At 44.5% G+C, this 430,115-nt stretch overlaps 8 protein-coding genes and 2 pseudogenes across 21 annotated transcripts in view; 6 read left to right on the top strand and 4 right to left on the bottom strand.

Moving 5' to 3' along the window:
- The window catches only part of LOC112251130 (E3 ubiquitin-protein ligase LNX), a 74,987-nt gene extending 31,537 nt beyond the window's left edge, over window positions 1–43,450 (top strand). For 6 of the 7 annotated variants that reach the window (XM_024421888.2, XM_024421886.2, XM_024421889.2 and 3 more), the window contains 9 exons: window positions 15,746–16,005; window positions 17,261–17,416; window positions 26,936–27,141; window positions 27,457–27,876; window positions 29,806–29,940; window positions 37,972–38,149; window positions 39,465–39,717; window positions 42,051–42,209; window positions 42,441–43,450. In XM_024421888.2, coding sequence (XP_024277656.1) covers window positions 15,746–16,005; window positions 17,261–17,416; window positions 26,936–27,141; window positions 27,457–27,876; window positions 29,806–29,940; window positions 37,972–38,149; window positions 39,465–39,717; window positions 42,051–42,209; window positions 42,441–42,576 — 1,903 coding nt within the window. In that variant the 3' untranslated portion in view covers window positions 42,577–43,450. The remainder of the gene's footprint in view (window positions 1–15,745; window positions 16,006–17,260; window positions 17,417–26,935; window positions 27,142–27,456; window positions 27,877–29,805; window positions 29,941–37,971; window positions 38,150–39,464; window positions 39,718–42,050; window positions 42,210–42,440) is intronic. The other variant, XM_024421892.2, reaches the window with a different exon arrangement.
- A 9,447-nt stretch (window positions 43,451–52,897) lies between these two features.
- Window positions 52,898–95,105, bottom strand: LOC112251134 (pre-mRNA 3'-end-processing factor FIP1-like). 4 transcript variants are annotated; one of them, XR_002953617.1, is made up of 12 exons: window positions 94,735–95,103; window positions 94,442–94,539; window positions 93,960–93,984; window positions 92,089–92,199; window positions 90,376–90,478; window positions 90,158–90,228; window positions 83,794–83,893; window positions 83,545–83,668; window positions 70,164–70,190; window positions 69,755–69,810; window positions 66,608–66,656; window positions 52,932–52,950 (listed from the first exon to the last, which is right to left on the bottom strand). XR_002953617.1 is itself a non-coding variant. In XM_024421898.2 (10 exons), the coding sequence occupies exons 5-10, from the start codon at window positions 90,418–90,420 to the stop codon at window positions 52,944–52,946; spliced, it is 399 nt and encodes a 132-aa protein (XP_024277666.1). In that variant the 5' UTR covers window positions 90,421–90,478; window positions 92,089–92,199; window positions 93,960–93,984; window positions 94,442–94,539; window positions 94,735–95,104; the 3' UTR covers window positions 52,898–52,943. The 4 variants fall into 4 exon arrangements, 2 of the variants coding, with proteins under 2 accessions (XP_024277666.1, XP_024277665.1); XM_024421898.2 differs by lacking the exons at window positions 69,755–69,810; window positions 70,164–70,190 and having other exon boundaries at window positions 52,898–52,950; window positions 83,794–83,896; window positions 94,735–95,104; XM_024421897.2 differs by lacking the exons at window positions 52,932–52,950; window positions 66,608–66,656 and having other exon boundaries at window positions 68,703–69,810; window positions 83,794–83,896; window positions 94,735–95,105.
- A 2,251-nt stretch (window positions 95,106–97,356) lies between these two features.
- Window positions 97,357–284,059, top strand: LOC112251597 (sec1 family domain-containing protein 2). The gene is made up of 9 exons (XM_042322251.1): window positions 97,357–98,293; window positions 98,538–98,706; window positions 130,115–130,242; window positions 137,323–137,498; window positions 191,379–191,682; window positions 258,984–259,129; window positions 280,328–280,462; window positions 282,236–282,355; window positions 283,607–284,059. Exons 1-9 carry the CDS (start codon window positions 97,480–97,482, stop codon window positions 283,697–283,699), a joined length of 2,085 nt encoding a protein of 694 aa, XP_042178185.1. The 5' UTR covers window positions 97,357–97,479; the 3' UTR covers window positions 283,700–284,059.
- On the top strand, window positions 207,875–216,953 carry LOC121846539 (annotated as a pseudogene).
- An 889-nt stretch (window positions 284,060–284,948) lies between the features above and the next one.
- Window positions 284,949–287,015, bottom strand: LOC112251128 (ras-like protein family member 11B). Its single transcript, XM_024421880.2, has 3 exons — window positions 286,748–287,015; window positions 286,508–286,641; window positions 284,949–285,866 (listed from the first exon to the last, which is right to left on the bottom strand). Exons 1-3 carry the CDS (start codon window positions 286,857–286,859, stop codon window positions 285,369–285,371), a joined length of 744 nt encoding a protein of 247 aa, XP_024277648.2. The 5' UTR covers window positions 286,860–287,015; the 3' UTR covers window positions 284,949–285,368.
- A 40,099-nt stretch (window positions 287,016–327,114) lies between these two features.
- Window positions 327,115–351,355, top strand: LOC112251596 (ubiquitin carboxyl-terminal hydrolase 46). 2 transcript variants are annotated; one of them, XM_042322250.1, is made up of 10 exons: window positions 327,115–327,519; window positions 328,945–329,025; window positions 331,294–331,507; window positions 332,111–332,211; window positions 332,824–332,973; window positions 333,591–333,667; window positions 345,330–345,413; window positions 345,492–345,689; window positions 345,841–345,919; window positions 348,246–351,355. In XM_042322250.1, exons 1-10 carry the CDS (start codon window positions 327,484–327,486, stop codon window positions 348,345–348,347), a joined length of 1,122 nt encoding a protein of 373 aa, XP_042178184.1. In that variant the 5' UTR covers window positions 327,115–327,483; the 3' UTR covers window positions 348,348–351,355. The 2 variants fall into 2 exon arrangements, 1 of the variants encoding a protein (XP_042178184.1); XR_006083465.1 differs by lacking the exons at window positions 333,591–333,667; window positions 345,330–345,413; window positions 345,492–345,689; window positions 345,841–345,919; window positions 348,246–351,355 and adding an exon at window positions 333,255–333,582 and having other exon boundaries at window positions 332,111–332,973.
- Window positions 351,356–380,511: 29,156 nt separating this feature from the next.
- On the bottom strand, window positions 380,512–388,475 carry LOC112251594 (annotated as a pseudogene).
- An 839-nt stretch (window positions 388,476–389,314) lies between these two features.
- On the top strand, window positions 389,315–396,077 carry sgcb (sarcoglycan, beta (dystrophin-associated glycoprotein)). 2 transcript variants are annotated; one of them, XM_024421878.2, is made up of 6 exons: window positions 389,315–389,485; window positions 390,267–390,476; window positions 393,785–393,970; window positions 394,394–394,585; window positions 394,746–394,877; window positions 394,986–396,077. In XM_024421878.2, the coding sequence occupies exons 1-6, from the start codon at window positions 389,471–389,473 to the stop codon at window positions 395,190–395,192; spliced, it is 942 nt and encodes a 313-aa protein (XP_024277646.1). In that variant the 5' UTR covers window positions 389,315–389,470; the 3' UTR covers window positions 395,193–396,077. The 2 variants fall into 2 exon arrangements, with proteins under 2 accessions (XP_024277646.1, XP_024277647.1); XM_024421879.2 differs by lacking the exon at window positions 389,315–389,485 and adding an exon at window positions 390,166–390,190.
- Window positions 396,078–396,627: 550 nt separating this feature from the next.
- Window positions 396,628–412,150, top strand: LOC112251125. The gene is made up of 5 exons (XM_024421873.2): window positions 396,628–398,165; window positions 398,408–398,857; window positions 407,900–408,069; window positions 408,206–408,551; window positions 408,740–412,150. The coding sequence occupies exons 2-5, from the start codon at window positions 398,416–398,418 to the stop codon at window positions 410,308–410,310; spliced, it is 2,529 nt and encodes an 842-aa protein (XP_024277641.1). The 5' UTR covers window positions 396,628–398,165; window positions 398,408–398,415; the 3' UTR covers window positions 410,311–412,150.
- A 1,101-nt stretch (window positions 412,151–413,251) lies between these two features.
- On the bottom strand, window positions 413,252–428,839 carry dcun1d4 (DCN1, defective in cullin neddylation 1, domain containing 4 (S. cerevisiae)). 3 transcript variants are annotated; one of them, XM_024421874.2, is made up of 12 exons: window positions 428,699–428,839; window positions 428,154–428,199; window positions 426,856–426,926; window positions 426,390–426,429; window positions 426,182–426,293; window positions 421,261–421,349; window positions 419,785–419,855; window positions 417,421–417,512; window positions 415,525–415,633; window positions 414,895–414,999; window positions 414,688–414,790; window positions 413,252–414,587 (listed from the first exon to the last, which is right to left on the bottom strand). In XM_024421874.2, exons 1-12 carry the CDS (start codon window positions 428,705–428,707, stop codon window positions 414,532–414,534), a joined length of 903 nt encoding a protein of 300 aa, XP_024277642.1. In that variant the 5' UTR covers window positions 428,708–428,839; the 3' UTR covers window positions 413,252–414,531. The 3 variants fall into 3 exon arrangements, with proteins under 3 accessions (XP_024277642.1, XP_024277643.1, XP_024277644.1); XM_024421875.2 differs by having other exon boundaries at window positions 426,206–426,293; window positions 428,699–428,838; XM_024421876.2 differs by lacking the exon at window positions 428,699–428,839 and adding an exon at window positions 428,441–428,659.
- Window positions 428,840–430,115: the final 1,276 nt, after the last annotated feature.

The following is a 430,115-nucleotide window of genomic DNA, read 5'->3' as shown; positions in this document are numbered from 1 at the left end:
CTCCTTCTCTCACTACGCTTCTCTCTGCCTCTCTCTCAGTTGTCTGACCTGTATTTCTCTGTTTACCAATAAAGTGAGAGAAATTATATTGAAATTGTATTGTATAGAGAGAGAGAGAGAGAGAGAGAGAGAGAGAGAGAGAATTGAAATCTTTAATAAAGTTACAACCATTGCCCTCTGTCAGCACCAATTGAAACGCAGCACTGGCACACACACAAGAGCACCTACTATATATGACGTTTCTCTCCATGTGTCCCTGTACATACTATACACACACACCCGCACAAATGCTCACAAACACAAAGAAATCACACAAAAGACATGAACGCTGCGTCCACTTACCACCCCTTTTGCAAACATATACATAATCCACTCTATTTTTCCATAACACACACACACGCACTGCCACACACACACGTCTCACCCCTCCCCCAGCACACATGCCCTCTACTCCCCTGATAATCACATTGCAGTGCTATAGAGCGTTAATTATGAATCCGTCTTCATTTCTGGGGCCTGGGCTGGCTTGCCTTAAACACTATGATTGGTTTAGCTTCCGTCCTTTCAACCTGAATCTCCAAGGTGTTTGATCTCCTCTAAAGCTTGACGTGGAGAGAGCTGCGGCGTACTCCCAGTGCTCCCAGAGCCTTCCGCACGGACACATCCTAACAGGATTAGCCCGCCTCCCGGCTACAGAGCAGGAGATCTGAACGATAAGAGGTGTTTGTTTATTCCAGGTCCATCCCATCCCCAGTGAAAGACATACCGTACCCTGACTACCATCCCAGCCCAGGCCCATCTCAGCCTCGCGACTAGGTGGAGGGCTGGCTTCACTAATTAAACTTTTGTTTGTATTGAGTATGAATCCTTTTTCTGCGGTCAGGCGGCTCTCCCTGTCTCAGCGCATCTGTCAGGCTGGAGTCAGAGGAGCGGAGCAGAGGAGGGTATAGAGGTTATGATTAAATCAGGACAACAGACAAAATCTTGTCCAACTGGACACGCAAATTACTTTCTCATTGGAGACCATTCTGACCAGTGATTGCAAACATATACAACATTTCTTCGATAACACACACACACGCACTGCCACACACACACACGTCTCACCTCTCCCCCAGCACACATGCCCTCTACTCCCCTGATAATCACATTGCAGTGCTATAGAGCGTTAATTATGAATCTGTCTTCCTTTCTGGGGCCTGGGCTGGCTTGCCTTAAACAATATGATTGGTTTAGGACACACTTAAGAGAGAAAGAGACTGCAGTGGAGCACAGCTATCTCAGAGACAGAGAGAGAAAGGGAGAGAGAGTGAGACAGAGGCGAGAGGGAGGAGAGGAGATGAGAGGAAAGCAGAAGCTAATCTAATCTAGTCTAATCTGTCATGTCAGTGATGTGATGCCTTGGCTGCCTTGTGCCATGCCACTGGCCACGCCCCTGGCCACGCCCCTGGCCATGCCCTAGGCTACACGTCATCCAGAGACTGTGCCACATAGTGGGAACAAACGGGGCCCAGCGGAACTATGGTAAGGCGCTGCAGGGATAGTTTCCGTGGTGACCTTGTTTCCACGGGGGCTGGAAAGACTGGTGGAGGCACGTGTCCCACGGCAACAAGGCCCACCCGCCCGCTCCCTGACCATGTGAGAAATGAGACCATAGAGAGCAGAGGCATGCAGAGTGGCACCTCCAGAACTGTGAGATACTAGCAGAAAGGGATGCTTTGACAGGGGGTGATATTGGGGTGTTGTTCTTTACCCATGACACAAACACATACACACAAAATATTGCACATTCTGACAGAATGCCAGATACTCTGGCACTATATTAGTAGCATGTTAGGGAAAAGTAAGCTAACCACTTGAATGAAATGCAATACAGAAGTTAGAACAGATATACATCTATTAGCACACTCAGGTACATAGAACTATACAGCCACACCCACACGCAGGCCTCTAAAGGCACAGTGAATAGAAGATACTGTATTATCCACACACAGGCCTCTAAAGGCACAGTAAATAGAAGATACTGTATTATTCACACACAGGTCCTCTGGAGGCACAGTGAATAGAAGATACTGTATTATTCACACACAGGTCCTCTGGAGGCACAGTGAATAGAAGATACTGTATTATTCACACACAGGCACAGTGAATAGAAGATACTCTGTACAGTGAATAGAAGATACTGTATTATTCACACACAGGTCCTCTGGAGGCACAGTGAATAGAAGATACTGTATTATTCACACACAGGTCCTCTGGAGGCACAGTGAATAGAAGATACTGTATTATTCACACACAGGTCCTCTGGAGGCACAGTGAATAGAAGATACTGTATTATTCACACACAGGTCCTCTGGAGGCACAGTGAATAGAAGATACTGTATTATTCACACACAGGTCCTCTGGAGGCACAGTGAATAGAAGATACTGAATCCTCTGGAGGCACAGTGAATAGAAGATACTGTATTATGAATAGAAGATACTGTATTATTCACACACAGGTCCTCTGGAGGCACAGTGAATAGAAGATACTGTATTATTCACACACAGGTCCTCTGGAGGCACAGTGAATAGAAGATACTGTATTATTCACACACAGGTCCTCTGGAGGCACAGTGAATAGAAGATACTGTATTATTCACACACAGGTCCTCTGGAGGCACAGTGAATAGAAGATACTGTATTATTCACACACAGGTCCTCTGGAGGCACAGTGAATAGAAGATACTGTATTATTCACACACAGGCCTCACAGTGAATAGAATATACTGTATTATTCACACACAGGCCTCTAAAGGCACAGTGAATAGAAGATACTGTATTATTCACACACAGGCCTCAAAGGCACAGTGAATAGAAGATACCTCTAAAGGCACAGTGAATAGAAGATACTGTATTATTCACACACAGGTCCTCTGGAGGCACAGTGAATAGAAGATACTGTATTATTCACACACAGGCCTCTAAAGGCACAGTGAATAGAAGATACTGTATTATCCACACACAGGCCTCTAAAGGCACAGTGAATAGAAGATACTGTATTATCCACACACAGGCCTCTAAAGGCACAGTGAATAGAAGATACTGTATTATCCACACACAGGCCTCTAAAGGCACAGTGAATAGAAGATACTGTATTATTCACACACAGGTCCTCTGGAGGCACAGTGGATAGAAGATACTGTATTATCCACACACAGGCCTCTGGAGGCACAGTGAATAGAAGATACTGTATTATTCACACACAGGTCCTCTGGAGGCTGTCCTTGATTGCCTTTTAACATGAAAGGTTCTCATGCTCACACATGTGCACACACATACACACTTACAAAAACCTCCACATACTGTACCTAATAACCCTTAGTGTGTCTCTCAAACACATAAAATACTCTCACAGTCCTGGAAAGAATGATACAAGCACAATTCCCACTGCAGTCATTCTTAGCTGCCATGGTTTGGGCCTTATAGACTTACATTGAAGCACTGACAATTTCCAGAATTTGCATGAAAGATACCATTAGATACCGTATGCACTATTGTGCTGTGCTCCTACAGCAAAGTCTTTATGTATAGAGAAATCACTGTTATTGTAGCGAGCTCAGAGCCAGCTACTCTCCCAAGCCGAGGAGAGGATAAATCAGCTCTGTACTCGCTGTGCTGTTCTCCTCTGACAGAAAGAGAGTTACAAGTTGGAGGGAGAGAGAGAGGAGGGGAGAGCAGAAAGGATGGATGGAGAGAGTACAAAAGATAGCACAGGATGGAGGAAAAGGAGATGAGGGACAGAGGAGTACCGAGAGGTAAACTGTTGTTTGAAATGCCACACTAATAAAAATGACTAGTGCATATATGGCGTTCCTGGCTGGTCATGTGAGGTCATGGATTTGGCTGATGATGGGATATTGATTGGGGAAAAATCCTGATTAAAAGCTGAGGCTGATGACCTCATTGACTCAGGGTTGGGCCGTGTCCCTGATGGGGTGTTTTATTTTAGACTGTTACATTTACCTCTTTTAGTGGATGCTCTTATCCAGAGAAATTTACAGAAGCAATTAGGGTTAAGTGCCTTGCTCACGTCAACAGATTTTTCAAATAGTTGGCTTGAGGATTCGAACCAGTGACTTTTTGGTTTCTGGCCCAACGCTCTTAACCGCTAGGCTACCTGCCACCCAAAGGGTTGGTAAACCAACCCTGCCAAATGAGATCAGCCAGACTTACGGTTGCCAGCACAGCGGAGCCACCTGTTTTTGTGTTTGTGGGTGTCTATGATATGGGCCCTGCACATGTTCGTCTCGGGCCTGGCAGGTTTTGTTGTTAAGTCACACCCTATAGCTGAGATTCAACCCTATTCAGTCATTGAGGATTTCAGCTGACGCTTCATCATACAGCTGACATTTCTTCTGAGCAAAAGCAGTAGAATCCAATCAACACACCAGCACGCCTACTGATGAATGTTCTTTCAGTTCATCATTAATTCTCTCCTCCTTTCTTCCCTCCCTCCGTCCATCCCTCCCACTCTGTCTTTCCCTCCCTCTCTCCCTCCCTGTCTCCCTCCCTCCATCCCTCCCACTCTGTCTTTCCCTCCCTCTCTCTCTCCCTCCCTGTCTCCCTCCCTCCATCCCTCTCTCCCTCCCTGTCTCCCTCCCTCCATCCCTCCCACTCTGTCTTTCCCTCCCTCCCTCTCTCCCTCCCTGTCTCCCTCCCTCCATCCCTCCAACTCTGTCTTTCCCTCCCTCCCTCTCTCCCTCCCTGTCTCCCTCCCTCCATCCCTCCCACTCTGTCTTTCCCTCCATCCCTCTCTCCCTCCCTGTCTCCCTCCCTCCATCCCTCCCACTCTGTCTTTCCCTCCCTCTCTCTCTCCCTCCCTCCATCCCTCCCACTCTGTCTTTCCCTCCCTGTCTCCCTCCCTCCATCCCTCCCACTCTGTCTTTCCCTCTCTCTCTCCCTCCCTCCATCCCTCCCACTCTGTCTTTCCCTCCCTCTCTCCCTCCCTCCATCCCTCCCACTCTGTCTTCTCCCTCCCTCTCTCCACCTCTCTCTCTCTCTCTCTCTCACTCTCTCTGCCTCTCTCTCTGCCTCTCTCTCTCTCCCTCTCTCTGCCTCTCTCTCTCTCTGCCTCTCTCTCTCTCTCTGCCTCTCTTTCTCTCCCTGTCTCTCTCTGCCTCTCTCTCTCTGCCTCTCTCTCTCTGCCTCTCTTTCTCTCCCTCTCTCTCTCTGCCTCTCTCTCTCTCTCTCTGCCTCTCTCTCTCTCTGCCTCTCTCTCTCTGCCTCTCTCTCTCTCTGCCTCTCTCTCTGCTTCTCTCTCTCTGCCTCTCTCTCTCTCCCTCTCTCTCTCTGCCTCTCTCTCTGCTTCTCTCTCTCTCTGCCTCTCTCTCTCTCCCTCTCTCTCTCTCTCTGCCTCTGCCTCTCTCTCCCTCTCTCTCTCTGCCTCTCTCTCCCTCTCTCTCTCTCTCCCTCTCTCTCTCTGCCTCTCTCTCTCTCTGCCTCTCTCTCTCAATTCTATTCAATTCAAGGGGCTTTATTGGCATGGGAAACATATGTTAACATTGGCAAAGCAAGTAAAGTAGATAATAAACAAAAGTGAAATAAAAAATAAAACTGAAAAGTAAACATTACACTCCAAAAGAATAAAGACATTACAAATGTCATATTATGTATATATACAGTGTTGTAACGATGTGCAAATGGTTAAATAAATAAACATGAATATGGGTTGAATTTACAATGGTTTTTGTTCTCCACTGGTTTCCCTTTTCTTGTGGCAACAGGTCACAAATATTGTTACTGTGATGGCACACTGTGGTATTTCACCCAGTATATATGGGAGTTTATCAAAATTGGGTTTGTTTTTTCAAATTCTATGTGGATCTGTGTAATCTGAAGGAAATATGTGTCTCTAATATGGTCATATATTTGGCAGGAGGTTAGGAAGTGCATCTCAGTTTTCACCTCATTTTGTGGGCAGTGTACAATTAGCCTGTCTTCTCTTGAGAGCCAGATCTGCCATCTCTCTGTAGGTGAAGGCTTTGTTATGGAAGGTTTGGGAATCGCTTCCTTTTATGTGGTTGTAGAATTTAACGTCTCTTTTCTGGATTTTGATAATTAGTTGGGTATCAGCCTAATTCTGCTCTGCATACATTATTTGGTGTTTACGTTGTTCATGGAGGATATTTTTGCAGAATTCAGGATGCAGTCTCAATTTGATGTTTGTCCCATTTTGTGAATTCTTGGTTGGTGAGCAGACCCCAGATCTCACAACCATAAAGGGCAATGGGTTCTATAACTGATTCAAGTATTTTTAGCCAGATCCTAATTGGTATGTCGAATTATATGTTCCTTTTGATGGCATAGAACGCCCTTCTTGCCTTGTCTCTCAGATTGTTCACAGCTTTGTGGAAGTTACCTGTGGCGCTGATGTTTAGGCCAAGGTATGTATAGTGTTTGTGTGCTCTAGGTCAACGGTGTCTAGATGGAATTTGTATTTGTGATCCTGGCGACTGGACCTTTTTTGGAACACCATTATTTTGGTCTTACTGAGATTTACTGTTAGGGCCCAGGTCTGGCAGAAGATCTAAGTGATGCTGTAGGCCCTCCTTGGTTGGTGACAGAAGCACCAGATCATCAGCAAACATTTGACTTCAGATTCTGGTAGGGTGAAGTGAAAGTGCTGCAGACCATCCTGGTGCCCTCGTTGATATATATGTTAAAGAGGGTGGGGATTAAGCTGCATCCATGTCTCACCCCACAGCCCTGTGGAAAGAAATGTATGTGTTTTTTGTCAATTTTAACTGCAGACTTGTTGTTTGTGTACATGGATTATATGTTGTTGTATGTTTTTCCCCCAACACTACTGTCCAGCAATTTGTATAGCAGACCCTCATGCCAAATTGAGTCGAAGGCTTTTTTGATATGATCAAAGCATGAGAAGACTTTGCGTTTGTTTTTTGTGGGGTTTTTTTGTCAATTAGGCTGTGCAGGGTGAATATGCAGTCTGTCGTACGATAATTTGGTAAAAAGCCAATTTGACAGTTCATTGTTTTCGCTGAGGAAATGTATAAGTCTGCTGTTAATGATCATTCTGAGGATTTTCCCAAGGTTTCTGTTGACGTATATCCCACAGTAGTTATTGGGGTCAAATTTGTCTCCACTTTTGTGGATTGGGGTGATCAGTCCTTGGTTCCAAATTTTGGGGAAAATGCCAGAGCTAAGGATGAGGTTAAAGAGTTTAAGTATAGTCAATTGGAATTTCTTGTCTGTTTATTTCATCATTCATTGAGGATACCATCAACACCACAGGCCTTTTTGGGTTGGAGGGTTTGTATTTTGTCCTGTAGTTCATTCAGTGTAATTGGTGAATCCAGTGGGTTCTGGTAGTCTTTAATAGTTGATTATAATATTTGCATTTAATCATGTATATGTTTTTGCTGTTTGTTTGTTGTTATAGAGCAAAAAAGATTGGAGAAGTGGTTTACCAATACATCTCCATTTTGAATAGATAACTCTTTGTTTGTTTAGTGTTTTCCAATTTTCCCAGAAGTGGTTAGATTCTTCAGTTACATTGAGCTGATTTCTGACGTGCTGTTCCTTCTTTTTCCGTAGCGTATTTCTGTATTGTTTTAGTGATTATACATAGTGAAGGCGTAGACTCAGATTTTCCGGGTTTTTGGTTGGACAGGTTTCTCAATTTCTTTCTTAGGTTTTTGCATTCTTCAACAAACCATTTTTCATTGTTGTTAATTTTCTTCGGTTTTCTGTTTGACATTTTTAGATTTGATAGGGAAGCTGAGAGGTCAAATATATTGCTAAGATTTTCTACTGCCAAGTTTACACCTTCACTATTACAGTGGAACGTTTTGTCCAGGAAGTTGTCTAAAAGGGATTGAATTTAATTTGTTGTTGCCTAATAGTTTTTTGGTTGGTTTCCACACTAGATTCCTTCCATCTATAGCATTTCTGAATATTACTCAGTTCCTTTGGCTTTGATGCCTCATGATTGAGTATTGCTCTGTTCAAGTAGACTGTGATCTGATAGGGGTGTCAGTGGGCTGACTGTGAACGCTCTGAGAGACTCTGAGTTGAGGTCAGTGGTAAAGTAGTCTGCAGTACTACTGCCAAGAGATGATCTATACGTGTACCTACCATAGGAGTGCCCTCGAAGCCTGCCATTGACTATGTACATACCCAGCGTGTGACAGAGCTGCAGGAGTTGTGGAACATATGTTTACATTGCCAAAGAAAGTGAATAAAATAATAAACTATTTTAAAAAATGTACAATAAACATTACTCTCACAAAAGTTTCAAAAGAATAAAGACATTTCAATTATCTCCCTGTATATTGTATATGGTCTACTCTAAAGAAAGAAAGCTACTAGTAATTGATTAACTGGTCTAATTAAGAAGCCAGTGAACACAGATGTTCTCTCCTTTTCTCCAGGCCTTTGTCACTATGGGTTTAATTAATGAACAATCTCCCTCCCCGTGTTGTGTGTGTGTGTGTGTGTGTGTGTGTGTGTGTGTGTGTGTGTGTGTGTGTGTGTGTGTGTGTGTGTGTGTGTGTGTGTGTGTGTGTGTGTGTGTGTGTGTGTGTGTGTGTGTGCCGCAAGGTGTTTACTGAGTTTATTTTACATGAATTAGTATGTTTTGAGTTTAACATGTAGTTGTTTGCTCTCTTCAAAAGTAAAAGATAATTTTCCTGCTTAAATTCTGAAATATTTGTTTCTTCTTTGGGTGAGTGTCCATGCCCCAGGTGCTCCCCAGGTGCTCCCCAGGTGCTCCCCTGTGCTCCTGTGTTCTCTCATCCTCTAGGAGAGGAACTAGGGCCTAGGTGCTCCTTTCACACAGATTCCTGAGGGAAAGAATGGAACGGCTGTGTTTTTTTCCTTCAAACTGTTTGAAGTGAGTGTTCCTGTGTGATGTGTTCAAGCCAAAAGCTCTCCCAGACAGGCAGACAGTTTCCTGTCAAGAGTTTAATCCTTGGGACAGTGAATTACTTTTGGAGCAGACGCCCAGAGGAATTTCGTCATTCTCAGACACAGAGAGGGAGAAGGAGAAGGAGAAGAGTTTTTTTCCCCTCTTCTATTCTCACGATTAGTGAGATTTTGAGTTTCTTAATCCACAGGCTATGTTGCCAAGGCAATGAGCTCCAGTTTGATCTTGTGATAAAGCAGAGATAGAGATTAGAAAGAGGATACCCCTCAGTTCAGAAGATAAGAAGGTTGATTAACAGAAACGCTCAGGAATGATGGGATACCACCAACATAGGCCTCCTGGGCAAAGCAATTGTCGGTCCCAAACGACATTCTCTTTCACATAAAAATTCCCCCTCTTTCACAGTGGCATAGATAAGTGTATTTTCTCTCAGCCACTCTTATGTCAGGAGTTATATTCCAATGTGTTTTACGAACTGAGCTGTCATGTAGTGAGCTGGGAGAGGATTGCACTTCAGTACTCCTGTAGTCTGGATTAACACTGCTGGATTCTCTACTGCCAGAAGGGGGGAAAGGCCGGCGGGGGACTGGGTTGGTTCCTGTAGGACGCTCAGTAACTCAGTAGCCATCTCTCAGTGGATACACCCATCAGGGATCAGGTCACAACACTGCACCATCCTTGATTGACGGGAATGAGGCCACACTCTGGGTAGTCAAGGTCATTCATGGGAGCCCTGTGTCCGTACCTGACTGACTGATCTAGTTTATATTTTAATAGTGGCCTGGTTATTTGTGCTGGCCTCGTATTCTGTGAAGATATGTTTCTGTGCTGCGCTCAGTCAGGGATAGGAGAACGTAGCGTATTTGGGTTAGGGAGGATAATCCACTCACCCCTAAAGAGGATTGGAGAATCTCACAGGCTTTGATAAGTTGTGAGCTGGTGTTTATTTCACATCATATGAGCAGGACTGTTTGTGTCACTGCCAGCAAGGGCGCTTCCTCCTTTCTCCCTTCCGCCACCGTCATCGCCACCGCCGCCTCTCCCACGGCATGATGGGTAATTATTTTTGTGCTAGAGGGGGAGGGGGTAGGAGGGCAGGTTGAAAAGAAGGAGAGGAAGGGAGGATTGGTGAGAATGTTTTAGTGATAAGGAATGGGTTAGAGTTGCTTTTCCTTAGCGATCTCTCTGCAGATCACAGGGTTGAGAGAGATTATGTGATAGTTGAAGTGTCTCTCTGTGTCTGAAACTGTGGACAACTAAGCCTGGTGTACTGCTGCTGAGGCGGGCTGTACAAGCACAAAGTTTTCCATGATCCCCAGAAATCACTCACTGACACACATAGGGGAGAGGAGGGGTCAGAAAAAGACAACTTCCACTACAGGAGGACGCTGTGTATTAGATAGGAGGGCAGACAAAAAGATAGAGTAGTTGGTTCTGAAGAAAATTATGTGAGATTTGTCTTTTTGTTAGCTTGTATACTCATAGGACACTTTGTAGGCTCATTGGATCCTCTCTCTGGGGTCCTGTCTGTCCCTCTGTGACTTTGGGACGGTTGTTTGGGTTCCCTGTTCCTGGCCTCAGACTGGAGAGATTGTGGCCTTAATTCCTCCAGACAGCCATTAAAGCTCTTAGCAGCAGTGGAGATATGCCTAAGTGGCTACGGCAGAACTGTGCCTTTGATGCCCAGAAGGAAGGGGATTTGATTTAAGGGTAGCCAAAGCCCTTAATGACAAGGCACACACGAGACAATGACTAGCATGTCATCTCTGAGGGGAAGACCATATTGTGCTGTGAGTTTCCGCTCGAATAGATAATGCCTTCTAGTTATTTTCAAACCACCTGGGTGATGCACTGGTCACACACCTTGTGTGAGCTTATTACTTGGATCATATTTGGATATACAATCAATTTGATGGTACAGACGCTACAGCTTATTTCATACCCAGCAAGTTCGTCTGGTGACTTGCAGGATGAAGACAGGAAGACAGACAGGTACACCCACAGATGGACAGACAGGGAGATGAACAGACACACAGACAAACAGACAGGGAGACGAACAGACGAACAGTCGGACAGACGGACAGACGGACAGACAAACAGATGGGGAGATGGACAGACAGACAGATGTTGAAACAAACAGAGGGGGACGGGGAGAAGGGGAGAAGGACAGGGAGATGGAAAGAAAAACAGTTGGACAGACAGGTAGTCAGACGGACAGACACACCGACAGGGAGACGGACAGGGAGACGGACAGACAGGGAGATGGACCGGGAGACAGACTCTGAGATGGACAGACAAACAGACAGGGAGACCGGGAGACAGACGGGGAGACGAACAGACAGACGGACAGACAAACAGACAGGGAGACGGACAGGGAGACAAACAGACGGGGAGACGGACAGGGAGACGAAAAGACAAACAGACGGACAGACGGACCGGGAGACAGATGGGGAGATGGACAGACAAACAGATGGGAGACGGACAGGGAGACAGACCAGGAGACAGACGGGGAGACAGACAGATAAAGAGACGGGGAGACAAGGACACCGGTAGACATAAGAAGTAGCCTTTGACAGACCTGAACAAATGGTATGTATGTTTTTATTAATGGTTATTCAAATATGGCACCAGGATTAGAAGGAAATTGCTGGTTGGGTGGTCTCTGAGATTTACATACCTGAATGGAACTTCTTCATCCCTCTCTGAACAGTTATGTATACTGTGGTTTTCCACTGCCGAAGTTGAAATAATATTAAGGAAATGTTGTCTAAGGATTTAGTTGCTTACTGTCAGCTTGGCCCAATGTACTGTACTACAGGCTTTGCCATCTGTAGGTGTATGGCAGTGTCTGTATGTGTTTGTGTGTGTGTTGTTTGTGTGTGTGTGTGCGCATACGTGTGTGCACGTAACATCCTGGTGTAACAGCAGTATTTTGTGTCTGATGTGCATGTAGCTTTAATTACACTAATGGATGTTGAGTGACTGCTGCTCCTCTCTACTGGTGTAGATGTTGTGATGGATGTTGAGTGACTGCTGCTCCTCTCTACTGGTGTAGATGTTGTGATGGATGTTGAGTGACTGCTGCTCCTCTCTACTGGTGTAGATGTTGTGATGGATGTTGAGTGACTGCTGCTCCTTTCTACTGGTGTAGATGTTGTGATGGATGTTGAGTGACTGCTGCTCCTCTCTACTGGTGTAGATGTTGTGATGGATGTTGAGTGACTGCTGCTCCTCTCTACTGGTGTAGATGTTGTGATGGATGTTGTGAAAGGCTGCTGCTCCTCTCTACTGGTGTAGATGTTGTGATGGATGTTGTGAAAGGCTGCTGCTGACTGGTGTAGATGTTGTGATGGATGTTGTGAAAGACTGCTGCTCCTCTCTACTGGTGTAGATGTTGTGATGGATGTTGAGTGACTGCTGCTCCTCTCTACTGGTGTAGATGTTGTGATGGATGTTGAGTGACTGCTGCTCCTCTCTACTGGTGTAGATGTTGTGATGGATGTTGTGAAAGGCTGCTGCTCCTCTCTACTGGTGTAGATGTTGTGATGGATGTTGTGAAAGGCTGCTGCTCCTCTCTACTGGTGTAGATGTTGTGATGGATGTTGTGAAAGACTGCTGCTCCTCTCTACTGGTGTAGATGTTGTGATGGATGTTGTGAAAGGCTGCTGCTCCTCTCTACTGGTGTAGATGTTGTGATGGATGTTGAGTGACTGCTGCTCCTCTCTACTGGTGTAGATGTTGTGATGGATGTTGAGTGACTGCTGCTCCTCTCTACTGGTGTAGATGTTGTGATGGATGTTGTGAAAGGCTGCTGCTCCTCTCTACTGGTGTAGATGTTGTGATGGATGTTGTGAAAGGCTGCTGCTCCTCTCTACTGGTGTAGATGTTGTGATGGATGTTGTGAAAGGCTGCTGCTCCTCTCTACTGGTGTAGATGTTGTGATGGATGTTGTGAAAGTCTGCTGCTCCTCTCTACTGGTGTAGATGTTGTGATGGATGTTGTGAAAGGCTGCTGCTCCTCTCTACTGGTGTAGATGTTGTGATGGATGTTGTGAAAGACTGCTGCTCCTCTCTACTGGTGTAGATGTTGTGATGGATGTTGTGAAAGGCTGCTGCTCCTCTCTACTGGTGTAGATGTTGTGATGGATGTTGTGAAAGGCTGCTGCTCCTCTCTACTGGTGTAGATGTTGTGATGAATGTTGTGAAAGGCTGCTGCTCCTCTCTACTGGTGTAGATGTTGTGATGGATGTTGTGAAAGTCTGCTGCTCCTCTCTACTGGTGTAGATGTTGTGATGGATGTTGTGAAAGACTGCTGCTCCTCTCTACCGGTGTAGATGTTGAGTGACTGCTGCTCCTCTCTACTGGTGTAGATGTTGTGATGGATGTTGTGAAAGGCTGCTGCTCCTCTCTACTGGTGTAGATGTTGTGATGGATGTTGTGAAAGGCTGCTGCTCCTCTCTACTGGTGTAGATGTTGTGATGGATGTTGTGAAAGGCTGCTGCTCCTCTCTACTGGTTTAGATGTTGTGATGGATGTTGTGAAAGGCTGCTGCTCCTCTCTACTGGTTTAGATGTTGTGATGGATGTTGTGAAAGGCTGCTGCTCCTCTCTACTGGTGTAGGGCTCAATGTTGTTGACTGAAATAGTGTTCTTCTATCCAAACACTTCCCTTGCTTAAGTGGTATATTGCTGACTCGACACGCTTGATGCGATTCAATATAGTAACTCTGAATTAAGGTGAGTTTCCAGCAGAGAGAGAGAGACACACACACGCATGCTTGGACGGACACACACACACAGACACGCCTCCCTCCATCTGACAGCCTGGTGGAACACAGGTGGAGGAGGGGGAGTTAGTAACCACAAGTATCCCTGCATAGCAGAGCTCTGACTGGGCCACAAATCATGATCAATGGGCCTCTGCTTGGCTCCACTGTCTGAACCTTCATCCTCTTCTTTGAATGTCAGTCACCACACCCAAACTGAATGGACTGCTCCCCAAACTCTGTCTGTCAGCCTAGTGTTAGAGCTGACTGGCGAGAGTCAAGCCCAATGGCTGGAAAAGTAAGATATAGAGGCCAGTTCAGGATTAAATGTCTCTGTCTGTGATGTATGGACACAGAGCATGACCTGCTCAGACAGACCTCTGATTGAGACAAAACGCTGGAGCCCCCAGAGAGCCAATGGCCTCTCTCCCTCAGACACACACAGCCTGTTTCTGAGCTTCCATTACTCAGTGCCATTTAATGCTATTTCCTCTATTTGTATCCTCCCAAATGGAGCATGAGGCTGACTGCCACCATTTTAGCTATTGCTTTATGTCCTCCATTTTGCCTTAATTGCATCCTGTCCTCCATATACAGTAATAATACCTGCTGCTGTAATGAGGATGTATATAGAAATGGATCCAGTTTGCTGTGTATGTCTGTGTGTGATTAGAAGCTCTAACTGGGTCTGATCCAGCCCATAAAAACACAGTAAACGTTTATTCTTATGGCTCCACAGAGATGCAGAGACAGGACAATGTTATTTCAGATTCCGTTGTTGGAGCTTCAACCAAAAACCTTTATTGTGGGAGAGAAAGACACAGAGACAGTTATTTGCTGTCTATATGCAAACACATTCCCAACATTATCAGTTTGTGAAGATTTCAATTGTTAGGGATTTGTGTGTGTGTGTGTGTGTGTGTGTGTGTGTGTGTGTGTGTGTGTGTGTGTGTGTGTGTGTGTGTGTGTGTGTGTGTGTTTGCGTGCGTGCGTGCGTGCGAGTGTGTGTGCGTTCCTGTGTATGTGCATGTGCACGTGGGTGTTTGTGTGTTTGTGCCTTTCGAGTGTTCTGTTTGTGTTGCATGTCGGGTGTAGGTACGGGAAAGAAGAATAGTTTGAGAATGCGATTAGTTTCATGAGGGAGAATATGACTTAAAGACCTGCGTGGTGTTTTGTATTCCTGATGTCTCTTCTGTTACCTGTTCTATACGTTTGCTTGCTCACATCATCATTCAATCTGTTAGCTGGTCTTATCCACAGCGACTCACAGATCAGCATAATGCATGTCATTATACACCGAATGAATAAAATAAAGAAGCCAGGAAGGATGACAAGAAGCAGAGACTCAGCGGCTCAGTATGACATTATCAAACCACTTGTTATTACAGACGAACAGCAATTAAATACAAATACAATGATCAGGGACGTATGAAAGACAATATGCAATTATACACTAGCAGGTTGCGTATTGGGTGTGTGATGTTGTTGCCTGAGGAGGAATCACTTATCAAGATGATGACCTCAGTCGTGAGGTCAGATAGATGTCGCCTCAGGGCAGCTTGGATCAGGAAGTGGAAGTGAGGAGATGGACACAGCCAGAGGGTGATGGATTGGAGGTCACAACACTTTAACTACTGCTCCTGAGATGGTGGTGACCTTTAACCTTTATCGCTCTGGTTTAATCCCTGTCCATATTGTCTCTAACTGGACTGTGTTGTTAACAGTTGTCACTACTGATCCACCGAGGGTACAGGAGGATTCAGACAGTGTTGACATGTTGTCAGCCATTGTTGACCGATGGCTATCTCCATTCTGCTCCGTGATTCAGTGGCTGTTGTGTGTTCAGCGCATCATAATTCATGACACATGGTAATTGGTGATGAGTCACTGAGAGCAGAATAATGGTTCTATCCATCACAGGTTCCAAACACCTCACTGTCCTAGTATCCCATATTTTCTTGCTGGGATGTTGTTGTTGATGCATCACCTCATCCAGCTGGGCCTATGGTGCGTCCCCCTGACTGATCGTCCTTCTCTCCCTGTGTGGATTTGCAGGTGTAAAGGTGCGTCTCACTATGGCCTGTCTGCAGACAGGAAGCGGCGTTCCCAGGAGGGTGACTGCACTGACAGCACGTCAGAACTCACCGTTGCCACCCTGCCCGGCGATGGCCCCACCTCTGCTGCTGTTGCCCTCCTATCAGACGATCCCGGCCTCGTCAACCCCGCCTTTGACCCCAGTATGGAGGACAACAGCCAATCAGGCAGCACCACCAGCCTGGCAGCCCGCAGCAGTACCAAAAAGAGTGATTGTGAGTGTGCGTACGTACGGATGTGTTTGTGATTGTGTAGTTCTGCACCAAGTAACCTTTCTCTGATCTATAAAGCAGTGTGTGTGTGTATGTGTGTGCGTGTGTGCGTAAATGTGTGCGTGCTTGTGCGTATCGAACTGTTTGTCAGTGTGACTGATTGAAAAGCAATATAAAGCAGGGAGCCAGCTGAGGCTTTCTAGTCACAGTTTCATAGTCCCTCACTCACATAGATACCACCAGTAAACACTATTCAAACATACATTTTACATCATACCCACACACAGGTAAACATCCCAGAGCCCATGCTCACTGAAACACAGTATCTGTACTACTTCAAGATTTTTGACAGAAATCCTATTCTTAAATTAGCTTTGTAGCATTGCTTCTTCACTAATATTTTATCACAGAGACAGAGACACAGACAGAATGTAAAGAGAGGAAGTGAGAGTGGGTGGAATGAGAATTTCACACAGCCCAGTTCCATTAATACTGAATGATGTGATAGGCCCTCACCCTCCACTAATCCCACCTGTGAACCCTGGAGCCACTCACAACTGTTGTACTCACTCACATTCCCTTCTCAATGTGAACGCGCTGCCGGTGGGGACACCAAATAACGCTGCAACAGCACTTTTGGCCCGGGCCGCCGAGCAGAGCACCCACCGCCATGCAGAGCCACTGCTGCTGAACAAGCTGTCATCTCCAGAAGAGCTGGATGCTTTAAAAGAATAATGTGGCTTTCAGGAGGCCTTTGCATCTCTCTAGGCCCGCAGAACAAGGGGCGTTGCAGAGAATCACTGCCCCGCTTTCAAGGGAGCCAGGCTGGGGCTCACACTCCACTGCAGCCTGCTCTGCTCTGGTAGAGCCACACTCCCTGTCAGAATCTCAGTAGACTATAGTAGGGTCAGACTGCTGTATTTATACTGCACCAAGTTTTATCTGTTGATTACATGAAACATGACTGCTGCAGTCTATGAAGCTCATCACCCCTGCAGAGTTTATAGGCCCCCTCCATCCTGTTCATCAGCTTTGACATAATGACAAACAAATGAGTGTTTGGGGAATTCATGAAGGATTTTGATTGGATTCTCTAAAACAGATGTGTTCAAGCTGTTGTTATGGCTTTTTTAGAGGCAGAGAGAACGAGAGATCTCGGGCATCTGATTGGCTGTGGTGAGGCAGGCTCAGAGACTTGTCCAGGCATGTTCAATCACAACAGAGCTGCTCTATAAAGTGTGCCCCTGTCTCTCTGTCCCCTCAGTCCGAAACTATGACCGCACCTCGGTCAGGAGCCGCTCCTTCAGGCGGTTGAACCGCGCATTCAGTGTCCTGCGGAGGACCAAGAGCGGCACATCCGTGTCGAATGAGACCGCAGAGGAACGAGACAATGCCAGGAACGCCAGTGTGCCGCAGGAAGGTATGCGTGTGTTTGTTTGAGTGAATGATTCTGTATGCTGTGTTTTATCATTGGAGGTTGTGTTTAGTTCAGTATGATGTCAGTGAGGGTTGTGTTTAGTTCAGTATGAAGTCAGTGAGGGTTGTGTTTAGTTCAGTATGATGTCAGTGAGGGTTGTGTTTAGTTCAGTATGAAGTCAGTGAGGGTTGTGTTTAGTTCAGTATGATGTCAGTGAGGGTTGTGTTTAGTTCAGTATGATGTCAGTGAGGGTTGTGTTTAGTTCAGTATGATGTCAGTGAGGGTTGTGTTTAGTTCAGTATGATGTCAGTGAGGGTTGTGTTTAGTTCAGTATGATGTCAGTGAGGGTTGTTTGTAGTTCAGTATGAAGTCAGTGGGGGTTGTGTTTAGTTCAGGATGATGTCAATGGGGGTTGTTTGTAGTTCAGTATGAAGTCAGTGTGGTTGTGTTAATAGCAGTATGACGTCAGTGGGGGTTGTGTTTAGTTTTGTATGATGTCAGTGGGGGTTGTGTTTAGTTCAGTGTGAAGTCATTGGGGGTTGTGTTTAGTTTTGTATGATGTCAGTGGCGGTTGTGTTTAGTTCAGTATGATATCGGCGTGGGTTGTGTTTAGTTTTGTATGATGTCAGTGGCGGTTGTGTTTAGTTCAGTGTGAAGTCATTGGGGGTTGTGTTTAGTTTTGTATGATGTCAGTGGCGGTTGTGTTTAGTTTTGTATGATGTCAGTGGCGGTTGTGTTTAGTTCAGTGTGAAGTCATTGGGGGTTGTGTTTAGTTTTGTATGATGTCAGTGGGGGTTGTGTTTAGTTCAGTGTGAAGTCATTGGGGGTTGTGTTTAGTTTTGTATGATGTCAGTGGCGGTTGTGTTTAGTTCAGTTTAATTAATTGGGGGTTGTGTTGAGTTCAGTTTGACGTCAGTGGGGTTGTGTTAAGTTCAGTATGATATCGGCGTGGGTTGTGTTTAGTTTTGTATGATGTCAGTGGGGGTTGTGTTTAGTTCAGTGTGAAGTCAGTGGGGTTGTGTTTAGTTTTGTTTGATGTCAGTGGCGGTTTTGTTTAGTTCAGTTTAATTAATTGGGGGTTGTGTTGAGTTCAGTATGTTGTCAGTGTGGTTGTGTTGTGTTCAGTTTGACGTCAGTGGGGTTGTGTTAAGTTCAGTATGATGTCAGTGGGGGTTGTGTTTAGTTTTGTATGATGTCAGTGGCGGTTGTGTTTAGTTCAGTTTAATTAATTGGGGGTTGTGTTGAGTTCAGTATGTTGTCAGTGGGGAATGTGTTTAGTTCAGTATGATGTCAGTGGGGGTTGTGTTTAGTTCAAAATGAATATAATGGGGGTTATTTTTATTTCAGTATGATTTTGTGGGGTTTTGTGTAGTTCAGTATGACGTCAGTGGGGGTTGTTTTTAGTTCAGTATGATATCGGCGTGGGTTGTGTTTAGTTTAGTGTTACGTCAGCGGGGGTTGTGTTTAGTTCAGTATAATGTCAGTGGGGGTTGTGTTTAGTTCACTATGACGTCAGTGGGGGTTGTGTTTAGTTTAGTATTACGTCGGGGGGTTGTGTTTAGTTCAGTATAATGTCAGTGGGGTTGTGTTTAGTTTAGTATTACATCAGCGGGGTTGTGTTTAGTTCACTATGACGTCAGTGGGGGTTGTGTTTAGTTCAGTATAATGTCAGTGGGGGTTGTGTTTAGTTTAGTGTTACGTCAGCGGGGTTGTGTTTAGTTCAGTATAATGTCAGTGGGGGTTGTGTTTAGTTCACTATGACGTCAGTGGGGGTGTTGTGTTTAGTTTAGTGTTACGTCAGTGGGGGTTGTGTTTAGTTCAGTATAATGTCAGTGGGGTTGTGTTTAGTTTAGTATTACATCAGCGGGGTTGTGTTTAGTTCACTATGACGTCAGTGGGGGTTGTGTTTAGTTCAGTATAATGTCAGTGGGGGTTGTGTTTAGTTCAGTATAATGTCAGTGGGGGTTGTGTTTAGTTCAGTATAATGTCAGTGGGGGTTGTGTTTAGTTCAGTATAATGTCAGTGGGGGTTGTGTTTAGTTCAGTATGACGTCAGTGGGGGTTGTGTTTAGTTCACTATGACGTCAGTGGGGTTGTGTTTAGTTCAGTATAATGTCAGTGGGGGTTGTGTTTAGTTCAGTATAATGTCAGTGGGGGTTGTGTTTAGTTCAGTATAATGTCAGTGGGGGTTGTGTTTAGTTCAGTATAATGTCAGTGGGGGTTGTGTTTAGTTCAGTATAATGTCAGTGGGGGGGGGTTGTGTTTAGTTCAGTATGACGTATAATGTCAGTGGGGGTTGTGTTTAGTTTAGTATAATGTCAGTGGTGTTGTGTTTAGTTCACTATGACGTCAGTGGGGTTGTGTTTAGTTCACTACGAAGTCAGTGGGGGTTGTGTTTAGTTCAGTATGATGTCATTGGGGGTTGTGTTTAGTTCAGTATGACGTCAGTGGGGTTTGTGTTTATTTCAGTAAGACATGAGTGGGGTTTGTGGTTAGTTCAGTATGAAGTCAGTGGGGTTTGTGGTTGGTTTAGTAAGACGTCAGTGGGGGTTGTGTTTAGTTCAGTATTACGTCAGTGGGGGTTGTGTTTAGTTCAGTATTACGTCAGTGGGGGTTGTGTTCAGTATGACGTCAGTGGGGGTTGTGTTTAGTTGGGTATGAGGTCAATGTGGGGTTGTGTTTAGTTCAATGTGATGTCAGTGGGGGTTGTGTTTAGTTCAGTATGAAGTCAGTGGGGTTTGTGGTTAGTTCAGTATGAAGTCAGTGGGGTTGTGTTTAGTTCAGTACGAAGTCAGTGGGGGTTGTGTTTAGTTCAGTATGAAGTCAGTGGGGTTGTGTTTAGTTCAGTATGAAGTCAGTGGGGTTGTGTTTAGTTCAGTACGAAGTCAGTGGGGGTTGTGTTTAGTTCAGTATGACGTCAGTGGGGTATTGTTTAGTTCAGTATGAAGTAAGTGGGGGTTGTGTTTAGTTCAGTATGACGTCAGTGGGGTTGTGTTCAGTTTAGTATGACGTTAGTGTGGGTTGTGTTTAGTTCAGGATGATGTCAATGGGGGTTGTTTGTAGTTCAGTATGAAGTCAGTGGGGTTGTGTTAATAGCAGTATGATGTCATTGGGGGTTGTGTTTAGTTCAGTACGAAGTCAGTGGTGGTTGTGTTTAGTTCAGTACGAAGTCAGTGGGGGTTGTGTTTAGTTCAGTACGAAGTCAGTGGGGGTTGTGTTTAGTTCAGTACAAAGTCAGTGGGGGTTGTGTTTAGTTCAGTACGAAGTCAGTGGGGGTTGTGTTTAGTTCAGTATGAAGTCAGTGGGGGTTGTGTTCAGTTCCGTATGATGTCAGTGCTCTTTATGCTGTGTCTGCAGTTTTTGTGATTCCCTGTAGAGGTTTTAGGTGTGCGTGTGTGTGTGTTTGAGCTCAGTGCATTTTTGTGTCTATGTGCATGCCTGTGCTTGCATTGATTTGTGTTTATGTAAATGTCTGCCTGTGTTAGTTTTTTGTGCATTTATTTGTGAGCAGATCCTTTGGCGCTGTGCTGAGGTGACACTGCTGATATCACCCAGCATAACTTCAGCAACATATGTTCCTTTAATTATTCAGCTGAACATTGCATAAGAGTCCACTGGTCCCTCAGAACAAAACAGAACAGAAGACAGTGATCAGATGGGAGATTGGCTGCCTGTGGACTAGGTTGGAGGAGAGAGAGGGACCTCCAGGGGACATGGACAGAGAGCTGCTGGTCCCTCTTCTACCTCCTCACCTGCTATTAGCCCATGGGTCTAATAGCAGGCCTGTGATGCAATACATGATTTGTAGAGGGTTACTGTGTTTATTGCAGAGGGATACATAATCTATTTCAAACACATACAGAATCTATTTCAAAGGCATACATAATCTATTTCAGACACATACATAATCTAACTCAGACACATACAGAATCTATCTCAGAGGCATACAGGATCTATTTCAGAGGCATACAGGATCTATTTCAGAGGCATACAGAAACTATTTCAGAGGCATACAGGATCTATTTCAGAGGCATACAGGATCTATTTCAGAGGCATACAGGATCTATTTCAGAGGCATACAGAAACTATTTCAGAGGCATACAGGATCTATTTCAGAGGCATACAGGATCTATTTCAGAAGAATGTGATCTTCTCCCTGGAAGCAATGAAGAGAAAGTATTGACTTTGGAAGGGAGAAACTGCAGCGCGATTAGAACTAGGAACTGGGGCTATGGAACAAGAGAGATAGGGGAAGAGAGTTGGCCAGAGAGAAAGAAAGAGAGAATGAGCAGGGAGGGAGAGATTGAGAGATACAGTGCCTTCAGAAAGTGTTCATACCCCTTGACTTATTCCACATTTTGTTGTGTTACAACCTGAATTCAAAATTGATTAAATATTTGTTTATCTCAACTATCTGCCCACAATACCCCATAATGACAATGTGAAAACGTAGTTTTAGAAATGTTTGTCAATGTATTGAAAAAGAAATACAGAAATATCTAACTTACATAGGTATTCGCACCCCTGAGTCAATAGTTTGTGGGAGCACCTTTGGCAGCAATTAAAGCTGTGAGTTTTTCTGGGTGAGCTTTTCACACCTGAATTTGCAGCATTTGCCCATTATTCTTTTCAAAATTCTTCAAGCTCTGTCAACTTCGTTGTTTCTCATTGCTAGACAACCAGTTTACAGTTTTGATTTAAGTCAAAACTGTAACTCGGCCACTCGGGAACATTTACTGTCCTCTTGTTAAGCAACTCCAGTGTAGATGTGGTCGTCTGTTTAAGGTTATTCTCCTGCTGAACGGTGAATTAATCTTCCAGTGTCTGGTGGATAACAGACTGAACCAAGTTTTTCTCTAGAATTTTTCCTGTGCTTAGCTACATTCCGCTTTTTTTATCTTGAAAAACTCCCAAGTCCTTCATTTCTAGCGCAGGCGTTCCACTAGGGGAACCCCTCGACAACATTCTGTTGAAAAGGCAGTGCATGAAATTCAAAAATATTTTTTAGAAATATGTAACTTTCACACATTAATTAGTCCAATACAGCAAATGAAAGATAAACATCTTGTTAATCTACCCATCGTGCCCGATTTCAAAAATGCTTTACAGCAAAAGCACAACATATGATTATGTTGGGTCAGAGCCAAGTCAAAAAACACAGCCATTTTTTCAGCCAAAGAAAGGAGTCAAAAATAGCAGAAATATAGATAAAATGTATCACTAACCTTAGATGATGTTCATCAGATGACATTCATAGGACATCATGTTACACAATACATGTATGTTTTGTTCGATAATGTGCATATTTATATCCAGAAATCTCAGTTTACATTGGCGCCTTACGTGCAGTAATGTTTGATTCCAAAACATCCGGTGATTTTGCAGAAATACTCATAATAAACATTGACAAAAGATCCAACTGTTAATCACAGAATTAAAGATAGACTTCTCCTTAACGCATCCGCTGTGTCAGATTTCAAAAAAACTTTACGGAAAAAGCATAATCTGAGAACGGCGCTCAGAGCCCAATCCAGCCAGAGAAATATCCGCCATTTTGGAGTCAACAAAAGTTAGAAATAACACCATAAATATTCACTTACCTTTGATGATCTTCATCAGAAGGTACTCCCAGGAAACCCAGTTTGACAATAAATTACTGATTTGTTCCATAAAGTTTCATAAAGTCCATCATTTATGGCCAAACAGCAACTTGTTGTCAGCGTGTTCAGCCCACTAATTAAACTCAAAAAGTTCCGTTACAGGTCGTAGAAACAAGTTAAACAATGTATGGAATCAATCGTTAGGATGTTTTTAACATAAAACATCAATAATGTTCCAACCGGAGAATTCCTATGTCTGAAGAAAAGCACTGGAACGAGAGGTAACTCTGTCGGGAGCGCGCATCACAAGCCTGAGACACTCTGCCAGACTACTGACTCAAATAGGTCTCAAGAGCCCCTCCTTTATAGTAGAATCCTCCTTCAAGTTTTTAACGACGGTTGACATCTAGTGGAAGCCATAGGCAGTGCAACTTTATCCATATCCCACTATGTATTTGGTAGGCCAAGCTTTGAAGAACTACAAACGTCAGATGTCCCACTTCCTGGTTGGATTTTTCTCAGGTTTTTGCCTGCCATATGAGTTCTGTTATACTCACAGACATCATTCAAGTGTTTTCTATCCAATATTAATAATAATATGCATATATTAGCATCTGGGACAGAGTAGGAGGCAGCCCCCTATCCCAAAAAGGTTAACAAGTATACCCTTAACATGATGCAGCCACCACTATGCTTGAAAATATGGAGAGTGGTATTGTATTGTATTTGCCCCAAACACAACACTTTGTATTCAGGACAAAAACTTTTCCACATTTTTTGCAATATTACTTTAGTGCCTTGTTGCAAACAGGATGCATGTTTAAGAATATTTGTATTCTGTACAGGCTTCCTTCTTTTCACTCTGTCAATTGGGTTAGTATTGTGGAGTAACTACAATGTTGTTGATCCACCCTCAATTTTCTCCTATCACAGCCATTAAACTCTATAACTGTTTGGCTTTATGGTGAAATCCCTGAGCGGTTTCCTTCCTCTCCAGCAACTGAGTTAGGAAGGACACCTGTATCTTTGTAGTGACTGGGTGTATTGATACACATTCCAAATTGTAATTAATAACTTCACCATGCTCAAAGGGATATTCAATGCTTGCTTTTTTTACCCACCTACCAATAGGTGCCCTTCTTTTCAAGGCATTGGAAAACTTCCTTGGTCTTTGTGGTTGAATCTATGTTTGAAATGACCTGCTGGACTAAGGGACCTCACAGATAATTTTATGTGTAGGGTACAGAGATGAAGCAGTCATTCAACAATCCTGTTAAACACTACTATTTCACACAGTGTGAGTCCATGCAATTTATTATATGACTTGTTTAACAATTTTTTTCTCCTATTTGGGCATGCCATAACAAAGGGGTTGAATACTTATTGACTTGAATTTGTAAAGAAAATGGGAAAAACATAATTCCACTTTGACATTATGGGGTATTGTGTGTAAGCCAGGGACATTTCTGAAGGCACTGTAGAACGGCTGATAGATGTAGAGCACAAGGCAGTTCACAGAATTGTCCAGTTAAAGACATTTTGCCCATTTTACATTACTAATGTAGCTAACATTAGATGTAGCTAACCTTGCCTCGATTCGGCAGTCTTATCCAGATCATCATGACATTTGTAGTTCTTTATGACAGCCACATTAGCAGCTAATTAAAATGTCATCTTTGGGGGGTAAATACAGGCAAATATAACGATAAAAGTAATCTTGTCCTTGAGAGATTTACAGTTATGAAAATGTCACGCCAGGGTAAGCTTTCTTCTAATGCATGTGTCAAACTTATTCCACGGAGGGAAGTTTTCTGTGTCTGCGAGTTTTTGCTTCTCCGCTGTACTCGATTGATTAATTGAGGTCACCTGGTTGTCTAGGTCTTAATTTAAAGGAAAAAAATAAAACCAGCAGACACTAGGCCCTCCATGGAATGTGTTTGACACCCCTGTTTTAATGCCTCTTAAAGGGAAAGTAAGTGAAAGTAATCAGATTACTTTAACTGAGTTTGTGCGATTATAAAAAAATAGCACAAAGAAGAAGATATAAGGATAATTTACACTGAACAAAAATATGAACGCAACATGTAAAGTGTTGGTCCCATGTTTCATGAGCTGAAATAAAAAAATCCCATAAATGTTCCATACACTGTCAGATTTTGTGCACAAATTTGTTTACGCCCCTGTTAGTGAGCATTTCTACTTTGGCAAGAAAATCCATCCACCTGACAGGTATGGTATATCAAGAAGCTGATTAAACTGTATGATCATTACACAGGTGCACCTGTGAGTTGAGGTGCAAAGAAAAAACTATATCTCAGACTGGCCAATAAAAAAGAAAAGATTAAGATGGGCAAAAGAACACAGACACTGGACAGAGAAGCTCTGCCTAGAAGGCCAGCATTCCGGAGTTGCCTCTTCACTGTTGACGTTGAGACTGATGTTCTGCGGGTACTATTTAATGAAGCTGCCAGTTGAGAACTTGTGATGCGCCTGTTTCTCAAACTAGACACTCTAATGTACTTGTCCTCTTGCTCAGTTGTGCATCGGGGCCTACCACTCCTCTTTCTATTCTGGTTAGTGCCAGTTTGCACTGTTCTGTGAAGGGAGTAGTACACAGCGTTGTATGAGATTTTCAGTTTCTTTGCAATTTGTCACATGGAATAGCCTTCATTTCTCAGAACAAGAATAGACTGACGAGTTTCAGAAGAAAGTTCTTTGTTTCTGGCCATTTTGAGCCTGTAATCGAACCCACAAATGCTGATGCTCCAGAAACTCAACTTGTCTAAAGAAGGCCAGTTTTATGGCTTCTTTAATCAGGACAACAGTTTTCAGCTGTGCTAACATAATTGCGAAAGGGTTTTCTAATGATCAATTAGCCTTTTAAAATGATAAACTTGGATTAGCTAACACAACGTGCCATTGGAAGACAGGAGTGACGGTTGCTGATAATGGGTCTCTGTACGCCTATGTAGATATTCCTTTAAAAATCAGCCGTTTCCAGCTACAATAGTCATTTACAACATTAACAATGTCTACACTGTATTTCTGATCAATTTGATGTTATTTTAATGGACAGAAAATTAGCTTTTCTTTCAAAAACAAGGACATTTCTAGGTGACCCCAATTTTTTGAACGGTAGTGTGTACAGTATGAGGCTGTGGTTGTGTATTTGTGGGAACTTTATATCTCAGTTCTCTGTCAGTACAGTCAGTGTGTATCTGTGTAAACATGTGTGTAATTTTATCTCCACCCAAGCAATAACCTTGTGGAAAAGTCAATGTCAGGTTTTTCCCAAGCATACTTGGTACATATAGATATATGTGACTAATGACACAAACATATGGAAGAATGATCAGCCAAGTGGATTTTCCCCTTAGGCTTGTACAAGCTTGTTTTGCTAACCTGGGGGAGTAGAGACAGCTGCTTCAACGCTAAACCTCTCTACGCGGCCTCTCTGGCTTCCTCCCTCTGTCTATTTCTAGCTCTCTCTCTCTCTGTTTCTTTTGCTTTCTTCTTGGCCTTGCATTCTGCCTCTGTGAGAGTTCCTTTTCATCATAGAAATCAGAGTAACACACAACTTCTCTCCCTCCCTCATTCTCTCACTCTCTATTTCTCTCTCCTCTCTCTCACACACCCTCTCTCCCTCATTATCTCTCCCTCTCTCTCTCTCTATATATATATATATATATATATTTATTATACAGTACTAGACAAAGCTGCCATTAAGGCAAAGGGTGGCTACTTCAAAGAATCTCAAATTTAAAAATATATTTTTATTTGTTTAACATTTTTTTGGTTACTACATGATTCCATATGTGTTATTTCATAGATTTGATAAACATAAAAATAAAGCAAAACCCTGGAATGAGTGGATGTGTCCAAACTTTTGACTGGTACTGTATATTTCCCTCCTTCACTCTCAGTGCTGGCTCTACCCCAGCTCCATCACCTGATCCCTGATGGTGAGGTCACCAGTATTAAGATCAACCGTGAGCCCTCGGAGCCCCTGGCCATAAGCATCGTGGGGGGCAACGAGACCCCCCTGGTGCGTATCCTCATCCAGGACATCTACAGGGAGGGGGTAATCGCCCGGGACGGACGCCTGCTGCCCGGAGACATGATCCTCAAGGTCAGTTTTTGTTTAAAGTAAGGTGGAGTACTATTCACCATGTATGTGACTGAGGGGCGGCAGGTGGTGAAGAATGTTGGGCCAGTAACTGGAAGGTCGCTGGTTCGAATCCACGAGCTGGCAAGGTGGAAAAATGTGCCGTTCTGCTCGCTCCCCAGGCGCCTCCGCAGCTCTTTGATTCAGAGGGGTTGGGTTAAATGCATTCAGTTGTGCAACTGACTAGGCATCCCCTTTCCCTGTATGTGTTGTGTATTTGAATTTCTCATCACAGCATATAATCTGAGACTTAACTCCACCTCTCCCTCTCATCTTCAGGTGAATGGCATAGACATCAGCAATGTGCCCCACTGCTACGCCCTGGCCACACTCAAACAGCCTTGCCAGCTGCTGCGACTCACAGTGCTGAGAGAGCAGCGCCACCGTTACCGCTCACACTCGGGGCACCACGGGCACCCCCACGACGCAGCCGGGGGCTACCCGCCTCATGGCCTCCCCCATGGCCAACCCTTGAGGGACGACAGCATCCACGTGGTCCTGGCTAAGAGCACCCCAGAGGAGCAGCTGGGCATCAAGCTGGTGAGACGACCAGAGGAACATGGAGTCTTTATCTTCCACCTGCTGGAGGGCGGCCTGGCGGCACACGATGGGCAGCTCAGCGTCAACGACCGCATCCTCGCCATCAACGGACACGACCTGCACTACGGAGCGCCAGAACACGCCGCTTTACTCATCCAGGTAAGTCTGCAGGGGCTAGAGGTTAGGGAGCATTAGTTGGTTGTGGTTTACAATGGTTGGTAATGGTATGTATTTCTTGTCTCTGGGTCCTGTGATATTATGGCTAATAGTGGTGTGTAGTTCTGGTTAATTGCACTCTGTTGGCTGGCTTTGTCCCTGTCCATTGAGGTTAATTGTTGTGTGCCTATGGTGGACTGTGCGCTGCTCTACTGCTTGGCTGAGGCTCTGCTTCCTTGTGGATGCTGGGTAATTGCGGTGGTGTGTTTCTGGTTGACTGTGGGATGTAGCTGTAGCTGTGCTCTCTGTGTTTTTGTCTGAGGAGACTGGTTTGCAATTGGGGTTCTCTGAGGACCCAACATGGCACACAGCAGACTGTTGTTGTCAGAGATTAAGAACTGGCTGGAAACCGATTAAATTAGTCGAATTAAGGCGCTAACGAGCTGGACTGGGTAATTTAGGAGGTAGCTCTGCGGCACAGAGAGCACAGGCACTCTCAAATGAGAAACACGGGAGGGCGAGCTGTGTGTGTGTGTACTCACGAATGTGTGTGCACTGTGAGTGTGTGTGTGTGCGAGAGTGTGCATGTTCATCCGAGTGAATGAGGGAGTGAGTCACTGTGTGAGTGGGTGGACATACAGCCTGAAAAAGAGACAAAAGAGAGTAATAAAGAGCATGAAAAAGAAAGTTAGAGGAAAGGTTGTAGAGAGGTGAGAAATACAGATTGTTAGAAAAATAAGTTTAAAGGTGAGTTTTTGAGTTGAAATTGAATAAGTCATAGTGAGAAGGTGAGGGCAGCAGAAAGACTGCAGTATTATGAGAGAGAAGAGAACATGTGGGTGAGAGTGACACTAAACAGGCTGCTTCCTGAAGCAAGTAAAAGGGTGCAATTGAAATGTGTGTGTGAGTGAGAGTGTTTTGTACACCACACATGTTTATTATTTGTGTAAACCTCTCAGGGGTAATAAATGTTTAACATATTTTACTGCCTGGCCAAGCTCTGTGTGGGTGATTTCTTTCCCCTTGAGCTGTCTTAGGGGGTTGGTAGGAGGAGGTAGAAAATGTCCATAGGTTTACCTCAGGGCATTTCTATGTACGAGCACCAACATGTGAAGCTCATTGGATTATATCAAATTGGGTGTCAAGTGAAAGCTAAGGGAGAAATTAAGGCATCGATACATACAATTCCAACTGACAAAATATGCATAAGTAAAGGCTTGGATTTCTGAATAGACAGATGGAAACAGGGTCTTAGAAAACATCTACCAGAAATGAATGCAATTCATAATGTAATTCCATATACCTGGGTGTAAGCCCACTTCACTTACTGTCGTAAAATAACAAAACTATTTTTCTTTCAAACTCAAGGTGCCATGTCATACAGTAGCTTACAACACATTATTTCTGCAGATGTGGTCACATAAAAACCTAAGGGAGGTTTTACCATAAATCTGTTACCAAAATTTGCTTCTACACAGTTCTTCCACAAAATAAATGTTTGTAAATGTTAGTCTAAATTGTAAAAAATGTGTCCTTGTGCATGGAGTTGTATGGTTTGTTAAACTTTGAAATCAATGCTTTTTGGCATTGATTTTAAAGTGAAAGAAATGAGTCAAAGCGTGCCATTATCATGGAATTGCCGCTCATACTCTACCCTCAATACAGCATCTGGGATGAGCAAGATGGGCCTGTTTGAGCTGGTATAGTTTCTGTGTCTGAGTCTAGTTATGTGGCAGTGAAGTTATTTTTATTAAGTGCTTGTTTGGATATCTGGATCAACTTCAGTGAAGCTGTATTCAATGTTTATTTATGGGGCTCAACCATGATATTCTTCTACAAAGTGACTGTTTTTAGTTTGTCATTCTTTTTTAATTGCTATATGTGTCTGTCTGGTTCTGAGCTTGGTTGTGTTTGTGTGTTTGTCTCCTGTAGGCGAGTGAGGAGCAGGTCCACTTCATAGTGTCTCGTCAGATCTGTTTACCCACGCCTGACATTCTGCAGGAGGCTCCATGGGGCATGGACGGCCCCCCTCCATACTCCCCAGTGGACATGGAGCATACGCTACTGGTTAGCAATGCATAAAATGCATGACGCACGCACAAGCATAGGCACACACACAAAAAAACACAAAAACACAGACAGGTTTGTTTGAAGAGCTTTTCTTGAGGTTGTCGTGTCTTTACTATCAGTAACCTCTTGATTCTAGCCATCCCGGATCCGGGATCGTGAATACAGCCTCAAGCTCATTACCATAACGCAATGTTAACTATTCATGAAAATCGCAAATGAAATGAAATAAATATATTTGCTCTCAAGCTTAGCCTTTTGTTAACAACACTGTCATCTCAGATTTTCAAAATATGCTTTTGAACCATAGCTAAACAAGCATTTGTGTAAGAGTATTGATAGCCTAGCATAGCATTTAGCCTAGCATTCAGCATGCAACATTTTCACAAAAACAAGAAAAGCATTCAAATAAAATCATTTACCTTTGAAGAACTTCAGATGTTTTCAATGAGGAGACTCTCAGTTAGATAGCAAATGTTCAGTTTTTACAAAAATATTATTTGTGTAGGACAAATCGCTCCGTTTCGTTCATCACGTTTGGGTACGAAAAAAACCTGTATCCAGGAGTGTAATTCTCTCCGCAAGCTCATTAGCATAACGCAACGTTAACTATTCATGAAAATCGCAAATGAAATGAAATAAATATATTAGCTCTCAAGCTTAGCCTTTTGTTAACAACACTGTCATCTCAGATTTTCAAAATATGCTTTTGAACCATAGCTAAACAAGCCTTTGTGTAACAGTATTGATAGCCTAGCATAGCATTAAGCCTGGCATTCAGCATGCAACATTTTCACAAAAACAAGAAAAGCATTCAAATAAAATCATTTACCTTTGAAGAACTTCAGATGTTTTCAATGAGGAGACTCAGTTAGATAGCAAATATTCAGTTTTTACAAAAATATTATTTGTGTAGACAAATCGCTCCGTTTTCTTCATCACGTTTGGGTAAGAAAAAACCCGAAAATTAAGTCATTACAACGCAAACTTTTTTCCAAATTAACTCATATATTAACTAATATCAACAGAAACATGGCAAACGTTGTTTAGAATCAATCCTCAAGGTGTTTTTCACATATCTATCGATGATAAATCATTCGTGGCAGTTGACTTTCTCCTCTGAAGAAAATGGAATGCGCATGGACCTAGAGATTACGCAATAATTTCGACGCAGGACACCGGGCGGACACCTGGTAAATGTAGTCTCTTATGGTCAATCTTCCAATGATATGCCTACAAATACGTCACAATGCTGCAGACACCTTGGGGAAACGGCAGAAAGTGCAGGCTCATTCCTGGAGCATTCACAGCCATATAAGGAGACATTGGAACACAGCGCCTTCAGAATCTGGGGCATTTCCTGTATGAAATTTCATCTTGGTTTCGCCTGTAGCATTAGTTCTGGGGCAGCACAGATAATATCTTTGCAGTTTTGGAAATGTCAGAGTTTTTTCTTTCCAAAGCTGTCAATTACATGCATAGTCAAGCATCTTTTCGTGACAAAATATCTTGTTTAAAACGGGAACGTTTTTTATCCAAAAATTAAAAGAGCGCCCCCTATCTCGAAGAAGTTAACTGAAGACTGATAGTTTTTAAACAAAGATTCTCTGTAATTAGTTATTACGCGATCAACTGATTAATCACGTAACTAATTAACTAGGATGTCGGGGCACAGGTTACAAAGTTATAATTTCGTAAAATAACTTTTCAGATATTTTATCTGATCAATTAGTCTTCGAATTAATTAATTATTTACTTTACCTCACGTTAGTCTCATTCCAAACGTCGTAAATTGTTGGTTATCTGCACAAACCCAGTCTTCACTATGAGTCATCCATACATCAAGTGTCTTAAATCGTTTATTTATTACTAACTAAGTAATTCACAGAAATGCATAAACAAACAAACAAACAAACAAACAAGGTAAATGTGGTTACATGAAATGATAGGAGACAAAAGGGGAAGTGGGGGTCGACTAAGAAGTCACTACAGAGTGATAATTATAACAATTGAAATGCTAATCCTTTGCACATGAACGCTCATTCATTCGGGAACAATTGCAATCAATATATATATTTACGCTCAGTGTGTCGTCTTGATCGCTGGTGAAAAGTTCATTATTTTGTAGAACTGTCCATCTCTCTCTCTCCCTCTCTCTCTCGGTTGTGGTTAGAGGGGATTGTTCAGAGTGACATTCGTTATAGACTGGATGTTTCGGCGATTGTCGTTCTTCGTGTTCAATGATACTGAATTCCTAGCTGCAGACTAGTAATTAAAATAAAAAAATCTTATTCTGTCGGTTTCGATATTCTAAGAATTTAACCACGTGGTATGGTTAAAAGATTCAGCAATGGTCTACAACCTTTGTCTTCCTAATGGAGAAAAACATGGTCTGCAACCTTTAGCCATCTCGTAATTGAGGTAAGCTCGGTCTGCTGATCGAAAACTCGAGTGGGGTTTTTATTTGGAATGGCAGAAAAGGCTGTCCCAGGATGTCTGAACCTAACTGGGCTCAGGGGCGGTCCTCTGATTTAGTTCAAATCCAATTCCCTTTTTGAGTTTTCCTTCATTAAACAGTCCAAAATCACATTGTAAAATTGTGTAAACAGTATCATACTCACTCATTCATCTTATACAACAATTAGATGTAAACCTCATATCTGGGGCTATTATATAAACAGCGCTATGGTAATGTAGCCACACCGTCTCCCATGAGCTTCCCCAAGTTGTGACAAACGGACCAGTTCGTAGCTGGATTCTTCACCAATCTTTTATACTTTCTCCGGAACATGAAATTTGTTCGTACCTCAAGTTCTGTGAGGTGGAAGGATTTTCTTTGTTCTCCATGAAATTCTACTCTCTCTATACTGTATGTCCATGAGGAGATTCTCAGGAATTTACGGCATCTCTCTGACCACAGCAACCTAGTTGAAGGAGGAAAGGGGGAGGCAGGGAGAGGGGGATGGGTTTGCTATACCCAAAGAGGTCACCGTCATGACAAGGTTATACACACACTAAAACCCCAGACTTTGAGCTCTATTCAATCCGTGTTGCGGAAGTTCAGCATTATAGCGTGATTGAAATGGAAAGGCAATGTTCCTGCATTAGCGGAGACAGCATTTACGGGAAACAACATATGTCGTCTCAATCGGAAATTACCTTAACCTTTATATTGCGCAATCTGTAATGCTTCAGCGATACAGGCTGAAAGAGCTCTTTGTATTCCTGCCTCTTCTTCTCATGTTAAATATTCCCTTTTATGTGAAAATGATCCTGAGCCGTACTATTCTTCCATCAAAGAGGAGCGTGTCATTCCTGACTGTGCCAAAGTGTTCCGCTCCTCTCAGAGTGCCATGTGTGTTTGCCCAGAGCAGCCGCCTCTCTCTCTCTGAGCCTATTATCCATGAAGAAAACATAGTCAGGATTTACACACCTCCACGCTTAAACAGGATTTTCTCCAGCTCATTATTGGAGCTGACGAATTCCGTTGTTCTGATAATGATCAACTTCACAGCTCTCGTCTCGCTTTCTCTATTTGAGGTGTTCATTCTCTCAGACACACAGAATGTATGACGCCAGAGTGGAGTGGTACTGTATTCTTCAGGTACAGTCCTTGGAATCAAAGCTAGTTGAGAGAGAATGAGGCTGTAATAGAAAGAACCCTGCAGAGATAGCAGGTAGCAACAATAACAACATATTATCGTTCTGAGATAAGCTAAGCCACCTTCTGCAGGACTATAGATCATATTTAGACTAAATCTAACCAGACCTTTATATTGTGTTGTAATATTGGTCTTAAGGCCACTATGCAGTCTTGGTAATTTTATTGTAAATCATCACTGTATGTCTAATAAATCACTGTCTGTGTTTATTTAATGAAAAAAAAAACATTAGGAACACCTGCTCTTTCCATGACATAGACTGACCAGGTGGATCCAGGTAAAAGCTATGATCCCTTATGGATGTTACTTGTTAAATCCACTTCAATCACTGTAGATAAAGGGGAGGAGACAGGTTAAATAATTATTTTTAAGCATTGAGACTATTGACACATGGATTGTGTATGTGTGCCATTCAGAGTGTAAATGGCCAAGATAAAAGATGTAAGTGCCTTTGAACAGGGTATGGTAGTAGTCACCAGTTTGAGTGTGTCAAGAACATGCTCAACAGTTCCCTGTGTGTATCAAGAATGGTCCACCACCCAAAGGAAATCCAGCCAACTTGACACAACTGTGGGAAGCATTGGAGTCAACATGGAACGCTTTCAATACCTTGTAGAGTCCATGCCCTGGCGAATTGAGACTTTTCTGAGGGAAAATGGGGAGCAACTCAATATTAGGAAGGTGTTCCTAATGTTTTATACACTCAGTAGTTATTGTTCTTCTTTGGCCCTTGAAATGCTCAGACTGATAGGATGGTCTAGAACCCACCCCCTTACCCAGATGAACAGTCAGTCAATGGTTGTCACGTCCTGACCATAGAAAGCCTTTATTTCTATGGTGGGGTAGGTCAGGGCGTGATTGGGGTGTGTTCTAGTTTATTATTTCTATGTGTAGTCTAGTTTTTGTATTTCTATGTTGGCCTGGTATGGTTCCCAATCAGAGGCAGCTGTCTATCGTTGTCTCTGATTGGGGATCATATGTAGGTAGCCTTTTCCCACCTGTTTGTGGGATCTTGTTTTTGTATTGTTGCTTTTGAGCCCTACAAGGCTGTTCGTTCATTTGTTTGTTTTGCTTTATTGTTTTTGTTGCTGGTTCACATTCAATTAAATTATGATGAACCCAAATCACGCTGCGCCTTGGTCTACCCAATACGACGAGCGTTACAATGGTCTATTATAACCAGATCACATTGTGACATGAGGTGGGAGAAAAGTTCCATCCCACCTGAACAGGCTGAAATTCCAGAAAAAATGTTTTTGTTCAAACAGAGGTTTGTGAACGCTCACAGCGAACTATGTTTGTTTTCAACAGATTCTTTCTGGTAAAACAATGGATAGAACACGTCAAATGTTGATTTTAGCTGCAGCTTCTGCAATAATCGATGACTCTTTAGACCCTGGTACTGATGTCACGTACTGGCTACTTATTTTAGTGTGTATTGACAAGAAAAAGTGAGCATCCGATTGGAAGAGTTAAGGGTTATGTGGAGGAAGTCATCCCTCGATACAACAACTTTGCCTTTCGCTCTCATTTTATGATGTTCCAAGAAACCTTGCAGTTAATTTGCATGTGTTGATGATCTCTTTGTTTTGATTAAACTAGCCTAAATAAAGTTGTGTCACAAAAATCCCCAATGATGTAGCTAGCTAACGTTATCTATAAGCACGAATGCATCCCAGACTCCTAGTTAATTGGCCAACCAGACAGCTGTGTGGGTGGGGTGTACAGTCAACCAACCAGGCTGTACATTAAGCATATTATTTATATGGCCCCTTATCTATCGACAGTTGCACAAAGGGGAAATAATTCCAAAAAATAAACAACAAGCGATTCAATGCAATCCACAGCTCCGCCCGAGTCCAAATCGAGAGATCCATTGGCCTCTTAAAGTGCATTTGGAGGAGGCTCCAACATCTTGACATGCTGCTGCTGGAGAAGATTCCAGATATCCTCGCCAGTGCCTGTGCCCTCCACAAAATGGCCCTCATCCATCAGGGCATCACAGAAGACTTGGATGAGGACTATGTTGTGGCACAGGCACGTAACATCGAGCCAGCCCCTAATCCTGCAGACAACAGAGTGGCCCTACGTAACCAGGCTGCCCAGAAGAGGGACAACAAAATGGGCTCCAAACAATAAAATAATTGTTGTTGCACAATAGAGAAAATTGTTCTGGTGTCCATTTTTTAAAAGAAATAGCACTTTTAATGGTTTAGATGAAATAAATAAAAATGTAATAGACTAACTTTATTCCAGAATGAACTTGCATAGAGAACAAAAAAATAACTGACAGAGAAAATGTAATACTTTTTTAATGATATTGTATTCATGAAATAACACGAATATACAATTTTGAAACATTAAAAAAATGTATTTGCTAGACTTTAAAACATACTCACTGATTATTCCAAAACTAATTTGCATCAATAACAATCACTGCTCATTGAAAAAAACATTTACTTCAATTAAAAATCACTGCTCACTCAAACTGTTTTTACTGCTCATTCAACAAAAACTATTTACTTCAATTTTCACAACCACTGCTCAGCGAGACGCTGCAAAGCATGAGTAAACTTTTTCAAGCGAGAGTTCCTGTCTTGCTGAATCTGGGTGCTATGTCTGCAGGCTGAGCATTTCCTAAATTTTCGCCTCGATGGTTGCGGTCCCACTTTTCTTGGTTGACCTTTTAGGTTCTCATTGCTGTGTGTGGATGTCAGTGTGAGGAATGTGAAGGTTGGGTGCTGTATGTGCTCGTGGCTGTGTGTGGGTGGAGTTTTTGGGGTGTGTGTCAGTATGAGGAGGGTAAGAGTTGGGTGTGCAGTTTTTGTGGATGTAAGTAGGAATTTTGTGGTCTGCAGGTGTATGTAGGTGGAGGTGTTGGGATGTGTGTCAGTGAACAAAGAAACAAGAACTCCTCCTTGGCCGGTTTTCGTATGCCTGTCGAGGATAGCCTTATACCTGAGTAAAAACACACGCAAGATGCGAGACCGAGTTACATCTTAGATGCAAAAGCATAGTACAAACGATGCAGTGGTCTGTGTTGGACAGAGAGACTGGTCTGAGAGCTACGTGCATGGACAGGTTCAAACCTGAGAAGAACCAAGCCTCCCCTAACCACTGATACAGGATCAGATTTATTTAACCTCTTAATTGTTAACTTTAGGATTGTGTGAATGTAGTTACATGTCCCCCCCCCCCCTCGTATGGGGCCTCAAGGTGATCGAGTTAGCTAATACATAGCTACTGTGTTAAATCCAGATATAGATAACTAGTCTTCATAACTTGACAACAATATTGTGTAACACCTAACCACAGATGAAAGGGGAAACTATTACTCTAGCTAGGTAACATAATGTAGCTAACGTTAATCCTCACCTAGGCTTTTCTCCATCATCGATATCCAATTCTTGATCAACAAGAAAATTAACATTTGGGTATCTAGTTAAGTAATGAGACACTTGCTACAATGATTTTGTGATAGTAGCTAGGCTACTGTACAAGTTGGCGTAGCCGGCTAACTACCTTTCAAACCAGTAGTCTGACAATCTTGTTGTGCATCTCCTCGCCTCGCCGAGGGTCAAATAAGATGGAAAAACTAAACTAATATGAAAAACAAATAGAAGCAATGAAGAAAAACCATACATGATTCATATAATGTCTATTACGTGTAGTTATTCAATACATACAGTATGCAAATAATATACGTTTACTTAAACCCTGTCAATTTTCTGTTCACCGCGCACTACCTCTTCGGGCTGTTAGCTTATGTGTGCGAACGTTTGCCACAAACTGTATTTAAAAAAAAATTATGTTCACAAGCTTAAGCTAACATTAGCAAACTTTCGCAAACTATTCCCCTTGTTGAACGTGCCTCAGCTCTTACACAAAAAGGCATTATCATTGTTTTCACAATTTCAGAGTGTTATTTTGACCTCCAAATGTGGAAATATCATTAAAAAAACTGGAAATCACGTGTTTAACTACCCCCTTAATGAAGCTGGCTTCATATCGTGTTTTAATATTGGTCTTAATGAAGTTTGCTTCTATGGCTGTGTTTGTGTCTGTTGGAGGGAAACCAAGCCAGGCCTAGGAAGGAACTCCATGGCCGTCAGCAATCCTTGTTTTACTGGAAGAAAAACAAGACCATACTGTACAATTCTTTCATTTGAACACAGGCACAGAGATACAATTACAGACACAAAAATACACACACTCACACACACACATTCTCACACAAAACACAAGAAAACACACTGGATACAAACAAACAACACTGATAAACACTCTATTGTAAACACACATCTATTACAGTTTAACCCGTAACATTTCTCACATTGCAGCCCTCCCCTCTGTCTTGTCCCCTTTGCAGGACTCATGTGAGAAGCCGGCATGTTATGAGAAGACGGTGACGCTGGCCAAGGAGTCCCATGACTCCCTGGGGATGACAGTGGCAGGGGGCATGTCCTCCCGCGGCTGGGACCTCCCTGTCTACGTCACTAACGTGGACCCCAACGGAGTGGTGGGACAGGAGGGATCCATCCGCAAAGGTACCAGCCTGGTGATAAACCTTAAACATCACAGTCTCACACACACTCATACAATTATACACACTCAGGCACAGTCTCTCTCTCTCTTTCACTCTCACTCAGTCATACAGTAAATCAAATCCAATGTTCTGGCAGGGAATTTAGCTAATATTTACCTGAATTGCTCCAATATTGACTTTGATAGTTACTCTGTTCCATGCAGTCCCTGCTGGTCTTCATGATGCCAGAGCTGGTACTGCAGACAGGTGTCATGTGTGTGTGACATGTCCCTTGTGTAGAACAGACAGTGTGATTGAGAAGAAACACTCAAATTCCTGTTTCATTACCAAGCTTATTTATTCAACAGGAAACGCAGGGATGGTTACTGTTCAGGGCTCGCCAAATTAAGTATAACACACACACACACACCACACTCAGATTTTGTTAAGAAGGTTCCAGAGGAAATGACAGGCTGCATTTTATCAGCTCATTATACAAAATCAGTCAACTCTGAAATAGACCAAACACAAACAGACTCCCAAAATGATTGGACACATTTGTGGCAGGCCTGTTACGGCTATATACTGCAGTGTGTGAGAGTATAGGTGTGTGTGTGTTTGGGTGTCTGGGTGTGGGATGTCAGAACATCTGAGGAAGCTCTCTGTGCCGGGCCAGACATCAAAGGGCAGTGGAGGCATTTAAACCAAGAACTACTCATCCTAGGGATCCGCCTCAGATAACCACAGTACAGAGAGACCAGACCAGGGTGTACCACCTGTCTGTTCTTCTGAATACACAATACTCTACATCTGTGTGTGTGAGAGAGAGAGAAAGAGAGAGAGGAGAGTGAGGATGTGTGTATGATATTTAGTGTTATTCCCCTAGCCTTTATCAAAAGCATAATTCTGAGTGTGTATTCCTGTGCATTCCTGTGTGTATCAGTAACATGCATATGTTTGTGTATACAGCTGTCTACATAATAATTAACCAGATTGTACCCTAGCGTGTGTGTGAATTTGCATAGTGCATCCTAATCAAAGGGGGTGGATGTTGTCCTTTGAGCGAGCCTCCACTCCAGATAGCAGCTGGCTGTGCAGTGTGCTGCGGTGCAGTGCTATGTGTCCAGCACTGTCTAAGCCCACTTTGATTATCTGGAAGTTATTTGGTCCCACTGCTTTGTGTTCCTGTGAGAGAAGATTGAATATTCAATAGGCAGACGAGACGAGTCCTTGTCCCTGGGAACTTTTGCTTTTGAAAGGCATCAGAATCAGACAGTGGTCAGGGCAACAACACTGTGCTGAGTGGTGCTGTGTTCTGTCCTCCCCTCTGCCTGCAGGTGACATCCTGCTGAACGTTAACGGGCTGGACCTGACGGGGGTGACGCGGGGCGAGGCTGTGGCCAACCTGAAGAACACCACCTCCCCCGTGGTGCTCAAGGTCTTGGAGATGAGGCCTCCGGAGGAGAGCCAGCCAGAGTTCCCCTCGCCACCCTGCCTCTCGCCCACCGACAGCACCAAGCAGAACCTTGCAAAGCTGCCACACACCGATGACTACTCCCCACTGTGGGTGTCATGGTTGCAGTTGCCCAGGTGAGTAGCAGTACCCCTCAGCTAGCCTTCTTATTCTATATCTCAGAAACCTTGCGCTTATCTTGTTCTACCAGCACCATCTTTGCTGATAACTTCTATATTGAGGACAAATGTACTATGACTGTGATATGTGGTCTCACCTAGCTATCTTAAGATGAATCTACTAACTGTAAGTCACTCTGGATAAGAGCGTCTGCTAAATGACTAAAATGTTATATGCACAAATGTTCTCTTCTCCAATCTCAGTCTCTTCTTCCCTTGCAAACTGGTGAGTGCCCAAAAAGGTGATACTTTGTTTTTGCACAGAAACATGCAAAAAATCCCTGCTGGAGAGAAATGCAGGTTTTAACTAATTAAACAACAAAGAAAATGATCTACATGATCCGTCTCTGTGTGCAAAATAAAACGTGGTTAATGTGAGCCTAACTCACAGCTAAAGAATGTAAGGAAAGCAATCCAATGTTATTTGTTGCCTAGACTTTACTGCAAATGACACTCAAGTCTTGAGAAAAAAACAATACACTTATATTGCAGTCAGCCATGACAGCCTTTATAATATAATGCTTGTGACCACACACACACATCTAAATATTGCACTTGGGGAAAAAAGTAGAAATAGAATGAAACAAACAGGCATTCTATTTTTGCTCTTTTATAGTGGCCACTATAGACATTGATCAAGTGCACAAGGCTACATGTGTGCAAAGATAACGTTCACTGAGTAAAACATGTAATAATCCTCCCTCACTCACATGTGTTACTGTCAAGTACAACACAACAAAAGCAATATCTTTGGACAACACTGCACGTTATTACATTGTACACTTTCTGCCTGTGGACATCTGTTCTACAATATGCCTGCAGAGCATGATACCTTTTTTTGGCATAATTGATCTCTTTCAGGCAGAGAGTACACCTGGCATACCCCTTTTGATCCACTGTATTAAAAGAGGGAAAGTGTGTGGTGTTTCTTTCACCTCTATTGGCATCCCAGCTCCAGCTACACTTGATCACTTAATCCACTTGTTTAACAAGCAACACCTAATTCTCACCAAATTCTCTCATTCTGAAAATGAACCACATACTGTAGAGGGAAAACATTAGTTCACAGATAGTAGTTTGTTCGTTCACTAGTGAACTAGTTAACCTTTCACACAGATTGCCAGGGTCCAGTAAGCAACTAACGCGTTATAACTTTAGGAGTGGCAAGGAGTCGTATACCAGTTAATACTATAGCGTATTGGTTAGGTTACTAACGTTAGCTCATCTGATGTTGTAACGTTAGCTAGCTAGCTGTCTGACTTTATTAGCCAGCTAATTTTCAAACAATAAACTAAATTATTTGATCAGCTAAGTTGGCTAATGTTGCTCAACATTTCTCTGGCTAGCTAACAGAGAATTTGATCCAGCTACTATAGCTAGATACTTAACAATGGTAACAATAATTGTTCCACCACACTTTCTCCCTCACCTTAAACTTTTCAAATGCCAGTGGTTTTTCTGTTACAGCTCATGAAGCACACTTCATCACCTTCTCATCTGTCTCCGTGGTCAGGCTTTTCACCTACCTCTTCGTTATGGTTCTGGGATGCACTGCTGTAACTGGCTTTGCACCCTACTGCTGTCTTTCCAGAGCGTATGCAGATTCTGTAACTAGCAAATTGGTCTCTTCTTTCTTCAGTCGCGTGCTGCATTCTGTTGTTAAGTGAACGATTGGCTGAGCCTTGGATACAGCCAGTATTGCTCCAAACCCGCATCACTTGTTCAACCAAACATGCATCATTCGTTTGCTTACAAACGCGCATCACTCGTTTACAGCCAGTAGTGATCCAAAGTCCCCCCCTCCAAACTTGTATTCTTAGTTTGCATCCCTGGGTATGTCCATTTCTCTACAGATCTGCCACTGCTGGTATAAAAACCTGCCCTTACTGTAGTTATTTATTTTTTAACTACTGGAGTAAAATAGAAACTCAATTTCTCCCCAACCGGCAAAATTGATTAGAAAAGTGAAAACCAACTAGTGATTCACCATGGGAATTCAGTCCAAATGGGCAACAGTTCCAACAGGATTTGAATGTAATTTTCACTCACCCCCGGGCACTGTATTTTCACAGCTCTGCCTCACCTGGGAGGGAAAGCCATGTCTCCATTCTCATTGAATGACAGCCAAGCCGTTGTTTTTTTTACGACAGACTGCCACGGGACTCTGCAATCTCACTGCTGAACATATGCAATCTCACTGCTGCATATGTGCACACAGTACAGGATGGGCACACATTTGAATGCTGGCAGCAGTCTAGAGATTCCCTAATCCCCCTTTTTGTCCCTTGCAGGCACCTGTACTGCTGCAAAGACATTGTGCTGCGCCGGAGCACCTCAGGCAGCCTGGGCTTCAGCATCGTGGGGGGGCAGGAGGAGGTCAACTGCAATCAGTCCTTCTTCATCCGTTCCATCGTGGAGGGCACACCAGCCTACAACGACGGCAGGATACGGTACAGACTACTAAACCTATATCTCACACACTGGCCAGAGGACCTATATCACTGCATGTTTGCTGAATCTTCTATTTTTCTGTGACAAATTATGTCCAGTATTTACCTTATCGTTACAGTAGTCTTGTATTTACACACTGCTAGCATTGCTATATGGGCCTCCTTTACTATACTGAGTCCATCTCTATGGTTGTTAATCCCTGCATTAACCCCCCCCATTTCTGTGAGTAGATGTGGGGACATTCTGCTGGAGGTGAATGGCAAGAGTACGTGGGGGATGACCCACACAGCCCTGGTGCGTCTGCTGAAGGAGCTGCGGGGCAGAATCACCCTGACCATCGTGTCCTGGCCCGGAAGCCTGCTGTAGCCCCGCTGCAGCCACAGGGAGGGGCCAACACTGACCCAGGAATGTGGGCAGAGCTTTAAACTGGATTACAACACTGAGCCCACCGTATGGGATGGGCTTTCACTAGTGATGTAGCTATGGAAGGTGGACCTTAAGAACCCTGACTCCTGATGGGATGGACAGCTGAGACTTTGCCAGGAATTCAGAGGAGGCCAACCATCCATGTGACTGGAATTTGACCAAACTCCCCAGAGACACTGAGCTGGGCGGAGCTGGATCTGTGGCCCTACCCCTGGGATGTTCGGAGGAATCTGATTGGAGGAGAGGCTTGTTCGATGACAACGCATCCAATGAGGGGGGTGGGTGGTTGGGAGGGGACACAAGTTGCCAATTCCATTGGTTCTATGTTAGAGTATGCATTTCATTGGACTCACATTTCTTTATTGTAAATGTTGGCTATCTAAAAAAAATACTGATTCAAGCAATTGTACTATGTTTCTATTTCTTTCAATGATTGTTTGATGGCCTTTCAATATAGGCTGTGGTCATCATCTTCATCTGTTGGACTGAAGACACATTGCCAAGTAGCCGTTTGTGTTGAGTTGTTTTCAGAAGCTGTTGCTAAATTATCAAAACACTGGCAAAAGTATAGTAAAAAAAAAACAAGTAAAATTGTGTTCATAATCTGTTAAAAGTAATATTAAGGTGACATCGTGGAGGCCTTACTGATTTTCCTACTTTTGAAAAGAAAAAAAACCTGACTTGGTTTCTGTGTGTTTCCGTGGATGTGTCTGGTCTAGGGCCATTTAACGCAGTTCTATCACATGCTTCGGCCTGCGTAGTATATCTGATGGTACCTTTTGGTGACATAATCAATAAAGTCATTGGAAAAGGACACTTGTCTGAGAGCTTTGGCAAGGGTTGTGGTTTGGGTTCATGTTAACTGACCTGGGATAAGATATTAATTAGCACAGCTCACTGAAATTCTAACTATTCAGCTGAGGTCCAGTCAGTTCCTTTATCCAAACCTATCCCTTAAATGCAACAAAACAAACACCTCTCTCAGGTGAGACAAAATATACAGGTTGTATTCAATGTAAACATAAAACAATTATTTGGTTTTTCACCTTCAAAGTAAACTAAAACATATTAATATCAAAAGAAGCCGTCCAGTCTCTGACAGGTTAAACAGAATGCATGAGGGTCACACCGGGGCCTCCTATTGGCTGGTGAGAGTCACTGTGGGCTCAGATAGGTTGGCTGTCCCCCTCCTTACTCTCATGTCTTCTCCTGCTGCTACTGTTAACAGACACAGACAATCACTGGTTCCTTACACTGTCTACCTCAACAATGTGTGTAGGAGTATGTGTGTTGTACCTGCATGAGACTGCATGTCTCCCCTCTTTGTCTCTGTCTCTCTTCTCTCAGTGTCTCATCTCCCCGTAGTCCCTGTACCGGTGCCACTTCTCCTCACTGCAACAACAACTCACTGGTCAATAACCACAAACACTGCTTCCCTACTGGACACCACTGAAACAGTCTTCTTGTTGGACAATGGAAACTAGAGAGTGGCAGAAGCAGTGAGATAAGCCAGGTAACATTCTATTGTCCAATTTTCTCTGCTCATTTCTGTAGAAATGCTGGGCCCAGGGGACCAGATGATAGCAGCACCTTTACCCACAAGGCTCTCTGTTTGGCTTTAGTTTAATAGCATCCTGTGGTGAACACAAAGCCCACCTCTGTCCTCCTGTGACCTTTAGATGAAAGCAGCCCCCCCCCCCCTCTCAGCTCAACAAACAGCTCCATTATTTACTGGAGGACTCCTGGTCCCACAGGGCCACACTCTTTCACACCATCATTCACTAATCCCCCCAGCACTCTCTTTGTGTCACGCCCTGGTCAAAGTATTTTGTGTTTATCTTTATGTATTTGGTCAGGCCAGGGTGTGGCATGGGGTTTTTGTAATTGTGGTGTGTTTGTCTTGGGGTTTTGGTGGTGGTATTGGGATTGTAGCTTAGTGGGTTGTCTAGCAAGGTCTATGGCTGTCTGGAGTGGTTCTCAATCAGAGGCAGGTGCTTATCGTTGTCTCTGATTGGGAACCATATTTAGGCAGCCATATTCTTTGAGTTTGTCGTGGGTGATTGTCCTTAGTGTCTTACTTGTACTCTCTGTTAGTTTGCACTAGATAGGCTGTTTTCGGTTTTCATTACGTTTATTGTTTTGTAGTGTTTAGTGTTTAGTCGTGTTTAGTGTTTAGTCGTGTTTACGTTTTGTTTAATAAATATGGATCGCAATCGACACGCTGCAGTTTGGTCCGACTCTCCTTCATCACCACTAGAAAACCGTTACAGAATCACCCAACCCCCAACGGACCAAGCAGCGTGTTAACAGGCAGGAACCACAGGAGAGGCAACAGAGGCAGCAGCAGCAGGAGCAGCAGCAGCTGCAGTGGGAGAGGCTGCACCACCTGGAGAAATGGACATGGGAGGAAGAACTGGACGGTAAAGGACCCTGGGCTCAGCCTGGAGAATATCGCCGCCCCAAGGAAGAACTGGAGGCGGCGAAAGCTGAGAGGCGCAGAGATGAGGAGGCAGCACGGCGTAGCGGATGGAAGCCCCAAAAATTTCTTGGGGGGCTCAGGGAGAGTGTGGCAGAGTCAGGAGTCAGACCTGAGCCAACTCTCCCTGTTTATCGTGAGGAGCCAAGGAGGAGACCAGAACCAGAGACTGTGAAGGAGTTAATGGGGAAATTGGAGGAGAGAGAAATGAGGGAGTTGCTGTGTTGGTGCTTTTTGCATGGAATTCGCCCGACGGAACGTGTTGGGGATTTGATGGCACCTGGGTTAGCGCTCCATACTCGTCCTGAGGTGCGTGTTAGTCGGCTGGTGAAGTTGGTGCCAGCCTCACGCACCAGGCCTCCTGTGCACATCCCTAGCCTTGCACATCCTGTGCCAACACTGCTCTCAAGATCTCAGTACGCCTTCACGGTCTAGCCCATCCTGTGCCACCTCCACACTCCAGTCCTCCGGTAGCAGCTCCCCGCTCCAGGCTTCCTGTGCGTGTCCTCGATCCAGTACCACCAGTTCCAGCACCACGCACCAGGCCTTCAGTGTGCCTCGCCTGTTCAGCGCAGCCAGCGCTTTTCTCCTCTCCTGCGCTGCTGGAGTCTCCCGCCTGTTTAGCGCAGCCAGAGCCTTTCTCCTCTACAGCGCTGCCGGATCCTCCCGCCTGTTCAGCGCAGCCAGAGCCTTCCTCCTCTACAGCGCTGCCGGAGCCTCCCGCCTGTTCAGCGCAGCCAGCGCTTTTCTCCTCTCCTGCGCTGCTGGAGTCTCCCGCCTGTTTAGCGCAGCCAGAGCTGTCAGTCCGCATAGAGCAGCCAGAGCTGTCAGTCCGCATAGAGCAGCCAGAGCTGTCAGTCTGCATGGAGCAGCCAGAGCTGTCAGTCTGCATGGAGCAGCCAGAGCTGTCAGTCTGCATGGAGCAGCCAGAGATGTCAGTCTGCATGGAGCAGCCAGAGCTGTCAGTCTGCATGGAGCAGCCAGAGCTGTCAGTCTGCATGGAGCAGCCAGAGCTGCCAGTCTGCATGAAGCAGCCAGTCTGCATGGAGCAGCCAGAGCTGCCAGTCTGCATGGAGCAGCCAGAGCTGCCAGTCTGCATGGAGCAGCCAGAGCTGTCAGTCTGCATGAAGCAGCCAGAGCTGTCAGTCTGCATGGAGCAGCCAGAGCTGCCAGTCTGCATGGAGCTGCCAGTCTGCAAGGAGCAGCCAGAGCTGTCAGTCTACATGAAGCAGCCCAAGCTGCCAGTCTGCATGAAGCAGCCAGTCTACATGGAGCAGCCAGAGCTGCCAGTCTGCATGAAGCAGCCAGAGCTGTCAGTCTGCATGGAGCAGTCAGAGCTGTCAGTCTACATGAAGCAGCCCGAGCTGCCAGTCTGCATGAAGCAGTCAGTCTACATGGAGCAGCCAGAGCTGTCAGTCCGCATGGAGCAGCCAGAGCTGTCAGTCTACATGAAGCAGCCCGAGCTGCCAGTCTGCATGAAGCAGCCAGTCTACATGGAGCAGCCAGAGATGTCAGTCTGCATGAAGCAGCCAGAGCTGTCAGTCTGCATAGAGCAGCCAGTCTGCATGGAGCTGCCAGTCTGCATGGAGCAGCCAGTCTGCATGGAGCTGCCAGTCTGCAAGGAGCTGTCAGTCTGCACGGAGCTGTCAGTCTGCACGGAGCTGTCAGTCTGTAAGGAGCTGCCAGTCTGCAAGGAGCTGCCAGTCAGCACGGAGCCGCCAGAGCGGTCAGTCTGTAAGAAGCCGCCAGAGCTGTCAGCCTATATGGAGCAGCTAGTGCCGCCAGTCTGCCCAGCGCCGCCAGTGCCCCCAGTCTGCCCAGCGTCGCCAGTCTGCCCAGCGCCGACAGTCTGCCCAGCATCGCCAGTCTGCCCAGCATCGCCAGTCTGCCCAGCGTCGTCAGTCTGCCCAGCGTCGTCAGTCTGCCCAGCACCGCCAGTCTGCCCAGCGCCGCCAGTCTGCCCAGCGCCGCCAGTCTGCCCAGCGCCGCCAGTCTGCCCAGCATCGCCAGTCTGCCCAGCGCCGCTAGTCTGCCCAGCGCCGCCAGTCTGCCCAGCGCCGCCAGTCTGCCCAGCGCCGCCAGATCTGCCAGTCAGCCAGACTCTTCCAGATCTGCCAGTCAGCCAGACTCTTCCAGATCTGCCAGTCAGCCAGACTCTTCCAGATCTGCCAGTCAACCAGACTCTTCTAGATCTGCCAGTCAACCAGACTCTTCCAGATCTGCCAGTCAACCAGACTCTTCCAGATCTGCCAGTCAACCAGACTCTTCCAGATCTGCCAGTCAACCAGACTCTTCCAGATCTGCCAGTCAACCAGACTCTTCCAGATCTGCCAGTCAACCAGACTCTTCCAGATCTGCCAGTCAGCCAGGATCTGCCAGTCAGCCAGGATCTGCCAGTCAGCCAGGATCTGCTGAAACCACCAGCCAGCCAGGAGCTGGTAGATCTATCTACCTGCCTGAGCTTCCTCTCACTCCTGAGCTTCCTCTCACTCCTGAGCTTCCTCTCACTCCTGAGCTTCCTCTCACTCCTGAGCTTTCTCTCACTCCCGAGCTGCCTCGGTCCCGAGCTGTCCTTCAGTCCCGATCTGCTCCTCAGTCCAGTGGGGTTCTGGGTGGGGACTACTAGGCCATGGTCGGCGGCGAGGGTGGACTATCCAGGGACGAAGGGAGAGGGGACTAAGACATTAAAGGAGTGGGGTCCACGTCCCCGCGCCGGAGCCGCCACCATGGACAGACGCCCACCCGGACCCTCCCTATTGTTTTGAGGTGCGTTCGGGAGTCCGCACCTTAGGGGGTTCTGTCACGCCCTGGTCAAAGTATTTTGTGTTTATCTTTATGTATTTGGTCAGGCCAGGGTGTGGCATGGGGTTTTTGTAATTGTGGTGTGTTTGTCTTGGGGTTTTGGTGGTGGTATTGGGATTGTAGCTTAGTGGGTTGTCTAGCAAGGTCTATGGCTGTCTGGAGTGGTTCTCAATCAGAGGCAGGTGCTTATCGTTGTCTCTGATTGGGAACCATATTTAGGCAGCCATATTCTTTGAGTTTGTCGTGGGTGATTGTCCTTAGTGTCTTACTTGTACTCTCTGTTAGTTTGCACTAGATAGGCTGTTTTCGGTTTTCATTACGTTTATTGTTTTGTAGTGTTTAGTGTTTAGTCGTGTTTAGTGTTTAGTCGTGTTTACGTTTTGTTTAATAAATATGGATCGCAATCGACACGCTGCAGTTTGGTCCGACTCTCCTTCATCACCACTAGAAAACCGTTACACTTTGTCACACATGTACGCGCATACACACAATGGAGGGGTATTTTATGCTGGACATAGTGACAGAAACTGAAACAGACGTGCACCTCCAAAGTGTCAGTTTCTCTAAGTAGAGAGAATACACATGTGCATTAACTTTACAAGTAGACACATATGGTGCTCAAAAGCCATCTGACATAGACAGCTCATCCAATTGGAACGTGCAAAACACTCTTGCCAAAGCATAGAGAGAGAGAAAAGAGAAGAGAGAGCAGAGGAGTTGAAGGACTCATTAAATATTTGGGCACTGGGAGTTCTCTTAGCAGCGGGAGTGCAAACCTGAGGGCCTGTTTGCAGTCTTCCACAGTTGTTAGCACTAACACACTTATACCCACTTCACACAGAGTCACTGTCACTGAATGAAGAAGTGTTCGTTTCCTAGTGCAGGTTTCATGCAGGAAAACATTGTAAGTGTAGGCGAGAGAATGAGCTATGTGTTCCTCTAAGCCTGGGGATCAAGAATGTGTTTCCAAATTCAGTCTCTATTAACACTATTAACACAGAAAGAGAACGTTTGTGTCACTTACATATTGGTTACCGTTAATAACACTCAGAACACTAATACAATCCCTGTGTGTGTGTGTGTGTGTGTGTGTGTGTGTGTGTGTGTGTGTGTGTGTGTGTGTGTGTGTGTGTGTGTGTGTGTGTGAGTGATGCCCTGCCAGCTGGAGAGATGACAAGCCCCTCCATACTGAGCTACAGGGATGAGATGAGATCACATTCAGAGGACAAGTGTTCACCAAATGGCCAGCCAGCTGCCCGGGCTGCCTGCACCGACCAGAAGAGACAGAGAGGGATGTGTCAGTGAGTCTGAATGTGTGAGGGTGTCTTTGGGAGGGTTGAGTGGGACTGTTCTGTGTTGCATTAGCCAGAGTGTAGGCCTAGGTGCTAACTCCCAAACACCAGAGGCTGGTGCCCAGAGAGGGCTGTTCCAGTCAGGATGTAACTCAGAGGGTATCAGTGGTGCTAAGCAGAGCCCTTTAAAGAGCAGTAAGTAACCAGAACACATGCCACTGACACCACTACATACGCCAGAAGGGATGAGCTTCTACTCTGCTAGCAACATACACACAGAAAATGTAATTCACTACTAAAATGTTCATACTGAAAATAGATAGAATGAAGGGCGTGCACATTATGGTTGAATGGCGGGAACCAGGTTTCCCGAGATTTACTGCCTAAAACCACTTCCCTTCCCGGGGTAAATAACTGAGAGAAACCAGTCAATTATAATAAAGTATTTATATGAACAGCATGGCATGAAATGGAACTGTTAAATTATGTGCAATGGCTAAAGCTGGCTTCTCTAGGGCCTCTGCATGATGAATCAACACTCAGGGTGGGGACAGACAGCCCATCTCAGTATGGAGTGTAGTTCACAATGCATGTAGAACGATCATCTCATCATGGTAACTTTTCTCTTGTGACAGGTAGGTCTACATTTGCTAATATAAAGACAGAATGCGCATCTAATTTACCCATCTCCATCTGGCTTTCGGGGGTCACCTTGTTTTGTTATTTTAAAGAGTCTGTTTTTTTATTGCAGCTGCAGAGTTTTAAAACAGCCTATCACTGGAATATCGTTGCTTTATCGGGCATGCACAAACACTCTCTGTCTTTCTCTCGCTCCATCAACTTAAAATATATAGCCTTATATAGAGATGTCCTATCTCTTTCAGGTAATACATTCAATGCATTAGCCTTATATTTAGCTAATTAATGATGGGTTATGCACAATAAGTTTCTAACTTATAGCTTCTGTCTCTTGCGCAATACACACATACCTGTGCTTTGCTGGCCTCTCTCCTTAAAAAGTGCTCCTTAGCTCTTGGAGTCCCATGCAGGAAAAGCTGGACTAGAATATTGGTATTGGTATTTCTTATACCAATAGACTATTCGAAGAGGGACTCAAGCTCTTTTTTTGCTGAATGTTAAATACAGCCGCCAATAGAACTCGCCGGTAGATGGAAAGAAGAGTGAACGCGCACAACGGCAGTAGGCTAAAGCAGTTATTTATTCAGACCCATAACCATTCAATCTTCGTGAAGAGAAGTGAAAGCCTTCTGCATCTAATTTTAGTCTAATATTATTCAAGGATGTCATCAGAATGACAACAAAATGTATTTCATTTAACTGTTGAAAGCGAGGAATGAATGAAGCAACAATAGAGAGAGAAAGAGGAGGTAGGCTAATAACATTAAGGGAAATATTATGAAAGGTGTATATACATCAGCCTACTAATTATACAAATAGGGCCTATTATATTTAAAAATTCAAATCAAATTGTGTGCATGTGCTGCACTAGAAACGCATGTTCTCTTCTGCTCTATCATGATGTTATTCCAGTCAATATAAAACAACACAGTACAGTAATACAGTTCACACTAAAAAAAACAAAGCTTACTGGAGCTAGTTTAATTTATTTACCCAAGAGATCATATATCTAGCTACATCTATGGGGTTTTAAGTTTTTATGATGTGCATAATGTGCAGTAGCCTATATCATATATGTATTGGATAACGACACAATCATTTGAGCTATTTGGGGCTTGGGCTCATTAAATGTTGTTAATGTAGGGCTCCTAAAATGTACTTAATATATGGCTCATTAGGCTCAGGTAGCATCAGGTCTGAATGTTCATGCTGATCAAAGCCCTAATCAAATCCAGACATATGTATATGCTTTTGAATGACACACCGAATTACCTGGGAGAAAAGTGATATAATCTCAGGCTGGAACATTTGTAAAATACTTGGAAAATATTCAACCCTAGTGCGCACACACCCCAACACCCTGGAGGTATTAACATCCTGGGAGAGAGACAGGTAAACCAGAGATCTCCATGAGGACCAGAACAGAACCACAGTGCCAGATCTGTCTGTCTGTCCCAGTGGGCCTGTCACAAACATGGCTGTCCCTCCCTCCCTGACTTCCTCCTCTCCTCCTGTGGTTACATCACAGCTGCCCATATGTCCCACTTCCCTCATATAACCTGGAACACAGCTGTCCCCAATATGATCCTCAGCACGACCCACTGCAGCAAAGAGTTGAGACAGAGAGACACTAGATTAAGAAGAACATAGTCATAGTGTGTGTAGGAGGGAGAGTGTGAATGTGTAGGTTGATAAGCTGCATGATATTGTGGGCATGAGGAGGAGTGTGAGTAAGAGGCAAGAGGCCGTATGTGTGTCATACTTGGCATTTGTCCGAGTTTATATGAATTAATGACACATCTAGCTACTGGTCAACCTGAGTGTGCTGTGGAAATGTAGGATGTGTGTGTGTGCGTTAGGGCCGGGACGATACCAGTATCGCGAAACGTGTTAGTATCATGGCAAGGAAACAAAATATGACGCAGATTTAACTTCTTTAGGAAAACAGCCCTAATGTTGGAAACAAACATCATTATTTTGTCCTCCAGAGTCAAATTGTTGTATTTTTTAAAGCTATAGCACACAATAGTTTACATACAGCATTAAAAAAAAAGAGTTTAGTCTGCTGTCACACCCTGATCTGTTTCACCTGTTCCTGTGATTGTCTCCACCCCCTCCAGGTGTCGCTTATTTTCCCCAGTGTATTTATCCCTGTGTTTCCTGTCTCTCTGTGCCAGTTCGTCTTGCATGTTTAGTCAAGTCAACCAGCGTGTTTTTCCCGTACTCCTTTCCTATTCTCTTTTTATAATCCTTCCGGTTCTGACCCCTGCCTGGCTCTGGACTGCTTTTGTGCCTGCCTGATCATCCTGCCTGCCCTGACCTTGATTCTGCCTGCCCTTCGGTACCCATTGGTATTAGCCTGTCCACGACTATTCTCTTGCCTACTCCTTTGGATTAATAAACATTGTAATACTCCAACCATCTGCCTCCTGTGTCTGCATCTGTGCCATGATATCTGCTTTGTGTTTTCATTTTTGCCATGGAAGAAATAATGCGATACTGGTATCATCCCAGCCCTACTGTGTGTGTACAGTGTGTGTGAGCACCCTACTGTGTGTGTACTGTACGGTGTGTGTGAGCCCTAATCAAATCAAATTGATTTCTATAGCCCTTCTTACATCAGCTGATATCTCAAAGTGCAGGTGTAGAAGCATGGGGGCTGGGAAAAACTCCCCAGAAAGGCAAAAACCTAGGAAGAAACCTAGAGAGGAACCAGGCTATCAGGGGTGGCCAGTCCTCTTCTGGCTGTGCCGGGTAGAGATTATAACAGAACATGGCCAAAATGTTCAAATGTTCATAAATTACCAGCATGGTCAAATAATAATAATCACAGTAGTTGTCGAGGGTGCAACAGGCCAGCACCTCAGGAGTAAATGTCAGTTGGCTTTTCATAGCCGATCATTAGGAGTATCTCTACCGCTCCTGCTGTCTCTAGAGTTGAAAACAGCAGGTCTGGGACAGGTAGCACGTCCGATGAACAGGTCAGGGTTCCATAGACGCAGGCAGAACAGTTGAAACTGGAGCAGCAGCACGGCCAGGAGGACTGGGGGCAGCAAGGAGTCATCAGGCCAGGTAGTCCTGAGGCATGGTCCTAGGGCTCAGGTCCTCCGAGAGATAGAAAGAGATAATTAGAGAGAGCATACTTAAATTCACACAGGACACCGGATAAAACAGGAGAAGTACTCCAGATATAACAAACTGACCATAGCCCCCTGACACAAACTACTGCAGCATAAATACTGGAGGCTGAGACAGGAGGGGTCAGGAGACACTGTGGCCCCATCCGATGATACCCCCGGATAGGGCCAAACAGGAAGGATATAACCCCACCCACTTTGCCAAAGCACAGCCACCACACCACTAGAGGGATAGCGTCAACCACCAACTTACCATCCTGAGACAAGGCCGAGTATAGCCCACAAAGATCTCCGCCACGGCACAACCCAAGGGGGGGGCGCCAACCCAGACAGGAAGATCACGTCAGTGACTCAACCCACTCAAGTGTGTACGGTGTGTGTGAGCCCTACTGTGTGTGTACTGAACGGTGTGTGTTTGTGCATGGCACATGTGCTTGTATCACATGGGTGCTTGTCACCAGCTGGTCATCAGCAGAGAGCTCCAGTACAGAGAAGACAGATGGGGCTCATCTATAAGAGAGCAGCAGAGACTCTGCACAGATCTACTGGACTGGAAAACACTGGGACATTTGGTTGAAAGAATATAACTTTCTCTATATTGCTCTCTGCAGCTCCTTCACTGACTGAATGTGTTGTGATCTCTCCATCTCTACCCATTCCTCTTGCTGGCCCCTCAACACCAGACAGCCTGTGTTTGTTATAGTTCCTTCTCTTTCCCAGCTCTATTCTGCCCCCAGTGGCGGCAGCAGATCTAGAGCAGACAACCAGGGGTTCCACCCACTACCCAACTCCTACCGCAGTGTCAGAGCCAGTACAACACCCCTGCATCTCCCCTCCACTTCCCCAACACTAGCACCTGACAACCCTCTAGTCTGGAGGACTGCAGACAGTGTTCCTCTCCTGTCCATTCTGTCCTCTTTCCTTCTCCTCTCTGATTTCCCTTCTCTCGCTCCCTCCTCTGCTGTCGCTTTCGCTCTGCCTGCTGTACATGTGTGAGGGAATGCCAGGCCAGACTGGTAAAATGGACCAGCACATACAGTACTTCAGCACCCAGCAGCCTACAGTATTACAGCTGGCAGGACTGGATCAGCTCAGACCTGTCTGCACTCTGCACTGCCCCACAGTGGAGTCAATGGAGTGTGTGGTGAGAGGATGAGAGAGAGGGGCCCATAGGGAGGACAGAGAGAGAGTGAAGAATTAAGTGTTTACTAAGGAGAAAACATGAGACAGAGAGGGGGAAAAGAGTAAAGTGTAGAGAGAGGAGGAGGATACACACCTGAGGAGGGGCAAAAGGGCGAGCCAGTCAGCTGATTCTATTATTCACCTACACATGAGTGTTCAGCTTCCAATAAAAATTTGGAGAAAAAAAATGACAAACTTATCTTGAAGTCATTATGCAGTGAGGACAGCTTTATGAGCCATTTTAACTTTAACTTAACAATGAAAGCTCAATAAATTAACAATGTAACTTCAGAGGGTAGTGCTTCATCATAACACATTTTCATCAACATCTTTCAAACAGCATATTTAGGACACACAGCAGAGGCACAAACACCCCAATCTAACTCAAACAGCATATTTAGAACAGGTAGCTGAGCCCACTGTAGGAGGGAAAGGGAACAAATCAAAGTTGTGTTCAAATTATTTAGCAGACTTCTGAGTATTTTTCAAAATGGCAAAACATCTCAGACCCTTCCCTTACACCTAAAACACAGCTCAAGATGTTTTGGCCAATTTTCTTATGAAAGAAATATCCTCATTTTCCAAGATGGGAAAAATGTCAGAGAAAGCATGTCACGCCCTGGTCAAAGTATTTTGTGTTTATCTTTATGTATTTGGTCAGGCCAGGGTGTGGCATGGGGTTTTGTAATTGTGGTGTGTTTGTCTTGGGGTTTTGGTGGTGGTATTGGGATTGTAGCTTAGTGGGTTGTCTAGCAAGGTCTATGGCTGTCTGGAGTGGTTCTCAATCAGAGGCAGGTGCTTATCGTTGTCTCTGATTGGGAACCATATTTAGGCAGCCATATTCTTTGAGTTTGTCGTGGGTGATTGTCCTTAGTGTCCTATGTGTACTCGTTGTTAGTTTGCACCAGATAGGCTGTTTCGGTTTCGTTTATTGTTTTTTGTAAGTTCGTGTTTCTTTGTTATATTAAACATGGATCGCAATCGACACGCTGCAGTTTGGTCCGACTCTCTTTCATCACCACTAGAAAACCGTTACAGAATCACCCACCACCAACGGACCAAGCGGCGTGTCAACAGGCAGGAGCAGCCGAAAAGGAGATGCTCACCAAGGATTTCTGGTCATGGGAGGAGATCTTCGACGGGAGAGGACCCTGGGCTAAACCAGGGGAGTGTAGCCGCCCAAAGGAGCAACAGGAGAAGAGGCAACAGAGGCAGCAGCAGCAGGAGCAGCAGCAGCTACAGTGGGAGAGGTTGCACCACCTGGAGTTATGGACATGGGAGGAGGAATTGGACGGTAAAGGACCCTGGAATGAGCCTGGAGATTATTGTCGCCCCAAAGCCGAGCTGGAGGCAGCAAAAGCAGAGAGGCGGCATTATGAGGAGCTAGCACGGCAGAGCGGATGGAAGCCCGAGAGTCAGCCCCAAAAATTTCTTGGGGGGCTTACAGGGAGTATGGCTATGCCAGGTAGGAGACCTGCAAACTCCCTGTGCTTACCGGGGCTGGAGAGACCGGGCAGGCACCGTGTTATGCTGTGGAGCGCACGGTGTCTCCAGTGCGGGTGCACAGCCCGGTTCGGTATATTCCAGCTCCTCGTATCGGCCGGGCTAGAGTGGGCATCGAGCCAGGTAAGGTTGGGCAGGCTCGGTGCTCAAGAGCTCCAGTGCGCCTGCACGGTCCGGTCTATCCAGTACCACCTCCACACCCCAGCCCTCCGGTAGCAGCTCCCCGCACCAGGCTTCCTGTGCGTGTCCTCGATCCAGTACCACCAGTTCCAGCACCACGCACCAGGCCTTCAGTGTGCCTCGCCTGTTCAGCGCAGCCAGCGCTTTTCTCCTCTCCTGCGCTGCTGGAGTCTCCCGCCTGTTTAACGCAGCCAGAGCCTTCCTCCTCTACAGCGCTGCCGGAGCCTCCCGCCTGTTCAGCGCAGCCAGAGCCTTTCTCCTCTACAGCGCTGCCGGAGCCTCCCGCCTGTTCAGCGCAGCCAGAGCCTTCCTCCTCTACAGCGCTGCCGGAGCCTCCCGCCTGTTTAGCGCAGCCAGAGCCTTTCTCCTCTCCTGCGCTGCCGGAGTCTCACGCCTATCTAATGTTAGAGCTTTCCTCATCTCCAGCGCTGCCGGAGTCTTCCGCCTGTTTAGCGCAGCCAGAGCCTTCCTCCGACACAGCGCTGCAGGAGTCTCCCGCCTGTTCAGCGCAGCCAGAGCTGCCAGTCTGCATGAAGCAGCCAGAGCTGTCAGTCTGCATGGAGCAGTCAGAGCTGTCAGTCTGCATGGAGCAGTCAGAGCTGTCAGTCTGCATGGAGCAGTCAGAGCTGTCAGTCTGCATGGAGCAGCCAGAGCTGTCAGTCCGCATGGAGCAGCCAGAGCTGTCAGTCTACATGAAGCAGCCCGAGCTGCCAGTCTGCATGAAGCAGCCAGTCTACATGGAGCAGCCAGAGCTGTCAGTCTGCATGAAGCAGCCAGAGCTGTCAGTCTGCATGGAGCAGCCAGTCTGCATGGAGCAGCCAGTCTGCACGGAGCTGTCAGTCTGCACGGAGCTGTCAGTCTGCACGGAGCTGTCAGTCTGTAAGAAGCTGCCAGTCTGCAAGGAGCTGCCAGTCTGCAAGGAGCTGCCAGTCAGCACGGAGCCGCCAGAGCGGTCAGTCTGTAAGAAGCCGCCAGAGCTGTCAGCCTATATGGAGCAGCTAGTGCCGCCAGTCTGCCCAGCGCCGCCAGTGCCCCCAGTCTGCCCAGCATCGCCAGTCTGCCCAGCGCCATCAGTCTGCCCAGCATCGCCAGTCTGCCCAGCATCGCCAGTCTGCCCAGCATCGCCAGTCTGCCCAGCATCGCCAGTCTGCCCAGCACCGCCAGTCTGCCCAGCGTCGTCAGTCTGCCCAGCGTCGTCAGTCTGCCCAGCACCGCCAGTCTGCCCAGCGTCGCCAGTCTGCCCAGCGTCGCCAGTCTGCCCGGCGCCGCCAGTCTGCCCGGCGCCGCCAGTCTGCCCGGCGCCGCCGGTCTGCCCAGCATCGCCAGTCTGCCAGACTCTTCCAGATCTGCCAGTCAGCCAGACTCTTCCAGATCTGCCAGTCAACCAGACTCTTCCAGATCTGCCAGTCAACCAGACTCTTCCAGATCTGCCAGTCAACCAGACTCTTCCAGATCTGCCAGTCAACCAGACTCTTCCAGATCTGCCAGTCAACCAGACTCTTCCAGATCTGCCAGTCAACCAGACTCTTCCAGATCTGCCAGTCAGCCAGGATCTGCCAGTCAGCCAGGATCTGCTGAAACCACCAGCCAGCCAGGAGCTGGTAGATCTATCTACCTGCCTGAGCTTCCTCTCACTCCTGAGCTTCCTCTCACTCCTGAGCTTCCTCTCACTCCTGAGCTTCCTCTCACTCCTGAGCTTCCTCTCACTCCTGAGCTTCCTCTCACTCCTGAGCTTTCTCTCACTCCTGAGCTTTCTCTCTCCTGAGCTTTCTCTCACTCCCGAGCTTCCCCTCAGTCCCGAGCTGCCTCGGTCCCGAGCTGTCCTTCAGTCCCGATCTGTTCCTCAGTCCAGTGGGGTTCTGGGTGAGGACTACTAGGCCATGGTCGGCGGCAGGGTGGACTATCCAGGGACGAAGGGAGAGGGGACTAAGACATTAAAGGAGTGGGGTCCACGTCCCCGCGCCGGAGCCGCCACCATGGACAGACGCCCACCCGGACCCTCCCTATTGTTTTGAGGTGCGTTCGGGAGTCCGCACCTTAGGGGGTTCTGTCACGCCCTGGTCAAAGTATTTTGTGTTTATCTTTATGTATTTGGTCAGGCCAGGGTGTGGCATGGGGTTTTTGTAATTGTGGTGTGTTTGTCTTGGGGTTTTGGTGGTGGTATTGGGATTGTAGCTTAGTGGGTTGTCTAGCAAGGTCTATGGCTGTCTGGAGTGGTTCTCAATCAGAGGCAGGTGCTTATCGTTGTCTCTGATTGGGAACCATATTTAGGCAGCCATATTCTTTGAGTTTGTCGTGGGTGATTGTCCTTAGTGTCCTATGTGTACTCGTTGTTAGTTTGCACCAGATAGGCTGTTTCGGTTTCGTTTATTGTTTTTTGTAAGTTCGTGTTTCTTTGTTATATTAAACATGGATCGCAATCGACACGCTGCAGTTTGGTCCGACTCTCTTTCATCACCACTAGAAAACCGTTACAAAGCAGGAAATAGTGTGAATGACTGAGTGTGGGTTATTCCACTGAAGTAACCTCCTAATGTCTCGTTATAACACATAGCGCCAGAGGCATCACTGGCAACACATTGACCTTTACATCATTGCCATTAGTGTTGTTGAGGTTGTGAAAATATCTGTATTACACAGTTGAGTTAAAGGTCAATATCATTTGATGAAATATCATTTGTAATAGTTCCTTCTCTTTCCCAACTCTATTTTATATAAAAAAAATATATATATATATATTTCACCTTTATTTAACCAGGTAAGCCAGTTGAGAACAAGTTCTCATTTACAACTGCGACCTGACAAAGATAAAGCAAAGCAGTGCGACACAAACAACAACACAGAGTTACACATGGAATAAAGAAGCGTAGTCAATAACACAACAGAAAAAAAGAAAGTCTATATACAGTGTGTGCAAATGGCGTGAGGAGGTAAGGCAATAAATAGGCCATAGTAGTGAAGTAATTACAATTTAGCAAATGTCCCCCTGCTTAAGCCAATACATGTCCAGGCCCGTCTGAAGTTTGCTAGAGAGCATTTGGATGATCCAGGAGAAGATTGGGAGAATGTCATATGGTCAGATGAAACCAAAATATAACTTTTGGTAAAAACTCAACTCGTCGTGTTTGGAGAACAAAGAATTGGGTATGGAAATCTCAGAATTTTTGGTGGCCTTCCTAAGCCAGGATTCACACTGCTAGATGTGAATGTGAAATCCTCTATAATTTCCACTCTCTGTACTCTAGGAGAGGCTACCTGAAGGGAAGGTGGGGTACGGTGGAGCTAAGCGACCATCATAGCCTCCAGAGCATCCACTGGTAGGGAGAAGGTCACATATCATAATCACACACACACATCTACACACAAACAACCACACAAACCAGAGCAACACCCAGTCCACTCTAGGAGGAACACATTTATGTTCATGTGCCTCTGATTAGACTTTTCATCTTCATCTTTTGATAATTCAGTACTGTATCTATTTTAAACCTGGATGGACATAACAGCAGAATAACTGCTACAGTATACAATTGAACGTTCCATGGGAAATTAAAAACAGGATTGTGGTGGTCCTTGATAGCTGGAGTTGGTCTAGGATTTTGTTGTCTAATGGTCTAATAGGCCACGTAGACCTTATGTTCAGTTCACCCCTCAAACCTCTGGTTGACACCACACGTGGCCGAATATTGGCTCACTCACACATTCTACAACACATATGGAAAACTTGAGGCAAACATTCACTTCATAGATAAATTTAGAACAAATAGAGTCTAACAATTGGACTGAGAGTAGCCAGTCAGCCTTTGGCAGTCAGAACACACAACGCAGGAAGTCATTCATTTTAATGTGCGATACAAGAAAGGAGAATAAACTCAAGGAGTTCCATTTCCCTCCTGTTTGATGTGACTGGCTCGTTGTCAAGGCGCAGCACATGCCTGCCAACCAGGGATATGGAGGCGGGAGTGTATTACTGATATTGGCAGGGTTCTCTGCCCATCCACACCGCCACGGCCTGGCGCCATGCCCGCTTAGTTCCAACTAAAAACTTCAGTACAGGCTGAAGGTGAAGTGGGTGTTCGAGGCCTGTCCAAGAGGACTGCTTCCCACCAGGTGTGTGTTCAAACACACAGATCTATAAATACTCTGGCAGAGATGGTGCCCAACCTCCCGCCTGTTCCCTCTTTCAGGCCTGGCCAGCTTCTCTCTGTGGAACGACTTGTAAATGAGGACCAGTGGTAGAAGGCTGATGGATGGGTCTATTTGTGAATGGATATATGCAGGATGAGTTGGCTGTGGCCCTTACAGCTGGGGATCATTACTGTGGACAGTTTTTAATGGTTAATCAGTGCTTAGGACTGCCACACACCACTCTGCCTTTGGCCCCAGCATATAATCACCATAAAACATTAATTAATTCAAACTCAATCTACAGTATGCAGGAACTGTAGTGCCTTTAGAGGCGGACTGTCATAGAGGAGTACAAAACAGAGTGCAGTACAGAAACACGGAGTGAGAAGGCACATTCCTCTGTGGCTGATGAGTCCGAAGGAGGAGGAATGAAACAGAGAGGACCAATTGGGGTTCCATGGCCATTAGAGAAGAGAGAGAAGTAGGGCTCAGTGTGTGGGATCAACATCGTCAGCGTTACAGTCTCGGGAGACCATAGATTTATTGTGCCTTGAGGGGTTAGGTCTTAGCGCAGCATCTGCTGTGGCTGTGAAGTCCATTCTGTGCGAGGCAGACTCGGCCACAGTTGCCACATTTGTAGACCGGCCCGGATGTTGTAGATGTTGTGGTGGTGACCTGATGTTCTTTTGTCTTTGCTTCTCGGTGTTGAGCCAGGGTTGTTTTGCTTGTCAGCAGCCCGTTGCGAAGTGCCTGCTGCCAGTGGAGACGGTCCTGGAGGGCATCTTCCTAGATATCAATGTTGATGAAAAAGGACTTGAGGTCTTGCTTGCAGACATCTATATAGCGCAGCTGTGAGCAGCCTGTTGGTCTCCTTCCAGAAGTCAATTCTGCATAGGGAATGTCCTTCGGAATTTGTCCGATGTCCATCCAATCGTAGTCTGCAAAAAGAATGTCCTTTTTGTTTTAGCTTTGTTTGTTGTTTTAGCTTTTAAGCGAGCAAGATGGAATAGTTTCCTATCCATTCTTGTATGTAGGTAAACTCCATCAGTACATGTTCCAAAGGCGTGCCAGAGGATGAGGGAAAATAATATCCTGAAACAAGGTGGGTGCCAGCACACATCCATGCTTAACTCCGCCACAGATTTTGAAGGGGTCTGAAGTGGACCCGTCAAACTGGATGGTGCCTTGCATGTTGGTGTGGAAGTACTGAAGAATGCTGAGGAGTTTTGAGGGAATCCCATCGTCTGAGAGGAGTGAAGTGTGGTCTGATCCTCTCCCTGGGCCTCAAAGTCACTGGCTGAAGGAGAAAAGCTCAGGACCATGCCAGAACTACCTGCCGTTCCTAATATTCCACACAATATTAAAGTCAGGAGTGAGTATATATACAGTGGGGCAAAAAAGTATTTAGTCAGCCACCAATTGTGCAAGTTCTCCCACTTAAAAATATGAGAGAAGCCTGTAATTTTCATCATAGGTACACTTCAACTATGACAAACAAAATGAGAAAAAAATTCTCCAGAAAATCACATTGTAGGATTTTTAATGAATTTATTTGCAAATTATGGTGGAAAATAATTATTTGGTCACCTACAAACAAGCAAGATTTCTGGCTCTCACAGACCTGTAACAACTTCTTTAAGAGGCTCCTCTGTCACCCACTCGTTACCTGTATTAATGGCACCTGTTTGAACTTGTTATCAGTATAAAAGACACCTGTCCACAACCTCAAACAGTCACACTCCAAACTCCACTATGGCCAAGACCAAAGAGCTGTCAAAGGACACCAGAAACACAAATTGTAGACCTGCACCAGGCTGGGAAGACTGAATCTGCAATAGGTAAGCAGCTTGGTTTGAAGAAATCAACTGTGGGAGCAATTATTAGGAAATGGAAGACATACAAGACCACTAATAATCTCCCTCGATCTGGGGCTCCACGCAAGATCTCACCCCGTGGGGTCAAAATGATCCAGAAGAAGATTGGGAGAATGTCATATGGTCAGATGAAATCAAAATATAACTTTTTGGTAAAAACTCAACTCGTCGTGCTTAGAGGACAAAGAATGCTGAGTTGCATCCAAAGAACACCATACCGACTGTGAAGCATGGGGGTGGAAACATCATGCTTTGGGGCTGTTTTTCTGCAAAGGGACCAGGACGACTGATCCGTGTAAAGGAAAGAATGAATGGGGCCATGTATTGTGAGATTTTGAGTGAAAACCTCCTTCCAACAGCAAGGGCATCGAAGATGAAACGTGGCTGGGTCTTTCAGCATGACAATGATCCCAAACACACCGCCCGGGCAACTAAGGAGTGGCTTCGTAAGAAGCATTTCAAGGTCCTGGAGTGGCCTAGCCAGTCTCCAGATCTCAACCCCATAGAAAATCTTTGGAGGGAGTTGAAAGTCTGTGTTGCCCATCAACAGCCCCCAAACATCACTGCTCTAGAGGAGATCTGCATGGAGGAATGGGCCAAAATACCAGCAACAATGTGTGAAAATCTTGTGAAGACTTACAGAAAACATTTGACCTCTGTCATTGCCAACAAAGGGTATATACCAAAGTATTGAGATAAACTTTTGTTATTGACCAAATACTTATTTTCCACCATAATTTGCAAATAAATTCATAAAAAATCCTACAATGTGATTTTCTGGATTTCTTTTCTTCTAATTTTGTCTGTCATAGTTGGTGTACCTATGATGTAAATTACAGGCCTCTCTCATCTTTTTAAGTGGGAGAACTTGCACAATTGGTGGCTGACTAAATACTTTTTTGCCCCACTGTGTGTGTGTGTGTGTGTGTGTGTGTGTGTGTGTGTGTGTGTGTGTGTGTGTGTGTGTGTGTGTGTGTGTGTGTGTGTGTGTGTGTGTGTGTGTGTGTGGATCAAAGAGAGACGTTTGAAGTAATGGTAAAAGAGGAAATTATTCATAAATGCGAGTAGAGATGGCTGGCAGAGTTCAGACAAACGGAAAGCCCTTGAAGGATGAGACGATTTGGCAGAGGACAGAGATGTGAGAGGAACCATCCTTTAGACTGGAAACTGGTGAGTGGTGATTGAATTCAGACACAGATAGATACAGCAAATTAGGGGAAAGGGGAACATTTTTATTTAGAAGAAGAGAAAGACTGAAAAACAGACAGCCAGGAAGCAGGAGAGACAGACTAAGAAAAAAGAGATAAGAAGAAAGAGAAATCACTAAATCCACAGTGGGTAGATAGATCCACCATCCAAAATAAATAAAGCAACAGAATAAAAGGCAACGATGCAATTAGCCCATGTAGGAACCTCCAGAGAGCCTGGGCCTGCAGCAGAACGCGGCCCTGTGGTGATTTAAGTGGTTTAAATCCAAGCTGAGCTGTGGTGGGAATATGCAGAGAGGTTGTGACTTCGGCAATGTTTTGTTAAGGAGGGAGTGGGAACAAGGGAGGGACGGAGGGATGCGTTGGATAGTAACTGATAAACAGGAGATTCCAGTCACAAACAGGAGACTACTCTCCTGGTTTAACAGCCTTATTTGGCCACTCATCCAACTACAAGGTCAGGGATGGAGCACAATGAACGGTGCCTGGCGTCAGTACATTTTTAAAAAAGGAGCCAAATAAGTATTAAAATGTTCCCTCTGTCTGTGGACAGGCTGGACACATTACTCCAGACAATACTTACCTCAACTCTTTATTTCTACTCAACGTTTATCCCTGTCAGTCAATCAATGCTACCGATTTAGGATCTTAATTTGACCTACACTGAGTGTACAAAACATTAAGAACAACATGACATCGACTGACCAGGTGAGTCAAGGTGAAAGCTATGATCCCCTTAAGGATTTTTAAGCTATGATCCCCTTAAGGATTTTAACTTTTTTTAAGTTCCTTTGAACGGGGTATGGTGATAGGTGCCAAGCTCGCCGGTTTGAATGTGTCAAGAACTGCAACGCTGGTGGGTTTTTCACGGTCAACAGTGTCATAACTCTCCTGTGACGATCTGAAGGATCAGGTTACAGTGGGTTTGCTCTACAGCGTACTCTCTCTCGTAGAGGGGTTGAGCGGGAAGTCGGCTGTTTTATGGCGGTCGTAAAATACGCTGCCTCTATGCTCTGTAGTGTTCAAGTTGGAATGTAAACTGTGGAACACAGAGAGACCCTTGGACATCAAAAGTTTGAATAAGTAAACAATATTTTTGAGAGTGTGGGAGTGGTCCGTGGACACTTAAGGGACAGTCATCGAGTTTGTTTCATTTGGTGATCTTATGACGGAGAGGAAACAGACATTAATGTGACTTTGGTTGTGTCCACTTCTCAATTATGGTGTTTACATCTATCTAAATGTTGTGAAACGTATATGAGTACATATGAAACTATTTGTGAAAAGATTAAATGTGATGTTAGCCTTCTAAATGAGAGTATGGGTTTCCATATGAAGCTTTAACCAAATCAGTAGCCACGCCCACGTGAGACATTACGTCGGCATCATGGACCGCCCTTTTCTCAGAAGTGTATAAAACCCATTCCTGAATAAATTTACATTAGACCAGAAAATATGGAGCTGTCGCTACATGTTGGAATTGTTAAGAAATCTACAAACCGGGACGGAGTCCCCACATTGAAATGGCTACCACTCTATAGGCCCAGGAGACCAGACAGTGTGTAGTGTTGGTTACACGGCCGAAAATTGTTCAACTCTGAGACTATCGATCACTACAGAATAAGAACAAATCCTAGATGTAGAATTACCAGTCTGCAGCTGGAAATTATGCATCTATTCTATGCAACAACCATCTGTACGCCTGATGTATCCATTACAACAGACACTATCCAGAGTCGCTGAGAAAGCTACAACCATGAAAGACATTGTGACTTCTGGGGAAGTTAACCAGAGACTCTCTGATGAACTGACTCTCCAGCAGATGGACAGGCGATTCCAATATAGAAGACAACAACGACATACGGGCATAAATATGGCAATTATTTTAGAATGAGCGGCCATTCATGTGCAAATGATTAGCATTTCAATTAATATAATTATCAACTGTGTGTAGGGAATCCATTTTGTCTTTCCCACTCTTTATCCATCCCACCCCTTTCCCTTGTCTACCAAGCCGTCATACTGGTTTAGCCCACTAGGGACTTATCAATGCATTGTGTTAGTAACCAATAACTATATTGTTTATTTATGTATTTATGTGATTTGTTTAGTTAGTTAGTAAATAAATAATTGAACCAATTTGTATGTCACTGATTCATGATTTAGGCTAGGGTTTGTGCAGATATCCAAGGGTTTGTGACGTATCAAGAATATGACTGATGAGGTAATAATAATACATTAATACAAGACTGTACTCGATAAGATATGAAAATATCTGAAGAGTTATATTTGGGAATTGAAACTCTATAAACAACATATTCCTGCGGTGCCCCGAATCCTGGTTAATTAAAGTTAAATGATTAGTTTAATCGCGTAATTAAATGACAGAGAAATGACTTGATAAGAAACAGTTTTCACAATTAATGATAGTCAACAACACGACAACAGTTTCCCATGTGTATCAAGAATGGTCCACCAACCAAAAAATATCCAGTCAACTTGACACAACTATGGGAAGCATTGGGCCAGCAATCCATGTAGAATGCTTTCGATACCTTTTAGAGTCCATGCCCTGACAAATTGAGGCTGTTCTGAGGATTAAAAAAAAGGAGGGAGTGCAACTGAATATTAGGAAGGTGTTATTAATGTGTTGTAAACTCAGTGTATATTGTCACAGTAGAATAATCCTGCAGCAACAGGATTTGAACGTTTAGTCCATATACGGGTTGGCTGACAACGTCACGAAAATGATGTGTGTGCATCAATGTGGCCGGAAGGCGTTCATTGTTATGATCTGAACGGTCAGATAGCTAGCAACCATGACAAAAAAGCTGCCATGTTGGGAATTGTAGGTGGGTCGTTTCAGCTCGTTGAATCAATTGATACCATGTCTTATTCTGAGGTGTTTTGATTGATGTCATGTCTATGCTAATATGTCAAAAATTCTCAAGCTAGCTAACCAACAAATGTAATGCTGTATGAGAGACAACAAGTGCTCATTGTGCAAATATATTTATGGAGACGAAATATAGTTTACACGTTGTTCACAGTCTAAGCCAACCCCACCAACCCGTCTATTATGTTGCCTGAGCTGTGATAAGGCTATTAGCTGGCCCAAAATAGGCTACATGAAAGGTTCAATACTGTTAATATAACCATGTGTTAGCGTGGGTTTTCAGGTAATTTATGTAAATCACAAAGCTCATCTACATTTCCTGTGGTGCACACAAATTCTCAGCAATAAAAGAGGTATCAAATTAAGATCCTACCTCTGTAGCTGTCTATCACTTAAACTGTACTGTCAATAATCTCTCTACGTACAACAATCTCCTGATTTGTATCTTTCTACCCTATCTTTTTCACTATGTCTTGCCTGGTTGTGGAGTAGCAGTGGTCTCGCTCTTCTCTCTCTCTGTCCGTGTCTTTACTCCCTCTCCTGCTTCTACTCCTACTGCCCCTGTAGCGCATCCTGTACAGACAGTCAGAACTCCAACATTCTGTAGACAGACAGACATACACACACAGAGGACAGAACGGAACAGAAACTCACCTGTCTAAGGTAGGGATCAGAGAGGGCGGGGGTGCTCCAGGAGGGTAGCCTGCAGAAAAGAGGACATTGTCTGTCAGTCATCAAGTCGTGATTACTGTGCAATAAACAGATAATAGAAAATGTGTTTTCCGGGTTGTGGATAGGTAATCATTGCTGTCGTGTCTCTGACTGATTAAATTATGTGACATGCTATTTTTTCAAATCGATTACCTAATGTTTGATTGATTACGTGATTTAATTAGACCATGCAACAATTACAGTGTCTTGCGAAAGTATTCGGCCCCCTTGAACTTTGCGACCTTTTGCCACATTTCAGGCTTCAAACATAAAGATATAAAACTGTATTTTTTTGTGAAGAATCAACAACAAGTGGGACACAATCATGAAGTGGAACGACATTTATTGGATATTTCAAACTTTTTTAACAAATCAAAAACGGAAAAATTGGGCGTGCAAAATTATTCAGCCCCCTTAAGTTAATACTTTGTAGCGCCACCTTTTGCTGCGATTACAGCTGTAAGTCGCTTGGGGTATGTCTCTATCAGTTTTGCACATCGAGAGACTGAAATTTTTTCCCATTCCTCCTTGCAAAACAGCTCGAGCTCGAGCTCAGTGAGGTTGGATGGAGAGCATTTGTGAACAGCAGTTTCAGTTCTTTCCACAGATTCTCGATTGGATTCAGGTCTGGACTTTGACTTGGCCATTCTAACACCTGGATATGTTTATTTTTGAACCATTCCATTGTAGATTTTGCTTTATGTTTTGGATCATTGTCTTGTTGGAAGATAAATCTCCGTCCCAGTCTCAGGTCTTTTGCAGACTCCATCAGGTTTTCTTCCAGAATGGTCCTGTATTTGGCTCCATCCATCTTCCCATCAATTTTAACCATCTTCCCTGTCCCTGCTGAAGAAAAGCAGGCCCAAACCATGATGCTGCCACCACCATGTTTGACAGTGGGGATGGTGTGTTCAGGGTGATGAGCTGTGTTGCTTTTACGCCAAACATAACGTTTTGCATTGTTGCCAAAAAGTTCAATTTTGGTTTCATCTGACCAGAGCACCTTCTTCCACATGTTTGGTGTGTCTCCCAGGTGGCTTGTGGCAAACTTTAAACAACACTTTTTATGGATATCTTTAAGAAATGGCTTTCTTCTTGCCACTCTTCCATAAAGGCCAGATTTGTGCAATATACGACTGATTGTTGTCCTATGGACAGAGTCTCCCACCTCAGCTGTAGATCTCTGCAGTTCATCCAGAGTGATCATGGGCCTCTTGGCTTCATCTCTGATCAGTCTTCTCTTGTATGAGCTGAAAGTTTAGAGGGACGGCCAGGTCTTGGTAGATTTGCAGTGGTCTGATACTCCTTCCATTTCAATATTATCGCTTGCACAGTGCTCCTTGGGATGTTTAAAGCTTGGGAAATCTTTTTGTATCCAAATCCGGCTTTAAACTTCTTCACAACAGTATCTCGGACCTGCCTGGTGTGTTCCTTGTTCTTCATGATGCTCTCTGCGCTTTTAACGGACCTCTGAGACTATCACAGTGCAGGTGCATTTATACGGAGACTTGATTACACACAGGTGGATTGTATTTATCATCATTAGTCATTTAGGTCAACATTGGATCATTCAGAGATCCTCACTGAACTTCTGGAGAGAGTTTGCTGCACTGAAAGTAAAGGGGCTGAATAATTTTGCACGCCCAATTTTTCAGTTTTTGATTTGTTAAAAAAGTTTGAAATATCCAATAAATGTCGTTCCACGTCATGATTGTGTCCCAATTGTTGTTGATTCTTCACAAAAAAATACAGTTTTATATCTTTATGTTTGAAGCCTGAAATGTGGCAAAAGGTCGCAAAGTTCAAGGGGGCCGAATATTTTCGCAAGGCACTGTAACTTGTTAATAACCTGGGGCACCTCGGAAGAGTGTTTATAGAGCTTCTGTCTTCCGAATAAACTCTTAAAAGATCTGAAGATCAATAGCAGTCAATTATTAATCGTCACCTTATTCAGTCTCATCTGAACATCGTAAAATTCTTGGTTATCTTCATGAACCCTGGCTAACAAGTTGAATCAGCAATACAAAAATTGGCGTAATTATTTCTTTACTAAATACCTAAATAATCACACAGAATTACATATACACAGGATGGATCATACATCGATTACTAATCATGTCATAAAAGAAAAAGTACCTAGCGGACGAAACAGGTATGACGGCTAGTTACACAAAGAAAGGGGGTTGGGTTTGAATGAAAGAGCGGGAAGAATGATGGACAAAGGAGATTGGGTCTCTATCTGCCCTTGAAAAGCTATGCTAACGTAAATACAGAATCTTATGCATTCTAATAACAGCTCATTCGGAAAAGGAAATTGCAAGATATATATTTACACTGAGCTGCGCATTGATAGATGGGTCGAAGATGGAAGACTGGTTTGCCCAGTAGAGATCGCCCTTGTCCATTGTAGAATCTGTCTGATCGTAGTGTTGTAGGGTGGATACGTTGTACCCTGTCTTTCTTATTAGGAGATTGTCTGTCCTTTCCTAGGCCATGTACGTTTACAGCTGTGGCTGATAACTCAACTTCTAGGACGTATTACTTCTTCTTTAGTGAATAAGAGTTCAAAGTTCAGACCATTTTGCCATAATCAGCTCGCACTGAATTCTGTCTGGTCTAGTCGAAATTAATCCTTCCAGCGTGGTGATCATCACCTCCACATTGAAATTAGCCCTTTTAAACGTATGAACACCTGTCCTCACATCATTGGAAACTAAATGTTAATTTCGTTAGGTTGTAGTTGAAATTGGGGGAGAGAAGGGCGTGTTTCATAGTTCCCAACCAATGTCTGTTCACTTGGGTGTGGCCACTGAGTGAGTATAGTTGACTTATGAAAACAATTCTCTCATTTAGAAGCTAAAATTACATTGAATCTTTTCGCAAATAGTTTCATATTTAAACATTTCAATTGCACAACAATTCCATGTGAATCTGATAACTAGAATGTGTAGACTTTTCAAGATACAATGTATGTCATCCGATCATCAGATATAATGTCCCAGACACCAACTGATCTGACATCATATTCTTTAAGTACCAACGGACACTTTCAACTGGTTGGATTACAGAAATATTGAACCATTCCCCAACCTTTTGATATTACCATACTCGCTCTATGTTAACAAAGGGCTTTCCAAGAGTCCAATCTGTAGAGTGGAGAGAAAAGGGGGAAAGGTTTTTATGGGGGTCACCTCATGCAACAGGGCAACATCATGACATTGCCTACCGCATTGGACAAGAATCATCACAATATTGTTAAATATTGCATCAACGTCATTTCTCATAGGCATTAAACATTTCCAATTTCCCTCTTCTCACGATAGTAACTTAAAAGTATTATTGATCGCCAAACGTGTGTGTGAGTTTTCACAAAACATTCAGTATGTTAGGATCAAGCCATCAAGGCATCAAAGACAACAACCATGCCAACATCTACCATGTACAACATCCAGTGTAGACTAGAGCCAACATCTGTTTCCATCACAGTAGAAATGCTTACCAGTTGGAGGAACATTGATGGGGATCCCTGGAAGGCACATAGACAAGCACAGACACAGTCATAATAATATCAGTTAAAACATCATTATCCCTCCACTCTTCAGCAGAACACACACAGTCAGTCACTATGGCAGCAGGTTCATAGAGTAGGCCTAATGTACAAATGACAACACTTACTCCCACCTCAGAAAATACAATCTTTTAAAAGAGCCACACACACAACAACAGTTTGTGACCTCAGATGGCTTTTTAAAATTTTATATCCGAGGTCATTGGACATATCACTGCTCGAGGCCAACAACTGTAATACTCATGAGCCAATAATGAGCCTACATTGATTTGTGAATGTGCTTCTTTCCCTTTCAAGGCAATTCGATACGTATCTAGATACATGGGCTCCGATATGATACAGGAATAATAAAATAACAAAATAACAATAACGAGGCTATATACAAGGGATACCGGTACTGAGTCAATGTGGGGGGTACAGGTTAGTCGAGGTAATTTGTACATGTAAGTAGGGGTGAAGTGACTATGGACAGATAATAAACAGCAGTGTATAAAACAAATGGAGGGGGTGGGTGTCAATGTAAATAGTCCAGTGGCCATTTGATTTGATTAATTGTTCAGCAGTCTTATGGCAGAATTTTTTTACCCCCTTTACTCCCCAATTTCGTGGTATCCAATTGTTAGTAGTTACTATCTCGTCTCATCGCTACAACTCCCATACGGGCTCGGGAGAGACGAAGGTCAAAAGCCATGACTCCTTCAAAACACAAACCAACCATGCTGCACTGCTTCTTAACACAGCGCGCATCCAACCCGGAAGCCAGCCGCACCAATGTGTCAGAGGAAACACCATGCACCTGGCAAGCTGGTTAGCGTGCACTGCGCCCAGCCCACCACAGGAGTCTCTAGTGCACGATGAGACAAGGATATCCCTACCGGCCAAACCCTCCCTAATCCGGATGACGCTAGGCCAATTGTGCGTCGCCCCACAGACCTCCCGGTCGCTGCCGGCTGCGACAGAGCCTGGGCGCGAACCCAGAGTCTCTGGTGGCACAGCTAGCGCTGCGTTGCAATGCCTTAGACTACTGCGCCACCCGGGAGGCCCGGGTAGAAGCTTTTAAGGAGCCTTTTTTTCATAGACTTGGTGCTCCGGTACCGCTTGCCGTGCGGAAGCAGACAAAACAGTCTATGACTTGGGTGACTGGAGTCTCTGACAATTTGTGGGGCTTTCCTCTGACAACACCTATTATATAGGTCCTGGATGGCAGTAAGCTCGGCCCCAGTGATGTACTGGGCCATACGCACTACCCTCTGTAGCGCTTTACTGTCAGAAGCCGAGCAGTCGCCATTCCAGGCGGTGATGCAACCGGTCAGGATGCTCTCGATGGTGCAGCTTTTGAGGGTCTGGGGACCCATGCCAAATCTTTTCAGTCTCCTGAGGGGGAAAAGCTGTTGCGTGCCCTCTTCACGACTGTCTTGGTGTATTTGGACCATGATAGTTGTTTGGTGATGTGGACCCCAAGGAACTTGAAACACTCGACTCGCTCCACTTCAGCCCTGTCGATGTTAATGGGGGCCTGTTCGGCCCACCTTTTCCTGTAGTCCATGATCAACTCCTTTATCCTTTATATATGTTTTAGTTTGAAACGATTCGGTACGTATTGGTTTGATTAGAGATTCACACACAATCATTTTCCATTCTAAATTAAAATTTGATGGAGCTCATGAGCTGCGCCTCTCTGAGATGGGCCTCTCTGAGCTGGATCTGTCTGAGTGTGTATGTGTGTGTGTAAATGATGTATGTCTATGATGTAATAATCTATGCCATTTACCAGATGCTTTTATCTAAAGCGATTCACAGTCATGCGTGCATACATTTTACGTATGGTTGGCCCTGGGACTCAAACCCACAATCCTGGCGGTGCAAGTGCCATTCTCTACCAACCATGCTCTACCAGCCATACGGGATTTCACCCCACATCTATAAATCGAATGGCTTTGACAGATTTTACATAGTGATCTTGTCTTCACCTCTTGCTTTGACCATGCAGTGCACCTCCCAAAAATGATTGCATTCCTCATTCTGAAATGATCAACTTTACCCTGTTTATCTAAAAATTGCCATATGCACTGATTGTTTAAAGCAAAACTACCAAAACTATTGGTGATGGTGAACCTGAAAAAAAACAAAAAACAATTGTAAACCCGTTCAAAAAGTATAGCCAGATGAGAGTTGTGTCTCCGGTAGCTTACTTTTATTCCGGTAAAAAAATGTCAACAGCTCATAGATAACAATACCTAGCAAATTACATAGGTTTTATTAGTTGAGTGACAACCTAATATCAATCAAGCCACTTTAGCATGTGAACGCGGAAGGTGCTATGCAGATGTGCAAGATTAGAAAACATACATTAGTCAGCGTGCGAAGCTGGGCACAGTGCGCAGTTTGACAAGGCTACTGATTTGCCTTGGTTGTTTGGCAGGCAAAATGACTGTCAAGATCAATGACTGTCAAGACAGTTACCTGCAGTTTGACCCTGAAGTAGAGAACGCATCAGTTGTCACAAAAGATGAGAGGTATTTTTGGAAGGTAAAAATAATGTAACATGAACAAAATAAAATAGTAAACTGGCAATTCATGTTTGAATCCATTTTCTAACCGACTCGTGCTACATTTGGATCGGGTCCAGGGACCGATGCACTTGTATCTCAAACATTTGAATCGGGGATCGATGTGTATCGGTGAATCATTACATTACATGTGCTCAAAAAGCATCCAAGCTGACACTCAATCTGCCACAACATTATAATTTCTTAGGCTTTATCGTCTTTAGGAGAATTCTGTTTAAGACAGAGAAACTTGAAAAATGCATAACCTATTTTGGGGAGGTGTCAGAATGTCACAACAACAGAATCAAACGTTCCTCTAACGTTCCTCTAATAAAACCATCCCCAGTCAAATGCCTGAGTGCACTTCTCATGGCCCCACTATTTTATACTAGAAGCTTTCATGTCTGGGCATGACACACAAACTGCCCTTTAAATATACACACACACACACACACACACACACACTCCTTTGAAGAGACATAATTTCTGTTCAGCATTTCTGTTTTTCCACAAAGACCCCTGATGTGAATGAGTTTCAGAGCAGTTGTCATCAACAGAAAAAAAGCAAAAAGGGTTAAAAGTAAGAAAAATAAGAGTTAGTGAAGTAATAAAAGAGCATGCAGCAGCAGCCCAGTCTCACTGTGGGAACAGGGGCTGCTCTATGGAGGACCAAGCAAAGCCTTTGATACATTAGGCACCACCTGGTAACCCAAGGGAGGCACACATCTAGTCAGACAGCAGATTAACATTCTCACAGAGAAAATATAGTCCTTCCTTGATGCCACAGCAGAGGACAGAGGGCACAGAAAACAAAGCTCTGAACATCAAATCAAAGTTTATTTGTCACGTGTGCCGAATACAACAGGTGTAGTAGACCTTATAGTGAAATGCTTACTTACAGGCTCTAACCAATAGTGTGAAAAAAAGGTAGGTGTGTGTGTGTAGGTAAGTAAAGAAATAAAACAACAGTAAAAATATATTTGAAAATAAGAGTAGCAAGGCTATATACAGACAATGGTTAGTCAGGCTTATTGAGGTAGTATTTATTTATTTTAATTTAATTTAAATTTCACCTTTATATAACCAGGTTGGCTAGTTGAGAACAAGTTCTCATTTGCAACTGCGACCTGGCCAACACAGAGTTACACATGGAATAAACAAAACATACAGTCAATAATACAGTAGAACAAAAGAAAACAAAAAGTCTATATACAGTGAGTGCAAATGAGGTAAGTTAAGGAAATAAATAGGCCATGGTGGTGAAGTAATTACAATATAGCAATTAAACACTGGAATGGTATATCGGCAGAAGATGAATGTGCAGGTAGAGATACTGGGGTGCAAAGGATCAAAATAAATAAATAAATACCAGTATGGGGTCGAGGTAGGTAGATAGATGGGCTGTTTACAGGTAGGCTAAGTACAGGTGCAGTGATCTGTAAACTGCTCTGACAGCTGGTGCTTAAAGCTAGTGAGGGAGATGTGAGTCTCCAGCTTCAGAAATTTTTGCAATTCGTTCCAGTCATGGGCAGCAGAGAACTGGAAGGAAAGACTACCAAAGTAGGAATTGGCTTTGGGAGTGACCAGTGAGATATACCTGCTGGTGCATGTGCTACGAGTGGGTGCTGCTATGGTGACCAGTGAGCTGAGGTAAGGTGTAGATAACCTGTAGCCAGTGGGTTTGGCGACGAGTATGAAGCGAGGGCCAACCAACGAGAGTGTACAGGACGCAATGGTGAGTAGTGTATGGGGCTTTGGTGACAAAACGGATGGCACTGTGATAGACTGCATCCAATTTGTTGAGTAGAGTGTTGGAGGCTATTTTATAGATTACATCACCGAAGTCGAGGATCGGTAGGATGGTCAGTTTTACGAGGGTATGTTTGGCAGCATGAGTGAAGGATGCTTTGTTACGATATAGAAAGCCGATTCTAGATTTAATTTTGGATTGGAGATGCTTAATGTGAGTCTGGAAGGAGAGTTTACAGTCTAACCAGACACCCAGGTATTTGTAGTTGTCCACGTATTCTAAGTCAGAGCCGTCCAGAGTAGTGATCGTGGACGGGTGAGCAGGTGCGGGCAGCGATCGATTGAAAATCATGCATTTAGTTTTACTTGCGTTTAAGAGCAGTTGGAGGCCATGGAAGGAGAGTTGTATGGCATTGAAGCTCGTCTGGAAGTTAGTTAATACAGTGTCCAAAGAGGGGCCAGAAGTATACAGAATGGTGTCGTCTGCGTAGAGGTGGATCAGAGAATCAGCAGCATTGTCGCAACCCCTATTACCAGCCTGTTCAACCTCTCTTTCATATCGTCTGAGATCCCCAAGAATTGGAAAGCTGCCGCAGTCATCCCCCTCTTCAAAGGGGGAGACACCCTGGACCCAAACTGTTACAGACCTATATCCATCCTGCCCTGCCTGTCTAAGGTCTTCGAAAGCCTAGTCAACAAACAGATCACTGACCATCTCGAATTCAACCGTACCTTCTCCGCTGTGCAATCTGGTTTCCGAGCCCGTCACGGGTGCCCCTCAGCCACACTCAAGGTACTAAACGATATCATAACCGCCATCGATAAAAGACAGTACTGGGCAGCCGTCTTCATCGACCTGGCCAAGGCTTTCGACTCTGTCAATCACCATATTCTTATCGTCAGACTCAGTAGCCTCGGTTTTTCTAATGACTGCCTTGCCTGGTTCACCAACTACTTTGCAGACAGAGTTCAATGTGCTAAATCGGAGGGCATGTTGTCCGGTCCTCTGGCAGTATCTATGGGGGTGCCACAGGGTTCAATTCTCGGGCCGACTCTTTTCTCTGTATATATCAATGATGTTGCTCTTTCTGCGGGCGATTCCCTGATCCACCTCTACGCAGATGACATCATTCGGTATACTTCTGGCCCTTCCTTGGACACTGTGCTATCTAACGTCCAAACGAGCTTCAATGCCATACAACACTCATTCCGTGGCCTCCAACTGCTCTTAAATGCTAGTAAAACCAAATGCATGCTTTTCAACCGTTCGCTGCCTGCACCCGCACGCCCGACTTGCATCACCACCCTGGTTGGTTCCGACCTAGAATATGTGGACATCTATAAGTACCTAGGTGTCTGGCTAGACTGTAAACTCTCCTTCCAGACTCATATCAAACATCTCCAATCTAAAATCAAATCTAGAGTCGGCTTTCTATTCTGCAACAAAGCCTCCTTCACTCACGCCACCAAACTTACCCTAGTAAAACTGATTATCCTACCGATCCTCGACTTCGGCGATGTCATCTACAAAATAGCTTCCAATACTCTACTCAGCAAGCTGGATGCAGTTTATCACAGTGCCATCCGTTTTGTTACTAAAGCACCTTATACCACCCACCACTGCGACCTGTATGCTCTAGTCGGCTGGTCCTCGCTACATATTCGTCGCCAGACCCACGGGCTCCAGGTCATCTACAAGTCCATGCTAGGTAAAGCTCTGCCTTATCTCAGTTCACTGGTCACGATGGCAACACCCGTAGCACGCGCTCCAGCATGTGTATCTCACTGATCATCCCTAAAGCCAACACCTCATTTGGCCGCCTTTCCTTCCAGTTCTCTGCTGCCTGTGACTGGAACGAATTGCAAAAATCGCTGAAGTTGGAGACTTTTATCTCCCTCACCAACTTTAAACATCTGCTATCTGAGCAGCTAACCGATCGCTGCAGCTGTACATAGTCCATCGTTAAATAGCCCACCCAATTTACCTACCTCATCCCCATACTGTTTTTATTTATTTAGTTTTCTGCTCTTTTGCACACCAGTATCTCTACCTGCACATGACCATCTGATAATTTATCACTCCAGTGTTAATCTGCTAAATTGTAATTATTTGCCTACCTCCTCATGCCTTTTGCACACAATGTATATAGGGGCGGCAGCGTAGCCTAGTGGTTAGAGTGTTGGACTAGTAACCGGAAGGTTGCAAGTTCAAATCCCCGAGCTGACAAGGTACAAATCTGTTGTTCTGCCCCTGAACAGGCAGTTAACCCACTGTTCCTAGGCTGTCATTGAAAATAAGAATTTGTTCTTAACTGACTTGCCTAGTTAAATAAATAAAAATAGACTATTTTTTTCTACTGTGTTATTGACTTGTTTATTGTTTACTCCATGTGTAAGTCTGTGTTGTTGTCTGTTCACACTGCTATGCTTTATCTTGGCCAGGTCGCAGTTGTAAATGAGAACTTGTTCTCAACTAGCCTACCTGGTTAAATAAAGGTTAAATAAAATAAATAAATAAAATAAAATGTTGACCTGTTTAAACGTCTTACTCACGTCGGTTACGGAGAGTGTGATCACACAGTCATCTTGAACAGCTGATGCTCTCATGCATGCCTCAGTGTTGCTTGCCTCGAAGCGAGCATAGAAGTGATTTAGCTCGTCTGGTAGACTTGTGTCACTGGGCAGGTCGCGGCTGTGCTTCCCTTTGTAGTCTGTAATAGTTTGCAAGCCCTGCCACATCCGACGAGCGTCGGAGCCGGTGTAGTATGATTCAATCTTAGCCCTGTATTGACGCTTTGCCTGTTTGATGGTTTGTCGCAGGGCATAGCGGGATATCTTGTAAGCTTCCGGGTTAGAGTCCCGCACCTTGAAAGCGGCAGCTCTACCCTTTAGTCAGTACGAATGTTGCCTGTAATCCATGGCTTCTGGTTGGGGTACTGATGTGGTGTATTCCTCAATGTCATCAGAAGAATCCCGGAACATGTTCCAGTCTGTGATAGCAAAACAGTCCTGTAGTTTGCAGTCCAAAACAGTCCTCTCTGCCTCCTGCTGCTGGTTTAGCTTCAGGCACTGCCTATGACAGAACCCTGAAGCCACACTGTGATGGGTTTCACTAGGTTTAACTAGGGGCAGAGGATCTAGCCTGTAGGAAACTCAACCCCACAAAAACACACACACACACACACACAGAAACGCAGCGCTGCAACAGAGCACTCAATTAGAAGCTTCACATGCATGTATCTATAATACATAGCCTACATAAACACAGCTGTTGTTACAGAATACAGCAAAATGCCATAAAAAAAAGTTGTTTAATTAGATTTTCTGTTTCATGCATATGCATTAGTAATGGGTGAATGGAGGATCAATGAATACTGTATGTAATCAATATGCAGTTAATCCTCAATAAACAATTTGTCTGGCTACTCTCCTCCCATTGCATTGTGCTTAACAAAATAAGCTCTAGATTTATACATTGGACTCCCAAAATCACACCCTTGTCTTGATAGAGCACATTTTAAAATCAGTTAACTGAGCCATTTCAATTCCAAAAGCTGTTGCTCAATGTGATGGAGCATCTTTACATGAGCCAATGCATTATGCTCGCACACACACACTTCAAAAGAGTTCCCTCCACACATGCCATCCATGTTTGCGTGTGTGAGTAATTGTTTCTACCTGTCGTGGCCTCAAAGCGAGCGTTTGATGAGGGCTTGAGTTTCAATGCTTGGCAGCGTATGAGAAAGCTAATGGCTGACGGCTAATTGCTGGTGATTGTGCTTGCGTAGCTTTCTCTCATGCTAACGTTTCACAGAGTCATTATGCTGGAGGCTTTTAGATTCAGCTGATATACTGTTGAGACCGCAGTGTGCTGTTTCCCCACTCTACGGGCTGCCTGCATTCGCTATGACTAGCTGAAGACATTACAGGCAGCACTACCTCCTCAATGTTTCTTCTACTATTATTGATCTTGCCAAGTGCCCCCAAAACGATTATGCTCCGACCACCGCTGCTGTGGTTGTCATCTGTAGCTATTAGCTGAAGATACCACTGTAACAGACCCACAGACCTGCTCTAGACACTGATGGATAACAATGTTGCTTTTACAGGGACAGTCAGTCAGTAGGGCTGTGACGATAATTGAATAACCGTGTAACTGACGGTCATGGATGAAGACCGTCAAAACCGTTTAAATAAGCCGACATAACTTGTTGTATATACACTGATATACACTACAGTTCAAATGTTTGGGGCCACTTAGAAATATCTGTGTTTTCCATGAAAATATACATGACATTAGTTACAGAATGAATAGGAAACATAGTTAAGAAATTGACGAGGTTATAAATAATGATTTTTAATTGAAATAATAATTGTGTCCTTCACACTTCGCTTTCGTCAAAGAATCCTCCATTTGCAGCAATTACAGCCTTGCAGACCTTTGGCATTCTAGTTGTCAATTTGCTGGGGTAATCTGAAGAGATTTCACCCCATGCTTCCTGAAGCACCTCCCACAAGTTGGATTGGCTTGATGGGCACTTCTTACGTACCATACGGTCAAGCTGCCTCCACAACAGCTCAACAGGGTTGAGATCCGGTGACTGTGCTGGCCACTCCATTATAGACAGAAAACCAGCTGACTGCTTCTTCCCTAAATAGTTCTTGCATAGTTTGGAGCTGTGCTTTGGGTCAATAACCTGTTGTAGGAGGAAATTGGCTCCAATTAAGTGCCGTCCATAGGGTATGGCATGGCGTTGCAAAATGGAGTGATAGCCTTCCTTCTTCAAGATCCCTTTTACCCTGTACAAATCTCCCACTTCACCATCATCAAAGCACCCCAGACCATCACATTGCCTCCACCATGCTTGACAGATGGTGTCAAGCACTCCTCCAGCATCTTTTCATTTTTTTCTGCATCTCACGAATGTTCTTATTTGTGATCCGAATACCTCAAACTTAGATTGTCTGTCCATAACACTTTTTTCCAATCTTCCTCTGTCCAGTGTCTGTTCTTTTTCCCATCTTAATCTTTAATTTTTATTGGCCAGTACGAGATATGGCTTTTTATTTGCAACTCTGCCTAGAAGGCCAGCATCCCGGAGTCACCTCTATTAGCAGTTTTGTTAGCAGTCGTGGCCAAAAGTTTTGAAAATGACACAAATATGAATTTTCACAAGACTTTGCTGCTTCAGTGTCTTTAGATATTTTTGTCAGATGTTACTATGGAATACTGAAGTACAAGCATTTCACAAGTGTCAAAGGCTTTTATTGACAATTACATGAAGTTGATGCAAAGAGTTAATATTTAAAAGAGCTAATATTTGCAGTGTTGACCCTTCTTTTTCAAGACCTCTGCAATCCGTCCTGGCATGCTGTCAATTAACTTCTGGGTCCCATCCTGACTGATGGCAGCCCATTCTTGCATAATCAATATTGGAGTATGTCAGAATTTGTGGGGTTTTGTTTGTCCACCCGCCTCTTGAGGATTGACCACAAGTTCTCAATGGGATTAAGGTCTGGGGAGTTTCCTGGCCATGGACCCAAAATATCGATGTTTTGTTCCCCGAGCGACTTATTTATAATTTTTGCCTTATGGCAAGGTGCTCCATCATGCTGGAAAAGGCATTGTTCATCACCAAACTGTTCCTGGATGGTTGGGAGACGTTGCTCTCGGAGGATGTGTTGGTACCATTCTTTATTCATGGCTGTGTTCTTAGGCAAAATTGTGAGTGAGCCCACTCCATTGGCTGAGAAGCAACCCCAAACATGAATGGTCTCAGGATGCTTTACTGTTGGCATGACACAGGACTGATGGTAGTGCTCACCTTGTCTTCTCCGGACAAGCTTTTTTCCGGATGCCCCAAACAATCGGACAGCTGATTTATTAGAGAAAATGACTTTACCCCAGTCCTCAGAAGTCCAATCCCTGTACCTTTTGCAGAATATCAGTCTTTTCCTGATGTTTTTCCTGGAGAGAAGTGGCTTCTTTGCTGCCCTTCTTGACACCAGGCCATCTTCAAAAAGTCTTCGCCTCACTGTGCGTGCAGATGCACTCACACCTGCCTGCTGCCATTCCTGAGCAAGCTATTTACTAGTGGTACCCCGATCCCGCAGCTGAATCAACTTTAGGAGACGCTCCTGGCGCTTGCTGAACTTTCTTGGGCGCCCTGAAGCCTTCTTCACAACAATTGAACCGCTCTCCTTGAAGTTCTTGATGATCTGATAAATGGTTGATTTAGGTGGAATCTTACTGGCAGCAATATACTTGCCTGTGAAGCCCTTTTTGTGCAAAGCAATGATGACGGCACGTGTTTCCTTGCAGGTAACCATGGTAAACAGAGGAAGAACAATGATTCCAAGCACCAACCTCCTTTTGAAGCTTCCAGTCTGTTATTTGAACTCAATCAGCATGACAGAGTGATCTCCAACCTTGTCCTCGTCAACACTCACACCTGTGTTAACGAGAGAATCACTGACATGATGTCAGCTGGTACTTTTGTGGCAGGGCTGAAATGCAGTGGAAATGTTTTTCGGGGATTCAGTTCATTTGCATGGCAAAGAGGGACTTTGCAATTAATTGAAATTTATCTGATCACTCTTCATAACATTCTGGAGTATATGCAAATTGCCATCATACAAACTGAAGCAGCAGACTTTGTGAAAATTAATATGTGTCATTCTCAAAACTTTTGGCCACGACTGTACACTGTTGACGTTGAGACTGTTGTTTTGCGGGTACTATTTAATGAAGCTGCCAGTTGAGGACTTGTGAGGCATCCGTTTCTCAAACTAGACACTCTAATGTACTTATCCTCTTGCTCAGTTGGGCACCGGGGCCTCCCACTCCTCTTTCTATTGTGGTTAGAGCTAGTTTTCGCTGTTCTGTGAAGGGAGTAGTTCACAGCATTGTACAAGATCTTCAGTTTCTTGGCAATTTCTCACATGGAATAGCCTTCATTTCTCAGAACAAGAATAGACTGATGAGTTTCAGAAGAAAGTTCTTTGTTTCTGGCCATTTTGAGCCTGTAATCGACCCCACAGATTCTGATGCTCCAGATACTCAACTATTCTAAAGAAGGCCAGTTTTATTGCTTCTTTAATCAGAACAGTTGTCAGCTGTGCTAACATAAGTGCAAAAGGGTTTTCTAATGATCAATTAGCCTTTTAAAATGATACACTTGGATTAGCTAACACAACGTGCCATTGGAAGCAGGAGTGATGGTTGCTGATAATGGGCCTCTGTACGCCTATGTAGATATTCCATTAAAAATCAGCTGTTTCCAGCTACAATTGTCATTTACAACATTAACAATGTCTACACTGTTATTCTGATCAATTTAATGTTATTTTAATGGACAAAAAATGTGCTTTTCTTTCAAAAACAACAACATTTCTAAGTGACTCCAAACTTTTGAACGATAGCTGGCTTTCTGTATAGCACTTTGTGACATCGGCTGATGTAAAAAGGGCTTTATAAATACATTTGATTTGACTGATTGATTGATTGTGTATATATGCAGAAAAGCCAACAGACAAGGTAGGAATATCTTTATTTTGACTCTGCTGATGTTGTGTCGATACAAAAATCCCACATTTAAAAGTAATAACCTGAATAATAGTAATGAATCGCCGTGATGATAACGAAGTGTAATGGCTTGTTTCAAATAGGTTTTATTAGGAAGCATATGCATATTCTTGAACGATTATGTTGGTGTCTGTACATTGGCCTGGCCAATTACCGTAACCTCAAATTCCAAGACCGTCACAGCCATATCAGTCAGTACAGGTGTCAAACTAACCACAATGTATGTGCCAAACTACACTGATCAGTACCACCAGTTCTACACTAGAGCTCCAGACAGCATCCCTTAGTGCTTCACTACACAGACTGGCCTGCAATGACAACACAACCCCACGCTAAAACCTGGCCCTATCAAGCAATAATACTACACCACTAATGTGACCCTACTGTACCAAGAGTAACAAAGTTCTCTCTCTCTCTCTCCCTCCAATCTGCTGGCTCTGCACTTTTCTTTTCTTCCAGGAGCTATTTTTATCACGTTAAACATTTGCATCACAAAAGGAGGCAGAGCCTGTAACTTAAAGAAGGAAAGCCAGGTTTGCCGGGTCAACAGGATGTTTGATATTTTGGTTGTATTAGGATATTTGGCACAGGTTGAACAACATGTCGGTACCGGGCTCATTGAACTTAGGGGGTGCTGGGAGTGTGTGAGGGGTGCTATTTTGGAATCTTTGAAGATGAAGCGATGGCAGCCTGCGCTCAGCTGTGAGCTCAGGCTAGGGGGGACTTCCTGCCCTCTGCCTCATATTCATCAGGCGATGAGGAGGAAGTCCGACAGACTGAAAGCACTGGCACCCACACACCTGGAGAGAATTACACACACCTGGGGAAAAAGACACTCACCCATAGAGTGCACACTCATGACCATGTGCACACAAATGTACACACACCCACATGTTTATGTTAACCCATCTGCATTCACCTCCAAATCCTAAACATGTCCTTCAACATGCAGTGTTATTTATTACCACTTATGGTGCCTGTCCTTCATGGGTTCCCAGCATGGGATTTACACCTGCAACTCTCAAGGTTACACTTTCATCTGGTCCCTCAAACCCCTCAACTGTACTAATGATGCACCCACACAATGAAAGTAAGGCCCTTTTTACATTGACAAGAGTTGAAGGATATTCGAGGTATCGATTGTCGAGATACATTACTGTAATGAGAGAGATAGAGAGAGAGGGAGAGAGGGGAAGAGATAGAGAGTGTCATAGTTGAATGCCATTTTTCCTTGACATCCCATGATGACACAAGAGTGACTCTCACCAGTCTGTCTGTCTGACCCACGACCTTCAAGCAGTGTCTTTATTCAATCCATAACCTTGCCATTTATATTGCATAACTGTTCTGCTGAACAGAGGGCACACAGACAGAGAGCAATGTTTGTGTGTGTGCGTGTGTTTGTCTGTGAGGGGCTGAGGTATCTTACGTGGTGGAGGAATGAGTGGAGGGGCAGAGTTGACATTGTAGGGTGGAGGCGGGAAAGGAGGCAGGGGGAAGAAGGGGGGCATCTTAGTGGGAGTAGGCTCAGCGTCAGATGGCTTGGAAAGCACCTGTAATGCATGCACACACACACACAGAGACACACAAAAACAAAGCTCAGACTAGGTAAGCAAATGTACTAGATTAATCAAGAGGAAAGACAAGGTGTAGTTTAGAATAACACAGACACACAAACCTGGATGTTATTTCCTTCTATATTGTGACGTCTCTGTTCCTCTACCCGGCTGATGGTACCAGTTTGTCCTCCAATAACATTGGTGGTGCCGCTTGTCTTTCTACTGGCCATAGCAGAACAGAGTAAACATACAAAAAACCCAACACAATATGTCTCTGTGCATAGATCATGCATAAAAAGGAATGCAAGTTTGGGTAAATCTCTTGTTTTTTACATGGTTTTAATCTCAGGATGTGATCTGTTTACCAGTGTATGGGTAACATTCTGATGTTGAAAAATATATAAAACACAACATGTAAATTGTTGGTGGCAGGTAGCCTGGCGGGTAAGAGCATTGGACCAGTAACTGAAAGGTTGCTGGATCGAATCCCAGAGCTGACAAGGTAAATATCTGTCGTTCTGCCCCTGAGTAAGGCAGTTAACCCACTGTTCCCTGGGCGCCGATGACGTGGCTGTCGATTAAGGCAGCCCCACGCACCTCTCTGATTCAGAGGGGTTGGGTTAAATGCGGAAGACACATTTCAGTTGAATGCATTCAGTTGTACAAATGACTAGGTATCCCCCTTTCTCCATGTTTCATGAGATGAAATAAAAGATTCCAGATATTCTCCATATGCACAAAAACGTATTTCTCCCACATTTTGTGCATTTGTTTACATCCCTGTTAGTGAGCATTTCTCCTTTGTCAAGATAATATATCCACCTGACAAGTGTGGCATATCTATCAAGAAGCTGATTTAACAGCATGATCATTACACATATGCACATTGTGCTGGGGACAATAAAAGACCACTCTAAAATTAGCAGTTTTGTCACACAACCCAATGCCACAGATGTCTCACGTTGAGGGAGCGTGCAATTGTCATGCTGACTACAGGAATATAATGTTAATTTCTCTACCACAAGCCATCTTCAACGTTGTTTTAGAGAATTTGGCAGTACGTCCAATCGGCCTCAAAACTGCAGACCACGTGTAACCATACCAGCCCAGGACCTCCACATCCGGCATATTCCCCTGCAGGATCGTCTGAGACTAGCCACCCGGAAAGCTGATGAAACTGAGGAGTATATCTGTCTGTAATAAAGGCCTTTTGTGGGGAAAAACTCATTCTGATTGGCTGAGCCTGGCTCCCAAGTAGGTGGGCCTATTCCCTCTCAAGCCCACCCATGGCTGCGCCCCTGCCCATTCATGTGAAATCCATAGATTAGGCACTAATGAATGTATTCAATTAACTTTTTTCCTGATATGAACTGTAACTCAGTGAAATCATTGAAATTGTTGCATGTTGCATTAATATTTTTGTTCAGTCTATACATACACACACACACACACCGTGTGTACAAAACATTAAATACACCTGCTCTTTCCATGACATAGACTGACCAGGTAAATCCAGGTGAAAGCTCTGATCACTTATTGATGTCAGTGTAGATGAAAGGGAGGTGATAGGTTAAAAAAGGATTTTTAAGCCTCGAGACATTTGAGACATGGATTGTGTATGTGTGCCATTCAGTGGGTGAGTGGGCAAGACAACAGATTTAAGTGCCTTTGAACGGGGTATGGTAGTAGGTCCCAGGCACACCGGTTTGAGTGTGTCAAGAACGGCAATGCTGATGGGTTTTTCACACTTAAAAGTTTCCTGTGTGTATCAAGAATGGTCCACCATCCAAAGGACATCCAGCCAACATCAGGCCAGTGGTCAAAAACAGGGGATGAAAGAGGACAAAAGAGGCTGACACGAATTGTGCAGAGAAACAGACTGGCTACAGTTAGTCGACTGACAGTCCAGTACAACATTGGTGCCCAAATACCCTTAAAATATACTCTTCGTACCTTGACATGAATGGGGTATGAGAGCCGATGACCTTACAGAGTTCCACTTCTTTCAGCAAAAAACAAGAAACTGTGGCCAAATGAACAAAAAACCACTAGACACTGAAGCATTGGAAAAATATTGCCTGGTTTGATGAATCCTGGTTCCTGCTATTTCACACTGATGGGAGGACTAGCGTATGGAGAAAATCACGAGTACCTCAAATCAAGTTTTATTGGTCACATACACATGGTTAGCAGATGTTAATGTGAGTGTAGCGAAATGCTTGTGCTTCTAGATCCGACCGTGCAGTAATATCTAACAAGTAATCTAACAATTTCACAACAACTACCTTTCACAACAACTACAGTATACACATTTGAGATGAGTAATGTAGGTTATGTAAAAATTACATAAAGTGGCATTGTTTAAAGTGACTAGTGATGCATTTATTACATCCAATTCTTTATTATTAAAGTGGCTAGAGATTTGAGTCAGTATGTTAGTGATGGCTGTTCAACAGTCTGATGGCCTTGAGATAGAAGCTGTTTTTCAGCCTCTCGGTCCCAGCTTTGATGCACCTGTACTGACCTCGCCTTCTGCTTATGATAGCGGGGTGAACAGGCAGTGGCTCAGGTGGTTGTTGTCCTTGATGATCTTTTTGGCCTTCCTGTGACATTGGGTGGTGTAAGTGTCCTGGAGGGCAGGTAGTTTGCCCCCGGTGATGCGTTGTGCAGACCTCACTACCCTCTGGAGAGCCTTACGGTTGTGGGTGGAGCAGTTGCCACACCAGGCAGTGATATAGCCCAACAGGATGCTCTCGATTGTGCATCTGTAAAGGTTTGTGAGTGTTTTTGGTGACAAGCCAAATTTCTTCAGCCTCCTGAGGTTGAAGAGGTGCTGTTGCGCCTTCTTCACCACGCTGTCTGTGTGGGTGGACCATTTCAGATTGTCCGTGATGTGTATGCAAAGGAAATTAAAACGATCCACCTTCTCCAGTAGGCCGTCTCGTCGTTGTTGGTAATCAAGTCTACCACTGTAGTGTCGTCTTCAAACTTGATGATTGAGTTGGAGGCGTGCATGGCCACACAGTCATGGGTGAACAGGGAGTACAGGAGAGGGCTGAGAACGCACCCTTGTGGGGCCCCAGTGTTGAGGATCAGCGGGGTGGAGATGTTGTTTCCTACCTTCACCACCTGGGGGGGGCGGCCCATCAGAAAATCCAGAACCCAGTTGCGCAGGGCTTGGTCGAGACCAAGGATCTCGAGCTTAATGACGAGTTTGGAGGGTACTATGGTGTTAAATGCTGAGCTGTAATCAATGAACAGCATTCTTACATAGGTATTCCTCTAGTCCAGATGGGTTAGGGCAGTGTGCAGTGTGATTGCGTCGTCTGTGGACCTATTGGTGCGGTAAGCATGCATCCGTCATGCCGCGTTTCAACATTGCAGGCTGGTGGTGGTGGTGTGATGGTGTGGGGTGTGTTTTCATGACCCACATTGTGCCCTTTCATAAAGGTGGAGCAACCTTTGAATGCCACAGAATATCTGAACATCATTGCCAATCAGGTGCATTCCTTCATGGCAGCAGTGTATCCATCTGCAAATTGATTTTTTCTGCAGGATAATGCCGCATGCCACAAGGCTAGGATTGCACAGGAATGGTTCCACTAACATGGTAGTGAATTCAGCTTACAGCAGTGGCCTGCGCAGTCACCAGATCTCAATCCAATTTAGCATCTGGGGGATGAGATGGAACAAGCTATTTGGAGTAGAGATCCACTACCAGCCAACTTGACACAACTATGGGAAGTATTGGTGTCAACATGGGCCAGCATCCCTGTGGAACGCGTTCGACACCTTGAAGAGACCATTCCCCAACGAACTGAGGCTGTTGCGAGGGTAAACAGGGGTGCATTTCAATGTTAGGAAGGTGTTGCTAAAGTTTTGTACACTCAGTGTATATACAGTATATTATCTAATGGCTGTGACCCCCATCACCCTCTTCCAGGTTTATTAACGCATTCCCCCCCAGATACTGATGGGACACTAACCCCTTTTCGGTAACTAGGATTTAATCTGAAATAAACATTATAAGGGAAAAGCATAAAAACTGCATCAACCAGCCAGAAGTCACTCCATCTGGCCTCTAAAAGCACCCTAATATCAAATAAATATAAAACAGAGCAGCTTAGCCAGAAGCCAATACACATGTCACTTCTTCATCTACTTTCTCAAAGATACATGGATTTAAAATGTGACAGAGAAGAAAGGCCCACACTAACCCTCCCTTACGCTGGACACAGTCAGGCTCCTAAACATCTTTGCAGTATTTTTGTGTGTGTGTGTGTTATTTCTCACGTTATTAGCCAAGAACATTCTTTGATTTATTACATACAGCCAGAAAGAACTTTTGGATATCAGAGTCGGTAGCTCACCAGCATTACGACCAGTAAAACAACTTTCCTGAATTGGATTCTTTGTTATTTCTTAATTCCATTCTATTACTTTTAGATTTGTGTGTATTGTTATATATTACTGCAATGTTAGAGCTAGGAACACAAGCATTTTGCTACACCTGCAATAACATCTGCTGAATATGTGTCTGCAACCAATTTAATTTTTTTTTTCTCATTTACAACTGCAACCGGGCCAAGATAAAGCATAGCAGTGTGAACAGACAACAACACAGAGTTACACATGGAGTAAACAATAAACAAGTCAATAACACAGTAGAAAAAAAGAGTCTATTTTTATTTATTTAACTAGGCAAGTCAGTCAAGAACAAATTCTTATTTTCAATGACGTTCTAAGAACAGTGGGTTAACTGCCTGTTCAGAAGCAGAACGACAGATTTGTACCTTGTCAGGTCGGGGATATGAACTTGCAACCTTTCAGTTACTAGTCCAACGCTCTAACCACCAGGCTACCCTGCCGCCCCAAAATAATAAAATTAGATTTGATTTGAGGAAATGTGGAGAGAATGCAATACAACACAATATGTGCTCATCCAAACAAGCATCAAGTTTGCACCACAAAGTTTCCAAACCCAGTGGCCCAACAATGCGAGACTTCTGGGAATGCTTGCAAAGCAGACAGGTTTTGAGAGGTCAATGAGAGAAGTGAAAAATTATTCCTTAGTTGTTCATTTTCTCTCAATTTAATGGCACAACATAGACTTAAGCCAATGTCTTAAGTAGCTGAACATGTTATTACTCCAACCTTGTGAAAAACAACTTTATAATCAAAGGAGTGCCTTTAATTTGACAGCCTGAACATGCGCAGTTCGGCGTGAGACGACCGTTAGAACCAATGACGTGATTCTGCGCATTAGCTTAGCTAGCCGAACATCGCCATGACATCGCCTACAAGCATGATCTGGGATTTCTATTGGAGAAGCAGTTTCTACACATCTTCATACTAAACCATCTATGTTTGAACTTTCACCCTTCCGGAGCCACCAGCGTTCGTTCTCACAGCTCAATAGAGGGAGCGAGAGGGTCTGTAGTGTAGGGACACCTTATTTAACATTTCATCCGCTGCACAATGCTGTGTGTATTTGTGTTTGTCATGCTTGGACTTTCTGCTTAACTTCTGTCGGTCGTGTCACTGAGAGAGGGAGAAGCGTGACCGCTGAGTAACGCTCAGACTCACATCCCCTCCACTGAGGGGAACCTTGCTGAGGAAGGGGGGTATCATATAGAGACGGACCTTTACTTAAGTGGCCTGTGTTAATCACCCTTATCCCCCTCAGTCTGTAGTCTGGACCACCCTGACATGAGCCCTGCTAAACTCACAAGAGACAGGATTGGAGGGAGCGAGCAAGAAAGTAGGAGAGGAGAGGGACAGAGCCAAAGGGAAAGCAAGAAGGAGTGGAGGGGTGGAGGATTGTGTGTTTGTGATAGTCCATCACTCTTCCTTATGAGGTGCAGAGAACCTGGTGCCTGAGTGGAACCAGAATGAGTCCATGGGGCTGAGAGGACAGGAGTGTTTACAAACACAGTCTGCTAACGTCTGCTGCTACGGGCTCAAGCCCGTAAATGATTGGCCCATGTAATTGAGCAGTAAAACTCCAGGGCCCCAGTCTTCACACACTAAAAACAGCTCCCCGCAGGGCTCTGCCTGCCCCAATGCTAAAAACTTCCCTTCACAGGTGGCCGTTAACGGGAACATGACGGAAGGTGGTGCACATGAGGACTTCATTAGAGGGAACAGAGCAGTTTAACTAAGCAACGCTCGCAGCACCTCTACCTTTATTTCTAGCCATTTAATAGTTAAGTGACTTAACATACCTTCCATGAATTATCCCTTTAAAACATTTCCGGGTGTAATGTGTTCGGTAAGAACATTACCTCAGACACAGGTACCACTGACCAATACAAACTTGACCCATTGAACACCCTGATGGGTTCCAGGTGGCAGTGACCAGTGAAGTGAGGCTGTGATGACCGGCTGGTAGTGGTTACCACAGACATGTGTAGTATGTTTATTCATGCCACAGCTGCTGTGATACATACAGTGGGGGAGAGGGGGACAAATCTGGGTACCTACCTGGACAAGGCTGATTTGTAGTGGTTGCTGGGGGAGGAGTAGTCAGATCTAAAGCAGGGAAGGTCCCATTCCTGGACCGAAGAGGCAGAACAACTCACTCACACAACTTCAGCAACGTCAAAGCATGACAATGTTTCTTTAATGGGAACAATTATTGTACTTATATTGTGATAATGCATAATCTTGTATCCAGGTCCAAAAATAATTACATGTTTTACCATGAGTTTAGTGGCTGAAGCGTGGTTCATGACCTTATACCCCATGCGTAATCTCCTCTGGTTCTCACAGTAGGCTTTCCAGGAGTCCTCGTTAAGTGCGAGTCTAAACACAAACACAACCAAAAGCTGAACAGACCGTATCACAGACCATTCATCAGCCAGGCCTGAGTTTACACCTGCAACAGAACACGCACATACATAATCTCACTCCAGGGTTTCCGATGTGACCCTGGACATTTGTCCGACAGCATTTTAATTTACCGGATATTTGAGAAATGTATCGGAACCATATGCATTGGGAGTCAACCTACATTGCTCAGAATGACAGAAATCACATTTAGATTATGGTAATTAATCTTAACAGGACATGCAAGTCAAGGATGCAACGTGTGTCATTCTTACTGAATTCTGATGTGCACTTTGAAGATGTTGGAATAACAGTCCACATTTACTTTCTCAGCCAATCTACTATCCTCCATAGTAGAAAAGTGTACCTATTCGATTGGTCAGATTGTCGAGAAAGAAATGGCCTTTTCCAAACATACTCTGGGCTAGTTGTAGGATGATAGATCCCAAATTCATACAACCAGTGGGCCTAGGCTACATAAAAAAAAACTTTGAAAAGCAATGAGTTTGATGCAACAGATCAGAACATTTAGCTTAAAATGTTGATAAACTATTTCTTCACAATATGAGCGCAACAATGCACACAAGGCAGTAGGCTCTGCACAAATGTTTGTTCCATAATGCAATTAGCAGGAAAACAACTTTGTCAAAAGCACACCGCAGATGCAAGTGGTTTCAGAGATGAAAATATCCATTAGAAATTTAGAAAGAGGGGAGATATAAAGATGTACTAGCATGGGTTGCTAATATGACTAGAATTGTGCTTTGGCTACTGGACAATGAAAGAAAACCAGTAGAATATGAGAGAACTAGTCTTCTGGTTTCAATGGCATATGGCATCTTTATTAAATAATTGCCTCCACAGATATGGTCAGATTTTTGCTAGGCTACTTTGAAGCAAGGTAAGACACCTCATAATATGTAGTAAAACATTCAGGTTTCAAACAATTAAGTATGTTTTCAAAATGCATAATGCCTCCAGGTAATTACAAAGTGATGTGTGATGTGCTAACGTGCTAATGAATCCTGCCTTCTGTTGCCTATGCATTTGAATGGCAAATGGGAAGCGCGCTTCAATTACCAGTGGATCATTCATTTTTTTAAATGCTCATTTTAATCGTGGCCATCAAAATGTTTAACACGCGATTGCATTTAGAAATGTTGAGCAATGACTGGGATTATAAAAGCATGTTTCACTCCAGCAGCAACGACTTAGCTGTTTGAGGAGCTGTAGCAGAAACTCTCAGCTCTCGCGCTGTCTGACAGATTTTCCGCTTAAGGGCTCTGTATCTGTATGTTGTGTGTGTGTGTGATAAATAAGATGCATAATGAATATACACACACGGCAATTTAATTCCACTCAATTATGCTAATTATCCTAGAGACCGATAAGCATGACCAGTCAAAAGCATTATTTCAAAATAAAACAATTTTGGAAGGGGAAGGCACAATTGGCCAGCATCAATTTTATTTATCGTTTTTTCTATTATTATTATATTTTTGTTTAATTTATTTTTAAATCAGCCAAAAGCCAGCTATTACAGGCGGAAACCCTGCTTCACACCAACCAACACACACACCACTTACCATGCTTTCTCCATGGCTTTTCTTCAAAAGACTCCACGTCGACCTCCAACACAGGGATTCCGTTAACACTACCCTGTGCATCCACGTCCACTCCTTTGGCTTTGGGGCAAACTGCACCAGAGATGACAGGACACACAGTCAGTGACACATTCACTTCACACTCTTGCCACTACAATTAATGAGGGTCTGGATGGGTAAATAATGCCGCGTTCACGTGCTAGTCGGAATTAGGAAACTCTGACATTTCCGACTAGCAGGTGAACGCGGAACAAGCATGCACTGACACATACATGACCTACAGTGGGGCAAAAAAGTATTTAGTCAGCCACCAATTGTGCAAGTTCTCCCACTTAAAAAGATAAGAGAGGCCTGTAATTTTCATCATAGCTACACTTCAACTCTGACAGACAAAATTAGGAAAAAAAATCCAGAAAATCACATTGTAGGAATTTTAATGAATTTATTTGCAAATTATGGTGGAAAATAAGTATTTGCTCACCTACAAACAAGCAAAATTTCTGGCTCTCACAGACCTGTAACTTCTTCTTTAAGAGGCTCCTCTGTCCTCCACTCATTACCTGTATTAATGACACCTGTTTGAACTTGTTATCAGTATAAAAGACACCTGTCCACAACCTCAAACAGTCACACTCCAAACTCCACTATGGCCAAGACCAAAGAGCTGTCAAAGGACACCAGAAACAAAATTGTAGACCTGCACCAGGCTGGGAAGACTGAATCTGCAATAGGTAAGCAGCTTGGTTTGAAGAAATTAACTGTGGGAGCAATTATTAGGAAATGGAAGACATACAAGACCACTGATAATCTCCCTCGATCTGGGGCTCCACACAAGATCTCACCCCGTGGGGTCAAAATGATCACAAGAACGGTGAGCAAAAATCCCAGAACCACACGGGGGGACCTAGTGAATGACCTGCAGAGAGCTGGGACCAAACAAAGCCTACCATCAGTAACACACTACGCCTCAAATCCTGCAGTGCCATCTGGCCCATCTGAAGTTTGCTAGAGAGCATTTGGATGATCCAGAAGAAGATTGAGAGAATGTCATATGGTCAGATGAAACCAAAATATAGCTTTTTGGTAAAAACTCAACTCGTCGTGCTTGGAGGACAAAGAATGCTGAGTTGCATCCAAAGAACACCGTACCTACTGTGAAGCATGGGGGTGGAAACATCATGCATTTGGGGCTGTTTTTCTGCAAAGGGACCAGGACGACTGATCCGTGTAAAGGAAAGAATGAATGGGGCCATTGTGAGATTTTGAGTGAAAACCTCCTTCCATTGGCAAGGGCATTGAAGATGAAACGTGGCTGGGTCTTTCAGCATGACAATGATCCCAAACACACCGCCCAGGCAACGAAGGAGTGGCTTCGTAAGAAGCATTTCAAGGTCCTGGAGTGGCCTAGCCAGTCTCCAGATCTCAACCCCATAGAAAATCTTTGGAGGGAGTTGAAAGTCCGTGTTGCCCAGCAACAGCCCCAAAACATCACTGCTCTAGAGGAGATCTGCATGGAGGAATGGGCCAAAATACCCGCAACAGTGTGTGAAGACTTACAGAAAACGCTTGACCTCTGTCATTGCCAACAAAGGATATATAACAAAGTATTGAGATAAACTTTTGTTGTCGACCAAATACTTGTTTTCTACCATAATTTGCAAATAAATTCATTAAAAATCCTACAATGTGATTTTTCTGGATTTTTTAAACTAATTTTGTCTGTCATAGTTGAAGTGTACCTATGATAAATTACAGGCCTATCTCATCTTTTTAAGTGGGAGAACTTGCACAATTGGTGGCTGTCTAAATACTTTTTTGCCCCACTGTATGTGGCCTAGGTGAGGAGTGTTTACCTGATGCATGTGTTCTCCCTGCAGCCTTAATGATGAGATTAACAGGCATGGATCCAAAGGTACAACACAATGAAAAAAAAAAAAAAAAAAAAAAACACACCGTTATCATCATCACCACCAAGGGGACACACACTGAGAGACATGCTGCCTTCATGACTCTGGGCAATGTGCTTTGAAGAACCCTGAAAGTGACATGGGGTGAGGAGAATAAGGCATGCTGCCAAATATGCATACTGTAACATGGAACCATAATCATGACTCATAAAATTATCTGAGAAAGGAGAGGCAACAGCAACTGACGTCCGTCGCGCTGACAGTCAGGTGAAAAAAAGCTCTCTTCAAAAGGTTTTTCCATCTAACAGTGTACAGGGTCTGATATATAATGTTCTTTTCAACTTAAATTGGATCTTCAAAACTAATCCAGATTGCAGGACAGTAACACACTGCTGTATTTAACACATTGCTGTTATCTAGACTCTCACCTGAACGGCTGTGACGGGGCTCCAATGGTTACACACATGTCATCATCATCATCATCCTCATTGTCGCTGTCACTTTCTTGGTCTTCCTGACCTGTATCCTGGCATTACAGAAACACAAAGACAAAGATGGAGACAACATACATTCATAAAAGCATTACATGCATCACACACACAGTTAATGAGGAATATGCCAAGAAGCAAGAAGGGTTCTGAGGGAATCCATGATGGGTTTCCATCAAAACAGAAGAGTGTTGTTTATCCCAGGTTGACTCCTCCATATCCCTGAGCAGTACCTGCTTCACTACTTCATTCTCATGGACCTCAGCAGTCGGCTTGGGCTTTGCACTGTGAAAAAAAGATAACATCACTAGAAAAACAGTCAGTTTAGATCGAGACTTTTGTAACATTTGAAGAATAGAGTACAGGGGAATGTTACGAGATTTGCAAACAGGGATATTACTTAACTTGTCTGCAGACTGCATACTGTACATTTCCTTGTAAAGGGATGAAAGTAAAATGACAGCCTATCGCTTGAAGAATCCCTAATGTAAATGTAATGGTTGAGCAGCTCAAAGAGAGACTGTTTGATTCTGAAAACGCTGCGTTTACTCTGAGGCAATACGCTTTAACAAAGCCGAACACATCGACCATCATAGCCCCTATCAAATGGAGCCTTAGATCCACTTTCCCACGCTCACAAACAAACAGCGCCTGTCCGGCCAAGGATTTAACAAGCATCCAAATAGTTCTTAATGTTCCACTTGACTGGCTGCACATTTCAGGCGTTGCACAGAGTGGCGTCAGACGCACACACAACCCAGAGATAACAATATTGCTCAGTCATTATTGAGCAGTGAAAAGTACATTATATCTAAAGGCTTCATTAATAAAGCACAATTGGTCCTAATGGGGAATGAAGCCACCAGCCCATCTCATTCTGAATCAGTTCACTGCTTACTGTCGTAAGTGATCACTCATGGTCAAAATGGTTTGAATGCAAGAATCATTTAATGCAAATAGGGGAGATGAAGCTGGAGATCATAAAACAGGTAGGGTATAATGGCAAATATTTGTAGAATCGGTACTGGCTGACTCAGAGTGAATACTGTGCATATCTGTTGTGAATCTCAAAAAACATAAAATAGAGGTGTGATGACTATATTATTCGTGTAGACAACTAAAAAGGTGTAATTTATGTAAAAGACAATTTATGCTTGCTTCAGAAATACGGAGGGTGTGACGCAATTGCAGAGCCTCAGCAGGCCAAATCGATCTCTGTACCGCATCGCCGCGCGTGTCCCAAATTTTGTAACAATGCGAGGACTCCGTAAAGCTCCACATTAACATGATTGGTTGACAGTAGGGAGGTTGTGTAAATAAAAATAAACTGACAAAAGCTCTGCTCTACGAAGCGCAAGAAGTATGAATGCGCTGACTGACTTCTGAAGAGGACGAATGCCTTACGGCCACTGCAGATTTCGAATTGACTATGCAGAGCCTTTAAATCGCTCAAAATATCTGTGTACCACAATTATGAATGTAAGTATTTTACAAAAGGAAAAATTTGACAGTATAGTCTAGTAGTATCCACGTCTGATTTTCTAGTACGCTAAGTGTGTATTTGAGATCTAGGTAACCCACTGGGCACAAACTGGATGAATTAACATTGTTCTTGAACCAACCTTGAATAGACTTGAATTGATGTCTGTACCCAGTGGGAATTGATGAATTGAGGATGGAATAGGTGACTGTCTGCTATGTACAAACAGAAGTTTAACAGTGTGTGTTTTACCTGTCACCATTAGGTGCCTCTTCCTCTGCCTTCTCCTCAATCACAGAGAAGAGCCAGTATCAACATGTTTACAACATACACTCAAAATCAAAACAGACAATATCACAGTGGTCTCAAAATATCTAAATGCCTGAACTCAATTATGCTTTGTGCTTGCAATTTTATTTAATAGTCACTGGACATTGTTCTCATATTCACTCCCTACCAAAAAAAAGTTACAGGAAATAAGCAGCAGGAGAAAACAACCCAAAGCGTCGCACTGTCAACGTGGTACGCTGTCGCACGTGCTGTTTCTGGTGTTGTGGTTAGCTTGCTAGCTAACAGAAATTTGACAGCTCATCATTTGCCAGACACAGAATGGTAACTTAGCCCTATAAAAATGTAACTATTTGAGAGCTAAATAGTGCCGTATCTGTTTTGACTACCTCCATATAACAATTATTCCTCTTCATAGCCCCTGCTTGCATCAGAAGCTTTGTCATTTTCTTCTGCGGACATGTCTCTCCAAATTCAGTCACTTCTTCTGAATCACACAACTTGACAGTTACTCCAGCAAATAAAATAAATCGCAATGAAATACCAGTTATTTCGCCAAACTCGAGGTTTTCACAGCACAGATTTTCAAGTTTCAAACTGTTAGTTACAACGGTGAAATTAACACAATTACGGAAAGGACAGCGTGTCACCTTATCAGTCAAAAATAGTGACAGTTTACTCTAATACACACACACACACTCGTTTCCATAGCGACAGTCCACTTTTCACGGACGTAAATCCGCGTTGGAAGAAACAGCAGTTTCCAATTGGTCAGTATGTCTTGAAATTCTCTTTTTTCGCTTCAGTGTATCAATTTCTCAAAATATATTCCCATTACAGTATCTGCCAGAGTCAAACAAGCTTGCGATTTTGTGTCTGAGCTTCATGCTAAGCATATCTATTTTGTATGTTTTTCTAGATTTACTCAAGACATTTACTCAAGTATTTTTGTGTAGTGTGGCTAGTATATTGCTATATGAGGAAACTCAATGCAGCCTAATTTCTGTTTTTAATTAACAGAAAATTCAGAACATTCCCAAATGGAACAGGTGCAGCATATGTATGGTTACGTATATCTGTCGCGACGTGGTATGCCACGTCACCATTAAGAGACGCATGTGTTGGTGTTGTTTTGGAATGGCGTTTGCCTGACAATTTTATAGAAATCTTGTACTTTTCGGTCGGTCTAAACGACAGTAGCATCTCCACGATGTTACCAACTGAGGTCTTTACGTGTTTCCCCGGTCAGATGTGGGACAGAGTGTTGTCAAAGGTAAAGAAAGCGGTGGTTTTCATGGACGACAAGTGTGCTGAGAGTCTTCACTGGAACGGTGGAGCTACCAGTGTATTTGAGTCTGGTGCTCGTAATTTAAAACAGTTTTCGAGCTTCGAATCCGGTGGTGAAAACGAACCAAAGGCAGTGTTTGTGGTGAGCACTTTGCTCAAAGGAAGAACAGCGGACATTATACAAGACATAGTTGGCCTCAGTCATTTTCAGTACTGTGTCGTTTTCACCACCGTAGCCCACTCCATACACCTCCTCGCTAACAATGTCACTGCTGTATTAGAGGGGAACCCTGTGTTCGAGCAGTTTGGAGATAAACTGTGCGAATGGATGGGAGATATGAATTACACCGCTGAAGTCATGCATGCGCCCGTGGTCTTTGCTCCCGTGTCACCACAGCTCTTTCTCGCACCCACCTTCGCGCACCTGTTCCCACTGCTGCCACGGGACCTCGAGGCGATCAATATGAAGCGCCCAGAGAAGAAGAGGTTCGGAAGCTTGACTGATGTTGACTTGCACTCTCTTACTCCGGAGCTGCAGATTGAAATTAAATCTCTAGCCTCTGCGGTTAATTCCATGTTTGAGTCCACCAGCACCCGGGAGGAGAGCTTTGCCTTGGGTCCAATGAGCCGTCTCATCGCTGGGGAACTTGCCAATCATCCTCAAGCCAAAAACCGCAGAAAGACAGCCCCCAATAAAGCATCCATCGTCTTCATCGACAGGACACTGGATCTAACAGGTGCATAAGTCTTGTACAACTACTGATGTCCATAAACATGCCAAGCTGCAGCCCTGAGTGCAACATTCACACTTTCCACATGTCAGAATTATTTAATTGCTGCACCTCCCTGCCTAACAGAAAGGGCATTTGATTGTCATACTTCCTTATTCCATATTCTATTCCCCTTACACACAGAATTAATTCATGTTTACATGGAGCTTGTTTTTGGTTTAAATCTCTCTCTGTTTTTCCTTGTCCTCAGGGGCTGCTGGTCACCATGGTGACAGCCTGGTGGAGAAGATATTGACTGTGCTGCAGCCTTTGCCAGGACACACCACTGATGTGCAGGTGGACATGCTGGAGCTCACTAACCTGCAGCGCACCACTGACTCACAGCCTACCCTGGCTCCAGGCTGCCTCGTACAGACCCAGTGAGTACATCTGTGCTGTAGCCGTTATAGCAAAAATATTGTACTACTGTTGAAAAGTCCAATTTCACATGATTCATATACTATATGATAGTTCACTTTTATAGACCCTGGAAATACTTTTTTGAGAATCTATCTGGGCTTTAAATATGGATGGAGCGAGATATTGTTAGGATTTGAAAGAGGGTTGCAGCTTGGCTGGGCCTATAATTATATTTCACGTAGGCACAGGGGATATAGGAAAGGCGGAGACTAGAGAATGGGTTTTGTAAGTTTATCTGACCTAGGTCACCTCTGTTTTCTCATAATTTAAGCAAAAGTTTGCTTGACTTGCTGGCCTTTCTGCCCATGTCATTTCCTTTGGTCAGAGTTGTGGGTTAATCTGACTCTAGTTCTGCTATAATGTGTGTTTATCTATCCAAGGCTCTAATATATCATATCTACTTTATAACAAGGTTTCTAATGTTGCTGTAAAATAGAATATATTCTCAGTCAATTTACCTGGTAAAATAAGGGTAAATAATATATGTTTAGGTTCATTTATCTTGGCCCACAGGGGGTAAACAGGTTTGTGTGTTGTGCTGACTCTCTCTCCTTTCTGTCTCTTTCACCCATTCTCTCTCCCACTCTCTCTGTCTCTTGCTCTCAATTGTTTTTCTCTGAGTCTTTCTCAGTCACTCGCTCTTTCACCCTCCCTACCGCTTACGTTTATGGGGGAACACATGACTTGGATTAAGTAAGAGGTTCAGTGGAGCTTGCCTCCAGTCTGGCCATTGGGTGTGCACGTGTTGGCCTCTTATGGTGAGGCTGTTGTACATGGCAGGGATTAGTCCTAACATCATGTGTTCCACTCTTCCTCTGCCTCTTCATGTGGTTGCAGGAGGAAAATACTTTCATTGGCTATGAAAACGGTTGGCCAGCTCTGCTTTACAGTATTTTCTAACTCTTGTCTGCCTGAATGGTCACCCGCTCATACCCAGTGGGTGGTTGATCTGGAATGGAGCAGGCCCTGTTTGAGCAAGGTGGGAGGTTTAGTTCTAATGGAACGGTTCTGCTGGTTCTGCTGGGTAAGAGCAGCTCAGACACGGAGGGTACTGTAGCGTTTAATTTGAGCACATCGGGGGTAGAGCAGGCCCCACTGACCCCCAGACAGAAGTCTTCATCTGGATCATTTAGGCTACACCAAGCACCTGCACATTCCCACAGATCTCTCACCATGTGGGTGAACTCAATTTACTATGTCCTGATTAGCAAATCCAGAATGTGTTGATCATTTGGAGTTTCTGGTGTCTCTACAGAAACTCTTGCAAATGCAGCCTACTTCAGTCTAGCCATATTTTCTAACATCCAAAAAGGGGGATTGAGGTGAGGGACAAAGCTGCAGTTTGTTGACCTGGATTGGGAAGCAGACCTTTGGGGGTGTTAGGCTGTATTAGATAGTATCCTCTTCCTCGCTATCAGTTTTTAGCATCAGCATTCAGACTTTCATCAGAGAGCGACTCCGAGCCAAATGTGTTATCGCAGAGAGCAGTCGGGAAGGATGGGATCAGCTATCTCTCGCTCTCTCTCACACACACACACACAAGTGGAGATAGCAGTAATAGGATGATCTCGCAGCCAGGGGCCGTGGTGTCTGTAGAGGCTGAGTGTGTGATGTGTGCCAGCAGGAGCGTTATTGCCTTCCCTATCTCAGAGCAGATGGGCCAGTTGAATCTTATCACATCTGTTTAGGAGATTGAAGCATAGCCCAGACACACTCAGGTTAAAGCACCTGGAGCTTCTGGCCCATTTTACACTCTCAAAGAACATTTGTTCACTGGAGTGAAATTACAATCTTTTGGTCTAAAGTTGTAATGTGTTTGTCTATACCGGATAGATAGTTTAAAGTTTTTAATGTCACAAGTACGGTGAAAAGCCTTTCTTGCAAACTCAAAAACCAACAATGCAATAATCAGTAGAAAAAGCACACGAGAAATAAGAACAATTATGAAGAACAAATAGAATGGTTAATGCAGCATCAGGCTGGTTCCACTAGGCTAATGGCTTTATGCACATGTTTTGATTTATTGATGGAAGGCTTGGGATCAAGTCTCTATAGATTGGCTGTGTAGCCATGTTCATATGATACAGGTACAGTATGAATTTTATGCTTTGCTGGTTATGGGGCCCAGCCAGGCTACACAGTATGATTGGCTGTATTATGAAATCCCTCCCAGTCAGCATTGATATTTGTGTCTGACCGCCTCGTCTTTATGTAGCAACATTTTAAATAGTGTTTTTTACATTGTATAAAAGTAGAGACTCAGAGCTACAAAATTGTATATCATACACTGCATTTGAGGAATAATCAGAAAGTATTTCTGCTTTGAAAGTTGATTAACTTGTAACCCCACTTTTGAGAAAATGTCCCATGAATGTTTTTGGTACACCTACTGGAGACCTTTACTTTGTCTACACCCTCTTAAGCTTTATCCCCACACATCTCTTTAAGGATTCACATGTGAGGCCATGTGCTAAACAGAATGAGTAGTTTAGTAAACAACCAAAGATTTCAAGACTAAAAGTAGTAGCATACAATAAGGAAACTCCTGGTTAAAAATACACTGTTCTAATAATTGCCATCTCTGGTAAACACACAGTATAGCAAATATCATCTTTATTTGTCACAAGCACAGGATACAGAAGGTGGAAATGGTACAGTTGAAATGGTCACTTGCATAGTAGCAATATCAGAAACAGGAAGTGTCCAGATAAAAATAATACAATTATTAGATGACGATTACCTGATACACTTGTCTAAATTGATGGGTAATGTGAAGGAAATACTATAACCACCCCCAGCCACATAACTAAGTGGATGGGTCACTATTATTTAGACATGTACACATGCTCATGAAATACAATAGATGGCTGTAATCATCCTCAGACACACCTGGCTAACTTGATGGGTCATGTAATCATCTGCTGAAGTGGAGTCTTTTGTTTAGACATGTAGCTAGCAAGCTAAACAATGAACTGGCATAATACCAACTCTTACTACTGCCAATACAAACATTGTCATAGCTGTAGTAAGAATCTCCAGGTAGCTAAAGAGCTAACCAACTAGGTTCAATATTAGCTGGCTAACATTAGGCTATAACTAGCAATGCCATTTTTTTAACTAGCAATGCCATTTTTTTTTCTGATTCAAATAATATTACTATACAGATCATTACAGAAAGCCAGCTAGCTAACATTGCACTTTAATTTGCAGTGAACATGACTCGGTCAAAATTAGAAACGTATAATATCTGAAAATGTCTAGACTAGACTCACCCGTATACATGGCTGAACGCTTCACTGCAGACTGGAACCATTTAACTTTTTTTATTTATTTATTTATTTATTTGTAGCTACATCTTGTTTGGTCAGCGTTGTCACTCTTTTTCCAATGGCTTTTTCGATAGCGCCTGTTAAATTCAGGGCATCGATGTTGTTGAAGTTCAAAACTTTTTTTTGTAGTATTCAATGACTAACGTTATCTTTCAAAAACGGCGCAGTAGAAAGGACTATCAACACGTACTGAGCAGCTCATGTTTATAGACAGAAGTACGCTACATGGCAGACCAATCCTAACTCATCTCCCGGCATATCCAGCCCATACATTATCTCAGCCAATCGTGGTTAACGTGACGCTTCCTGTATTTTCCCGTGGCTTAACCAACTAGACTCATAATTTTAACAATTGTATTCATATTTACACATGAAAGTTCATATGTAACAAAAGGCATTTATTTCAAAATCTTATTTTGATAAAAAATGTTTACTCTCAAATACGTCTCCTGTGAAGTAGTGAGTCACATTTGTTGATATATTCTTGTCAAATTAAAACTTTATTTCTCACATGCTTCGAATACAACAAATGTAGACCTTATTGTGAGATGCTTACTTATAAGCCCTTGACCAACAGTGCAGTTCAAGAAGAGTTAAGAAAATATTTACCAAATAAACAAAAGTACATTTAAAAAAAAAAAAGTAACACTGATGAGGCTATATACAGGGGGTACCGGTACTGAGTCAGTGTGCGGGTGTACAGGTTAGTTGAGGTAACTTGTACATGTAGGTAGGGGTGATGTGACTATGCATAGATAATAACAGCAAGTAGCAGCATTGTACAAAACAAATGGAGGGGTGTCAATGTAATAGTCCGGTGGCCATTTGTTTAATTGTTCAGCAGTCTTATGGCTTGGGCGTAGAAGCTGTTAAGGAGCCTTTTGGTCCTAGACTTGGCGCTCCGGCACCGCTTGCCATGCGGTAGCAGAGAAAACGGTCTATGACATGGGTGACTGGAGTCTCTGACAATTTTATGGGCTTTCCTCTGACATCGCCTATTATATAGGTCCTGGATGGCAGGAAGCTCGGCCCCAGTGACGTACTGGGCCGTAAGCACTACCCTCTATAGCGCTTTACGGTCAGATGCTGAGCAGTTGCCATACCAGGCGGTGATGCAACTGGTCAAGATGTTCTCGATGGTGCAGCTGTAGCACTTTTTGAGGTTCTGGGGACACATGCCAGATCTTTTCAGTCTCCTGAGGGGGAAAGGTTTCCTCATGCCCTCTTCACAACTGTCTTGGTGTATTTGGACCATGATAGTTTGTTGGCGATGTGGACACCAAGGAACTTGAAACTCTCGACCCTCTCCACTACAGCCCTGTCGATGTTAATGGTGGCATGTTCGGCCCGCCTTTTTCCTGTAGTCCACGATCAGCTCCTTTGTCTTGCTCACATTGAGCTCATCGTTGTCGGTGTTGTGTCCTCAGAACCTAATGATGGTGTTGGAGTCGTGTTTGGCCATGCAGTCGTGGGTGAACAGGGAGTACAGGAGGGGATTAAGTACACACCCCTGAGGGGCCCCAGTGTTGAGGATCAGCGTGGAAGATGTGTTGATGCCCATCCCTCACCACCTGGGGTTTGCCCATCCGGAAGTCCAGGATTTCGGTGCAGAGGGAGGTGTTTAGTCCCAGGGTCCTTAGCTTAGTGATGAGCTTTGTGGGCCCTATAATGTTGAACGCTGAGCTGTAGTCAATGAACAGCAATCTCACATAGGTGTTCCTTTTGTCCAGATGGGAAAGGGCAGTGTGGAGTGCGATTGAGATTGCGTGATCTGTTGGGGTGGTTTGTGAATTGGAGTGGGTCTAGGGTATCTGGGAGGATGCTGTTGATATGAGCCTTTCAAAGCACTTCATGGCTACCGACGTGAGTGCTACGGGGCGGTAATCATTTAGGCAGGTTAGTGCCAGCATCGGTCTGTGGTGGTAAATGGACAGCTATGAAAAATATGAATGTCAACTGTGTTTATTTTCAGCAAACTTAATGTGTAAATATTTGTATGAACATAACAAGATTCAACAACTGAGACATAAACTGAACAAGCTCCACAGACATGTGACTAACAGAAATGGAATAATGTGTCCTTGAACGAAGGGGGGGGTCAAAATCAAAAGTAACAGTCAGTATCTGGTGTGGCCACCAGTTGCATTAAGTACTTCAGTCCATCTCCTCCTCATGGACTGTACCAGATTTGCCCATTCTTGCTGTTAGATATTACCCCACTCTTCCACCAACGCACCTACAAGTTCCCGGACATTTCTGGGGGGAATGGCCCTAGCCCTCACCCTCCGATGCAACAGGTCCCAGACGTGCTCAATGGGATTGAGTTCCGGGCTCTTCACTGACCATGGCAGAACACTGACATTCCTGTCTTGCAGGAAGTCATGCACAGAACGAGCAGTATGGCTGGTGGCATTGTCATGCTGGAGGGTCATGTCGGGATGAGTCTGCAGGAAGGGTACCACAGAAGGGAGGAGGATGTCTTCCCTGTAACACACAGTTTTGAGATTGCCTGCAATGACAGCAAGCTCAGTCCGATGATGCTGTGACACACTGCCCCAGACCATGACGGACCCTCCACCTCCAAATCGATCCTGCTCCAGAGTACAGGCCTCAGTGTAACACTCATTCCTTCAACGATAAACGCAAATCCAACCATCAACCCTGGTGAGACAAAACCGCAAATCGTCAGTGAAGAGGACTTTTTGCCAGTCCTGTCTGGTCCAGCGACGGTGGGTTTGTGCCCATAGGCGACGTTGTTGCCGGTTGTGTCTGGTGAGGACCTGCCTTACAACAGGCCGACAAGCCCTCAGTCCAGCCTCTCTCAGCCTATTGCGGACAGTCTGAGCACTGATGGAGGGATTGTGCGTTTCTGGTGTAACTCTGGCAGTTGTTGTTACCATCCTGTACCTGTCCCGCAGGTGTGATGTTTGGATATACCGATCCTGTGCAGGTGTTGTTACATGTGGTCTGCCACTGCGAGGATGATCAGCTGTCTGTCCTGCCTCCCTGTAGCGCTGTCTTAGGCGTCTCACATTACAGACATTGTAATTTATTGCTCTGGCCACATCTGCAGTCCTCATGCCTCCTTGGAGCATGCCTAAGGCATGTTCACGCAGATGAGGGAGCCTGGGCATCTTTCTTTTGGTGTTTTTCAGAGTCAGTAGAAAGGCCTCTTTAGTGTCCTAAGTTTTCACAACTGTCTTAATGACCGTTCCACATGTGTAAGTTCATTAATTGTTTATGGTTCATTGAACAAGCATGGGAAACCGTGTTTAAATCCTTTACAATGAAGATCTGAAGTTATTTGGATTTTTACGAGTCCTGAAAATGGGACATTTCTTTCAGATGAGAACTCTCTTGGTAGATAGTGTGGTCTACAGTGCTTCTTCCTTTAAAAGTTGTCATACTGCAGCACATCTTGCGGGCTGCTGCAGCATTCTATGGCAAGTTATTTAATTGTCAGACATTTTTTTAACGTTAATGCAAGTTAGTGCTAGTTTGACCACCCGAGGGAAACTTTGAGAAGTCTCCCATATTGGCATTACTAGAGAATTTAAAAGCTTTTTTTGTGAAACATAGACATGGGATTGATTTGAAGAAATGTGGCTTAATTAATTTGATTATAATTATGGTGTTTCTATTCTGAGAAATTAAAAAATGAAACCCTCAATTTCCGTTAGAATGGAATGGAAAATATTGCACTGTACAACGTGAAGGTCAGGAGTAGGCTACAGCATAAGAGGATTGCGGGATTCTAAATTAATATCTATGGGGCATAATATTTCTACACCCTAATTGTAGTGTAACCAATACTCATTTTGCCTATTGTAGGCCTAAAGTATATCTACAAATATTTTTTTTAAATGACATGACTCTCGGCCAATTACATTTAGAGGATTGGAGGGTTCTGAATGAATATCTAAGGGGCATTTTCTGTTAGGATCTGTGAGAATATCTAAGGGGCTTTTATATCGTTCTAAATTGAAATTGGGTTTTTATTTTTGTAATAAGGCTTGCTTCCTGCTTATGGCTAGAAAGAAGCTTGTTCAGGCCACTTTTCTCTCTGTGACTGATTATGGTGATTTGTTGTATATGATGCAAGATGCATCCTTGCGCTTTATTACAAATGCCAAGTCACTCACCCACCATTGCACATTGTACCAAATGGTAGGTTGGACCTCATTTTATATGTGCAGAAAGATACATTTGTATGTGTTCATCTACAAAGCCCTTTTGGATAAACTCCCTCTGTAGTCTGGTCTCCTTCACCACCAGCAGTTACCATACCCTGTCTTCTAGCTGGTTGCTGCTTAAAGTCCCCAGGACATTCACAGTATTAGGCAAGACTGCCTTCTCTTCTTGTGCACCAAACACATGGAATAATCTACAATCCATGCTTCATCTAGATAGATAGTGCCACTGATTGAATTAAAAATATTGATGGGAGACTCTGTTACAGAGGAGTGTAAATGCTTTTCTTAGGCTAGATCATGTTGTTCTATCGTTATGTTTTAATTATGTAATGTATTGATTGTTGTTGCCTTCTTAGCCAGGTCTCCCTTGAAAAAGATACTCTGGGTCTCAATGGGCTTTTCCTGGTTAAATAAAAAATAAATGATGATCGCTTTGTTAAAAAAGTAATTGATATTTTGGAGATTTTGTTTTCATTTAACTTAGAGCAAGGGAAAAAGGCCATTCTTGGGGTGAGACATTTTCACTGATTTGTAAATAAAGCCAGTTTGTTATTTAGAATTATTTAATTCTGGAGAAACCTAACTTGATTATTTAGTAGACATCACTTGCATATTTTCAGTCAACAAATATCTTAAGAATATCATGGAATATAATTGAACATTTTAGTTTCTCCATGCTTGTCTCAGAGCAGTGAGAAACGGTGCTGAAATAGACATCCACAGCTCTATATATATATATATATATATATACAGTGCCTTGCGAATGTATTCGGCCCCCTTGAACTTTGCGACCTTTTGCCACATTTCAGGCTTCAAACATAAAGATATAAAACTGTATTTTTTTTGTGAAGAATCAACAACAGGTGGGACACAATCATGAAGTGGAACGACATTTATTGGATATTTCTAACTTTTTTAACAAATCAAAAACTGAAAAATTGGGCGTGCAAAATTATTCAGCCCCTTTACTTTCAGTGCAGCAAACTCTCTCCAGAAGTTCAGTGAGGATTTCTGAATGATCCAATGTTGACCTAAATGACTAATGATGATAAATACAATCCACCTGTGTGTAATCAAGTCTCCGTATAAATGCACCTGCACTGTGATAGTCTCAGAGGTCCGTTAAAAGCGCAGAGAGCATCATGAAGAACAAGGAACACACCAGGCAGGTCCGAGATACTGTTGTGAAGAAGTTTAAAGCCGGATTTGGATACAAAAAGATTTCCCAAGCTTTAAACATCCCAAGGAGCACTGTGCAAGCGATAATATTGAAATGGAAGGAGTATCAGACCACTGCAAATCTACCAAGACCTGGCCGTCCCTCTAAACTTTCAGCTCATACAAAGAGAAGACTGATCAGAGATGCAGCCAAGGGGCCCATGATCACTCTGGATGAACTGCAGATATCTACAGCTGAGGTGGGAGACTCTGTCCATAGGACAACAATCAGTCGTATATTGCACAAATCTGGCCTTTATGGAAGAGTGGCAAGAAGAAAGCCATTTCTTAAAGATATCCATAAAAAGTGTTGTTTAAAGTTTGCCACAAGCCACCTGGGAGACACACCAAACATGTGGAAGAAGGTGCTCTGGTCAGATGAAACCAAAATTGAACTTTTTGGCAACAATGCAAAATGTTATGTTTGGCGTAAAAGCAACACAGCTCATCATCCTGAACACACCATCCCCACTGTCAAACATGGTGGTGGCAGCATCATGGTTTGGACCTGCTTTTCTTCAGCAGGGACAGGAAAGATGGTTAAAATTGATGGGAAGATGGATGGAGCCAAATACAGGACCATTCTGGAAGAAAACCTGATGGAGTCTGCAAAATACCTGAGACTGGGACGGAGATTTGTCTTCCAACAAGACAATGATCCAAAACATAAAGCAAAATCTACAGATGGTTCAAAAATAAACATATCCAGGTGTTAGAATGGCCAAGTCAAAGTCCAGACCTGAATCCAATCGAGAATCTGTGGAAAGAACTGAAAACTGCTGTTCACAAATGCGCTCCATCCAACCTCACTGAGCTCGAGCTGTTTTGCAAGGAGGAATGGGAGAAAAATTTCAGTCTCTCGATGTGCAAAACTGATAGAGACATACCCCAAGCGACTTACAGCTGTAATCGCAGCAAAAGGTGGCGCTACAAAGTATTAACTTAAGGGGGCTGAATAATTTTGCACGCCCAATTTTTCCGTTTTTGATTTGTTAAAAAAGTTTGAAATATCCAATAAATGTCGTTCCACTTCATGATTGTGTCCCACTTGTTGTTGATTCTTCACAAAAAAATACAGTTTTATATCTTTATGTTTGAAGCCTTAAATGTGGCAAAAGGTCGCAAAGTTCAAGGGGGCCGAATACTTTCGCAAGGCACTGTGTATATATATATATATATATATGTGTATATATATATATGTATATATATATATATGTGTATATATATATATATATATATATATATATATATATATATATACTGCTCAAAAAAATAAAGGGAACACTTAAACAACACAAGGTAACAAAGTCAATCACACTTCTGTGAAATCAAACTGTCCACTTAGGAAGCAACACTGATTGACAATAAATTTCACATGCTGTTGTGCAAATGGAATAGACAACAGGTGGAAATTATAGGCATTTAGCAAGACACCCCCAATAAAGGAGTGGTTCTGCAGGTGGGGACCACAGACCACTTCTCAGTTCCTATGCTTCCTGGCTGATGTTTTGGTCACTTTTGAATGCTGGCGGTGCTTTCACTCTAGTGGTAGCATGAGACGGAGTCTACAACCCACACAAGTGGCTCAGGTAGTGCAGCTCATCCAGGATGGCACATCAATGCGAGATGAGTTAAGAAGGTTTGCTGTGTCTCAGCGTAGTGTCCAGAGCATGGAGACGCTACCAAGAGACAGGCCAGTACATCAGGAGACGTGGATGAGGCCGTAGGAGGGCAACAACCCAGCAGCAAGACCGCTACCTCCGCCTTTGCAAGGAGGAGCACTGCCAGAGCCCTGCAAAATGACCTCCAGCAGGCCACAAATGTGCATGTGTCTGCTCAAACAGTCAGAAACAGAGTCCATGAGGGTGGTATGAGGGCCCGACATCCACAGGTGGGGGTTGTGCTTACAGCCCAACACCGTGCAGGACGTTTGGCTATTTGCCAGAGAACACAAAGATTGGCAAATTCGCCACTGGCACCCTGTGCTCGTCACAGATGAAAGCAGGTTCACACTGAGCACATGTGACAGTCTGGAGACGCCGTGGAGAACGTTCTGCTGCCTGCAACATCCTCCAGCATGACCGGTATGGTGGTGGGTCAGTCCTGGTGTGGGGTGGCATTTCTTTGGGGGGCCGCACAGCACTCCATGTGCTCGCCAGAAGTAGCCTGACTGCCATTAGGTACCGAGATGAGATCCTCAGACCCCTTGTGAGACCATATGCTGGTGCAGTTGGCCCTGGGTTCTTCCTAATGCAAGACAATGCTAGACCTCATTTGGCTGGAGTGTGTCATCAGTTCCTGCAAGAGGAAGGCATTGATGCTATGGACTGGCCCGCCCGTTCCCCAGACCTGAATCCAATTGAGCACATCTGGGACATCATGTCTCGCTCCATCCACCAACGCCACGTTGCACCACAGACTGTCCAGGAGTTGGCGGATGCTTTAGTCCAGGTCTGGGAGGAGATCCCTCAGGAGACCATCCGCCACCTCATCAGGAGCATGCCCAGGCGTTGTAGGGAGGTCATACAGGCAGGTGGAGGCCACACACACTACTGAGCCTCATTTTGACTTGTTTTAAGGACATTACATCAAAGTTTGATCAGCCTGTAGTGTGGTTTTCCACTTTTAATTTTGAGTGTGACTCCAAATCCAGACCTCCATGGGTTGATAAATTTGGTTTCCATTGATGATTTTTGTGTGATTTTGTTGTCAGCACATTCAACTATGTAAAGAGAAAAGTATTTAATAAAAATATTTCATTCAGATCTAGGATGTGTTATTTTAGTGTTCCCTTTATTTTTTTGAGCAGTGTATAAATATTTTGGAGATTATTTCATTAAAAAAAAAACGACAGTGAGCGATTTGTAGGACAAAATAATATTTATAAAGGCCAAAATATAGCCCTGCTAATAGCCGTAACGATACTGTACAATGTGACCATGTGTGTTTGAAAGAGTATTTTCTATTAAGCAACCATTTGTTTGCCTTCATTAGACAACTTTGTTCATGTAATTCAGTGATATTTATTCCAGTAGTAATTTGTAACTAAATCGACATTTTATTTTTTATGTTTTTATCATTATTTTATTAATGAAAGCATGAAGATGCTGATGAAGAAATACAGTACTGTTAAGTAAATGCTTTTACATTTGGATAATAAAGCATTTTGAAGATATAAGCCACCTGCATTTGTTTATTAGGCTACTGTGCGGTCTGACAAGTAAACATAGCCTACAGTACATACTGTAGTAAACATGATAAAGTGCCTAAATCCTTACATAAGGGAGAGCAGGCCATGTCCAGACCTTCTCGTGTCCTCAAGTACCTTCAATAATGGATGTACTAGAGAATGCGGACACGCGGGAGACCGGGGTTCAATTCCCCGACGGGGAGGAATGAGTAGGCTGTCAATGTAAATAACAATTTGTTCTTAACTGATTCCATATGTGTTATTTTAATAGCTGTTATGTCTTCACTATTATTCTACAATGTAGAAAATAGTAAAACTAAAAAAAAATCCTGGAATGAGTAAGTGTGTCCGAACTTGATTGGTACTTGCCTAACCTTTCAGAGATACGTGGGACGCTAGCGTGGGACCCACCTCGCCAACAGCCAGTGAAAGTGTAGGGCGCCAAATTCAAAACAACAAAAATCTCATAATTAAAATTCCTCAAGCATACAAGTATTTTACACCATTTTAAAGATAAAATTCTCGTTAATCCAGCCACAGTCTGATTTTCAAAAATGCTTTATATTGCGAAAGCACCACAAACGATTGTTAGGTCACCACCAAGTCTCAGAAAAATCCAGCCATTTTTCCAGCCAAAGAGAGGAGTCACAAAAAGCACAAATAGAGAAATGTAATCACTAACCTTTGATGATCTTCATCAGATGACACTCATAGGACTTCATGTTACACAATACATGTATGTTTTGTTTGCTAAAGTCCATATTTATAAAAATAAATCTATTTTTACATTGGCACGTTACGTTCAGTAGTTCTAAAACATGCATTGATTTGGCAGAGAGCCAAAAACTTTACGGAAAAAGCAAACCATGCAATAATCTGAGTACAGAGTTCAGACAAAGGTTGTCAACATTAGTCAGAAATAGCATTATAAATATTCACTTTGATCATCTTCATCAGAATGCACTCCCAGGATTTCCAGTTCCACCATAAATGTTTGATTTGTTCAATAATGTCCATCAGTTATGTCCAAATATCTTTTGTTAGGGCATTTGGTAAACAAATCCAAAAGCGCGTTCAGGTCGCGTCGGACGAAAAGTTCAAAAAGTTGCGTTACAGCACGTAGAAACTTGTCAAACCTAAGTATAGAATCAATATTTAGGATGTTTTTATCATAAATCTTCAATAATGTTCCAACCGGAGAATTCCTTTGTCTGTAGAAAAGCAATGGAACGAGAGCTAACTCGCTCGTGACCGCGCGTCATGAGCCCAAGGCACTCTGCCAGACCACTTACTCCAACAGCTCTCATGAGCCCCTCCTTTATAGTAGAATCCTCAAATTAGTTTCTAAAGCTGGTTGACATCTAGTGGAAGCCTTAGGAAGTGCAACAACCAATATCCCACTGTATCTACAATAGGGGCTGAGTAAAAAAAAAACTACAAGCTTCAGATTCCCCATTTCCTGGTTGGATTTTTCTCAGGTTTTTGCCTACCATATGAGTTTTTTGTTATACTCACAGACATCATTCAAACAGTTTTAGAAACTTCAGTGTTTTCTATCCAATACCACTATGCATATATTAGCTTCTGAGACAGAGTAGCAGGCAGTTTACTCTGGGCACCTTATTCATCCAAGCTACTCAATCCTGCCCCCAATAAGTTTAATTAATTAAAACCTCTGGGTTTCCATTAGGATGGAACGAAAATATGGCCCTGTACAATGGTCGGGAGTACGGTACTGGGCTATTTAGCTAAAGAATCCCCATATCGTGCGGGCACGGCACGTGGGAGACCGGGGATCAATTCCCTGACCGGTAGGCTATCCTTGTAAATAAGAATTTGTTCTTAACTGACTTGCCTAGTTAAATAATGTTTAAACTATGAGCATAACAATTCTGCACCCTAATTTTAAGAATCTTGTCTAACCAATACCCAAATGGATATTAAATTACGGTATATCGAAAAATGTGACCCCGCCAATAAATACATATGGAGGATATTTCTGTAATTCAGTGATATTTATTCCCATAGTAATTTGTTATGGATCCATAACTAAATAAACATTGGCATTTTGAAAGTGTTTTTATTATTTTATTACTGAAATCATAAAGAATCCATTATTAGTTTGCTTTAGTTTGAACGTGCAGACTGCCACTAAGAACAGAACAGCGGGAACGTTTCCATAGTCAGCGCCATTATTAGTGCAATGCACCTTTAAATATTTTGGAGATTATTTTGTTTTCAAATAACGTAAAATGAGCGAGACAAAGGACTTTCTTGAACATGGGGTGAGACATTGTTGCTAATTTGTAAATAAAGCCAGTTTGTTATTTAGAATGATTTGTTTCTGTTTTTAGAGGGGGAAAAAAACGGAAACCTTTAGTCGTTGAGGCCGACACTGGTATTGAACCAGCATCTGTAGCAACACAGCTTGCACTGCTATGCAGTGTCTTAGACTGTACAGCGCCTGAGTGGCACAACAATGTGACCGGTCGGAAGTGGCCTACAGTACTAAAGTAAGAGCAAAACAATTCTAATAACAACCCTTAGTGTAACAACAGTTTTAGTAAGTAATACCGAAGTCGTGCACAATTATCAGTTTCTATTTAGGTTTATGTCTTCCATTCATTGTCAGTTAGAGACACAATAGGACCCATAAGCATAACCAGTGCTCTAACTCCCCCTTGCGCTGGTCTGGAGCAATGAAGTGGTCAGTGTACCGTAATAAACCACAAATTACCTCTAAGTTCTGCGGTGTAAACTCACAACTTAATGGATGAACCACTGTACAACTTATCATAAGGTACTCTACCTCAGGCGAACAATACCTCAAGACTTCTTTTAATATTAGACATCGCGCACCAGCTGTTGACAAATAGACACACACACACCCACACCTCGTCTTACCAGACATAGCTTCTCTGTTCTGCCGGTGCATGGAAAATCCCGGCAGCTCTATATTATCCATGTCATAGTTCAGCCATGACTCTGTGAAACATAAGATATTACAGTTTTATTGTCCCGTTGGTAGGATAATGTTAATCGTAGGTCATCAATTTTATTTTCCAATGATTGCACGGTAGCCAATAGAACGGATGGCAGTGGGAGTTTACTCGCTTGCCTACGGATTCTCCGAAGGCAGCCCGACCTGCACCCCCTTGTCCTGTCTTTTCTTCACTCAAATGACGGGGATTAGGGCCTGTTCCCGGGAACGCAGTATATCCTTCTCATCGGACTCATTAAAGGAAAATGCTTCTTCCAGTTCGAGGTGAGTAATCGCTGTTTTGATGGCCAGAAGTTATTTTGGGTCATAAGAGACTAGCAGCAACAATTTGTCCAAAATAAGTTACAAAAAAATAACAAAATAGTTGGTTAGGAGCAGGTAATACGTCAGCCATCCTCTTCAGCGCCATCTTACCTCCCAGACTGTGTTTTGATTGGCTTTGTAATGAGCCGTGTTTTTAAAGCTTTAAAGGGATACTTCTGGGTTTAGGTAATGAGGCTCTTATCTCCTTCCCCAGAGCCAGATAAACTCATTGACACCATTTTTATGTCTCTGTGTCCAGTAAGCAGAAGTTAGGTGGTTTTACGAGCCAATTCTACCTAGCGTTACCCATAGACTTCCAGTCATTGCGCTATCTACTAGCATGCTAGTTAGCATTGGCTTGCAAAACTACCTGTGAACTTCATGCTGGCTACAGAGACATACAAATGGTATCCTGAGTTTATCTGACTCTTGGGAAGTAGATAAAGAACCTCATTGCCTAAATCCCAGAGTATCCCTTTAAACAGTTTTATTTTATTGTATGATATTTCCCTTTTGAAATTGTAGGTTAGATCACTGTTTAGGGCTCCTATGGGTGGGTGGTTGGTTTTAGCTTCCCAAAAAGACCCATGACTTTGCTGTGCAATTAGTATGACGTTTCATGACCTGGTGTGAGTTTTTACCTTCAACACGAGCCTGGACTTTAACTGTGTTTTTCCAGCTCGTACCAGAGAGAGCCCAGATTTTTTCCAAAGTCTAAAAGTCTGCTGTGTGCCTACATGTGTTTTGCATTTAAGTTTGCTTTGTGTTCAAGGTTCTGTCTTTGTCAGTGAGAGTAGGCTTTGTCGGTGATTTGATGATGAGTGGTGATTTTGAGCATTTGTGTGCTGTTTTTCAGTGTTCATGTGGACCTTTGAAACTCTGCATTGGTGTATAGTATGAATGTGGTGATGTTGAGAGAGTGTGTGTGAAGTCAGGTATCCTCCTGACCACTGTGTAATGTAATGTGCTTGGCTTGTACTCAGGTTGGTGCTCTTTGATCCTGTACGGGACACATGAATGTTTCCCCCTTTCAGACTGAAACCAGTACCCCCACCACTGGGCACCCTGGACTCTGGTCCTATGATGGGCAGACAGGCTGGTAAAGGCAGGGGTCGGTGCGGGTGGCCAAGGTGTTCTGGGTCTGGTCCAGGGGCTGCCAAGACTTGAGACAAGCTTCAGAAAAAAGGACCCAACCGCACCCTGCCGTGAAAGCTCAGCAAGTCTGACTCGAAAGAGGGAAAACACACCTATTTCTGTACGGGCTGGGAAAGGAGAGAGTTAGAAGAGAGAAAACACACAATTATTTCTGTGGCAGCTGCGTGGTAAAGACATGGGAATGAACAGGGATGGAGTTCACCAGCCTGTAGTCCTAAAACCTGGAAAGGATTTACCTCTGGTTCGTTCAGCCATTCCTATGGGGAAAGAATAGGGTTCTGGGATAAATGCTGAAAATATGGTCAACACGGGCTTATTAGATCTTATACATTTTGTTCTGTAAGTCAGTTAACATGCCCTTTATGAATTATGAAGCCTTTATGTGCTTTATTTGGTAGTTAGGTATTTTATTAGGATGCCCATTAGCTGTTGCAAAAGCAGCTAAAAAATGCTTCAAAATTCACAAAAAGTGACATTAGCTGATGAAGATTCTCATAGAACAAAATGTATAAGATCTCCTAAGTCTGTGTTTACCACAGACCTAATTTTCTGCATTTATCCAAAAACCCTACAAAAACTCCCATAGGCTTTGTCTAACGAACCATTGCGGAGTTGGTGCCTACAAAAAGACTCCATTACTATTGCTCTCTATAGGAGAGTGTGGCGAGAGGACTTGCTGGGGGAAAAATAAAGAGACGTGGGTGTGTAGGTTACCCACTTGTTTTCTTTGGCCACACCCATCCTCTGGGTTTCATTTAGTGACAGCTTTGCTTTACTTATGAGCCTGTCAAAATATTGTTCAGCTCTATATCACACACCCAGCAAGGCCTCATTCCTGAGGGTGTCTTAATATTCTTGGATAAGTTATGTACTGCAGTATATACTGACCATGCAGTGCTAGCGAGGATGTTTTGAGTATGGAGTGTTTTTTATTTAAGCAGAGCGGAATATGAGGAGAAGAAACCAAGAATCTTGAGCACTGGATTGACCACTAGTTTACAGTAAGAGAGGGTCTCTGGAGGGTGTCATCCTGTTCTACCTGCAGGCCTGGTTTTAGGCTCCAACCTCTAACCCTGCTCCACATCTCATCCCCGACAACTTCTAGAGCTGGGCCAGGGCCAGCTATAGGCGGCTCACTAACCCAGAGCTTGCTAATAATGATGGCATGATGATGGTATGCAACTTTACCAGACTCATCTACAGAGGACAGTCTCATGTGAGTCCTTAGTGTTGGAGGTGATGATTGACGTGCCTCTCTCCTACCGTGTGCGTCTGTGGAGGGCCCAGACAGCTTGGCTGCCCTGCTCCTATCTCAGGATATCTTGTTCTCCCATGCAGATGGCAAAGGCCAATCCTGTAACTATTGGTCAGTGTAGAGGGAGGCAGTAGTGGTCAGAAATAGAATAGAGTTAGGGCAGAGCAGAGGGGGTGGAGGGCTGCCTCTCATATCTGACAGGAAGAGGAAATTCCCCCATGGAAAACAGTACTATCACTTCCTGGATCTGATAAGGAATTTGGAGGGAAACGTGTCCCAGGGAGCTTGTATCAAAATGTATCATTTTTAATTTCTCTATCCTCATCCTCTGCTACCCCTGTGTTGTAGAAGTATTAGCACATCCCACTGTGAAGCCTGGAGTCTCTTGTAATTCTTCCAGTAGAGTCCTCTGACCTGAACGCTTCCCAAGTTTGTTCATCAGGCTCAGCTTGTCTATTCTGTTTTCAGCCCTTCTAAGCCAACAATGCTTTTTGAAGACTAAAATGATAAGACTGGTTATAAAAGTAGTAGTCTCTGAAATATTCCAAAATGTAGTAGTCAATTATGAGGTAGAGGGTGGGACTAGAGTGGGGGGGAGGGAGACTGGACTGGAGTGGGAGAGACTGGGCTGGTGCGGTGTGGGGGAGGAGGGAGAGACTGGGCTGGTGCGGTGTGGGGGGGGAGGAGGGGGCTGGTGGGGTGGGGTGGGGGGGGGTAGGGAGGGACTGACTGGACTAGGGTGGGGGAGGGAGACTGGACTAGGGTGGTGTGTGGGAGAGACTGGACTAGAGTGGGCTGGGGGGAGGGAGAGACTATTTTAATTTTACCTTTATTTAACTAGGCAAGTCAGTTAATGAACAAATTCTTATTTTCAATGACAGCCTAGGAACAGTGGGTTAACTGCCCGTTCAGGAGCAGAACGACAGATTTGTACCTTGTCAGCTCAGGGATTTGAACTTGCAACCTTTCGGTTGCTAGTCCAACGCTCTAACCACTAGGCTACCCTGTCGCCCTATGGGCTGTGGGGGGTTGGGGGGAGACTGATTAGAGTGGGCTGGGGTGAGGGAGAGACTGGATTAGAGTGGGGTGGGGGAGGGAGAGACTGGACTAGAGTGGGGTGGGGTGGGGGGGTGGGATGAAGAGACTAGGGTGGGGTGAAAGAACGAGAGAGGCTAGAGTGGGGTGATGGGGCAAGAGAGCAATGATGATAAGGGGAGACATAAGTGGGGGAGAGAGGGAGATAACATTTTTGAAAAAGAACTGTACACTACAACCCAAAAAGGCCTGTGGTGCTGATGGTATATTAAATTATAATGTAAACAGACAAATTGAAATTGGCTATACTCAAACTCTTCAACATTATCCTCACTGCAGGTATGTTTCCTGATATTTGGAACCAAGGATTGATCACACCAATTTATACAAATGTATACCCTCCACACTCTAATTGACGAACAAGTAAACCAAAACAAAGGCAGAATCTACTCATGTTTTGTGGACTTCAAGAAACCATTTGATTCAATTTGGCATAAAGGTATTTTTTAAAATAAACTAATAGAAAATGGTATTGGAGGGAAATGGTATGCTGTTATTAAATCAATGTACACTAAAACAAATGTCCGCTTAAAATTGTCAGCAAGCAAACAGACTTCTTCTCTCAGGGACGTGGAGTGAAACAGGGCTGCCCAATAAGTCCAACACTATTTAACATCTACATTAATGAATTGGCAACAACATTAGAATCTTCAGCACCTGGTCTCATCCTACACAACACTGAAGTTTCTGCTGTACGCAGATGACCTGGTGCTGCTGTCTCCCACTAAGGAGTAGTTACAGCAGCATCTAGATCATCTGCACAGGTTCTGTCAGACCTGGGCTCAGACAGTTAATCACAGGTTCTGTCAGACCTAATGATATTCCAAAAGAGGTCTGGAAATAAGGATGACAAATATAAATTCTATTTGGACACAGTTCTATTAGAACACACCAAAAATGACATGCATCTTGGACTAAATATTAGCAACACAGGTAGCTTTCACACGGCTGTGAACGAGCTGAGAGACAAAGCAAGAAGAGCATTCTATGCCATTGAAAAGGAACATTAAAATCTAAATTCCAATTAGAACAAATTGCTCTATATAGCAGCGAAGTATGGGGTCCAATCTCTAATAATGAATTTACCAAATGGGAAAAACATCCAAACAAAATACTGCATGCAGAGTTTTGCAAGACTGTATTGTAAGTGCAAAGAAAAACTCCAAATAACTAATGTAGAGCAGAATTGGGCCAATACCCCCTCCTTATTAGAATAGATAAAAGAGCCATCAAGTTTGACAACCATCTAAAAACAAGTGACCCCTAAACTTTTAATCACACAGCCCTACAATGTCAAGAGATAAAACAAGAGAAGAGTCCCCTCAGTCAGCTGGTTCTGAGGCTCAGTTCACTAACCCATACCAGCTCCATAGAGCCTCAGGCCCAACCAAATCATCACAAAGCAAAGAGAAAATATCACCTAATGGAAAGACACCACAAGAAAACTTCAATGCTATTTGGCTCTAAACAGACAGTACATGGTAGCAGACTATCTGACTCCAAACTAAGAGAATTTTGGGAAAGAAAGATTATCATTCAGTACAAAGAGTTTTAAGATATACAATTTGAAGGATGAAAAAACATATTTATTGGGTGAAAAGCCTAAATGTGCAGTTTTTGCAGCCAAATATGTGTCCTCCTGCCACAACCTGAGGGACAGCCAGTTAAAACTGCAATGTAATGTCAATAATATTTCTTGTTTTGTTTTGGACCATGCCATGTGGCTTCTTAGTCTGGTTGAGACTGGGCTGCTGTTATTGCTTTAATGTGTTATTATTGTCATTAATATTGTTGTTGCTGTTAATGGTAATCCCATTTCCACTACTACTATTATTATTTATGATTTAATGCTGTTGGTCCCATTGTTTGTTATATGGATACTTTGACAATGTAAGTAATTGAACTTACATGTCTACTAAATTGAATTTCATTGAATTGAGAGAAAATGGGAGAAATAGAATGGAAGAGAGAGAGCGCAGCAGTTGCACTATATTCCTCTCATTTCCATCTTGCTCCCATTTTCCTTATCTCCTCATCCCTCCTTTAATATGGCCATCTTCTCTTCTGTCTCTCTCTCTCTTCTCTGGTTGTGTTCATAAATCCTGTTCAGTTAGTAGTCTCTCCTGCCAGGGGACACAGACAGAACAGACCAGAGACGGGCCTTATGTCCTGTGGTGTTCTGGGATGTTGATAGCAAATTCTCTCCATTTAACACACTCCCCCCTGTAACACACACTCCACTCACTGTGGGAGGACCAATGCTTGGGACTGGCTTTTAGCAAGCAAATTAATTTATTAGCTTGTTACTGATCTCTTGCCTGCTAACTGCATCTTGTGGTTGTGTGACTGACAGAGGTTGAAGTCTAAGTCAGTACAACTGTATCTAGTACAGCATGGAATATCATACTCTGTCAATAATTACGCCAACCAATCCTGCCCTGATAACTTCTGCATCAGTGCTGCTTCTGTATGAGACTTGTCTTGGTTGTACTTGGCTAACTGGTGTTGCAGACCTGTTGCTTGACTCTGAGTAGCCTGGTCAAGTGGATCATTTGTCCTCCCCTCACTAAATACTTTTAAGTTCCGGTCCTGCTAAGGAGCTATACCTTCTAGGCAATGCTTTTCTTGCTAGATTTCTGGAATGTGTGGAGCCAGAATCTGTTTTTTGGGTCCATTCCATTTGATTGAGGCTGAAATCTTCTTGATTACAGCAGCAAGTTATTCTACAAACATTTACAAACAGGCTGTGTAAAATGTTTGAAATATTAATAGTTTCTAACCCACTTTACAAATGCAGGCACATAGGATCAGATCAGCTCTGAAAAAGGTCTGATGTGAAAAGGTCTGATGTGAAAAGGTCTGATGTGAAAAGGTCTGATGTGAAAAGGTCTGATGTGAATAGTCAAAAGACCAATTAGTGGAAAAACTATCAGAATTGAGCTGCTTGTCTGACTAACCGCAGCCTAAGTGTCTGCCTGCATGACTACTAGACTTGGACTCAAATGGTCTTACTGTAGCTACTAGGTTGAAGGGATCCTGAGTTTGAATCAGACTCATTCTTTACTGCTGCGTCACAAGCTTCCAGGAACAACCCACCCTCAGACCTATTAACTAGTGGGAGATGTGTGTGTGTGTAGGTTTGTGTGTGGACATGGTAACACATGCCTGGGCATTTGATGCACAACTACCTCTTAATGGTGTTCGTCATTACACATCTGATGGAATTTAGCTTACACACACACACACAGATACACACAACCATGCATTGTTTAAGCAGCCAGACTGACCGGTTAGGTCAGCATGGGTACACAGTCTACAGAAGGGATAAGAATGCTTCCTTCAGGTTTAGTGTAGCCTCTTCTAGCAGAGGGAGCCAAACTGGAGCTGCTCACACACACACATGCAGGAGGTCAGGCACACGCACCCCATGGCCTCAATACCCGCTCTAGTAGAGCAGTTACTCAACAAGACCCTCTGTAGTAGAGCAGTTACTCAACAAGACCCTCTGTAGTAGAGCAGTTACTCTACAAGACCCGCTCTAGTAGAGCAGTTACTCTACAAGACCCGCTCTAGTAGAGCAGTTACTCTACAAGACCCGCTCTAGTAGAGCAGTTACTCTACAAGACCCGCTCTAGTAGAGCAGTTACTCAAGACCCGCTCTAGTAGAGCAGTTACTCTACAAGACCCGCTCTAGTAGAGCAGTTACTCTACAAGACCCGCTCTAGTAGAGCAGTTACTCTACAAGACCCGCTCTAGTAGAGCAGTTACTCTACAAGACCCGCTCTAGTAGAGCAGTTACTCTACAAGACCCGCTCTAGTAGAGCAGTTACTCTACAAGACCCGCTCTAGTAGAGCAGTTACTCTACAAGACCCGCTCTAGTAGAGCAGTTACTCTACAAGACCCGCTCTAGTAGAGCAGTTACTCTACAAGACCCGCTCAAGTAGAGCAGTTACTCTACAAGACCCGCTCTAGTAGAGCAGTTACTCTACAAGACCCGCTCTAGTAGAGCAGTTACTCTACAAGACCCGCTCTAGTAGAGCAGTTACTCTACAAGACCCGCTCTAGTAGAGCAGTTACTCTACAAGACCCGCTCTAGTAGAGCAGTTACTCTACAAGACCCGCTCTAGTAGAGCAGTTACTCAAGGCCCGCTCTAGTAGAGCAGTTACTCAAGGCCCGCTCTAGTAGAGCAGTTACTCAAGGCCCGCTCTAGTAGAGCAGTTACTCAAGGCCCGCTCTAGTAGAGCAGTTACTCAAGGCCCGCTCTAGTAGAGCAGTTACTCTAGGCCCGCTCTAGTAGAGCAGTTACTCTACAAGGCCCGCTCTAGTAGAGCAGTTACTCTACAAGGCCCGCTCTAGTAGAGCAGTTACTCTACAAGGCCCGCTCTAGTAGAGCAGTTACTCTACAAGGCCCGCTCTAGTAGAGCAGTTACTCTAGCTCTAGTAGAGCAGTTACTCTACAAGGCCCGCTCTAGTAGAGCAGTTACTCTACAAGGCCCGCTCTAGTAGAGCAGTTACTCTACAAGGCCCGCTCTAGTAGAGCAGTTACTCTACAAGGCCCGCTCTAGTAGAGCAGTTACTCTACAAGGCCCGCTCTAGTAGAGCAGTTACTCTACAAGGCCCGCAGTTACTAGTAGAGCAGTTACTCTACAAGGCCCGCTCTAGTAGAGCAGTTACTCTACAAGGCCCGCTCTAGTAGAGCAGTTACTCTACAAGGCCCGCTCTAGTAGAGCAGTTACTCTACAAGGCCCGCTCTAGTAGAGCAGTTACTCTACAAGGCCCGCTCTAGTAGAGCAGTTACTCTACAAGGCCCGCTCTAGTAGAGCAGTTACTCTACAAGGCCCGCTCTAGTAGAGCAGTTACTCTACAAGGCCCGCTCTAGTAGAGCAGTTACTCTACAAGGCCCTGGCTGGTTATGGGGCCTTGACTCACACCTTTCCAGTGCAAACCTCATCCCGCCCCCATCTGACCCAACCACAGGGGAAACACCAGGAGAGAGGGGGGGCAGGGGACAAATTTGAACCATACCACCTCAACCCTTTGAGACCTCACATCTTCCTGGAACCCACAAAGATATGCAAGCTCATGGGCTCTCTTCACCCCCCCCCTCTTTCTCTCCCCCTCCCAATTCAATTCCGTTTATTGGCATGGGAAACATATGTTTACATTGCCAAAACAAGTTAAATAGGTAATAAACATTACACAAAAGTTCCAAAAGCATAAAGATGTTTTAAATGTCATTATATATATACACAGTGTTGTAACAATGTGCAAATATTTCAAAAGGGAAAATAAATAAATATGGGTTGTATTTACAGTGGTGTTTGTTCTTCACTGGTTGCCCTTTTTTTGTGGCAACAGGTCACAAATCTTGCTGCTGTGATTGGACACTGGTATTTCACCCAATAGATATCGGAGTTTATCAAAATTGGATTTGTTTTTGAAATCTTTGGATATGTGTAATCTGTGTATCTTTGTGGATATGTGTAATTTTTGTTCATTCTTTCCAATGGGTCAAGTAATTTTCTCATTATTTGGTTGGGTCTAATTGTGTTGTCTTGGGACTCTGTGGGGTCTTTGTGAACAGAGCCCCAGGACCAGCTTGCTTAGGGGACTCTTCTCCAGGTTCATCTCTCTGTAGGTGATGGCTTTCTTATGGAAGGTTGGGGAATCGCTTCCTTTTCGGTGGTTGTAGAATTTAATGGCTCTTTCTGGATTTGGATAATTAGCGGGTATCGGCCTAATTCTGCTTTGCATCCAATATTTGGTGTTTTACGTTGTACACTGAGGATATTTTTGCAGAATTCTGCATGCAGAATTTTTGTGAATTCTTGGTTGGTGAGCGGACACCAGACCTCACAACCATAAAGGGCAATGGGTTCTATTACTAATTCAAGTATTTTTAGCCAGATCCTAAATTGGTATGTCGAATTATATGTTCCTTTTGATGGCATAGAACGCCCTTCTTGCCTTGTCTCTCAGATCGTTCACAGCTTTGTGGAAGTTACCTGTGGCGCTGATGTTTAGGCCAAGGTATGTATAGTTTTTGTGTGCTCTAGGGCAACGGTGTCTAGATGGAATTTGTATTTGTGATCCTGGCGACTGGACCTTTTTTGGAACACCATTATTTTGGTCTTACTGAGATTTACTGTCAGGGCCCAGGTCTGGCAGAATCTGTGCAGAAGATCTAGGTGCTGCTGTAGGCCCTCCTTGGTTGGTGATAGAAGCACCAGATTGTCAGCAAATAGTAGACATTTGACTTCAGATTCTAGTAGGGCTTTTTCCATCTCTCTCTCCCTCCCTGCCTCTCTCTCTATCAATCTCTCTCTCGCTCCCTCTCCATCTCTTTGTTGCTTATCTCTCTCACACACATGCACACACACTTACACGAACAGTGTACATTAGGACCCATACTCACACACATGCATACATGCATATGGCCAAGTCACAGCCCAGGTATTTAAACAGCGATAACTGTGCTGTTTTTATGACACTCTTAAGCATAACAGCCCGTCTCTACCCAAGCCCAGCACACAGCTAAGCCAATGATGCAGTCTTCCTGAGGAAAAATCTTAGCAACTGATTTCCTATAAATTACTCCAATGTCTCTGTCATGCTTTTCAGGGAGTTTGTGGCGTTTGTTGAACATTTAAACATCCCACCCACATTCATCATCATAGTGATAGTGAAGTAACCAACCTTTTTGTCTGGCTGTGGACCTTCTAATGTTATGTTTGTGGAGGAGCAGTGAGTCTCTCTCGTCTTTGTCTCCTTTTCAGTGTGAAGATGGCGGGTAGCCCAATTTGAGCTCCTCTCTCGCTGTCTGGAACAGATTACATCTGATATTAAACACATGGCAGCAGTTAGACACAGAGAGAGAGAACGAGAGTTGGAGGAAAAGGAGAGAAAAAAAGAGACAAATAAAATAACTTGATTTTTAACATTTGAGATCCGTGTCGGCAAACCCCTTCCTCAGTATTCTTTCTCTCTTCCTCTCCTTCATCTTTCAGAGTAGAAAGGAGCATTATTTAAAAAATATCTTTTCTTGTCTTTTATTCACACCAGATACAAACTAACATGTACGAACAGCAACTTACAGACGCAAACGACTACATCTCATCTCTCTAGATCCGCATGCTCACATCCCCAACCCTACAACCCTAGTGCCTGCATGCTCACATCCCCAACCCTACAACCCTAGTGCCTGCATGCTCACATCCCCAACCCTAGTGCCTGCATGCTCACATCCCCAACCCTAGTGCCTGCATGCTCACATCCCCAACCCTAGTGCCTGCATGCTCACATCCCCAACCCTAGTGCCTGCATGCTCACATCCCCAACCCTAGTGCCTGCATGCTCACATCCCCAACCCTAGTGCCTGCATGCTCACATCCCCAACCCTAGTGCCTGCATGCTCACATCCCCAACCCTAGTGCCTGCATGCTCACATCCCCAACCCTAGTGCCTGCATGCTCACATCCCCAACCCTAGTGCCTGCATGCTCACATCCCCAACCCTAGTGCCTGCATGCTCACATCCCCAACCCTAGTGCCTGCATGCTCACATCCCCAACCCTAGTGCCTGCATGCTCACATCCCCAACCCTAGTGCCTGCATGCTCACATCCCCAACCCTAGTGCCTGCATGCTCACATCCCCAACCCTAGTGCCTGCATGCTCACATCCCCAACCCTAGTGCCTGCATGCTCACATCCCCAACCCTAGTGCCTGCATGCTCACATCCCCAACCCTAGTGCCTGCATGCTCACATCCCCAACCCTAGTGCCTGCATGCTCACATCCCCAACCCTAGTGCCTGCATGCTCACATCCCCAACCCTAGCGCCTGCATGCTCACATCCCCAACCCTAGCGCCTGCATGCTCACATCCCCAACCCTAGTGCCTGCATGCTCACATCCCCAACCCTAGTGCCTGCATGCTCACATCCCCAACCCTAGTGCCTGCATGCTCACATCCCCAACCCTAGTGCCTGCATGCTCACATCCCCAACCCTAGTGCCTGCATGCTCACATCCCCAACCCTAGTGCCTGCATGCTCACATCCCCAACCCTAGTGCCTGCATGCTCACATCCCCAACCCTAGTGCCTGCATGCTCACATCCCCAACCCTAGTGCCTGCATGCTCACATCCCCAACCCTAGTGCCTGCACGCTCACATCCCTAGTGCCTGCACGCTCACATCCCTAGTGCCTGCACGCTCACAACCCTAGTGCCTGCACGCCACAACCCTAGTGCCTGCACGCTCACAACCCTAGTGCCTGCACGCTCACAACCCTAGTGCCTGCACGCTCACAACCCTAGTGCCTGCACGCTCACAACCCTAGTGCCTGCACGCCACAACCCTAGTGCCTGCACGCTCACAACCCTAGTGCCTGCACGCTCACAACCCTAGTGCCTGCACGCTCACAACCCTAGTGCCTGCACGCTCAGAACCCTAGTGCCTGCACGCTCAGAACCCTAGTGCCTGCACGCTCACAATCCTAGTGCCTGCACGCTCACAACCCCAACCCTACAACACTAGTGCCTGCACGCTCACAACCCTAGTGCCTGCACGCTCACAACCCTAGTGCCTGCATGCTCACATCCACAACCCTACAACCCTAGTGCCTGCATGCTCACAACCCTAGTGCCTGCATGCTCACAACCCTAGTGCCTGCATGCTCACAACCCTACAACCCTAGTGCCTGCATGCTCACATCCCCAACCCTAGTGCCTGCATGCTCACATCCCCAACCCTACAACCCTAGGGCCTGCATGCTCACAACCCCAACCCTAGGGCCTGCATGCTCACATCCCCAACCCTAGTGCCTGCATGCTCACATCCCCAACCCTAGTGCCTGCATGCTCACATCCCCAACCCTAGTGCCTGCATGCTCACATCCCCAACCCTAGTGCCTGCATGCTCACATCCCCAACCCTAGTGCCTGCATGCTCACATCCCCAACCCTAGTGCCTGCATGCTCACATCCCCAACCCTAGTGCCTGCATGCTCACATCCCCAACCCTAGTGCCTGCATGCTCACATCCCCAACCCTAGTGCCTGCATGCTCACATCCCCAACCCTAGTGCCTGTATGCTCACATCCCCAACCCTAGTGCCTGCACGCTCACATCCCCAACCCTAGTGCCTGCACGCTCACATCCCCAACCCTAGTGCCTGCATGCTCACATCCCCAACCCTAGTGCCTGCACGCTCACATCCCCAACCCTAGTGCCTGCACGCTCACATCCCCAACCCTAGTGCCTGCACGCTCACATCCCCAACCCTAGTGCCTGCACGCTCACATCCCCAACCCTAGTGCCTGCACGCTCACATCCCCAACCCTAGTGCCTGCACGCTCACAACCCTAGTGCCTGCACGCTCACAACCCTAGTGCCTGCACGCTCACAACCCTAGTGCCTGCACGCTCACAACCCTAGTGCCTGCACGCTCACAACCCTAGTGCCTGCACGCTCACAACCCTAGTGCCTGCACGCTCACAACCCTAGTGCCTGCACGCTCACAACCCTAGTGCCTGCACGCTCACAACCCTAGTGCCTGCACGCTCACAACCCTAGTGCCTGCACGCTCACAACCCTAGTGCCTGCACGCTCACAACCCTAGTGCCTGCACGCTCACAACCCTAGTGCCTGCACGCTCACAACCCTAGTGCCTGCACGCTCACAACCCTAGTGCCTGCACGCTCACAACCCTAGTGCCTGCACGCTCACAACCCTAGTGCCTGCACGCTCACAACCCTAGTGCCTGCACGCTCACAACCCTAGTGCCTGCACGCTCACAACCCTAGTGCCTGCACGCTCACAACCCTAGTGCCTGCACGCTCACAACCCTAGTGCCTGCACGCTCACATCCCCAACCCTAGTGCCTGCATGCTCACAATCACAACCCTAGTGCCTGCATGCTCACAACCCTACAACCCTAGTGCCTGCATGCTCACAACCCTACAAACCTAGTGCCTGCATGCTCACAACCCCAACCCTAGTGCCTGTATGCTCACAACCCCAACCCTACAACCCTAGTGCCTGCATGCTCACAACCCCAACCCTACAACCCTAGTGCCTGCATTATTGTTTGCCACTTTACCTTAAATTGTACCGATTAGTTTTTCTCGGGTCACCTATACTATTTCAGTAATAAGTCATTTGATTTTTCCATTTAGTTCATGATGGTGGATTGATTTCCAAGTTTTTAGTATTAGTTTTTTCAATATGAGTGATGAGAAGAGAATCGTCCAGCCCATTGGGACTCCCTACACCCATGTCTTGAAATATGCAGACGGATTTAAAAAACGTTGACATTTCAAAACTTCTGGCAGCCAGCTTTCTATCTCCGCCCATAACTTTTGGACTTTATAACATTTCCAGAAAGCATGGATTATTGAGTCATTGTTAGTTTTACACTTTAAATGTATTTTTTAAATATTTTTTTAAATATAACATTTATTTAACTAGGCAAGTCGGTTAAGAACAAATTCTTATTAACAATGACAGCCTACCGGGGAACAGTGTGTTAACGGCCTTGTTCAGGGGCAGAACAACAGATTTTTTACCTTGTCAGCTCGGGGTTTCGATCCTTCAACCTTTCGGTTACTGCCCAACGCTCTATCCACTAGGTTACCTGCTGCCCCACTAAAGACTGCCGTGGTGCTGTAGAATTAGTGAATTTTGTCTCTTGTATAATCAATTCTATACATTCTGTTTATACCGGTTTAAGCATACATTTTGGTTAACTATAATTTCGTTAGTTATGCTCCAACATTCCCTCCATCTTGTGCCAACATCAGTTCCTTTTAAGTCTTGCTTCCAATAGTTAAGATTTTTTTTTCTAAGAAATTTTCCGTTGGATATGTTCTCTGGCAGGTTTTGTATATTTTCCCTATTATATGAACATCCTTTTCTGACTCAAATAAGATTCCCTCAAGGTTGGTCTGATGTGTAAAATATATATTTTGTGATATGTTCAAATACAGTTGAAGTCAGCAGTTTACATACACTTAGGTTGGAATGATTAAAACTATTTTTTCAACCACTCAAGTTGGTTAGGACATCTACTTTGTGCAAGACAATTAATTTTTCCAACAATTGTTTACAGACAGATTATTTCACTTATATTGTATCACAATTCCAGTGGGTCATAAGTTTACATGCACTAAATTGACTATGCCTTTAAACAGCTTGGAAAATTCCAGAAAATGATGTCATGGCTTTAGAAGCTTCTGATTAGGCTAAATTGACATCATTTGAGTCAATTGGAGGTGTACCTGTAGATGTATTTCAAGGCCTACCTTCAAACTCAGTGCCCCTTTGCTTGACATCATGGGAAAATCAAAAGAAATCAGCCAAGACCTCAGAAAAGGAATTGTAGACCTCCACAAGTCTGGTTTATCCTTGGGAGCAATTTCTAAACGCCTGAAGGTACCATGTTAATCTGTACAAACAATAGTACGCAAGTATAAATCCCATGGGACCACGCAGCCGTCATACCACTCAGGAAGGAGACGCGTTCTGTCTCCTAGAGATGAACGTGCTTTTGTGCAAAAAGTGCAAATCAATCCCAGAACAACAGCAAAGGACCTTGTGAAGATGCTGGAGGAAACAGGTACAAAAGTATCTATATCCACAGTAAAATGAGTCATATATCGACATAACCCGAAAGGCCACTCAGCAAGGAAGAAGCCACTGCTCTAAAACCGCCATAAAAAGCCAGAATACGGTTTGCAACCACACATGGGGACAAAGATCATACTTTTTGGAGAAATGTCCTCTGGTCTGATGAAACAAAAATAGAACTGTTTGCCGATAATGACCATCGTTATGTTTGGAGGAAAAAGGGTGAGGCTTGCAAGCCGAAGAACACCATCCCAACCGTGAAGCACGGGGGTGGCAGCATCACGTTGTGGGGGTGCTTTGCTGCAGAAGGGACTGGTGCACTTCACAATATAGATGGCATCATGAGGTAGGAAAATTATGTGGATATATTGAAGCAACATTTCAAGACATCTGTCAGGAAGTTAAAGCTTGGTCGCAAATGGGTCTTCCAAATGGACAATGACCCCAAGCATACTTCCAAAGTTGTGGCAAAATGGCTTAAGGACAACAAAGTCAAGGTATTGGAGTGGCCATCACAAAGCCCTGACCTCAATCCTATAGAAAATGTGTGGGCAGAACTGAAAAAGCGTGTGCAAGCAAGGAGGCCTACAAACCTGACTCAGTTACACCAGCTCTGTCAGGAGGAATGGGCCATAATTCACCTAACATATTGTGAGAAGCTTGTGGAAGGCTACCCGAAAAGTTTGACCCAAGTTAAACAATTTAAAGGCAATACTACCAAATACTAATTGAGTGTATGTAAACTTATGACCCACTTGGAATGTGATGAAAGAAATCATTCTCTCTACTTTTATTCAGACATTTCACATTTTTAAAATAAAGTGGTGATCCTAACTGACCTAAAACAGGGAATTTTTACTAGGATTAAATGTCAGGAATTGTGAAACTGAGTTTAAATGTATTTGGCTAAGGTGTATGTAAACTTCCGACTTCAACTGTACATGTTGAGTGCTTTTCCAGTAGCAGCTGGGAGATCTTACTGATGTCTGCCCTCTACCTCTCAGGTCGTCCACAGCCAGGTTGCTATGGGAGACCATGCTGGCCAGTAAGCAGAAGGAGGCTGTGATGGAGGTCCGCAGACAGCTGGTGGAGGCCGCCAGCAAGGAGAACCTTCCTATCAAGATGGGTCTGGGTAAGGAAGGGCCAGGACACATACACTGACTCAGTGTTGACACTCCAAATGAGCAGGCACTCTGACTCGCTCTCTCGCAAATCCCAATGCCACAGAATACACAGACCCTGTCTGATCTAGGGCTAAATAATAACACGGGGACATTACTGCAATCAGTAAACACATCATTACATTATTTTGAAATATCGTCAAACTCTCTGAATTAGAAAGGCATAGGAGAGATGAAGAGGGAGAGAGAGGTTTTACAAAGAGCCACAGCGCCACCTATAGAGAGCTTCCTCTGTGTTTGCCCATGTGGCCACAGAGGAAATGTGAACCACATGTTGGCTCTCTGACTCTCTCTCACACACACACACAGCTCTCAATAACTTTTGTTGTTTGTTAATGAAGCAAAAGATCCCTAAGCAGAGGGTAAAAATACTATCAGATAGGCAGAGATGTACACATCATCATGTACATTTTGTACACTTAGACTCCTATTTGACTCACATCGGTGTATGAATGCCATGAATCATATGTAGCATGTCTTGTGTGTACACACACACACACACATTGGCTGACATGTATGTTAGCATGTGGCAGGTCTGTGCAATAGTAATCGAGGGAAGGTGAGCTGGGAGGGCTCTGTGGTCCCACTGCAATCAGAGGTAACCCGGCTCTCTTAACAAGCAGGTTGGAATATGTGCCGGGGGGGTCTCGTACACGCTACACACACATGCTGCCGAAATAGTCTGAGAGCAGCGCCATCATTTCTAATCCCGGGGGGCTTGCTCTCTTCTGGGTTTATTTTGACAAACGTACCTCGTCAGATAGAGGGTGGGCAGTAGAGAGAGGGTGGGCAGTAGAGAGAGGGTGGGCAGTAGAGAGAGGGTGGGCAGTAGAGAGAGGGTGGGCAGTAGAGAGAGGGTGGGCAGTAGAGAGAGGTGGGCAGTAGAGAGAGGGTGGGCAGTAGAGAGAGGGTGGGCAGTAGAGAGAGGGTGGGCAGTAGAGAGAGGGTGGGCAGTAGAGAGAGGGTGGGCAGTAGAGAGGGGTGGGCAGTAGAGAGAGGGTGGGCAGTAGAGAGAGGGTGGGCAGTAGAGAGAGGGTGGGCAGTAGAGAGAGGGTGGGCGGTGTGGAGAGGGGGCGGGCGGTGTGGAGAGGGGGCAGTAGAGCGAGAGGGGGGCAGTAGAGAGAGAGTGGGCAGTAGAGAGAGGGTGGGCAGTAGAGAGAGGGTGGGCGGTGTGGAGAGGGGGCAGTAGAGCGAGAGGAGGGGCAGTAGAGAGAGGGAGAGAGGGAGAGAGGGAGAGATCCCATCACTTCCAACAGCACTGTGGGACACCACATTCTGCTATAATGCCTGTGGGGTCACATGAAAAGGGAGGAAACAGAGCTGTAAGTTAGACAGATTTCACGCTGACTACACACATGTAGTAGTATTCATAAACACGTTATAGACTAATGCTCACACACACCTAGTACTGTTCACAGCATCTACTTCCACTGTAGCATTGTTTACATAAATACTGTGTACATTCCTGCACGTTGTATGACATGTACTGTATGTATATATCACAAGCACATATAGTCTCTGGATCCAAGTTGGCTTCACTTCACCTCGCAGGAGGATCACACTATCCAGAGAGACAATTCATCTCTGATGTTGCTGAGCTTGTTCAGAGACAACGAGACACATTCTCACAACAGAATAGGCTTGTGAAACCTTGTGCGTCTGTGTCAGTCTGAGGGCATTCAATGTTGTTTTTGGATGTTTGTACAGCTTTGGTTTATGTATGTGTATGTATTTGTGTTTGACTGTGTGTGGAGATCTGTGTTTGTGTGCCTTTGATTGTGTGTGTGCTTTATATTTCATGTGGATGCAGATGTATGTATGTACAGTGGGGTAAAGTATTTAGTCAGCCACCAATTGTGTAAGTTCTCCCACTTATAAAGATGAGAGGCCTGTAATTTTCATCATAGGTACACTTCAACTATGACAGACAAAATGAGGGAAAAAAATCCAGAAAATCACATTGTAGGATTTTTAATGAATTTATTTGCAAATTATGGTGGAAAATAAGTATTTGGTCACCTACAAACAAGCAAGATTTCTGGCTCTCACAGACCTGTAACTTCTTCTTTAAGAGGCTCCTCTGTCCTCCACTCATTACCTGTATTAATGGCACCTGTCTGAACTTGTTATCAGTATAAAAGACACCTGTCCACAACCTCAAACAGTCACACTCCAAACTCCACTATGGCCAAGACCAAAGAGCTGTCAAAGGAATTTGAATTTGCAATAGGTAAGCAGCTTGGTTTGAAGAAATCAACTGTGGGAGCAATTATTAGGTAATGGAAGACATACAAGACCACTGATAATCTGGGGCTCCACGCAAGATCTCACCCCGTGGGGTCAAAATGATCACAAGAACACTGAGCAAAAATCCCAGAACCACACGGGGGACCTAGTGAATGACCTGCAGAGAGCTGGGACCAAAGTAACAAAGCCTACCATCAGTAACACACTACGCCGCCAGGGACTCAAATCCTGCAGTGCCAGACGTGTCCCCCTGCTTAAGCCAGTACATGTCCAGGCCCGTCTGAAGTTTGCTAGAGCGCATTTGGATGATCCAGAAGAAGATTGGGAGAATGTCATATGGTCAGATGAAACCAAAATATAACTTTTTGGTAAAAACTCAACTCGTCGTGTTTGGAGGACAAAGAATGCTGAGTTGCATCCAAAGAACACCATACCTGCTGTGAAGCATGGGGGAAACATCATGCTTTGGGGCTTTTTTTTCTGCAAAGGGACCAGGACGACTGATCCGTGTAAAGGAAAGAATGAATGGGGCCATGTATCGTGAGATTTTGAGTGAAAACCTCCTTCCATCAGCAAGGGCATTGAAGATGAAACGTGGCTGGGCCTTTCAGCATGACAATGATCCTAAACACACCACCCGGGCAACGAAGGAGTGGCTTCGTAAGAAGCATTTCAAGGTCCTGGAGTGGCCTAGCCAGTCTCCAGAGCTCAACCCCATAGAAAATCTAGAGGAGATCTGCATGGAGGAATGGGCCAAAATACCCGCAACAGTGTGTGAAAACCTTGTGAAGACCTACAGAAAACGTTTGACCTCTGTCATTGCCAACAAAGGGTATATAACAAAGTATTGAGAAACTTTTGTTAATGACCAAATACTTATTTTCCACCATAATTTGCAAATTCATTAAAAATCCTACAATGTGATTTACTGGATTTTTTTCTCTTCTCATTTTGTCTGTCATAGTTGAAGTGTACCTATGATGAAAATTACAGGCCTCTCTCGTCTTTTTAAGTGGGAGAACTTGCACAATTGGTGCCTGACTAAATACTTTTTGCCCCACTGTGTGTTACACTCATATATATATATATATATATATATATATATATATATATATATATATATATATATATATATATATATATATATATATATATATTGCAGTGGAAGAGAACAGTGTTGACAGGATCTGTACTGGCTCTGTAGAATATGGCCTAATTCGGACAGTCTATTGTGGGATTTTTCACTTTGCAGAAATTGGAGACTATGGCAGATACTTGATTGTACACACACACACACATTTGCAGCCAAACCAATGCATCCAGCAACAGTAATTTCCTGCTCTCCCAGCCAACAAGATCACAACCATGCCAGAGGAATCAAAACACACACATTCTCACATTCTAAAGAGGAGAAGAAGAGCTGGGCTACATATTCTCACATTCTAAAGAGGAGAAGAGCCGGGCTACATATTCTCACATTCTAAAGAGGAGAAGAGCCGGGCTACATATTCTCACATTCTAAAGAGGAGAAGAGCAGGGCTACATATTCTCACATTCTAAAGAGGAGAAGAAGAGCCAGGCTACACATTCTCACATTCTAAAGAAGAGAAGAGCCGGGCTACATATTCTCACATTCTAAAGAGGAGAAGAAGAGCCAGGCTACACATTCTCACATTCTAAAGAGGAGAAGAAGAGCCAGGCTACACATTCTCACATTCTGAAGAGGAGAAGAAGAGCCAGGCTACATATTCTCACATTCTAAAGAGGAGAAGAGCCGGGCTACATATTCTCATTTCACATTCTGAAGAGCCAGGCTACACATTCTCACATTCTAAAGAGGAGAAGAAGAGCCAGGCTACATATTCTCACATTCTAAAGAGGAGAAGAGCAGGGCTACATATTCTCACATTCTAAAGAGGAGAAGAAGAGCCAGGCTACACATTCTCACATTCTAAAGAGGAGAAGAAGAGCCAGGCTACATATTCTCACATTCTGAAGAGCCAGGCTACATATTCTCACATTCTAAAGAGCTGAAGAAGAGCCAGGCTACATATTCTCACATTCTAAAGAGGAGAAGAGCAGGGCTACATATTCTCACATTCTAAAGAGGAGAAGAAGAGCCAGGCTACACATTCTCACATTCTAAAGAGGAGAAGAAGAGCCAGGCTACACATTCTCACATTCTAAAGAGCTGAAGAAGAGCCAGGCTACATATTCTCACATTCTAAAGAGGAGAAGAAGAGCCAGGCTACATATTCTCACATTCTGAAGAGCCAGGCTACATATTCTCACATTCTAAAGAGCAGAAGAAGAGCCAGGCTACATATTCTCACATTCTAAAGTGGAGAAGAAGAGCCAGGCTACATATTCTGTTTCTTTATGAACATGACACATGCTGTATGCAGCTGCACAGTCTGTCCCTTTTCTCTCTTGCTGCTTCACTCATTTATACACACAGGTGCAGCGATGTGGCTGAGCGTGTTGTGTGTACTCTACTGTACAGTTTGGGAGTAGGCCCAGTGATGTGTCCATAAATAAACGCCCCAGGTCTTTTCCCTACTCTGCATGAATAAAATCCCCTGCTCCCTCCTCTGGTCCATGCAGCACCATGATGTACAAGCCAGGACTGAGTGAGAATCACCACTGTTCAGCTTCATGCTCAAACAGACAGTACTTCTTAGTCCCTGAGTCACCCACATACTATCCAACTAAAAATGCAAGTCATCCCCCTGGTACAGTTTTAGGGTTAATAATGGTTGGCCCTTGGCTTCCTAGCATCGTTCAGGGGATGAATGTTGGTTGATCCTCAGACTCTTTGTGTGCCTTTCATTCTTCTATCATTTTCTCTTTCTTTCCTTAGCGTGTTCTCACCCTTTACCCTTACCTCTGGGCTAGATTATTGTTGTCCCCCAGTATCTCCCTCTCTCAGGCCTGTTCTAGGGCTAAATTATGTTTGGCCCTGGCTGTGGTTTTCCTTCCCACTCATGGGCTGAGTTATTGTTGGCACATCAGGCTCGGTGATGCCTGTGTATCCTTCCAGGCTTTTTGCCACGGCCAGGGCTGTTCACAATAGGGCTTTTCACTGTCTGGATATTCCTGGATCCGGGTCCATTCCTCTATCTTTTAATGTTGCAAAGGTTTCCTGATTTGCTTTTGAACACATATCTTCCATTCTGCCTGTTGGTGCCACACAGAGAGCACATACAGGTTGGTTTAGGACGGTGAGAAGACCACATTACCCAACAGGCTCAGTTTCAGCAGTCTTGCACACTGTGAATTTTACTCAGCATTAGACTCTGATTTCTGGGAATAGGAGTCCTTTGTGAGGCTAACCCTGCCAGTCTAACCGTTCTTGATGAAAACTCAACACGTTTTATAATCCAGCGTTAATAACAAAGTTGTTCAATTGAAGTCGTTATGTCTGTACTTAGCATGACTCCATACTTTATATTTTGTATTCTGGAACGTTGTGCCCCATTTTTCATTCCGCCTCTGTTTCTCCTCTATTCATGCTAAAGAAAACATTGGCTGTGTAATCCAACAGGAAATAGTCCCACATCTGTTCCTGGTTCTGAACATCAACATGAAGAAGTGGGGTTTATGGGGAGTTAATGTGTACCCCTCTTTTCTCGCCCCCAGTCCTGGGGTCGCTCCGTCCCCCTGTCCGTCTACCTCCAGGCTGCCCTCCTCACCCCCACCTCCCCCACTTCTTCATGTGTCTCTGTGAATCATCCTTAGAGGAGGGAGGGTCTTAAACAGTCTGAGGAACCCAGCTTCACTCTGCCAGCTCTGCAAATAATCAGACAACCTCTGATTCACACGTATTAGTCAGTCTTAGACAGCCTCACAGGGACTCACTCACTCACTCACTCACTCACTCACTCACTCACTCACACAGTATATACAGTGCCATGAAAAAGTATTTGCCCCCTTTCTGATTTTCTCTAATTTAGCATGTTTCTGATACTGAATGTTATCAGATCTTCAACAAAAACCTAATATTAGATAAAGGGAACCTGAGTTTACAAATAACGCAAAAAAGGTATACTTATTTATTTAATAAACTAAGTTATGCAACACCCAATGCCCTGTGTGAAAAAGTAATTGCACCCTTACACTCAATAACTGGTTGTGCCACCTTTAGCTGCAATGACTCCAACCAAACACTTCCTGTAGTTGTTGATCAGTCTCTCACGTCGCTGTGGAGGAATTCTGGCCCACTCTTCCATAAAGAGCTGCTGTAACAGTAACGTGGGTTTTTTAAGAATTAATTGCTTGTTTGAAGTCCTGCCACAGCATCTCAATTGGGACTAGGTCTGGACTTTGACTAAAACATTCCACAACTTCAGATTTGTTGCTTTTTAGCCATTTTCATGTAGACTTGAATGTGTGTTTTGGATCATTGTCTTGCTGCAAAGGGGGCAAATACTACTTCACACATTCTATCACACACTATGACTCATATAAAACATAGACCCCCACACTTCGACAATAACACTTGAAGATACAGATACACACTTTCACAGAAAATACAGTTTGCCCAATACATGATTATGGCTGAGGTTCTCACAGCCGTCTCCTCCAAGCTTCTCTTCTCTCTCCTCTGCCTGTGGAGTCTGGCTCTAGTATGGCAGACTAGTATGAGTATGCTAGTGTGTATGCACTGAACCATACAATACTATGTTATCGGTTGTATGATCGACTGGTTAATTAAATTACATTGAATAGATTAATAAGAAATGAATATTATTTCCTCATGTCGGTTTTGTCTCTCCCTCTCTCAGGCCGTGTGACCCCGGAGCAGCTGTGTTCCTACATACAGCTGTTTAAGAGCAACTGGGGGGCTCTAGAGAGTCACTGTGGGGTAATACAGCTGGGTCTGGCCACCGCCCAGACCCTCCGTCACCCCACACTGCCCCGCTGGGACTCCTGCCTTGCTTTTGAGAGGCTCCTCCTGCAGGTGTACTACACACACCCTGGACACACATACACACACACACACTCCGCCACCCCACTCTGCCCCGCTGGGACCCCTGACTGGGGGGGTGACACTGGTGAGGCAAGGTGACCACAACTTTGTTGGGATAAACTGTCTGTCAGAGAGAGAAAAACGCCCTGTAACTCTCTACTGTGGTTTATAAACATAGCCAGTTGTGTTTGTAGGGAAAAAAAACATGCAGTTCCTGTGTAAACTTCTGGGGGGAATAGCCTGCTTTCCAGTCAGTGTTTAGAGTTGTTGGGGTGAACGGGAGAAAAGGAAGCAGTTTACCAGGATGGATTGGGGCGGATGTGCACGTCTGTCAGACCATGGCAGGGTCAGAGGTTATTGGAGAAGGGGACAGAGAGAAAGACTGAGAGGACAAGAGAGAGTAAACAGCTGAAGTGTCTCATCACACCTCTGACCGATAGCAGTGGTCTGCTGACAGTTTAGAATCTCTCTCACTCTGAGTGGAGACTGAGAGCGGTAAGGCGCCATGTTCTAGAGTCTTCTAATCAAACTAATACTACTCTATTCCAAAGCCATTTCCTCCGTCTCTTTATATTCCTGAAGCTGTAAAGCCAGCAGCAGGACAGCACAGTATTTAGGAACTTATTAAAGTAAATCACGGAAAAACAAAACTGGCCTGCGCCTGCCAGCGTCCCATGCCAAAGTGGAATTTGAAAACAACCTTGTAAATCTTGTTTCTTAGCTGAGCTCCTGGGAGGAAGATGCTTTGGCTTATTTGGTACCAGTATCCTTCGTACCATGTTAGTCCACATCAAGCCATATCACTCCGTTTGTTCTGTACCCTTCTGACCTCATTTGTTCTCACAGTCCACTCTGCCTTTCAGCTTCAGTATCATAGTAGTCAGCAGGTGTTTATGGAAGAAAGTAGAAAATGTGTCCTCAGGTAAAAATAGATGCCAGGTAGGCCCAGTGATAACCATCTTATCTCAAGTGAGTATTGTTTTTGTTTGTGTATGTTTGGAACCCCATTCAAAACACATACTTGGAAAATCAGCAGACCTGGGTTCAAATACCATTTCAAATATCTCAATGACTTTCACATACAGTACCAGTCAAAAGTTTGGGCACACTTTCCAGGATTTTTCTTTATTTTTACTCTTTTCTACATTGTAGAATAATAGTGAAGACATTGAAACTATGAAATAACACACATGGAATCACGTAGTAACCAAAAAAGTGTTAAACAAATCAAAATATATTTGAGATTCTTCAAAGTAGCCACCCGTTGCCTTGATGACAGCTTTGCACGCTCTTGGCATTATCTCAACCAGCTTCACCTGGAATGCTTTTCCAACAGTCCAACAGAGTAGGTGAACAGAGATCATCTGTTCACCTACTCTGCGTCTCACTAAGACATGGCGGTTGGAACCAAAAATTTGGACTCATCAGACCAAAGAACAGTTTTCCACCGGTCGAATGTCCATTGCTTGTATTTCTTGGCCCAAGCAAGTCTCTTCTTCTTATTAGTGTCCTTTAGTAGGGGTTTCTTTGCAGCGATTCAACCATGAAGGCCTGATTCACGTAGTCTCCTCTGAACAGTTGTTGAGATGTCTGTTACTTGAACTCTGTGAAGCATTTATTTGGGCTGCAATTTCTGAGGCTGGTAACTCTAATGAACTTATCTTCTGCAGCAGGGGTAACTCTGGGTCTTCCTTTCCTGTGGCGGTCCTCATGAGAGCCAGTTTCATCATAGTGCTTGATGGTTTTTGCGACTGCACTTGAAGAAACTTTCAAAGTTCTTGAAATGTTCCGCATTGACTGACTCATGTCTTAAAGTAATGATGGACTGTCGTTTCTCTTTACTTATTTGAGCTGTTCTTGCCATAGGGATATCTGTTTACCTCCCATACCTTGTCACAACACAACTGATTGGCTCAAACACATTAAAGAAGGAAAGCAATTCCACAAATTAACTTTTAACAAGGCTCACCTGTTAATTAAAATGCATTCCATGTTACTACCTCATGAAGCTGGTTGAGAGAATGCCAAAAGTATGCAAACCTGTCAAGGCAAAGGGTTGCTAAATTGAAGAATCTCAAATATATATTTTGATTTGTTTAACACTTTTTTGTTTACTACATGATTATATATTTGTTATTTCATAGTTTTGATGTCTTCAATATTATTCTACAATGTAGAATATTGTAAAGATAAAGAAAAACCCTGGGATGAGTAGGTGTGTCAACTTTTGACTGGTACTGTATTTGCAAACTAAGTAGCTATAATAAAAATAAGAAGTAGTTGCATATTTTTATTTATTTGAAAATACACTTGGAAAGTATTTTGACAGTCTTTTCAAATATTATTTTCAATTATCTGGGTTAAATGTATGGGGGTGTATTTGAGTCAGAGTTTTTGATATACAATTCGTCCGACAATTCTTTTTTAATTATCATTCAAATACTCAAATCAAAGTACTTGTTCTGGTATGTGTATTTGAAAATATTCAAGTGCACAACAAAAGTATTTTAAATACCAGATACTAAAATGCACATTTCAGGTCTGGAAATCAGATCTCCCAATCAATCCTTGCAGCTTGACTCGTGACGTGAGAGTTGATGTTTGCAATCAAAACGGACCTGTAATGTGAGCCCCAGTTTTATTGAGGTATTAAGTTAAATTAGTTTCTGTGTGCTCCTCTCCCTCTCTCAGTTGATTTCATCTCACCACAATGTTTGGGCTCTGGCTACAGTGTGGACACAGAGAAGGGTATTTACATAGGAAACTGCATGGCTGGATGAAATGGCTCTTTTCTCTGGCTGGTGTGGCAGTTGCCCTGTTTACCCTGCCTGAGTGTGTGAGGGGAGCAGTTTGGCAAAGCTGGACACGGTGCTGATGGACACAGTCCCAGACCAAGGTGGTGGTGTAAGCTTAGTTAGGCCATGGGAACAGGCTGTAAACATGAGACTGGAGGTCCTGTGAGGTCAGGTCAGGCCTTACTGTGATAAGGTCGACACCTTTAACCTCTGCTCTCCCATTCACTCAGTGATTAACAGTGAAACAATATCTGACTACAAACCAAACAGGATATTTACTACTATAAAACGCATGTAGGTATTTTTTATTTCACCTTTATTTAACCGGGTAGGCTAGTTGAGAACAAGTTCTCATTTGCAACTGCGACCTGGCCAAGATAAAAGTAGTTTGACACATACAACAACACAGAGTTACACATGGAATAAACAAACATAAGACGGTGGAAAAAGTCTATATACAGTGAGTGCAAATGAGGTAGGATAAGTGAGGTAAGGCAATAAATAGGCCATGGTGGCGAAGTAATTACAATATAGCAATTAAACACTATAATGGTAGATGTGCCGAATATAAATATATATATTATGAATGTGCAAGTAGAGATACTGGGGTGCAAAGGAGCAAGATAAATAAATAAATAAATACAGTATGGGGATGAGGTAGCTGGATGGGCTATCTACAGATGGGCTATGTACAGGTGCAGTGATCTGTGAGCTGCTCTGACAGCTGGTGCTTAAAGCTAGTGAGGGAGAGGCGGCCAAAGGAAGAATTGGCTTTGGGGTTGACCAGTGAGATATACCTATGGTGACCAGTGAGCTGAGATAAGGCAGAGCTTTACCGTGCAACGACTTATAGATGACCTGGAGCCAGTGGGTCTGGCGACGAATATGAAGCGAGGGCCAGCCGACGAGAGCATACAGGTCACAGTGGTGGGTAGTATGTGGGGCTTTGGTGACAACTGATGGCACTGTGATAGACTGGTTTCAATTTGTTGAGTAGAGTGTTGAAGGCTATTTTGTAAATGACACCCCGAAGTCGAGGATCGGTAGGATGGTCAGTTTTACGAGGGTATGTTTGGCAGCATGAGTGAGGGATGCTTTGTTGCGATATAGGAAGCCAATTCTAGATTTAATTTTGGATTGGAGATGCTTAATGTGAGTCTGGAAGGAGAGTTTACAGTCTAATCAGACACCTAGGTATTTGTAGTTGTCCACATATTCTAAGTCAGAACCGTCCAGAGTAGTGATGTTGGACAGGCGAGCAGGTGCAGGCAGTGATCGGTTGGAGAGCACGCATTTAGTTTTACTTGCATTTAAGAGCAGATGGAGGCCATGGAAGGAGAGTTGTATGTCATTGAAGCTCGTCTGGAGGTTTGTTAACACAGTGTCCAAAGAAGGGCCAGAGGTATACAAAACGGTGTCGTTTGCGTGGAGGTGGATCAGATAATTCACCAGCAGCAAGAGCGACATCATTGATGTATACAGAGAAGAGTCAGCCCCAGAATTGAACCCTGTGGCACCCCCATAGAGACTGCCAGAGGTCCGGACAACAGGCCCTCCGGTTTGAAACACTGAACTCTATCAGAGAAGTAGTTGGTGAACCAGGTGAGTTCACCAGCTATTGCAGAACGCCACAGGATGTTTTTGTGCTGGTCAAGGGCAGTCAGGTCTGGAGAGAACCAAGGGCTAGATCTATTCCTGGTTCTACATTTTGAATTGGGCATGCTTTTATTTAAGATGGTGAGGAGTGCACTTTTAAAGAATACCCAGGCATCCTCTACTGACGGGATGAGGTCAATATCCTTCCAGGATACCCGGGCCAGGTCGTTTAGAAAGGCCTGCTCTCTGAAGTGTTTTAGGGAGCGTTTGACAGTGATGAGGGGTGGTTGTTTGACCGCGGACCCATTAAGGATGCAGGCAATGAGGCAGTGATCGCTGAGATCTTGGTTGAAAACAGAAGAGGTGTATTTGGAGGACAAGTTGGGTAGGAATATCTATGAGGGTGCTTACGGATTTGGGGTGGTACCTGGTGGGTTCATTGATCATTTATGTGAGATTGAGGGCATCAAGCTTAGATTGTAGGATGGCCGGGGTGTTAAGCATGTCCCAGTTTAGGTCACCTAGCAGCACTAGCTCTGAAGATGGATGGGGGGCAATCAATTCACATATGGTGTCCAGGGCAGAGGGTGGTCTATAGGAAGCGGCAACGGTGAGAGACTTGTTTCTAGAAAGGTGGATTTTTAAAAGTAGAAGCTCGATTTGTATGTTTTCTCTTATGTTAGAAGTTAATTACAGCATATTGGACAGCATATTGGAATGGTTAAAGGGTTAAATAGTTTTTATTTTTGTGATAAAGATGTGGGTGTAGTGAAATGTAATTGTGTAGGCTGACCATGGTGGTTGGCCAGTGATCTAGCTAGATGTGATCAGTGTGATAGGTGGCGTTAGTTTAGGGTGTTTACAGTGTAATGAAGGGGTCAGTTCAGGTACAGTAATTACCTTTGGAGTAGTGCTTTACCTCAAGGTTCGGGACACTGCCACCCTACCCACCAATGCTGCCCCTGCATCTGCCCCCTGCTATGTGTCATGCTGTGAACCCAGGGGCCCTGGAATGGAAAGAGTGTTGGTTTGAATGGGGCAGGTTTAGGACGTACCGAGCCCACTATCACAGGGCCTGTGTGCATCCGGGGACTAGTGCTAGACGGGTGGGGGAGCAGCAGGGAGAGCCTCAACAACCCCTTCCCGGACATCACACTAGCTACTTCTACACCAACGACCCAGACAGAGCTACTTCGACACCAACGACCCAGACAGAGCTACTTCGACACCAACGACCCAGACAGAGCTACTTCGACACCAACGACCCAGACAGAGCTACTTCGACACCAACGACCCAGACAGAGCTACTTCGACACCAACGACCCAGACAGAGCTACTTCGACACCACGACCCAGACAGAGCTACCAGACAGACAGCGCTACTTCGACACCAATGACCCAGACAGAGCTACTTCGACACCAACGACCCAGACAGAGCTACTTCGACACCAACGACCCAGACAGAGCTACTTCGACACCAACGACCCAGACAGAGCTACTTCCAAACCATACATGTACTACATTCCTCCCATAGACAAGCTAGTGGCTGAGCCAGTTAGTGAGGGATACAATCTCTCTGAAAGACTGACTGTGTGATAAACTGAATGAGCAGGTCTAACTCATGGGGGAGTAGGACTAGTAGGCCTTCATTGAATGCTGATATGAAAGGGATGGCGACAGTCAGTCAGTCAGTCATGGTGTCTGTTGATCATTAAGAGTCAGTAGTAATAGGAGAGCAGCGCTAACCTCTCCACCCAAGCCTGTTTCTCTAGCTCTGCTGAGATTAGCACGGCCTGCCTCTTATAACATTCAGCTGCCAGTTAATACTGGTCAGCAACGAGGCTTCTGCTCTATCCCCCTGTCTCTGGGTCACACTACTTGAACAGCCAGACTCCATATCCCCATCGGCTGGTCTGTGGGTTGCTATTTCTGTCTCTCTGACTCTGTTTACTATGTTTGAATGCGTGTTTCTATTTGTATGGCTTTTCTATTGTACTAATGTGCCATGAATGTAATGTATGCCTGTCTCTCTGTCAGACTGATTGTCTGACCCGGGTATATGTTGTTCGTAGGTTATCTTTATGTATCTGTCTGTCTGAGGTATTGTTAACCTGCAGGTTGCAGCCTAGTGACCCACGCGTCTTGTCTGCCCCTTCTGCAAGACTCCTGACCTCTATCCCCTTAACCTTAACCCCTGACTTCTCCTGCACAAGCTCAAACATACAGCCACGATAGGCCCTGCAGTGTCAGAGGTTTGCAAAAAATGTACTTTACAAAAATGTATGTTTTTCTTTGTACTGTATAGCCATATCTAGACATATAAATCAGAGAAAGTTAATAAGCAGAACAATATGCAGTCTATTCTGGTCAACACAATCAGTTTAATGTAACTTGTACTGAAATAGGAAAAATTGCAATATTGGCCTGGTCCTCTCTGTACCTTGTCTCTTATCTGAGCTGCATGCCACAGACCGAGGGGCTTTAAGCCTGTAATTGTCTTTACCCCAGGGGTATGGAGCCTGTCCGCCAGCCAGCCGAGACATTCATTCCCTCTCTGGACTGTCTGCTACTGCTGCCCCCTGCCTACCCCCACAAGGCACCGTGACGTTGTAGGGGGCTGGAGACTGTAACAAATGAGTGTGAATGACTGTGTGATATGCTGGTCTGAGACATCCAGGAGTCCATCGGCGCTGACCCCTCAGACTCCCCACCGCTTTACAGCCTCATTTCTGAGCTGACCTGGACTGACCGTTCCCCCATCCATCCTCCAGACCCCCCCTCAGCCCCGGGGGAAGAGAGCGCCCGGTAAACCCGGTGGAGCAGCAGGGGGCTGGGAGTCCCTCTGTCTGTCTTGCGCTATGACAAGGACTCTCTGTCTTACTTAATTTACTCTGTCTGTACCCCTCTCGTAATCTCTTTTCCTCTCCATCTACCCTCCTAGCCTTTCTCTTTCATTGTTCAGCATGTCATGTTCTGCTCATACAATGGGGCAAAAAGGTATTTAGTCAGCCACCAATTGTGCAAGTTCTCCCACCTGTAATTTTCATCATAGGTACACTTCAACTATGACAGACAAAATGCGGGGAAAAAATCCAGAAAATCACATTGTAGGATTTTTAATGAATTTATTTGCAAATGGCTCAGCCATGAAAACCCATTTCATGACGCTCCCGACAAACAATTATTGTGCTGATGTTGTTTCCAGAGGCAGTTTGGAACTCAGTAGTGAGCTTTGCAACTGAGGACAGACTATTTTTTTACGCGCTTCAGCACTCGTAAACCGGTCTCGTACTGTGAGCTTGTGTGGCCTACCACTTCACGGCTGAGCCGTTGTTGCTCCTAAGACATTTCCACTTCACAAGTGGGCAGAAATTTGACGAACATAGAAAGGTGGTATCCTATGACTGTGCCACGTTGAAAGTCACTGAGCTCTTCAGTGAGGCCATTCTACTGCCAATGCTTGTCTATGGAGATTGCATGGCTGTGTGCTCGATTTTATACACCTGTCAGCAACAGCCGTGGCTGAAATAGCTGAATCCGTTAATTTCAAGTTGTGTCCACATACCTATGTACAGTTGAAGTCGGAAGTTTACATACACCTTAGCCAAATGCATTTAAACTCAGTTTTTCACAATTCCTGAAAAATTCCCTGTCTTAGGTCAGTTAGGATGACCACTTTATTATAAGAATGTGAAATGTCAGAATAATAGTAGAGAAAATGATTTATTTCAGCTTTTATTTCTTTCATCACATTCCCAGTGGGTCAGAAGTTTACATACACTCAATTAGTATTTGGTAGCATTGCCTTTTAAATTGTTTAACTTGGCTCAAACGTTTCGGGTAGCCTTCCACAAGCTTCCCACAATAAGTTGGATGAATTTTGGCCCATTCCTCCTGACAGAGCTGGTGTAACTGAGTCAGGTTTGTAGGCCTCCTTGCTCACACATGCCTTTTCAGTTCTGCCCACACATTTTCTATGGGATTGAGGTCAGGGCTTTGTGATGGCCACTCCAATACCTTTTATATTGATAATACTTTGTTGTCCTTAAGCCATTTTGCCACAACTTTGGAAGTATGCTTGGGGTCATTGTCCATTTGGAAGACCCATTTGCGACCAAGCTTTAACTTCCTGACTGATGTCTTGAAATGTTGCTTCAATATATCCACATAATTTTCCTACCTCGTGATGCCATCTATTTTGTTTAGTGTACCAGTCCGTCCTGCAGCAAAGCACCCCCACAACATGATGCTGCCACCCCCGTGCTTCACGGTTGGGATGGTGTTCTTCGGCTTGCAAGACTCCCCCTTTTTCCTCCAAACATAACGATGGTCATTATGGCCAAACAGTTCTATATTTGTTTCATCAGACCAGAGGACATTTCTCCAAAAAGTATGATCTTTGTCCCCATGTGCAGTTGCAAACCATAGTCTGGATTATTTATGGCGGTTTTGGAGCAGTGGCTTCTTCCTTGCTGAGTGGCCTTTCAGGTTATGTCGATATAGGACTCGTTTTACTGTGGATATAGATACTTTTGTACCCGTTTCCTCCAGCATCTTCACAAGGTCCTTTGCTGTTGTTCTGGGATTGATTTGCACCTTTCGCACCAAAGTACGTTCATCTCTAGGAGACAGAACGCGTCTCCTTCCTGAGTGGTATGATGGCTGCGTGGTCCCATGGTGTTTATACTTGCGTACTATTGTTTGTACAGATGAAGGTGTTTTCTTCAGGCTTTTGGAATTTGCTCCCAAGGATGAACCAGACTTGTGGAGGTCTACCATTTTTTTCTGAGGTCTTGGCTGATTTCTTTTGATTTTCCCATGATGTCAAGCAAAGAGGCACTGAGTTTGAAGGTAGGCCTTGAAATACATCCACAGGTACACCTCCAATTCACTCAAATTATGTCAATTAGAAGCTTCTAAAGCCATGACATTATTTTCTGGAATTTACTGTTTAAAGGCACAGTCAACTGAGTGCATGTAAACTTCTGACCCACTGGAATTGTGATAAAGTGAATTATAAGTGAACTAATCTGTAAACAATTGTTGGAAAAATAATTTGTCATCCACACAGTTGATGTCCTAACCAACTTGCCAAATATTTTTTTTTGAGTGTATGGTAACTTCAGACTTCAACTGTAGGTGATGTTGTCTTCTGTGTAGCCTTATGTTGTTTGGTCTTCCCCTCTGTGTGTTTGGGGTTGAGACTGTGATTTTCCATGGGAGATGGTTGCTGTGTGGTAGGGAGCAGAGTCTCACGGTCCTCAATAGATCCTCTCCTGGTGAATTAAGTCAGTGTGGTCTGCTGACTGGTCCCCCTGGCGTCTGGCTCTTCTGAGCACTCTCCGCTGCAGCTGGAGACCACAGACTGGGGAAAATCCCCACAGTCCGTTCTTTCATCCCTTCAATCTAATGAGGAAGGTTCTGGAAAGACTGGCGGGCCGTTGGAGAACGAGTCCTAACAGTGACCTAGTGTACCAGACGGACCCTGTAGTAACAGTCAGCTGGAACCCTCTCCTCATCCTGCTGACTCTACACCTCATCTACCTTTCAGTTCATTTGTCTATTAGTTTGGATTATCTATTCCCCTGTTTATACAGATTATGGCGTAGTTACGATTTATTGTAGATGCACTAAGTAGGTATCTGTATTGGCCTGATATCCTTACACCTTCTTGTTCCTCTGAACACTGTGTTTGTATGGGTCTATGTGCGTGCGCTCAGGCTGTAACAGTGGCTGTGCTTCCTGCCGTGTCCCATGATATCAGGGCGTTCCATTTCATGTCATCAAGCCATGACATTCACCATCTCAGATTGTTCTGAAATGGTTTCTGTAGTTAGAAACGGATAGGATAAAAATGTCTTCAACATTATTTTGTTAAGTCAATTTGAACTCTCACAAATCAAGCTAATTGATTGCACTCAAATATATGTATAGAATTCATATGATATTCATTTATGAATGACGCTGCGGCTTGGAGTATTGTTTACTCATACTATGTATTCTCAGTGAATTTGGTGATGTTTTTCCCCCTGTTCAGAATAATTAGCCATTTGAAATATCTTGTATTTTACCCCATAGATTAGTATGAAAGTACCAAGGGCCTCATTTATCAATATTGCGTTGAAATTATTCTGACATGCTACTTACGAGCAGAATTTAGAGTCTTCTTATGCCTAGAAAAGTGTGATTTATCAAACAATCTTACGAGCATCATATGCACACCGGTAGGAGAGCACCATTAATAATTCTCAGCCGAAGTGCTCGTGCACGACCTTGGCTATTTGCATTTTGAAACGACCCTAATTCACCAAATATGGTTAAAATCATCCCTTTAAAGTCAGCGGGGAATGCCATATCATGAAATACAACAACGCAACCAAAAAAGGTTGAGTACAACCAAAGTACAACCAAAATGTTTTATTTGGCTAGCTCAGTTGTGGCTTGACCATTAACAATAAAAACATAGCTACAAAGAGGACTATTATGACCATTGAAGTTGCTTTAACAATGGCAAATATACTTCAAATGAGTAGGCAGCACTCACCAATAAGCCATACATCTGTAACAGCTCCCTCTTGTAGAGATACAGACCAACATTGCTGTTCTGCAGAATGAAAAGCCATGCGTTCCACCTGGCCACCTTGCCCCCACATTCAGCAGCTTCTTTTGCGCATCACAACTCTTATCACCTATACATTAAGAGCATGGAAACCTTTTCTGTTCACATAGTTGAACTCGTTATTTGGATTTGCTTTTATTGCGATGTGGGTGCCGCCTATTGCTTTGTTGGTATTTGGGAACCCACTGATGGCAAAGAAATCCCTCTTGACTTCAACCACTTGTGCAATGATGTATGGAAATTGGATGTAACTGCTTGTTTTGCTGATGATTGCATCCAAAACATCAGCTCATCGAGGGCTGTGAGATGCCTATCGGCAAGCTCCCAATGAATAGTGCCCATTGCCAAAAACCTGAGGGTGGATAGCACTTGGATGTGCACCGGAATGGTATGTGTTTGCCTTTCTAAAGTAGGTCTTAATCCTCGCAGAAATCCATAAGATTGGTTTTGGAAAATGATAATAGATGAGCCAATCTGTACTTTCTGCAAAAAGTCCCACCTGTCTCTAAAAATGTGCTCTATGTGAAATGCAGTGTGTGCCAAATCTTCCAACAGGGCAAGATCAGCCTCTCATTCGATTTCCCATTATCTCAGTCTTTTATAGTATTTCAACAATGGTTTCACTTTCACATGTACCTCTAATTTAATAAATTACTGTACTTTAACTGGATTATTATCTCAACAAATGCACTGATGTGGTCAAATTATACGATATAACCTGGCAAGATATGTTGCATGATTTCACAATCGAGATGCAATGAAACTGGGGTGATAGGGTAGCCTAGTGGTTAGAGCATTGGACTAGTAACCGAAAGGTTGTAAGTTCAAATCCCCGAGCTGACAAGGTACAAAATCTGGCGTTCTGCCCTTGAACAGGCAGTTAACCCACTGTTCCTAGGCCGTCATTGAAAATAAGAATTTGTTCTTGACTGACTTGCCTAGTAAAATAAAGGTAAAATAAAAAATTATTATTCTCACAAATTCAACATATATACTGAACAGAAATATAAAAGCAACATTCAACAATTTTACTGAGTAAAACTTTGGTGGCCTTTTATTGTCCCCAGCATAAGGTGCACCTGTATAATGATCATGCTGTTTAATCAGCTTCTTGATATGCCACACATGTCAGATGGATGGATTATCTTGGCAAAGGAGAAATGCTCACTAAAAGGGATGTAAACAAATGTGTGCACAACATTTGAGAGAAATAAGCTTTTTGTGGGTATGAAACATTTCTGGGATCTTTTATTTCAGCTCATGAAACATGGGACCAACACTTTACATGTTGCGTTTATATTTTTGTAAAGTATATTTTCCCCATTCACTAGACTTCTTATGACAAACAGTTCCCTTATTCCACCACTTGGCACTGTGTGTACGCATGGTCTTGGCTGTGTGTAAATTTACATACACTCTCAAGCAAACTTTCATATGGCTAAATCTCACACTTTGCGTGGAAATGATTCCATGATGTGTTGTGCCTACGCACAAATCAGGTTTTGCCCACTAGATGCTGCTGTTACTGCCACACCCTTTTATCCAGTTTGCTGGTCTCTTGTATTTATTAAATGGATCACAAACATGTTTTTGCAACTTTGGGAAGTTAACCAAAAGCTTTTGCACGTGATGAAAAGGGTGTGGCTTTAACAGCAGGGACACCGGTGTCAGAGGAAGGCCTCAAAAAAGTCTCCAGTCAAATCAAATTTATTTATATAGCCCTTCGTACATCAGCTGATATCTCAAAGTGCTGTACAGAAACCCAGCCTAAAACCCCAAACAGCAAGCAATGCAGGTGTAGAAGCACGGTGGCTAGGAAAAACTCCCTAGAAAGGCCCAAACCTAGGAAGAAACCTAGAGAGGAACCAGGCTATGTGGGGTGGCCAGTCCTCTTCTGGCTGTGCCGGGTGGAGATTATAACAGAACATGGCCAAGATGTTCATAAATGACCAGCATGGTCGTATAATAATAAGGCAGAACAGGAGCAGCAGCACGGCCAGGTGGACTGGGGACAGCAAGGAGCCATCATGTCAGGTAGTCCTGGGGCATGGTCCTAGGGCTCAGGTCCTCCGAGAGAGAGAGAAAGAGAGAATTAGAGAACGCACACTTAGATTCACCCAGGACACCGAATAGGACAGGAGAGGTACTCCAGATATAACAAACTGACCCTAGCCCCCCGACACATTAACTACTGCAGCATAAATACTGGAGGCTGAGACAGGAGGGGTCAGGAGACACTGTGGCCCCATCCGAGGACACCCCCAGACAGGGCCAAACCGGAAGGATATAGTCACCCAAGGCAAGCGTTACCGGAGCGCAAAGTCTTGGTTCAAAAGTCTCCTTAACTTGTTGACGGTACCCATCCTGGTAGCGGGATAATTGTAATCAGCAACCCCTGAATAGCATAGCACCACAGTCAAATAATATTACCATTTTTTTTTCATATTCATGAAATCACAAGTGCAATATAGGAAAACACAGTTTAGCCTTTTGTTAATCCACCTGTCGTCTCAGATTTAGAAATTATGCTTTACAGCGAAAGCAATCCAAGCGTTTGTGTAAGTTTATCAATAGCACAGCATAACATCTACACTAAGCATTAAGTAGCTAGGTCACGAAAATCAGAAAAGCAATCAAAAAAATCATTTACCTCTGATGGTCTTCGGATGTTTTCACTCACGAGACTCTCAGTTACACAACAAATGTTCCTTTTGTTCCATAAAGATTATTTTTATACCCAAAATACCGACGTTTGTCGCGTTCTGTTCAGAAATCCACAGGAAAGAGCGGTCACGACAACGCAGACGTACATTCCAAATAATATCCATAATGTCCACAGAAACAAGTTTTTTATAATCAATCCTCATGTAGTTTTTAAAATATATATTCGATAATATATCAACAGAGTGTGTAGGTTTTTCAATAACAGCGGGAGAAACAATGGTGGCTTTACTCAGTTGCGCAAAACTCGCTCCGAGAGCCCCCGCTTATCCACTTACGCAATGTGATCCTTCACGCTCATTTTTCAAAATAAAAGCCTGCAACTATGTCTAAAGACTGACACCATAGGAAAGGCATAGAAAAGGGAATCTAGTTGATATCCCTTTAAATGGAGGATAGGCATGCATAGGAACAGGGAGGTTTCAAAATAAGAGGCAGTTCCTGATTGGATTTTCCTCAGGCTTTCGCCTGCAATATCAGTTCTGTTATACTCACAGACAATATTTTTACAGTTTTAGAAACTTTAGAGTGTTTTCTATCCTAATCCTGACAATTATATGCATATTCTAGTTTCTGGGGCTGAGAAATAGGCAGTTTCAAATGGGTATGTTTTTTTAGCCAAAAATGAAAATAATGCCCCTTACACACAAGGTTAACAGCTTCTACTCCCAAGCCATAAGACTGCTTAACAATGAATCAAATGGCTATATGGACTATTTTCATTGAACCCCCTCCCCCCTTTTGTTTTTACACTGCTGCTACTCGCTGTTTTATAATCTATGTATAGTCACTTTACCCCAACTCACATGTACGAATTACCTCGACTAACCTGTACTGCCACACGTTGACTCGGTACCGGTACCCCCTGTTTGTAGCCTAATTATTATTATTTTGTTTTCATTTTTTACTTTTGTTTATTTAGTAAATATTTTCTTAACTATATTTTCTTAAAACTGCAATGTTGGATAAGGGCTTGTAAGTAAGCATTTCGCGGTAAGATCTACACCTGTTGTATTTGGCGCATGTGACAAATAAAATTTGTTTTGAACTAGTGGGCAAAACCTGGTACTTTCACACTCATTTATGGGGCAAATGTAAGTGACTTCAATGGTAAATTTTTCTGAACAGGGGAAAAAGAAACATCACCAAATTCACTGAGTATACATAGTATGAATAAAGAATACTCCAAGTCACAGCTTCAAACTACTTGTCAAACATAGAGAACTGATACTGCATACTGGACTTTGTTTGTGGGCTTGGTTTGGGGAGGTTCGTGAATGGCTTTTGACCATTTATTTGGATTTCACACGTCTTAATCATTGTTAAGAGGTTTGGTCCAAATCGGATGCTGGGTACTTTATTTATTAATTAAATATTTTATGAATCCTATAAATTGAAATGGCCAATTTGAGTAAAAATAATATTTCAACAAAATGTTTTAGGAATGCTCATCTTATCTGTTTCTACCTACAGAAACTATTTTAGAATGGGAGATGGTGGGTGTCAAACCTCTTTCTTGTGCTTTCTGTGGTGGAACGACTCTGCTCAGCCTTCTGCCAGCTCCACCTCAGCAGAGAATAGCTATCAGCTCATTTGTCACTACCTGCTGAGCACAGGCCAGCAGAGATCACATGCCAGAGGGGGGGTGTGTGTCCGTACGTCCGTCCGTCCTCTGCGGAGGATCATGAGAGTAGATTGAAGTTTTCATGGTGATTGAACAACCGAGGATAAAGGGCATATCTGATTGAAGAGTTAAGCATGAGAGAATTAATCCATTTTAGGGGCTACAATGGATGATTATGCTGTAGAGGGTTAACCCTAGCATGTCTATGCTGTACAGATGGAAACCTGACTGACTGGAATGTGTGAGTGTGATGATGAATGACCCGTCTGTGTGGGTGGACAGTGGACTTTTCAGTCCCTTATGGGATGGATGCTCAGTGTTGATCTGGACACCACGGATAGGGCCCTGTTGGCCTATAAGTTCCTGGGCTGTCTGAATTGGCAGACAGCAGACTGGTAGCACCCTCTACTGCCCACAGTTCCCTGGATGGAGCACACGACTCCTTCTTTGTCGACACAGGGGTGAATGGGATGGTAAAACACTGTCATTTTACACAGCGAAGACCCCTGGGCCACTCCAGTTCTTCCCCACCCCAGTGCTTAGTGCTTACTCATGCCCACCCTGCACACCGCCCTCTCTCGCTCCAGGGATGCACTCAACCAAGTGGAACTGGACTTCCTGTGACCCCAATCTCCATGGTAAGACAGAATCCTTCCACCCTTATACCCTGCCATTAATTACCAACAATTCCCAGGTGGTCTGATGCAATGTTAGCCCATGAAACCCGACAAAATAGATCCAGGTGAAGTTTAGTATGATAGGTTTGGTGTTTATTGGTCTGTAGCAGGGTGATGTTATGTGTTGCACTCATCACACAGGTGAATCACCTCTGGCAGGGTTTAGGAAACAATATACTCTTGTTAGCCATAACCTGAGCCCACTCTTTTGACCTTTCTGTTCTTCTACAATGTCTTATTGAAAGGAACCGTGTGATCCTTGTCAACCATGTCTCGGATTAACTTTGCCCTGAGAAGAGATATGTTATTTTCTGTCAGATTGAATCGTGGCAAAAGACCCATGCTATCGCAATGGGATGTAATGCTATTCTCTCAGCATCCAGGAGTCCTGAGCGCCGGTTGGTTGGCAGAGAGGACCATGTTTGATTTGAGCGACCGCTGTATCCAGAACTCCAGTCCTGTCCAATGTCATGTGTTTATATGTTTTGACAACGTTGGATTTATCTGTTTTTTAACTCAGCATTATTTCAACTGAAGCTGGTCTTTGCATTTGTGAGGAAATATGTGGATGAAAGACATGCCTGCTGCCTTTTCTTTTTGACGGGGGGGAGTGGTTCACTTTTGTTGTTCTTGGAATCAATGGCTATGAAATGAAACTCTTCTGTGGAGAGCTTTCTGGGGGCAGCCCCCCTGCTACCTTCCTACCCCCTCAGTGTGATTGACAGATGGACATAGAGAGGGGGAGATGTCTGCTAGGGTCTGGAAATGCTTAAATATCCTTCTATCCCTCCCTCCTATATCTCTCTTCATCCCCAATTTGTTTCAATAGGCTACCTCCTTTCTCCCTCCCACTCTGCGCCTCCTCTCAAACGTTAGTTTGGCCGGAGTGATGTAGATGGGTAGCCAGGCAAAAGGGATGAAGTTCTGTGAGCTGTGTGATTGACAGCTGGCTGACACATCATCCAACATACACTGATCCTTCCAGACACACACGTACTCACACCCATTTCCCTAAAATTACACCAGCGCTAAGACTGAGTGTGTGTACATATTTTTGTGTTTGAGATACTCACTCACTCTCTCTCTCTCTTTTTTTTCTTTTATAGCCTGATTGGTGTCATGTGGTGGTTGGTAGATATGGGTCCCCTCATTGTATTCCAGAGGGATGAATCTGGTCCTGCTGTGTAAATGAAGACCATATAACCACATACTGTCAGATCTCCTCTTTCTGTGAAGGATCAGTACTAACTCCAGACCCAGACCAGAGTTGCCTTCAGCAGTAAATATCTCTCTATGGTCATAACCAAGGCAGTCATCTGAATGTTAAAAAAGGTCTGAGAACAATGGTCAAAGCACTGGACATGTTTATCGCTAACACATGTAAAACCCTAAAGCATTGTTAGTTAGAATGTATGATGCTTTTCATGACTATTTAGCAATGATAACACAAGGTAAGGTTGGAGTATAGGTAGAGCTCTGAGCATGGTTATAATGCTGAACATGGTTGAAGATACTGTCAAACTGAGTGAGTTTTTCCATCGCCTGCCCTGATGGTTTGCATTGTAAAAGCAAACTACGCCATACTTTATACAACTGGAAAAATACACTCGGAAACACATGTAGGCAAAACCTCACTTGTTTCTCCATGTTCCCCCCTCTAGCTTTCATCTGTGGAAAACTCAAATGCCTCGTCTCTCCCTCTGCCTATTGTTCTGACTAGATGGACACGTGTGGGCCTGTTTGTACCAGTGTTGTTTTCATGAAAATGGCAAAAGGAATGAAAGTAACCCAAAATGAGCCCCGACGCCAAACCGCTAATTATGAGTGGGTTTGGTTAGAGTGGATGAGAGGGGGCTAAGGAGGGGGAGTGGGGTGGCTCATACGCCTGCCATATTCTCTCTCTCTCGCTCTGTTTCTGCCTCGCTCTCTCGCTCTCTCGCTCTCTCTCGCTCTCTCACTCTCTCTCGCTCTCTCGCTCTCTCTCTCTCTCTCTCTCTCTCTGTCTCTCTGTCTCTCTGTCTCTCTGTCTCTCTGTCTCTCTGTCTCTCTGTCTCTCTGTCTCTCTGTCTCTCTGTCTCTCTGTCTCTCTGTCTCTCTGTCTCTCTGTCTCTCTGTCTCTGTCTCTGTCTCTGTCTCTGTCTCTGTCTCTGTGTCTCTCTGTCTCTCTGTCTCTCTGTCTCTCTGTCTCTCTGTGTCTCTGTGTCTCTGTGTCTCTGTGTCTCTGTGTCTCTGTGTCTCTGTGTCTCTGTCTCTCTGTGTCTCTGTGTCTCTCTGTCTCTCTGTCTCTCTGTCTCTCTGTCTCTCTCTCTCTCTGTCTCTCTGTCTCTCTGTCTCTCTGTCTCTCTGTCTCTGTCTCTCTCTGTCTCTGTCTCTCTCTGTCTCTGTCTCTCTCTGTCTCTCTGTCTCTCTGTGTCTCTGTGTCTCTGTCTCTCTCTCTCTCTGTCTCTGTGTCTCTGTGTCTCTGTGTCTCTGTGTCTCTGTCTCTCTGTCTCTCTGTCTCTGTCTCTGTGTCTCTGTGTCTCTCTCTCTCTGTCTCTCTGTCTCTCTGTCTCTCTGTCTCTGTGTCTCTGTCTCTGTGTCTCTCTGTCTCTCTGTGTCTCTGTGTCTCTCTGTCTCTCTGTGTCTCTGTCTCTCTGTCTCTCTGTCTCTCTGTCTCTCTGTGTCTCTGTCTCTGTGTCTCTGTGTCTCTGTGTCTCTGTGTCTCTGTCTCTCTGTGTCTCTGTCTCTGTGTCTCTGTGTCTCTGTGTCTCTGTGTCTCTGTGTCTCTCTCTCTCTGTCTCTCTGTCTCTGTGTCTCTGTGTCTCTGTCTCTCTGTCTCTGTGTCTCTGTGTCTCTGTGTCTCTGTCTCTCTGTCTCTCTGTCTCTCTGTCTCTCTGTCTCTCTGTCTCTCTGTCTCTCTGTCTCTCTGTCTCTCTGTCTCTGTCTCTCTGTCTCTCTGTCTCTCTGTGTCTCTGTCTCTCTGTGTCTCTGTCTCTCTGTCTCTGTGTCTCTGTGTCTCTGTGTCTCTGTGTCTCTCTGTCTCTCTGTCTCTCTGTCTCTCTGTCTCTCTGTCTCTCTGTCTCTGTGTCTCTGTGTCTCTGTCTCTCTGTCTCTCTGTCTCTGTCTCTGTCTCTCTGTCTCTCTGTCTCTCTGTCTCTCTGTCTCTCTGTCTCTCTGTCTCTCTGTCTCTCTGTCTCTCTGTCTCTCTGTCTCTCTGTCTCTCTGTCTCTCTGTCTCTCTGTCTCTCTGTCTCTCTGTCTCTCTGTCTCTCTGTCTCTCTGTCTCCCTGTCTCCCTGTCTCTCTGTCTCTCTGTCTCTGTCTCTGTCTCTGTCTCTGTCTCTGTCTCTGTCTCTCTCTCTGTCTCTGTCTCTCTCTCTGTCTCTGTCTCTCTCTCTGTCTCTCTCTCTGTCTCTCTCTCTGTCTCTCTCTCTGTCTCTCTTAGTGACAGGGTTCAGTGTGATACTAAAGGTGAGTCAGGGGCAACATCACATTAGTTGTGATTTGATAATGGAGCTGGTGATGGTATTAGGGGGTAAATGGGCCTAAGAGCTGTTTTACAACAGAAACCAGTTACGTTCTTCTTGCACTTACGAGGTCATTACAGACACAGGGCTATTACAGAGAAACAGTCGTGATCCATATTCTCTCTTTCAATTTAATTTAAGGGCTTTATTGGTATGGGAAACATGTTTACATTGCCAAAGCAAGTGAAATATATAATATATATCTCTTACACACATACAGTGCCTTTTAAACGTATTCATCCCCTTTTGAGTTTTTCTTATTTTGTTGCATTACAACCTGTAATTTAAATGTCTTTTATTTGGATTTCATGTAATGGACATACACAAAATAGTCCAAATTGATGAAGTGAAATGAAAAATATAACTTGTTTAAGAAAACATGGTGCGTGCATATGTATTCATCCCCTTTGCTATGAAGCCCCTAAATAAGATCAAATACCTTCAGAAGTCACATGATTTTAGATTGCACACAGGTGGACTTTATTTAAGTGTCACATGAGCTGTCACATGATCTCAGTATATATACACCTGTTCTGAAAGGCCCCAGAGTCTGCAACACCACTAAGCAAGGGGCACCACCAAGCAAGCGGCACCATGAAGACCAAGGAGCTCTCCAAACAGGTCAGGGACAACGTTGTGGAGAAGTACAGATCAGGGTTGGGTTATAAAAAATATTTGAAACTTTGAACATCCCACGAAGCACCATTAAATCCATTATTAAACAACAAACCTGCCAAGAGGGCCGCCCAAACCTGCCAGGAGGGCATTAATCAGAGAGGCAACAAAGAGACCAAAGATAACCCTGAAGGAGCTGCAAAGCTTCATAGCGGAGATTGGAGTATCTGTCCATAGGACCACTTTAAGCCGTATACTCCACAGAGCTGGGCTTTACAGAAGAGTGGCCAGAAAAAAAGACATTGGTTAAAGAACAAACATAAGCAAACACATTTGGTGTTCGCCAAAGGCATGTGGGAGACTCTCCAAACGTATGGAAGAAGGTACTCTGGTCAGATGAGACTTCAATTGAAATTTTTGGCCATCAAGGAAAATGCAATGTCTGGCACAAACTCAACACCTTCCATCACCCCGAGAACACCATCCCCACAGTGAAGCATGGTTGTGGCAGCATCATGCTGTGGGGTTGTATTTCATTGTCAGGGACTGGGAAATTGGTCAGAATTGAAGGAATGATGAATGGAGCTAAATACAGGGTAATTCTTGAGGGGAAACCTGTTTTTTTTCTTCCAGAGACTAGGACGGAGGTTCACCTTCCAGCAGGACAATGACTCTAAGCATACTGCTAAAGCAATACTCGAGTGGTTTAAGGGGAAACATTGAAATGTCTTGGAATGGCCTAGTCGAAGCCCAGACCTCAATCCAATTGAGAATCTGTTGTATGGCTTAAAGATTGCTGTACACCAGCGGAACCCATCCAACTTGAAGCCACTGAAGCAGTTTTGCCTTGAAGAATGGGCAAAAATCCCAGTGGCTAGAGACTTGCAGCTGTAATTGCTGCAAAAGGTGGCTCTACGAAGTATTGACTTTGGGGGGCTGAATAGTTATACACGCTGAAGTTTGTTTTACAATTAAAAAATATTTTGCATCTTCAAAGTGGTTGGCATGTTGTGTAAGTCAAATGATAGAAACCCCCCCAAAATCTATTTTAATTCCAGGTTGTAAGGTAACAAAATAGGAAAAATGCCACGGGGGGTGAATACTTTCGCCAGCCACTATATGTCCCTGTGTGTAATGTGTGATGGCTGTGTTTTAAGAGCGCTGTGTTATGAACATAATAGGCCAACAGCGGAGATGTCTGCTCTGTTCCTCTTATCATGGCGGGAAGGAGTTGTCTGTAGCTGAAAGTCTTTGACATGAAGACGATATATGTGCGTAATGTGTTTGTGATCTGATGTGTGTGTGTGTGTGTGTGTGTATGGGTGGCCTTGTATGTGTTAGAAAGGTGTAATCTAGTGTTCTGTAGCAGGCACCCGTTGGTTGAAGGTTAGATGTTTTTCAACCAGTGATGGTGTAGGTCTCCAATTACTCTGACTTGCTGGGCTTATGCTCCGGAATATTGAGTTCACAGTGAACATGCACACGCCCTTCAACAATGTAGAAGTCATCAGTTCAGTGGTCTAGTCAGATTTTGACACCACCACACTGTACAGTATCTTCTGGTGGGTGCTCTAACCACTATTCCACATCCTTCTGATTATAATACACATATCAAAGTGCAGAATCCACACTGTATTCTGCAGGTTTGCATATCTGAAGTCTGCTAACTCATCCATTCTACCAGTCCTCTCTGACCAGCAGGGCTGTTCCTACTTTCACTTTCAGTTTTTCCACCAACTTTTGATCTCTCCATTTCTCTCTTTTGATCTCTCCATTTCTCTCTTTTGATCTCTCCATTTCTCTCTTTTGATCTCTCCATTTCTCTCTTTTGATCTCTCCATTTCTCTCTTTTGATCTCTCCATTTCTCTCTTTTGATCTCTCCATTTCTCTCTTTTGATCTCTCCATTTCTCTCTTTTGATCTCTCCATTTCTCTCTTTTGATCTCTCCATTTCTCTCTTTTGATCTCTCTTTTGATCTCTCCATTTCTCTCTCCATCTCTCATTTCCCAGAATATCTCCCCTATCTGTGTCTGGATTGGTAGCAGACATTCAGGATGGAGAGAGAGGTGGAGAGACAGATACCTCTTTCCTCATGCACTTCCTTGCGGTGCTTGGCTGCAGTCTTATTATTTTGTTATGGTCCGTCTATGGTCTAGCTCTTTTGATATGGTCCTAACTCAGCCCTGTATGGCAGACCAATATAAGATACAGTCCTAACTCAGCCCTGTTTGGCAGACCAATGTAAGATACAGTCCTAACTCAGCCCTGTATGGCAGACCAATGTAAGATACAGCAGGATGCTAGAGAGGGAGAGTGAAGGAGATGGGTGATTGAAGGAAAATAGGAATGTAGAGATACAGTAAACAACATTTCAAAGATAAGATGGGTAAAGAAAGGTTTAGAAGCAAAACATAGAGGTAAAAGTTGATGGAGAAGATTGGTGTTGATGGGACCATGTAGGTTGGTCTGTCTGGGTTATCAGCCCAGTTCCCAGTGGAGTAAAAGGGAGCAGGGAGCTCACAGTTCTTTCCATTACAGGGTGAAGTTTTATGGGTTTGTTTAGGGGCTGAAATTTGGAGTGTTGTTGAAGGCTGGACGAGGCATTAGTGATGTGTTTACCATCTGGTCAGGAAGTGAGATGACCAGGGAGGATGAGGATACTTCTTCATGGTATGGAGATGAAGAGGGTGGAAGGGGTGGTTGTCTGAATATCGACATTTATACAATCAGTGTGTCAGAAAACGCCCACAAACAGCACTGTTCTATCACAAACTGTTATTCTGAGAGAAGGCTACATACATCTTTAATATCAATTCAGAGGCTCTGAGAAACCACCATTTAGAAAACAGCTACACATATTCTGAACCTCTGCAGTGCTTTCTATTCATTTACAGTAGAAACAAGTCAGAACTTACAATGTAATATATCAGAAAAACAACTGCTAGAAAAGAGTCAGGAATTGTGAGAAACACAGCCAATCTGTTGAGTTTGGCTATTGAGGAGGATGCTTGATGGAGAAGCTGCTCTCTCTCTCTCTCGGTGTGTGAGGGGTCACAGGAAGTGACACGAGAATTCTGGGAAATGTAGGTGATCCATTAAACGGCAGGGAGAGGAGAAGGGGGGGGGGGCTAGGCTGTTTACCCTGGCTGACTATTTTCCAACTCCCTACACACACACCACCCCCAATCCCTGCCACCAGAGCCATTCTCCTAATCTCACACACAGGCTTTTCTGTGAAGCCTTGGCTGATTTGATTAGACATGTGTTATTGTAGTTGTGAGTTATTGTAGCTCTGCTGAGTAATCATAAGATATATCTACAATAAACCCAGAGTTATCATTGCTGGAATAGGAATTCTTATTTTCCCAGACTGGGAGGAGAGAGCCTCCGGGTCAGTGTGGTCTGGATGGAATAGAATCGCACCTGAGAAACAGAGATGGGAAGGATGAGGTAGAGGGAGACATACAAAGAGGTGTAATGAGCTGGAAATAGATGGAGGTAGGGAGAACATTTGAGAGAGACACACAGAGTTAGAGAGAATACTGCGTGGCTGGTTATTACTAGTTGCGTGGCTGGTTATTACTAGTTGCGTGGCTGGTTATTACTAGCTGCGTGGCTGGTTATTACTAGCTGCGTGGCTGGTTATTACTAGCTGCGTGGCTGGTTATTACTAGCTGCGTGGCTGGTTATTACTAGCTGCGTGGCTGGTTATTACTAGCTGCGTGGCTGGTTATTACTAGCTGCGTGGCTGGTTGTTACTAGCTGCGTGGCTGGTTATTACTAGCTGCGTGGCTGGTTGTTACTAGCTGCGTGGCTGGTTATTACTAGCTGCGTGGCTGGTTGTTACTAGCTGCGTGGCGGGTTGTTACCAGCTGCGTGGCGGGTTGTTACCAGCTGCGTGGCGGGTTGTTATTATGTGTTGGCTCTGGGAAAGTTTGTCCTGTGGAGACCTGGGTGGATGTGTGTGTTTGTATTGTTCTGTTTCGCTGCGTGTGTGTAGAGCGAGTGTCAGCAGACATGGGATTGTGTTTTCACACACACACACACACACACACACACACACACACACACACACACACACACACACACACACACACACACACACACACACACACACACACAAAAGACCAATCCGCTGTGCATCCATCAGCCTGTCACACTGTCTCCAACCTGACTAACCCATGTAAACACACTCCCTCTGCAGAGAGAGAGAGAGGGATTATTTGTTTTCCCTTTTGTACTTCAACTATTTGTACATCATTACAACACTTAAATAGAATTGAGAGAGAGACTCTCAAACACATATGTACACACTCAGTCTTAGCGCTGGTGTAATTTTAGGAAAATGGGTGTGAGTACGTGTGTGTCTGTAAGGATCAGTGTATGTATGTTGGTTGATGTGTCAGCCAGCTGTCAATCACACAGCTCTCAGAGCTCCATCCCTTTTGCCTGGCTACCCATCTACATCACTCTGGCCAGACTAACGTTTTTGGAATTGCCTCCTTCCCTTACGATTTCTAGAATGCAAACACATTCTGACTAATGACCAGTGAAAACTGCCCTCTATATGAGGGTGTGCTTGTTTGTCATTGTGAAAATCTGGCTCTCGTTATGACTCGATGGGCTTCTGTTTTGGCTGGTCCAGGGGTGGAAATATTTGAGGTGTGTCCTTAAACCATATGCCGATTTCAGTGAGCACAACTAGGGTTAATTAAAACCGACCAAAAGCTGGTTGGTTATGGCATTGGTTTTGCCAGCGGAGGCCCACACTGTATCTATCAAATCACGGGAATTCCTATTGCTGTCCGTTTTGCTGAATCGGCTTATAGCCTATATAAGCCTGTTTGTTTACCTTTCTCAAAGTCACTACTGGTCATATCAACAGGAAGAAGGCCATGGAAGGCTATACAGTTGAAGTCGGAAGTTTACATAGACTTAGGTTGGAGTCAGTAAAACTCGTTTTTCAACCACTCCACAAATTTCTTGTTAACAAACTATACTGTGTGCATGACGCAAGTAATTTTCCCAACAATTCTTTACAGACAGATTATTTCACTTTTAAGTCACTGTATCACAATTCCAGTGGGTCAGAAGTTTAAATACACTAAGTTGACTGTGCCTTTAAACAGCTTGGAAAATTCCAGAAAATGATAAAGCTTTTGATTAGGCTAATTGACATCATTTGAGTCAATTGGAGGTGTACCTGTGGATGTATTTCAAGGCCTAACTTCAAACTCAGTGCCTCTTTGCTTGACATCATGCGAAAATCTAAAGAAATCAGCCAATACCTCAAAGAAAATTGTAGACCTGCACAAGTCTGGTTCATCCTTGGGAGCAATTTTCAAACGCCTGAAGATAACATGTTCATCTGTACAAACAACACGTTCTGTGTCCTAGAGATGAATGTACATTCGTGGCCAAAAGTTTTGAGAATGACACCAATATTAATGTTCAAAGTTTGCTGCTTCAGTGTCTTTAGATATTTTTGTCAGATGTTACTATTGAATACTGAAGTATAATTACAAGCATTTCATACGTGTCAAAGGCTTTTATTGACAATTACATGAAGTTGATGCAAAGAGTCAATATTTGCAGTGTTGACCCTTTTTCAAGTCCTCTGCAATCCGCCCTGGCATGCTGTCAATTCACTTCTGCGCCACATCCTGACTGATGGCGGCACATTCTTGCATAATCAATGCTTGGAGTTTGTCAGAATTTATGGGTTTTTATTTGTCCACTCTGTAATGGCATTCAGAGGTGAAAGAAGGAGAGGACCAAAGCGCAGCGTGGTTAATGTTCATCTTATTTAATAATAATCCAAACTGAACACTTCAAATTACAAAACAACAAAGTGAAAACCGAAACAGTTCTATCTGGTGCAGACACACACAAAGACTGAAAATAACCACCCCCAAAACACAAAGGAAAACAGGCTACCTAAATATGGTTCTCAATCAGAGACAACGATTGACAGCTGCCTCTGATTGAGAACCATATCAGGCCAAACACAGAAATAGAAAATCATAGAAAAACTAACATAGACAACCCACCCAACTCACGCCCTGACCATACTAAAACAAAAGACAAAACAAAGGAACTAAGGTCAGAACGTGACACACTCGCCTCTTGAGGATTGACCACAAGTTCTCAATGGGATTAAGGTCTGGGGAGTTTCCTGGCCATGGACCCAAAATTAGATGTTTTGTTCCCCAAGCCAATTAGTTATCACTTTTGCCTTATGGCAAGGTGCTCCATCATGCTGGAAAAGGCATTGTTTGTCACCAAACTGTTCCTGGATGGTTGGGAGACGTTGCCCTCAGAGGATATGTTGGTACCATTCTTTATTAATGGCTGTGTTCTTTGGCAAAATTGTGAGTGAGCCCACTCCATTGGCTGAGAAGCAACCCCACACATGAATGGTCTCAGGATGCTTTACTGTTGGCATGACACAGGACTGATGGTAGCGCTCACCTTGTCTTCTCCGGACAAGCTTTTTTCCGGATGCCCCAAACAATCAGAAAGGGGATTCATCAGAGAAAATGACTATCCCATTTCTCAGCAGTCCAATCCCCTGTACCTTTTGCAGAATATCAATCTGTTCCTGATATTTTTCCTGGAGAGAAGTGGCTTCTTTGCTGCCCTTCTTGACACCAGGCCATCCTCAAAGTCTTCGCCTCGCTGTGCGTGCAGATGCACTCACACCTGCCTGCTGCCATTCCTGAGCAAGCTCTGTATTGTTGGTGCCCCGATCCCACAGCTGAATCAACTTTAGGAGACAGACCTGGTGCTGAAACCATCTTCACAACAATTGAACCGCTCTCCTTGAAGTTCTTGATGATCTGATAAATGGTTGATTTAGGTGCAATCTTACTTGCAGCAATATCCTTGCCTGTGAAGCCCTTTTTGTGCAAAGCAATGATGACGGCACATGTTTCCTTGCAGGTAACCATGTTTGAGAGAGGAAGAACAATGATTCCAAGCACCACCCTCCTTTTGAAGCGTCCAGTCTGTTTTTCGAACTCAATCAGCATGACAGGGTGATCTCCAGCCTTGTCCTCGTCAACACTCACACCTGTGTTAACGAGAGAATCACTGACATGATGTCAGCTGGTCCTTTTGTGGCAGGGCTGAAATGCAGTGGAAATGCTTTTGGGGGTTTCAGTTCATTTGCATGGTAAAGAGGGACTTTGCAATTAATTGAAATTCATCTGATCACTCTTCATAACATTCTGGAGTATATTCAAATTACTATCATACAAACTGAGGCAGCAGACTTTGTGAAAATAAATATTCGTGTCATTCTCAAAACTTTTGGCCACGAATGTACTTTGGTGCGTAAAGTGCAAATCAATCCCACAACAACAGCAAAGGACCTTGTGAAGATGCTGGAGGAAACAGGTACAAAAGTATCTATATCCACAGTAAAAACCAGTCCTATATCGACATAACCTGAAAGGCCACTAAGCAAGGAAGAAGCCACTGCTCCAAAACCTACATAAAAAAGCCAGACTACGGTTTGCAACTGCACATGGAGACAAAGATCGTACTTTTTGGATAAATGTCCTCTGGTCTGATGAAAAAACAAATAGAACTGTTTGGCCATAATGACCATCATCATGTTTGGAGGATAATGGGGGAGGCTTGCAAGCCGAAGAACACCGTCCCAACCGTGAAGCACGGGGGTGGGAGCATCCCGTTGTGGGGGTGCTTTGCTGCAGGAGGGACTGGTACACTTCACAAAATAGATGGTATCATGAGGTAGGAAAATGATGTGGATATATTGAAGCAACATTTCAAGACATCAGTCAGGAAGTTAAAGCTTGGTCGCAAATGGGTCTTCCAAATGGACAATGACCCCAAGCATACTTCCAAAGTTGTGGAAAAATGGCTTAAGGACAACAAATTCAAGGTATTGGAGTGGCCATCACAAAGCCCTGACCTCAATCCTATAGAACATTTGTGGGCAGAACTGAAAAAGCATGTGAGAGCAAGGAGGCCTACAAACCTGACTCAGTTACACCAGCTCTGTCAGGAGGAATGGGCCAAAATTCACCCAACTTATTGTGTGAAGCTTGTGGAAGGCTACCCGACACGTTTTACCCAAGTTAAAGAATTTAAAGGCAATGCTACTAAATACTAATTGAGTGTATGTAAACTTCTGACCCACTGGGAATGTGATGAAAGAAATAAAAGCTGAAATAAATAATTCTCTCAACTATTATTCTGACATTTCACATTTTTAAAATGATCCTAACTGACCATTTTTACGAGGATTAACTGTCAGGAATTGTGAAAAAGTGAGTTTAAATGTATTTGGCTAAGGTGTATGTAAACCATTTGACTTCAACTGTATGTATTCGGGAAAAGTAACAAGGAGTGGACATTCACCTTTTTTTCTTTCAAGTTTAAAAGTCTACTTTGTCTTAGATCTAATATTATACGGGGACAATTATGGTGCCTCTGTAACTGCATTTAGACTATTTGAAACAAGTTATTGTATTAGAATTTGATTATAATTATTCATTGTCTTTTTAGTTCATATCATTAGTGAATTTAATCTTGCTTATTGGCAACGTATAGCATGTCCATGGCTCAGACATAATGCATTTTAAAGTAGGCTTATATCAGTGCAAATGCTGTGCAATTACTGTTCAAAAACATGTTCCAAATATTTAGCAAATATGAGATTAGCCTACATTGTGTTATTTTGATTCTGTAAGCTATTTAACAAACTAGGCTTTAATGGACTAAAATTCAAATTGGAGTTGATGACAATGCAATATATAAGACTGTTAATACACAACTTAAACAGCCACGTGTTTTGCCGTGGAGCACGTTCTGATTGGCCAATGAGGAGTCAAGCCTCGACACACCTTCAACTTGCTTATTCATCAAAACCCAACCCTTTCGCACTACTGCGCCCAAAATTCTGGTTGTGGAAATGGAAAAAATATTTCTGACACCACCTAACCTAGAGCGCTACCACCAGCACTTAGATGTACCATTGCACCAGGTTTGTTAAAATAGAGCCCGATGTGTGTTTGTCTTTGTGAAAGTGGCAGTCTGTGTATGTTGCTCTTGGTGAAAACTGCCCTCTGTGTGTGTGTGTGTGTGTGTGTGTGTGTGTGCCTTCTGTGGTCAGACTCAGCAGTGTTTTGGTGGAACTGCGTGGTTCCAAACAGTCTGTTAGCAGCACGCTAGCAGGGACGCTGACAGAGGTGTGCTGTGTGTACGGAAAGCCCCTCTTAGATTACCTACAGAAAAAGCTTTCTCTTAGTGTATAGCAGGCAGCAGAGCATTAACTGCAGCGTGCTGTGACTGATGTGTTTACTGTGCACGTTTGGGAGGAACATGTCTTTACACGCTTGTTAATGATTGTAATTCTGTCCTTCTATGTATTGAAGCTTTAACCATCAAGTGTAGGTGTTGAGTTTCAAAAGACATTACCAACATTTTTAGAGTGGATTTGTCAACTGTCAGAGGAGCATTTATTTTGACCTTGCCTGTTTAACCTAACTGTTTTAGGGGCCTGAACGTTTTCTTAACAGGACTTTTACTTTGAAAAGAGCCCCCCCACCCCCCCAGCTGCGGCTTCTATTTCGTAACATTTCTTATTTTCTTTCCAATCTTTTGTGTGAAAAGTGGCTTTCCAGTAAAAAAGGATGAATAACGGAGAGGATATGTCTGCACTCGTTTATCATGCGGTGCCCTTTGATTAATGCTTTCATTATGCGTGTGCATGTGTCGGCATCATCCGCTGACTGTTTTCTCTCTGTTAAAACCAAATACCTCTGCTGTCAGCATGCAGGCCCAGTGAAGAATCATGATAATAATAATTAACTCATAAATATGAGTTTTATGAGTCACCTCACTGCTGCGGTCACCGGCGATCGCACCCCCTTTTCACCAAGGCGATAACATCTCTCCAAAGATGTCTCCTTTTCTCTCTGTGTTTTCTCTCTCTTTATCTCCCAATGCCCAGTACAGTAACTCCTGAATCATAACTCCTGAGTCTTTGGATTTTTCTGTTTTTCACAATTGTTCGCACCCTCTTTTTCCCATCAATGACATTGAGCAAGAAGTTTGTTAAAGTTTGTAAAAAAAATAAACATGTTGTAGGACTTTTTGTTGACTCATTGTTGTTCATTCACTTGTTCTCCCCCTAATTCTCTCCCACAGTTCCGTGCTGCAGGCTGGATGTGACTCTGAATGTATGAGTGCAGGATTGCGTAAGTCTGTTTCCTGTGGATAGCCCTGGCAGATAAATGACTGTAAATGTTTGGAGAAGTGTAGGTGTGTTGATAGAGATGCAGGTTGAGGTAAACAGATGCAGCGTCAGTGTAATCTAAGTCAGACGGGGTCAGAGTGAGGAGGTGAGTGTATAGAGGGAACTGTCCCCCTCCTGATCAAACAGATGTGCAGATGTTGAGCCTCTTGCTCTCTGTCAGACACACACACACACACACGTGTGCTCACGCACACACACATTATAAACACAGCATTATATCTGTGACCCCTGTACAAGTGTGGTGGGTTGTAAGTGGGGTACTGCTCCTCCCCCCATGCTAACAGACTGACAGCAACACAGCTGTGCTGAAAATAATGTCTCAACCCTAATATTCTAACCAATGAGACACTGCTAAGTACTCCTAGAGCCTTTCCAATGTTTTATACAAAACTTAAGATACCACACCCTGGCTGGAAACTATGTAACAATGGCAGTTAGGACTGACTGAATATCCATAGCTATGATGTACCGCTGAAGTCAACAGTGCAGAATGTGCAGTCGCAAAGCAACAACACACACAGCTAATAGTCTAAAAATATACTATCAGTCAAATGGTTTGGTCCCTGTCTAATAAACACTTCCTCTTCCTTGCCCTTGTTAGAGTGATGTAAAGAACCAATGATTGAGATCATCTGCATACTGAGGCAGTGACCTGAGGACCAGGGCTCTACATGGTACAATACTGACTCCCACTGGTTCACTGTAGAACTGTCTGGACGAACAAGCTGTCAACAACTGAGAGGCTCTCGCATCCACACACACATTTTCTCACTTGGCCTCACACACTCATACACCCGCCCATACATAAATGTTTTTAAACACACTAGTTAGGTCAGAGCACACACACCCATTTCCAAACACACACACACTCAAACTTATTCAGATTCACAGTGAATGAAGGCACAACTCTTATTGTGAAAAAGCCCTCCCTCCATTCCTTTGTACTGCTCATACTTATTCACTGCTCCCTCTCTCCCATCCTTTTTCTCCCCCCTTCTTTCTCTCTCTCCTTGCTCCTCCTCTCTCGCCCCTCCTCTTGCGCCCTTCTCTCTCTCCCCCTCCCGATGTGTGAGACATGGAAACCAGAATCAGATGGGCTAGTTTAACTCTTTAAACACAACACTTTTTCTCAATTTGAGATTAATTATTTGGAAGAATGACCAGACTCTGATAGTGAGTTGTTTTGTTCAGATTATCATTCGGTACACACTTTGGTTCACTTAGTCCAGAAAATGTCTATTGCCTCAGGAAGTTCTCTTTCAGCTGGAAACAGCAGAGTAAATGAGGAGTGGGTGTTGGGGCTGTAATCCTTGGCTTTACCAGAATGTAGTGTACCAGAATTATCTGTGTGAATTTGTGTGAGTGAGTGATTCATAATCCCTCTGTCTGTGAGAAAAGTGCGGGAGGTTTTACATGGCCCAGGGTTTTTTATTTATTTAACACTTAACTAGGCAAGTCAGTTAAGAACAATTGTGTGCTGCCCTACGGGGCTCCCGATCAAACCCGGTACTGTAGTGACGCCTCAGACCACTAAGGTACCGTGTGGCTGAATAGTAACTCTCATCTGGTGAATTACGCCATAATGTGCTGCAGCCCATGTAGCAGAAACCGAAAACAGCTTCACCAATTCTCCCCAGTGTCCAAACACTTGGACGTGAACTACTTTAATACATGCACACCCATTACATAAAGAATTTGAGGTTATTGAACTTGAAGTTCATGACATAAACTAAAGGTTTTCACATATGGATTATTGAGCATTATAAACTGGGTGGTTGGAGCCCTGAATGCTGATTGGCTGACAGCCGTGGTATATCAGACCGTATACCACGGGTATGACGGAACATTTATTTTTACTGATCTAATTACGTTGGTAACCAGTTTATAATAGCTATAAGGCACCCCGGGGGTTTGTGGTATATGGCCAATATACCATGGCCACTGGCTGTGTCCAGGCACTCCGCGATGCCTTGTGCCTAAGAACAGCCCATAGCTGTGGTATATTGGCCATATACCACACCCCCTCGTGCCTTACTGCTTAAATAGACAAATGCCATAGAATATGGAGTTTAGTAAGTAATGGTACATTACTGAATAATGTCTTCTGGGTTTGAGGGGTTGTGCTTGTTATATGTGACACAATGTGTGTGTCGTGTGCCTGGCGGTCTGAGTGCAGCCACAGTGACCAGTGTGTGGCAGGCGTCGGTGACAGGGTGGAGCGTGGGGGCTGTGTGTGTCTGTGTTTGTGTCCTGTATACACAGTCTCCACTAAATTACAGCCACTGAACCCAGAGGTCAGACCAAAACAACCTCAGCGAGCGAGAGTCAAATGAGAGAGAGTCAAATGGGGGAGGGAGAGGGTAGCTAGAAAAAAAGAGGGGAGGAGAGATGGGAAGATTAAGAGAATTACAACTACCACAGATCATTATTCCAAAGCTATACAGCAAATGCTCTGGAAAATAACAGAAACCTGAAAACACCATCCAACCTGGAACTGAGTGTGTAATGTTTAGTCTAAAGCTATATTTTATATTCAAAAGCCAAGAAGAAAAATACATTACATTACTTTATAAGGACTGAATGCTAAATTAAGGTGGCCAAGCTTGATACAACTTCAATTAGCACTGACGTGAGAGGTGTCAAAGCCCTTTAGCCCAACAATGGCAGAAGAGATGAACAGTCTACTCCAACCAAATGGAGAGGCCTTAGAAGCTGTCTCCCGCTGTTCAGAGGTAATTAAAATACAGTACCCTGTGAATGATAAGACACAAAAAGAGCACAAAATGAACATCCTTTTGGAAAATCGAGAGACACTTTTTGCTGACTATTATAAAAATGGAAACATCAGCAATCTCATCTTCCACACAAACCATTCCCTGGCATGGCACAGTGCTATATTAGCACACTACCCCTCTGTTAAGAGGGGTGGAAACTAAGGATACTTGACAACGAGGACTCTGGGTCAGCTAATATAAATCTTCATAAGTCTGGAACAGTATTGGTACAGGGCAACCCCAAACAGTTTCAGCTGGACTTTCACCAAATCAAATCATTTGCCCAGCAGGAGAAGCTCTCCCTTGAGAAAGATACCCTCACGCCGAGCGGGTCAGACCAGACCTCTTCATTATATAACCCCACAGACGAGCAAACCCAAGCGGAAAGTCAACCTCCCAGCACAGAGCACTACTCCCTCATTGAAATGAAGGATACATTTATCCAGCTGGAGGTAAGGCAGGTGGATCTGGAACAGCAGGTGATTACACTCCAGTCAAGCACAGACCCAGACAACAGTCCAGCACAACAACACCCCCTTAACCAGACCCGGAGAGATGGAGGTAGAGAGAGACATATCTGCACTCTGGACTGTGGTGAGACAACTTCAACAGGAGAAAAAGCAGGAGCAGGAGAAGAACAGAGCACGAGATGAGAGGATCAGACTGCTGGAGGAGAGGGTGAGGGGGATGGCGTGTGACAGAGAACAACCCACTAGAGAGGTGGTCACCCCCGCAGAGAAGCCAGCAGAACAGCCTACCTCCGCTCCCGACAAAAGTCTCGACACCACAGCAGAACAGACAAATGAAGAACCTCAAGCCTAGGGGATCTTACCCCCTCGGAGCACCCCCCCTGTCAGCCACCCTGATACCCCTCCTGACAACTACATTGACTGAGGACAAACACAAGACACAGATTGTACTCCGTATGGACTCAAATGGGAAATGCATACAAAAAATAATAATTTTTCCCAAACACTGTGTGTCTAAAATCTTGTGTCCAAAAACCCAGCACACCCTAGACAGCAGGAAAGGATGGCCACAGCACTGACGGGAGTGATTGAAAAAGCTTCTTCTACTTTCCCCAATGCACAAAACCTCCACCCTGCTACCATACAGCAGGTAAACGCAAGTTTTTCCCGTTACACAAAACCACCAGCCACGTACACCCCCCCATAGGTCAACCATTCCCACACACAATTTAGGCCCCCTCAGATCAGACCTATGCCCCACCTGCCCACCCCATGCACCCCACCCCCGCAGGGTGTGCCTCAACATGAAAGTCACACATATGCCCAGGCCGTAAGCAGGCCCAACCCCCACTCTTACACTAGCCCAAGCCGATGGCATGTACCAGATGCTCAGCAGGCTCTGCTCACACTTACTAGTCTGAGACCAAACCACACAACAAACAACATTGGACACATTATGGAACACAAAGCCTTCACTATCTCATCCTGGAATATCCAAGGCCTGAGGTCATCTGCCTTTGGCCTAAAGAGCAGGAACCTGGACTTCATCAAAGAAATCGGAAATACAGACATTGTCATCCTACAAGAAACATGGTATAGAGGAGACGGACCCACTGGTTGCCCTCTAGGTTACAGAGAGCTGGTAGTCCCATCCATCAAACTACCAGGTGTGAAACAGGGAAGGGACTCAGGGGGTATGCTAATTTGGTATAAAGCAGACCTAACTCACTCATTAAATTAATCAAAACAGGAACATTTTACATTTGGCCAGAAATTCAAAAGGAAATTATCTTAATAACCGCTTGAAACTATGGGGCACTATTTTTATTTTGGGAAAAATAACGTTCCCAAAGTAAACTGCCTATTTCTCAGGACCAGATGCTAGAATATGCATATAATTGACAGCTTAGGATGGGAAACACACTAGAGTTTCCAAAACTGTCAAAATATTGTCTGTGAGTGTAACAGAACTGATATTGCAGGCGAAAGCCTAAGAAAAATCCAATCAGGAAGTGACTCATGTTTTGAAACTGTTGTGTTCCTATGAACCCCTGTTGGCCACTGAAAGGGATATCAACCAGATTCCTTTTTCTACGTATTCCCTAAGGTGTCTACAGCATTGTGACGTAGTTTCACGCCTTTTATGTTGAAGAATGAGCGTAAACGACTACATTGCGTAAGTGGCCGGCTGAGGGCTCTCAGAGTGATTCTTGCGTAAAAGACAGAGGTAGTCATTTTTCCTCTCGCTCCTACTGAAAAGCCAATTGTCCCGGTTGATATATTATCGAATAGATATTTGAAAAACACCTTGAGGATTGATTATAAAAAAGTTGGCCATGTTTCTGTCGATATTATGGATATCGTTGTCGTGACCGCTATTTCCGGTGGATTTCTCAACATAAAGTGACAAGCAAACGGAGGAATTTTGGGTATAAAAATAATCTTTATGGAACAAAAGGAACATTTGCTGTCTAACTGGGATTCTCGTCAGTGAAAACATCCGAAGATCATCAAAGGTAAACGGTTAATTTGATTGCTTTTCTGATTTTCGTGACCAAGCTTCCTGCTGCTAGCTGGACATAATGCTATGCTAGGCTATCGATAAACTTACAAAAAAGCTTGTCTTGCTTTGGCTGTAAAGCATAATTTCAAAATCTGAGATGACAGGGTGATTAACAAAAGGCTAAACTGTGTTTCACTATCTTTCACTTGTGATTTCATGAATATGAATATTTTCTAGTAACCATTTTTGACCGTTGCGCTATGCTAATTAGTGTAGTTGATGACAATTCTCCCGGATCCGGGAAGGGTAGTTCCAAGATTAACAGAGAAAAATGTCCTCCTGTGTGCTACCAATATCCCCCTACTAGAATCCCCATACTTTAATGAAGACAGCTTCTCCATCCTGGAGGGGGAAATCAATCATTTCCAGGCCCAGGGACGTGTACTAGTCTGTGGCGACCTAAATGCCTGAACTGGACAAGAACCAGACACCCTCAGCACACAGGGGGACAAAACACCTGCCTGGAGGTGACAGCATTCTCTCCCCCAAATGCCCCCCTAGGCACAACTATGTGACAACATAACCAACAAAAACGGGTCACAACTCCTTTAGCTCTGTCGAACGTTGGGTATGTACATAGTCAATGGTAGGCTTCGAGGGGACTCGTACGGTAGGTACACATATAAATCATCTCTTGGCAGTAGTATTGTAGACTACTTTATCACTGACCTCAACCCAGAGTCTCTCAGAGCATTCACAGTCAGCCCACTGACACCCCTATCAGATCACAGCAAAATCAAAGTCTACTTGAGCAGAGAAATTCTCAATCATGAGGCATCAAAGCCAAAGGAACTGAGTAATATTAAGAAATGCTATAAATGGAAGGAATGTAGTGTGTGGAAACCTACCAAAAAACAATTAGGCAACAACAAATTCAATCCCTTTTAGACAACTTCCTGGACAAAATGTTCCACTGTAATAGTGAAGATGTAAACTTGGCAGTAGAAAATCTTAACAGTATATTTGACCTCTCAGCTTCCCTATCACATCTAAAAATCTCAAATAGAAAACTGAAGAAAATTAACAACAATGACAAATGGTTTGATGAAGAATGCAAAAATCTAAGAAATTGAGAAACCCGTCCAACCAAAAACATAGAGACCCGGAAATCCTGAATCTACGCCTTCACTATGGTGAATCACAAACAATACAGAAATACGGAAAAAGAAGGAACAGCACGTCAGAAATCAGCTCAATGTAATTGAAGAATCCATAGACTCTAGACTCAAACCACTTCTGGGAAGACTCTAACCACTTCTGGGAAAACACAAAACAAACAACACAAAGAATTATCTATCCAAAATGGAGATGTATGGGTAAACCACTTCTCCAATGTTTTTGCCTCTATAACAAAGAACAATCAGCAAAAACATATACATGATCAAATACAAACCTTAGAATCAACTATTAAAGACTACCAGAACCCACTGGATTATCCAATTACCTTGCATGAGCTACAGTACAATATACAAACCCTCCAACACAAATCCCACGGTAGTTATTGGGGTCAATCTGTTTCCAGCTACAATATTAATTTACAACATTAACAATGTCTACACTGTATTTCTGATCAATTTGATGTTATTTTAATGGACAAAAAATGGATTTTCTTTCAAAAACAAGGACATTTCTCAATTACCACAAACTTTTGAACGGTAGTGTATATGTACATATTACCTCAATTACCTTGACACCGGTGCCCCTGCACATTGACTTTGTACCGGTACAACCTGTACATAGCCCCGCTATTGTTATTTACTGCTGCTCTTTAGTAATTTGTTATTCTTATCTCTTACTTTTAGGTATTTTCTTAACTGCATTGTTGGTTAAGGGCTTGTAAGTAAGCATTTCACTGTAAGGTCTACATATGTTGTATTCGGCGCATGTGACTTGAATATGTCCCTGGCCGAGGAGAGTGTCCAGGCCAAGCCAGCTGGGCAGAAACAGGCCGGCCTCAACGCTTGGAAATGCAGGGCTCATTTATAGGGAAGATTAATGACCCCATGTTTCTATAAACATAATAGGCAACAGGCTGATGGGCCTTAGTAGACTTCACCTTACCTTTAAGAGATTTTCCATCCCCCTCCTGGAGTCCCTATCACTCCATCTCTCACTTTTTATTTCATTCTAAGTGCATATGTATCCAACAATCTGTCTCTCTATATCGACCTACTGTATCTCTCAACATATTTTTCTTTGTTTCTCTTCATTTTCCTGTCCATCTCAACCCCATTTTTCTCTCACTTTTCTCACTCACTTTAATAGTGATATCCTACACTGAGGATACCAAACATTAACAACTCCTTCGTAATGTTGAGTTGCATCTCCCCTTTTGCCCTCAGAACAGCCTCAATTTGTTGGGGCATGGAATCTACAAGATGTCAAAAGCGTGGCACAAACCGGTGTGCCTGGGACCTACTACCATACCCCGTTCAAAGGCACTTAAATCTTTTTCTTGCCCATTCACCCACTGAATTCCACACGTACACAATCCATGTCTCAATTGTCTCAAGGCTTAAAAATCCTTCTTTAACCGGTCTACTCTCCTTCATCTACACTGATTGAAATAGATTTAACAAGTGACACCAATAAGGGATCATATAGCTTTCACCTGGATTCACCTGGTCAGTCTATGTCATTGAAAGAGCAGGTGTTCTTAATGTTTTGTACACTCAGTCTATGTCATGTCCATTTTGAGTCTCGGTACCAGGTCGTATTGTATAATGTGTGTTGTTCATGAACCTGTTCCAGAGCCTGACAGACAGCACAGAGACCGACTGGCTCTGACCACTTTAGAGCAGAGCCTTTGATCCTCACAGAAGAGGCCATGTTAGGTGCCAGTGGGTGTAAGATGTGTTTTACATGAGATAATTCACTGATGGGCAGCTCTCTTAACCCTGAGAGAGAGAGAGGACCTGTGTACTGTAAGATGGAAAAACAGTAAGCCTGTGTTTAGAAGCACCGATGGAAAGAGTTGAATATAGATGCTATGGTGCATCATTGTTATGTCTATCTATGTACGAGTAGAGATATTCTAATGCAAATCCAATTCCATTTCCCTTCTCGGCTCGCTTCTCTTATCTCCCTCTTGGTTTTATATTGTAAGCAGGCTGGCCAGATGCAAATGTGTCAGAGATAGAAAGCAATGCCCTGTTTGTGCACTACACCTTCACACTCACACTAGAACTACTGTGTATAGGTAAGCTCTGTGACCAGTTTCTCAGCCATTCTTCCTCATTTCATCTACAGTATGAGTGTGTACAGTGCTAGTAGTCAGTGTTTTAAAGTCTTATTTCTGCTCTCCTCTAAAGACTGATATCCACACCGCTCACACTGGACAGAGTAATGGCCCTGAAAAGAGACAAAGATAAACTTTAGTTTTCCATTTCCAACAGAACTGAATAAAACATTTCCATCTTCCGGTGAATGGGCTTGGATTCATATTGGTCATGGTTGTCTCTGTGGGTTACAGTGTGCAGTATGTGTTTTTGTCCTGCTTTTGGTGTTGTTTACATGTTCAAAGCCCTGCTGCTCTCTTTGGAGTGTGGCTGCAGTTGATTATGTTTTCCTTTTCTGCTCCAACATATCAATAAAAAGCAAACCATGCTCACTAGAATTTAGCTCTGAGAACTTAAATTGTCTCTTCATCTCAAGATTTATGCCTTATGTTGTCAGCATGTTGCCTGTCTCTCTTCCAGCTGCATATGTCTGTTGTGAATGCAAATTGTTGTGTGAGCCCGTTGTACGTGTCCGTTTCAGTCAAATTCTAAATAGATTTTCATCCTTGTAGCCATAGCGATGGCAAGCTGTCAGTGATCCAAAGAAAAGTGACTCTCGACCAGTGTAGTGTCCTGCTCTGAACCTCTCCAACCTGTCCCTTCCCCCCACTTTGTTCCCCGCTGTCTCCCCCTCTCTGCTCCTGAGCCCAGAAAAAGGTTCATTGTGCAGAGCAGCAGCAGTGAGTGTTCAGGGCCTGGTTTTCGTTAGCTTTGTGCCATCTGAAACACTCACCTTCCTCTAGGGACTATATCTGGAGCTGGTTTCCTGTTCAGGCTGGCCGTGCAGCGCTGTGCTTGCCTGGGGGAGGGGATTGGCCCCAGCACTGTGATTGGGTGAGATGGAGGCTTTATGAACCCCAGGATGGATGGATGGATGGATGAGAGAGAGAGAAAGAGAATTTTAAGGAATGGCATTATTTCAGTAATTGCACTCCCTAATATTACCGCTGTTTGACAAAGTATTGCCATGGTTATTCTGTAATTGTGTATAATGATAACATTAGTGCATGGCGACAGGACTAGTAGATCCAGTAATGATAACATTAGTGCATGGCGACAGGACCAGTAGATCCAGTAATGATAGCATTAGTGCATGGCGACAGGACCAGTAGATCCAGTAATGATAGCATTAGTGCATGGCGACAGGACCAGTAGATCCAGTAATGATAGCATTAGTGCATGGCGACAGGACCAGTAGATCCAGTAATGATAGCATTAGTGCATGGCGACAGGACCAGTAGATCCAGTAATGATAGCATGCATACAGGACCAGTGATCCTGTAATGGTGTGTAATAATAACATTAGTGCATGGCGACAGGACCAGTAGATCCAGTAATGATAGCGTTAGTGCATGGCGACAGGACCAGTTGATCCTGTAATGGTGTGTAATAATAACATTAGTGCATGGCGACAGGACCAGTAGATCCAGTAATGATAGCATTAGTGCATGGCGACAGGACCAGTTGATCCTGTAATGGTGTGTAATAATAACATTAGTGCATGGCGACAGGACCAGTAGATCCAGTAATGATAGCATTAGTGCATGGCAGGACAGGACCAGTAGATCCAGTAATGATAGATTAGTGCATGGCGACAGGACCAGTAGATCCAGTAATGATAGCATTAGTGCATGGCGACAGGACCAGTAGATCCAGTAATGATAACATTAGTGCATGGCGACAGGACCAGTAGATCCAGTAATGATATTAGTGCATTGAGTGCCAGTAATGATAGCATTAGTGCATGACAGGACCAGTAGATCCAGTAATGATAGCATTAGTGCATGGTGACAGGACCAGTAGATCCAGTAATGATAACATTAGTGCATGGCGACAGGACCAGTAGATCCAGTAATGATAGCATTAGTGCATGGCGACAGGACCAGTAGATCCAGTAATGATAGCATTAGTGCATGGCGACAGGACCAGTAGATCCAGTAATGATAACATTAGTGCATGGCGACAGGACCAGTAGATCCAGTAATGATAACATTAGTGCATGGCGACAGGACCAGTAGATCCAGTAATGATAGCATTAGTGCATGGCGATGACCAGTAGATCCAGTAATGATAGCATTAGTGCATGGCGATAGGACCAGTAGATCCAGTAATGATAGCATTAGTGCATGGCGACAGGACCAATAGATTCAGTAATGATAACATTAGTGCATGGCGACAGGACCAGTAGATCCAGTAATGATAGCATTAGTGCATGGCGACAGGACCAGTTGATCCAGTAATGATAGCATTAGTGCATGGTGACAGGACCAGTTGATCCTGTAATGGTGTGTAATAATAACATTAGCCTTTAGCCAGCAGGCTACAGCTTCCTGTTAGGCTATTACTACAGTAATGATCTGGTTTGGGGCTGCTATCACGACAGCCACTAAAATAAGTCTATTTTTACAGACTGGACCTAAAATTTTACCTGGATTTGGCAGCATACTTTTAGAGCCTGTCATGTGGAGACTTTTATAGTGACAGGCAGGCTGAGGAGAAGTGCTCCATCAGAGGGGAGGGGGAGGTACAGGGGCATGGATGTCTGGCTCTAGTTTAGGGATGTCACTCTGGTATGGCCAGTTAACGGTCTGTCAGAATTACACAATACCTTGGCTTCGCACTGTTGGAGTCATTGTCTGTCAGCCATTGTATGGCCTTGGTTTCATGCATGTTAACATCAGAAGCCTCCTCCATAAGTTTGTTTTACTGACTGCTTTAGCACCCTCCGCCAACCCTGATGTCCTTGCCGTGTCTGAATCCTGGCTTAGGAAGGCCACCAAAAATTCTGAGATTTCAACATTTTCCATCAAGATAGAACTGCCAAAGGGGCAGGAGTTGCAATCTACTCCAGAGATTGACAAAACTTTGCAGGCTTTCTTTCCAGGTCTATGCCCAAACAGTTTGAGCTTCTAATTTTAAAAATGAATCTCTCCAGAAATAAGTCTCTCACTGTTACTGCCTGTTATAGACCCCCCCGACCCCAGCTCCCAGCTGTGCCCTGGACACCATATGTGAATTGATTGCCCCCCCATCTATCTTCAGAGTTCGTTCTGTTAGGTGACCTAACCTGGGATATGCTTAACACCCCACTAGCCTACAATCTAAGCTAGATGCCCTCAATCTCACACAAATGATCAAGGAACCCACCAGGTAGCAACCCTAAATCCGTAAACATGGGCACCCTCATAGATCTTATCCTGACCAGGACTTTCTAATCAACCTGGTCTGGGTATTCTGGAAGGATATTGACCTCATTCCGTCATTCGAGGATGCCCGGTCGTTCTTTAAAAGTAATTTCCTCACCATCTTAAATAAGCATGCCCCTTTCAAAAAATGTAGAACTAAGAACAGATATAGCCCTTGGTTCACTCCAGACCTGACTGCCCTCCACCAGCACAAAAACATCCTGTGGCGGACTGAATAGCATCGAATAGTCCCCACGATATGCAACTTTTCAGGGAAGTTAGGAACCAATACACGCAGTCAGTCAGGAAAGCAAAGGCTAGCTTTTTCAAACAGAAATTTGCATCCTGTAGATCTAACTCCAAAATGTATTGGGACACTGTAAAGTCCATGGAGAATAAGAGCACCTCCTCCCAGCTGCCCACTTCACGGAGGCTATGTAACACTGTCACCACCGATAAATCCACGATAATCAAGAATTTCAATAAGCTCTAAGGCTGGCCATGCTTTCCTCCTGGCTACCCCAACCCCGGCCAACAGCTCCACACCCCCCGCAGCTACTTGCACAAGCCTCCTCAGCTTCTCTTTCACCCAAATCCAGATAGCAGATGTTCTGAAAGAGCTGCAAAACCTGGATCTGTACAAATCAGCTGGGCTAGACAATCTGGACCCTCTCTTTCTAAAATTATCCGCCGCCATTGTTGCAACCCCTATTACCAGTCTGTTCAACCGCTCTTTCGTATCATCTGAGATCTCTAAAGATTGGAAAGCTGCCGTGGTCACACTCTAGACCCAAATTGTTATAGACCTATATCCATCCTGCCCTGCCTTTCCAAAGTCTTCAAAAGCCAAGTTAATAAACAGATCACTGACCATTTCGAATCCCACCGTACCTTCTCTGCTGTGCAATCCGGTTTTCGAGCTGGTCACGGGTGCACCTCAACCATGCTCAAGGTACTAAATGATATCATAACCGCCATCGATAAAAGACAGTACTGTGCAGCTGTGTTCATCGACCTGGCCAAGGCTTTCAACTCTGTCAATCACTGTATTCTTATTGGCAGAATCAACAGCCTTGGTTTCTCAAATGACTGCCTTGCCTGGTTCACCAACTACTTCTCAGACAGAGTTCAGGGTTTCAGATTGGAGGGCCTGTTGTCCGGACCTGTGGCAGTCTCTCTACCACAGGGTTCAATTCTCGGGCCAACTCTTTTCTCTGTATATATCAACGATGTCGCTCTTGCTGCTGGTGATTCCTTGATCCACTACTACGCAGACGACACCATTCTGTATACATCTGGCCCTTCTTTGGACACTGTTAACTTCTTGGTGACAGGGGGCAGTATTTTCACGTCCGGATGAAATGCATGCCCATATTCAACTGCCTGCTACTCATCCCGAGAAGATAAGATATGCATATTATTAGTATATTTGGATAGAAAACACTCTGAAGTTTCTAAAACCGTTTGAATCATGTCTATGAGTATAACAGAACTTATTTAGCAGGCGAAACCCCGAGGACAAACCATTCAGATTTTTTTTTAGAGGTCATTCTCTTTTCAATGGGTTTCATTGGGAATCCAGATTTCAGTACCATTAATTCACTATTTAGCTCTCTCGTGGCTTGGTGACAGAAGCTGTCTCGTGGCTTGGTGACAGAAGCTGTCTCGTGGCTTGGTGACAGAAGCTCTGAGGCGCTTTGCTATCAAGGGCGACGCATTTGCCATACCAAGTAGTGATGCAGCCAGTCAAGATGCTCTCGATGGTGCAGCTGTAGAACCTTTTGAGGTTCTGAGGGCCCATGACAAATCTATTAAGCCTCCTGAGGGGGAAGAAGCGCTGCCAGGCCCTTTTCCTGACTGTGCAGGTGTGTGTGAACCATGTTAAGTCCTTAGTGAGTTGACGCCAAGGAACTTGAAGTTCACGACCCGCTCCACAACAGCACTGGTGATGTGGATGGGGGCGTCCTTTCCTTTCTGACCTCCTCGTCTCATTGCCGTCGGTGATCAGGCCTACTACTGTTGTTTTCAGCAAACTTGATGATGGTGTTGGAGTCGTGCATGGCCATTCAGTCGTGGGTGAACAGAGCGGACAGGAGGGGACTAAGCACACACCTGCTGTAAGAGTGGTACTGTAACTCTGTAGTGTTAATCATAGTGCAGTGATTGAGTACCAAGCATTGTGGAGTGTGTGGTGGTGTGTGTCGTGTGGGAGAAAGCTGCAGTCAATCTTAAAGCTCCATATGTATACCTATTTCCTGTCCTGGCGCCACAGCAAGCAGCTTGACAGCAGCTTTTATATGTTTCCTGAAGGGACTGAGATTTACACACACACACACACACACACCCAAAGGACAAAGAAAGATAGTGAGTGGGGAAATGGAGGGGAAAATAAAGAGTAAAAGTGAAAGTGGGATCAAAAAGAAGTACACTGAACAAAGATATAAACACAACATGTAAAGTGTTGGTCCCATGTTTCATGAGCTGAAATAAAAAATCCCAGAAATGTTTCGTACCCACAAAAGCTTTTTCTCTCAAATGTGGCGCACAAATTGGTTTCAAGGTACATCCCTGTTACAGAGCATTTCTCCTTCAACAAGATAATCCATCCACCTGAAAGATGTGGCATATCAAGAAGCTGACTGATTAAACATCATAATTACACAGGTGCACCTTGTGCTGGGGAAAATAAAAGGCCACTCTAAAATGTGCAGTTTTGTCACACAACCCAATGCCACAGATGTCTCAAGTTTTGAAGGATCGTGCAATTGGGATGCTGACTGCAGGAATGTCCACCAGAGCTGTTACCAGATAATTGAATGTTAATTTCTCTACCATAAGCCACCTCTAACATGATTTTAAGAGAATTTGGCAGTACGTCCAACCTGCCTCACCACCACAGACCACATGTAACCACGCCAGCCCAGGACCGCCACATCCGGCTTCTTCACTTGCGGGAAACCAGCCACCCGGACAGCTGATGAAACTGAGGACTATTTCTGTCCATAATAAAGGCGTTTTGTGGGGGGAAACTCATTCTGATTGGCAGGGCCTGGCTCCCCAGTGGGTGGGCCTTCCTCCAAAATTGGTGGGCCATTGCTGCGCCCCTGCCCACTCAAGTGAAATCCATAGATTAGGGCCTAATGAATTTATTTCAATTGACTGATTTCCTTATGTGAACTGTAACTCACTAAAATCGTTGAAATTGTTGCATTTGGCGTTTTTATATTTTTGTTCAGTATAAAAGGTCCAGTGAAAACCAAAAGTAGAGAGAGAGTCTGCATTTGCAGGGAGATGGAGGTGAAAGTAAAAGTAATTATGAAGGCTAGAGGAAGCGGTGAGAGACAGAAGTGGGAGGTAGAACAACAAACAGGATGGGTAAATAGGAAAGATGGATACACACACAGAAACGTGGTATTTTTTAACCTTCCACAGATCCCATGACTGCTGGTCAGGGTGAATCACATGTAGAGCCTTCTTATTACCATGGCAATGAGTTTTTCCTGGTCAGATCACATGGGAAACTCCAGGGGGCCATAGAAACCATTCCCCTACCCTTCACCTGCTTCTATATCCAGGCCAAGTCATTCTCAGCCTCCTGTGTTGCTCCTGACTCCCTCTCAGTGCAGATGAGCTCCTGGACATGTGTGGACTGACTGAGCAGTACGATATCCATGGTTTCTCTGCTGAGTACAGAGTGATGACAGAGAAAGTGTATTTACTCTGCTCGTCTTACCATGAAACCCTGAAACCTCTCTACACTCTATCTCTCCTCTTTCTCCTCTACTTTCTCTACTTTCTCCTCTCTACTCTCTCCTCTACTTTCTACTTTACTTTCTCCTCTCTACTTTCTCCTCTCTACTTTCTCCTCTCTACTTTCTCCTTTCTCCTCTACTTTCTCCTCTCTACTTTCTCCTTTCTCTACTTTCTCCTCTCTACTTTCTCCTTTCTCTACTTTCTCCTCTCTACTTTCTCCTTTCTCCTCTACTTTCTCCTCTCTACTTTCTCCTCTACTTTCTACACTCTACTCTCTTCTTTCTCCTCTCTACACTACTCTCCACTCTCTACTTTCTCCTCTCTACTTTATACTTTATACTCTCTACTTTCTACACTCTACTCTCTCCTCTACTCTCTACTTTCTCCTCTCTACACTCTACTCTCCACTCTCTACTTTCTCCTCTCTACACTCTACTCTCCACTCTCTACTTTCTCCTCTCTACACTCTACTCTCTACTTTCTCCTCTCTACTTTCTCCTCTCTACTCTCCACTCTCTACTTTCTCCTCTCTACTCTCCACTCTCTACTTTCTCCTCTCTACTCTCTACTTGCTCCTCTCCACTCTCTACTTGCTCCTCTCCACTCTCTACTTTCTCCTCTCCACTCTACTTTCTCCTCTCCACTCTCTACTTTCTCCTCTCCACTCTCTACTTTCTCCTCTCTACTTTCTCCTCTCCACTCTCTACTTTCTCTCTCCTCTACTGTCTACTCTCTGCTTTCTCCTGTCTACTCTCTCCTCTCTACTTTCTCCTCTACTTTCTCCTCTCCACTCTCTACTTTCTCCTGTCTACTCTCTCCTCTCTCCTTTCTCCTCTCTACTCTCTCCTTTCTACTTTCTTTCTCCTCTCTACTTTCTCCTCTCTACTTTCTCCTCTCTACTTTCTCCTCTCTACTTTCTGCTTCTTTCCTCTCTACTTTCTTCTCCTTTCTCCACTTTCTCCTCTCTACTTTCTCCTCTCTACCCTTTCTCCTCTCTACTTTCTACTTCTCTTTCTCTCTCTACTCTTCTTTCTCTCTCTCTACTTTCTCCTCTCTACTTTCTCTCTTTCTCCTCTCTACTTTCTCCTCTCTACTTTCTCCTCCACTTTCTACACTCTACTCTCTCCTTTCTCCTCTCTACTCTCTACTCCTCTCTACTTTCTCTCTCCTCTACTTTCTCCTCTCTACTTTCTACTTTCTACTTTCTTTCTCCTCTCTACTTTCTCCTCTCTACTTTCTCCTCTCTACTTTCTCCTCTCTTCTCCTCTCTACTCTCTCCTCTCTACTTTCTACTCTCTACTTTCTTCTCTATACTCTCCACTTTCTCCTCTCTACTTTCTCCTCTCTACCCTCTACTCCTCTCTACTTTCTACTCTCTACTTTCTCTTCTCTACTCTCTACTTTCTCTCTCCTCTACTTTCTCTCTCTACTTTCTACTCTCTACTTTCTCCTCTCTTTCTCCTCTCTACTTTCTCCTCTCTACTATCTCCTCTACTTTCTACTTCTCTCTCCTTTCTACTCCACTTTCTCCTCTTTCTCCTCTCCACTCTACTTTCTCTCTCCTCTACTTTCTCCTCTCTACTTTCTCTCTCCTCTACTTTCTCCTCTCTGCTTTCTCCTGTCTACTCTCTCCTCTCTACTTTCTCCTCTCTACTTTCTCCTCTCTACTTTCTCTCTCTCTCTCTACTTTCTCCTCTCTCTCTACTTTCTCCTCTCTACTCTCTCCTCTCTACTTTATACTCTCTGCTTTCTCCTGTCTACTCTCTACTTTCTTCTCTACTTTCTCCTCTCTACTCTCTCCTCTCTACTTTCTCCTCTCTACTCTACTTTCTCCTCTCTACTTTCTACTTTCTCCTCTCTACTCTCTCCTCTCTACTTTCTTTCTCCTCTCTACTTTCTCCTCTCTACTTTCTCCTCTCTACTTTCTCCTCTCTACTCTCTCCTCTCTACTTTCTGCTCTACTTTCTACTCTCTACTTTCTTCTCTATACTCTCCACTTTCTCCTCTCTACTTTCTCCTCTCTACCCTCTACTCCTCTCTACTTTCTACTCTCTACTTTCTCTCTCCTCTACTTTCTACTCTCTACTTTCTACTCTCTACTTTCTCTCTCCTTTCTCCTCTCTACTTTCTCCTCTCTACTCTCTCCTCTCTACTTTCTACTCTCTACTCTCTCTCCTCTCTACTCTCTACTCTCTACTCTCTACTCTCTCTACTTTCTCCTCTCTACTCTCTACTCCTCTACTTTCTCTCTCTACTTTCTCTACTCTCTACTTTCTCCTCTCTACTTTCTCCTCTACTTTCTCCTCTCTACTTTCTACTTTCTCCTCTCTACTTTCTCCTTTCTCCTCTCTACTTTCTCCTCTCTCCTCTCTACTTTCTCCTCTCTACTCTCTACTTTCTCCTCTCTACTTCTCCTCTCTACTTTATACTCTCTGCTTTCTCCTGTCTACTCTCTACTTTCTCTCTCTACTTTCTCTCTCCTCTACTTTCTCCTCTACTTTCTACTCTCTACTTTCTCCTTTCTACTTTCTCTCTCTACTCCTCTCTACTTTCTCTCTCCTCTACTTTCTCCTCTCTACTTTCTCTCTCCTTTCTACTTTCTTTCTCCTCTCTACTTTCTCCTCTCTACTTTCTCCTCTCTACTTTCTCCTCTCTACTTCTCTCTCTCTACTTTCTGCTCTACTTTCTACTCTCTACTTTCTTCTCTATACTCTCCACTTTCTCCTCTCTACTTTCTCCTCTCTACCCTCTACGCCTCTCTACTTTCTACTCTCTACTTTCTACTCTCTACTCTCTACTTTCTCTCTCCTCTACTTTCTACTCTCTACTTTCTACTCTCTACTTTCTCTCTCCTTTCTACTTTCTACTCTCTACTTTCTCCTCTACTTTCTACTCTCTACTCTCTCTCTTTCTACTCTCTACTCTCTACTCTCTCTACTCTCTACTTTCTCCTCTCTACTCTCTACTCCTCTCTACTTTCTCTCTCCTCTACTTTCTCCTCTCTACTTTCTCTCTCCTCTACTTTCTCCTCTCTGCTTTCTCCTGTCTACTTTCTCCTCTCTACTTTCTCCTCTCTACTTTCTCCTCTCTACTTTCTCCTCTCCTCTCTACTCTCTACTTTCTCCTCTCTACTCTCTCCTCTCTACTTTATACTCTCTGCTTTCTCCTGTCTACTCTCTACTTTCTCTCTCCTCTCTACTTTCTCCTCTCTACTTTCTACTCTCTACTTTCTCCTCTCTACTTTCTCTCTCCTCTACTTTCTCCTCTCTGCTTTCTCTCTCCTCTACTTTCTCCTCTCTACTTTCTCTCTCCTCTACTTTCTCCTCTCTGCTTTCTCCTGTCTACTCTCTCCTCTCTACTTTCTCCTCTCCTCTCTACTCTCTACTTTCTCCTCTCTACTCTCTCCTCTCTACTTTATACTCTCTGCTTTCTCCTGTCTACTCTCTACTTTCTCTCTCCTCTCTACTTTCTCCTCTCTACTTTCTACTCTCTGCATTCTCCTGTCTACTCTCTACTTTCTCTCCTCTCTACTTTCTCTACTCTCTCTACACTCTACTTTCTCCTCTACTTTCTCCTTTCTACTCTGCATTCTCCTGTCTACTTTCTCTACTCTCTCTACACTCTACTTTCTCCTCTCTACTCTCTCCTCTCTACTCTCTACTTTCTACTCTCTGCTTTCTCCTGTCTACTTTCTCCTCTCTACTCTCTACTTTCTACTCTCTGCATTCTCCTGTCTACTCTCTACACTCTACTTTCTCTCCACTCTCTACTTTCTCTACTCTCTCTACACTCTACTTTCTACTCTCTACTCTCAACTCACAATGGAGAAAAGAAGGGAAAGAGCCCAAACATTGTTTGGCAAATAGTTGTGAGTGCAGCTCGGAGAGGTATTTGATTTCACAATGTTTAAGGAGAAAAATGTGTTCTGTGATTTGGTTTGTATGTTTGAATACCCCTTGGGGGCGGTGGTTGGCTGGGGCTGAGGCCTAGCTGGAAGAGAAAAGGAGACTCAGAGCTCTGACACACTACAGTAATGCATCATGTATTTTTTTTATTGAACCTTTATTTAACTAGTCAAGTCAGTTAGGAACAAATTCTTATTTACAATGACGGCCTACTATTCCCAATCACGGCCGGTTGTGATACAGCCTGGATTCGAACCAGGGTGTCTGTAGTGATCCCTTTAGCACTGAGATGCAGTGCCTTAGACCGCTGCGCCACTCGGGAGCCCTGTACTTGCCCTAGATAGATATCAAGCACATTTAGACTCTAGTTCTCACGTGTAACACTGCTAGAGGGTAGTGCCAACTGTGATGGTCATTGGATCATTGGGCCCGTGAGACCAGGGCCCGTATACACAGAGGGGACTGAGAGTGGGAGTGCTGCTTCATTTTTGCTTTTTTTCCATAATGAATAAGATTATATGGACAGATCAGCACTCGTACTCTCAGAACCCATGTCTGAATTCACACACATGCACACTCTCAAAGGCAGTTAGTACTGATGCTGATTCCCTTCTCCCTGGCCCAGAGGAAGTTTGTGATGGGTTGGACACCGGATCCCCTCAGTGGACCAGACCAGGCCCCAGGGCTCAGAGCTCAGTGATAGGATAGGAGCTGGGTAGAGAGAGAGCCTGTTTCTCTTGATGGGAGGAACATTGAGGTCTTAACACTCATTAAATTGTCATCTATCCAGAGGCATCCGACTGCAGCTTCTCTCACTCCTTCTCTCTTTTTCACGTTCTTTCCTTCTCTCTATCTCTCTCTCTCCTCTCTCTCGTTCTCACTCTTTTCTACACACACCCCTGGTTAATAGGGGTATGAGCTCATTCTGACTTAGGCTGTATATTGTGCTGTATGAAAATCATGTGGGCCAGGACAGGCAGAACCAGCATGGGCGCAAACTGACTCCCAGCAACACCGAGACACAGGTCACTGCTCCTAAACAGTACGGAAACACACGCTCTGTGTGTGTATGCATGCCAATGAACAGGTCACTGCTCCTAAACAGTACAGAAACACACGCTCTGTGTGTGTATGCATGCCAATGAACAGGTCACTGCTCCTAAACAGTACGGAAACACACGCTCTGTGTGTGTATACATGCCAATGAACAGGTCACTGCTCCTAAACAGTACAGAAACACACGCTCTGTGTGTGTATGCATGCCAATGAACAGGTCACTGCTCCTAAACAGTACGGAAACACACGCTCTGTGTGTGTATACATGCCAATGAACAGGTCACTGCTCCTAAACAGTACAGAAACACACGCTCTGTGTGTGTATGCATGCCAATGAAATGTTCACTGCTCCTAAACAGTACGAAAACACACGCTCTGTGTTTGTATGCATGCCAATGAACAGGTCACTGCTCCTAAACAGTACAGAAACACACGCTCTGTGTGTGTATGCATGCCAATGAACAGGTCACTGCTCCTAAACAGTACAGAAACACGCTCTGTGTGTGTATGCATGCCAATGAACAGGTCACTGCTCCTAAACAGTACAGAAACACACGCTCTGTGTGTGTATGCATGCCAATGAACAGGTCACTGCTCCTAAACAGTACAGAAACACACGCTCTGTGTGTGTATGCATGCCAATGAACAGGTCACTGCTCCTAAACAGTACGGAAACACACGCTCTGTGTGTGTATGCATGCCAATGAACAGGTCACTGCTCCTAAACAGTACAGAAACACACGCTCTGTGTGTGTATGCATGCCAATGAACAGGTCACTGCTCCTAAACAGTACAGAAACACACGCTCTGTGTGTGTATGCATGCCAATGAACAGGTCACTGCTCCTAAACAGTACAGAAACACACGCTCTGTGTGTGTATGCATGCCAATGAACAGGTCACTGCTCCTGCTCCTAAACAGTACGGAAACACACGCTCTGTGTGTGTATGCATGCCAATGAACAGGTCACTGCTCCTAAACAGTACGGAAACACACGCTCTGTGTGTGTATACATGCCAATGAACAGGTCACTGCTCCTAAACAGTACAGAAACACACGCTCTGTGTGTGTATGCATGCCAATGAACAGGTCACTGCTCCTAAACAGTACGAAAACACACGCTCTGTGTGTGTATGCATGCCAATGAACAGGTCACTGCTCCTAAACAGTACAGAAACACACGCTCTGTGTGTGTATGCATGCCAATGAACAGGTCACTGCTCCTAAACAGTACAGAAACACACGCTCTGTGTGTGTATGCATGCCAATGAACAGGTCACTGCTCCTAAACAGTACAGAAACACACGCTCTGTGTGTGTATACATGCCAATGAACAGGTCACTGCTCCTAAACAGTACAGAAACACACGCTCTGTGTGTGTATACATGCCAATGAACAGGTCACTGCTCCTAAACAGTACAGAAACACACGCTCTGTGTGTGTATGCATGCCAATGAACAGGTCACTGCTCCTAAACAGTACGAAAACACACGCTCTGTGTGTGTATGCATGCCAATGAACAGGTCACTGCTCCTAAACAGTACAGAAACACACGCTCTGTGTGTGTATACATGCCAATGAACAGGTCAATCATTTCTTATACACAGTTGCATCATAAAATTAATGCACAATGAAGAAGAGTAAAAAATCATTTCCATAAAACTGGACTCATAGTCATAAAATAAGCAAATGCCAAAACATGCCGATCTAGACATTCATTGACTTTGTGTTGGTATTGTAATACTTCAACATTTTCCATAGCAGTGCTTCCACACCTGGATTGTACAATATTTTCACATTATTGTTGATCATTGCTAGACAGCCATTTTCAAGTCTTGCCATAGATTTTCAAGACGATTTCTAAATCAAAACTGTAACTAGGCCACTAAGGAACATTCAATGTCGTCTTAGTAAGCAACTCCGGTGTATATTTGGCCTTCTGTTTTAGGTTATTGTCCTGCTGAAAGGTGAATTTGTCTCCCAGTGTCTGTTGGAAAGCAGACTGAACCAGGTTTTCCTCTAGGGTTTTGCCTGTGCTTAGCTCTACTACGTTTTTTTGTATCCTCCAAAAACTCCTTAGTCCTTGCCGATGACAAGCACACCCATAACTTGATGCAGCCACCACCATGCTTGAAAATATTAAGTGGTACTCAGTGATGTGTTGTTGGATTTGCACCAAACATAATGTTTGTTTTTTTGTTTTTCTTTGCCACATTTTTTACAGTATTACTTTAGTGTCTTATTGCATACAGCCTTTTTTGGAACATTTGTTATTCTGTACAGGCTTCCTTCTTTTCACTTCTTTTCAATTTAAGGTAGTATTGTGGAGTAACTATGATGTTGTTGATCCATCCTCAGTTATCTCCTATCACAGCCATTAAACTGTAACTGATTTAAAATCACCATTGGCCTCATGGTGAAATCTCTGAGTGGTTTCCTTCCTCTCCGGCATCTGAGTTAGAAAGGGCGCCTGTATCTTTATACTGACTGGGTGGATTGATACACCATCCACAGGGTCATTAATAACTTCACCATACTTAAAGGGATATTCAATGTCTGCTTTTTTTTTTTTTGCTCGTCGACCAATAGGTGCCCTACTTTGAGAACCATTGGAAAACCTCCCTGGTCTTTGTGGTTGAATCTGTGCTTGAAATTCACTGCTCGACTGAGGGACCTTACAGATAACTGTATGTGTGGGGTACAGAGATGGGGTAGTCAATTTTAAACTCATGTTAACCACTATGTGTGTAGATCAGTGACACAAAATCTCTATTTAGTCCATTTTAAATTCAGGCTTTAACACAGCAAAATGTGGAAGAAGTCAAGCGGTGTGAACACTTTCTGAAGGCTCTGTATGTGTGTGGTGATTTGATGTGTTTTGTGTTACTCAGTTTGTAGTTTCTACTTCATATCTCTAAAATGTCTCTGTGTATCCTGTGTGGTTTGCAGGCTCTGGGAGACTCTGACTTTGCTGGTGTTCTGCGACAGCTTCTGCCCCTGATGAAACCTCGCGCTGCTAAGGGTGAGGAGGGGTCCAGCTCAGAGTACAGTTCAGGGTCCCGGTTGGGGGAGGAGGAGTGTGGTCCTGATGAGCTGCTGGTGCTGCTTGTCTACCTGTACTCACTGGCTGGAGAGGCCCAGCCTGCAGACAATGAAGAGGAGGAGGAAAAGGTGGAGAGGGAGCTGATTGGAGCACTCACCCTGGTCATCACCAGAGAGGCGGAGCTCAGCCCCCTGCTGCAGAAACTCACCGGTTAGTACTGAACATAACCATAATAAAACCTTAACAGAAGCACACCAATGCTGAACACTAATACTGTAACCATAAATTACACCATGCTCTCGATAAGACGAAGCTGAACCAGATGCAACGTATCACCACTTTATAGTCATTCTAGAAGGACAGCAGTTAACTGTTCATATGGTAGCAGAGAGATGGAGAAGACACTGTTGTTTGTACCTCTGTGCTGCTGATGGTAGGAGGACTGTTAGTGACTTCACACCCCATCTCTCTCCCCGCTTCTCGCTCACACACCCCCCTGTCAGGTCACATGGTAACAAACATGACTGTGGGAACCTTCTGCAGAGGGTGTATGTGTGTGTGCACTTTGACCTCTCCCCTGGTGTCTGTGTACTATCTTAGCTTTGCTGGGCCCTGCCCACTTGCAATGTACTTGGTGAGAACATTTACAATCTAGTGGTCGGGAGCTGGTCTCTCTGGAGCTTTTCTCTCTGTCTGGACAGGTCTGTGTGTCTCCAACTGCTCTGTGTGTCTCTGTGTGGCAGCAGGGCTTGTGGCCAGCTCTGGGAATGATGAATTAGCTCTGTACCACCATGTCACAGTGTACCTCCCCCAGTTTGAGGTTCTCTAACCTTGAAGCTACACAGTCCTCCCCAGCCACATAGCTCATAATTAGTGGTGCTTTTAGTTTGGCCCACTCTTTACCTTCTCTAGCTAGCAAACACCTGGAAATATTACACTGCTTATTATTACCACAGTTATCACACACATGGACATGGTTGGGTAGTTTTCTCACTCGGTTTATCTAAATCTTCTCTCTCCTTTTCTCTCTGCCTCCTTCTCTCCCTCTCACTGTAAAGCTGCTAAGGAAGACTTCTGGCCTCTTTTTTTTTCTCTTTCTGTCCTATTTGGCTGAGGGGCCTCCTGGCAGGCGCTGGTCCAGGGATGTAGGCCATGTTAAAAACGTGACTCTCTGTAAACACTTCACTAGAAATGACCCTGTAAATGCACACCAGGTGTGTCTGGGAAAGAGAAGACTTTTTCTGAGCAGTGTGGGCGTATCCGTGTCCGTCTGTGTGTTGATTTGGTTTTTATGGTTGCAGATTAAATGGTTTGTGTGTAATATGAGTCAGGGGTCCGTCTTTGTCCGAGCAGCAGAGAATAACATTGATTGTCACATTCATCCCAATTAAAGGAATCAAATAGAAACCAGATGCTGAGTGAAACCTGGTCGCCATGAGAACAATGTTTTTACAAATCCCCTTTTCTGTTCCCCTTGGCTACAGTAAACAGCCTGGGTTTAACAGACACACACTCACATACACAAACTACCAGATTAGATAACAGGAGGAGGATTGAATGAGCATACGGACAGAGTGACTAGCAGAACAGACAGACGCACAGCAGGTTAAAGGCAGGCTAACGGTCTCTTACCCTCTGACCCTCCTAACAACCGCCTTCAAGGACACACAGTGAAGAGCAGCGCATCCCTCCTACAGACAAGCATGATGCTGCACTAATGGCCTGTTTAAAACACACACACACACACACACACACACACACAGAAATGCATGCACGCACAGACACCAACTCACAGACGCAACAAACCCAGGAACAGCTGCGAGTCTCCTAGTCAGAGGGGATGTTGTTTACCAACATCAGCTGCTGCTGATCGAGGGGTACAGGAAGTAGAGGCGTTGTCCATGTCCTCAGCGGGAGAATAGACATTATCTCAACCTCTCTCAGGGAAAGAAGGGATTGAGAGGAGGACAAGAAGAAGTGGACAAAACAAAAATACTAGCAATTTGACACAAACCTGGAGAGTCTGAATGAGGGAATGTCTAGTGTGGATTTAATTGAAGGGAAGTGTGTAGCCTAAAGGTGTGTGTGTGTGTGTGTGTGTGCGTGTGCGTGCGCACGTGCATGTGTGTGCGTGCATGTGTGATGAATGAATACTGTATGAGTTCTGTGAGTGAAGTTAAAGTATGGGTTCAATTAAAGGGAGAAATGGTGTTTGCCAAGAAATGGTTCCGCTTAGAGCTCAGACTAGGAAATGAGCTCTTGAACCAAGTGCTCTGCAGTCAACACAAGAAGTGGGAGGTAGAAGATGATTGGCTAATAATGTCACTGAATAGCAGAGGCTGACTGTAATTGGACATGAGCCTCATCACACTTTTCAGATGTGGCAGATTATTGGCTGGCTCCTTTCTGTCTGTCTCAGACATGGTTAGTGTGTGATGTGTGCAAGCTGTAAATAGTTTTAATAGTCACTTCGATCATTTTCATTTTCAGTTGTGGTTTTAGTGTGTGAGATATCGATGGTGGGGGCAGGAGGGAGGGAGGAGAGGGGGGTTGTGGCAAATATTCAGAGGTATAGAGGCCAATAGTTTGAGTCTCATTTCTTCAGTGTTTATGGGGTGTTATTACATTGACTGTGGCTCCCATTTGGTTGATGCTGTATTAAGGTGTAGGACTGTATGTCTCAAAGGAGTCACTGACAGCACATTCATACACACACCAGGACCTGGGGATGGGGTCAGGAACTCAACCCAGCAGCAGCAAATACCATCAAATTCATGCACATATGGTCCATATTGTACATAGTTGGATACAGCAGACACACCATAATAGCCACATCCCCATTCTCTGTCACTCCTTGAGTTTTTTCCATTGCCTGTTAGGATTCCTGCCAACCCGGGTAGACCCATTTTTGGTTTAGCACACAGTCATCCACCCCCTCCATTGTCCCATAGTGGGAGGTAGCTTAAGATGGGGGTTTGTGTGTGTGATACGATGGTGTATATCTATGTGTGTAATACGATGGTGTATATCTGTGTGTGTGATACGATGGTGTATATCTGTGTGTGTGTGTGTGACACGATGGTGTATATCTGTGTGTGTGTGTGTGTGTGTGTGTGTATGTGATACGATGGTGTATATCTCTGTGTGTGTAATATGATGGTGTATATCTGTGTGTGTAATATGATGGTGTGTGTGTAATATGATGGTGTGTGTGTGTGTGTGTGTAATATGATGGTGTGTGTGTGTGTGTGTGTGTAATATGATGGTGTGTGTGCGTGTAATATGATGGTGTATATCTGTGTGTGTAATACGATGGTGTATATTTGTGTGTGTGATACGATGGTGTATATCTGTGTGTGTGTAATATGATAGTGTATATCTGTGTGTGTGTGTAATATGATGGTGTGTGTGTGTGTAATATGATGGTGTGTGTGTGTGTGTGTGTGTAATATGATGGTGTGTGTGTGTGTAATATGATGGTGTGTGTGTGTGTGTAATATGATGGTGTGTGTGTGTGTGTAATATGATGGTGTGTGTGTGTAATATGATGGTGTGTGTGTGTAATATGATGGTGTGTGTGTGTAATATGATGGTGTGTGTGTGTAATATGATGGTGTGTGTGTGTGTAATATGATGGTGTGTGTGTGTAATATGATGGTGTGTGTGTGTAATATGATGGTGTGTGTGTGTAATATGATGGTGTGTGTGTAATATGATGGTGTGTGTGTCTGCGATACGATGATGTATATCTGTGTGTGTAATATGATGGTGTAGATCTGTGTCTGTAATACGATGGTATAGATCTGTGTCTGTGATACGATGGTGTATTTCTGTGTGTGTGTGTGTGATACGATGGTGTATATCTGTGTGTGTGTGTGTGATACGATGGTGTATATCTGTGTGTGATGCGATGGTGTGTGTGTGTAATATGATGGTGTGTGTGTGTGTAATATGATGGTGTGTGTGTCTGCGATACGATGATGTATATCTGTGTGTGTAATATGATGGTGTAGATCTGTGTCTGTAATACGATGGTATAGATCTGTGTCTGTGATACGATGGTGTATTTCTGTGTGTGTGTGTGTGTGTGATACGATGGTGTATATCTGTGTGTGTGTGTGATACGATGGTGTATATCTGTGTGTGATGCGATGGTGTATATCTGTGTCTGTGATACGATGGTGTATATCTGTGTGTGTGTGTGTGTGTGATACGATGGTGTATATCTGTGTGTGTAATACGATGGTGTATATCTGTGTGTGTGTGATACGATGGTGTATATCTGTGTGTAATATGATGGTGTATATCTGTGTCTGTGATACGATGGTGTATATCTGTGTGTGTGATACGAGGGTGTATATCTGTGTGTGTGTGATACGAGGGTGTATATCTGTGTGTGTGTGATACGAGGGTGTATATCTGTGTGTGTGATACGATGGTGTATATCTGTGTGTGTAATACGATGGTGTATATCTGTGTGTGTGTAATATGATGGTGTATATCTGTGTGTGTAATATGATGGTGTGTGTGTGTAATATGATTGCGTGTGTGTGTAATATGATGGTGTATATCTGTGTGTAATATGATGGTGTATATTTGTGTGTGTGATACGATGGTGTATATCTGTGTGTGTGATACGATGGTGTATATCTGTGTGTGTAATATGATGGTGTGTGTGTGTGTGTGTGTAATATGATGGTGTGTGTGTGTGTGTGTGTAATATGATGATGGTGTGTGTAATATCATGGTGTGTGTGTGTAATATCATGGTGTGTGTGTGTGTAATACGATGGTGTATATCTGTGTGTGTGATACGATGGTGTATATCTGTGTGTGTAATATGATGGTGTGTGTGTGTGTGTGTGTGTGTGTATATGATGGTGTATATTTGTGTGTGTGATACGATGGTGTATATCTGTGTGTGTGATACGATGGTGTATATCTGTGTGTGTGATACGATGGTGTATATCTGTGTGTGTAATATGATGGTGTGTGTGTGTGTAATATGATGGTGTGTGTGTGTGTGTGTGTGTGTGTAATATGATGATGGTGTGTAATATGATGATGGTGTGTAATATGATGATGGTGTGTAATATGATGATGGTGTGTGTAATATGATGGTGTGTGTGTAATATCATGGTGTGTGTGTGTAATATCATGGTGTGTGTGTGTGTGTGTGTAATATGATGGTGTATATCTGTGTGTGTAATATGATGGTGTATATCTGTGTGTGTAATATGATGGTGTATATGTGTGTTTAATATGATGGTGTATATTTGTGTGTGTGATACGATGGTGTATATCTGTGTGTGTGATACGATGGTGTATATCTGTGTGTGTAATATGATGGTGTGTGTGTGTGTGTGTGTGTAATATGATGGTGTGTGTGTAATATGATGGTGTGTGTGTGTGTGTGTAATATGATGATGGTGTGTGTAATATGATGGTGTGTGTGTATGATGATGATGATGTGTGTGTGTGTGATGATGGTGTGTGTAATATGATGATGGTGCGTGTAATATGATGGTGTGTGTGTAATATCATGGTGTGTGTGTGTGTAATACGATGGTGTATATCTGTGTGTGTAATACGATGGTGTATATCTGTGTGTGTGTGTGATACGATGGTGTATATCTGTGTGTGTGTGTGCAATACGATGATGTATATATGTGTGTGTGATACGATGATATATATCTGTGTGTGTAATATAATGGTGTAGATCTGTGTCTGTAATATGATGGTGTAGATCTGTGTCTGTGATACGATGGTGTATTTCTGTGTGTGTGATCAAATCAAATCAAATCAAATTTTATTTGTCACATACACATGGTTAGCAGATGTTAATGCGAGTGTAGCGAAATGCTTGTGCTTCTAGTTCCGACAATGCGGTAATAACGAGCAAGTAATCTAACTAACAATTCCAAAAAAACTACTGTCTTATACACAGTGTAAGGGGATAAGGAATATGTACATAAGGATATATGAATGAGTGATGGTACAGAGCAGCATAGGCAAGATACAGTAGATGATATCGAGTACAGTATATACATATGAGATAAGTATGTAAACCAAGTGGCATAGTTAAAGTGGCTAGTGATACATGTATTACATAAGGATGCAGTCGATGATATAGAGTACAGTATCAACGTATGCATATGAGATGAACAATGTAGGGTAAGTAACATTATATAAGATAGCATTGTTTAAAGTGGCTAGTGATATATTTACATCATTTCCCATCAATTCCCATGAGTAAAGTGGCTGGAGTAGAGTCAGTGTCATTGACAGTGTGTTGGCAGTAGCCACTCAATGTTAGTGGTGGCTGTTTAACAGTCTGATGGCCTTGAGATAGAAGCTGTTTTTCAGTCTCTCGGTCCCAGCTTTGATGCACCTGTACTGACCTCGCCTTCTGGATGACAGCGGGGTGAACAGGCAGTGGCTCGGGTGGTTGATGTCCTTGATGATCTTTATGGCCTTCCTGTAGCATCGGGTGGTGTAGGTGTCCTGGAGGGCAGGTAGTTTGCCCCCGGTGATGCGTTGTGCAGACCTCACTACCCTCTGGAGAGCCTTACGGTTGAGGGCGGTGCAGTTGCCATACCAGGCGGTGATACAGCCCGCCAGGATGCTCTCGATTGTGCATCTGTAGAAGTTTGTGAGTGCTTTTGGTGACAAGCCGAATTTCTTCAGCCTCCTGAGGTTGAAGAGGCGCTGCTGCGCCTTCCTCACGATGCTGTCTGTGTGAGTGGACCAATTCAGTTTGTCTGTGATGTGTATGCCGAGGAACTTAAAACTTGCTACCCTCTCCACTACTGTTCCATCGATGTGGATGGGGGTGTTCCCTCTGCTGTTTCCTGAAGTCCACAATCATCTCCTTAGTTTTGTTGACGTTGAGTGTGAGGTTATTTTCCTGACACCACACTCCGAGGGCCCTCACCTCCTCCCTGTAGGCCGTCTCGTCGTTGTTGGTAATCAAGCCTACCACTGTTGTGTCGTCCGCAAAGTTGATGATTGAGTTGGAGGCGTGCATGGCCACGCAGTCGTGGGTGAACAGGGAGTACAGGAGAGGGCTCAGAACGCACCCTTGTGGGGCCCCAGTGTTGAGGATCAGCGGGGAGGAGATGTTGTTGCCTACCCTCACCACCTGGGGGCGGCCCGTCAGGAAGTCCAGTACCCAGTTGCACAGGGCGGGGTCGAGACCCAGGGTCTCGAGCTTGATGACGAGCTTGGAGGGTACTATGGTGTTGAATGCCGAGCTGTAGTCGATGAACAGCATTCTCACATAGGTATTCCTCTTGTCCAGATGGGTTAGGGCAGTGTGCAGTGTGGTTGAGATTGCATCGTCTGTGGACCTATTTGGGCGGTAAGCAAATTGGAGTGGGTCAAGGGTGTCAGGTAGGGTGGAGGTGATATGGTCCTTGACTAGTCTCTCAAAGCACTTCATGATGACGGATGTGAGTGCTACGGGGCGGTAGTCGTTTAGCTCAGTTACCGTAGCTTTCTTGGGAACAGGAACAATGGTGTATACGATGGTGTGTGTGTGTGTGTGTGTGATACGATGGTGTATATCTGTGTGTGTGTGATACGATGGTGTGTGTGTGTGTGTGTGTGTTCTCAGCTCCAGTTACAGGAGAGTATGTATTTACAGTGAGTGTGAAATCCCAGTCCAGGCTCTGTCCCATGATTGTGTTTTAGCCTGTGCAGGATGGGTGATGGTGACTTACTGTAAGCCGTGGGAGGACAGAGGGGGTTTACGGACGGATATTTTACTGGACTTTCACTATTTTCCAGTTGTCGAAAGTTTACGTACACCTTAGCCAAATACATTTAAACTCAGTTTTTCACAATCCCTGACATTTAATCCTAGTAGAAATGCCCTGTTTTAGGTCAGTTAGGATCACCACTTTATTTTAAGAATGTGAAATGTCAGTGATTATTTTCAACTTTTATTTCTTTCATCACATTCCCAGTGGGTTAGAGGTTTACATTCACTCAATTAGTATTTGGTAGCATTGCCTTTAAATTGTTTAACTTAGGTCAAACGTTTCGGGTAGCCTTCCACAAGCTTCCCACAATAAGTTGGATGACTTTTGGCCCATTCCTCCTGACAGAGCTGGTGGAACTGTCAGGTTTGTAGGCCTCCTTGCACACACACACTTTTCCAGTTCTGCCCACAAATTTTCTACAGGATTGAGGTCAGGGCTTTGTGATGGCCACTCCAATACCTTGACTTTGTTGTCCTTAAGCCATTTTTCCACAACTTTGGAAGTATGCTTGGGGTCAGTGTCCATTTGGAAGACCCATTTGCGACCAAGCTTTAACTTCCTGACTGATGTCTTGAGATGTTGCTTCAATATATCCACATTATTTTCCTACCTCATGATGCCATCTATTTTGTGAAGTGCACCAGTCCCTCCTGCAGCAAAGCACCCCCACAACATGATGCTGCCACCCCCATGCTTCACGGTTGGGATGGTGTCCTTCAGCTTGCAAGCCTCCCCCTTTTTCCTCCAAACATGATGATGGTCATTATGGCCAAACAGTTCTATTTTTGTTTCATCAGACCAGAGGACATTTCTCCAAAAAGTATGATCTTAGTCCCCATGTGCAGTTGCAAACCGTAGTCTGGCTTTTTTATGGCGGTTTTGGAGCAGTGGCTTCTTCCTTGCTGAGCGGCCTTTCAGGTCATGTTGATATCGGGCTCGTTTTACTGTGGATATAGATACTTTTGTACCTGTTTCCTCCAGCATCTTCACAAGGTCCTTTGCTGTTGTTGTGGGATTGATTTGCACTTTTCGCACCAAAGTATGTTAATCTCTAGGAGACAGAATGCACTTCCTTCCTGAGCGGTATGACGGCTGCGTGGTCCCATGGTGTTTATACTTTAGTACTATTGTTTTTTTTTAGATGAATGTGGTATCTTCAGGCGTTTGGAAATTGCTCCCAAGAATGAACCAGACTTGTGGTCTACAGTTTTTTTTCTGAGGTCTTGGATGATTTATTTTGATTTTCCCATGATGTCAAGCAAAGGGGCACTGAGTTTGAAGGTAGGCCTTGAAATATATCCACAGGTACACCTCCAATTCACTCAAATTATGTCAATTAGCCTATCAGAAGCTTCTAAAGCCATGACATCATTTTCTGGAATTTTCCAAGCTGTTTAAAGGCAGTCAACTTAGTGTATGTAAATTTCTGACCCACTGGAATTGTGATACAATGAATTGTAAGTGAAATAATCTGTCTGTAAACAATTGTTGGAAAAATGACTTGTCTTGCACAAAGTAGATGTCCTAACCAACTTGCCAAAACTATAGTTTGTTAACAAGAAATTTGTGGAGTGGTTGAAAAACAAGTTTTAATGACTCCAACCTAAGTGTAGGTTCTGAGCACCCCTGTCTCTCACACACACACTAGTTGGATTTGTTTTCCATTCTGTCCTTGGGGTGTGTGAGGGGGAGCAGGGAGCGACGGACCTCCCCAAAGAAGCTGTTTAGGTTGGCATGGCAACGTGTTCTGTCTCCATGGACGGGAGCAGTCCTGGGACATAAAAGTTCTTTTACACTCTGGCCATCAGCTCGCGCTCTCTTTTTCTTTCTCCTTTCTTCTGTCTTTTCCCTCCCCCATCTCCCCCTCTCTCTGTTCATTCCTCCCCCTCTCTCTCCCAGGCCCTGCAGCAGAGAGCTAGTTACAGGGGAAGTGGAGCATGAGGGTGCATGGGTGATTAGGCTTGATTAAGATTATTTCCCCAGTTTCACTGCTTTTATGAAATGACTCAAAATTTGTCTCATTTTTAATTGGAAGACTTTTCTCAGATCAACCCATCGACCCCGCTCTGCAAGTACACACACACACACACGGATCCCCAGGCTTTAATCAACAGAAATTAAACTACTCCACTGCAGGACACGACCAGTCAAGAGGTTAGACCACGGGAGTGTGTGTGTTACACTCAGCCCACTTCACTTCCTTGTAGTCATCAGTGTGTACAGTAATACAGACAGCTTGTTCCCTTCATCCACAGTAATCCTGTTTTGAAGGTCTACCATTGGAATATAGGTTTTAACCCTGGGACCATCTCTAGACCACTTCCAATGTGTTGTTTACACCTCCAGTCCTACCGTCTGCTTTGTGGAGGGTGTTAAACCTCAGCTCAGAATTCCTCCTCTGTGTATTTATGGCAGGAAATGCACATCATAAAAGGCTAGTCGTAAGCAGATATAAGCCCAGAGGGAATTGTATTACACTCACACACACTTTTCTTTCTCACACACACACACACACACACACTGGCTCAGAGGAACACTGTGACATTGGCCCTGCTGGCCCCTGCACACGCATCAGTGCAGGCTGTGGTCACCCTATAACACAGGGTCAGTGGAGAGGTCCTGTTGGGCCTCCTGTCCTCTCTACTCCCCAGTGTCTCTCTTTCCTCTGTCTGTCTTCTGACCCCCCTTACCCCCCATGTCTCTCTCCCCTCTCAGCCCCAGAACTACCCACATGGGGGAAGGGTCATCCTGTCATATGGAGCTTCTATTGTATCTGCATTACACATACTATACAGAGAGGCAGATAGGGGGAGAGTTTGAGGAGTCTCAATGCTAATGGAAATAGACAAAGGTCTGTGTGTCTGCTCCTGTTCCCAGAGTGCTCACTGTTTTACTGTATATCTGTGTTTTATCTGGCTGCTGTGGAAGAGCATGTTTACATTATGGATTCCAGACAGCAGTGAGAGATGACCTGTCACTCTGTACATGCTTTCCTCCGCAAACTGTCCCCTCGCTCTCTCTTCCTCTGCCTCTTTCTCTCTCTTTCCCCTCATTCCTACAGCTGTTATCAACTACTCTCTACTAGCTATCTCTCACTCAGCTCAAGTTACTCTGTGATTGACTTGTTTTCCCTTTACAATTACTGCATGAAATGATAATACATATTTTAAATATAGTTGCTTTGGGACTTCTGAGGATTATGTGACAGCTTTCCTTAGCTATAAAGACATTTGTGCCCTATTTGTTTTAACCTCTGGCCTACATTAGATGGTGGTGAAGGGACGAGAGGACTGGCTGTACTGAGCAGTAGTAGGGGGGAAAAGACTGATACTGTGGTGTTACTCAATACTGGACAGTAGATCTAGAGGGACTAGATTGCTAGTTCTGGTCTTAGTGGTTGTGTGTGCTCCTCCTAGGCGTGGAAGTGTGTTCCTCTACTACGGCCCTGATGCCAGATGGTAGCTCTCTTGCCGTTCGGCTCTGCTCGTGCTGTCCAGGTCATTTCCTGTCAGGAGGCCAGGTGTTCCCCAAAGCCAGGGGATGCTCCCGTTCTCCTCTCCCTACTGCCCTCTCTCCTTCCCCTACTGCCCCCTCTTCTCCCTACTGCCCCCGACTGCCCTCTCTCCTTCCCCTACTGCCCCCGACTGCCCTCTCTCCTCGCCCTACTGCCCTCTCTCCTTCCCCTACTGCCCTCTCTCCTTCCCCTACTGCCCCCTTCTCCTCTCCCTACTGCCCAAGATGCTCCCCTACTGCCCCCTCCTCTCCCCTTCCTCCCCTACTGCCCTCTCTCCTCTCCCTACTGCCCCGATGTCTCCCCTACTGCCCCCGTCTCCCCCGACTGCCCTCTCTCCTCCCCCGACTCTCCCCCTCCCCCCGACTTCCCTCTCTCCTCCCCCCGACTGCCTCTCCTCCCCCCGACTGCCCTCTCTCCTCCCCCGACTGCCCTCTCCCCCCCCCCTGACTGCCCCTCTCCTCCCCCCGACTGCCCACTCTCCCCCCCGACTGCCCTCCTCCCCCCCGACTGCCCTCTCTCCTCCCCCGACTGCCCTCTCCTCCCCCGACTGCCCTCTCTCCCCCCCTGCCCACTTCCCCCCCGACTGCCCACTCCTCCCCCGACTGCCCACTCTCCTCCCCCGACTGCCCTCTCTCCTCCCCCGACTGCCCACTCTCCTCCCCCGACTGCCCACTCTCCTCCCCCGACTGCCCACTCTCCTCCCCCGACTGCCCACTCTCCTCCCCCGACTGCCCTCTCTCCTCCCCCGACTGCCCTCACCTCCCCTCCTGCCCCCGACTGCCCTCTCTCCTCCCCTGACTGCCCTCTCCTCCCCTGACTGCCCTCTCTCCTTCCCCTACTGCCCCCGACTGCCCTCTCTCCTCCCCGACTGTCCCCCACCTTCCCCTACCCCCTGACTGCCCTCTCCTTCCCCCTGCCCTCTTTCCTCCCCCTACTGCCCCGACTGTCCTCTCTCCCCTACTGCCCCCTGACTGCCCTCTCTCCTCCTCCCTACTGCCCCCGACTGCCCTCTCTCCTTCCCCTACTGCCCCCGACTGCCCTCTCTCCTTCCCCTGCCCCCGACTGCCCTCTCTCCCCCTTCCCCTACTGCCCTCTCTCCTCCCCTGACTGCCCTCTCTCCTTACCCCCCTCTAACCCCCTGCCCTCTGCAGCTCCTCCCCCCTACTGCCCTCTGCCCCCGACTGTCCTCTCACTCTCTCCTCCCCCTACTGCCCTCTCTCCTCCCCTACTGCCCTCTCCTGCTCCCCCTACTGCCCTCTCTCCTCCCCCCTACTGCCCTCTCTCCTCCCCTACTGCCCCTCTCCTCCCCCTCCCTCTCCTCCCCCCCCGACTGTCCTCTCACCTTCCCCTACTGCCCCCGACTGCCCTCTCTCTTCCCCTACTGCCCTCTCTCCTACCCTACTGCCCTCTCTCCTCCCCCTACCCCCCAACTATCCTCTCTCCTCCCCCTACTGCCCTCTCTCCTCCCCCTACTGCCCTCTCTCCTCCCCTGACTGCCCTCTCTCCTTCCCCTACTCCCCTGACTGCCCTCTCTCCTTCCCCTTCCCCTACTGCCCCCGACTGCCCTCTCTCCTCCCCGACTGTCCTCCCACCTTCCCCTACTGCCCCTGACTGCCCTCTCTCCTCCCCTGACTGCCCTCTTTCTTCCCCTACTGCCCCCGACTGCCCTCTCACCTTCCCCTACTGCCCCCGACTGCCCTCTCTCCTCCCCCCGACTGTCCTCTCACCTTCCCCTACTGCCCCCGACTGCCCTCTCTCCTTCCCCTACTGCCCCCGACTGCCCTCTCTCCTCCCCTACTGCCCCTCTCCTCCCCCTACTGCCCTCTCTCCTTCCCCTACTGCCCCGACTGCCCTCTCTCCTCCCCTGACTGCCCTCTCTCCTTCCCCTACTGCCCCCAACTGCCCTCTCTCCTGCCCCTACTGCCCCCTCTAACCCCCTTCTGCTCCCCCTACTCTCCCCTCTCCTCCCCTGCAGCTCCCCTTGCAGCTCCCCTCCCCTACCCCTCTCTCCTCCCCTCTCTCCTCCCCCTAGCTCCCCCGTCTTCCCCCTACTGTCCTCTCACCCCCCACTGCCCTCTCTCCTCCCCCTACTGCCCTCTCTCCTCCCCCTACTGCCCTCTCTCCCCTCCCCCTCTCCTCCCCCTACTGCCCTCTCTCCTCCCCCTACTGCCCTCTCTCCTCCCCCTACTGCCCCCGACTGTCCTCTCACCTTCCCCTACTGCCCCCGACTGCCCTCTCTCCCCCCTACTGCCCTCTCTCCTTCCCCTACTGCCCTCTCTCCTACCCTACTGCCCTCTCTCCTCCCCCTACTGCCCCCAACTGTCCTCTCTCCTCCCCCTACTGCCCTCTCTCCTCCCCCTACTGCCCTCTCTCCTCCCCTACTGCCCTCTCTCCTCCCCCTACTGCCCTCTCTCCTTCCCCTACTGCCCCCGACTGCCCTCTCTCCTCCCCCGACTGTCCTCTCACCTTCCCCTACTGCCCCTGACTGCCCTCTCTCCTCCCCTGACTGCCCTCCTTCCCCTACTGTCCCCCGACTGCCCTCTCTCCTTCCCCTACTGCCCCCGACTGCCCTCTCTCCTCCCCCGACTGTCCTCTCACCTTCCCCTACTGCCCCTGACTGCCCTCTCTCCTCCTTGCCCCTCTCCTCCCCCTACTGCCCTCTCTCCTTCCCCTACTGCCCCCGACTGTCCTCCTCCCCTGCCCTCCCCCTTCCCCTACTGCCCCCGAACTGCCCTCTCTCCTCCCCTACTGCCCCCTAACCCCCTTCTGCTCCCCCTACTGCCCTCCCCTTCCCCTTGCACTCCCCTCCCCCTACTGCCCTCTCCCCCTCCTTCCCCCTACTGCCCTCTCCCCTTCCCCCCTACTGCCCTCTCTCCTTCCCCTACTGCCCTCTCTCCTTCCCCTACTGCCCCCCGACTGCCCTCTCTCCTCCCCTACTGCCCTCTCTCCTTCCCCTACTGCCCTCTCTCCTTCCCCTACTGCCCTCTCTCCTTCCCCTACTGCCTCCCTCTGTCCTCCCCTACTGCCCTCTGTCCTCCCCCTACTGCCCTCTCTCCTCCCCCTACTGCCCTCTCTCCTACCCCTACTGCCCCTACTGCCCTCTCCTCCTTCCCCTACTGCCCTCTCCTCCTTCCCCTACTGCCCTCTCTCCTTCCCCTACCCCTCCTCTAGCCCCCTTCTGCCCTCTCTCTCTCCTCCGCCTACTACCCTCTCTCCTCTCCTACTGCCCTCTCTCCTCCCCTACTGCCCTCTCTCCTCCCCCTACTGCCCCCCGACTGCCCTCTCTCCCCCGACTGCTCTCTTTTTTCCCCTACTGCCCTCTCTCCTTCCCCTACTCCCCTCTCTCCTCCCCTACTGCCCTCTCTCCTCGCTCTACTGCCCTCTCTCCTTCCCCTACTGCCCCCTCTCTCTTTCCCCTACTGCCCCCTCTCCTCTCCCTACTGCCCAAGACGTCTCCCCTACTGCCCCCTCCTCCTTCCCCTCTGCCCCCGACGTCTTTCCTACTGCCCTCTCTCCTCTCCCTACTGCCCCCGACGTCTCTCCTTCCCCGACTGCCCTCACTCCTTCCCCGACTGCCCTCTCTCCTTCCCCGACTGCCCTCTCTCCTTCCCCGACTGCCCTCTCCTTCCCCGACTCCCTCCTCCTTCCCCGACTGCCCTCTCTCCTTCCCCGACTGCCCTCTCTCCTTCCCCGACTGCCCTCTCTCCTTCCCCGACTGCATTCTCTCCTCCCCCGACTGCCCAATCTCCTCCCCGACTGCCCTCTCTCCTCCGCCTACTGCCCTCTCTCCCCTTCCCCTACTGCCCCCGACTGCCCTCTCTCCTTCCCCTACTGCATTCTCTCCTTCCCCGACTGCATTCTCTCCTCCCCCGACTGCCCACTCTCCTCCCCGACTGCCCTCTCTCCTCCCACTACTGCCCTCTCTCCTTCCCCTACTGCCCCCGACTGCCCTCTCTCCTTTCCCTACTCTCCTCTCTCCTCCCCCTACTGCCCTCTGTCCTCCCCCTACTGCCCTCTGTCCTCCCCCTACTGCCCTCTCTCCTCCCCTTACTGCCCTCTCTCCTACCCCTACTGCCCCGACTGCCCTCTCCTCCTTCCCCTACTGCCCTCTCTCCTTCCCCTACTGCCCCCTCTAGCCCCCTTTTGCTCCCCTACTGCCCTCTCTCCTCCCTACTGCCCTCTCTCCTCTCCTACTGCCCTCTCTCCGCCCCTACTGCCCTCTCTCCTCCCCTACTGCCCTCTCTCCTCCCCTACTGCCCCCGACTGTCCTCTCACCTTCCCCTACTGCCCCCGACTGCCCTCTCCCCCTACTGCCCTCTCTCCTACCCCCCCCTACTGCCCTCTCTCCTTCCCCTACTGCCCTCTCTCCTCCCCTACTGCCCCCAACTGTCCTCTCTCCTCCCCCTACTGCCCTCTCTCCTCCCCCTACTGCCCTCTCTCCTTCCCCTACTGCCCTCTCTCCTCCCCCTACTGCCCTCTCTCCCCCTTCCCCTACTGCCCCCGACTGCCCTCTCTCCTCCCCCCTACTGTCCTCTCTCCTCCCCCTACTGCCCTCTCTCCTCCCCTACTGTCCTCTCTCCTCCCCCTACTGCCCTCCTTCCCCTACTGCCCCCGACTGCCCTCTCTCCTCCCCCGACTGTCCTCTCACCTTCCCCTACTGCCCCCGACTGCCCTCTCTCCTCCCCTGACTGCCCTCTCTCCTTCCCCTACTGCCCCGACTGCCCTCTCTCCTTCCCCTACTGCCCCCGACTGCCCTCTCTCCTCCCCCGACTGTCCTCTCACCTTCCCCTACTGCCCCTGACTGCCCTCTCTCCTTCCCCTACTGCCCTCTTTCCTCCCCTACTGCCCCCGACTGCCCTCTCTCCTCCCCTACTGCCCTCTCTCCTCCCCCTACTGCCCTCTCTCCTTCCCCTACTGCCCCGACTGCCCTCTCTCCTCCCCTACTGCCCCCGACTGCCCTCTCTCCTCCCCTGACTGCCCTCTCTCCTTCCCCTACAGCTCCCCTTTCTTCCCCCTACTCTCCCCTCTCCTCCCCTGCAGCTCCCCCTCTCCTCCCCCTGCAGCTCCCCCTCTCCTCCCCCCCTGCAGCTCACCCTCTCCTCTCCTTACTCTCCCCTCTCCTCCCCCTACTCTCCTCTCTCCTCCCCCTACTCCAACCCCTCACTGTGTTTTGTTTGATCCTGTGTTTTGACATGCTGGTTAATGTATGTTCCTTTCTCCCTCTCTTTACTGTCTGTTTAGTGTTGTGGTAGACAGACAGGCTTATCTTAGTGCTTCTTCCCATCTCTCCCTACTGACCAGTAGACTTGTGACTCACTCAAACCCAATGTTCCACATCTCCTCTCTTACACGGTTCCTGAGAAATTACAGATGGGTGTCAATCAGTTTCAGCATCACTGGTATAGCTGCTGCTTCTAGCTGTGCCCTCAGGTGGAAGATGCAGCAGTCCCCCAGCAGCAGTAGCAGCAGTTCTCCCAGCAGCAGTAGCAGCAGTTCTCCCAGCAGCAGTAGCAGCAGTTACCCCAGCAGCAGTAGCAGCAGTTCTCCCAGCAGCAGTAGCAGCAGTTCTCCCAGCAGCAGTAGCAGCAGTTCCCCAGCAGCAGTAGCAGCAGTTCTCCCAGCAGCAGTAGCAGCAGTTTTCCCAGCAGTTCTCCCAGCAGCAGTTCCCCCAGCAGCAGTTCCAGTAGCAGCAGTTCCACCACCAGCAGCAGTTCCCCCAGCAGCAGTAGCAGCAGTTCCACCAGCAGCAGTTCTCCCAGCAGCAGTAGCAGCAGTTCCCCGAGCAGCAGTTCTCAAAGCAGCATTAGCAGCAGTTCTCCCAGCAGCAGTAGCAGCAGTTCCCCAGCAGCAGTTCACCCAGCAGCAGTAGCAGCAGTTCACCCAGCAGCAGTAGCAGCAGTTCTCCCAGCAGCAGTAGCAGCAGTTTCCCCAGCAGCAGTTCTCCCAGCAGCAGTAGCAGCAGTTCCCCCAGCAGCAGTTCACCCAGCAGCAGTAGCAGCAGTTCTCCCAGCAGCAGTTCTCCCAGCAGCAGTTCTCCCCAGCAGCAGTGCCCCCAGCAGCAGTAGCAGCAGTTCACCCAGCAGCAGTTCTCCCAGCAGCAGTTCTCCCAGCAGCAGTAGCAGCAGTTCCCCGAGCAGCAGTTCTCAAAGCAGCAGTAGCAGCAGTTCCCCCAGCAGCAGTTCTCCCAGCAGCAGTAGCAGCAGTTCCCCCAGCAGCAGTTCTCCCAGCAGCAGTAGCAGCAGTTCTCCCAGCAGCAGTAGCAGCAGTTTTCCCAGCAGGAATTCCCCCAGCAGCAGTTCTCCCAGCAGCAGTTCCCCCCAGCAGCAGTTTTCCCAGCAGCAGTTCCCCCAGCAGCAGTTCCCCCAGCAGCAGTTCCCCCAGCAGCAGAAGCAGCAGTTCTCCCAGCAGCAGTAGCAGCAGTTCTCCCAGCAGCAGTAGCAGCAGTTCCCCAGCAGCCGATGCAGCAGTTCTCATAGCAGCAGTTCACCCAGCAGCAGTAGCAGCAGTTCTCCCAGCAGCAGTAGCAGCAGAGTACCCCAGCAGCAATTCCCCCAGCAGCAGTTCACCCAGCAGCAGTAGCAGCAGTTCTCCCAGCAGCAATTCCCCCAGCAGCAGTTCCCCAGCAGCAGTAGCAGCAGTTCCCCCAGCAGCAGTAGCAGCAGTTCCCCCAGCAGCAGTAGCAGCAGTTCTCCCAGCAGCAGTAGCAGCAGTTCCCCCAGCAGCCGATGCAGCAGTTCTCCTAGCAGCAGTTCACCCAGCAGCAGTAGCAGCAGTTCTCCCAGCAGCAGTAGCAGCAGAGTACCCCAGCAGCAATTCCCCCAGCAGCAGTTCACCCAGCAGCAGTAGCAGCAGTTCTCCCAGCAGCAGTAGCAGCAGTGTCCCCAGCAGCAATTTCCCCAGCAGCAGTTCCCCCAGCAGCAGTAGCAGCAGTTCCCCCAGCAGCAGTAGCAGCAGTTCCCCCAGCAGCAGTAGCAGCAGTTCCCCCAGCAGCAGTAGCAGCAGTTCCCCCAGCAGCAGTAGCAGCAGTTCCACCAGCAGCAGTTCTCCCAGCAGCAGTTCCCCGAGCAGCAGTTCTCAAAGCAGCAGTAGCAGCAGTTCCCCCAGCAGCAGTTCTCCCAGCAGCAGTAGCAGCAGTTCACCCAGCAGCAGTTCTCCCAGCAGCAGTAGCAGCAGTTTACCCCAGTAGCAGCAGTTCCCCCAGCAGCAGTAGCAGCAGTTCCCCAGCAGCAGTAGCAGCAGTTCCCCCAGCAGCAGTAGCAGCAGTTCCCCCAGCAGCAGTAGCAGCAGTTCCCCCAGCAGCAGTAGCAGCAGTTCCCCCAGCAGCAGTAGCAGCAGTTCTCCCAGCAGCAGTAGCAGCAGTTTACCCAGCAGCAGTAGCAGCAGTTTACCCAGCAGCAGTAGCAGCAGTTCCCCCAGCAGCAGTAGCAGCAGTTCTCCGAGCAGCAGTTCTCAAAGCAGCAGTAGCAGCAGTTCCCCCAGCAGCAGTTCTCCCAGCAGCAGTAGCAGCAGTTCCCCCAGCAGCAGTTCACCCAGCAGCAGTAGCAGCAGTTCTCCCAGCAGCAGTAGCAGCAGTTGCCCCAGCAGCAATTCCCCCAGCAGCAGTTTACCCCAGCAGCAGTAGCAGCAGTTCCCCCAGCAGCAGTAGCAGCAGTTCCCCCAGCAGCAGTAGCAGCAGTTCTCCCAGCAGCAGTAGCAGCAGTTCCCCAGCAGCAGTTCTCCCAGCAGCAGTAGCAGCAGTTCCCCCAGCAGCAGTAGCAGCAGTTCCCCCAGCAGCAGTAGCAGCAGTTCCCCCAGCAGCAGTAGCAGCAGTTCTCCCAGCAGCAGTAGCAGCAGTTCTCCCAGCAGCAGTAGCAGCAGTTTACCCAGCAGCAGTTCCCCCAGCAGCAGTAGCAGCAGTTCTCCCAGCAGCAGTAGCAGCAGTTCTCCCAGCAGCAGTAGCAGCAGTTCCCCCAGCAGCAGTAGCAGCAGTTCCCCCAGCAGCAGTAGCAGCAGTTCTCCTAGCAGCAGTTCTCCCAGCAGCAGTTTGCCCTCTCAAGCAGCAGTTCCCCCAGCAGCAGTAGCAGCAGTTCCCCCAGCAGCAGAAGCAGCAGTTCTCCCAGCAGCAGTAGCAGCAGTTCTTCCAGCAGCAGCAGTAGCAGCAGTTCTTCCAGCAGCAGTAGCAGCAGGTCCCCCAGCAGCAGTTCTCCCAGCAGCAGTAGCAGCAGGCCCCCTAGCAGCAGTTCTCCCAGCAGCAGTAGCAGCAGTTCTCCCAGCAGCAGTAGCAGCAGTTCTTCCAGCAGCAGTAGCAGCAGTTCTTCCAGCAGCAGTAGCAGCAGTTCTTCCAGCAGCAGTAGCAGCAGTTCTTCCAGCAGCAGTAGCAGCAGTTCTTCCAGCAGCAGTAGCAGCAGTTCTTCCAGCAGCAGTAGCAGAAGTTCTTCCAGCAGAGTACCCCATCAGCAGCAGTAGCAGTTACCCCAGCAGTAGCAGTTACCCCAGCAGTAGCAGTTACCCCAGCGGCAGCAGTTACCCCAGCGGCAGCAGTTACCCCAGCGGCAGCAGTTACCCCAGCGGCAGCAGTTACCCCAGCGGCAGCAGTTACCCCAGCGGCAGCAGTTACCCCAGCGGCAGCAGTTACCCCAGCGGCAGCAGTTACCCCAGCGGCAGCAGTTACCCCAGCAGTAGCAGCAGTAGCAGTTACCCCAGCAGTAGCAGTTACCCCAGCAGTAGCAGTTACCCCAGCAGTAGCAGCAGTAGCAGTTACCCCCGCAGCAGCAGCAGTTACCCCAGTAGCAGCAGCAGCAGCAGTTACCCCCGCGGCAGCAGCAGTTAGCCCCCCCGCGGCAGCAGCAGTTACCCCCGCGGCAGCAGCAGTTACCCCGCGGCAGCAGCAGTTACCCCAGGCAGCAGCAGTTTACCCGGCAGCAGCAGTAGCAGTTCCCCCAGCAGTAGCAGTTCCCTCAGCAGCAGCAGTAGCAGTCCCCCAGCAGTAGCAGTTCCCCCAGCAGTAGCAGTTCCCCAGCAGCAGCAGTTCCCCCAGCAGCAGCAGTTCCCCAGCAGCAGCAGTTCCCCCAGCAGCAGCAGTTCCCCCAGCAGTAGCAGTTCCCCCAGCAGCAGCAGTAGCAGTTCCCCCAGCAGTAGCAGTTCCCCCAGCAGCAGCAGTAGCAGTTCCCCCAGCAGCAGCAGTTCCCCCAGCAGCAGCAGTTCCCCCAGCAGCAGCAGTTCCCCCAGCAGCAGCAGTTCCCCCAGCAGTAGCAGTAGCAGTTCCCTCAGCAGTAGCAGTAGCAGTTCCCCCAGCAGTAGCAGTTCCCCCAGCAGTAGCAGTAGCAGTTCCCCCAGCAGTAGCAGTAGCAGTTCCCCCAGCAGTAGCAGTTCCCCAGCAGTAGCAGTTCCCCAGCAGTAGCAGTTCCCCCAGCAGCAGCAGTAGCAGTTCCCCCAGCAGCAGCAGTGAGTGCCTAGAGCAGGGGTAGGCCACAGGTACTGCAGGATTTAGTTCCAAATAGGTACCACTCCTGACCAGTTCAGTGATTGCCTAAATTCAACACACCTGATCTCCCATGTCGGTTAAATCAAAAACATGAGGTGCCTGCTCCACTCCAGGACCAGTGTTTCCTCCCCCTGACCTAGAGGGAGATGAGTGTTCTTCCTGTGTTGTTGGTGTTCTGCTCCAATGAGGAAGGGGATCAGGGTCTCTAAGCTCTGGCCTGAGTAAATACAGAACACTCACTCTCACGGTCTCACTGTCCTCTTTCTCTCTTTAACTCAAGCTCTCTGCTCTCTTTCTATCACTCGTTCTCCTTTGTCGTCAGTTTTCTTTCCATTCTGCTGTCTCTTCCTCTCTTCCTTGCACATAAAAACACACTCACGTTCTCCATCTTCTCTCTCTCCCTCTTATCTGCTCTGAAGGAGACACGTCTGTGTCTTGGTCCTCTCAGGCTGTCTGTCTCCCGATGGCTCGCACAGACACACAAGGTCTGCTCCGCTCTTTGATGCTGACAGCTGCTTTCCGTCTGCGCTCCATCTATGAGCTCCTCCCTCTCACGTTGGTTCGGCTAAACTCTGTTTAAACCCAGGTGAACCTCTCCTACTGGGAGGGATGGAGATCGATATGAAGCTATGGATGCTAGAACTGTGCATACTTTACTAGGTGAGATGCCCTTTGTAGAGGAGCCCTGTCATCTCACCGCTCTCTGAAATATCTGGTGTGTTGTAGTGTGTCAGCTTAGTACACACACAAACACCTTGCTCCTAATGGGTCATTCACTAGGGTGAAAACATGCTTTTGGTGATGACATTTCACTTCTTTATGTTATAAAATACATTTTACCAAGACAAATATGTTTTGTCATATTCTGAATCATTCATTGGGGTCTTTCTCTAACTTAACATTATATTCCAAAAGTTGGATTTCATAACCTAATACATCTGAAAATAGGCACTGAACTCTGACAGAGCAATGCATCTTTATCGGCGAAACTTGAGGATTTCAAACTTTGTGGTCGTCGTCAAAATTAGCACAAGCTGAATGAAATGTTTTGACAGGCCTTGAAATGAAAAAGCTTGGGGTACGCTCTGTTGACATTTCAGAGTTACGATTGTTTTTGTGAGAAGTCTTCGAAAAAGAACAGGAACTTCACATTATGAACTGCGAGTCCTAAAAAATGAAAATACTACACGTCGTCTCAAAATCGACGTCTATCTTACCTCTATGTTTTATGTCCTCCAGATTTGAGAAGAAATATGACAAGTTCAATGGTAAGCCTGTCATGTAGTTTTAATTCTCACACAGCATCCAGCCTGGCTGACACCATGATTTTTTTTCTTCTGATTTTCTCTGGCCTCCATTGATTTAGTTGCCCTATTTTTGACCATCCTACAAGAGTAAAATCTCAAATAGGTTTTTAACAGATTATAAGAGACATGAGGTTTGAACCATTGATTATCTACACAATTATTTGACCCAGTGGTCAAACGATGAGTTTCTGATTGGACACCCTACATGTAGTCCCTCGGGGTAAACCCTCAGAGCCTTCATACTCTGTCAGACCTGTGGATCCCCTCAGCCCGCCTGGCTGCCTGCCTCTCTGACTCCCCTGTTCAAACAACCACTATTTTTGGCTGCCTTTTAATTTCCCCTCTACTTTGTTGAGATTGCAAATCCTAAAAATATGTGTTTTGTGTTATTGACTTACGGGATATATGGTTCTAATTTCCCCATTTCCTGTTGGCTCCCTCTCTCTGCCAACCCTGCCTCTCTCCTCCTCCCTTCTTCATATTGGCTGCTGGAAGGATTCCTGGCTCCTGAGTAACACATCACTGTAGTGTTGGTTAGTAGTACACAGTTGGTCTCTAACTCTTTTCATATTCATAAAACACCTACTCATGCATACAGTGGTTCCCAAACTGTAGGGGGGAGGGGGTCAGCAGAGGGGGCGCAGATGGCCCCCCCTGCCAAAGAAAAACTGACAGTTGTAAAATGCACAAGGTGCAATTTTGAAATTGGGTAGTGCATCAGCAGTTTTCTCTTGTCTTGTCAGTCATTGCATACAGTACCTTAGAGCTATTTATGAAATGTCCAGATCAACTGGTCCTTGTCAGCAAACATTTATTTCATTTGGTTGTAATGTTTGAGTCACTCATATCACATGAACACATGGCAATATGTTTAGAATTGCAGGAAATTAGCGTTAAAATGGCCAAAAACAAGTTCCCCAACTCTGGAAGGGGGTGCCTGAGGATCCCTATTCTAATAGATAATCTCAGTGTTGGCAAAGGAAATTTTGAGACAGATGTTTTTGTGCACAATTGTTGATTACTTAACAAAATGTAACATTTTCAGTGCAACATGAAAGTCTTCAGATAGTAACACGTTTTTTATGACCCTCAATTCTACAGTAACACTCTCCAGCTCCAACCCTCTTCGCCCAGTCAGACCCCCTCTGGGTCTCAGGTGGGAACACAGGCCTCCTGTAGGGCCTCCATGCGTCACTGCACCAGTCAAGAGCCCCAACACACACTTATACTTCTTTAATGTTGAACCATTTATCAGGCTCAGTAAGATATGCACACTGTCAGTTATAAATACTCTCATCAAAATATATTTTGGTATCTACTGTACAACATTTGATAGGTTTGCTTAAACAATGTGTTTTATGTAAGTCCTCATAACACCTCTTTATTAGTTTAGTGGGTTTCCATAGGACTCTGTGTATTGTGATGGGTGGAGCCTGTGTGGCTGGTAGTGCTGTGTGTTATTGTAACCCATTTCTATAAGCTACTACTCCTGGGGTTAATGACTATACCCCTCTGCCCTCAGGCTGCATGGGCTCACACACTTTCCAGAGGGCACAACCCATGTGTGTACGTGTTTAACTAAACTTATGGGAACCAGAAATCCCCACAAGAATATTAAACAAACAAAAATTGGACCGTCTGGGGAGTCAGTCAGTGAGGTCTAGTGTACCTAACAAGAGTAAAGAAAGAATATGGCAGACAGAGCGGGAGGGTCGTCACTCCCCACAAAACCGTGGACCAACAAGGACCCCGGAACACCATACCAGTGTCAAACAAAATACTGACCTGCATCCAAGTAAAAGACCCAGCCTGCGTCCCAAATTGACCCAGCCTGCGTCCCAAATTGACCCAGCCTGCGTCCCAATTCCATGAGGTGTTCACACTTCCACTTGCCCCAGCCAACCTCCCTAGACCTCAGCAACCTTTGCGCACAGGAAGCAACCTTTAAGAGGAAAGAAGAATACGAGACTAGAAGAGAAGACAGGAGCGACAGAACAGGACAATACCAAACAAAATAAACAGTGGTCAGTAGACGTAGACACGTAGACATTCAGGGACAGGGCGCACGAGCGAGCGCATCAGCAACACGCTCCAACAAAAAGAACATCTCAGGGTCCTTCTCATTACATTTTGGCAACAACCGTAAGTTTACAAAAATATCAAGTGAGTCCGGGCACGACCCCTAAGTAAATCTGGGTCACCTTCCCAGAGCAAACTCTCCCGAGAGCCTTATTTCCCTAACCAACTCTAGCTGTCTGTTGGTTTTAGCTGCCCCAAATCCTGTTTATATGCCAATTATTTTTCATGCTCTGGCTTCTCATAATCATGCTCTGGCTTCTCATAATCATGCTCTGGCTTCTCATAATCATGCTCTGGCTTCTCATAATCATGCTCTGGCTTCTCATAATCATGCTCTGGCTTCTCATAATCATGCTCTGGCTTCTCATAATCATGCTCTGGCTTCTCATAATCATGCTCTGGCTTCTCATAATCATGCTCTAGCTGTAACAGAAGCAGTTATTTCTGGTGTTTAAAAGACAGACCACTTGGTCTAACAGGGCGGCCATTGTAACAAAACCGGGAGGCGGCGGCGAGTCCTCGGTAGAGGCAACTTCAAGAATACCACTCCATCAGATTGGCCTTCAATATCAACTGAACAGAATTTGACATTTATCACTAATTTCAACCTGGTAGTGATCAGCGATCTTCAACAGCTGTTCTTTAGTACATAATTCTAACAGTTCCTCTGATGGAAAGCGAATGAACTCGTCTACATTAGATGCCTTAGTCACAAGTAAATACAACAACAAAATCTTGCTCTTCCCCTCTGCTGGGCACACCAGACCGAACCACAAGAGAGAGATGAAAATCACACTGGGCACCACAGAAGAGAGAAGATATATATACATATATATGGAGCTTCCCCAAAACCTACAATAACTCAACCCTAGTCTTTGTGTGGATTTGCGGTGGGTAATTATGCACTGTAGCCCGCTGGCAAGTGGGGGAAGAAAGAAAAAACAGCACGCTGGCAGATTCCCCCCAAGCCATGTGCCCCCGAGACAACTGCTCAGTCCACAGACACCACACAAAAATAACAAAATAACCATGCCCAACAAATTCCAAAGTGAAACATGTCGCTAAGCCTAACGGGGAAAAAAGGCTATAGCTCCGGGTAGCAAGTATCACTACCCTACCCAAATCTCCCACTGAGGTACACAGCCGATTGTACTCACCTCCTCGGACCGACGTCCCAACAGCGAGTAGAGCAAGAGTCTCCAGCCTGGGCAGGGGCCTGGAAACTAACCAAGGTACTCCCTCCAACGCAACACACAACCACCTATCCACCACAGTGGCAAGTTTACCAAACAAACAAAGGCAACCAACACTGGGCACCAAACATTACGACTCAAACAAGCTGTAACAAAAGATGCAAACAGAGCACCTACAGTTTAACGTTAACGAGTTTAACGTTAACTCCACGTTTTTTCCCAAACACAACACCTTCAAGATCCCAGACGAGCCCCCACTTGTCACTAACCGGCTCCAAGTCCGAGACAATGTGGAGATAAGGAATAACAAAAATATATTTTAACTGAGGTAACATAAGTAGAATTAACAATGGTGTTAGTCAGTAATCAGTAGTGTAAGTGAGTGGTGCATGCATGAATGTGATTATGATGGGTGCTGAAAGGTGCCAAAGCAAACAAACAAAAAATGCCACAACCAGAATCTAACAGTGTGTCTGCATGGAGAGAGTCTCCTCAGTGAATGGGGAAGAGGTGTATTTATCCCGGGACTCACCCGGGCCCAGGTGTGTCCCATGTCGCTGACAACCCTCCCAGCTCCGCCCACCAACATCCTAATAACAAGAGCAAAGAGTACAGCAGACAGTTGTCACAGTACATCACTGTAGGTCTGCTCTAAGTACAGTACATCACTGTAGGTCTGCTCTAAGTACAGTACATCACTGTAGGTCTGCTCTAAGTACAGTACATCACTGTAGGTCTGCTCTAAGTACAGTACATCACTGTAGGTCTGCGCTAAGTACAGTACATCACTGTAGGTCTGCGCTAAGTACAGTACATCACTGTAGGTCTGCTCTAAGTACAGTACATCACTGTAGGTCTGCTCTAAGTACATTATACTTGTACTGTATGTTCTGCCTGAGTCAGTCCTCAGAGGTTTTTATTTTTATTTAACCTTTATTTAACTTGGCAAGTCAGTTAAGAACAAATTCTTATTTTCAATTTTTTACCTTGTCAGCTCGGGGATTGGATCTTGCAACCTTTCGGCTACTAGTTCCATGCTCTAACCTCTAGGCTACCTGCTGGATCTTGATCTGAACCCCTCATGGTGAATTTGATCATTTCTGAGTACGTATGCATTTTAGCATGTGTGTGTGTGTGCATTTTTGAGAGGGGGGGTAATAGTAATGTATAGTGTACTGTATGACCCATACTTGGTATCTGCTTTGACTTTTCTGTGTAACTTGGTGTTTTAGGGAGGAAAAGAGCAACTCTCAATTAATCAATCAAGTCATGAGTGTGTGTGATCTGCACTGTGCCTCAACATGTGGCTTCAATCACCAGGCTCTGTTTGGTCCCACCCCAATCTACCCTTCACTGAGAGTTATGGCTATTGATGCTGTCTTCATGTTTTTCAAACGGGTCATTTTTGCCTGGGTTTCAGAAATGTAGCCTAACCCCCCTGTTACTGCCTAAAAAAATCCAGAAGGTCTTTTTGCAAACATTTTTACAAATCTGTTTCTATAGGAAGCCTGTGTGTGGCTGGCTGGCTGGCTGTGTGTGTGTGTGTGAGGCTGGCTGGCTGTGTGTGTGGCTGGCTGGCTGGCTGTGTGTGTGTGTGAGGCTGGCTGGCTGTGTGTGGCTGGCTGGCTGTGTGTGTGTGTGAGGCTGGCTGGCTGGCTGGCTGGCTGTGTGTGGGCTGGCTGGCTGTGTGTGTGAGGCTGGCTGGCTGTGTGTGTGTGTGTGTGTGTGTGTGTGTGTGAGGCTGGCTGGCTGGCTGGCTGTGTGTGTGTGTGTGTGAGGCTGGCTGGCTGGCTGTGTGTGGCTGGCTGGCTGTGTGGGACTGGCTGGCTGACTGTGTGTGGCTGACTGGCTGGCTGTGTGTGGTTGGCTGGCTGGCTGGCTGGCTGTGTGTTGACTGATGAGCATGTAAACAGGTATAGTGTCAGGTATCAGCAGGGTTTATTGTAGTTCTAAGTGCAGATCTGGCAGGTCTGAGGGTTTATTTGGGTTTCAGGTATCAAATGAAACCCACTGCTCTGTCTCACAATCACTCCCGTCCACTCTGTTTTCACAGTAATGGTTTTACAGAGTCAATAAACACTCACGCAAATATACACACTCGCATATTCATACAGATGCAAAAAGAGCTACTTATTCACACACACACACACACACCGCTACCAAGTTCCCATGCCTTGCCTCCTTGTCTCTCAGGTCATTGTGGTTTCAGAGATCAGACACAAACATTCATTCCACTGTACACCGCCCCCCACGTAATTCAGACCAGGAGCACCCAGGGACCACCAGAGGGGAGAGGCCACTCCCTCCTCCTCTTATCTACCCACAACCCCCCAGCCCTAAACACATTATCACAGGATCTGAACACAACACACACAGCTCCTCCACATTCACATTATCTTTCTCCCCTGACAGTTAGCCCCATATCATAGTTATCATTCAACACACACACTCTTTCACACACACTAACACAGAACAGAAAGAGGATCAAAGGTTAATCATGTCTTTTCATCAGTCGGGGCACACTGCTGTCTCTCTGTCCTCCTCAATGTTATAGATGTATGTGCACAGTTTTTGTGTGGCAGCAGGTAGCCTACCGGTTAAGAGTGTTGATTTGAATCCTCGAGCCGACTAGGTGAAAAATCTGCCGATGTGCCCTTGAGCAAGGCACATAACCCTAATTGCTCCTATAAGTCTCTCTGGATAAAAGCATCTGCTAAATGACTCAAATATAAATTTGAGTCACACCCAGTTTGTGTGTGAGCTTGCCTTGTATATGTCTGTCTGTCCTAACTAATGAATGGTTTTGAAGTATTTATTTCATACAATAAATAAACAGTCCTTTCTTTCTTCTCTGATGAAGTATTTGTCTCTATCTCCCCCCCTCCTCTCTCCCTCTCTCTCCCTACTCATACAAAGGGTAGTTTTCCCTCTGAAACTGAATCTCTGCTTACTTTAGTTAATTTAATGCAAACAGTGTTTTCTATTGTAGTTGTAAAATCAGCCATTCATTTGATCTACACTCTCCTATAAAACTGTGTAATAGAGCCGTACAATCATTTAAAAAGTGTTGGAGGCATTTCTCTGGACAGGGTTTGTGAGGAAACAGAAATACTTTGAGCGTATTTTAATGCCTACGCCATATTCTCTGAGTGGTGTGGTATTGTTAGTACTGCTGGAGAGAGAGTGACATAGTCGTATACATTTCAGACCATAACCCCCCCAACTGACTGCAACAGGAAGTGCTTATTCATTCAGTACATACACATGTACAGAACACCGTCTGCTCTGCATGCCCTGGGATGGAGCATTTTATGAAATGGGGAAGAGCAGAAAATGGTTCTGTGAAATGGAAGCCATCCTGAAGTGTTAAATGTTTGGTCTGAGGTTTAGAGAATAGAGGGGGTTTGGTCTGAGGTTTAGAGAATAGAGGGGGTTTGTTCTGAGGTTTAGAGAAAAGAGGGGGTTTGTTCTGAGGTTTAGAGAAAAGAGGGGGTTTGGTCTGAGGTTTAGAGAAAAGAGGGGGTTTGGTCTGAGGTTTAGAGAAAAGAGGGGGTTTGGTCTGAGGTTTAGAGAATAGAGGGGGTTTGGTCTGAGGTTTAGAGAATACCTCCACCAGGGTCCCCCTCACCCTCTGTCCTCTCTTAATCTGTCTCACTTGCCACGCTCTCACTCGCCCATCTCTCACCTGCCACTCTCTCACTCGCCACTCTCTCACTCGCCATTCGTCACTCTCCCACTCGCCACTCTCCCACTCGCCACTCTCTCACTCGCCACTCTCTCACTCGCCATTCGCCACTCTCCCACTCGCCACTCGCCACTCTCTCACTCGCCACTCTCTCACTCGCCACTCTCCCACTCGCCACTCTCCCACTCGCCACTCTCCCACTCGCCACTCTCCCACTCGCCACTCTCCCACTCGCCACTCTCCCACTCGCCACTCTCTCACTCGCCACTCTCTCACTCGCCACTCTCTCACACGCCACTCTCTCACTCGCCACGCTCTCACTCTCCCACTCGCCACTCACCACTCGCCTCTCTCCCACTCGCCTCTCTCCCACTCGCCACGCTCTCACTCGCCACGCTCTCACTCGCCACGCTCTCACTCGCCACGCTCACTCGCCACTCTCTCACTCGCCACTCTCTCACTTGCCACTCTCTCACTCGCCTCTCTCCCACTCGCCACGCTCTCACTCGCCACGCTCTCACTCGCCACGCTCTCACTCGCCACGCTCTCACTCGCCACTCTCCCACTCGCCACTCTCTCACTCGCCTCTCTCCCACTCGCCACTCTCTCACTCGCCACGCTCTCACTCGCCACGCTCTCACTCGCCACTCTCTCACTCGCCACTCTCCCACTCGCCACTCTCTCACTCGCCACTCTCTCACTCGCCACTCTCTCACTCGCCATTTGCCACTCTCTCACTCTCTCACACTCGCCACTCTCTCACTCGCCACTCTCCCACTCGCCACTCTCCCACTCGCCACTCTCTCACTCGCCACTCTCTCACTCGCCACTCTCTCACTCGCCACTCTCTCACTCGCCACTCTCTCACTCGCCACTCTCTCACTCGCCACTCTCTCACTCGCCACTCTCTCACTCGCCACTCTCTCACTTGCCACTCTCTCACTTGCCACTCTCTCACTCGCCACTCTCTCACTCGCCACGCTCTCACTCGCCACTCTCCCACTCACCACTCGCCACTCTCTCACTCTCCCACTCTCTCACTCTCCCACTCTCTCACTCGCCACTCTCCCACTCTCTCTCTCACTCGCCATTCGCCACTCTCTCACTCGCCATTTGCCACTCTCTCACTCGCCATTTGCCACTCTCTCACTCGCCACTCTCTCACTCGCCACTCTCTCACTCGCCACTCTCTCACTCGCCACTCTCTCACTCGCCACTCTCTCACTCGCCACTCTCTCACTCGCCACTCGCCACTCTCACTCACTCTCTCACTCGCCACTCTCTCACTCGCCACTCTCTCACTCGCCACTCTCACTCGCCACTCTCCACTCTCTCACTCGCCACTCTCTCACTCGCCACTCTCTCACTCGCCACTCCGCCACTCTCTCACTCGCCACTCTCTCACTCGCCACTCTCTCACTCACCACTCGCCACTCTCTCACTCGCCACTCTCTCACTCGCCACTCTCTCACTCGCCACTCGCCACTCTCTCACTCGCCACTCTCTCACTCGCCACTCTCTCACTCGCCACTCGCCACTCTCTCACTCGCCACTCTCTCACTCGCCACTCTCTCACTCGCCACTCTCTCACTCGCCACTCTCTCACTCGCCACTCTCTCACTCGCCACTCTCTCACTCGCCACTCTCTCACTCGCCACTCTCTCACTCGCCACTCTCTCACTCGCCACTCGCCACTCTCTCGCCACTCGCCACTCTCTCACTCGCCACTCTCCACTCTCTCCTCCACTCGCCACTCTCTCACTCGCCACTCTCCACTCGCCACTCTCTCACTCGCCACTCTCTCACTCGCCACTCTCTCACTCGCCACTCTCTCACTCGCCACTCTCTCACTCGCCACTCTCTCACTCGCCACTCTCTCACTCGCCACTCTCTCTCTCGCCACTCTCTCACTCGCCACTCTCTCACTCGCCACTCTCTCACTCGCCACTCGCCACTCTCTCACTCGCCACTCTCTCACTCGCCACTCTCTCACTCGCCACTCTCTCTCGCCACTCTCTCACTCGCCACTCGCCACTCTCTCACTCTCTCACTCGCCACTCTCTCACTCGCCACTCTCTCACTCGCCACTCTCTCACTCGCCACTCTCTCACTCGCCACTCTCTCACTCGCCACTCCGCCACTCTCTCACTCGCCACTCTCTCACTCGCCACTCTCTCACTCGCCACTCTCTCACTCGCCACTCGCCACTCTCTCACTCGCCACTCTCTCACTCGCCACTCTCTCACTCGCCACTCGCCACTCTCTCACTCGCCACTCTCTCACTCGCCACCACTCTCTCACCACTCGCCACTCTCTCTCACTCGCCACTCTCTCACTCGCCACTCTCTCACTCGCCACTCTCTCACTCGCCACTCTCTCACTCGCCACTCTCTCACTCGCCACTCTCTCACTCGCCACTCTCTCACTCGCCACTCTCTCTCTCGCCACTCGCCACTCTCTCACTCGCCACTCTCTCACTCGCCACTCGCCACTCGCCACTCTCACTCGCCACTCTCTCACTCGCCACTCTCTCACTCGCCACTCTCTCACTCGCCACTCTCTCACTCGCCACTCTCTCACTCGCCAACTCTCTCACTCGCCACTCTCTCACTCGCCACTCTCTCACTCGCCACTCGCCACTCTCTCACTCGCCACTCTCTCACTCGCCACTCTCTCACTCGCCACTCTCTCACTCGCCACTCTCTCACTCCACTCTCTCACTCGCCACTCTCTCTCTCACTCGCCACTCTCTCACTCGCCACTCTCTCACTCGCCACTCTCTCACTCGCCACTCTCTCACTCGCCACTCTCTCACTCGCCACTCTCGCCACTCTCTCACTCGCCACTCTCTCACTCGCCACTCTCTCACTCGCCACTCTCTCACTCGCCACTCTCTCACTCGCCACTCTCTCACTCGCCACTCTCTCACTCGCCACTCTCTCACTCGCCACTCGCCACTCTCTCACTCGCGCCACTCTCTCACTCGCCACTCTCTCACTCGCTCTCTCACTCGCCACTCTCTCACTCGCCACTCTCTCACTCGCCACTCTCTCACTCGCCACTCTCTCACTCGCCACTCTCTCACTCGCCACTCTCACTCGCCACTCTCTCACTCGCCACTCTCTCACTCGCCACTCTCTCACTCGCCTCTCTCACTCGCCACTCTCCACTCTCTCACTCGCCACTCTCTCACTCGCCACTCTCTCACTCGCCACTCTTTCACTCGCCACTCTCTCACTCGCCACTCTCTCACTCGCCACTCTCTCTCACTCGCCACTCTCTCACTCGCCACTCTCTCACTCGCCACTCTCTCTCACTCGCCACTCTCTCACTCGCCACTCTCTCTCACTCGCCACTCTCACTCGCCACTCTCTCTCTCACTCTCCACTCTCACTCGCCACTCTCTCACTCGCCACTCTCACTCGCCACTCTCTCACTCGCCACTCTCTCTCCACTCCACTCTCGCCACTCTCTCACTCGCCACTCTCTCACTCGCCACTCTCTCACTCGCCACTCTCTCTCACTCGCCACTCTCTCACTCGCCACTCTCTCACTCGCCACTCTCTCACTCGCCACTCTCTCACTCGCCACTCTCTCACTCGCCTCTCTCACTCGCCACTCTCTCACTCCACTCTCTCACTCGCCACTCTCTCACTCGCCACTCTCTCACTCGCCACTCTCTCTCACTCGCCACTCTCTCACTCGCCACTCTCTCTCACTCGCCACTCTCTCTCTCGCCACTCTCTCACTCGCCACTCTCTCACTCGCCACTCTCTCACTCGCCACTCTCTCACTCGCCACTCTCTCACTCGCCACTCTCTCACTCGCCACTCTCACTCACTCTCTCACTCGCCACTCTCTCACTCGCCACTCTCTCACTCGCCACTCTCTCACTCGCCACTCTCTCACTCGCCACTCTCTCACTCGCCACTCTCTCACTCGCCACTCTCTCACTCGCCACTCTCTCACTCGCCACTCTCTCACTCGCCACTCTCTCACTCGCCACTCTCTCTCACTCGCCACTCTCTCTCACTCGCCACTCTCTCTCTCCACTCTCTCCACTCTCCTCTCTCACACTCGCCACTCTCTCACTCGCCACTCTCTCACTCGCCACTCTCTCACTCGCCACTCTCTCACTCGCCACTCTCTCACTCGCCACTCGCCACTCTCTCACTCGCCACTCTCTCACTCGCCACTCTCTCACTCGCCACTCTCTCACTCGCCACTCTCTCACTCGCCACTCTCTCACTCGCCACTCTCTCACTCGCCACTCTCTCTCTCACTCGCCACTCTCTCACTCGCCACTCTCTCACTCGCCACTCTCTCACTCGCCACTCTCTCACTCGCCACTCTCTCACTCGCCACTCTCTCACTCGCCACTCTCTCAATCGCCTCTCACTCGCCACTCTCTCACTCGCCACTCTCTCACTCGCCACTCTCTCTCACTCGCCACTCTCTCACTCGCCACTCTCTCCTCGCCACTCTCTCACTCGCCACTCTCTCACTCGCCACTCGCCACTCTCTCACTCGCCACTCTCTCACTCGCCACTCTCTCACTCGCCACTCTCTCACTCGCCACTCTCTCACTCGCCACTCTCTCACTCGCCACTCTCTCACTCGCCACTCTCTCACTCGCCACTCTCTCACTCGCCACTCGCCACTCTCTCACTCGCCACTCTCTCACTCGCCACTCTCTCACTCGCCACTCTCTCACTCGCCACTCTCTCACTCGCCACTCTCTCACTCGCCACTCTCTCACTCGCCACTCTCTCACTCGCCACTCGCCACTCTCTCACTCGCCACTCTCTCACTCGCCACTCTCTCACTCGCCACTCGCCACTCTCTCACTCGCCACTCGCCACTCTCTCACTCGCCACTCTCTCACTCGCCACTCTCTCACTCGCCACTCTCTCACTCGCCACTCTCTCACTCGCCACTCTCTCACTCGCCACTCTCTCACTCTCTCACTCCACTCTTCACTCGCCACTCTCTCACTCGCCACTCTCTCACTCGCCACTCTCTCACTCGCCACTCTCTCACTCGCCACTCTCTCACTCGCCACTCCGCCACTCTCTCTCGCCACTCTCTCACTCGCCACTCTCTCTCACTCGCCACTCTCTCACTCGCCACTCTCTCACTCGCCACTCTCTCACTCGCCACTCTCTCACTCGCCACTCTCTCACTCGCCACTCTCTCTCTCACTCGCCACTCTCTCACTCTCTCACTCGCCACTCTCTCACTCGCCACTCTCTCACTCGCCACTCTCTCACTCTCACTCTCACTCGCCACTCGCCACTCTCTCACTCGCCACTCTCTCACTCGCCACTCGCCACTCTCTCACTCGCCACTCGCCACTCTCTCACTCTCTCACTCGCCACTCTCTCACTCTCTCCTCGCCACTCGCCACTCTCTCACTCGCCACTCTCTCACTCGCCACTCTCTCACTCGCCACTCTCTCACTCGCCACTCTCTCACTCGCCACTCTCTCACTCGCCACTCTCTCACTCGCCACTCTCTCACTCGCCACTCTCTCACTCGCCCTCTCTCACTCGCCACTCTCTCACTCGCCACTCTCTCACTCGCCACTCTCTCACTCGCCACTCTCTCACTCGCCACTCTCACTCGCCACTCTCTCACTCGCCACTCTCTCACTCGCCACTCTCACTCTCCACTCGCCACTCTCCCACTCGCCACTCTCCTCGCCACGCTCCCCACTCTCTCACTCGCCACTCTCTCACTCGCCACGCTCTCACTCGCCACGCTCTCACTCGCCACGCTCTCACTCGCCACTCTCTCACTCGCCACTCTCTCACTCGCCACTCGCCACTCTCTCACTCGCCACTCTCTCACTCTCTCACTCGCCACTCTCTCACTCGCCACTCTCTCACTCGCCATTCTCCACTCTCTCACTCGCCACTCTCTCACTCGCCACTCTCTCACTCGCCACTCTCTCCACTCACTCCACTCTCACACTCGCCACTCTCTCACTCGCCACTCTCTCACTCGCCACTCTCTCACTCGCCACTCTCTCACTCGCCACTCTCTCACTCGCCACTCTCTCACTCGCCACTCTCTCACTCGCCACTCTCTCACTCGCCACTCTCTCACTCGCCACTCTCACTCTCTCCTCGCCACTCTCCACTCTCACTCGCCACTCTCTCACTCGCCACTCTCTCACTCTCTCACTCGCCACTCTCTCACTCGCCACTCTCTCACTCGCCACTCTCTCACTCGCCACTCTCTCACTCGCCACTCTCTCACTCGCCACTCTCTCACTCGCCACTCTCCACTCTCTCTCACTCACTCGCCACTCTCTCACTCGCCACTCTCCTCGCCACTCTCTCACTCGCCACTCTCTCACTCGCCACTCTCACTCGCCACTCTCTCACTCGCCACTCTCACTCGCCACTCTCTCACTCGCCACTCTCTCACTCGCCACTCTCTCACTCGCCACTCTCGCCACTCTCTCACTCGCCACTCTCTCACTCGCCACTCTCTCACTCGCCACTCTCTCACTCTCTCTCTCACTCGCCACTCTCTCACTCGCCACTCTCCTCGCCACTCTCTCACTCGCCACTCTCTCACTCGCCACTCTCTCACTCTCTCGCCACTCTCTCACTCGCCACTCTCTCACTCGCCACTCTCTCACTCTCACTCGCCACTCGCCACTCTCACTCGCCACTCTCTCACTCACTCCACTCTCTCACTCGCCACTCTCTCACTCGCCACTCTCTCACTCGCCACTCTCTCACTCGCCACTCTCTCGCCACTCTCTCCTCGCCACTCTCTCACTCGCCACTCTCTCACTCGCCACTCGCCACTCTCTCACTCGCCACTCTCTCACTCGCCACTCGTCACTCGCCACTCTCTCACTCGCCACTCTCTCACTCGCCACTCTCTCACTCTTTCCTGTCTTAGTTCTGAATGTAATCTCCTATTGCTCTTTTACAATGCAACTGCATCATGTTGCAGACATCTTCCTATTACACCTAAAGGGGAAGAAAAGTCATCCTTTGTTGATTTTACACATACTGGCTGTATGTCTGTATAATTTAGTCACTGTTTGAGATGTCGGTCTGCATATTTGTGGAATATGAACTTTCTCATAAATCATGCAAATTGATCTCTAGATGAGTTTTCCAGGAAGTTGTACATACAATTAGGATTTGGCCCTTTGACTTGTTGTGTGCCAGAGTTCAAATTTAGCTCCATGCCCAGCTGTGTTCTTATCCCCCCTGATTGGCTGAAAGCTGTGGTGTATATACCACGGATATGACCCCAAAAATATTTGAACTGTTCTAAATACGTTGGTAACCAGTTTATAATAGCAATAAGGCACCTCAGGGTTTGTGGTATATGGCCAATATACCATGGGGGCTGTATCCAGGCACTCCGCGATGTGTCGTGGGTACAGAACAGCCCTTTGTCGTGGTATATTGGCCATATACCAAACTCCCGCGTACCTTATTGCTTATGTATTCTACACTACAGACTCCCTGCCTCCTACAAAGGCCTCCTACACCACAGACTGTACTGTCCAGTACACCTCTATCCCTCATTAGCACCATCTGAGGAAGAAACCCACTGTGAACTCTGGTTCAGTGTGTAAGGGAAACTAACAAGGATATTTTACATTTTGAAACCTCCCCAGATACATTGAACACCGCAAATCAACTTCTTATGTGTGTGTTCATGCTCAGTTTAGTGAGACGTGTTGATCCTTTGTGCTCCAGAGTGAATCTCATGTCTGAACTTCCCCACTGTCCAACTTGCCTGACACCATCCCATTCCCCAGTCTGTACTGTAGTTCATTACTGTGTACACTATCAGCCTGCCCTGACGTGTCCCCCTCCCTCCACCCCTGCATTAGTGGTGTATACTGTAGAGGAGCCAGGCAGGCTTCGCTCTGGTGCTCTGACATGTGGCTGTCACACTGGCTTTCATACAGCCTGGTGGGTGACATGAAGCTCGCCCCTCTCTGGCCCACTTATGGACACTTCTTTAGAATCCTGGTGAATATTTAAATAGGTCAACTTTTCACTTTTAGCACTTCCAAGAGTTTTAAAGAGGAGTCATGGTTTGGTTTTGTCTGATTTTTAAGTGTAAGAGAAGTAGAAAAGGGCATTGGGAGAGAAGGATGGAGTGAGGTAATTGGAAAGAGATAGTAAATCTCAGTAAGAACAAAATAATGGTGTTCCAAAAAATGTCCAGTTCCCAGGACCACAAATACAAATTCCATCTTGACTCCGTTGCCCTAGAGCACACAAAAAACTTATACGTACCTCGGCCTAAACATCAGCGCCACAGGTAACTTCCACAAAGCTGTGAACGATCTGAGAGACAAGGCAAGAAGGGCCTTTCTATGCCATCAAAAGGAACTTAAAAGTCGACATACCAATTTAGGATCTGGCTAAAAATACTTGAATTAGTAATAGAACCCATTGCCCTTTATGGTTGCGAGGTCTGGGGTCCGCTCACCAACCAAGAATTCACAAAATGGGACAAACACCAAATTGAGACTCTGCAAAAATATCCTTAGTGTACAACGTAAAACACCAAATAATGCATACAGAGCAGAATTAGGCCAGTACCCGCTAATGATCAGAATCCAGAAAAGAGCTGTTAAATTCTACAACCACCGAAAAGGAAGCAATTCCCAAACCTTCCATAATAAAGCCATCACCTACAGAGAGATGAACCTGGAGAAGAGTCCCCTAAGCAAGCTGGTCCTGGGGCTCTGTTCACAAACAGATCCCACAGAGCCCGAGGACAGCACCACAATTAGACTCAACCAAATCATGAGAAAACAAAAAGATAATTACTTGACACATTGGAAATAATTAACAAACAGACAGAGCAAACTAGATTGCTATTTGGCCCTAAACAGAGAGTACTCAGTGGCAGAATAACTGACCACTGTGACTGACCCAAACTTAAGGAAAGATTTGACTATGTACAGACTCTGTGAGCATAGCCTTGCTATTGAGAAAGGTCGCCGGCGGCAGACCTGGCTCTCAAGAGAAGACAGGCTATGTGTACACTGCCCACAAAATGAGGTGGAAACTGAGCTGCACTTCCTGCCCTCCTGATTTTGATAAACTCTCATATCTACTGGGTGAAATACCACAGTGTGCCATCACAGCAGCAATATTGTGACCTGTTGCCACAAGAAAATGTCAACCAGTGAATAACAAACACCATTGTAAATACAACCCATATTTAGGTTTATTTATTTTCCCTTTTGTACTTTAACAATTTGCACATCGTTACAACACTGTATATAGACATATGACATTTTTAATGTCTTTATTCTTTTGGAACTTCTGTGAGTGTAATGTTTACTGTTAATGTATGTTATCTACTTTACTTGCTTTGGTAATGTTAACATATGTTTCCCATGCCAATAAAGCCCCTTAAATTGAATTGAGTAGACAGAGCGAGCAGACAGAAAGAGTAGAGAACAGAGCTTGGGACGAGCCTCTAAGCCTCTTCAGCATTGTGCTGTACATCTGGGTCACCACAGGCCTTCATCATCCAAACCAGAGAGAAGCTGAAGTACAGAATGATGCTCATCTCCCTGAGGGAGACTGAGAGAAACCAGTCCAGTCCTGGCAGCAGCAGCAGCAGCGTTTAGGAGAGAGGGTGGAGAGAGGATAAGAAGGAGAGAGTGACTGCGTGGGGGGTTTTGGGACTGGGGAGGTCCCTAGATGCTGTCAATCCACAGTGTACCACTACCCTCTAGTGGTCATGTTGACTTTATCTTCTTCATGTTGAAGATGGGTGGAAAACAGCAGACTACAGAGAGATGTGGAAACGGTTCCAAAACACAGGCTGACAGAGCCTCCAATCAACTCTAGATTCCATCAGGTCCTCTCTATTCTTAGTGGGCATATCTGTGTCTGTATTTATGTCTGTAAGGTTGTGCATATTCAGAGATGGAGAGCTCTGTGATTCCCCCTGCCTGGAGAACCCTAGGCTATGTTTTGTCTCAGTCCCTTCACTGTCAACAGGGGAAAGGCTTGTACACACTTCTGATGGGGGGGAAAAAGAGACTTGTGACAAATGCCAGATGCTTTGTCCAAATTCAATATGTTAGCGTATACAATATTTACCCAAGAGGTTTTTTTTTCAGCCCTGGTTTTCTTGGTTGAATTGATTTTTGTAAAACAACTGCAGCCACTGCCAAGAGACAGTAAAACTCTCCATGTCTACTTTAGACAGCTGTACATTATCCTTAGTTGTCAATCATACAGGGAAATATGTGAGCTTAATGTAGCTAAGGTTTTAGTGACGTTCAAGGCTGATCTTGTCTTTTAATTTACTTACAGTGTAGTAACATGATTATAAAGAGTATTTTGTTCAGATCTTCTTTTTAAATGTTTTTTTTGCTGTCTGTGTGTTGTGTGTGTGCGTGTTGCCGTGGTCTGTTACTTTAGCCCAGTGTGTTGTGTGTGTGCGTGTTGCCGTGGTCTGTTACTTTAGCCCAGTGTGTTGTGTGTGTTGCCGTGGTCTGTTACTTTAGCCCAGTGTGTTGTGTGTGTTGCCGTGGTCTGTTACTTTAGCCCAGTGTGTTGTGTGTGTTGCCGTGGTCTGTTACTTTAGCCCAGTGTGTTGTGCGTGTTGCCGTGGTCTGTTACTTTAGCCCAGTGTGTTGTGTGTGTTGCCGTGGTCTGTTACTTTAGCCCAGTGTGTTGTGCGTGTTGCCGTGGTCTGTTACTTTAGCCCAGTGTGTTGTGCGTGTTGCCGTGGTCTGTTACTTTAGCCCAGTGTGTTGTGTGTGTTGCCGTGGTCTGTTACTTTAGCCCAGTGTGTTGTGCGTGTTGCCGTGGTCTGTTACTTTAGCCCAGTGTGTTGTGTGTGTTGCCGTGGTCTGTTACTTTAGCCCAGTGTGTTGTGTGTGTTGCCGTGGTCTGTTACTTTAGCCCAGTGTGTTGTGTGTGTTGCCGTGGTCTGTTACTTTAGCCCAGTGTGTTGTGTGTGTTGCCGTGGTCTGTTACTTTAGCCCAGTGTGTTGTGTGTGTTGCCGTGGTCTGTTACTTTAGCCCAGTGTGTTGTGTGTGTTGCCGTGGTCTGTTACTTTAGCCCAGTGTGTTGTGTGTGTTGCCGTGGTCTGTTACTTTAGCCCAGTGTGTTGTGTGTGTTGCCGTGGTCTGTTACTTTAGCCCAGTGTGTTGTGTGTGTTGCCGTGGTCTGTTACTTTAGCCCAGTGTGTTGTGTGTGTTGCCGTGGTCTGTTACTTTAGCCCAGTGTGTTGTGTGTGTTGCCGTGGTCTGTTACTTTAGCCCAGTGTGTTGTGTGTGTTGCCGTGGTCTGTTACTTTAGCCCAGTGTGTTGTGCGTGTTGCCGTGGTCTGTTACTTTAGCCCAGTGTGTTGTGCGTGTTGCCGTGGTCTGTTACTTTAGCCCAGTGTGTTGTGCGTGTTGCCGTGGTCTGTTACTTTAGCCCAGTGTGTTGTGCGTGTTGCCGTGGTCTGTTACTTTAGCCCAGTGTGTTGTGCGTGTTGCCGTGGTCTGTTACTTTAGCCCAGTGTGTTGTGCGTGTTGCCGTGGTCTGTTACTTTAGCCCAGTGTGTTGTGTGTGTTGCCGTGGTCTGTTACTTTAGCCCAGTGTGTTGTGTGTTGTTGCCGTGGTCTGTTACTTTAGCCCAGTGTGTTGTGTGTGTTGCCGTGGTCTGTTACTTTAGCCCAGTGTGTGTGTGTGTTGCCGTGGTCTGTTACTTTAGCCCAGTGTGTGTGTGTGTTGCCGTGGTCTGTTACTTTAGCCCAGTGTGTTGTGCGTGTTGCCGTGGTCTGTTACTTTAGCCCAGTGTGTTGTGCGTGTTGCCGTGGTCTGTTACTTTAGCCCAGTGTGTTGTGCGTGGTGCCGTGGTCTGTTACTTTAGCCCAGTGTGTTGTGTGTGTTGCCGTGGTCTGTTACTTTAGCCCAGTGTGTTGTGTGTGTTGCCGTGGTCTGTTACTTTAGCCCAGTGTGTTGTGTGTGTTGCCGTGGTCTGTTACTTTAGCCCAGTGTGTTGTGCGTGTTGCCGTGGTCTGTTACTTTAGCCCAGTGTGTTGTGCGTGTTGCCGTGGTCTGTTACTTTAGCCCAGTGTGTTGTGCGTGTTGCCGTGGTCTGTTACTTTAGCCCAGTGTGTTGTGTGTGTTGCCGTGGTCTGTTACTTTAGCCCAGTGTGTTGTGCGTGTTGCCGTGGTCTGTTACTTTAGCCCAGTGTGTTGCTCTCAGGAGTAACACAGATGTTTCTCTCTGGAAAACAAACAGAACAGAGGCCCTTTCTCCAGGACAAGGGACTATCAAAATAAAAGCTGGCCCTGACCTCCACCTCCCTCCTGTTTCATGGGGTGCATGCAGAGGGGAGCATTTTTCTGTCTGACACATGCTTTTACACCACTGCTCTCACATATGTTTGGTTGTTCGGTTCTTACACATTATTCTATCTGGTCAATTTTCTTTTACAAAAAGTGTGTGTGTGTGTCTGGTCCCTCCATTAGTATTGGAGCTGTTGGTGGGACTCGGAGTGATGACTCTTCAGACTGAGAGAGATTTAGAATCCTGGGAGGGAGGAAGGGATAGGGGGAGGCATGGGATGAGAGGAGAACAAACACTGCCACCCCCTTTCCTCCCTGCTCCATGATTTATTGGCACTTCCCAAAATGCACTGCGTCACTCCAGAGGTGTTGTGAGCCCACGGGACCAGGAGTAGACCTCAGGGATACAGAGAGAGACAGACTGACAGACATAGTTTATGTGCGCACAATAACTTTGATCTTTTATGAATGTTACATCAATAACGTGAGTCTTCTGTATAGGCTTTCAAAATGGAGAGCACATGAGACACATCAGTCTGTAGAAGTTCTCTGTGTGAGGGATTGAAAAAGAGGACAAGGTAGATGTGAGTAAGAGAAAGTGCACATTGATAAGTGAGAGAGGTAAATAGTGCTGTTTGGAGAGTATTTGGATAAAGAGAGAGAGAACAAGCTTTTTGAGCTGTGAAATTGAAGAGGATATGAATGACAGGAGGTCATAAATAAGCAGAGTCCTGAGTCTCCTCCATGGGCTGAGCGGACGTTGTATTTCTCAGGTTAGCGCTGCATTGTGACAGCTCTGTGAGCATCATCACTACTCGCTTCATACAGAGCCACGTGTGTGTGTGTGTGTGTGTGTCTGTGTTGCCACAGCTGTGTATGTGTAATGTTTTGTGGGTCTGTTAGCGTTAGTATTTTGTGGGCCCTTAGAGAGGACAATAGCTACCAATATCATTACTCATTCAAACAGGAATGATGCTCCAGCATCCTCATTGGGCCAATACAGTTTACCGGGGGGAGGGGGGTGTTGTTGTAATGGAAAGTCCAGGTGCAGACTCTCTGCTCTGAGGGAGGAAGCTCTTATTGACTATATTTAACGTTGTGTTCGACCTCCTAGTCCTATAATCTCTTTAAATGTATACAGTCATATGCTGGTAACTTTAGATATGTCAAGATGTTTTAACTTAGTTGTGTTGTATTGTGTCAGATTTGATATTGGTGATCATATCACAACTCAAATTCAACCTCATTATTTTACCTATTTTTCACTCGCACTCGATTCTCTTACCCAGAACCTCATACCCTTTCTTTTTGTCTCAGTAACATTTGTCCCCTGTCTCCCTTGGGGTTTATCTGTTAGCTATGTTTTCGTACTGTAGTTTAGTCCCACTGCGTTTTGGTATATGAGTGTTGGTATATGAGTGTGTAATATGCCAGAGTCCAATGCAGCCAGGACGAGCTACTGTTTCCCTCTGTGACAGCCACCAATGACTGCTCTGCTGTCTATAAACTATGAGACGACCTCAATAGTTCTGGAAGAGTTTTGGTCCATCCATGAGACATTTGGTCAAATAATATTCATTCATGAAGTATCCGATGTCGGACACTGTGAAATGATCAAATCATCAATACATTCACTCTGAAACAATTATTATTGCATCAGTGGTACGATGACAGCCACTTCTCTGTACGGTTGAATAGTTTCAGGATGGAATTCCAGAGTAGTTTTTCCACGGTATTCCAGTAGGGGGCACAACAGACCTATATTCTCTTCCTGGAAGTTAAAGGATGACTGGCTTTGTGGTCAGAGAACAGTCTGAGAGATGTCCACAGCCAGTTTTGTTTTTCGTCATAATAATTCATGTTTGGGAGAGCAGATCGTGAACCAGCTTTTAACAGCATTAAAGGGATGCTTTAATGTTAAATAAATGTTAAATAATCATTTTAAAAAATGTAACAGCATATCCCTGTATTTACATTTAGTGCCTTTTTCCCAGACAGAGATTGAGACTAATCCCCCGACTAAAAAACATGTATAACTGAGATTCTCCATTGAGCTTGGTTTTTAGTGTAGGACTAGGCTTCATCTGTGTCCAGGAAACCACTTCATACTGTACTGCATTGTCCTCTAGTCAAGCAGAAACATAATGAGACAGACCAACAGTAGTTCCAAGTCAAGGCCATCCACCTTCAGTAAATGGTGCTCACATTGTGCCATCTCTAGTGGAGAGATTGGGGAGAAGAGAAACAATTTGCTTACTTTGTCTCTGACGAATAAAGTGACGTCTAGGATCTGTGAAGCCTTTTCTCTGTCAAGCGTTAGCTACCTGGAATTGAAGGTTGGTGAAAAACACATGACACACTCATTTGTGCGTCAATGTAGACACACGTTCTTCACATATGTCCACACATCCACACACAGACTTTTATTTAAACACTCAGAGACATGCATTTAATGGTATAGATTTGAGTATGTAAGCCCCCATATCCACACATTTTCATTACATCTCTAATGATGTTCTCATGCACATATACACTCTCTCACACACACACACACACACACACACACACACACATAGTTGCATGTCAGTATAATCACCCGGATTTGGCTGGATTCCTTGACCTATATGTAGACAAGTGGTCATTGACTTTTTTCCAGAAATCAAGGTCCTTGACTCTTGAGTGGACTGAATACATGAACATGAATATGTGCCGCCAACGTGGGCCCCCGCCGTTCACGAGGACTGTGTGCTCCCAATCTCCGTGGTTGATGCAAGATATTCAAGCATGTTTACCCTCGCAAGTCTGCTGGCCCAGACGGCGTCCCAAGCCGCATCATTAGAACATGTGCAGACCAGCTGGCTGGAGTGTTCACGAACATATTCAATCTCTCCCTATCCCAGTCTGCTGTCCCCACATGCTTCAAGATGTCCACCATTGTTCCTGTACCCAAGAAAGTGAAGGTAACTGAAATAAATGATTATCGCCCCGTAGCACTCACTTCTGTCATCATGAAGAGCTTTGAGAGGCTAGTTAAGGACCATATCACCTCCACCTTACCCGACACCCTAGACTCACTACAATCTGCATACCAACCCAACAGATCCACAGATGACGCAATCGCTGTTGCACTGCACACTGCCCTATCCCAAGAGGATTACCTATGTGAGAATGCTGTTAATCGACTACAGCTCAGCCTTCAACACCATAGTTCCCTCCAAGTTAATCACTAAGCTTAGGGCCCTGGGTCTGAACCCATCCTTGTGCAACTGGGTCCTAGACTTCCTGATGGTCCGACTCCAGGTGGTGAAGGTAGTCTGATCGTGGACTATAGGAGACAGCAGAGAGAGTCAAAATCTTCCAAGTTCCACGGCGTGCACATCACTGAGGACCTGAAATGGTCTCTCCACACTGACACCGTGGTGAAGGCGCAATGGCACCACTTCAACCACGAGGCTGAAGAAATTTGGCTTGGCCCCTAAAACCCTCACAAACTTCTGCAGATGCACCATCAAGAGCATTCTGTCGGACTTTATCACCTCCTGGTATGGCAACTGCATCGACCACGACCGCAGGGCTCTCCAGAGGGTGGTGCGGTCTGCCCAACACATCACCGGGAGCACAGTGCCTGCCCTCCATGACACCTACACCACCCGGTGTCATAGGATGTCCAAGAAGATCGTCAAGGACCTCAGCCACCTTAGGAATGGCCTGTTCCCCCTGCTACCATCTAGCAGGCAGAGACATACAGGTGCATCAAAGGTGGGACAGAGAGAAGCTGTTTTTCATTATATCTCCAGGCCATCCGACTGTTAAGTAGTCATCACTAGCCGGCTTCCACCCGGTACCCTGCCCTGTACCATAGATCATACTCGACCCTGCTGCCCTATGTACTGTACATAGTCATTGCGTCACTTGAATAATGTTTACATAATGTTTATTGTTGTATTGTACTGCTCCCGAGTGGCGCAGCGGTCTAAGGCACTGCATCTCAGTGCTAGAGGTGTCACTACAGACACCCTGGTTCGACTCCAGGCTGTATCATAACTGGCCATGGTTGGAAGTCCCATAGGGCGGCGCACAATTGGCCCAGCGTCGTCCGGGTTTGGACGGTGTAGGCTGTCATTGTAAATAAGAATTTGTTCTTCACTGACTTCCCTAGTTAAATATAATAAATACAACATTTACTGCACAGCTGGAGCTAGAAACAGTCATTTCACTGCACCTGCTTTAACATCTGCTAATATGTGTACGCAGCAAATACTTTGATTTGATTTAAATAAAGATGTAGCCTGTGAAGACAGGCAAAGACACACATACACATGATAACACACAGGTACACATGGATATTGTATTGTAGATATGTGGTAGTAAAATAGTGGCCTGAGGGCACACACTTAATGTCAAATCAAATTTTATTTGTCACATACACATGGTTAGCAGATGTTAATGCGAGTGTAGCGAAATGCTTGTGCTTCTAGTTCCGACAATGCAGTAATAACGAGCAAGTAATCTAACTAACAATTCCAAAAAAACTACTGTCTTATACACAGTGTAAGGGGATAAAGAATATGTACATAAGGATATATGAATGAGTGATGGTACAGAGCAGCATAGGCAAGATACAGTAGATGATATCGAGTACAGTATATACATATGAGATAAGTATGTAAACCAAGTGGCATAGTTAAAGTGGCTAGTGATACATGTATTACATAAGGATGCAGTTGATGATATAGAGTACAGTATCAACGTATGCATATGAGATGAACAATGTAGGGTAAGTAACATTATATAAGGTAGCATTGTTTAAAGTGGCTAGTGATATATTTACATAATTTCCCATCAATTCCCATGATTAAAGTGGCTGGAGTAGAGTCAGTGTCATTGACAGTGTGTTGGCAGTAGCCACTCAATGTTAGTGGTGGCTGTTTAACAGTCTGATGGCCTTGAGATAGAAGCTGTTTTTCAGTCTCTCGGTCCCAGCTTTGATGCACCTGTACTGACCTCGCCTTCTGGATGACAGCGGGGTGAACAGGCAGTGGCTCGGGTGGTTGATGTCCTTGATGATCTTTATGGCCTTCCTGTAGCATCGGGTGGTGTAGGTGTCCTGGAGGGCAGGTAGTTTGCCCCCGGTGATGCGTTGTGTTATGAAATGTAATGTAATATTTTTTATTGTACAGTGGCAAGAAAAAGTTTGTGAACCCTTTGGAAATACCTGGATTTCTGCATAAATTGGTCATCAAATTTGATCTGATCTTCATCTAGGTCACAACAATAGACAAACAGTCTGCTTAAACTAATAACACACAAACAATTCTATGTCTTCATGTCTTTATTGAACACACCGTGTAAACATTCACAATGCAGAGTGGAGAAAGTATGTGAACTCCTTGATTTAATAACTGGTTGACCATAACTGGTTGACCCATCCACAGGTACACCTCCAATTGACTCAAATGATGTCAATTAGCCTATCAGAAGCTTCTAAAGACATGACATAATTTTCTGGAATTTTCCAAGCTGTTTAAAGGCACAGTCAACTTAGTGTATGTAAACTTCTGACCCACTGGAATTGTGATACAGTCAATTATAAGTGAAATAATATGTCTGTAAACAATTGTTGGAAAAATGACTTGTGTCATGCACAAAGTAGATGTCCTAACCGACTTGCCAAAACTATAGTTTGTTTACAAGAAATGTGTGGAGTGGTTGAAAAACAAGTTTTAATGACTCCAACCTAAGTGTATGTAAACTTCTGACTTCAACTGTAACCTTCATATTGGAGAACAAAGTACCCTTTACACTTTTACAACATGCTCAACAAGGGTCATCTTAATAATTGAACCTCTCTTACACACACACACACACAATGGCAAACACACACACAAACAATGGCAAACACAGTTGCATAAGCACTCTTCTGCTCATTCATTCAGACTGGCCTCCTCTGCCTTGTTGATCCTCTCGGGTTGCCATGTCAATAGCAGCCTCCTGCAACACCTCAACCATAGACTTAAGAGTATAGATAAAGCATCCCTGACATACAGGGTCACTGCTCCCTTGATCTCCACATAGCTTACAGTACAACAGATTTAGCAACAGCTATAACACGTTAGTGTTATCATCCTATCAGATGCCATTTATACAGATGCTTTATCCTAAACAACTTACAGTCCGCGTGCATCATTTTTGTGTGTGTGAGTGGTCCTGGGAATCAAACCCACTATCCAGGCGTTGTCAGCGCCATTCTATACCAACTACGCTACAGTGTACCAGCTCAGTTGTCAACCCACCACAAAGCCCATTAAATGCTATGTTGACTGTTACCATGCATTTTCTACTTGATCTGATTTGAATTGAATGTATGACAAGTATTGAATTTTCTTTCTTTCTTTCACTCCGCTCTTTCTTTGTTTGTTCTATATTTAAAACAAACTGTATTGCGTGAGGAGTTGTACTTGTCTTTATCTGAAATTACTGGCATTCTCTCTGCCCTACTGTTTCTTATCAGCGCTACTTGCCTTGAAACAATATAACTACTGTTATTTTGACATACACACACTCCCTTACGCTCTCTCACACACACACACGCACGCAGACACACAGCACTATAATGATAGAGAGAAATAAAGTATGGTAAGTTGTTGGGCTGCCTCTGCCAAGGAGAGATGACAGGAAAACTGAATATGGCACCAAATCAAAGTCGCTATAATTTTAAATATCAGTTATCGGTATCTGGGTTTTTTTTGGCAAGGAAACTATTTGATATCGGTATCGGCCAAAAATGTCATAGCAGTGCATCTCTAATATATACCAACCAGTAAATTATTTGGGGAATGGGCAGAAAAAGTTCACGTTGATCCAAGCAGGCAAAAATGACTATGTCGGAGTTTAATTCAATAAGAGAAAAGCTGGGAAATGGAGAGTTTAAAATAAAGAGACGGGAGGGCCAGAAAAGTCATGTTTGGGAAAGATTGTGGTAAAATAGGATGATGGCAGTGCTGGCTGTGATGTTATCTGTGATGATTGTGGTAAAACAGGATGATGGCAGTGCTGGCTGTGATGTTATCTGTGATTGTGGTAAAACAGGATGATGGCAGTGCTGGCTGTGATGTTATCTGTGATGATTGTGGTAAAACAGGATGATGGCAGTGCTGGCTGTGATGTTATCTGTGATGAAAACAGGATTGGCAGTGGTAAAATTGTGGTAAAACAGGATGATGGCAGTGCTGGCTGTGATGTTATCTGTGATTGTGGTAAAACAGGATGATGGCAGTGCTGGCTGTGATGTTATCTGTGATGATTGTGGTAAAACAGGATGATGGCAGTGCTGGCTGTGATGTTATCTGTGATTGTGGTAAAACAGGATGATGGCAGTGCTGGCTGTGATGTTATCTGTGATGATTGTGGTAAAACAGGATGATGGCAGTGCTGGCTGTGATGTTATCTGTGATTGTGGTAAAACAGGATGATGGCAGTGCTGGCTGTGATGTTATCTGTGATGATTGTGAATTCGACAGTCACAAAACGGGACTGTCACAAGGGAACTGTAGCCTACTGTTCAGATGGGTAAATGGAAACTGAAATCTGAACACTGACTAGGTCTATAACCTCTCACATAGACTTAATATTAACTCCTGCAGAATTAAGCATTTCTTGCTGTAAAATGATACAGTAAATGTAAGCAACATTTTTACTTGGGAACAGGAGTGGAGAAATATGATTTATTTATTTCAGCATCTTGAGAGAATGTGAATATGCAGTTAGATCCCGTCTGTAGAGGTGCTTTCTTTATCAGCATCATAGTATGACAACCACATCAAATATTCATCCAAGCCGAATTGAACCCTTATCAGAAACATGTTGGGTTGTTTTCACAGCTTTCGAATTCCTTACAACTGGTCAAACTGATGTCAAATTTTGCACATCAAATCTTTCCAGTTTTTTGGGGGAGGATGTTATTACATTTTCTCCCCGGTCCTTAAATATCTTTGCTCAGTTAAAGAAGCAGACATGACAGAGAACTTTACCAATGTCAACTATATTGAAGCATTCATTCTATTGATTTATGACATTATTTTGGTGAGCAGGGTTTATTTAGTCTACTTGGGCAACATATAATGACAGAAGAGAAGCTGCATGTATCTAATTAAAGACAAGTTGAATAACAAGCTTTCCAAAATAATAAGCTTTCCAAAATGTCAGAAATTGTAAGCAGAAACATATCTAAAGCAAAAAAGAATCCTGCACCCCCTGTCAAATCGTTCTGTCGCCTCTGACTGTACCCTACAGCGCATTTTATCTTAGCGGGTTAGGGTCGGGTGCGGGCCTCAGATTTAGACTATCACATACAGTCGGGCGGTTGTGGATGCGGATGGGTTATTTGCAATTGCATGCGGGTGAACAAACAGCTGACCCGCAGACCACGAACACACGTGTGTTGGTTGTGTTACTGAGAGTTTCCCCCTCAGTGGGCTGGGCTCATGCATCTGTCTGCTGTTTGATCTCCTCATGGCTGTTTAGAGAGAGCCGGACATCAGAGGAGTATGATCACTGGCCTATATGCTCATCAAACACACAGCTCTGTGCTGTACAGTTTGTCCTCATCATGGAAAATAACATCCTAAATCATAACATTCCTTTCTTTAGTTTTGTAGTCTCTGGAGATTTACAGTTAGGGATGTAGACAAATCATGGAAACATGACCATATGAGCACATTAACACAACACACACCTATGGGATATGCTTTGTTCTCATCCACAGTAACATACTTTGTTACGCACGTCTCACACTCAGAAAGAGGAGAGAAGTGTTGCATGCTGTGAGAGTGTGTCTCTCTGGCCTGTCTGTAGTCTGACTCAATCTTGCAGGGCTCTCCAACCCTGTTTCTGGAGAGCTACCGTCCTGCCAGTCTTCGCTCCAACCCCAATCTAGCGCACCTGATTCTAATATTTAGCTGGTGACCTACAGGGGCGACCTCATTCTCTAGTTCAGCTTGTGGTCCTGTGTGGCTCAGTTGCAGGGTTTTTTCCTCGATCAAATTGGGGCTTGGGTGGTTGTCCTTGTTCAATAGAGCCATTGGACTTGTCTCAATGATGTTCCCATCTTTTATTATTATTTATTTTATTTCACCTTTATTTAACCAGGTAGGCCAGTTGAGAACAAGTTCTCATTTACAACTGCGACCTGGCCAAGATGAAGCAAAGCAGTGCGACACAAACAACACAGTTACACATGGGGTAACACAAACGTACAGTCAATAACACAATAGAAAAGTCTATATACAGTGTGTGCAAATGTAGTAAGATTAGGGAGGTAAGGCAATAAATAGGGCATAATGGCAAAATAATTACAATTTAGCAATTAAACACTGGAGTGATAGATGTGGGGAGATAAGTCTCCAGCTTCAGTGATTTTTGCAATTCGTTCCAGTCATTGGCAGCAGAGAACTGGAAAGAATGGCGGAGTTGGCTTTGGGGATGACCAGTGAAATATACCTGTGGGTGCTGCTATGGTGACCAGTGAGCTGAGATAAGGCGGAGCTTTACCTAGCAAAGACTTATAGATGACCTGGAGCCAGTGGGTCTGGCGACGAATATGACGAGATAGAGCATGCAGGTCGCAGTGGTGGGCGGTATAAGGGGCTTTGGTGACAAAACGGGTGGCACTGTGATAGACTGCATCCAGTTGCTGAGACGAGTGTTGGAGGCTATTTTGTAAATGACATTGCCGAAGTCGAGGATCGGTAGGATAGTCAGTTTTACGAGGGTATGTTTGGCATCATGAGTGAAGGATGCTTTGTTGCGAAATAGGAAGCCGATTCTAGATTTTATTTTGTATTGGAGATGCTTAATGTGAGTCTGTAAGGAGAGTTTACAGTCTAGCCAGACACCTAGGTATTTGTAGTTGTCCATATATTCTAAGTCAGAACATTCCAGAGTAGTGATGCTAGACGGGAAGGCGGGTGCGGGCAGCAATCGGTTGAAGAGCATGCGTTTAGTTTTACTTGCATTTACTAGCTGTTGAAGGCCACGGAAGGAGTGTTGTATGGCATTGAAGCTCGTCTGGAGGTTTGTTAACACAGTGTCCAGAGAAGGGCCCGAGGTATACAGAATGGTGTCGTCTGCGTAGAAGTGGATCAGAGAATCACCAGCAGCAAGAGCGACGTCATTGATGTATACAGAGAAAAGTGTCAGCCCAAGAATTGAACCTTGTGGCACCCCCATAGAGGCTGACAACAGGCACTCCGATTTGACACACTGAACTCTATCTGAGAAGTAGTTGGTGAACCAGGCGAGGCAGTCATTTGAGAAACCAAGGCTGTTGAGTCTGCAAATTAGAATACGGTGATTGACAGAGTCGAAAGCCTTGGCCAGGTCGATGAAGGGTTAAACTGGAGAAATGTTAAGGAGTGTAAAGATTTGGCTTTGGGTTTATGACTCATATTAATCTTGGAGTAGCTATACCTGTGTGTTGTAGCTAGCTGGCTAACGTGTGTCTGTGAGATGTATTCTACACCATGCTGCTACAGTAGGAATACAAACCGTACACAACGATTGCCCATGAATGTGTAATAGAGTTTTCGTCTTTCTCACAGATTATTCTGCTTGAATACAAAGAAATTGATGACTCTCAAAAGGAGATGTAACGATCTCCCCTTTAACAAAGTGACTGTGAACAGCTCACTGCACCACCCAAACACACCATATGCAAGTATTCCCTTTGTAGAACTGTAGTATTTATTATAAGCGTTAGTCGCATATTTTTCTTCTACTTTATGTACACAGAGTATACCAAACATTAGGAACACCTTCCGAATATTAAGTTGCACAGGGATGCTGGCCCATGTTGACTCCAGTGCTTCCCACAGTTGCCAAGTTGGCTGGATGTCCTTTGGGTGTTGGATCATTCTTGAGGCACACAGGAAGTTGTTTACATTAAAAACCCATCAGCGTTGCAGTTCTTGACACAAACTGGTGCGCCTTTCACCTACTACCATACCCTGTTCACTTAGTCACTTAAATCTTTTGTCTTGCCCATCACCCTCTGAATGGCACACATACACAATCCATGTCTGAATTGTCTGAAGGCTTAAAAATCCTTCTTTAACCTGTCTCCTCCCCTTCATCTACACTGATTTGAAGTTGATTTAATAAGGGATCATAGCTTTCACCTGGTCAGTCTGTCATGGGAAGAGCAGGTGTTCTTAATGTTTTGTTAATACTCCGTGTATGTCATACAGTACGCTGTCTGGAACAGTTCCTGCATAGTGCTGTGTAAACTCACATCGGTCTCCAGAGAAAGTAAACTTTGTCTTGAATATAAGCCATGTCTACTTATTACCCATATTGACAGACTAATCTACTTTTTTATTGAAACATGTTTACTTCCTAACAAATTAAAGTTTAAATGATACACCAACTCCCTGCATCATTTGTTTTAGCAGTTAGACTGAAGCTAGTTTATCCAAATACTGTCACGACTTCTGCTGAAGTCGGTTCCTCTCCTTGTTCGGATGGCGTTCGGCGTCGCCGGTCTTCTAGCCATCATCGATCCAATTTTCATTTTTCCATTTGTTTTGTCTCATCTTCCCACACACCTGGTTTCAATTCCCTCATTACATGTTGTGTATTTAACCCTCTGTTCCCCCCATGTCCTTGTCCGGAATTGTTTATTGTAAGTGCATGTGCACGTTTATCTGGTGTGCGACGGGTTTTGTACCCATTGATTGTTTGTTCTGGATGCCGGTGGTTTTATGTATTAAACTGCTCCGTTGTAAACCCAGTTTTTGCTGTCCTGCGCTGTCCTGCGCCTGACTTCCCTGCCACCCCTTACAAATATATTTCATGAATACAATAAATTGATCCAGAAGTTAATACTTTATTGGTTTCTCATGCAACTGGAATCATTTAGTTAATTATCAGTACACTTCTAAACAAATATGATATAAAACACTATTGTATACATTATGTACAAGAGCTATCAATATCTATACCACAATGTAGTTGTGAGCATACTAGGTATTCTATATTATCCTACATCAGTCTAACTGAATATGGATGTTGTGTTGGTTGAATGTTCCAGGCAGGTTCCAGAATGATCTTCTGCTAGAAAACCTCTTCTTGTGTTGGGTAATGACAGCCGGTTTAGCAGGCTTTGGCACTGTGGTGAGGTGACTCCACAGCCTGGTGGATAAGCCTCTCGTACACTTTCTTCATCACCCATTGCTACAACCTCTTGCTGTCCCTGATCCGGAAAGCCTCAGACAATAACATTGATGTAACATTGACGCTGACTCAGTGAGCGAGTTCATAAGGAAGTGTATAGAAGATGTTGTACCCACTGTGACTAATAAAACGTTTCCTAACCAGAAACTGTGGATTGATGGCAGTAGTCGCGCAAAACTGAAAGCACGTATCACCGGGGCGGCAGGGTAGCCAAGTGGTTAGAGCGTTGGACTATTAACCGGAAGGTTGCAAGTTCAAATCCCCAAGCTGACAAGGTACAAATCTGTCGTTCTGCCCCTGAACAGGCAGTTAACCCACTGTTCCTAGGCCGTCATTGAAAATAAGAATTTGTTCTTAACTGACTAGTAAAATAAAAATTAAAAAAATACAAAAGTGTAGTTATTAATTCCGTAAGGCAATCAAACAAGCAAAGCGTCAGTATAGAGACAAAGTGGAGTCGCAGTTCAACGGCTCAAACACGACGTATGTGGCAGGGTCTATAGACAATCACCGATTACAAAAAGAAAACCAGCCCAGTCGCGAACATCGACGTCTTGCTCCCAGACAAATTAAACCACTTCTATGCACGCTTTAAGGACAATACAGTGCCACCAACGCGGCCTGCTACCAAAGACTGTGGGCTCTCCTTTTCCGTAGCCGATGTGAGTAAAACATTTAAACGTGTAAACCCTGCCTGCCCAGACGGCATCCCTAGCCGCGTCCTCAGAGCATGCGGGCATATTCAATCAATCCCTATCCGAGTCATGCTTCAAGATGGCCACCATTGTACCTGTTCCCAAGAAAGCAAAGGTAACTGAACTAAATGATTATCACCCTGTAGCACTCACTTCTGCGAGGTCAGTACAGGTGCATCAAAGCTGGGACAGAGATTGAAAAACAGCTTCCATCTCAAGGCCATCAGATTGTTAAACAGCCACCACTAGCACAGAGAGGCGGCTGCCTACCTACAGACTTAATATCATTAGCCACATTAATAAATGGAACACTAGTCAATTTAATAATGAAACTAAGAATCTTTACATATCTCACATTATAAACTGTATCTATTGCATCTTAGCCACTCTCACTGCTCATCCATATATATATTATACTTATATATTCTCATCCTATTCCTTTACTAGATAGTGTGTGTGTTAGGTTTTGTTGTGGAATTTGTTAGATATTAGGTTTTGTTGTAGAATTATTAGATATTACCTGTTAGATATTGCTGCACTGTCGGACCTAGAAACATAAGCATTTCGCTACACTCGCAATAACATCTGCTAACCATGTGTATGTGACCAATAAAATTTGATTTGATTTTGATTTGAAGATTTGTACTGCAAGTCTCCTGGAAAGACATGAACACTGATCATGAGAATGTGTAACCATACAATAAACCATGTTCATCTGTTCACAACAAAGGGTACAGTAGACTGGTATGGGTTTTATTAGACTCAGACTCAATAATGGGGCATTGAGATGGGCTGTTAGCAAATGATTAGCATATGTGAAAAGTTTGAAGGGGGCTTGACTTGTAGAGTTTAGTGTATTGGTGATTTTGTTTTCTGAAGAAAGTATTGTGCTTTCATAAATAATTGTGGCTGTCCTAGCTTGTTTCAAAGTCAGATGATGTTGAGCTTGAGTTTATTCCAGGCTGAAAGCTTTCATCCAGTGGGTCTACAGGCTCTGTACTACTAAAGCTAGGGTCAAGGTCATCAGCAGCAGCAGAATGAGTCTGTAGGAGACACATACTAACCTTTACACACAATACTCACCCCCAACAGACACCAGTCAGTCACCCACACCATCGCCTCCTTACCAATACCTCCTTTTCTCCAATTTCGACTTCAAGCCTTGCATGAACAATCAACTAGCCTCCATAATACAGAGAGAACTACAATAGAAGTTGTAGCCTACTTGTAAACACACCCAACATTGACAAGACACGGACCATGTTTATGCTTAGCTCCATTATATTTATTTGCTCATCATCGAGTCATGGAAAGAAAGATTCAGTCGATTTTAGATTTTTTTTTTAAAATAAATGTTGTTTGCTAGCTAGGTAACATTAGCTGCTTTACCTAAGCTTAACAACTTTCCTGCTGCTCTGATGTTGGCGATCAACAGTGAAGCGGCGACTCCGGGATGCTGGCCTTCTAGGCAGAGTTGCAAAGATAAAGCCATATCTCAGACTGGCCAATAAAAAAATATATTAAGATGGGCAAAAGAACAGACACTGAACAGAATGCCAGCATCCCGGAGTCGCCTCTTCACTGTTGACGTTGAGACTGGTGTTTTGAGGGTACTATTTCATGAAGCTGCCAGTTGAGGACTTGTGAGGCGTCTGTTTCTCAAATTAGACACTAATGTACTTGTCCTCTTGCTCAGTTGTACACCGGGGCCTCCCACTCCTCTTTCTATTCTGGTTAGAGACCGTTTGCGCTGTTCTGTGAAGAGAGGAGTACACAGTGTTGTACGAGATCTTCAGTTTCTTGGCAATTTCTCTCATGGACTAGCCTTCATTTCTCAGAACAATAAAAGACTGACGAGTTTCAGATGAAAGTTTTTTTTTTCTGGCCATTTTGAGCCTGTAATTGAACCTTCAAATGCTGATGCTCCAGAAACTCAACTATTCTAAAGAAGGACAGTTTTGTTGCTTCTTTAATCAGAACAACAGTTTTCAGCTGTGCTAACATAATTGCAAAAGGGTTTTCTAATGATCAAATAGCCTTTTATAATGATTAGCTAACACAACGTGCCATTGGAAGACGGGAGTAATGGTTGCTGATAATGGGCCTCTGTACGCCTATCTGGATATTCCATAACAAATCAGCCGTTTCATGCTTCAACAGTCATTTACAACATTAACAATGTCTACACTGTATTTCTGATAACATAACATTTATTTGAATGGACAAAAAATGTGCTTTTCTTTAAAAATCAAGGGAATTTCTAGGTGACCCCAAACTTTTGAACTGTAGAGTAGGTGGCCAGAAAAAAACACTGAAGCCCGCCCAAGACTTTTCTATGCAGAAAAGTTGGTATAGCCCTCCACTTGAACTGACTCCTTTCAACGCCAGGGTTGTGGGTTAGATTCCCACGGAGGACCAGTTCCAAAAAGTTTTTTCAAAAATGATGATGTGGATAAGAGTGTCTGCTAAATGACTGAAATGTAAATGTAAGCTCTCGTACTCACATTTTACTGTGCCTCTTTCCAAAAAACCTCAGGAAGAGAAGACTAGCCAGCCAGCCATCTATTTTCTCTTCCATTTCTGAAACACAGCGAATAAACACTCATGGATCCACAATTTTGCCCCCAAAATCTTAAGGAATGTGATCCAGGCATGGCTGAGTTACATAACTGAGTCAAGGAATTAGTGGGAAGACTAGCGGCTGTGGACGTCAGTGGAGAGGTGTTGTCTGTCCACAGAGAGAGAGTGATGGAGGGAGAGAGAGAATGGGGGAGAGAGGGCTGATCCTGGTCCTATTAGCTGGTCTTGTGTTTCTTGTCAAGTGGCTCGGATCACAGTGAAGAGGATTATGGTGTAAAACCAGAATCTGGCCAACTATAGCAGGAATTCTTTGTCTTTAGGAAATCACTAAGACTGGTCAGGTCATTATTACTGGACTGTTGGGTAGTTTGTTCATTCAGAGCCCCCGATTGAACCGAATCCTGAAGACGTGTGTGAGGCAGGGTCATTGTGGGCTATGTGTCATATGGGTTTCCTGTGCCAATACAGTATCACCAAATTAGCAGTTGCATAAGTAGGTTTGTCTAATAAGAGGTGTCAAATATTCACTTGCTGTTTGCCCAATCTGTAATTTCTAAAGGTTAATAATTTATATTGAGCCCTCAAACTCAACTCTGGGAGTTCCACTGGGACATCAGGTGTCTGCAATTAATGATCAGGTAGAACAGAAAAGCAGCAGGCTCCATACCGCGTAGGGTCAGAGTTGAGGACCCCTGATATAGAGGTTAATACTGTGATTCATGACTTTCACACGAAGTCTTTGTCACAATATTCCTACCAAAACACATTAAAAAATATCTCTGTCATGACGTTTGTACATACACTGTCAGCTACAATACAATTTATACCAGTTTATGATTAGCACTGAGCTCTCCATGCTTTATTTTATCACCACCCAGCTCTTATCTGTGCCTTTGCTCCACTCTGCTCCACTCTGCTCCACTCTGCCCCACTCTGCCCCACTCTGCCCCACTCTGCCCGACAGCTTCACTTACAGCTCTGTGCAGCTCTGTCTGCAAGTGACCAGAGTGTACTCAGGTTACACTTCTACTGTCCCACTGTGTCTCAGCAGATCTGACAGTAAGGCAGGAAGCTTCATCACATAGCCTCTGGCTGATGTAGAGATGTTGTCCGCTAGACCTGACATTAACATGTTACCATGGGGATGACGGCACACCGTGACCGAATGCTAGGTTGTTCCCTGGGACATGACTAAACCCTATCTCTACAGAGAGAACTTTAATATTCATGACATGTTAGAAGATGCCCACTTTCTTACCCCGCACCTTCTCATAGTGTAGTGCCCCAGTCCTACTGTATATATACTTCCTCCCTTTACCCGCTATCAGTGAGATTCCAGAGGACAGGAATGGGATGCAGGAGCCAGGCCAAAGCTCCAAGTGCCAGCCAGCATTCTACAGGAGGATTAATTGGGAATGCTAATATAATCTCTGGTGATTCCTCATCCCCAGGAATCTGTGTTTCTGTTTTTCTCCATTTGAAGTTAGGAAGCACCTCCTCTGGTTTTCTCACACAAAATAGAATTTCGGTCAGGTGACAAAATCAGCTTAAGTTATTTATAGTTCGTTCCACTGTCTGACTCTGCATTCCAGTGATAATTCTGGAGCGGTTAGTCTTTATTCTGGGGCTGGGGTTGGGACTCTGAGGGAGTGTTTAGAGAGGTTGTTGAGGAGACTGTGTACTAGAGGTCGACCGATTACGATTTTTCAAACTCGATACCGATTATTTGGGGGGCCAAAAAGGCAGATACCGATTAATCGGCTGATTGTTTTATTTATTTATTTGTAATAATGACAATTACAACAATACTGAATGAACACTTATTTTAACTTAATATAATACATCAATAAAATCAATTTAGCCTCAAATAAATAATGAAATGTTCAATTTGGTTTAAATAATGCAAAAAAAAAGTGTTGGAGAAGAAAGTACTATGTGCCAATATGCAATATGTGCCATGTAAAAATGTGTGCCATGTAAAATATGTAACATGTAAAAAAGCTAACGTTTAAGTTAATTGCTCAGAACATGAGAACATGCGAAAGTTGGTGGTTCCTTTTAACATGAGACTTCAATATTCCAAGGTAAAAGGTTTTAGGTTGTAGTTAGTATTTATAGGACTATTTCTCTATATACCATTTATTTCATATACCTTTGACTATTGGATGTTCTTATAGGCACTATCGTATTGCCAGTGTAACAGTATAGCTTCCGTCCCCCTCCTCGCCCCTACCTGGGCTCGAACCAGGAACACATCGACAACAGCCACACTCGAAGCAGCGTTACCCATCGCGCCACAAAAGCCGCGGCCCTTGCAGTGCAAGGGGAATAACTACTCCAAATCTAAAAGCGAGTGACGTTTGAAACGGTATTAGCGCACGCCCAGCTAACTAGCTAGCTATTTCACATTGGTTACACCAGCCATTAAGTTGATAAACTTGAAGTCATAAACAGCGCTGTGCTTGAGAAGAGCTGCTGGCAAACACACAAAAGTGCTGTTTGAATGAATGATTACGGGCCTGCTGCTGCTCAGACTGCTCTATCAAATCAGACTTAATTATAACATAATAACACACAGAAATACGAGCCTTTGGTCATTAATATGGTAGAATCCGGAAACTATCATTTCGAAAAACAAAACATTTATTATTTCAGTGAAATATGGAACCGTTCTGTATTTTATCTAACGGGTGGCATCCCTAAGTCTAAATATTCTTGTTACATTGCACAACCTTCAATGTTATGTCATAATTATGTAAAATTCTGGCAAATTAGTTCACAATGAGCCAGGCAGCCCAAACTGTTGCATATACCCTGACTCTGCGTGCAATGAACGCAAGAGAAATGACACAATTTCACCTGGTTAATATTACCTGCTAAACTGGATTAGTAGTTATAACTAGTGATTATGATTGTTTTTTATAAGATAAGTTTAATGCTAGCTAGTAATTTACCTTGGCTTCTACTGCATTCACGTAACAGGCAGGCTACTCGTGGAGTGCAATGGTTAGAGCGTTGGACTAGTTAACTGTACGGTTCAAGATTGGATCCCCTGAGCTGACAAGGTGAAAATCTGTCGTTCTGCCCCTGAACAAGGCAGTTAACCACCGTTCCTAGGCCGTCATTGAAAATAATGTGTTCTTAACTGACTTGCCTAGTTAAATAATGGTATAAAAAAATATATATATATATATATATATATTAAAAAATCGGAAATCGGTGCCCAAAAATACAGATTGTTATGAAAACTTGAAATCGCCCCTAATTAATCGGCCATTCCGATTAATCAGTCGACCTCTACTGTGTACTCTAATTCAATGTTCTCTAGTGGAGCGGATCCTGGATGGAGAGCTGTGTGCTGTTGATGAGTACTAAGTTATATACCGGAATGTCTTTTTGTTCTTCCTCACATTCTTTCCATAAGGACAATTTGTGCACATCATTCACTGCTTAGAGCTGAGAGACTATGTGCAAGCACATCCTCAGCCTCACCTCCCAGTATCACCTCCTGTCCCTACTGCTCTATTAGACCTCATTAAGAATTTTCCGGAAAGTCTACATCAACCACTTCCTGTCATACTGCTGACTGTGTTCTCACTGATCTACTTAACACACATCATTACATTCTCTCTCCCATTTTCTCCCTCCTTATTCTCTCTCTCTTCTCTCTTAGTGACAGGGTTCAGTGTGATACTAAAGGTGAGTCAGGGGCAACATCACATTAGTTGTGATTTGATAATGGAGCTGGTGATGGTATTAGGGGATAAATGGGTAAATGGGCCTAAGCTGTTTTACAACAGATACTGGTTACGTTCTACCTGTACTTACAAGGCCATTAGAGGCACACAGCTACTACAGAGAAACAATCATAAACCATATCAACACACATTATGCATATGAGCAGACACACATTCATTCACAAATATACTTTCATATTCATAAATATGCTTATGCATGCATAAGTAAACCCAACATTTTACATTTACACATACAGGCTTGCACCAACATAAACCAACTATCTCACATACAGTACACTTATAAGCACTCACACACACACATACTGTTTCTGCTCCGTGTTGTGGTAAATCTGTCCCAGAGTTGCGTGAGAGGCAGGCAGGCAGACAGATGGTGTGTGTGACAGAGTCCCGCAGCAAGGAGTTCTGCTCTACTACGGACATTTTGTTCCGCCTGACTGTTGTCAGAGCAGCAGCACCCGGGCCGCTTAGTGCCATGGCACGGCAGTGGTGTGATCAACATCTCAACCACAGACTGTGTCCCGGCCTGGCAGAGTCTGCAGCCTGCTCCAGACATGCAGCACTGTGTGCTTTGGCAACCAGTCAACCAGCCCTCTCACGCTCCACCCAGACACACCTCCCTCCCTCTGCCTCTCTACATCCATCCTCAACCCACATCACAGCCCTCTCACGCTATACATGCTGAGACACACCCTCACTGCAGCAGAATGGCATGGACAAAAACCCTGGCGTTGTGAGTGTGAGTCAGATGTTCTAACTGAATGTAAGCTGGTTTGCATAAGTTCCTGAAAGTGCAAGTCTGGCTTCTATGTCTGTGAATAGACATTTTTGGGTCTGTTTTCAGTATTTATACTTGACAAAATGCAAAGATGCTCGCACGCACACACACTCTCACACTTTTTTACGTAGTTTTGCAGGATGCCTCTCTCCTGTGCAGGCTGTCTTACATTCATGTTGTGGAAGGATAAAGCCCACATCCGACCCACTCTCTCTTCACGCTGCTGTCCATCTGATAGGAGAGCAGGGCTATTTTTCCTATGAGCTAACCCTTCCGACTGATGGGGAAGTGAACGCCACAGCGCAAGACGCTTTACATTCCAATAGCCAGCAACTCATAACAACACACCCACCAAGGTTAAATATGATATCAGCTCTATTTGGAGAAGGACCTAACAATAACCATGATATAATCCTGATGAAATCCTGACAGTCTTGACATTGAGTCAGGCCACTCTGTGTACATTATATCTCTGTGTTGTTGAAGTGCATGTGGGCATATCTAATTCTCCAAAATAGAACAGACCAAAATACAACTGGCCAGCCCTGTTGACTTAAATTACAGATCTTTAACACTTCATAGGGAGTTAGGGGGCGAAATAACTCACTGTCAAAGTACATTGAGTCTACAAAACATTAGGAGCACCTGTTCTTTCCATGACAGACTGACCAGGTGAGAGCTATGATCCCTTATTGATGTAACTTGTTAAATCCACTTCAGTCAGTGTAGATCAGTGGTTCCCAAACGTTTTATAGTCCTGTACCCCTTCAAACATTCAACCTCGAGCTGCGTACACCCTCTAGCGCCAGGGTCAGCGCACTCTCAAATGTTGTTTTTTGCCATCATTGTAAACATGCCACACACACTATACAATACATTTATTTAACATAAGAGTGAGTGTGAGTTTTTGTCACAACCCGGCTCGTGGGAATTGACAAAGAACTCTTATAGGACCAGGGCAAAAATAGTCATATAATAATAATCAATAATTTTGCGCTTTATTTAACCATCTTGCATATAAAACCTTATTTGTTCATCTAAAATTGTGAATAACTCACCACAAGTTAATGAGATGGGTGTGCTTGAAAGCATGCACATACAGTGTCTTGCAAAAGTATTCATCCCCCTTGGCATTTCTCCTATTTTTTTGCATTACAACCTGTTATTTAAATTTATTTTATTTGGATTTCATGTAATGGACATACACAAAATAGTCCAAATTGGTGAAGTGAAATTTTAAAAATTAAAAAATAAATTAAAAATTATGTAAAAAATAAAAATGGAAAACTGGGTCGTGCAAATGTACAATCATGGCCAAAAGTTTTGAGAATGACAAATATGAATTTTTACCAAGTCTGCTGCCTCAGTGTCTTTAGATATTTTTGTCAGATGGAATACTGAAGTATAATTCCAAGAATTTCATAAGTGTCAAAGGCTTTTATTGACAATTACATGAAGTTGATGCAAAGAGTCAATATTTGCAGTGTTGGCCCTTCTTTTTCAAGACCTTTGCAATCCGCCCTGGCATGCTGTCAATTAACTTCTGGGCCACATCCTGACTGATGGCAGCCCATTCTTGCATAATCAATGCTTGGAGTTTGTCAGAATTTGTGGGTGTTTGTTTGTCCACCCGCCTCTTGAGGATTGACCACAAGTTCTCAATGGGATTAAGGTCTGGGAAGTTTCCTGGCCATGGACCCATAATATCGATGTTTTCTTCCCTGAGCCACTTAGTTATCACTTTTGCCTTATGGCAAGGTGCTCCATCATGCTGGAAAAGGCATTGTTCGTCACCAAACTGTTCCTGGATGGTTGGGAGAAGTTGCTCTCGGAGGATGTGTTGGTACCGTTCTTTATTCATGGCTGTGTTCTTAGGCAAAATTGTGAGTGAGCCCACTCCCTTGGCTGAGAAGCAACCCCACACATGAATAGTCTCAGGATGCTTTACAGTTGGCATGACACAGGACTGATGGTAGCGCTCACCTTGTCTTCTCTTGACAAGCTTTTTTCTGGATGCCCCAAACAATCGGAAAGGGGATTCATCAGTGAAAATGACTTTACCCCAGTCCTCAGCAGTCCAATCCCTGTACTTTTTGCAGAATATCAGTCTGGCCCTGATGTTTTTCCTGGAGAGAAGTGGCTTCTTTGCTGCCCTTCTTGACACCAGGCCATCCTCAAAAAGTCATCGCCTCATTGTGCGTGCAGATGCACTCACACCTGCCTGCTGCCATTCCTGAGCAAGCTCTGTACTGGTGGTTCCCCGATCCCGCAGCTGAATCAACTTTAGGAGACGGTCCTGGCGCTTACTGGACTTTCTTGGGCACCCTGAAGCCTTCTTCACAACAATTGAACCGCTCTCCTTGAAGTTCTTTATGATCCGATAAATTGTTGATTTAGGTGCAATCTTACTGGCAGCAATATCATTGCCTGTGAAGCCCTTTTTGTGCAAAGCAGGTAACCATGGTTGACAAAGGAAGAACAATGATTCCAAGCACCAACCTCCTTTTGAAGCTTTCAGTCTGTTATTCAAACTCAATCAGCATGACAGTGATCTCTTGCCTTGTCCTCGTCAACACTCACACCTGTGTTAACGAGAGAATCACTGACATGATGTCAGCTGGTCCTTTTTGGCAGGTCTGAAATGCAGTGGAAATGTTTTTGGGGGATTCAGTTCATTTGCATGGCAAAGAGCTTTGCAATTAATTGCAATTCATCTGATCACTCTTCATAACATGGATTGTGTATGTGTTGCATTGAGGGTGAATGGAAAAGACAAAAGATTTGAGTGCCTTTGAACAGGGTATGGTACTAGGTGCCAGGGGCACCGGTATGAGTGTGTCAAGAACTGCAAAGCTGCTGAGTTTTTCACACTCACCAGTTTCCCGTGTGTATCAAGAGTGGGCCACCACCCAAAGGACATCCAGCCAACTTGACACAACTGTGGGAAGTATTGGAGTCAACATGGGCCAGCATCCCTGTAGAATGCTTTTGACAGCTTGTACTCTATAAGCTGTCGAAAGCGTTCCACAGGGATGCTGGCCTATGCCCCAATGAATTGAGGCTGTTCTGAGGGCAAAAGAGGAAGGTGTTCCTAATGTTTTGTACACTCGGTGTATATCCATTTATACATGGGCACAACTCCAGTTCAGTTGTGTTAATGAACAAAATATATTTAATCTGAAAGAGGTTTTGTGAATATTTATGGCAAATATGGATTTTTGTGTGTAGACATACATACTTGTTCACACACACATAGATAGATAGATAGATAGATAGATAGATAGATAGATAGATAGATAGATAGATAGATAGATAGATAGATAGATAGATAGATAGATAGATAGATAGATGTGCTGCCTGTTTTCTTTGTAGATTAGATTTACCTGACACCTCATCTCTGACTGGATGTCAATGAGCATGTGTGACTTGAAAACCCCTTATTCATGACAGGATTTCCCTCAAACCATGAAACAAAAGCAAAGCATTTAATTTAACTACATTTTAAATTGACATTTTAGTCATTTAGCAGACGCTCTAATCCAGAACTCCCTTCCCTCTTTGGGGGAAAATACATATTGTGTGTGTGTGTATATGTATATATATATATATGTATATGTATATATATATATATATATATATATATATATATATATATATATATATATATATATATATATACTGCTCAAAAAAATAAAGGGAACACTAAAATAACACATCCTAGATCTGAACACATCCTAGATCTAAATATTCTTATTAAATACTTTTTTCTTTACATAGTTGAATGTGCTGACAACAAAATCACACAAAAATTATCAATGGAAATCAAATGTATCAACCCATGGAGGTCTGGATTTGGAGTCACACTCAAAATTAAAGTGGAAAACCACACTACAGGCTGATCCAACTTTGATGTAATGTCCTTAAAACAAGTCATGAGGCTCAGTAGTGTGTGTGGCCTCCACGTGCCTGTATGACCTCCCTACAACGCCTGGGCATGCTCCTGAGGAGGTGGGCGGATGGTCTCCTGAGGGATCTCCTCAGTCTGTGGTGCAATGTGGCGTTGGTGGATGGAGAGAGACATGATGTCCCAGATGTGCTCAATTGGATTCAGGTCTGGGGAACGGGCGGGCCAGTCCATAGCATCAATGCCTTCCTCTTGCAGGAACTGCTGACACACTCCAGCCACATGAGGTCTAGCATTGTCTTGCATTAGGAGGAACCCAGGGCCAACCGCACCAGCATATGGTCTCACAAGGGGTCTGAGGATCTCATCTCGGTACCTAATGGCAGTCAGGCTATCTCTGGCGAGCACATGGAGCTGTGCGGCCCCCCAAAGAAATGCCACCCCACACCATGACTGACCCACCGCCAAACCGGTCATGCTGGAGGATGTTGCAGGCAGCAGAATGTTCTCCACGGCATCTCCAGACTGTCACGTCTGTCACATGTGCTCAGTGTGAACCTGCTTTCAACTGTGAAGAGCACAGGGCGCCAGTGGCGAATTTGCCAATCTTGGTGTTCTCTGGCAAATGAAAAACGTCCTGCACGGTGTTGGGCTGTAAGCACAACCCCCACCTGTGGACGTCGGGCCCTCATACCACCCTCATGGAGTCTGTTTCTGACCGTTTGAGCAGACACATGCACATTTGTGGCCTGCTGGAGGTCATTTTGCAGGGCTCTGGCAGTGCTCCTCCTTGTACAAAGGTGGAGGTAGCGGTCCTGCTGCTGGGTTGTTGCCCTCCTACGGCCTCCTCCACGTCTCCTGATGTACTGGCCTGTTTCCTGGTAGTGCCTCCATGCTCTGGACACCACGCTGACAGACACAGCAAACCTTCTTGCCACAGCTCGCATTGATGTGCCATCCTGGATGAGCTGCACTACCTGAGCCACTTGTGTGGGTTGTAGACTCCGTCTCATGCTACCACTAGAGTGAAAGCACCGCCAGCATTCAAAAGTGACCAAAACATCAGCCAGGAAGCATAGGAACTGAGAAGTGGTATGTGGTCCCCACCTGCAGAACCACTCCTTTATTGGGGGTGTCTTGCTAATTGCCTATAATTTCCACCTGTTGTCTATTCCATTTGCACAACAGCATGTGAAATGTATTGTCAATCAGTGTTGCTTCCTAAGTGGACAGTTTGATTTCACAGAAGTGTGATTGACTTGGAGTTACATTGTGTTGTTTAAGTGTTCCCTTTATTTTTTTGAGATGTGTGTGTGTGTGTGTGTGTGTGTATATATATATATATATATATACACACACACACACACACACACACGATATGTAATGTTGTATTTAATCGGTTGGTCAGTAGTTGTGTTCCTGATTAGGGAGGATACAGAAGCTTAGAGTCCCAGACTGAGAGTGATTGGTCAGTATGGTAGCAAAGTATTCCTTTTGATATGGAGGCTTTGGACTGAACTATAACCTCTCGGCTAGCAGCCTACATATATAACGGTTCCATTAGGAGAAAACAACCCAGAGGATCTTATGTAAGTGTGCTGTTTGGCAGTAGTCCTGCTGTAGTCATCACTATGCACAATTATTCATCCCAGGTGTTGTCTCCCTGAGTGTCTGTCCTACTGATGTGGTTTCATGTTTGATTTTATGTATTTTATACTGTATGTCTTAATACCACGTGACCTTCTCATTAACCAGCGACAACCACATTCCTTAGCAGGGAGAGAGAGACGTAGATGCCACTGTTACCTACCCCTAGCCAACAGCACTCCGACCTGGGCATGGAGAGCCTCCCCCGCTGTCTGTCTGTCTCTGCCTCTGCCTCTCCCACCCTCTGTCTTCTTGGGTTTATTATTGACCAAACGTTTTATTGACCATGCACTTTTTGGAGATGGGGCCATATGAAATGTTGATTAGATATGAGGAGGACATTCTCTGGTAAATAAAGGGCCTTTTGTACTCTTTCTCCTGGCTTTTACCATGGTAGTCTAGTCCAATGTACAGGACACTGAGTTATTTAGGGCATGGGTTCTCAGACTTTTTGGGGCTGTGATAGCAAATTCCACCTCATAATCAGAACACAACATTTTCTTCCCCAGGTACTTTTTTGAAATGGGGCAACATGAAATGAAATGTTGATTAGACGTGAGGAAGACATTCACTGGTAAATGTGTTGCTTTGTGTGTGTGTTTCTCTCTCTCTGTGTAGGGTGTGGAAGTATTGAAGAGCTCACCATGGAGAGGGCCCATACTGCTGTGGAGGGGGTGTTTGACACCCTCAGAGAGTTGAGCCACGCCCGAGACCACCTCAAACAGCTCAACTCCGTCTACACAGCCAGCGATGGAGTACACCAGGTCAGTCGTTCACTAACACACCTCAACAACGTCATTAGTACCAGGGATCCCAGTCCCTCTCCAACACACCTCCACAGCATCCTCCAGAACACATTACTATTTCCTAGTATCGAGTTTCTGTCTACGTTACTGTCCACGCCTATCTCCCTGTGTCTATTCATCTGTTCAACTATAGATAAATGTTCTGCTCATACGTACATATTGTATCTCCATAGATCTCAGGCAGTTATTCTCCACTTTCTCCTCCCCTCTTTCATAGACACCCTAGTGGCAATGACATTGACGTCAGTCCCAGGTAGAATAGAAGACTTGTCTTCTGCTCTTCCTTCCTCTCATCCCAGTCTTGCGTCAGAGCCACAGTCTTCTGAATGAATCTCTCACATCATTGTGTGTCAGAGTGGCACATTTTTCCTATGTAGCACACACAGTCTTCCTCCTCTTTAGAGTGAGTTAGTGTGTGTTTGGAGGAGGGCACTGCAGGCAGGCAGGCACCTGTGAATGGCTTGGCTTTATCCTCTGGTTTCAGTAGGAAAAACAACAATGACTAAACAAGACAAAAGAATAGCCAGATCGTTCCACTTCCACTGTCCTGAGCCTCTACTGTGATCTGAGAGCTGATGAGGAAGGCATTGTGTTGACAGGGAACTGAATGATTAGATGTAGTGAATGGGTTCAATTCAAGGGGCTTTATTGACATGGGAAACATATGTTAACATTGCCAAAGCAAGTAAAGTAGATAATATAAAGAAAGTGAAATAAATAATAAAAATGAACAGTAAACATTACACTCACAGAAGTTCCAAAAGAATAAAGACATTACAAATGTCATATTATGTCTACATACAGTGTTGTAACAAAGTGCAAATAGATAAAGTACAAAAGGGAAAATAAATCAACCTAAATATGGGTTGTATTTACAGTGGTGTTTGTTCTTCACTGGTTGCGCTTTTCTTGTGGCAACAGGTCACAAATCTTGCTGCTGTGATGGCACACTGTGGTATTTCACCCAGTAGATATGGGAGTTTATCAAAATCGTGTTTGTTTTCTAATTCTTTGTGGATCTGTGTAATATGAGGGAAATATGTGTCTCTAATATGGTCATACATTGGGCAGGAGGTTAGGAAGGGCAGCTCAGTTTCCACCTCATTTTGTAGGCAGAGTTCTCTTGAGAGCCAGGTCTGCTTACGGCAGCCTTTCTCAATAGCAAGGCTATGCTCACTGAGTCTGTACATAGTCAAAGCATTCCTTAAGTTTGATCTGTTGTACGATCATTTGGTAAAAAGCCAATTTGACATTTGCTCAGTACATTGTTTTCACTGAGGAAATGTATGAGTCTGCTGCTAATGTTAAGGCAGGGTTGCTGTTGAAGCATATCACACAGTAGTTATTGGGGTCAAATGTGTCTCCTCTTTTGTGGATTGTGGTGATCAGTCCTTGGTTCCAAATATTGGGGAAGATTCCAGAGCTGAGGTGGATGTTAAAAAAAATGTAGTATGGCCAATTGGAATTTGTTGTCTGTATATTGTATCATTTCATTGAGGATACCATCAACATCACATGCCTTTTGGGGTTGGGGGGGATTTATTTTGTCCGATAGTTCATTCAAGGTAATTGGAGAATCCAGATTTTGTATTTGATCATGTATATGTTTTTGCTGTTTGTTCTTTGTTATAGAGCCAAAAAGATTGGAGAATTGGTTCACCTATACATCTCTATTTTGGATAGATAATTCTTATTGTTGTTGTTTGTTTAGTGTTTTCCAGTTTTCCCAGAAGTGGTTAGAATTTATGGATTCTTCAATTACATTGAGCTGATTTCTGACGTGCTGTTTTTTATTTTTCCATAGTGTTTTTCTGTATTGTATTAGTTATTCACCATAGTGAAGGTGTAGGCTCAGGTTTACTGGGTCTCTATGTTTTTGGTTGGACAGGTTTCTCAATTTCTTTCTTAGGTTTTTGCATTCTTCATCAAAACATTTGTCATTGTTGTTCATCTTCTTTGGTTTTCTGTTTCAAATGTTTAGATTTGATAGGGAAGCTGAGAGGTCAAATATACTGTTAAGATTGTCTACTGCCAAGTTTACACCTTCCCTTTTACAGTGGAACATTTTGTCCAGGAAGTTGTCTAAAAGGGATTGAATTTGTTGTTGCCTAATTGTTTTTTTGGTCTGTTTCCACACTACATTCCTTCCATCTATAGCATTTCCTAATATTACTCAGTTCCTTTGGCTTTGATGCCTTATGATTGAGAATTTCTCTGCTCAGGTAGACTTTGATTTTGCTGTGATCTGATAGGGGTGTCAGTGGGCTGACTGTGAATGCTCTGAGAGACTCTGGGATGAGGTCAGTGATAAAGTAGTCTACAATACTACTGCCAAGAGATGAGCTATAGGTGTACCTACCGTAGGAGTCCCCTCAAAGCCTACCATTGATTATGTACATACCCAGCGTGCGACAGAGCTGCAGTTGTGACCCATTTTTGTTGGTTATGTTGTCGTAGTTGTGCCTAGGGGGGCATATGGGGGTGGGAATGCTGTCACCTCTCGGCAGGTGTTTGTCCCCCTGTGTGCTGAGGGTGTCAGGTTCTTGTCCTGTTCTGGCATTTAGGTCGCTACAGACTAGAATATGTCCCTGGGCCTGAAAATGATTGATTTCCTCCTCCAGGATGGAGAAGCTGTCTTCATGAAAGTATGGGGACTCTAGTAGGGGGTATATAGGTAGCACACAGGAGGACATTTTTCTCTGTTAAAATCATTTCCTTTTGAATTTCTTGCCAAATGTAAAATGTTCCTGTTTTGATTAATTTAATGGAGTGAGTTAGGTCTGCTCTATACCAAATTAGCATACCCCCTGAGTCCCTTCCCTGTTTCACACCTGGTAGTTTGGTGGATGGGACTACCAGCTCTCTGTAACCTGGAGGGCAGTGTGGTTTGGTCTCAGACTAGTAAGTGTGAGCAGAGCCTGCTGAGCATCTGGTACATGCCATCGGCTTGGGCTAGTGTAAGAGTAGGGGTTGCGCCTGCTTGCCTGCTCACGGCCTGGGCGTATGTGTGACTTCCATGTTGAGGCCCTCTTTGCGGGGGTGGGGTGCATGGGGTGGGCAGGAGGGGCATAGGTCTGATCTGAGGAGGCCTAAATTGTGTGTGGGCATGGTTGACTTGGGGGGGGTGTTGGTTGTGGTGGGGTTGTGGATATGGCTGATGGTGTTGTGGTCTGGATGTTGGTCCTCTCACCGTGGGTCCTCTATGTGTAGGTCTGGGGGGGTCTATTGATCTGTTGCTCCTGTGTGAGGTGTTGGGGCTGCGTTTGAGAAAGATGTCCCTGTTCAAGTCCAGGGTGGAGTGGTGGGCCAGGTAAACATTTGGTTTTGAGGCACAGTCACGGGAAATAATTGCGTTTACCGACTGTATGGTAGCAGGGTGGAAGTCTTTTCGTGGTAGCAGGGTGGATATAACCACTTGTGCATTGGGGAAAGTAGAAGAAGGTTTTTCAATCACTCCCTTCAGTGCTGTGGCCACCCTTTCCTGCTGTGCTCTCAGGCCATTTGTGCCTGTGTGTATTATTATGTGAATGGATGAACCTAGTTGGTTCTCAGACACAAGGTCTAGGGCGCGCTGGGTGTTTGGACACCAGAGTTTAGACACACTGTGCTTGGGAAAAAGTTGTATTTTTCTTGTATATATTTCCCATTTGAGTCCATAAGGAGTACTCTGTGGGGGTTGCCACCTCTCTAGTGGGTTGTTCTCTGTCACATGCCATCCCCCTCACCCTCTCCTCCAGCAGTTTGATCCTCTCCTCTAGTGCTCTGTTCTTCTCCTGCTTTTCCTCCTGTTGAAGTTGTCTCACCACAGTCCAGAGTGCAGATATGTCTCTCTCTACCTCCATCTCTCCGGGTCTGGTTAAGGGGGTGTTGTTGTGCTGGACTGTTGTCTGGGTCTGTGCTTGACTGGAGTGTAATCACCTGCTGTTCCAGATCCACCTGCCTTACCTCCAGCTGGATAAATGTATCCTTCATTTCAATGAGAGAGTAGTGCTCTGTGCTGGAGGTTGACTTTCCACTTGGGGTTGCTCGTCTGTGGGGTTATATAATGAAGAGGTCTGGTCTGACCCGCTCGGGGTGAGGGTATCCTTCTCAAGGGAGTGCTTCTCCTGCTGGGCAAATGATTTGATTTGGTGAAAGTCCAGCTGAAACTGTTTGGGGTTGCCCTGTACCAATACCGTTCCAGACTTATAGAGATTTATATTAGCTGACTCAGAGTCCTCGTTGTCAAGTATCCTGAGTTTCCACCCCTCGGTAACACCCCGCTCTTAAGAGGGGTAGTGTGCTAATATAGCACTGTGCCATGCCAGGGGATGGTTTGTGTGGAAGATGAGGTTGCTGATGTTCCCATTTTTATAATAGTCAGCAAAAAGTGTCTCTTGGTTTTCCATATGGAGCTTCATCTTGTGCTCTTTTTGGGTCTTATCATTCACAGGGTACTGTATTTTAATTACCTCTGAACAGCGGGAGACGGCTTATAAGGCCTCTCCATTTGGTTGGAGTAGACTGTTCGACTCTCCTGCCATTGTTGGGCTAAAGGGCTTTGACACCTCTCACTTGACACGTCAGTGCTAATTGAAGCTGTATCAAGCTTGGCCACCTTAATTTAGCATTCAGTCCTTATAAAGTAATGTAATGTATTTTTCTTCTTGGCTTTTGAATATAAAATATAGCTTTAGACTAAACATTACTCACTCAGTTCCAGGTTGGATGGTGTTTTCAGGTTTGTTGTTTTCCAGAGGAGCATTTACTGTATTGCTTTGGAATAATGATCTTTGGTAGTTATAAGCCTTCCAGGTGATTCCGTAATTCCGTCCAAAATCAGGTTGTAGGTTTTGATTTGGAGCGAAGGTTATGTTGTAGTGGGTTGCATTATGTATATGTCCCTGACAAAAAAAATCAAAGTTTATCTAACTCTAAATCTCTCAATTTTTTAAGAACATGCTGAAAAATGCAGGAGCTCATCTGCTCATTACCTCTCCTCTCTCTCTCTCTCACTCTAGATAACACTATCCTTAACTGTCAGAGTTATTGTCTAGATTGGATGATGTGACATAATGATGCCTCTCTTCTGAAAGGAAAACCATTAGCCCAAGTAATTTAACAGAGTGCTACTGTGTAAAAGGGAAGGCATGTGAAGATTTGCTTTTGAAAAGAGGTGGAAAGTAGTAGTAGTGGAAACTGTTTGGGGCACAATGGAAAGGGAAAGGGAGATTCATGACCTTGGTATGCTGGGGTTTTCAACTGGCTCTCTTTTTCTCACACATGTTGTTATGACCTGGGCCCAGTTTTCAAAACGTGGATTTCGCATCTATGCATTTAATCGGATAGGATTAAATGCATCGAGCAGCGTTTCTTAAAGTAGTGACCTGTTAATGGTGGGTCGCGACGTAAATGTATAATTATTACTGGAATTGATTTGGCCAAGTGCAACTGCGCTCTCTGTTCAGTGCCCTCTCTGTTCAGTGCCCTCTCTGTTCAGTGCCCTCTCTGTTCAGTGCCCTCTCTGTTCAGTGCGCTCTCTGTTCAGTGCGCTCTCTGTTCAGTGCGCTCTCTGCTTAGCAGCAGTCTTTGCCCAGTTTGGCAGCTGCGCGAGTGGGAGAGGGAGGTGCCCGTGTGCTTCACGGTTTACCAGATCTTTTTTTCTGCAGTCTTCCAAGAAGATTACTCCGTGACCCACACGCTGCAACGCTGTCGTTCAAGCCACTGACTTGTTATTCCCACTCGCCTTCGCTCACCGCTGTCATGAAATGGACTCATAGTAATCACCAGTTCTGACTGAGCTCAATCATCATGAAATGGACTCATGGTAATCACCAGTTCTGACTGAGCTCAATCATCATGAAATGGACTCATGGTAATCACCAGTTCTGACTGAGCTCAATCATCATGAAATGGACTCACGGTAATCACCAGTTCTGACTGAGCTCAACCCTCATGAAATGGACTCATGGTAAGCACCAGTTCTGACTGAGCTCAATCATCATGAAATGGACTCATGGTAATCACCAGTTCTGACTGAGCTCAATCATCATGAAATGGACTCACGGTAATCACCAGTTCTGACTGAGCTCAATCATCATGAAACGCAATACAGTGATGACTTTCTGTCTCTTTCATACAAACTTTGAGAAATAACGAGGAGCGTCCACAATGTGTTTTGTGTGGGGAAGTGCTTAGTAATGAGTCTCTCAAAACAAAACAAATGAAAACGACACGTCCTGACCTAACATCCAGGCACAACATGACGGTAAACCCAGGGAGTTCCTTCAGAACAGGGCAGTATGCTTCAGGAAACAGGGCTTCAGGAAACAGGGCTTCAGGAAACAGGGCTTCAGGAAACAGGGCTTCAGGAAACAGTGCTTCAGGAAACAGTGCTTCAGGAAAGAGTGCTTCGACGGTGGAAAAGTAAATCAGCTAGCAAGGCATTGTTGTCATTGTATAACAGGCGATGATGAGCAGAAATAAGGGAGTACTAACTCTCATAGTAGTAGATGTTTCTCTTTCAACAATCCCCTGGCCTTGTTACGGTACACAGCTAATAGCTAACGTAAGCCAAAGCAAGCTAGCTAGCTACTGATAGTAGTGCAACCCTAAGAAACAGTACAGATGAAGATGAAAATTCAGGCCTACTGTACATTTTACTATAGAAATTATTTTTGGAACTATTGCTGTTACAATGATTCATTTTTATTCTGAACTGGAATAAACTGATTGAAGCAAGATGCTTTTTGAGACAAACACACAGTTCTGGGTTGTTCATCTACAGTAGGAAGCGGTCTCCTGCCTGACTGAGAAAGCAGTAGATGTTCTGATCCAGTTTGGCACCACATATCTATGCGAGTCAGGGTTGTCAAGTACAGAAACCGTGTCAATGCTGAGCATGACCCGTGTTGCACTGTGAAAAACTGAGCCCAGAATAGACATGCTTGTTGAAAACTTCAACCAGCCACACACCTCTCATTAGGACTGTGTGTGTGTGTTCTGGTCTACAGCTGTGTGACGTGATCAATCAGTTTATTCCAGTTCAAAAATTTTTAAAATATGTATTTTAACAGCAACAGTTCCAACCTAAACTGTCTATCAACAATAATGTATACAGTAAGTAGGCCTGCATGTTTTGATCTGTACTGTTACTTAGGGTTGCACAACCAAAAGTTGTGTGTGTGTGTGTGTGTTCTGTTATACATCTGTGTGATGTAATCAATCCATTTATTCCAGTTCAGAATGAAATTATGTATTGTATTTTAACAGCACCAGTTCCAACCTAGACAGGTGTGTAGGAGTGTTTTTAATGGGGGAAAATAAACATGAAAATATATTTATGGGTATTTCATTTTTATTTGTTTTTGCCTATATTGCATTTTTTTTTAGGCATAAGTGCATTGAAATGTACCGATTATTTACGTATAGTTGCATATTTTCCTAACCTTGGGTCCCAGGAAAACACAGAATTTCTCATTTGGGTCTCAGGCTGAAAAAGTTTAAGAACCACTGGCATAGAGAAATAGAATGAATAGAACGGGAGTCACCATTAAAGTAAATAATTTGTCCGTTCTATTCATTCTATTTCTATGCATTTAATCCTATTCAATAGGCGAAATCCAGATAGATAACGTTTGAGAAATGAAAACGGGGCCCTGTAGATGTTAGCATGTCTCTCTGAATGTCTCCTACTTTCACTCTTATTTTCCCCTCACCTTACAATAAGCTGCTTAAGATATCTGATAATTGCATGTATTTATAGACTATTTAATGATGTAGGTTTAATGATATATATTTCATGACATGTTCCATGACATATATTGCAATCCAATCTACCTTCAATACATTTCCTCTGACTGTACCTTGCCACAGCTCACAATGAGTTGGATATACAGTATTATCATGTTTATTTCAGGGTTGTAAAAATTACAACCCCATCTAGTATCTGCATTCTAGTTCTCTATGTCTGCCTGGCCCCAAACAGTGGCAAAGCCTCTGCATAATAGCTGTGCCTTTAGATTTTAGCGTGTGTGTACGCGTACACATTTTAGTATACTTGTGAGTATCAAAAGTCCTCACACAAATAGTAAACCAACAAAAATTTGAATTAGGGGTTAGTGTTTAGGTTTAGGGTTTAGGGTTTCAGATTAAAGTTAGGGTTAGGGCTTTAAGATTTTAAATGGGAATCAATTCCTGGTCGCCAAAAAGTCTTCACAAGTATAGTAAGACAGCTAAGTGCTATGTGTTAGTACTCTCTCTGTTCATAATGAAGTACAATTAATGAGTACAATTAAATGGATCAGAGCTTTGTATCTGTGAGTTACTGGCTTTTCTTGACAGAAACTCAAAAAAGAAAAACATCACCACGTCTCTCCCCACTGAGTCACTCTTCTAGTCAATTTCATGTCTTCAGGTCAAGATGTCTTTGTTTATGACAACCTCCTCTCCCTCTAATCTTAGAATATTCCTCACGGTCAGACAGGGAGAGAGGGGGTGGCATTTTTCTTTCAGACACTTAAGAACCCAATGTTCTTTTTCCCAGAGTGTAACAGCACTATGTCAAATGTAATCACTGCGAGTAAGTAATTACAAATCTTACAATCGGTGTCTCTGGCTCTCTTTGTTCCTGTCTGTCAGTATCTCTGGCTCACTTTGTTTCTGTCTGTCAGTATCTCTGGCTCACTTTGTTTCTGTCTGTCAGTATCTCTGGCTCACTTTGTTCCTGTCTGTCAGTATCTCTGGCTCACTTTGTTCCTGTCTGTCAGTATCTCTGGCTCACTTTGTTCCTGTCTGTCAGTATCTCTGGCTCACTTTGTTCCTGTCTGTCAGTATCTCTGGCTCACTTTGTTCCTGTCTGTCAGTATCTCTGGCTCACTTTGTTCCTGTCTGTCAGTATCTCTGGCTCACTTTGTTTCTGTCTGTCAGTATCTCTGGCTCACTTTGTTTCTGTCTGTCAGTATCTCTGGCTCACTTTGTTTCTGTCTGTCAGTATCTCTGGCTCACTTTGTTCCTGTCTGTCAGTATCTCTGGCTCACTTTGTTCCTGTCTGTCAGTATCTCTGGCTCACTTTGTTCCTGTCTGTCAGTATCTCTGGCTCACTTTGTTCCTGTCTGTCAGTATCTCTGGCTCACTTTGTTCCTGTCTGTCAGTATCTCTGGCTCACTTTGTTCCTGTCTGTCAGTATCTCTGGCTCACTTTGTTCCTGTCTGTCAGTATCTCTGGCTCACTTTGTTCCTGTCTGTCAGTATCTCTGGCTCACTTTGTTCCTGTCTGTCAGTATCTCTGGCTCACTTTGTTCCTGTCTGTCAGTATCTCTGGCTCACTTTGTTCCTGTCTGTCAGTATCTCTGGCTCACTTTGTTTCTGTCTGTCAGTATCTCTGGCTCACTTTGTTTCTGTCTGTCAGTATCTCTGGCTCACTTTGTTTCTGTCTGTCAGTATCTCTGGCTCACTTTGTTCCTGTCTGTCAGTATCTCTGGCTCACTTTGTTCCTGTCTGTCAGTATCTCTGGCTCACTTTGTTCCTGTCTGTCAGTATCTCTGGCTCACTTTGTTCCTGTCTGTCAGTATCTCTGGCTCACTTTGTTTCTGTCTGTCAGTATCTCTGGCTCACTTTGTTCCTGTCTGTCAGTATCTCTGGCTCACTTTGTTCCTGTCTGTCAGTATCTCTGGCTCACTTTGTTCCTGTCTGTCAGTCTCTCTGGCTTTGTCTCTGCCTTCCTTTCTTTCTGTCTGTCCATGTGCCTCTCTCTCTCTCTGTCCATGTCTCTCTGCCTGCCCCTGTCTCTCTGCCTCTCTCAATTGGGAAATGTATGTTTACATTGCCAAAGCAAGTGAAGTAGATAATCTCTCTCTGCCTGACCATCTCTCTGCCTGCCTCTGTCTTTCTCTCACTCTCTCTCTCTCTGTCTCTCTGCCCCTGTCTCTCTCTCTGCCTCCCCTGTCTCTCTGCCCTTCTCTCTCTCTCTCTCTCTCTCTCTCTCTCTCTCTCTCTCTGTCTGCCCCTGTCTGTCTGTCTGTCTCTCTCTCTCTCTGTCTCCCCTGTCTCCCCTCTCTCTGCCCTTCTCTCTGTCTGCCCCTGTCTCTCTGCCCTTCTCTCTCGCTCTCTTTCTCTCTCTCTGTCTGCCCCTGTCTCTCTGCCCTTCTCTCTCTCTGTGTGTGTCTGCCCCTGTCTCTCTCTGACATAAGAACACACCAAAGAAGTGCAAGACACTAGCCAGGTATGGTGTGTTTCATAGCACACACACAATGCTCAGTAACATATGCAGTGCACACATGTATATACCTGCATTATCCATTGGAACCTTTCATGCTGTTAATCAATTATTTCTACCCAGAAGAAGTCAGACACTTCACATGCTCAAGAAAAGGGGGGTTAGAGCATGACTGGAATGGCTTGAAGAGGACACATCCGTGATCTCAGTACTGCTATCCTGTCCATCTCAAGGTAGAGGAGTGAGTTCAGAGGGAAAATACTTTGACACCACAACAGTAGGAGACAATTCCAAGATCTATCAATTGAGTTTACCTGCACGCACACGCACACACACACCATACTGAGAAGCCTAAAAAGGATATTTGTTTTGGTTGGAAGGTTGCAGTGGCATTGTTAGTCTTACGTAAAGTAATACTTTTCTTCTATTGCCATAGTAACCACTCTCTGAGGAGTCTGACGAGACTCTTGTCCTTCTGGGGGCTAAACGGAAGAAGGTCCACCTATTCAGCAGAAAGCACTCAGCAAACTAAGTGAGACTTAATCGCTCTCAACACCCAATACAAAGTTCTATCCATAGACTTGCGGATGGTGTTGGTTTAATTCTTTCAGGGTTTAGAGCTCATCCTAGACCAGCTTTTGGAACTTGAAGCCAGCTAGATACTTGTTATATCAACTGATAATCCAGGTCATTCAAAATCAAATCAAATTTATTTGTCACATACACATGGTTAGCAGATGTTAATGCGAGTGTAGCTTGTGCTTCTAGTTCCGACAATGCAGTAATAACCAACGAGTAATCTAACCTAACAATTCCAATTCCCTTTACACAAGTATAAATGGATAAAGAATATGTACATAAATATATATGAATGAGTGATGGTACAGAACGGCATAGGCAAGATGCAGTAGATGGTATCGAGTACAGTATATACAGTGCCTTGCGAAAGTATTCGGCCCCCTTGAACTTTGCGACCTTTTGCCACATTTCAGGCTTCAAACATAAAGATATAAAACTGTATTTTTTTGTGAAGAATCAACAACAAGTGGGACACAATCATGAAGTGGAACGACATTTATTGGATATTTCAAACTTTTTTAACAAATCAAAAACCTTTTTAACAAATCAAAAACTGAAAAATTGGGCGCGCAAAATTATTCAGCCCCCTTAAGTTAATACTTTGTAGCGCCACCTTTTGCTGCGATTACAGCTGTAAGTCGCTTGGGGTATGTCTCTATCAGTTTTGTACATCGAGAGACTGATATTTTTTCCCATTCCTCCTTGCAAAACAGCTTGAGCTCAGTGAGGTTGGATGGAGAGCATTTGTGAACAGCAGTTTTCAGTTCTTTCCACAGATTCTCGATTGGATTCAGGTCTGGACTTTGACTTGGCCATTCTAACACCTGGATATGTTTATTTTTGAACCATTCCATTGTAGATTTTGCTTTATGTTTTGGATCATTGTCTTGTTGGAAGACAAATCTCCGTCCCAGTCTCAGGTCTTTTGCAGACTCCATCAGGTTTTCTTCCAGAATGGTCCTGTATTTGGCTCCATCCATCTTCCCATCAATTTTAACCATCTTCCTTGTCCCTGCTGAAGAAAAGCAGGCCCAAACCATGATGCTGCCACCACCATGTTTGACAGTGGGGATGGTGTGTTCAGGGTGATGAGCTGTGTTGCTTTTACGCCAAACATAACGTTTTGCATTGTTGCCAAAAAGTTCAATTTTGGTTTCATCTGACCAGAGCACCTTCTTCCACATGTTTGGTGTGTCTCCCAGGTGGCTTGTGGCAAACTTTAAACAACACTTTTTATGGATATCTTTAAGAAATGGCTTTCTTCTTGCCACTCTTCCATAAAGGCCAGATTTGTGCAATATACGACTGATTGTTGTCCTATGGACAGAGTCTCCCACCTCAGCTGTAGATCTCTGCAGTTCATCCAGAGTGATCATGGGCCTCTTGGCTGCATCTCTGATCAGTCTTCTCCTTGTATGAGCTGAAAGTTTAGAGGGACGGCCAGGTCTTGGTAGATTTGCAGTGGTCTGATACTCCTACCATTTCAATATTATCGCTTGCACAGTGCTCCTTGGGATGTTTAAAGCTTGGGAAATCTTTTTGTATCCAAATCCGGCTTTAAACTTCTTCACAACAGTATCTCGGACCTGCCTGGTGTGTTCCTTTGTTCTTCATGATGCTCTCTGCGCTTTTAACGGACCTCTGAGACTATCACAGTGCAGGTGCATTTATACGGAGACTTGATTACACACAGGTGGATTGTATTTATCATCATTAGTCATTTAGGTCAACATTGGATCATTCAGAGATCCTCACTGAACTTCTGGAGAGAGTTTGCTGCACTGAAAGTAAAGGGGCTGAATAATTTTGCACGCCCAATTTTTCAGTTTTTGATTTGTTAAAAAAGTTAGAAATATCCAATAAATGTCGTTCCACTTCATGATTGTGTCCCACTTGTTGTTGATTCTTCACAAAAAAATACAGTTTTATATCTTTATGTTTGAAGCCTGAAATGTGGCAAAAGGTCGCAAAGTTCAAGGGGGCCGAATACTTTCGCAAGGCACTGTACATATGAGATGAGTAATGTAGGGTATGTAAACAAAGTGGCATAGTTTAAAGTGGCTAGTGATACATGTATTACATAAAGATGCAGTAGATGATAGAGTACAGTATATACATATGAGATGAGTAATGTAGGGTATGTAAACATTATATTAAGTATCATTGTTTAAAGTGGCTAGTGATATATTTTACATCAATTATTAAAGTGGCTGGGGTTGAGTCAGTGTGTTGGCAGCAGCCACTCAATGTTAGTGGTGGCTGTTTTACAGTCTGATGGCCTTGAGATAGAAGCTGTTTTTCAGTCTCTCGGTCCCTGCTTTGTGGGCGGAGCAGTTGCCATACCAGGCGGTGATACAGCCTGACAGGATGCTCTCGATTGTGCATCTATAGAAGTTTGTGAGTGCTTTTGGTGACGAGCCAAATTTCTTCAGCCTCCTGAGGTTGAAGAGGCGCTGCTGCGCCTTCTTCACGACGCTGTCTGCGTGGGTGGACCAATTCAGTTTGTCCGTGATGTGTACGCCGATGAACTTAAAACTTACTACCCTCCCCACTACTGTCACATCGATGTGGATAGGGGGGTGCTCCCTCTGCTGTTTCCTGAAGTCCACAATCATCTCCTTTGTTTTGTTGACGTTGAGTGCGAGGTTATTTTCCTGACACCACACTCCGAGGGCCCTCACCTCCTCCCTGTAGGCCGTCTCGTCGTTGTTGGTAATCAAGCCTACCACTGTAGTGTCGTCCGCAAACTTGATGATTGAGTTGGCCACGCAGTCATAAAATTTGATTTGATTTGAGTACAGGAGAGGGCTCAGAACGCACCCTTGTGGGGCCCCAGTGTTGAGGATCAGCGGGGTGGAGATGTTGTTACCTACCCTCACCACCTGGGGGCGGCCCGTCAGGAAGTCCAGTACCCAGTTGCACAGGGCGGGGCCAAGACCCAGGGTCTCGAGCTTAATGACGAGTTTGGAGGGTATTATGGTGTTAAATGCTGAGCTGTAGTCGATGAACAGCATTCTCACATAGGTATTCCACTTGTCCAGATGGGTTAGGGCAGTGTGCAGTGTGGTTGAGATTGCGTCGTTTGTGCAACTATTTGGGCGGTAAGCAAATTGGAGTGGGTCTAGGGTGTCAGGTAGGGTGGAGGTGATATGGTCCTTGACTAGTCTCTCAAAGCACTTCATGATGACGGAAGTGAGTTTCAGCTTTTCCGAAAGGAGGGCGGGGGAGGGCCTTATATGTGTCGCGGAAGTTAGAATAACAATGATCCTAGGTTTTACCAGCCCTGGTTGCGCAATCGATATGCTGATACAATTTAGGGAGTCTTGTTTTCAGATTAGCCTTGTTAAAATCCCCAGCTACAATGAATGCAGGCTCAGGATATGTGGTTTCCAGTTTGCAAAGAGTCAAATAAAGTGCGTTCAGGGCCATCGATGTGTCTGCTTGGGGGGGAATATATACTGCTGTGATTATAATCGAAGAGAATTCCCTTGGTAGATAATGCGGTCGACATTTGATTGTGAGGAATTCTAAGTCAGGTGAACAGAAGGACTTGAGTTCCTGTATGTTGTTGTGATCACACCACGTCTCGTTAATCATAAGGCATACGCCCCGCCCCTCTTCTTACCAGAAAGATGTTTGTTTCTGTCGGTGCGTGAAGAAACCAGCTGACTGCACCGATTCCGATAGCGTCTCTCCAGTGAGCCATGTTTCCCGTGAAGCAAAGAACGTTACAATCTCTGTCTCTCTGGAATGCTACCCTTGCTCGGATTTCATCAACCTTGTTGTCAAGAGACTGGACATTGGCGAGTAGTATGCTGGGGAGTGGTGTGTGATGTGCCCGTCTCCGGAGTCTGACCAGAAGACCGCTTCGTTTGCCCCTTTTACGGCGTCGTTGTTTTGGGTCGCAGGCTGGGATCCATTCCGTTGTCCTGGGTGAAAGGCAGAACGCAGGATCCGCTTCGTGAAAGTCATATTCTTGGTCGTACTGATGGTGAGTTGACGCTGCTCTTATATTCAGTAGTTCTTCTCGACTGTATGTAATGAAACCTAAGATTACCTGGGGTACCAATGTAAGAAATAACACTTGAAAAACAAAATACTGCATAGTTTCCCAGGAACGCAAAGCGGGGCGGCCATCTCTGTCGGCGCCGGATGTAACCTTCATTATAAACTAGGTGGTCCGAGCCCTGAATGCTGATTGGCTGACAGCCATGGTATATCAGACTGTATACCACGGGTATGACAAAACATTTATTTTTACTGATCTAATTACGTTGGTAACCAGTTTATAATAGCAATAAGACACTTTGGGGATGTGTCGTGCCTAAGAACATCCCTTAGCCGTGGTATATTGGCCATATACCACACCCCCGTACCTTATTGCTTAATTATACTGTTGTTGATAGTGTGGGTGTTTGCGTGAATCATTTGTTATCCTCCTCTTTAGTAGGTGAGTCCCAGGGGGAATGAATATCTATTAGTAACAGGGAAATTCATTCCAAATGTCATGGGAGGCCTGTGTGATAGCAGGATGACTAAAGATGAGGCTATAAAGGACTGTTTTGTCTTGTGGGTAGATGGGGAGATGAATGAATTGGTTTGTTTGTTTCATTTGAACTCATAGGCCAATGTGTTCAAACCTCTCTTTCTCTCTGTATGTGAATGCGTGTTGAGATGAGTTAGTCATGTGTTTACTCCCAAGTTTGTTTGTTTTGTTTTGTTTGTGTTTGATCACTGAGCTGACATGTATTTACATGGGGAAGTTGAAGTGCTGGATGATATATTTTTTTAAATAAAATGTTGCTTTTATATAACACAGTCAGTCTCCCCACACATGCCTAATATGGCTGAGATGGCTGTCAGCATGAGGTAGAATCACTTCATTAGATGCTGATGGGGTGAATCTGGTTGACAGGTGTCAAAGGTGTGAGGATTCCATGTCAGAAGGGTGTGTCTACCTGGATATTACTGTATCACACCTGAGTCAAGCAGAGGAGGATGGAACTATTTGCTCTGTGTTGATACTGGTTGCTAGGTGTCCAGAAAAATATATCTCTTCAAGTATTGAGAGCACTGTGTGTGTGTGTGTGTGTGTGTGTGTGTGTGTGTGTGTGTGTGTGTGTGTGTGTGAGCTACCCTTTCTAGAAAGAAGCTAACATCCAGAGCAATGTTCCCCCAAAAAAAAAAAAATCGGCACAGAGCCAATTTCAGGTCTGCTGAGGGTAAACTAAAAATTTGAGAAAATTCTGTTAAACTTCTAGCGCGCGTTTACCGTGAACACTGAGGCTGTAGCTACTTTTAGTTTCAGTTTTAACATTGGCAATGTAGGCTGTGGTGGCTATTTGATCATAATGTAGGCCTACCAGAGTTGCCTGCCATCAAAAACAATGGAGAAAATACATGCCATAACATTTGAACATGGAAATTGCTGTTCTATCATTCAGCCTACATGCAGCCAATGTGTGGTGTTCAATGTAGGCCATTCCATGAGACTTTTAAAAAAACATGCAGGGTTTTACATTAACCTTTTTATCGACTTGTCCTTCAGACTGAAAATGTTGTGTTTGATGCAAGAAACCATTTTACAAAATAAAATGCATTATTATTCCCATACCATTATTAGAGAGAATCAGACAAATTACGCTACCATCTGCCTATTGGCTACTTGGCTTATTCAAGCCTGTCTCAAAATACAACACTGCCGCTTTAAGACAAAAAAAAGCTCTTTACCTGACTAGCTTTGTAAACATGTCTAGAAATGTACGCGTTTTCTGCTCTTATAGGAGGCAATCGCTCCCCTATTTCTAACTACAAATTATCTATAACTGGGCTAATAGCTCACTAAATAGCAAAGGATATGAACAAAATGTGCACATGTGACTACATGCAGCTCTCGCTTTGATCTCAAAACAAGCGTGTCTACTCATCTACTGCTCATGCTGTATACACAGTCCAGTTCAAAGTAAATGGCACAGATCCATATATGGCAATGGTCTGTTTGCATTTAGGCCTACTGCAGCTCTGATTTGTTTATGCCGCACAGGTCTGTGTAGCTCGGGCAGAGTACTCTGATGCGCCTTCAACAAAATCTCTTGCATAGTTTTGGTAGGTTGCATTGAAAGTGGCTAATATTGCATTGATCACAATTGCCACAGTAAAGGGAAACGTTGATAGTGTTTACAGGGAAAACTTTAGAAGTGGTCACCAAATCATGTCAAAATAACTTTCTCTGTCAAAATACAAGCCGAGCTCTACCACTCAGATGTATTTTTTACATGACTTAAAAAACGGAAGCTTATGCAACATTAGGCTAAGTTATGAAGGGAAAAGGGACCAAATTATTAGGGTGAGGCACATGGGCTACTAACAGCTTACTACATAACATACACTTAGTATTACTTTCTTAGCTACAGTATACATATCTCCCTGGCATATTACATAATTTTTGCACCAGCATACAATACAATTTTTGACTCACCTTGTTGTGCTGTGAACAGGAATGTGGAATGGCAGTCCTTCTTGTGGGCAAATTTTGTCATCAAACTGTCATCAAAGTCTGACTTTCTCTGGATTTGGTGCTTTCAAGAAAACTGTGAACTTCAGGTCGGAGCTCTAGAAAGAGGCCAGGGTTCCCGTCTTGAAATTCTGTTCAAAACATATTTTCCCGTGGTCTAATGCACTGCATCGCAGTGCTAGATGTGTCACTACAGATCCTGGTTCGATCCCAGACTGTGTCACAGCCGGCCACGACCGGGAGACCCATGGGGTGGCGCACAATTGGCCCAGTGTTGTCCGGGTTTGGCCAGCCGGGTTGTCCTTGTCCCATTGCGCTCTAGCGACTCCTGTGGCGGGCCAGGTGCAATGAACGCTGACACGGTCGCCAGGTGTACGGTGTTTCCGTGCGGCTGACTTCCAGGTTAAGCAAGCATTGTCAAGAAGCAGTGAGGCTTGGCTGGGTCGCGTTTTGGAGGACGCACAGCTCTTGATGGAACAAGACTGTAACTACCAATTGGATATCACGAAATTGGGGAGAAAAAGGGGTAAAATATATATCAATAATAAATAAAAAAAAATCCCAGTCTGAGATCGTTTTTCCCCAGAGTTCCCAGTTCCGAGTTTCCAGTTGTTTTGAACGAGGCAGAAATCATACTGTATTGACAGCATTGCTAATGTGGTCAACCTTTTCTGGCCCATAGTGTTGCATGTGAATGTTTATCCCTTTAAGCTTGGAAAAGAGACCCTTAAACCCAGACTTGGACCACACACCCACTCCACTGAATAGATAGCAGGCTAGTGGTTGTTTTGCAACACTTGCAGTTAGTCCCTGATTCCTTCCAAAACACTCATTGTTGAATTTGCGATTTCCAACTTGTTGTGCAATGTTCATGGCCAATGAGCACCGATACTTTTTATCTCAAATTTGTATTAATATGACAAGGATTGAAAAGGATTTGCTAGTAGATTGTCAACTTGATTCATGATGATGACTGCTTGTCTAGCTTGCTAGCTAAGATTTTGAAAGTATGATGTTGACATGATCAGTCCAGTTAAAGCGATGGTAGATATAACGTAATTTTATCTGTGGCCAATGACCTTGAGACTTCTTGGATGGGAACTTCTAATGTAACTCTATGGCAGCACCCAAGGGGCTTGAATTCTTTTAGCTCTCCCTGTAGATTTTGCAGTGACGTAGTGTGAGTAACAGAACACTGAACCAATCACCAGGCAACTAGAGAACATTACCAACCCCTACGCTCCATATTTTCCGCTGGAGGCCGCACCACCACAGAAAGCACTGAGCTAGGCTGAAACACCTGCATTTTGGAGCTGCCTTATGCGGCTTTATTAACGCAATGTGTTTGCAAACTGATATGTGACATGTATTAATGCCAAAATAACCAACAACAAAATATATATAAATATACAATACCAGCCAAAAGTTTGGACACACCTACTCATTCAAGGGTTTTTCTTTATTTTTACTTGTTTCTACATTGTAGAATAATAGTGAATACATAAAAAATGTGAAATAACACACAAAAAGTGTTAAACAAATCTAAATATATTTTATATTTGAGATTCTTCAAAGTAGCCACCCTTTGCCTTGATGACAACTTTGCACACTCATTGCATTCTCTCAACCTCTGCTGCAGAGGATACGTTTATTAGAGTTACCAGCCTCAGAAATTGCAGCCCAAATAAATACTTCAGAGTTCAAGTAACAGACAGGTGGGGCTCAAAACAGGTCTGTCTCACCTGCCCTGAATGATGGGTCACCACTGCAAACTGTAGCAATGAGGTTTGTGCAGTACACTATAGGCCCAATACATTATCGCTGCATATTGGCTTTGCTTGAATTGCCATGCCAGTGCATTGTTGTTCAGGCCATTTTTTTATAATTATATTTCAAAATTTGATGTAGTGTATATTTGATCACACCGTTGTTGTATTACTTGTGAGGCACAGCTGAGTGAGCACACATGTGAATAATTAGCTTTTTATTTTACTGGGCTGATGATGCCTGCTTCTGATGGTCAGAATTAGGCACCACTCATAAAAACAGCAGTCATGGTTTTGAAATCTCACGCTGTAGATTTCTTATGCCTGCTAAAGTACTGCAGACATGGTAATCTGAGCCATATGATTGGACAGTTGTAGGCCTGTAGTGCACTTGCTCTCTGGGCCCTCCGGGCAGAGTTTGTACATTGACACATAAAATGGCAACAGTTCGCCTACTCGGCACACAGTGCAGCTGAATCGGGTGAACCTACTTTCAACAGACCGAGACTAATAGAAAAAAAAACTAGGCTTATTGTTGGGTTTTTTATAGAAACGTCTGGCGATCGACTAGGAATGGTTTGGTTAATTCATGGTTAATTCAATTCAAGGGCTATATTGGCATGGGAAACATATGTTGACATTGCCAAGCAAGTGAAATCTCTTGGATCTCTCTGTGGGCTGATAGTTCTGCCCGGCAGTCTCGGCTACTGTGCTCTGTACCGGTGCATTTTAGAGGGGACCTTGCTCCAGACCCTTCTGAGCACTCTGCTATTTCGAGAATTCTCATAAAGCTCTGCCAAACTTTAACTGTGGCTGCATTGTTAACTCGGGATATGAACTTCTCGCACATAAAATAATCTGGTTTACCTTGTAACCTAAAAATGGACTGCTTTATAGGCCCGGGTAGCTGGTCAGATTAAACCTTCAGTCAGCGAATTCCTCTCTTTATTTCTTGCTCTATTTCACTCTTTCTTTCTGTTGTCTCTGTCTCTCTACACACAATAGCGTTGTATGGAGTTTGTCAAGTGCAATTGGAAAATATGACTGTTTTCTTTATAACCTTCAGAATGTGAACATTGATAACTTTATTTATAATAGTCTTTTCAAGGTGCCCTCTCCTTCATGCTCAGCACTCTAAGGTAGAACTTTTAAACTGAATACAGTAGCCTGTTAAAGTCACAGTGCTTTTAGTGTGAAAGGATAGAATGAGTACAGAATAAATATATTAGCCAAATGGCTAAGAAGGGTTGGTGAGTGTGTGTGTTAGAGGGGGAGTGATGACATATGCAGCTTGGGAAATGTACACCTCCTGGGTGTGTATCTGTAGAGGTGTAGTGTTCTGCCAGGGTTTATGGGAATGTCGTGCCTGTCTGGAAAGGTGGGGTATTTTTTAGAGCAGGTTGGGTCATGTCACGTTGACTATCCATCCATATTCACCTAGCTAACAGTCTGCCTGGCTGACTAATACTTGGCTGCAATCAGTATATGCGCCTCACAATAATCACCACGGTAGACTAATCACACAATAACAAGGCAATTTAAAACGAAATCATCAGCACACCCACACACACATAAACACTTATCATACAAACACTTGTTTTCAACAATACCCTCCACAACACACTGGCTCATAACTGAAAACAAAGCTATTTTCATCCCCAGCAACAATAACGCCCTTATAAACAACTCAATACCCTCGTCTCATCTGCATGGACCTTCTCAATAAGAGGCCTGCCCTACAGAGATGAGCTGTTTCTAACTCTGCTTCATAGTTATTCACATCACACCATCTCTCATTCATCCAGTGATGGAGGGGACTAGAGGATCACACCACTGTTAAGGGTTCTTCAAACACAAACTTTATTCCAATAACCCAGACAGACACTACTCACCCAGATACATACCTAGCACAGAGATGTAATACACACTCCCACTCATTATATAATCCCTGTGTTATATATGGCTCACCCTCCACTTTGTTGTCACTATGGCATAACTCACAAGTACAAAATAGGACAAAGCACAAAGAGACTGGTAACTAGTGATATTTGTAGAATATGTTTTGACTGGCCCTGTTCCTCTGTGTTCCTGTGTGTTCTCCAGGCGATGTACCGTCCGTTCCTCAGACAGGTTCTGGAGGAGATCTTCCACCCAGACAGACCTGAGTCTCCCGACATAGAACACATGTCTGGAGGCCTCACCGACATGCTCAAGACTGGCTTCAGTATGTTCATGAAGGTGAGAGACTGAACCAACCACACACACACACAGATGACAAACACCCTCGTGAGAGGCTTATTTATGAAAGGGTAATATTAAAGGTTACTTTCTCTGAACCATAAAACCTCTAGTAACACTATACACACCCTCCATACAGTAAATCACCCATATAAAACTCACTGACCACGGCACAGTATAACATTTAACCATAAAACACATGGTTACACCCTTTAGTCTGTACCACAATATACCTTCACTGTCTAGCTCCCTGTCTTCACTGTCTAGCTCCCTGTCTTCACTGTCTAGCTCCCTGTCTTCAATGTCTAGCTCCCTGTCTTCACTGTCTAGCTCCCTCTCTTCACTGTCTAGCTCCATGTCTTCACTGTCTAGCTCCATGTCTTCACTGTCTAGCTCCCTGTCTTCACTGTCTAGCTCCCTGTCTTCAATGTCTAGCTCCCTGTCTTCACTGTCTAGCTCCCTGTCTTCACTGTCTAGCTCCCTCTCTTCACTGTCTAGCTCCCTGTCTTCACTGTCTAGCTCCCTCTCTTCACTGTCTAGCTCCCTGTCTTCACTGTCTAGCTCCCTGTCTTCACTGTCTAGCTCCCTGTCTTCACTGTCTAGCTCCCTGTCTTCACTGTCTAGCTCCCTGTCTTCACTGTCTAGCTCCCTGTCTTCACTGTCTAGCTCCATGTCTTCACTGTCTAGCTCCCTGTCTTCACTGTCTAGCTCCCTGTCTTCACTGTCTAGGGAACAACTCTCAAAAGACCCCATCTGTAGTTCTTTAGTGTGTGTCTGTCTGTCTAGGCGTAGGTGTGTTACTGTGTTTCTCCTCCTCCCTCCACTCCTCTCCCATCCCCTCCCCTCACTCACTCATACACATGTACCTTACACTTGGTTGGTGCTACAGTGCAGTGGGTTTGTGTTGCCAGATGGGGGGTGGGTGTTCATATCTCTTTAAGGATGCACATGTAGATGCTGGTCTGCTGTTTTGTGTGTGTGCAGGTATAGCTAATGCACTCATACAGTACATACTGTATGTAATATGAATACAAATGAGCACAAAGACCCGTACCCATTTGACCTACTACATTGCACACATGTTCAGTCTGACATCCACACACTTGTGCATATTGATCAATGTAAACACACACACATGTTCAGTCTGACATCCACACACTTGTGCATATTGATCAATGTAAACACACATGCACGCGCACACATACACAAACACACACACTCTGACAGATAAAGGCTACCTATTGTAAGACACATGTTGAGCCAGCCCAGGCAGACAGTCCTGATGCACATGTCTGGCCATCCCGGACCAGTCCCGCCCACCTGCAGCTTTGATTGTACGGTTATTATTCAAAGGCTGTAGTTGTGATCTCGGCGTCGCTCCCCAGCCAATAGAACACAGCCATTACCCGTAGGCCAACCAATCACACATAGCTGGCACACCAGACCCCCTGACTCACACTCATGTACAAATCTGTGTGTGTGTCTGGAATGAGTGTTGTTTAAAGCCTTCATGCTGAATAGTCCACTCTGACCACTGCACTCCAGCTGGGCAGTGACTCAGACCAGAGAGGGGAGAGACTGAAGGACAGCAGGGGAGAGAGACATAGGGAGAGACAGAGAGTCAGTTTATGCTGAACTGTAATCAGGCTCCACAGATTGTTTTTAGAGTTTCAGCTCACAAACCATAGCATAACCTTGAATTATGATATGGTTAACTTGTGGCAATGAAATTACATGAGCTAATTTTTATCCCAATCCCTAACCCCTCCCTAGGTGAGCCGTCCACACCCCAGCGACCACGCCCTGCTCTTTCTCTTCCTGGTGGGAGGAGTCACTCCCTCTGAGCTTCGCCTGATCCGCGAGGTAGTCTCCGCCCACAAGCCGGGCACACAGGTGAGAGACCACGGCCGCTTGCTCTCGACTCACCCGGCAGAGCTTGCATCGAACAAACAGCGCAAAGAGGGGGGATTTGGAGAGCTAGGGTGAGGTGTAAATAAATCAGAGGAGATACGAGAGGCCAGGTGCAGTCTTCGCTGCTGTGGTATGAATGTGTTTTTTAGGCTACAGCTTTCCAGGTTATGGCTCATAACACACTGTGATGGCTTTGCGAGGGTTTGTCATCTGTGTGAGTGACATCAAAAGAGGAGCCTGAGGATAAAACACAGGGAGGGGACGACCACAAAAATCTGGGTGCTGAGTTGAAGAAAGTCAAGAGTAGCTATATATTATATCACTCTCTCGCACGCACGCACGCACGCACACACACTGAGACATATTCTCAGGTGACAGACAATGGATAGTGCAGAAAGGAACTAATGTTATATACACACGTGTACATTCTTTGTGTGTGATGTGGTAATGCATCTGATTGTGTAATGTGTGTCTGCTACAACACACTCTGACTCAACCACACGCTAAACATCCGTGTGTATTGTACTCTGTGTGTACATGGTTAATGAACTGTAAGCCAGTGTACTGCAGTACAGTCTAATCCCTGGCTAGCTGTGTTAATGAAAGGCCTGAGCAGCATCAAAGGCTGATGTCATGAATACATCTCTAATCAGAACAACAGAAGAAAGAGAGAGGCTCTTACTGTAGGACCCTCATCCTGCAGCCAGTGGCCCACACACTCTCTGACCTCAACACGCACTCTAACCCCAACCCATTCAGCCTGCTCGATCTGTCTGTCTGCAGCTAGTAGTGTTCTGATAAAGGCTGGCTTCCAGGAACGTATAGATCCTCTAAGGACTTGGTTATTAATAGATTTAAAAGCAGTCAGAAAATGGTTTTGTTTGGACTAATGAAACATAAATAGTGAATAGCCTGGGTTTGTCTAATGTATGAACTGAGTCATTGGGTCATATACTGAATGTGGATGCAAGGCACAACAAACTCATCTTTATCTAAACACATATGAATGATTTCTATGGGGTCAAATTAAATCAAATTGTTTTAGTCACATGCGCCAAATACACCTGTAGACCTTACAGTGAAATGTTTCCGTTCACATTCAGGATCTGCTTTAAATAAGTAGATAGTCTACTCCAGTTGTCTAAACACAACCAACTGTTGTCTTTCTCCGTTGCTGATTTAGCAACGAGCTAGTCGGATTCTCCATGTCTGTCTGTCTGCTCTCTGTCCCAGGTGCTGGTCCTCTCCACCAGACTGCTGAGACCTACAGATGTCCCTGAGCTGCTCTTCACCACCCAAAGACTGGTGCCAGACATCGGTGTGTGAGCACAGAACAAGGACCACACACTCTGCTTTCTGGAGAGGAGAAATTAGATGCTCCATTGAGGTTTTGTGGTTTGGTAATGGATTGGAGTCATTGGTGTGTGAGCAGAGCAGACCAGACATAAGACTAGATGATAGAAAGAGGATCTATTTAGGCTTTTTCAAAGGCATTCCTAAATGTTTAGTAAGCTCTGTATCCCATCCCTTGTACGCCCTAAATCACATTAAGGTAATTAAGTGTTCATGGACCTATTCCAAACTGTACTGAATGTAAACTTGATTCTGTCTTGAAGTTCAACTTAAAGCAATGACATTCAAATCGAGTTGTTTGAATTAAATCTGAATACATTGAGTGAAATGAAACAATTGTGTTAGTTGTTCTGACTGTCCTATACAATGTGTGAGCTCATTACAGGTGAGAGAAGTAATGTGAGGCGTCTTGCTGGTTTTCAATATTCTGGCACAGTACAGAATTAAACCACTACATCGGGTTCTCAGAGAGAGCGAGCTACGGTGGAGGGCCTCTGTGGTAATGACAGGCCACGGTCTGTCCAACAGGGGTCAACAGTTGAGTTTCACACACCATGTCACTAACTGCCCTGAAGCTTCTTTTTTCTTCATGTTCAGATGGGTGTTTCATGTTGACTGGAGCCTGATATTCTCAATCATAGGTCAGTAGACCCCAGATCAAATCAGCATGAACTGTGAACCTCACTAGTGACAGGAACTTTCACATAACTGTGGTGTCATTGGTCACACCACCCAGGTTGAGGAACAGCACCTCTGAGGACAAGCCTGAACTGGTGTGGTATAGTATGCTTCATTGTAGATAATGTCTACACACAGCCCAACCTATAATACATGGTTCATACCTGGCTCGTATAAGTTGTTTGCATTTTACTCATGAGGTTATAAGACAAGAGTCATCATGAATGCAATCATTTTATTTTCAAAAGTATGACAAATAACCATTTGGTTTTCTTAAAGTGCATTACAAATAACCACAACATCCCACCCAGCCCCATACCCTGCTGCCCCACAGTGATCCTGCCTTCCACTCATAGTTCACTACCATGATGTGCAGAATGATGGTTTTGGCTGTTGTACAAGGAATGCACTGGGGAACAGGAGTTTGACAGATGAGAAACTGAACAGTGAACGCACTCTGACTCAAGTGCATGGCTTGTCTGACAATGTCAGTGTCTTTTAGCATTGCCATGCAGTGGCAGCCTGAGGTTTTTGTTTTTTTTTAAACTGTAAATTGCCGCCAGCTAAAAATACTCTGCAGTGTCCGTCAAGGCTTTTGTTACCAGGAGAAGATGTCAGTGTTCACACAATCTGGAGTGTATTTGGGCTTCATTCAGCTCCTCTGTCCCTTCTGGACTGACATACCAACACCTCCCAGCTGCTGTCCCTCATAGCAGACGTCTGCAGACTCAGTGAACAGTTTCACCCCAGAGGTCATGACCTCTGTCAGACAGTGACCTCGGTCAGAGGTCAAACTTGAGCCTCCATTTTGTCTCTGCTGCTCGTCGCAGGTCAGGCTGCTCTATCCATATAGGATTGAGTCCCCAAACGAGACAGGAATCTTCTGTCCTCGTTTCTCCTCATTCAATGTATTTTCTGTAGCCACTCTGGACCATGTTGTGTAGTAGACGAAGCCAAGTACTTCTCACACAGAGGTGACCGTCCTGACTTTAGCCGACAGAGCCTGCTTGAAGCGCCTCTTCAGGTCCTGCATGTTGGGGGACTTGGGCCTGGGGATGAGGGGTGAGCGTCCCTTCTTTTCTGCTGCTCCAGTTGTGGTGTGGGAGGACAGGGAGGCTTGGGGCTGCTGCTTGGCCATGTGGCAGCACAGCCTGTGGAAGGCCCCATGCACCTGGCTGTAGTCCTCGCTGGCTGACACCTCGTAGAAGGAGCAGCCCAGTGCCGCCGCCAGCAAGGGGCCCTGTTCGGCATCCACCCGCCTCATGTGCAGCAGGTCTGCCTTATTGGCCAGCAGGATGACAGGAGGCACGTTGGCCCCGCCCGCGCGGGCCACCAGCTGGTGCAACTGGCCAATCAGGTCGAAGCTATGGCGGTCAGTCACAGAGTAGACCAACACCACAGCATCTGCCCATTGGATGGAGCAGGTCACATGATCAGGGAGGCTGAGGCCGTTGCATGTCACCTGAGGAGAACATGGAGATCATGATTAGAGAACTGTTACATTGGAACTCATTTAGAACCGTGTTTAAAAATACATGAATTAACTTCATAAAATCCAACCTGGACAGCCTCATAGCTAAGTGATTTAAATTCATGCCAGACCAAATATGTTCCCATCATTATGCAACAGGTATGTTTTAATAAATTGATTGCTGTAGTCTAGTCAACCAGTGGGCTGAAATGTTACTCCTCTCCTGCCTCTACTCTCTCCTCCTGAGTGAGTAAAGGGGAACAGGGTGATGGTGATTGAGGAGACAGAAGTGGGGTATCATTTATCCCTGGCTCAGACATTCTCTGAATGGGAAATTAGAAGGCCAGACTAAAAAAATAAAAAAAACTCTGTACTTTTAGTAAGAACAAAAACTGTGGGTTTGGACCAGTGCCCAGAGCAGGGAGGGAAGAACTCTGAACATAAAGCGCAAACTTCACATAGCCTACTATGGTTTTGTGACTACAGTAGATACTGATTTATTCATTCAGAAAACCTCACACTGATCAGAGGCTCTGGTGGACTAGCCTAAATAAATGTTGGTCTGTGGGCACTCAAACGCAGTGGTCTCGAGCGCATTTGGAAACGTAGCAAAAAGCAAATAGTGAACTTACATCAACACCCGGCGTGTCCTGGACTTGGATGGCTGCCTGCTCTCCGTCCACTTGGACCTCTCTTGAATAAAGGTTTCCTGCGTTTCTCTCATAGTCGCCAATAAAGCGCCTTGTCAGGAATCTTACTACCAGAGCTGGAATAGAAGACCATAAGTTAATCATCATGTAGCCTATGCATTTATAACATCAGTTACTAAAATACAGTTGTCAACATTTAGTTTAACTGATTTGTCGATTTACCTGTTTTGCCAACTCCGCTGCCCCCAATCACCGCTATTTTGATGGTCCGGTTAGACGGACACTCTGGGGTCGCAAACTCCGCGATGGTTGACATGTTCTGTATCAGACGCATTTTGACTAATTCCTTGTTCAGTTTTCAAGACGATGCTGAATCCAAATTGTTCAATAATGTCTCTGATGAAGCAAAAGTAATCGCTTATATTCGTTTAAAACACAACAACTTCTCAATTGTTAACTTGAACCAACTGTGTGAATACTGTGCACTACGAAAGCACGGTGGCTTTTATAGTGCCAAAGAAATGCTTCTCGCTGATTGGCTACTGGCAACAGTACGCTCTCTCGGCTCCCTGCCGCCCCTCACGTGGATCCGCCAGCCAAACACAAGGAGAAAATGAATGCCCCGTGCTACAGTTTGGTCGGTTCGGATGAAATAACAAAACATCCTTTATTTGACAGAAAAAGTGTTGATAACTACTGTAGAGGGGCTGGGGCGATAGTGATTGTCCAGATATATGACATCTTATATGGCATGGAGCCAGGAACGCAAGAATTTCGCTACACCCGCAACAACATCTGCTAAATATATGTATGGACCAATAAATATTTGTTTTGATTTTTACATATAAGACGTGAAATGGTTAATGATATTGTATGATAATTATTGATCCTAAATATTAACCTAAAAAATCCCAAAAGGTAATTTAGGCATTAAAGGAGCATATACATATGATTGGACCACGTGCACATCTGCAGGATAGTCTCTAAAACACGTCACAGCACAATAGGCATCACAGCAAATTTCCTGTTTGGAGAAGCATTGACTGTAATTGTATAAGACATGCACAAAAACATCCAGTTAATTTGTGTCTGTCAGTCTGCATGTGCAAAAGTACTGGGAAGATGATAGCTGTCAGTTGTTCAGTGGCAGCAATTCCTGGTATTTAGCCAGTTCCTATGTACTTCTTGGACTGTTGTGGTGAAATAGATCCATGCTTATGGTGGTGGATGTGGAAAACGCACCAGTCATTTCAACAGAAGTATGGAGAAACACCAGAAACAGCCCGGTGTTATCTGAAGTGATGGACATCATCAAAGGTAAAGCTGTAGGGGATGCTCCGGAACTGAAACCTTACCTCTCCAGGAGAACTGAGCTGTCAGTACAGTCCGGTTGTCTGCTGTGGGGGAGGAGAGTTATCATTCCATCTTTGCTGGGGACACTCAGGTCAATGTGAAATGGTTTGCATGAAGGAAATCACACAAAGCTACTTCTGGTGGCCTGGATTGGATGGAAGCATTGAGGAGAAGCAAAAACGTGTTCCTCATCTCAGAAGGTTTGCAACGTACTTCAACTTGCACTTCTTCATCTGTGGGATTGGCTGGGGGAGGTGTGGCAATGTATACACGTCCACTTAGCAGGTCCATTCAAATACAGAATGTTTCTCATGGTTGTCTATGCTCATAGCAGGTGGCCAGAGATTGCCATCATGAAGTCTACTACTGCAGAGAAGACAATCGAGAAGCTGGGGGGGGAAGTGTTTATTTCGGTTCAGATCGCCACTCCTACTCCAAATGGACCGCAGCTAGTGTCCCAAGGAAGTGTTTATTCGGGTTCAGATCGCCACTCCTACTCCAAATGGACCGCAGCTAGTGTCCCAAGGAAGTGTTTATTCGGGTTCAGATCGCCACTCCTACTCCAAATGGACCGCAGCTAGTGTCCCAAGGAAGTGTTTATTCGGGTTCAGATCGCCACTCCTACTCCAAATGGACCGCAGCTAGTGTCCCAAGGAAGTGTTTATTCGGTTCAGATCGCCACTCCTACTCCAAATGGACCGCAGCTAGTGTCCCAAGAAATGGCCACATTCCTACCGGTGAATGGGCTATAGCACATCAGTTCAGCACCGTAATATCCATCTTCATGAAACATGCCTTAAAAGTGTCTCAGGGTCAAGGGACACTGCACCAATGCTTGAACAGCTTCCTGCTACTCATGAAGAGAGAGAGCTATGCACAAGTTTTGACCTACTCAAATTTCTGAACGCAAAGGAGACAGTACAACGTTAACAGGTGAGTCAAGTCAAATGTTGTGAACTGAGAGCAAAGGACAGAGCTTTCAATCCTGGAGAAACTGTCTAAGCTAGGAACTACCTCAAAAGACCCAAGTGGGTTCCTGCTACAGTCATTGCTCAGACTGGTCCTGTGTCCTTCACTGTTCAGACTGCAGAGGACATCATCTGTAAAAGGCACACAGATCAGTTACTGTTGAGTAACACCACCAGTCGTGAGTGGTCCAGAACTGTTACTGGGTGACACCCTGACCCAGTAGTCATCACCTAGGGGCTCACAGTCACCTTCTCAGGACAGTTGTTCATAATGGGGACAATTGTGCTCGTGTTTGTGTCTGCAGCACATGCCGCAGCAGAACTGTAAGTGCCTGTGTGCTGAGAGAGCAGCGTTTCAAAAGAAAGCATTTTGTCTTTATTGTGTCAAATAAGTTCAAATACGGCTGTTGAAAACCTACTTCTCTTTTTCAACCTATCCCTTCTCTTTGTCCCACTTTCTTATGTCTCCCTCTCTCTGCCCCCCATCTTTCATCTGTGTTCATGTGCCTCCTGAGGTATGTTGGCAGCCAGTCATAGTGTGATTATGGTCTGGTATGTATTTTTGATAAGAGCCCTGATGACAGGCGGGGATGCTGAAATGTGAAATTAACGGCTAGAATTAGTCAGCAGACAGGCCCCTGCTAGCTGCACAGCACGACACGCCACAAGCCCCCCACAGGCCACCTCACCGCATCACAACCAAGCTGAAGCCCCCAGTGTTTACCATGCCCATAATCAGTATGTTCAAGAGCCTCCTTTGTACTGGTGAGTGAACTGCCACGATAACAGCTTCATAATTCTAGCTGCAGGATCTGTGTTGGTGATACAGTAGTCTCTGCACCCAGAACCAAATATTGTGTGCATGCTGGCCAGCTGTTACTCTAAGGGGTTTGTGACTGTGCCCTGACTACACCTAATAAATTACGTCATAATGGTGACACTGACTCTGTCCCCCCTGTACCCATACAGGTGACTAATGGTGACACGTCAGAGCCGTCATAGAGATGAGCTCGGCGGTCACCGTCATGTCCGAAGTGTGGCGTTAGCAGCTCTAGGTGCCTGTTAGCCTGTTGAAGGACCGGTGATGTCTACTTATTAGCGCGATAAAAGACTCAGGTGTCTGATACGCTGTGAGTCATTTATATAAAGAGTTTAAGGTGTCAGGTCATCCATCCTTATAACATCTCACTGAGGGGATACAGCACATGTCCTATTATTATATATTGTGTATTGTTGTACTAACAAAGTGAATTGATTGTGTTTTTATCAATGTGGGTCATACAACTTCCCATTCTTGTTGGGTGCATGATACTGTAATAGATACAACAAGATAGTAAATCAATTGATCCTCTTACCAAACTATAAGGATAGTTGTTGTTACTGTTTTGGAGAGATATACTGTAAAGCCGGGATCGTCAATTAGATTCAGGCACGGGCCGATTGTTTTCTTGAATGAATGGTCAGGGGGCCAGAACATAATTACAAATAATTTGTAGACTGCAAATTGATGGCAAGAAGCCCAAACAGATTTAATATTTTACAAAAACATAAAAATGTCAAACCTTAGTTACATTTGTATACGATCGCATGGTTCTCTATTACACATGGGAATACTTGGGAACAGATTTCCAAAATTAAAATCCCTTGGAGCTGATTTGCTGGTGTTTTTACAGCCTCATGTCCAACAATGGGGTAACAGGACATACAGCCTCATGTCCAACAATGGGGTAACAGGACATACAGTCTTATGTCCAACAATGGGGTGGCAGGACATAGTCTTATGTCCAACAATGGGGCGGCAGAACATACAGTCTTATGTCCAACAATGGGGCGGCAGGTAGCCTAGTGGTTAGAGCGTTGGGCCAGTAACCAAAAGATTACGTGATCGAATCCCTGAGCTGACAAGGTAAAACCGGTCTTTCTGCCCCTGAACAAGGCAGTTAATAAGAATGTGAGAATAAGAATGTGTTCTTAACTGACTTGCCTAGTTAAATAAAGGTTGAATTTTTTATATTTTTTAAATGAAACATAGAGCAGACAATTATCCAGAGAGAATAAACAAATAACGGGACTAGAACAAGGAATAAACCAGGGATAGGGGTGTCACTCACACAGGGGTGGCAATAGAAGGCTAGAGGGGACAGAATGGGGGTGATCTATAGCTGGGGTGTGGACCCTTGGGGGGATGGAGCAGCAGGGGATTGACAGGGTAATTGGGCTGGTGGAGGGGGCAGGGAGTGATGTGGGGGTATTCTCAGAAGGATGTCCTTGTTGACACAAAGGTGAAGACTGATTTCCTGTGGTGGGTAATGGAAGTGCCCCACAAAGAGGAGAGGGCAGAGAGGAGAGGCATTCATTTAGGCCATAGACTGGGCCTCAGTACACAAATGCAGTGATCTGGGGGACAGAGACAGTCTGACATGATGTCATGCTTTGGGTCACACTTGTTAAGTGTGGATAATCATCAGATTTCATCCCGCTTAATGCCAAAACAGAAAACCTAAACTTGCCCACTATCAACACTCAGTCATTTTGATAATTGCCTGTAACCCTGCCAATGCCTGGTCTCTGATAATATTGGGATGTGTGCCATCCTTAACGTTTTCGCCTCAAGATTCCTAAGCAAATGCAAAAAGCAGGGGGAATTTGGAAAACAGAAAAGAAGGGATAGCGCTATTCACTTATTTGTTTATATCTCTCACAAGTGCATTAGCATTTGCAGTGACCAATATACATTATTTTGACCCATTTGCCACAGCAGCTCTTTGCCTGGACAAAGGAAGAAAGATTGTTTTTTCAAATTGAAATGTCAACATTCAAACATGTTGGCCCATTTGCATAGTCCTGAATGTCAACATAGAAACTGGGCGGATGAAGGTGCTGGTGTGATCTGTTGAGTCTGAATTACAATAGCCCCCCTCCTCTTAGGAATGTGCCCCAGGCTCTTACCGTGTGAAGTTAACCGTCATTGACTTCTTCAGAAAGGAGATGGAAAATATTTACATCAGGATTTCACATCGCTGTTATTGTTCCAGTTTACATTCCGAGCCTGATCTCTAGCGTAAGATTGGGTAATTGGTCTCTACTCGTGTGTGTGTGTGTGTGTGTGTGTGTGTGTGTGTGTGTGTGTGTGTGTGTGTGTGTGTGTGTGTGTGTGTGTGCGAGTGAGTTGAGAGAAAGAAAGCTCAATTACAACAGAAGGCATGGGTATGATATGCTTGTAAACATATGTGTACTTACTGTAAGACTTTAACCAGCAGTTTGGTCAGGGATTCGGTGTTAAGACCATTGAGATGTCCGGCTTCAGTACACTGACCACTAGATCCCTGTCTTGCTACTAAACTGTCCTCAGGTGAACCGTGAGGTTAACACTGCCAAAAGTAGGACCTCGGGTCCAGTCGATAGTGTTGAGTACTGACCAAAAGGAAAGTTTTAGTGTAATATACACTGCTCAAAAAAATAAAGGGAACACTTAAACAACACAATGTAACTCCAAGTCAATCACACTTCTGTGAAATCAAACTGTCCACTTAGGAAGCAACACTGATTGACAATACATTTCACATGCTGTTGTGCAAATGGAATAGACAACAGGTGGAAATTATAGGCAATTAGCAAGACCCCAATAAAGGAGTGGTTCTGCAGGTGGTGACCACAGACCACTTCTCAGTTCCTATGCTTCCTGGCTGATGTTTTGGTTCTTTTGAATATTGGCGGTGCTTTCACTCTAGTGGTAGCATGAGACGGAGTCTACAACCCACACAAGTGGCTCAGGTAGTGCAGCTCATCCAGGATGGCACATCAATGCGAGCTGTGGCAAGAAGGTTTGCTGTGTCTGTCAGCGTAGTGTCCAGAGCATGGAGGCGCTACCAGGAGACAGGCCAGTACATCAGGAGACGTGGAGGAGGCCGTAGGAGGGCAACAACCCAGCAGCAGGACCGCTACGTCCGCCTTTGTGCAAGGAGGAGCAGGAGGAGCACTGCCAGAGCCCTGCAAAATGACCTCCAGCAGGCCACAAATGTGCATGTGTCTACTCAAACGGTCAGAAACAGACTCCATGAGGGTGATATGAGGGCTCGACGTCCACAGGTGGGGGTTGTGCTTACAGCCCAACACCGTGCAGGACGTTTGGCATTTGCCAGAGAACACCAAGATTGGCAAATTCGCCACTGGCGCCCTGTGCTCTTCACAGATGAAAGCAGGTTCACACTGAGCACGTGACAGACGTGACAGTCTGGAGACGCCGTGGAGAACGTTCTGCTGCCTGCAACATCCTCCAGCATGACCGGTTTGGCGTGGGTCAGTCATGGTGTGGGGTGGTATTTCTTGTAGCCTGACTGCCATTAGGTACCGAGATGAGATCCTCAGACCCCTTGTGAGACCATATGTTGGTGCAGTTGGCCCTGGGTTCCTCCTAATGCAAGACTATGCTAGACCTCATGTGGCTGGAGTGTGTCAGCAGTTCCTGCAAGAGGAAGGCATTGATGCTATGGACTGGCCCACCCGTTCCCCAGACCTGAATCCAATTGAGCACATCTGGGACATCATGTCTCGCTCCATCCACCAACGTCACGTTGCACCACAGACTGTCCAGGAGTTGGCGGATGCTTTAGTCCAGGTCTGGGAGGAGATCCCTCAGGAGACCATCCGCCACCTCATCAGGAGCTTGTGCAGGCGTTGTAGGGAGGTCATACAGGCACGTGGAGGCCACACTCACTACTGAGCCACATTTTGACTTGTTTTAAGGACATTACATCAAAGTTGGATCAGCCTGTAGTGTGGTTTTCCACTTTAATTTTGAGTGTGACTCCAATTCCAGACCTCCATGGATTGATAAATTTGATTTCCATTGATCATTTTTGTGTGATTTTGTTGTCAGCACATTCAACTATGTAAAGGAAAAAGTATTTAATAAAAATATTTCATTAATTCAGATCTAGGATGTGTTATTTTAGTGTTCCCTTTATTTTTTGAGCAGTGTATGTTCTACTTCTCAGTCTCTGTTGGTAGCTAGCGTCACACGGCTAGCTATCGAGACTTGGTCAGCCCACGCAGCAAGAATTTAGCTAACTTGGCTAGCTAGCTGGGATGCTAGCTAACCACACTAGAATGGGCTAGCTCTCGCCAAAAGGCTTAGCTAACCCAGGTGACTCACCACAAGGCTAGCTACACCAAACTATCTTTTCTACCTGGAAGGTTCAAATTTCTAGCTTAGTTCTCATCTCCTCCCACCATAACTAGGTCTGGGCTGAACAAAGCGCTAGCACACTTAACTGAAAATATACCGTTCGTTTACAGTATTGTAGCGACCCTGGGTTTATAAGCGCGGAAATCGACCCTGCCGCACAAGCATGCTTTTGCGGCACAGTCGATAGCGCCCCGGACCTCGGGCTAGAAGGTCGAGGGTTTGAGACCTGCTCCCTGCCTGTTTCATTACATTGGTGTCAGAAGTGATCAGACCTCCCATCCACGACAGTGCGTGTGCTTGGCCGGTGAGCGCGTTCCTGTAAGACGTAGAGTCGCAAGCTAGCGCGAGGACGCGCTCTTTGAAAGGAGGGAGTAGTGTAACGACCCTGGGTTTATAAGCGTGGAAATCGGACCTCGGGCTAGAAGGTCGAAGGTTCGAGACCAGCTCCCTGCCTGTTTCATTACAGTATAATAAAAATTCAGGACATCTACTCGAAACGGTGCCTGAGGAAAGCTCGCAGCACTTGACATGGTGCCTTGGATGTTTTTGGACTACTGCCAAACCTGAACTCCACTTGAATGTGGTATTTTTGGACTCTCCCGTGGCCCGGTATAGCGCTTGCCACCCTCCTGGCTATCCACCGGCCTGTACTAGAAACTACATGCCCACCAATGTGCTTCTCTCCTGAGTATCATACTGGTAACATGGCTTCCGTTACATTGCTGTTTTGATGGGCCCCAGCATTTAATCTCATTGAGTAAGTCACCACTCTCTCCTTGCTGTTGTTATGTTGGCCAGTTTTGTGACTTGGTTGTGTTTATTGTGGATCCTAGTACTGGCTGGGTTCTAGTCTGTTCTTGGGTTCTGGCTTGCTGTCTATGACTGTGGTGATCCAACAAACTGTGTGATTCAATCAAACTGACTCTAACGACTGTGTGGGTTGATTGACTTTTAGCTGATTCCTTGACAACCAAATTTGCAGTGTAGAAACTGTCAGCTTATTGAGGAATACATGTCTGAGCTGGACGTCCAGAGTAAGCGAATTGAGACATTAGCGTATCCTGGATAGGTTGCACTGACCTCAGCCTGGTCGTCGTGCCACTGCCTCGCCACCGCGTTGCCACTCTCTAACTGACTGGCCAGGGCTGCCCTGCAGAGACCCCTCCCTAGTGAAGTCACCTCTCCCCTACCATCTCACCTGCCCTCCCCATCCTACCCCGACCTCCCATCCCAGCCCCCAAGGACGCTTTATGAGGAGCTAGTGGATGCCACGGTTATCAATCCTGCATCCCAGTGGAGCCACGTCATACACCGTAAGTCCAGTGCAAGGCAGGGGTCTTTGGTGAATGGAACTGAAATGGCTTTGGGGGATCCCATCATGCTGACCAACCGTTTCGTCCACCTGCTAACAGAGATTCCTGCTCTATCATCCTCTACCCTGTCTCTAGCCCAGAGGATCTCTACCACATATACTACAGCCGGCACAAGTCCATCAGGCCCCACTGCCCTTCAGTCCTCGAGGGGTTTGCGAAACCAGAGGGTGTTCTTTATGTATAGATGACTCAACACTATACATGTCAGCTACTACAGTGACTGAAATGACTGCAACACTTAACAAAGTGCTGCAGTTAGTTTCAGAATGGGTGGCAAGGAATAAGTTAGTCCTAAGTATTTCAAAAACTAAAAGCATACTAAAAGCATTGTATTTGGGACAAATCATTCACTAAAACCTAAACCTCAAATAAATATTGTAATGAATCATGTGGAAATTGAGCAAGTTGAGGTGATTAATCTGCTTGGAGTAACCCTGGATTGTAAACTGTCATGGTCAAAACATATTGATACAAAAGTAGCTAAGATGGGGAGAAGTCTGTCCATAATAAAGCCCTACTCTGTATTCTTAACAACACTATCAACAAGGCAGGTCCTACAGGCCCTAGTTTTGTCGCACCTGGACTACTGTTCAGTCATGTGGTCAGGTGCCAGAGGGACTTTGGAAAATTACAATTGGCTCAGAAAATGGCAGCACTGCTGGCCCTGGAAGAGAGATGGACTTCATCACTGCTTGTTTTTGTAAGAAGTGTTGACAAGCTGAATGTACAGAGTTGTTTGTTTAAACTACTAGCACACAGGTCGGACACCCATGCATTCCCCACAAGACATACCACCAGAGGTCTCTTCAAAACTCCAGAACAGACTATGGGAGGTTCCCAGTTCTACATAGAGCCGTGACTACATGGAACTCTATGCCACATCAGGTAACTGAGACGAGCAGTAGAATCACATTTTTTTTTAAACAGGAAAAAATACACCTTATGGAACAACAGAGACTGTGAAGAGAGACACACACACACCGGTACAGACATGCACACGCACTCTACACACACGTACATTGTAATATTGTTGTATGGTGGTATTATACATTTTGTATTGTAGATATGTAGTGGTGTAATATGATGTACTGTTTTATATTTTGTTTGATATGTAATGTAAGCCGTGGTTGAAAAAGTATTCAATTGTCATACTTGAGTAAAAGTAAAGATACCTTAATAGAAAATGATTCAAGTAAAAGTGAAAGTCATCCAGTAAAATACTACTTGAGTAAAAGTCTCAAAGTATTTGATTTTAAATATACTTAGGTATCAAAAGTAAATGGAATTGCAAAAATATACTTACAGTAAGCATCAAAAGTAAAAATATAAACCCTTTCGAATTCCTTATATTAAGCAATCCAGACAGTACAATTGCCTTCTTTTTTTTTATTGACAAATAGCCAGGGGCACACTCCAACACTCAGACATAATTTCCAAAGCATTTGTGTTTAGTGAGTCTGCCAGATCAGAGGCAGTAGGGATGACCAGGGATGTTCTCTTGATAGGTGTGTGAATTGGACCATTTTAAAAATGTACTTTTGGGTGTCAGGGAAAATGCATGAAGTAAAAATTACATTATTTTCTTTAGGAATATAGTGAAGTAAAAGTTGGCAAAAATGTCAATAGTAAAGTACAGATACCCCGAAAAACGACTTAAGTATTACTTTAAAGTATTTTAACTTTAGTACTTTACACTACTGAATGTGTGTGCCCCAATGTGTTTGGACCCCAGGAAGAGTAGCTGCTGCTTTGGGATCTCTAATAAATACAAATACCAGGATTATTACTCTGTTTTCTCTCCATGTAAAGTGGTTGTTTTGCTGTTCATATGAGGGAACTTGTGAGTGAAAGAGAGAGGAAACATGCCCTTGGAGGCTTTAAGTTTATCCCTTATATATTCCTTAAACCTATAAGGAGACAATCCACACATGCTTTGTTTTTGTCTGAAATATGCAAGAGCAGTTACACTTATGCTATGTTGTAATCATAAAGGTCATGCATACCTTCCAGAGGTGTGGACTCGAGTCACATGACTTGGACTCGAATCAGAACCAAGTCACAAATATGATGACTTGCAAATCGATTTATTTATTTTTACCTTTATTTAACCGGGCAAGTCAGTTAAGAACTAATTCTTATTTTCAATGACGGCCTAGGAACAGTGGGTTAACTGCCTGTTCAGGGGCAGAACGACAGATTTGTACCTTGTCAGCTCAGGGATTTGAACTTGCAACCTTTCAGTTACTAGTCCAACACTCTAACCACTAGGCTACCCTGTCGCCCCATTGACATACGTTAGCCTACTGTAACAACACAGATAGTGTGTGTGTGTGTGTGTGTGTGTGTGTGTGTGTGTGTGTGTGTGTGTGTGTGTGTGTGTGTGTGTGTGTGTGTGTGTGTGTGTGTGTGTGTGTGTGTGTGTGTATAAAGGTTGGGCGATTGTGTACAACCCTACATCGCCCGATTGCGCCCCATAGCGATCCTCGATAGTTGATCACTATTGGGGGGGTCTTTCTCATGGCTACCTATGTATTTCCATGGAAATATGTTTTTTTGGAAAGTAATAAAATATAGATATTTTTTAAAGTATTCATGATTTGCGTAAATGTAATATACTATCTATTACTCTTGTTAAAAATATGAAATGGTCTTACATTTGGTGAAGAGCACATTATGACTTGTTTAGGACTCAAAACTCAAAGTTTAGGACTGAAACTTGACTTGATACTTGGCTGTCTTGACTTGGGACTTGAGTGCTAAGACTTGAGACTTACTTGTGACTTGTAAAACAATGACTTGGTCCCACCTCTGATACCTTCTATTCAAACTTTTTTGTGAGGTGACCGAATTTGCCATACAAACTCTCACACTGAATAGAGAACAGGAGTGAATCAGTGAAAGAGTTGGTTTTCTGTAGCTGAATAGAAATCTCTTGACTTCAAAGGGAAGCTATTAGCAGCTTCAGGTAGCCCTTTACACTCATACCCGTATACGTCTTGAAAATGGAATATTTCTGCACTAATAATTTCCTAAATTGAAATGTGGTGGCTGTACAGTAACATGCTATACATGTCAGAGCTCTGACTCGGCGCTTCACATCATTGTATGGGTTCTGATCTTGAGCACCTCTCGCAACAAGAAGTTGCCCCCATCCCTCCCAGTAATTGGGCAACTTTTGCACATTTGTTGTCTGAATGAGGAAAATGCATAAAATAAAGAGGACTTGATGTATTTTGAAAGATGAGACATTGAGGATTATAATAAATACAGCTTTGATGTCATACACGCAAGCCAAACACCCTGCACTTCATATTTCCAAATCATAACACTGATGTCATATACAGTGTCAACATTTATGATCACTATGTTTAATATACAGTTACAAGATGACATGGCATCATACCCTGGGTTGTGCTCAACAGATTAAGCCTGTTTGTTTATTGTAAAGAAAATTTGTTGAGGCACAAGCACCCGAATGCACTCATGACTCCTTTCTGTGAGCATTAAAGTTATGATCTTTCTCTGAATTGCCTTGTGAAAAACTAACACTGTAAGATTGTATTTTATAACTTAGCTAGTCATGTTGCAAATACCTGCCCACCTGACCCAGATTGCAATTGATAATGGACCGTTTTTGGATTGCGTAAACAACAACAATGATTGTGTGATGGGGGATGCAGGGTTGTGTTCCAAATGAAACAATTACAAGTGTGCTTGTTCTAGTTCCTCAACGGCGAGAGCTCAAAAAAGTACCTTATAGTTGAACTCTTCTTTGAGTCATAAAAGTGTATAGAAATGGATTAGGAACTGTGCACACTTTGGAGAGGTGTGTGGCCATTTGGAGACACCAGTTAGTCTTCTCACTCAAAGCCTCGTTATCAACAAATGCAGCGAAAAGTACAGTAAATAAAAAATGCACATAAAATCAACAGTGTAATGTTTGGATTCACCTTTGGTCGAATACTTGTCCCATTATCTCCAAGCTGTTCCCTATTCAATTGCTACAATGGTTATTCATATGCCTTTCATATTCCTTCTGTAAGAAACATTTCAATTTAGCCCTATCCATATAGGCCAATTCCCAATGAGTGTAAAGGGTTAAATGGCTGTATTTATAACTCCCTAAAAACACACACAGCAACAGTCACCAAAACAGAATCTAGCTGTGTCAGACAGAGGAATTGGGGTTGTGAAGTGATAACAGCTGCACAGGGAACGCAAGGAAGCACAGACAACAGTAGACACTTTCTACACACACACTCCTACAGTACTGATCATGTCGGGACGAAGAGCTACGGGTCTGAGATTTATGGGTTTAGGCTACTGTTGAAGGCCTTCGTTTAGCTGGAAATGTAGCTGTACCCCTGGGGCCCTGTCCGTCTAGCCTGCGTTACAGCTCTGGCCTGGCCTCGTCTGGTCTGTTTATGGAGGGGTACAGCTAGGACTGCTGTTTTCATATGCAGACAGTAGACACACGGCTTCCCTAGGGGCTGCCTCTGGGCCAGCTCGGCTCTGTGTAGAGGTTGGTGGTTAAAGTCTGTAGAAGAGAGGGGAATGCAGGCCCTGGACCAGAGCTTTAGGCTTTATATTCATGTGTGTTATAAATCTGACAGACAGGCAGACAGAGGTGAAATGAGAGTGCTCCAAAAATCGGACATTCTGTTATAAACAGGGATTAGAACCAAAATAATTTTCCAATTTCCATAATTGTTTCTGACCAGCAAAAATAAAGTTCTGAACCAGTTCGAACCCCCCAAAAAGTAAAGGTTTATATCATTCCTTTCTGTTCGTATTTAAACCTCTGAAATCATTTTTTTTTTTGCAGTTAGTTCAACATTAAATTACTTCACCAATCAGTGCGGATAGAGCAGCTTGCTATGGAGTGGATAAGCTATTTACAGGCATTGAACAGATGAGTGTAGGGTGCAAGATGCGACTGAAATTTTGTGGGTGGGGAGAGAGCGAGAGAGGGTGGAGGAGAGGGCTTAGCTTGAAGCGGTGGGCATCTTGTTGTTAGGATTTGATTTGATTTGATTTGATTTGAGGACATGCATTATCTGAATTAGGCCCACAGAATTATTCCTATGGAGAAGTGGCTTCTATGAAGGAACTTTGAATGTCTTTGAAATTCAGAGAGTTGGCTTTCCGTTGGACCAGCTTGCTAGCTAGTTTACGGAACAGTATAGATCACTTTTGTTCTCGGTTCTGATTCTGTTCCTTTATATATAAAAAATCTGGTTCTGTTCCAACCCCTGGTTAATAAGAAGAATCAGTGAAAGGTTATTTTTGGTATTCAGACAGAGTTGCTTCACCCACACTCAGGTCATCTATCTGTGTGGTACTGTGTTACTCCTGCCTGGGTGACAGTCACAGCAGCCCCCCTCTCCTCCCATTACTGTCACTGCCCTCCTCACAAGAACGAGGTGACATAGCTAATCAGCCCACTCGTGCTACTGTGGAGGCTCCTCGGAGGAGAAAGAGGAGGACCATCCTCCTCAGTGAATTTCATAAAAATGTTAAAACATTTAAAAAGTTATCCTTTTTAGATAAAACAATTCTAAATATATTCACGTTACCAAATAATTGATTAAAACACACTGTTTTACAATGAAGTTCTACAGTAGCCTCAACAGCACTCTGTAGGGTAGTACTATGGTGTAGCCTGAGAACAGCTAGCTTCTGTCCTTCTCTGGGTACATTGACTTTAATACAAAACCTAGGAGATTCATGGTCCTCACCGCCTTTCATAGACTTACACAATAAGTTCAGAGGACATCCTCCAACCTCTCAGAGCTCTTACAGCGTGAACTGACATGTTGTCCACCCAATCAAAGGATCAAAGAATTAATCTAGTACTGAAAGCTTATGCTACAGTTAGATAGTATTGCAATACATAAAATGTGGTGAGTAGTTGACTCAAAGAGAGAGAAAGACTATGTGAACAGTTTTGCACTACTGTAATTAATTTATTCCAAAATGAAGGAGAAGAAAGAGAAAGATAGAGATTTTGTCATTTTTTCACATTCAGTTTCACTTACTTAGCTAGCAAACACCCTACTCAAGCACCCTGCTCAAACAGAAGGGTGCTATGTTAGCTAGCTGGCTAACACTGGAACTCTTCCAAGTCAAGGTAAGCTTTTGGTTGTACTAATTTATTGCCACCGGGGCCCCTAAAGTGCTAAATTGCTTACTGACTGTACACTGTAACGTTACTGCATGATTGTAGCGGGTTTACTAATACGTTAGTTCTATTAGCTATGTTGACTATGATGTTACTTTAGCTAATATGGTGACAACGATGTAGGCTGTGTGTAGCGGTTATGATATGGTTTGGCTTGGAATTTTTTTTTCACCTGGTCACATACAGCTGATGTGTGGTGCATTAAAGTCCACAAGCGAAGGGAAAAGGTGAGAGGAGGAGAGTGCATAGATGCGAGAAGGAATACAATGTGGCTGCTATGAAAGCGAAGTCTGTTTATGCATGATCAGGGGTGTATTCATTTTGTTGAAAAACATTTCTTAAATGGAAACAAATGGAACGAAACAGGGATAAACATATCTGAATTTGTTGAATAGAAACTCTTGTTTGCAACTGTTGGACTAATGTTTACACCCTAGATCAGCTAGATGCAGGCAAAAGTGTGCAAGGCAGTATTGAAATGTTTCTCTCGACCTGTGTGCACCTATGTTGTAAACTTTCATTCATAGGCTAGGTTGTAGCAACCTCATGATGGGTATAGGTCAAATTTGAGTATCATGTAGTAGCCTGAACCTATCTCTGTTACATTGAACTGGGTGAAAGGAATATGAATGACAGTCATCTAATATGCTGTAATAGGCCATGCTCATTAAAACATGTAATCGTCCTCCCTCATCTTAAACGGCATCGACCGACACTGTCATGCTATCAGCCAAAATAACCTAATCTCTAGGGCTTTAGAATCCTACTGTGTGTGTGCTGTCCACACGTGTGTGTACAAGTTCTCTTTTGTATTTATTTACGTAATTATTTAATCGCAGCATTGGTGATGCAGCTCACTGTTATTACAAGCAGTTGCCACACTTTATGACCATGAACCGCTACAGGACATTTTGTCTGTCCAGTGTCTCTCATCACAGACTAAAGGTTGTGGAGTTAACTGACAGACATAGGCTCACCCCTAGGTCCTGTCAATATAGTCTCTCACTTAAAGAATAGAGAAGTTTTACTATGGATTTGACACCTGTGGACAGATAGCTGATCCCACATGAACATGCACAAACACATTCAGTACCAGTCAAATGTTTTGACACACCTACTCATTCAAGGGTTTTTCTTTATTTTTACTATTTTCTACATTGTAGAGTAATAGTGAAGACATCAGAACGATGAAATAACAATTATGGAATCATGTAGTAACCAAAAAAGTGGTAAACAAACCATTGAATGAGTAGGTGTGTCCAAACCTTTCACTGGTTCTGTACATGCCAAAACAATGAATGTTATATATGCATTTAGCTCATATTAGAGAAAACATAAATGTGTAAGTGGTCTGGAGTGGACGCTACATCAACGTTTCCACCACTGTACCCTACAGGTCACACAGACATGAAAGCAGCACGTTTTGAGACTCATCACAGGAGTGGAGTGGGCTATGAGGTGACCGACACCTTTTAAACATGATGAAATATGAGAAGTTTGTTTATCGCATCGGTCTGTTGGGCTCTCTGAATGCAGACACAGACAATGGATCTCATAAACGTCCTGCGGCATGCTGCAGTGCCCCGCAGGTTTTCAATTTAGTTTTGGTTTAGTTTGATTTAGTTTAGTTCAGTATGATCAAAATAACATTTTGTTTTCAGATATCTGCAATCCAACTACGAAATCAATAATATTGTTTGCTAAATTGTATGATTATTTTCTGTGGTCTGTTCTCTTTCCCTAGCTGAAGACCCAGAGCAAAGTGAATTGGGTTTATCATCTCTTTTTAGATGGAAGGCAGTGTGGCTCCACACTACAGGTCAGGCCACAGCGCTCCTCTGCTCTTTAATTGATTCATTACTTCCCATTTCTGTTCTTTGTCCTGGTTCGAGGACTCTGGGTGAGGAGCCCTCAAATTCAACCAATAATTGTGTGAAGAAGAAAGGGGAGAGTAAGTGTCTGTGACATGAAGCAGCTTCAGTCTCATTCAGCCTTCACCCAGATTAAAATAGCAGTTTCAGTCTCATTCAGCCTTCACCCAGATTAAAATAGCAGCTTCAGTCTCATTCAGCCTTCACCCAGATTAAAATAGCAGCTTCAGTCTCATTCAGCCTTCACCCAGATTAAAATAGCAGCTTCAGTCTCATTCAGCCTTCACCCAGATTAAAATAGCAGCTTCAGTCTCATTCAGCCTTCACCCAGATTAAAATAGCAGCTTCAGTCTCATTCAGCCATCACCCAGATTAAAATAGCAGCTTCAGTCTCATTCAGCCTTCACCCAGATTAAAATAGCAGCTTCAGTCTCATTCAGCCTTCACCCAGATTAAAATAGCAGCTTCAGTCTCATTCAGCCTTCACCCAGATTAAAATAGCAGCTTCAGTCTCATTCAGCCTTCACCCAGATTAAAATAGCAGCTTCAGTCTCATTCAGCCTTCACCCAGATTAAAATAGCAGCTTCAGTCTCATTCAGCCTTCACCCAGATTAAAATAGCAGCTTCAGTCTCATTCAGCCTTCACCCAGATTAAAATAGCAGCTTCAGTCTCATTCAGCCTTCACCCAGATTAAAATAGAGTAGTCATGTGGGGGACATTCAGTCTAATAGATAGTTTCCAGGGGGGAAGAGACATTGGCAAGTTTCCTTCTCTCTGGTGTTAATGTAACAAAACATTGAAGTCTTCACAAAGAAAAGGTTAAATGTGCATTATGGCAAAGGGTATACCACCAAATAAATACTCCTGTTTGAGTCAATAGTTGTGTTGCAGTGAGATCACTATGCCTACTTCCGGACCAGTACGAGACGCTCCAGCATACCCAGGCACAATCTCCAGGAACTCAGAGGCCACTTTATCACATGGTTTACCTTTGAGTCTTACACACATACTGACACATTCTGTATACACATACTGACACATTCAGTATACACATACTGACACATTCAGTAAACACACACATACACACACGGTGTAAACACTCAGTCAAACGGATACTGTGTAGCATACACACACATACAGATTCCACGTCCTCCCCCTAGACTGTGTAGCGTTGGCGAGGCTGATTCAGAGAGAGATGAGCCTCTGTCTGGATTCCCATTCTCTGAAGGCTGGTGCGTGTGCATGTGTGAGAGGTAAATGAAAATCTCTACGTCTGAGTCTCATTTAAAATTCTCACCTACAACAATGCTTCTGTTTATGTATGACATATAGACTATATGAGCTTATAGTTAACTCCAATTTACCTGTGCATTTAGTTGTTTCCAAGTGTGTGTTTAGATGTGTGTGTGGTTATGTGTCTTGATGTGTGTCTGGTTGTGTGTTTGTATATCTGTTTGGTTGTGTGACTGTTCCATTTCCACTTTACTGAATGAACAGCGTGTAATGCTGCTGAAGGTTCATGCCTCAGGTGGTATCTGAAGGCCAGGAAGTGCATCCTATCTCTCACGACCTGGCCCGGCTCTGACTAACACATTCTCAGCAGCACCAATTATAGCTAAGGCAGAGACGAGGTGCTGCCAGGCCATTAACACACCGCAGAGCGAGAAGAGGAAACTAGCTCAGTGCCACCAGGCAATCAAGAGGAACTGGAGTCGGTGTTCTGGGTGGATACACCATGTACTCTATGAGAGAATTGGCAGCTGGGACCAGGGGAGAGAAGATGACATGTGCGTCAGATATGGCAGCGCCACTCATAACACTAAAGTCCCTTTCGTCCTTACCAAATCACGCTTGGCATCTGAGAGGGACTCACTGCCTGGAAATGGCTGGTTCACATGGTGCTGCTTTGTAACCCTGGTCAGAGAGAGCAGACCCAGCCAATTAACTAACTTAGCAGAACCACAGGGTGGCATGCGAGAAAATAAATCTAGGAATGTGTGTGACTGAGGACATAAGGAGGCAGACCGAATCATTGACAAGAGAAACGAGTGAGGAAGGTGAGAATAAGCAAGATAACTTTCTCTGAAATGAATATTCCCTTCGGCACACAGAACAATCCTACCATCCTGGTCCTGTGTGGCTCAGTCGGTAGAGCATGGCGCTTGCAATGCCAAGGGTCATGGGTCCGATTCCTGCTGGGGCCACCCATATGTAAAATTACAGTCATGTACGCATGACTGTAAGTCCCTTTGGACAAAAGTGTCTGCTAAATGGCATATACTTTAATATTTCAAATGGTAAACTCTAGATAAACCTGTTCCAGTAAGACCTATCCTCCCTCTGAATTAGATTAGAGCCATGTAAGAACAATGTTGATATGGTCGCTCCTCTCCACCTGGCACAGTAGCAGAGTTAAGGCAGTTCAAGGTGGTAGAAATTGGGTCAGAGCTGCTATGTGCACTGTAGCCTGCTATCCTGATCTGCCGGTTACTCCAGAGAGTTCCTTATATAAACACAATTGTATGTAATCAGCACAAGATACTACTGAGCCACTTAAATTTGAACTTTCAGTTGGACTTTTGGCAATGGAAGAGGAGAGATCGTAGATTTCCAGGCTTTACACCAACAGATGATCAGTATCTCTCCCTCATTACAACTCCATGGTAACTCTTCTTCAGGTGATTATGAAGCTGTGTCACTGTCTCATAATACCTCCTGAAAGGTGAGTCACCCACTGTAGGGCTCTCTTAAGAGTGGATCCCCAGACACACAGACTATGAGTATGTCCATCCCAGATGGAGTATGACTAAAGAATATTTTCCCTGTCATTGTCCTTGATAGCAGTGGCATGCTGGGGAAAAATTAGGGCAGGGTTTTATTTAGTCTGGTCACACAGTGATGGAAGATTTATAGAGTGATAGAGAGAGCATGAAGCTACCCTTACGAAAAACCACGTGGATTACAGGTGATCACATGGGAAGTGTTCCAAAAACACGTTTCATGTGATCTTATCTGACAAAGTGATAACATATGACAACATGTGATAACATGAAACTCACATGTGATCAAGTAAAGTCTTCCAAAAAGTTTGCACATGTGAAGTGTTTCATGTGAAATCATGTGATTTTCCATGTGATTTTCCATGTGAAATCATGTGATTTTCCATGTGAAATCATGTGGTTTTCCATGTGAAATCATGTGGTTTTCCATGTGAGATCATGGGGTTTTTCTGTAAGGGTAAGAGATAAACACTACTTTCTTCTGACTGATATCCCCACCAACAGACTTTACTGGTTTTGCACTGCAGTGAAAGAATGGAGGAGCTTTATATAATTGTTAAAGCAAATAAGGTTGTATAATTATGCATGACTTTTACATTTGGCCACTGTGCACACACACCTAGACACAGTTACACACACACTTGACCTCCTTGTAATATATGGTCCTTCAGCATTTATGACCTTTTTTAAAGTCTGTCATGCAATGCACGTATGTGTACATACATGCACACACACACACACACACACACACACACACACACACACACACAATTACACATGTGCTCACACATAGGTCACACTAAACTCTGCTGCTCCCAACTGCTCTCTGTTATAACTTGCGGAGTGTGCCTGTTGTTCTGCTGTTGCTATGGCAGCGCTGTTGGTCTCTAGTGACTGGGGCTAAATGTGTGGCAGCAGCACAGGTGCATTGTGGGGGAGTTGAGACTGACTACGAAGGCATCTGTGGAGGAGGCTGTGACAATGGGCCTTGCTCTTGCTTGTGTGTGCACGTGTATATCTCAGGATTGTTTATCGTTCTGTAACTTTGCTGCAGTTTAGTCTAATACCAGTTCAGTATGTCCCCTGCTCTGCTCCTAAATAATGACTCAGCATCAGGATGGTAACTCAGACAGACATGTACATGCCAAGAGGAGAGTTGACCCCACAGTGTCAGTAGCTCTGAGTCTATGAACACACAGCTGCCTCACATCAACACCATCATCCCAGACACCCTGGACCCACTCCAATTCGCATACCACCCCAACAGATCCACAGATGGTGCAATTATTGCACTACTCCACGCTGCCCTAACCCACCTGGACAAAATGAATACCTATGTAAGGATGCTGTTCATTGACTACAGCTCAGCATTCAACACCATATAGTCTCCTCCAAGCTCATCACCAAGCTCAGGATCCTGGGACTGAACACCCCCCTCTGCAACTGGACCTTGGACTTCCCGACAGACCGACCCCAGGTGGTGAATGTAGGCAACAACACAGCCGCCACACTGACCATCAACACGGGGGCCCCTCAGGAGTGTGTGCTTAGTCCCCTCCGGTACTCCCTGTTCACCCACAACTGCGTGGCCGTGCAAAAATCCAACACAATCAAATTTGCTGATAACACAATGGTGGTAGGACTGATCACTGACAATGATGAGGCAGCCTATAGGGAGGAGTTCAAGGACCTGGCAGTGTGTTGCCAGGACAACAACCTCTCCCTCAGTGTCAGAAAGACGAAGGAGCTGATTGTGGACTACAGGAAACGGAGGAGTGAGCACGCCCCAATCCACATCGATGGGGCTGTAGTGGAGCGGGTCGAGAGCTTCATCAGTGTCCACATCACCAAGGAATTAGCATGGTCAACACACACCCACACAGGCTGAAAAGATTTAGCATGGGCCTTCAGATCCTCAAAAAGTTATATAGCTGCACCATTGAGACCAACTTGACTGCCTGCTTCACCACTTGAGATCGAGTGTTCACTTTTCCTAGTCAATCACCAAACATTTCTTCAGAAAAGCCAACGATAAAGGCTTGCGATACTTTTTTTCTTCTGCGGTTGGTGGTACAGTAGGTGCACTTGATTCAGAACCCATGCGCACCGGGTAGGCAAAGTATTTTCATTTTGAACCATTTCATTTGTCTCAAAAGAAAGGCAGAGTTTATCTGGCAGACTGGAGATCTGTGGCTAAATCGAGTGTGCATACTGCGCTGGTCAATCAGATAGCTAAAATCACTGTGCCTACAGCTTCCACGACCCCAGCCACAGCAAAGTTTGATACTAGCCTACGTGAGATTTCATAACTTTTAAAACCTTGACCAGAGAGATTGTCAAAGAATACAGCAACGAGTTCATGTCTAAGTTTTTATTCAGGACTGTCAATACTGATTTTATTCCACACTATTACAAAAATAAAACGCACTTCTCCCTACTTCAACTTGCACTGCAGCTGCAATGATTGAGTAGCCAAGTGTATTGCTACCCCTGCGTTTTTATTATTGTAACACCTCGTCGTGTCTATTCTAATATCTATGAATATTACACTTTTTCTGGTCATAAGAACAGCATGAATTTGTGCATGAGGCAGATGCTGCGCGACTCAAGTTTCGCCATCGGGTGGAAGACTGTCCCCCCTCTCTCTGGTCAGTCTCACCAGGAGGAAAGGAAGGGGAGAGCAGGGACCGTGAGAGGCGGACCCTCTGCTTCTCTCTCCGTCACTTCGCTGGGACTAATGGTGTGGAACTAGCAACTCCGAGTGTTCAAGACAACTGTGAACGCGGGAAAAAAACTAGATCCGACTGGAAAAATAGTTTTGAACGGTCCTCCAACTCGTAATTCCATGTCGGAAACTCTTCGCATCTTTCTTGAGATCAGATCCGACCTGAAGATTACTGACGTCCTGATTTGACCAAAAAATTTCATTTATGAAAATTACGATTTAGCAAGCTAGCTGGCTAGCGTTATTGGTGTTGTGACATGAGTATGAAATTGTAATTCTGGTTGTTTAATGTTTTAGGGACTCCTGAAACAACCAGCGAACCAGGCTGTCGTCTTGTGAAACAGTGGATGTAAAGAATCTAGCTAGCTAAAGCATTTACTGCAAATTGAATGTACAATTTTGTAAGCTTGCCTTGCTGATATGTGCCATGCAATGCAGATAGATGAAATAACGTAGTTAGCTAACTATTTTCTTGCTTATTGTGCAGTGGAGGATAGAAATACCTGTATGCCTATAGATGTGTAGCTAGCTATGTAGCCGGTCTGTGTTTGGACCATAAAATGTTTGGTATACATATTAGTTCAGAACCTAGCTATGAACCTCAGCTATCATAGCCAGTTGTATCAACTTCAAAACCATCTGAATGACATAAATGAAGCCTATGGATTGAGCAGAAAATAATATAATTTTGTGCCAAGGATGCAAGTCGTATATACATGTAGTTATTACCATATGCAGGAGATCCCCACACTGTAGCCTGTACATTTAATACATTCACTGATCATGTACTCTACCTTGGCAAATTAAGGTAAAGTTCAGGTATGAATGTCTTTGAGATCATTTTTTTTTGTCATATCCAATACCAGGAGTTATCAAATTCCAGTCTTTGAATGAAGCTGTGTCTGCATGTATGCATTACAATTATACACTTCAAAAGTGTTTACCAATCTTGGTCCTGGGACAATGGTTACACATTATAACTATGTAATAGACTAGAAACATGATTTAACTAGTTAAAGTCTGATTTGTAATTCATATACAGAAATATTTTATGTTTTTAAACGGTACACTACACTTCCTATGCATCATGCAAATACTCTAAAACTGGTTCATCTCAATATCTCATTTCCTTCATCTGCATTGATCTGATAAACACAGGATAGGTGTAGTATTTCATCAAATGAGAGACTTAATTTCAACCAGTAGAGAATGTGAAACGCTTTATTGAAAGAAGTTTGTTTTCCAAGTGTTATAAATACATAATACATATTATAATTGTAATATTATAAATACAAGTTCAATCTGTAGTTCAGTGCACATCTGTTGTGCATTATAAAAACAGAGGGAGAAAGAGGTAATGAGAGAGGTGTAAAAAACAGAAAGGGAAATAGGTAAGAACATAGGAGCAGAGAAGGCAGCATATGATTAATGAATCACAGTGCTACCCTAATATTCTCTCAGTTCATCAAAATGACATAGTGTCTCTAGTGGTGTCTCCTAACCAGCCTTGGGCTCCCAGTCGGCCTGAAGGTTATCTTAAGAGCGGGTGAGGTGGTGATGACGGGACTGGGGGTTGGGATCCTCTCTCACATCAAAACATGCCTGCAGACGAGAGACAGATGGAGAAAGAAAGAGCATGTTTAAACCTTGTATTTTTCTTTATTCTAACACTGTCAGTCATCATAATCATCAGGAGGTGAAATGAAAAACTGACCTTGAATCATTAACTCTGGGACTACTGCACATCTATCTGTATTTCAATGTAAAGCATTTCTTTAATAATACTTCCTGTTTTTCGCGACGCGGATCCTGTGTTCTGCCTTACAAACAGGACAACGGAGTGGATCCCATGTAGCGACCCAAAGTAAAAGACTCAGAAAAAGAGGGAAACGAGGCGGTCTTCTGGTCAGACTCCGGAGACGGGCACATCGTGCACCACTCCCTAGCATTCTTCTTGCCAATGTCCAGTCTCTTGACAACAAGGTTGATGAAATCCGAGCAAGGGTAGCATTCCAGAGGGACATCAGAGACTGTAACGTTCTTTGCTTCACGGAAACATGGCTCACTGGAGAGACGCTATCCGAAGCGGTGCAGCCAGCGGGTTTCTCCACGCATCGCGCCGACAGAAACAAACATCTTTCTGGTAAGAAGAGGGGCGGGGGCGTATATGACTTATGGCCAACGAGACATGGTGTGATGAAAGAAACATACAGGAACTCAAATCCTTCTGTTCACCTGATTTAGAATTCCTCACAATCAAATGTAGACCGCATTATCTACCAAGAGAATTCTCTTCGATCATAATCACAGCCGTATATATCCCCCCCCCCCAAGCAGACACATCGATGGCTCTGAACGAACTTTATTTGACTCTTTGCAAACTGGAAACCATTTATCCGGAGGCTGCATTCATTGTAGCTGGGGATTTTAACAAGGCTAATCTGAAAACAAGACTCCCTAAATTTTATCAGCATATCGATTGCGCAACCAGGGGTGGAAAGACCTTGGATCATTGTTACTCTAACTTCCTCGACGTATATAAGGCCCTGCCCCGCCCCCCTTTCGGAAAAGCTGACCACGACTCCATTTTGTTGATCCCTGCCTACAGACAGAAACTAAAACAAGAGGCTCCCACGCTGAGGTCTGTCCAACGCTGGTCCGACCAAGCTGACTCCACACTCCAAGACTGCTTCCATCAGGTGGACTGGGATATGTTTCGTATTGCGCCAGATAACAACATTGACGAATACGCTGATTCGGTGTGCGAGTTCATTAGAACGTGCGTTGAAGATGTCGTTCCCATAGCAACGATTAAAACATTCCCTAACCAGAAACCGTGGATTGATGGCAGCATTCGCGTGAAACTGAAAGCGCGAACCACTGCTTTTAATCAGGGCAAGGTGTCTGGTAACATGACCGAATACAAACAGTGCAGCTATTCCCTCCGCAAGGCTATCAAACAAGCTAAGCGTCAGTACAGAGACAAAGTAGAATCTCAATTCAACGGCTCAGACACAAGAGGCATGTGGCAGGGTCTACAGTCAATCACGGACTACAAGAAGAAATCCAGCCCAGTCACGGACCAGGATGTCTTGCTCCCAGGCAGACTAAATAACTTTTTTGCCCGCTTTGAGGACAATACAGTGCCACTGACACGGCCTGCAACGAAAACATGCGGTCTCTCCTTCACTGCAGCCGAGGTGTGTAAGACATTTAAACGTGTTAACCCTCGCAAGGCTGCAGGCCCAGACGGCATCCCCAGCCGCGCCCTCAGAGCATGCGCAGACCAGCTGGCCGGTGTGTTTACGGACATATTCAAACAATCCCTATACCAGTCTGCTGTTCCCACATGCTTCAAGAGGGCCACCATTGTTCCTGTTCCCAAGAAAGCTAAGGTAACTGAGCTAAACGACTACCGTAGCACTCACTTCCGTCATCATGAAGTGCTTTGAGAGACTAGTCAAGGACCATATCACCTCCACCCTACCTGACACCCTAGGCCCACTCCAATTTGCTTAGCGCCCAAATAGGTCCACAGACGATGCAATCTCAACCACACTGCACACTGCCCTAACCCATCTGGACAAGAGGAATACCTATGTGAGAATGCTGTTCATCGACTACAGCTCGGCATTCAACACCATAGTACCCTCCAAGCTCGTCATCAAGCTCGAGACCCTGGGTCTCGACCCCGCCCTGTGCAACTTGGTACTGGACTTCCTGACGGGCCGCCCCCAGGTGGTGAGGGTAGGCAACAACATCTCCTCCCCGCTGATCCTCAACACTGGGGCCCCACAAGGGTGCGTTCTGAGCCCTCTCCTGTACTCCCTGTTCACCCACGACTGCGTGGCCACGCACGCCTCCAACTCAATCATCAAGTTTGCGGACGACACAACAGTGGTAGGCTTGATTACCAACAACGACGAGACGGCCTACAGGGAGGAGGTGAGGGCCCTCGGAGTGTGGTGTCAGGAAAATAACCTCACACTCAACGTCAACAAAACTAAGGAGATGATTGTGGACTTCAGGAAACAGCAGAGGGAACACCCCCCTATCCACATCGATGGAACAGTAGTGGAGAGGGTAGCAAGTTTTAAGTTCCTCTGCATACACATCACAGACAAACTGAATTGGTCCACTCACACAGACAGCATCGTGAAGAAGGCGCAGCAGCGCCTCTTCAACCTCAGGAGGCTGAAGAAATTCGGCTTGTCACCAAAAGCACTCACAAACTTCTACAGATGCACAATCGAGAGCATCCTGGCGGGCTGTATCACCGCCTGGTACGGCAACTGCTCCGCCCTCAACTGTAAGGCTCTCCAGAGGGTAGTGAGGTCCGCACAATGTATCACCAGGGGCAAACTACCTGCCCTCCAGGACACCTACACCACCCGATGTTACAGGAAGGCCATAAACATCATCAAGGACATCAACCACCCGAGCCACTGCCTGTTCACCCCGCTATCATCCAGAAGGCGAGGTCAGTACAGGTGCATCAAAGCTGGGACTGAGAGACTGAAAAACAGCTTCTATCTCAAGGCCATCAGACTGTTAAACAGCCACCACTAACATTGAGTGGGTGCTGCCAACACACTGACACTGACTCAACTCCAGCCACTTTAATAATGGGAATTGATGGGAAATGATGTAAATATATCACTAGCCACTTTAAACAATGCTACCTTATATAATGTTACTTACCCTACATTATTCATCTCATATGCATACGTATATACTGTACTCTATATCATCGACTGCATCCTTATGTAATACATGTATCATTAGCCACTTTAACTATGCCACTTTGTTTACATAATCATCTCATATGTACGGTGCCTTGCGAAAGTATTCGGCCCCCTTGAACTTTGCGACCTTTTGCCACATTTCAGGCTTCAAACATAAAGATATAAAACTGTATTTTTTTGTGAAGAATCAACAACAAGTGTGACACAATCATGAAGTGGAACGACATTTATTGGATATTTCAAACCTTTTTAACAAATCAAAAACTGAAAAATTGGGCGTGCATAATTATTCAGCCCCTTTACTTTCAGTGCAGCAAACTCTCTCCAGAAGTTCAGTGAGGATCTCTGAATGATCCAATGTTGACCTAAATGACTAATGATGATAAATACAATCCACCTGTGTGTAATCAAGTCTCCGTATAAATGCACCTGCACTGTGATAGTCTCAGAGGTCTGTTAAAAGCGCAGAGAGCATCATAAAGAACAAGGAACACACCAGGCAGGTCCGAGATACTGTTGTGAAGAAGTTTAAAGCCGGATTTGGATACAAAAAGATTTCCCAAGCTTTAAACATCCCAAGGAGCACTGTGCAAGCGATAATATTGAAATGGAAGGAGTATCAGACCACTGCAAATCTACCAAGACCTGGCCGTCTCTCTAAACTTTCAGCTCATACAAGGAGAAGACTGATCAGAGATGCAGCCAAGAGGCCCATGATCACTCTGGATGAACTGCAGAGATCTACAGCTGAGGTGGGAGACTCTGTCCATAGGACAACAATCAGTCGTATATTGCACAAATCTGGCCTTTATGGAAGAGTGGCAAGAAGAAAGCCATTTCTTAAAGATATCCATAAAAAGTGTTGTTTAAAGTTTGCCACAAGCCACCTGGGAGACACACCAAACATGTGGAAGAAGGTGCTCTGGTCAGATGAAACCAAAATTGAACTTTTTAGCAACAAAGCAAAACGTTATGTTTGGCGTAAAAGCAACACAGCTCATCACCCTGAACACACCATCCCCACTGTCAAACATGGTGGTGGCAGCATCATGGTTTGGGCCTGCTTTTCTTCAGCAGGGACAGGGAAGATGGTTAAAATTGATGGGAAGATGGATGGAGCCAAATACAGGACCATTCTGGAAGAAAACCTGATGGAGTCTGCAAAAGACCTGAGACTGGGACGGAGATTTGTCTTCCAACAAGACAATGATCCAAAACATAAAGCAAAATCTACAATGGAATGGTTTAAAAATAAACATATCCAGGTGTTAGAATGGCCAAGTCAAAGTCCAGACCTGAATCCAATCGAGAATCTGTGGAAAGTACTGAAAACTGCTGTTCACAAATGCTCTCCATCCAACCTCACTGAGCTCTAGCTGTTTTGCAAGGAGGAATGGGAAAAAATGTCAGTCTCTCGATGTGCAAAACTGATAGAGACATACCCCAAGCGGCTTACAGCTGTAATCGCAGCAAAAGGTGGCGCTACAAAGTATTAACTTAAGGGGGCTGAATAATTTTGCACGCCCAATTTTTCAGTTTTTGATTTGTTAAAAAAGTTTGAAATATCCAATAAATGTTGTTCCACTTCATGATTGTGTCCCACTTGTTGTTGATTCTTCACAAAAAAAATACAGTTTTATATCTTTATTTGAAGCCTGAAATGTGGCAAAAGGTCGCAAAGTTCAAGGGGGCCGAATACTTTCGCAAGGCACTGTATATACTGTACTCGATACCATCTACTGTATCTTGCCTATGCTGCTCTGTACCATCACTCATTCATATATCCTTATGTACATATTCTTTATCCCCTTACACTGTGTATAAGACAGTTTTGGAATTGTTAGTTAGATTACTTGTTGGTTATTACTGCATTGTCGGAACTAGAAGCACAAGCATTTCGCTACACTCGCATTAACATCTGCTAACCATGTGTATGTGACAAATAAAATTTGATTTGATGTGTTTAAGTGTGGGTTATAGGGTGTGTAATTGTTCTACATTTTTTCAATATGGGTGACTTAAATTGTCTGTTTTGTTTTTGTACAGACATCACACACTTACCTAAACAACACCCTCACCTGAGAAGTAGAAATCAAAGGGAGAGACACAGGGAATTGAATAACTGCAGTTGGCATAGCTAAGTAAATGTAAGAATACTCTTATTGCAATGTGGATGGCTCTTAAAAGAGGCTTTGGTTGTCCATAGTGTAGTCTATGGTGTTTCCAGGGAACAGCACCCTCTTCGAAGAGGTAGGAGGTGAAGCTCTCCCGCATACAGATTGCCTCTCTTGCTGCGTTGTTGGACCCCATCCTTGAAACATCCTGTGAGCTGCAGATCCCCTCCTGGTCCTCGTGTCCATCCTCATGAAGTTATGTTCCCCAGGCGCCAAAGAATTGGATGTCGAATTAAGGCAGGCCCCCGCACCTCTCGGATTCAGAGGGGTTGGGTTAAATGAGGAAGACACATTTCAGTTGAAGGCATTCAGTTGTACAACTGACTAGGTATCCCCCTATCCCTTTCATACGGCTGAATTCCTCCAGGAGGCAGTCCCAGATGGCCCTGGTCACCCAACCTTGCAGTGCCCTACACAGTAACTGTAGGCAATTGTTTTGAAGGAAATCTTCAGTGACAAGGTATCTGTAGGAATATGGAGGATAATGTCATTATTAGACTTTTACATCACCAGGTCATTGTGGATTACTAAAGTATAATATCCCTTATAACAAATCATGATAACATTGGATTGATAGATGCATGTGCACACACGTGCATGTGTAGCATGTGACAATAGCAGGATCATATCAAGGATAGCATCACAAATACCACTTGAAGCTTGATGATGAGTTGATCATTTGAAACAGCTGTGCAGTGCTAAGGTAAAAACAAAAATGTGCACCACTTTGTGTCCCCCGGACCAGGACTGAGAACCACTGCTCTTCAAGGTGACCTCTTCATCTGCAGACAGGCTTTCACAGCTCTCTATCTGCGACAGAAAACCTCACAAGAAACAGACTTAGTTATACTTAAACTAGACCGCACTGGAAATTATGATAATATTACATCCGTCCTCACTTCTAGGGACTGGAACTACACAAAACTCCTTGCCCTATCCAGAATAGCCTACTCTCTCACTTTGACAGTTGGGGCTGCTATCCTTTCACCCTCCTCCATGGCTGTTAGCTAGCTCCGTACAAATGCATTTGGCAGTGATAAATACATCAAGATTACTAGCTAATATGAAGTTAGGTAGCTGGTGACATTTAATTCACTTAGCTAGCTATCTATACTGTCACGCCTGCTCCCGCTCTGGCTCCCCAGCATTACTCACTCCTGCCACCATCCTTCCCCCCGTCACGCACAACAGCGATTATTGGACTCAGCATTGATTGTCATATGTCCTTGTATTCCCGTGTGCTGACGCTGTTCCTGTCTTGTTCCATGTCTGTTCCGATTCAATGTTTGACTCCCTGTACCTGATTCTCTACTCCAGCATTTGTCCTTACATATACAGTATGTAAAGTTGGCTAGATAGCTAACTAGCCACGTTAGCAGCTCTTTTGAGTTAGCCTGCACTGTAGCTAGTTAGCTAATAATAGATAGTAGTTTTTTACATTTTAGAAATGTATTTACTTACTTGAATAGCTACTCCCAGCCATGTGGAAGATTGGAAACAAGGTTGTTTGTCACCAGAGTGTTTTAGAGCATATTACTATTTAACTATTTACCCATTTAATAACCAGACCTTTATACAAACTTGCTATGCCGAATTCTTGACGCACAATCCAACATGCTGCCATATGCTGCCAGTACGCCCACAAGCGAGCCACTCTGGAAGGCCTACGTGGTACGCAGCAATTTACTGTGTGTGCTAGTGAACACGAGTTGTAACTGCAAGGCACCCAACTGCAAGGCGCGACAGAGGTTGGTGAGTGGGGCCCACCTCCCTGTCATCCAGGACCTTTATACCAGGCAGTGTCAGAGGTTGGTGAGTGGGGCCCACCTCCCTGTCATCCAGGACCTTTATACCAGGCAGTGTCAGAGGTTGGTGAGTGGGGCCCACCTCCCTGTCATCCAGGACCTTTATACCAGGCAGTGTCAGAGGTTGGTGAGTGGGGCCCACCTCCCTGTCATCCAGGACCTTTATACCAGGCAGTGTCAGAGGAAGGCCAAAAATCAAAGTCAAATACTCCAGCCACCCAAGTCAGACTGTTCTCTGCTACCGCACCGCAAGCGGTACCAGTGCACCAAGTTTGGAACCAACAGGACGCTGAACAGTTTCTACCCCCAAGCTATAACAACGCCGCTAAATAGCTATGCGAATGGCTACACGGACTACCTGCAGTTACCCTTTTTTCCCGTACTCTCTTGCACTAACTCTATGCACACACAGTTGTCACACACAGATACTTACACTGACACCCCAACACACAGGTTCACGCTCACCACATATGCTGCTGCTACTGCTCCACATACGATGCTGCTACAGCTGCCTATTATCTATCCTGTTGCCTAGTCACTTTACCCCTGTACATACAGTTGAAGTCGGAAGTTTAAATGCATTTAGGTTGTAGTCTTTAAAACTTGTTCCTTGTTCAGAGGAGCAAGCCAACAACACAGCTAAAACAATAACTTCAAACTGAAGCTGGAAAGACTGAGAACCTTTTTTCCTTTACCATTTTTCAATTCACATTTCTTTGTCTATATCCCAAAATATTATGCCAGCTGATTCATGATTTCGACTGGCTGAGAAACGCTGCCTGCCTCTCTCTCATGTCCCGACCACTACATGGAGATCGAATTTGAATATTGAAACTGTTGCAAATGTCAGACAGACAGTAAGGTTTATACAAAATATCTGCTGTTAAACTAAATGTCAGTCTAAAATAAATGTGAGATAATGTCTAGATGCTTTTTATAGTGGAGATCAAGTTTATAATTTACCTGCCTGGGCTGATGAGACAGTGGCTTGCGCAGTCAAATGGAACAGATTAAATAGGCATTTTAATGTCATAAATTTAGCGGAATTGTGTTCATTCCCCTAATTATTGTTCATGTTTTTAACCCTCTGTTTCCCCCATGGTGTTGTGCGGGATTGTTTTATGTCATGTTTGGTAATGTTGGTGGCTGGTTATTTCGACGGGTGCTGTTTCTTGCCTGTGTGTAAAAGTTGATGTTTGTGTGTTTGGGCAAGTGCATTGTTTTACCTTGCACCATTCATTATTCTGAGTAAAGGTACGTTGCTCCCAATTCTCTGCTCTCCTGCGCCTGACTGCATACACCAGCTACACCCACCATTCTGACACCCACCTGTTGTATTATATACACAAAGACAATGTACCAGCATTGACTTATTAAGACAAAGCAAAATATGTCAAAATAATGGTTTACTTCTCCCGACAGGATCCGCAGAGAGGATTTGGTCTTCACCTCAGGTTTATGAGAGAACTGCCTATGTTCATCATTTAGGACATTTCAAGTCTTAAATGGGCGAAAAAGGCATGACTTTTTTTGGTTAAAAGAGGTTCAAACGAGATACCTGTCTGGTGACATCAGTCTATTCCAAGTATTAATTTCTCCAATCCAAAAACATCAGGGCATCTGTTTTAGAAAGAGGACAAAATTAAGATGTCTTAGCATAAATTCAATCATCAATGGTTGGTTCCTAGATCTGTTAAGATTGTCAAAGGGCAAAGTGCAGTAGTGCACATCCTTCACAGCCATTTTAGGTGTGTTTGCTGTCCTTCAGACGAGTCTGTTCCTCTCAACAGGTCCAGAGCCAGGGGAGGAGCCCCTGACCAAGGTTGAAGAGAGGGTTGCTCTGTCCCCCAGATATGGCCACTTGTGGAACAGGCACTAGTAGGTAAAGAGGGAAAGGGGGATACTTAGTCAGCTGTCCAACTGAATGTATTCCACTGAAATGTGTCTTCCGCATTTAACCCAACCCCTCTGAATCAGAGAGGTGTGGGGGGCTGCCTTAATCAGAGTGGGACTCAAGTCACTTGTCATGGCCATACTCACCTCACAAGGTCTTTCACATGACCACTTGCACAAGCCATCCACTGTCCCTTTGCATGTGCCTCAGTGAGTAGACAGAAAGCTGTCAGAACACATCTTGAACTTTTAAGCTTCACTTAGGAAGACGTTCAGCTGCATGGCAAATATCAGATTGTGTTCCTCCTGACAGGATCTGCAGAGAGGATGTGGTCTTCACTACAGGTTTATAAATAACTGCTCTACCTCGTGTTCACTATTTATGACACATCAGGTCTTAAATGGGCAAAGAAGGTTCTTGTTGTGTTGTCAGCAATACCTACATCACATGAAATTGTATGACTTGACACCACTTGACTGTAAACCATGGGATTGGTTATGCCATACTGCTGAGCAAAATCAAATACTTGACATAGCAACCAGAACTTAGTCAATATCTCATGCGTACCTGGGCTGGGCCATAATTGACTAGTAACTGTACTGAATGAATGCACACTGACTTTGACAGGTCAAAGTCATTCTACTATGAGGTCAACCCATAGACATAGACCGTATAAATAAAGGGTCAACCAGCTGAATGCTTGCAACATTATAGCAGTTCACGCAGCACAACTGGGGAAAATCTCTGATAAAAGGATCCAGCAGACAAGCATATCAAGACACCGCGGTAACCATTGACTGAAACATTTGCAGATATGGCCGTAACGATTAACGAAATCAAATATTTGCACAGTTCTGAAACTTCTTCTTTGACATTGGGTTGGCGGATCGCATCCAACTTTTAAGGTGCATACACCGCCACCTACTGTACAGGAGCGTAAGGCCAGTCTAGGCCTACCTACATTAAATTCTCTTCATGAGTCCTGTTCCTTTAAGAAAGTGAAACAGATCCCTAAACACCACTTCCCTCCACTTTCCTCCCCCCACTACATCACCCAAACCTCGTCACACAATCTCTCCCTATCAACGTCATACAGTTCACAGAATATCAAAACATGCTCCATCGTTTCCTCCACTAAACACTCATCATACAGAGCTGTTTCATGTCTCTCTATCATCCACAACATGGCATCGAAACCTGAGTGCCCAAACCGTAGTCTACTCGACACAACTTCCTCTCTCATACATCCCATACTCCCTGCCTCTTACCTATCTGACTGGTGCACGCAATAAAATTGCCTCCTCTTACTCCTAGCATCCCACTCCCTTTGCCAAAGATAGAGCCCTGACACCCGGATCAAGGACTTGACTTCCCTGTCCCCAACAGGACCTGAATACCCCTTTTCTTCTCACAGCACTCTTAGCCACCACATCAGCCTTCTCATTACCCTCCACACCCACATGGACGGGAACCTAGCAAAAGCTTACCACCATTCCCGTCCTCTCTAGTCGCATTAACAGCGCCATCATCTCCAAAAACAAGTCTCCCCTATCCGACCTGCCCGTCTTCACATTACTTAACACTGCAGCCCAATCAGAGCAGATCCCCACCGAGTGGTTTCACCTCCTACGCCCATCTCAAATCTATAATCATGGCCATCAACTCGGCCGCATACACTGACACATTATCATTTAACCTCTTACATACAAAATCTGGGATATACACCCCTGCCCCCACCCTACCGCTGACTGGATCCTTTGAACCATCTGTATATATCCTTAAAATCTCTCCGCACACCGTCTCAAGTCCTCACCCCATTCTCTCCTACCCTCAATCATATCCACATCTACACTTGGTTTCAGAAAAAGCCACACTATACACCTGCAATGCCTCAACAGGTGCCGCCATGAAGGCACCCACACACAATCTCAGGGCCCTTGACTGTATCCTGTCCAGACGCTGTAGTAGCATTTTGGCTGTCGATCCATATACCATATACCAACCCATAATCCTAAAATGACCTGATCAAGGCCTGATACATAAACAACAGTGTTTGTCTATCCGACCCCCAATCATATCCTGCCACCGCCCTCATGAGGTTCAGCACCTTCCTACACTTAATTTCAATATACTCAACATGTCTCTTCCATGTAAGCCTCTCATCTCACCTACCTAAATACTTAAACTCAGACACCCTACCTATTAAAAAAGCCAGCTGAGACCCTGTGTCACTTTTTCAAGGGAGACCTGGCCATGGCAGCAAAAATCAATACATTACAGAATTAAAACATACAATACAACATGATTCAGCCTAAAAAAAAGCATTTACACTCCTCTATCAATATTTTAAATTCCTTCAGTGGCACTACGGGGTGCCTGAGGACATAGTCTCTGATCGGGGTCCCCAGTTCAGGTCCAGGGTCTGGAGAGCGCTCATGGAACGTCTGGGGGTCTCTGTCAGTCTTACTTCAGGTTTTCACCCCGAGAGTAACGGGCAGGTGGAGAGAGTAAATCAGGATGTGGGTAGGTTTCTGCGGTCATATTGCCATGACCGGCCGGGGGAGTGGGCGACATTCATCCCCTGGGCAGAGATGGCCCAAAACTCACTCCACCACTCCTCCACTAACCTCTCTCCTTTCCAGTGCGTACTGGGGTATCAGCCGGTTCTGGCACCGTGGCATCAGAGCCAGATTGAGGCTCCTGCGGTGGATGAATGGTTCAAGCGCTCAGAGGAGACCTGGGACTCCGCCCATGTGCACCTACAACCGGCCGTGAGGCTGCAAAAAGCGAGCGCCGACCGTCACCACAGAGAAGCCCCGGTGTTCGCACCGATGGACAGGGTCTGGCTCTCGACCCGAAACCTGCCCCTCCGCCTGCCCTGCCGGAAGCTGGGTCCGCGGTTTGTGGGGCCATTCAAAGTCCTGAGGAGACTGAACGAGGTATGCTACAGGTTACATCTTCCCTTAGATTACTGTATTATACCCTCGTTCCATGTGTCTCATCTCAGGCCGGTGGTGGTTGGTCCACTTCAGGAACCTGAGGTGCGGGAGGTTCCTCCGCCCCCTCTGGACATCGAGGGGGCCCCGGGGTATGCTGTTCGAGCCATCCTGGACTCGAGGCGTCTGGCGAGGGGCCTTCAGTACCTCATGGAGTGGGAGGGGTAAGGTCCAGAGGAGAGATGCTGGGTGCCGGTGGAGGACATCCTGGACCCTTCGTTGGTGCGGGATTTCCACCGTTCCATTTTCCATTTGTTCTGTCTTTGTCTTATCACACCTAGCTTCACTCACCAATCACTTGTTTATTATTTAACCCTCTGTTCCCCATGTTGTATTTATGAGTGATTGTTATTTGTTTTGTGGATTATTGTCAGGCGTTGCACTTTTGTTTTAGACCGTGTTTTTGGCACTGTTATGTGTTATGTGCTGTCATTTGCTAACTGGTATTAAAGTGCGCCTGTTTATTATACTCCGCTCTCCTGCACTTGACTTCACCTCCCATATACACGCATTACACAAGCGGCACCATGAAGACCAAGGAGCTCTCCAAACAGGTCAGGGACAAAGTTGTGGAGAAGTACAGATCAGGGTTGGGTTATAAAAAAAATATTAGAAACTTAGAACATCCCATGGAGCACCATTAAATCGATTATTAAAAAATTGAAAGAATATGGCACCACAACAAACCTGCCAAGAGAGGGCCGCCCACCAAAACTCGGAGCAGGCAAGGAGGGCATTAACTGGAGAGGCAACAAAGAGACCAAAGATAACCCTGAAGGAGCTGCAAAGCCCCACAGCAGAGGTTGGAGTATTTGTCCATAGGACCACTTTAAGCCGTACACTCCACAGAGCTGGGCTTTGCGGAAGAGCAACCAGAAAAAAGCCATTGCTTAAAGAAAAAAATAAGCAAACACGTTTGATGTTCGCCAAAAGGCATGTGGGAGACTCCCCAAACATATGGAAGACGGTACTCTGGTCAGATGAGACAAAAATTGAGCTTTTTGGTCATCAATGAAAACGCTATGTCTGGCCCAAACCCAACACCTCTCATCACCCCAAGAATTCCGTCCCCACAGTGAAACATGGTGGTGGCAGCATCATGCTGTGGAGATGTTTTTCCATCGGCAGGGACTGGTAAACTGGGCAGAATTGAAGGAATGGTGGATGGCGCTAAATACAAGGCAATTCTTGAGGGAAAGCTGTTTCAGTCTTCCAGAGATTTGAGACTGGGATGGAGGTTCACCTTCCAGCAGGACAATGACGCTAAGCATACTGCTAAAGCATCACTCGAGTGGTATAAGGGGAAACATTGAAATGTCTTGGAATGGCCTAGTCAAAGCTCAGACCTCAATCCAATTGAGAATCTGTGGTATGACTTAAATATTACTATACACCAGCGGAACCCATTCAACTTGAAGGAGCTGGAGCAGTTTTGTCTTGAAGAATGGGGAAAAATCCCAGTGGCTAGATGTACCAAGCTTATAGAGATATCCCAAGATTTGTAGCTGTAATTGCTGCCAAAGGTGGCTCTACAAAGTATTGACGTTGGGGGGATGAATAGTTATGCACGCTCAAGTTTAGTCTTTTTGTCTTATTTCTCGTTTGTTTCACAATAAAAAATGTTTTGCCTCTTCAAAGTGGTAGGCATGTTGTGTAAATCAAATGATTACAACCCCCCCAAAAATAATATATTTTAATACCAGGTTGTAAGGCACCTAAATAGGAAAAATGACATGGGGGGTGAATACAGTGCCTTGCGAAAGTATTCGGCCCCCTTGAACTTTGCGACCTTTTGCCACATTTCAGGCTTCAAACATAAAGATATAAAACTGTATTTTTTTTGTGAAGAATCAACAACAAGTGGGACACAATCATGAAGTGGAATGACATTTATTGGATATTTCAAACTTTTTTAACAAATCAAAAACTGAAAAATTGGGCGTGCACAATTATTCAGCCCCCTTAAGTTAATACTTTGTAGCGCCACCTTTTGCTGCGATTACAGCTGTAAGTCGCTTGGGGTATGTCTCTATCAGTTTTGCACATCGAGAGACTGATTTTTTTTCCCATTCCTCCTTGCAAAACAGCTCGAGCTCAGTGAGGTTGGATGGAGAGCATTTGTGAACAGCAGTTTTCAGTTCTTTCCACAGATTCTCGATTGGATTCAGGTCTGGACTTTGACTTGGCCATTCTAACACCTGGATATGTTTATTTTTGAACCATTCCATTGTAGATTTTGCTTTATGTTTTGGATCATTGTCTTGTTGGAAGACAAATCTCCGTCCCAGTCTCAGGTCTTTTGCAGACTCCATCAGGTTTTCTTCCAGAATGGTCCTGTATTTGGCTCCATCCATCTTCCCATCAATTTTAACCATCTTCCCTGTCCCTGCTGAAGAAAAGCAGGCCCAAACCATGATGCTGCCACCACCATGTTTGACAGTGGGGATGGTGTGTTCAGGGTGATGAGCTGTGTTGCTTTTACGCCAAACATAACGTTTTGCATTGTTGCCAAAAAGTTCAATTTTGGTTTCATCTGACCAGAGCACCTTCTTCCACATGTTTGGTGTGTCTCCCAGGTGGCTTGTGGCAAACTTTAAACAACACTTTTTATGGATATCTTTAAGAAATGGCTTTCTTCTTGCCACTCTTCCATAAAGGCCAGATTTGTGCAATATACGACTGATTGTTGTCCTATGGACAGAGTCTCCCACCTCAGCTGTAGATCTCTGCAGTTCATCCAGAGTGATCATGGGCCTCTTGGCTGCATCTCTGATCAGTCTTCTCCTTGTATGAGCTGAAAGTTTAGAGGGATGGCCAGGTCTTGGTAGATTTGCAGTGGTCTGATACTCCTTCCATTTCAATATTATCGCTTGCACAGTGCTCCTTGGGATGTTTAAAGCTTGGGAAATCTTTTTGTATCCAAATCCGGCTTTAAACTTCTTCACAACAGTATCTCGGACCTGCCTGGTGTGTTCCTTGTTCTTCATGATGCTCTCTGCGCTTTTAACGGACCTCTGAGACTATCACAGTGCAGGTGCATTTATACGGAGACTTGATTACACACAGGTGGATTGTATTTATCATCATTAGTCATTTAGGTCAGCATTGGATCATTCAGAGATCCTCACTGAACTTCTGGAGAGAGTTTGCTGCACTGAAAGTAAAGGGGCTGAATAATTTTGCATGCCCAATTTTTCAGTTTTTGAAATGTTAAAAAAGTTAGAAATATCCAATAAATGTCGTTCCACTTCATGATTGTGTCCCACTTGTTGTTGATTCTTCACAAAAAAATACAGTTTTATATCTTTGTGTTTGAAGCCTGAAATGTGGCAAAAGGTCACAAAGTTCAAGGGGGCCGAATACTTTCGCAAGGCACTGTACTTTCACAAGCCACTGTATGTGTTCTTCAATTACATCGAGCTGATTTCTGACATGCTGTCCCTTCTTTTTACGTAGTGTATTTCTGTATTGTATTAGTAATACACCATAGTGAAGGTGTAGACTCAGGTTTTCTGGGTCTCTATGTTTTTGTTTGGATAGGTTTCTCAATTTCTTTCTTAGGTTTTTGCATTCTTCATCAAACCATTTGTCATTGTTGTTCATTTTCTTAGGCTGTCTGCTTGAAATGTTTAGATTTGATAGGGAAGCTGAAAGGTCAAATATACTGTTTAGGCTTTCTACTGCTAAGTTTACACCTTCACTATTACAGTGAAATGTTTTGTCCAGGAAGCTGTGTTAAAGGGATTGAATTTGTTGTTACCTAATTTTTTGGGGGGTAGGTTTTTACACTACTTTCCTTCCATCTATAGCATTTCTTAATATTGTACAGTTCCTTGGGCTTTGTTGTCTCGTGATTGAGTATTGCTCTGTTCAGGTAGACTGTGATTTTGCTGTGATCTGAAAGGGTGTTAGTGGGCCGACTGTGAACCCTCTGAGAGACTCTGGGGTGAGGTCAGTAATATGCAGTACTACTGCCAAGGGATGAGCTGTAGGTGTACCCACCATAGGAGTCTCCAACAGCCTGCCTCACAGTAAGCACCACGTCACAGTTAAATGTGTATTTTTTAAGAGAAACGCCATGGCGGCTGCGGTGCAACTTAGAAATAGCCCAAATACCCGCTACGGGTATTCAAAGTTGCACAATGTGTCAGAAATCCGGGAGCATGGCAACACTGCTGGAAAATGATGGGTCTCCTATAGTTTCTCAAAGACACATGCAAAATGTATGGCAAATATGTATGTAAACTAAGCTTCAAACCAGTATAACGCGAGCAACATCAGACTTAAGTTTCATCATATGTCCGTCCAAACGTTGGTGTAAAATGTGACGTGAATATTTGGTGCAAGTAAATGATGAAGCAGTGCCTGTCCACTAGTTCTCGACTGTCCACTAGTGCTAACTGTCCACTACAACTACCAAAATCCATTGCTTCATGCAAAACCCAATCCGATTAGTCTGTCTGTTATGCCAATCAAACAGCAGAGGGCTCCAATCGCCTGCAATGCGGTAGTAGTTTATTTGTGATGGGCGGGTTGTACATTGCGTTACGTAGCTGCTTGTTGTAATCGTTCATATTATAGCCCAGTGTTTGTAATCCGTTGTTATCAACCTGACGCAACTTCGTGTGTTTACTACTCACTCATCTGTTATTTTAGATCAATTATACGATAGTAGTCTGCGATAATGAAGTGAAAACAGCGTTAAATGTTGCTTTGTTTTTTATTTCGTGCTGATTGGTCTCTAGTCCAGACATTCATTGCCTGTTTTTTACGCCTGGGGAGTGGGGTTGAAGTCTGGCCTCTAGCTGCGGCTGCGAATTAACTTAATCTTTTCTCAGTATCGTCCTGCATTGAAACATTTTTACTTTATAAATATGACGGTGAGGGGGAACCTGTAAACTAAATGACTGTCAGAAATATCGCCTCCATTTGTAATATGGTAAGGAGCCAAAGCGCTATATTGCCTGCTGCAGTCACTGTTGGGAAGGAACCTTGTGTAATGACGATGAGAGAGGGTCATGGTCGAATTGCTCCTTGGGGCTCGAGCTGATCGGCTGTAGCAATCAATCCACCGGTCCTTGCTTGACGGGGATGCAAAGGGTGCGGAAGGGTCCAACATTTCGGAAATGTAGCTCTATCTTGAATGAATCGTCAATCAAGTACAAGGGTGGAGCAAAACCCCCAGACAATCTGCCCTCCCTGGAATGAGTTTGACACGTGATCTAGAAGGTCCCTATATCACACTATACATTCGTGTGCCCTTATAACTGTGTAATTAGGCCTAAATACAATGTAACAAGTAATTATAATACTCCTAGTTGTTACACTGCATTAATAAGGACAATAATGTAAAGTGTTAACTTTTTTTACTAACATCACCACCACAAAATGGAATGTGTTTATTGAATCTGGCAGTTGATAAAGATTAAAAACTTGAGGAAAGTGTCAAGTTTTAAAGGTCAGGAGTGTTATTGTGATACAGAGCATTTGATTAGTGATGAAGGGACCTATATTGTTATCATCTGGTCTTTGTTGTTTTTCTCCTTTGTACTAATGTTTGTATGCTTTGGTTGAACAGTATTATTTAGATGAGACAAGCAAGTGTATGTTGTCTAGTTTGATAAAACACTGAATGTATATTTGGGGATATGAGCACAGGCTCAGCTGTGTGTGTGTGTGTGTGTGTGTGCGTGAACGTGTATGAGAAAGTGAAGCTTGAGAACTCAGTCAAAATGAATATCGGAGACAACAAAGCAAAGTGTTCTGTTCTGCTTTGACTGAGAGAGAATGACCGTGATTTAAAGACTAAAGCAACTTTAGCAGAAGTCTCTCAACAAAGCCACAGCTTCATCTGGAACCTCTCTGAGTTCTGGTTAGTCAATGGGCTCTGTCAGGAGATAAGTGGCCTGTCTCTCCACTCTGAGAATGTTAAATGCTCTTGAATCTTTACATTGTAATAGGTCTACTTACCCCCCCAGTTAAGAGGTTGGTACTGAGTTTCTCAGACGATGAAACCAAAGGATTCCTGACTTCCAGTAGTATGAAAAGGTTTGTGTTTGTGATGGGAAATTGCGAGCTTTATGAAGTCGACTGCCAGTCAATGTCAGAAATAATCCAGGCATTTATCTGAAGCAAAGGTTAGGCTATTATGTGAAACATAGACATGTGCAGCATGTGACCTCTCTATAAAGAGGTTTTGGTTTGTCAGTTCCCTGCTATACAGTTGCCAAGATGACTTCCAGGAGATAGAACAGACACGTGTGAGTGGGACACTCCAGATGATGATGTGTAGTCTATTTCATGCATAATAAGGATGTTTGACAGTGCACATTAGAGCTTGTGTTCTCTCTCTGGTCTCCCTTAGGGCACCAATGCCTCTGCTCTAGAGAAAGACATTGGTCCGGAGCAGTTCCCAATCAATGAACACTACTTTGGATTGGTCAACGTAAGTGTAATTCACTTGGTCACCTTCTGGATGATCATTATATACAGTGGGGCAAAAAAGTATTTAGTCAGCCACCAATTGTGCAAGTTCTCCCACTTAAAAAGATGAGTGAGGCATGTCATTTTCATCATAGGTACACTTCAACTATGACAGACAAAATGAGAAAAACAAATCCAGAAAATCACATTGTAGGATTTTTAATGAATTTATTTGCAAAATATGGTGGAAAATAAGTATTTGGTCACCTACAAACAAGCAAGATTTCTGGTTCTCACAGACCTGTAATTTCTTCTTTAAGAGGCTCCTCTGTCCTCCACTCGTTACCTATATTAAAGGCACCTGTTTGAACTTGTTATCAGTATAAAAGACACCTGTCCACAACCTCAAACAGTCACACTCCAAACTCTACTATGGCCAAGACCAAAGAGCTGTCAAAGGACACCAGAAACAAAATTGTAGACCTGCACCAGGCTGGGAAGACTGAATCTGCAATAGGTAAGCAGCTTGGTTTGAAGAAATCAACTGTGGGAGCAATTATTAGGAAATGGAAGACATACAAGACCACTGATAATCTCCCTCGATCTGGGGCTCCACGCAAGATCTCACCCCGTGGGGTCAAAATGATCACAAGAACGGTGAGCAAAAATCCCAGAACCACACGGGGGACCTAGTGAATGACCTGCAGAGAGCTGGGACCAAAGTAACAAAGCCTACCATCAGTAACACACTACGCCGCCAGGGACTCAAATCCTGCAGTGCCAGACGTGTCCCCCTGCTTAAGCCAGTACATGTCCAGGCCTGTCTAAAGTTTGCTAGAGAGCATTTGGATGATCCAGAAGAAGATTGGGAGAATGTTATATGGTCAGATGAAACCAAAATATAACTTTTTGGTAAAAACTCAACTCGTCGTGTTTGGGGGACAAAGAATGCTGAGTTGCATCCAAAGAACACCATACCTACTGTGAAGCATGGGGGTGGAAACATCATGCTTTGGGGCTGTTTTTCTGCAAAGGGACCAGGACGACTGATCAGTGTAAAGGAAAGAATGAATGGGGCCATGTATCGTGAGATTTTGAGTGAAAACCTCCTTCCATCAGCAAGGGCATTGAAGATGAAACGTGGCTGGGTCTTTCAGCATGACAATGATCCCAAACACACCACCCGGGCAACGAAGGAGTGGCTTCGTAAGAAGTATTTCATGGTCCTGGAGTGGCCTAGCCAGTCTCCAGATCTCAACCCCATAGAAAATCTTTGGAGGGAGTTGAAAGTATGTGTTGCCCAGCAACAGCCCCAAAACATCACTGCTCTAGAGGAGATCTGCATGGAGGAATGGGCCAAAATACCAGCAACAGTGTGTGAAAACCTTGTGAAGACCTACAGAAAACGTTTGACCTCTGTCATTGCCAACAAAGGGTATATAACAAAGTATTGAGAAACTTTTGTTATTGACCAAATACTTATTTTCCACCATAATTTGCAAATAAATTCATTAAAAATCCTACAATGTGTTTTTCTGGATTTTTTTCCTTCTCATTTTGTCTGTCATAGTTGAAGTGTACCTATGATGAAAATTACAGGCCTCTCATCTTTTTAAGTGGGAGAACTTGCACAATTGGTGGCTGACTAAATACTTTTTTGCCCCACTGTACACTGGCGTCCTTTTTAGAACATGCTGTCCACTAGGTCACTACTGAGTTATGTTTCCCATTGGACAGGTGATTGGTGTTGACGCTTTGTATTAGAAGCAGGTTGTTTTGTCTGTATCACTGCTATTTTATTTCAGTTAGTAAAAAAAAAATATATATTTGGGGAGCTGTTACCAACTAGTTTGTTTGCCAACCCTTCAGATGGAGATTGTTGATACTCAAAGCAGAGTGTGGCTGCTTTTATATTCATTAATCTATCTGGCTCTTATATCATTTTTAGGTCTAAGAACTAGGTTTGCAAAATTCCTGGAACTTTCAATAACTTCCCTGTTTTTCCTGAAAATCCCGGTTGGAGGATTCCCGGAATCGGAAGGGAATAAGCAGGAAATCCGGAATCCTCAAACTAGGATTTCTGGAAAACCATGGAATTTGTTGAAAGTTCCTGGAATTTTGCATCCCTAGTAAGAACACAAAGCATCTCTCCTTGTGTATACACAGTCATTGTTGGAGGTTACTGTCATGCTGCTTGCATCTTTCCTCCATGTTTACAATCTTAAGTTTACCGTTCCTCAAACACACTCATAAGAATCTCACCCCTCTTTCTTTCTGGGTGGACCCTCAGTTTGGGAACACTTGTTACTGTAACTCGGTGCTTCAGGCCCTGTACTTCTGCCGGCCCTTCCGGGAGAACGTGCTGGCCTACAAGGCCCGGCAGAAGAAGAAGGAGAACCTGCTCACGTGTCTGGCAGACCTCTTCCACAGCATCGCCACCCAGAAGAAAAAGGTGGGAGTCATCCCGCCCAAGAAGTTCATCTCACACCTGCGCAAGGAGAATGGTGAGACAGACTACACCAAAACCTAAATACAATCACTGTCTGCCCTGGACTGACTGGGAGAGGGGACTATGGTGGTATACCATCATAGCTAACATGTTATATAGCTTAAACCTGCCATATGATTGGTGTTGGTAGTAAGTCAAGACTGCTGAGACCAGTTGCCTTGAATCAAGTTTTCAGCTCAGATAGGCATGTTTTGAGCTGAGGGTAGGAAAGGGCTAGAGGGGCAGTAGAAGTGTTTTTGTCAGGTGGTTGTCACTGTCGGGTGAAGGGCAGGTGCATGTTGTGGTGGCGGTAAGGTCACTCAGAGCATGGAACTGGAATAGAGGCAGATTGTTCTCAGTAGTCTGACTCCAGGAAGCACTCTCTATGAATGAACAATGAACATCTCTGTGTGAACTAGGGACTGGTCAGCTGCCTTCTCTCTTTCACATTCTCTCTCTCCACTTTCACTTTTCACACACGTATCTGATTTATGTGTGTCCATGTGCATCAATGTGCCCTGATTCACCTTGAACACGACTGTTGACTGACTGACCACCTCTTCACACAGACCCTCCAAGTGTTGCCCTAACAGCCCCTGTCCTGTGTGTCCCCCTACAGACCTGTTTGATAACTACATGCAGCAGGACGCCCATGAGTTCCTCAACTACCTGCTGAACACAGTGGCAGACATCTTGCTGGAGGAGAAGAAGCTGAACACGGTGGCAGACATCCTGCTGGAGGAGAAGAAGCTGAACACGGTGGCAGACATCCTGCTGGAGGAGAAGAAGCTGAACACGGTGGCAGACATCTTGCTGGAGGAGAAGAAGCTGAACACGGTGGCAGACATCCTGCTGGAGGAGAAGAAGCTGAACACAGTGACAGACATCCTGCTGGAGGAGAAGAAGCTGAACACGGTGGCAGACATCTTGCTGGAGGAGAAGAAGCTGAACACAGTGGCAGACATCCTGCTGGAGGAGAAGAAGCTGAACACGGTGGCAGACATCTTGCTGGAGGAGAAGAAGCTGAACACAGTGGCAGACATCCTGCTGGAGGAGAAGAAGCTGAACACGGTGGCAGACATCCTGCTGGAGGAGAAGAAGCTGAACACGGTTGCAGACATCCTGCTGGAGGAGAAGAAGCTGAACACGGTTGCAGACATCCTGCTGGAGGAGAAGAAGCTGAACACGGTGGCAGACATCCTGCTGGAGGAGAAGAAGCTGAACACGGTGGCAGACATCCTGCTGGAGGAGAAGAAGCTGAACACGGTTGCAGACATCCTGCTGTAGGAGAAGAAGCTGAACACGGTGGCAGACATCCTGCTGGAGGAGAAGCAGGAGAAGCAGAATGGACGCCTCAAGACCAACGGAACGGCCATCACCACGGAGACCGAGCTCGAGAACAAGACCACGGATCCCACCTGGGTGCATGACATCTTCCAGGGCATGTTGACCAATGAGACGCGCTGCCTCAACTGTGAGACGGTGAGTCCATCAAGGCCGTTGTTTCTGTGGTAGTGGGTTTTATGTTCTCTGATAATGGTCCTAATTCCACCAAGTCATGTGAGACATAAACACTTATGTAAGAATACTTTATTGATTCATTTTCCTTACTGTCCACAAAAATGTGTGTCTTGCTTTTTTACTCAACCCCCAAGACCCTTCCTCAGCAGTGTTGGTAATGCTTTGTCAGTGCCCTACCAATCCATCTGTTCCTGTGAGTCCCTGTGAGTGTTGTCTCTGTCCTTACTCCCTGCGTCCCACAGAGGGATTAGCTCTGTCTGTAACGAAGGAGGAGATGAGGAGATTGTTAGCTGAGCTCTGACAGAGATCCTCCACGCTGTGTCACCGGGCTCCCATTATGCTACTCTCAGAGCAGAAGACAGGAGGGAGGAAGGCAGAGATTGGCCCCTAACAGTCGTCTTCATCACGCTACAGGCACTCAGCTTCTCACTGATACATCCTTACAACCCTATCACAACACATCAAAGAGACCTGCTCTCTCATCTCGTGTACCAGCGTGTGAGCTGGCATCGGAGCAGGGCAGCATCAATTCATCTCATCTCTCTGTCTGTCTCTCCCTGTCTCTGTGTATGTGGCAGGTCAGCAGCAAAGATGAGGACTTTCTGGATCTTTCTGTGGACGTAGAGCAGAATACATCAATAACACACTGTCTCAGGTAATATTTACAGTGCCTTAGGAAAGTATTCACACCCCGTTTGTTGTGTTACAAGGTAAGATTAAAATTGATTTAATTGTCATTTTTTGTAAACGATCTCACAAAATACTCAAATGTCAATGGAAGAAAAATTCAAACATTTGTAAAAATATATATAAAAAATTAAACACTAATACACACTGGGAGTATACAAAATATTAGGAACACCTGATTTGTCCATGACAGAATGACCAGGTTAAAGCAATGATCTCTTATTAATGTCACCTGTTAAATCCACTGCAATCAGTGTAGATGAAGGGGAGGAGACAGGTTAAAGAATCATTTTTAAGCCTTGAGACAATTGAGACGTGGATTGTCCAGGCCCAAGTCCTAAGAATATGTTGTGGGCACTCACAGCCTCCCGGGTGGCAGGAATGCACGTAGAGTTGGGAGAGATGCGACTTCAGCTGACCGTGACATATTGGGTCAATCTAAAAGGACACATGGTTACACATTCTACTAAAAAGGTACTCCTAGAGTGCTGGGAACATGAACTAAATCTGAATACAAGTTTTGGGTGGATCAGCAATGGCATGGTGAGAGAGATGGGGTTGTTTGGGAGGGAGTTTAGCCCCTCTGTGGTTCTTCCTACTATCCCACCTTGGTGTCTCCCTCAGCCAGTGATAGATCTAGGGTTGCTTGAGAGGGTAAAAGATGTTGAGGAAGGAGTATATTCAGTTCTATGTGAACATTTTAGGAACACTGTACTATGCTTTCTTGAATATATTCACAGATGTGTCTAAGGGACATTAAACAGGGAGGACAGGTGCAGCTTTTAGTGTTCCTGACTTTAAGGTGGCTGTGACAAAAAGAGCAACAGATCATTTATCTGTTTACACAATGGACTTGATGGCCATACTCCTGGCTGCAGAGTGGGTGGAGGAGGTGAGACCAGACAGGGTAGTCATCTGCTCTTGACTCCTGTGCAGCACTGATGAGCTCAAATTATTTTGTATATCATGGTAGACAGGATGTATTGTATGAGGTTTTGCTGTGCTTGTATAGGGTGAGATAAATGGGGTGTATTTGTGGTGTTATTCTGGGTATCAGCTCATGTGGGAGTAGAGGGGAATGAGGAGGTGGATGTTATTGCCAAGCAGGCTCTTGAACACCCTAATGTTGGACATGTCAATCAGTAAAGCAGAAGCCAAGGGGTTGATGAAAATAGTGGTTAAAAACAAATGGCCAGAGTTGTGGAAAAGGAAGGGATTTTTTTTTTGTAAACCTTATTTTACCAGGTAATTTAGCTGAGAACACATTCTCATTTACAGCAACGACCTGGGTAATAGTTACAGGGAAGAGGAGGGGGGGGGGGTGAATAAGCCAATTGTAAGCTGGGGATGGTTAGGTGACCGTATGAGGGCCAGATTGGGAATTTAGCCAGGACACCAGGGTTATCACCCAGTGCCATGGGATCTTTAGTGACCACATAAAGTCAGGACACCCGTTTAACATCCCATCCAAAAGATGGCACCCTAAACAGGGCAATGTCCCCAATCACTGCCCTGGGGCATTGGGATATTTATTTTTTAGACCAGAGGAAAGGGTGCCTCCTACTGGCCCCCTAACACCACTCCCAGCAGAAGTTGATCTCCCATCCAGGACTAACCCTGCTTAGCTTCAGAAGCAAGCCAGCAGTGGGATGCAGGGTGGTATGCTGCTGGCAAAAGGAAGACACCTGTATAAGATTCAGGAAAAGGTGGGGGCAGGGAGGTCATCAGGCTGAGAGAGAAGGGAGAAAAGTGTAGTCACAAGACTGAGACTGGGACACACCAGGCTCAATAGTACATTGAAAGTGGTGGGGAAACATCCGACTGGGAGGTGTGATCATTGTCAGGAGGAGATGGAGACAGTGGAACACATTCTATTTCAGTGGCAGAAATATGTTATTAGATTTGAGGAGTAATGGGGTTGAAGAACCAAGATTAAGTGAACTGCTGGGGAAATCTTCAGGGGATGTAGTATTTAATTGTCTATTTAGTTTCCTTAGGGACACAAGAATATTGGGTAGGATTTAGACCTTCACTGTCTCTGGTCCACACTCCAGTTCAGTTGTTGGCAGTAATGCATCTTAAAGTTGGTTGCAAACTGCCATAAAAATCCACAGAATAATAATAATAAGAAGAAGAAGACATGGATTGTGTATCTGACAGAGGGTGAATGGCAAAATATTTGAGTGCCTTTGAACGGGGTATAGTAGTAGGTCCCAGGCGCACCGGTTTGAGTGTGTCATGAACGGCATTGCTGCTTAGTATTTTACGCTCAACAGTTTCCCGTGTGTATCAAGAATGGTCCACCACCCAAGGGACATCCAGCCAACTTGACACAACTGTGAGAAGCATTGGAGTCGACATGGGCCAGCATCCCTGTGGAACGCTTTCAACACCTGGTAGTCCATGCCCCGACGAATTGAGGCTGTTTTGAGGACAAAAGGGGGTGCAACGCAATATTAGGAAGGTGTTCCTAATGTTTTGTCCACTCCGTGTATCTTGATTGCATAAGTATTCAACCCCCTGTGTGTGTCAATACATGTTAGAATCAACGTTGGCTGTGATTACAGCTGTGAGTCTTTCTGGGTAAGTCTCTAAGAGCTTTGCACACCTGGATTGTACAATATTTGCCCATTATTATTTTCAAAATTCTTCAAGCTCTGTGAAATTGGTTGTGTTGATCATTGCTATACAATAATTTTTCATGTCTTGCCATAGATTTTCAAGCAAATTTAAGTCAAAACTGTAACTCGGCCACTCAGGAACATTCACTGGCTTCTTGGTAAGCAAGTGCAGTCTAGATTTGTGTTTTAGGTTATTGTTCTGCTGAAAGGTGAATTAATCTCCCAGTGAGCAGATTGAACCAGGTTTTCCTCAAGGATTTTGCCTGTGCTTAGCTATTTCAGTTTATTTTTATCCTGAAAAACTCGCCTGTCTGTAACGATTACAAGCATATCCATAACATGATGCAGCCAACACTTTGCTTGAAAATATGGAGATTGGTCCTCAGTATTGTGTTGTATTTGATTTGCCAAATATAACACTTTGTATTCAGGAAAAAAACTGAATTGCTTTGCCACATTTTTAGCAGTATTACTTTAGTACCGTGTTGCAAACAGGAGGCCTGTTTTGAAGTATTTGTATTCTGTACAGGCTTCCTTCTTTTCACTCTGTCATTTAGGTTGGTATTATGGAGTAACTACAATCAAATCAAATGTATTAATATAGCCCTTCGTACATCAGCTGATATCTCAAAGTGCTGTACAGAAACCCAGCCTAAAACCCCAAACAGCAAGCAATGCAGGTGTAGAAGCACGGTGGCCAGGAAAAACTCCCTAGAAAGGCCAAAACCTAGGAAGAAACCTATAGAGGAACCAGGCTATGAGGGGTGGATAGTCCTCTTCTGGCTGTGCCGGGTGGAGATTATAACAGAACAGGGCCAAGATGTTCAAATGTTCATAAAGTCATCATGCCAGGTAGTCCTGAGGCATGGTCCTAGGGCTTAGGTCTTCCGAGAGAGAAAGAGAGAATTAGAGAGAGCATACTTAAGTTCACCCAGGACACCGGAGAAGACAGGAGAAGTACTCCAGATATAACAAACTGACCCTAGCCCCCCGACACATAAACTACTGCAGCTTAAATACTGGAGGCTGAGACAGGAGGGGTCAGGAGACACTGTGGCCCCATCCGATGATACCCCCAGACAGGGCCAAACAGGAAGGATATAACCCCACCCACTTTGCCAAAGCAAAGCCCCCATACCACTAGAGGGATTTCTTCAACCACAAACTTACCATCCTGAGACAAGGCCGAGTATAGCCCACAAAGATATCCGCCACGGCACAACCCAAGGGGGGTGCCAATCCAGACAGGAAGTTCACATCAGTGACTCAACCCACTCAAGTGACGCACCCCTCCTAGGGACGGCATGAAAGAGCACCAGTAAGCCAGTGACTCAGACCCTGTAATAGGGTTAGAGGCAGAGAATCCCAGTGGAAAGAGGGGAACCGGCCAGGCAGAGACAGCAAGGGGCGGTTCATTGCTCCAGAGCCTTTCCGTTCACCTTCACACTCCTGGGCCAGACGACACTCAATCATATGACCCACTGAAGAGATGAGTCTTCAGTAAAGACTTAAAGGTTGAAACGGAGTTTGTGTCTCTCACATGGGTAGACAGACCATTTCATAAAAATGGAGCTCTATAGGAGAAAGCCCTGCCTCCAGCTGTTTGCTTAGAAATTCTAGGGACAATTAGGAGGCCTGCATCTTGTGACCGTAGCATATGTGTAGGTATGTACGGCAGGACCAAATCAGAGAGATATAGGTAGGAGCAAGCCCATGCAATGCTTTGTAGGTTAGCAGTAAAACCTTGAAATCAGCCCTGGCCTTAACAGGAAGCCAGTGGAGGGAGGCTAGCACTGGAGTAATATGATCAAATTTTTTGGTTCTAGTCAGGATTCTAGCAGCCGTATTTAGCACTAACTGACGTTTATTTAGTGCTTTATCCGGGTAGCCGGAAAGTAGAGCATTGCAGTAGTCAAACCTAGAAGTAACAAACAATGTTGTTGACCCATCCTCAGTTTTCTCCTATCACAGCCGTTAAACTCTTTAACTGTTTTAAAGTCACTATTGGCCTCATGGTGAAATCCCTGAGCGGTTTCCGTCCTCTCTGGCAACTGAGTTAGGAAGGACGCCTGTATCGTTGTACTGACTGGATATATTGATACACCATCGAAAGTGTAATAACTTCACCATACTGAAAGGGATATTCAATTTCTTATTTTATTTATTTTGACTCATCTACCAATATTTGCCCTTCTTTGTGAGGCATTGGACAACCTCCCTGGTCTTTGTGGTTGAGTCTGTGTTTGAAATTCACTGCTCCATTGAGGGACCTTACAATGATCTGAATGTGTGGGGTACAGAGATGAGGTAGTCATTCAAAAATCATGTCAAACACTATTATTGCACAGAGTCCATGCAACTTATTGAGTGACTTGTTAGGCACATTTTTACTCCTGTACTTAGTGGGGCAAAAAAGTATTTAGTCAGCCACCAATTGTGCAAGTTCTCCCACTTAAAAAAATGAGACAGGCCTGTAACTTTCATCATAGGTACACACAACTATGACAGACAAAATTTGAATTTTTTTCTTCCAGAAAATTTCTTTGCAAATTATGGTGGAAAATAAGTATTTGGTCACCTACAAACAAGCAAGATTTCTGGCTTTCACAGACCTGTAACTTCTTCTTTAAGAGGCTCCTCTGTCCTCCACTCGTTACCTGTATTAATGGCACCTGTCTGAACTTGTTATCAGTATAAAAGACACCTGTCCACAACCTCAAACAGTCACACTCCAAACTCCACTATGGCCAAGACCAAAGAGCTGTCAAAGGACACCAGAAACAAAATTGTAGACCTGCACCAGGCTGGTGTCACGTAGAGTAGGCCAGATGGCTAAACTGGATAACCTAACCTCTATAAAAATAAAAAGATGGCGGAACCGCAAAAGTTCTTCTGTGCAAAGGTGTTTATTTACAAGTGATTCCGGAACAGAAAACAACAGTACTGCCATCAACGTCTACCTTATGGGACAGCTTAACAACAATGCTGCCCCATCCACAGCTCAATCCAAAAAATCCCCCTTAGAGACTGGAGAGAGGCTCCTTTTGTAGGGCTAGCCCCTCCCCTCAGAACAATTAACCCTAATTAATTAATCAATTAACAATACAAACCTACATTTTCCATGAACTAAACATACTAAAGGATATACATTGCAACACGGTTTTAAACAATATCACAACATAACATTTACAACATTACATCATTACTGACAATATCTTTCAATATGCCCATATGCATTAATGAGCCATTTGGGACAGGCACTATAAAGCCAACCCAATTCCCTTAGCTCGGGTCCTTTTCCAGCATACCCAGAAGCTACAGAGAAGGAGAGAGAGGAACAGAACAAACAAACAATGCGCTCATCCACAACATTGATAAGTATAATAATTATTGTATCTCTCAAATATGAACATTGACAAGTGTGAAATGCATGCACCAAGACAGAAGTTAAATTGTGTGTCGACCCACATTGTTAACTTATGGTATAATGGCGCAGGGAGGAGTGATGAATATGTGTGTGCGTTAAAGAACCAAATGCTGCCCGCGGCCAGTGACGGACTTCTACGTCACATTACCTTCCTCCTCTCCTGAAGCGACCATGTTCGGGAGCCTTGATAGGTAGTCCGCAGTAACGTTCTCTTTTCCTGCCTTGTGACGGACACAGAACCTGAAGGGCTGGAGCTCCAGATACCACCTGGTCACACGAGAATTCCGGTCCTTCATGGTCTGGATCCAGGTCAGTGCTCTGTGGTCTGTGTGCAGGTCAAATTCCCTCCCAAGAAGGTAGTAACGGAGGCTATCTAGGGCCCACTTTATAGCCAGGCACCCCTTTTCGATTGTAGAATACCTGGTTTCCCTGGGCAACAGCTTCCGACTCAGGTACAGCACAGGAAGCTCTTCTCTTGGCTCCCCTTGGGCCAGTACAGCTCCAATTCCTACAGCCGAAGCGTCCACCTGCACGAGAAATCTCTTCTTAAAATCTGGGGTCTGGAGAACAGGGAATGAGCACAGTCGTTTTTCAGTGTCATTAAGGCTTCCTCACACTCCTCAGTCCACTTCACAGGGTTGCTGGCCCCCTTCGAAGTGAGGTTGGTCAGAGGGACAGCGATGGTCGAAAACTGTGGAATGAATCTCCGGTACCACCCTGCCAGACCTAGGAAGGACTTCACCTGTGTCTTGGTTCTGGGTTGAGGGCTATTCCTGATGGACTCCACTTTCTCCACCTGAGGCCGAACTTCACCCTTACCCAGCTGGTAACCCAGGTACTTTGTCTCCTGTTTCGCCCACTCACACTTCAGGAGGTTAAGCGTGAGGCCTGCTTCATGGATCTTCCCCAGGACGCTGCTAAGATGCTGTATGTGCTCCTCCCAGGAGTGGCTGTAGATCACCACGTCATCCAAGTAAGCAGCACAGTAATCGTCACAGTCCTGGAGGACCTTGTCCATCAGCCTCTGGAAAGTCGCAGGGGCCCCATGAAGGCCAAACGGCATGACCTTGAACTGGAACAGGCCCATTGGCGTCCGGAATGCAGTGTAGGCCTTGGATTGTTCATCCAGGGGCACCTGCCAGTACCCTTTGCAGAGATCCAATGTGGTGATGTAATGAGCTCTACCTATTCTCTCCAGTAAGTCGTCAATGCGGGGCATGGGATAGGCATCAAACTGGGAGATGGCATTCACCTTACGGAAGTCCATGCAGACGCGCAAAGAGCCATCCTTCTTTGGGACAATGACAATAGGGCTGCTCCATTCACTTGAAGATGGCTCGACAACATCCATCTCTATCATGGTGTGGACCTCTTCCTTGAGGGCTACCACCAGCCTCTCAGGCACACGGTAAGGATGCTGGCGGACAGGGTTCTGGCCAGGTTTCAAACGAATGACGTGTTCCAGGACTTTGGTTCTTCCTGGTCTCTGACTGAAGAGGGCCGGATACTTGCCAAACAGCTGCTTCAGCTCATCTTGCTTGTCTTCTTCCAGGTGAGCCAGTATGACTTCTGCTCGTTCTTTCCATGCCTCTGTGACTCCATCCGACTCATCCTCTTCTACTCTGCGGACCAGAAAAGGACTTTCCTTTGGAGAGTTCCTCTTTCTCCTCCCAGGCCTTGAGAAGGTTCACATGGTAGGTTTGCTTCTTCTTACCCTTGTCCGGGTGCAGCACCTCGTAGGTCACTGGGCCCATCTTCCTCCCGATTGGGTACGGTCCTTGCCATTGCGCAAGGAGCTTGCTGGTAGACGAGGGAAGGAGGAGCAGGACTTTCTGTCCTGGCTCAAACTCTCTGTGGCGAGCGTGCTGGTTATAGCCTCTCTTCTGGGCCTTCTGGGCTTGCTGAAGGTTTGCTCTAGCTTCCTCTCGGTACCGTTCCAACCTGTCTCGCATCTGGAGGACATACTGGACAATCCCCTGTCCTGAGGTAGCTACTGGGGAACCTTCCCAGCACTTCTTCAGCAGGTCCAGTGGTCCTTGCACTGGCCATCCATAGAGGAGTTCGAATGGCGAGAAACCTGTCGATGCCTGAGGCACCTCCCTGTAAGCAAAAAGCAGAAAGGGTAACCACTTATCCCAGTCTTTACCAGTGTCAGCCACAAACTTCCTCAGCATGTTCTTGAGCGTTTGATTGAATCTCTCTACGAGCCCATCCGTTTGGGGATGGTAGGGAGTAGTCCTCAAGCCTTTAATGCCCAGCTGTCGGTGGAGTTGAACCATCAGTCGCGAGGTGAAGTTTGTCCCTTGGTCCGTCAGGATTTCATCTGGGATTCCTACACGAGAGAAGAGCTGAACAAGAGCACTGATTATCCTTGGAGTGGTTATGGAACGGAGTGGGAAGGCTTCTGGGAACCGGGTGGCATAGTCACAGATCACCAATATATACTTGTAACCTGCACTACTCTTCTCCAAGGGTCCAACAATGTCCATTGCAATTCTCTTGAATGGGGTAGAGATAACTGGCAGTGAACATAGAGGAGCCCGTTCAGACCTACGGACAGCACTGGTTTTCTGGCACGTGGGGCATGATTTGCAGTATTTTTGTACATCAGTATACATGGAGGGCCAAAAGAAACGGGAGCCTAGCCTAAGATAGGTCTTATGTTGCCCTAGATGGCCTGCCCATGGAACTGTATGTGCAAGGTTGAGAACAAGTGGTCTACAGGTAGATGGCACCACCAACTTCCTGCTAAATGCCTCTGACCCAAGGTAGAGTATGTGGTTGTCTACTGTGTAAATCCCCCCACATAAAGATTGACTGTCCCCAGCTAAGGCCTTGTCAAACAAACATTTCAAGGTTGCGTCAGACTTCTGCAGTGTAGCAAAATTTTGTGGAACATCCCATTGCACCTCTAACCCAGACACATCAGCAACAGGTACAGGGGTTCCCACATACTTCTCAAGACACCGCTGGCGGCGTGACTTTCTGGGCCCTTTGGTTCCCCCCTCGCACAGACTATCACACAAGTCAGGCAGAGGTTGTAAACCAGCTTTGGCCTGGGCACGAGTGACAACTGAACATGCCATCTGAACATCAGACTGGCAAACTGACTGCTCATATAGCTGACCCCCACACTTCCCAACAGATCAGAGAGTACAGGCACATCCCTCCCCAAAATCATCTCAAAAGGTAGCTTCTCCATTACCCCAACTTTGAGGAGGTATTTCTGACCCTGAATCTCAACTGTGAGCTCAGCTGTGGGCTGCTGTGACTGGTCACCATGGACACATTGGATCAGTGTCTGATGACCATAATCAATGTCATTAACAGGTACATTACCTTTTCTGATCAATGACAAGGAACTGCCGGTGTCAATCATTGCAGTAAGACTTTTACCATTCACTTTTACAGGTACCAAGCATGACCCTTCCCGAGTCTGTCTATTCTGAACACCATCCCCCTCTCTGGGTACATAACAGTAATCTGAGAGCTTGGATTTACGTAGCGGACACATTGAAGCTTTGTGCCCCTGCTGCCGGCAGTAAAAACAGGTCAGACCCCTCCCATCAGAGCGAACTGCATGATCCCTTACCTCCCTCCCAGACACATAACCCCCAGAGTTACCTCCACCATCTCTGGCGTTTTTGATGTCCCTTGTGTCTCTGAGACTCCTTGGAGCGGGTGCTGCAGGTTGTGGTGGGCCCCCTTTACGTGCATTAAGATACTGCAGTGCAAGCTTGGCCGCCATAAGCCCGTCCTTGGGCTTGTGCTCTCGGACCCAGGTTCGAATGTCGTATGGTAGAACTTGTAGAAGTTGCTCGAGGATGATGACCTCCCCGATTTCGTCCTGTGTCTTCTCCCCCCGGTCGAACCCATCGTCGGTAGAGACCCTTGAGGCGGTGGTACGTCTCTGTCGGCGACTCACCCGATGGCGTTGATGCAGCTCTGAAGCGTTGACGGTAGGTTTCCGGTGAGATGTCAAACTTCACCAGCAGCGCTTCCTTCAAGCCCTTGTAGACATTGGCCAGCCCCTCATCCATTGCTGTGTAAGCCTCTAAGGCCTTGCCCGTGAGCAATGGGACAAGCCTGCAGGCCCACTCTACCTCAGGCCACTGCCACGTCTTAGCCATGCGCTCAAACCTCAGCAGGTAGTTTTCAATGTCCTCCCCCTGCTGGTATGAGGGCATCTTTGGCTCCTTCCTCAGGAATGCTGGAAGATGGACGTTAACACTGCTGGACTGGTCTCCTGGTGCTGGCCTCATTACTGCTTGGGGTGCCTGCTGTGGAGTTGAAGTCCCTGCTGCATCGAGCCTTTGTCGTCCTGGTGTTGGAAGACCCAATCTTGGGCTCTCACTGACGAGTTCCGCCTGGTGGGGAGCTGTGAGGATAGATTGGCGTAGGCCACGTAACTCCTGCTTGAGGTCTTCGTCCCTCCTCTCAAGGCAGGTGAAAAGTTGCTGGAAAAGGGTTACCATGGTTGGGTGTGGTTCTGGTCCCCCAACTGCTCCTTCAGTCAGCAGCTCACCCAGTTCTGGTTGTCTTTGGCCCCGCGGTCGGGCTCCCAGTTTCTCATACTTGACCTCTTCTTCACCAGACGATTCCATGGTATTCCACCCCGGTTCAACTTCAGGTACCTTTTCTGACAGTTGATGCTGTTGCTGAGAACGCAATCCTGTACGCATTCCTTTACCTCTCTTGTTGGAATTCACTGATTTGCGGTACGCCATCCCACCACTCTGCCACCATAGGAGGAAGGAAGGTAGGAAGAGGAGGAAGGTAATGTGACGTAGAAGTCCGTCACTGGCCGCGGGCAGCATTTGGTTCTTTAACGCACACACATATTCATCACTCCTCCCTGCGCCATTATACCATAAGTTAACAATGTGGGTCGACACACAATTTAACTTCTGGTATAATGGCGCAGGGAGGAGTGATGAATATGTGTGTGCGTTAAAGAACCAAATGCTGCCCGCGGCCAGTGACGGACTTCTACGTCACAGCTGGGAAGACTGAATCTGCAATAGGTAAGCAGCTTGGTTAAAATAAATCAACTGTGGGAGCAATTATTAGAAAACAAAACATCACTGCTCTAGAGGAGATCTGCATGGAGGAATGGGCCCAAATACCAGCAACAGTGTGTGAAAACCAGAAAACGTTTGACCTCTGTCGTCGCCAACAAAGGGTATATAACAAAGTATTGAGATAAACTTTTGTTATTGACCAAATACTTATTTTCCACCATAATCTGCAAATAAATTCATTAAAAATCCTACAATGTGATTTTCTGGATTTTTTCCCCTCATTTTTTCTGTCATAGTTGAAGTGTACCTATGAGGAAAATTACAGGCCTCATCTTTTTAAGTGGGAGAACTTGCACAATTGGTGGCTGACTGAATACTTTTTTGCCCCACTGTATGTGGAAAAAGTCAAGTGGTGTGAACACTTTCTGAAGGCACTGTACCTGTTACCTTTCTCAACTAGAACTATTGTACACTTGCCAACCCTGCTGTAGATAGAGCATCATCTACTCTGTGTATCAGCCTGACTGATGCAGTCCCCTCTGTGTGTGTGGTGTTCCCTAGGGACTTCAGTAACACAGAGACCTTGTGCAGTGAATACAAATACTACTGTGAGACATGCTGCAGCAAGCAGGAGGCCCAGAAAAGGTATGTACACACTGTTTAGCTGTGTGTCTGTCAGTCTGTGTGTCAGTCTGTGTATAACTCCTCTGTGTGTCCTTATAGGATGCGTGTGAAGAAGCTGCCTATGATCCTGGCCCTGCACCTGAAGCGATTTAAGTACATGGAGCAGCTGCACCGATACACCAAACTGTCCTATCGTGTTTTCTTCCCTCTGGACCTCCGCCTCTTCAACACCTCTGGAGACTCTGTCAACCTCGACCGCATGTACGACCTGGTCGCTGTGGTCGTCCACTGTGGCAGGTAGGACACACACACACACACACACACACACACACACACACACACACACACACACACACACACACAAGACATTGTATCCAAACTGAAATGTACTGTACCTATAGACACCATATTATTCTCATATCAGTGTTTCCCCTTCTTTCTTCCTCAGTGGACCCAACAGAGGACACTGCATCACCATAGTGAAGAGTCACGGCTTCTGGCTGCTGTTTGATGATGACTTCGTGGAGGTGTGTCTCAGTTAGGGTTGTTATGGTGACTGTATTACCACCACACCGGCAGTCATGAAGGCAGTCAAATTTCATGTGACCGTTTAGTCACGGTAATTAGGCTTCTCCAAGCTCTGATGCTGCTGCTGATGGTCATTAGTAGCCTAGCAAACTTGCTAACTGCCTGGTACTCAGCACTTTATTGTCCCTCTAATCACTCTGACATCAATATAAATGTAGTTGAAAATCTAATCAAACACTTTATGAGAGCCCATGAGTTCATGTTGCTCAACATTTCTATAGGCTATGCAATTGCGTGAGAAAACGAGAGCGATGGCCTCTATTAAAAAGAGGAGGACCCCATCAGCTTACTATAGGATAGGCCTACTATATTTATTCTTTCAAAAAAAATTATTAAGCACATTGCTTATCTTTACAGCAGGAGTCTAGCCTACTTGGCTGGCATGAAAATTAACCACGGGAAAAGCGTCCTCCATTCGCTTTTTAAGTGCATTGACAACATTTATTTTTTTCCTTCCCCTAAATCAAAACAAATTTCACACATATATTATTTAGTATATGTGAAGACAAAATTAAATTAAGAATAGTCTGATGAATGACAATATTAGCCTATCACTTGTGAATTATATATTATCACTTGTGAATGATGTCCAGCGTAAGACAAGAAACAATGCCTTTTTGTGTGTGACTTTTTCGTATCATTGTTGCACACCTCATGTAGACTAACCCATAGGCCTATATGTTTTGATATGGTTGGTATCACAACTAAAGTGGCCAAATAACTAATTAAAATTAAGCACATTAATCCAGTTTACAAGGGGTGTAGAGCCTAACTAGCATACAAAAGCAGCGTTCAAGTTTGGGGAAGATAATTTTCACCATAAAAATGCACATTTATAATAAAAGCATTACATGCATAATCACATTTGTGGTCAATTTTGATAATGGTGTTTTCCCTCTCATGGAAGGTTCGCACTTATAGCCTACTGCCATGTGCGCATTGCTGCGCTTTTAATGTGAAGAAATAGCCTGATAGAGTATCAACATTTTAAGCTAAACGTTCACATCTGTTACGTCAGCCTCATTGCATAAAAACTTTTTTTTATGCTAGTGGGTATATTCATTTGGGATCTATTGCATCACACAACTGTCCCAGACTATGTTTGGATTATTTATTTCTCGCACAGAATAAAATAGTTCTACTTTTGTACTATGGAGGATAGTAGATTGACATAGGCTAGTGCTTTTGCTGTTCGTTAGACCAACTCATCTTGTTGGCTGACGAAAAGTAAATGAGGACAGTTCTTCCAATATCTTCAATATGAATTGGAAAAGTATACGCGCAGTTGCGTCCCTGATGTGTCTGTCTTCACTTGTAGCCTGTGAGAAAGACCCGATCACGTGATGGAGAGCCATGTGAGTGAGAGGTGCTTCGGAGCACGCAGCACTCCGGGAGATGGGAATTATAATTAGTATATTTAGCCCAAGGGTGCAATGGCCACTGGCTGCAAAAGGCATGGATTGTTTTAGGGGGAATTACTGCCACACAAAGAGGATGCCGCCAGGAAATCTTAGGCATTATCAAGTGCTTGTCAAATTGTATATGAGAGACTGATGAAGTGTGTACAGCCTGCGCAAAAAAACTAAGCGGAGCTCATGCCAGAGCTCATGCCTTTTTCAAATCATCAAAAGAGTCACATCATGCAGCTTTACAAATGTATTAAAAATCCAAACATATAGCCCAACGTTTGTAGAACAACTAATGTTCCATTAATAACTCTAAATTAAGAACAAATAATTTCTTTGTTTTCCGCTCAACACAGAATAGCCACATGTGCTCGCTCCCTCAAATCATTTGGAGAAAATATTCTTTCTATTTTATTCAGCTTGGTTCATTTGTATTCGTCATACTATAAAATAATGCCACGAAGTTCTAAGCAAATCTTGTCTGCTAAATGAACTAGTGTAGCCCACAGCCATACGGCATAGCCAGATCAGGACCTAACATAAGGACAATGTATGCTATTCTATTCTTCTGAAATAAAATACATTTTCTTCATATCATGTTTCTTTAGACCTATCTAAAATAAATAATGATTTATTGTGAAGGTGTTGGCTATATTACATGGATGTATTAGACTTTAAAATGTAGATGTTCCAAAGGTCTGCATCAGTGGCTTGTAGGCTGTGTGTGGAAGCCAGGAAATGCTAAATGTGTTTATGTTAATTAACTGTCAATTACCGACGTTTGTTGGCCATCAGACCTGTTTATATGGCTCAAACAGAATGTTTCATCATTTGTTGTCTCACTCTCTGGTTTACTCAGAAAATCGATGCCCAGGCCATCGAAGAGTTCTATGGGTTGACGTCAGACATCTCCAAGAACTCAGAGTCTGGATACATCCTCTTCTATCAGTCCAGGGAGTAACTGGAATAAACACCCAGCCAGAGAGAGAGAATGATTGGAACTCTGACCCTGACCCCTCTCTGAGTCATGTGCCAACGCCATTCTCTCTCTCACTGCCTTCCCTGGGTCTGTCTGGACTTCATTTCCCATAACCCCATGCTCTCCCTCCCTGCATTCAGCATGCTGGGAAGACTGTGTAAACTGCCTTTTGTCCCTCAGCATCTGGACAGCACTTTAGAACAACAACAACAAAAACAAACAGTCACAACAACAAGGAGCAGGAAACATAAAGAAGCTACAACGGGCTGGTGTGTGATGCCCGTTTGTCTCCGCATGGGGCCAGGTCTGGAGGTCTGAAGACCCACCATGGGTCACTCTTCCTGGGTCTGCCTGGCATACAGAGCTGGCTGGACTGGTACAGGTACAGACTGCTATGGGAAAGAAGATTGTAATATTTGTATATCTGTATAGTATGTCTATTTTCACGCAATGTCATAAGTTCATAAATACTTTTAGTAGGGTTATCCCGTGACCTTATATTTACAATGTCCAGCCCATAGATGTATTCTACCTGGGGAATGGCTAGAGCTGGGATGGAATGGAAGTTTTAGGGAGAGATATAAACTAGTTGAAAGAGGGTCTATGCATCTAGTGTCGCTGAACTGCATGTTTCGGTGTTCACTGTTTGAGCTGGTGTAGATTCAACTTGAGTTGTGACCAATCCAAACCTATTCATTGTAATGCTGAGATATGGTAGTTCTACAGAAGACCAGGATGCATGTAGCTCTCTGTCTGCTGCTCCCGTCCCCTAACATAGAGACTGGCCCAGGCCCTAATGCTCCTCTCCCAAGTTATAACCATGTTGTGATCCAGCCCCCACTCTAGAACATAGTCACTCACTGACACAAACTACATCTCTACTAGTCTCTAGACTAGTTTGGTTTCTGTCTAATCCCTGTTTTGTAAAACACTATTTATTGCTCTTATTTATTTCTAATGTTATAATGTTGACTGTGCTGGTAGGTGGAGGAGATTGTGCCTCAGGGCTTGACCCATCCAGACTCAATCTTGTCTTGTTTTGTATGTAACATCTCCCCCCTCACTGAGTCTGGTAGGTCAGTGTTTCCCAAATCCGGTCCTCGAGTACCACCCAATGGTACACATTTTTGTTGTATCCCTGGACAAATATTCCTGATTGAACTCATTGAGGCCTTGATGATTAGTTGACAAGTTGAATCAGGTGTGCTTGTCCGGGGCTACAATTAAAATATGTACTGTTGGGGGTACTGGAGGACCGGAGTTGGGAAACACTGGTGTAGGTAATATACATACAGCGCTCTATGGGGTTGACAACGTCTTTAGTAGCTTTACTTTGAAGTATGTGGATAGCTGGACCCTGTCGAAAGAACCACATAATCCACAGTTGTCAGGTATCATGAAAAGGAGTGTTTCTCACAGTGAGATTGGTGCAATAGGAGGTCAAGTGAGCTGATAAGATGCCGACTTCCCTTTGAAGAAAATATATATGTTGATATTAAATGTTGGTATGCTTTGCTACCAGCTAGTCTCCTCCCAGTCGGTAGTGTGTATCTGTGTGAGATGATCAAAGGAAGTAGAACTATTTTGCTAGGTGCATTATGGGGCAGCGGTCAACATAATGTTGGTATGATGACAGAACGTTCCTGTTCATTCTTCTTCCTATGTTGAAATATTGGTGTCTTTACATGTGTTCTTGTAACACCTTGTTATTTTGCATAGTTGTCCCCCCCCCCCCATTGTTAGGTACTTGACTTGGAAACAATGTTCTTTACTCAGAAGCTGTGCCTGGCAGACACTGACAAGTTGTGTTTAGTGTTAAGGTTTACCATCCCATACGGTTAGGACCATGTATTGTAGACTATAACCATATCAAAGGTCCATATAGAAGTATATGAAGAAGCAATGCTGCTCACTGTCCTGTGGCACTCGAATTCACTGTGATACTGGAAGTATACCGACTCAAATGCATCTCACTAAGTGTGAAATAGAGATGATTTGGGTTGTTATGTGTGTTTCTGTGCCCTCTCCTTATTATGTGAGTCAGCATTTTATGTAATGTGTGAGAGTGCATAACTGCCTATCTCCTTCTGTTAGTATAACTGGTGAATGATGATTATGTGTGCCAAACTGGAGTCTCTAATGACTTGCAAAACTGGAAAAGAACTGTAACAGATTTTCTCTGCTAAGATACAAGTGTATATATATACATTATGTATAAAAGACTGATAAAATATATAGGAAATATATATTTTTAAACCTAGGAGCTAAAGCACTAAGAGAGAGTAGTTACTTAAAAACAAACCCTGTTTAGAAATATGATGCTGCTTTACAATAAACCAATCAGTCAGTCAATCACATAACCAACTAATCACACAATAGTAATACAATCGATGAGACACAATCGATGAGTCACAATCAGTCAGTCACTTTGAGGTTTTGTTCATTACAGGCTTAACAGAACCATGGTAGATGAAGAGGACACTAGCCAGCACTGTTTGAAGATTTTTAAATGGGTTATGATGAGCAGAGATGTGTGTGCTAATCTTCAAATTATTGTTCTGCACACACCGTTATACTAACTTTAAACAGGCAGCCCAATTCTGATCATTTTTCCACAAATTGGTCTTTTGACCAATCAAATCAGCTCTTGCTCAGACCAATTATTGAAAAGAAAATCAGAATTGGGCTACCTGTCTAAACGCATATCTCTCAAGAGCTCTGTCAATGCACTCAATGTGGTCTTATCAATCTATAACAAGACTCCGGTTGGACTCTGGTGTAGTGCCTAGAGATGGAGACGTACTGTTATAGCTTGGTTTGATAAGAGTAGATGATAAAGGGAGATCCAGGCACTAGATAACTCGCAATTCTAATGAATTGTTTGTAAACTGAAAGTGCACTTTACTAGTGATATTCTTAAATAAGAACCACAGTATGAGTACTTCTTGGATTTCCCTTTCCTCTGTTCAATAAAAAGACTGTTAACTGAGGGACTGGGCTTTTCAAAGATTTTGTTAGTCATGTTCTTTGTATTTGTATTTTCAAAGAGTTCTCAACCCCCTCACCAGCTACTCATTCTCCCTTTGTCCTCTTCTCCTCATTTTACCCTCTTCTCCTCCTTTTACCCTCTTCTCCATAACCCACTTCTCCTCCTTTTACCCACTTCTCCTCCTTTTACCCTCTTCTCCTCCTTTTACCCTCTTCTCCTCCTTTTACCCTCTTCTCCATAACCCACTTCTCCTCCTTTTACCCCCTTCTCCTTTTACCCCCTTTTACCCCCTTATCACCACTGGCTGGAGCGATTAAAAATGATGGTTCTGATGTTGCTTCCAGAGGCAGTTTGGAACTCGGTAGTGAGAGTTACAACCAAAGGACAGACAATTTTTACGCGCTTCAGTACTTACAGTTGACCGGGGCCACACTAGCAGGGTGGAAATTACACTTATTGGAAAGGTGGCATCCTATGATTGTGCCACGTTGAAAGTCACTGAGCTTTTCAGTAAGGCCATTCTACTGCCAATGTTTGTCTGTGGCGATTGCATGGCTGTGTACTCGATTTTATACACCTGTCAGTAAACAGGTGTGGCTGAAATACCTGAATCCACTCATTTGAAGGAGAGTACACATACTTTTGGATATATAGTGTCTCTCTTTACTCATCCTCACCCACTCCTCTCTGTTCTCCCCTTCTCTACCCTCTCTCGCTCCTGTTACTGAATCTTCCCTCTCTCTCTCTATCCTCTCCTCGCTCCCTCCCTGCAGATCAAGTGAATGCACTCTGACAGCCGACTGTGTATTCTAGTTGCTAGCACACTGCGCCAAACAATGCAGTACAGAGGACTAGTAGGCAAGCCAGGCTCCTTTAGCTCGACACATAATAATAATAATAAGAAGAAGAAGAATTTGTCCTATTTCATGTGTGAATTGGAAATGTGTTTTTTGCTTATCCCAACTCTCCCTGAGACGCCCTCGGAGAGTGGAGTCACTGCCAGGGTCTGCTATTATCAACGGCGACCCTGGAGCAATTCGAGTTATGTGCCCCTCAAGGGCCACAGACAACAATGTGGGTGGGTACAGTATGTGTGTGTAGTTATGTGGAATGACTGTGTAAACGTGTATGTCAGTCTGCCCATCCTTCCGCCCGTTTGTCTCTGTGGGCATTAGAGCATTACTAGGGCAAAGTAGTGCAAGTTATCTGGAATCAGTGAAAACAGCCAGAACAGGGTGCCTAACCAGGCCAGATCTGATCTGAGATCATAGTTAGTGATGTCAGAGGTTCTGCCTCATCATGATTGCAGCCCTGAGTGTCTCTGCATCTGCCGCATTATTGTAATTACACATAATTATAATAATTATCTGCATAATTAGCTTTGTAGCAGCAGAATGATGCTAATGATGAATGTCAAAAGGGCAAGAAACACGTCATTAATTAAATAATTCCATTAAATAACTGATTAAATAATTACATAAATCCCTGCTATCTGGTAAGTGATACATTTTTCCCCTCATCAATCTACACACAGTACCCCATAATGACAAAGTGAAAACTATTTTTTTTCAACATTTTTGCAAATGTATTAAAAATAAAAAAAACAGATACCTTATTTACATAACTATTCCGACTCTTTGCTATGAGACTTGTGCATCCTGTTTCCATTGATCATCCTTGAGATGTTTATACAACTTGATTGGAGTCCACCTGTGGTAAATTAATTTGATTGGACATGATTTGGAAAGGCACACACCTGTCTATATAAGATAAATTGACAGTGCATGTCAGAGCAAAAACCAAAGCCATGAGGTCGAAGGAATTGTCCGTAGAGCTCCGAGACGATTGTGTCGAGGCACAGATCTGGAGAAGAGAGGCAAAATCATTTCTGCAGCATTGAAGGTCCGCAAGAACACCATGGGCTCCATCATTCTAAAATGGAAGAAGTTTGGAACCACCAAGACTCTTCCTAGAGCTGGCCGCCTGGCCAAACTGAGCGATCGGGGGAGAAGGTCCTTGGTCAGAGAGGTATAGCTGTGCAGCAATGCTCCTCATCCAACCTGACAAAGCTTGAGAGGAACTGCAGAGAAGAATGGGAGAAATGCAGGTATGAAAATCTTGTAGCGTCATACGCAAGAAATCTTGAGGCCTTAATTGCTGCCAAAGGGGCAGGTAGCCTAGTGGATAGAGCGTTGGGCCAGTAACCGAAAGGTTGCTGGATCGAATACCTGAGCTGACAAGGTAAAAAATCTGTTGTTCTGCCCCTGAGCAAGGCAGTTAACCAACATCTACTGTTCCCCGGGCGCCGAAGACGTGGATGTTGATTAAGGCAGCCCCCTGCACCTCTCTGATTCAGATTGGCTGGGTTAAATGCGGAAGACACATTTCAGTTGAAGCCATTCAGTTGTACAACTGACTAAGTATCCCCCTTTCCCTTCAACAAAGTACTGAGTAAAGGGTCTGAATACTTATGTAAATGGGATATTTAAATAAATAAGGCTGTAATGCAACAAAATGTGGAAAAAGTCAAGGGGTCTGAATACTTTCCGAATGCATTGTATGGACAATCAGAGTAAAACTGCCCAAAATGAACACCATAGGAAGGCTGTCAGATGATGCTGCTGTTTCATCCTATTTCATTGGAAAGCATCACACTGACACTGGACCTTTCTCACAAATAGGCAGTAGGCAGGCTAGTGGTTAAGAGCGTTGAGCCAGTAACCGAAAGGATTACTAAGATTGAATCGTACTACACCGGCTCTGACGCTCATCGGATGTGGCAAACCATTACAGACTACAAAGGGAAGCACAACTGAGAGCTGCCCAGTGACACAAGCCTACCAGACGAGCTAAACTACTTCAATGCTCGCTTCGAGGCAAATAACACTGAAACATGTATGTGAGCACCAGCTGTTCCGGGAAGACACTCTCCGCAGCTGATGTGAGTAAGACCTTTAAACAGGTCAACATTCACAAGGCCGCAGGGCCAGATGGATTACCAGGATGTGTACTGCGAGCATGCGCTTATCAACTGGGAAGTGTCTTCACTGACATTTTTAACCTCTCCCTGTCCGAGTCTGTGATACCAACATGTTTTTTGCCCAAGAACACTAAGGTAACCTGCCTAAATGACTACCGACCCGTAGCACTCACGTCTGTAGCCATGAAGTGCTTCGAAAGGGTGGTCATGGCTCACATCAACACCATCATCCCAGAAACACTAGACCCACTCCAATTTGCATACCACCCCAACAGATCCACAGATGATGCAAACTCTATTGCACTCCACACGGCCCTTTCCAACCTGGACAAAAGGAACACCTATGTGAGAACGCTATTCATTGACTACAGCTCAGCATTCAACACCATAGTGCCCTCAAAGCTCATCAATAAGCTAAGGACCCTGGGACTAAACACCTCCCTCTGCAACTGGATCCTGGACTTCCTGACGGGCCGACCCCAGCTGTTAAGGGTAGTTAACAACACATCCGCCACGCTGATCCTCAACACAGTTCATGTGAACAGCCCAGTACATCACACAAGCTTCCTGCCATCCAGGACCTCTACACCAGGCGGTGTTAGAGGAAGGCCCTAAAAACGTCAAGAAGTACCGGAGCACCAAGTCTAGGTCCAAGAGGCTTCTAAACAGCTTCTGCCATCAAGCCATAAGACTCCTGAACATCTAGTCAAATGGCTACCCAGACTATTTGCACCCCCCTCCCCCCTTTACACCACTGCTACTCTCGTTTGTCATCTATGCATAGTCACTTTAATAACTCTACCTACATGTACATGCTACCTCAAGTGACCGGTGCCCCGGCACATTGACTCTGTATCAGTACCCCCCTGTATATAGCCTCCACATTGACTCTGTATCAGTACCCTCCTGTATATAGCCTCCACATTGACTCTGTATCAGTACCCCCCTGTATATAGCCTCCACATTGACTCTGTATCAGTACCCCCTGTATATAGCCTCCACATTGACTCTGTATCAGTACCCCCTGTATATAGTCTCGCTATTGTTATTTTACTGCTGCTCTTTAATTATTTGTTACTTTTATCTCTTATTCTCATCTGTATTTTTTCAAACTGCATTGTTGGTTAGGAGCTCGTAAGTAAGCATTTAACTGTAAGGTGAAATACCTGTTGTATTCAGCGCATGTGACTAATGAAATTTGAATTGGGCAACTAAGTGAAAAATCAGTAGATGTTCCCTTGAGCAAGGCACTTAACCCTAATTGTTCCTCTAAGTTGCTCTGCTAAAATAATATAATGTAAGTGTTCTTCCTCACAAATACACATAAGGATAAATATACAACCTTCAAAGCAGAATAATACATTTAATTTCTTGGAACAAATTAATCCCAGAAGCAACCTCTTCCCAGAACATGTTATGGCAACAAACAAAAAAACCTTGCAGTTCCTAAGAGTTGGAACCGAGCATATATTTTTTTAAAGGTTCCCTGTGATAAGTAGGCTATTATGCATCATTATCTAAAATTGTCAGATCTATTTTTTAAAGAAAACAGCAGAGAACTGTAATTGAAATGTTGCAGATTAGGTGTAACAGGTCCTTATAGTGTATCTGCATTTATATTGCAATACCAAGGAGTACTGAACAACATTAAAGATAACACACAGGTGACATGCTATTTGTCCCAGTGCTGACCAACGAAACACCAAAGAAATAGTTGCTTGAGTTGTGAGGTAGACTTATGAAACTGAACGTTTACAATAATTTGATCTGGCAAAAACAAAGAAAAGTTTTTGTTGATGAACTCTTGTTTGTAAAATGTCCATTAGTGAAGTTGCTTGGAAATGGATGCACTGGATGACATCATACAGTGTGATTATCTTCCCTAATCAGAGGCACTAGAGTCTTTGGTGCTTAGTCAATTCTATTTTAGGGACATTCATATCAGAACCAAAACAAGCCCATGGATTCGTTGTCTCTCTTAGGACAGAGGTTTAAAAATAGCAGGCAGTTTAATTGGATTTAGATTCCTGGGCATGGCCAGACATTGGAGCTGAAATAATGCACTGCATGAAATGCAGAGTTTCTGGTTGAAATCGGATCTGCTATATTCCCATGAAATTTGTGGTGCATGGTTGTGGGTGGGAATTTTCTATGCCTTCCTGCACACTCCCACACATCCCCAAACACTTGTGTGATATGGGATATGTGAATTTCTGAGATAGTAAATTCCCAATTGTGCATTATAATGTACATTATAATTATAATGTAAGTGTTTTGACCGTGGGAAAACGAGTGGGCTAGCTAAGCTATCTAACTTTGTATGTAAAACAAGATGGTTTCTCAGGTGATTTTTATTTCTGTTATCTTTTTTAAATTTTCTTTACAAAGCATGGATCAAATTAAGTGTATTTAGATGTGCTCATATGAATCAAATTCTAAGTTTACTTTTCATGAAAAGTCTATCTTACTGCTATAGTTAGATAGCTCAACGCTAGGTGCTACTAACTAGCGTATGTTGTTGTTAGCTAGTTGTTCATGTTTGTTTTCTCCCATTTAATATACAGGCCTCTTTCATAATTTGCTTGTACAGGTAGCTTCTGTGTAACACTAGGTTTATTACTCTTGTATTACTCCTGGTCTTTGGAATACAAAGCGTATACATGGCCCTATTATATGTTTCAAGTTATACTGTATATATGAGTCTAGAAGAGTAGAATGAAAACAGACACTGAATTCCACCCACCTGGTGTAGAGTGGCTGCTATTGCCCCCAAAGTTCCATTATTAATCACTGGTTGCTGTACTTTGTCGTAACACTATATGCCTCTGTATCAGAACTACATTGACTGTTTTACAGAAAATAGCAGTATTCATGAGCTAGGTACACGTTTTGGCAAAAAAACTGTCCTACTCTAGTCCACATGCTTGTAGCTCTGGCCAGTATCACATGCACAATTTGCATATCTTGTTTGATTATAATGACTTTTGGGTAGGTGTTTGTGGGTGATACATCCAGTGCACAGAGCCAAAGGCAAGGGAAGCCCCTTTCAACCAGGTGGATGGAATTCAACTATTGTTTTCACAATAGTCCAATAATACCAATAATCTCAGTAATTTCACAAGATATCAAACATTTTGAGGGGAACTACCATCAAGGTCAAAGGTTAGAATTCCACTTTCATATCTCTCAATCTGGGGTTGGTGGGGCTTTAAAGTAAAGTTCAGACTTTAATTATATGAATATGCATTTACTGACTTGAGACTGATGCATTTGTTTACTGTGTTCTATTGTTTTCTTAATTTTTTGCTTCTAGAGGCACGGTCCAGAGTGCTTGCAGAAGATGAGACATTTGGACTGGAGTTAATGTTGACCTGATGAGTGTTGAGGAGTATGGCCTGCAAATGGCAAACCAGTGTGGTTTGTCAAGCCCCTCCCTACTTCCAGAGTGAGGTGCTCTCTGCCCTTTGTCAAGAACTGCAGTGCTGCTTGGAGAGGGACCAGAGCTACTTGGAGAGGGACCAGAGCTACTTGGAGAGGGACCAGAGCTACTTGGAGAGGGACCAGTGCCGCTTGGAGAGGGACCGGAGCTACTTGGAGAGGGACCGGAGCTACTTGGAGAGGGACCGGAGCTACTTGGAGAGGGACCGGAGCTACTTGGAGAGGGACCGGAGCTACTTGGAGAGGGACCGGATCTACTTGGAGAGGGACCAGAGCTACTTGGAGAGGGACCAGAGCTACTTGGAGAGCCACACGGATCATGGCAGGGGAGTAACCTAGAACCCATGGACCCCTCAACACTATAGCACCCCAGTAACCCCAATGGAGGCTCGCCTTGGGCCAAGCTGGATGACGTCTGTCATTACTGTGCTTGATTATTTTTAAAACACTTTTGTTTGTCTTAGAATTTTGAATAGACTTGTTCATATTTACTTCAGTACTGGCAGGAGTCATCCAGATTGGCCCAGATTGAGCCTCCATGGGGGTTACTTCAGTTTCAGGCTCTGCTTAGTCTATTACCCGCCTTCCCCTGCTCTACTGAAATTAATTATCATCCTCCAAGAAGTGATTAAGTGGATTTGTGTGTTTTATTCAAGGAACTAAGAGATACTTAGTGATAGTATGGTTTACAGTATGGGAGAGACGTGGGCGGACATGAACAGAGATGTCAAACGTGCACTGGAATTTCAAGATGTCCTGGTACGTGGGTGAATGTGTGTGGTCGTTTCAGGGGATTTACTGAACCGTTTCCGGAGATGTACATGCCAGTGCATGTCCACACACAAAAGTGGTCGGTTATCAGATGGGGAGAAGTCTGTCCATAATAAAGCACTGCTCTGCATTCTTAACAACACTATCAACAAGGCAGGTCTTAGAGGCCCTGGTTTTGTCGCACCTGGACTACTGGTCAGGTGCCACAAATAGGGACTTGGGAAATTTGCAGTTGGCTCAAAACAGGGCAGCACGGCTATCCCTTAAAAGTAAACAGAGAGCTAACATTAATGACATGCATGCCAGTCTCTAATGGCTCAAAGTGGAATAGAGATTGATGTGTTTTTGTAAGAGGTGTTGACAAAATGAAGGTACTAAGCTGTCTGTTTAAAAATACTAGCACACAGCTCGGACACCCATGCATACCCCACAAGGCATGCCACCAGAGGTCTCTTCACAGTCCCCAAGTCCAGAACAGACTACAGGTGGTGCACTACATAGAGCCATGACTACATGGAACTTTATTCCACATCAGGTAACTGATGCAAGCAGTAGAATCAGATTTTAAAAGCAGGTAAAAATACACCTTCTGGAACAGCTGGGACTGTGAAGTAACACAAACATAGGCACAGCCTCCCGGGTGGCGCAGTGGTTTAAGGCACTGCATCGCAATGCTAGCTGTGCCACCAGATAATCTGGGTTCGAGGCCAGGCTCTATCGCAGCCGGCCGTGACCGGGAGGCCCATGGGGCGGCGCACAATTGGCCTAGCGTCGTCCGGGTTAGGGAGGGTTTGGCCGGCAGGGTGTTCCTTGTCTCATCGCGCACTAGCAACTCCTGTGGCGGGCCGGGCACAGTGCACGCTGACCAGGTCGCTAGGGTGTACGGTGTTTCCGCCAACACATTGGTGCGGCTGGTTTCCGGGTTGGATGTGCGCTGTGTTAAGAAGCAGTGCGGCTTGGTTGGGTTGTGTTTCGGAGGACGCATGGCTCTCGACCTTCGCCTCTCCCGATTCCGTGCGGGAGTTGTAGCAATGAGACAAGACAGTAACTACTAACAATTGGATACCATGAAATTGGGGAGAAAAAGGGGGTAATTTTTTGATATTTTTTATTATTTAATAAAAACAAAGGCACAGACATATGCATATACACACATGATAACATACACATGTACACATGGATTTTGTGTTGTGAACTCAGCAAAAAAAGAAACATCCTCTCACTGTCAACTGTGTTTATTTTCAGCAAACTTAACATGTGTAAATATTCGTATGAGCATAACAAGATTCAACAACTGAGACATAAACTGAACAAGTTCCACAGACATGTGACTAACAGAAATGGAATAATTTGCCCCTGAACAAATGGGGGGTCAAAATAAAAAAACAGTCAGTATCTGGTGAGGTCACCAGCTGCATTAAGTACAACAGTGCATCTCCTCCTCATGGACTGCACCAGATTTGCCAGTTCTTGCTGTGAGATGTTACCTCACTCTTCCACCAAGGCACCTGCAAGTTCCTGTACATTTTTGGGGGGAATGGCCCTAGCCCTCACCCTCCGATCCAACAGGTCCCAGACATGCTCAATGGGATTGAGATTCAGGCTCTTCGCTGGCCATGGCAGAACACTGACATTCCTGTCTTGCAGGAAATCATGCACAGAATGAGCAGTATGGCTGGTGGCATTGTCATGCTGGAGGGTAGTTGTTGCTGCCATCCTATACATTTCCCGCAGGTGTGATGTTCAGATGTACCGATCCTGTGCAGGTGTTGTTACACGTGGTCTGCCACTGTGAAGACAATCAGCTGTTTGTCCTGTCCCCCTGTAGCGCTGTCTTAGGCATGTCAGTGCAGACATTGCAATTTATTGCCCTGGCCACATCTGCAGTCCTCATGCCTCCTTGCAGCATGCCTAAGGCACGTTCACGCAGATGAGCAGGGTCCCTGGGCATCTATCTTTTGGTGTTTTTCAGAGTCAATAGAAAGGCCTCTTTAGTGTCCTAAGTTTTCATAACTGTGACCTTAATTGCCTACTGTCTATAATTAATTTATTTTATTTTTTATTTTACCTTTATTTAACCAGGCAAGTCAGTTAAGAACAAATTCTTATTTTCAATGACGGCCTGGGAACAGTGGGTTAACTGCCGGTTCAGGGGCAGAACGACAGATTTGTACCTTGTCAGTTCGGGGGTTTGAACTTGCAACCTTCCGGTTACTAGTCCAACGCTCTAACCACTAGGCTACCCTGCCGCCCCAAAGCTGTTAGTGTCTTAACGACCGTTCCACAGGTGCATGTTCTTTAATTGTTTATGGTTCATTGAACAATGATGGGAAACAGTGTTTAAACCCTTTACAATGAAGATCTGTGAAGTTATTTGGCTTTACAATGAAGATCTGTGAAGTTATTTGGATTTTTATGAATTATCTTTGAAAGACAGGGTCCTGAAAAGGGGACATTTATTTTTTTCCTGAGTTTAGATATGTGGTAGTGGAGTATGGGCCTGAGGGCACACACTTAGTGTGTTGTGAATTCTGTAATGAATGTATTGTAATGTTTGTAAAATTGTATAATTACCTTAATTCTTCCGAACCCTAGGAAGAGTAGCTGAGCTAATGGGGATCCATAATAAATACAAAAATACAGGACATGTGCAGGGCTGTATATGGTGGACACTTGCCTGCAAATCCAGAAAATGTATTTTTTCAGAATTGTGCACTGGAGTGTTCAACCCTTAAATGTGCCTTTTCATGCTTATCATCTGGAACAAATTCCACCACCTTAAAATTTATCCTCAGCTCTCCCTGTACTCTCCAACCTGACAAAGGTTGGAGGGGGTGGCTGAATCACTGCAAACAGAGTTTTTCACTCTATCTGACGTTAGACAATTACATGCACATCTTTTTGGTGCAGCTTTATTCATCACTGATAATTCAAGGCAAATATGGTCCATTCACTCAAGGGATGTTTCTTTTTTTTAGGTTTGATTGCCCCCCAATGGCCATTTGCTGTCATCACTACTGCAACCTGAGAAAGCTGTTCAGCGCTTTCCATTCTTAGAACTTTCACTGAGTCCTGTTAACACGGTTGTATTCTAAGAACAGGGTCTGTGTGCCTTTCAGAGGCCTTCTAGACCAGCAATCCCAGTTTTTAATTGTGACCCTCCATGAGCAGGTTATAGGTCTGGAGCTAAACCATGCTGTATAGTCAGATATAGTCTGCTGTGGCTGGATGAGTGTGTCTCTTCTAGTGCTGAGGGGTTAGTGCTTTTATGTTCGGTTTGATTATTAAATAATAATCACAGTTTAGATTTTTACATGAAATGCACTTTGCATTATGTGAGTTGAATGCTGTAACAACACATAATACAGCAATTAATAAAAGTCCCATGATGGTAGTGACTGGCTATTACTGCTTATCACTTATTAACTATCATTTATTCACTTTACTTTAATGTAAAAAATAATCTATGCTGTCTGACAAAATCACAATTTTAGTAGTTCTTCAATGAAAATAAGGCATAATTTTATGACTGATGATCCCTCTCGATCATGTCAACTGACATTTACTCCTGAGGTGCTGGCCTGTTACACCCTCTACAGCCACTGTGATTATTATTATTATTAGACCCTGCTGGTCATCTATGAACGTTAGAACATCTTGGCCATGTACTGTTATAATCTCAACCCGGCCCAGCCAGAAGAGGACTGGCCACCCCACATAGCCTGGTTCCTCTCTAGGTTTCTTCCCAGGTTCTTGCCTTTCTATGGAGTTTTTCCTAGCCACCGTGCTTCTACGTCTGCATTGCTTGCTGTTTGGGGTTTTAGGCTGGGTTTCTGTACAGCACTTTGACATCGGCTGACGTAAAAAGGGCTTTATAAATACATTTGACTGATTGGTTGATGTGTCTTCTGTCTCTTCTCTCTTCTGCCCCACACAGACTGGACAAGTAGGCGCGCAGTGGATTATGTTCATTGTAGTTAATTACAAGGTTTTCTACACTAAACTATGTAAAATATTGGCCTATTGGAAACTACAACTCTCTACTACATCGCACAGTTTGGTCTTGATCGGATTTATCTCCAGAGAAACTGCACTGAGCTCACAAAAAAAAAATGAAATTCAAATTATTGAACTGATGTCGGGCAATTAGTTGTTTAAAAACGGAAAAATACCAGAAATTTCTTTAGTCACTCAGCACTGGTCTGTGAAATCCTAAACATACACTGTGAAAACGGCTCAACAGGCTTTGGCTGAGACATTTCCATCTTTCATTGGCAGAAAATAAATGTAGTCTTAGAGGCAGATCAGCAGAATATAGGAAGCAATTAAAAGGGAGACACTATTATTAATACGATCAACTATAATTGTGACGGTGTGTGCCAGGTATGTGCAGGGAGAAGAACAAGGACTCCACTGTGCTATTCAGAAAATGAATGATTCAAATGGGGAGAAACCTTAGATGGATTCATTTATTTCTGAGGATTGTAATGGTTCGGCAATTGCTATGAAAGGAGGGCATGTGGGTTGCTATGGCAACATCGGACGCAGAGGGCAAAGATGTTGATGAAGGAAAAATTAGGTTTAGCATTATATGATCACAAAGTGGACCCTATATAGATCATACCAATTATGTTTATGTACAGTTGAAGTGGGAAGTTTACATACACTTACTTTGAAGTCATTAAAACTAGTTTTTCAACCACTCCACAAATTTCTTGTTAGCAAACTAGAGTTTTGGCAAGTCAGTTAGGACATCAACTTTGTGCATGACACAAGTAATTTTTTCAGCAATTGTTTACAGACAGATTATTTAACTTATAATTCACTGTATCACAATTCCAGTGAGTCAGAAGTTTACATACACTAAGTTGACTGTACCTTTAAACAGCAGAACATTCCAGAAAATGATGTCATGGCTTGACTGTGCCTTTAAACAGCAGAACATTCCAGAAAATGATGTCATGGCTTTAGAAGCTTCTGATAGGCTAATTGACATTATTTGAGTCAATTAGAGGTGTATCTGTGGCTGTATTTCAAGGCCTACCTTCAAACTGACATCATGGGAAAATCAAAAGAAATCAGCCAAGACCTCAGCAAAACAATTGTAGACCTCCACAAGTCTGGTTCATCCTTGGGAGCCTTTTCCAAACTTCTGAAGGTACCACGTTCATCTGTACAAACAATAGTACGCAAGTATAAACACCATGGGACCACATAGCCATCATACCGCTCAGGAAGGAGATGTATTCTGTCTCCTAGAAATGAACGTACTGTGGTGCGAAAAGTGCAAATCAATCCCAGAACAACAGCAAAGGACCTTGTGAAGATGCTGGAGGAAAAGGGTGCAAAAGTATTTATATCCACAGTAAAACAAGTCCTATATCAACATAACCTGAAAGGCCACTCAGCAAGGAAGAAGTCACTACTCCAAAACCACCATAAAAAAAACAGATTATGGTTTGCAACTGCACATGGGGACAAAGATTGTACTTTTTGAAGAAATGTCCTCTTGTCTGATGAAACAAAAATAGAACTGTTTGGCCATAATGACCATCTTTATCTTTGGAGGAAAAATGGGGACGCTTGCAAGCTGAAGGACACCATCCCAACCGTGAAGCATGGGGGTGGCAGCATCATGTTGTGGGGGTGCTTTGCTGCAGGAGAGACTGGTGCACTTCACAAAATTGATGGCATCATGAGGTAGGAAAATTATGTGGATATATTGAAGCAACATCTCAAGACATCAGTCAGGAAGTTAAAGCTTGGTCGCAAATGGGTCTTTCAAATGGATAATGACCCCAAGCATACTTCCAAAGTTGTGGAAAAATGGCTTAAGGACGACAAAGTCAAGGTATTGGAGTGGCCATCACAAAGCCCTGACCTCAATCCTATAGGAAATTTGTGGGCAGAAGTGAAAAAGCGTGTGCGAGCAAGGAGGCCTACAAACCTGACTCAGTTACACCAGCTCTGTCAGGAGGAATGGGCCAAAATTCACCCAACTTATTGTGGGAAGCTTGTGGAAGTCTACCCAACATGTTTGACCCAAGTTAAACAATTTAAAGGCAATGCTACCAAATACTAATTGAGTGTATGTAAACTTCTGACACACTGGGAATGTGATGAGAGAAATGAAAGCTGAAATAAATAATTATCTCTACTATGATTCTGACATTTTACATTCTTGAAATAAAGTGGTGATCCTAACTGACCTAAGACAGGGAATTTTTACTAGGATTAAATGTCCGGAATTGTGAAATGCTGAGTTTAAATGTATTTGGCTAAGGTGTACGTAATCTTCCGACTTCAACTGTATACTCTAAGTCAGTGGTTCCCAACCAGTGGTACTAGGACCCTGGGAGAACTTGGCCTATCCACAGGGAGTACTTGAGAAGACTCAAGAGATCATAGGCCTACTGGTAAAACGCGCATGAGGATTGTTGATGGTACAGTAAGCTGAATATTGTTGGGAACCACTGCTTTAAGTGATATAGTGCATTGAGTCATGTGAATGTGAAGTTACATGGACACAACGCGTGTTAGACTTTGTGCACTTTAAGTGGTCTGGAACAGGCAGCTGCAGACACAGTGTGCTGAAGCACTGAACGGGAGGAATAACATTCATGGAGAAATGGTTATTAAGAATCATGAGTCATGCATTCTCACAAAGGAAAGCAGAGGTATGAACACTGTGGGAGTGGAAAATGTGTGACACACACATGCACGCACACTGGCGCATGTCTGGAAACGTGTTCCATATGAGCACACAAGCCTACTGTACAATTCATCTATCTTAGAGACACACACTGGGAAAGGGCTGCTGCAGCTAAGCATTTCATGATTGCAATGACAAATATACACTGAGTGTACAAAACATTATGAATACCTGCTCTTTCCATGACATAGACTGACCAGGTGGATCCAGGTGAAAGCTATGATCCCTTATTGATGTGATTTATTAAATCCACTTCAGTCAGTGTAGATTAAGGGGGGAGACGGGTTAAAAAAAAGGATTTCGAAGCCTTGAGACAAGGATTGTGTACGTGTTCCATTTAGAGGGTGAATGGGCAAGACAACATACAGTGCCTTGCGAAAGTATTTGGCCCCCTTGAACTTTGCGACCTTTTGCCACATTTCAGGCTTCAAACATAAAGATATAAAACTGTATTTTTTTGTGAAGAATCAACAACAAGTGGGACACAATCATGAAGTGGAACGACATTTATTGGATATTTCAAACTTTTTTAACAAATCAAAAACTGAAAAATTGGGCGTGCAAAATTATTCAGCCCCTTTACTTTCAGTGCAGCAAACTCTCTCCAGAAGTTCAGTGAGGATCTCTGAATGATCCAATGTTGACCTAAATGACTAATGATGATAAATACAATCCACCTGTGTGTAATCAAGTCTCTGTATAAATGCACCTGCACTGTGATAGTCTCAGAGGTCCGTTAAAAGTGCAGAGCATCATGAAGAACAAGGAACACACCAGGCAGGTCTGAGATACTTTCGCAAGGCACTGTATTTAAGTGCCTTTGAAAGGGGTATGGTAGTAGTTGCCAGGCTCACTGGTTTGTGTCAAGAACTGCAATGCTGCTGGGTTTTTCATGCTCAACAGGGATGCAACTCAATATTAGGCCACGTACACTAAATGTAGAACCCTTTCCTCAGGAAGGGTGACCTCCCACCCCCTCTCCACCACAGAGAGACCCTGTCCAGACGTCACCTCTCCGCCCCTCCAAGTCACCAGGTTAGGTCAGTGCCTCAGTCAAACATAGCCATTGATCACAACCACCGTTGCCGTGAAGTTGGTCTGGGTCAGAGGAAGTCACCGTAGCTTTCCTGCCATCCACACTCCCTCACACTCCCCCCGTTTCATCCCAGCAGAAATATTTATCTTCCTGTCCCTGCTGGGGAAGAGATGTCAGGGCGAGGGGCAGAGTGGAGGGGCACATGGCTGGACACAAGTCACAGATCTCCCCAAACATTGTTGTGTTGGCTGAAGTGCCCCAGTGAGAGAGAGGGGAATAAAGCAGAGTACATCAAACACAACGCCCCTTTCCCTGCTCAGCCATTAACAAGTTCAAGTGTGAAGTCCACTGTTACTTTAGGCATTATGCTACATCAGGCAATGTTCTCTCACAACACATGGATTTATGAGTCAAATAAACATATATAACAAATGTCAGCTCTCTAAACTGCACCAGTTTGACTTGGAGTATGTAATAGTGTACCATAACTTCAAAATATAGTTCATGGCTGTATTTATGACTGCAATCTAGGTCCAGACTTTCTCTGATGGGGTCTGTCGGGCTAGCCACTAACCTCTCTTCACTGACATAAAACAGAAGTAGACAGCTTTATGGCTCTTGAGTGGATGGAGTGTGTGGTGGCAGTGCTGGGGGCAGTACTAATATCAGTGTACAGTAGTATAACGACCCCCCCCCCCCATGAAGCCCTGTCCAGACTCTGGAATGAGTTCAGCAAATAGAGGAGGGAGGGGCTGAACAGTACAATCTCAGTTCCCCAGGGGACTTCTGCTCAGGTACACACAGGGGAAAGATGTATCATACCGCACTGTGTGCAGTTTTGCAGAATGTGTGGTAGGCAATTGTAATGTTTGTCTATGTTGGTTTGTGTTTAGGAGAAAGAGGGAAAAAAGACAAACAACAAACATAATGGAAGTTTGTTCTCTATAGAAATTGGCTTTTTGCTGTACTATACATCGCAGGGTAACTCGGGTAGTGAAAAGTCCTTACTACAGTGGGCTACATCAGGGTCACACAGAGTGTTTCTTGGTAGTCTTAAACAAATCTACTTTGAAACAAAAGTATACACATGGTTAAGGGATTAAAAACAGAAGCCACCTGTACCCTGTCACATATAGAGTTGACATGTATTTGTATCCCAATATTACACTTTATATACATCTTATTTTAGGGCGCTGACTGAAATATAACAAAACCGTTTGACATAGAAACAGGATTTTCAGCTGTTTTTAAAAATTATGTTTATTAATTTGGAAATTACATTCCACCCATGAGGCCACTAGAGGGCGATTTGGTCAGTTGATGGCAGAAAATGGTTATAATAGTGCTGAAATAAACGTTTCATGAGTAGCTACACCAATTCTCATGAGTAGCTACACCAATTCTCATGAGTAGCTACACCAATTCAAAAGTATTTAGGAATATTTTCATAGAAATATTAAGAAGTGAAAGGGATGATGATGAAGGATCAAAGAGAAGAGTGTAGGGAGTTAACTTTATTTAGAATAAGGGTTACATGGAGAAAATCGAACCTCTCTGAAATGAAAATGGATGCCCCCCCTTCAGCAAAATATCTTACCTAAACCCTCACTGAAATCTGGAAAAAAGGTGACCCTCCCCTAAACCCCAAATAGTAAATCAAACAAAATGGATAGAAAATAACATGTCTTCTGTTTCCCCTAACTTCTTGGACAGAGGTTGGGGGCCAGAAGGGAGTGAGTTCGCAGACCACCAAGGACACGAGTAGGGGTGGAACGATCTCCTTTATAGTAAAAGCATTGCACGTCATTTTACACATTAGCAGAATATTTTTTATACCAAACAAATGACCGAATTACAGGCTAAGAATGGACAGAGAGATAGACGTACAGTATGTGTTCATTTTATCAGTGTATCTTGTTTGCAACGGAGCTGTCGCTGTTTGCAAATAATAAAATCTGAGACATCATTAGGAATCTGAGCATGGTATTTTCAAAAATTAGGCCTACCTTTCCACCCCAGACAGATTAGACCGAACAACGAAGAAAAGATGTGAGCTTGAACTACTAACTACTCTTCGTCCGTGGCTTAACTGAACTAGAGGTCACAGGTGTTTCCCTAAAAGCTCTGTGTTTAAACATCTTCTATTGTACATAAACTGATTGTCTCCTCGGCTATAGGTTGTAGCTCGGTTTCTGAATGTCGAAGAAACGAACAAATGATATTCCCATTTGCATCAGAGTCACGTCTTTCCCAGGTATTATACGGCTTGTTTAGAGCATAAAGCACCACGGACCAAAGTGCTGTTATAGATCACTTTTTATAATAGGATTTTCTTAAGCTAACAAGATAGGCATATGTCATAACCTCTCATGCCAACTTAATTTGAGTCTTGGTTTTAAAATTAACCACCCTTCACTGACATGGAGGTAGACTATTTAAAAAGTGCATGGTGGGTGGAGGAATTGACCAACAAATCTATAGATATATCCTGTGTTGCAACACAACACAGCAATATAACAGCCTATAGCCTAATTTAATCTGTAAAAAATGTAGGCCTTTCTGAAATATGAAAAAATAGAAAGCACAACACAAAGCCTTCTTGTTGTTAGTAACGTCTAATTACAATGAAGAAGGTTGAAATAATTTACGCCGACTCGAATCTTCCTACTTTCAGCACCATGAGCTGTCCATTTCCGACTGATTGTGCAGCAGTTGCTGCTTCAAGTTTCGGCACTAAAATGTAAGTTACTTGAATCTGGTTTATTGTGATGTCAGTAACTCTGATAAATACATCATTGTCGCGGTCTCATTCTGAAACTGCAGAATATAGGCTATAGGATAGTCCGCACGCATTGTTTGTAGTAGGCTTAATAGAACATTCTTTTCGGAAGAAGCCTTTGACTGAACTGCCACGGTAGGCCTACACAGCACAACCATTGGTTAGGCAGCACACACAAAAAGTGAAGAGCAGAGAAGAGCAAGCAGGGGCTCACTCAGGGTTGGAATATTCATTCCATTGTGCAATGCAGCCTAGTTGTATTTACACCATCCCATCAGCTGTCTTAGAAATATAACGTTGCTCTGTTCTTCTCCTAGCATGCACTTGGTCGTCTATAGCCTATAGGCTATGGATCCTTTGTTTGAGACCACACTAAATAGCCTATAGGCAGCATTGGGCGCACATTGATATATAGCCTAATAAGCAACTGATTATAAAACACTGAGAAATATAGAAATGTCATCAATTACAAATAACATGACCCTCCCTTGGACTAGATTTGAAAAAAACTGAACTCTTTCCTCGACTGAAATGGAAAAATCATGACCCTCCCACATTTTTCTTCGGGTAACCATTCTGTAAATGTAGATCCATCCCTTACAGCAGACAGATGTTTGGCTCAGGGAGATGCAGTGGTTCAAATATTCACTCTTCTCGTCATGGAGATTCAAAATGTGAATGTCTTAGAAGTAGAACTCACAAAACACACAGTAATCCTAGAACAGTCATCACAAAACACACAGTAATCCTAGAACAGTCATCACAAAACACACAGTAATCCTAGAACAGTCATCACAAAACACACAGTAATCCTAGAACAGTCATCACAAAACAAAGTAATCCTAGAACAGTCATCACAAAACACACAGTAATCCTAGAACAGTCATCACAAAACACACAGTAATCCTAGAACAGTCATCACAAAACATACAGTAAATCTAGAACAGTCATCACTAAACACACAGTAATCCTAGAACAGTCATCACTAAACATACAGTAATCCTAGAACAGTCATTACTATTTTATTACAACAACGAAAGCAGTCAAGCATGCTCACAATGAAATAGCAATGACTGTTCTAGGATTACTGTATGTTTCACCTTGCTGACACTGAATGTAGACACTTTTAGTTTAGGTCTACTGGAAAGACTAAAGAAGCTGTGTGATGGTGGACAGATACAGTTGTTTGTGGCCAGACTGCCATCCAGTGGTTATGTCTGCTAATTTATTGTGAATTCAGAGTCCTGAGGGATCAAAGTGAATATTGGCACAGATTCTACAATTTGTGTTCTTAGGGACCCTAAAGTTGGCCATTCTCCCAAAACATGTCCTCAGTGCTCCCTCAACCCTCCCGGAATGCTCCCTCAACCCTCCCGGAAAGCTCCCTCAACCCTCCCGGAATGTTCCCTCAACCCTCCCGGGAATGCTCCCTCAACCCTCCCGGGAATGCTCCCTCAACACCCCGGGAATGCTCCCTCAACACTCCCGGGAATGCCCGGAATGCTCCCTCCCGGAACCCTCCCTCCCGGAAAGCTCCCTCAACCCTCCCGGAAAGCTCCCTCACCCTCCCGGAAAGCTCCCTCAACCCTCCCGGAATGCTCCCTCAACCCTCCCGGAAAGCTCCCTCAACCCTCCCGGAATGCTCCCTCAACCCTTCCGGAATGCTCCCTCAACCCTCCCGGAATGTACCCTCAACCCTCCCGGAATGCTCCCTCAACCCTCCCGGAATGCTCCCTCAACCCTCCCGGAATGCTCTAGATCTTCAGAATCCAACAGAAATAATCAGACAGATTGGACCGTCTCCATGGCAGCTTGGAGGAAATGCCTTCACATTGATTCCCTTACTAATGTGTGTGTGTGTGGGTGCGTAGCGTGGGTGCGTGCATGCATTGTGTATTATGTATTGTGTATTATTTTGTGTGTTGGTACATATTGTGCCCAATACCTTACACCTCTCCTCCCTCTCCATGAACCCACAAACAGCACAATGGAGGGTATTCTCACAACTCAGCATCTTGGTGACAGAGCATAGTAAAACAACAACAAGGCCTGAGATCAGAGAGACCACAATCCTAAAATTAGCATTGAAAACCACAGCAAGCGGATTAACATCACAGCACATTGTTCACATGTACTCTTTCAAATCCTTCACCACGCACATAGAAAAAAACTAAATTGCTCTTGAAAGTGGAATATTTTTGTTCTATTATTAAAAACATTGTTGAGGCTAAAACAGCAATAAGGAAAGCTGCCACTCATATTGGTAGATGTAGTATGTACTCCATATTTTCTCTCTGCCTTGTGCCAGTCCTTCTCTTTACTTTGGTTGTGTGGGTGGAAAGAACGGCTCTTCATTTATTTCTGCTCTCAAAACATAACTTTTAATGTAGCCAATTAATTCATACATTTTGCTTGTTTTATAAGGCCAACATGAAGTGCTCATTGTTGTACTTTTGTGTGAATCAGTGTGTAAATGTGTGTGTGTCTGCGTATTTGAGAGAAAGCTAGAGTGTGCAACTGAGTCAGTATAAGATCTTTAGCAGCTGCTCCATAGAGTATTTTGTTTTAGCATTAGACCAGGGGCTCAGAGAGGGCAAACCACAGCTTTGAAACACTTTCTATCTATTGAATGTGACATGGCGTGTTACACATGCCCCCAGTGAGGCCACAGTTACTCCATCGCTCAGATCCACACATACTCCCTACGACAAACATCAGACTCCCAGATGTTCCCCTCTCTCTCCCTCCCTACCTCTAGCTGAGGGGTGGAGCTGATACGCGTTGAGTTAGGGCCAGTCGGACGTGGGATTGGCACCGTTTTTTAATTGCCGGTTTCCGTGAGAGTATCAAATCAGGCTTCGATGTAACAAGTCTCCAGGGTGCAGTAACACTGGGAAACACCTGCACAAACTGCATTCTACCCAGAGCTGCTCTGTAATGGATGGCTGCTATAGTCATTAAACAAATCACCCAGATGTTTTTTTATAAGTTACATTCCAGAGTCCAGGCAGACAGGCCTCCCTGGTCTGAAGCGCATAGGCCAGAGCTCACTGCTCTGTAGATGGCTCTGGTTCTGTACCTGGCTAGTTCCTGACTCTGTTGCTGTAGACTCTGCAGCTCAGACCACCTGTGAAGAGAACCGGATAGGCCATAGTAGTGAAGTAATTACAATTTAGCAAATTAACACTGGAGTGATAGATGTGCAGATGATGATGTGCAAGTAGAAATACTGGTGTGCAAAAGAGCAGAAAAGTAAATAAAAATAATCTGGGGATGAGGAAGGTAGACTGGGTGACTATTTACAGATGGGCTATGTACAGCTATAGCGATCAGTTAGCTGCTCAGATAGCTGATGTTTAAAGTTAGTGAGGAAAATAAGTCTCCAGCTTCAGCGATTTTTGCAATTCGTTCCAGTCATTGGCAGCAGAGAACTGGAAGGAAAGGCAGCCAAAGTAGGTGTTGGCTTTGGGGATGACCAGCGAGATATACCTGCTGGATTGCGTGCTAACGGTGGGTGTTGTTATCGTGACCAGTGAGCTGAGATAAGGCGGAGCTTTACCTAGCATAGACTTATAGATGACCTGGAGCCAGTGGGTCTGGCAACGAATAGGTAGCGAGGGCCAGCCGACTAGAGAATACAGGTTGCAGTGGTGGGTGGTATATGGGGCTTTGGTGACAAAACGGATGGCACTGTGATAGACTGCATCCAGTTGCTGAGTTGAGTGTTGGAGGCTATTTTGTAAATGACATCGCCGAAGTCGAGGATCGGTAGGATAGTCAGTTTTACGAGGGTATGTTTGGCAGCATGAGTGAAGGATGCTTTGTTTTGCGAAATAGGAAGTCGATTCTAGATTTTATTTTGGATTGGAGATGTTTAATATGAGTCTGGAAGGAGAGTTTACAGTCTAGCCAGACACCTAGGTATTTGTAGTTGTCCACATATTCTAAGTCAGAACCGTCCAGGGTAGTGATGCTAGTCGGGTGGGCGGGTGCGGGCAGCGAATGGTTGAAAAGCATGTATTTAGTGTTACTAGCGTTTAAGAGCAGTTGGAGGCCAGGAGTGAGCCAGGAGTGAGTGAAGGAGTGTTGTATGGCATTGAAGCTCGTTTGGAGGTTAGTTAACACAGTGTCCAAGGAAGGGCCAGATGTATACAGAATGGTGTTGTCTGCATAGAGGTGGATCAGGGAATCACCTGCAGCAAGAGCGACATTGTTGATATATACAGAGAAGAGAGTTGGCCCAAAAATTGAACCATGTGGTACCATAGAAACTGCCAGAGGTCCGGACAACAGGCCCACCGATTTGACACACTGAATCAGGCGAGGCAGTCATTTGAGGAACCAAGGCTGTTGAGTCTGCCGATAAGAATAGGGGGATTGACAGAGTCGAAAGCCTTGGCCAGGTCGATGAAGACGGCTGCACAGCACTGTCTTTTATTGATGGCGGTTATGATATCGTTTAGTACCTTGAGCGTGGCTGAGGTGCACCTGTGACCAGCTCGGAAACCGGATTGCACAGCGGAGAAGGTACGGTGGGATTTGAAATGGTCAGTGATCTGTTTATTAACTTGGCTTTCGAAGACTTTAGAAAGGCAGGAAGGATGGATATAGGTCTGTAACAGTTTGGGTCTAGAGTGTCTCCTCCTTTGAAGAGGGGGATGACCGCGGCAGCTTTCCAATCTTTAGGGATCTCGGACGATACAAAAGAGAGGTTGAACAGACTGGTAACAGGGGTTGCAACAATGGCGGCGGATAATTTTATATTGAGAGGGTCCAGATTGTCTAGCCCAGCTGATTTGTACGGATCCAGGTTTTGCAGCTCTTTCAGAACATCTGCTATCTGGATTTGGGTGAAGGAGAAGCTGGGGAGGCTTGTGCAAGTAGCTGCGGGGGGTGCGGAGTTGTTGGCCGAGGTTGGGGTAGCTTGTTCATTTAGTTTGAAGTTACAACATATACCTATATTTTTTGTTAATCAGAAAAACAGAACACTTTTTCCATTTCCGTTTGGAACTGGCACGACGCTGCTATGAAAAAATATTTTAACCGAGCTGATTCTGCACTCCTTCTGAGAGAAATTATCATGACAGCCTTCACGGCTTTAACGACGTGTGAAATGCTAGTCTGTGAAAAACATGAACCAATTCACCTCACTCTTGGGCCCCTCTTGTCGATGTGCTTTTAAGAACATTTAAGAGGAACATTTCTATTCAAATTATTATATGACTGTTTGAACAGGCTAGTAGAGCCACAATGCTCTCTGAATTCTGAGCCCTGAAAGTCAGCCAATCGTTTCAAAGACTTGATTACTGAGAGCTTTGATTGGCACTCTGGTGGCACTAACCAGTCACCCATCCTAGTTGATGACATCGTCTTATGAAACCTGAGCTCCAGCGGGCCAAACATTGATCTTATGCCTCCATGTTTTAAAAGACAGGCCTTTCTTTTGATCAAACGTATTGAGGCTACACAACTCAGTCACTTTCATTGGTCATCGCTGCTTGTGAAATTCCAGATGTGCTACAACAGAACAGGGGGAGGAAAGAAACATTGACAAATCTCTGCAGAGGGAGATGCAGAGGCCAAAAAGATGAATAAAGCCTAGTTGATGTGAGGTAGGTTGATCTTCAGAGAGAAGAGTGGAAGGAAGTGTTTGGCCATGGAATCGCTGGCAGTGGTCCAGCCAGTCTCTGACGTCTGAAGCGGAGCCACGGAAGTGATGTTGTGTCACGGTTGTTCAAACTGCCCTCTTCAGGGTCCGGAAGTCTGGCCGGCCGTTAATCAAGCTAACAACCTCACACTGACCTCACAGACTCGGCAGAGTCTAAGGCCCTGGGTTGTTTCACCACTGGCCAACTGGGAAATAAAGAGATACACTACATCCACTCCCACACACTTTATACTCCAACAAACTGGACTATGTTTGAATAAAAGGTACACACATATACTGCGCATGTGCTATATCTTTCTAACATATACTCTCCAATCATACCTCTCAAAACCCTCCCTCTCTGCCTGCCCTGGTCCCTGGTGTCATAAACAGGTCCCTCCTGTGCAGTGGTCACTGTGTCCTGCTCTGGTCCAGATGTGTTTTTATGGCCCTCCAGGACCACACAGACCCAGAGTCTCTCTGAGCGGCCAGGGGTTTTATGACTACTCCGCCAGTGAGGCATTACTCCATCAAAGTGCAGAGTAAACCTGCCACACCCTGCCTCTCTGGCCACTCATCACCACAGCTATGGATCACTGCCCCAGTCTGTTTCACATGGACCAATATCCACAACCCTATCAACAGTTTAATAAAGTTTGTCTGTGAGAAAGCATAATGTAATACAACTTTGGATATAATGCAATGTGTAATCATCTCTAGAGTGAGCATATTACAAGTTCCCATGTTCAGAAAGTGTTGTTGGTTGGGAATTGGGAACTGTTCTTGACAGTAGAAACACACAAAGCCTTGCTTTTGTTCAGTCTTGTGAGTCTAGTCTGAAACTACCTCTAGACCTTTTTGGTTTTAAGTTGAATTTCTTGCACTTCTTTCTCATGCCCTTTCCTTGCCTCTGCCTTCCACCTCCCTCACTCCTCCCTCCCTCTCTTTTTCCCTCCATTTTCATATTCTCTTTGATTTATGCACTGTGGTCCGGTCACCCGTAACCGTGTCATCATGTGCAGTGATATACGACCCTATTAATGTTCCCCTATTCATCTGGCAGGCTGCAGAGCCTGGAGCTGGGGGCCAGAGGCCGGGCCAGGGTGGGTACTCACTCAGACCTTCACTTGTAGGAGAGGGAGAACCTCAGGGCTGGCCAGAACTGAATACAACCCACTGAAAAGGGAATGGGAGAATGAGAGGAAGCATCATACGCTCCATCAATGTTGAAACAGAGCTCTGAGACTGAACTGGCCCAATTTGGACTCATCTCTGGATCTACCCAGGAGGAGGTCCAACTATAACAGAGTTCCTCCAACTAGGGCTGTGAATGAATTTCTCACTTCTCTCTACAGCTACTCATCCATGTTTTCACCCTGGTTCAACAAGACACAGTAGTCCCATCTTGTTTATTCCTGACTATGTAGTGTTTACCGTTAATGAAGTCTCCACTAACGCAGGAACATTGCCTTTAAATTTCAATCAACCTGTAATGCTGAACTTACGCAACAAGGATTGAATGACGCCCTAAGTCTTTAAATTCAGGAAGTGTTTCAGAAGTGTCCATTAGTCTGTGATTTGAGGGCCTATAAAAAATGTAGATCTCTGGGACACTTTGATGGTTTTTAATGCAGATGACAGCAGCAGGCCTGAATGGTTTTGTCACATGTAGAGCCACAAGAGGGCAGGAAGAGGGGGAACTACCTGACCCCAAAGGTTCAGCCTGGGCCCAGGAAAAACACACCTGAAACTAGAGCAATAGATCACATGTGACCTGTGACCAGGGAGATAAATCCCAGGTGACCAAACAGGAGTAACAGATGGGTTCTGTTTTGTTCTGCCTCCCCTTCCTTCCCCAGGCAGCTTCTCCATGGATCTCTCTCTCTTAGAAACCAAAATGACTTAAGGTTCCAGTTTTATATAAATATATATTTAAAATGTCCACCAAATGAAAATGTAAATAGCAAAGAATATAATCTCCCACTTTTTCTAAGCTTCTAGATTTACCAGCACAGGTGTCAGCTCCACCGTTCCAGTCAGCCATAAAGAATTTCAGAAAAGTCCATCTGCACCGTGATAGGAGTTATTACACATTCTACTGGACAAGTCCCAGGTATGGAACAAGATGAGGTGGAGGATGAGGTGAGGTGGAGACAGGAAACCACAAAGACCAGAGAGAGAGAGAGAGAGAGAAAAAAAGATAGAAGGAATGTACAGTGGCAAAAAAAATTATGTGAACCCTTAACCCCCATAAATTGGTCATACAATTTGATCTGATCTAGGTCACAACCATAGACAAACACAGTCTGCTTAAACTAATAACCCACAAACAATTATATGTTACGTCTTTATTTGACACACCGTGTAAACATTCACAGTGCAGGGTGGGAAAAGTATGTGAACCCTTGGATTTAATAACTGGTTGACCCTCAACCAAACGTTTTCTGTGGTTGCGGATCAGACCTGCACAACTGTCAGTAGGAATTTTGGAAAACTTTACAAAATTATTTCAGTACAGCAATATTCTTGGGATGTCTGGTGTGAACTGCTCTTGAGGTCCTGCCACAGCATCTCAATCGGGTTGAGGTCAGGACTCTGACTGGGCCCCTACAGAAGGCATATTTTCTTCTGTTGACGCCATTCTGTGTTTTGGGTCGTTGTCCTGTTGCATCACCCAATGTCTGTTGAGCTTCAATTGGCGGACAGATAGCCTAACATTCTCCTGCAAAATGTCGTGATAAACTTGGTAATTCATTTTTCCGTCGATGATAGCAAGCTCTCCAGGCCCTGAGGCAACATAGCAGCCCCAAACCATGATGCTCCCACCACCACACTTTACAGTGGGGATGAGGTTTTGATGTTGGTGTTCTGTGCATTTTTTTCTCCACACAGTGTTGTGTGTTCCTTCTAAACAACTCAACTGTAGTTTCATTTGTCCACAGAATATTTTGCCAGTAGCGCTGTAGAACATCCAGCTGCACATTTGCAAACTAAATATAAGTAAATATAGTGTGCAGTATGGTCATGTTGAGATGGACTTGCCTCTCCCTAGGGGAAAGTGTTGTTATGGTCCCCAGTAGAGACCCCTCTCTTTCACATCTGTCCCCTCAGGGCTGCTGAGCTCTGTGCTTAACCCTTCCATGACCACAGCTGACCACAGCACACCTGTGTAAACATTCCCCCAGCTCAGAGGAGAGCTCTCAGCTCTCACTAGTGTGGTGTACCAGCAGCACAGCCTCTGTAGACCCAGTCCCATCTACGCCATGGCAACAGCTGATTGGACCAGGCCAGCTAGGTCAAAAAGGACATGCTCAGTGTGGGAATGCGATGAGGTAAAAAGGCTGTAGTTTCCATGACATCCTGGAGGGAGGGACAGAGGGTTTCTGCACGTTCCAGAACACAGGGTTTTTCCATACATACAGAATTATCCTGGTCCCCAGGATTCATCAGTTCACTAACACATGGGTTAAATGAGGATATCTCAGTTCACATGAGGAGACTTTTCAAACTTCCTGATTGCTCCTGACATAACTCCTGACATAACGCCTGACATAATATTTCAGGAGTGTTTGTTTTATGTCTTACTGTCATGTCAAAACCCATGTCACACAATCTACACACATCCATCTGTATTAGACACTGATGCTACTTTTCTAGTTGCTCTCATGTCAATCATTTGGGTGTGAAGTGAACACACTGCACCCTGGAGACTTTTTTGATTTTGTGAAGACAGCAACAGTTACACTCTAACCACAATAAAGTGAATCCAAGTCCTCTGATCTATGAGCACAATCACTGCAGCCACAACACCACCATCTAATCTCCAAACAACATCTACTCCCACTGAAAGGGAGGCAACTCTAATCAACAAACAATTACAACCCAGGAACATAGAACTCTTAGAATGTAATCAACAAACAAGGACAACATCTCATTAACTTACAGGCAGCTCATTGCCAAACAAGCACTGTGACCAGCGAGCTGCTATCATCAACAGTGCTGTTAAATCAACAAACAGGCCCTGGAGGGTAGAAGTAGGCCTAATGCCTGTTTCAGTTTGGTGTCTGCTCTGTGAAGCAGGGGTCCAATTGGAGAGCATTTAAACAGCCAATTGTGTCATGTGTTTGGCTTGTGAGGGGAGCAGGGCAGGACTGGGCAAGGCAAGGCCTGAGGAGAGGGAACGCTAATTAGACTGTGGTAATTAGGGTCTGTGAATGCCGGATCATCACGAGGCTGGCATCACCACTGAGATTGCACTTAGTAAGTGCATTCATATGTACACATAAAGAAAGACACATACATACACATGCACACACATGAAAGCACATGTGCGCTGCAAGTACACACTCTTCAGCATGGTTGGAGACTCTTATCCTCAATAATTGCTCTTGTCTTTTCCTTCTCCCCATTCCTCTCTCCATGACTCTGTGTCTCTTGATGGAGAGTCATAGTTTAGGCCCTACTTTAATTAGACATACAAACTTAGTCTTGCTCAAAGTTCCTGATGTGCAGTGACTTTGAGAGTCCAAGGACAGGCACAAATTTCCTTTTTTCTTTTAACAAGTCAGAAACCTACAGTATTTTTGGCTCTAGAGAAAACCTTGTTCCTTCTGGAGCCACTCTTTTCCTCTGCAGAGTCTAGCCTCTACAGTAGAACAACAGTGCCCTCTAATGTCTTACGTGCAGTACTACCGGAACTCTCAGCTTTTAACCCACTGATCAACACCCAGATAAATCTCTAACCCTTTGGAATGGTGGAGCATTCCTTCAATTGACAACTCTAACTCACCCATAGGGAACAGGAGCGTTTTTTCTTTCATGCACTATGGGGGGCACTGGTACTGTAAAGGGTGATGGAAGGGTAATTTGTTATAGTCGGGAGAGAGAGAAGAACATTGAGGTCCAAAAGGTTCCCTGCAGTAAGAACAACTTCGACCAGCATTCTTTGAGAACACAAAGTACAGCATGAGTAAAATAGAGTAGGGCTTTCATGCTGAAAATAAAAGGTCTGCTGATTATGAATTCATAGCACTGTCTGCATGCATTATACCAAACAGTGCTTTCTAATTTTCGTGTCGGCTTGAGTCCTGAGCCATTCTGTAATTACATTGCTGTAGTCTCTGTACTGTACATACGGCCAAGGCCAAGGCTGGGGGAGGTTATGTGATACCCTGGCAACGGCAGTTTGATTTTTTATTTGTCCTCATGGTCAGTGAATCAGTCTTTCTAAACAGTGCATCTCAGTAACTTGTTTGTTATGTTCCAGGTTGGCCTGTCTCTGCGTGGTCTCCAGACTCCGGCAAGGACATGGAACAACATTGAACAAACCAAAACCACATTGTTAATGGGAACATTTGCCACACAGGATGTCCTCCTCCCGTCCCCAAATGGACCTGTCTCCATATGGACCTGTCTCCATCCCCAAATGGACCTGTCTCCGTCCCCAAATGGACCTGTCCCCGTCCCCAAATGGACCTGTCCCCGTCCCCAAATGGACCTGTCCCCGTCCCCAAATGGACCTGTCTCCATCCCCAAATGGACCTGTCTCCGTCCCCAAATGGACCTGTCCCCATCCCCAAATGGACCTGTCCCCAAATGGACCTCCCCCCCAAATGGACCTGTCCCCGTCCCCAAATGGACCTGCCCCCAAAATGGACCTGTCCCCGCCCCCAAATGGACCTGTCCCCGCCCCCAAATGGACCTGTCCCCATCCCCAAATGGACCTGTCCCCATCCCCAAATGGACCTGTCCCCATCCCCAAATGGACCTGTCCCCGCCCCCAAATGGACCTGTCCCCGCCCCCAAATGGACCTGTCCATAGCCTACTTTATAGTAGTACATACTTTATAGTAAAATAATTTTGTATTCTGTACTCAGTGACAAATGCAAAGATATTTAAGCTGAAATCTTTTTTGTTTACCACTAAATTTAGCACACACAACACTCACACACTGTTTGGGGCTAAATTAAATACTATACCGCACAATGATTCCAGCTGCCAAAGACACGTTTCAAAATAGTGATTTTCCTAAATGCATGTTGTTTTGGGATCGTGTGTATATAGTAAGCCACATACTTAGGACACAAGGAATATTTTCTAAAGTCAACCATTTCAAGTTTCTGAATATTTTGTGCATCACTTTTGATCAAATATATCACTCCAAATCCTTCCAAACCACACATCTAGCTAATATCACAACACCAACAACAATAAACACACACAGCAACTGATTACTTTACAAACTGCATGCTAAATCATTATTCTCAGCAATACCAAATCTCTATGGTTTTTGTTGAAAAGTTCTGATTGAACTTTAGCACCATGTGTCTTACAAGAAAATCATTGACTTAAAAAATATTCCACCAATATATCCACACTGTTGATAAGCAGGTCAAGACTTACAATCAAAGGAATTCAGAAAGAAAGAGGGGTCCTTAAAACCTAGGTCTATCAAGGTTCAAGGTCAGAGATTATATCTAAACTAAGTGTCTTGGAAAGTGCTACTTTGCAGGTCTTAATGTCTAGTTAAGAACCACTAAAATAATAAGACACACAGCCTACACGTATACATAGTAGTGTTGCAGCACCCTGAAAGGATTGTTCAATCAGCTGCCAGTCTATGGATACTGTCATGGTAACATAGACCTTCCCTCCAGTATACTGTAAACTCTGGAGCAACGTCTACGACGAGAGGAATCTCAACTGACAATGAAGACAGGATTCAGTCCATTAAAGTTCAAAATCAGACTTTGTTGCAAGATAAAAGTAAACACTAAATCACACTGGTACAGCTTTCCCAGCTGCTATTTTCTTGCATCAAAAAAACACTGGGCTTCCCAAAGAATAACAGTAAATCATATCTAAACAACCTTGATATTTGTGACATTCTTTTAAGTGTTAAGTGTTAAGTGTTATTCTTTTAAGTGTTAAGTCTCAGTCGTCCGAGTAACTTACGAGAGTGAGTGTAGGGCTGCCAGAGTGAGAGCGAACAGGACTGTAGCTTCTGCTCCTGCTTCGCCACTGGAAGACAGCAGAGAAACCACATGAATAATGTGTTGTGATCATGTGGTAATTGCTAAAGCAAGGTCTGGGATTCTACAGTGATTTTTTAGGGAATGAAGGTGTATTAGTACCAGAGCTCCTCTCCTGGTGACGACCTCTCCCTTCACTATGACACTGTCCCCCTCCACCATCGCTGGCCACACATGGTACACCACCAGAGGAGCAGTAAACTCAGAGTCATAGCTACGATGATACCTGACAGAGAGAGGGAAAAAACGAGAGAGGGAGAAGGGAGTGTAAATATACGACAAGGGTGACATCAAGTGGTAGGGATAGGAATTATATATCTCATCTTGTTATTGTTACTTCATGAAGTCAATAGATGCAGACTGACTTGTTGTCGCTGTAGAGTTCCAGAGTTCATGAAGTCAATGGATGCAGACTGACTTGTTGTCGCTGTAGAGTTCCAGAGTTCATGAAGTCAATGGATGCAGACTGACTTGTTGTCGCTGTAGAGTTCCAGAGTTCATGAAGTCAATGGATGCCGACTGACTTGTTGTCGCTGTAGAGTTCCAGAGTTCATGAAGTCAATGGATGCCGACTGACTTGTTGTCGCTGTAGAGTTCCAGAGTTCATGAAGTCAATGGATGCAGACTGACTTGTTGTCGCTGTAGAGTTCCAGAGTTCATGAAGTCAATGGATGCCGACTGACTTGTTGTCGCTGTAGAGTTCCAGAGTTCATGAAGTCAATGGATGCAGACTGACTTGTTGTCGCTGTAGAGTTCCAGAGTTCATGAAGTCAATGAATGCAGACTGACTTGTTGTCACTGTAGAGTTCCAGAGTTCATGAAGTCAATGGATGCAGACTGACTTGTTGTCGCTGTAGAGTTCCAGAGTTCATGAAGTCAATGGATGCAGACTGACTTGTTGTCGCTGTAGAGTTCCAGAGTTCATGAAGTCAATGGGTGCAGACTGACTTGTTGTCGCTGTAGAGTTCCAGAGTTCTGGGTCGCTGGTAAAGGCCAAGTCCAGAGGAGAGTCCAGTGTCTGCATGGTGAACGCCACTCTGCATGTCTCCTTGATGAAACTGCTGATTAGGACAAAGTCCACCTCCGGAGAGAAGGAAATCCGTGGGTTCACATTCATGTTGCTGATCACGTCCTGGGAGTGGGAACAACATTACAATACACTCAGACACACACCTCCTAGTAACAAACACTCAATGAACTACAGTGCATGAGACTCTATAAATTGGAATGTAAAGGTGACTGGAATTCACAGGTTTTTGTAATATGTCAGACATATCAGTAAGAGAGAAAAGTGTAGGCCATACATTAACACTGGCCTGCACGTCGTAGAGGTCCAGGTTCGTGACGATGTAGTCCCACCACCGACTCCCCCAGGATCTCTGGCCCCTGGTGGGAGGGAGACAGGGTCTTCCTCACATGCTGCTTGAACTGGCAGTAGGCCAGCTTGGCTGCCTGGAAGGCCTCCTGATAAACATACACACACGATTAGAGATACTGTATGGAATAGGAGATTTACAGAGAAACCAAAACCTCAAAACCAAATTCACTGTCTGCAGAATTATTCCATATGTACAGGATGTCCAGATTTCATACCACAGTGGCGATGAAGATGATTCTCTGGACAATCTCCAGGTCGTCTATGTAGCGTCTCAGCAGGCTCTGGGCCTCCAGGCGCTCCACAGCATACAGGTCACTGAATCGGGACACGAGCCATGCGTGGCGAGAAGAGTTGTTGAGCTGGGCCCGGGTGGGAGACTCACTCCTCAGGGGGCTGGAGTGGTGGCTATGTCTGGGCAGGGGGCTGGTGGAACGACTCCTCACCAACCTGACAGAGATACAAAGGGAGAGTGGAGAGGAACGTGTTCAAAATATCATTCAAAAGAGGAAAGAGGCAAGTCAAAAAATACAGAATTTTCAGCACATTTTGGGCCATATTGTGGGAGGAGGAGATACAGTAAATGGATATGATATTTACTGTGTATATGTGTGTCCTGCTCACCTCTCTTGCAGCATGCTCTTCTCTGCTGTGAGGAAAGACACCTCATCCCTCAGCAAACGCCCCTGACTCTCAGAGTCATCCAGAACATTCAGCTTCCTCTTATAGGTCTCCACCTGGTCACGGGCCGCACGCAATCCGACACACAGATACACACCATAATAACCTCAAATCAAATCAAAATCAAATCAAATTTTATTTGTCACATACACATGGTTAGCAGATGTTAATGCGAGTGTAGCGAAATGCTTGTGCTTCTAGTTCCGACAATGCAGTAATAACCAACAAGTAATCTAACTAACAATTCCAAAACTACTGTCTTATACACAGTGTAAGGGGATAAAGAATATGTACATAAGGATATATGAATGAGTGATGGTACAGAGCAGCATAGGCAAGATACAGTAGATGGTATCGAGTACAGTATATACATATGAGATGAGTATGTAAACAAAGTGGCATAGTTAAAGTGGCTAGTGATACATGTATTACATAAGGATGCAGTCGATGATATAGAGTACAGTATATACGTATGCATATGAGATGAATAATGTAGGGTAAGTAACATTATATAAGGTAGCATTGTTTAAAGTGGCTAGTGATATATTTACATCATTTCCCATCAATTCCCATTATTAAAGTGGCTGGAGTTGAGTCAGTGTCAGTGTCAGTGTGTTGGCAGCACCCACTCAATGTTAATGGTGGCTGTTTAACAGTCTGATGGCCTTGAGATAGAAGCTGTTTTTCAGTCTCTCGGTCCCAGCTTTGATGCACCTGTACTGACCTCGCCTTCTGGATGATAGCGGGGTGAACAGGCAGTGGCTCAGGTGGTTGATGTCCTTGATGATCTTTATGGCCTTCCTGTAACATCGGGTGGTGTAGGTGTCCTGGAGGGCAGGTAGTTTGCCCCCGGTGATGCGTTGTGCAGACCTCACTACCCTCTGGAGAGCCTTACGGTTGTGGGCGGAGCAGTTGCCGTACCAGGCGGTGATACAGCCCGCCAGGATGCTCTCGATTGTGCATCTGTAGAAGTTTGTGAGTGCTTTTGGTGACAAGCTGAATTTCTTCAGTCTCCTGAGGTTGAAGAGGCGCTGCTGCGCCTTCTTCACGATGCTGTCTGTGTGAGTGGACCAATTCAGTTTGTCTGTGATGTGTATGCCGAGGAACTTAAAACTTGCTACCCTCTCCACTACTGTTCCATCGATGTGGATAGGGGGGTTTTCCCTCTGCTGTTTCCTGAAGTCCACAATCATCTCCTTAGTTTTGTTGACGTTGAGTGTGAGGTTATTTTCCTGACACCACACTCCGAGGGCCCTCACCTCCTCCCTGTAGGCCGTCTCATCGTTGTTGGTAATCAAGCCTACCACTGTTGTGTCGTCCATAACTTGATGATTGAGTTGGTTGGCGTGCGTGGCCACGCAGTCGTGGGTGAACAGGGAGTACAGGAGAGGGCTCAGAACGCACCCTTGTGGGGCCCCAGTGTTGAGGATCAGCGGGGTGGAGATGTTGTTGCCTACCCTCACCACCTGGGGGCGGCCCGTCAGGAAGTCCAGTACCCAGTTGCACAGGGCAGGGTCGAGACCCAGGGTCTCGAGCTTGATGAAGAGCTTGGAGGGTACTATGGTGTTGAATGCCGAGCTGTAGTCGATGAACAGCATTCTCACATAGGTATTCCTCTTGTCCAGATGGGTTAGGGCAGTGTGCAGTGTGGTTGAGATTGCATCGTCTGTGGACCTATTTGGGCGGTAAGCAAATTGGAGTGGGTCTAGGGTGTCAGGTAGGGTGGAGGTGATATGGTCCTTGACTAGTCTCTCAAAGCACTTCATGATGACGGAAGTGAGTGCTACGGGGCGGTAGTCATTTAGCTCAGTTACCTTAGCTTTCTTGGGAACAGGAACAATAATGGCCCTCTTGAAGCATGTGGGAACAGCAGACTGGTATAGGGATTGATTGAATATGTCCGTAAACACACCGGCCAGCTGGTCTTCGCATGCTCTGAGGGGGCGGCTGGGGATGCCGTCTGGGCCTGCAGCCTTGCGAGGGTTAACACGTTTAAATGTCTTACTCACCTCGGCTGCAGTGAAGGAGAGTCCGCATGTTTTCGTTGCAGGCCGTGTCAGTGGCACTGTATTGTCCTCAAAGCGGGCAAAAAAGTTATTTAGTCTGCCTGGGAGCAAGACATCCTGGTCCGTGACTGGGCTGGACTTCTTCTTGTAGTCCGTGATTGACTGTAGACCATGCCACATGCCTCTTGTGTCTGAGCCGTTGAATTGAGATTCTACCTCAGAACATACACATCAATAAGCCAAAGAGGACAAATAATACTCACATGAAAATTGTACTAAACTGTATTTATTCCATTCCTTTAATTAGATTTGTGTGTATTAGGTAGTTGTTGTGGAATTGTTAGATTACATGTTAGATATTGCTGCACTGTCAGAACTAGAAGCACAAGCATTTCGCTACACTCACACAATAACACCTGCTAACCATGTGTCCGCCAGTCTGTAAACCCATTTAACATACCAGTAAGTGAATCCAACTTAGACCAGAAAGTTAGTCATACATTACCTGGTGTAGACTTATGTGATCGGATTTAAATGAGTAGGTCCATTGTATGGATTAATAGTGCAGACTTAGTGCAGACTTACTCCTGTTTGCGAGACTCCAGCTGCAGGTGAGTGGAGCACAGCATGCACAGAGTGTCCATCTTCTGCATGTCGCTCTCATGGGTGGCAGACAGCACCCTGATCTTCCACTCCTTCTTCACAGACTCCTGCATGAGCATTTAGCCTTGACTATCACTGTCTTAATCACAATATGACAGAACAGAATATAATATAACAAATAACTTAATAAAAATAATTTGTACTTAACAAATCATTTTATCTCTGTACAACCATAACAGAACACAGATGATTTCACCTGAATGAGGTTGAGGCTGGTGTTGTTGGTGACAGAGGAGGTTGCTATGGGGAAGCAGATCCCCAGCCATGGCAGCAGACGTGATTTGAGCACGTCCACTCCTGCATAGTGACCTCCTAACTCAAAAGAAAAAAAGAGGCATTATTAGACAATTGTTTGGGTAAGGCAAAAAGAGAGGAGTGTTTTAAGAAGCTTAGACACATACCCTCTCTAGCAGTGAGGTTGAGGATGGTGAATAGTTGTCCCTGTATCTTGGAGGTGAGCTTCACCAACTCACAGCACCTGTTCAGATTCTTGTCACAGGAGATGACCTAGGAAGGTGGCAAACTGGGTTGAGAATAATGACCCAACACAAACTGGACATACAATTTAAAGCTAGTCCTTAACTTAAACAATAACAAAGCGGTCACCCTGCCTCTTCTGGTAAAAAGCTGAGGGATGGGCCTGGAGAAATGGAACTACTCTCAAATTCATAGACAGAGATATGGATGTAAGGACTGACCATCCATTATATCAAAATGATAGTTTTAACCATGTTTACATTTACATTGTTTACAAACATTGGGGTCAAACAAGCTTATATTTTGGGTTCTGATGGGGTGTGTCTGACAGTTGAACTAAGTACATGAGGCTTTTATATTGTTCATGAATCAGTGGGGTATAGGTCATTCATTTATAAGTCTAAAAATAGATGTAGCAACTAAGGATTCTAGCTTTTAATGTAATCTCAGCTGCGGGGTCAATTTAGGAGACTTTAGTGATTATCTTTATTAATCATATTGAATCCAGGATATGTGCATATAAAATGACTTACACGTGACTTCCAGTGAGTCAAATGCTTTAGTTGTTCTCTGAAGTATGTGATCATGCATTGGTCCAATTAGGACATGCCTTTCAGGTTCCTACCAAAATGCTCGCGGGGCTTGCTCGAGACACTTGCATTCAGTCACAAGGAATGGTTTCACGGTTGCCACGACGACTGGCGTCGATAGCAACCAAACTCCTAAATCAATGTCATCAAAACAAGTGAATCCCTTTACTGTTACATTGTTACAATTCATTGCGATACAGTGTAACACACATGCCAACGTCAAATTATTGTAATATATTTGACTACATCTAATTAAGTGTGGCGTAATCAAGTAGGCTAATCAACTTATTTTAGAGACATGTTTGGATTTTTAAATTTAACTAGGCAAGTCAGTTCAGAACAAATTCTTATTTACAACGAAGGCCTACCAAAAGGCCACCTGCGGGAACGGGGTTGGGATTAAAAATAAATAAAATAAAAATATTGGACAAAACACACATCACGTCAAGAGAGACAACACTACATAAAAAGAGACATAAGACAACAGCAACACAATGATAACACAGCATGGTAGAAACATAAAAAGAGACCTTAGACAACAACAGCATGGTAGCAACACAACACAACATGGCAGCAGCACAAAACAGGGTACAAACATTATTGGACACAGACAACAGCACAAATGGCAAGAAGATAGAGACAACAATACACCACGTAGACATTTTAAGGACGAAACAAATTATCAAGGGAAGAAAACATTTGATTGAACCCAAGTGATTCATTCAATCGGCTATGGAATTCCACACCAATATCATATTTCTTACAGACTACTATTATTAAGACAACTATTCATTTACATATAAATACCAATTGTAGCCTTATAAAGGCCTAGTTGGTTCCTTTTCAGCCAAAAGATGTAGGTAGTCCTTGTACCAGGACTCTGCATAACGCTGAAGGAAGATGTGTTCACCAGCTTCCTTAGCGAATCGGCCATGTCTGCTCCACTCCCTAAAATCCTAAAAGGTTTAACGCTCCTAGACAACAGTGGGATTTAATATTGGGCGAGAGCCCCGGTGACAGGCGCGGGCTCCATTTGTATACCAGCTGTAAAAATGATTGCCCTTGGCGTTTTGTCCACCTTCGTTACAACCAGTGCCAAGCGCCACCTCAGTTGTGGCAACGGTTTTTTACTCAGAATACAGAGTGAGAATGTTTGTTAAAGCTTGCATTGTTTTCGGGTTATTCCCGAGAAAGAGGTGGATAGGATAGCCCACATACAGAGGTGCTTCTACAGTTAGCTCCTTTATGATACAGGTGTAGTCGGCTGTCTGTGATGTAAACGAGACCATTGTAATGTCATACTGTCACAAACGCGTGGGTGTTGTGTCAAGCACAGTTAAAAACAGTGGAGCATAGACAAATTTCCCTAATGAATTTTAGGCCAGTAAATTACACGTACATTTTTGTCCACATAGGGAATAGTCTAAAGAAATGAAAACTAATGAAGTGGCCATTTTAACATTTGGATAAATTATACTTTTCTAACGTTAATATTATTAAACTTCAACAAGCATAACATGCTCTGTGTAATTGGTGGACAAACGGTCTGGACACTCGTCTATTCGGAAGCCCTGCCTGCAAGTTATCTATGGAAAAAATATGAATGGATGATTTATGTAGACTTTTCTATTTTAGAATCCTGCTGCTGGCCTTTTCTATTGGCTGGTTTAGCCAGGAATGAACCATCTGTGATAAACACGGACAACTATCGGCTACAGTGATCCAGCTATGTGACATTTTGATACAAATGCCTCCAATTTAGCATTATTTTATGTTTTTGCTCATATAATTAGTACACTGACAAAAAACTATTAGCAAGTATTAAACCGGACCGATATATATTATTTTATTCATTTGGATGAAGTGGGCTCCTCCACTGTCTTTCCCGACTCCGGAGCTGTCAACCGCAGTCGAAAAGGGAGGGTCAACATGGCGTCTGAGCAGGTCTGTTTTCAATAGCCTAAGACATTCTTGTTTTTCTGCATTTCACATTCACGGTTTGCTTTTCAAACGTCTGGGGTTTAGATTTAAGCATCTACATCAATACGAACTATTTTGAAAGGATTTATTTTAGTCGGACGTTGTAAAGCGGTTGCGGAATATACATACGGTTTTACTCTTCCCAAGCCCTTTATAATGTTTTTTATGATAGGCTATCGCTCGAAATAACGGATGATTGGCGCAGTTTTCCACGGCATTGGTCAATTTAAGCTGGTTGTATTATCCCAAAGCATGAAGTTATCTTTTAATCTGAGTTGAATATGGACATATTCACATTTGTTACGGGAAAATACGAGTGATTTATTTTTAGTCATTGCACACCGACAGAGAGACTCGGGTGTTTAATTGCGTGCATTCTTTAGAGCAGTCTGTCTATCCAGCGACGCCTGCGTTAACGCTAATTAAATACAATGTGGTAGTTTCAGTGTTACAATATATGGTTCTGTTTCTCTGTAGTGAGATATATATTTGTTACGTTGTAACTACATGTGGTAGTTAAATACATTGTTACAATGTATCAGCTAGATTAACTAGACTGCAGAGTGGAATACAATACTGTAGTTTCAGTGTGATAGCTAGAACTCTCTTCGCGTTTCGTCTCACACAGTGAAGTCCATGCTTTGATTAACGGGGACCACCCAAAAAGTGGTGTGTAGAAGTCACAAGATCTACACACTTTACACCTGAGCCTTTATACTGATGTTTACTGTTGTGTCTGTTGAAGGAGAGTTCCAACGGGCCTGTGAAGAGGTCTATGAGGGAGAAGGCCATCGAACGGCGGACCACCAACAAGGAGCACAACAGCAACTTTAAGGCAGGCTATGTGCCCATAGAGGAGGAGCGCCTGCACAAGACAGGCCTGAGAGGACGCAAGGGCAACATGGCTGTCTGCATCATCATCCTGCTCTTCTTGCTAGCACTCATCAACCTCATTGTGAGTGCCCAATTACACACACAGCTCCTCTGCATTATGTGATCATCCTTGTGTATCTGAATTAACTTTTAACTCAGGCTAGTAGCATGGCACCGGAGAAGATGGCTGACGTTTTATGTGCTCCTAACTGAATGTGTTATTTTGTTTGGTCGATTGTAACTTATTTTTTAAAACTTATTCTGTACATAATGTTGCTGCTACTTTCTCTCATGACTGAAAAATAACTTCTGGACATCAGAACAGCGATTACTCACCACGAACTGGCAGAAGCATTTTTTCCATTTTAACGAGTACGACGAACCCAACATGAAGGATATACTGCTTTCCCGGGAACAGGCCCAAATCCCTGTCATTTGCGTGAAGAGAAGACTGAGAAAAAGAGGACAGAGGACGGGCTGCCTTCTGAGACTTCGTAGGCGATCGAATATACCCCCACTGCCTTCCGTTCTACTAGCTAACATGCAATCATTGGAAAATAAAATCGACGACCTATGAGGAAGATTTAACTACCAATGGGACATTAAAAACAGAAATATCAATGTATATTTGTAAACAACAGCTGGTGCAGGATATCTAAGGAAGTCTCAAGGTTTTGCTCCCAATAGGTAGAGTATCTCATGATAAGCTGTAGACCACACTATGTACCGAGAGAGTTTTGATCTGTATTTTTCATAGTTGTCTACATACCACCACAGACCGATGCTGGCACTAAGACCGCACTCAATGAGCTGTATTCCGCCATAAACAAACAGGAAAACACTCATCCAGAGGCGGCTCTCCTGGTGGCGGGGACTTTAATGCAGGGAAACTTAAATCATTTTTACCAAATTTCTATCATGTTAAATGTGCAACCAGAGGGGAAAAAACTCTAGACCACTTTACTCCACACACAGAGATGCGTACAAATCTCTCCCTCACCCTCCATTTGGCAAATCTGACCATAATTCTACCCTCCTGATTCCTGCTTACAAGCAAAAAAATGTAAGCAGGAAGCAGCAGTGACTCGGTCTATAACAAGGTGGGCAGATGAAGCAGATGCTAAGCTACAAGACTATTTTTCTAGCACAGACTGGAATATGTTCCGGGATTCTTCTGATGGCATTGAGGATTACACCACATCAGTCATTGGCTTCATAAATAAGTGCATCGATGACGTCATCCCCACAGTGACCATGCATACATACCCCAACAAGAAGCCATGGATTAAGGCAACATCCGCACTGAGCTAAAGGCTAGAGCTGCCGCTTTCAAGGAGCAGGACTCTAACCCGGAAGCTTATATGAAATCCCGCTATGCCCTCCGACGAACCATCAAACAGGCATAGTGTAAATACAGGACTAAGATAGAATCATACTACAACGGCTCCGATGCTCGTCGGATGTGGCAAACCATTACAGACTACAAAGGGAAGCACAGCCGAGAGCTGCCCAGTGACACGAGCCTACCAGACGAGCTAAACTACTTCTATGCTCGCTTCGAGGCAAATAACACTGAAACATAAATGAGATCACCAGCTGTTCCCGGACGACTGTGTGATCACGCTCTCCGCAGCCGATGTGAGTAAGACCTTGAAATAGGTCAACATTCACAAGGCCGCAGGGCCAGATGGATTACCAGGATGTGTACTGCGAGCATGCGCTGACCAACTGGCAAGTGTCTTCACTGACATTTTCAACCTCTCCCTGTCCAAGTCTGTAATATCAACATGTTTTAAGCATACCACCATAGTCCCTGTGCCCAAGAACACTAAGGTAGCCTGCCTAAATGACTACTGACCAACAGCACTCACGTCTGTTGCCACGAAGTGCTTTGAAAGGCTGGTCATGGCTCATGTCAACACCATTATCCCAGAAACCCTAGACCCAATGCAATTTGCATACCGCCCTAACAGATCCACAGATGATGCAATCTCTATTGCACTCCACACTCCCATTTCCCATCTGGACAAAAGGAACACCTATGTGAGAATGCTATTCATTGACTACAGCTCAGCGTTCAACACCATGGTGCCCTCAAAGCTCATCAATAAGCTAAGGACCCTGGGACTAAACACCTCCCTCTGCAACTGGATCCTGGACTTCCAGACCGGCCGCCCCCAGGTGGTAAGGGTAGGTAGCAACACATCCGCCATGCTGATCCTCAACACAGGGGCCCCTCAGGGGTGTGTGCTCAGTCCCCTCCTGTACTCTCTGTTCACTCATGACTGCACGGCCAGGCAAGTCTCCAACACCATCATTAAGTTTGCCGTGGTAAACAGTGGTAGGCCTGATCAACGACGAGACGGCCAATAGGAAGGAGATCAGAGAACTGTCCGTGTGTTGCCAGGACAAAAATCTCTCCCTCAACATGATCCAAGACAGAGGAGATGATTGTGGACTACAGGAGAAGGAGGACCGAGCACACCCCCAGTCTCATCTACAGGGCTGTAGTGGAGCAGGTTGAGAGCTTCAAGTTCCTTGGTGTCCACATCACCAACAAACTAACATGGCCTAGCACACCAAGACAGTTGTGAAGAGGGCACGACAAAACCTATTCCCCCTCAGGAGACTGAAAAGATTTGGCATGGGTCCTCAGATCCTTAAAAGGTTCTACAGCTGCACCATCGAGAGCATTGGTTGTATCACTGCCTTATATGGCAACTGCCCGACCGCAAGGCACTACAGAGGGTAGTGCGAGTGGCCCAGTACATCTCTGGGGCCAAGCTTCCTGCCATCCAGGACCTCTATACCAGGCGGTGTCAGAGGAAGGCCCTAATAATAATAACTCCAGCCACCCTAGTCATAGACTGTTCTCTCTGCTACCGCACGGCAAGCGGTACCGAAGCACCAAGTCTAGGTCCAAGAGGCTTCTTAACAGCTTCTACCCCCAAGCCATAAGACTCCTGAACATCTAATCAAATGGCTACCCAGACTATTTGCATTGCCCCCCCACCCCCTCTTTTACACTGCTGCTACTCTCTGTTATTATCTATTTATAGTAATTTTAATACCTCTACCTAATGTACATTTTACCTCAATTACCTCGACTAACCGGTACCCCCTGTATATAGTCTCGCTATTGTTATTTTACTGCTGCTCTTTAATTACTTGTTCCTTTTATATCTTATTCTTATTTGTATTTTTTAAACTGCATTGGTGGTTAGGGGCTTGTAAGTAAGGTCTACACCTGTTGTATTTGGCGCATGTGACTAAGTTTTGATTTGCATGGCGTCATGATAATGTTAGTTATGGTTATGTTATAACTAGTTATGATCATGACAATATTCAAATCAATATATCCAAATATCTGTACATTTTCCCAACTATCAGATCACTCTAGTGATCTGGACGGTGATACGAATCGGGCCTAGTGGTTGTGACAGTATGGAGTTTCATGAAAGTGGGCTGCTGCGTTTCAAACAGAAGGCAGACATGGGCGTGGTCCACCCACTGCACAAGAGTACTGTGGGGGGCAGGAAGGACCAGGACCTGGTTATCACCGGCAACAACAACCCGGTGAGCTCAGGCAAAACACCATTCACCTAGACAACACACACACACACACACACACACACAGGCACAAACACACACTGAATAGATTGAACACACACATGCATTGTTGTAACTAGTCTATACATACAGATCCCCAATACCCAAATATAAATACATTAACCTTTTGCTGCGTTGGGCTAAATCAGTGTTTCTTGGCAACTCTACTTTGGAACAAAAGTGTACACCTCAAACACATGGTTATGGGCTTAAAAATACTTAAATATCACAAAACCATTTGACATAGAAACACCAGATTTTCAGCTGGGTTTAAAAAACTGTTTTAATTATTAAAATATGAATAACATTCCACCCATGGGGCCACTGGGTCATTTGACTGCAGAAAAGGGCTACTCAGACTGAATGCTCTTACATGTATATGTGTTCCAGGTGGTGTTCCAGCAGGGCTCCACTAAGCTCAGTGTTGAGAAAGAGAAGACATCCATCACCAGTGACATGGGCATATCCTTCACTGACCCCCGCACTCAGAACACCTTCTTCAGCACAGACTTTGAAAACCACGAGTTCCACCTGCCCAAAGGAGTCAAAATACTCAATGTGAAGAAGGCCTCCACAGAAAGGGTATGTTACAGGGTTACAGAAGCTATCTAATAAAACATGTAATTAAACCGTAGGATTGACCTTGCAGTGTGTTACTGTAGATCAAATACATTCTACAATCTGTTCCTGTCATTGATGAACATCTTGAAAAATCCCAGAAAAAGTGAAGACTCTCTTTCAGATCACCAGCAACGCTTCCTCTGACCTGTCCATCAAAGGGGACAGCAAGGCCATCATCCGTGGCAACGAGGGGGTCTTCATCATGGGCAAGACAGTGGAGTTCAGGATGGGAGGGGACATCGAGCTCAGAGCTGTGAGTGTCACCCCTTACCAAATTTGTAATACATGTATACAATTTGAAAGTCTATGGTGTAGTGTATTCCATTAGCAAATATGGTTAACAAGGTATTTCCCTTTGCAGGAGAACAGTATTATTTTGAACGGATCTGTGATGGTGAGCGTCACTCGCATGCCTAACCCCCCAGTGGGGGCTAATGTGTATTTCGACGAGGGTCTGTTGAGGTACAAGCTGTGTATGTGTGCAGACGGCACTCTGTTCCGTGTCCAGGTGAAGTATCAGAACATGGGCTGCCAGACCTCAGACAACCCATGTGGAAAGGTCCACTAAAGAGACTGGAACACAAACTGATGTTACACCATCCATCCTCTCCAACAATCAACATATGGTCTGGCCAACCAGTGTTGAAATACCATAGAATGGTGTACAGTGCATACTCTATATGCATTCAAAATGTAGCACACCCAGAAACACTCTTTTTTATGGTGGTCTTTTTGTTTATCTGCATATTCACCTGGCCAAATATATCTAAATAAGTGCTAAAGTATTATCATAGTTTTTTTCTGACTATATGAAGTAACAACAGAAGCAGCACTTTACCAAGCCATCCAGTATTACCAGTATTCTGGATATTACCAGTATTCTGGATATTTCTATTAATCATGACATTTGACATTTATATTTCCGCTGGCAGCTGTTTGACTCAAATACAAGTCACCCTGCATTAGGCATCAGCCACTGATCACATAGTGTGGGACACTATATTTATTTATTGATTATGGTTAATTAAGGAGTTATGAGTTGGAGTTAGTGGGATATGTGCGAAATAGGAAAGTTAATTTTAGCCATTCAGTATTGCTGATTGCAGGAGATAATCTGTGCATGTTTAAAGGTCTAGTGTAGATTTTCATGAGTTGACTCTCTGTTAGCAGAATTCTAACAGACTCTCTCAGCACTCTACATTGCTATCTACATCTGCCTTCTCATCCTATACGTGCCAAACACTGTCTCTGTGTCTTCACAAAGGAAGAGATTAGAGTGTCTTTAGTTATGATGCCAAATTGAATTAATTTCCATGTGTCTATAACATATTGCCTAATGTTCAGAAAAGGGAATATACAATATATATACAAAAGTATGTGGACACCCCTTTAAATGAGTGGATTTGGTTATTTCAGCTACACCCGTTGCTGACAGGTGTATAAAATCGAGCACACAGCCATGCAATTTCCATAGACAAACATTGGCAGTAGAATGGCTTTACTGAAGAGCTCAGTGACTTTCAACATGGCACCGTTATAGGATCGCACCTTTCCAACAAGTCAGTTAGTCAAATTCCTGCTCTGCTAGAGCTTCCCCGGTCAACTGTAAGTGCTGTTATTGTGAAATGGAAACGTCTAGGAGCAACAACGGCTCAGCTGCGAAGTGGTAGGCCACGCAAGCTCAGAACGGGACCGTAGAGTGCTGAAGCACTTAAAAAACGTCCGTCCTCGGTTGCAACACTCACTATCAAGTTACAAACTGCCTCTGGAAGCAACATCAGCACAATAACTGTTATTTGGGAGCTTCATGAAATGGGTTTCCAGCCGCACACAAGACTAAGATCACCATGCACAATGCCAAGCGTCGGCTGGAGTGGTGTAAACTTGCCGCCATTGGACTTTGGAACAGTGGAAACGTGTTCTCTGGAGTGATTGAATCATACTTCACCATCTGGCAGTCCGACTGATGAATCTGGGTTTGGCGGACGCTAGGAGAACGCTACCTGCCCGACTGTATAGTGCCAACTGTACAGTTTGGTGGAGGAGGAATAATGGTCTGGTGCTGTTTTTCATGGTTCGGGCTAGGCCCCTTAGTTCCAGTGAAGGGAAATCTTAATGCTACAGCATACAATGACATACTAGACAATTGTGTACTTCCAACTAAGTGGCAACAGTTTGGGCAAGGCCCTTTCCAGTTTCAGCATGATAATGCCCCCGTGCACAAAGCGAGGTCCATACAGAAATTGTTTGTCAAGATCGGTGTGGAAGAACTTGACTGGCCTGCACAAAACCCTGACCTCAACCCCATCGAACATCTTTGGGATTAATTTGAACGACGACTGTGAGCCAGACCTAATCGCCAGTGCCTGACCTCTCTAATGCTCTTGTGGCTGAATGGAAGCAAGTCCCCAAAGCAATGTTCCACCATCTAGTGGAAAGCCTCCCTCAAGAGTGGAGGCTGTTATGGCAGCAAAGGGGGACCAACTCCATATTAATGCCCATGATTTTGGGATGAGCTGTTCGACAAGCAGGTTTCAACATACTTTTGGTCATGTAGTGTACTTGCACTAAGATACACTACAGATTAATGCAGTCAGCTGTTTTTTTTTTCTTTTTTTGTGGTATTCATGAAGCTTTTGTTTGTTTCAATTATATTTTGTTAACATGGGTTTGAAACATACTATTGAGTGATTTTGTGCAATATAACATGAAGTGGCAATACTATAAGGGTGATGTTTATCTATTTTGAGCTCATTGGCATTTGTCTAACATGCTTAAATTGTGTATTAAATTATTTCTACGGTAACAATGTGCTTGGAGAAATGTGATCATCTCAAGCAGCAATATGGACTCCATGCTTTAACAGATGTAGTAATTCATTGTTTTCCAATGGAACCTTGAGAATGAGCTTTTGGAAAATATCAATGATTTAACTTATGTTTGTTTAAATAAAGGGATATTCTGTGTTTGGAAAGCCCTGTAATCTGTATTGCTTCTTGTCTCTTGCAGTTTTATTTTCACATTTGAAAACTGCCCTATTTATACCATATCTCACAATGCCCACTTGGAAGTGTCAATGCATTTACAATGTACTAGCTATATTCTACGTCTACTACATTTACAGTGTACTAGCTATATTCTACATCTACTACATTTTACACAGTAAAAGGGCGCAATAACCAAGATTACTTTTATAGCATGAAATCTGTTCCGAACCAGTTATTTATCAATCAATAATAAATCCAAGCTATGGCGTAGTTGTCCTTTTCATTAGTTTCTGGCAGCACAGTTAACTGTGAAAGACAAGAAAAAGTTGCCCTGGTGAGACATTAACCATGCCATGTGAATGATTGAGGGAATCAGCATAACGTTTATGCCATTGTTGTGAATGCATGTCTGACTCAACATGTCAATACACACTGAAGACTTTGATCTGAAACTACAGGAGAAAAAGTTGTTGAAATCTGCCACCTTTGCCAATGTACTTGGGAGAGACTGAAAGTCGAGTTCGTTTTGGTTGTATACAATCAGACACGGAGGGGTGAGTGAGTTTTTTTCACGCATTCATTTACATTTGTTTGTATGACGTGTGCTAATTTTGCAATGCATGTTTCTAAATTTGAGAGTAATGCGTGTGTTTGGACTTTCTTTGGATGCTGTTGTATGTGTTACTCTTGGTATATTAAGGTATATCTATTGAATTTACCTTCAATACTGTATGTGTTCATACATTGTCTTTAATGTTGAAACTCACAAGTCACTAACATTAGTTATCTCTTTTAGTTCTACCTATGGGCACAGGGCTGTTTGTGATGGCCGTGTCTCAGTGGATGTTCTGTGCTGCAGTGCTGCTCCTCCTCGTCCAGGCGCTCCAGTGTTCTCCGACTCCCCCTGCCTGTCCTGAGTCCTGCCTTTGTCAGAGAGGTCCTCTGTTAAACTGTTCCTCTGCTGGCCTTTCCAAGGCCCCACAACACATCCCTTCCACCGTAAATGATCTAGACCTATCTCACAACCTCCTGAACTCCCTTGAACCCTCGTGGCCAAGTTGGGGGCTTAATAATCTATGGCTTGGACACAACAGCATCACTCACCTGTCTCTGTGTGTGGGGAGGAACTGGAGGGGTAAACATGGGAGAATAACCCTCTCACACAACAGAGGAAGATGTGTATCTTGGGCCCCAGCCCTGCAGCTGCTGTCTGCTGAGAGGAACCAGCTAGAGATGATCCCTGAGGGTGAGTCACACACACACTAACACATCAGGAATTGCTTCGCTGTACTATAAATGTAGTTCCACTAATCACAGGTTGCTTTGCCTAACACACATACAGGTAACTGCCAAATTAAAGGAAACACTTCAGTAAATGAGGGATACAAAGTATATTGAAAGCAAGTGCTCCCACACAGGTGTGGTTCCTGAGTTAATTAAGCAATTAACATCCCATCATGCTTAGGGTCATATATAAAAATGCCCAGTTGCCCATTATTTTGCCTACCATGGCTAGAAGATCTCTGTCTTTGAAAGAGGGGTCTCAAAGGAGCATAGGAGGTTTAATGGGTGTGTGTGTGTTTTCGCTCAGTCATAAGATCTCAACCCAATTGAACACACCTGACAAAGCGTTTTCTACAACCATTAACAAAACACCAAAATGATGGAATTTCTTGTGGAAGAATGGTGTCACATCCCTCCAGTAGAGTTCCATGCACTTGAAGAATCTATGCCAAGGCGCATTGAAGCTGTTTAGGCTTGTAGTGGCCAAACGCCCTATTAAGGCACTTTATGTTGGTGTTTCCTTTATTTTGGCAGTTACCTGTGCATTCAGAAAGTATTCAGACCCATTGACTTTTCCCACATTTTGTTACAGCCTTATTTTAAAATGTTTTTTTTTTTTTAAATCCTCAATCTACACACAATACCCCATATTGACAAACATAATTAAAAATCCATTTATAAAAAATTTAAAAAACAGAAGTGCCTTATTTACATAAGTATTCAGACCTTTGCTATGAGGCTATGAGAATTTAGCTCGGATACATCCTGTTTCCATTGATCATCCTTGAGATATTTCCACAACTTGGAGTCCACCTGTGGTAAATGAAATTGATTGGACATGATTTGGAAAGGAACACACCTGTCTATATAAGGTCCCACAGTTGACAGTGCAGGTTAAAGCAAAAACCAAGCAATGAGGTTGAAGAAATTGTCCGTAGAGCTCTGAGACAGGAAGAATGTAAGATGGAAGAAGTTTGGAACCACCAAGACTCTTCCTAGGGCTGGCCGCCCGGCCAAACTGAGCAATCGGGGGAGAAGGGCCTTGGTGAGGGAGGTGACCAAGAACCCGTTGGTCACTCTGACAGAGCTCTAGAGTTCCTCTGTGGAGATGAGAGAACCTTCCAGAATGACAACCATCTCCTCGGCACTCCACCAATCAGGTTTTAATTGTAAAGTGGTCAGATGGAAGCCACTCCTCAGTAAAAGGTACATACCAAATCTACGGTGAAGCATGGGTGGCAGCATCATGCTGTGGGGGTGTTTTTCAAGGGCTGGGTGATTAGTCAGGATTGAGAGAAAGATGAAAGGAGCAAAGTAGAGAGATCCTTGATGAAAACCTGCTCCAGAGTGCTCAGGACCTCAGGCTGGGTTGAATGTTCACCTTCCAACAGGACAACGACCCTAAGCACACAGCCAAGACAATGTAGAAGAGGCTTCGGGACAAGTCTCTGAATGTCCTTGAGTGGCCCAACCAGATCCCGGACTTGAACCCGATCAAACATCTCTGGAGAGACCTGAAAAAAGCTGTGCAGCGACGCTCCTCATCCAACCTGCCAGAGCTTGAGAGGATCTGCAGAGAAGAATGGGAGAAACTCCCCAAATACAGGTGTGCCAAGTTTGTAGCATCATACCCACGAAGACTCAAGGCTGTAATCACAGCCAAAGGTGCTTCAACAAAGTACTGAGTAAAGGGTCTGAATACTTACAGTATCAGTCAAAAGTTTGGACGCACCTACTCATTCCAGGGTTTTCATTTATTTGACTATTTTCTACAATGTAGTATAATAGTGAATACATCAAAACTATGAAAAAATACACATATGGAATCATGTAATAACCAAAAAAGTGTTAAACAAATTAAATTAGATTTTATATTTCAGATTCTTCCAAGTAGCCACCCTTTGCTTTGACGACAGCTTTGCACACTCTTAGCATTCTATTTTCTTAGCATTCTATTTTCCACATGCTGAGCACTTGATGGCTGCTTTTTCTTCACTTTGCGGTCCAACTTATCCCAAACCATCTCAATTGGGTTGAGGTCAGGTGATTGGGGATTGGGGAGGCCAGGTCATCTGATGCAGCACTCCTTCTTGGTCAAATAGCCCTTACACAGCCTGAAGGTTTGTTGGGTCATTGTCCTGTTGAAAAACAAATGATAGTCCCATTAAGTGCAAACCAGATGGGATGGCGTTTTGCTGCAGAATGCTGTGGTAGCCATGCTGGTTAAGTGTGCCTTGAATTCTAAATAAATCACTGACAGTGTCACCAGCAAAGCACTCCCACACCATCACACCTCCTCCTCCATGCTTCACGGTGGGAACCACACATGCGGAGATCATCCGTTCACCTACTCTGTGTCTCACAAAGACACGGCAGTTGGAACCAAAAATCGCAAATTTGGCCTCATCAGACCAAAGGACAGATTTCCACCGGTCTAATGTTACTTGGCCCAAGCAAGTCTCTTCTTTTTGGTGTCCTTTAGTAGTGGTTTCTTTGCAGCAATTTGACCATGAAGGCCTATTTCATGCAGTCTCATCTGAACAGTTAAAAAAACAGAAAGCAACGCCTCTCCCCTATTTGACCAAGATAGTTTGTGTGTGTGTACATTGATATTTAGGCTACGTGTGCCTTTTTAATCATGTATGTAGTTCTGTCCTTGAGCTGTTCTTGTCTAATGATGATCTGTATTATGTCATTCTGTATTATATTTCATGTTTTGTGTGGACCCCAGTATGAGTAGCTGCTGCTTTTGCAACAGCTAATGGGGATCCAATAAAATACCAAATACCAATACCAAACATTTGATGTTGAGATGTGTCTGTTACTTGAACTCTGAAGCATTTATTTGGGCTGCAATTTCCAAGGCTGATAACTCTAATGAACGTATCCTCTGCAGCAGAGGTAACTCTGGGGCTTCCTTTCCTGTGGCGGTCCTCATCAGAGCCAGTTTCATCATAGCGCCTGGTTTTTGTGACTGCACTTGAAGAAACTTTCAAAGTTCTTGAATTTTCCGCATTGACTGACCTTCATGTCTTAAAGTAATGATGGACTGTCATTTCCCTTTGCTTATTTGAGCTGTTCTTGCCATGATATGGACTTGGTCTTTTATCAAATAGGGCCATCTTCTGTATACCACCCCTACCTTGTCACAACAACTGGCTCAAACACATTAAGAAGGAAAGAAATTCCACTAATAACTGAAGGCACACCTCTTAATTTAAATGCATTCCAGGTGACTATCCCATGAAAGCTGCCATCAAGGCAAATGGTGGCTACTTTAAAGAATCTCAAATATAAAATATATAGTTTAACACTTTTTTGGTTACTACATGATTCCATGTGTTATTTCATAGTTTTGATGTCTTCATTATTATTCTACAATGTTGAAAATAGTAAAAATAAAGAAAAACCCTGGAATGAGTATGAGTCCAAACTTTTGACTGGTACCTTTAAGATATTTTATCAAGGTTTAAGATAAATGATTAAATAATTATACCCAGAAACTTAACCATTAGAATTAGAGGTTATGTAGCATGAACAAGGAGTAATTAAAAATAATAAACACAGCTCCAACTGGATTGGAGGGGCGAAGAGAGGAATGCATGTGTGTGCCTAACGAAAACAAAGAGGATCCTTAACCTATGTTTGAACCGACCCAGCTATATATCTGTGAAGAAAAAATAAGACAGCGAGAGCCCCTCTAGGTTTTCCGTATCTGGGGGGGACTGGAACTGTCTGCTAAGTGGTAATAAACTGTGGTGAGACTTCAGGAGATAATCCAGATATAGTGTGTAATGTATATGCGTTAGTGGGTTGGAATGGACTTTTGAAGCTGCTTTGTCTTTGTCAGAGAAGAGGATCTAAAACGTTATTGGACGAAATGTGAGGTATATAAACCAATGTACATGGTATTATGACCAGAGCGCTCTCGAGAATAAATGTTATTGGCTAATTTTGATTGACTGGTGTCTGTCTATTTTATGCAAATAAGAATCTTACAAATTCTTATAAAACAGTGTTTTAAATTGGTTGTTGAACACATAAGAACTAAATTAATCTAACAGGTACTGTATGTAAAATGTGATATTTCTGATATTTTTATAACATTTGCTAAACTTTCCAAAAAAGTGTTGTTTTGTCTTTATGGGCTATTGTGTATAGATTAAACAGGAAAAAAAACAATAGAATCCATTTCAGAATAAGTCTAACGTAACAATGTGGAAAAGGTCAAGGTCTAAATACTTTCTGAATGCAACGTACACGCACATGCATGAACACCCATACTCTTATGAATGATTATCCAACATAATTAGGACTTTGCTCTTTTCGGAAATGATTAAACTGGCCCAGTCAATCACAAAATGAATTTGACAAATCATTGTACAATCTTCAGCCAATTGTAGACGCTGTTTACTGACATTCCAATGGTTCATCAGAGGGTGTAAAAGTGTAATGATTGTGTTTTAAAGGAGGAAAATGCCTCAATCATAATTTTACAGTAGCATTATCTTACTTTTTTTTTTAAATGCCATCAAAGGAGTTGAACCTTTTAGTTGTGTATGCATTCACTGATGATTGCGTTTTCTCCTTGTTTGAGGTTTGTGAGGACTGTAGGCAGTTGCTCTGTGAGACAGGGGCCTCTCCGTGCTGCTTGGTATTCTGCTCAGTCTCCTAGCGCTCCTCTAAGGAAGCCCAGACCCACAATGCCTCACTTCAGCACAGCAGTGTCAGCCTAGTGAAAAGAGACCGCAGGAGAGACTGAAAATCAGTGTAAACTAAATTCTGTCAACAGAAATCCTTGGCCTGAATCAGTCATAACGTTTCCATTTAAGCAAACACTCTTATCCAGAGTGACTTACAGGAGCAATTAGGGTTATGTGCCTTGCACAATAGCACATAGACAGGCTTTTCACCTAGTCATCTCAGGATTTGAACCAGCAACCTTTTGTTACTGGCTAAATGCTCTTAATCACTAGGCTACCCAACCCTAGTCATTTGTTTATACTCTAGCCAGGACATACTGTTTAGCATATAATTAATTCAAAACAAATCTGTGCCAGGTACAAAACCATTTGATTGTCAATAACTCAGTGTCCCCAATGTCTTGTAGTAATAATGCCTCTGCGTCTTTGTTACCATCACACCGTAGTACTGTACACCGAGATGTCACCACAATGGCCCAGGGAAGTAAACCCTATAGTGGGGGTAAACACATGCTATCAGTGCCTCCTAAATCAAATCAAATCAAAATCAAATCAAATCAAATTTTATTTGTCACATACACATGGTTAGCAGATGTTAATGCGAGTGTAGCGAAATGCTTGTGCTTCTAGTTCCGACAATGCAGTAATAACGAACAAGTAATCTAACTAACAATTCCAAAAAAACTGTCTTATACACAGTGTAAGGGGATAAAGAATATGTACATAAGGATATATGAATGAGTGATGGTACAGAGCAGCATAGGCAAGATACAGTAGATGATATCGAGTACAGTATATACATATGAGATAAGTATGTAAACCAAGTGGCATAGTTAAAGTGGCTAGTGATACATGTATTACATAAGGATGCAGTCGATGATATAGAGTACAGTATCAACGTATGCATATGAGAAATAATGTAGGGTAAGTAACATTATATAAGGTAGCATTGTTTAAAGTGGCTAGTGATATATTTACATCATTTCCCATCAATTCCCATGATTAAAGTGGCTGGAGTAGAGTCAGTGTCATTGACAGTGTGTTGGCAGTAGCCACTCAATGTTAGTGGTGGCTGTTTAACAGTCTGATGGCCTTGAGATAGAAGCTGTTTTTCAGTCTCTCGGTCCCAGCTTTGATGCACCTGTACTGACCTCGCCTTCTGGATGACAGCGGGGTGAACAGGCAGTGGCTCGGGTGGTTGATGTCCTTGATGATCTTTATGGCCTTCCTGTAGCATTGGGTGGTGTAGGTGTCCTGGAGGGCAGGTAGTTTGCCCCGGTGATGCGTTGTGCAGACCTCACTACCCTCTGGAGAGCCTTACGGTTGAGGGCGGTGCAGTTGCCATACCAGGCGGTGATACAGCCCGCCAGGATGCTCTCGATTGTGCATCTGTAGAAGTTTGTGAGTGCTTTTGGTGACAAGCCGAATTTCTTCAGCCTCCTGAGGTTGAAGAGGCGCTGCTGCGCCTTCCTCACGATGCTGTCTGTGTGAGTGGACCAATTCAGTTTGTCTGTGATGTGTATGCCGAGGAACTTAAAACTTGCTACCCTCTCCACTACTGTTCCATCGATGTGGATGGGGGTGTTCCCTCTGCTGTTTCCTGAAGTCCACAATCATCTCCTTAGTTTTGTTGACGTTGAGTGTGAGGTTATTTTCCTGACACCACACTCCGAGGGCCCTCACCTCCTCCCTGTAGGCTGTCTCGTCGTTGTTGGTAATCAAGCCTACCACTGTTGTGTCGTCCGCAAACTTGATGATTGAGTTGGAGGCGTGCGTGGCCACGCAGTCGTGGGTGAACAGGGAGTACAGGAGAGGGCTCAGAACGCACCCTTGTGGGGCCCCAGTGTTGAGGATCAGCGGGGAGGAGATGTTGTTGCCTACCCTCACCACCTGGGGGCGGCCCGTCAGGAAGTCCAGTACCCAGTTGCACAGGGCGGGGTCGAGACCCAGGGTCTCGAGCTTGATGACGAGCTTGGAGGGTACTATGGTGTTGAATGCCGAGCTGTAGTCGATGAACAGCATTCTCACATAGGTATTCCTCTTGTCCAGATGGGTTAGGGCAGTGTGCAGTGTGGTTGAGATTGCATCGTCTGTGGACCTATTTGGGCGGTAAGCAAATTGGAGTGGGTCAAGGGTGTCAGGTAGGGTGGAGGTGATATGGTCCTTGACTAGTCTCTCAAAGCACTTCATGATGACGGATGTGAGTGCTACGGGCGGTAGTCGTTTAGCTCAGTTACCTTAGCTTTCTTGGGAACAGGAACAATGGTGGCCCTCTTGAAGCATGTGGGAACAGCAGACTGGTATAGGGATTGATTGAATATGTCCGTAAACACACCGGCCAGCTGGTCTGCGCATGCTCTGAGGGCGCGGCTGGGGATGCCGTCTGGGCCTGCAGCCTTGCGAGGGTTAACACGTTTAAATGTCTTACTCACTTCGGCTGCAGTGAAGGAGAGACGGCATGTTTCCGTTGCAGGCCGTGTCAGTGGCACTGTATTGTCCTCAAAGCGGGCAAAAAAGTTATTTAGTCTGCCTGGGAGCAAGACATCCTGGTCCGTGACTGGGCTGGGTTTCTTCCTGTAGTCCGTGATTGACTGTAGACCCTGCCACATGCCTCTTGTGTCTGAGCCGTTGAATTGAGATTCTACTTTGTCTCTGTACTGGCGCTTAGCTTGTTTGATAGCCTTGCGGAGGGAATAGCTGCACTGTTTGTATTCAGTCATGTTACCAGACACCTTGCCCTGATTAAAAGCAGTGGTTCGTGCCTTCAGTTTCACACGAATGCTGCCATCAATCCACGGTTTCTGGTTTGGGAATGTTTTAATCGTTGCTATGGGAACGACATCTTCAACGCACGTTCTAATGAACTCGCACACCGTATCAGCGTATTCGTCAATGTTGTTGTCTGACGCAATACGAAACATCTCCCAGTCCACGTGATGGAAGCAGTCTTGGAGTGTGGAGTCAGCTTGGTCGGACCAGCGTTGGACAGACCTCAGCGTGGGAGCTTCTTGTTTTAGTTTCTGTCTGTAGGCAGGGATCAACAAAATGGAGTCGTGGTCAGCTTTTCCGAAAGGGGGCGGGGCAGGGCCTTATATGCGTCGCGGAAGTTAGAGTAACAATGATCCAGGGTCTTTCCACCCCTGGTTGCGCAATCGATATGCTGATAAAATTTAGGGAGTCTTGTTTTCAGATTAGCCTTGTTAAAATCCCCAGCTACAATGAATGCAGCCTCCGGATAAATCGTTTCCAGTTTGCAGAGAGTTAAATAAAGTTCGTTCAGAGCCATCGATGTGTCTGCTTGGGGGGATATATACGGCTGTGATTATAATCGAAGAGAATTCTCTTGGTAGATAATGCGGTCTACATTTGATTGTGAGGAATTCTAAATCAGGTGAACAGAAGGATTTGAGTTCCTGTATGTTTCTTTCATCACACCATGTCACGTTGGCCATAAGGCATACGCCCCCGCCCGTCTTCTTACCAGAAAGATGTTTGTTTCTGTCGGGGCGCGATGCGTGGAGAAACCCGCTGGCTGCACCGCTTCGGATTGCGTCTCTCCAGTTAGCCATGTTTCCGTGAAGCAGAGAACGTTACAGTCTCTGATGTCCCTCTGGAATGCTACCCTTGCTCGGATTTCATCAACCTTGTTGTCAAGAGACTGGACATTGGCAAGAAGAATGCTAGGGAGTGGTGCACGATGTGCCCGTCTCCGGAGTCTGACCAGAAGACCGCTTCGTTTCCCTCTTTTTCTGAGTTGTTTATTTTTTTGGTCGCTGCATGTGATCCACTCCGTTACACTGGTTGTAAGGCAGAACACAGGATCCGCATCGCGAAAAACATATTCTTGGTCGTACTGATGGTGAGTTGACGCTGATCTTATATTCAGTAGTTCTTCTCGGCTGTATGTAATGAAACCTAAGATGACCTGGGGTACTAGTGTAAGAAATAACACGTAAAAAAACAAAAAACTGCATAGTTTCCTAGGAACGCGAAGCGAGGCGGCCATCTCTGTCGGCGTATAGGGAGCAGGTGTTGCTGTGGCTTCCCAGGCAGGTAGGCAGGGACATGTAAGGGCAGGTATTCATTCATCTCAGGATGGTCCCCTGCTCGTAAAGCTATGGGAGGAATGTCATGTCAGCTTACTGCCCACATACAGAACAAAGGGGACTTCTGTGATCATATAGTCAACCACCTCATGATTACCATCCTCTGTGCATTACTGAGGACAAACAGGTGCCATCCTAGTCATCTGTGACATTATGCCACTAATGTGAGGACTATGTTGGTGCACTGTCCACTAGGCCTGGGAGGCAGTGAGTTCCTGCAGGTGCTTCAGCTCTCCCACAACAGGATCTCTGGCCTGCAACCTGGAGATCTTTGCAGGTGCCCCCATCTGAGAGAGCTTTGCCTGCAGCACAACCACATATCCAACCTCCACCCACATGCCCTCAAGGACCTCCCAGAGCTCAGGGTAACTAAAAATCATAAATAGTAACTACTGCATCACAACATGTCTGGTTACCACCTGACCCAAACCTCACCTGAGCTCAGTACTATAAAACAGATTTCTGACATGCCTATCATTTTCATAATGACATCCTTCAAAGGTCCTGGATCTGAGCTTCAACCTGTTGACCACAATCTCTCCATCCGCCTACCTGTCGCTACGTAACCTGAATGCCCTGGTGGAGGTGAGTGGTAACAGGTGGAGGTGTGACTGCAGCCTGCGGAGCGTGAGGAGGTGGATGGCCTACGATAGGCAAAGGGCCCAACACCAGATCTGGAGGGGGGTTGTGTGTTCCTCCCCCTCCATCCACACAGGTAGAGACCTGCTACACTTGGAGGACAGTGACCTCACCTGCTCTACAGCGGAGAACAGGGAGGGGCTCCACCAGGATGTGACAGTGACTGAGGGGACAGAGATCCTGCTGCCCTGCGGCACCCTGCGGCAAGGTAACACACCCAGACAGGAAGCTGCTGCCTTTCACTTGTTGCATTACACCAATATTACATTTGTTTGTAACAACTTACATTTCAGATCAATCATATAAGATGTGATGTGAATAAAGTAGCAGCCTTAATGATAAAAACATGTAATCATGCTTGGCTTTGACAGTAATACACTGATGTATTTGTTCTAGATTCAACATGGTGGACGACTAATGGACAAGTTTCTGGAAGTCAGATGGGCCTGCTGATCAGTGACATCACAGAGGAAGACGCAGGGCTGTACGTGTGCATGTCTGGGCCAGAAGAGCAGTATGTATCTGTATTTAACATCCATGTTCATAAGACACAGAGGAAAAGCAGAGGCACCAGGAGTTTACACGGTGAGAGGAAGCTGATACACACAGAGGTAGGCAGCCTACAGAGGGAGGGTCAGGGGACAGACCTGAACTCTCTAGATCTCCACAGGGCTTCTCAGAGAACACAGTCTGACCTGGTCCTGGCTGTCTGCCTGTCTGTATTCATCACCTTCCTGTTAGCATTTATACTTGGTGCTCTTGCCAGACCTCTCCTGGACCCTCTCTGGAGGAGGTGCTGTAACCGTACCAAGCAAAGCTCCTCCCCAGCCCAGTCGGTCTCCTCTGCTGGGCAGGGCCCCTACGACAATGGCGCCTATTCAGATGAGGCGCAGGAGGAACTAGGAACACACAGGGAGAGTAGTGTGACATTCAGAGGACATCCTTCAGAAATAAGGGATCAGAGTAGCATTCCATACTATGATACGGTGGCCAATGGCAGACAGGACAACCTCGCTGGGGAATATGATGCAACATATGAGAATGTTTATGCAAAGGATATCTCACACCCCTCCCTAGAGGTCCATCACCCACCTGACGAGAAGCCCAGAGCACAGGACTCTGTCAGCTCAGGCAGCTCCCAACAGGACAGCCCAGAGACAGACACCCATAGTGGAGAACTCTCTGATGTCTCTCTAAGTGAACCACAAGTGGGTGCTCACCCAGTCCATACCCACCATGGCATGGAGTTTGAACCCATCCCTGACCCAGAACAGTTGCAGGGATATCGAAGCTCGTCCGTGTCTTCAGACTCTGACCAGGAGAGGCTGGATAGGGATCAGGATATGCACTGGCCCAAAAACTATTTGGCTCAAAGATTGGAAGAGAAGTACAAGACCCAGAACAATCCCTGGGAGCATCAATCCCTCCAGAAAGAAGATGACTCCTTTGAGCAGAGTTCAGATTTCCCTATGGTTAAACAAGTTGATGTGCCACAGATCAAGATCGGCAGCGTGGGTGAGATCCCTGGATTTACAGCTGAGCCCTTTACAGATTGGAAACCAATCAAGGCAGATCCAAACCCCATGGAGTCTGAGCTGTGGAATGACAGTGGAGAGAGCTTTGAGTTCCCTGATTCTATCCGAGGTGCATCGGTACAGTCCAGCAGTCAATATCTCTCGGGTTCTGCTTTTGACGATCAGTTGAGAAAGAAGTATGAACAAGCTCGGAATGAAGAACCGCTGGTGAAAGACCAGAGGGAGAATAATAAGCTGCTGGAGCTGAACCTAAGTTACAGTCGGAATGAACCTACAGTGTACACTGTGAACCCAGAGACTGAGGTAGTGAAGGAGAAGATGATTGTCCAGAATGTGGGTGAACTGATACAGGAAGTTCAGAGTGCTCTGAAACCCAGGAGTGCTATGATATGTCCAGCGATCGTGGGGATGAACCCACAAAGTACACAGTGAACGAGGAGGATTCAGCTCAAGTTCCAGATGTCATGTACAGGGATCCATCTCTCACTCTTGGCACCAAAGAGACAGTGTCTCCAAGGAAAACTCTCAATATTGGCTTTAAGAAATACACCAAGCCCCTTCCACAACTGTCTTTGCCAAAAACATCCCTCCCTTTCTCCACCTCTTCAGACTCTCAAACTCAACTCTTCTATGTCCCCCCACTTGGGAGACGTCTGGATAGCCATCCCCCTCAGGAAGATCCACCTGCTGCCCCAAGAACACCCCCACCCTCTGGTTCATCCTCTTCTAGAACCGGGAGTGAGGATGAGACTACAATGAACCGAAAAAGAAAAGAGAAAGCTAAGATCCCTGACGTCACATATAGGGATTACTCTCTCAGATCTGGAGACACATCAACTAAAGTATCTTTCTCTCCAAGAAAAGATCTAAATATTGGCTCCTCCAGCGAGAGTTCTCAATATCAACATGAGTCTGTGACAAGGTACGAGAGTGTCACCAGAACAAAGGGTGTAGACTTTGATGAAGACAGCAAGCTTCGTCCCCAAATGTCTTTGCCCAAAACATCACTCCTTTCCACCACCTCCTCAGACAGGGTCAGAGCTGAGGAGCCATCAGTTAAAATCTACATCCCTGGACTTAGGAGGCGTCAGAATATTCAGCCCCCTCAGGAAGCTCCACCTGCCAAATCATCCTCTTCCAGCTGTGAGAGTGGAGATGAGACTCCAAAACACACAATGAAACCAGCTAAAGCCATCACAGATTATTTTCCCCCAAGGAGAACACTCAATATCAGCTTTAATAACTCAGCCAGTACCACAGATGAGGTGGAGAGGAAGACCGAAGCAGAGGACAGGTGGGATCAGCCAAGGCTTGGTAAAGTGAAGGCGCTGTCAGAGAGAACACGAAGGGACACAGAGGAAAGTTCTACAGACATGAATGTTTCTTTCTCCCAAATAAGAGCGCTCAATATCAACTTTGATGCCTTAGACAGCAGCACAGACGAGGTGGGGAGGAGTACCGGAGCAGACTACAGTAACCCTACTGAAGAAATCAGTCCCTCTCCCCAACTGTCATTGTACGAAACATCACACTTTTTCTCCACCCCCACAGATGAGGCGAGGCCTAGAGGAGAGTATTCACTCCAAATTCCCCTACACAGGAAGCGCTTAGTTGTAGACATCCAGCCCCCCCTGGCTTTACCGGATGCCCCAGCAACACCTCCACCATCCCCAGAGGGAGAGGAGGCAGCAGGGTCTGGATGGAGGAGTAGGGAACAACAGATGAGAGCCATGGATGGATTTGGCTGTAACTCCATGACACAGGGAGACAGGAGCTATATGGGGTTAGTGGTTGCTAAACCATTCGGCATACCTCGTCCATATCAGAGCGTTACCTCAGAAACCATTATGACCACCCGGTGTAGTGAGGTCTCTACCTCTGGTGACCTCAATATGACCTACTCCAACTCCACCCTCCATTTTGAAACACACAAAGAGGGCAGTGAAGTTTGAGAGCTACAACTGTAATTGTTTGTACTGATTAAAGAAATCACCTGAGAAGTTAATGCAGCAGATTGTTGTTAAAACATAAGTTGTTTATTTTACAGAATCATACTGTTATTACATTGTTGTAAATGAGTGTAACACCAGATATGTTTGTCTTAATGAAAATAGCTGTTTAAGTGACTGAATTATTTCAGACTGAGGCAAATAAAAGGTGGGACCATTAAAACCCAATTTCCCAGATTCATATCCACCTACTTTACTCCTCTATTTTGCTACAAAATTCTCTTCATGACACTATCATAAATAAACCTGTAATGAAAGTCGCCCATATTGTGTTTGATGTTTTTATATCAGTTGATCTATGGGTACCTGGATAATAAGGTGCACACATGACGTGGTGATTACTGTGGTAATGCAATAGTAAAAATACATTAGGCCTACAGTAGCGGAATCAAACATGATCCTGTGCAATTTAAAAACACAGAACGAACATCTCATCACAAAACACATTTGAATCTTTCTGTAAAGGAAGATGGCAAAGCAAAAATGAATGACAACAGTAAGTTAATATAGAAATACTGTAGGTTACAGTGAAAACACATACTGTACATACATATACAGTCAGGACAGGGTTGTTCAACCTCCTGCATTACCAATGTAGAACACCATCTGAATTAGACTTATTAGTGTGCAGTCCAGCCACTAGCTCCATCTCCAAAAACCTAATATAGACAAATATACTGACGACTGGACAGGACAGCCAAAGCATCATGGATCACTGATAGGTGGAGATCTCATGTGACCTTACTACTTCATAAATTGATCCATTTACTGTATATGCTTTAGTTGTGGATAAGATGCCACTGGGTTTGACATGTCAAAAGATCTGACACCATTCTTACAACGCAGTCTCATGTTAATTTCAGTGCATGTCCATTTGTTTGAGAGACTGACTTTGTTGTTTTTACTGTGTGTGATAGGGGGAGGGGTTGGCAAATGAAGGAGGGAACTCCTCTTCCTCAAATGAGGTTACATGTGTGTTTCAGCTCTGAATATACACAATCATGGTTTTCATAAAGCGTTAAGACAACATGGATATCAAATGAAGCACAAATTCCTGTACAAAAAACAAAACAAGTTTTCAAAAATCTCATCCATTCTGATGGTCACATCACAGCCAGAGAAAAGTTTATACATGTGTTACAAGAACATTAGCAAAAGCATAGCATCGTCACAGGGGTCTAACTCTAACCCTTCAATGTCCATGGTCTAACTCTAACCCTTCAATGTCCATGGTCTAACTCTAACCCTTCAATGTCCATGGTCTAACCCTTCAATGTCCATGGTCTAACTCTAACCCTTCAATGTCCATGGTCTAACCCCCTTCAATGTCCATGGTCTAACCCTTCAATGTCCAACCCTTCAATGTCCATGGTCTAACCCTTCAATGTCCATGGTCTAACCCTTCAATGTCCATGGTCTAACTCTAACCCTTCAATGTCCATGGTCTAACCCTTCAATGTCCATGGTCTAACCCTTCAATGCCCATGGTCTAACCCTTCAATGCCCATGGTCTAACCCGTCAATGTCCATGGTCTAACTCTAACCCTTCAATGTCCATGGTTTTGAGACCTCTTGAATGATAATCCCAAAAGTCTCAATTCATCCTGATCTAATCCCTGACCACTGTGTGTGCGTGTGCACAGGTGTGTTGAGCAAGTAAAGCAAACTCCATAAAAAATGTTGAGAAAAAAAAAAAAAAAAGTACAAACCTACAGCTTAGAAACATAGATTGGTCGCGTAAACCATGAATGCTGGCCAGTCCACTAACAACTGACCACTGCACTGTAATAAGAGTTTATAGGCAGCACTGCTGATTGGTTAGTTGTGGTATGAGGTCAACTGAAGCCTTCGCAGGGGGCTAAAATAGTTTAGCACAGGCTGGTGGTATCATAGTGAGCATGGGGATGAAAACCACTGGGGGCTCAAATCACTGGCACAAATGACTTAGTTATAGTAAACTGTGGAGGTGTCATCATCCATCTGTAACAGCTTTAGGGACCATGGCTAAAAGAACAACTACTGTAACACTCAGCCTGACAATGTACTTCTTTAAGAATTACAATTCAACCCAAATATAGGACAAAACTGATAGAAAAGATGGGTTCTGTAGGTTATGAAGAGACAAGCACAGATCAAGTTCAAAGCACGGATATACAATATTCAAATGTGCCCAGGTCAAAATGACCTTGATTTAAGACTAAGACCGACTGTTCAAAAGGGAGGGATTTTGTTTGTTTAATTCCTCCTCACGGGAGCGAGGGGTTGAAGAGTGGATTTTTCTCTAACACAAAACCATTTAGCCCACGTCAGCCACTCATGAGAACAGTTATCCTATCACACAGCACACAGTGAGGGGATGCAACACCACAGGGTCTTCCATGTGCTTAACCACAATGCAACATGGGTAGGGAACATTACCCGGAGATAGTTGGCGTCTCCATAGTGACCATAAGTAATCTACATCCCAATCTCGCCAAGGAAGCGTACACCCAGTTTTGTACCTTACACCCCCCTGCAATCATTACCTGGAAGCACCACCTGTCATCACTGACACGCACCTCTCCATTTTGTATAGTTTGTTTTCTCATAGCCGTCGTCGTCGTATTATGTTGTTTTGTTGACATTTGTTGCAGTCTACCTGATGCTATAACATCTCTCTTTCTTTGTACCATTCCACAAACTCATCCAACAAAACTGGCCCTGACAGAATTAGAGAAAAGAATGATAACATTAGGGAATTGATCAGCTGTACCACTATGAGAATGAGTGTATTAATGTCAGTGTGCGTGTGGATACTCACAGGCTCCATCCTCGTCATAGTTACTGAGTTCCAGGTTGATTGTCCTGCTGAACTCTAAAACGTTGCACCACTGGTCTTTGTTGATGACCTTATACTTGGATTGCTAAATAAATGAACATAGACAGGCAGTCAATACAAAGAACACTACATTCACACACAGTTCCCTCACTTTATTAAGTTGAATGTTACACAGGCTAGACTCCATACCTCTAAAAACTGATTGAACACAGGAAACAGTGACCAAGTCTTTCCCAGGAGAAGCCCCAACATGCACTTGGCGGTGTTCAGGTCTAAACTCCTCTGGTCCTTTTCCTGTACAATCAAAAATATACAGACATCGCTAAGGTCCCGGGTCAAATACGACTCAATTTAAATATTTAACTGTAAGTGATTAATACAGTAAGCCTACTAGTAACGGTCAATGATTCTGTGTAATTCATGAGGACAAATCCAAATCCCATGTGCTTTGTTTATTAAATGGTATTGATCTCACTTCAAGCACTATATTTCCATTCACTGTAAAGCTCAATTAAATTGCTTTCAGGGGAACATGCCTTACTTCAAGACAGACTATGTAAATAGCCGATCAGTACTCTTGACAAGCACTTCAGCCATGCAAGACAAACAAGAAACTAATCTTGATACTCAAAACTTATGAATACAAAGCACAGCAATATTTTCATACCCAACGTCACTGATTTTTGTGTGTTTATTTTGAAAGCTTAATCTGTCGTGTGTTGAATCTAAATATCAACAAATAAATATCCAAGGGGAATGAATATCCCAGTCAGAGGAAATCTAGTGATAATACCGCAGATCAGGTTTTGCCTCACTCACCCGAGCAAAGTCGAAGGCGTATCTGTAAATGAGCTTAAAGTTGCTGGTGTTGTTTAGGACAGACCTCAGGTAGTCCAGGGAGTTCCTCAGCCTCTCTGTGGAGTCACACCTGACAACGCCAGAGAGACATGTTAGAGACAGACTAGAGTCCCAGCTGTCAGAGAGTAGACTATAAAACAAGACAGTTAACTATAAAGTAGACTATAACCCCAGTCTGGGGTCAGCACCATTTTGTACACTGCACAGCCTGGAATGGAAATAAACTATATGGACAGACACGCACAGAACATACGTACAGTTGAAGTCAGAAGTTTACAAACACCTTAGCCAAATATATTTACACTCAGTTTTTCACAATTCCTAACATTTAATCCTAGTAAAAATTCCCTGTCTTAAGTCAGTTAGGATCACCACTTTATTTTAATGTGAAATGTCAGAATAATAGTAGAGAATTCTTTATTTCAGATTTAATTTCTTTCATCACATTCCCAGTGGGTCAGAAATGTACATACACTCAACTAGTATTTGGTAGCATTGCCTTTAAATTGTTTAACTTGGGTCAAACATTTTGGGTAGACTTCCACAAGCTTCCCATAATAATTTGGGTGAATTTTGGCCCATACCTCCTGACAGAGCTGATGTAACAGAGTCAGGTTTGTAGGCCTCCTTGCTTGCACACGCTTTTTCAGTTCTGCCCACAAATGTTCTATAGGATTGAGGTCAGGGCTTTGTGATGGCCACTCCAATACCTTGACTTTGTCGTTAAGCCATTTTGCCACAACTTTGGAAGTATGCTTGGGGCCATTGTCCATTTGGAAGACCCAAATGCGACCAAGCTTAAACTTCCTGACTGATGTCTTGAGATGTTGCTTCAATATATCCACATAATTTTCCTACCTCATGATGCCATCTATTTTGTGAAGTGCACAATCCCTCCTGCAGCAAAGCACCCCTACAACATGATGCTGCCACCCCCATGCTTCACAGTTGGGATTGTGTTCTTCTGCTTGCAAGCCTCCCCTTTTTTCCTCCAAACATAACGATGGTCATTATGGCCAAACAGTTCTATTTTTGTTTCATCAGACAAAAGGACGCTTTTTTTAATGGCGGTTTTGGAGCAGTGGCTTCTTCCTTGCTGAGCGGCCTTTCAGGTTATGTCGATATAGGACTCATTTTACTGTGGATATAGATACTTTTGTACCCGTTTCCTTCTGCATCTTCACAGGGTCCTTTGCTGTTGTTCTGAGATTGATTTGCACTTTTCGCACCAAAGTACGTTCATCTCTAGGAGAATGAACGCGTCTCCTTCCTGAGCGTTATGACAGCTGCGTGGTCCCATGGTGTTTATACTCAAACTATTGTTTGTACAGATGAAAGTGGTACCTTCAGGCATTTGGAAATTGCTCCAAAGGATGAACCAGACTTGTGGAGGTCTATAATTTTTTTTCTGAGGTCTTGGCTGATTTCTTTTGATTTTCCCATGATGTCAAGCAAAGAGGCACTGAGTTTGAAGGGAGGCCTTGAAATACATCAACAGGTACACCTCCAATTGACTCAAATTATGTAAATTAGCCTATCAGAAGCTTCTAAAACCATGACATCATTTTCTGGAATTTTCCAAGCTGTTTAAAAGGCACAGTCAACTTAGTGAAAACTTCTGACCCACTGGAATTGTGATACATAATAATACATGATAAGTGAAATAATCTGTAAACAATTGCTGGAAGAATTACTTGCACAAAGTAGATATCCTAACCGACTTTCCAAAACTCTAGGTTGTTAACAAGAAATGTGTGGAGTGGTTGAAAAACAAGTTTTAATGACTCCAACCTAAGTGCATGTAAACTCCCGACTTCAACTGTATAATAAAAACACACAAATTGAGAGCAGACTTACTGCAGGGAGCCCATGCCTTTCAACCACTCCTGTAGGGTGAAGTAGCCCATACTCTGGGCATCTAACTTCCAGGCCAGAACCAGCATCACCACCTGTTCAAACACCATACACTCACATATTATAAACTGAAATGCTTGATAATTCAAAAATGTACTTTCCAATTAATAATTTGAATCTTTGTGCCATCTTTCAATAACATAGTTTTCCCCAACTCAAACACAGGAAAGCACAGGAGACTGAAAAGATTTGGCATGGGTCCTCAGATCCTTAAAAGGTTCTATAGCTGCACCATCGAGAGCATTGGTTGCATCACTGCCTGGTATGGCAACTGCTCGGCCTCCGACCACAAGGCACTACAGAGGGTAGTGCGAGCGGCCCAGTACATCACTGGAGCCAAGCTTCCTGCCATCCAGGACCTCTATACCAGGCGGTGTCAGAGGAAGGCCCTAAAAATGATCAAAGACTCCAGCCACCCTAGTCATAGACTGTTCTCTCTGCTACCACACGGCAAGCAGTACCGGAGCGCCAAGTCTAGGTCCAAGAGGCTTCTAAACAGCTTCTACCCCCAAGCCATAAGACTCCTGAACATCTTGTCAAATGGCTACCTAGACTACTTGCATTGCCCCCTCCCCTCACCACTGCCACTTTATGTTGTCATCTATGCATAGTCACTTTAATGAACTCCACCTACATACTACTTCAACTAACCGGTGCCCCCGCACATCGACTCTGTACCGGCACCCCCCCTGTATATATTGTTCATTTTTACTGCTGCTCTTTAATTGCTTGTTACTTTTATTTCTTATTCTTTTTTTTTTTTTTAAACTGCATTGTTGGTTAGGGGCTTGTAAGTAAGCATTTCACTGTAAGGTCTACACCTGTTGTATTCGGCTCATGTGACTAATAACATTTGATTTGAGTTTGTCAAAGACTTCAGCCACCCAAGTTAGACTGTACTCTCTGCTACCGCACGACAAGCTGTACCGATGCACCAAGTCTGGAACCAACAGAACCCTGAATAGTTCTACCATCAAGTCATAAGACTGCTGAACAGTTCTACCATCAAGTCATAAGACTGCTGAACAGTTCTACCATCAAGTCATAAGACTGCTGAACAGTTCATCAAACCTGGACTATTTGCATTATCTCACTTTTTTGTTGTATCGACTCTCTTGCATTGGCTCTATGCACACTCACTGGACTCTACCCACACTACACTGACACTCCAAGACACACACGCAGTGGAAGAAGATACTCGCGACTAGTGATGGCTGATATAAGAGCACAGCATGAGGACTACATTGTTTGAATGGCAGACCATCTGTGGGCTATCCAGGATTAAAAACACCTTGTGGAAATCTCAATGAAGAGACATTCCCACAGAAGTCCTAGGGTCACTGAAGCCAGGAGAGATGAAGACTGATGAAACTTGAATTGACTAAATTAATATTACTGTGTGAATTAAATTGTCATATTTTGACTGTTTCAAGAGTTTATAAAGAGCTAAGAATTTTGACATGTTTTATTGTACTGTATGTGGTATAGATTTATTGTTACAGAGAAACTGTTATTCTGTTTGTCAGACAGCGGATAGTTCAAAGAGGAGTGACACAGGTGCCCCTGGTTAATTTAGAGAAGAGTTGTGATGATTAGATTCAAGAATGTGTGTGTGTGTGTGTGTTGTTTTCATGCCTTTGTTTTAATGTTTTGGGCCATGCAAAGTGATGTTAATTAGACGATAGGAGATACCGTGAGTTGGCACTCTTGGAAGAATAAAAGCTTTACTTAAACTTAGATCATGTTTGAATCTAAAACCTGAGTTCTTGACCAATAGCATTACTGTAAAGTTAACCTCCATGTAGGTCTGATATCTGATTGGTGTAACCGCTGCTTCTCAGAGGTGTGACAATTGGGGTTGGCAAGACGAACACAGAGAATCCTGAATTCCTAAAACACCACATAGCAAATTCTTGCATACAGTTGATAAAAATAGTAATTTATGGGCTGCCCTACACACACACGCATATTGACGCCACACACACACACTGCTGATACTGTTTATTATAAATCCGGGTTGCCTAGTCCCTTTTACCTCAGCTACCTCCTACCCCTGCACATTGACTCGGTACCGGCACTCCTTGAATAAAGCCTCAGTTATATTACTGTGTTTCAATTTCGCAAAATTTTCTCACTTTTTAACTCTGCATTGTTGTGAAAGGGCTCGTAAGTAAGCATTTCACAGTAAAGTCTACACCTGTTGTATTCAGAGCATTTGACAAATAACATTTTATTTATGATTTGCATGCACATGTAGATGGATTATAAATGTCACTCATCTACATAGACATGAATAGCCATCCTTACATTTTCGGGTTCCACTCCAATGTCTTCACAGAACTTCTCCATTCCCTCTGGCCCCACAACATCGTCACAGACTATCAAAGACACACACAGGGCCATTATACATACTGTATGACATAATAATCAGGAGGTCAAAGCATTCACTATTATAGCCAATCATAGTTTGTGATATCTTCATTGTTATGATGTCATACAATTCTAACATCACAGCAAAAATGACAATCACAATGCATACATACAGTACCCGTCCAAAGTTTAGACACACCTACACATGCAAAGGTTTTTCTTTATATTTACTATTTTCTACATTGTAGAATACATTGTTGCTTTGCACACTCTTGACATTCTCTCAACCAGCTTCACCTGGAATGCTTTTCCAACAGTCTTGAAGGAGTTCCCACATATGCTGAGCACTTGTTGGCTGCTTTTCCTTCACTCTGCGTTCCAACTCATCCCAAACCATCTCAAGTGGGTTGAGGTCAGGTGATTGTGGAGGCCAGGTCAACTGATGCAGCACTCATCCCTCTCCTTCTTGGTCAAATAGCCCTTACACAGCCTGGAGATGCACGCCCACACCATCACACATCCATGCTTCACGGTGGGAACTACAAGGAGATCACCCATGTGAATGATCTCCGCATGGATGATCTCCTTGTGGTTCCCACCGTGAAGCATGGAGGAGGTGTGATGGTGCTTTGCTGGTGCCACTGTCAGTGATTTATTTAGAATTCAAGGCACACGTAACCAGCATGGCTACACAGCATTCTGCAGCGATACCCCATCCGGTTTGCGCTTAGTGGGACTATAATTTGTTCTTCAACAGGACAATGACCCAACACACCTCCAGGCTGTGTAAGGGCTATTTGACCAAGGAGGAGAGTGATGTAGTGCTGCATCAGATGACTTGGCCTCCACAATCACCTGACCTCAACCCAACTGAGATGGTTTGGGATGAGTTGGACTGCAGAGTGAAGGAAAAGTAGCCAACAAGTGCTCAGCATATATGGGAACTCCTTCAAGACGGTTGGAAAAGCATTCCAGGTGCCATCAAGGCAAACGGTGGCCATTTGAATAATCTAAAATATATATAACACTTTTTTGGTTACTACAGGATTCCATATGTGTTATTTCATTGTTGATGTCTTCACTATTATTCTACAATGTAGAAAAAATAAAAACATTGTAATGAGTAGGTGTCCAAACTTTTGACTGGTACTGTACCTACATAATTGTCTTTGACGCTATCACACCTGCAAGGGACATACAAAACTTTGATCTACAGAAATTTCAGCAAGCAAGCGACATCCTTTACGAAACATTCAATGATGCCCTAGTCACAGCCTTCTCATACAACAATTCAACTTTGACATGAAAAACCCAATCTAAGGGTAACAGAAGGTATTTACACCGTTATGGTCTGTGTTTTATACAAACTGATAGAGGAAATATATATTTTTTTCTACAATTCTTGTGTCTCACCTGCGTATTCGTAGAACCACTCCAGACATCTTTTACTGGAGAAGGTCTCCTCCTCTCGGATTTGTGGTGCCTCATGTTTTCTAAAAACACTGCATTACGAAAAAGACCATTTCAGACAACCTACGGCACAAGTGCACACAGCATAGTTCACACATTACTGCGGGTGCTGGGAATACATTGTGTGACTTAAAATCCTACCGTCTGGGAGCATATTTCACACTACGATGTAAAAAAGGTTAATCCTGTTAATCCCTATTGGATGAGCTATGTGACAAAAAGTCCCCTTGCTGCTCTTGAATTTCTGAGTTGGCAATGACATATGAAAACTCATTGGGGAGACAAATCACTTGTCATCATTAGGGTTGCAAAGGGTCGGAAACTTTCCGGAAAATGTTTGGAAATTCTCCATGGGAAGTTAAACCAGGGAATTTGGGGAATTTTGCTTAAATTCATCAAAAAAGTTAGCTTATTACAGCTTACTTTTTTATGGGATACACATAAGGCAATTCTAGGTCTTGTGGCATATTTTGGTTAAACTATCCCCAATTCAATGGAATTGCAACCCTCTGCATGCACAGTGCACTCTTCCATCACATGTACAGCCGATTCTCAAGATATTGCACACTAATGAGATGCTATTGAGCCCACACTACTACACTGTCTGAGTCAAGGACTACATGCTTTCTGGTAAGTTTTGATTATAATACTGGGTGGGGTGAATATATTTTATATGACATATGATTTTTTGTTAAATAGTAAATAGCAGCCAACAGCAAAGTGTTTAAATCATTTCTAATTTGTTAACAATTTCTGCTACTTAGTTTTTGCTACCATGTGGGTTTTAGCTTGCTTGAGCCTGATAACTGAGGAGTGTTAATTCACCTGTTTCCATATGTTTAATTTTAAAACATTTATCTTACAAATGAGTTGTTTAATCTAACTGCTTAACTATTTACCTGTACATGGAATTGTATGAGTTTTTTTTTTACTAATTTTTTTCTCATCTTTATAGGAAAATGCCACAGGCACTATCTGATTTGTGGAGACATTTCACTGCAGCTAATGCAGAACGAAAAGCTGTGTACATTTGCAAATACTGTGTCAAATCATATGTGAAGAATGCAACAAAGACGCAGAATCATCTCGCCAAGTGCATAAAGTTCCCTCAGCTCTCACAACAAGCAACCTCTGGCAAAAGTCCCTCTACTTCTTGTCGAGGTGAAAATGATGAATCAGACACCTTATCGATGGCGACAGCATGGTCCTCCTGGAATCAGAAGTTTTTTTTAACTCAATGGAGGAACATAGTCCAAGAAATGCTGATGAATGTCTTGTTCGAGCGGTGTATGCAACTGGTTCACCTCTGATGCTCACAGGCAATGTGCATTGGAAGAGATTTCAGAATGTTCTTCGCCCAGCATACACCCCTCCAACCAGACATGCTTTACCAACTCATTTGCTGGATGCAAAGTTCAAGTGAAAGTCAAGCAAATCATAGAGAAAGCAGACTGTATTGCAATCAAGGAAATGGTTAGGCATGTGAAGGGTCATGAAGTTATAGCAGCAATCTACCTCACCAAGCAAAGTGAGAAAAATAAGAGCACCACATTGAAGCTGCCCAGCAACACCTGTTGGGGTGGTGTTGTCATCATGTTTGACCGTCTCCTGGAGGGGAAGGAGTCTCTCCAAGAAATGGCCATATCAGTCTTCCGATATGGACAGCCCCATCAAGAGGATCCTCCTGGATTATGTATTTTTGGAGAGTGGTAAGCAGCCTGAAACTCCTGAAACCTATAGCAGCACCCACTGCACGGATTGAGGGAGACCATGCCATCCTGTCTGATGTACAGACTCCGCTTGCAGATGTAAGAGAAGAAATCCGTACTGCCCTGCCCACTTCACTGTTGCTCAAAGCAGAGGAAATTGCAGTTCTGAAATACATCAAAAAGTGTGTAGACTTATGCCTGATGCCCATACACGCCACAGTGTACATGCTGGACCCCAAGTATGCTGGCAAGAGTATCCGGTCTGGTGCAGAGATCAACAAGACCTATGGTGTCATCACTACAATGTCTCGCCACCTTGGCCTGGATGAGGGCAAGGTTCTTGGCAGTCTGGCGAAGTACACTTCCATGCAAGGGCTTTGGGATGGAGATGCAATATGGCAGTTGTGCCAACATACAGTTGAAGTCGGAAGTTTACAAACACCTTTGCCAAATTGTTTTTCATAATTCCTGACATTTTATCCTCATAAAAATTCCCCATCTTAGGTCAGTTAGGATCACCACTTTATTTTAAGAATGTGAAATGTCAGAATAATAGTAGAGAGAACGAGTTATTTCAGCTTTTATTTCTTTCATCACATTCCAAGTGGGTCAGAAGTTTACATACACTCAATTAGTATTCTATTGCATTGCCTTTAAATTGTTTAACTTCAAGCAAACGTTACAGGTATCCTTCCACAAGCTTCCCACAATAAGTTGGGTGAATTTTGGCTAATTCCTCCGGACAGAGCTGGTGTAACTGAGTCAGGTTTGTAAGCCTCCTTGCTCGCACATGCTTTTCAGTTCTGCCGACACATTTTCTATACGATTGAGGTCAGGGCTTTGTGATGGCCACTCCAATACCTTGACTTTGTCGTCCTTAAGCCATTTTGCCACAACGTTGGAAATATGCTTGGGGTCATTGTCCATTTGGGAGACCCATTTGTGACCAAGCTTTAACTTCCTGACTGATGTCTTGAGATGTTGCTTCAATATATCCACATCATTATCCTGCCTCATGCCATGTATTTTGTGAAGTGCACCAGCCCTTCCTGCAGCAAAGCACCCCCACAACATGATGCTGCCACCCCCGTGCTTCACGGTTGGGATGGTGTTCTTCGGCTTGCAAGCCTCCACCTTTTTTCTCCAAACATAACGATGGTCATTACAGCCAAACAGTTCTATTTTTGTTTCATCAGACAAGAGGACATTTCACCAAAAAGTACGATATTTGTCCCCATGTGCAGTTGCAAACCGTAGTCTGACTTTTTTTAATGGAGTTTTTGTAGCAGTGGCTTCTTCCTTGCTGAGCGGCCTTTCAGGTTATGTCGATATAGGGCTCATTTTACTGTGGATATAGATACTTTAGTACCTGTTTACTGCAGCATCTTCACAAGGTCCTTTGCTGTTGTTCTGGGATTGATTTGCACTTTTCGCACCAAAGTACGTTCATCTCTAGGAGACAGAACGAGTCTCCTTCCTGAGCGGTATGATGGCAGCGTGGTCCCATGGTGTTTATACCTGCGTACTATTGTTTGTACAGATGAACGTCGTACCTTCAGGCGTTTGGAAATTGCTCCCAAGGATGAACCAGACTTGTGGAGGTATACAATTTCTGAGGTCTTGGCTGATTTCTTTTGATTTTGAAATACATCCACAGGTACACCTCCAATTGACTCAAATTCTCTCAATTAGCCTATCAGAGCTTCTAAAGCCATGATGTCATTTTCTGGAATTTTCCAAGCTGTTTAAAGGCACAGTCAACTTAGTGTATGTAAACTTCTGACCCACTAGAATTGTGATACAGTGAATGATAAGTGAAATAATCTGTCTGTAAACAATTGTTGGAAAAGTTACTTGTGTCATGCACAAAGTAGATGTCCTTACCAACTTACCAAAACTATAGTTTGTTAACAAGAATTTTGTGGAGTGGTTGAAAAATGAGTTTTAATGACTCCAACCTAAGTGTATGTAAACTTCTGACTTCAACTGTATCTCATCAGCCACCTGGTGGAAGGGACTTTATAGATCTGAGGCTCTTTCCACCCTTGCCTCCCTCATCCTCCAAATCACACCAACATCAGCCGCCTCAGAGCGCAACTGGTCCTTGTTTGGGAACACACACACCAAAGCATGCAACAAGCTGACCAATACAAGGGTTGAAAAATAGGTGGCCATCTGGGCAAATTTGAGGCTTTTTGAGCCTGACAACGAGCCATCCTCAACAAGGTTGGAAAGTGACAGTGAAGATAAGGCCTCAGAGTCTGATGTTCAAGAGGGGGACATTGAGAAGGTCCAGGGAGAAGACATGGAAGCCTGAGAGGAAGACAACCAAAGCTTTAGTTTCTAGACTATCATTTTACAGATGTATGTTGAAAATCGTTTTGGGAGATGCGATGGGATCATTGGGGATCATTCATTATTCCCTTTCTTTTGTTGTTCAGTGAAATCATCCCATGTGAAGAGTCAACTCATTTAATGAAAGTTCAATTCATAACTAAATAGTTTATTACATTTCTATTGGAAGGATTTAATTTGCAATTATGTCTACTTATGATAAGGTTAAAGGTTTGTTTCTGTCTTCATATGATAAATATATCCAATGCAAAAAAAATCTACATTTAAATGGCATTACTATTAATTTGCATACATTTCCATCAATTCCCATATATTCTCGTTAATTCCCACGGAAAGTTTCCACCTCTGAATATTCCCCAAAATGTGCAACCCAAGTCATGATTCATGCATACAGTTTCAGGGAACAGGTAATCTCTGAAACCCAGAAAAAACATTTGTGAGTAATTAGGTTCTGGGGGGGGGTATGAGAAAATCTACTAAAACGAGGAGCAGAAGCAGGGCCATAACTCCAACCCCCCTCTCTCTGCAAGTTTCAGTCAAGGCTATGGGTTAAATGTACCCTACCCTTCCCAATTTGGAAAGAGGTGCACACCTGCTAAACCATGATTTGTTCAAAAAACCAGTTACAAAAACCTGCACACATAACCTTTGCTCGTTAGTCATCAAATCCAACATTCTTTTGACAGATGATACGATAAAATGTCTGTGCATGAGAAATTAGTGAACAGTGAAACTGAATAAGACGGTTGGATATAACTCCTCTCCTATACAGTCTAGTTACTTAGCTAACCGATGCATACGTTGGTGTAGCAGGTTGGTAGTACCTGTCCTGGCGACTCTTCTTAGCTGACAGGTCATCTCCAGCAGTGGGTCTCCTCTTTTTCCTAGGAGGCATGGCTCTGGAGCAGCAGGCTGAGAGAAACACATTATGAGAGATATAGAGTGATATAGAGAGAATGATATATAAGTGTCACATGGGTCTGCATTAGGTGCAGGCAGAGTCGGTACCTGTGGAGTGACCGTTATGTCCAACGTCCTCCGTCAGGTTCTGAGGGGAGGGATAAATGTATTAGGCAACTACCACCAAAATACACACAAATACTGCAGCACTGACATTAGCATGCATTGAGCAAGGGGAGGGAGGGTGTGTAGGGACAGGAAGCTTGCTCTCTCATTTCCTCAAGCTTGTAACCTTTAGAGATGCAGTTGTTAGTTCAGACTGCGAGACAGGGAGGAGAGCCAAGAGGATGAATCACACCCTTTAAGGGTCCAGCCAGGAATTAAAAATGAATCTATAACTAATTAATAACTTGGATTCATTTGTAGATAAGGGGAACTGTCCATGATCAAATCCATTGTGTCGTGCCAGAGTAAGTCCAACTGGAAATAACAGTTGGAACAGGTGACTGGTACTCATACGACACATGAAGAATACGCAATGATATGAGGCAAAATGAGGGCAAAATGCTTTTACCAGCCTGTGCAGGGTGTGGTAGATTTTGTGAATGCCGGCCAGTGTAGACAAATGGGTGTGCAGCTGAAAATCTATAGGGGGAAAAAAATACATTATCAGCACATCTCTAACTTTAACACTACAACAGTACATAAGTAGATATGGAACACATATGCAACAGTACATGTAACAGTATATGAAACAAAAATATGCTGCTCACACAGAAACAACCTCATCTTAATGACGTGCTGCATAACATGTCAATTCACTAGATTTCCCAAGGCACAGAGAAGGGAGAGCTCACCATCTGCTACCCACAGCCTGCCTACATCATGCTCCCTCTGTCATAGCCAGAGTGACCTCTTGCATTCAGCCAATAGGAATGAGAACGCATGCATGTACAACCATCTCACCATCTTCATCATTTGCATCACAACAGCTGGGATACCTAAATAGTGACAGCAGTAACTGCACACAATCAAGGCATTTCATCAGGATGGGTATGACTATTTTTTTAAAGCATTTTTATGCTGATATTAGCAGTCTTCTCTCATAGTATACCAACAAGAAGGTGGTATGATGAAGAACTATAATGCAATAGGCTAGATAAAAGGCAATAGTATTCAGTGTCCTACAGATCATTTATTATTTACCTAGGCAAGTCAGTTAAGAACAAATTTCTTATTTACAATGCCGGCACAAGAGTGCCTTGTTCCGGGGCAGAAAGACATATTTGTACCTTGTCAGCTCGGGGATTCGATCTCGCAACATCTCGGTTACAGGCTCAACGCTCTAACCACTAGGCTACTTGCCGAATACCAACATGTGGATGGTATTCAATACATACATGTATTTATTGTATAAAAGGGTTCAAAGAATGCCAGCCCAAAACTGGTTGTCGATTTTGATTAAACTCTACGCGGACATACGCTTTTTATATATATATTAAATCCTCATCTACGTTCACTAAGTGTCACTTTAGCTTTGTGAAAACGCTCACACAAGCAGGAGGCTGAATCCAGTTATGCATGTGTCGAACCCCATTAAACAGTATATTAATATAGCCTACCTAAAATAGGTACAGAGGCGCAACTTGCAGAGTTTACAAAGTATCTAGAGAGTAGATGGATGTTGTAGTCCATTTCCTGGATTAAGGTTATTATATTCGGAGCAATGGGGAGTGGAATTAGACTACAATTCCCAGACCTCAGAAATTAATTTCATTCAACAACCCTCTACTCACCCCAACTGATGAATGCATGTTATATTGTCACAAAAATACGTTACAGCCTATGGAATAGTCCATACAAATATCTTACCGTTCTCTTGGAACAGTTGATGTAGATGATGCGCGGTCGGAGAAAGCTATTGCAGCAGGCATAGAAATACAGAACTGCGTCACAATTTATCCTCTGTAATTTTCCGCAGTTGCTTGAAAACTGACCTATTTAGTCTTACACAACATTGTTTTCCAAGTGTTACTTGCTATGCAACTGCACTGCATTCCCAGCCGTAATAACGCGACACAACATTAGTATAAAATGGTCGACAATAATAACACATTAAGCAGATGTAATGAACAGAATAGCAGCCTTGGCAATGTTACCGTTCCTAACAATTTCCAACAAAATGTGAATGCCTCCAGCAATGACAGTACACAGAATTCTCCCTTTGTTGCGCCCCAAAACAACACTGGGAAAGGCAATAGTCAGATAGTCTGTACACACATTTATTCGATCACTCGATTAACAGTTCATAGAACCATTCAAATATAAAAGTAGACATATGCATCAGACCCGGTTATCAATACGTGGAGCCTATCCTACTGCGCGTAAAATACACCAAAAGCAACAACTATACTTACTTGCCGCATCAGAGAGCATTTTTTATAAACACACAACTGTCTGTGTGAAGTCCGAAGACCGCCAGTAGGCGGAACATGTCAACATAACCATGCCCACAGATAATTTAGGTGGACGAGGAAACTAGTAGCCGTACCCCTAATCCTTCATGATAGGCTGTCTCTGGTGTCATTTAGGACAGCTGTAGACAAAGAATTAAGAAGCTCCTTTGGATGAACGTGACAGGTCAAAGTTCCAAACCAGACCATCCCACCGCTGTGGTTCATTAGCTAGGAAACGATCAACATAATCAGTGAGAGGATTCTATGAATGCCCCTGGTGAACCGGGGTAGCGTTTATTGCATGCCAGGCTGTAATAAAGTAGGCCCACCCACTGGGGAGCCAGGCCCAGCCAATCTGAATGAGTTTTCCCCCACAAAATAGCTTTATTACAGACAGAAATACTCCTCAGTTTCATAAGCTGTCTGGGTGGCTGGTCTCAGACGATCCTGCAAGTAAAGAAGCCAGATGTGGAGATCCTGGGCTGCCGTGGTTACACGTGGTCTGCAGTTGTGATTGGATGTACTGCAAAATTCTCTAAAAACAATGTTGGAGGCTTATGGTAGAGAAATTAACATTCCATTCTCTGGCAACACCTCTGGTGGACATTCCTGCAGTCAACATGCTAATTGCACTCACTCAAAACTTGACACATCGGTGGCATTGTGTTGTGTGCACATTTTAGAGTGGGCTTTTGTCCCCAGCACAAGGTGCACCTGTGTAATGATCATTCTGTTTAATCTGCTTTTTGATAGGCCAAACCTGTCAGGTGGATTATCCTGGCAAATGAGAAATGCTCACTAACAGGGATGTTAAACAGAAATATACTTTTTGTGTGTATGGAACATTTCTGGTATCTTTTATTTCAGCTCATGAAACCAACACTTTACATGTTGCGTTTATATTTTTGTTCAGTACGTGTCGGTTCTAAAATACAATTGGTTACACAGAAAACTTATTGTAGGGTGTGTTTTTATTTATTGTGCCCCATCTGAATTAGTTGTTTTTTTGTCTCAAATTTAAAATGTTATTCTAGTACCCCATGCTTCTGCAACATTTGACAAGCATAATAATTTTATCATGCACAACGCTTATTTAGCCTAATTACATAATTAAAATGAATAAAGCTCAATTTATTTGTAACATTATTCAGCGCATATGACAAATAAAGTTTGATTTGATTTAATAACTATTACCTCAATTACCTCGGCCAACCAGTGCCCCAACACATTGGCCCTGTACCGGTACGCGCTGTATATAGCCTCGCTATTGTTGTTTTACTGCTGCTCTTTATTTATTTGTTACTTTTATTTCTTATTCTTCTTTTTTCACAACTTTTAACTGCATTGTTGTTTAGGGGCTTGTCAGTAAGCATTTCAC

Source organism: Oncorhynchus tshawytscha, linkage group LG05 (genome assembly GCF_018296145.1).
Source record: "Oncorhynchus tshawytscha isolate Ot180627B linkage group LG05, Otsh_v2.0, whole genome shotgun sequence".
Taxonomy (NCBI): Eukaryota; Metazoa; Chordata; class Actinopteri; order Salmoniformes; family Salmonidae; genus Oncorhynchus; species Oncorhynchus tshawytscha.
This window is presented reverse-complemented; position numbering and strand designations above follow the sequence as displayed.

What these genes read in the sequence shown, in the direction of transcription:
- LOC112251134 (XM_024421897.2), bottom strand. Translation starts at nt 90,420, where the DNA reads ATGGGGTATAAGGTCATGAACCACGCTTCAGCCACTAAACTCATG. An exon ending in TCCACTCATTCCTCCACCAC is followed by an intron (nt 70,191 to 83,544) that starts GTAAGATACCTC and finishes TGTGCCTTCCAG; the next exon opens with GGATCCCCATCAATGTTCCT. An exon ending in CATCAATGTTCCTCCAACTG is followed by an intron (nt 69,811 to 70,163) that starts GTAAGCATTTCT and finishes TCCACTCTACAG; the next exon opens with ATTGGACTCTTGGAAAGCCC.
- LOC112251597 (XM_042322251.1), top strand. Translation starts at nt 97,480, where the DNA reads ATGTTACCAACTGAGGTCTTTACGTGTTTCCCCGGTCAGATGTGGGAC. An exon ending in GGCTGCCTCGTACAGACCCA is followed by an intron (nt 98,707 to 130,114) that starts GTGAGTACATCT and finishes TCTACCTCTCAG; the next exon opens with GTCGTCCACAGCCAGGTTGC. An exon ending in CCAGCGATGGAGTACACCAG is followed by an intron (nt 259,130 to 280,327) that starts GTCAGTCGTTCA and finishes TGTGTTCTCCAG; the next exon opens with GCGATGTACCGTCCGTTCCT.
- LOC112251128 (XM_024421880.2), bottom strand. Translation starts at nt 286,859, where the DNA reads ATGCGTCTGATACAGAACATGTCAACCATCGCGGAGTTTGCGACCCCA. An exon ending in CAGCGGAGTTGGCAAAACAG is followed by an intron (nt 286,642 to 286,747) that starts GTAAATCGACAA and finishes CTTCTATTCCAG; the next exon opens with CTCTGGTAGTAAGATTCCTG. An exon ending in AGGACACGCCGGGTGTTGAT is followed by an intron (nt 285,867 to 286,507) that starts GTAAGTTCACTA and finishes TGTTCTCCTCAG; the next exon opens with GTGACATGCAACGGCCTCAG.
- LOC112251596 (XM_042322250.1), top strand. Translation starts at nt 327,484, where the DNA reads ATGACTGTCAGAAATATCGCCTCCATTTGTAATATG. An exon ending in ACTACTTTGGATTGGTCAAC is followed by an intron (nt 329,026 to 331,293) that starts GTAAGTGTAATT and finishes GTGGACCCTCAG; the next exon opens with TTTGGGAACACTTGTTACTG. An exon ending in AAGCAGGAGGCCCAGAAAAG is followed by an intron (nt 345,414 to 345,491) that starts GTATGTACACAC and finishes GTGTCCTTATAG; the next exon opens with GATGCGTGTGAAGAAGCTGC.
- sgcb (XM_024421878.2), top strand. An exon ending in TAGCACTCATCAACCTCATT is followed by an intron (nt 390,477 to 393,784) that starts GTGAGTGCCCAA and finishes CCCAACTATCAG; the next exon opens with ATCACTCTAGTGATCTGGAC. An exon ending in GGGACATCGAGCTCAGAGCT is followed by an intron (nt 394,878 to 394,985) that starts GTGAGTGTCACC and finishes TTCCCTTTGCAG; the next exon opens with GAGAACAGTATTATTTTGAA.
- LOC112251125 (XM_024421873.2), top strand. Translation starts at nt 398,416, where the DNA reads ATGGGCACAGGGCTGTTTGTGATGGCCGTGTCTCAGTGGATGTTCTGT. An exon ending in GCTAGAGATGATCCCTGAGG is followed by an intron (nt 398,858 to 407,899) that starts GTGAGTCACACA and finishes ACTGTCCACTAG; the next exon opens with GCCTGGGAGGCAGTGAGTTC. An exon ending in AGGACCTCCCAGAGCTCAGG is followed by an intron (nt 408,070 to 408,205) that starts GTAACTAAAAAT and finishes CATCCTTCAAAG; the next exon opens with GTCCTGGATCTGAGCTTCAA.
- dcun1d4 (XM_024421874.2), bottom strand. An exon ending in AAAGGCATGGGCTCCCTGCA is followed by an intron (nt 415,634 to 417,420) that starts GTAAGTCTGCTC and finishes TGGCGTTGTCAG; the next exon opens with GTGTGACTCCACAGAGAGGC. An exon ending in CTATGACGAGGATGGAGCCT is followed by an intron (nt 414,588 to 414,687) that starts GTGAGTATCCAC and finishes TAATTCTGTCAG; the next exon opens with GGCCAGTTTTGTTGGATGAG.